The sequence below is a fragment of the Elephas maximus genome, chromosome 20 (genome assembly GCF_024166365.1).
Source record: "Elephas maximus indicus isolate mEleMax1 chromosome 20, mEleMax1 primary haplotype, whole genome shotgun sequence".
Classification (NCBI taxonomy): domain Eukaryota; kingdom Metazoa; phylum Chordata; class Mammalia; order Proboscidea; family Elephantidae; genus Elephas; species Elephas maximus.
The window spans coordinates 3,183,023-3,759,738 of record NC_064838.1 but is presented as its reverse complement, the minus strand read 5'-3'; the positions used below and the strand labels follow the sequence as shown (position 1 = coordinate 3,759,738).

The 576,716-nt window shown below is 39.1% G+C and overlaps 3 protein-coding genes and 2 pseudogenes across 13 annotated transcripts; 3 read left to right on the top strand and 2 right to left on the bottom strand.

Moving 5' to 3' along the window:
• Positions 1-84,754: 84,754 nt before the first annotated feature.
• RNF32 (ring finger protein 32) lies at positions 84,755-146,287 on the top strand. 3 transcript variants are annotated; one of them, XM_049862916.1, is made up of 9 exons: positions 84,755-84,827; positions 88,799-88,882; positions 89,488-89,752; positions 109,095-109,237; positions 119,928-119,960; positions 120,511-120,635; positions 120,887-120,995; positions 145,042-145,209; positions 145,975-146,287. In XM_049862916.1, the coding sequence occupies exons 2-9, from the start codon at positions 88,868-88,870 to the stop codon at positions 146,215-146,217; spliced, it is 1,101 nt and encodes a 366-aa protein (XP_049718873.1). In that variant the 5' UTR covers positions 84,755-84,827; positions 88,799-88,867; the 3' UTR covers positions 146,218-146,287. The 3 variants fall into 3 exon arrangements, with proteins under 3 accessions (XP_049718873.1, XP_049718871.1, XP_049718874.1); XM_049862917.1 differs by lacking the exon at positions 84,755-84,827 and adding an exon at positions 85,445-85,485; XM_049862914.1 differs by lacking the exon at positions 88,799-88,882 and having other exon boundaries at positions 84,785-84,827.
• Positions 146,288-160,219: 13,932 nt separating this feature from the next.
• On the bottom strand, positions 160,220-412,807 carry LMBR1 (limb development membrane protein 1). Of its 9 annotated transcripts, XM_049862905.1 has the most exons (18): positions 412,500-412,807; positions 360,319-360,391; positions 355,343-355,382; positions 341,054-341,173; positions 337,390-337,529; positions 301,470-301,573; positions 239,536-239,662; positions 239,017-239,085; positions 238,010-238,074; positions 235,066-235,138; positions 209,717-209,797; positions 197,527-197,603; positions 196,820-196,897; positions 193,585-193,658; positions 193,251-193,341; positions 191,717-191,783; positions 169,108-169,269; positions 160,220-167,014 (listed from the first exon to the last, which is right to left on the bottom strand). In XM_049862905.1, the coding sequence occupies exons 1-18, from the start codon at positions 412,563-412,565 to the stop codon at positions 166,929-166,931; spliced, it is 1,593 nt and encodes a 530-aa protein (XP_049718862.1). In that variant the 5' UTR covers positions 412,566-412,807; the 3' UTR covers positions 160,220-166,928. The 9 variants fall into 9 exon arrangements, with proteins under 9 accessions (XP_049718862.1, XP_049718863.1, XP_049718865.1 ...); XM_049862906.1 differs by lacking the exon at positions 341,054-341,173; XM_049862908.1 differs by lacking the exons at positions 341,054-341,173; positions 360,319-360,391; positions 412,500-412,807 and adding an exon at positions 338,182-338,235 and having other exon boundaries at positions 355,343-355,385.
• LOC126064181 (casein kinase I-like) lies at positions 245,856-276,311 on the bottom strand (annotated as a pseudogene).
• LOC126064182 (nascent polypeptide-associated complex subunit alpha-like) lies at positions 342,029-342,691 on the top strand (annotated as a pseudogene).
• Positions 412,808-525,015: 112,208 nt separating the features above from the next.
• Positions 525,016-551,862, top strand: NOM1 (nucleolar protein with MIF4G domain 1). Its single transcript, XM_049862593.1, has 11 exons — positions 525,016-526,079; positions 527,714-527,838; positions 529,636-529,831; positions 535,135-535,458; positions 540,759-540,869; positions 541,676-541,840; positions 542,604-542,725; positions 544,612-544,744; positions 545,517-545,648; positions 547,834-547,943; positions 548,266-551,862. The coding sequence occupies exons 1-11, from the start codon at positions 525,117-525,119 to the stop codon at positions 548,438-548,440; spliced, it is 2,556 nt and encodes an 851-aa protein (XP_049718550.1). The 5' UTR covers positions 525,016-525,116; the 3' UTR covers positions 548,441-551,862.
• The last annotated feature ends 24,854 nt before the right edge of the window (positions 551,863-576,716 follow it).

Sequence of the window (576,716 nt, the reverse complement as noted above, 5' to 3'; positions counted from 1 at the left end):
AGAAGTAAAACAGACTCAGCAGAAACAAAATCAACAACAACGAATATGAGGAAAGGACAATATATAAAGATAATTTACTCAGCACATAAAATTAAGTGGGAAAAAGAAACTGTCTACAACACACACAAAAAGACATCAAAATGATACCACTAAATTCATATCTATCCATAATTACCCTGAATGTAAATGGACTAAATGTACCAACAAACAGGCAGAGAGTGGCAGAGAGGATTAAGAAACAAGATCCATCTATATGCTGCCTACAAGAGACACGCCTTACACTTAGAGACACAAACAAACTAAAACTCCAAGGATGGAAAAAAAATATATCAAGCAAACAACAATCAAAAAAGAGCAGGAGTAGCAATATTAATTTCTGACAAAATATACTCTAAAGTTAAATCCATCGTAAAGGATAAGAAAGGACACCATGTAATGATTAAAGGGACAATATACCAGGAGGATATAACCATATTAAATATTTATGCACCCAATGACAGGGCTGCAAGACACATAAAACAAACGCTATCAGCACTGAAAAGTGAGATAGACAGCTCCACAATAATAGCAGGGGACGTCAACACACCACTTTCGGTGAAGGACAGGACATCCAGAAAGAAGCTCAGCACAGACACAGAAGATCTAAATGCCACAATCAACCAACTTGACCTCATAGACATATACAGAACACGCCACCCAACAGCAACCAACTATACTTTCTTTTCTAGTGTACATGGAACATTCTCTAGAATAGACCACATATTAGGTCATAAAGCAAGCCTTAGCAGAATCCAAAACATTGAAATATTACAAAGAATCATCTCTGATCGTAAGTCTATAAAAGTGGAAATCAATAAAAGAAATAGCAGGGAAAAGAAATCAAACACTTGGAAACTGAATAATACCCTGCTCAAAAAGACTGGATGATAGAAGACATTAAGGATGGAATAGAGAAATTCAGAGAATCCAATGAGGATGAAAACAACTCCTATCAGAACCTTTGGGACACAGCAAAAGTGGTGCTCAGAAGCCAATTTATATCAATAAATGCACACATCCAAAAAGAAAGGGCCAAAATGAAAGAATTATCCATACAACTAGAACAAATAGAAAGACAGCAACAAAAGAAACCCTCAGGCACCATAAGAAAACAAATCATAAAAAATAGAGCAGAAGTAAATGAAATAGAAAACTGAAAGAAATAACAAGACCAAAAGCTGGTTTTTTGAAAAAAATCAACAAAACTGATAAACCACTGGCCAAACTGACAAAAGAAAAACAGGAGAGGAAGCAAATAACCCGAATAAGAAATGAGATGGGTGATATTACAGCTGACCAAACTGAAATTACAAGAATCATGTCAGATTACTATGAAAAATTATACTTTATCAACTTTGAAAACCTAGAAGAAATGGATGAATTCCTAGAAACACGCTACCTACCTAAACTAACACAAACAGGTAGAACAACTAAATAGACCCATAACAAAAGAAGAGATTGAAAAGGTAATCAAAAAACTCCCAACAAAAAAAAGCCCTGTCCTGGATGGCTTCACTTCAGAGTTCTCCCAAATTTTCAGAGAAGAGTTAACACCACTATTACTAAAGGTACTTCAGAGCATAGAAAAGGATGGAATACTACCAAACTCATTCTATGAAGCCACCATATCCCTGATACCAAAACCAGATAATGGCACCACAAAAAAAAGAAAATTATAGACCTATATCGCTCATGAACTTAGATGTAAAAATCCTCAACAAAATTCTATTAGAATTCAACAACATATCAAAATAATAATTCACCATGACCAAGTGGGATTCATACCAGGTATCCAGGGATGGTTCAACATTAGAAAAACAATTAATGTAATTTACCACATAAATAAAGCAAAAGACAAGAATCACATGATTTCATCAATTGAAGCAGAAAAGGCATTTGACAAAGTGCAACACTCGTTCATGATAAAAACTCACAGCAAAATAGGAATAAAAGGAAAATTCCTCAACATAATTAAGGGCATTTATACAAAGCCAACAGCCAACATCATCCTAAATGTAGAGAGCTTGAAAGCATTCCCCTTGAGATCGGGAACCAGACAAAGTTGCCCTTTATCACCACTTTTATTCAACATTGTGCTGGAACTCCTAGCCAGAGCAATTAGGCTAGATAAAGAAATAAAGGGCTTTCAGATTGTGAAGGAAGAAGCAAACTTATCTCTATTTGCAGAAGATATGATCTGATACACAGAAAACCCTAAGGAATCCTCCAGAAAACTACTGAAACTAACAGAAGAGTTCAGCAGAGTATCGGGATGCAAGATAAACATACAAGTATCAGTTGGATTTCTCTACACCAACAAAAACAACATCCAAGAGGAAATCACCAAATCAATACCATTTACAGTAGCCCCCAAGAAGATAAAATACTTAGGAATAAATCTTACCAGAGATGTAAAAGACTTATACAAAGAAAACTACAGTATACTTCTGCAAGAAACCAAAAGAGACTGACATAAGTGGAAAAACATACCTTGCTCATGGATAGGAAGACTTAACATGATAAAAATGTCTATTCCACGAAAAGCAATCTATACATTTAATGGCAATTCCAATCCAAATTCCAATGGCATTCTTTAATGAGATGCAGAAACAAATCACCAACTTCATTTTGAAGGGAAAGAGGCCCCAGATAAGTAAAGCATTACTGAAAAAAGAAGAACAAAGTGGGAGGCCTGACTTTACCTGATTTTAGAACCTATTATACTGCCACAGTAGTCAAAACAGCCTAGTACTGGTACAACAACAGATACACAGACCAATGCAATGGAATTGAGAATCCAGACATAAGTCCATCCACATATGAGCAGTTGATATTTGACAAAGGCCCCGAAGTCAGTTAAGTGGGGAAAAGACAGTCTTTTTAACACATGGTGCTGGCATAACTGGATATACACCTGCAAAAAAATGAAACAAGACCCATACCTCACACCATGCACAAAAATGAACTCAAAATGGATCAAAGAGCTGAGTATAAAATCTAAAATGACAATGATCATGGAAGGAAAATAGGCACTATGCTTGGAGCCCTAATACATGGCATAAACAGTATACAAAACATTACTAATGATGCAGAAGAGAAACTAGACAACTAGGAACTCCTAAGAATCAAATATCTATGCTCATCCAAAGACTTCACCAAGAGAGTAAAAAAGATTACCTACAGGGTAGATAAACTTTTTAGCTATGACATTTCCAACCAGCATCTAATCTCTAAAATCTACACGATACTGCAAAAACTCAACTACAAAAAGACAAATAACCCAATTAAAAACTGGGCAAAGGATATGAACAGGCACTTCACTAAAGAAGACATTCAGGTAGCTAACAGATACATGAGGAAATGCTCACGGTCATTAGCCATTAGAGAAATGTAAATCAAAACTATAATGAGATTTCATCTCACTCCAACAAGGCTGACACTAATCCAAAAAACACAAAATAATAAATGTTGGAGAGGCTGTGGAGAGATTGGAACACTTCTACACTGCTGGTGGGAATGTAAAATGTTACAACCACTTTGGAAATTGATTTGGTGTTTCCTTAAAAAACTAGAAATAGAACTACCAAATGATCCAGCAATCTCACTCCTTGGAATATACCCTAGAGAAATAAGAGCCTTTACATGAACAAATGTATGCAAACCCATGTTCACTGCAGCACTGTTTACAATAGAAAAAAAGATGGAAGCAACCAAGGTGCCCATCAACACAGGAATGGATAAATAAATTATGGTATATTCATACAATGGAATACCACGCATCAATAAACAACAATCATGAATCCATGAAACATTTCATAACATGGAGGAATCTGGAAGGCATTATGTGGAGTGAAATTAGTCAGCTGCAAAACGACAAATATTGTACGAGACCACTATTACAAGAACTCAAGAAATAATTTAAACATAGAAGAAAATATTTTTCGATGGTTACAAGAGTGGGGAGGGAGGGAGGAAGGAAGGGAAAGAGGAAGGAAGGGAGAGGGTAGATAATTAGACAGTAGATAAGAATCATTTTAGGTGAAGGGAAAGACGACACACAATACAAGAGAGGTCAGCATAATCTGGACTAAACCAAAAGCAAAGAAGTTTCCTGAATAAACTGAACACTTCGAAGGCTAGCGTAGCAGGGGAGGAGATTTGGGGACCATGGTTTCAGGGGACATCTAAGTCAACTGGCATAATAAAATCTATTAAGAAAACATTCTGCATCCCACTTTGGAGAGCGGCATCTGGGGTCTTTAACACTAGCAAGCAACCATCTAAGATCCATCAATTGGTCTAAGCCCACCTGGAGCAAAGGAGAATGAAGAACACCAAAGACGCAAGGTAATTATGAGCCCATGTCACAGAAAGGGCCACATAAACCAGAGACTACATCAGCCTGAGACCAGAACTAGATGGTGTCCAGCTACAACTGATGACTGCCCTGACAGGGACCATAACACAGAACCCCTGAGGGAGCAGGAGAGCAGTGGGATGCAGACCCCAAATTCTCATAAAAAGACCAGACTTAATGGTCTGACTGAGACTAGAAGGACCCCGGAGGTCATGGTCCCCAGACCTTCTGTTAGCCCACAGGATCCATTCCCAAAGCCAACTCTTCAGACAGGGATTGTACTGGACTATGGGATAGAAAACGATATTGGTGAAGAGAGAGCTTCTTGGATCAAGTAGACACATGAGACTATGTGGGTAGCTCCTGTGTGGAGGGGAGATAAGAGAGCAGAGGGGGTCAGAATCTGGCTGAATGGACACAAAAATAGACAGTGGAGGGCAGAAGTGTGCTGTCTCGTTGGGGGAGAGCACCTAGGACTTTATAGCAAGGTGTATATAAATTTTTGTATCAGAGACTGACTTGATTTGTAAACGTAAACTTTCACTCAAAGCACAATAAAAATTAAAAAAAAAAAAGATATAAAGAAAATAAAAAATAAGCCATGCACTGGGAGAAAATATTTCAACACAATTTAACTGACATAGTACGTACATTCAGACCATATAGAGCACTTCGTATCAGTAAGAAAAAGATAAATGACAATAGGTAGGTAGAAAAAAGTCATGAACAAGGATTTTACTGAAGAAGAAATGTGAACCGAAAATTACTATATAAAAAGGTGCTCTACCTCAGAAATTGGGGAAATACAAATGAAGACTACAAGATAACATGTTACAACTACTAATCAGTAATGTTTAAGTCTGACAATACCAAATACTGGAGAGACCGTAGATTAGTGAAAGGCCTTGGTCGGTGCCAACGGTTTACACTTAACTACTAAACTAAAGGTTGGCGGTTTGAAACCACACAGCAGTGCCATGGAAGAAAGCCCCGGTCATCTGCTTTCCCTAAGTATTACAGCCATGCAAATTCTATGAAGCAGTTTTACTCTGTAACACGTGGGGTTGCCATGAATCATAATTACCTCAATGGCAAAGAATTTGGTATTTGTGTGGTTTTTGGATTTCTTGGTAGATAAATGAGAACTTTACATACTGTTCTTGGGAACATACATTGCCACGATCACTATGAAAAGCACCTTGTTGATAAGTTGAAAAATTTCATAAGTTATGTAGCAATTTCATTTGTATACCAGAAAACATATGTAGGAATACTCATAGCAACTCTAATTGTAATAGAAAAATATAATAATAAACTAGAAAAATACCTTAATGTCCACTGATTGGAGTATGGATAAACAAATTATGATATAAGCAACATAGAGTAGAATATTATATAGCAATGAAAAATTAATTACTTACAACTACATGCAACATGGAGAATTATGGATTGAATTGTGGCCCCAGAAAATACATTGAAATCCTAACCCCTGTGCCTGTAAATACGACTCTGTTTGGAAATAGAGGTTTTCTTTTGTTATGTTAATAATACCCTGTAAGAATAGAGTGGGTCCTAAACCTAAGCACTTCTGAATTATCAGGAGAGCCAAATAGACACACGGGGGAAGACAGATTCCAAGAAAAGCAAAGGAATACCAAGGAATTCCAGGGGCTACTAGTAATGAGGAACTTCCCCTAGAGCCACACTCTGAATTTAGACATCTAGCCTCCTGAACTGTTGGAAAATAAATTCTTGTTCTTTAAAGCCACCTACTTCTGGCATTTCTGTTATGGCAGCACTACCGTAGTTTTACACAAATAACATGCCCCTTCTGCATTTATTCGCCAGCCACTCCCTCCCCCTGTGAGGCACCCACACAAGTGCCACCATGCAAATTCTTTTACACATGTTGCTGTAAAAAATTAGCATAATGCACATACAAATATACCTCCTGGGGGAAGGGTGCTGCCAGCAAACAAACGCAGAAGGCAGGTGTTATCTGCATAAAACAACAGTAGGTAACTAAGACATGGATGAATCTTAAAAACATAACATTGAATGGGAAAAAAAAGTCGTAGTCATAGAAGGTGATATTCATTATGATACCATTTGTACAAAAACCCAAAAATAAAAAAAATTAAATATCTTATTGGGGATTAGGAACATATAGAATAAAACTATATTTAAAAAAAGCAAGGAAATAATAAACACCAAATTCATAACGGCAGTTACCTCTGTAGAGGAGCCGTTGGGATGGAATAGGAAAGGAGCAAGGGTAGATGTAAGGTTTTAGTAATCTTCTAGTCCCTACACCAGGGTGTTGGGTTCAAGAATATTTATCAAACACATATATGTATGAGTTTATCTGTAGATATGTAATTAAAAAGTTATATAAGTTAATATAATAAAACATTTACATGTATATAAACTTTTATATATACTACATATTACATTAAATAAGAATTGAAAACATACAGGGTATGTTCTCTAATCATAACAGAATCAAACTAGAAATCAACAACAGAAAAACAGGAAAATCTCTAAATATGAGTAAATTAAACAACACTCTTGGATCAAAGAGAAAGTCTTAAAAGAAATTCAAAATTACATAGATCTGAGAGTAATGAAAATGCTGTTGTTGTTGTTGTTAGGTGCTGTCAAGTCAGTTCCAATCCATAGTGACCCTATGTACAACTGAATGAAACACTGCCTGGTCCTGCGCTAACCTCACAATTGATGCTATGTTTGAACCTATTGCTGCAGCCTCTGTGTCAATCCATCTCGTTAAGAGTCTTCTCTTTTTCGCTGATCCTCTACTTTACCGAGCATGATGGCCTTCCCCAGGGACTGATTCCTCCTGATAACATGTCCAAAGTACGTAAGATGAAGTCTCACCATCCTCGCTTCCAAGGAGCATTTTGGCTGTATTTCTTCCAAGACAGGCTTACTCATTCTTCTGGCAGTCCATGGTATAGTCAATATTCTTTGCCAACATCATCATTCAAAGGCATCAATTTTTCTTCGGTCTTCATTATTCGCTGTTCAGCTTTCGCATGCATATGAGGCAATTGAAACTACAGCTAAATCAGTGCTTAGAGAAAAATTTATACCATTAAATGCTTACATTAGAAAAAAGAAAGTTCTCAAACCAATAATCTAAACTTTCACACTAAAAAACTAGAAAAAGAGTAAAATAAACTTAAGCAAGCAAAAGGAAAGAAATAAAAGAAAAAAATCAAACAAGGAAGGCAGGGCCAAGATGGCGGACTAGGTGGACGCTACCGCGGATCCCTCTTGCAACAAAGACTCGGAAAAACAAGGGAATCGATCACATACATAACAATCTACGAACTCTGAACAACAAGCACAGACTTAGAGACGGAAAACGAACAAATACGGGCAGACAGCGACCGTTTTCAGAACTAGGAGCCAGCGTACCAGGCAGGTGACCTTCGGAGCCCGATCTGGGGCACAGCCCAGGGGGGCAGACGGCACAGACGGGGGTCCCAGCCCTTCCCCCCCAAACCCATCGAAGGAGGAAGTCTAGCTTGTTGGCGCGGGCGGCATAGCGGCGCAGCCGGAGGGAGAAGCACCCGGGAGGCAGTGACTGATCTTGGAGAGGGGAGAGCAGCGTCCCAGCTGGGGAGCCGTCCCACCGGGAGTTTGGCAGGAAGCGGGCGGGGTCCGAGCGGGGGAGGGGGTCAGCTATATTTCCCTAAAGCGACCCCGGGGCGGGGCCCACACGTTCGTGCGGGAGGACGCCCGCCCAGTCTGCGCGTGTGGCGTGACGCACCAGAGGGAGAAGTCCCCAGGAGGAAGTGACCGGTCTCGAAGCGGGGAAAGCAGTGTCCCAGCCAGGGAGCCGTCCCGTTGGGATTTGGGCGCACGTGCGGGCGGGGCGTGAGCGCGGGGTCCAATTATATTCCCCTGAATTGACCCAGGGGGCAGGCCCACCTGGTCGTGTGGGTGATGCCCACCCAGTTCGCGCGAGCGGTGCCGCGCACCGGAGGGAGAAGTCCCCGGAAGGAAGTGACTGGTCTCCGAGTGGGGAAAGCAGCGTCCCAGCCGGGGAGCCGTCCTGCCCGGATTTTGGCGGATGGGGGTGGAGCATGAACGCGGTGATCAGCTCTATATTCTGTGGTGCTACACTCCTAGCTCTCTGATCCCTCCCCCACCCTCCCCAGGCGGCTCCATTAACATCTGAATACCCGGAGCCAGAGGGAGAATTCAGATAGGGATCTGACTGCATTTTTTTTAGCTGATTACCTGGAAAATCTAGTTTCCCAGTGATGGCTCGGAGACAGCAGTCCATATCAAACCACATAAAGAAACAGACCATGACAGCTTCTCCAACCCCCCAAACAAAAGAATCAAAATCTTTCCCAAATGAAGATACAATCCTGGAATTATCATATACAGAATATAAAAAACTAATTTACAGAATGCTTAAAGATATCACAAATGAAATAAGGAAAAATGCAGAAAAAGCCAAGGAACACACTGATAAAACTGTTGAAGAACTCAAAAAGATTATTCAAGAACATAGTGGAAAAATTAAGAAGTTGCAAGAATCCATAGAGAGACAGCATGTAGAAATCCAAAAGATTAACAATAAAATTACAGAATTAGACAACGCAATAGAAAGTCAGAGGAGCAGACTCGAGCAATTAGAATGTAGACTAGGACTTCTGGAGGACCAGGGAATCAACATCAACGTAGCTGAAAAAAAATCAGATAAAAGAATTAAAAAAAATGAACAAACCCTAAGAATCATGTGGGACTCTATCAAGAAGGATAACTTGCAAGTGATTGGAGTCCCAGAACAGGGAGGGGGGACAGAAAACACAGAGAAAATAGTTGAAGAACTCCTGACACAAAACTTCCCTGACATCATGAAAGATGAAAGGATATCTATCCAAGATGCTCATCGAACCCCATTTAAGATTGATCCAAAAAGAAAAACACCAAGACATATTATCATCAAACTTGCCAAAACCAAAGACAAACAAAATTGTAAAAGCAGCCAGGGAGAAAAGAAAGGTTTCCTTCAAGGGCAAATCAATAAGAATAAGTTCAGACTACTCAGCAGAAACCATGCAGGCAAGAAGGGAATGGGACGACGTATACAGAGCACTGAACGAGAAAAACTGCCAACCAAGGATCATATATCCAGCAAAACTCTCTCTGAAATATGAAGGAGAAATTAAGATATTTACAGATAAACACAAGTTTAGAGAATTTGCAAAAACTAAACCAAGACTGCAAGAAATGCTAAAGGAGATTGTTTGGCCTGATGACCAATAGTATCAGGTACCAGCACAATACAAGGTCACAAAACAGAACGTCCTCATATCAATGCAACTCAAATAGGGAAAGCACAAAAACAAATTAAGACTAATTCTAAAAAATAAATAAATAAACAAAATAATACACATAACAGAAAATCATGGAAATCAATAGATTAACGATCACAATAATCAAAAAGAGGGACTAAATATAGGAGGCATTGAACTGCCAGATGGAGAGTGATACAAGGCGATATAGAAGGTTACAAGTTAGGTTTTTACTTAGAAAAATAGGGGTAAGTAATAAGGTAACCACAAAAAGGAATATCAATTCCATAACTCAAGAAAAAAGCCAAGAAAAACGTAACGACTCAACAAACACAAAGTTAAACATTATGAAAATGAGGATCTCACAAGCTACTAAGAAAAACGTCTCAGCACAAAAAAGCATGTGGAAAAATGAAATGGCCAACAACACACATGAAAAGGCATCAAAATGACAGCACTAAAAACTTATTTATCTATAATTACGCTGAATGTAAATGGACTAAATGCACCAATAAAGACACAGAGAGTCATGGACTGGATAAAGAAACACGATCCATCTACATGCTGCCTACAAGAGACAGACCTTAGACTTAGAGACACAAACAAACTAAAACTCAAAGGATGGAAAGAAATATATCAAGCAAACAATAAGCAAAAAAGAAGAGGAGTAGCAATATTAATTTCTGACAAAATAGACTTTAGACTTAAATCCGCCACAAAGGATAAAGAAGGACACTATATAATGATAAAAGGAAGAATCGATCAGGAAGACATAACCATATTAAATATTTACGCACCCAATGACAGGGCTGCAAGATACATAAATCAAATTTTAACAGAATTGAAAAGTGAGATAGACACCTCCACATTTATAGTAGGAGACTTCAACACACCACTTTCGGAGAAGGACAGGACATCCAGTAAGAAGCTCAATAGAGACACAGAAGACCTACTTACAACAATCAACCAACTTGACCTCATTGACTTATACAGAACTCTCCACCCAACTGCTGCAAAGTATACTTTTTTTTCTAGCGCACATGGAACATTCTCTAGAATAGACCACATATTAGGTCATAAAACAAATCTTTGCAGAATCCAAAACATCGAAATATTACAAAGCATCTTCTCAGACCACAAGGCAATGAAGCTAGAAATCAATAACAGAAAAACTAGGGAAAAGAAATCAAATACTTGGAAAATGAACAATACCCTCCTGAAAAAAGACTGGGTTATAGAAGACATCAAGGAGGGAATAAGGAAATTCTTAGAAAGCAACGAGAATGAAAATAGTTCCTATCAAAACCTCTGGGACACAGCAAAAGCAGTGCTCAGAGGTCAATTTATATCGATAAATGCACACATACAAAAGGAAGAAGAGCCAAAATCAGAGAACTGTCCTGACAACTTGAACAAATAGAAAGTGAGCAACAAAAGAACCCATCAGGCACCAGAAAAAAACAAATAATAAAAATTAGAGCTGAACTAAATGAATTAGAGAACAGAAAAACAATTGAAAGAATTAACAAAGCCAAAAGCTGATTCTTTGAAAAAATTAACAAAATTGATAAACCATTGGCTAGACTGACTAAAGAAAAACAGGAAAGGAAACACATAACCCAAATAAGAAACGAGAAGGACCACATCACAACAGAACCAAATGAAATTAAAAGAATCATTTCAGATTACTATGTAAAATTGTACTCTAACAAATTTGAAAACCTAGAAGAAATGGATAAATTCTTGGAACAATACTACCTACCTAAACTAACACATTCAGAAGTAGAACAACTAAATAGACCCATAACAAAAAAAGAGATTGAAACGGTAATCAAAAAACTTCCAACAAAAAAAAGTCCTGGCCCAGACGGCTTCACTGCAGAGTTCTACCAAACCTTCAGAGAAGAGTTAACACCATTACTATTGAAGGTATTTCAAACCATAGAAAAAGATGGAATACTACCCAACTCATTATATGAAGCTACCATCTCCCTGATACTAAAACCAGGTAAAGACATTACAAAAAAAGAAAATTTTAGACCTATATCCCTCATGAACATAGATGCAAAAATCCTCAACAAAATTCTAGCCAATAGAATCCAACAACACATCAAAAAAATAATTCACCCTGATCAAGTGGGATTTATACCAGGTATGCAAGGCTGGTTTAATATCAGAAAAACCATTAATGTAATCCATCACATAAATAAAACAAAAGATAAAAAACACATGATCTTATCAATAGATGCAGAAAAGGCATTTGACAAAGTTCAACACCCATTTATGATAAAAACTCTTACCAAAATAGGAACTGAAGGAAAATTCCTCAACATAATAAAGGGCATCTATGCAAAGCCAACAGCCAATATCACTCTAAATGGAGAGAACCTGAAAGCATTTCCCTTGAGAACGGGAACCAGACAAGGATGCCCTTTATCACCGCTCTTATTCAGCATCGTACTTGAAGTCCTAGCCAGGGCAATTAGGCTAGACAAAGAAATAAAGGGTATCCAGATTGGCAAGGAGGAAGTAAAGCTATCACTATTTGCAGATGACATGATCGTATACACAGAAAACCCTAAGGAATCCTCCAGAAAACTACTGAAACTAATAGAAGAGTTTGGAAGAGTCTCAGGTTATAAAATAAACATACAAAAATCACTTGGATTCCTCTACATCAACAAAAAGAACACCGAAGAGGAAATAACCAAATCAATACCATTCACAGTAGCCCCCAAGAAGATAAAATACTTAGGAATAAATCTTACCAAGGATGTAAAAGACCTATACAAAGAAAACTATAAAACTCTGCTACAAGAAATTCAAAAGGACATACTTAAGTGGAAAAACATACCCTGCTCATGGATAGGAAGACTTAACATAGTAAAAATGTCTATTCTACCAAAAGCCATCTATACATATAACGCACTTCCAATCCAAATACCAATGTCATACTTTGAGAGGATAGAGGAACAAATCACTAATTTCATATGGAAGGGAAAGAACCCCCGGATAAGCAAAACATTACTGAAAAAGAAGAAGAAAGTGGGAGGCCTCACTCTACCTGATTTCAGAACCTATTATACAGCTACAGTAGTCAAAACAGCCTGGTACTGGTACAACAACAGGCACATAGACCAATGGAACAGAATTGAGAACCCAGATATAAATCCATCCACGTATGAGCAGCTGATATTTGACAAAGGACCAGTGTCAGTCAACTGGGGAAATGATAGTCTTTTTAACAAATGGTGCTGGCATACCTGGATATCCATTTGCAAAAGAATGAAACAGACCCATACCTCACACCATGCACAAAAACTAACTCCAAGTGGATCAAAGACCTAAACATAAAGACTAAAACGATAAAGATCATGGAAGAAAAAATAGGATCAACCCTAGGAGCCCTAATACAGGGCATAAACAGAATACAAAACATTACCAAAAATGATGAAGAGTACCAGATAACTGGGAGCTCCTAAAAATCAAACACCTATGCTCATCTAAAGACTTCACCAAAAGAGTAAAAAGACCACCTACAGACTGGGAAAGAATATTCAGCTATGACATCTCAGACCAGCGCCTGATCTCTAAAATCTACATGATTCTGTCAAAACTCAACCACAAAAAGACAAACAACCCAATCAAGAAGTGGGCAAAGGATATGAACACACATTTCACTAAAGAAGATATTCAGGCAGCCAACAGATACATGAGAAAATGCTCCCGATCATTAGCCATTAGAGAAATGCAAATTAAAACTACGATGAGCTTCCATCTCACACCAACTAGACTGGCATTAATCCAAAAAACACAAAATAATAAATGTTGGAGAGGCTGCAGAGAGATTGGAACTCTCATACACTGCTGGTGGGAATGTAAAATGGTACAACCACTTTGGAAATCTATCTGGCGTTAAACAGTTAGAAATAGAACTACCATACAATCCAGAAATCCCAATCCTTGGAATATACCCTAGAGATACAAGAGCCTTCACACAAACAGATATATGCACACCCATGTTTATTGCAGCTCTGTTTACAATAGCAAAAAGCTGGAAGCAACCAAGATGTCCATCAACGGATGAATGGGTAAATAAATTGTGGTATATTCACACAATGGAATACTACGCATCGATAAAGAACAGTGACGAATCTCTGAAACATTTCATAACATGGAGGAATCTGGAAGGCATTATGCTGAGCGAAATGAGTCAGTTGCAAAAGGACAAATATTGTATAAGACCACTATTATAAGATCTTGAGAAATAGAAAAAACGGAGAAGAACACATACTTTTGTGGTTACAAAGGGGGGAGGGAGGGAGGGAGGGAGAGGGCTTTTTATTGATCAATCTGTAGATAAGAACTGCTTTGGGTGAAGGGAAAGACAACACTCAATACATGGAAGGTCAGCCTAATTGGACTGGACTAAAAGCCAAGAGGTTTCCGGGATAAAATGAAAGCTTCAAAGGTCAGTGGAGCAGGGGCTGGGGTCTGGGGAACATGGTTTGAGGGGACTTCTAAGTCAATGGGCAAAATAATTCTATTATGAAAACATTCTGCATCCCACTTTGAATTGTGGTGCCTGGGGTCCTAAATGCCAACAAGCGGCCATCTAAGATACATCAATTGGTCTCAACCCACCTGGAGCAAAGGCAAAGGAAGAACACCAAGGCCACACGACAACTAAGAACCCAAGAGACAGAAAGGGCCACATGATCCAGAGACCTACATTATCCTGAGACCAGAAGAACTAGTTGGTGCCCGGCCACAGTCAATGTCTGCCCTGTCAGGGAGCACAACAGACAACTCCTGAGGGAGCAGGAAACCAATGGGATACAGACCCCAAATTCTCATGAAAAGACCATACCTAATGGTATGATTGCGACTAGAGGAATCCCAGAGACAATGCTCCCCAGAACTTCTGATGGCACAGGACAGGAACCATCCCCGAAGACAAATCATCCGGCATGAAAAGGACTGGTCAGTGAGGGGGAGAGAGATGCTGATGAAGAGTGAGCTAATTAAATCAGGTGGACACTGGAGAGTGTGTTGGCAACTCTTGACTGGAGGGAGGATGGGAAGATAGAGAGAGAGGGAAGATGGCAAAACTGGCACGAAACGAGAAACTGTAAGGGCTGACTCAATAGGGGGAGAGCAAGTGGGAGAAGGGAGTAAGATGTATGTAAACCTACATGTGACAGACTGATTGGAATTGTAAATGTTCACTTGAAGCTTAATAAAAATTAATTATAAAAAAAAAAATCAAACAAACAAATTGGTCTCTGTTTACCTAGAGCAAGAGAGGAAGAAAGAGAGTTTTTCTTTATAGAAAGAGGATATAGAATATGTGGCTAGTTAATTGCTTCCCTGAACAACTTCCTCCTTTGCCATGAGACTAGAAGAAGTAGATGTTCCCAGTTACCATTACTGAACATTTTGATCAAATATTCTACAGAGGAATCCTGATCAAAAGAGGGAAAATGCAGAGCAGATTTTCCAATTCTCATCGACTCCCGACTTCCTGAAGCCAAGAAGGTTGGATGAATCCCTAAAACTGTTGCCCTGAGACAATCTTTGAGCCTTAAACCAAGAACACCTCCTGAAGTCTTCTTAAAATCAAGTGATAGTTTAGCTTAAACTAGTAAAAAATAAAAAATGTCTGCCTTGAGCATTATGTTTTTTTAAGAGTTATCCATGTGGGATCAAGTTGACAGTAGCAACTTGAGGGATAGGATAGGAACCTTAGGGGGCGGTGAGTTTGTGTTGATGGGGAAAGGAACAGCTTAGAAAGTGAGGGTGAGAATGGTTGCACAACTCAAGGAATGTGATCCATGTCACTAAATGGTACACGAAGAAACTGTTAAATTGGTGTATGTTTTGCTGTGCACATTCTCAATAACAACAATACAAATAAAAATTTTTTAAACCAAATAGAAATAGAATAATAGAGAAAGCAGATTAAATGAAAAAGTGGGTTCTTTGATAAAACAGCCAGACTATTTTAAGCAATAGCCTGGCTATTTTTATCAAAGAACCCTCTTTTTCATTTAAACTGAGTTCTTTGATAAAAAAAATCATCGGACTATTTTTTATTGCTTAAAATAGTTGGCTGTTATGATCCATTTTGAATTTGACAATCATAGTATGCCAGGAATCACAACTTGAAGAAGAATGGCATTGCATTCATTGTCAAAAAGAACATTTCAAGATATATTTTGAAGTACAAGGCTATCAATGATACGATAATACCCATGTGCCTACAATAAAGACCAGTTAACATGACTATTATTCAAATTTACGCACCAACCAGTAAGGCCAAAGAAGAAGAAATGGAAGATTTTTACCAACTTGTACAGTCTGAAACTTAATCAAACATGCAATCAGGAAGGACTACTAATCACTGGTAATTGGAATGCAAAAGTTAGAAACGAAGAAGAATTGGAAGTTGGAAAATACAGCCTCGGTGATAGAAATGATGCTGGAGATCGCAAGATAGAATTTTGCAAGACCAATGACTTCTTCATTGCAAATGCCTCTTTTCAACAACATAAACAGCGACTATAGAAGTGGGCCTCCCCAAATGGAATTCACAGGAATCAAATTGACTACATCTGTGGAAAGAGACGATGGAACACTCAATATCATCAGTCAGAAGAAGGCCAGGGGTCAACTATGGAACAGACTATCAACTGTTTACATGCAAGTTAAAGTTGAAAAATTTGAAGCTGAAGAAAATTAGAACAAGTTGATGAAAGCCAAAGTATGACCTTGAGTATATCCCGCCTGAATTTAGAGACCAGCTCAAGAATATATTTGATGTGTTTAACACTAATGACCAAAAACCAGACAAGTTGTGGAATGACATCAAGGGCATCATACATGAAGAAAACAAGAGATCATTAAAAAGACAGGAAAAAAATAAAAGACCAAAATGGACGTCAGAAGAGACTCTGAAACTTACTCTTGAATGTCAAGTAGCTAAAGCAAATTGAAGAAATGGTGAAGTAAAAGAGGTGAACAGAAGATTTCAAAGGGTAGCTCAAGAACACAAAGTAAAATATTAGAAAGGCATATGCAAAGACCTGGAGTTGGAACACCAAAAGAGAAGAACATGCTCCACATCTCTCAAGCTGAAAAGACTGAAAAAGAAATTCAAGCCTCCAGTTGCAATACTGAAGGATTCTACAAGGAAATATTAAACAATGCAGGAAGCATCAAAAGAAAATGGAAGGAATACACAAATTCACTATACCAAAAAGAACTGGCCAATGTTCAACCATTTCAGGAGGTAGCGTATGATCAGGACCAATGGTACTGAAGGAAGAGGCCCAAGCCACACTGAAGACATTGGCAAAAAACAAGTCTCCATGAACTGACAGAATACTAACCGAGATGTTTTAACAAATAGATGCAGTCCTGGAAGTGCTCATTCATTTATGCCAAGAAATTTGGAAGACAGCTATCTGGCCAACCAACTGCAGGAGATTCATATTTATGCTTATTCCAAAGAAAGGGGATCCAACTGAATATGGAAATTATCAAACAATATCATTACTATTACAGGCAAGTAAAATTTTGCTGAAGATCATTCAAAGCGGTTGTAGCAGTACGTCTACAGGGAACTGCCAGAAATTCAAGCTGGATTCAGAAGAGGACATGGAAAAAGGGATATCATTGCTGATGTTAGATGGATCCTGGCTGAAAGCAAAGAATACCAGGGAGTTGTTTTGTCATTTTTGTTAGGTGCAGTCTAGTTGGTTCTGACACATAGTGACCTTATGCACAACAGAATGAAACGATGCACAGTCCTGCAGTCATTGTTATGCTTGAGCCCATCGTTGCAGCCATCGTGTCAATCCATCTCACTGAAGGTATTCCTCTTTTTCGCTGACCCTCTACTTTTCCGAGCATGATGTCCTTCTCCAGGGACTGATCCCTCCTGATAACATGTCCAAAGTATATGAGATATAGTCTCGCTGCCCTTTATTCTAAGGAACATACTAGTTGTACTTCTTCCAAGACAGATTAGTTCATTCTTTTGGCAGTCCATGGTATATTCAATATTCTTTGCCAACATCACAATTCAAAGGCATCAATTGTTCTTAGACCCTCCTTATTCATCATCCAGCTGTCCCGTGAATATGAGATTGAAAACACCATGGCTTAGGTCAGGTGCACCTTAGCCTTCAAGATGACATCTTTGCTCTTTAGCACTTTAAAGAGGTCTTTTGCAGCAGATTTGCCCAATGTAATGCATCTCTTGATTTCTCAACTGCTGTTTCCATGGGTGTTGATTGTGGATCCAAGTAAAAGGAAATCCTTGACGACTTCAATCTTTTCTCCATTTATCATGATGTTGCTTATTGGTCCAGTTGTGAGGATTTTCGTTTTCTTTACATTGAAGTGTAATCCATACTGAAGGCTGTGCTCTTCGACCTTCATCAGTAAGTGCTTCAAGTCCTCTTCATTTTCAGAAACGAAGGTTGTGTCATCTGCATAACGCAGGCTGTTAATAAGTCTTCCTCCAATCCTGATGCCACTTTCTTCTTCATATAGTCCAGCTTCTTGGATTATTGCTCAGCATACAAATTGAATAGGTATGGTGAAAGGATGCAACTCTGATCTACACCTTTCCTGACTTTAAATCATGCAGTAACCCTTTGTTCTGTTTGAATGACTGCCTCTTGGCCTATGTACAGTTTCCTCATAAGCACGATTAAGTGTTCTGGAATTCCATTCTTTGCAATGTTATCCACAATTTGTTAGATCCACACGGTCGAACGCCTTTGAATAGTCAATAAAACTCAGGTAAACATCTTTCTGGTATTCTCTGCGTTCTGCCAGGATCTATCTGACATTAGCAATGATATTCCCTGTTCCACATCCTCTTCTGAATCTGGCTTGAATTTCTGGCAGTTCCCTGTTAATATACTGCTGCAGCCGCTTTTGAATCATCTTCAGCATATGATATCAATGATATTGTTCAATAATTTCTGCATTTGACTGGATCATCTTTCTTGGGAATAGGGATAAATATGGATCTCTTCCAGTCAGTTGGCCAAGTAGAAGGACATCACGCTTGGAAAAACAGAGGGTCAGCAAAAAAGAAGAAGATCCTCAACAGGATGGACTGACACAGTGGCTACAACGATGGGCTCAAGCGTAACAATGACCATGACGTGTCACAGGACTGGGCAGTGTTTCATTCTGTTGTACAAGGTTCACTATGAGTCAGAACTGACTCACTCACACCTGTCTTAGCCATCTAATACTGCTGTAACAGAAATACCATAAGTGGATGGCTTTAAAAAACAAGTTTATTCTCTCTTAGTCTAGTAGGCTAAAAGTTCAAATTCAGGGCATTGGCTCCAGGGGAACGCTTTCTCTGTTGGCTCTGGAGGAGGGTCATTGTCATTGATCTTCCCCTGGACTAGGAGCTTCCTTGCACAGGAACCATGGGTTCAAAGGATGTGTTCTGCTTCCAGTGCTGTTTTCTTAGTGGTACCAGGTCTCTCTGCTTGCTTCTCTCTTTTATATCTCAAAAGAGATTACCTCAAGACACAATCAAATCTTGTAGATTAAATCCTGCCTCGTTAACACAACATAGCATAACGGCCTCATTAACATTATTTACAACACATAGGAAAATCATATCAGATGATAAAATGGTAGACAATCACACAATACTGAGAATCATGGCCTAGCCAAATTGATACACATATTTTTGGGGGATACAATTCAATCCATGACAGCAACCTAACAACAACATTTTAAGCAAGATAGAGAAAACACAAATTATCAACATCAGTTATAAAATAGGAGATATCACTACAGAAATTGAAAAGATAATATCACTGTGGAAATGAAAAGATAGTAACTCTATGAACGTGAATTTGATATCTTAGATGAAACAAAATAATTTCTTGAAAGTCACAACATACAGAAACTAGTCCAAGAAGAAACAGATAACATGAAGAGTCCCTATACCTATCAATTAAATTGAATTGAGAGTTAATAATCTTCCGGAATATTTCCAGATTCACATGACTTCACCAGAAATTCTCCCAAATATTTAAAGAAGAAATAATAGCCATTCTTTGCAGTCTCTTCCAAAAAATATTTTAAAATATGAAAACTACAAGAGAAAGAAACCCTACTTTACATTACCTTAATACCAAAGCCAGAGAAAGACATCACAAGAAAAACAAACCACACACCAATATCCCTCAAGAACGTGGAAGCAAAAATCCTCAACAAAATAATAACAAAATTTAATATTATAACAAAAAAATAATACACCATTATCAGTTGGGGTTATCTAAGGAATGCAAGGCTGGTTCAACACTCAAAAATCAATTAAAGCAATTCATCACATTACTAGACAAAAGAAGAAAAACCACGAGATCATAGGAATTGGTGTAGAAAAAGTACTTAACAAAATTCAACATCAATTCATGATAAAATATGTGGCAATCTGATAAGATGCATATACAAAATGCCTAGAACACTATATTTAACAATGAAAGACTGACTGCTTTCTCCTTAGGTAAGTGGACCATTCGCAACACTCCGAAACATCATCATATGGGAGATCCTAGCCAGTTCAATGAAGCAATAAAGAAAAATAAAAGCCATACAGATTAGAAAGGAAGAAAAAACAAATTCCCTAGTCTCATAAAACATTATTGTCTATGTAGAAATTCCCAAAAAATCTATAAAACAAGCTCCTAGAACTAATAACTGAGTTTAGCAAGTTCGTAGGATACGGTGTCAACCCACAAAAATCGTATTGCTGTATACCAGAAACAAACAATTAGAAAGTAAAATTTAAAAACAATACCATTTACAATAGCTGCAAAAAATATATAGTTAGGTATAAATTTAACAAAACATATGCTGAAAGAATATATATATAATAAAACCCTGTTGAAAAAAATCAAAGAAGAAAAAACTAAATGCAGAGATATACAATATTCATGGATTAGAAGACTCCCCAAATGACCTAAAGGTTTAATGCAATCCCAATCAAAATTCCAGCAAGACTTTTGTATATACATTCAAGCTGATTCTGAAATTGATATGGAAAGGCAAACAATCTAAAAGAGTGAAAACAATTTTGGAAAAGAAGAAAAAAATTGGAGCACTCACACTATCCAATTTTAAGAATTACTATAAAGTTACAGTAATCAAGGCAATGTAGTACTGACAAAAGGACAGAAAAATGTATAAGCATATATAACAGAGTTCAGAAACAGACTCACATAAACATGGCCATTTGATCTTTGACAAAAGTGTAAAGACAATTTAAGGAGAAAGAATAGTCTTTCAATAAGTGCTGCTGGAATAATTGGACATACATATGCAAAAAAAAAAAAAAGTTTATCTCAACCTAAACCTCACACCTTATATAAAAACTAGCTCAAAATGCATCACACATCTAAACTGAAAATATTGAACTATAAAATGTTTAGGAGAAATCATAAGAGAAATCTTTGTGACCTGAAGTTAAATAAAATTTACAGGAAGTTACTGCTGCAAAAACATGAAACAAAGGGAATGCCAACAAATGAGGAGATAAATTATTCTATGCCCATACCATGGAATATTTCACAGCTATTAATTGTGTTTAATATTCAAACTTGAAATTCCTACTAATAATTAACTCTACAAATATACACAGAACAGCATAGCTAAGTTTTGTTTCAAAGAATCATAATCTTGAAAGGTACAGACTAAGTATACATAAATGGTCTTCTTCCCAAACCTCTTTATCTTTTTTACTGATGTGAGTCAGTGTTTGTTAAAACCATAAAGGAGACTGAAGTAGAAGAGCAATTCTGGGAGACAGTTAATTTATCTCATGGTCTTATCAACCCAAACTCAACAAAAAGGATCTGAAACCAAACGTTCAGATTAAGATTATATGCCTTTGTTTTTCATCCAGTTCTTACTGTGCTTAAACAAGTGCTTTTTTTTTTTAAGCCTTGACTTTTTAAAGGTCACATTGTGCAACGTTTTTCTAAATCTTTGTCTAGGCTCAAAACAAGGTGAGTTTCCTTAATGCTGCCACAAATCAGGTGAAAGGCATGCAGAGGTGAAAGTTAAATAAAAAGCTATCTCAAATAGCATTTTCTAAAGGGCAAACATCAGCCTTGTAAGTATTAAAAGCACGTTCTAAAAGCCACTCTGATGACAGTTTAAGAAAGTCGCTTTTATGTGCACAGAGCCCAGTTCTGCAATGTCTTTTAAATATGACTGTTTACCTAAAAATACAAGCAAGGGCCAGAACCTGGCCTTGAAGAGGCAGCTTTTGATTGTACACAGTGAACTCAATCTTCAACTAATAAATTGTTCCACACCTTTGTCTCTCCTAAGAAAGGCAGAAGACTGCTTTCTCACAAGAATGTACAAGCCTCTTTAAAAGTAATACGACTTTTTTACCCTAAGTCTCTGTATTTGTTGATTTAAAGAGTTTCTGTGAGTGACAATGCACATCCCGGCTTTTTTTTTTAACTCTGTCATCTGTGCTACTGAGTATACTTTGACTTAGATCAAAGTTGAAAGTTTCTAAAAGATACACAAACCACAATGTGACAAATAGCATGCTTTGTTTGACACAGCAAACAATAAATTACTTTCATCAACCCAGGTAAAGAATCCCATGTTTTCAATGCTAATTCTGAGATCTGAAATGATAGAACTTTACTACATTCTCAAAGAACTAGGAGATATAAATAACAAGGAAAAGAAATAAATAAAACTCACATACTACAAGTACAGAAATTTGCATTGGTCAAGGAACTGCAGCTTCACTTTGCTGTTGTCTAAAACTCAACGTCAAGTTTAAATTAAATATAATAAATTCAAGTAAAACATACGAATCTGCTTCTAGTTTGTTACTTGAAAAACAATTTGCAGAATATTTGTGCCCAACCAGATAATATCAAAATAAGGCTTCAATATTATTCAATATTGATTTTCTATTTCTACCACAATTAACAATAAGGAATGGCAATAAAGATGGAACGGAACATTAACTTTGCCTGGGTTGTAGGTTCTTTATGTTGTCTGTAATCATTACTAACAGCAAAATTATTACCATTTACTGAGCATTTGCTATCTATTAGGCACCGGTTAGCACTTTACATATATTATCTAACTTAATCTCTAAAAAATCTTGCTGTTCTTCGGTGCTGTCGTGCAGGTTCCAACTCATAGCAACCCTATGTACAATAGAATGAAACACTGTCTGGTTCTGCACCATACTCTCAATCGTTGCTATGTTTGAGCCCACTGTTGCAGCCACTGGTGTCAATCCATCTCATTGAAGGTCTTCCTCTTTTTTCCTGACCTTCTACTTTACCAAGCATGATGTCCTTCTCTAGGGACTGGTCCCTCCTAATAACACGTCTAAAGCACATGAGAAAAAGTTTTGCCAACCTCACTTCTGAGGAGCATTCTGGCTGTACTTCTTCCAAGGCAGATTTGTTTGTCCTTCTGGCATTGCATGGTATATTCAATATTCTTCACCAACACCATAATTCAAAGCCATCAATTATTCTTTGACCTTCCTTATTCACTGTCCAGCTTTCACGTGCATATGAGGCAACTGAAAATGCCATAGCTTGGGTCAGGCGCACCTTAGTCATCTTTGCTTTTTAACACTTTAAAGAGGTCTTTTGAGGCAGATTTTCCCAAAGCAATGTATTGTCTGATTTCTTGACTACTGCTTCCAAGAGTGTTGACTGTGGATTCAAGTAAAATGAAATCCTTGACAACCTCAATATTTTAGCCGTTTATCATAATGTTGCTTATTGGTACAATTGTGAGGATTTTCGTTTTCTTTATGTTGACGCATAATCCATATTGAAGGCTATAGTCTTTGATCTTCATCAGTAAATGCTTCAAGACATCTTAGCTTTAGCAAGCAGTGCTGTGTAATCTGAACACTGTAGGTTGTTAATGAATCTTTCTCCAACCCTGATGCCACGTTCTTCTTTATATCATCTTCTAAGATTATTTGCTCAATATACAGATTGAATAAGTATGGTGAAAAGATACAACCCTGATGCACACTTTTTCTGATTTTAAACCACGTAGTGTCCCCTTGGAAACCCTCGTGGCATAGTGGTTAAGTGCTACAGCTGCTAACCAAAAGGTCGGCAGTTCAAGTCCACCAGGCGCTCCTTGGAAACTCTATGGGGCAGTTCTACACTGTCCTATAGGGTCGCTATGACTCAGAATCGACTCGATGGCAGTCAATGGTTTTTTTTTTTTTTTTTTTAGTGTCCCCTTGTTCTGTTCAAATGACTGCCTCTTGGTCTATCTATCTACAGGTTCCACATGAGCACAATTAAGTGTTCTGGAATTCCCATTCTTTGCAATGTAATTCATAATTTGTTATGATCCACACATGCAAATGCTTTTGCATAGTCAATAAAACACAGCTAAACAACTTTCTGGTATTCTCTGCTTTCAGCCAAGATCCACCTGACATCAGCAATGACATTCCATGTTTCCATCCTCTTCTGAATCTGGCTTGACTTTCTGGCAGTACCTTGTCCACGAGCTGTTGCAAACGTTTTTGAATTATCTTCAGCAAAATTTTACTTGTGTGTGATACTAATGATATTGTTAGATAATTTTCTCATTCTGTTGGATCACCTTTATTTGGCATGGGCACAAATATGCACCTCTTTCAGTCAGTTGGCGGGGTAACTACCTTCCAAATTTCTTGGTATAAATGAGCGTTTCAGTTGGTATTCTGTCAACTCCTGGAGGCTTGTTTGTTGACAATGCCTTCAGTGCAGCTTGGGCTTCTTCCTTTAATACCATCACTTCTTGATCATATGTTATCTCCTGAGATGGTAAACACCGACCAGTTCTTTTTGGTACAGTGATTTTGTGTATTCCTTCCAAGTCCTTTTGGTGCTGCCTGTTTCATTCAATATTTTGCCCACAGAATTCTTCAATGTTGCACCTCTAGACTTGAATTTTTTCTTCAGTTCTCTCAGCTTGAGAAATGCTGGGTGTGTACTTCTCTTTTGGTTTTCTAACTCCAGGTCTTTGCATAGTTTATTATTATACTTTTTTTTTCTTTCCTTGAGCTGCCCTTTGAAATCCTTTGTTCAGCTCTTCTACATCATCATTTCTTCTGCTCACTTTAGCTACTTTATGTTCAAGAGCAAGCTCTACAGTCTCTTCTGACATCCATTTCAGTCTTTTCTTTCTTTCCTGTCTTTTTAATGACCTTTTGTATGATGTCTTTGATGCTATCCCACAACCCATCTGGTTTCTGGTCATTAGTTTTCAATGTGTCAAATTTATTCTTGAAATGGTCTCTAAATTTGGGTGGGATACACTCAGGGTGGCATTTTGGCTCTCATGGACTTGTTTTAATTTTCTTCAGCTTCAACTTGAACTTGAACACTAGCAATTGATTATCGTTCTGCAATTGGACCCTGGCCTTGTTCTGGCTGATGATATGAGCTTCTCCATCATCTCTTTCCACAGATGTAGTCAACTTGACTCTTGTGGTTCCATCCGGTGAGGTCCACATGTATAGTCACCCTTTGTGATATTGACAAAAAGTATTTGTTATGAATAAGTCATTGGTCTTGCAATATTCTATCATGCGATCTCTGGCCTTGTTCCTATCACCAAGGCCATATTTTCCAAATACCGATCCTTCTTCCTGTTAGGCAGATATTATTATCCCCATTTTCCAGAGGATTAAACTGAGGCACGAAGAAGTTAAATAACTTGCCTAAGATCACACACATCTAATAAGTGATAGGACCTGGATTAGAACCTAAGTCTTTTTACTTCCAAAACCCAAGATTTTTTATTACACTATGCTGAGAACATTTTATTCTAATAAATATGTTAGTTATATAATGGTTTAAAAATTGATACATTGATATTTTATTTTTAAATCTTTCCTGGATTAAAGAAAAAAAATCCTCCTATTGTTTCCCTCACAGTGCAGTTTAATTTATGTAGGTATTCCATCATGGAAAATTCATTAATTTAACAAGAATTCATGGGGTACTTACTATGGACTAAGTACTGTGCTTCATGCTGAGTATACAGCAATTAAGAAAACAAAAAAATTTTTTTTTCTTGGATTCTATGAGAATAATGTGTTCAATACATAAAGAATGTATTTTGGGATTTGGATGTCCTGTCAGAAACTAAAAATCACTAAGCTCAAAATTGAAGTAAACATTCAATATTTCAAATTTCACTAATTCCTACATCCCCTACAATGGTCTTTTACAGGACCCAGGATAATTAGGAAACACAATTTGTGCAATTTGAACAATTGATAATCACAGAACAAAATAGGAGAATAGCAAACTGTTGAAACAAAGTTATTGGTCCTTCCTTGGTTTACCATGAAAATGAGTAATAAAGGTAATAAGAACGTGTAAGAAGCACTGTGCTTAATGATAGCATTTGTGGTGCTGCCAGAAGAATCATCTTGACTGTTCTGCAAAAGCTAAATGTATTAAACTGGATTTGATTAGTAGCAATTATGTTTTATACTTACACAGTTACAGCTAGAGCCACAGCCATTTTTTAAAGATTATTATTGAAATTCCTCCATAAAAAAATAACTTCCATATTAAGAATACTAAGAATTTTTTTCTTATGGGTGCCACCTCTCTCTACCTTAATTTCATATGGTCATTCCATATGCTCATTTTCTTCTCCTCCTAAACTATTATCTTCTCGAGGGCAAAGCTCTTAACTGATTTAACTTTGCTGTATCTCTTGTTCCTGGCATAGTTGTTGTTGTTGTTGTTGTTGTTAGGTGCCATCGGGTCGGTTCCAACTCATAGTGACCCTATGCACAACAGAACGAAACACTGCCCGGTCCTGCATCACCCTTACAATCATTGTTATGCTTGAGCTCACTGTTGTAGCCACTGTGTCAATCCACCTCATTGAGGGCCTTCCTCTTTTCCACTGACCCCCCAAGCATGATGTCCTTCTCCAGGGACTGATCCCTCCTGACAACATGTCCAAAGTATGTAAGACGCAGTCTCTCCATCCTTGACTCTAAGGAGCATTCTGGCTGCACTTCTTCCAAGACAGATTTGTTTGTTCTTTTGGCAGTCCATGGTACATTCAATATTCTTCGCCAACACCACAATTCAAAGACATCAACTCTTCTTCGGTCTTCCTTATTCATTGTCCAGCTTTCACATGCATATGATGTGATTGAAAATACCATGGCTTGGGTCAGGCGCACCTTAGTCTTCAGGATGACATCTTTGCTCTTCAACACTTTGAAGAGGTCCTTTGCAGCAGATTTGCCCAATGCAATGCATCTTTTGATTTCTTGACTGCTGCTTCCATGGCTGTTGATTGTGGATCCAAGGAAAATGAAATCCTTGACAACTTCAATCTTTTCTCCGTTTATCATGATGTTGCTGATTGGTCCAGTTGTGAGGATTTTTGTTTAACCGAATGTGGAAATTATAGAACAATATCATTAATATCACACGCAAGCAAAATTTTGCTGAAGATCATTCAAAAATGGCTCCAGCAGTATATCGACAGGGAACTGCCAGAAATTCAGGCCAGTTTCAGAAGAGGACGTGGAACCAGGGATATCATTGCTGATGTCAGATGGATCCTGGCTGAAAGCAGAGAATACTAGAAGGATGTTTACCTGTGTTTTCTTGACTATGTAAAGGCATTTGACTGTGTGGATCATAACAAACTATGGATAACACTGTGAAGAACGGGAATTCCAGAACACGTAATTGTGCTCAAGAGGAACCTTTACATAGATCAAGAGGCAGTTGTTCGGACAGAACAAGGGGATACTGATTGGTTTAAAGTCAGGAAAGGTGTGTATCAGGGTTGTATTCTTTCACCATACCTATTTAATCCGTATGCTGAACAAATAATACGAGAAGCTGGACTTTATGAAGGAAAACGGGGCATCAGGATTGGAGGAAGACTCATTAACAACCTGCATTATGCAGATGACACAACCTTGCTTGCTGAAAGTGAAGAGGACTTGAAGCACTTACTAATGAAGACCAAAGACCACAGTCTTCAGTAAGGATTGCACCTGGCATAGTACTTTCATAAAATAGGCATTTAATAAATAAAAAATAAAGCATAAATACAATAAAATGGCCACCAATCTCCCAAAGTAGCTATGCTAAGAACACACAAAAAGGATATATAATAAAAATATACATAAAAATACTCCCAATTCAAACCATTGACAGGGTTATAATACAACTGAATTTCAGAAACAGAGAAAACTAATTTTTTTATGTATTATTCCTTTATCCCAAAGTTCCTTTTGTATTTCTACTTGCATAAATCTACATCTTTTCTATTAAAAAAGTTTAAGCTTAGTAAAAGTTTGTAAAATGATATTTGTTCCAATGCAGTCTTTTCTTTTTCCATATTCAAATAAACATTTTACAAGTAATAAAACATTTCAGGGCAAACACAATACGATGCTGTCACAACTGAGGCCACTGAACCTTTCAGCATTCAACCTCATGCAATACTGTATACACAAAGTGTGATGATATCTTATAAAATTCACACACCTGCTGTGCTTAAATATACCCCAAACTCAATTTCTTTATGATTCACATTAAAGTAATAAAGAGACAGTGACAGTTACTATAATAGAATTAATATGAATGGAAAGTATAACCTATCAGAAAGACTGTTGCTATCTAAAGCCTAATAACTAAGAAATTGATTGCAATCAAAATGAAATAAGATGAATATTTCATCGTGGAAACTCCTACAGGACTTTAAGTAATATTGAAAATAAATATCATACAAATTAAAGAGCTACATATGACAATAAAATTTTTCACAGACACACAAAAACATTATTTAAAGTGTTTTCAAGAAATTTCAAGCACCCCTTGATTCATTTCACAACAAAGACTATGTTTTGAAAGTCAAACTTGAAGTGAATAAATATTGTAATATTTAATCTGGCACTATTCAGTCATATTAAACATACTCATATCCTATCACCCATCTATTTGACTTTTGGGTATATATCTGAGAAGCCTCTAGTAATCTCTCTAATTCTTCACTCCCTTCATTTTGTGGAAATAAATGAAAGCCAGGCAAATGAGAACAAGCAGCCTGTACAGGTTCTTAGAGTGAAGATCCTAGAAAAGTCCCCTCATCCTTCTGGAAGGAGAAGAGAAAAATAACCATTTTTAAATATACCCAAGGGAAAAAGTAGCCATTTGGGAATAAACCCAGAGCTTTGTATTCTCAGTGGAAGGGAACTGCGCTTAGGAGAAACCACTTTCCCAGAGGCTTGTCTGATCTAGAGGAAAGGAAGTTGTACGGCTTGAGCCTCCTCTGGCCTTCCTGTTTCACATAATGGGAGATTTAAAAAAAAAAAAAAGACTAGAAAACTCTTCTGAAGAACACAGCCCAAAGACTCCAGACCACTTGAAAAAAGTGGAGATTTAATCATAAGATTATAGAATGCTTCACCTCCTCAATATCTTTCCACCACATCAACAAGGCCCCAGCATTATAACATTGTATTATAAAAGAGAGAGCTGAACTAGGAGAATTCAAAGGCAGCAAGAGAGACGAAGAGGATACTAGAGGAAATTGAAACCTCTGGCACCTACAGCAACAACAACAACAAAAAAACCTGTTGCCATCGAGTCAATTTCAACTCATAGCGACCCTATAGGACAGAGTAGAACTGCCCCATAGAGTTTCCAAGGAGCACCTGGTGGATTCAAACTCCTGACCTTTTTGTTAGCAGCCATAGCACTTAACCACTATGCTGCCAGGGTTTCCCCTACAGCAACAGCAAGTATTACACACAGCACAACTTTTAGCCAGATTAACATAAAACTTCATATTAAAGACCTATTTCCCACAGTTCCAATTACCTAATACATCATGTGCAGCTTTCAATAAAAAATTATAAGGCAAGAGAAAACACAGTCTGAAGATGCAAAGCAAACATCAAAACCTGACTTACATACAATAATTTTTAATTTTTAAACTATCAGACTAGAATTTAAAATATTTATGATTAATATCTCAGGGGATCTGATGGAAAAGGTAGGCACTATACAAGAACAGGGAAACCCTGGGGGTGTAGTGGCTAAGTGCTACAGCTGCTCACTAAAGATTCGGCAGTTCAAATTTGCCAGGTGCTCCCTGGAAACTCTATGGGGCAGCTCTACTCTGTCCTATAGGGTCGCTATGAGTCGGAATTGACTTGACAGCATTGGGAGACACTGGGATACAAGAACAGATGAGTAATGTAAGTAGTGAGATAGTAACTCTAAGCAAGAACCAAAAGGAAATGCTACATCAAAAACATTGAAACAGAAATGAGGGATGCCACTGATGAGATCATCAGTAGACTGGACACAGCCAAGGAAACAATCAGTAAGCCTGAAGATATATCAATATAAACTCCCCAAATCAAAAAGAGAAGTGAAATATGAATTAAAAAACTGAAACAAACTATCCAAGAACTGGGAAAATTACAAACTGTATAACAAACACATAATGGAAGTATTAGCGGGAAAGAAAGAGAGAGAAAGAAGAAATGTTCAACGTAATAATGGCTGAAAACTTCCAAAATTAATGACAGAAGCCAAACTATAGATCCAGGGAGCTCAGAGAACATCAATACTGCCAAAAAACTACATCTATGCAAATCATCCCCCATGCATAGAGAGTCATGTAGAGGGTCACTGAAAAAGAGGAAGACCCTGGATGAGATGGATTGACACAGTAGCTACAACAATGGGCTCAAGTGTAACAACAATTCTGAGGATGGCGCAGGACCAGGCAGTGTTTTGTTCTGTTGTACACAGGGTCGTTATGAGTCAGAACCAACTTGACGGCACCTGACAACAACAACAACGTTCATATCATACTCAAATTGCAAAAACGAAAGACCAAGGAAAACCCTGAAAGAAGCCCAAGGCAAAAAAAAAAAAACTTACCTATAGAGGAACAAAGATAACAATTACATCATACTTCTCTTTAGAAACCATGCAAGTAGAGAATAGAGTGAAATCCTTAAAAGTGCTGAAAGAAAAAACTACCAACATAGAATTCTGTACCTGGTGAAATCATCCTTCAAAAGTGAAGGGAAAATAAAAAATTCTTCTAACAACCAAAAACTGAAGGAATTCATTGCCAGCAGATCAATACTGAAAAAAAGGTTAAAAGAAGTTCTTCAAAAAGAAGGAAAACTATATGGGTCAGAAACTCAGATCTTCATAAATAAAGGAAGACCATTAGAGAACAAACAAATGAAAGTAAATAAATCTTATTTTTCTTATTCTTAATTGCTCTGATAACAATTAGTTCAATGTAATAATAGCAATGGTGTACTGAGTGATTAAGCTTATTGATAAATGAAATGTATGACAGCAATGTTAAAAGGGACATGAGGGAGGAATTGGAAATGTTTTGTAATAAGGTACCTGCACTACCCATGAAATGTAATAGTGTTAAGTAAAAACAAACTTAGATTAGTTCTAAATGTATATGGCAAACTCTAGAGCAATCACTAAAAAAAAAAATTAGGAAGTATAACTGATATGTAGAGAGGAGAGAAAATGGAATCTTATAAAGTACACAATGAAAACAAGAGAAAGCAAACAAAGAGAGAAAGATTTAAAAAGAAACAAATAAGTGCAATGAGTAGAAAACAGTTACAAATATGGTACATGTTAGTACAATCTTATCAATAATAGCTTTAACTATGAATGGTCTAAATACACCTTTTTTAAATCCATTCTGATGTTGTTGGTGCCTATCAACATCCGAATGGATTTTAAAAAAACGAACAACCCAACTATATGTTGTCTACAAGAAACCCACATTAAATAGAAAGACACAGATAAAAGTAAAGGATGTCCAAATGGTCAACAATTACTTTAAAACAAAGATAAGAGGGTAAGGGGTCAGGGAAATTAGATTAATGGAAACTGAACAACCAGAATGGAAATAATGAGAATGCTCATGCATTATGAAGAATGTAACCAATGTCACTGAACAACTTGTGTAGAAACTGTTGAATGAGAAACTAAACTGCTTTTTAAACTTTAACCAAAAGCATAATAAAATATCCTTTAAAAAAAGAAAAACTAAAGGATGTTCCCCACGTGCCTGGCATTCACAGAGCTGACACCAGGGGTTCTATGTAGCTCCTGCCACTGCCTCCTTCTTCTCCAGTATCTGCCAGTTCAAGGGCTTTGGACTCCAATCCCCCACTCAACTGGCTTCATTTAGCACACTGAGAACAACCATACCATATCACACAAAGCAGTGAAGTAGGGAGGTTTAGCGGTCCATCTCATCACAAAAAAAACAATTGCACTGGAAAGAGCAATTTCAACCAACTATTTTGGAACTCTGAAACCTGATCAGATGATTAAATCAGCCAGGAGAGTGCCTGATGAAGGGAAAAGCTGATGATTATCCTAGACCACTAACTGACTTCAGAAATAACAGAATTTGAACACACACTTAGCAAAAATTAACTTGAAAAAGTCCCTAAACAAATAATTGACTGCAGCTTTCATTAAGTAACAACAACAGAAGAAAATGTAAGAAAAGGCTGTAGAACCTAGCTTTTAATGATATATAATCAGATATGACAACAGAAGCACAACCAGAAAAAGATAAAATAGATAAATCGGACTTCAAAAAAATTAAATACTTTTGTTCATCAAAGGACTATCAACAATATGAAGAGACAGCCTACAGACCGGGAGAAATTTTGGGGGAGCCATATATCTGATAATGGTTTAATATCTAAATATACATATATATATATATAACTTCTACCACTTAACAACAAAAAGACAAACAACCAATCAAAAAATGGGCAGAGGGACTTGAACAGATATTTCCCTAAAGAAGATATTCAAATGGCCAACAAACACATGAAAGGATATTCAACGTCATCAGCCATTCCAAAACCAAACCCACTGCCATCAGGTCAATCCTGACTCACAGCAACTAGAAGACAGAGTAGAACTGCCTCATAGGGTTTCCAAAGCTATAAATCTTTATGGAAGCAGACTGCCACATCTTTCTCCCGTGGAGCAGCTGGTGGATTCAAATAACCAATCTTTCAGTTAGCAGCCAAGCACTTTGCCACTGTACCACCAAGGCTCCTGCATTAGCCATTAGGGAAATGCAAATATAACCTACAATGAGATACTCCCTCACCCCTATTGGAATAGAAATTATCAAAAAAAAAAAAAATGGAAAACAACAGATATCAAGGTTGTGGAAAACTGGAACCCTCATCCGTTGCTTGTTGGAATGTAAAATGGTACAGCCACTGTGGAAAACATTTTGGAAGTTCTTCAAACAGTTGAACAAAGAATTACCATTAAGTACCAGTTATCCCAATCCTACGTATGTACTGAGAAGGGAAGGCAGGAACACAAACAGAATGGTCAAAACATGGATAAACAAAATGTGGTATATACACTCAATGGACTACTACTCAGCCATAAAGAGAAATGAAACTCTGATGCATGCCATAACATTACCCTTGAAAAATTATGCTGAGTAAAATAAGTCAGTCACAAAAGCAAAAATATAGTATGATTTCACTTATATGTGTATATATATATATATATATATATATATATATATATCAAAGAATATAAGTGGTTACCAGGGTTGGGAGGGAGGGGGGAAAGAGAATTTTTGCTTAGGGGGCTTTGATTTATGTTAATGGTGGAGGAATTATTTGGAAAAGGATAGGGAGAATGGTTGTACTACTTGAAGAATGTACTGTATTTTAATGCAAATAACATGCATCTTGTTTGCCAACCTCACCCTCCCCCCTGCAAGGTACTTTCACATAAGCAATGTTGTGTTAAGTTTTTTTTCACATGTGGCTATAGAATAAATTTAAAAAATAGCATAGGATGCTTATGAGAATACCTCACAGAGGGAAGATACAGTTGGCAAACAAACGTAGAAGGCATGCGTTATTTGCATAAAAGTTTGATAATCAAGGTTACTGAATTGTACATGTAGAAATCGTTGAGATGGCATATGTTTTGTTATGTATATTTTCACCACAATAAATTTTTTTACAAAGAGTTATACAAATAACAAAACACTTTAATTTGCAAAAAAGAAAAGAACCAGACAATCGTAGAAAAATTAATCAGTAAACTAGAAGATAAGAAAATCAAAATTACTGAGCCTGAAGAAAAAAAAAAAAATTTTTTTTTTTTCAGCCTGAAGAGGAACAGGAAAAAGGACAAATAAAAATGAGCAAAGCCTGATGAAATTCTGGGACACCATCAAGCAAACCAACATATGCAGTGTGACAGTCCCAGAAAGAGAAGAGAATGGAACAGGAAGAATATTTAAAGAAATAATAGCAGAACACTTTCCAAATTTGTTGAAAGACATGAATTTATAAATCCCAAGAAGCTCAACAAACTCCAAGAAGATAAAACCAAAGAGATCAACACCAAGACACATTATAACCATGATTTAGAAAATAATATTGGAATCATTATTCCCTGTCCTTGGGCATAGAGAATGTGACCCAGCTGAAGCTGGGCCCACTAAGACTCACAAGGACACATCAACTGGGCGCTGAGATAAAGACAATAGATGGGACAATCTTAGAAGTTATCTTTTAAAAAAAAATTGAAAATTTTTTTTAAAAGATGAAAAATATCTTCTCGGGAAATTTCACATAAAGCCAATCAAATGGAACACAAAAGACTTTCCACTCTTATCTCTCTGTATTAAGTGAATAGAAATTTGTTGGAACAATGAAGACCCTCCTGACTGTCGGTTACTGAAACCTATACCAATGATTGTTAAGAAAGGCAATTCAGGAGAGGTGGAGCCAGGATGGCAGAATAGACAGATGCCTCCAGCCAGGCCTCTTTACAACAAAGTAACAAGTATATTTGTGGCAAGCTGGGAGCCCTGAGCATCAAAGGTAAGCTTAGACAATGAACTGAGGGGCAGGGGGAGGAAGAGACCATTCAGAAGTGGAAAGGAGTTACCGGACCTGAATCGCAAGGACCTTCAGGCACCATTCCTGCAGTGGCAGTGGTGAAGACAGCGGCGGGCTGGTACTAGTGTTTGGCGGCAGTTTCCTCAGGGAGAAGCAGCCAGCCACACAGCCTACTCACACCTCCAGAACCTGAGGAGAACGGCACTCTCGGCAAAAGCTAAGTATTTGCATGTATTTTACCGCACCACCCCCCCGACCACCAAGCCGGCTTCAGCAGCTGAATCCCTGGGCCTGAGATAGACCCTGGTGAGCACCTAGAGCCATCCTCCCGGCCTTGGGGAAGGAAAAAATTTGCAATTGGGGAGAAAAGATAATTTGCTAGGTCCATTAACAGGAGGAGCTCAGGACAGAAGCAGCTCCTGTCCAGGCATAAACCGTCCATGGACCTTGAGCACCTTTCCCTTCCGCATGGACCTGTGTGGACCTATTTCAGGAGAATAAGCCCTTGTTGGCAAACTCCAACCATTTCAGCGGTGCAGTGGAGAGGTGGGTGTTTGACGTTTGACATTGCTTTGCCCATCAAACAAGGTCCTCACCTACCCACATCAGGGACCTAAGGACTGGTAGATCCACTCAGGTCACCCAGCCACCCGTGACAGGGGTCCAAAGATAACTGGTACCTCCCAGTCCTTACAACCAAAAACTTTGAGTGCCCATGGTCCCTCTGCAGAACCCAACCACCAGCACGCTCTAGGGAACAGAGATGCGTTTTCCTCAGAGACACTTGAGGGTCGGTCCTCAGCCCCCTGCCTTGTTCAGAGCATGACTCCCTGCTGCAATCAGATTCCGGTATATACACCATTCATCCCTGCCCCTCTAAGACTGTAGGGCAGAGCCTGTACCACACACTTGATATCAGCTACCTGGAAACCTGAGCTGAACTCATACAAGAAAACTGAATGGAGTCCTAAACTGATATACCTGATAACAGCTCTAGCCAGCTGGGGACAGGACACCAGAGCTCCAAAGGCAAAAATAATCAAGCTAGCTCACTGAAGCAACCCATAGGGGTACACCAAAACAAAACAAAGCAAGCAGCTACGACACAGTAAGCAAGCATAATCTAATACAGTAACTTATAGATGGCTCAGAGACAACAGCCAATATCAAGTCACGTAAAGAAACACACCATGATCACCTCAACAGGCTCTCAAAACAAAGAATCCAGGGATCTTCTAGATGAAAGTGCATTCCTGGAATTACCGAATGCAGAATACAAAAGTTTAATATACAGAACCCTTCAGGACATCAGGAAAGAAACGAGGCAATATGCAGAACAAGCCAAGGAACACACAGATAAAGCAACTGAAGAAATTAGAACGATTATTCCAGAACATAATGAAAAATTTAATAAGTTGCAAGAACAAACAGGGAGACAGCAATCAGAAATTCAGAAGATTAACAATAAAATTACAGAATTAGACAACTCAATAGAAAGTCAGCAGAGCAGAATTGTGCAAGTGGAAGGCAAAATTTGTAAGATTGAAGATAAAGCACTTGCCACCAATATACTTGAAGAAAAATCAGATAAAAGAATTAAAAAAAATGAAGAAACCCTAAGAATCATGTGGGACTCTATCAAGAGAAATAACCTACGAGTGACTGGAATACCATAACAGGGAGGGATAACAGAAAATACAGAGAGAACTGTTGAAGATTTGTTGGCAGAAAACTTCCCTCATATCGTGAAAGATGAGAAAATATCTGAGATGCTCATCGAACTCCACATAAGGTAGATCTTAAAAGAAAGTCACCAAGACATATTATAATCAAGCTTGCCAAAACCAAAGATAAAGAGAGAATTATAAGAGCAGCAAGGGATAAATGAAAAGACACCTACAAAAGACAGTCAAGAAGAATAAGTTTGGCCCACCCAGCAGAAACAATGCATGCAAGAAGGCAGTGGGATGACTTATATAAAGCACTGAAGGAAAAAAATCACCAGCCAAGAATCATGTATCCAGCAAAACTGTCTCAAGTATGATGGCAAAATTAGGACATTTCCAGATAAACAGAAGTTTAGGGAATTTGTAAAAACCAAACCAAAACTACAAGAAATACTAAAGGGAGTTCTCTGGTTAGAAAATCTATAATATCAGATATCAACCCAAGACTAGAACACTGGACAAAACAATCAGATGTCAACCCAGATAGGGAAATCACAAAAATAAATCAAGAAAAAAAAAATGCTGAAAACAGGGAAACAGCAATGTCATTATGTAAAAGACAACAATATTACAACAATAAAGACAGACTAAGAAATGTAGTCATAGATCTTTCATATACAGAGGAAGACAAGGAGATATAAAGAAATAAAAGTTAGGTTTAAACTTAGAAAAATAAAGGGTAAATATTAAGGGAACCACAAAGGAGACGAACAATCCTACTTATCGAAATAAAATACAAGAAAAAACAAATAAAGATTCAGCAGAAACAAAATCAACAACAATGAATAAAAGGAAAAGACAATATATAAATGTAAATTACTCAGCACAAAAAATTAAGTGGGAAAAAGAAACTGTCAACAACACACAAAAAATGACAACACTAAACACATAACACCGACCCATAATTACACTGAATGTAAATGGACTAAATGCACCAATAAAGAGACAGAGAGTGGCAGAATGGATTAAAAAAAAAAACCCCGTCCGTCTATATGCTGCCTATAAGACATACGCCTTAGATGTAGAGACACAAACAAAAACTCAAATGATGGAAAAAAATATATCACGCAAACAACAATGAAAAAAGAGCAGGAGTGGCAATATTAATATCTGACAAATAGACTGTAAAGTTAAATCCAACACAAAGGATAAGGAAGGGCACTATATAGTGAATAAAGGGACTATATATCAGGAGGATTCAACCATATTAAATATTTATACACCCAATGACAGGACTGCAAGATACATAACACAGACCCTAAGAGCATAGAAAAAAGAGATTGACAGCGCCACAATTACAGTAGGAGATTTCAACACACCACTTACGGTGAAGGACAGGACATCCAGAGAAGTTCAATAAAGACACGAAAGATCTAAATGCCGCAATCAACCAACTTGACCTCATAGACATATACAGAACACTCCACCCAACAGCAACCAAGTATACTTTCTTTTCTAGTGCACATGGAACATTCTCTAGAAGAGACCACACATTAGGTCATAAAGCAAGCCTCAGCAGAATCCAAAACATCAAAATACTACAAAGCATCTTCTCTGACCATAAGGCCATAAAAGTAGAAATCGGTAACAGAAAAACAGGGAAAAGAAATCAAACATTTGGAAACTGAACAATACCAAGCTCAAAAGCAACTGAGTTATAGAAGACATCAAGGATGGAATAAAGAAATTCATACAATACAATGAGAATGAAAACACTTCCTATCAGAACATTTGGGACACAGAGAAAGCAGTGCTCAGAGGTCAATTTATATCAATAAACGTACACATACAAAAAGAAGAAAGGGCCAAAATCAAAGAATTACCCCTAGAACTTGAACAAATAGAAAGAGAGCAACAAAAGAAACCCTCAGTCACCGGAAGAGAGCAAATAACAAAAATTAGAGCAGAACTAAATGAAATAGAGGACAGGAAAACAACTGAAAGAGTTCACAAGACCAAAAACTGGTTCTCCGAAAAAATTAACAAAACTCATAAACCATTGACCAAACTGACAAAACAAAAAGAGGAGAGGAAGCAAATAACCTGATTAAGAAATGAGATGGGTGATATTACAACAGATCCAACTGCAATTAAAAGAATCATATCAGATTGCTATGAAAAATTGTACTGACCGTAACAAATTTGAAACTTAGAAGAAATGTATGAATTTCAAGAAACACACTACCTACCAAACTAACACAAACGGAGGTGGAACAACTAAATAAACCCATAACAAAAGAAAAGATTGAAAAGGTAATTAAAAACTCCCAACAAAAAAAAAAGCCCTGGCCCAGATGGCTCCACTGCAGAGTTCTACCAAACTTTCAGAGAACAGTTAACACCACTACTACTAAGGGTATTTCAGAGCATACAAAAGGATAGAATACTCCTAAACTCATTCTATGAAGCCAGCCTATCCCTGATACCAAAACCAGGTAAAGACACCAAAAAAAAGAAACTTACAGCCCTATGGCCCTCATGAACTTAGATGCAAAAATCCTCAACAAAATTCTAGCCAATAGAATTCAACAATATATCAAAAAAATAACTCACCATGATCAAGTGGGATTCACACCAGGTACGCAGGGATGGTTCAACATTAGAAATACAATTAATGTAATCCATCATATAAATAAAACAAAAGACAAGAAACACATGATTTTATCAATTGATGCAGAAAAGGCATTTGACAAAGTTCAACACCCATGCATGATAAAAACTCTCAGCAAAATAGGAATAAAAGGAAAATTCCTCAACACAGTAAAGGGCATTTATACAAAGCCAACACCCAACATCATCCTAAATGTATAGAGCTTGAAAACATTACCCCTTGAGATCGGGAACTAGACAAGGATGCTCTTCCTCAACACTGGGCTGGAAGTCCTAGCCAGAGCAATTAGGCTAGATAAAGAAATAAAGGGCATCCAGATTGGTAAGGAAGAAGTAAATGTATCTCTATTTGCAGATGACATGATCTCATACACAGAAAACCTAAAGAATCCTCAAGAAAACTACTGAAACCAATAGAAGAGTTCAGCAGAGCATCAGGATAAGAGATAAATATACAAAAATCAGTTGGATTCCTTTACACCAAGAAAAAGAACATAGAAGAGAAAATCGCCAAAACAATACCATTTACGGTAGCCCCCAAGAAGATAAAATCACTTAGGAATAAATCTTACCAGTGATCTAAAAGACCTATACAAAGAAAACTACAAGACACTATTGCAAGAAACCAAAAGAGACCTACATAAGTGGAAAAAAATACCTTGCTCATGGATAGGCAGACTTAACATTGTAAAAATGTCTATTCTACCAAAGCCATCTATACATACAACACAATTCGGATCCAAATTCCAACGACGTTTTTAATGAGGTAGAGAAAAAATTACCAACTTCATATGGAAGGGCAAGAGACCCTGGATAAGTAAAGCATTACTGAAAAAGAAGAACAAAGTGGGAGGCCTCACTCTACCTGATTTTAGAACCTATTATACCCCACAGTAGTCAAAACAGCCTGTTACTGCTACAACAACAGATCATAGACCAATGGAACAGAATTGAGAATCCAGGCATAAATCCATCCACATATGAGCAGCTGATATTTGACAAAGGCCCAAAGTCAGTTAAATGGGGAAAAGACAGTCTCTCTAACAAATGGTGCTGGCATAACTGGACATCCATCTGCAAAAAAAATGAAACAAGACCCATACCTCACTCCATGCACAAAAACGAACTCAAAATGGATCAAAGACCTAAATATAAAATCTAAAACGATAAAGATCATAGGAGAAAAAATAGGGACAATGTTAGGAGCCATAATACGTGGCATAAACAGTATATAACACATTATTAACAATGCAGAAGAGAAACTAGATAAGTGGGAGCTCCTAAAAATCAAACACCTATGCTCATCCAAAGACTTCACCAAAAGAGTAAAAAGATTACCTACAGACTGGGAAAAAATTTTTAGCTCTGACATTTCTGATCAGCGCCTGATCTCTAAAATCTACACGATACTGCAAAAACTCAACTACAAAAAGACAACTCAATTAAAAAATGGGCAAAGGATATAACAGACATTTCACTAAAGAAGACATTCAGGCAGTGAACAGATACATGAGGAAATGCTCATGATCATCACCCATTAGAGAAATGCAGATCAAAACTACAATGAGATTCCATCTCACTCCAACAAGGCTGGCATTAATCCAAAAAACACAAAATAATAAATGTTGGAGAGGCTGTGGAGAGACTGGAACACTTACACACTGCTGGTGGGAACGTCAAATGGTACAACCACTTTGGAAATCAATTTGCTGCTTCCTTAAAAAAGCTAGAACTAGAACTACCAAATGATCCAGCAATCCCACTCCTTGGAATATATCCGAGAGAAATAAGAGCCTTACATGAACAGATATATGCACACACCCATGTTTGCTGCAGCACTGTTTACAATAGCAAAAAGCTGGAAGCAACCAAGGTGCCCATCAACGGATGAATGGATAAATAAATTACGGTATATTCACACAATAGAATACTGTTAATCAATAAAGAACAATGATGAATCCGTGAAACATTTCATAACACGGAGGAATCTGGAAGGCATTATAGTGAGTGAAATCAGTCAGTTGCAAAAGGACAAATACTTCATGAGACCACTATTATAAGAGCTCAAGAAATAGTTTAAACAGAGAAGAAAATATTCTTTGATGGTTACAAGAGCAGGGAGAGAAGGAGGGAGAGGGGTTTCCACTAATTAGTAGATAAGAAGTATTACAGGTGAAGGCAAAGACAACACACAATACAGGAGAGGTCAGCACAACTGGACTAAACCCAAAGCTAAATCGTTTCCTGAATAAAGTCAACGCTCCCAAGGCCAGCGTAGCAGGGGCAGGGGTTTGGGGACCATGGTTTCAGGGGACATCTAAGTTAATTGGCATAATAAAATCTATTAAGAAAACATTCTGCATCCCACTTGGGAGAGTGGCGTCTGCGAGTCTTAAATGCTAGTAAGTGGCCATCTAAGATGCATCAATTGGTCTCAACGCACTTGAACAAAGGAGAATGAAGAACACCAAAAACACAAGGTAATTATGAGCCCAAGAGACAGAAGGGGCCACACAAACCAGAGACTACATCAGCCTGAGACCAGAAGAACTAGATGGTTCAGCTACAACCGATGAGTGCCCTGACAGGGAACACAACAGAGAGTCCCTGAGGGAGCAGGAGAGCAGTGGGATGCAGACCGCAAATTCTTGTAAAAAGACCAGGCTTAAGGGTCCAAACGAGACTAGAAGGACCCCAGAGCTCATGGTCCCCAGAGCTTCTGTTACCCGAAGACAGGAACCATTCCAAAGCCAATTCTTCAGACAGGGATTTGACTGGACTATGGGATAGAAAATGATACTGGTAAAGAGGGAGCTTCTTGGGTCAGGTAGACACATGAGACTATGTGGGCAGCTTCTGTCTGGAGAAGAGATGAGCGGGTAGAGGGGGGTCAGAAGCTGGCCGAATGGACACGAAAATAGAGACTGGAGGGAAGGAGTGTGCTGTCTCATTAGACGATGAGCAATTAGGAGTATACAGCAAGGTGTATATAAGTTTTTATATAAGAGACTGACTTGGTTTGTAAACTTTCACTTAAAGCACAATAAAAATTTTTTTAAAAATTGCTAAAAGGAGCCCTACAGCTTGAAAAGAAAGAACACCAAGCAGGAGCTTGCAGTCATACAAACGAACAAACAAAAAAGATCTGCAGTAAAGGTAATCTTACAGGTAAATATAAAGGCCAGTTTGAGAGTACTTTTGCTGTGTAGCTCTAGTTATTGTGCTTTACATAACTTAAAATGACAAATGCGTTAAAAAGAATTATAAATGTATAAAAAAAAATTTTTTTTTATTGGGCTAATAATATATAAAGATGTACTTGGTGACAACAAAAACATAAATGGAGGGCGAATAGGAATAGTATCTTTGTATGATGTTGAAGTTAAATTGTTATCAATTGAAAGTAGGTTCTTATAATGTTAGGATGTTAAATATAATTCCCATGGTAACCAAAAAATGTTGTCTATATCCAAAAAATATAGACAACGAGAAATGAGAAGGGAATGAAAATGTTACTCTATAAAAAAGTCAAATAAACACAAAAGAAGGCAGTATTGAGGAAATTAACAAAAATGTATAAGACACACAGAAAAACAAATAATAAAATGGCAGAAGTAAGTCCTTCCCTACAGTAATTCCTTTAAATGCAAATGAACTAAACTCTCCAATTAAAAGGCCTAATGGATAAAACACACATACTCCATCTATATGCTGTCTACAAGAAACACACATTAGACTCAAAAACACAAAGACAGTAAAGTAAAAGGTTGAAAAAAACATTTCATGGAAATAGTAGTCAAAAGATAGCTGGGGTGGCAATATAAATATCAGACAAAATAGATTTTAAGTCAAAATTTATTACAAGAGACATAGGATGGTATTTTATTATGGTAAGAGTCAATTCATCAGGAGGATACAACAATAGTAAATGTATATGCATGTGATATCATATGCCCCAAATACATGAAACAGTGACAGAATTGAAGGGTAAATAGGTTCTTCTACAATAACATTTGGAGACTTCAATACACCACTTTCAATAATGGATGGAACATCAAGAAGGAAGATTAATAAAGAAATAGAGGATTTGGGCAATGCTATAAACCAACTAGACCTAACAGACATATATAGAACACTTCACTCAACATTAGAACAATATGCGTGCTTCTCCAGTGCACATGAATCAACTGTAGGATATGCCACATGCCAGATCCCAAAACAGGTCCCCCAAAATTTTAAAAGAATGAAATCAAACAAAGTTTCTTCTCAGACCACAGTGGAATAAAACTGGAAATTAATGATAGAGGGAAAACTGAAAAGAATACAGTTATGTGGGGATTAAACAACACATTATTAAACAACCAATGGGTCAAGGAAGAAATCAAGACCGAAATCAGAAAATACTTAGAGTCAAATGAAAATGAAAGCACAGTATACGAAAACTTATGGGATGTTCCAAAGGCAGTGCTCACAAGGACATTTGTAGCAGTAAACACCCACATTAAAAAAGAAGATCTCAATAACTTAACTTTCCACCTTGAGGAACTAGAAAAGAAGAGCAAACTAAGTCCAAAGCTACCAGAAGTAAGATCAGAGCAGAAACAATTGAAATCAAGAACAGAAAAGCAAGAGAAAATGAACCAAACCAGAGGTGGGTTTTCTGAAAAGATCAATAAAATTGGTAAACTTTTATCTAGACTGACACAGGAAATAAGAGAAGATGCAAGTAACTAAAATAAAATATTAAAGTGGGAATATTATAACCAACCCTGCAGAAATAAAAAGGACCATAAGAAAATACTATGAAAAATCACATGCCAACAAATTTGATAACCTATATGAAATGGGTACATTCCTAAAAACATATAAACTACCTACATTGACTCAAAAAGTAATGAAAAATCTCAACAGACCAATTACCAGTGAAGAGATTGAATATGTAATCAATAACTTCCCAACAACAAGAAGAAAGTCCTAGACCAGATAGCTTCATTCGGAAATTTACCAAACTTTTTTTTAATTGGCACTGATCCTTCTTATACTCTTCCAAAAATATAAGGGGGAGAGAACAGTTCCTAACTCAGCATTACCTGATATCAAAGCCAGACAAAGACACCATAAGAAAAGAAAATGACAGACCAATGTTTCTTATGAATATGGATGCAAAAATCCTCAAAGAAATATTAGCAAGCCAAATCCAACATCATACTAAAAGGATTATACACAATGACAAAGTGGAATTTATTCCAGGAATGCAAAGATGGTTCAGTATTACAAAATTAATAGAATAAAGGAAAAAAACTACACAATTACCTCGATTAATGCAGAAAAAACATTTGACAAATCCAACAACCTTTCATGATAAAAAAAATTCAACAAACTAGGGATAGAAGAAAATTTCTCAATATGACAAATAGCATTTATGAAAAACCCACAGCTAACATCACAGTCAATGATGAAAAACAGAGCTTTCCCCTTAAGATCAAGAACAAGACAAGCATGGCCGCTCTCACCACTGATATTCAATGTTGTACTGGAAGTTCTAGTCAGAGCAATTAGGCAAGAAAAAGATATAAAACATATTCAAATCAAGAAGGAAGAAATAAAACTATTCCTATTCACACACAATATAATACTACACAGAGAAAATCACCGAGTCCACAAGAAAGTTACTAGAGCTAATAAATGAATTCAGCAAAGTGGCAAAATACAATGTTAACACACAAAAATCAGTCTGGTTTCTATACCTAACAATGAGCTATCGGAAAAGGAAATTAAGAGAGTAATTGCAGCCCAAAGCCCATTACATGGGGAAAAGAGTCTTTTTAACAAATGGTGCTGGCAAAACTGAAAGTCCACCTGTAAAAAAAAGGAAACAGGACTCATACCTCACACCATACACAAAAACTAATTCAAAATGGATCAAATACCTAAATACAACACCAAAAACAATAGAGATCATAGAAGTAAAAACAGGATCAACCCTAGGGGTCCTAATATATGGTATAAATAGGATACAAACCATAACTAACAATGTACAAACACCAAAAGTTAAACTAGATAGCTGGGATGTTCTAAAATTAAACTTATGCTCATCGAAAGACTTCACCAAAAGAGTAAAAAGAGAACCTACAGACTGGGAAAATTTTTTTGGCTATGACATATCTCACAAGGGTCTAACCTCTAAAATATATAACACGCTCCAATGCCTCAACAACAGAAAGACAAATAATCCATTTAAAAAACGGGCAAAGGGCATGAACAAACACTTCACCAAAGAAGACATTCAAACAGCTAACAGACACATGAGGAAATGCCCACGATCGTTAGCCACAATAAGATACCATCTCACCCTGACATTACTGGCATGAATCAAAACAACAGAAAATAACAAATATTGGAGAGGATGCAGGGAGATTGGAACATTTATGCACTGCTGGTGGGAATATAAAATGGTACAATCACTTTGGCAAACAATATGGCACCTCCTTTAAAAGCTAAAAATAGAAACACCATATGATCCAGCAATCCCACTCCTAGGAATATATCCTAGAGAAATAAGAGCTGTCACACGAATAGACATATGCACACCCATGCTCACTGGAGCATTATTCACAATAGCAAAAACATGGAAACAACCTAAATACCCAACAACAGATGAACAGAAAACAAATTATGGCATATAAACTCAATGGAATACTATGAAATCGAATCCTACAAAATAATAAAGAACATGGATGGATCAACGAAACATCTCATAATATGGATCAATCTGGAGGGCATTATGCTGAGTGAAATAAGCTAATCATAAAAGGGCAAATACTGTATGAAGCCACTATTATAAAAACTAAAGGAAAGGTTTACACACAGAAAGAAACAATCTTTGATAGTTATGAGGGGAGGCGGAGGGGAACATTAACTAGATAGTAGATAAGTGGTAACTTTGGTGAAGGGAAAGACAGTACAAATTACAATGGAAGTCAAAGCAACCTGGCCAAGGCAAAGCCATAGGAGCTTCATAGGCACATCCAAACACCTTGAGGGACAGAGTTACTTGGGCTGAGGGCTGGGGACCATGCTCTTGGGGGACATCTACATCAATTGGTATAACATAGTTCATAAAGAAAATGTTCTACACCCGACTTTGGTGAGTAGCAACTGGGGGCTTAAAAACCTGCAAGCAGCCATCTAAGATACATCTACTGGTCCCATTCCATCCACAGCAAAGGAAAACAAAAGACATAAAGCAAACATTAGTCTAAAGGACTAAGGGACCACAAGTACTACAGCCTCTACCGGCCTGAGCCCAAAACAACTAGATGGTGCCTAGCTACCACCACTGACACTCTGACAGGGATGGTAAGACAGGGTCCTGGACAGAGCAGGAGAAAAATGTAGAACAAAATTCAAATTTATAATAAAAAAAAGGCCAGACTTACTGGTCTGACAGAGACTGTAGAAACCCCAAGAGTATGGTCCACGGACACCCTTTTAACTCAGAACTAAAGTAAGTTCACCATTCAGCCAAAGATTGACAGGTCTATAAAACAAACAATAACACACGTGAGGAATGTGCTTCAAGTGCAATCATGTATATCAGATTAAATGGGCACACCTTCCCAAAAGCAGATGAGAAGGCAGGGAGGGACTGGAAAACTGGACGAATGGAAACAAGAAACCTGGGGTGGAGAAGGGGAGAATGTTGACACATTTTGGAGTTGGCAACGAATGTCACAAAAAAATTTGTGTACTAATTGTTTAATGAGAAACTAATTTGCTCTGTAAACTTTCATCTAAAGCACAATAAAAAGAAAATAAGTCCATTATCAATAGCAGCTAAATGAATAAAATACCTATAAACAAATTTAACCATAAACTGAGACCTGTATACTGAAAACTATAAAACATTGCTGAAAGAGCTTAAAGAAAACCTAAATAAATGGAAAGATATTCTGGGTTTACGGATAGCACGACTGAAAATTGTTAAAATGTCAATATTATCCAAAGAAATCTACAGATTTAATGCAATCCCTATCAAAACTACAACAGTCTTCTTTGCAGAAATGGAAAAGCCAATCCTCAAATTTATATGGAATTTATAGAGACTCACATTTCCTGACTTCAAAACATACTATAAAGCTGAATTAATCAGTATAGTCTGGCACTAGTATAATGATAGAAAAAAAGACTAATAGAATAAAATTGAGAGTCCAGAAATATATCCATACTTCTAAGGCCAACTGATTTTTGACGAGGTCTTAAGCCCACCCAATGGGGAAAGAATAGCATGCTGCTGGGGCAACTGGATAACCACATGCAAAAGAATGAAGTTGGACCCATACTTTGAACCATATTAAAAAATTAACTAAAAATGGATCAAAGAACTAAATGTAAGAACTAAAACCATAAAACTCTTAGAACATAACTAAGGAATAATCCTTTGAGATCTACAATGCTTTGAGATCTACAATGGATTCTTAGATGTCACAACAAAAACACGAGCAAAAAAGACAAAACAGATCAATTTAACCTCGTTAAAATTCAATCTTTTTGTGCATCAAACAGCTTTATCAACAAAGTGTAGGGACAACCCACAGAATGGGAGAAAATATTTGGGAACTATACATCTGATAATGGCACGCGTCTGTCAGTTTGTCGTAACGTGATGGCTTGCCTGCTGCTGTGATACTGGAAGCTATGTCACTGGTGTTTCAAAACCCAGCAGAGTCACCCATGCTGGACAGGTTTCAGCAGAGCTTTCAGACTAAGACAGACTAGGAAGAAGGACATGGCAGTCTACTACTGAAAATATTGACCAGTGAAAACCTTATGAATAGCAGAGGAACACTGTCCGATACAGTGCCGGAAGATGAACCCTCAGGTTGGAAGGCACTCAGAACACGAAAGGGATGACCTTAACAGCATGGATGGAGTAAAGCTTTTTGGGACCTTCATTGGCTGATGTGGCACGATTCAAAATGAGAAGAAACAGCTGCAAACATTCATTAATACAAATTTAGAAAAACTGGAAGTCATCAAACTTAAAAGATCAATATCCTAGGCATTAGTGAGGCGGAATGAACCGGTATTGGCCATTCTGAATGAGACAATCATGGTCTACTATATCAGAAATGACAAATTGAAGAGGAGTGGTGTCACATCCGTCATCAAAAAGAACACTTCAAGATCAATCCTGAAGCACAACACTGTCCATCACAGGGTAATATCCATACGACTACAAGGAAGACCAGTTAATACAATTAATACAACTATTATTCAAATTTACACACCAACCACTAATGCAAAGATGAGGAATTGAAAGTTTTTTCTTGGTGATAAAAATGATGCTGGAGAGTGCTTCATAGAATTTTGTAAGACCAATGACTTATTCATTGCAATTACCTTTTTTCAACAACATAAATGGCAACCATGGCTCTCACCAGATGGAAAACATATGAATCAAATCAACTACATCTGTGGAAAGAGACAAAGGAGAAACTCAATGTCTTCAGTCAGAACAAGACCAGGGGCCGACTGTGGAACAGGCCAACAATTGTTCCTAACCAAGTTCAAGTTAAAGTTGAAGAAAATTAAAACAAGTCCACAAGAACCAAAATACAACCTTCAGTATATCCCACCTGAATTTAGAGGCCTTTTCAAGAACAGATTTTACTCATTGAACACTAATGACCATAGACCAGATGAGTTGTGGGATGACATCAACATCTTCCTTGAAGAAAGCAAAAGGTCATTAAAATGACAGGAAAAAAAGGAAAGGCCAAAGTGGAGTCAGAGGAGACTTGAAACATGCTCTTGAACGTAGAATAGCTAAAGCAAATGGGAGAAATGATGAAGTGAAAGAACTGAACAGGATATTTCAAAGGGTGACTCAAGAACACAAAGTAAAGTATTATGATGATTGTACAAAGACCTGGAGTTAGAAAACCAAAAGAGAAGAATACACTCAGCATTTCTCAAGCTGAAGGAACTGAAAAAAAACATTCCAATTTCAAGTTGCAATTCTGAAGGATTCTATGGGCAAAATATTGAACAATGCAGGAAGCCATCAAAAGAACATGGAGGGAATACACAGTGTCGCTGTATCAAAAAGAATTGGTCAACATGCAACCATTTCAGGAGGTAGCACACGATCAAGAATCAATGGTAGTGAAGGAAGAAGTCCATGTGGCATTGAAAGCATAGGTGAAAAACAAGCCTCCAGGAATTGACAAAATACCAACTGAGATGTTTCAACAAATGGATGCAGCGCTGGAGGTGCTCATTCATCTATGCCAAGAAATTTAGAAGACACTTACCTGACCAATAGACCGGAAGAGATTCATATTTGTGCCCACTCCAAAGAAAGGTGATCCAGCAGGATGCAGAAATTATTGAACAATACATAAGTAAAATTTTGCTGAAGATGATTAAAAAATGGTTGCACCAGTACATTGACAGGGAACTGCCAGAAAGTCAAGCTGGATTCAGAAGAGGACAAGGAACCAGGGATATCATTCCTGATGTCAAATGGGCCTTGGCTGAAAGCAGAGAGCACCAGAAAGACGTTTACCTGTGTTTTATTGACTATGGAATGGCATTCAACTGTGCGGAATACAACAAATTATACATAACATCGTGAAGAATGAGAATTCCAGAACACTTAATTGTGCTCATGAGGAACTTGTACACAGACCAAGTGGTAGTCATTCAAAAATAACAAGGTATATTGCATGATTTAAAATCAAGAAAAGTGTGCATCAGGATTGCATTCTTTCACCATACTTATTCAATCCGTATCGTGAGCAAACAATCCAAGAAGATGGACTATCCGAAGAACTTGGCATCAGGCTTGGAGGAAGACTTATTAACAGCCAGCAATATGCGGATGACACAATCGTGCTTGCTGAAAGTGAAGAGGGCATGAAGCACTTACTGATGAAGATCAAAGACTGCAGCCTTCAGTATGGATTGCACCTCAACATTAAGAAAACCAAAATCCTCACAACTGGACCAATAAGCAACACCATGATAAATGGAGAAAATAATGAAGCTGTTAAGGATTTCACTTTGCTTGGATCCACACTCAACACTCACGGAAGCAGCAGTTAAGAAACCAAATGACGCATTGTACTGGGGAAATCTGCTGCAAAAGACCTCTTTAAAGTGTTAAAAAGCCAAGACGTCACTTTGAGAACTAACGTGGGGCTGATCCAAGCCACGATATTTTCAATCATCTCACATGCATGAGAAATCTTAAGTATGAATAAGGAAGACCAATAAAGAATTGAAGCTTTTGAATTATGGTGTTGGCGAAGAATATTATATGTACCATAGACTGCCAGAAGAAGGAACTAGTCTGCTTTTAGGAAATACAGCCAAAGTGCTCCTTGGAAGCAAGGATGGTGAGACTTTGTCTCATCTACTTTGGACATGTTATCAAGAGGGACCAGTCCCTGGTGAAGGACATCATGCTTGGTAAGGTAAGGGGTCAGCAAAAAAGAGGAAGACCCTTGATGAGAGATGAATTGACACAGTGGCTACAACCATGGGATCAAACATAGCAATGATTGTGAGGATGGCACTGGACTGGGCAGTATTTCATACTGTGGTACACAGGGTCACTATGAGTCGAAACTGACCCAATGGCACCTAACAACAACATACCTGCTAAGAGTTTAATATTCACAATATATAAAGAACTCAAAAGCCAAAGAATTCTATTAAACCAAACCAAAAACTAAACCTGCTGCCATCAAGTCAATTCCAACTCATAGGACAGAGGAGAACTTCCCCATAGGGCTTCAAAGGCTGTAATGTTTACAGAACCAGATTGCCACATCTTTCTCCCATAGAACAGCTGTTGGGTTCAAACCACTGGCCTTTAGGTTAGCAGCTGAGTGTGTTAACCACTGCACCACCAGGGCTCCTTAATCCTATCAAAAAAGGATTTAAATAGACATTTAACCAAAGAAGATCTACAAATGGTCAAAAAGCACATGAAAAGATACTCAATGTCATTAGTCATTAGGGAAGTGCAAACAAAGCCACAATGAGATACCACCACTTCAAACCCATTAGGGTGGCTATATCAGAAAAATGAAAAATAATATGTGTTGGTGGGGATGTGGAAAAACTGGAACACTCATGCATTGCTGGTGGAAATGTAAATTGGTGTAGCTTCTTTAGAAAACAGTGTGGTAGTTCCTCAGACAGTTATACATAGATTTACCATATTACCCAACAATTCCACTCCTAGCTATATCCACAAAAGAACTGAAATCAGAGACTCAGATACTTGTACACCAATGTTCATAGCAGCATTATTCACAAGAGTCAAAAGGTGGAAACTAAACTGTCCATCAATAGAGTGAATAAACAAAATGTGGCATATCCCTACAATGGAATATTGTTGTTGTTGTTTGGTGCCATCAAGTCAGCTCCAACTTACAATAACCCTATGGATAACAGAATGAAACTTTTCCCAGTCCTGCACCATCCTCACAACAGTAGGTATGGTTGAGCCCACTGTTGCAGCCACTGTGTCAATCCATCTCATTAAGGGTCTTCCTTTTTTTCACTGACTTTCTCCTTTACCAAGCGTGATGTCCTTCTGCAGGGATTTTTCAGGCAGAAAGAGAAATAAAATTCTGATACATGTGAGTTTGGGCCAATATGGCGCTATAGAAAGAAGCACCATGCTGTCCCTCTGCAGCAACGACCCAAAAAACTAAGGAAAATAGATCCAAATGTCAATCCTGGGACCCTAAGTGCCAAATAAAGAAATTAAGACCTTAATCAAGCACCAAATGGGATAAGAAACTGACAGAGAACAAGGAGAGCTATGGAGTGGAAGTCCCATACCAGCTCATTTGGCCAGATTCACCATCTTGGGCTATGGCTGCCAAAGAACTCAGACAGCAAGTATGGGAAGGCAACTTCACCAAGCTCCCAACAGGAGACAGAGCACCAGGTAACTAGGGATACACGTTTTCCCACCCCACACCCTTCTTCCCTGTATGAGAGCTCTGCCACTTTCCAACAGGTCATGGTCGCTCAGCCAGAGGCACACTAGCTCACTGCCACTGGGGCCTGCCCCGCCTCCACCATCCAGCCCCTCCAGCCCCGTTTTTTTGTTTGATTTTTTGTTTTGGTTTGTGTTTTTGTTTGCGGGTTTTTTTGTTGTTGTTTCTCTAACCCTGTGTGGCATCCCCTCCCCTTCTTGACAGGCTGCAATTTTTTGCTTTGTTCTTTTCTTTTTTTGTGGTTTGGTTTTTTTTTGTTTGTTTGTTTGTTGCTTCTCTCTCTCCGTTCCTTCCTTCTCTTTCTCCAGCCCAGCTAGCCCCTGCGTGATCCCCGTCCCTTCTTGACAGGCTGTGAGCTTTTGGTCTGTTGCTTTCATTCTATTTTTTTTTTTCTTCTTTTTTTTCTGTTTCTTCTCTCTCTCTCCTTCCTTTCCTTTCTTCCACCCACCTAGATTTGTGTACCACCCCAACCCCTCTGGAGGGGCCGAGCTACACAGCTCAGTTGAAGAGTCACTGAACACAGCCTCCCCAGGTTCGCGCTGCCATCGCCAACCAACTTCCTCAGCACCATTTCATTTATTTATTTATTGTTTGTCTTGGTCTTTTTTTCTGTTTTTATTGTTGTTGTTATTATTGTTTCTCTTCCCTCTGTCCCTTCCTTCCTTTCTCTCTTCAATCCACCCAACCCTTTGTGCTGCCCCTAACTTCTTGGCAGGCTGTGCTGTACCACTCAGCTGGAGAGCCTCTGGCACACAGCCTCCCCAAGTCTGTGTTGCCCCCATGGACCAGATCCCTCAGCACCATATTTTATATTTTTATCTTTCCCCTTTTCCTTTTCATACTCCCTCCCACCTAGGCCTTTCACTGCCTCCGCCCCTTCCTCACAGGCCACATTGTGCCACCTAGTGAGACAGACATCAGCTCACCACCACACCAATTCCACGCCGCCCCAATGGCCGGCACATCAACCACCATATTTTTGGGGTTTTTTTTTTTTATGTTTTTTATTTGTTTGTTTGATTGTTGGTTTTTTCTGTCTCTTTCCCTCTTTCCCTTCCTTTATCTGACTCACCTAGCCCCGTGGGCCACCCACACTCTTTCTTGACATGGTGAGCCACACCACTCAGCTAGAGATTCACCAGCACACAGCCTCACTGTGTCTGCCCCACTCCCACCAGCCGAATCTTACCGCACCACCATTTTATTTACATTTTTTACTTCATTTTTTGCTGTTTTTCTTTTTTTGCCTTTGTTTCTCTCTCTTCTTTCTGTTCTTTCATCCACCCACTTAGCTCTGCACATCACATCCTCTCCTCTCCCCTCTCCCTCCTGCTTATCTGTACCATGTGCCAAGTGCCACACACCTGAATGGTACAGACCCCACCCTACACTGCTCCCCAGCCTTGCCCCATCACCCCCAGTTCATACCACAAACTACCCATCCCTGCCTCTCCATCCCCAGTGGACACACTCCGCTGCACTATAGCTGAATGACCACTCCTATTCACTTGGATGGGGTGGTGAGAAGTATTGTGCCCACAGGTGAGGAAGCAACAAAACACGTCTAGCCCACCTGCCCAAGTATGAACAAATAAAACAGAAAAGCAGGATGAGACAATCAAATCTACAATCTGTAAACAAAGAAAATAATTCCTAAATGTCCCAGACACAGCAGACAATATCAAAACATATATATATATATATAAAAGAGAGAATGGCTCCAGAAAGCAACCAAACTAAAACACCAGAGAACCTTCTGCTAGAAGAAAAGGTACTGCAACTACCCAATAGGGAATTCGGAATTCTAATATTCAGGGTTCTCCAACAGATGAAAGAAAACACAGACAAAGATAGGGAAAACACAGGGAAAAGACAGATAAGACAAGGAAGAAATCGGGAAAATAATACAGGAACAAAATGTCAAAATAAACAAACAGCTAAAAATCACACAAAAACAGCAATTAGAAACCCAAAAGTTAAACAACAGGATTTCAGAAATAGTGGAAAAGAAGGTTTTAGGAATAAATTTGAAACAATGAAAACAGAGTCAGCAAAACTAAAAAAAATCCTTGAATACCACTTTGTTTGAGGAAAAATCAGAGAAAAGAATAAAGAAAAATTAAGAATGACATGGGATACAATCAAAAGCAAAATTTTACATGGGTCAGAGTTCCAGAACAGGGGGAAAAAACAAAAAACACAGAGAGGATCATTGAAGATTTGCTGACAGAAAACTTCCCTAGTATCATGAAAGACAAAAAACCTACTATCCAAGAAGCTCAACAAATCCTATACAGGATAAACCTCAAAGGAAAAACACCAAGACATATCATAATCACATTTGATAAAACCAAAGACAAAGAAAAAATCCTGAGAGAAGCTTGAGAAAAAATGAAAAGTCACATTAAAAGGGGAAGCAATAAGGCTAAGCTCTGATTACCTGGCAGAAACCATGCAGAAAAAAAGGCAATGGGATAACACATAAAATCTTGAAAGAAAAAAACTGCCAACCAGGAATAATACGTCCTACAAAACTCTAACTCAAATATGATAGTAAAATTAGGACATTACAAGATAAACAGAAATTAGGGAATATGTAAAGGCCAAACCAAACTTATAAGAATTATTAAAGGGAGTCCTTCGATTAGAGAACCAACAACATCAGACAACAACCTGAATCTAACACATAAGACAGCATCAGCCAGATACCAACGTAAATGGTTAACTCTCAAGGATAAAACAAAACTAAAAAATTTACAGCAGAGAACCAGACATCAATCTGTAAATGACAACAGTAGAACAATAAAGGAATAAACAGTGTAGGTATAGAGCTTTCAAATGAGTTATCAAGTAATAAAAGACTACTTTAAACAGGAAGATAGGGGTAAATTTCAAGGTAACCACAAAGAAAGTTAACAAACCTACTCATCAAAATAAAAAAGAAAAACATAAAGTCTCAGTAAAAACAAAATCTACATAAACAAAAAAAGAAGAAAAAATACACAAAAAGAATTCAGCACAGAAGAGTAAGAGGAATGAAGAAAATGTCAGCACCACAAAAAATAGCACTACAAAATGACAGCAATAAACTCACACCTACCAACAATTACAATGAACATAAATGCCTTAAATGCACCCATAACAGGACAGAGAGTCACAGAATGGGTGGGGGGCGGGGGGGAGACCCATCGATATGCTGCCTACAAGAGACACATTTTAGAAACAAAGACATAAATTTATTAAAAATCAAAGGATGGAAAAAAATATATCAAGCAAACAGCTACCAAAAAAGAGCAAAAATGTTAATAATAATCTCAGATAAAATAGACTTTAAAACAAAATCTACAATAAAAGACAAAGAAAGTCATTATATAATGATTAAAAGGGCAATCCACTACGAAGAAATAACCATAATAATTATCTACCCAACAACAGGGCTCCAAAATATATAAAACAAACTCTAACAGTATTAAAAACAGAAATTGACAGTTCCACAATAATAGTAGAAGACTTCAACACACAACTCTCAGTAAAGGACAGAACATCTAGAAAGGAACTCAAAAAAGATACAGAAGATCTAAAGGCCACAATCAACCAACTTCACCTCATAGACATATATATAACACTCCACACAACAGCAGCAAAGAACACATTCTTTTCCAATGCACGTGGAACATTCTCCAGCATAGACCACATCTTACGCCACAAAGCAACCCTCAACAAAATCTAAAATATTGATATATTACAAAGTATCTTCTGTGATCACAACACCATCAAAGTAGAAATTAATAACAGGAAGAGCAAGGAAAAAAAAATAAAATACATGGAAACTAACACCCAGCTTGAAAACCACTGGGTAATAGAAGACATCAAAGATGGAATAAACAAAACTCCTAGAATCAAACAAGAGTGAAAACACATCATACCAAAACCTTTGGGACACAGCAAAGGCAGTGCTCAGAGGTCTATTTATAGCAATACAAGCACACATCAAAAAAGAAGAAAGGGACAAGATCAAAATGTTAGCTGTACAACTCGAACAAATAGAGAACAGCAAAAGAAGCCCACATCCAATGGAAGAAAGGAAATAATAAAGATCAGAGCAGAAATAAATGAAAGACAGAATAGAAAAACAATAGAAAGAATCAACAAAACCAAAATTGGTTCTTTGAAGGGATCAACAAAATTGATAAACCACTGGCCAAATTGACAAAAGAAAAATAGGAGAGGACACAAATAACCAAAATAAGAAATGAAATGGAGGACATTACAACAGACCCAACTGAAATAAAAAGGATCATAACAGAGTACTATGAAAAACTTTACTCCAACAAACACGAAAACTTAGAAGAAATAGACAATTTTCCAGAAACACACTACCTACCCAAATTAATACAAATCGAAGTTGAAAATCTAAAAGACTCATGACAAGAGAAGAAGTTAAAAAAAAAAAAAAAAAAACTCCCAACAAAAAAAGCCCTGGCCCAGAAGGCTTCACTGGGGAATTCTACCAAACATTCAAAGAAGAGATTACACCAGTACTATTCAAATTATTTCAGAACATAGAAATGGAAGGGGTACTTCTGAATTCATTCTATGAAACCAGCATAACCCTGATACCAAAACCAGGCACAGACACCACAAAAAAAGAAAATGAGAGACCCATATCTCTCATGAATATAGATGCAAAACTTCTCAACAAAATTCTAGCCAATAGAATTCAGTGTCATATCAAAAAAATAATACACCATGATCAAGTGAGATTCATATGAGGCATGCAAGGATGGTTCAACATTAGAAAATCAATCAACATAACTCACCACATAAATAAAAGAATCACACAATACCTCAATCAACGAAGAAAAGGTATTCAACCAAGTCCGACACCCATTCCTGATAAAAATTCTCAATAAAACAGAGATAGGAAATTCCTCAACATAATAAAGGACATCCATACAAAACCACCTCCATGCATCCGTTTGTCATACTGTGAGGGCTCCTGTGTTGCAGTGACGCTGGAAGCTATGCCAGCGGTATTCAAACACCAGCAGGGTCACCCATGGCAGACAGGTTTCAGCTGAGCTTCCAGACTAAGATAGACTAGGAAAAAGGACCCAGAAGTCTACTTCTGAAAAGAATTAGACATCAAAAACCTTATGAACAGCAGCGGAACATTGTCTGATACAGTGCCAGAAAACGAGCCCCTCAGGTTTGAAGGCACTCAAAATACAACTGGGGAAGAGCTGCCTCCTCAAAGTAGAGTTGACCTTAACGACGTGGATGGAGTCAAGCTTTCAGGACCTTCATTTGCTGATGTAGCACTACTCAAAATGAGAAGAAACAGCTACAAACATCTATTAATAATCAGAACCTGGAATGTATGAAGTATGAATCTAGGAAAATTGGAAATCATCAAAAAATAAAATGGAATGCATAAACATTGATATTCTAGGCATTAGTGAGCTGAAATGGACTGGTATGTGTCATTTTGAATTGGACAATCATATGGTCTACTACTCCAGGAATGACAACTTGAAGAGAAATGGCATTGCATTCATCATCAAAACGAACATCTCAAGATCTATCCTGAAGTACAGCCCTGTCAGTGATAGGATAATATCTATAGGGCTTCAAGGGAGACCAGCTAATGCAACCATTATTCGAATTTATGCCCCAACCACTAAGGCCAAAGATGAAATAACTGAAGATTTTTACCAGCTTCTGCAGTCTGAAATTGATCGAACATGCAATCAGGATGCACTGATAATTACTGGTGATTGGAATGCAAAAGTGGGAAACAAAGAGAGATCGCTAGTTGGAAAATATGGCCTTCATAATAGAAATGATGCTAGAGATCACATGATTGAATTTTGCAAGACCAATGACTTCTTCACGGCAAATACCTTTTTTCACCAACATAACCAGTGATTATACACATGGACCTTCCCAGATGGGATACACAGGAATCAAATTGACTACATCTGTGGAAAAAGACAATGGAGAAGCTCAATATCATCAGTCAGAACAAGAACAGGGGCCAACTGAGAATGAGACCATCAATTATTGAAACTGAAAAATATTAGAACAAGTCCATGAGAGCCAAATATTAGACACTGAGTACATCCCACCTGAATTTAGAGACTATCTCAAGCCTAGATTTGACATGCTGAACACCAACGACCAAAGACCAGACACGTTGTGGAATGACATCAAGGACATCATACATGAAGAAAGCAAAAGGTCATTAAAAATATAGAAGAGGAAAAAAAAGACCTAACAGATGTCAGAAGAGACTCTGAAACTTGCTCTTGAATTGTCCATTAGCTAAAGCTAAAGGAAAAAATGATGAAGTAAAAGAGCTGAACAGAAGATTTCAAAGAGCAGCTCAAGAAAAGTAAAGATTATGATGACAATGTGCAAAGAACTGGAGATAGAAAACCAAAAGGGAAGAAAATGTTCAGCATTTCTCACGCTGAAAGAACTGAAGAAAAAATTCAAGCCTCAAGTTGCAGTACTGAAGGATTCTACAGTGAAATTATTAAAAGACACAGGAAGCATTTAAAGAAGGTGGAAGGAATACACAGAGTCACTATACCAAAAAGAATCGGCCAATGTCCAACCATTTCAGGAGGTAACGTGTGATCAGGAACCAATGGTACTGAAGGAAGAGGTCCAAGCTGCATTGATGGCATAGGTGAAAAACAAGACTTCAGAAATTTATGGAATACCAATTGAGATGTTTCAACAAACAGATCCATCACTGGAAGTGTTCACTCATCAATGCCAAGAAACTTGGAAGACAGTTAACCTGGCCAACCAACTCGAAGAGATCTATAGTTATGCCTATTCCCAAGAAAGGTGATCCAACCCAATGTGGAAATGATTGAACAATATCATTAAAATCACATACAAGCAAAATTTTGCAAAGATCATTCAAAAGCGGGTACAGCCGTATATTGACAGGGAACTGCCAGGATTCAAGCCGGATTTAGAAGAGGATGTGAAGCCAGGTATATAATTGCTGATCTCAGATGGATCCTGGTTTAAAGAAGAGAATATCAGAAAGATGTTTGCCTGTGCTTTATTGACTATGCTAAGGCATTTGACTGTGTGGATCATAACAAATTATGGATAACATTGCAAAGAATGAGAATTCCGGAACACTTAATTGTGCTCATGAGGAATCTATACATGGATCAAGAGGCAGTCATTTGAACATAACAAGGGGACAGTGTGTGGTTTAAAGTCAGAAACGGTATGCGTCAGGGTTGTATCCTTTCACCATACTTATTCAATCTGTATGCCGAGCTAATCTGAGAAGTTGGACTATATGAAGAAAGGGGCATCAGGATTGGAGGAAGGCTCATTAACGATCTGCATTATGCAGATGACATAACCTTGCTTGCTGAAAGTGAGGAAGACTTGAAGCACTTACTGATGAAGATCGAAGACCACAGCCTTCAATATGGATTATCCCTCAACATAAAGAAAACAAAAACCTTCATAACTGGACCAATAAACAATATCATGATAAACAGAGAAATATTGAAGTTGTCAAGGATTTCATTTTACTTGGATCCACAATCAACACCCATGGAAGCAGCAGTCAAAAAATCAAAAGACACATTGCACTGGGCAAATCTGCTGCAAGAGATCTCTTTAAAGTGTTAAAAAGCGAAGATGTCACCTTGAGGCCTAAGGTGCACCTGACACAAGCAATGGTGTTTTCAATCACCTTAAACCCAGTGCTGTTGAGTCGACTCCAACTCATAGCGACCCTATAAGACAGTAGAACTGCCCCATAGAGTTTCCCAGGAGCGCCCGGTGGATTCGAACTGCTGACCCTTTGGTTAGCAGCCGTAGCACTTAACCACTACACCACCAGGGTTTCCGTTCAATAACCTTACATGTATGCAAAAGCAGGACAATGAATAAGGAAGACCAAGGAAGAACTGATGCCTTTGAATGGTGGTGCTGGTGAAGAATATTGAATATACCATGGACTACCAAAAGAATGAACAAATCTGTCTTGGAAGAAGTACAACCAGAATGCTTCCTGGAAGCAAGGATGGCAAGACTGCATCTCACATACTTTGGACATGTTGTCAGCAGGCATCAGTCCCTGAAGAAGAACATCATGCCTGGTAAAGTATAGGGTCAGCAAAAAAGAGGAAGACCCTCAATGAGATGGACAGGCACAGTGGCTGCAACCATGGACTCAAGCATACCTAGAATTTTAAGGATGATGCAGGACCAGGCAGTGGTATGTTCTTTTGTGTACAGGGTCTCTATGAGTCAGAGCCAACTTGACAGCACCTAACAACAACAACATACAAAATCAAAATCCAACATTATTCTTAATGGGCAGAGGCTGAGATAATTCCCCCTGAGAACAGAAACAAGACAAAGATTTCATTTATCACTACTCCTATCTAACATTGTGCTGGAAGTCCTAGCTAGAGCAATAAGGCAAGAAAAATAAATAAAGCGAATCTGAATGGTAAGGAAGAAGTAAAACTGTCCCTATTTGCAGATGATATGATACAATACGTAGAAAACCCAAAAGACTCTGTGAGAAAACTACTGGAACTTGTAGAAAGATTTGACGAAGGAGGATACAAGATAAACATACAAAAATCAGTTGGATTCCTATACACCAATAAAGAGAATAACGAAAAGGAAATCAGGAAAACAATACCATTTATAATAGCCTCTAAAAAAATAAAATACTTAAGAATAAATCTAATCAGGGATGTAAAAGACCTATAAAAAGAAAAGTACAAAACCCTCCTGCAAGAAACCAAAAGAGACCTACATAAACGGAAACATACACCATGCTCACGGATATGTAGACTCAACATTGTGAAAATGTCCGTTCTGACCAAAGCGATCTATAAATACCATGCAATCTCCATCCAAATACCAACTGCATTCTTTAAAGAGATGGAAAAACTAATCTTTAACTTTGTATGGAAAGGGAAGAGGCCCCGGGTAAGTAAAGCATTATTAAAGCAGAAGAATAAAGTAGGAGGACTCACAGTACCTGACCTCAGAACCTACTATACAGCTAAGAAGTCAGAACAGCCTGTTACTGGTACAATGACAGACACATTGACCAGTGGAAACAAATTGAGAAATGAGATGTAAATCCATCAACCTACAGTCACCTGATCTTCAACAAAGGCCCAAAGTCCATCAAATGGGGAAAAGACAGTCTTTTTAAAAAATGGTACTGCCAAAACTAGATGTCCACCTGCAAAAAAAAAAAAGAAACTGGGCCCATACATCACACCATACACAAAAACTAATTCAAAATGGATCAAAGACTTAAATACAAAACCAAGAACTATAAAGATCATAGAAGAAAAAGTAGGTCATGCTAGAGGCAGCATTAACAGGATACAAACCATAACTAACAATACACAAACGCCAGGAGATAAACTACATAACTGGGATCTTCTAAAAATTAAACACTTATGCTCATCAAAAGCCTTCACCAAAAGAGTAAAAAGAGAACATATAGACTGGGAAAAAAATTTTTGACTACAACAAATCCATCAAAGGCCCAATCTCTGAAATCTATGGGAAAATCCAATACCTCTACAACAAAAAGGCAAATAATCCAATTAAAAAATGGGCAAAGGATATGAACCAACACTTCACCAAAGAAGACATTCGAACAGCTAACAAATACATGAGGAAATGTTCACAATCACTGGCTATTAGAGAAATGCAAATCAAAACCACAATGAGATACCATCTCACCCCGACATTACCGGCATGAATCAAAAAAACAGAAAATAACAAATGTTGGAGAGGCTGCAGGGAGATTGGAACTCTTATGCACTGCTGGTGGGAATGCAAAATGGTACAACCATTTTGGAAAACGATATGACGCTTCCTTAGAAAGCTAGAAATAGAAATACCGTATGATCCAGCAATTCCACTCCTAGGAATATATCCTATAGAAATAAGAGTCATTGCATGAATAGATACGTGCATACACATGTTCGCTGCAGCACTGTTCACAATAGCAAAAAATGGAGACAACCTAGGTCCCCAACAACAGATGAATGGATAAACAAACTATGGTACATATACACCATGTAATACTATGGAATGATAAAGAACAATGATGAATCTGTGAAGCATCTCACAACATGGATAAATCTGGAGGGGATTATACTGAGTCAAATAAGTTGATCACAAAAGAACAAGTATTGTATGAGACCACTACTAGAAAAAATCACGAAATGTTTACACAAAAAAAGAAACAATCTTTGATGGTTAGAAGGGAGGGCAAGAGTAGGAGGGAAAAACACTAAATAAACAATAGATAAGTGGAAGCTTTGGTGAAGGATAAGACAGTACACAATACTAGGGAAGCCAGCACAACTCGTCCAAGACAAAGTCATGGAAGCTCCATAGACACATCTCAACCTCTGAGTAGCCAAATTGCTGGGCTGACAGCTGTGGGGACCATGGTCTCCAGGAACATCTAACTCAATTGGCATGACATAGTTTACAAAATAAATGTTCTGCATTCTACCTTGGTGAATAGCATCTGGGATCTTAAAAGCTTGTAAGCAGCCATCTAAGATACTCCACTGGTCTCACCCCAACTGAAGCAAGGGAGAAGGTAGAAAATCAAAGACACAAGGGAAAGATTAGTCTAAAGGACTAATGGATCACAACTACCACAGCCTCCACCAGACTGAGTCCAGTACAACTAGATGGTACCTGGCTACCACCACCAACTGCTCTGGCAGGGATCACAATACAGAGTCCCGGACAAAGCTGGAGAAAAATGTAGACAAAATTCTAACTCACAAAAAAAAAAAAAAAAAAGCTAGGTTTACTAGTCTGACAGACACTGCAGAAACCCTGAGAGTATGGCCCCCAGAGACCCTTATAGCTCAGTAATGAAGTCACCCTTCAGGCAAAGATTAGATAGGGCCATAAAACAAAACGAGACTAAATAAGCACACCAGCCCAGGGGCAAGGAGGAGAAGGCATGAGGCCGGACAGGAAAGCTGGTAATGGAGAACCTGAGGTTGAGAAGGGGAGAGTGTTGACATAGTGTGGAGTTGGCAACCAATGTCACAAAACAATATGTGTACTAACTGTTTAATGAAAAAGCTGTTTGCTCTGTAAACCTTCATCTAAAGTACAGTTTTATAAAAAGGATACGGTTGGACTAATCTAAACCTACTAAGATGGAATAAAGGGTTACTGACAAAAAAAAAAAAAGAGTGGTACAAGCTGACAGAGCAGTTCTGCTCCACGAAGTCACTCTGAGACCCAAGTTCCTTCCATCTTTTTGCTACACCACCCTCAAGAATATTGCCTTTACCTGCATGATCAAAGCTGGGTAGGTCCATGCCCATGCTTTGGTCCATAGGAAGTAGGAGGCAATATGTATTCTGAAAGAAATGGCAAAGAAGTTACACATTTTATTTGTGAGAATTTAATCAGATGATTACAAATGGATGCAAAAGAGCCTGGGAAATGTTGTCTATACCTGAGTGGCCATGTGCCCAGATAAACCTTGAAGTTGTGCTATTTCTGAAAGAAAGAAGGAAGAAGCGCATATTGAGGAACAGTTAAAAGGCCTTCCACACCTGAAGCTTTGCTTTGCTTTGCTTTGCTTTGCTTTGCTGAGGACCACTTAGCCACTACACCACCAGGGTTTCCAGTTTTTGTTAAGGGTGATGAAAAGATTTGAAAATGGAGAGGGGTGACATTTTCACAATATGGTGAACATAATTAATGTCACTGAAATGTACATATAAAAATTATAGAAAAGACAAGTGTTTCATTATACATACTTTGTAATGATAATTTTTTCAAAAAATAATGGGATAGAGAAGATGATTAGCTACATTAATTTCATACAAAGTAGACTTCACAACAAGGAAAATTATCAGTGATAAAGAGGGGCATTATATAATGTTAAAGGGCCAATTCTCCAATAAGATATAACAAACTTTAATGTATATGCAGCTAACAACAAGAGTATCAAATATTTGAGGCAAAAACTGATAGAACTTCAAGAATATACATGTGCATTATTATAGCTGGAGGCTTCAACACCTCTCTTTCAGTAATCGTCAGGTCCAGCGGGCAGAAAATCAGTAAGGATATAGTTAAACTGAATGGGCAACATCAGTCAACTAGATCTAGCTGATATTTTTAGAATAGTTCATCCAAAAGGAAACCCTGGTAGTGTAGTGGTTAAGAGCTACAGCAGTTCGAATCCACCAGGCATTCCTTGGAAACCCTATGGGGCAGTTCTACTCTGTCCTATAGGGTTGCTATGAGTTAGATTCGATTTGACAGCAACAGTTTTTGTTGTTTTTTTTTTCATCCAAAAAGAGCAAAATACACATTCTTTTCAAGCTCACATGGAACATTCACAAAGATAGATCACACTCTGGGCCATAAAACATACATTCACAGATTTAAAAGAATAGAAGTCATACAAAGTATACTCTCAATCACAATAGAATTAAACCACTAATCAATAAAAGAAAGATTGCTAGAAAATTCAAAAGTATTTTAGAGATTAAAAAGCACTTTTAAATAACATATGGGTCAAAGAAATAGTCTTACGGGCAAATAAAAAATATTTTGTATTAAATAAAAACACAATTAATCAAAATTTGTGGCATGAAGTGAAAGCCTTGCTTAGAGGAAAACATCTAGCACTTAAAATGCATATTTTAGAGGAGAAGGAAGATCTAAAATTAATAATATAAGCTCCCACCTTTGAAAACGAGTAAGAAGAAGAATATAAACCTAATGTATGCAGAACAAAAGAAATAACTAGAGATAAATGATATTGAAAACAGAAAAATAATAGAATCGACAAACTCATAAACTGGTTTGTTTTAAAGATCAGTAAAATTATAAGCTAGCCATGCTTAGACAATATGAAAAGAAGGAAGACACAAATTACTAATATCATAAATGAAAGAGGTGGCATGGGAATTAAAAGCATAATAAAGGAATATTATAAATAACCCTATGACCACAGACACAATAACTTAGAAGAAATGGACCAATTTCTTGATAGACACAATCAACCAAAACTCACACAGGAGAAATAGATAATCTGAACAGGTTGATATCTACTAGGGAACTCAAATCAGTTAATATCCTCCCCAAAAGTAAGCACCAGGCCCATATGGTTTTACTGAGGAATCCTACCAAACATTTAAAAAAGAAACGATACCAATTCACTACCAGCTATTGCAGAAAACAGAAGCAGAGGAAATACTTCCTAAATCATTCTATGAGGCCAGCATTACCCTAGTACCAAAATCAAAGAAAGACATTACAAGAAAGAAAAACTACAAACCAATATCTTTCATGAACATACATACAAAACCCCACCCAAAAAATACTAGCAAATAGATTCTGACAATGGAGAATTATACACCACAACCAAGTGGGATTTATTCCAGTTATGCAAGTCTGGTTCAACATTCAAATATCAATTAATATTATCTATCACATAAACAGGCTAAAATAGAAAAACCATGATCATACCAAAATATTCAGAAAAAGGTTATGACAAAATCCAACATCTATTCTTCATTTAAAACTCTCACAGACTAGGAATAGAGGGGAATTTCTTCAATTGGATATAGAATACCTACAAAAATCCTACTGCTAACATGATAATAGAGGGAAATTAGATACTTTTCCTTTAAGATTGGCAACAAGGCAAGGATGTCCCCTCTTAACACTCCTATTCAACATCATACTAAAGTCCTAGCTAAAGTTATAAGACAAGAAAAGAAAGTAAAAGACATCACAGGCAGCATGACTGCTGTGGTAAAGGTCTAAAATTAAGCCCAACACTATGTGTGACTGGATATCAGGGGAAAACCAGGAGACCCCTGAAGGACCACGATGGAAACTGCACTCCCATTGTGCTCCCAGAGATAAAGTCCCCTGGCCAAGTTCCCACATAATGGGATCCAGGTACAGTGTCTGCTTACCCCTGCCATCCTATGGAATTATTCAAACAAGCTAATCACATCCTCCCCCTTGGGAACCAGGGGGCATGTCATCCTCTTGTTATTACAAAACCTGCCTCCCACAGTCCGTGCTTTTTCACTCTGTCCCTGAGTGTAATTCTTATGTGGCCCCACATGGCATGGTGTCCACCTTCTCCAAGCTGTGAGTGCATGTGACTAATAAACTACTGTCAATCTCATCTGTTCAGCACTGGGTGTCATGTGTTTAAACATTCCCAAAACCCTAGGGCAGCAATCCCTCCCTCACCAATGGGGTGCAAAAGAGATGAATAAAGTAACAATTTATCTAGAATATTTCAAAGAATAAACAAACAGAACAAAACCCTCCTGGATCCAATACGCAATTACAGCAAGGCTTCAGGATATAAGGGTAATACACAAAAGTCAAATGTGTTCCTATATACCAGCAATAAACAACTGGAATTTGAAATTAAAAAATACAATATCATTTATAATAGCAAGCCCCTCCCCCCCAAAAAATAAAGTACTTAAAAATAAACCTAACAAAATTTGTACAACATCTATGTAAGGAAAACCACAAGACTCTGATGAAAGAAATTAAAGAGTATTAAATAAATGATCCATGTTGATGGATAGGAAAACTCAATACTGTTAAGATGTCAGTTTTTACCAACATGATCTATAGATTCAATGTAATCCCAATCAAAATCCTAGAAACTTATTGTATTTTTATCAACAAACTGATTCTAAAGTTTATATGAAAAGACAAAATACCCAGGGTAGCCAACAGAAAACTGAACGACAAAGTTTGAGGACTTATACTACCTAATTTCAAAACTATGATAAAGCCACAGTAATCAAAACAGTGTGATATTGGTTAAAGACCAGACAAATAGGTCAATGGAACAAAACAGAGTCTAGAAATAGACCCACACATATGTAGCCAGTTATCTTTGACAAAGGAGCAAAAGCAATTCAATAGAGAAAGGATAGTCTTTTCAACAAATGAGCCTGGAACAACTGGACATCCACGTGGAAAAATACGAATCTAGACACAGACTTTACACCTTTCACAAGAATTAACTCAAAATGGATCACATATTTAAACATAAAATGTCAAATTATAAAACTCCTAGAAGATAACACTGGAGAAAATCTAGGTGACCTTGGGTTTAGAGATGACTTTTTAAATACAACACAAAAAGCACAATGCATGAAAGAAAAAATTGTTAAGATGGACTTTGTTAAAATTAAAAACTTCTGCTCTGTGAAATACACTATTAAGAGAATGAAAAGACAAGCCAGAGACTGGGAAAATATTTGCAAAACACATATCTGATAAAGGATATAGATGTAGAAAGAACTCTTAAAACTCAACAATATGAAAATAAACAACCCAATTAAACAAGGGGCAAAAGATCTGAACAGACATCTTACCAAAACAGAGATGTCAAATAAGCATTTGAAAAGATGTTCAACATCATTTCAGCAATAAAAAGAAAGAAGCTATGAAGCCAACAGAAGGCCCAGAGGAACCTTAAATGCATATTTTGCTAGGTGAAAGAAGTCAGTTTGAAAAGGATACATGCTGTACAATTCCAACTATGTGACATTCTGGAAAAGGCAAAACTATAGATAAAGTAGTGCTTATGGGGGGGGCGAGGGAGGTAGGAGATGAATAGGTAAAGCATGGGGAGGGTTTTAGGGCTGTGCAACTATTCTATAAAATACTGTAATGCGGATACAGCACATTATGCGCGTGTGAAAACCCACAGACCTGTACAACACAAGGAATGAACCCAAACGTAAACCACGGACTTCAGTTAACAATGATATCAATATTGGTTCATCAATTGTAACAAATGTACCACATCCACGCAAGGCGTTAATAATAAGGGAATTTGTGTGCAGGGAGAGAGAAGAAATATGGGAATTCTTTACTCTGTGATGTAGGGTCACTATGAGTCACAACCTACTCAATAGCAATGGGTTTGGTTTTTTATTTAGTTACTCTGCTTACTTTATTGGTAAATAAAGTATACTAATTAGAAAAAAAAACTTCTTTGGATTCATAATAAGAAACAGCATCTTTACTGAATATATCAGAGCATTAACTGAGTCAATTTTGGGAGAAATTCAGCTTTTGCTGCAGTGGTTAGAAACTGGAATACATTTCCCAGGTTATTTTATAGTTTGTACCAGTAACCTGGTATTTGTAATGTTTTTCAACACCTGCCAAAATTTTTGATATGGGCAAAAACTCATAAATGTCTCAGAAGAGTTCATATTACCTAATCAAACTCCTTTGATACAATGAGTATGCCTAACTGATTTTGGAGAGATTTTTGAAGTGTTTGGTTTGTGGTGATCATAGTGTAGCGAGAATGAGTATTTTCATCATGTCAGTTGTTCAATCGTATCAGGACATTGTTCTTCACCAAAGTGATAAAATGCTTCTAAATACACTGGATTTAACAACAAAGAATGAATTTGTTCCATTTTCCTTTCAGAAAGCAATTTTAAAGGAGTTCTTTTACATACGCACAACTTTAAATTATAGATGAAGAACTGAGATAAGATGATTCTCCCTCCTCCCAGTGCACAAGGGAACAGGAGTGATGTAATCATCTTACCTCTTGTCACCCAGCACAGATATTTTTAAAATACGTATTTTGCCAGAGGAGTTAAAGCAACTCATCTTAAATCCTTTTTCATTTATTTACTAAAAATAAAACAATCTATACTGTAATCTCTAGGAAAGAAAATATTTCCAAAAGCCCCCACTGGTATACCTGAGTCTTTACAGTGACTGCTCCTTCTGAACACTAATAAAAAAAAATAGATACTGGCAAATTTCCAAATAATTGCTGGACCTCACATATTACAAAATACGGGAGAGAACTTTGAGTACCTTGAAAAAAGAAGGGCTTGGGTGGAAGCAAAATCAGGGATAGAAATTGGTAATAGAGGTTACTAGAAAGTTAGAGGTGACGCTAAATTAAAAAAAAAAAAAGTTCCTGTCAAGTCCACTCCAACTCATGGTGACCTCATGTGTGTCAGAGCAGAACTACACCATAGGCTGTAATCTTTACAGAAGCCAACTGCCAGGCCTTTCTGCTGTGGTGCCACTGGGTGGGTCTGAAGCACCAACCTTTAGATTAGTAGTTGAGTGCAAACCATTTTTACCACCCAGGTCCCATACTAAATATCAGGAAGAAAAAATTGAAGGAAAGGTGGCATCAGTGAAGAATAATACTGAAAGGTGAATGAAAGAAAAAGATTGACTCTATGCCACTTACTGTTGCTCCTTAGATTAATTTTCAGTGTCAAGACCTGTGTTAATAGAGGGCATGAGTAGCATACGCATTAAGTAGAATTAAGAATATTTTATAGATAAAGAAGAAGTATGAGTATTAAGAGATTAAAATATGTGAGGGTAACGATACTAAAATAAGACTAATCATTCTGATACTGTCTAGGCTGTCATTAGTGCAGTCTTTGGAGACTACACAGATGGACAAATTCAAACCTTAGGAGCAGGATGTATTAAGAATCTACACATTACCAATACTAGCGTCCAATAACCTGTCTTTGATGTAGGAGTAGAAAAATCTTCATCCACAGTCAGAAGATAAACTCCAACTGTTAATTTTAGCATTTGGAAATTTTCCCTAATGCTAAAGTAGAACTCTGCCTTCTGTGCAGACAAGATATAGTATAAGATTTTCCCTAAATATAAGTGCTTTCCACTTAAATAGCCAGCCCTTCCCGTCTCTGGCTGGCCTTCCTTTGACATGAGCAGCATCGTCACCCTTGTCACAACGTTTATACCACGTATCTCTTAGCACAGCAACATACACCACGGCTTACTTCTTCAGCATAATAGAGTACAGAAGTACATCTTATTCATTCTAAGCCCACCCACATTCTTTCCCTTGCAAGCTAAGCACAGCAACCAAACACATTTTATCATATACATGCGCCTATACTTTTCTCTTAAGTCCATCTCCACCATTCCTGTAACACTCCACTAATGTTTTTGAATTAATAAAATAAACTAATTCTATGAGTGCTTACACAAAGGGCATTGAACAGTACAGTGGAGAATGTATTCAATAATGTTTTTGCAGAAGATGCAAACATGCATTTCATACATGCAGTTTCTAAGATACATCTTTTAAAAAAGTTAAGGTCATAACATTAAAATATAAATCACTGATAACACAATTTTGGGAGCAAGACAGGTGGGTTATACATTAATTAATCTTATCCAACAATTTTGTTAAATTTTGATGATCTAACTTAACTCAAGGATAGACTACACTATCTTGACAAAGAGATGAGTAATGTGTTCTTCATATTATTTTCTTCAAATATCAACTATGTCAGCTATGTTCATGTCAAAAACTGCAAAGAAGTAATTACAAGGTTGCTGTGAGTCAGAATTGACTCAATGGCAGTGAGTTTGGTTTTCTTATTTGTTTGTTTTGTTTTAATTACAAGGTTAAATTTCCAGGCAAAAGCCTACGGAAAAATATAATTTGTTTTCAATAGAAAATATGCAGATAGTAAAACTGTCATGAAAATTTTAACACTTGGATGGAGGAAAAGAATTTAAAAAGGAAATTTTTCTTAGAACTTCGTGATGTTCGAGAAAAATACCACAAAAAGGATAAAAAGATTATCAGGTACTGTACTAAGGAGCTCACATACAATGTTACTTTTTAATCTCAGCAGAATCCGAAAGTGGTATACTATATTCATCAAATGAATTCTTGTTGTTACAAGTAACAGAAAACTAGACCCAAATTGGCTTAAGCATATATGGAATTTTTTTTTTATTCAGTTAAGTGAAAAGACCAACAGTAGATTCAGCTTCAAGGCTCAAACTACATCATCAGGACTTGGACTCTGTCCAAATCTAAGCTCCTCCATTTCCTGTACAAACCTCATTCTACAGTTCATGTGGTGGTCCCTTCAGCTGCAGGAACTCACCTTGTGAAGACAAGATATCTGTCACAGCTGCAGCTTCATTTTTCTCTTATTCACACAATCAATAGGAATAATTAAATTTCTTTTTTTTTCACAGCTTTCACAAAAATATAGAGAGTAAATCTGATTGGCCTAGGTAGGTCATATGGCCAACACTGACTGTGACCAGAGTGCTAGGATTTTCTGACTAACTTAAGCTGGCCATATGTTCCATCCTGGACTAAATAATCCCCAATCTGAAACCAGGACTATTACTGGAGAGGGGCTAATGGATGCTGAGGGCAGAAGTAACAACTATCCCCTTCACACATAAAGAACCCATAGTTTAAGAACATAAAGTAATATGCCAAAAATATGACACCTAGTAAGTATAGATTTGAACTCAAGTCTACCTATCTGAATCTGAATCTTTACCACCCTTCACTATGATAGTATACGAACGTTTATGGTCATAGAAGGAAAGTATCTCAGCACTACAAAGAGGCCCTTAATAGTCTTCTAGATCCAACACCAGCTAGAACATAAATCCTGCTAGAATGTTTGTGGGAAAAGTTTGAACTACTATGTAAAAGATTAACAACTTAAAATTAACTTCATTATGAGTTCATTTTGACTTAGCCAAGGTTTTTTAACCTGTTTTAGTCTATTTTTACTAAAAAGCCCAAAATAATTTAAAGGAACATTAAAAAATCCTGCATCCAACAACACAAAAACACCATGTCTGGAATTCAGTAAAAAATTAATAGGAACACTAAGCAGCAAAAAAATGCAACCCAACATGAGAGAAAAAAAAAATGAATGAATAGAAAGAGGCCTAGAAATTACAAAGATGATACAATTAATAGAAAAGTACAGAAAAACAGCTATGCTTATATATTCCATGTTTTCAAGAAGCTAAGGAGAAGCTTAAACACATTAGAAAAGATACGGCAGAAATACAAGAGATCCATTTTGAACTTCTATTCATGAAAAATTACAACTCCTGAAAAAAAAAACACTCTTGAAAGCATTAACAGAAGATTAAATATTTCAAAATAAAAGATTAGTAAACTTGAAAACATACCTAGAGAAATTATCCAAAACGAAACACAGACAGAAAAAAATAATTTAAAAATTAACAGAGCATCTGTGAGCTCTGTAACAACTTCAAGCACCCTGATATAAACGCAATTCGAGTCTCAGAAGGAGAAGGGGGTGAAGGTGGAAGAAGAATAGATACTTGGATAATACTGAATTTTTTACAAATTTGCTGAAAACTATAAAACCACAGATTCAAAAAGCTTAACAAACTCCAAAAATAAAACACATGAATAAAAGTATAAAAAAGAAAAAACTTTCTTAAGTATACCTACCAAAAAATCAAGTGCCATTGAGTCGATTCCGACTCACAATGACCTAGGCACATCAAAATCAAATCTCTTAAAGCAAGCAATAAAGAGAAAATCTTGAAAGTCGCAAGATAAATAACACATACTATTAAAAGAAGTCTTTCAGGGACAGAGGCCCCAGATAAGTAAAGCGTTACTAAAGAAGAAGTACAAAGTGGGAGGCCTCACACTACCCGATTTTAGAACATATTATACTGCCACAGTAGTCAAAACAGCCTCGTACTGCTACAACAACAGATACATAGACCAATGGGACAGAATTGAGAATCCAGACATAAATCTATGCACATATCAGCAGCTGATATTTGACAAAGGCCCAAAGTCAGTTAAATGGGAAAAAGACAGTCTCTTTTTAACAAATGGTGCTGGCATAACTGGATATCTATCTGCAAAAAAAAAAAAAAATGAAACAAGGCCCATACCTCACAGCATGCACAAAAACTAACTAAAAATGGATCAAAGACCTAAATATAACATCTAAAACAATAAAGATCATGGAAGAAAAAACAGGGACAATGCTAGGAGCCCTAATACATGGCATAAACAGTACACAAAACATTACTAACAATGCAGAAGAGAAATCATATAACTGGGAGCTCCTAAGAATCAAACACCTATGCTCATCCAAAAAAAAAGACCACCAAAAGAGTAAAAAGATTACCTACAGACTGGGAAAAAAAATTTTAGCTATGAAATTTCTGATCTACATGATACTGCAAAAACTCAACTACAAAATGACAACTCAATTAAAAAATGGGCAAAGGATATGAACAGACACTTCACTAAAGAAGACAGTCAGATAGTGAACAGATACATGAGGAAATGCTCACGATCATTACCCATTAGAGAAATGCAAATCAAAACTACAATGAGATTCCACCTCACCCCAACAACACCCCAACAAAGCTGGCATTAATCCAAAAACACGAAATAATAAATGTTGGAGAGGTTGTGGAGAGACTGGAACACTTATACTCTGCTGGTGGGAATGTAAAATGGTACAACCACTTTGGAAATCAATTTGGTGCTTCCTTAAAAACCTAGAAATAGAACTACCATACGATCCAGCAATCCCACTCCTTGGAATATATCCTAGAGAAATAAGAGCCTTTACATGAACAGATATACGCACACCCACGTTCACTGCAGCACTGTTTACCATACCAAAAAAAAAAGGAATCAACCAAGGTGCCCGTCAACGGATGAATGGATAAATAAATTACGGTATAATCACACAATGGAATACTACTCATCGATAAAGAAGAATCATGAATCACTGAAGCATTTCATAACATGGAGGAATCTGGAAGGTACTATGCTAAGTGAAATTAGTTGCAAAAGGACAAATATTGCATAAGACTACTACTATAAGAACTCGAGAAATAGTTTAAACACAGGAGAAAATATTCTTTGATGGTTATGAGAGTGGGGATGGAGGGAGGGAGAGGGGTTTCCACTACATAGTAGATAAGAAGTATTTTAGGTGAAGGGAAAGACAACACACAATACAGTAGAGGTCAGAATAACTGGACTAAACCAAAAGCAAAGAAGTTTCCTGAATAAACTGAATGCTTCGAAGCCCAGCGTAGCAGGGGCAGGGGTTTGGGGACCATGGTTTCAGGGGACATCTAAGTCAATCGGCATAATAAAATCTATTAAGAAAACATTCTGCATCCCACTTTGGAGAGTGGTGTCTGGGGTCTTAAACACTAGCAAGTGGCCATTTAAGATGCATCAATTAGTCTCAACCCACCTGGAGCAAAGGAGAATGAAGAACTCCAAAGACACCAGGTAATTATGAGCCCAAGAGACAGAAAGGGCACATAAACCAGACTACATCAGCCTGAGACTGGAAGAACTCGCTGGTGCCTGGCTGCAACCGATGACTGCCCTGACAGGGAACACGACAGAGAACCCCTGAAGGAGCAGGCAAGCAGTGGGATGCAGACCCCAAATTCTTGTAAAAAAAAAAAAAAAAAGACCAGACTTAATGGTCTGAAACTAGAAGGACCCCAGAGGTCATGGTCCCCAGACCTTCTGTTAGCCCAAGACAAGAACCATTCCCAAAGCCAACTCTTCAGACAGGGATTGGACTGGAATATGGGATAGAAAATGATACTGGTGAAGAGTGAGCTTCTTGGCTGAAGTAGACACATGAGACTATGTGGGCAGCTCCTGTCTGGAGAAGAGATGAGAGGGCAGAGGCGGGCAGCAGCTGGCCGAATGGACATGAAAACAGAGAGTGTAAAGATGGAGTGTGTTGTCTCATTAGGGGGAGAGCAACTAGGACTATATAGCAAGGTGTAAACTCTCACTTAAAGCACAATAAAAATGTTTTAAAAAATGAATCAAAGAGCTAAATATAAGACGTAAAATTTTCAGAAGAAAACACGGTAAATCTTCAGGGCCTTGTTTTTTGTTTTTTATTTTACTGCATTTTAGGTAAAGGTTTACAGCACAAATTATTTTTCATTCAAAAATTCATGCACGAATTGTTTTGATATTGGTTGCAATCCCCACAATCTGTCAGCATTCTCTCCCTTTCCCTTTACATCTGGGTTCTCCGTGTCCATTCACTCAATTTTCCTGTCCCTTCCTGCTTTCTCAGCTTTGCTTTTGGGCAGGTGTTGCCATTTTGTCTCGTATAGTTGATTGAACTGAGTAGTATGTCCCTTACGTGTGTAACTGTTTTATACTCCTGTCTAATCTTTGGTTGAAAGGTTGATTTCAGGGGTGGCTTCAGTTCTGAGTTAGCAGGGTGTCCAGGGGCCATACTCTTGGAGGTTTCTCCAGTCTCTGCCCCATCAGTAAGTCTAGTGTTTTTTTGTGAATTACAGTTTTGTTCTACATTCTTCTCCCTCTCTGTCCAGGCAGCTCTGTTATGATCCCTGTCAGAGCAGTCGGTGGTAGCCAGTAGTTGTTCTGGTGGAGGCTGTGGTTCATGTGGCCCATTAGTCCTTAGGACTAATATTTTCCTTTTGTCTTTGATTTTCTTCATTCTCCTTTACTCCAAACATGATGGAACCAATAGATATATCTTAGATGGCCACTCTCAAGCTTTTTAGACCCCAGACACTACTCACCAAAGTTGGATGTAGAACATTTACTTTATGAACTATTTTATGCCACCTGACCTAGATGTCACCTGAGGCCATGGTCCCCACCCCTCAGACCAGTGTCTCAGTCTCTCAAGGTATTTGGATGATTCTAGGAAGTGTTTACGACTTTGCCTTTTTCAAGTTGTGCTGACTTCGCCTATATTGTGTGTTGTCTTTCCCATCATCAAAGTTAACATTTGTCTACTATTTAGTTAGTGATTTCCCGTCCCCAACCCTCCCCATACTCGTAAGCATCAAAAATTCTTTTGTTTTGTTTTGTTTTTCTCTGTGTAAACCTTTTCTTGAGCTTTTATGATAGTAGTCTCATACAATAATTATCCTTTTATGATTGACCTATTTCACTCAGCATAATGCCCTTCCGATTCATCCATGTCATGAAATGTTTCTCATTGTTCTTTATCATTGCATAATATTCCATTGTGCGTATATACCATAATTTGCTTATGCGTTTAGCTGTTGATGGGCACTTAGGTTGTTTCCATCTTTTTGCTATCGTGAATAACGCTGCAATGAACCTGGGTGTGCATATGCCTATTCAAGCGACAGCTCACATATCTTTAGGATACATGCCTAGGAGTGGGATTGTTAAAATGTATGGTATTTCTAGCTTTTAAAGGAGGTGCCATATCTTTTCCATAGTGGCTGTACCATTTTATATTCTCACCAGCAGTGCATAAGAATTCCAATTTCCCCACAACCTCTCCAAACTTTATTTTCTGTTTTTTTGATTAGTGCCAATACTGTTGGAGTGAGATGGTACCCACTGTAGTTCTGGTTTGCACTTCTCTAATGACTGATGATTGGGAGCATTTGAACATGTATCTCTTAGCTGCCTGAATGTCTTCTTTGGTGAAGTGTCTGTTCATATTCTCTGCCCATTTTTTAGTAATTTTTAATTTATTCTGCTATACGTATCTCCTCTTAATGGAATCAGCTTTGCTCTTCCCCGAAGAATGCTGGGGATGAATTTGAGATGGACTCAGGCTAAGCTACAATGCCAGGAGTGGCATAACTGGGTCAGTGGCCAAGGCCAAGGAATGCCTTAGCAACAAGAAGGAAAACATCTGGGCCTGGACATAAAGTCCTTGGGAACATTGACTGCCCAAGGATGTGGGAGAAAAACAATGAGCCTTGGTCCCAGGTGGAATGGTATATAAGCTTTTGACCCTTGCTAGGTGGTTGTGGATCCACTCCAGCCGGCCGCCATTGGACAGCAGCTGCTTGCCCATGTCAGTAAGTTTCCCTGAATAAGCGCATGAATCTGGAAAGGTCTATGTGTCAGTTCTTCAGATTATCTGCCAGGTTGCACAGTGAGGGCCTTTCCTTGCTAGGGCTGTCCCCCGACAGATTGTCTTTTTGGTATTGAGGTATTTAAGTATTCTATACAATTTAGAGATTAGACCCTTGCCAGATACGTTGTAACTAAAATTTTTTTCCCACTCTGTAGTTCTCTTTTTACTCTTTTGGTGAAGTCTTTTGATGAGCATAAATGTTTCATTTTTAGAAGCTCTCAGTTATCTAGTTTATCTTCTGGTGTTTGTGCATTGTTAGTTATGGTTTCTATTATATTTATGCCATATATTAGGGCCCCTAGTATTGTCCTTATTTTTCCTTACATGATCTTTATCATTTTAGGTTTTATATTTAAGCCTTTGATCCATTTTGAGTTACTTTTTGTGTATGGTGTGAGATATGGGTCCTGTTTAATTTTTTTTTTTACAGATGGACTTCCAGTTTTGCCAGCACCATTTACTAAAAAGACTGTCTTTTCCCCCATTTAGTGTACTTTGGTCCTTTGTCAAAGATCAGCTGACCATATGTAGATGGATTTACATCTGGGGTCTCGATTCTGTTTCACTGGTCAGTGTGTCTGTTGTACCAGTACCAGGCTGTTTTAGGTTCTGAGATCAGGTAGTGTGAGGACTTCTGCTTTGTTACTTTTCTTTAATAAGGCTTTGCTTACATATCAGTCTTTTTAGTTCCCTGTCCTTTAGTTCCATTGCCCTTCCTTCTATCAGAAGGTCATCTGACTATTTTGTCCCGCTTTTTTTTTAGTAAGTTTTGATAGTCTGTTGTCTCTGAGACAATAAGGTGCTATTTTCTTTATTCATTGACTGTATGTTCATGTGTTTCATCCTGCTTGTTTGTTTGGTTTTGCTGTTTCAGGGCAGGTGCGTCTGGCATGCTTTGCTGCTTGCTTGTCTGTGGGCTCAAGAGCTCTCACCACCTTGTCCAGGTAGGCAGGGCAGAGCAAGCAGGGCGAGCCTGCTTTGCTGTACACTGGTTTGGCAAATTGGCTCAGGGCAGACAGGGCAGGTGCTGTCTGCTTCCTAATGTTGGTCCAGTAGCGTGGGAGCATTCCAGCCCCTCGTCAGATAGTCATGGGTGTCAGACAGAGAGTGGTATGGGTTCACTTTCTCCTGTTCATCAGCTGGTCGAGTGGTAGGAGGGGAGGGGCAGTATGTGCCTGGTGTGGTGGCGGGCCTAAGCACTGGGGACACTCTAGCCATGGCAGCATGGCAAGGCCCAGTGGAAAAGGCAGGTGGCATCTGGGGCTAGGTGCAGGGGGGAAGAAAAGAGAAAGGGGAAAAAAAAGGGGTAGTTAGCAGGTGGGGCAGGGCAGATGTGGGGTCTGGCAGGAAGGGTGGGAGATGGCATATGGGCCTAGGTGAGAGGTAGAAAGAAGAGAAAGAAGGAAACAGAGAAAATAAATAAAAATAAAATAAATGACCTAGTTGTCTCCTGAAACCATGGTCCCCAGACTCCTATCCCTGCTACTCTGGCCTTTGAAGCATTTGGTCGTACTCAGGAAATTTCTTTACTTTTGGTTTAGCCCAGCTGTGTTCTGGGGACATCTAGGTCAACTGGCATAAGAAAATGTTCTGCATCCCACTTTGGTGAAAGGCATCTAGGGTCTTAAATGCTAGCAAGTGGCCATCTAAGATGCATCAATTGGTCTCAACCTACCTGGAGAAGGAAGAACACCAAAGACATATGGTAAAGATAAGCCCAAGAGACAGTAAGGGCCATAAACCACAGACTCCTGTCTTAATAGTCCAGTACTACTATAACAGAAATACCACAAGTAGATGGCTTTAACAAAGAGAAATTTATTCTCTCACAGTCTAGTAGGTTACAAGTCCAAATTCAGCGTGTCAGCTCCAGGGGAAGGCTTTCTCAATCTTCCCCTGGTCAAGGAGCTTCTCAGGCACAGGGACCCCGAGTCCAAAGGAAGTGCTCTGCTCCTGGTCCTGCCTTCTTGGTGGTATGAGGTCCCCAACTCTCTGCTTGCTGCCCTTTTATCTCTTGAGAGATAAAAGGTGGTGCAGGCCACTCCCCAGGGAAACTCCCTTTACCTTGGATCAGGGAGGTGACCTGAGTAAGGCTGGTGGTACAATCCCACCCTAATTCTTTCAACATAAAATTACAATCACAAAATGAAGGACAACCACACAATACTGAGAATCATGGCCTAACCAAGTTGATACACATATTCAGGGGGGAACACAATTCAATCCATGACAACTCCATCAACCTGAGACTGGAAGAACTAGATGGTGCCCAGTTACTACCAATCACTGCCCTGACAGGGAACACAACAGAGAATCCCTGATGCAGCAGGAGAACAGTGGGATGCAGACCTCAAATTCTCATAATAAAGACCAGACTTAATGGTTTGACTGAGACTTAATGGTTTGAGGGACCCTAATGGTCATGGTCCCCAGACCATCCAAGACTGGCTCTACCTCAAGGGCCTTGTTTTTGACAATGAATTCTTAGATATGACACCAAAAGCGGGAATAACAACAAGAAAAAAAAATAGAACTTCCTCAAAACTTAAAACTTTTATACATCAATTAGAGAAGCCCTGGTGGTGCAGTGGTTAAAGTGCTCAGCTCCTAACCAAAAGGTTGATGGTTTGAATTCACCAGATGATCCATGGGAGAAAGATGTGGCAGTCTGTTTCTGTAAAGATTTACAATTTTGGAAACCCTATGGGGCAGTTCTACTCGTCCTATAGGGTCGCTAGGAGTAGGAATTGACTCAACAGCAGTGGGTGGAGGTATCAAAAGACTTTATCACAAAAATGAAAAGACAATCTATGGAATGGGAGAAAATATTTGGTAACCATTTATCTGATGAGAGAAATCAAAACCGAGTGTGAGATACCACTTCACACTCAGTGGATGACTAATCAGAAAAATGGAAAATAACAAGTGTTGGTGACGTTGTGGAGAAATCGGAACCCTTCTGCATCACTGGTGGGAATGTAAATTGGTGCCACTATAGAAAAAAGTGTAGCAGTTCCTCAAAAGTTATATATAGATTTACCATATGACCCAAAAGTTCCACTCTTAGGTTATATTCTCAAAAGAATTGAAAGCAGAGACTCAGATACTTGTTCACAAATGTTCATTGAAGCATTATTCACAATAGCCAGAAGGTGGAAACAACCCAAGTGTCCACCAACAGATGAATGTATAAACAAAATGAAGTATAAACATACAATGGAATATTATTCAGCAATAAAGAGAAATGAAGTTCTGATACATGCTATGGCATGGATGAACCTTGAAAACATTATGGTGAATGAAATAAGTCAGATACAAAAGGACAGGTATTATAAGATTCCCCTTATATAAAATATCTAGAATAGGAAAATACACAGAGATCTAAGTTTATTAGTGGTTACAAGAGGCTGGGAAGGAGAGAAAAAGGAGTTACTACTTACAAGGCACTGAGTTTCCACTGAGGGTGATGAAGGTTGTTTGGAAATGAACTATGGTGGTGGTTTTACAACACGGTGAATGTAACTAATGTCACTAAACTGTACACTTAAGAATGGTTAAAATGACAACTTTTTAGTTATATATATTTTACAATAATAAACAATTGATCAAAAAAATCATTCAACAAAATCTAACATCTTAAAACCTTCAGCAACGGAAAGGAAAGAATAGAAGGGAACTTACTGAACCTGATCAGGGGCATGTATGAAAAACCTACAACTCACCTGATTTGTCATGGTGAAAGACTGATGTTTGCCGCCAATACTGGGAATGAGGCAAGGATGTCTGCTCTCACAATTTTTATTCGCCACTGTGCTGGAGGAATAAGGCAAGACAAATTAAAGGCATAAAATTTCTTTAGAGAACACAACTGTCTCTCTATAAACTCCAAAGTAATCTACAGAAGAGCCACTAGAATAAGTGAGTTTATCAAAGCCTGAAGATACAATACACAAAAATTAACTGCATTTCTATGTAGTATCAAGTAACAATTGGAAGTTGATATTAAAAACAAGAGCAATGATAACAGCATCAAAATTTGACATACTAAAATAAATTTGGCAAAACATTTATAAGCCTCATATGCTAAAAACTTAAAAAAACTGTTGAGAGAAATTAAAGAAAGCCTAAGTAAACTAAGAGATGTACTATGTTCATGGTTTGAAAGAGTCAATAGTATTAAGGTGTCAGTTCTCCCAAAATAGATCTATAGATCCAATGCAACCCCAAACAAAATCCCAGCAAACTCTCCTTTTGGAAATGGACGAGCTGATTAAAAAATTAATATAATAATGCAAAGGAACTAAAATAGACAAATTTTGAAAAAGAAGAGCAAAGTTAGATAATTTACATTGATTTTAAGATCTATTGTAGAGATATAATAATCAAGACAGTATAGTACTGATGTAAAGTAGACATGTAGATCAACAGAACATTAAAAAAATGCCCAGAAATGGACCAATTTATTCTTGAAAAGGATGCCATAGAAATTTGATGAGGAAAGAATAATCTCTTCAACAAATGATACTAGAACAATTGGATAGCCATAAGCAAAAAACGAACCTTGATCGTTATCTCACACTTTATGCAAAAATTAGGACACAGAAAGCATAAGCTATAAAAGAAAGTATAGATAAACTGGACTTCATCAAAATCGGAAACTTTGCTCTTCAAAAGACACTGCTATATATTGTATGATCCCACTTATATGAATGTCTAAACAGGTAAATGCATAGACACAGAAGTTCATTAATGGTTCTAGAAAATGCAAATTCATCTATCTATACAGGAAGAAAACAGATCAGTAGTTGCCTGGGGATAGGATGGGATCAGAATCAGTGGAAAAATTACAAAGGAGCACAAAGAAACTTTTTATTATCCTGATTAAGTGAAGGCTTCACACATGGATACATGTACATATACTCATCAAATCATAGACTTTAAATATGTGCAGTTTTTTGCACATAAGGTGTCCCCGTGTAGCACAAAATGGTTAACACACTCAGCTGCTAATTAAAAGGCTGGAGGTCCATGCCCACGTCCACCTCATGAGTTGGAACTGACTCAACAGCACCTCAGGAAAGCTGTTAAAAAAATAAAATAAAATAAAGCTGTCTCTGGTTAGCTGTATAATTTAGTATATCATTTCATCACTTGACCTTTATATTTGTAATCTGAAGGAGTTTAGTATAAGATTGTAACAGTTTGGACTTAGAATCTTCAATTTTAGCTTTGGAATTTGATTATCCCATTAAATTTTAAAATTCTAGATCAATAGTTTTCAAAATTCATTGTGACTAAAAATTACTCACACTAAAATTGCATAATCTGGCCCTTCCCTCAGAGATGCTAATACAGGGGATATGGGGTAGAGCTCAGGTCAGATTTAACATCTGCAGTGACTATGATGTAGGAAGTCTGTAGTGCACACCCATATTAAAGGCTAGAGAAAAAGTTTTCTTACGTCAGTGTAGAGGTATACTTAAGGGAAACTGTTCTAATATCTAAAATGAAATTTTTTTTTCTTTCTTTTAACTTGTATGGCATAGCAAACACCATAAAGCTCTATCAAATGTTGAGATCCAAAAAGAATTCGGATTTAGGTCAGTCACTCACTGAAAAGCCATCTGCAAGTAACACAGTAAAGTGACTTAAAAAAAACAAAAGCCCCAAACTTGGGAACCAAAACCCTAGAGTCAGGTACTAGATCTAGAGTACTCTAGAAGTGAATGAGAAATTGAGGGATTTATTTAGCCACTCTGGACTTCAGTCATCTCAACTGCCCATAAACCAGTAGCCTTCGAGTAAAACTGTGCTCCACTGGGTTTTCAGTGGCTGATTTTCAAAAGTAGATGGCCAGGTCTTTCTTCCCAGGTGTCTTTGGATGGACTCAAACTTCTAACCCTTAGGTTAGCAGCCAAGTATAGTAACCAGTGTAGTTGTCGGGTGCCTTCAAGTCGATGCGGACTCATATTGACCCCATGGGACAGAGTAGAACTGCTCCACAGGGTTCCTTGGCTATAATCTTCATGGGAGCACATGTGCAGGTCTTTTCTCCAGCAAAGCCACTGGATGGGTTCAAACCTCAAACTTTCTGTTAGCAGCCAGGTGCTCACCTTTTGCACCACCAGGGCTCCTTGCATTACTATTAGGGGATGATAACTGTCTTACTAACGCATGGGAAAGTACTCTGTAGAAAGGATACTATTATTTTTGTAGTCTTTTTATAAATGATTCCACTAATGCACAAGAGACACTGTTTTATTGTGTGGTTTTCTCAATGTTATATGTAATATAATTTTCTAAGCACTATGAGAAACATTCATAATAATTATTGGCACATAAAATTTCTAAGACATTTTACTTTACATGCCAAATGCACTTATGACAATAAGTCTATTTTGGCAGTATTTACTGGCTACAGGAAATAAGGACCAATTCAAAGTGAACAGTAATGATATTCTGATAATTGGGTCACGGACATATGGATCTACATACTAATCTTAATTTTAGGCTTTTGTTTACCTATCTTAAAAGGTTTTGCTCAGTTTGATTTAAAACTTTAACTGGATTCTTAGATAAAGAACAACTGCTAAATTCAGGCTTGAGTAGGCCTGGATTCAAAGACGAATATATTCCTTTTTTTTTTTTTCTTAAACTCTTTGCGCAGAACAGATGATTCATCAACTCCATTTCTCTCATCTGCTTTACAAAAATCACCTTCGGTAAAATGAGACTTAAGTGTTTTACCAACTTACTGTAAGAGTATGACATTAAAAAAAAGGAAACTAGTAAATCAGTTCCACGGAGTTGACTCCAACTCTCGGCGGGCTTACGTGACTATAAGCCCCGCCTCTCAGTCGGAAGCCTTGGTGCCATGGTGGTTAAAGGTTTGTATGCTAACCAGTAGGTCAGCAGTTCGAATCCACCGGCTGATCCGTGGAAACCCTATGGGGCCGTTCTATTCTATCCTGTAGTGTCACTGTGAGTGTCCTACAGTGTCACTCGACGGCAGTGGGTTTTCGTTTTTGGTTTCCCCCTCGGGCCATCCGTGGCTTGTGCAGGTCTGTGGCCTCCAGGAAGGCGACGTTGTTACACCGATTGTCTTCAGTCTGGACCAATGGGTTCCGTCGGGGGCCCTCTTCCTTTTGTCCATCTAGTTGGCCGTGTGCAAGCATTCGTCCCATAACGCAGAGCTATCCACTCCCGGGGAGAAAGAGCGCAGCGGAGGGCGCTCAGCCACCCAGGCCCGGAGCCTCCGAGCCGGCCGCCGGCACACGGACGTGCGCGGACCTGCCCACGGCGGCCAGGCCTCTCAGGCGACGCACTCTGACTGGCTCGATGCTGAAATACCGTGCTCGGGACACACCTGCTTGCCTTCCTCAGTCCCTCACATCTCCTTCGGACAACTAGCAGGGCACACCACGCGCGCCACAGGAAGCCACAACGGCGCGGACCGATCCCGCGGGCGCCGCCACAGCCCACGGGCGCCGCCACAGCCCGCCGGTGCCGCCACAGCCCGCCGGTGCCGCCACAGCCCACGGGCGCCGCCTCAGCCCGCCGGTGCCGCCTCAGCCCACGGGCGCCGCCGCAGCCCACGGGCGCCGCCTCAGCCCACGGGCGCCGCCTCAGCCCACGGGCGCCGCCTCAGCCCGCCGGTGCGGCCGCAGCCCACGGGCGCCGCCGCAGCCCGCCGGTGTCGCCGCAGCCCACGGGCGCCGCCGCAACCCGCCGGGGCCGCCGCAGCCCGCCGGCGCCGCCACCGTCTGGCTCGCAGAAGCTCCGCACGCCGGGGCGGGGCGGGACGGCCGAAGAGCATGCGCACTGGGGGCGTGACCGCGGACTCGCCCAGTTGCTAGGCAACGGCCGCGGGCTTCCGGGCACAGCCGTCGCGGTGCGCGCAGGTGCTCGCGGGATGGCACCGAGGGACCCTCAGGTCCGTTTCCGGGCAAAACGGCAAGAGCCGAGGCGGGGGCTGTGGAGTTCAGGAACGGAAGAAAATTAAGGCAGTAAACGGGCCAGAGGGAAGGAACTGCCCTAGCCAAAGAGGACTGCGGGATGGGACAGGACCACCGTGGTATACGGGCTGGCAGAGGAAAGCTGGCATGATGAGCTTTTGTTTTTTCGATATTATTTGAGAAATGAGAGCCAGCTTATATTCGGTCTTATTAATGTGGAGGAGTTATTTCTAAGTTTATAAATTCATGTACTTTATCATGGAATCATATCGGCTTTTTCTCCAAGTCCAGAACGTGGTGTTTAATACAAATCAGTTTGGGGTGTTAATGATAACTGCTAATAAGAATATTATTTTGTGGTGCTTAATTATTAATATTTTAAAGTCTCGATGAGATTGACGTATCTTATATGTTTCCATTTATAGCAAGACATAATAGTTGTAAATAAATACTTAGTGAAGTGGTAACACTTTCTCAAAGTTACTCCTACTTAATTTGTGAGAGTTTCTTGTGTAGACATAAATGGTGCAGATTTATGCTGGCCTAAACATTTTAAAAGTGCTTATCTGAAATCCGTAATTTCTACAATCTAAATGCTGATGCTACCCATTGCAAAAAGTGGGTCCAAGTCCAAAGGTATGGTTAAGTTTTTAAAGAGAATTTTAACAATGTCAGGAATTTTTGTATGCTTCTCTCCATCATAAATGCAATGTCATAAAAAATGTATGAGCAACAAATTAAAAAGTTACGAAAGATAATAACAAGACAGTGTGTAGAACTGTATTTTAAAAGTGTTTCTGTATGTTTATATCTCTGTATGCATGTCTTTTTTAATTAGCCTGTTCAATTTATTAATTAGCTTGGAGCCCTGGTGGCACAGTTAAGAGCTTGGTAACCAAAAGTCAGCCGCTGGAATTCACCCGCCGCTCCTTGGAAACCCTGTGGGGGCAGTTCTACTCTGTCCTGTGGGGTCGCTGTGAGTTAGAATCCATTCGTGGGTATTTTGTTTTTTATAGTCACTTAGACAAGTTGATAACTAATTACTCTGGCCCCATAGTAATATTTTTTACTACCAAGCCCTTTTTACTAGGTTTCATACTAAATTTAAGAAGAATATGCTCCTGTTTTACCTCTTTATACTGGACGATGATTAAGTTTCTAACCTTGCCGTTGCCATCAGTGGTTGGCAATGTTTCAGTCTGTTGTACATAGGGTAGCTGTGAATTGGAACTGACGCAACGGCACCTAACAACAACAGTTGTATAATCTTGAAGGAGTGACCTAATCGCTGGATATGTTTTTTCAGTAATAACATGGAGTTGGACTAGATATTTGAAAAGGGTTTTCCAACTCTGTAGGGCTTAAAAGTGGCACAGTTTTCAAAAGCTCTTGATATTAATCATGGAGTGGCTTAAGGTGTAGAAACTTAAGATAGAATTCAGGACTGTTTGTAGCTACGATTTTTAGTATGATGTGAACTGTATCTTTGGCCAGGTTATAGGCATCTTTGCAAGCAGGGGATTTTGCTACAGCCTGTGGAGTAGTTATGAAAGAGATCCGTCCCTAAGTCTGTCTTCTAAGGTTTTGAAGGGAAGTCGGAACAGGGGCATACTGTTCTTTTTAGCCTTACATTAGTGCAAGAAAAGGCTCAAGGGCCTTTCAGTGCTTTAAAAGCTGTACATGCAGCAAGTGAAGGTGACTATGATGAAGAATTGCTGCCAGTAGGTGTTGGTCCCATCCTTTCAGAGTGAGGGCGAATTGACATAACATTGAAGGACAAGTATGAGTTGTTTAAATCCAATGCTTCTAATCCGGGAACTTAACTGTATTGATCTCTCAGCATTTGAAATACCTTCTGCCGATCTCCAAGCTAGACTGTCTTGATGAAATATTGGTTAGAAACATTTTTCATCCATCTTTTGATGCCAGAATTGAAAGGGAGCAAGGAATGGGTTACAGTAAAAACTATTGTCTAGCATTCTAAAGGATTTTAGCAGCTACTAACCTTTTTCCTCCTGTTGTTATTGTTGTGTGCCGATGAGCCGATTCCAACTCATAATGACCCTATAAGACAGAGTAGAACTGCCCCATAGGGTTTCCAAGGCTATGATCTTTATGGAAGCCAACTGCTACATCTTTCTCCTGGTGGGTTTGAACCACTGACCTTTAGGTTAGCAGCCGAGCATTTAGCTCTTGTGCCGTCAGTGCTCCTTGTCTCCTCCTAAGCCATGGCTATCTCATCAGTTTGCTTCCATCAACCTTACTTTTCCCTCTCTACACTTTTTTAGTAAGTTTGTTCTTCCTAGTGTACTCATTTAACACAAGTGTTAGTCCTTAGAAATATATTTTGGATTAATTCCTTTCCATACTTTCAATTAGGCTCTCAATACTAATTTCTAGATTGTTCCAATAGCTTACTGTTTCTCTCCACTGTAGTACATATGGACTCTTTTCATAAAATGCACCCTTATCTAAAAGCTAGAAGGGTCAATTCCAAATTCTTCCACCAGCTTTGAGGGAAACTGGGGCCAGAATAACCATTTACAGAGTATTTACTATGTGAAAGGATCCACTTTAGGTACTTTACAAAGACTGCCTCCTTTAATGCTCGTGATAACCCCACAGGGTGAACATTATTATGCCTGCTTTAAAGCTGAGGAAACTGAGACTCAGGTATGTTAAGTATGTTGCCCAGCAAACTGGTAGAGCAAGATTGGAACCCAAGTTCACCTGTCCCCCATACCGTGTTTCTGTGTCCAGGACAGGCTGAAGTTGCCAGTGTTCCTCTTCCATTCTGGTGTCTTCATTGCTCCCTTTCTCCCCTAAGCATAAATATATTGTGCTGATTTCCTAGCGTAGTGCCTTTGCTTTATCTGTACCCGTTGTATAACATGTCCGTTTCTCTCTCTCTGTCCTTCAGATTCCAGCTGAAATGTCAGCTCTTTAAGAGGGTTCTCATCTTTTTTGTCTGAAATTTTGTTGTATACTGTCATTTAGTGAGAAGTCCTGGAGGCACAATTGTTAAGTGCTCAGCTGCTAACTAAAAGGTCAGGGGTTAAAATCCATCTGCAGCTCTGCTGGGAAAAAAGACCTGGGCAATCTGCTCCCGTAAAGATTGTTGTTAGGTGCCATGAATCAGTTCCGACTCATAGTAGGACAGAGTAGAACTGCCCCATAGGGTTTCCAAGGAGCAGCTGGTGGATTTGAACTAGCCTACATTTTGATTAGCAGCCAAGCTCTTAACCACTGTGCCACCAGGGCTCCTAGGAAACCCTGTGGTGCGGTTCTGCTCTGTTCTATAGGCTCTCTCTGAGTCAGAATCAACTCAACAGCACAGAACAACACTTACCATTAAATTGGAAATGCTGGTGGCATAGTAGTTAAGTGCTACAGCTGCTAACCGTAAGGTTGGTGGTTCAAATCTACCAGGTGCTCCTTGAAAACTCTATAGGGCAGTTCTATTCTGTCCTATAGGGACACTGTGAATCAAATTGACTCGGTGGCAATGGGTTAACATTAAATTATCCTCATTTATATATATATATATATTTTTTTTTATATTAATGTGTTCTCTCCAACTAGACGGTAAACTGCTTGAGGGCAGGGATAAATCCGGTCTTGTCTGTTTTGAATTCCTCCCCTCTCCTCCAGAATCAAAATGCATAGTGTAGTGCTAGGCTGTAGTAAGCATTCCCATTACTTGATTATCACTTAGATTCTTAATACACTTAACTTAGTCTCAGGAGAAAGCTGTGGCAGTCTGCTTCCAGAAATATTGTAGCTTTGGAAATCCTACAGGGCAGTTCTACTCTGTTCTATAGGATCGCTATGAGTTGGAATCAAATCAACGGCAACAGGTTTGGATTTTTTTTATTATTATTCACTTATTATTATAAACCATATTTATATACACCCTAACTTTGATTTTCTGTTGACTATGTTTTTACAGTAGGAGAATTAAAGGAATGTGATGTGATGATGCGATGCTATAGTAAGCAGTAAGATTTCCTATTTCGCCATGTTAAAAAAGAAGGTACACATTCCTTTTAAAAACATACACTTCGTTTTAATCGTGAAATACATTTTAATTCAGCCATTTGAGAGCATAACAAATACTTTGCAAACTTGCTTCAGCTAGGAATTGTCAGCAGGAATGAGAGATGCCAAGTCTGGCGTGGGAGAAATGGGTAGCTAGATGAGAAACACAGTCTGCTGTAGTACTTACTGCAGACATCTCCTAGCTGCATGGGCGTTCTTCTTCTGCCTAGGAAATGTATTAAGTCTCCCCGCCAAAATAGCATATGCTTAAATGCAGGATTCTCTTCGCTAACAAAAACAGGATTTGCCTGGAGTCTAATTTGATTATAGTGAAATCTGTGTTTAGGCATGCATGTTTTATAGGTCACAATGAATTTATTCATATCATAATACTGCTAAATAAACGAAAAAACATTACTATGTTGTTAACGTAAAGGATGAGACTGGGGGTTGTTCTGACTTAAGCAACAGTGGGTCAAAGGATTCTTTATTATATTTGGTCTAGTGTGCTATCAAGGTTGAGAATTAATTTCTTAGTTTCCTTTTAAATGATGTTTCTATATGTAAGGCTTTTTTTTTTTTTTTTTTAACTACTTTTAGGGTCATTCATCCAAAAAAGATAATTTAGCGGTCACTGCAGTTGCATTACAAGATCACATTTTACATGATCTTCAACTTCAGGGTCTTTCAGTAGCGGATCACTCTGAGATAAAGGTACAGAAGAAAGAGAACAAATCCAAATCTCTGAAAAGAGAGGCAAAAGCAATAATAGATACTGGACTTAAAAAAGCTACACAGAGCCGTAAGGTGGAAGACCCAGAAAAGGAGTATGTTCTTGATCTAAAACCTGCACCTTTAACTTTAGGTAAGCTAATTTGGTCATTCATATTTGCTTTATTGGAGTTAATAAATCTAGTTGAGATTACTATAATTTTATGGTACAGAAATAATGTGTTTTGATTTATAACTATACAGAAGGGTATCTGTGCACTGAAGTTTAAAAATGATGGAGACAACTTGAGCAAGAAAGTAAATATAGTCGTGACAAGTAGAATAAGTGAAGATAACAGAACAAAGTAAGTATCCATTAGTCCGTACTGATAGAAATAAATAGATAAATAATGGAAAAGAAAATCTCATAGTAGAATATATTCTAATCGACGGTAACCAACAACAACAACAATAATATATAGGAGTTCCTGGGTGGTACAAAAGGCTAATGCGCTCAACTGCTAACTGAAAGGTGGAGGTTTGAGTCCACCCAGAGACTCCTCAGAAGTCCTGGTGATCACTCCTCCTGGTGATCTACTGTCAAAAAATCAGCCATTGAAGACCCTATGGAGCACGGTTCTTCTCTGACGCACATGGTGTCACCATGAGTCGGAATTGACTTGGCAGCAGCCAACAACAACAACAGCAATAATATATTAGACTAATAAATAGAGGAGAGATGGAAATAGAAAATCACCATCTGGCAAACACTACAGTAATAACAGTCATCAATGGATGTCGAAACTCATGGGAAAACTTACGAGGAGACACACGGTATTTACATAGTTTCGCAGTATTTCCCCACAATATTTATTCATTACAAAGGGAAAAGTAGTGATTTTACAATGGTAACACCTGGCAAACACCACCTTAATCAAGTGATCAGAGTTACATCACCAGAATGAAACACCACTGGCATCATGTGCCTCCTGGTAGGATGCACTGGGAAAGGCACAACATCAGTTCTGTGGTGTCGTTGCCAAAGTGCATAGCCTGGATTTAATCCTGAGGAAACATCAGGAAAAGCCAGCAGTTCCTGACCAGTACTCTTCAAAAGTATCAAGGTCAAGACAGGCAAAGACAGAGGAACTGTCTCAGATATAAAGATGACTGTGGAGAAAAAACAATGAAACACAACATGCAATCCTAGGTCAGATCTTAGTCCAGATGTTAGTGAGACAAATAATGAAATTTGAATGAAGTCTATGGGTTAATTAATAGTATATCAAGATTAATTTCTTGGTTTTGAACATTGCAGTATGGTTATGTAAAATGTTAACATCTGGGGAAGCTGTGCTAAGGATATGTGAGAATTCTTTATATCTTGCGATAATTTGAAGTCTCAAATTATTTTAAAATCCTTAAGTGGATCTATAAAAATTCAGAGTTAAAGTTTCTCTGGTAACTTTGTTGTTGTTGTTAGGTGCTATCTAGTCGGTTCCAACTCACAGTGACCCTGTATACGACAGAACAAAATGTTGTCTGGTCCTGCGCCATCCTCATATTCCTTGTTTATGCTTAAGCCCAGTGTTGCAGCCACTGTGTCAATCCATCTCATTGAGGGTCTTCCTCTTTTTCTCTGACCCACTACCAAGCATGATGTCCTTCTGCAGGGACTGGTCCCTCCTGGCAACATGTCCAAAGTATGTAAGACGCAGTCTCGCCATCCTTGCTTCCTATGAGCATTCTGGCTGTCCTTCTTCCAAGACAGAGTTGTTTGTTCTTCTGGTCGTCATGGTGTATTCAGTATTTTTTGCCAACACGATAATTCAGATGTGTCGATTCTTCTCCTGTCTTCCTTGTTCATCATTGGACTTTCACATGCACATGTGGCAATTGAAAATACCACAGCTTGGGTCAGGTGTGCCTCAGTCCTCAAAGTGACATCTTTGCTTTTTAACACTTTAAAGAGGTCCTTTAGCAGTGGATTTGCCCAATGCAATATGTTGTTTGATTTCTTGACTGCTGCTTCCACAACGTTGATTTTTTTTAAGTATATTGCCAGGCCTTTCTTCCAAGGCACTTCTGCTTGGACTTGAACCTCCAACCTTTTGGTTAGCAGCTGACCCATTAACCGTTTGTACCACCCAGGGACTCCTAATGGTTTTCTAGGAGTAAATACTATGAAAGTAACCAATTATATCTAAAGCCTACCCATTGGGAAGAGAGTGAGGAGCCTTCAATGACACAGAGTCCTACTCCTCTGCCATCCTTGGTCCTTGAAGGCCATGCCTTTGTTGGATTATTTTTCCCCTTCATTCCCTGTCCTCAATTCCATCCCCCCTCCAGCATAACACCACTGTAGTATATGTTATTTCCCTCTTTCTTCACTGTGTGTATCTGTAAAAAATACATGGTGCTACTTGTCAGACTTTCATTCATTTACATAAATTTGTGTTATGCTAGAAATCTTATACTGTTTAGAATCTTTTTTCACTAAAGTTATATTTTTCAACTCTATTCATGTGGTACATAAAACTGCCATGTAGTATGCTATCATATGCATAACATGCCGTATTCACTCAGTTCCAATTCATTGTTACTGCAAACCCTGTAATGAACTTTTTTTTTTTTTTAACTTATCTTCACTGGTGCAGGAATTTCTCTATAGAATACAGGATCCTGGATGTACACATATATCAGTCCTCTAAGTACTGCCAAATTGCTGTCATGAATGGCTGCCCCAGTTTATTTTCTGGACCATCAGTACATGAGGGAACTGTTTCCTTACCTTCTCCCCAACACTTAGTACTCTATTTTGAAAATTTGTGGGTATTTCTACGTGCATATTTATATGTGCTGCATGTTAATAGAGCACACAGGGGCACAGTTATGGAAGCTTTCTGGACATAATCAGATACCTCACGGGACTGAGATACTAGGACCATAGTCTCAGGGACACCTAGGTCAACTGGCATAACATAAGTCGTAATGTTTTATATCCTACTGTGGTGAGTAACATCTCGGGTCTTAAAAGCTTGCTAACAGCCATCGAAGATATAACTATTGGTCTCTTCCCATCTGGAGCAAAGGAGAATGAAGAAAACCAAAGACTCAAGGAAGCAATTAGTTCAACGGACTAATGGCCCCCATGAACCACAGCCTCCACTAGGACCAAGAACTAGATAGTGCCCGTTTACACTACCATAATAGAAGGTCCTGGTTAGAGTGGGAGAAAAATGTACAACAAAATCCGAATTCGTAAAAAAAGACCAGACTTACTAGTCTGATAGAGACTGGAGGAACCACTGAGACAATAGCCCTAAGACATCTTTCTAATGTGGAACTGAAGCCACTATCAGAGATCACCTTCGGCCAAATAAGAGACAGACCTATAATGTTAACAATAACACATGTGAGAAAGATGCTTCTTAGAATAATTAACTATACCAGACTCAAAGGGCAAAATTTGCCCAAAAGCAAAGATGAGAAGGTAGGAAGGGGCAGGGAAACTAGATGAATGGAAATGGGGAACCCAGGGTAGAAATGGGGAGAATGCTGACATTGTTGGGACTGCAACCAGTGTCACAGAACAAGTTACATGAATTATTAAATGGAAAACTAATTTATTATGTAAACTTTCACCTAAAGCAGAATAAAATGTTTTAACACATACACACATGGGATTATAAGGGAAAGAAATTACAATAAAATACAGTTGTTGAAATATTAAAAAATCCATGATATAATAATAAAAGTGCTTCTGTATTAGATATTGGAGCCCTGGTGGCATAGTGGTTAAGAGCTCAGCTGCTAACCAAAAGGTCAACAGTTCAAATCCACCAGCTGCTCCTTGAAAACGCTATGGGGCAGTTCTACTCTGTCCTATAGGGTTACTATAAGTCGGAACCGACTCAACAGCATCTAACAACAATATGTATTAAGAAAAAAAAATGGTAAAACTTGTAAGTGTAAATGGGAATCTCATTCTAATTTACATTTTGCAATTACTAATAAGGTTTAGCTATATGCTCTTAACTATTATGTATACGTAATTTTCCATTGGGTTTTCTGTCTTTTGTTGCTCATTTACAGGAGATCATTGCATATTCTACATATTAATCCCTCGTTAATCTAACCACTGAAATAATTTCTCCTGGTCTGAGACTGTTGTTTAACTGTTATGTTGAATAAAATCTTCATTCTGATTACTGTTAAATTGATAGGTTTTTTCCTTTGGGGATTTACAAAATCCTTCCCAATTCTGAGATTGCAGAGATTTTTATACATGATCTTTATTCAGCTTTTAAGTTTTGCATTTCACGTTTAGATCTTTAATCTCTTCACAGTGTGTTTTGCATATAGAATTGGGGAACTCATAAAGTTTTCACCGGCTAGTTTTGTTTTAGAAGTAGATCACCAGGGCCTTCTTCCTAGTCTGTCATAGTCTGGAAGCTCCACTGAAACCTATCCATCATGGAAGATGCTGCTGATATTTGAAATACAGGTGGCATAGCTTCCAGCATCACAGCAACACTCAAGTCACCATAGTATGACACAATTCCAACTGGGGAGGACCTGTCTCCTCAAAGTAGAGTCAACCTTAGTGACGTGGATCGATTCAAGCTTTTGGGACCTTCATTTGCTGATGTGGCATGGCTCAAAATGAGAAGAAACAGCTGCAGACATCCGTTAATAATCAGAATGTGGAATGTATGAAGGAAAATAGGAAATTATCAAAAATGAGGTGGAACACGTAAAGATCAATATCCTAGCCTTTAGCGAGCTGAAATGGACTGGTATGGGCCATTTTGAATCATATAATTATATGGTCTACTATGCCAGGAATGACAAATTGAAGAGGAATGGTGTCACATTCACTGTCAAAAAGAACATTTCAAGATCTTTCTTGAAGTACAGCTCTGTCAGAGATAGGATAATATCTGTGTGCCTACAAGGAAAACCAGTTAATATAACAGTTATTCAGATTTACACACCAACCACTAATGCCAAAGATGAAGAAATTGATGATTTTTTTGAACTGCTGTAGTCTGAAATTGATCAAACATGCACTCAAAATGCATTGATAATTACTGGTGATTGGAATGTGAAAGTTGGAAATGAAGAAGGATCAGTAGTTGGAAAATATGGCCTTGGTGATAGAAATGACACCAGAGATGGCATGATAGAATTTTGCAAGATCAACAACTAATTCATTACAAATATCTTTTTTCAACAACATAAACGGTGACTGTACATGTGGACCTCACTGGATGGAATACACAGGAATCAAATTGACTACGTCTGTGGAAAGAAACAATGGAGAAGCTCAATATTAGAACGAGGCCAAGGGTCGACTGTGGAATGGGCCATTAATAACTCATATGGAAGTTCAAGTTGAAGCTGAAGAAAATTAAAACAAGTCCACGAGAACCAAAGTACAACCTTGAGTATATCCCACCTGAATGTAGACACCATCTCAAGAATAGATTTGACACATTGAACACCAATAGCCGAAGATTAGACGAGTTGTGGGATGACATCAGTAACATCATACGTGTAGAAAGTGAAAAAAAGGTCATTAAAAAGACAGGAAAGAAAGACCAAAATGGATATCAGAAGAGACAATGAAACTTGCTTTTGAACGCAGAGTACTTAAAGTGTGTGGAAGAAATGATGAGGTAAAACCTGAATAGAAGATTTCAAAGGGCAGCTCAAGAAGACAGAGTAAAGTATTATAATGAAATATGCAAAGACCTGGAGATAGAAAACGAAAAAAAGAAGAACATGCTCAGCATTTCTAAGCTGAAAGAACTGAAGAGAAAATTCAAGCCCCGAGATGCAATTTTGAAGGATTCTGTGGTCAAAATATTGAACGATGTAGGAAGCATCAAAAGATAACTGAAGGAATACACAGAGTCACTGTACCAAAAAGATTTGGTCAGTGTTCACCATTTCAGGAGGTAGCACGTAATCAAGAACTGATGGTACTGGAGGAAGAAGTCCAAGCTGCACTGAAGGCATTGGCAAAAAACAAAGCTCCAGGAATTGACAAAATACCAATTGAGGTGTTTCAACAAACGGACGCAACACTGGAAGCGTTCATTCATCTCTGCCAAGAAATTTGGAAGACAGCTATCTGGCCAAATGACTGGAGGAGATCCATATTTGTGTCCATTCCAAAAAAAAGTGATCCAACAGACTGCAGAAACTATCGAACAATGTTATACTCAAGTAAAATTTTGCTGAAGATAATTCAAAAACAGTTTGCAGCAGTACATCAACAGGGAACTGCCAGAAATTCAAGCCGTATTCGGAAGAGGATGTGGAATGAGGCATATCAAGGCTGATGTCAGGTGTATCTTGGCTGAAAGCAGAGAATGCCAGGAAGATGTTTATCTGTGTTTTATTGACTATGCAAAGACATTGAACTGTGTGAATCATAACATATTATTGATAACATTGCAAAGAATGGGAATTCTAGAACACTTAATTGTGCTCATGCAGAGCTGTACATAGACCAAGAGGCAGTCATTCAAACAGAAGAAGGGGATACTGCGTGGTTTAAAATCAGGAAAGATGTGCATCAGGGTCGTGTCCTTTCACCACACTTAATCCGTATGCTGGGCAAATAATCTGAGAAACTGGATTATATAAAGAAAATGCGGCATCAGGATTGGAGGAAGGCTCATTAACAACCTTTGATATGCAGATGGCACAGCCTTGCTTGCTGAAAGCAAAGAGGACAGCCTTCAGTATGGATTGCACCTCAACATAAAACAAAAATCCTCACATCTGGACCAATAAGCAACATCACGATAAACAGAAAGGATTGAAGTTGTCAAGGATTTCATTTTACTTGGATTCACAGTCAACACCCATGGAAACAGCAGTCAGGAAATCAAACAATATGTTGCATTGGGCAAATCTGCTGCAAGAGACCTCTTTAAAGTGTTAAAAAGCAAAGATTTGAGGACTAAGGTGCACTTGAGCCATGGTTTTTCAGTCACCACATGTGCGTGTGGAGGCTGGACAGTGAGTACAGAAGACCATAGAAGAATTTTTGCCATTGAATTACGCTGTTGAAGAATATTGAATGTACCATGGACTGCCAGAAGAACAAACAAATCTGTCTTGGAAGGAGTATAGCCAGAAAGTTCCTTAGAAGAGAGGATAGTGAGACTTCATCTCATGTACTTTGGACATGTTACCAGAAGGGACCAGTTCCTGGCGAACAACATCATATTTGGTAGAGTGTCAGTGAAAAAAGAGGAGAACCCTCAAGGAGATGTATGACACAGTGGCTGCAGCAATGGGCTCAAAGATAGCAACAATTGTGAGGATGGTGCAGGACTGGGCAGTGTTTCATTCTGTTGGATGTAGGGTCGCTATGAGTCAGAACTGCCTTGACAGATGATAGACTCACTGATGTTGAATCTTCTTTGCATACTTCAAATAAACCCTGATTGAACATGATGGTCTTTTAAATCTACTGTTGAATTCTGATAACTAATATCAGAATTTTGGAGCCCTGGTGGTGTAGTTGTTAAGAGCTCAGCTGCTAATCAAAAGGTCAGCAGATTAAATCCACCAGCTGCTCCTTGGAAACCCTCTGGGGCAGTTCTACTCTGTTCTATAGGATTGCTGTGATTTGGAATCCACTCACCAGCAATGGGTTTGCTTGGGTTACATCTATAGCCATAAATTATACTGAACTATATTTTTATAATTGTTCTTGTACTGTCCCTATTTGATTTTATTGTCAAGGTCATATTAGCTTCATAAAATAAGTTGGGTAGCTTTCCTTCTTTTTTAATATCCTTGACCGATTTGTAAAATATAGAGACAATATATTCCTTGAATATTTCGGAAAACTCACCTGTAAAATCGTTTTGGCCAAGGGTTTTTTTTTTGGTGGGGGGTGGGGCAGTGGTTTATCAGTTAAGATGAAATTGATTGCAAGTATACACAGTAACCTAAACCTTAAGGATATTTATTGTCTACTTTTTTTTTTTCTTTTTTCACTTAGCCAGACATCCAGGGGTAGTTTGTCCCAGTTTTGGCTCAGTAGCTTAGCAATGTGTGCAAGGGCCAGGCTCTTTGCAGCCTGCCATCTTCAGTGTGCTGGTGATGACTGCACTAATGTACATAAGATGGCAGTACAGTCCAAGTGTCAGGTCCTCAATGAGAAGGTACAAACTAGAAAGGGAGGGGAGGAGAGTTTTTACAGGAGCCCCCTATTAATGAGGCAGGACTCAATCTACAAGATTAGGTTATATTTTGAGTCAATTTCTTTTGAGATATACAAGGGAGAAGCTAGCAGAGAGGAGAGGGACCTCATCAGCACCAAGTAAGAGGAACCAGGAGCAGAGCACGTCCTTTGGACCTAGGTTCTCTGCGTTGAGAAATTCCTAGATCAGGAATAGTTTGATGACAAGGACCTTCCTCCAAAGCCAACAGAGAGAGAAAGCCTTCCCCTGGACCTGGTGCCCTGAATTCAGACTTCTAGCCTCCTAAAATGTGAGAGAATAAATTTCCGTTTGTTAAAGCCATCAACTTGTGGTATTTCTGTTATAGTGGCACTAGATAACGAAGAATTCCCACCTACAGTGTGGAAGCAGTTTTTGAAACTGCGAATGGGTAGAGGCTGGAGGAGTTTTAAAATGCCTCCAGGTAAAAGCCTAGATTGCCTTGAAAAGACTGTTGGTTGAATTACAGACATCAAAGACAATTCTGGTGAGGACTCGGAAGGGAGGAGAGCTGTAACACCAGAGACAGCACAGCTGGTGAGAAGCAGCAGCAGAGAAACAGCAGAACCAGGAGACCAGTGCAATTTGGCACAGGAGCCAACCCACAGAGTGAGGGCTGAGTGCCTTTGTGCAGTTGGAGGGGTGTGCCTCCAGGCACTTATTGATAGAGCAAAAGGGCTTTGAAACACAAGGTACTGAGGGCCTGAGGGGCCAAGAGACCAAGGAACCAGGAAGCAGAAGCTGAAGAGACAAGGAACACAGGAAGCAGAGCTGCCTCAGTCTCAAAGGGTAGGGCCACAACCTCTGGGGTCTCAAAGGGTGGAAACATGGCCTGCTGGGTCTTAAAGGGTGGGCCCAGGTGGCCTTCTAGGTATGAAAGTCAGATCTTTACCAACTCAGTTCCAGAGTGTGGGGCTGCCATGCCCAACGGGCAGAAGAACAGGTGCTGCTGGGGCTGAGGGGGTAGAGTTGCCACTTAGACTGACGAGGATAATGGGACCACCCAAATCTGAGGGAGCAGAGTTGCTTTCCCAGTGGGCCTGGAAAGTATAACTAAAGCCCAGGGCTGAGGGGCCTCCACCCAGAATCCAGAGAGTGTGGGCAACACCCAAGAGTCTGGAGGCCAGAGCCATTGCCTAAATGATCTCAGAGAATAGAGGATTATTTTCAAGCCTTGAGAGCTAATATAATGTGTTCTGCTGACTTGCTTGGTGCCTGTTATCCCTTCTTTCCCTCCAATTTCTCCCATTTGTAGTGGAAATGTTTACCTTGTACCTGTTCCACCATTGTACTTTGGAAGCAGATAACATGTATTCCAGATTTCACAGATGAAGAGGAATTTTACCCCAGGATGGAATTTGAACTTGGAATTAGTTTAAGACTTTTGAGATATATGATGAGGTGAAAGTGTTTTTACATGTGGCAAGGACATGAATTTGGAGGCCGAAGGGTAAAATGTCATGGATTGAATTGTTTCCCCCAAAAGTATGTGTCAACTTGGCTAGGCCATGATTCCCATTATTTTGTGGTTGTCCACCATTTTGTGATCTGATGTGATTATCCTATGTGTTGTAAATCCTAACCTCCATGAGGTTAATGAGGCAGGACTCAATCTACAGGATTAGGTTGTATCTTGAGTCAGTCTTTTCTGAGATATGAAAGAGAACAAATGCAATACCCTTCCTCTTCAATTTGTCATTCCTGGCATAGTAGACCATATGATTTTCCGATTCAAAATGGCCAGTACCTGTCCGTTTCAGCTCACTAATGCCTAGGATATCGATGTTTATGCGTTCCATTTCATTTTTGACAATTTCCAATTTTCCTGCATTCATACTTTGTACATTCCATGTTCCGATTATTAATGGATGTTTGCAGCTGTTTCTTTTCATTTTGAGTGGTGCCATATGAGCAAATGAAATGTTTCAGTATAGACTCATGCATATTTATTTTATGCTTTGGGTTATAATCCAATACTGATGCTATTTATTTTCTTGCTCACTCTGTTGCCATCCTTTGTGTTTTGAGCACTTTGTATTTCAAGCACGTTGTATTTCTGGCACTACAAGATGCTCCAGGATCATCTCATAATTCTCTGTTCTGGCCCTAGAACAAGCCATTTCTCCAAGGAGAATGGGATTTAGAAACCAAGATCTGGGTGCTGGGTGAGCAACAAAATGTTCCTATTTTGAGACCTCTGTTTTTGTTTTTGTTTTCTCTCTCTCTGTCTCTCTGAAAGCTTTTAGATCTGTTTTTTGTCTCTACTGTTCTGAAATTTCACATTGATGGGACTAGGTTTGAGTCTTCATTCATCTATTATGCTGGGCACTTGGTGAGCCCTCTCAAACTAGAAACTCATATCCTTCACTACTGGAAATGTTCTGGGTTAATTTCTTTAAAATTTTTGCTCTTCATTTTCTGTTTTCTTTCTGAAATGTGTATTATTCAGATGTTTCATCTCCCAAACTGATCCTTTAATTTTTCTTATTTTTCATCTCCTGCTCTTATCTTTTCTTCCAACTTTCTGTGAAATTAGCTTACCTTTTTCTTCCAGCCTTTCGCCTGACTTTCCCATTCCTGTTTTCCAGTTTTTAAGAACTTTCTTTTTTCATGCTCTGAATGTTCCTTTGTCATAACTTCTTGTTCTGATTTCATGAATATGACATTTTATATCTCGAAAGATGTCATTGGAAGTTGATGGTTTTTTAAATACATTTACTGTCATTTTCAGGTCTTGGCAACTTAATGGAATTTGATACTCATGTTCCCACCAGCATTTGGCCCAGTATATTGCAGTTACTTTTTCAAAGTCATTGTTTCTGGTTATAGGCTATAGGCTCCATGCTTGACCCAGAGTACACATGTGGTGGGTACTCAAGTATGGTTGAATTAAGGGATTCAACCAGACAGTAATTATAAGTCATAAGAACTTTTTAGCAGGGGAGGAGCACAATCGTCATATGTTTTATAAAGGTCCCTGGTGGCAAACACAGGATTAATTGGAAAGAGGAAATACTGAAGGCTGAAAGAAAGATCAGTTGAGAAATGATGAGGACCTGTGGCCATTACATGTGAAAAATTATTGTTCTTTAATTTTCCATCTATAAAATTGAATATTAGAGGCGGGACCAAGATGGCTGACTAGGCAGAAGCTTCCGCTGATCCCTCTTGCACAAGACTCGAAAAAACAAGTGAATCGATTACGTACATGACAGTCTATGAACCCTGACCATCAAACACAGAACTAAGGAACTGACCTGAGTGACGGGGAGCAAGAAACTGTGCACTGAAGCAGGGACCAGTTCCAGAGCCCGGTGTGCCACACCCCAGCCCTGAGCCCTCAGGGGAGTGAGAAACCACATGCCAAAGCAGCGACCAGTTCCAAAGCCCGGCGTGGCGTGCCCCAGACCTGAGCCCTTGCGGTGTTTGGGGCCAGAGCAACGGGGCTTCCTGAGACAAGGCAAGCATGGGACACAGCCCTAACCCCCTGGCGCAATCACGACAGGGACCCAGCCAGCACACGCAGGCTACATACTGACGCACCTGACGGAAAAGAGAGACTGCGTGGAAGCAGCGACTGGTTCTGGAGCCTGTAGTGCAGCATCCCAGCCGAGACCTTGGTGCTGGACTTTGGACTAAGTGCAACGGGGCTAATAGTGGCTTCCCCAGACAAAGCAAGCACAGGATGCAGCCCTAAACCCCAGGGGCAATCACCACGGGGACCCAGCCAGTGTACACAGGCTACAAACCAACCTGAGTGAGAGGAGACCGAGAGACTGCACACAAGCAACAACCCAGCCCTGATCCTGTGGTGCTGGGCTTTGGAGAGGATGCCACGGAGCTGATGGTGGCTTCCTGAGAGAAGGCAAGCATGGAGCACAGCCCTAACCCCTGGGGCAATCTCAACAGGGACCCAGCCAGTGCCCATAGGCTACCCACCCCTCTGGAAGCTCAGATAAAACAGTCCTGACCAAACGACGTAAGTGATTTTGTCTATTTTATGGTGCTACTCTCCTATCTGTCAGATCCCTCCCCTCCATGCCCCAGTCGGCTTCATTAACATTCGAATTCCCTGCACCAGAGAGTGAAGTGCTCTGTGGGTTTTTTTTTCCCCCTAAACCATTCTCCTAGCCTGGGAAAAGCAGCAGTTAACAATCGGGAAAAATCCTTTCCTGACTTCTCTAAACTGGAATAACAGTACAGAACCAGCTCCATCCAGGCATAAGAGATCCACAGTCTTTAGCTTTCACCCCTACATGGAACCAGGTAGTGATTATAATGCAAACGTAATTCTGTTAGAGATCTGACGGTAATTGTTGTAACTGAGTAGTGGAAAGGCAAGTTTTGAAGGTCTGATACCACGCTACCTATTAAACATAGCCCTCACTGATCCACAGCGGGAACTGAGGGCTGAGGCTCCATCCATACCACCTGGCCACCTGCTAAAGGGGTCTGAGGATAGTGACGCCTACCAATCCTTAGAGGTTCAAGCATTGGGTGCCTAAGGTACAGCTGCAGAGCCCACCCACCAGAGCGCTCTAGAGAACATAGACGCTCCTTCCTCACTGGCACTTGGGGGAGGGTTGTCAGCACCCTGCCCTCCTTGGAGCGTGACCCCCTGCTGCTACTAGAAACGGTGCATACAACCATCACAACTACTCCTCTAAGATAGTAGGTGAGAGCCTACACCACACACTAGGTGACCCACTATCAGGACCCCTGAGCTGATTCTATTCAAGCATAGTGAATGGACTCATAGAGCTCATATACCTGGTAACAGCTCAAACTAGCTGGTAACAAAACATAAGTGATTCAAAGGCTCCAGCAATCAAGTTAGCACACTCTAGTAGCCCATCGGGCTGTATTGAAACAAAACAAAACAAGAAGATAACACTCAGTGAGCAAATATAAATTAAATCATTACAATAACATAGATGGCTCGGAGACAGCAGTCGATTATCAAATCACATAAAGAAGCAGACCATGATTGCTTCTACAAACCCCCAAATCAAGAGAATCAAAACTTTTCCCAGATGAAGATACATTCCTGGAATTGCCAGATATAGAATATAAAAAAACTATCATACAGGATGATTCAAGACACCAGGGATGACCTCCGAAATTAAATAAGACAATCTACAGAAAAAGCCAAGGAACACACAGATAATGCAGTTGAAGAAATTAAAAAGATTCAAGAACATAATGAAAAATGTAATCAGCTGCAAGAATCCATAGAGAGACAGCATTCAGAAATTCAAAAGATTAACAATAAAATTACAGAATTAGACAACTCAATAGGAAGCCAGAGGAGCAGAATTGAGGAATTTGGATGCAGAACTGGGGAGATGGAGGATAAGGTAATTGGCACCAATATATTTGAAGAAAAATCAAATAAAAGAATTTTTAAAAATGACTCTATCATGTGGGACTCTATCAAGAATGACTTGTGTGCAATTGGAATTCCAGAACAGGGAGGGATAAAAGAAAATACAGAGAAAAAAGTTGAAGATCTGTTGGCAGAAAACTTCCCTGGCATCGTGAAAAGTGAAAGGATATCTATCCAAGATGCTCATCAGACCCCATACAAGATAGATCCCAAAGGAAAATCACCAAGACATATTATCATCAAACTTGCCAAAACCACAGATAAAGAGAAAATTTTAAAAGCAGCCAGGGATAAACTAAAAGTCACCTACAAAGGAGAATCAATAAGAATAAGTTCGGACTCCTCAGCAGAAACCATGCGGGCAAGAAGGCAATGGGATGACATATATATAGACCACTGAAGGAGAAAAACTGCCAGCCAAGAATCATATATCCAGCAAAACTCTCAGATATGAAGGTGAAATTAAAACATTTACAGATAAACACAAGCTTAGAGAATTTGCAAAAACCGAACCAAAGCTACAAGAATTACTAAAGGAAATTCTTCGGTCAGAAAATCAATAATATCAGATATCAGCACAACACAAGGGCCCAGAACAGAACATCCTGATATCAACTCAGATAGGGAAATCACAAAAACAAAATAAGATTAATTTTTAAAAAGCTCAAAACAGGGAATCATTGATGTCATTATGGAAAAGATTACAATAATCAAAAAAGAGAGACTAAATACAGGAGGCATAGATCTTCCATATGGAGAGAAAACCAAGGTGATATAGGGTGATACAAGTTAGGTTTTTACTTAGAAAAATAGGGGTAAATATTAAGGTAACCACAAAGAGGTCTAACAATTCCATACTTCAAAATAAAAACCAAGATAAATATAACGACTCAGCAAAAATAAATTCAACTACAATGAAAATGAGGAACACACGATTTACAAAGAAAAACTTCTCAGCACAAAAAAGTAAATGGAAAAATCAAATTGTCAACAACACACAAAAAAGGCATCAAAATAACACCACTAAACTCCTCTATAATTATGCTCAATGTAAATGGACTAAATGCACCAAAAAAGAGAAAGAGAGTTGCAGAATGGATTATAAAACATAATCCAGCTCTTTGCTGCCTACAAGAGACACACCTTAGAATTAGAGACACAAACAAACTAAAACACAAAGGATGGGGGAAAAAATCAGCAAAAAACAATCAAAAAAGAGCAGGAGTGGCAATATTAATTTCTGACAAAATAGACTTTAAAGTAAAATCCACCATAAAGGATTAAGAAGGACACTACATAATGATTAAAGGGAAAATTTATCAGGAAGATATAACTGTATTAAATATTCATGTACCTAACGACAAGGCTGCAATATACATAAATGCTATCAGCATTGAAAAGTGAGATAGACACCTCCACAATTATAGAGAACATAAAAAACAATTGAAAAAGTTAACAACCAAAAGCTGCATCTTTGAAAAAATTAACAAAATTGATAAACCATTGGCCAGACTGACTAAAGAAGTACAGGAAAGGAAAGAAATAACCCGAATAAGAAATGAGATGGGCCATATCACAACAGACCCAACTGAAACTGAAAGAATCATATCAGATTACTAAGAAAAACTGTACTCCAACAAATTTGAAAACCTAGAGGAAATGGATGAATTCCTAGAAACACACTACCTACCTAAACTAACACAAACAGAAGCAGAACAACTAAAGAGACCCATAACAAAAAAAAAAAAAAGAGATTGAAAAGGTAATCAAAAAAACTCCCAACAGAAAAAAAGCCCTGGCCCTGACAGCTTCACTGCGGAGTTTTACCAAACTTTCAGAGAAGAGTTAACACCGCTACTACTAAAGGTATTTCAAAGCATAGAAAAAGATGGAATACTCCCTAACTCATTCTATGAAGTCAGCCTATCCCTGATACCAAAACCAGCTAAAGACACCACAAAAAAGAAAATTACAGACCTATATCCCTCATGAACTTGGATGCAAAAATCCTCAACAAAATTCTAGCCAATAGAATTCAACAATGTTATCAAAAAAATAATTCACCATGACCAAGTGGGATTTGTACCAGGTATGCAGGGATGGTTCAGCATTAGAAAAACAATATAATCCATTGTATAAATAAAACAAAAGACAAGAACCACATGATTTTATCAATTGATACAGAAAAGGCATTTGACAAAGTTCAACATCCATTCATGATAAAAACTCTCAGCAAAATCGGAATAGAAGGAAAATTCCTCAACATAATGAAGGGGCATTTATACAAATCCAACAGCCAACATCACCCTACATGGAGAGAGCCTGAAAGCCTTCCCCTTGAGAACGGGAACCAGACAAGGATGTCCTTTATCACCACTCTTATTCAACATTGTGCTGGAGGTCCTAGACAGAGCAATTAGGCTAGATAAAGTAATAAAGCACATCCAGATTGGTAAGGAAGAAGTGAAAGTATCTCTCTTTGCAGATGACATGATCTGATACGCAGAAAACCCTAAAAAATCCTCAAAAAAACTACTGAAACTAATAGAAGAGTTCAGCAGAGTATCAGGTTACAAGATAAACATACAAAAATCAGTTGGATTCCTCTAAACAAACAAAAAGAACATCGAAGAGGCAATCACCAAATCAATACCATTCACAGTAGCCCCTAAGAAGATAAAATACTTAGGAATAAATCTAACCAGAAGCCTAAAAGACCTGTAAAAAGAAAACTACAAGGCACTACTGCAAGAAACCAAAAGAGACCTACATAAGTAGAAAAACATACCTTCCTCATGGATAGGAAGACTTAACATTGTAAAAATGTCTATTCTACCAAAACTCATCTATATATACAATGCAATTCCAATCCAAATCCCAGTGACATTTTCTAATGAGATGGAGAAACAAATCACCAACTTCATATGGAAGGGAAAGAAGCCCCGGATAAGTAAAGCATTACTGAAAAAGAAGAACAAAGTGGGAGGCCTCACTCTACCTGCTTTTAGAACCTATTGTACTGCCACAGTAGTCAAAACAGCCTGATACCGGTACAGCAACAGATACATAGACCAGTGGAACAGAATTGAGAATCCAGACATAAAGCCATCCACTTATGAACAGCTGATATTTGACAAAGGCCCAGTGTCAGTTAACTGGGGAAAAGATAGTCTTTTTAACAAATGGTGCTGGCATAACTGGATATCCATCTGCAAAAAAATGAAATAAAACCCATACCTCAGACCGTGCACAAAAACTAACTCAAAATGGATCAAAGACGTAAACATAAAGTCTAAAACGATAAAGACCATGGAAGAAAAAATAGGGACGTTTAGGAGCCTTAATACATGGCATAAACAGAATAGAAAACATTCCTAAAAATGCCAAAGGGAAATCATGTAACTGGGAGCTCCTAAGAATCAAACACCCGTGCTCATCCAAAGACTTCACCAAAAGAGTAAAAAGATTACTTACAGACTGGGAAAAAGTTTTTATCTATGACATTTCCGATCAGCATCTGATCTCTAAAATCTACATGATCCTGCAAAAACTCAACTACAAAAAGACAAATAACCCAATAAAAAAATGGACAAAGGATATGAACAAACACTTCACTAAAGAAGACAGACATTCAGGTAGCTAACAGATACGTGAGGAAATGCTCACCATCATTAGCCATTAGAGAAATACAAATCAAAATTACAATGAGATTCCATCTCACTCCAACAAGGCTGGCATTAATCCAAAAAACACAAAATAGTAAATGTTGGAGAGGTTTTGGAGAGACTGGAACACTTACACACTGCTGGTGGGAATGTAAAATGGTACAACCACTTTGGAAATTGATTCAGCACTTTCTTTAAAAAGCTAGAAATAGAACTACCATATGCTCCTGCAGTCCCTCTCCTTGGAATATATCCTAGAGAAATAAGAGCCTTTACATGAACAGATATATGCACACCCATGTTCACTGCAGCACTGTTTACAATAGCGAAAAGATGGACTCAACCAAGGTGCCCATCAACAGATGAATGGATAAGTAAATTATGGTATGTTTACGCGATGGAATATTACACATCAATAGAGAACAATGATGAATCCCTGAAACATTTCATAACATGGAAGAATCTGGAACGCATGCTGAGTGAAATTAGCTGCAAAAGGACAAATATTGTATAAAACCACTTATAAGAACTGAAGAAACAGTTTAAGCAGGGAAGAAAATACTCTTTGATGGTTATGAGAGGGGGAGGGCAGTATGGAGGGAGAGGCGTATTCACTAATTAGATAGTAGATAGGTTTCATTTTAGGTGAAGGGTAAGACGATACACAATACTGGAGAGGTCAACGCAAATGGACTAAACCAAAAACAAAGAAGTTTCCTTAAAAAACTGAACACTTCAAAGGCCAGCATAGCAGGGGCAGGGGTTTGAGGACCATGGTTTCAGGGGACATCTAAGTCAATTGGCATAATAAAATCTATTAAGAAAACATTCTGCATCTCACTTTGGGGGGTGCCGTCTGGGGTCTTAAACACTAGCAAGCAGCCATCTAAGATGGATCAGTTGGTCTCAACCCACCTGGAAAAAGGAAGAATGAAGGACACCAAAGGCACATAATAATTATGAGCCTAAGAGACAAAAAGAACCACATAAACCAGGAGTACATCAGCCTGAGACCAGAAGAGCTAGACGGTACCTGGCCACAACCAATGAGAGCCCTGACAGGGCACTCAACAGAGAAACCCTGAGGGAGCAGGAAAGCAGTGGGATGCAGACCCCAAATTCTTGTAAAAAGACCAGACCTAATGGTCAGACTGGTACTGGAGGAACCCCGGAGACCATGGACCCCAGTCTTTCTGTTACCCCGGGGCAGGAACCATTCCCAAAGCCAACTCTTCAGAGAAGGATTGGACTGGAATAGGGAATGGCAAATGAGACTGGTGAAGAGCAAGCTTCTTGGATGAAGTCGACACATGAGACTATGTTGCATCTCCTGTCTGGAGAGGAGATGAGAGGGCAGAGGTGGCCAGAAGCTACCTGAATGTACACGAGGAGAGTGGAGGGAAGTACTGTGCTATCTCATCAGAGGGAGAGCAATTAGGAGTGTATTGCAAGGTGTATGTAAATTTTTGTATGAGAGACTGACCTGATTTGTAAACTTTCACTTAAAGCACAATAAAAATTATTTAAATAAATAAATAAACTAGAACTTGAAAACTTAAAATAAAATAGATATGCTTAGGGTTTAACGTATTAAGGAAAGAGCAATGTCAAAAACTGGAACTATAATAAGGTGATAAATACAAGAAGCAAATAAAGAGTGTACACTGAAATAAACTGCGTATCAATACCCCAAAGTATTACAAAAAAAAAAATTGAATATTAATCCTGCGTGTCTTATAGAACTATTGTGAAAATGAAATAAGATATGGGAAAATCCCTTGTAAATGAAAACATAAAACATTACTGTAAATGTAAGGCATTATCACTGACTTCTACTGTTCCACAGAAAAGCAGCGATCTATATATTTTGAAATAAAGTAATTATGTGATATAAATGTATTGCTTTAATATTTGTATGCAAAATAATGTCGTTAAAATTATACATGTATACCATATTCTAGTCTAGGAAACCCTGGTGGTGTAGTGGTTAAGAGTTAAACTGCTAATCAAAAGGTCAGCAGTTCGAATCCACCAGGCGCTCCTTGGAAACTCTATGGGGCAGTTCTACTCTGTCTTATAAGGTTGCTATGAGTCAGAATCGACTTGACGGCAACAGATTTGGTTCTGGGGCTTTTTTTTTTTTTGCCATACTCTAAAATAGATTTTAACTTATATTTTGTATTATTTCAACTTTAGCACAGAAGTTGGGTCTGTTTGAACCTCCTCCATTGCCACTATCAACAGACGAATGGGAAAAAGTGAAACAAAGATCCATCATGCAAGGGGATTCTCTGCATCCGTGCCCAATCTGTAAAGAAGAGTTTGAACTTCATCCTCAGGTGTTTATCATGAAGATCAGCTAAATGAGTTTAATGGAGCTGTTTTCTAGTGACTAGGCACTGATTTGGAGCTTAAGATCCCAGGCTTCTTTTTTCCAGTTTCATCCTCCTATGTGACCCTTAAATCCATCCATTTTCCTCTCCATTAATTAAAGTGTGTGTGAGAAAGAGCAAAAAACCCTCATGAAACAGTTTTATTTGCCAAATCATATTAATTTTCAAGTACAAAAGAAATTATTCCATTCCACTAGCCTTAAACAGTTGAAAAGTGAAGGAAGCAACTGATAAGAGAAGGCAGAGAACCACTTTTATCCCCGGGCAGGCAGGAAGAAAACAAAAGTAATTTTTACATTGTTTTGTGAGAGGCAGGGCCAAGATGGTGGAATAGCCAGATGCTTCCAGCGATCCCTCTTACAACAAAGACCTGAATAATCAAGTGAAATGATTTTATTTATGACAAGCTAGGAGCCCTGAACACCAAAGGCAAAGTTAGAAAACGGAATGAGTGTCAGGGGAAGGAAGAATCGGTTCTGAAGTGGAGAGGCGTTACCGGACCTGAATTGCTGGGATCCCTCAGGCACCATTCCCAGGAGTGACTGCGGCAGGCTGATAGCATTCGGCCTCAGTTTTCTCAGGTAGAAGCAGCCAGCCACATAGCCTACTCACACCTCCAGACCCAGAGAAGACGGCGCTCTCGGCAAAAGCTAAGTTCTTGTGTATATTTTACCATGCCCCCCGCCCTCTAAGCTGGCTTCTGTGGCTGTTGATTTCCCTGGGCCTGAGATAGGCCCATTTGAGTGCCCCGAGCCGTGCTTCCAGACTTGAAGAAGGAATAAATTCACAACAGCGGGAAAAGATAATTTGTCAGCTCCACTAACCTGGGGAGCTCAGGAGAGAAGCAGCTTCTGTCCAGGCATAAATGGTCTGTAGACTTTGAATACCTTTCCGCCTGCATGGACCTGTGTGGGCCTGTTCAGGAGAATAGACCCTTGCTGGCAGACTGCAACTGTTTAAGCTGGCAGTGGAGAGGTGGGCGTTTGATATTTCATACCACCTGGTGTATTAAACAGGGTCCTCACCCACATCAGGAGCATAAGGACTGCTGGCTCCACTCAGGTCACCCAGCCACCCAGTACAGCGGTCCAAGGATAACTGGTACCTCCCAGTCCTTACAACCAAAAGCACTGGGTGCTCATGGCCCATCCGCAGAACCCACCCACCAGTATGCTCTAGGGAACAAGGACAAGCTTCCCTCAGAGACACTCTGGGGACATTTCTCAGCCCCCTGCCTTGTTCAGAGCATGACCCCCTGCTGGAACCACATACTGGTACCTACACCAAACACCCCTGCCCCTCTAAGACAGTAGGACAAAGCCTGTACCACACACTTGATGACCTGCTACCTGGACACCTGAGCTGAATCCACACAAGAAAAATGAATGGACTCATAAGCTCATATACCTGATAACAGCTCTAGCCATCTGGTGACAGGACATCAGAGCTTCAAAGGTGAAAATGATCAAGCTAGCTCACTGAAGCAAAGCATTTGGGCATATCAAAATAAAACAAGAAACTAGGATACAGTAAGCAAACATAAAATAAACTAATACAATAACTTATCAATGACTTGGAGACAACAGTCAGTATCAAACCACAGAAACAAACAGACCATGATTGCTTCAACAAGCTCTCAAAACAGAGAATCGAAGGATCTTCTGGATGAAGGTGCCTTTCTGGAATTACCGAATGCAGAATACAAAAGTTTAATATACAGAACTCTTAAAGACATCAGGAAGCAGATTGGGCAATATGCAGAACAAGCCAATGAACACACAGATAAAACAGTCTAAGAAATAAAGGTTATTCAAAAACAATGAAAAATTTAATAAGCTGCAAGAATCCATAGAGAGACAGCAAACAGAAATTCAGATTAACAATAAAATTACAGAATTAGACAACCCAACAGAAAGAGGAGCAGAATCGAGCAAGTGGAAGGCAGAATTGGTGCACTTGAAGATAAAGCACTTGGCAGCAATATATTTGAATAAAAATCAGATAAAAGAATTTAAAAAAATGAAGAACCTTAAGAATCATGTGGGACTCTATCAAGAGCAGTAACCTTACAAGTGATTGAAGTACCAGAACAGGGAGGGATAACAGAAAATACAGAGAGAATTGTTGAAGACATGTTGGTGGAAAACTTCCCTAATATCATGAAGGATGAGAAGATACCAGTCCAAGATGCTCATCAAACTCCACATAAGGTAGATTTTAAAACAAAGTCACCAAGACATATTATAATCAAACTTGCCAAAACCAAAGATAAAGAGAGAATTTTAAGAGCAGCTAGGCATAAACGAAAAGTCACCTACAAAGGACAGTCAATAAGAATAAGCTTGGACTACTGGACAGAAACTGTAGAGGCAAGATGGCAATGGGATGACTTGTCTAAAGCACTGAAGGAAAAAAGTGCCAACGAAGAATCATATATCCAGCAAAACTGTCTCTCAAATTTGAAGGTGAAATTAGGACATTTCCAGATAAACAGAAGTTTAGGGAATTCATAAAAAACAAACCAAAACTAAAAGAAATACTAAAGGGAGTACTTTGGTTAGAAAATCAACAATACCAGGTATCAACCCAAGACTAGAACACTGGACAGAGCAATCAGATGTTAACCCAGACCGGGAAATCACAAAAATAAATGAAGGTTAAAAACCTGCTCAAAACAGGGAAACACTGATGTCATCATGTAAAAGAAGACAACATTAAAATAATAGAGAAGGACTAAGAAATGTAGTCAGAGATCTTTCATATGAAGAGGAAGACAAGGGGATATAAAGAAATAAAAGTTAGGTTGAAACTTTTAGGGGTAAATATTAAGGTAACCATAAGGGAGACTAACTATCCTACTCATCAAAACAAAATACAAGAAAAAAAAATAGAGAGTAGAAACAAAATCAACAACAACTACTTATGAGGAAAAGACAATATATAAAGATAAACTACTTAGCACTAAACTCATACCTATCCATAATTACAATGGATGTAAACGGACAAATTACACTGAGTGGCAAAATGGATACAAAAACATGATCCATCTATATGCTGCATACAAGAGGAATACCTTAGACTTAAAGACACAAACAAAAACACAAGAATGGAAAAAATATATCAAGCAAACAATCAAAAAAGAGCAGGAGTGGCAATATTAATATCTGACAAAATAGACTTTAAAGTGAAATCCATCATAAAGGATAAGGAAGGACACTACATAATGATTAAAGGGACAATTTACCAGGAGGACATAACCATATAAACGTTTACACACCCAACGACAGGGCTTCAAGATACATAAAACAAACTCTAACGTCATTGAAAAGGGAGATACACATCCACGATTATAATAGGAGACTTAAACACACCACTTTCGGTGAAGGACAGGACATCAAGGAAGAAACTCAAAGACACGGAAGATCTAAATGCCACAATCAACCAAGTCAATCTTATAGACATACAGAACACTCCACCCAATGGCTGCCAAGTATACTTTCTTTTCTAGTGCACATGGAACATTTTCTAGAATAGACCACATATTAGGTCATAAAGCAAGCCTTTGCAGAATCCAAAACATCGAAATATTACAAAGCATCTTTTCTGACCATAAGGCCATAAAAGTAGAAATCAATAACAGAAAAACCAGGGAAAAGAAATCAAACACTTGGAAACTGCACAATACCCTGCTCAAAAAAGACTGAGTTATAGAAGACATTAAGAATGGAATAAAGAAATTCATAGAATCCAATAAGAATGAAAACACTTCCTATCAGAACCTTTCGGACACAGCGGAAGCAGTGCTCAGAGGTCAATTTATACCAATAAATACACACATAGAAAAGAAGAGCCAAAATCAAAGAACTGTCTCTACAACTTGAACAAATAGAGTGAGAGCAACGAAAGAAACCGTTAGGCACCAGAAGAAAATAAAAATTAGAGCAGAATTAAATGAATTAGAGAACAGAAAAACAATTCAAAGAGTTAACGACCAAAGGCTGGTTCTTTGAAAAAAATAACAAAATTGATAAACTATTGGCCAGACTGACTAAAGAAATACAGGAAACAACCCAAATAAGAAATAAGATGGGCCATATCACAACAGACCCAACTGAAATGAAAAGAATCACATCAGATTACTATGAAAAATTGTACTCTAGCAAATTTGAAAACCTTGAAATGGATGAATTCCTAGAAACACTACCTACCTAAACTAATACAAACAGAGGTAGAACAACTAAAGAGACCCATGACAAAAGAAGAGATTGAAAAGGTAATCAAAAAACTCCCAACAACAACAACAAAAAAAAAACCCTGGCCCGGATGGCTTCACTGCAGAGTTCTATCAAACTTTCAGAGAAGAATTAACACCACTACTACTAAAGCTATTTCAGAACATAGAAAAGGACGGAGTACTCCCAAACTCATTCTATGAAGCCAGCCTATCCCTGATACCAAAACCAGCTAAAGACACCACAAAAAAGAAAATTACAGACCTATATCCCTCATGAACTTGGATGCAAAAATCCTCAACAAAATTCTAGCCAACAGAATTCAACAACATATCAAAAAAAAAAAAAATTCACCATGACCAAGTGGGATTCATACCAGGTATGCAAGGATGGCTCAACATTAGAAAAACAATGTAATCCATCATATAAATAAAAGACAAGAACCACATGATTTTATCAATTGATGCAGAAAAGGCATTTGACAAAGTTCAACACCGATTCATGATAAAAACTCTCAGCAAAATCGGAATAGAAGGAAAATTCCTCAACATAATGAAGGGCATTTATACAAAGCCAACAGCCAACATCACCCTACATGGAGAGAGCCTGAAAGCCTTCCCCTTGAGAATGGGAACCAAACAAGGATGTCCTTTATCACCACACTTATTCAGCATTGTGCTGGATGTCCTAGACGGAGCAATTAGGCTACATAAGTAATAAAGCACATCCAGATTGGTAAGGAAGAAGTGAAAGTATCTCTCTTTGCAGATGACATGATCTGATACGCAGAAAACCCTAAAAAATCCTCAAAAAAACTACTGAAACTAATAGAAGAGTTCAGCAGAGTATCAGGTTACAAGATAAACATACAAAAATCAGTTGGATTCCTCTACACAAACAAAAAGAACATCGAAGAGGCAATCACCAAATCAATACCATTCACAGTAGCCCCTAAGAAGATAAAATACTTAGGCATGAGTCTAACAAGAAGCCTAACAAGAAGCCTAAAAGACCTCTACAAAAAAAAACTACGAGGCACTACTGCAAGAAACCAAAAGACACCTACATAAGTGGAAAAACATACCTTCCTCATGGATAGGAAGACTTAACATTGTAAAAATGTCTATTCTACCAAAAGCCATATATATACAATGCAATTCCAATCCAAATTCCAGTGACATTTTCTAATGAGATGGAGAAACAAATCACCAACTTCATATGGAAGGGAAAGAAGCCCCGGATAAGTTAAAGCATTACTGAAAAAGAAGAACAAAGTGGGAGGCCTCACTCTACCTGCTTTTAGAACCTATTATACTGCCACAGTAGTCAAAACAGCCTGATACCGGTACAGCAACAGATAGATAGACCAGTGGAACAGAATTGAGAATCCAGACATAAAGCCATCCACTTATGAACAGCTGATATTTGACAAAGGCCCAGTGTCAGTTAACTGGGGAAAAGACAGTCTTTTTAACAAATGGTGCTGGCATAACTGGATATCCATCTGCAAAAAAATGAAATAAAACCCATACCTCAGACCGTGCACAAAAACTAACTCAAAATGGATCAAACACCTAAACATAAAGTCTAAAACGATAAAGACCATGGAAGAAAAAATAGGGACGTTTAGGAACCTTAATACATGGCATAAACAGAATAGAAAACATTCCTAAAAATGCCGAAGAGAAATCACATAACTGGGAGCTCCTAAGAATCAAACACCTGTGCTCATCCAAAGACTTCACCAAAAGAGTAAAAAGATTACTTACAAACTGGGAAAAAGTTTTTATCTATGACATTTCCGATCAGCATCTGATCTCTAAAATCTACCTGATCCTGCAAAAACTCAACTACAAAAAGACAAATAACCCAGTAAAAAAAAATGGACAAAGGATATGAACAAACACTTCACTAAAGAAGACAGACATTCAGGTAGCTAACAGATACGTGAGGAAATGCTCACCATCATTAGCCATTAGAGAAATACAAATCAAAATTACAATGAGATTCCATCTCACTCCAACAAGGCTGGCATTAATCCAAAAAACACAAAATAGTAAATGTTGGAGAGGTTTTGGAGAGACTGGAACACTTACACACTGCTGGTGGGAATGTAAAATGGTACAACCACTTTGGAAATTGATTCAGCACTTTCTTTAAAAAGCTAGAAATAGAACTACCATATGCTCCTGCAATCCCTCTCCTTGGAATATATCCTAGAGAAATAAGAGCCTTTACATGAACAGATATATGCACACCCATGTTCACTGCAGCACTGTTTACAATAGCAAAAAGATGGACTCAACCAAGGTGCCCATCAACAGATGAATGGATAAGTAAATTATGGCATATTTACACAATGGAATATTACACATCAATAGAGAACAATGATGAATCCCTGAAACATTTCATAACATGGAAGAATCTGGAAGGCATGCTGAGTGAAATTAGTCAGCTGTGAAAGGACAAATATTGTATAAGACCACTATTATAAGAATTGGGGAAATAGTTTAAACAGAGAAGTAAATATTCTTTGATGCTTACGAGGGGGGTAGGGAAAGGGAGGGAGAGGTGTTTTCACTAATTAGATAGTAGATAAGCAGTATTTTAGGTGAAGGGAAAGACAACACACAATACAGGCGGGGTCAGCACAACTGGGCTAAACCAAAAGCAGAGAAGTTTCCTGAATAAACTGCTCCAAAGGCCAGCGTAGCAGGGGCAGCAGTTTGGGGCCATGGTTTCAGGGGACATCTAAGTCAATTGACATAATAAAATCTATTAAGAAAACATTCTGCATCCCACTTTGGAGAGTGGTGGCTGGTGTCTTAAATGCTAGCAAGCAGCTGTCTAAGATGCATCAATTGGTGTCAACCCACCTGGAGCAAAGGAGAATGAAGAACACCAAAGACACAAGGTAATTATGAGCCCAAGACACAGAAAGGGCCACATGAACCAGAGACTGCATCAGCCTGAGACCAGAAGAACTAGATGGTGCCCAGCTACAACTGATGACTGTCCTGACAGGGAACACAACAGAGAACCCCTGAGGGAGCAGGAGAGCAGTGCGTTGCAGACCCCAGATTCTCATAAAAAGACCAGACTTAATGGTCTGACTGAGACTAGAAGGACCCCGGAGGTCATGGTCCCCAGACCTTCTGTTAGCCCAAGACAGGAACCATTCCCAAAGCCAACTGTTCCGACGGGGATTGGACTAGCCTATGGTTTTTTTATGGGATAGACAGTGGTGAAGAACAAGCTTTTTGGATCAAGTAGACACATGATTGGCATCTCCTGTCTGATGGGAAGATGAGTGGGTAGAGGGGGTCAGAAGCTGACCGAATGGATACAAAAACAGTGGAGGGAAGGAGTGTGCTGTGTCATTAGGAGGAGAGTGTAGGAGTATATAGCAAGGTGTTTATAAATTTTTGTATGATAGTCCAACTTGATTTGTAAACTTTCACTTAAAGCACAATAAAAATTAAAAAAAAAAAAAAAAGAATTGACTTAAGACAAACACACAAAAAAAGGTGTTTTGTGAATTAGGATCATAGAAGAAAAGAAAAAGCTAGATACCTCCAAAGAATTTGTAGAAGAATCCTTAAGAAAAATAAAATCTCTTAATTTTTATTTTTATTTGTGAAGTTTTCCCATAGTAAGATTGGTGGCATTGACCTGAATTTACAGATAATATATAATCCATGTCAGAGGTGTTTTTCTATATATATTTTGTCAATTTAACTGAATTGTAATCTCCTGGAAGTTAGAGACACTTATATTCTTGGTATTATTTTTAATAATTATTTTTAGTGGTTGCCCTAGAGCGATTTCCCCCAATATGTAAGTGTGCTTGCTACATAGCAGGCACTCTGATATTTGCTGAAAAAATACAGCAAATATAGTTAAAACTAGGCTTAGGCTTCGTAGCCTGGGAACCTCAGGCTTTACTCACTACCCTGGCACATGAACCCTCAACCTTAATTTGTTTTATTAAGTTTCATCGGTAGTAAGTAAGGTCACAATCATAAAACATTTGTTTTTTTAACTATTTCAAATTCACTATTTTAAATGTAGTTGCATTCTAGTTCTCCATCAGGACCTAGTCTGACATATGTGAAAGTTGGGTATTTTAGAAAGATTTTAACCTTTAAACAAAAGAATTGCCATCTAGGATAATACAGTGTTGTAGTATCAAATAAAATCGTAGTATAGCAGAGAATTAATAAAGCTACAAGGGATCTTCTGGGCCTTAGCAACTGTTTTATTAATTATACTATAAATATTTAGCCTGATTGTTTATATGAAGAATGAGAACTTAAAGTTGAATATCTTAAGGGGGAATCAAAATGCATCCTGCTTAATATTTCTTCCACTGAATTTTTTAAATACATCTCTCACTAAATTCTGTTACTTTTGGTTAGTTGTAGAGATACACTATTCTCAATAGAATATTGAAACTTATTGCCAACAAAGAGTAATGCAAAATAAATTGCATTTCTAGTTATCATTCCCTTTTTTAGATTTTTCCTTAATTATAATGAAAGTTGGTATTTTCCCGACATTTATGATTTTAGGATGGTTTCAATTAATCTCATATATTTTTTTTATACCTGAGGAGGTATTATAACCATCTTACAGTTGAGGAAATGAATAATTCAAGTGGTCAGAGTAGGACAGCTGAGAACATTATGGTAGAGTCCAGTTAGAATTTAATCCTAACTTCTAGGACATTTTTTTTTTCTAGGACATTTTTAGTGTACTTACCACGGATTTATAATTTATTTTTGCTATGTCAGACAATGTGTGCCAATAGCAAATCTTAATGGACATTTAAAAGTATATTATTTTAAATGTGTTGTTGTTAGGTGTCATATCGAGTCGGTTCTGACTCATAACAACCCTATGTACAACAGAAGGAAATACTGCCTGGTCCTGCGCCATCTTCACAATCATTACTATGTTTGCAGCCACTGTGTCAACCCATCTCACTGAGGGTCTTCCCCTTCTTCACTGGCCCTCTACTTTACCAAGCATGATGTCCCTCTCCAGGGACTGGTCCCTCCTGACAACATGTCCAAATGTAAGATGAAGTCTGGCCATCCTTGCTTCTAAGGAGCATTCTGGCAATATTCAAATATATAGAATATAATGTTATTCAGTATAGATTGTCAAATAATCTGTTTTTAATAAAATGCTTTGAAAGATTATAAAGAACGAGTGATTGAGTATACAAACGACTGGTATTAGATTAAATGGCAATAATAAAAAAGGATCCATATTGCGGAGTTTATCCAATTTAGACTTACTGTTGGCAATAAGTTTCAAAAAAGGATTTTGAACTTTCTGAGTTCTATTTTTATTCTACTGTTTCTTCTCATTTAAGAAAAAAGTGTGGATTGCATGAAAGCAGGTTTTAGAACTGGAAAGATTTACCAAAATCAGACTGCCTAAGTAGATCTGAGATTTAAGTCTTAAGCAGGGAGTGTTAAAGAATGCACTCATTAAAGTAAGATTCCTGAGAAAAATGCCTTTGCCCACCCCCACCCCTTCCTGAGTCCCACAAGTTTCCTTAACTTTCTTCTCTTGAGAGAAGGAAAAAAAGCCCCTGTAGCTGAAAGCTTTTTCCTTCAGCGGGCTGCTAGCCATTGACCCTTTGTTTTTCCCAGCTCAATAGCACACACTGGTTGTTCTGGCTTCACTCCTTCCTTGGTTCTTCCCTCACTCAGAACCAAATACCTTTTTCTTTAATTCAGTCTAAGCTTCTGTCTTTTGTCACAGCCGAGAACATCACTATTTGGTGGGGACTTTGGGTCACAGAAAGGTGAAGTTTTCTTGCGTGCACACTATCGCTGCATTTGAAAAACAAAAGTGATTCCTATGGCTTCTTAATTTATGCTATTTAAATTTAGCAGTGTCAGAATTACATCTTAATAAAACTGTGATTAAAAAAACAGTGTGATTTGGTTGAACAAAGCATTTTCTTGCTTCCTCCTCTTAGCGTCCCCACGTCCCCCTAGCCCTAAGTCTTTTCCCCCCCTCCACCCCCAATTTGCACTCACTCATGTTATCTTTTTTTTTTTCATGTTATCTACCCAGGAGATACATCGATTTCTTAACTGTTTCATTTTTAAATATAGACTCATTTTAGTAGCTTTGTATCAAACTCCACGTGTTTACTTGATGTTTTAGATTATTGTTAACTTAGTGTTTCTTGTTTAGATTATATAGTTGTGCTTAAGCACTAATATAAATATCAAGGTTATTAATCAACTCTTAATTTTTCAAAAGAAACAACACAGCTTACCTTTGAAGAACTCAGAATTTTTCTTGTAATTCATTCATCTACGTGCTTCTCTTTTAAATGAATTTAAAATTCAAGCGTTTTTTTCTTGTTTTCTTATGAACAGGTGCTGCTTTCATGTTCCCATGTATTTCACAGAGTAAGTAAATGCTGTTTTAACTCGTGTAGTACATCACCCCTGTAACCTACAGAAATCCAGCCCACTCTTATTTGTTTGAAAGTCTCCTAAAAAGTGCCATTTATTTTATCCAAAGCACCATTTATAGTTAGAAACATGACTATAGGCTACAGTACAATTCATCCTGTTTTTAAAATCGTGAATTTTATGTGACAAGAGAACCACAAATGTTTGTATAGCAGATTGTTGCTAACAGTGTACATCAAAGTGAATGACAGCTTAGTGCAGGCGATCTAACTGCGCGTGAGTCTTACACACAAGGGTGACTCACCTTTACACTAGTTGGTTTCAGAGGTTTTTGATGTATCTGCCTGTGTATTCTTGTAAAATATCGTTTTTGGAACAGGTTTCACGAGGAAGGTGTTAACATCTGGTGAAACTTTGCCACTTCATAATCTAAATTGGACTTAGTCTCATAATTATGAGAGAAAAGAACACTGTAATTACATTAGACATAAAAATGTTTATAAGTAATTACTCATAAAATTTTAAGTGAAATGTTTTTCTTCAGGCATGCCTTCAGGCTTTTGAAAAGTTCACAAATAAAAAAACCTGCCCTCTCTGTAGAAAAAACCAGTATCAAACCAGAGTGATTCATGATGGAGCCCGGTTATTCAAAGTCAAGTGCGCCACAAGGTAAGAGTTGCCTCTGCGAATCCACCACAATTCCAGTGCCTAATTAGGCAAAACTCCACGGTAACATAAAAGTACATTGTTAGAAACCAAGCTAATAATAACTCGTTTTAAAAAGATAGAGAGATTTTGTCCATCCTTGTGGCCCTGTGTTTCCCCACTGGCTTGCACAGCACCTGACTTACATTAGGTACAGAAATACCTTTAAAATAAAATCATCACAGCTTCCTTATTTTCAAATGTCTGTGTTTTAGAATCCAAGCCTATTGGAGAGGACATATTGTTAGAAAATGGTACCGAAACCTGAGGAAAACCGTACCACCCAAAGATGCCAAATTAAGGAAAAAATTCTTTGAAGAAAAGGTAGGGATAGATGATTGATTCTTCAGGTGTGAACCCACCCGGGTTTCTGCAGGAGAAAGGCCCGGCAATCTGCTCCCGCAAAGATTATGGCCAGGAAAGCCCCATGGAGTGGCTGAGAGTGGGAGTTGATCCGATGACACACAGCAACGACAGTCCATATACAGAGTTTTTAGTCATCAGCAATAATGCAAGGGATTCATTTGGGGTCAATAAGGTGAAGAGAGGCAGTAAAACCTGGAGATTCACTTCATTTTTTGGACTTTTTCAAAATGGTTGAGATGCTGCTGAAAGTAGTGTTGCAGTTAAGCTGACTTTCCAGCCTGGATGGTAATTCCATAAACCAGAAAAACCCAGACCCAGTGCTGCCAAGTCAGTTCCGACTCCTAGCGACCCTACGGGACAGAGCAGAACCGCCCACCCATAGCGACCCTACAGGACAGAGCAGAACCGCCCACTCCTAGCGACCCTACAGGACAGAGCAGAACTGCCCACCCATAGCGACCCTACAGGACAGAGCAGAACCGCCCACCCATAGCGACCCTACAGGACAGAGCAGAACCGCCCACTCATAGCCACCCTACAGGACAGAGCAGAACCGCCCACCCATAGCGACCCTACAGGACAGAGCAGAACCGCCCGCTCATAGCCACCCTACAGGACAGAGCAGAACCGCCCACTCATAGCCACCCTACAGGACAGAGCAGAACCGCCCACTCATAGCCACCCTAGGACAGAGCAGAACCGCCCGCCCATAGCCACCCTACAGGACAGAGCAGAACCGCCCGCCCATAGCGACCCTACAGGACAGAGCAGAACCGCCCACTCATAGCGACCCTACAGGACAGAGCAGAACCGCCCACTCGTAGCCACCCTACAGGACAGAGCAGAACCGCCCACCCGTAGCCACCCTACAGGACAGAGCAGAACGGCCCACTCATAGCCACCCTACAGGGCAGAGCAGAACCGCCCACCCATAGCGAACCTACAGACCCTACAGGACAGAGCAGAACTGCCCGCCCATAGCGACCCTACAGGACAGAGCAGAACCGCCCACCCATAGCGACCCTACAGGACAGAGCAGAACTGCCACTCATAGCCACCCTACAGGACAGAGCAGAACTGCCCACTCATAGCCACCCTACAGGACAGAGCAGAACCGCGCACCCATAGCGACCCTACAGGACAGAGCAGAACCGCCCACCCATAGCGACCCTACAGGACAGAGCAGAACCGTCCACTCATAGCGACCCTACAGGACAGAGCAGAACCGCCCGCCCATAGCGACCCTACAGACCCTACAGGACAGAGCAGAACCGCCCGCCCATAGCGACCCTACAGGACAGAGCAGAACCGCCCACCCATAGCGACCCTACAGGACAGAGCAGAACCGCCCACTCATAGCGACCCTACAGGACAGAGCAGAACCGCCCACCCATAGCGACCCTACAGGACAGAGCAGAACCGCCCCATCGAGTTTCCAAGGAGTGCCTGGCAGATTGGAACCGCCGACCCTTTGGTTTGCAGCCTTAGCACTTAACCATTAGGCGACCAGGGTTTCCTGAGCTGTAAATTTCATAGAGGTACAGATTTTCCTTTCTAGTTTAACCAGAAAGTGTATAAAATTGGAATAAAGGTAAATTCAAAAAGCTGTTATTTGGCCAGTGCCTGCTGTGTTTAAACTAATCTCTTCAGATGGAAACAAGCTTGAGGTTTTCACATTCTCTGAATTGTAGATAAATAAAGATATCAAATTTGTATCTTGTAGTAATGGTGAAAATGGAAGGGAAAATAAAGCTCTCACAGTGCTGCAGCCTTACTGAGCACCTCCTGGGCCCTCTTGGCAGCATCAGCATGCAGGAGTTTTAGGAACAGATAACTTCAGGTTCTACTGTTTCTTTTAACTGCTTTTTATTTTTTATGGGTTTTCGTTGTTGTTGTTGTCGTTTAACAGTTTCCCATTACTAGTTTAATGCTTTATTTAATCTCTAACCCCATACAAGGAGCCCTGGTGGCAAAGAGGTTAAGCGCTTAGCTGCTAACCAAAACGTTTACAGTTTACATCTACCAGCCACTCCACGGGAGGAAGGTGTGGCCGTCTGCTTCCATAAAGATTACAGCCTTGGAAACCTGGCGGGGCAGCTCTACTCTGTCCTGTGGTGTCACTAGGAGGCGGAATCAATTAGAGGGCAATGAGGTTTTTAACACCATAAAGGGAGGAGGCGTGGCAGAGTGGAAGGGATGTGGACTTTGAAGCGGCACACCTGGGTTCAAATCCCAGTTCTACCCTCCTTAGCTTTGTGGTTTCAGGCAAGTTACAGCTGCTCCAAGCCTCAGTTCCCTCATCTGTAGTATGAAAGTAATAATTTCTACCTTGCAATGTTAACCACTAAACCACCAGTGTTTCCTAGCACACAGTAGGCAACCAAAAATCTGTATTTATTATAAACACTAATACATTGTTGTGGTTAATCTTTACGTTAATTATTTTAGATTTAGTGGTGTTAAGTATTTTAATTTTTATAACAGCACTGTATAAGGGTAGAGTGTTCCCGCATACTGCACTGTATAAGAGTAGAGTGTTCCCGCATACTATTAGTATCACTAAATCTATTTGTTTTTTCAGCCTGAGCTCCCATTTGGAATAGTAACTGATAGGAATTTACTCTTCACTCTATTAAGCGGCCCCTTCCTCCTCCGGTCCCCCCGCCCAATTATTATTTCCTTTAGCTTTTCAGGAGCCCTGGTGGTGCAATGGTTAAGATCTCAGCTGCTAACCAAAAGGTTGGCAGTTCAAATCCACCAGCCACTGCTTAGAAACCCTATGGAGCAGTTCTACTCTGTCCTCTAGGGTCACTATGAGTCGGACTCGACTGGACAGCAATGAGTTTGGGTTTTTTCAGTAAGTTTGGTTCTGTGCTTTTGTGGAACAACTTTCTGTTCAGCATAGTCAGATGCCACAGGGTCTCATCTTTCCAGGCTGAGGCACTGTCTTCTTCCTGTGTCCTCACAGGGCAGTCTGTTCACCTTGAGGTCACTTTACTAAGCTTGGCCTGAGGGGCTTCTTTAAAGTATCCCAGAACTGTATAGGAATCCTAAAAGTAAATGAATTTAGGCGGGGCTACGAAACAGTATGATAATATTTTTCCCTAATTCCTTTGCTGAACACTTAAGTAATTTTCCCAAGCCACGTCATTGTCGGTACGTGCAAAAGAAAATCAGAATCCCGGCATACTGTGAAGTTTTTATACTTCACATTTAATCAAGAAAATATACTTGATTTGCCCTCAAGAGGGAGCCCTGGTAGTGCAGTGGTTAACAGCTCAACTGCTAACCAAAAGGTCAGCAGTTCTAATCCACCACTGGCTCCTTGGAAACCCTTTGGGACAGTTCTAGTCTGCCCTAGAGGGTCGATATGAGTCTGAACCAACTCAATGGCAACAGGTGTGGTTTTGGGTTTTTTGGACCTCAAGAGGAGGACAATATTAAATGCAACATAGGAGCAAATAACTTTGAAATACTGTGTATCTTGAAGACAAAGAAGTTGAACCAGTGGGTGGACAGTTTCAGTTTATATGGAAAGGGCATTCTGAGTTCTGCCTTGAGGTACCGGAAGTTCTTCGCCCCTATCCTGGCATTCAGGGAGGCACACTCTGGTTGATAACAGTCCCAGTGGGTGGTTCTGGCAGTATGGACAATTCCTGAAATAGCTCTTGCCACTGTTGGAAGAATTCCAGGGGAAGGAGAAGAGAGGGCGTTTAGTAGGCTGTGAATAGAAAGTCTACAACTCTACATTTATATAAGAAAAAATATTTTCCCAGTAATTCCCTGCCCTTATAGCATGAATCAGGGAGCAAAGGATATTCAGGGAGAGAGGAGAGCTCTAGTGAAAACCCCCTCCTGTTTCCAGGGAAACCATGCAGCAAGTTTCCCATCACTCAGTGCTGCCGAATTCTTTTTCAAACATCCCCATTTTATAGAAGAAACAGCAAATCATTGGAACTAACAATAATTTACTGGATATAAAAGAATGTGTGCCTTCTTCATTTTTTCTTAGACACTGAACCTTTCCTCTCTGACTCTTCAGAAAGCAATTTATTAAGCTCACTTTTAGATCTCAGCTCCTACCTAGTTTTAAAAAGTCATCTACCAGCAAAAGAGTTTCAACCTACCCTGGATTCTTCATGCCAACTCCCCAAAGCCAACATATACTTTTGGCTAATTTATTATTTCTAAGCAGTGTCTTTCATCTTTCATCAGAGATAGTTCATCTCTAGTGTTGCAGTTCATTGTGAATTAAATAAACAGCAGTCTCCCATCTTTTCATCTGTCTTCTAGATCCTTTCCATGCTCTGTCGTCTTCTGCAGTTTAACCGATCTCAGTGCACCAGCCGTCTTGTTCTCTGAGTTACTCTTACTGGTTTCTAACACTTAATAGTGTATTGGCTCCCAGTTCAGAAATAGTTTATTGGTTTCTCTTATAAAATTTTAATTACATATTTCATAGTCATTCACCTTGTGTGTATATATTTTTGTTTGCATGCATTATCTTATAATAAATTTTGAAAATATAAGGTGTACTTTGCTTTCACATAAAGCAAAGAGTCATGAGACATAACTGATTGTCCTGACTCTGCTATCTAATTTTCTGTGGTCTTGTTCATTTTCTACCTGTAAAACACCTCATGTTGATAGGGTTATTTTCAGCATCCAAAATATAACACAGAATAAGATTTTGTGTAGTATAGGAAACATGAAGCTCAGAGAACACTAATGGGCTTTTCAGATCAGTCCAATGCACGCCAGGAGGGGATCAAGGCCATGTTTGCTTAGATAGAGGGGCAGCATTTCTCTAGGTTTCAAAATAGTTTTCAGTTAAAGAACGTTGGTTATCTTTACTTTCTAAGATTTAACCCTTTGTCACTCTTCTTAGAGTTCTTTAACCTCTGCAAATAAATCACGCTGACTAAGTAAATGTATTTTCAGTTTCTTTAAGAAAGATAAGGAAGATTAAACCCAGCTGGCAGGTAAATAGCAAGTGTGTTCTCCCCACCGCCCCCCCCCCACGTCTTGGTAAAGTAGCCTGTGTTCACATCAGGCCATGGACCCCTAGGGATCCTGCTTCAGTCCCCTTGTTTTCTTTAGTGCTTGCTTTGTGAATTCACTCTCCTACCTTGCGTTATGACTTCCATGAGGAGGGTTATCACATCCATAGCTCCATCCCAGCCCTGTATCGGGTGTATAGCTCTGTTCTATTCCTGCATTTCCAACCACCCACAAGTCCTATTGTTTCTTCCTCCTCGGTGGCCTCCACTCTGTCCTTCCTCTATTTGTGTTCAAATCACCTCATCGCTGCACCTCTAACCCACCCAGGGTCCTTTGTTCTCAGTACACAGCTCACCCTGGGTGTGGTGCCCATTGTTACCTTCATCCCCAGCCTCTATTAAAATGTGTCCATGTTCAAAGCATAGTTTAAGCCTTCTTCCAATTTTACTGGTGTTCTCTAAACCTCTGTTGTATGTAAAAACAATACCATTCAAAAGATAAAAAAAAAAAACACAGGAGTATAAATTGAATTGGAGCTTATATTTTACAAATCTGGTTTTTCCTTTGGAGCTTTTGAAAATGAGCCCAGAAAATCTGAATAGCTAATTCATTTAAGCTTAATACCTATATTTAAGAAAAGCTTGTGAAGAGATTTTCTTTTTTATAGTGGGGGAGAAGGGTATTGAAATTACCTAAGAAAGCAAACTTTACAAGAACTTTACAGTAGTAGCTTTCAAACTTTTTCTCAACCCACAATTTAAAAAAAAAATTCATTTTATACAGTGACTCAGTACACATAGAAATTTAGCAGAAAGAAATTTTTCACAAAACAAAACTTAACCCTTAAAAAAAAACCAAACCCGTTGCTGTTGAGTCGATTCCAACTCACAGCAACCCTGTAGGACAGAGTAGAACGGCCCCATAAGAGTTTCCAAGGAGCAGCTAGCTGGTGGATTCAAACTGCCAACGTTTTGGCTAGTAGTCGTAGCTCTTAACCACTGCCACCAGGTTTCCATTTAACCCTTATTGCACACAAAACACTATGATACTTTCTGTTCTATTTAATTTAAAAAACGTTGGACCCACTACATTGATGTCGTACCTTGGGTGGGCTGTGACCTGCAGTTTGATGAACATTGCTTTTTACACATCTCTTTACACATAAATAACTGCTACATTAAATACGACTTATTATTTCTTACTCACTGAAAGCAAGTCCACAAAGAAATTCTGATAGGCAATCTTGCCTCATCCAAGTTTCATATACAGGAGTAGGGGTGGGGTGGTGGGTAATGTACATATTCTGTAATTCAGATTGTTCTTCTCCAAGAGTATTTTAATTTACTGAGGTTGCGTTCCATGAGAAATTATGAATACAACCTCAGCAAATGAAAATAATTTTGGAGAAGAACAATCTGAGTCATAGTGTCCCTATAGGACGGAGTAGTACTGCCCCATAGGGTTTCCAAGGCTGTAATCTTTATGGAAGCAGACTGCCACATCTTTCTCCTGTGGACCAGCTGCTGGGTTCGAACAACCAACCTTCTGGTTAGCAGCCAAGTGTTTAGCCACTGTGCCACCAGGGTTCCTAGGGTCACTATAAGTTGGAATGAACTCGGCGGCAACGGTTTTATTCATATTTTTTTTAACAAATAGGCATGGTATAATTGCCTCTGCTTTCAGCCTTTAATTAACTCTGGAACCCAGGATTCCCAGTTCTCTTTGCTAGTGTCCTAAATCTCTGCAATTTCTTCATACCTCACCCTTCCCCCAGTATCCCATTTAGCCATAAATGTTCCAAATCTGTGAACCCAAACCTCATTTTAAATAAATGAAGATTACACTTAATGCAGGGTTCTATATTAGCAGGAGGTGTGTATTCTTGTCATTGCTTTTTGTTGCCTATATGCGTAAAACTCAGAGGATGTCCTGTACGATACAGACCTGTCCTTAGTCACTGGTCCAATCACCGACTAGTGCAATTTGGTGATTTGTTCTCTGCTTTTCAACTCGATGAGATTCACCTGCTGAAACAGAGAAAACATTCATCTACGATTTTAAAAAAATGCCGGCGTGTTTTCATGGGATCTGAAAGCCGATTGAACTAGGCTACCAAATTTATATACCCAGGATTCAGTAGATGTGTTCAGACTGCATGGATGTATACAAAAATGACAGTTTGGAGAAAACTTATGTCAAGTTACTAAAAATTATTGAGTGAAAATTTGTTGAATAGTATTTTCACAGTTTCAAAAGATCACCCACAGATGTCTTATAATTTACAAAGACAATAAGAAATCTTTACAGTAGGAAAATCTGGCAGGTATCTTCTTAACCCAAAGGTGAGAATGACCAACAGCAGGATACACTGACGTCACGGGTCCCTGATAAGCACCAGATGCTCTCCTTGTCAGCACCTGTGGATTTTCATGCCAGAATGTCTCACCTGACCCTAATCATGGCAAAACAATCAGATTAGTCCAAAATGAGGAATAGCCTACAAAAGAGCTGTCTTGGACTCGTTAAAACATCAGTGTCATAAAAGGAAAAAATGGCTGGAGAACTGCTGCTCTAGAATAATGGAGTCTGAGAGATATAACATGTAAATGTAATGAAAGATCTTTGATTAGATCCTGGATCAAAACTAAAACAAAAAGAGGAAGTATAATTGGGATAATTTGCTAATTTGAATTTGGATTGTATACTAGACAACAGTAACGCTTCGGTGTTAAATTTCTATGGTGCGTTAATTGCATTTGACTGAAAGGTAAGATGCCTTGGTTTTTAGATGATACATGTTGAAGTATTTAGAGGTGAAGTGTTGTGACATTTGCAACTAACCCTTACATAGGTCACACATCACACATGCATACAGAAGAGAGATTGCAACGCAGCAGACCTTTACAACTGAAATACAAACTCCAGACAGTGACCCAGTGCTGTTGAGTCGATTCCGACTCATAGCGACCCTACAGGGCAGAGTAGAACTGCCCCATAGAGTGTCCAAGGAGCGCCTGGCAGATATAAACTCTAAGAGTGTAGAAATAGGACGCACTGTCTCTAAATCCCAGGGTGTTGGCCTTGCATGGAGAGGAGGAAGGAAAGGGAAGATAGCACACGAGAGAAGGGGAGAACAAAAAAGCCAAACCCACTGCCATCGAATCGATTCCGACTCAGTGACCCTATAGGACAGAGGAGAACCGACCCATAGGGTCTCCAAGGCTGTAACTTTACAGAAGCAGACTGCCCTGTCTTCCTCCCGCTGAGTGACAGTGGGTTCAAACCACCAACCTTTAGGTCTGCTGCTGAGCACTTAACCACTGTGTCACCAGAGCTCCTGGAGAAGGGGAGAGGAGGAGGGTGCAGATAACAGAGATGGAGTTCAGTCCTTAGACCAAAATACATTGCATATGGGGCAAAGACGTAGGCATAAAAACTAAAACATAATAATTTTGGAAGAAAGCATTGTATTTAGAAGAATTCGCTCATGATTTGAGGGTGGGAAGATCTTTCTAAGTAAGACTAAAAACAAAAAACACACAAGCCATCCAGATTGATAACTACATAAAATTTCAAAACATCTATACAAGAGAAAAAAGTCAAAAGACATTACAATTCAAAGGGCCAGGAACCAATTTCCTTAATACGTGATGAACAGTTTACAGAAGAAGAAAGACAGATGGAAGATTACAGTGCTCAAATCCACTCATCATGAAAGAAAAATGTAACAAAAATAACATGTTTCACACACTAAATTGGCAAGAAGTAAAAAGTTTGATGGGATCTGGCGCTGATGAGAATGAAGAGAAATGGGCTTTATAAACCACTGTAAAACCAAGAAAGGCACAATCACCCTACCTGACTATTCCTTCTCTAGAACTGTGTCTTCCTCTACAAATTTACCCCACAGATACACTGAAAAACGTTTGCTAAGACATACTCATTAGCGTGTTCACCACATCACTGCTTATGAGAAAGAAAAAGAAGTGAACAACCCAGGAGTCCGGCAGTAAGGAACACACCTGCAATGATTACGAAAGGCAGGGAAAGAGACCAAGGTAGACATGTGTGTGTGCCGATATAAAAACATTTCTCAGGTAAACAATAGAATGAAAACACAAGATGCAAAATATTTTTGTAGAATATTTTTTAAATATATAAATGAGAAAAAGATGGGTTTGGGAGTTTTTAAAGTAGCATAGTGAGAATCTTAACAGTAGTTCCCTTTGCAGACAGAAAGAAGACAGGAAGAGATTTACTTTTCATTTAAAAATTGTTTGTACTATGTGAATTTTCAAACCTCATATACAGAATTTAAATTTTTTTTATTTTAACAGCAGTTATATGTATAGATTTTATCTTTTTTATTTTTATGCTTTGTATCCTTTTATGTTAAATAAAAATATTTTTAATAAAATAAGTTCTTTAACAGACCATTCCGGCAAAAGTCAGAAAAAGGGGAAAAGGCAGTAACATGGGAAAAGGTAAAAGTGAAAAGGTAAGATGAAAAAGCTAGAATATAGCAGTGTTTTTAACAAATATGATTGAGATAAATTTCCCTATTAACAAACTCTTGGATTACATCGAAAAAAATTAGTTAATAGATACGTATTAAAGACACATTTGAAATGAAATGAAACAAAAGCGTTCTATGTAAAGGGATGCTCAAAGATAAATGAGGCAAATGCAAAAATAGAATAAAAGTCACAATAAAATGAATGAATTTGAAATTGTACTTGGAAGTCTAGAATCTAAATTACAGACTATTTGGGCATTGATGACAGTAAGAACCCTGCTATATTAATAGTATGTAACTAAAGCCACACTTAGAGGAAAATAGTGCAAAGTGCATTTATTAGTGAACAAGCAGGATTAAAAATAATGAACCGTTCAAGTAAGAAAGCTAGGAAAACAGCATATGAAGTAAAATAAAAAATTAGGAAGTATAAAGATAAAGTAATTCATTAGGAAAAAAATAAAACTGGCAAGTGAAACCAATAGCTGGTAGTTTTGGAAAGAAAAACTATAAGATAAATATCTCCCTAGGATTTAAAAACAAAAGCAAACAAACAAAACAGCTTTAAGATAAAATCTCATCAGGGTGAAAACAAATTACATAAAGCAGAATGAGACATACAGGAAGTGAGGTAGAGCTGTATCTATAGAAATTGTTTTAAAGTTCTAAGAAACTATTGTATACAACTTTATGACATTAAATCTGAAATTGAAATTACATTATTAAAAGTGATCAAATTGAAGATAAATATGCAGTAATCAATTGTTTCCTGTATAGCAGCAGTCAGCAGATATAAAATGTGATGGGAAATGATCCCTTTCATAATAGCTAATACTTAAAAATAAACTTAGCAAAGAATGCAAAACAGCAATGAGAAAAAAAAAACTTTTTCTGTTGAAGTAAAAGGCTTTAGTAAAATGATTGATATTTCATGTTGGGTGTGAGTAAAAAATTCGGTTTTCCCCATTTTACATAAATTTATTTAATTTCTATCTAACTCCCAAAGGAGGAGGATTGATCATGCACTTGTAATTTTATAGATTAATTCTAAAGTTTATCTGGGGGAGTATGGACAGCTAATAATTTTTTTGAAAAGAAAGATTAATGAGGTATAACGTCCTTGTTAGATATTTATATCTATATGTCTCTGTCGATCTATATAATTTTGGTAATTAAGATTTTTGCACATTAATAGACAAAAGATTGGTGAAACAGTAGAAAATCATACATCCAAGTAGACACAGATTCTTAGTCTATAGTAGAGGTGATACTTCAGATCAGGGGAAAAAAGGATTGGGAAAATCAATTTGGGGAATACGTCATTCATATAGGAAAAAAAAAAAAGAACCTTACTTCATACCATATATTCCCAAATGGATTAAATATTTAAATACCTTCAAAATGGATAAATAAAACTAATAAAATATACTATGCTTACTGGGTACTGGTCTTTGCCTGTACTTTGTTAGGCATGGGGAGATAATAGTGAGGCTGACAAATACCATGATGGTAATAGAATTGTGTATAGTTCAGAAAGCTGTTAAGTGGTGGACCTGGAATTCAAATTCAGTTGTGTGACCCCGTATTCTGAATGATTGCTTTAATGGCTTTTTATTACTTTCCAAAGGCTGGACTTTGGAAAAACCGTGCAAGAATACATTTGATGGTTATTTGTCCTTGTTGACAAGGCAAAATTACAACATTTATTTGAATTTTTAGTAAAAACGGAGTATTTGCTCATACATATATTAAAGTTTAGGGGTTGTAACTATTTCCTTGTGCTTTTTTAAAAGAGGCAATTATGTGAGTGGAATATTTTACAGTTCAAACGTGGAACAGCTTAATAACCAGTAAACGAGAGACATATGAGATGGCCACGCCCTTAGTAAGACAGAAAGTAATCCACATCCACAGAGGGGCTTTTTAGTTTAATAGTATATACTATTTTATAAAAGGAATTGTAGATCATTTTTCTAATGATAGAAACAGAATTTTATTATTTTCATTAAGAAACAAGCTTATGTGTTTCAGCTAAAAATATGCTTGAATTGATTGTTTTCCTTTCAATACCTATAAAAATATTTTGTTTAATGTGAGCCTGTAAGTACAAGTTTTTAACCATAGATTAAAATATTTAAAATAAAAATATAACTGTTGGGCTTGGTTCTCAACTCAGACGTCAGTTTTTCACTATATTCATCCTTTGTACTTCTGAAAGTTTTTCAGAACTGAAAATGTGTACTAAAATAAAGTCCAGCTTAGAGAGGAGCCAGAGTCCATAGTCCTCCTAGTAATACATCCATTAAAAAAGTAAATTCCAAAGCTAAAGCTATCAATGACTTTATCAGGGCTCCATTGGGTGAAAGACTGGCTTTGAAATAGACATTCCACAGATGCCAGGTTTTCTCCATGAGCTTGGCTTGCAGCTTTACTAAACTATTGAGACCTAGTATGAAAGTCACCTTCTGTCTTTCCACACGCCTGTTTACTCCATTCCCGCCCCCAACCTTAGATCTGTGAACTACTAGAGACTTAACGTTTAAGTTGTAAAAATTGGAAATTTTAAAAAAGCAAAATGTGCAGTAATTAGCAATATCAAATATGGTAAGTTCTTAATTATCTGTGGGGCAACAACAGTTTTTTAATCCAGGAGTCACGGGTGCAACCACTGGCCATGTTTCTAAACCCTGTTTTCATTCTGAGCACTGGTGAATGTGAAATTAATGGAAATTATTTTATTTTTAATCCAGGAAAATTGAAATGACAAATTACTAGGAGAAATAAATCATGTGATACATTCCTAAGTTAGAGATAAATGTTGGATCCACCACCTCCACTAGTCAGTAAAGTCAAGGAGTTGCTACAGATTCTCCTTTCTCTCCAAACATGAGTTTCAATTCTATATTCCAGTGGTTTCCAGACTTTGGGACTTAACAGAACTGTCAGAGAGAAATCTGGGGCTCTGATAAAGTCATTGCCAACTTTTTAAGTTTTTATTTTACGAAGTGAGAGTTAAAAAACAAAACAAAACACAGATACACATATATTCCATCAGAATCATTTCATAGAAGAAAGACCACTTTAACACCAGCCAAGTAGGAAGTAATAAAGGACATTCCTTACACAGAAAACACTTAGCTTTATAAAAATGTCAGACCATTAAACTTACTCTTTTTACTTTGCTGGAGATGGCTGTAAACTTCTTTGCCATACTTGGGAACCACTGTTTTAGACCAAAGATAACTTACCTTTAGGGAAAAAAGTCTAATCAATAGAAAAGGAAGGGAGGGAGGGATAATATTCACTTTGGTATTTTTAGACATAATAAATTAGGAAGTACTTGTTTCTTTTATATGTTTCAAGATCTAGCCAAGATGGATATGTTTTTAATACTCTAGATTAGATTAGCTCAGGTCATTCTATTTTTATAAATTTATCTCACTTGTAAAAGAAACCATGGCCTTGCCCTTTGACTCCTCTTTTACGGGGAGAGTCAGTCTTTTTCTCATTTTAGTTTCCATACATCTGTTGGGTGTTAACTACTTAATAAAACATGGGGGTCATTTTCCTACAAATAGGAATGCTTACATCACTGAGAATTTCTTTTCAGAAATGTTCTTTGCTTAAAAATATCATTAGCACATTCCTAACAAAACTGAACCACAGCAAACTTAAAAGTGATGTAAAAGACAATGTACTGAAGTCTTGTGGCAAGAACTAAAAAGGTCAGATGTTGAGTTTTATACTCTTAAGTAAGTGTCAGAGAATTAAAATTCATCCAAAATGCCTTTGTCAGAGACAGTGTGTGAGTTGTCTGGGGATGATACAGTAGTCCCGATACACTTACCCATTGAGGTTTTGACTAACACAGATCAAAGAGTCTCGGAAAGGTCACTAAAGCTGTTATGCTAATATCTGTCACCAGTGTGTACAGAAAGCCTAAAGCGTTGCCCGGAATGCAGTGGTTTGGTCCTTGAATACCTTTGATCCTTATCTAGAAATTCTGCTAGCATATGTCATATAATTGAGCTATGATCTTTTATTGCTGCAATTAAAACTTTTCAAATGCCTTAAATTATCTCCACCCAAGCTAAAAGTCCTGACCATTGTTTAAAAAGTTAGGTTAGTGATTTGTAAAATGATGTGGTTGACTCTAGGTTCTCCTTGCTCTCCACACCCTCCTTGCATGGGATTTCTCTTACAATTTTCATTTAAATCTCACCAAACAGCATAATGGTCTTAAAGTTTGTTCAGTCATTTGACTTCCTTTATCACACAGAGATGGCAAACATTCTGTTGCCAACTTGAAGTGGCTCCAAGCAGCAAGACTGGAAGGATATGAAGCCAGTAAAAGCTTATCAACTGATTCATTGATATGCTGTAAATTCCAGGCTTTTCATTTTGCTTTTGAGGGTTACCATAAGTCAACACATTAGTAAGCAATTTGCTGACATTAAGATGGATTACTTAAAAAGGCCTCCTGGGTAGACAAAGTTCACCTGGGTACTTTTGTTAGTTTTCTTTTCTTTTTAATGTTTAGCTAGTTTGTTACTTGTAAGTGACCAGAAATTTCTTTGCATTATCAATAACCCAAACTCTTATTTACTTGCATTATCAAGTAAATGAAATATATGAGGCTTAAAAGAAAAAATATATTAAGACATTTATTTTTCGAATTGAAAATTTTTATGTCTCTCATCTATTTCTGTAGCTGTTATTGTGTGCTGTCGAGTTCATTCCAACTCATAGTGACCTCACAGAACAGAGTGGAACTGCCCCACAGGGTTTCCAAGGCTGTAATCTCTACGGACGCAGATGGTAAGGTCGGTGGGTTTGAACCGCCAGCCTTTCAGTTAGCAGCTGAGCACTGAACCACTGCACCACCAGGGCTCCTTTATTTCTATAGGATTAATAATATTAGTTGTTACTTTAAAAACTAAAACTCAGTTGTCAATTATTTTTTTGCCAGATCAGACCCTTGTAATTACTAGGGTCATCTGGCCCATATAAACAGTGAGGAAATAAATAAAGGAGGAACCTTGAACGATAAGAATGTAATATTTAAGAAACATTGACTAATAGCTACACTTAGGACAATACTTTGAACTGACTACAACAGGTAATCAATAAATATATGTTGATTTGACTTTTAAAAATACTGTCTTTGTTAACTTTCAGATACTTGAAGCTACAAGAATAAGGACAAACTGGTTCACTTTTACAAATTTGCCACAAAAAGACATCCTAATGTCAGTGTTAAAGCTAAATGTTGATATTTTATTGAATCGTGACACTGGGAGTAACTTCAAAATCATTCCAGACAGGCTCTTACTCATCTTTTTTTACATCATCTAAAATGAAATCTACTGCCCTCCTTTGGCATATAAACATTTTAGCCATAGCTGTGTCCTCATTCCTAACCTATTGCAAACTTAAAAGATGCTTATGGAATGATACTACAGGGCGCTGTGCTAAGGGCCATACTACAGGGCGCTGTGCTAGAGGCCATACAGAGATGAATCAGGTGACTCAGTGAATTTAAGGCACTTATTTTTATTTGAGATAAGAAATACACACAGGAAAAAGATAACTCCAGCTAGTGGGTGATAAGTGTCAAGTGAAGGGGACAGAAGTATACTCTAAGAGTTAAGAGAAGAGAAGCAAGGAAAGAAATCACTTCCAGCTGAAGTAGACTGGGAATCATATGTAGAATTTTCAGTAATCATTCATATAAATGAAGTCAAGGAAACAAAAATACAAGAATTGTTCATCAACTGAATAAGCTAGTATGGCCAGATCATAAGATTCATACAAGAAAGTATGGAGGGAAAGGATTGGAGCGAGCCCATGAGGGCTTTGGCTTACAGATGGTAGAAAACTACTGAAAGATTTTGATCAGTCAAATCATGTGCTGAAAATAGTGTTCTAAGAGGACAACACCGAGAACATACAACAGATTGTCAGAAAGCGAGGCTGATGGTGGAACAACAGGCCGGGAGGCAGCCTGGGCTCCAGTGACCTGCAGTTCTAAGCCAGCCACTTCTAAGTCCATCCTTTGACTCTACGTGTTGCCTGCCTCCTTCTTCCCTTAATCCCCCACGCGACTCCTGAATCTTTCCAGAGTGCCTTCAGTTGCCTCCCTCTTTCTTCTCGTTCCCGTTACATAGCCTAAGCCCTCTGCTACAGCACTGCACACATTAAATTGTCAGTATTTGTTTCCATGCCTATTTTTTCCCGCAAAATTGTAAGTTCCTTTTTGGTAGACCATGAATTAGTCACCTTTGTATCCTCAGGTCCACTACAGTGCCTACTGTATAGTAGATCAGCAATCCCAAACTATTTTAAGGCCCAAACCCTTTAGGAATTGTCATAACCATTTTTATCACTCACCATGCATGGTAAATTAAAAGCAAAAATTATTTACTTTAGACTGAATGAAATTTATTTTAATAGTGTTTAACTACCATTATATAGAAAGGGAATTGTTATTTTTCTCATTGAAGAAATGCTGCTCAATAAGAAAGTATGATTTGTTAGCAAGTTTGGAAGCGATTTTTTTTTAGGCAGGCTGAATGGATATTAAAATATAAATTGAAATTTAACTGTGTGTAATAGCATTAAAGGAGCCCTGGTGGCACACTGGTTGAGAATTCAGCTGCTAACTAAAAGATCAGCAGCTCGAATCCACCAGCTGTTCCTTGGAAACCCTATGGGGCAGTTCTACTCTATTGGATAATGTCGCTGGGAATTGGAATCAACTCGACAGCAACCAGTTTGGTTTTTAATAGCATTAAAATGGATCAAAACTGCTTTCATAGACTGACACTTGGAATTTGTGCACTTTGCAAAACCTAATTCTAAATGATAACTAACAGAGGATTTAAGCTCCTATTCACCAGCTCTTCTGCACAATCCACAGTGTGGGTGTGGACAGTCCTCATGCATTCATTCATTCATTTATTCATTCATCAAGTGCCCAGTGATGGTCTCGGTGTGGGTGTGGATAGTCCTCATCCATTCATTCATTCATTTATTCATCCATCAAGTGCCCAGTGATGGTCTCAGTGTGGGTGTGGTTAGTCTTCATCCATCCATTCATTCATTTATCAAGTGCCCAGTGATGGTCTCAGTGTGGGTGCAGATAGTCCTCCTCATCCATTCATTCATTCATCAAGCGCCTCGTGATGCTCTCAGTGTGGATGTGGTTAGTCTTCATCCATCCATTCATTGATTCATCAAGTGCCCAGTGATGGCCTCAGTGTGGGTGTGGATAGTCCTCATCCATCCATTCATTCATTCATCAAAAGGGCAGTGATGGTCTCTATGCTGGTTCCTGCCCAAGGTACTGGAGGAACTAGAGCTATCAGCTGCAAGTGTACCCTGCCTTCAGGGGTGGGATAAATAAAATACGTTGTTAAAAATACAAATTTAAAGAATAAGTGTCATGAATAAAAATATAAACACAGGACAGAGAGTAAGTTGGGTAACAAGGTTTTAAGATAAGGTGAAAATTGCTGAGGAGATGAAATTTGAACAAAAACCTAAATGGAGGGAATGACCCAGCCCAAAACCCGAGGGAAAATGTTCCAGATAAAGAGAAGAGCAAGTCCTGATACCCTGAAACAGGAGTTTGCCGTGTTTCAGGAACAGAAGGCCAGTGTGGCTAAAGTGATTGTTCCAATATTATGGGAAACCCTTTGAGAGTTCCAATCAGGAGAAATAACGAGGCAATCGACTTATACTTTCTAAAGATGGCTTTGTTGAGTGGTAAGCAGATTATGGGGAGGGATCAGAATTAGAAATTAACCCATCGTGAGACTTTTGCATTAGCGAGAGATGGGGGCTTTGACTGAGGCAGTTGCTTTGGAAATTGGGAGAGTGTTCACATTTGGGAAATGTTTCAGAGGTAGACTAAAAGGGTTCGCTGGTGAATTGGACTGGGGGTTTGGGGAAAAGAGGTGAATTAAGGTTGACTCCTAGGATTTCGGCCTAAGTAACTGATACTATATACAGAAATAGAGAAGACTAGAGAGAGGCAGGTTTGGGGGGTAGTCAATCAGAGTTCTGTTTTAGATACGTTAAGTTTGAGATGCCTATTGGATGTGAAGGCCGAAGTGTCAGGCAGGCAATTGTATATACCTGATTAGAGCTAAGGATAGAGTGCAGAGTTCTATGAAGATTATTTAAAGGGTCTTGCTCTACAAAGAGTATTTAAAACCATGGAAGTATGTGAGATCCTAAAGGAAAAAGGTATGGTAGAGAAGAGGACTTAGGGCCAAGCCCTGACATGGTTCACTTGAGGAGGCTGAGAAGTGGCTAGTGAACTAAGAGGGAAATCAAGAAGACACTCGTGTCTTTGAAGCCAAATATATAAATCATTTCAAAAAAGAGGAAATTACCAGTTGTAATAAATGATGCTGAGAAGTTGAACCAAATAAATATTGAGAATTAACCATTAAATTTTGTATGAGGCCATCACTGGTCATCTCAACAACAGTGGTTTCTCCTGAGTGGTGGGAATGAAAGCCAAATTGGAGTGGGAGCAAGAGGATCTAAGGGCAGCTGTGGAGAATGTGAGGGCAGACAATCTTTCAAGGTGTTCTACCATAAAGAAATAAGGGGGTGCTTATAGCAGAAGCGGAAACCCTGGTAGCACAGTGGTCAACTCGACGGCAACAGTTTTTTTTACGGATAGCAAAAGTGAAGTCTAGGGATATTTTGCATGTTTTTAAAATGTGAGGTATTATAACAGGTTTGTATGCTGATGGAAAGATTCAAGAGAAAGGGAGATACTGATGCAGAAGAGTGTGAGATTATTTACAAGGGCAGAGTTCTCCGTTAGATAAGAGCAGATAGGACCTAGCACTTAGGTGGACGTTTTCAGACAAACAAGGCTTGAATAGGTTTGCCACTAAAATAACTTCATTAAAGGAAATTCTTCAGGATGCATTTCATGAAGAAATAAAATGATCCCAGATAGCAAGTCTGAGATGTGAGGAGGGAGTGCAAAAATGTGGTAAAAGTGTGGATAAATCTAAATAGACACTTAAAAAAAAATAGCAAAGAATAATGTGGTATGGGGTTAAAAGAGAGTTTAAATACATGGCAATAGTAACATAAGTCAGAAGAACACTGGCTTAAAGTGTCTAAGATCCTTGTATTTGAGAGGATAAAAATATTAACTTCAGACTTTAATAATTTAAGTATGCATTTCTAGGGTAATGGCAAAAAGAACAGAAACAGAGAAACTAGAGCACTGGAAACAGAACCACCAGAATGGAATTAAAGGGAATGTTGACACATTGCGGAAAATGTGAGTTATGTCGCTGAACCATTTATATAGAAATTGTCAAATGGGAACCTAATTTACTATGTAAACTTTCACCAAAACACAATAAAATATTATTTTTAAAAAGAAGAGAATAGAAACAGAATGTTAACCTTTGAAGTAGTAAAGAGAAAAAATGGAAGCAGAAATTTTCAATTGAAAAGATTAAAACAAACAAATGGCAGCACAAATGCAAAACAAGATGGAATTAGAATTCATGTGTCAACATTTACGTAAATCTGAGCAAATGCTCCAATAAAAAAAAATCCAGTTACATGTTATTTAGAAGAGATGCATGAAAACAAAGTTTAAAAAAACAAAGAGGAAAATGTTTACAGGAGAACTATAAAGAAGAGAGCTGGTGTACTGATACCATACAAAATAGATTCTAAAGACAAAGACACAGAGCACTGTGTCCAGCAATCGTTTCAAAGTGCAAACGGATCATTTATAAAAAATGACCACGTATTGGACCGTAATGCAAACTTCATTGTAGTTTAAGGAATTTAAAACGTGCAGACCATGGTCTCTAACCACACTGTACTTCGGCATAGATAAAAATGAAAAGATAACTAGAAATATCTCACATGTTTGAAAATTAACACAGTCCTAAATAACCTGTTGGTCAAAGAAGAAATTATAATAGAAATTAGAAAACATTTTAAACTGAATAAATAGAAAAAATACATATCAAAGCTAGTGGGGATATGAGTGAAGCAATGTTTATTTCCTCAATAATAGGTATCTTTTGTAGAAGCAAACATCCAAATAATTAGTTCTTACATATTATATTATTATGTTACATATTATATAACATATCTTAAGCATCATATTTGCTTTCATTACATCATACCAATTACCATCAAGCTTGCAGTATTAAGCATTAAGATCCACCCTCACCCCAAATTTATTTGTTGTATTTGCATAACTGACAAGTCCAATTTTTCAACAAGCATTTATTAAGTGCAGTGTGATCAGTGCAGGTCCCTGCGTGGCACAAGCAGTTTGTACTCAGCCAGTAACTGAGAGGCGGTTTGAATCTACCCAGCACTGTTGTGGAAAGAAGGCCTAGTGATCTACTTCTGTAAGATTAAAATCCAGTTGCCGTGGAGTCAGTTCTGACTCATGGTGACACCACGTATTGCAGAGTAGAACTGCTGTCTGCAGCTTTTCATGGCTGTGACCTTTCAGAAGCAGATTGCCAGGTCTTTCTTCAGAGGAGCCACCCAGGGACTCTTCTGTAATATCCCCTTACCCATATGTACCTCCTTTAGTAACTCAGCCACAAATGTTCTCTGATGTCATATTCAGCCTTGAATAGTCACCGTTAGCATACATGTCATTATGCTAATACATGTCTTTATGCTCGACACTCATGAGCAAGTTTCAGAGTCTCCTCTGACATCCATCTTGGTCTTTTCCTTCTTTCCTGTCTTTTCAGTGCCCTCTTGCTTTCTTCATGGATGATGTCCTTGATGTCATCCCACAACTCGTCCGGTCTTCGGTCACTAGTGTTCAATGCGTCAAATCTATTCTTGAGATGGTCTCTAAATTCAGGTGTGATATGCTCAAGGTCATATTTTGGCTCTCGTGGACTTGCTCTGATTTTCTTCAGTTTCAGCTTGAACTTGCATATGAGCAATTGATGGTCTGTTCCACAGTTGGCCCCTGGCCTTGTTCTGACTGCTGATATTGAGCTTTTCCATTGTCTCTTTCCACAGATGTAGTCAATTTGATTTCTGTATGTTCCATCTGGTGAGGTCCATGTGTGTAGTTGCTGTTTATGTTGGTGAAAGAGGGTATTTGCAATGAAGAAGTTGTTGGTCTTGCAAAATTCTATCATTCGATCTCTGGCATTGTTTCTATCACCAAGGCCATATTTTCCAACTACTGATCCTTCTTCTTTCTTTCCAACTTTTGCATTCCAATCGCCAGTAATTATCAATGCATCTTGATTGCATGTTCAATCAATTTCAGACTGCAGCAGCTGATAAAAATCTTCTATTTCTTCATCTTTGGCCCTAGTGGTTGGTGTGTAAATTTGAATAATAGTCGTATTAACTGCGTATGGATATTATTCTATCACTGACAGCGTTGTACTTTAGGATAGATCTTGAAATATTCTTTTTGATGATGAATGCAACACCATTCCTCCTCAAGTTGTCATTCCCAGCAGATTTCAAAGGACCTCTTGAGAAGACAAAGTATTACAATGACATGTGCAAAGAGCTGGAGATGGAAAACCAAAAGGGAAGAACACGCTCAGTGTTTCTCAAGCTGAAAGAACTGAAGAAAAAATTCAAGCCTCGAGTTGCAATAGTGAAGGATTCCATGGGGAAAATACTAAACGACACAGGAAGCATCAAAAGAAGATGAAAGGAATACACAGAGTCATTATAACAAAAAGAATTAGTTGATCTTCAACCATTTCAAGAGGTGGCATATGATCAGGAACCGATGGTACTGAAGGAAGAAGTCCAAGCTGCTCTGAAGGCATTGGCAAAAAACAAGGCTCCAGGAATTGATGGAATATCAATTGAGATGTTTCAACAAACAGATGCAGCCCTGGAGGTGCTCACTCGTCTATGCCAAGAAATATGGAAGACAGCCTCCTGGCCAACTGACTGGAAGAGATCCATATTTATGCCTATTCCCAAGAAAGTTGATCCAACTGAATGTGGAAATTATAGAACAATGTCATTAATATCGCATGCAAGTAAAATTTTGCTGAAGATCATTCAAAAACGGCTGCAACCGTATATTGACAGGGAACTGCCAGAAATTCAGGCCAGTTTCAGAAGAGGGCGTGGAACCAGGGATATCATTGCTGATGTCAGATGGATCCTGGCTGAAAGCAGAGAATACCAGAAGGATGTTTACTTGTGTTTTATTGATTATGCAAAGGCATTCGACTGTGTGAATCATAACAAACTATGGATAACACTGTGAAGAATGGGAATTCCAGAACACTTAATTGCGCTCATGAGGAACCTTTACATAGACCAAGAGGCAGTTGTTTGGACAGAACAAGGGGCTACTGATTGGTTTAAAGTCAGGAAAGGCGTGCGTCAGGGTTGTATTCTTTCACCATACCTATTTAATCTGTATGCTGAACAGATAATACGAGAAGCTGGACTATATGAAGAAGAACAGGGCATCAGGATTGGAGGAAGACTCAAAAACAACCTGAGTAATGCAGATGACACAACCTTGTTTGCTGAAAGTGAAGAGGACTTGAAGCACTTACTAATGAAGGTCAAAGACCACAGCCTTCAGTATGGATTACGCTTCAACATAAAACAAAAATCCTCACAACTGGACCAATGAGCAACATCGTGATAAACGGAGAAGAGATTGAAGTTGTCAAGGATTTCATTTTACTTGGATCCACAATCAACAGCCATGGAAGCAGCAGTCAGAAATCAAAAGACGCATTGCATTGGGCAAATCTGCTGCAAAGGACCTCTTCAAAGTGTTGAAGAGCAAAGATGTCACCCTGAAGACCAAGGTGTGTCTGACCCAAGCCATGGTATTTTCAATCGCATCATATGCATGTGAAAGCTGGACAATGAATAAGGAAGACCAAAGAAGAGTTGACACCTTTGAATTGTGGTGTTGGCGAAGAATATTGAATGTACCGTGGACTGCCAAAAGAATGAACAAATCTGTCTTGGAAGAAGTGCAGCCAGAATGCTCCTTAGAGTCAAGGATGGAGAGACTGCATCTTACATACTTTGGACATGTTGTCAGGAGGGATCAGTCTCTGGAGGAGGACATCATGCTTGGCAGAGCACAGGGCCAGCGGAAGAGAGGAAGACCCTCAACAAGGTGGACTGACACAGTGGCTGCAACAATGAGCTCAAGCATAACAACAATTATAAGGATGGTGCAGGACCGGGCAGTGTTTCGTTCTGCTGTGCATAGGGTCGCCATGAGTCGGAGCCAACTCAACGGCACCTAACAACAACAACAACAACAAGCATACATGTCTTATTTCCTTTATATAGAATGTAAATTCCTGGAGGGGAAGGAATGTCGTATTTAATATTGAAAAGGTTTAAAAAAATCTAAAACCATTGCCATCTAGTTAATTCCAGCTCATGGTGACCTCATGTTTTATAGAGTAGAATTGGACTTCATATGGTTTTCTTTGCTGTAATCTTTACGGAAGCAGATTTCCGGTTCTTTCTTCCATAGTGCTGCTGGAGGGTTCCACCCTACAACCTGTTGATTAGTAGCTGAGCACAAACTGTTTGTGCAACCCAGGGAGCCATTGAAAATACTGTGTAATATTTTTTAAAGGTTTTTTTCACATCTGTTATTCAATCTTTAAATCCTCTCAAGGGTTTTAATACAATGCATTGACCACATCAAAACCCAAACCCGTTTGTTGCCATCTAGTTGATTCTGACTCATGGTGGCCCCATGTTTGTCAAAGTAGAACTGTGCTTCATGAGGTTTTCAATGGCTATATCTTACACAGTGAAAAAGAAAAACAAAACAAGAAACCAAACCTGTTGCAAAGAGATATAAGCTGGCTCTAGTACTCAATGGCACCTTTGTTTTTTTTTGTTTTTTTTTTAGTTTCCAAAAGCCTGGCAATAGCTCTAGGAAAATTGTGGCATTGTGCAGTGAAAAAAAAAACAAAACAACTAAACTCACTGTCAAGTCGATTCCAACTCTTAGTGACCCCATAGAACAGAGTAGAACTGCCCCGTAGAGTTTCCAAGGAGCGCCTGGTGGATTTGAACTGCCGACCTTTTGGTTAGCAGCTGTAGCTCTTAACAGCTGGGCCACCAGGGTCTCCATGCAGCAAAAGCCCTCCATAAATATCAGAATTAAAGAGTCCAGAGCAGGGTGATAATGGGACGAATTTTTTAAAATTCTAATTCGTCTCTCAATTTTTCATTTCAAATGTATTCTTTTGGCTTACAACCAAGTGAACTTTTTTGATAATATGTCCATATATATCATCTGGATTTGTAGTTTAAGTAATTAGTCACATGGACCTTTTCCCAAAAGTTATCATACACAAAACAGAGATTTGAGGAAAGTTAATAAAATAGACTATTGAGAGTCAAGAAAATTCTTCCCTTAAGTCTATCCCAAAACTTTAGAAATCGATGTGTAAGTTTGCACATCCTCTCTGTCCTTTTCAGTTCACAGAAATCAGTCACCGAATATTATGTTCATATGATACAAACATAGATGAGCTCTTCTCAGAAATTGAGCACTGCTTAGCTGTAAACAGAGGCATCCTTCAGCAGCTGGAGGAAAAGTGTGGTCGTGAAATTACAGACGAAGACTGGGAGAAAATTCAAATTCAGGTAAGTTTAGAGTGGCAGCCCCGTCAGTAAGCGCACAGGTAGCCAAAAGCGTGCAACAGAGTGACACTGACAGGGAAGCTCAGCTAGATTGATTTTACCAGTTTCTGGAGCATTCATTTTAGGGTGAAGCCCGGTGGTGCGAAGTCCAGACTACTCAGCCTGGCTGCGGCCTGGCTCCAGCAACGGGGCTCCCTCGGGCTTCAGTCATGACAACAGTGATTATTTCCAAGGTCCCTGCAATTTAAAATTCTGGTTTAATGGTGCCATTCTATGAAGATGAAAACATTTAAGGGAAACAAACAAACAAAAAACCGCCACATATCTTACCTTCATGGGAAGTTTTCCTGGAAGTTCTAGCTTGTCCTCTTTCATCCATAGTAGCCCATGGGAACTTTGAAATAACTGTAAAACACCAAGACCTAGGGAAAAACTTACTTAAAAAATGAGGAAAATTTATAAAGAAGTTTAGCAGCTAATTAGAGTCAACTATTTGAGAAAAACTACTTATTGCTTAATCAAAAGGAAATTATTACTATTCAGCATTTTATAAAATATTTTTGTTTTAAAGTCATGCGTTAGAGATGGATTTCTATGACCCTTCTGTTTTTCATAACAGTAATATATATAATGTTATTTTAACACAGAGTGAACCTGTTTTTTAAGAAGATACATGTCTTGGTGTTTATTTCTCATTTACATTAAGTAACTTTCTATTATGATGAGACAAATAGCCCCCATAAACTCATTTCTACTCCTGTGTTACAGGCACTGCATCAGGAGATCAATGAATGCTCCATCTGCCTCACCCCACTCTCATTTAACAGCAATTTCCAAAGTGCATCCTCGGGGAACAGTCCGAACCAGCGTTCTCGGGAGACAGTTCTCTTGTCTTGCTCACATATGTTCCATCACACTTGTCTTCTCGCTTTAGAAGAGTTTTCCTTGGGAGAGATACACACTTGTCCTCTGTGCCGCTCTTGCTATCAAAAGAAAATTCTTGAATGCTGAATTCATATTCAGGAAAAATGATATAATTCTGGGGAAAAATTTACCTTAATTTTTTAAGAATTACAATGAGTTTGGTGTTAAGTACTATAGTATAAGTGGTTCGGCAAAGAAATAAGCTATTAGTAGTTGTGCATAAGATCTCACTACATTTTAAAAGCTGGCTACTCATTCAGTTTTAGTCTTTCGTCTTTAAGAAGCAAGTTCAAATTCATGAGTTTAGTAAGTTGAAATAAATGAAGAGTTGGCAGAAAATTGAGACTCAGAGGTTCTATAATTTACTGATTTGCTATGCTTCTAATCGATCAGTTGGGATTGCTTATAAGAACATTAAAATTACTGACCACTTGTCAGTTCCGATTGGTACCAAGTGGGTTTACCAGAATTTCTGTAGCACACTATCTCTGAGGCCAGACCCAAGTGCATTGTTACTTAAAATAATAGTAGCTAGTGTCAGATCGACAAACTAGCAAAGTAAAAGCACTCTTTAAATATGTTCTAATGTTTTCCATCAAGTATTTTAAAGCCCTCTGCCATCCCTAACATTTGTTTTGTAACAATTGCTGTTGTCTTTGAGCACTTTGAATATATAAACTGAAAATATAAAAATAAGAAATTCAGTGATATTTAATGTTTCAGCACCAGAAAATGGCAAATCAAACTTTAATGACTTAAAACAATTTATACCTTTTTAGCTCATACATAAAGAAAACCAAGAAAATCTTTCGATAAGTGTGTTTGACCCTGATTTTGAACAGGATCTTGCAACACAAAACAGTTGTATTGGTTAGGTCAATACTCACGTCTTTAACAGATGAAGCCCCAAATCTCAGTGGCTTACCAAAACAGAATGCTATTTCTAACTTATACTAAATCCTCTTAGCAGCAGGTTGAGGTGGGGGCAAGGGTTCTGCTCCAGTCTTTCAAGGCCTAGGATCTTTCCATCTTGGGGCTCAGCCGTCTCCTTTACCCTTGGAGGCTCCTAGTGCATTCTCTCATCTAGCTGGGAAGGAGCAGGCGGAGATTTTGGGGGCCATGCTTGGAAGCAGTACACATCACTCCAGCCACACCTAACTACAAGGCTGGCAAGGAAACAGTGTAGCTCCTCCCGCACCACCTGAGGAAAAAGGCAAAGAGGTTGCCAACCAGGTGCATAAATGTCTAGGGCATGAAATAATCCATTATATAATGTGGGAAGGACTATGAAAATTTATATTCCTATTTATTTTTTATGTCATCATTTTAAATACTTTTGTGTGTTCTGAGTTACCTTAGTTACAGCTGCACACGCACACACATGATTTATAAATAAATATGCATATATTGGCATGTCCTCAAACATTTTTTAGTGATGGGGTATACCATTACAAAATTTGGAAATAAGTTAGGGAGATCTTTTAAATAATGAGTAAAAACTTATTGTAAGGTAACAGAGGGAAGAAAGCGAGGTCAACAAAGCCGCACTTCAGAAGGCCTTACTTCTCCAATCAGAAGGCCGAAGAGCAGGTGTTTCTCTGGTTGTTCCCTGAAGGACGGAGCACTGGGACGGGATGAAGGAAGGCCTGAACAATCTAATGTCCACTACCCCAAACTTTTGATCTGGAGGGAGTGTCCCGGAGACCTCATGACTCATTCATAGAGGGGTGGGGAGTGGTAGAGGCTGAGAGTTCAATGACAGCAAGTGGCCAGCAAGGCCGCGCCAGTGGCTATGTGCTAATGCCATTGTCTCAGTGGCATAATTGTATTTGCAGCTGGCAGACTCTCTTAGTTCCTGCCTGTTTTCTCAACCCTTTTCTCCAGCTTTCCCACTGAATCTATGAGCTATCGAATATTCTTCCAGTTACCTCCTTTCATGCTTAAGTTGGCAGAATCCTTTTCTGTTCTTTGCAACCAAGTACTTTCCTGACATGGAAATTAGTGTTAGTTGTAAACAACAAACACTCAGGGAAATCGGTGGGGATGGAAAGCTAGAATTGGATAGTGGACTTAATCAGGGATGAAGGCAGTGAACATCCCAGGAGTATTCAGAGATGAGTCTCGGGCACCTTTTTGTGGTAGTTAATGGCAGACCAGGTAATATTCTTACTGAACTGTGGTCATCTGGAATGGCATGCCCATGGAAGGCTTTGGGAGACCAACTTTCCACTCTAAAAAAAACATAAAAGGCCTTCAACCCTATAGCTCTGGGCACTTTAAAGATAGTGACAAATTTCAGTTCAAGTCATATTCTGGCTGTGACAAAAGAACTTCATAACTTCATCCTTTGCAGCTGTGGGGGAAGTGGTAATAAAAAAAAAACTTTGACCCAAACTACATCATCAGTTGAATTCACAGCTTTGTCGGATCTCTTATATAAAACATTAGGGCAGTGATCACAAAGGAGCTAGGGCCCTGAGAGATGTGAGTTCGTGGGAGGATCCAGGGGACTTGGAGTGCCCCTGAGGCCACCCTGTCAGGTGTAGCAGTTCCTACTGTGACAAAGCTGTCCCTCCCTCCTTTGAAGATGTTGTAACCCACCTGCCTGAGCAAGCTACCTTGCCAGTTCTCTTAGTGCCCCTCCTTCACACACCCCTTTTCGTCTTTAAACACATGTAATTAAGTCCGGAGTCCCTGGGTGGTACAATCGGTTAAGTGCTGGGCTACTAGTGAATGGTTGGCAGTTTGAACTCACCCAGAGGCCTCAGAAGACAGGCCTCACAATCTGCTTCCAAAAGGTCACAACCTTGAAAACCCTATGGAGCGGTTCTACGTTGCACACATGGGGTCACCATGAGTTGGAATCGACTCGATGGCAACCAATAACAACTAAGAGCCTAGCACGCTCTCAGTTGTAGGCAGTTATTAGATCAATTTCAAGTCCAAGAATAGAATGCTGAGAGATGTGTGAGACTAGAGGCGTTTTTTAACAATGAAGGTTAGAGTCCACAATGAGCATACACTACCAGAGATCTTTATGCACCAAACAACATCACAGTAAATACTGCACATGAATTAAAAATGGATTAGTTATAAAAAGAAATCGACATAAAATACAGTGGAAGGAGAATTTAACTCATCCGTCAAAAAAAGAACAGATCAAGAAGACAAGAAATTAAGAAATAGATGATCTGAATAATGCAACTTCTTTTCAAGGATCCAGCAAATATTTATAAATATTGAATTTATTAGAACAGAAAACTTTACATGAGACAAATAACAACAGTATAAGGTCCCTGTGTTAGAAACGCTGGTCCTGTTTCTTCGCTCCCTTGTGGTGATCTTGTGCACCCACACTTTTGCCATGGCCTCAAAGTGGGCAGTGTACTTCCCCTGCCTGATCACTGGGGATGTTGGCAGACACGTATGAGCAGAGTCTTGGAATGTGCTCACATGATGGGCTTGCCCTCTGGCTTTCCCGCCTTTTCCCCAGAGAAGAACCTGCTCCAGGTAGCAGCATGACGAAGATGAGAACCACCTGGAGCAGACCTGGTTGTAACCAGCACCACGCCCAGCAGTTCAGCCTGGAATCGGCTGACCCCCAGTTGACCGACAGATGCCTAAGCCAGAAACAAATGCTGTTTGTTGTGAACTGGCTGCTGCTGGCTGCATTCGATAAGTACTTCAGAACAGAATTTAGAGGGGATTCTGAGAAACCAGAAAATTGTAAGCTTGGAAAATGAAACCATTTCTACCAAATCGAAGGTGTGGCCGTATGACACAGCTTCAGGAAATAGAGCGAATCCGGTGCACTTCCAGTCAGAGGGAGACTTGGAGTACACACCCAATGAAGGGTGTGGCTCTAACATCCTGCATTAGACCTCTGAGAGGATTAAGGTGATGTCTAGCAGGACCTTGCAGCTGGACAAAAGGCCTCCCAAAAGATTAATGGTGTGGTCCCGCAGAAACGCTATGGGCCAAAATACCCATAATTAAGTCTATAGAGACAAGCATATTTTAAAAAGAATTATGGGTCTGATTTTTGACACTGGAATCAAATACAGAGAAAGCCCAAAAGTTTGGAGATAGCGAATTTAGCAAAAGCACCACCAGCCTGCACTAGAAGCAACTGAGACTGCTTGAGATACAGCAAGCCCTCCGAGCCCTGAGTTTCTATCTGCGGATGCAGGCTGAGAAACCCTCTTCAGAAGTTACTGAGGAGGATTAAGGAAGGGGAAGGACCACCCAAAGGGTAGAGCAAGAGCCAGGAAGAACAGTGGGTTAGAGTGCTACTCCCGTGAGCAGAACAAGGGCTCATCATTCTCCACCCACTGGCGAGGGGAATACAGCGACAATTGCCCTCCGAGTTTCAGAGTCCGTGTGGACAGGTGGCTGCTGTGTGCCTCCCATCCTCCCCTTTAGAAGGAATAGGAGTGTTTGCAGTAATTAGCCTGTCCCTATCCTGCCATTTGGGATCCCTGGGTGGTACAAAAGGAGCCCTTGTGGCACAGTGGTTAAGCACTCAACTGTTAACCTAAAGCTCAGTGGTTCATACCCACCAGCTGCTCCACGGGAGAAAGATGGGGCAGTCTGCTTCCATAAAGATTTACAGCCTTGGAAACCCTGTGAGGCAATTCTACTCTGTCCGAAAGGTTCACCATGAATCGGAATCTACTTGACAGCAATGGGTTTTGAAGTTTGGAGTGATGCAAATGGTTACCAAACTTGGCTTCTGACTGAAAGGTTAGAGATTTGATTCCATCCAGAGGCACCTCAAATGAAAAGCCTGGCAATTTACTTCCCCAAACACCAGCCATTGAAAACTTTATGGACCACAGTTCTGCTCTGACAGACATGGGGTTGGCATAAGTCAGAATCGATTCCAAGGCACCTGGTTGTGGGGCTGGGGAGCAAATAACTTGCGTTCGAGTTCATAGAGGGGCCTCACCCAGACCTACTGTAGACCAGGTGGCCTGCACTTGAGCCTGCTGTCGTGACTGGATGGAACTCTGGGAGTCTTGGGATGAGACGAGTGCAGTTTGCCTGTGAGAGGTGTGTGAACAGCTGTGAGAGCAAGAGGGCTGTCTGTGGCAGACTGAATTACCCGACCATTTCCTCACTGTCCCATAGTGGTGGTATGGGTCCACACAGTGGCATCTATCGTTTCTTGTGACTTTTATAAGGATATTTAGCGCTCAATTGGCTCCTCAGATCTGCTGTTGCCTTTTTCACTTTATTACAGCTTTCGGTTCTTAGTTTATTGAATTCATTTAAATTTTTTTCAACATCACGTTTTCTCTTTGGTTGCATGCTTTGATTTTTGCATGCCATGTTTTTATTTTGCTGTAAAACGTTTGCCAGTTCTCTTGCTATATATATACATTTTAAAATTTTTCTCATGGTTAGTGGCTCTGTCCAGACATTCTCGGATGAAATTTCCTTGACTCACTGGTTTTTCCCTCTAAGCTAGTTTGAGGGTCAGGTACTGGTGTTCTGCCCACGCTTCTGTAGCCTCAGAGAATGACAGGAGGAATGGACGAATTTCCCTGATGCGGGGATCTTCAGAATGCCTGGCTCTGTGCTGCTGACACTGGGTGACATGGCTTTATCAGAACTGGGTGGAGGGGAAAGAGAGAGGAACTCTTCTTTGGCTAGGGATAATTTCTAAATTTCAGTGTGGGGCCCTGGAAACCATCACCTCAAAAAGGAGGACCAGTCCCTGGTTCGCTTTCCCATTTCACCCTTTTCTTTCCATGAGTAGGAAAAGGGAAAATATGGTATCATTCCATTTGCCTATCTGGGAGTACTAGTGGGATTTCTCAGGTTTTGTTACCTTACTTAGTCTCTAGAATGTTCTGTTTCTTTCCTCTTAGGCACCTAAGGCATAGAAAACTTTTGAGTTTATTAGATTATACTCTGCTTGGTGTTGGTACCCTTTTACTGTTTGTTCATGCATGCTTATTAGGTATCAGGAGAAATTATTTGACGCTATTTAAACCCATCATCTTAACCCATAAATCTCCTAGTTACTTAAAAATATAGTTTTACATTTCCAGGTGGTCGGGTATTTTTGTTACTATTTTTATTAGTAGTTTCCAGGCTTGTTGCATTTGCTCAGAGAATCTGATTGTCCTATTTCTGTAATAATGCTTGTAACAAAGCACATTTATTTCTTTTATGTTGGCTGGGGCCTGGCTGACCTAGGATAGGCTCAGCTGGACCTATATTTGACAAGGTTTTGAATTTGGTTTCTGGTACTGTAAACAGAGAGTCCTGGCCAATACAACAAGACAGCACAAATGAAAATGGAGCCAAAGGAGAGAAAAAACAAGAGTGGGACTAAGTGGTGCCAGGAATGAGGCTGACGGCTCATCACAGGCATGTATATACACCCTTGCTTTAAGAGAACAATAAATCTGGCTCTGAAGTTTCTAGCAGTGGATCCATAAGGGAAAATCTTGTTTGTTACACAACTCATCTTGCCTATGAGTTAAAAACAAGGGCCCATGGGGCATGACAGTGTGTCTAGTTTGACCCAGGAACTTTCTCGGGAATATCTGTGAGGGTGTGTTGATTATGTGTCCTCTGAGTAATTCTGATTAAAAATAGATTCTATTGCTTTTTTGATAAATACTGATTAGCAGTGAGTTACAAATGTCCTCCCTAGTAAGCACCAGGAGTGTCTGCTTCTTCCATACAAGGTTATTTGTAGTGTATACATTGATACGCCTTAATGGACACCAGAGTATGGAATACGATTAACTTCCTTCTGGGCAACCTGAAAACCTAAGAAGGAACGGTACCTGAGTAGAAGCCCACCCTGAGCCTTCTCTGAGGTGAATCACCAGCACCAAATCGTCATTTAAAACAAACAAATAAGATGTGGGTCTGATCTGTCAGCGGTGGCAAACTCAAATGCCTTCAGTGGCCAAGCGGGCAACAGGTTCATGGAGAAGGCAGTTCGTTACTTTCATGAGGAAACATGGAACTCAATGTTGCAAGATTTTCTAATTTTTCAAGAAAACATCCCTCGCTCAGTAAATGTTATGGAGTCTACTATGTACTGCTACAGCCACTGGGATTACAGCAGGAAACTAGAGAAACACTAGGTCTCACAGAACATACTGTGGAATCTTGTGATTAAGGTTGACTAAAATAACATTGAACTGGCAAAAAGATGTATCTGTGAGTTGAGCACAGTCTTCAAGCCACTTGTAAGGAATCTGCATTACACATGAACACGGGGTGGAGGCCCTATAGATCCACTCCCTATAATATGACCAAAATACTTTTGGCTTAAAAAGTTTTATGATAGAAACCAACTTTACCATAATGAAATCTTAGTAAAGCTCTCAAAGAATAATCTTTCAGTAATGCTATTTAATGTACAATTTAATAAGATAAACCAAAACTAACTACAATGCAATTTGTTGGATTATTATTAAAAGTTGGGAAACACCTACCAAAAAGCAGTTTAATTTTTGTATTCATCTGTAGCTATGACTAGGCAGCAGGATGAGCTGTCTGTACAGATCTACCTTGGATCAAGGTCAGAAAGCCATATTAACTGCACTAGAAGAATGCTTCTTTATGCTTTCTGCAGGAGGTGAGCACATGCATCTAGAAATGGAACCAGAACTTTTGAAAACTTTATCCCTGGCCCTCATGGTAGTGCCATGGGATAAAGTTCCCTACAAGCCCCAATACTCATGAGTAACACTAAATTCACACAGTGCCCCCGCGACCTATTTCTGCCCAAGGGGCCTAAGAAGAGCCAAACTTACACTGTCTTTGACAGATTTCTCCACTAGTTTTTTGAAAAATAACTAGGTTCTCAGGTCTATATGTGGAGTTTGCAGTTTGTTAAGGAATAGCTGGTACATAATATGAAAAAATGTCTAAGAAATGATTAAGTTCATAAAGGTTGTGTGGGGGCGCACAATATTTCTTTGGTGAGAATACCATCATGTGTATTGTGGATTCAACCTGGTTGGACCATGTTCATAGAGGTAAGTGAACAAGTTAGTGGCCTTCAAAGTCCACACCTGATCTTGACCACGTTTCTGCTGTGGCCTGTGTCAGTGAATGGGTGCCATCCTTAGGCCACCTTGCACATAAGTTAAACGTTTAGTTACATGTTTCTAAAACTAGTAGACAGAATTATTTACAGTGTACACTCTTTGCTACACAATATCTCTAGAATTGTTTTTTTAACTTTTTATTTTGAAATAATTTAGACTCATAAAAGTTACAAAAGCAACATAAAATTCCCATGTACCCTTATCTAACCCAGAAATTAACACTGATACAATACTATTAAATAATCTACAGACTTTATTCAAATTTTACCAAACGTCTCTGGGATTTTTTTAATAAGAATTATCTTTGACAACGTGTATGCTAATCTGTCTAAGAGAATGCATCTCCCAAATTATAAACCAAGTGTATATAGTAAAGTTCCCATATTAAGTGGAAAAAAAAAAAAAAAAAAGTACACCGAAAAATACGAGTCATTGAAAAGAGCTTCATGAAATCAATAGTAAGTTTAAGTATTCATAATTCAAAATACCACAACGCCATCTGTCAGTTTGTCGTACTGCAGTGACTTGCGTCTTGCTGTGATACTGGCAGCTTTGCCACCAGTACTTCAAATACCAGCAGGGTTACCCTTGGTGGACAGGCTTCAGTGGAGCTTCCAGACTATGACAGACTAGGAAGAAGTACCTGGCAACATACATCTGAAAAAATTGGCCAGTGAAAACCTTACAAATAACAGTGGAACACTGTCTGATTTACGGCTAGAAAATGGCCCCACAGGTTAGAAGACACTCAAAATATGACTGGGGAAGACCAAATATGACTATTACTCAACTTTACACACCAACCATTAAGGCCAAAGATAAAGTAATTGAAGATTTTTAACAACTTCTGCAGTCTGAAATCAATCAAACATGCAATCAAGATGCATTGATAATTACTGGAGATTGGAATGCGGAAGTTGGAAACAAAGAAGAAGGATTGGTAGTTGGAAAATACGGCCTTGGTCATAGAAAAAAGAACGCTGGAGATCTCATGACAGAATTTTGTGCAAGACATACAACTTCCTCATTGCAAATACCTTTTCCAACAATATAAAGTTTCTTTTATACATGTGGACCTTGACAGGTGGAACACACAGGAATCGAATACAGTACTTCTGTGGAAACAGATGATGGGGAAGCTCAATGTCATCTGCGAGAACAAGGCCGGGGGCCGACTGTGGAACAGACCATCAATTGCTCGTATGCAAGTTCAAGTTGAAGCTAAAGAAAATTAAAGCAAGTCCACGAGAGCCAAAATACGACCTTAAGTATATCCCACCTGAATTTAGACATCTCAAGAAGAGATCTGACACATTGAACACTAATGACTGAAGACCAGATGAGCTGTGGGAAGATATCAAGGACATCATACATGAAGAAAGCAAAAGGTCGTTAAAAAGACAGGAAAGAAAGAAAAGACCAAAATGAACGTCAGAAGAGACTCTGAAACTTGCTCTTCAATGTAGAGTAGCTAAAGTGAATGGAAGAAATGATGAAATAAAAGACCTGAACAGAAGATTTCAAAGGGCGGCTCAAGAAGACAAAGTAAGATATTATAATGAAATATGCGAAGACCTGGAGTTAGAAAAGCAAAAAGGTAGAATATGCTCAGCCTTTCTCAAGCTGAAAGAACTGAAGAGAAAATTCAAACCAAGTTGCAATAGTGAAGGATTCTACGGAGAAAATATCGAACAATGCAGGAAGCATCAAAAGAAGATGGAAGGAATACATGACGTCATTATACCATAAGAATTGGTCAATGTTCAACCATTTCAAGAGGTGGCATATGGTCAGGAACCCATGGTACTGAAGGAATAAGTCCACGCTGCTCTGAAGGCATTGGTGAAAAACAAGGCTCCAGGAATTGACGGAATACCAGCTGAGATGTTTCACTAAACGGATGCAGCACCGCTGGTGCTCACTTGTCTATGCCAAGAAATTTGGAGGACTGCTGCCTGGCCAACCAGCTGGAAGAGATCCATATTTGTGCCACTTCCAAAGAAAGGTGATCCAACAGAATGCAGAAATTATCGAACAATATCATTAATATCACACACAAGTAAAATTATGCCAAAAATCATTCAAAAGCGGTTGCAACAGTGTATGGACAGGGAACTGCCAGAAATTCAAGCCGTATTCAGAAGAGGACGGGGAGCAACAGATATCACTGCTGATGTCAGACGGATCATGACTGAAAGCAGAGAATACCTGAACGATGTCTACCTGTGGTTTATTGACTATGCAATGGCATTCGACTGTGTGGATCATAGCAATTTATGGATAAAATTGTGAAGAATGGTAATCCCAGAGCACTTAATTGTGCTCATGCAGAACCTGTACATAGACCAAGAGGCAGCTGTTCAGAGAGAAAAAGGTGATACTGCATCAGAATTGATGGACTCATTAACAACCTGTAATATGCAGGTGATAGAACCTTGCCTGCTGAAAGTCAAGAGGACTTGAAGCATTTAACTGATAAATTACACAGTATGGATTACACCTCAATTTAAGAAAACAAAAATCCTCACAACTGGACCAGTAAGCAACATCATGATAAATGGAGAAAAGATTGATATTGTCAAGGATTTCATTTTACTGGGATCCACAATCAACGCCCACGGAAGCAACAGTCAGGAAATAATGTATTACAATGGGGAAATCTGCTGCAGACGACCTCTTTAAACTGTTAAAAAGCAAAGGTGTCATTTTGAGGACTATGGTGCACCTGACCCAAGCCATGATATTTTCAATTGCCTCATATGCATGTGAAAGCTGAACAGTGACTAAGAAGACCGAAGAAGAATTGATGCCTTTCAACTACGGTGTTGGTAAAGAATATTGAAAGTACCGTGAACTTCCAGAAGAATGAACAAATCTGTCTTGGAAGAAGGACAGCAAGAATGCTCCTTAGAAACAAGGATGGCAAGACTTTATCTCATGTACTTTGGACATGTTATCAAGAGGGACCAGTCCCTAGAGAAGGACATCACGCTTGGTAGACAGCAAAAAAGAGGAAGATCCTCAACAAGATGGACTGACACAGTGGCTCCAACAATGGGCTCAAACATAACAATGTGAGGATGCCGCAGGACCGGTCAGCATTCCGTTGTGTTGTATATACGGTCACTACGAATCGGAAGCCACTTGACGGCACCTAACAACAATAGGCAGGTAGGTATAGCAGATCCGGAGTTATCAGGCACCTGAACTCTTTCTAACTGCTCCACCCTCTAGGCCCATGATTGTCTATAAGGTAAATTCACAGACCAAAATAGCTTTTGGTGGTGCAGTGTTCACATGGGTGCTGCAGATCAAAACGAGGGAATAATGGAAGGGCAAAATGTCGCTCCTTCTGGCTGACTCAGCTTCTTCTCAGTAGCCTTTCTTGAAGACCTACACAGCACTTAAGCTTCTATCTCACTGGTCAGAACAGTGACACGGCCACACCCATCCGCAGGAGAAGCTGGGTAATAGCTCTTTAGCTCCCTACACTGCCACCCCAAATAAAACGGGAGTTCTGTTACTTAGCATGAAGGACAGAATGGTTGTATGTGGCGAACAACAGCCCTGGTGGTGCAGTGGTTAAGAGCGTGGCTGCTAACTAAAAGGTTGGCAGTTCAAATCCACCAGCTGCTCCTTGGAAACCCTATGGGGCAGTTCTACTGTCCTATAGGGTTGCTATGAGTCTTAATTAACTAGACAGCAATGGGTTTGGGTTTTTAGAACTGTACAATCACTACCACATTCCTTTCATTAAGATAAATTCCAGATCAAGCAATGATTACAAAAAAAAAAAAAAGCCATGAAAGTGGTTAGGTTTGGGGTGATAAAAATATTCTGGTGATGATGTTCTAGTGGTGAACATACTAAACGCCGAGTGACACACTTTAAAAGTAACCTTTACGATATACGATTACATCTCAATTAAAAAAAAAGTTGGGTAATTTTTTTTGAAATCTTGGAGAGGGAAAGGACTTTCTAAGTATGACACCAAGATATTCAAGGGAAAAATGCAAATTTTGACTATATAAAAATTTAAATTTCTGTACACCAAAAGGCAAACATCATCAACAAAGTAAACAACAACAACAAATAACTGGGACAAATATTTACAGCATATTAGAAAGACAATTACTATCCAAAATATACAAAACGTTTTTACAAACCAATGAAGAAATTATAAAATATTTCCCTGTCAGATTGCCATGAATATAAAAGACTGGCAAACCCAGCGTCAGCTAGAGAAATTGACATTATTACATGCTTCTGAAGGTAGTTGGAAATAGTAATAATATTACATTTCTCTTTGATCCAGGACTTCCATTTCTAGGAAATACTACCAAGGTGGTAATAGCCCAAGTGTGCTAAGATATATATACAAAAAGCTATATGTTAGACATTGGAAATCATCTATACACCCATCACCAAGGAGTTGTTAAAGTATGATATATAATACACACAGAGCAATCAATATAATGATATATACCTACATCCACGGGAATGAAGTCCATGAGCAAAGGAGCTTACAAAAAAGTGTGCATAGCAAGCTCCTATTTATGCAAGATTACCTAAATGTTTAAAATATATATGTTAACATTTTCTCCAGATGTCGGAATCTCAGGTAGCTTTTACCTTCTCCCTTCATCTTTTTGTATTGAATGTTACAGTGGCCATGTATTATATTTATGTACAAAAATGATAAAGGTATTTCTTTTTTTAATTTAGAAGCCAGAGTGCTGACAGTCCCTTACGTGGCATAACCCTGGGGTGGCATTTGGTTTGTCACGGAGCACTCACCTGGGATTAAGAGGCACACGTTTGACCCAGTAGTGGTGTCTTTTGTAGACTTGAGCTTGGTTTATATTTCAAGGGCAAAGCCACAAATGGAAACAGTAATTAATTTAATGTTTGACACATCTAGACTTCAAAACGTAACCTAATAAAACATAATGCAGATGTAAAATGGAGACTCAAAGATGTTTTCCTGCTTGTTACAAGCTTTTAAGATCGTCAGTATCAATCCAAAAATCCTTATCATAAATCAAAAAACCTTGGTTTTAGGAAATTACAATGAATCAAAAAATTCCAACAAGAAATAACTGCTGACTCATTGTGAAAAGCCTTATGTGACGTGGACAAAGCCTGACGTGACGTGGACAAAGCCTGATGTGAACTGGACAAAGTCTTATGTGAAGTGGACAAAGCCTTATGTGGACAAGCCTTATGTGAAGTGGACAAAGCCCCACGTGAAATGGACAAAGCCCCATGTGAAGTGGACAAAGCCTGACGTGAAGTGGACAAAGCCTGATGTGAACTGGACAAAGTCTTATGTGAAGTGGACAAAGCCTTATGTGGACAAGCCTTATGTGAAGTGGACAAAGCCCCACGTGAAATGGACAAAGCCCCATGTGAAGTGGACAAAGCCTGACGTGAAGTGGACAAAGCCTGATGTGAACTGGACAAAGTCTTATGTGAAGTGGACAAAGCCTTATGTGAAGTGGACAAAGCCCCACGTGAAATGGACAAAGCCCCACGTGAAGTGGACAAAGCCCCACGTGAAATGGACAAAGCCCCACGTGAACTGGACAAGGCCCCACGCGAAGTGGACAGAGCCTCACGCGAAGTGGACAGAGCCTCACGCGAACTGGACAGAGCCTCACGCGAACTGGACAGAGCCTCACGCGAAGTGGACAGAGCCTCACGCGAAGTGGACAGAGCCTCACGCGAAGTGGACAGAGCCTCACGTGAAGTGGACAGAGCCTTATGCGGTATGGCTTTTAAGGAGACTGCTTCAGTTGTTTCTATAGAACCCCCATGGTTGAAGATTAAAAAGGCTTATTTTAGTCCTTTATAGGGTCTGCTACAACTAATTGAGACATGTTTTTAAATGCTAAGTAATTATCAGAGAACATCTGAATATGACAGCTCACAGTTACTGAGTGCCTAACATTTCAGTTATTGGCTAAGTGTATGACACAGGCCAATCCAATACTGCAAACTGGCTATGGTCACGATATAGTATTATATAACATTTCTATGTATAAAATTCAGCAATCTCCCATTACACACTATACATACACCTTATTTTTTTCTCCTTTTAGAAGTCTGGTATAGATAATTATGGGCACTGTTTAATAATCCTGTACCACAGCAGATGGTACTATCCCCATGCACACACAAGAAACCTGAATGAGGAAACAATGAGGACACAAGCTTAGGAAGTGTGAGCTACCTGATAGGCTCACGCACTAGTTAGGTAACAGGGCTAGGAATCAAACCCAGGTGTGCCCAATTCCAAAGCCTGTGTTCTTAACTATTAAGCACCAGTGGCTTGAGGTTCCTCTATCTAAATTCAAACAATGAGAACTTTCAACCCTTGGAAACCTATAGCTGTGGCAAGCTGAGCAGAATCAGTATCTTTAGGAACTGTCCCAAAACCTTTTTCTTTCAAAGCAACCTAGCAATGTTCTTAAAGCCCAGTATCTCACCAGTATTTGCTAATTGGCACATTGTCCCCATTGGACATGGCTTAAAAGAATAACAATTTTTAGATCGTTTAGTCCCTTTTATCAGTTCTTAGAGAACTAAAGATTTTCTTTTCTTACACAGGGTATGTTTGCACAGAGGGACTTCCACGTAAAAATAGGTCATTTCTTCTCATAGCCTGCAAGCCACAAGTAAAATATATCTGAGGAGAAATACTTGTAAAAAGGTTAGGGGCAAGCTCTTGGGAGCCAGCCAGCCTGTGTTTGAATTCTGAGGCCTGTGTCCTTGGGCATGTTACTGTGTGTGCCTCAGTTTCCTCATCTTCAAAATGGGAACAGTAACAGTACCTACTTCACAGGGTTGTTATCAGGATTAAGTATGTTCATATATTTATAGAAATAAACATACACACATATAAAATGCTTAAAACGTCAGACACAAGGAAAGCACTTTAAGTGCTTGCCGCTATTATTATTAAGCACTAAGTTTTATTTTTGCATACTACAAACATAACATTGGTCTCTTTTTAGAATCTATTCATGTTATCTGCAGTATTAGTTAAATGTTTAGCTATTTAAACGAGAAAGAAATATTTGCTTAAAAATATTGAGTTTATAATACGGCCTAGAAATATGGAAAAAAATGGGACCGCGGCACTGTTTTAATCACCTATCAGCTCACATGACCACTGGGAAGAGATATGGTATTGAAATACTTGGTTATATTTTGCAACACATGACTCATTATCTGGTGTTTGAAAATTCTAAACAAGCTGATAAGGAAAAAATAAACAAAAACAAGGACAAGGTAAGACTGGAGTTGTACTAACCTATATTCAAATCCAGTTCTTAAACCGACTAGTTGTGTGACTTTACACGTGTCTTAACCTTTCTGCGCTTCAGTTCCTCATCTGTAAGATGGAGACAGGCACTGACCTATTTCTTGGGGTTGTTGTGAGGGCTGAATATGTATGAAGAACAGAACCAAGACCCTTCATTCCCCACTCCCCTTTCCACCACCTGCACTTCAGCATCTTTGATGAGAGATTTCATTTAAGGACTTAAAAGAAAAAAGAAAAGAAAGAAAAAGTGAATCACTCTTTAGACTGAATTAAAGGGTGCAAGAGAGGAAGTAGTGGGAAATCCTGACTAGGGAGGAGAAGGCCAAGCACTGACATCAGTAAAGTCTGTCATCCAAGTAGGGCAGTAAATTCTCCAAGTCTACGGTCACGCTGATACAGAAAACTGAAGGCGGTTCCAAGACACTGTGAAGAAAGCTTGCAAAATCAACGTAAGGGCGAGAGTAGTGTCACATGTCCTTGATTCTAAGGTGTCATTGTTTGTAACATGATTCATTGACTAACATTTTTTCAAAGGGAAACAAAAATACATGAAAGCTTTCAAAAAATGTTTTTAGTAACTGACAACACCTTCTTTCTCAGATGGAAAACCCACGTCTGCATCCAGGCCTCCCTACACTGGAGATTTCCGCTCCTCCACAGTTACACGCAACCCCAGAGGGCATGCCTGTTGTTGGGTCCAGGTTGTCTTCTTTCCTATCGTGAGAATTAAGAGTGTATTACCAAAGATGTCTCAGAGATAACTGGGTTTTGTCTGACTTTCCTATTTGATTTTATTTGGATTTTTTTTAAAAAGTTTTTTTAATTGAATTACACAGAATTGGAAGTTAAATAACTTCTCTTGAAAGTCAGCCGTTCATCACTGGAATGATACGTCTTCAGGGCAGATGGATCAATCACCTAGTTTTAAAATTTTACAATCCATTTTTGAGAATTTGGAAATTTCTACTGATTTTTAGTTACATTGCTTGCATACTCAATAATTTGCACACATGATGCCTTTGTTTCAATGGTATGTGTACTAACAAATTTTTCCTGAATATGAAAAAAACAAAAAAGGTCTTTGTATTAGTTTTTCTTTTAAGAAGTCACGTTTTTCAAACTGAATTCTGCCATCTATTAGTAGGTCAGAAAATAATTCGGTGGTTTGTAGCTACCACTTTAAAAAATAACAATGAAACACAATAGAAAATATCAGTTGGCATCACACATAATAAAAATAGGTGTTGTTTTCTTACATTTCTGTTTTATATGTGTTACGGGTTAAACTGTGTCCTTAAATCCTAACCCCTATACCTGTGGCTGTAATCCCATTAGGGAATAAGGTTTTCTTTTGTTACGTGAAGGAGGCCATATCACTTCTGAGATACGCAAGAGCCCATTAAGCACAGAAGCCAGGAAGCACAGATGGGGAAAGACAGATGCCACAGCACACGGAGATCACAAAACGACCAAGAAATAGAAGCTGAAAAGAGACAATGACCTTCTCCCAGAGAGAAAGCCTTCCCCTAGAACCAGTGCCCTGAATTCAGGCTTCTAGCCTCCTACAACGTGAGAAAATAAATTTCTGTTCACTAAAGCCACCCACGTGTGGTATTCTGTCAGAGCAGCCCTAGGAAATGAAGACAATACGTACCCAAGTGTGTATGTGCATGTGTGTGCTGAGACAGTGGAAAACATCGTCCTTACTGTGAAAAAATGTGTGAGAGGCACTGTTGTAAAGGCTTTTGTATGTCAGTGAAGTTGACCAGATGCTAACGGCATTTACTCTTCCCAGAACTCTGGATTACGCTGCTCAGACCACAATGATTAGCTGTTGCTCAGTCCTTCTACTTCTATGGAAGAAATTAGAGAAATCAAACAAATCTAAATAATTCAAAGGATTAAATAAGACACATGCTTTCAATTATTGATGCTACATTTTAAGCTGATCTACCAATACTCCGTAACCAAAAAGAGAAAACATACACTTCTCCCTCTATTCAATACCCTACCAATATAATTATTGCCCTTTATAAAACTGAGATGGAAGTATCCTAAAAATATCCTTAAGTTTTATCCATTATGGTATTCAATATTAAAAAAAAAAAAACATTTTAGTGCTTGTAAACCAAAATATGAAATCACTTTTTATAAAACTTTAATTTCTAAAACATTTTAAAAGTCACACTGAATGTATTTCATAGAAACAAACAAGACCAAATGATAATTTCACAGTATAACTTGTAAACAAAAATAATTTACCAGTGCTTCCAAACATTAAAGTAACATCACACTAATATTTAAAAATTGAAAAATCAATTCTTCGTGTTATGCTCACATTTAAAAAAAGCCTTATAAGAATTCCACCTTTGTGCAGTAAATACCGTGCTAACAACAGAGAGAGCCTATAAGGCTGTCTGAGTGCTTTAAACCCATGTTGCTGGTTGTGATTAGACTAAGCCATCGCTGCGGCCGCAGAGAAGGCCGAGCGCACTCACAGCAGTGAGGCAGATGCTGGTGTTAGGAAGAGCAGCTGTACTCGCCCTTTTAATGCACCTAAGAGTTGAAACAATTCCGAAGGCTTCATCAGTGCCCACTTACACATTCTCCAGTGTAGCAGTGGAAGGAGCTAACATTTTACTCTGTGTGTGTGAGAACTTTCACATACAGTCTCATATTTAGAGCAAGCCTATTTTTATACAGAATATACATAAAACTAAGTAAATAGAATATCTAAGAAATAACTTGGAAAATTGTTGAAAAGTCAATTCGAATGTTATAATCTGTAAAATTTATAATTTTTAAATAATTAATTGAAATGTTGCAGAGTCAATTAATGATAAGAATCTGTGAAGTCTCCTCAAGAAATTTCTCAACTGAGTGCCTAATGCCCTTTGAAAACAGATACTAAAAGTGAGAAAAAATAACAGGACCCATTTGATTTAATGTAGTCACTTAAGCACACCCATTCAATGATAAATGCAACGGCAACTTCAACACTGATTTAACTATTAACATTGGAATCTGTCCTCCAGGGCCGTCCGCCTTCTCTTCATTAGTGTACACACTGCAGTAGAAGAAGACCCCAAGAGTGACCGTTATCAGTCCTCAGTGCCATCCACTTCCGTCACGCGTTTCATACAAACCAGCTTCCAGCATGTGTCCAGTGGAAGCCTCCGTATTTAAGGTCAATCTCTCACTTAAGAGGAAGATTTTTGTAGAGGAAGATCAGGAATATACTGGCTGTTTTTAGAACCTAAAGTAATCGTGATTAAGCAGCAGATCGAGTATTTAACAACCTGTATTTGTTTCCATAAAAGGCATCTGAGAACCACTGTTCAGAATGCCCCTTTCACATTACGCCTCATCCTGTTTAAACAGCAACAAGGACTGCACCCAGTCAGAGTTTCAGGTATTTATAACACATTTTACCAGGTTACTGATCCAAGCCTGGCTCAAGTCCTCAGATGGAAAGAGGCTTTCAAATAAACAAAAAGTTTAAGATGGACATTGAAAAGTTTAATATTTTACTCAAAAGTTTCCAGACAGGTTACAAAAACTCAGGGGCTCTTTCTTTGGCTGTGCCCTGAATGCGGAGTAAGTTAGAAGTGGTGTTAGCATCCTCCTGAGTTCATTTCTCTTCTCCCTTTGACTTGGTCTGCTCAAAGTATGGATTCCAAGTTTCAGTAAAAATTAAAGCTTAAATAGGTATAATTAACAATGAAATTAGAAAGCAGCCAACTTTTATAAATTTTCTAGGTACACAGATCTTAAGAGATCTGAGAAATTCACAGATAGATAGTAGACTGGTGGTGTTTACTGAATGTTGCTTAGAATCAAAATGTTTTTTTTTTTTATTTTAAAGCTAAGCTGTATTTCAAAAAGATGAGAAGCTTAAGAAGGAAATAAATGCAGAAGTGTAAGTAAGGCAGAGGTACCCTAGACAGAGCTTATGAATACACAGGTGACTTCTTCTTATTATTTCAGTTGGAAGTTGTGATGTCAAATACATAAGCCTACTTTTTCATAAGTTTCTCAAAAATGACCTTTAATTTCAACAATTTGAGAAAAATGTTCTTTAACTTTTGTCTGAACACAGACAATCTATTGGCATACACATAGTGCACGTGAACATACAAATTTATATAAACTGTGTAACTATGGATCATGTGCAGATGGGTCCATCCCAGATTTTTTGCATGCAGGATTCTCGGTATTCTATGGTAGTGGGTGGTAACACAGTATAATCTGCATTGATTTTATTCCATGGGCTTAAAGAACCCATCCCAACAATTGGTTACAATTTAGTAATTGAATGACTATCAGATCATGTTACACTACAAACTAGCCTTCCCTCAGGAATGCTGACACCTGTGAGCTTTTGGTGTTAAAGTGGTAACTTTTTATAAGTCTGACATTTAAACTGGCATATACAAAAGTAACCCAAACCCAAAGAATGTGATAAAAGAAGTGGTTTCTACCACTGAGCATTTATATTCTTCATAAAGGTCAAAAAGCACAGAGAAATTAAGAGATTTTTTAAGAAAAAAAAAATCAAGTGTACATATAGCCTATAAGGCAAAATCTAAGTTACAAGTGTGTTCAACACTGGCAACTATACGATGAGAGGTAAGACTGGATTATGCACACAGATGCTTCCATAGACGCATGATTACAGAGCACTTTCTCCCACACCTTATTACACTGTACAATATGAGATATTCTTGGAGCTTTCTACCAAGGCCGATTTTAAAAGAACTTAGTATTTTTCCCTTGGCTTAAAGTCTAATCAATATCATTCTGAAACATAAGTCAGAAGCTCGGCTTTTGTTTTAAGGAAATGAAAAATAAATACACAGTTGTTACAGCTGAAACGCACCCGCCGCAGCCATGACGACATCTTTACGCAATTATTATTGCGTCTGAAAACTGCATTTTTTGCAGAACCTTCACTTACTGTAAAGGATGACTTGCGTGTAGGTTTCTACATTTTGTTAAAATACATAATGAGATTTAAACGAATTCTTAGAAAGTCTCAAAGTATGCCTTTTCTAACATTTTCACTGCAGGCAGAAAGGACTTTTTCTACGGATGATCCTATTTACTGATGCAAGTAAACGTGTCCGTACAAGAATCTGCTGTTTTTCTCAGGCTCTACAAATCTCTAGGGAACCTGCATTTGACTGGAAACTACGGAGTCCATCAGAAAGTTAAATTTAACAAAAGATCAGCAATAGCCAAGTTCTTAGCAGATTATGAAAAAAGTGACACTGACAGGCCTGGGCCCTAAATATGAACCAAAACCAGTAGGAAAACACTTCCACGATCCACAGGAATGTCACGAGCTCGCAGTTCTCAGGTCTCTTGGTTGCAGAAAGTTGCTGTGTATCTCACAGTGTTTTCTGACGCCCATTTGCAGAAGGCTTTGTTGTTTCTGAATCTCTTGGAGTATTTGATAAGTGAAGTTTATGAAGCCCTGCAGAAAAATTAACAAAATGGTTAGAAATGATGTAGTGTTGAGTGGTTAGGTAACAGGTAGGGCAGAGGTGTTACAAAACAGAATGTAAAGCTGTAGAGTAGAAAATACAATGCGCCACATCCCCCTCTAGGAGGGAGGGCCTTCTTCCCTGTACTTTCAACTGCTTTCAGAGATGGCCTAAGCTAAAGTGCTGCCAGCAGGAGGTCACGCCCCTTCCCAGGTGGCTGTACCCAGGGACTGAGAGCATATGGGTGGAAAGGCCTGGCCCCTTATCCTCACTTCAGTTGGGCACTGAAGGGTCATCCCATATTCCCAACACCCAAACCAGTCAACTGAGGCCTCTGTTGAGATGGCATCACAGCACAGTTCCTCTGTGTAGCTTCTGCTTCTTTCCTGTCCCTTGCCTTCCTTAGGTGATGATCCCAAGAGCTTTCTCTAATAAACCTCCTCCTGCAATCAACTCCTGACTCCCAGTGAAATCACACTTAAGATCTCACATCATTCAAACACTGCAGGTACTTAACAAGAAACTTTTTCTTTGGGTAAGGAATTATATAAGGCATTGCCCCCTTAGAGTACCCCAAAGAATAACAGAAAATGTTTGGAAAAGAAACAAAACCAATCTATTAGATAGTTTTATACACCACTGAAGAAGTCCACTGCCGCTTGTGATCAGAGTTGACACAAACACACCAGGCCTTTTGCTTCAGGTTAGGTGATATTCTGCTTCCTTAATAAAGGCCTTCTTAGCAAAATGATATCCAGAACATGGAACTCAGACATTAGACTTACTGTGATTCACTTGCAACTATCTCATTGTAGTGAATGGTTAAGTGGAAATTTATCTGAGATTATGGCTAATTAATCTTGCAGAAGTTACAGTAGGCTTAAAAAATAATTTTTAGCTCTAGACATGTAACTAAGGGGACTATTTAATTCCCACTTCATCTTAAAAGTTTTTAATTCAGCCAGCATTATGAAACCTGGGCATTAAAATCCATAAATTATTTGATGCTTCAGCTGAAATGAAATGTAACTGTTTCCTATCAGGCCAATATTTCATCAGCCAACCCCTAACAGGGACAAATTCAAAGTGAGATACATACAGATTATTTGAGATATTTTTTTTCCTTCCAAAGGTCATCTTTTAAAAAAATCAAGGTTGGAAAGGCATGGTGTTGTGAGAAGCTTTATTGCTACTCATATAATTTAATTTATCTGAAAATAGGGCTTTAATGAATCAATCATTACCATTCATAGTGGCTAAAGCCACAATGGAATACTGAGTATAAACATTCAAATTGACGTCTGCTCAGGAAGAGGAGCTCGTGTCAGAATTTTCTCAACTAAATCACTGCCTTTCCCTTCTTTCATTATAAAATTACACACTCAAGACCCAAGATAGTTTATAGCAAGTGTCTTATGTTGTCCTGGTATTCTTAAAATAAAACCTGAAATATATTTTGCACTAATACGGACGTAAGCACAAAAAATACACTTATAGCTTACATGATACCCTTTAGCCAAACTTTACAGTTTTCAGCACTATCACAATGCCTATGACTCAGAGGACACATGATTGATGAAAGCCCTCCTCATCAATGCCAAGACTGCTAATATTTTTATCCTGAATTTTCACTCAGCTTACTAAAGAGAATGGGTCAGCCTGATGCCTGTAAAACCCAAGACCTCAAAAAGCTACAGCCAAAAATAATAAGTGATATCACTGCCAATACGCATGCCTTTGACACATGCGTTCCTCACCACCACCACATCATCGTTATCCTAACAACAGAAGAGCTGATACTGAGTTCTTACAACGTGTCAAGTACTATGCTAAGGCCCTCACAAGAATTATTTCAGTTAATATTCACAACAATCCTAAAAGGTAGAAGATATCACTGCTTTACAAATGGGGACGCTGAGTCCTAAGGAAGTTAAGTAATTTTGCACAAAATCATAACCAATAATCTGACCTCTAAGGTTTAATACATTTGGAAAAATGTGTACGTGGAATTTAAAATTAACTCAGATGTAGAAATCAGTAATTAGCAGAAAGAGAGAAAGACGTCCATAAACCTCGGGATTACCTAGGGCCTTGAAAAGTTCTTCTCGCACAGCAGAAGTGAATTTTCTGACCAGACACAATGTTGTCACAATAGCAAAAAGCAAATTGTAGGATAATACAATATAGAAATTTCCCAGCCAATTAAACCTTCCAAAGTCTCCAAGTAGATCAAATCTAGTGATTCCTGTTAAAAATAAGCAAAATAACCCTTATGAAAATCAGGTAAAATATAAGTTACAAAGTAAGTACAAATCAGATAAATCAAATTCCACGGACTTTCGTTATTTCCATTATGTGTTTGCTAATGAATGAATCCTAGTTTAAAATATATACTTGCTGTCTAGTGGAACAACCTCAAACCAGTTCTCACCTACTTTCATACATGTCCAATTCACTTATAAGTAACGAGCCATGAGGCTAGAATCAATGCCTCTGGTCCCCCGTTTAGAATTCATGCTTTCATTAAAAAGAAACCACTGTGCAACTTAGCCGGGAAGGATGGATGACTCAGCTGAAATTGGGTGACGATAGCTGGAAACATGAAGCAAGGGTTGTTGTTATGAATTGAATTATGTCCCCCCAAAAATGTGTGTTATCAATTTGGCTGGGCCATGATTCCTGGTATTTTGTGATTTTCCTATACATTGTAAATCCTGCCTCTATGATGTTAATAAGGGAGGATGGGTGGCAGCTGTGTTAGTGAGGCAGGACTTAATCTACAAGATTGGATTGTGTCTTGAGGCAATATCTGGAAATATAAAAGAGAGAAGCGAGCAGAGAAGACAGGGGAACCTCATACCGCCAAGAAAGCAGTGCCGGGAGCAGAGCGTGTCCTTTGGACCTGGGGTTCCTGCGCAAAGAAGCTCCTAGTCTGGAGGAAGACTGATGAGAAGGCTGACAGAGAGAGAAAGCCTTCCCCTGGAGCTGACACCATGAATTTGGACTTTCAGCCTACTTTATTGTAAAGAGATAAATTTCTCTGTTAAAGCCATCCACTTGGGGTATGTCTATTACAGCAGCACGAGATGACTAGGACAGCTGTTACGGAAAAAAACACTAGAGTAAGCCTTCAACCCTCCCACCCTCTGGCTCCCGCTGCTGCTCCGCTATGGGGAACGTTCTTTCTCCAGGTTTCCACACTGCTTGTCCCCACTTTTCATTCAGGTCTCTGCTCAAAGGTGACCAGAGAGGGCAGCCCCGACTCCCCTGCCTAAATCAGCTAAACCTATCCTAATGGATGGTTCTCGATCCTAATTATCTTCTTCTTAGCACATATTACTTGAAATAATTTTTCCCCTTTTTTTGCTTTATTTATTATCTACTTTCCCCAGTAGAATGTCCATCAATGAGGACAGGGACTTTGTCTTTTTCACTCCTATAATCCCAATGTGCAGAGCAATGCCTTACAGATGCTTAATATTTATTATATAAATAATGAATAAATAGGGTGATTCTTTTCAGGAAAATACTATACTATCAATCTGAACTGGATGCCACAGGCTTGTCGTAAAATGGCAAAGCCAGAAACACAGAAGAGTATGTAAAGTTACTTATGTTCGGCCACATATCAAAAGAAAAATACTTTTACTTTTATTTAAAAACCAATTTATTCATTCAATCCATGAGCATTTCTTCAGGAGCAGTACTTACTGGAAATACTGTGTAAAGGGCAGGATTTTTCTAACCATTAATTAATAAGTAAGTAAAACACACCATGCAACATTCGGGGAAGGTGCACTCTCTAACAGGGGGGGTTGTGTTTCCAGGACGTCTCAGGCTGACCTCACAGACAGAAACCCAGGACTCCTGTGAAGTGCTGCCACAGCTGCCCTGAGGCACTCGACAAAATACCAGATCACAGGGACCTGTTCTAAAGGCATTGTTGTTTCAAACATCATGTATATATTTTCTAAATCTGACGGTGACTGAATAAAACAGAGATGATCCTGCACACACATACAGCTCTTCAACACTGAACATCTTCTATAAAGGCTGGATGGAAAAAAACCCATAGAAACAATCATTTTTATAACGTCTATCTGAGAGATTTTTGTCACAGGGAATAATTAAATTGTACCAACATGCAGGTAAAATTAACTTAAAGCTTTAACACTTATATAAATGTATATATACTTCAAAATATTTCTAGAGAAAAGCATAAAATTTAAAATACTGCTAACTCTAAGAAAGATTAAATTATTAAATGGTGTTATTTAACTTTCCTAGTCAAATACCTAAATGCTAATTCAGAAGCTCAATTCTTTGAAAGATAAATAAAATATATACTAATTAAGAAGCTAAGTCAGTTAAGCATAAGGCCACATTATCTAGCTTGTCTATCAATTATAAAATACTCTTCAAAAGGCACATCAATTCCTCCCAAGAGGATTCAATTAAAAATGTTTTATGCATATTTCTTAAATAAAGACCTTTCTCTATGCACACCTATAAAAGAACTAATGTTTAGAACAAAACCTGGTTGCAAGAAAGAGCTGGTTACTCCACTGGCAATATGAGTCAATAGAATTTATGTTCTTCAGCTCACCTGAGTCAATTTTTACTTTTAGAAAGCATATTCATGTTCTTAAACCAGAAAGAAGAAGGAGTTTACAGAGCCTGACGTACTAAAGGGATCATTAAAGAAACTTAATCAATGAATTGTATACGTTGGTATATTATGCAAATGGTATATTATGCAAATGGAAGATATGTATGGCTTTAATGTAAGATTGCCAAAAAGAATACATATGTCTTGTCACAAAAAAACAAATTTATAAACGAAATCCTCTTTCATGAAACACTACGGTTAACATTTTTTCCCTGTGAACTCTCACAACAGTTGCTTAAATTATTGTCATGTCTAGGTTTTTAAAATCCCTTCTCTCAACTGGACTTTTGAAATAATTTTATCTAAGACATTGTCAAAATAAACATGACTGAAAAATATACAATAAAATCTACAAATAAAAGCTTTTAAAATCATTAAAGATTAATGTAAATAAGCTCACTGTCAATTGTTTTATTCACTCATAAACAAAGTCATTCTGAAATTAAAGAAAGGCTTCACTTTTGAAGTGGAATGGAAGATGACATTTTTAAAGCAAAGACTTTCACTTTTGACCAATCTTACCATGGACATATATTTTCATTAAATTATATTAGAAATATGTTTATTGAATTTTGGTTTCAGGCAGAATGGAATAAAGGGGACCAGATTTCCCCTCCCATCTGAATCAACTAAAAAACAGGACAAAATATATGGAACAATGGTTTTCTGGACACTGCACATCAGAGAATGAAGGTCAGTGATCCCTGAGAGACAGGAAACAAAGAAGATGAGCCCTTTGATTGTGAAAATTTATTGACAAGAGAGAGGTTCCAGGCCACTGTGCAGAGAGAAGGAAAAGAGAGAGTCTGGCAATCTCCCTGAGTTGAAGAGCTGGAGCTTGGTGGCAAGGTTTTAGAATTCACAGGCAGAGTACTTGAGAGGAGAGGGCTGCACACAGAGAAAACTCTGGAGATTTAGGGAGGGTCCCTGTTGAGTATTCAGCAGAGAACTGGCCAATGCATGCTTGTGAGAAAACTACCAAACCAGAAATGACACAGATGATAGAATTAGGAGTCAGGACATTAAAACAGTTATTATAACTATACTCCTTATATTCCAGAAGTGAGAGTGAAGATTGAGCTTGTTAAGTAGAGACACAGAAGATATTAACAGACCCAAACTGACCTTCTAAAGATGAAACTTAAAATATCAGACACGAAAAATATACTAGATGGAATTAATGTCAGATTAGACACTGCAGAATAAGAGATTAGTAAACCTGAAGACCTATCAATAGAAACTATTAAAAATAAAACAGAAAGCAAAAGAAAAATGTGAACAGAGTATCAGTGAACTGCAAATTAATTTCAAATGACTGGTATACTTGCAATTACAATCCCTGAATGAGAAGAGAGAGAGGAGAGGCAAGAAAAAATTATCTGAAGAACTGATGACTGAAAATTTTCCTATTTGATGAAAATTATACACCTACAGATCAAAGAAACTCAATGAAATCAAAGAACAAAAAATCTAAAGAAAATTATACCAAAAAAAAAAAAGCACATCATAAATTGCTTAAAATCAATGATGAGGAAAATAATCTCAGAAGCAGCCAAAAGAGGGGAGAGAAAAAAATAGATGAAATATTCATACAGAAGATCAGTGATAATAAATACAGCAGATTTTGTTTCAAAATCTATGCAAATGAGAATAGTGGAGAAACATCTTTAAAGTATTAAAGGAAAAAATACTAATCTAAAATTCCATACCCAGCAAAAAATACCTTTCAAAAACAAGACAAAATAAAGACATTTCATACAAAAGTTGAAAAAATTCATCACCAGCAGATATACAAGGAACGTTAAAGAAAGTCCTTCAGGAGCTGGACCCAACATGGCGCTATAGACAGAAGTACCGTGCCGTCCCTATGCAGCAAAGACCCAAAAAACTAAGTAAAACAGATACAAATGTCAATCCTGAAACCCTAAGCACCAAATGAAGGAATAAAGAACTCAATCAAGCACCAAACAGAGTAAGAAACTGACAGAACAGAGAATGAAGACAGCTAGGTCCTCTACCACTTAACATGGCACGGATTCGCCATCTTGGACGACAGCCACAAAGGAACACAGACAGAGAGTTTGGGAAGGCAACTTGACAGAGTTCCAAACAGGAGACAGAGCACCTGGTAACCAGGTATACATGCTCTCACACTCCCTACCCTTCTTCTATGTGGCCTCCACTGCCTTCCAACGGGCCAGTGTCGCTTAGCCGGAGAGACACGAGCTCACTGCCACAGGGGCCCGCTCAGCTCCCACCAGCCGAACCTGTCAGTGCCATTTGTTTGTTTGTTTTTTTAGATATAGCTGATTTTTTTTTTTTTTTTTGGCTTTTTATGTTGCTTCTCTCTCTCCCTTCCTTCTCTTCCTTTCACCTGCCCATCTAACCCCATGTGCCATCTCATCCCCTCGTTGATGGGCTGTGATTTTGTGGTTTGCTTGCTTTTTAAAATTTTTTTTCTTTTTCTGTTTCTTCTCTCTCTTTCCTTTTCTTCCTTTCCTTTCTCCTGCCAACCGAGCCGTGTTCACCAACCTCACCCATTCTTGGGGGGCTGTGCTGAACCGCTCAGCTGGAGAGTATTGTGCCCACAAATGAGCAAATGACAACAAACATGCCCAGCCCACCTACCCAGACATAACCGAATAAGACAAAAAATAGATGAAATAAGCAAATCTACAATCAATAAACAAAGAAAATAATTCCTAAATGTCCTGAAGACAGCAGACAATATCAAAACATTAAAGAACAGGACAGGATAGCTCTAGAAAATGTCTAAAATAAAACACCAGATGCCCTTTCAGTAGAAGAAAAAACACTGGAACTACATGATAGGAATGCAAATCTCTAATATTTAGGATTCTTCAACAATGAAGGAAAATGCAGACAAAAATAAGGAAAAAATAGACAAAATCATGGAAAAGACAGATAAAGCAATGGAAGAATTCAGGAAAATAATACAGGGAAAAAAAGCCAAAAAAGACAAACAACAAGAAATTAAACAAAAACAGCAATTAGAAATCCAAAAGATAAAAAACAAGATTTCAGAAATGGACAATGCCATATAAGGTTTTAGGAACAAATGTGAAACAATGGACGACAGGATCAGCAAAACTGAATACAAACCCTTGGATACCACTTTTTTGAGGAAAAATCAGAGAAAAGAATGAAAAATGAAGAAACTCTGAGAACGATGTGGGATACAATCAAAAGGAAAAATTTTCGTGTGATCGGAGTTCCAGAACAGAGAGAGGATCACTGGAGATTTGCTAACAGAAAATTTCCCTAATATCAGGAAAGATGAAAAGCTGATCATCCAAGAAGCTCAATGAACCCCATAGAGGATAGATCCTATCTTAGTCATCTAGTGCTGCTATAACAGAAATATCACAAGAGATATTCTCTTTGTGATATGTGATATCACAAAAAGAAATTTATTCTCTCACAGTCTAGTAGGTTACAAGTCCAAATTCAGGGCGTCAGCTCCAGGGAAAGGCTTTCTCTCTCTGTTGGCCCTGGAGGAAGATCCTTGTCCTCGATCTTCCCCTGGTCCAGGAGCTTTTCAGGCACAGGGACCTCGTGTCCAAAAGGCACATTCTGCTACTGGTGCTGCTTTCTTGGTGGTATGAGGTCCCCGGCCCTCTGCTTGCTTCCCTCTCCTTTTATCTCTTGAGAGATAAAAGGTGGTACAGGCCACACCCCAGGGAAACTCCCTTTACCTTGGATCAGGGAAGTGACCTGAGTGAGGGCGGTATTACAATCCCACCCTAATCCTCTCAACATAAAATTACAATCACAAAACGGAGGACAACCATATAACACTGAGAATCATGGCCTAACCAATTTGATATACAGATTTTTGGGGGGGGACATAATTTAATCCATGACAGACTCCAAAAGAAAATCACCAAGACACAACATAATCACACTCACTAAAACCAAAGACAAAAAAGAATCCTGAGAGCAGCTCGAGAAAGACAAAAAGTCACAGAGGGGAAACAGTAAGACTAAGCTCTGCTTACTCAGTAGAAATCACGCATACAAGAAGGCAATGGGATGACATACATAAAACCTTGAAAGAAAAAAAACTGCCAGCCAAGAATAATATATTCTGCAAACTCTCACTCAAATATGATGGCGAAATTAGGATGTTTCTAGATAAACTCAAATTAAAGGACTATGTAAAAACAAAACTGTCTTAAGCTGGGTTCTCTAGAGAAGCAAAACCAGTAGAGCATATAAATATACATACAGGGAGAGATTTACATCAAGTAAATGGCTCACACAGTTGTACAGGCTGGAATGTCCCCAGTCCGTAGATGAGCATAGAGGCTTCTCCTGATTCACGCAGCCATAGGGCTGGCAAACCAAAGGTCGGCAGGTCAGAGAGCAGCGCACTTGCTCACAGGCTGCGAAGACTGATGAAACCCAAGATGAGCAAGCAAGACAGCAGGTAAGCTGCTAGCTCCAGTCCTAAGAACCAGAGGTCAGACGAACAGGAGCCAGTTGCAGGATCCCGAACAAGAAAAACCCCTTGAACATTTCCAGGAAATTCACCTATGTACACACCCAATGAAAATCTCCTTCAACTGACTGGTTACTCATAGAAGATTCCATCACGGGGATGATCACATATTAAATCTCAACAGAGAAGTGATCACAACATTATAAAACTGCCAAAACATTGAGAATCTCAGCCCAGCCAAGCTGACACACAATCTTAACCATCATAGTCCACCCCTTGCCAGCGTGGCCCCTGTACACATCTCCTTAAACCATATATACTCTCTGAATAAAGACAATTATAAAATCGTACTTGGGCCTAACATGATATAACACACATATATCCAAAAATGCACTAGCCCTTTTACATTTTATATTTTATAAGTGAAGAAAACAAAAATATTTGATGCACACATACAAAGCAGAAATACTCATACCAATTATATTCCTCGTTTCTGCAATGGGTAACATGGCCATAACTGGTGTTTACAACTATCTTCTTCCACCACCCATTCCCAATTCCCTTTACCCTCAGTTGGTCATGGTTGTTTGCCTGGTGGGGTGACCCGAACCTTCATTCCTGAAGGGTCTGGGCCAATAGTAGTCACGTTGGAATGCGGCTGCTGTAGTTTACCATTGACTTTAATCACAGGGAATGGTAGTACTAAGAGATGCCCTAAGGGATCTCCTGCAGTCCAGGCACACTCTTCCTTACCTACAGTATGGAATGTCACTCTGATTTCCTGTTGGTAATCAGGATCAAGCACATCAGCCAGTATGGTAACTCCCTTCTTTGTCTGTTGATACAGAAGCAAAAGGAGCCCAAAATGGCCATGTGGCATCCTTTTTTTTTTTTTTAATTTTTATTGTGCTTTCAGTGAAAGTTTACAAATCAAGTCAGTCTCTCACACAAAAACTTATATACGCCTTGCTACATACTCCCAATTGCTCTCACCCTAATGATACAGCCCACTCCCTCCACTCTTTCTTTTCGTATCCATTTTACCAGCTTCTAACCCCCTCTACCCTCTCATCTCCCTTCCAGGCAGGAGATGCCAACACAGTCTCAAGAGACCGCCTAATCCAAGAAGCTCACTCCTCACCAGCATCCCTATCCATCCCATTGTCCTGTCCAATCCCTGTCTGAAGAGTTGGTTTTGGGAATGGTTCCTGTCCTGGGCCAACAGAAGGTCTGGGGACCATCACCACCGGGGTCCTTCTAGTCTCAGTCAGACCATTAAGTCCGGTCTCTTTATGAGAATTTGGGGTCTGCATCCCACTGCTCTCCTGCTCCCTCAGGGGTTCTCTGTTATATTCCCTGTCAGGGCAGTCATCGGTTGTAGCCAAGCACCATCTAGTTCTTCTGGTCTCAGGCTGATGTAGTCTCTGGTTCATGTGGCCCTTTCTGCCTCTTGGGTTTATAATCACCTTGTATCCTTGATGTTCTTCACTCTTTGATCCAGGTGGGTTGAGACCAATTGATGCATCTTAGATGACTGCTTGCTAGTGTTTAAGACCCCAGACACCACTCCCCACAGTGGGATGAAGAATGTTTTCTTATTAGATTTTATTATGCCAATTCACATAGATGTCCCCTGAAACCATGGTCCCCCCAAACTCCCGCCCCTGCTATGCTGGCCTTTGAAGCATTTAGTTTATTCAGGAAACTTCTTTCCTTTTGGTTTAGCCCAGTTGTGCTGACCTCACCTGTACTGTGTGTCTTTCCTGTCACCTAAAATAGTGATCTACTATCTAATTAGTGAACACTCTTCTCCCACCCTACCTCCTCACCCCCTCTTGTAACTATGAAAGGATATTTTCTTCTCTGTTTAAACTATTTCTCTGTTTCTTATAACTATTTCACTGTTCTTATAACAGTGGTCTGGGTACAATATTTGTCCTTTTGCAACTAATTTCATTCAGCAGGATGCCTTCCAGATTCCTCCGTGTTATGAAATGTTTCACAGATTCATCACTGTTCCTTATCGATGTATAGTATACCATTGTACGAATAACCCACTAAACACCCACTGCCATCGAGTCGATTCCAACTCATATTATATGAATATGTCATAATTTATTTATCCATTCATCCATTGATGGACACCTTGGTTGATTCCATCTTTTTGCTACTATAAACAGTGCTGCAATGAACATGGGTGTGCATGTATCTGTTCGTGTAAAGGCTCTTATCTCTCCAGAATATATTCCAAGGAGTGGGACTGCCGGATTGTATGGTAGTTCTATTTCTAGTTTTTTAAGGAAGTGCCAAATCGATTGCCAAAGTGGCTATACCATTTTACATTCCCACCAGCAGTGTATAAGTGTTCTAGTCTCTCCACAGCCTCTCCAACATTTATTATTTTGTGTTTTTTCGATTAATACCAGCCTTGTTGGAGTGAGATGAAATCTCATTGTAGTTTCGATTTGCATTTCTCTAATGGCTAATGATCGTGAGCATTTCCTCATGTATCTGGTAGCCACCTGAATGTCTTCATTAGTGAAGTGTCTCTTCATATCTTTTGACCATTTTTTAATTGGGTTGTCTTTTTGTCGTTGAGTTTTTGCAGTATCATGTAAATTTTAGAGGTCAGGTGCTGATCAGAAATGTCACAGCTAAAAACTTCTTCCCAGCCTGTAAGTAGTCTTTTTACTCTTTTGGTGACGTCTTTGGATGAGCATATAGGTGTTTGATTTTTGGAGCTCCCAGTTATCTACTTTTTCTTCTGCATTGTTACTAATGTTTTGTATACTGTTTATGCCATGTATTAGGGCTCCTAACGTTGTCCCTATTTTTTCTTCCATGATCCTTATCGTTTTAGATTTTATATTTAGGTCTTTGATCAATTTTGAGTTAGTTTTTGTGCATGGAGTGAGGTATGGATCTTGTTTCATTTTTTTGCAGATGGATATCCAGTTATGCCAGCAGCATTTGTTAAAAAGACTGTCTTTTCCCCATTTAGCTGTTTTGTCGCCTTTGTCAAATATCAACTACCCATAAGTGGATGGATTTAACTCTCGATTCTCGGTTCTGTTCCATTGGTCTATGTATCTGTTGTTGTACCAGTACCAGGCTGTTTTGACTACTGTGGCGGTATAATAGGTTCTAAAATCAGGTAGAGTAAGGCCTCCCACTTTGTCCTTCTTTTTCAGTAATGCTTTACTTCTCCGGGACCTCTTTCCCTTCCATATGAAATTGGTGATTTGTTTCTCCATCTCATTAAAAAATGTCGTTGGAATTTGGATCGGAATTACATTAAATCTATAGATCGCTTTTGGAAGAATATTTTTACAATGTTAAGTCTTCCTATCCATGAGCACAAGGTATGTTTTTCCACTTACGTAGGTATCTTTTGGTTTCTTGCAGTAGTGTCTTGAAGTTTTATTTCTGTAAGTCTTTTACATCTCTGGTAACATTTATTCCAAAGTATTTTATCTTCTTGGGGGCTACTGTAAACGGTATTGATTTGATGATTTCACCTTATTATTATTATTATTTTTTTTTTTGGCGTAGAGGAATACAACTGATTTTTGTATGTTTATCTTGTATCCCGATACTCTGCTGAACTCTTCTATTAGTTTCAGTAGTTTTCCTGAGGATTCCTTAGGGTTTTCTGCGTATAAGAACATGTCATCTGCAAATAGAGATATTTTTACTCCTTCCTTGCCAATCTGGATGCCCTTTATTTCTTTATCTAGCCTAATTGCTCTGGCTAGGACCTCCAGCACAATGTTGAATAAGAGTGGTGATAAAGGGCATCCATGTCTGGTTCCCGTTCTCAAGGGGAATGCTTCCAGAATCTCTCCATTTAGGATGATGTTGGCTGTTGCTTTGTATAAATGCCCTTTATAATGCTGAGGAATTTTCCTTTTATCCCTATTTTGCTGAGAGTTTTTAATCAGGAATGAGTGTTGAACTTTGTCAAATGCCTTTTCTGCATCAATTGATAAAATCATGTGGCTCTTGTCTTTTGTTTTATTTATATGATGGATTACATTGTTTTTCTAATGTTGAACCATCCCTGCATACCTGGTATGAATCCCACTTGGTCATGGTGAATTATTTTTTTGATACGTTGTTGAATTCCATTGGCTAGAATTCTGTTGAGGATTTTTGCATCCAAGTTTATGAGGGATATAGGTCTGTAATTTTCTTTTTGTGTGGCGTCATTACCTGGTTTTGGTATCAGGGATATGGTGGCTTCATAGAATGAGTTTGGGAGTATTCTTTTCTATGCTCTGAAATACCTTTAGTAGTAGTGGTGTTAAGCCTTCTCTAAAAGATTGGTAAAACTCTGCAATGAAGCAGTCCGGGCCAAGGCTTTTTTCTGTTGGGAGTTTTTTGATTACCTTTTCAATCTCTTCTTTTGTTATGGGTCCATTTAGTTGCTATACCTCTGTTTGTGTTAGTTTAGGTAGGTAGTGTGTTTGTAGGAATTCGTCCATTTCTTCTAGGTTTTCAAATTTGTTAGAGTACAATTTTTCATAGTAATCTCATATGATTCTTTTAATTTCAGTTGGGTGTGTTGTAATATCACCCATCTCATTTCTTATTCGGGTTATTTGCTTCCTCTCCTATTTTTCTTTTGTTGGATTGGTCAATGGTTTATGAATTCTGTTGATTTTTTCAAAGAACCAGCTTTTGGTTTTGTTAATTCTTTCAGCTATTTTCCTGTTTTCTATTTCATTCAGTTCTGCTCTAATTATTATTATTTGTTTTCTTCTGGTGCTTGAGGGTTTCTTTTGTTGCTCTCTTTCTCTTTGTTCAAGTTGTAGGGATGATTTTGGCCCTTCCTTCTTTTAGGATGTGGTCATTTATTGACATAAATTGGCCTCTGAGCACTGCTTTCTCTGTGTCCCAAAGGTTCTGATGAGCAGTGTCTTCATTCTCATTGGATTCTCTGAATTGCTTTATTCCATCCTCAATGTCTTCTATAATCCAGTCTTTTTTGAGCAGGGTATTGTGCAGTTTCCAAGTGTTTGATTTCTTTTCCTCTTATCGATTTCCACTTTTATGACCTCATGGTCAGGGAAGATGCTTTGTAATATTTCAATGTTTTGGATTCTGCTAAGGCTTGCTTTGTGACCTAATATGTGGTCTATTCTAGAGAATGTTCCATGTGCACTGGAAAAGGAAGTATACCTGGTTGCTATCGGGCGGAGTGTTCTGTGTATGTCTACGAGGTCAAGTTGGTTGATTGTGGCATTTAGATCTTCCGTGTCTTTACTCAGCTTCTTTCCAGATGTCCTGTCCTTCACCGAAAGTGGTGTGTTGATGTCCCCTGCTATTATTGTGGAGCTGTGTATCTCACTTTTCAATGCTAGTAGAGTTTTTTTTATGTATCTTGCAGCCCCATCACTGGGTGCATAAATACTTAATATATATCTTCTTGGTGTATTGTCCCTTTAATCATTATATAGTGTCCCTTCTTATCCTTTCTGATGGATTTAACTTTAAAGTCTATTTTGTCAGAAATTAATATTGCCACTCCTGCTCTTTTTTGATTGTTGTTTGCTTGATGTATTTTTTTCCATCCTTTGAGTTTTAGTTTGTGACTCTAAGTATAAGGTGTGTCTCTTGTAGGCAGCATACAGATGGATCTTGTTTTTTAATCCATTCTGCCACTCTCTGTCTCTTTATTGGTGCATTTAGTCTATTTACATTCAGGGTAATTATAGATAGGTATGACTTTAATGCTAACATTTTGATGTCTTTTTTTGTGTGTTATTCACAGTTTCTTTTTCCCACTTAATTTTATGTGCTTAGTCGATTATCTTTATATATTGTCCTTTCCTCATATTCGTTGTTGTTGATTTTGTTTCTGCTGAGTCTCTATTTTTTTTTCTTGTAGTTTATTTTGATATGTAGGATAGTTTTGTCTCCTTTGTGGCTGCGTTAGTATTTACTACTATTTTTCTAAATTTAAAACAAAATTTTATTTCTTTGTATCACCTTATCTTCCTCTGCATATGGAAGATCTATGACTACATTTCTTAGTCCGTCTTTATTGTTTTAATGTTGTTTTCTTTTACATAATAGCATCGCTGTTACCCTGTTTCGAACTTTTTTTTATCTTGATTTATTTTTGTGACTTCCCTGTCTGGGTGGATTTCTGATTGCTCTGCCCAGTGCTCTAGTCTTGGGTTGATACCTGATATTATTCATTTTGTAACCAAAGAGCTCCCTTTAGTATTTCTGGTAGTTTTGGTTTGGTTTTTACAAATTCCCTAAAGTTCTGTTTATCTGGAAATGTCCTAATTTCACCTTCATGTTTGAGAGAAAGTTTTGGTGGATAAATGATTCTTGGCTGGCAATTTTTTTCCTTCAGTTTTTTATATAAGTCATCCCATTGCCTTCTTGCTTGCATGGTTTCTGCCAAGTAGTCCAAGCTTATTTTTATTCAATCTCCTTTGTAGGTGAGTTTTCATTTATCCCTAGCTGCTCTTAAAATTCTCTATCTTTGATTTTGGCAAATTTGATTATAATGTCTTGGTGACTTTCGTTTAACATCTACCTTATGTGGAGTTCAATGAACATCTTGGACTGATTTCTTCTCATCTTTCATGATATCAGGGAAGTTTTCTGCCAACAAATCTTCAACAATTCTCTCTGCATTTTCAGTTATCCCTCCCTGTTCTGGTACTCCAGTTACTCGTAGGTCATTTTTCTTGATAGAATCCCACATGATTCTTAAGGTTTCTTTATCTTTTAAAATTGCTTTATCTGATATTTCTTCAAATATATTCGTGCCAAGTACTTTATCTTCAAGTTCAGAAATTCTGCCTTCCACTTGCTCAGATCTGCTCCTCTGACTTTCTACTGAGTTGTCTACTTCTGTAATTTTATTGTCAATCTTCTGAATTTCTTATTGCTGTCTGTGGATTTTTCCAGCTTATTAAATTTTTCATTACATTCCTGAATAATCTTTTTAATTTCTTCAATTGCTTTATCTGTGTGTTCCTTGGCTTGTTCTGCATATCGCCTCATTTCCTTCCTGATGTCTTAAAGGGTTCTGTATATTAATCTTTTGTATTCTGCCTCTGGTAATTCCAGGAATGCACTTTCATCTAGAAGATCCCTTGATTCTTTGTTTTGAGAGTCTGTTGAGGTGATCATGGTCTGTTTCTTTATGTGACTTGATATTGACTGTTGTCTCTGAGCCATCTATAAGTTATTGTATTAGGTTATTTTATGTTTGCTTACTGTGTCATAGCTTTTTGCTTTGTTTTGTTTTGATAAGCCCAAACAGCTTGCATGAGTGAGCTAGCTTGATTATTTTCGCCTTTGGAGCTGTGATGTCCTGTCCCCAGCTGGTTAGAGCTGTTATCAGGTATATCAGTCTAGGAGTCCATTCACTTTTCTTGTATGAATTCAGCTTAGGTGTCCAGGTAGCTGATCATCAAGTGTGTGGTACTGGCTCTGTCCTACCGTGTTAGAGACAATTTTAAAAAATGAAGAATATAATGTGGAACTCTATCAAGAGAAATAACCTATGAGTGATTGGAGTACCAAAACAGGGAGGGATGACATAAAATACAGAGAAAATCGTTGAAGATTCATTGGCAGAAAACTTCCCTGATATTATCAAAGATGAGAAGATACCAATCCAAGGTACTAATCAAACTCCACATAAGGTAGATCTTAAAAGAAAGTCACCAAAACATATTATTGAAAAAAAACTTACCAAAACCAAAGGTAAAGAGAGAATTATGAGAGCAGTGAGGGATAAACAAAAAGTCACCTACAAAGGAGAGCCAATAATAATAAGCTCGGACTACTCGGCAGAAACCATGCAGGCAAGAAGGCAATGAGACGACATATTCAAAAAATTGAAAGAAAAAAATTGCCTTGCAAGAATCATATATCCAGCAAAACTATCTCTTCAATATGAAGGTGAAATTAAGACATTTCCAGATAAACACAAGTTTAGGGAATTTGTAAAAACCAAACCAAAACTACAAGAAATACTAAAGGGAGTTCTTTGGTTAGAAAATCAATAATATCAGGTATCAACCCAAGAGTAGAACACTGGGCAGAGCAACCAGAAGTCAAAAGCAAAGGAAAGAAAAAAAAAAAAAAAAAAGCCTAAAACAGGGTAATAGTAATGTTATTATATAAAAGAAAAGGCAACATTAAAATAATAAAGAGGGACAAAGAAATGTAATCATACACCTACCTTCCATATGGAGAGGAAGATACAGCGATACAAAGAAATAAAAGTTAGTTTCAAATTTAGAAAAATAGGGGTAAATAATAAGGAAACCACAAAGGAGACAAACTATCCTACTCATTAAAATAAAATACAAGGGAAAAATACAGACTCAGCAGAAACAAAATCGACAACAACAAATATGAGGAAAGAACAATATATAAAGACAATCTACTCAGCACATAAAATCAAGTGGGAAAAAGAAACTGTTGACAACACATCAAAATGATAGCACTAAATTCACACCTATCCATAACTACCCTGAATGTCAATGGACTAAATGCACCAATAAAGAGACAGAGAATGGCAGAATGGATTAAAAAACAAGATCCAACTATATACTGCCTACAAGAGACACACCTTAGACTTAAAGACACAAATTAAAACTCAAAGGATGGAAAAACATATCAAGCAAACAACAATCAAAAAAGAGCAGGAGTGGCAATATTAATTTCTGACAAAATAGACTTTAAAGTTAAATCCATCAGAAAGGCTAAGGAAGGATACTATATAATGATTAAAGGGACAATACACCAAGAAGACATAACCATATTAAATATTTATGCATCCAATGACAGGGCTGCAAGATACATAAAAAAAAAACTCTACTAGCATTGAAAAGTGAGATACACAGCTCCACAATAATAGTAGGAGACTTCAACACACCACTTTCAGTGAAGGACAGGACATCCAGAAAGAAGCTGAATAAAGACACAGAAGATCTAAATGCCCCAATCAACCAACTTCACCTCGTAGACATACACAGAACACTCCACCCAACAGCAACCAAGTATACTTTCTTTTCTAGTGCACATGGCATATTCTCTAGAATAGACCACATATTAGGTCATAAAGCAAGCCTTAGCAGAATCCAAAACATTGAAATATTACAAAGCATCTTCCCTGACCATGAGGTCATAAAAGTGGAAATCAGTAACAGGAAAGCAGGGAAAAGAAATCAAACACTTGGAAACTGAACAATACCCTGCTCAAAAAAGACTGGATTATAGAAGACATTGAGGATGGAATAAAGAAATTCAGAGAATTTCAATTCTAGAAGGACCCCGGTGGTCATGGCCCCCAGACCTTCTGTTGGCCCAGGACAGGAACCATTCCCAAAGCCAACTCTTCAGACATGGATTGGACTGGACAATGGGTTGGAGATGGATACTGGTGAGGAGTGAGCTTCTTGGATCAGGTGGACACTTGAGACTATGTTGGTATCTCCTGCCTGGAGGGGAGCTGAAAGGGTGGAGGGGGTTAGAAGCTGGCGAAATGGACACGAAAAGAGAGAGTGGAGGGAGAGAGCAGGCTGTCTCATTAGGGGGAGAGTAATTGGGAGTGTATAGCAAGGTGTATATGGGTTTTTGTGTGAGAGACTGACTTGATTTGTAAACTTTCACTTAAAGCACAATAAGAATTATTAAACAAACGAAGAAGTGAGCAGAGAGACCAAGCAAGAAGAGCCAGGAGCTTGAGTCCTTTGGACAGGAGGTCCCTGTGCTGAGAAGCTCCTCCTCCTTCCCCCAGAGCAGACAGAGAGAGAAAGCTTTCCCCTGGAGCTGGCACCCTGAATTCAGACTTCTAGCCTCCAAGAGTGTGAGAGAATAAATTTCTCTTTGTTAAAGCCATCTACTTGTGGATTTGTTATAGCAGCACCAGATGAATAAGACAGAATTTGGTACCCGAAGGAGCGGGGTGCTGCTATAACAGATCTAAAATGTGGAAGCGGTGTTGAAAGTGAATCAGTAGATGCTGGAAGAGTTTTAAAGCATAATAATAAAAGCCTAGATTGTCTTGAAGAGACTGTTGCTAGAATTATGGGCATCAATGACAACTCTGGTGAGGATTCCGAAGGAAGTGAGGAGAACTGTTACGCTGGAGACGGCAGCAGAGAAACAGCAGCAGCAGAGCAATCGCAGCAGCACAACCAGGAGACTAGCACGAGACAGTGCTGGTGCCAACCCATGGAGCGAGAGAGCTGAGTGCCTTTGCACAGAAGGATTCCTGGCACAGTGGGGCGCCTCCAGGCACTTATTGGTGGAGCTAGGCTTGCTGACCCATGCACCAAGACCGCTGAATGTGTTCAGGCCGAAGTTTACTGGTGGAGTGAGGTGCCTCCAGGCACTTTACTGATGGTGCTGAAGAGCTTTGGAACACTTGCCCAAGCAGGGCACATAGGGCAGTGATGTCCAAGGGGCACAAGAAGCCACAGAACCAGGAAGCAGAAACTTTAGAGACAAGGAACACAGGAAGCAGAGTTGCCTTTACAGTGGGGGCCTGGAAGGCTGAGCTGAAGCTCAGGGCTGAGAGACCTCCACCCAGAATCTGGAGAGTGTGGGCAACACCCAGAATCTGGAGGGCAGAGCCATTGCCTAAATAGTCTCAGAGAACACAGGATTATTTTCAAGCCTTGAGAGCTAATGTAATGTAATCTAATGTAATGTGTTCTGCTGACTTGCTTGGTGCCTGTTATCACTTCTTTCCCTTCTATTTCTCCCATTTGTAATGGAAGTGTCTATCTTGTACCTGTTCCACCATTGTAGTTTGGAGGCAGATAACTTGTATTCTAAATTTCATAGATGAAGAATTTTTAGATTTTGGACTTACAGTTGAATTGAGACTTTTGCTATGATATGATGGTGTGAATATGTTTTACATGTGGCAAGGACATAAATTTTGGGGGAACTTCATACTACCAAGAAAGCAGCACCAGGAACAGCACATGTCCTTTGGACCCAGGGTCCCTGTGTGAGAAGCTCCTAGTCCAGGGGAAGACTGATGACAAGGACCCAAGGACCTTCCCCCAGAGCCGACAGAGAGAGAAAGCCTTCCCCTGGAACTGGTGCCCTAAATTTGGACTTCTAGACTACTAGACTGTGAGACAATACATTTCTCTTTGTTAAAGCCATCCACTTGTGGCATTTCTGTTACAGCAGCACTGATAACTAAGACACAAAGTGATACCCATGGTGAGAGTTTTTAAATGTCCTACAGAGCATACCATACATGTATATAAAAGCACAAAAAAAGACATCAAAAGATATAAACCAAACTGGTTCCTGGGAACTCTATGGAAGGGACTGACATTAAAAGTGGCAGTCATAGGAATTTTAGTCTTATTTCTAATATTCTTTATTCATGTATTCATTTATATAATTAAAAATTTAAAATAAAATTTTCTACAGATAAGAAGATAATCTGTTTATCTGTATCACAGTTAACTATGTATATGCATATTATTAAAAATACTTAGCTAGGTTAGGCTTTTTTATTTTTAATATAAATTAGAGCCTTATCACATACAGTTTAACTAGAAGATTTTTAATAAGATAGGAGCTTGGCTACATTACATTTTAAAGATTCTTCCAGCTAAATGATCATGACTGGAATTATTTTCATATGAATAATCTTATTTTAAAATATAAACTAAATTTAAGATATTTTCATGTGTATCAGCAGATAGCTAAATTGTTTAGACATGTCTGACCAATGTGACCTATCCTCAGATGGGATCACGCATGGGCCCAGAAGCCAGTGCGGCACAGGAAAAACATGACAGGCAGAGAGTGGGAATGTGATTTGCTAGAGTTATCATTATTTGGTCTCTTAACTGTTGTAGACATTTGACAGAGAACAGTTTACTTAAAGAATGTTTTACTCTCAAAAATCCTGTTTTTTGTTTTTATACAAACTTATTTTTCAAAATTAAGGGCATTAATAATCACTTAAATGCTAATTAGTAGCAGTCATTTATTAATTTTCTACAATATAACTGAATATAATGAAGTTATGGGCAATTTCGTGCTGAAAAATTTTCAATGTGGGGTTTGGATTTATTTTTTACATCAAAGTCACAATTAGGAACATATACTAAGATTTATAGTTTTATTCCACATTTGTTATTTTTAAGTATCTGTATTTCAGTTTCACACAGGGAAATGGAAAGAGAAAGTCGAGGGTAAAGATTAGTAGTGTACTTATGTGATCCCAAATAAAGACCTCTCTAAAAAAGACTGGTTTTTAAACAGAGTCCCTTCATCAAGGAAACAAAAGAGAATAATCCACTTTATCTCCTAAAAGTAATGGACTGTATGGGTACTGGATGAGAAATATGTGGAAAAACTTAAATTCAAACTGCATTTGCAAAAGTATTTATGTGCTAATACCATGAGCATGTTTTCCTTTTTTTTTTTCCCCAAAAAACTGCATTTGGGCCTTGTATTTTTTATAACCTACAAGTTGCATAAAGAGCTTCAGGATGAAAACATAATTATAAAAAATAATTTTAAAATAGAAATTAGTAAAAGTATTGCAAAGTCTGTTGGATGCATTTGAGAAAAAATTTCCCCTTTGGTAAAAGGAGATTTCAAATAAAAGATAATGCAAAAAATGTCCAAATCTAAGTTGTTTCTTGATTAATCACAATAAAGAGCATATCAGCCATTGTATAAAACCTATTCTTAGAAAATCCATTGCAACTGTGATAAGTGTAGTAAAGACATTTAAAATATTTTATGACAGAAAAGTATCGGCATCCACAGATGAGTTATTAGGTTTGATCTCGTTCTGTTTTCACCTTGTTTGCCAAGCATCTCCTCTAACCACCTTGAGGGTCTGTTAAACTAAGTAGTAAATTGTTTACTAAAAACATGTACATCAAATTCAAAAAACATTTGAAATCTTGGAAACTGAAGCCTACACAGGCAGGAAAATAGTATTTTGGAAATTCTATGGAGCGGCATAGCATTAGTTTCAAAGGGTCTTAAAGGGTTCTAATAAGAAAATTATGCACAGACTCTTGTATTTCCTATGGACTACAAAGCTACCACTGATAATCATTACATTCGACTAAAATAACACAGTCACAATTTTCCTCACAACTTAATTCTTTGTGGCAAGTGATATGTTTATAAAATTTACTAAGTGGGGATTTTTCAAACAGCATAAAAAGTTTCCACAATGAAATATAACAAGCTAAAAAAAAAAAAATTTTTTTTTATTTAACAGGAATTCTTCAGTAAATGTGTCCTACACACTGTACTTAAAGAGCTATAAAACCAGAGCTAAAGTCTATAATGCCTATCATTCACTAATAATAGCAGCTGACAAATGGTTAAAAAGAAAAAAAAAAAAACCTGCAAAACACTTCCATTTTTGAAACAAAAGTATCACCAATTTAAGTATTTGATACTGCATTCAATGTATTTTCAGGTTCACAATTAAATTTATAGTCTTCACTAAAAAGCTACTGAAGTAAGAGAAAAACTGCACACATGCAGGCAAATTATGATTTCTCTTTTTACTTCATTTCTCATTTTGCTCTGAGCAATGGGATGCTGCTAGCCAATTTCAGAAAGTAAATGGGGCCACACTCAAGGTCAGGATTTACTTGTGAGAGGCAATAATAGGTAGAGTGAAAAACTTCCCAGCTTGGGATGCAGTTGTTAAACGTACTCTCTAACTTACGAGCTTTTCAGCTAGTAAATTAAAACTCCGTCATACACTAGGATCATATTCATGACAACTGTCTATATTTTATCTTCTTAAGTCAAAGACTGAATTCTAAAGGGTTAATAGAGGAATTACAAAGTAATTCTAGTTCGCATTTCCCATAATACTAAAATAAAGCTTTTTATTCTAGTCGAGAAATTTGCTTTTTTAATACTATGAAAAGCCTCTATGAATCTGTTTAACGTATTTACTTCTTTTCATCTATTCAGGGCCATCGGGCATAACGTGTAACGCAGTGCGTGTTGACGTTCTGCAAGGCGCCACATGACTCACTGTACTCCACTGCGCTCTATTAATCCTGTTTGGACAGCTGTGTCCAGGCATTTGTTAGCTGCATTTTAATTGTTCCATCTTTTTTTTCCCTCTTTTTATTTATCTCTATGGCAAACTACTCAGGAATTTAATTTGTTGGTCTCAAAAAGTAAATTTTACCATTAATTTGTTTTCTTTGTATTAAAACTATACTCAGCATGTAAATTTCTTCCATAGAATCAGCACATACTAACAATAAACCTTAAACAGCAAAGCACAGAAAATTAGTTTCATGAATATTAAAATAGTTGCGTATTTGTGATATTACAAAAGTTATTTGCTGGACTGTCATAATATAAATGGTAACATTTAGCTTCAAATCTGGTTAAAAGTGCTATTTTTGGCATTTTAAGATTAGCACACTATAAACAGATGTGAAAACAATAGTAAGTCCTATAACGCAAACACAAAGGAAGTTAAGAACGTTGAGTAAACAAGTTTGTTATCAGCCTGTGGAACAGTGGTCCTTTTTCCATTTATACTTAGATTTCACTTTTTACTGAAATATGAAATTCCTTGTAAGAATTATGAAGATAACCACAAAGCTTATATTTCCTTGGCACTGCCTGTATCTCAGATGTCTATAAATCCTGTATAAATAAAGGAAGTAATACAAGAGCTAAAACAAAAGCAATTCAAAGTTACTATTGATTTTTGTTATGAGCAAGTTGTTGAAGTTTAGTGACTGATTTTTCAAATCATTTATGAACACTCAAGTTAAAACCTAAGTCTAGAGAATCTAACATAACTGCCTAAGGAAAATTCCTGTCTGAAATAATATTTAGGCAAGAACTGAGAACACAATTTGCAATATCGCTTTATAGAAGATAATAAGGCCAAAGATTTATTCAGCTATCTTCACGACAAAGTGAAAATGTGTTTTACTTGTAAATGATCACTAAAATTCTTTGAAAATTGAAAAATTAAGAAAAAAATACTAATGACAGGCAAGTAACACCTACATGAACAAATATGCACTTTGAGTCAATGTGTGCTTCCACAGGTCGCATTGCTTTCAAGTTTATTTCATGGACACAAAGCAGCTGAAGAATACTTTTTACAAATTATCAATTTTTTAAATCACATACTAAATTGTAACTTTCAAAAAATTTTTATAAGAAAAATTAATTTAACATTTCCTACAAAATAAACTTCTTTTAAAAAAAAAAAATCCCAGCTTCCTCACTAGAGGATGCAAAAGTTTAATAAGCCAGTGAAAAAATATGCTTCACGTTTGATGAAGGAATGCCTGCAGGCACGTTAAGAAAAAAAAAGGTCCTTACTTAATAAAATTACTTGTCTTAGTATGGCCCTATACATATCATAGCAGAATGAAGTAGAAATACAAGTATAAAATAACGTGGGAGGAAGCATTATATTCCAAATGTGGTATTTTGAAAAAGTTTAGAAACTAAAGGAAAGACACTTAGTAGAGGTATCTTATAAAGGTCTAAATTTTAAACGAAAAACTTCTCATTGAAATTTACCCAGTGTTCTTGACATCACAGGCAGTGCAGAGCTCAGGACCAAGATTGACACACAATTCCCAATGATCTGTTTGAGAAATTAGAAAGAGTACCTGGCAGTTAAAGGGTAGGATGATAAATAAAATCTGTTCATATTCTAAGAAAACACTGTCCATTCTAGTTACCTACTGTACTCCGCCAGCCTCTTAATGACACTGCTCCAAATAGAATTTAAAGAGGATAATAAGCTTTTTCTATAGACGTTTAAAGTTATATCAGTAAGTTCTAGAAGATGTTTGTAACACCTGATACAAATACAAAGTTATAGAACACTTATATTATTATACACTTGAGACACTGCATTTTACACTATTAATTGTAGCTGCCAATTTTAAAGAGCTTTGCCGTCAAGTAAAAAAGAACAAATGCATTTAATACTTCTGACTGTATTTTTTAAGTCAGACTACTGCTCAAGATTTTTTATATAATTTCTACTTCTAATATCCTTAGCTATTATGCTTAAAATGTCAAAGAGACATATTAAATGTCTAAGAGAAATGCAAAACCTAAATTCTAGTAAATCATTTTCAATGTAGCCTATGCTTATTCTTCCTGTTAAATAAACTCATTTCTATGGAGTCGATTTCGACCCTCTAGGACCGAGAAGAGCTGCCCCATAGGGCTCCCAAGGCTGTAAACCTTCACAGAAGCAGAAAGCGTATCTTTCTCCCATGAGCTCGAACTGCCAACCTTTCATTAGCATTCGAGCACTTAATCACTGCGCCATCAGGGCTCCTTATTCATATGAAATAGAGGAGCTGAAAATACTGATTAATATTTATGATCACTTAAACTGGATGCTAAGTATCTCCAGTTCTTTATAGAAGTTATAGCAAATTAAATAAGTTTTTATATGTGTGTGTGTGTATGTATATATATATTTCCCTTTCAAGAATAGGCTAAAATATAGAACATATATAAAAACAAGCCAGCATCTCTTATTAACCTTCATCGTCAGCCTGTGGGAATATTTTACACAGAGTCACTACATAAAATAACAGCCTTTGTTATTCTGAAGCCAACGACATATTGCAGAAAGTCAAATTAGCCCCAGACTACAAAATGATTCTGAATAGAACTCTTCGGTCTTACTTTAATTATTCAAATTTGAAATACTTTGTCTCTAATACTTGTAGCAACCAAGTTCTTCAGATTTCAAACAATCTCCCTGAGGTACAGTTAGCACAATCAAAGTTACTCATTAGCAATACGTTTTCTTTAGAGGAAAAGAAGTCCTTTCACTAGCTTTCTATAGCTAGTTAACAAGCTCGGCAGTTCCGTGCATTTTACGAGTGAATGGATGCCATCCAAATTAAACACAGCACATCCTTTCCCACTCATTCAGCATTCTGAAAATCTTCCAGTTTGTGTTTATGCAACTCACAAACAAATACCTATCACTGCAAATGAACCATTCAGGGCAATTACTAAATAAAACAGTCCATTTGTCTTGGAGGCAAAAGGGAGGCCAGAGTCACCTAAGACTTTGCCTTACCTTTGTCATGGTTGTGTCATCCTTCTTGGGAGTAAAGTTTCCAAAAAATCGGAGGCTATAGAAACCGACAACAGAGGACACCATAAGATAGCTGTGAAAAATCAAGGGAAAAACTCTCCAAAGGAATGCACGTTTTCCTGAAGTTCTCAGCAGTCTCCAAAAAGTCTTAAGACTCAAAGGAAAAACAAAACAAAACAAAAAGCCACTTCAAGTGCTTGAGGAAGACTGACCTGTTCTTTTTCTTCTAGGCAAGTGTCTTAGTAAATCACCACTGTCCCAGGAAACTAGACAAAATACTTGTTAAAAGACAGAATGTTTACTTAAGAAAGGATACAAAATCAAAATGATTTCAAGTGCAGCTCCCACAAAACCAAAAGTGGAAAGAGAGGCATTTCCTATTCCAGGCCCCTGCAAAAAAAAAAAAAAAAAAACAGTACTTTTCAGAATTCAATGACACCATTTTATTTGGTTTCCCTAAAACTGTTCTTACGTCAATATAGGACAGCTGGAAATTAGAAACGTTAAATACTCTGGAATAACACCTAGACTGTCAAAGGCCAACGCGAGGTGACCTTAGGCTGTGTTAGTCAATTAATATAAGTACCATGTTAAAAATTTAACAACCTCAAAAACTTTTGATTTCTCTCAAATGTAAGAAAGTTACTTACCAAAATAATACTATTATAATTACTACTCTTATGCAATAGAATCATTTTTCTTCAGAGAATAAAAAAAATAGAATAGCACAATAGGAATAAAAAAAAACCTGTTGCCGTTGAGTCAATTCCGACTCATAGCGACCCTACAGGAAGAGAAAACATAATATAGGAATAGAAAACATAAATACCTGAGCCCTGAGGCATCACACAAAAATTAAACAAGGTATGCCCCAAACATAAGCTAACCATAGAAAGAAAAAAAACCACCAATAGAAAGAAAGTGAATGTATATAACCTCTTTCTACATTTGAAAACTTCCTTTCCCCAAATCTTCCTTAGGAATTCAGTATATTTGAAAAAGAAATAATTCAGTCATAAAGAAAAATGAAGTTCTGATAACATGCTACGGCATAGAAGAACCTTAAAAACAGTAAGCTAAGTGAAGTACATCAGACATAAAAGGACGAACACCGTGTGATCCCTTTACATGAAATAACTACCCACTGCCCCATTGCCATCAAGGTGGTTCCGACTCATAGCGACCCTATAGACCAGAGGAGAACTGCCCCATAGGGTTTCCAAGGAGCGCCTGGTGGACCCAAACTGCAGACCCCTTGGTTAGCAGCTGAGCTCCCAACCACTACGCCACCAGGGTTTCCATGAAACAACTAGAAGAGGCAAATGTACAGGTACGAGCGTAGACTGCTGGTTGCCAAGGGCTGAGGGAGCAGGGGATGGGGAGTGACTGCCCAGTGGACACGGAGTTTCTATCTGGGGTGATGAAAAAATGCTGGAAATAGTGGTGGTGGTTGCACAACACAGTGGATATAATTTGGAAACTGTATATAATTTGGAAACCCTGGTGGCAGAGTGGTTAAGAGCTACAGCTACTAACCACAAGTTCGGCAGTTCATATCCACCAAGTGCTCTTTGGAAACTCTATGGGGCAGTTCTAATCTGTCCTTTGGGGTCGCTATGAGTCGGAATCAACCTGACAGAAATGGGTTTTTTAAATATATTTAATTTACCACAATAAAAAATTTTTAATATAAAAAGATTTTTAAAAAGTAAAGTTACAAATTTTTTTCTAAACATTATACCTATCTCAAAACTTATCTTTGGCTAGGCCTTACAAAAATAAAAAGAGAAAAAGTAATATTTATATAATTAGATCTGTCAGGCAAGACAATAGTCTCCTACTGAAGTCGGAACATTTTCAAAGCTAGCTAATTAAAGGAATTACCCAGATACGAACTACTGTTTTACTAGTCAGCTTTAGTTACCTCTCACAGAAACAATAAGAATAATTAAGAACGTATAGTCAGGCTAAATAAACCACTAAATAATATTATACATATTACATATACATTCTAATTTTGACATAAAGAAGAGCTATGTGATTTCATGGAAACCCTAGTAGCACAGTGGTTAAGAGTCTGACTGCTAACCAAAAGCCTGGCAGTTTGAATCCACCAGGCACTCCTTGGAAACCCTATGGGGCAGTTCTACTATGTCCTATAGCGTCGCTATAAGTCAGAATCGACTTGATGGCAACAGGTTTGGCTTTTTTTTTTTAATGTGATTTCATAAACAGGAAGAACATGTGATACAAGGTCCTGACCATGGTTGGTGGGGAATCTGAAATCAAGAATATAGTTAATTTTCATACACACACACGTGTACACACACACACGTACGCACGCACACATGTGCACACGCACGCACACACGTGCATACGCGTGCACACACATACACACATGCACGAGTGCGCACACGCACACACACACGTGTACACACACGTGTATACACACACACATCTTCAAAGAACATGTATCTTTTTCTCAGACTAAGAAGGAATTAAGATAGGTATCAGCTTTTCTATAAGAAAGATACCTCATCTGTGACAACAAAAGCATGAAACAGTTTTGAAAATATCTTTATGGGAATGGGAGAGCTATTGACTAAGAAAAATATAACAAATGCCAATTTAGATGTTCATTAAGAATCTAAAACTTTATCATGACACCAGAAAAAGTATGCCAAATATGAATATTTAGTGGTAACGATCTTCTATTTGAAGACTATATTCAAATAGGTGAAATGACAGAATATAATAAAATCATCATTTTTTAAACAAGATACAAAAAAAATAATTCAAGAAAAGGAGTATTTCTGATCTCCCTTCCATTAACTACACACTCTGATTCAGTTTCATAAAATGTGTGACTCTCTTAAAACATAAATCTCTATAAGGTATATATTTGGATCTTCTGCAAACCCAATGAACTCATCTAATATAGTCTTTATACATCACTATTTTAAGGAGCCCTGATAATACAAGGGTTAAGCCCTGGGCTGCTAAACAAAAGGTTAGTGGTTCACACTCACCTAGCAGCTCTGTGGAAGAAGGACCTGCCCATCTTCTCCCGTAAACACTACAGACTAGAAAACCTTACGGGCCAGTTCTACTCTGTCATGTGGGGTAGCTCTGCTATGAATCAAAAAATGACTTGCTGGCACCTAACAACAACTTCACTATTTTAGAGTAGACATTTTCTTAAAGAATCACAAATATGAATTTCAATAAAACCAGGGTAAATTCTGACATGAAATCTAACAGGAAACTATGATACTTGAAGAAAAGATGCAGTTGTATGTGGAAGAGGAGTGATTTTTGGTTTTTGTTATATTTTTTAGAATGTAAAAACAAAATAAAAATACAAAATAAAAAAATTAGCAACAAAAATCACAGTATACAGACACTGTTTATAAAGGCTCATTGCATAAAGAGATTCAGATCACCTGAAGCACACACACCCAGAACGGTGAGTGTCCGAGTATGAAAACATTCGGGGCACACACGGAGCACACTTTTGTAAAGGAAAAGCACGTTCAATCATTGTACTTTACCCTTGTTCCCTTTGGCATCGCTGTTTCATCAACCAACAGGCAAAGAACATTACAAGCCACCAAGAGGACCGAGACGGACTACAACACAAAAAGTGGGCCGTTAGTGCTCAATTTCAAGGGCTTTTTATCACCACACATGTATTAAAATCTAAATAACCAAATGTATGTTTCAGTATAGAGCAAACCTGAACTCTACATAACACTCAAGTCGGGAGACTATCTACAAAAACTCCAGAATAAATTCTTAAAAGATGCCGCACATGATTATCATGTCAAAAGCTAATAATATGGAGACCCATTTACTAAGTGATCGCACTTGACGGGAACAAAAAAAACCCCTCAGAAGCCTACAGATGTAGAAAGTGCTAAGACACCACCAGAAGTACTTTGCACTGTGCTTTCCAGAGAGGCTGAAGCAGGGAGGGCGTCAGCAACACCGGTCTTTTCTTATTTTTTCTATGAAGTAGAAGGCTGAATTTTTAGCTTTCATGAGGAAATAGATTATCTTGTGGATTTTTTAAAAATTGCCATTAATTTTCCGTTTTTACTCTATTGAATTTTTACAAATAAAGGCATAGATAGATTTTAATTCTGTGGCTAGAAAACAAGTTCACTAGAAACCATTTAGCTGATGGGGTTGCCATACTCAAATGCAAAAATAAATAAAACATAATTGGCTTTATGCAACTAGGCAAATAAATTCTTACTGTCTCAATAAGAAGGAGGACCATAACAGCAGGATACACCAAATTTCGTTCCCATGCTGAAGCCTTTTTTCGCCTCTCTATTAGAAGGGAAAATAAAAATATTTCAGTAATTTCTAAAAATTCTCTCCAGAGTCACATTTTAATTCCTTAATGCTACAATCAGTATTATATGTAATTTCTTTTTCAAAATAAATTTTTCTCCCCAAAACTAAAAAAATTGAATTTTTAAAACAGCTTGCTCCAATCCTGTGATAGCTATATTTCAGCTCTATGAAGACATTTCACTTCTTAAGGAAATATATTAATACATACCTTACTTTAAAAATTTACAGATATTTGTATTTTAAATAAATATACATGTTGGTATAGAAATATTTTAATAAAGGAACAAGAATAAAAATCTCTAATCCCATATTCTAATGATAAAACACTTCTGGTTTTCTAAAAGCTGGAAATAAACTTCTAGCTATATCACACCAATCCTCAACCCAAGGACAACTGGGAAAGGTGGAGCAATTTAATTAAAAAAAAAAAAAGATTACATGAATTTATCAAAGCACTATCAAGACAACTAAAACTTGAGGGCCAATATTCTATAAAACTTCCCTTTTGTACTACTTTCCCCTGTAAGACATGGACCTATGAGGCTGAGAAATCAAGCAGAAAGCAGTTAAATAAATGGCAAAGATATTAAAGCAAAGCTTTCAGCAAGCTTAACAGAGCCTAGGAGACAACACTGGAGTTTAGGGTTACCAAGGCAACTACAGCTTGAGATATTACGATCATAACACAAATACCTAGTGCCGTTGAGTCAACACCAACTCATATCGACCCTACAGAGTAAAGCAGAACTATCCCATAGGCTTTCCAAGGCTGCAATCCTTACGAAAGCAGACTGCCACATCTTTCTCCTGCAGAGCAGCTGGTGGGCTTGAGCCACTGAATTTTCAGTTAGCAGCCGAGCACTTAACCACTGCACCAACAGGGATCCTTATTATAATCAAAGAGAAAAGGAAAGGGTGAAGAGGTGAGCCAGACATTCAGTGTCACCTTCCCCTTCAAGGCACCAGAGGCTAAGGGGTTCAGAAAATATGAGCTGAGAGGCAGAGAAGCTAAGCAAAGCTTCTGCAAGGCTCATGTTCCTCGGGAAGCAAAATCTAGAGTTGCCCGTCAGTGAAGAAGATGCGATCAAAAGGAAAAACAAGACAACCAGACTTTCAGTTGGGACCAAAGAATCCTATAGCCAAGGATTAATGCCAAACCAGAAATAGACCAATCCTCACAAAGACCAAAACCCAGCCTCAAATGATCTCAAGCCTAGATAAATTAAATCTGATTTGTCCCTGCTACAATTGCCTGCCAGAGTAAAAGTAAATCCTGTCTAAAATAAGGAAATATCAGGCAGAGCCAAGATGGCGGAATAAATAGACAATTCCGGTGAGCCCTCTTTACAGCAAAGACCCAAAAAAACAAGTGAAACGAGTGTATTTGTGACAAACTGGGAGCCCTGAGCATCAAAGGCAAGCTTAGACAATGAACTGAGGGGCAGGAGGAGGAAGAGAACTTTCAGAAGTGGAGAGGAGTTACCAGACCTGAATTGTGAGGAGCCCACAAGCACCATCCCCAGAGTGGCAGACTGGTACTAGCGTTCCGCCGCAGTTTCCTCGGTGAGAATAAGCGAGGACACAGCCAACTCACACCTCTGGAACCTGAGGAGAACGGCGTAACTGGCAAAAGCTAAGGACTTGCGTATGTTTTACCGCACCCACCCACCCCCAAGCCAGCTTCAGCAGCTGAATCCCTGGGCCTGAGCCAGACCCTGGTGAGCACCTAGAGCCATCCTCCTGGCCTTGGGGAGGAAAAAATTTGCAACTGGGGGGAAAGGATAATTTGCTACCTCCATTAACCAGGGTAGATCAGGACAGAAGCGGCTCCTGTCCAGGCATAAACCATCCGTGGACCTTGAGCACATTTCCCTTCTGCATGGACCTGTGTGGGCCTATTTCAGGAGAATAGGCCCTTGTTGGCAAACTCCAACCATTTCAGCTCTGCGGTGGAGAGGTGGCTATACGATGTTTGACACTGCTTTGCCTATTAAACAAGATCCTCACCTACCCACATCAGGGACCTAAGGACTGGTACCTTCACTGAGGTCACCCAGCCACCTGCGACAGGGGTCCAAAGATAACTGGTACCTCCCAGTACTTACAACCAAAAACCTTGGGTGCCCATGATCCCTCTGTAGAACCTACCCATCAGCACGCTCTAGGGAACAGAGATGCGTTTTCCTCAGAGACGCTTGGGGGTCGGTTCTCAGCTCCCTGCCTTGCTCAGAGCGTGACCCCCTGCTGCACCCAGATACCAATATATACGCCAATCACCCCTGCCCCTCTAAGACTGTACGACAGAGCCTGTATCACACACTTGATGAAACCGGAGCTGAATTCATATGAGAAAACTGAAGGGACTCCTAGACTGATATACCTGAAAACAGATCTAGCCAGCTGGGGAAAGGACACCAGAGCTCCAAAGGCAAAAATAATCAACCTAGCTCACTCAAGCAACCCACAGGGTTATACCAAAACAAAACAAAGCAAGCAGCTACGACACAGTAAGCAAGCAGATACTAATACAATAATGTATAGATGGCTCTGAGAAAACAGTCAATATCAAGTCACATAAAGAAACAGGCCATGGTCACCTCAACAGGCTCTCGAAACAAAGGATCCAGGGATCTTCTAGATGAAAGTGCATTCCTGGAATTATCAGATGCAGAATACAAAAGTTTAATATACAGAACCCTTCAAGATATCAGGAAAGAAATGAGACACTACGCAGAACACGCCAAGGAACACACAGATAAAGCAACTGAAGAAATTAGAAAGATTATTCAGGAACATGATGAAAAGTTTAATAAGCTGGAAAAATCCATAGACAGCAATCAGAAATTCAGAAGATTAACAATAAAATTACAGAATTAGATAACTCAATAGAAACTCAGAGGAGCAGAATTGAGCAAGTAGAAGCTAGAATTTCTGAACTTGAAGATAAATCACTTGGCACTAATATATTTGAAGAAAAATAAGATAAAGGAATTTTAAAAAATGAAGAAAATTTAAGGTTCACGTGCAACTCTATCAAGAGAAATAACCTACGAGTGATTGGAATACCAGAAAAGGGAGGGATAACAGAAAATACAGAGAAAATTGTTGAAGATTTGATGGCAGAAAACTTCCCTGATATCGTGAAAGATCAGAAGATATCTATCCAAGATGCTCATCAAACTCCACATAAGGTAGATTTTAAAAGAAAGTCACCAAGACATATTATAATCAAATTTGCCAAAACCAAAGATAAAGAGACAATTATAAGAGCAGCGAGGGATAAACGAAAGGTGACCTACAAAGGAGAGCCAATAAGAATAAGCTCGGACTACTCGGCAGAAACCATGCAGGGAAGAAGGCAATGGGATGACACATTTAAAAAACTTAAGGAAAAAAACTGCCTGCCAATGATCATATATCCAGCAAAACTGTCTCTTAAATATGAAGGTGAAATTAAGACATTTCCAGATAAACACAAGTTTAGGGCACTCGTAACAACCAAACCAAAACTACAAGAAATACTAAAGGGAGTTCTTTGGTTAGAAAATCAATAATATCAGGTATCAATCCAAGACTACAACACTGGGCAGAGCAACCAGAAGTCAAAAACAAAGAAAAAAAAAAAAAAAGCCCAAAACAGGGTAATAGTAATGTTATTATTTTAAAGAAGGCAACATTAAAATAATAAAGAGGGACAAAGAAATGTAATCATACACCTACCTTCCATATGAAGAGGAAGATATGGCGACACAAAGAAATAAAAGTTAGTTTCAAATTTAGAAAAATAGGGGTAAATAATAAGGTAACCACAGAGGAGACAAACTATCCTACTCATTAAAATAAAATACAAGGGAAAAATACAGACTCAGCAGAAACAAAGGCAACAACAACAAATATGAGGAAAGGACAATAGATAAAGAAAATCTACTCAGCACATAAAATCAAGTGGGAAAAAGAAACTGTCAACAACACACAACAAAAAGACATCAAAATGACAGCACTAAATTCATACCTATCCATAATTGCCATAAATATAAACGGACTAAACGCACCAATAAAGAGACAGAGAGTGACAGAATGGATTAAAAAACAAGATCCGTCGATATGCTGCCTACAGGAGACATGCCTTAGACTTAAAGACACACACAAACTAAAACTCAAAGGATGGAAAAAAATATATCAAGCAAACAACAATCAAAAAAGAGCAGCAGTGGCAATATTAATTTCTGACAAAATAGACTAAAGTTAAATTCATCAGAAAGGCTAACGAAGGACACTATATAATGATTAAAGGGACAATACACCAAGAAGGTATAACCATATTAAATATTTATGCACCCAATGACAGGGCTGCAAGATACATAAAACAAACTCTACCAGCATTGAAAAGTGAGATAGACAGCTCCACAATTATAGTAGGAGACTTCAGCACATCACTTTCGGTGAAGAACAGGACATCCGGAAAGAAGCTGAATAAAGACATGGAAGATCTAAATGCCACAACCAACCAACTTGACCTCGTAGACATATACAGAACACTCCACCCAGTAGCAAACAAGTATACTTTCTTTTCTAGTGCACATGGAACATTCTCTAGAATAGACCACATATTAAGTCATAAAGCAAGCCTTCGCAGAATCCAAAACATTGAAATATTACAAAGCATCTTTCCTGACCATAAGGCCATAAAAGTGGAAATCAATAACAGGAAAAGCAGGGAAAAGAAAAATCAAACACTTGGAAACTGAACAATACCTTGCTCAAAAACGACTGGATTATAGAAGACATTAAGGATGGAATAAACAAATTCAGAGAATCCAATGAGAATGAAAACACTTCCCATCAGAACCTTTGGGACAAAGCAAAAGTGGTGCTCAGAGGCCAATTTATATCAATAAATGCACACATCCAAAAAGAAGAAAGGGCCCACATCAAAGAATTATCCCTACAACTTCAACAAAAAGAAAGAGAGCAACAAAACAAACCCAGAGGCACCAGAAGAAAACAAATAATAAAACTTAGAGCAGAACTAAATGAACTACAAAACAGAAAAACAATTGAAAGAGTTAAGAAGACCAAAAGCTGGTTTTTTGAAAAAATCAACAAAATTGATAAACCACTGGCCAAACTGACAAAAGAAGAATAGGAGAAGCAGCACACAAGCTGAATAAGAAATGAGAGGGGGCAATATCACAAGAGACCCAACTGAAATTAAAAGAATCACATCAGATTACTATACTCAAATTTGAAAACCTAGAAGAAATGGATGAATTCCTAGAAACACACTACCTACCTAAACTAACACAAACAGTTAGAACAACTAAATAGACCTGTAACAGAAGAAGACATTGAAAAGGTAATCAAAAAACTCCCAACAAAAAAAAGCCCTGGTCCGGACGGCTTCACTGCAGAGTTCTACCAAACATTGAGAGAAGAGTTAACACCACTACTACCAAAGGTATTTCAGAGCATAGAAAAGGACGGAATACTACCAAACTCATTCTATGAAGCCTGATACCAAAGCTAGGTGAAGACACCACAAGAAAACTATAGACCTATATCCCTCATGAATGTAGATGCAAAAATCCTCAACAAAATTATAGCCAATAGAATTCAACAACATATCAAAAAAATAATTCACCATGACCAAGTGGGATTCATACCAGGTATGCAGGGATGGATCAACATTAGAAAAACAATTAATGTAATCCACCACATAAACAAAACAAAACACAAGAATCACATGATTTTATCAATTGATGCAGAAAAGGCATTTGACAAAGTCCAACACTTAGTCATGATTAAAAACTCTCAGCAAAATAGGAATAGAAGGGAAATTCCTCAACATAATGAAGGGCATTTATATTGGGTTTTGGGATACAAAGCCAACAGCCAACATCACCCTAAATGGAGAGAGCCTGAAAGCATTCCCACTGGGATCGGGAACAAAACAAGGATGCCCTTTATCACCACTCTTACTCAACATTGTGCTGGAAGTCCTAGGCAGAGCAATCAGGCTAGATAAAGAAATAAAGGGCATCCAGAATGGCAAGGAAGAAGTCAAAGTATCTCTATTTGCAGATGACATGATCTTATACTCAGAAAACCCTAAGGTATCCTCCAGAAATCTACTGAAACTAATAAAACTACTTCAGCAGAGTATTGGGATACAAGGTAAACATACAAAAATCAGTTGGATTCCTCTACACCAACAAAAAGAACATCGAAGAGGAAATCACCAAATCAATGTCCTTTACAGTAGCCCCCAAGAAGATAAAATACTTAGGAATAAACCTTACCAGGATGTAAAAGACTTATATAAAGAAAATTACAATACACTTCTGCAAGAAACCAACAGAGACTTACGTAAGTGGAAGAACATACCTTGATCGTGGACAGGAAGACTTAACGTTATAAATATGTCTATTCTACCAAAAGCAATCTATACATTTAATGCAATTCTGATCCAAATCCCAACGACATTCTTTAATGAAATGGAGAAACAAATCACCAACTTCATATGGAAGGAAAAGAGGCCCCGGATAAATAAGGCATTACTGCAAAAGAGGTACAAAGTGGGACGCCTTACTTTACCTGATTTTAGAACCTATTATACCGCCACAGTAGTCAAAACAGCCTGGTACTGGTACAACAACAGATACAGGGAACAACGGAACAGAAATGAGAATCCAGACATAAATCCATCCACATATGAGCAGATGGTATTTGACAAAGCCCCCAAAACAGTTAAGTGGGGAAAAGACAGTGTTTTTAACGAATGGTGCTGGCATAAATGGATATCCATCTGCAAAAAAGGAAACAAGATCCATACTTCACTCCATGCACAAAAACGAACTCAAAAAGCATCAAAGACCCAAACATAAAATCTAAAATGATAAAGATCATGGAAGAAAAAATAGGGACAACATTAGGAGCCCTAACACATGGCATAAACAGTATACAAAACATTATAAAGAATGTAGAAGAAAAACTAGATAACTGGGAGCTCCTAAAAATCAAGCCCCTATGCTCATCCAAAGACTTCAGCAAAAGTGTAAAAAGACTACCTACAGACTGGGAAAAAGTTTTTAGCTATGACATTTCTGATCAGCGCCTGATCTCTGAAATCTATACGATACTGCAAAAACTCAACTGCAAAAAGACAAAGAACCCAATCAAAAAATGGGCAAAAGATATGAATAGACACTTCACTAAAGAAGACATTCATGTAGCTAACAGATATATGAGGAAATGTTCACAATCATTCGCCATTAGAGAAATGCAGATTAAAACTACAATGAGATTTCATCTCACTCCAACAAGCCTCGCATTAATCGAAAAAACACAAAATAATAAATGTTGGAGAGGCTGTGGAGAGACTGGAATATTTATACACTGCTGGTGGGAATGTAAAATGGTACAACCACTTTGGAAATCGATTTGGCACTTCCTTAAAAAGCTAGAAAAAGAACTACCATACGATCCAGCAATCCCACTGCTTGCGATATATCCTAGAGAAATAAGAGCCTTTATACAAACAGATATATATGCACACCCATATTTACTGCAGCACTGCTTACAATAGCAAAATGATGGAAGCAACCAAGGTGCCCATCAACAGAGGAACGGATAAATAAATTATGGTATATTCACACAATGGAATACTATGCATCGATAAAGAACAGTGAGGAATCTTTGAAACATTTCATAACGTGGAGGAACCTGGAAGGCATTATGCTGAGTGAAAGCAGTCAGTTGCAAAAGGACAAATATCATATAAGACCACTATTATAAGAACTTGAGAAACAGTTTAAACTGAGAAGAAAACATTCTTTTGTGGTTATGAGGCGGGGGGAGGGAGGGAAGGTGGGAGAGGGGCATTCACTAATTCGATAGTAGATAAGAACTACTTTAGATGAAGGGAAAGACAGCACACAATACAGGAGAGGTCAGCACAATTGGACTAAAGCAAAAGCAAAGAAGTTTCCTGAATAAACGGAATGCTTCGAAGGCCAGCGTAGCAGGGGTGGGGGTTTGGGGACCATGGTTTCAGGGGACATCTAAGTCAATTGGCATAATAAAATCTATTAAGAAAACATTCTGCATCCCACTTTGAAGGGTGGCGTCTGGGGTCTTAAACGCTACCAAGCAGCCATCTAAGATGCATCAATTGGTCTCAACCCACCTGGATCAAAGGAGAATGAAGAATACCAAGGACACAAGGCGATTACAAGCCCAAGAGACAGAAAGGGCCACATGAACCAAAGACTACATGAACCTGAGACCGGAAGAACTAGATGATACCTGGCTACAACCGATGACTGCCCTGACAGGGAACACAACAGAGAACCCCTGAGGGAACAGGAGAGCAGTGGGATGCAGACCCCAAATTCTCGTAAAAAGACCAGACTTAATGGTCTGACTGAGACTAGAAGGACCATGGTGGTCATGGCCCCCAGACCTTCTGTTGGCCCAGGACAGGAACCATTCCCAAAGCCAACTCTTCAGACAGGGATTGCACTGGACAATGGGTTGGAGAGGGATGCTGGTGAGGAGTGAGCTTCTTGGATCAGGTGGACACTTGAGACTATGTTTGCATCTCCTGCCTGGAGGGGAGATGAGAGGGTGGAGGGTGTGAGGAGCTGGCGAAATGGACACGAAAAAAGAGAGTGGAAGTAGACAGTAGGCTGTATCATTAGGGGGAGAGTAACTGGGAGTGTGTAGCAAGGTGAATATGGGTTTTTGAGTGAGAGACTGATTTGATTTGTGAACTTTCACTTAAAGCACAACAAAAATTATAAAAAAAAAAAGGAAATATCATCTAGAGCTTCTAAATTTTGTATAAAAAATGTCTGGTATTCAATCCCAAATTTCCAGGAGACAGGACAAAGAAGAAAAAAAAAAGAAACACACACACAGTTGATCCAGATATTGGACTTACCAGAAAGAGAACCTGAAATAACTGATTAATATATCCAACATAATAAGTGACAATACAATGAATTTCAAAAGGGAATGTGAATCTATAAAAAAGAATGAAAAGGAAATTGTAAAATTAAAGTTTCACTAATTACAGTTAAGAATTCAATAGATAGTTTTGACCACAATTACGATGTACCTAAAAAGACAGTGAAATGGCATAGAGATCACTAGAAAATATCACAGACCAAAGCATGGAAATAAAAAAAGGGAGGGAAAATACAGAAAAGAATGAGTGAAAAGGTCTAGCATATGTATAACTGGAGTCAGAAGGAAAAAAAGAGAATGAGACAGAGGCAATATTTGATGAGATAATGACCAAGAATTTTCCCCAAAGGACGGGAGACATCAAGCCGACAGACTTAAGAAGCACCACAGATCTCAAGAAGGATAAATACAAAGAAAATCAAACCTCTGCACATCAGAGCAAAACTGTTAAACAAAGACAAAAAGAAAATCTGAAAAGCCCTTCAAAAGGACAATAAAATGACTTTTAATCAGAAACGAGAAGACACTGAAATCACATCTTCAGTGTTGAAACAAAACAATCACCACAGAAAAATTTCAATCAGTAAAGGCAACTGTGAAGGCAAAATAAAAATGTTTTCAGATAAATGAACAAAAACTGAGAGAATTCATTGCCAGCAAATGGGCACTAAATGAAATACTACTACTGTTAGATGCCGTCGAGTGGATTCCAACTCATGGTGACTCCATGTGAGCAGAGCAGAACTGTTCTATAGAGTTTTCAAGACATGTTTGGGGTCACCATGAGTTGGAATCCACTCAACAGCATCTTTCAGAAACACGTAGCCAGGTCTTACTTCTGAGGTGCCTCTGGCTGGGTTTGAACTGCCAACTTTTTGGTTAGTAGTCCAGCACTTAAGGGTGTTTTTCAAGCAGAAGTCAAGTGATCAACGGAAATATTAAAATCACGAGGAAAAGAGAACATCAACAAGAACAAATTTGTTGGAAAATCTAAGCAAATAGTGACTATACAGAACGATGATGATGATGATGGTGGTAGTGATACTGACTTCCTCATCTTGTGGGGTAAATAATGTAGATTTAAAATAAATTATAACAGTAACATAAAAGAGGGTAAATAAAGTTCAGGTAGTAGAAAAAAATAACTTATTTATATTGGACTCTGATAAGTAAAGGTGCATTTGTAGTCGCTAGGGTAGAAAAAAATAACTTATTTATATTAGACTCTGATAAGTAAAGGTGCATTTGTAGTCTCTAGGGTACAAATAAGAGGCTCTGGTGGTGCAATAGGTAAGCACTTGGCTACTACCTAAAAAGGCAGAGGTTGGAATCCACCAGCCACTCTGCAGGAGAAAAGCCCTGGTGATCTGCTCCTGTAAAGATTACAGCCTTTCCTATGGGGCGGTTTTACTCTGTCCTACAGGGGTGCTATGAGTCAAAATTGACTCAGCCGCATGCAGCAGCAGCAGCAGGGTGCGTAAGTAATATGTACAAATAGTAGAGAGAAAAACAGCATAATAAAAAAATTAATTAATCCAGAAGAACGCATGAAAGAGAAACAGAACACAGAACAGGTTGGACAAACAGTAAGATAGCAGTTATAAATCTATCAAATATAACTATTTAAAATAGAACTAATCCTCCAATTAAAAGTCTAAGATTATTCTATTAGATTTAATATGATTTATTATGTTGCTTATCAGAAATACATCCTAAATAAAAGGACACAGAAGGTTATAGCTAAAGAAAGCTGGTGCAGCTATAGTAAAATTAAACATGAAGGCAAGAAACATCCCTGTAAATAAACAGGGACAGTTCATGATAAAGAGTTATCAATAGTGATGATGGTGCACTTATAAATCTGTATACATCTAATAACAGATTCAAAACATATAAGGCAAAAATTGACAGAAACAAAAGAAGAACTAGACAACTCCACAATAGTCATGAAATACTTTAACACACCTCTCTCAATAACTAACATAAGCAGATAAAAAAAAACTGGTAATCTAACACTACGATTAACAAATCCGACCTAACTGACACACGCCCATGAGCGCACATCTGACAAAGAAAGGAGGGAGGGAGGAAGGAAGGAGTGGGAAGGGAGGGAGAGACAGAGAGAGAGAGATCTACACCTCAAAATGACATGACAGAAAACATAAATTTCAAGCGTACATGGAACATCTACCAAAATTGGCGATATGCTATGTCATAAAGCAATTCCAAACAAATTTAAAAGAACTGAAAGCATTTCAATTGTTCTCTGATCACAGTGGAATTAAAATAAAAAAATCAGTAACAAAAATATGACCAGAAAATACCCATATGTTTTGAAGTTAACCAATATATTTCTAAATAATACATGGGTCAAAAAAAAAAAAAAAATCAATGATTTTAGAAATAATTTTAAACTAAATTATAACAAAAATATAACACATTAAAACTTGGGAGGTTCATCTCAATTTTCTTTGAGGGAAACTCATACCAATAAATGCATAGGTTAAAAAGAAAGACATCTGAAAAACAATGAAAAAAGTATCCATCTCTAGAAATGAAAAAAAGCAGACTAAATCCAAAAAAGTAGAAGAAAGCACATAAGAGAAAAAATAAGAATTATAAACATACAGCAAAGAAAAATCAAAACCAAAAACTGTTGAGTTTATTAATAATTTCAGGCAAGAAGGGGAATAGCGTGATAACGAAAGAAAAGCTGAGAAAATATAAAGATGCTAGAACTAATGTCATTAAAACATTAAACCAATGCTAGTAGCTGTTACATGAAAAATAAAATAAAAATAAACCTGTTTATTTAAATCACTGGTTTTCTGCTATCAGCAGACGAATACATTCATAAGTGATAAAAATACACCATCAAGTAATCTTATTTTCTTTGAAGAGCCATTTTGTATATATATAAAACGAAGCAAACAAACGAATAAACTGATGCTCATCTTCTCTTCAAACTAAAAGACCATCTTTATTAACAACTTTGGACAGACTAGAAGCTCCTAATATAAACTAAGAAGCCTATCTTTTTTCTCATATTTTAGGCTACAGTAAAGTCTTTAATAAGAAACCAAGACTAACACAAAATTCACGAAAAAACTGTACCATACCTAGTTTTGTTTTCAGGTTCTTAACGTTTTCAAGTTCTTGTTCTAGCTTCCTTATATTGTATTCCACGGACGAAGACAACCCTGTCCAAAGCAAAAGTATTTTAGAAGTACAACAAGAGAACCCCCAACACTACAGAACCCCCAACACATTAAATTAAAATATAAAATAACATACTGCAAATCCTGATAATTAGTTATAAAAACCAAATGCTGCTGTGATTCACAAAAAAGTATACCCATTTCTTGAGCAGTAGAAATTTCAATGCATTTGCTGATTAAGCCTACAGTTTTTGTAGAAAGTTCTTACCTTTGTAAGGTTCTTCTTTGATCTATTAATTTTTTATTAAAAAATAGCATGTGTTATTTTAGAAAATTAAAGAAAATCAAGAAATTGCCTCTTTATGCTGAGTGAAATTAGTCAGTTTCAAAAGGCCAAATATTGTATGACTACTACTACTATAAGAACTCGAGAAATAGCTCAAACAGAGAAGAAAATATTCTTTGATGGTTACGGGGGGTGGGGGTGGGAGAGGGATATCCACTAATTAGGTAGTAGATAAGAACTACTTTAGGTGACAGGAAAGACAACACACAATACAGGAGAAGTCAGCACAGCTGGACTAAACCAAAAGCAAAGAAGTTTCCTGAATAAACTGAATGCTTCGAAGGCCAGCGTAGCAGGGGTGGGGGTTTGGGGACCATGGTTTCAGGGGACATCTAAGTCAATTGGCATAATAAAGTCTATTAAGAAAACATTTTGCATTCCACTTTGGAGAGTGGTGTCTGGGGTCTTAAACACTAGTAAGCGGCCATCTAAGATGCATCAATTGGTCTCAACCCACCTGGATCAAAGGAGAATGAAGAATACCAAGGACACAAGGCGATTACAAGCCCAAGAGACAGAAAGGGCCACATGAACCAAAGACTACATGAACCTGAGACCGGAAGAACTAGATGATACCCGGCTACAACCGATGACTGCCCTGACAGGGAACACAACAGAGAACCCCTGAGGGAGCAGGACAGCAGTGGGATATAGACCCCAAATTCTCGTAAAAAGACCAGACTTAATGGTCTGACTGAGACTAGAAGGACCATGGTGGTCATGGCCCCCAGACCTTCTGTTGGCCCAGGACAGGAACCATTCCCAAAGCCAACTCTTCAGACAGGGATTGCACTGGACAATGGGATGGATAGGGATGCTGGGGAGGAGTGAGCTTCTTGGATCAGGTGGTCACTTGAGACTATGTTGGCATCTCCTGTCTGGAGGGGAGATGAGAAGGTAGAGGGGGTTAGAAGCTGGCGAAATGGACATGAAAAGAGAAAGTGGAGGGAGGAAGCGGGTTGTCTCATTAGGGGGAGAGCAACTGGGAGGATGTAGCAAGGTGTACATAAGTTTTTGTGTGAGAGACTGACTAAAAAATTTAAAAAAAAAATTGCCTCTTCTTCATTCCACTCCCACCTCTCTAAGGCGACAACTGTTAACAACTTGGTTGATACTTCTATACCCTTCGAAGAAACAAATACATAAAAATAAATAATACATATAGTACATAATACATAAAAATAAATAATACATGGAGTGTTTTATTATATACTTTGTAAGAATGGGATCATATCATTTGATATCCATATGCCATTTGATTCCTTAGTTACTAATACATCCAAGTTGACAGGTACCTCTAACTCCTTAAGACATGAATACTATTCCATAGTATAGATGAACTACAATAATTTAATTCAGTATTAACTCCATTTATGAATGGAGCTTTTCTCAATTTGTTTGCCACTAAAAATAACGTTGCAATAAACATTCCTGTATGCACATTCAGTACATTCTGGTTCTATCATTTCTGTAGGACAGATTCCCAAAACTGGGACTGCTACGTCACAGGGTATGTGCACTTACAATTTTAAGGGATTATTTCCAGGATACTTCCCTAAAATACTGTAATAATTTACATTTCTACCAATATCTTTTGGAATCTAGTTTGAGGACTTAGCTGATAATAACAGATTCTTAGATAGGATACTGAAAACACAAAAGACAAAATAGATAAATAGGACCTTATCAAAATTAAAAATCTTTTGTTCACCCAAGGGCCTTATCAACAAACTGACAACCTACAGACTGGGAGAAAATTTGGGGGACCATATATCCAATAAGGGTTATATATCCAGAATATATAAAGAACTCTTACACATTAACAACAAAAAGACAAGCAACCCAATCAAAATGGGCAAAGGACTTGAACAGACATTTCACCAAAGAAGAAATACAAATGGCCAACAAGCACATGAAAAGGATGTTCAAATGTCATTAGTCATTAAAGAAATGCAAATCAAAACCACAATGAGAAACTAACATTCATTGGTGGTTACCAGGGATGGAATGGGGAGTGAAGGGGATTCACTCTCTAGATAGTAGGCACTTGTTACTTTTGGTGATGGGAAAGGTAACACCAAATGTGGGTTAAGTGTATACAGCTTGACCAAGATAAATGATGTCACTAAGAAATATATGAACCCCTGGTGCCACAGTGGTCAAGAGCCAGAGCTGCTAACCGAAAGGCTGCAGTTCGAATCACCAGCCGCTTCTCAGAAACCCTATGGGACAGTTCTACTCCATCCTCTAGGGTCACTATGAGTCAGAATCGACTTGACAGCAATGAGGTTTTTTTTTGGTATGCCAAGAATAAGGGATGTTTTCAGAAAATGCTAAAATATATACAAATTTGCAACAACACCCAAAAATATGCATGTTGTTACAAATATAGGTATGTATGCATATACGTGTGCACAGGTACGTGTATGTGTGTATATACACGTGCATGTGTAGGTGTATCTTTGGCATCTGTACATACGTGTGTGTGCTGCACATATATTCACATATATAAAAAAACATTGGAGCCCTGGTGGCTGCAATGGTTGAGAGCTTGGCTGCTAACCAAAAGGTCTGCGGTTCAAATCCACCTGTGCTTTGCAAGGGTTTCCCTTCACCACTGCCCTTCAGGAAGGTCCCAGAGAGGGGCTGTGGTGCTACCACTGTCCACTTTCACGTGGTGCCTGCATCTGTGAACTAGGCATGAGTTTTCTCTTCTTCAGTCAACTGATCACAAGGAACTCCCCATAAGGCCACAGATACAATGCCAAAGGTATATTGCTGGCCTTACCAGCTGAAGGCAAACTGCTTCCGGTAGTCCTTTGAAACAGGTATGGAGAAAAATGGATTGTCCAGATCAATAGCTGCACACCAGGTACCAGGTACCAGAAGGTGGGTTAATTTCCTCAAGCAATGAAACCACATCTGGAACAGCAGCTGCAATTGGAGTCACGGCCTGGTTAAGTTTCCAATAATCCACGATCATTCTCCAAGATCCATCTGCTTTCTGTACAAGCCAAATAGGCGAGTTGAATGGGGATGTGGTGGGAATCACCACCCCTGTATCCTTCAAGTTCTTGATGGTGGCAGTAATCTCAGCAATTACTCCAGAAATACAATATTGCTTTTGGTTTACCATTTTACTAGATAGGGGCTGTTCTAATGGTATCCACTTGGCTATTCCTACCATAATAGTCCTTACTCCACATATCAGGGACCCAATGTAGGGGTTCCATCAGCTGCTGAGTATATCTATTCCAATTATGCATTCTGGAACTGGGAAATCACTATAGGATGGGTTCAGGGATCCACTGGACCTACTGTGAAATGTACATGAGCTAAGACTCCATTAATAACCTGACCTCCATATGCCCCCACTCTGACTCATGGGCCATGGTGACGTTTTGGGTTTCCTGGAATTAAGGGTCAGTTTCAGAGCCAGTATCTAGAAATCCCGGAAAAATCTGATTATTTCCTTTTCCCCAGTGAACAGTCACACTCGTAAAAGGCCACACAGACCCCTTTGGAGAAGGCTGGGAGACAGATTGACAGTGTAAGTTTCTGGCAGTATATTGGAGTCCTTCCTCAAGGGGACGAAGCCTTTCCTTCAATCAAGGGGTTGTGGGTCTATAAACTCGCTCAAGGCAGGAATTGATTGAGGGGCCATGACTCTGTATTCTGGCAATTTGAGTTAGACTGCTCTTTACTTGACCTAGAATTCTTCCACTTGTACAGATCAAGTAAATATTTAGTAAATTTCCCCACCACTAAGTAGCCAATGCACTAAGTCCATACAAGTCAGATTATTCTGATTACTGCTTTGACTCTGCTGTTCATTACAGCAACTACACGTACTTTGTGGATTGAGCACTACCACCTGGCCCCTACCACCAGACAATCCAAAAAGTCCCGTTGTAGTTAGGTGTCTTAATTCAGTTAGGGCAGTCCCATTGTCAAACCTGACTCACATAAAGTAGCAATCACAGCAGTTTTCAAGGACGCTGGGGCTCACTTAAAAAGTCTGTTCCTCATCGTTGTGGTAATAGGTGTGTCCTCTGGATGCTCCATGTGTGGGTCCGTGGGTCTAACCTGATAAATCCCAAGATTGACAGGCAGGATGGTAGGTAAGCTAGTAGCTCAAGTCCCAAGAACCAGAGGTTAGATGAACAGGAGCCCGGTGCAGGATCCAGGGCAAGCAAAAGCCCACAAGCCTTGCCAGACAGTCTGGTCCACCTACACTGGATGCAGGCCACACCTGCAAGGAAACTCCCTTTCAACTGTCTGGCTACTCACAGCAGATCCCATCATGGAGGTGATCACATTATATTAAATCTCATCATGGAAGTGATCACTTCATCACAGGACTACTACACTACATCAAAACTGCCAAGCCACTGAGAACCATGGCCCAGCCAAGGGGACACACAGCCTTAACCATCACCACATCCATCACACATGCAAAATACATTCACTCCATTATAAGGCCCCCAAAAATCTAAACCATTACAGCATCAAGTTAAGTTCAAAATCTCCTCTAGGTCTCATCAGTTCCAAAGTCCCAGGTTTCATCATCTAAATCATCTAAGAGGCTCTGAGGATAATCCATACCGGAGAAAATTTTCTCTCCACCTGTGGACTTTTGAAGCTAGAAAAAAAATTATCTGATCCCAAACAACAACAATGGGACAGGTATAGGATCATGATTATGGACATTCCCACTCAAAAAAGGGATAAATGGAAAGGAAAAAGGGAGTCACTGGTCCCAAGAAATTTTAAAATCTAACCAGGCAAACTCATTAAGTTTCAAGGCCTAGGAATAATCTTCTGTGGCAAAAGGCTCCAACCTTCGGGCTTTTGGCTCCACACTCAGAATCACCCTTCCTTTTTCATGAAGGGTACCACATGTTTGAAGCTGAGTAGTTTTGTAAGAATAATAGTGAATATACCACAGACTGCCAGAAGAATGAACAAATCTGTCTTGAAAGAAGTACAGCCAGACTGGTCCTTAGAAGCAAGGATGGCAAGACTTCATTTCACATACTTTGGACATGTTATCAGGAGGGATCAGCTCCTGGAGAAGGACATCATCCTTTGTAAAGGAGCGGGTCAGCGAAAAAGAGGAAGACCCTCAATGAGACAGACTGACACAGTGGCTGCAACAACGGGCTCAACCATAACAACGACAGTGAGGATGGCACATTACCAGGCAGTATTTTGTTCTGTTGTACGTAGGGTCGGTATGAGTCAAAATCGACTCAGTGGTACCTAACAACACAGTTTTATAAGTCCGTTTCCTATCCACAGAATTTGGGAGTCCTACAGCCTTCTTTCATTTCATCTTTTCTCTGGCTCTTTCAATACAAGCTGGCAGTGTTTTTGCTGGAATAATATTCTCAAAAACCTAGCATGTCTCTCTAGCAGAGAAGAGGCTCCTTTGCAGATTATCTAGATAATCCCATCTCTATTTCTGGCTTCTGCTTAGATGGCTGAGTCACACACCTAATCTCTTTAAAGAGTCATCTGTTATTGAATACTCTGACCTTTTGATCCTTCCAAGGCATTAGGAAAAAGGCTGCCCAACCGTATCCTTGACTTTCTCTCCAGAGTACACTTTCCTGACACTGATCTTCTCTCTTTAGCATCTTCTATAGTCTGGATAGGCTGAAAATGTCCCAAAATGATCAACGCCTGGTTCCTTTTTGCTTAACGGTTCTCTCAATCCATCTCTTTCCTCTTGCATTGTAATATTCTATACTAAGCAGCAAGAAGAAACTTGGCCACACCTTCAACACATTGCTTGGAAGTCTTTAATATAGGTTTACTTCCTTATGATCCCTCGTCAGCAGAGTCTTTAAAATCCATATTTCTACTGACAGTCTGTTCAAGGCAATCTAGGCTTTTTCATTATGCTCCTCAAGAATTTTCCACCCTCTACTCATTGCCCAATTCCAAAGCCATTTGCACATATTTGGGCATTTGTTACAGCAGCACCACACTTACAGGTACTGAAATCTATATAAAAAAAAAAAAAAAAAAACCCAGTGCCGTCGCATCGATTCTCTATGTTAGTTTCCTATTATTGCTGTAACAAATTATCACAAACAAGTGGCTCAAACCCCTCGAAAGTCAGAAGTCCTAAAATGAAGGTGTCAGCAAGTCTGTGTTTCTTCGTAGACTCTAGAAGGGAATGAGTTACCATACCTTTTCTAGCATCTAGAGGCCACCTGTATCCCTTTCTTGGGTCACTGCAACCTCTGCTTCTATTGTCACATCTCCTCCTCTTATTCATCTGTTTCTCTCTTTTACTTATAACAACCCTTGTGATTGCACTGGGCCTGCCAGAGAGCACCGGATAGCCCATCTTAAGATCTTTCATGTAATCACGCCTGCAAAGTCCCTTTGCCCTTTTAAGATAACACATTCACAAGTTTTGGAGATGATGACATGGACATCCTTGGGGGACCATTATTCTGTCTACCGCAAGGACAACTATTCTCATCTTTTGTTTCTCTATTCAATTAATTTTTTTTTTCTAGTTTTTCTGCTGTATTATAACTCTTTGAAAGTTTCTACTTCCGGAAAAAAAAAAAAAAAAGGTAGGTACAAATTCTTATTTGTCTCTCCCACTAATTTTAAAATCACTGGTAGCAATTGTTCCGGATGTTCATCACGGTCTTCTTCACTCAATCCTAAGTGAATGTTCACTTTATCGGCTGCTCTTGTTCCTCTCACACATAATCAAGTCAGACATTCTCTCAAACAGTGACAAACCAGCTAGTGTTGGAAGGCCTAGCAATTTCTGTCCTTGTGGACTAAGAATGAAGTGGACAGAAAAACTGCTTCAGGAAGAAGAACTTTACTGCTTCAGGGTCTTTCTAGGTACAAGTAGGACTCCTTTCTCAAAGGGAGAGATTTAAAGGAGGATTCAGCCCAGCAATGCAAGGTCAGCAGGATCAGGCAAACTCTTGCACCAAGGAGGCAAAAAACAAAAAAACCCAGTGTCATCGAGTCAATTCCAACTCATGGCAAAGGCAGTCCGATTAAGGGACTTCAAAACAAAAAACCAAAACTAATTGCTGTCAAGTCGATTCCAACTCGCACTTGGCTGATAACCAAAAGGTTGGCAGTTCAAACTCACCAACCACTCCGCAGGAGAAGGATGTGGCAGTCTGCTTCCGTTAAGAATATAGCCATAGAAGCCCTATAAGGCAGTTCTACTCTGTCCTAGAGGGTCACTATGAGTATGAAGGACTTCAGAGGCCTTTTATTCCAGTCTCCTTGGGGAATCACCAAACTCCAGTCTTGACCCAGATTTCTACAACAGTTAATCCCCCTCTCTGCATCTCCTCTCCTGGTTCTGTCCATCACTAAAGAGAGAGAAAACCAATACCCTCTTCTCTTGGAGAACCTGGGGTCTCAAATGCACTGAAATGCTATATAGTATTTTCAGATCTCCTAAGCGTAATTATTTCACTTGTCAATATATATTTGATACTTATGAGAGCAGAGGTAGTAGAGAGATATTCAGGTACTAAATCTACTAAAATTTGGCTACGAGTTTAGTTTTGAATTTCTGGCAGCTGAAACAAAAAGGGAAACTATCAAGTTACCTAATTGGTGGACATTTCCATAAAATGAGGAAATTTACAGTTAGATGGCACAGCATTATGAGATTTTCAAGTGTCTTTGAAATCGAACCTTTAAAACTACTTAACAGACTTAGTGGTAATGGTATTTTACTTTTTATCTCAATTCTTTAAAAACTATATGATGTGTATCTATAGTTCACGCTCATTTAACATGTATATCTGATTAATTTTTTTTATCTAATTAGAAAAACAATTCCAAGCTACATTTCTTTCCTCATACTTCTAAAGAAGCATTATTCCAGCAAACAGTTCAATGCTAGAAAAAACATGATCTGATGAGTATTCAGAATTCTGAGAAAGAACAGGTTTTGGAATAGATACTATTCTCGCTGCCAGTTCGAAATTAAGTGAAAAGACAAAATTTTTTTTAATGTCATACTTTGCGGATATGATTTCTATAAAGCACATTATAAATGTCTAGGCCACTCACTACATGATTTTTTCAAAAGAAAATAAAGTGATATTTCTGAAACGCTGTGTGTTTTTACTTTTACGTGACACAATGCTAGGCACACAGTAAACACGTTGCCATTGAGTCAATTCCAACTCACAGCAACCCTACAGGCACACAACAAGTAATTAAATATTGACTGGCTTGAGCCCTACTGCAGCAGAGGCTAAAAGCACTTGGCTGCCAACGAAAAGGGTGGTGGTTCAAACCCACCAGCCGCTCTGTGGGAGAAAGATGGAGCAGTCTGCTTCTGTAAAGATTTACAGCTTTGCAGCTCCAATGGGGCAGTTCCACCCTGTCCTGTAGGGTTACTATGAGTCGGAATCGACTTGACGTCGGTGGCTCAGGTTCTTCTGGTTTGACTCGTTTACAAAAATCAACAATACATCCCTATAACTGTTCTCAGATGAATCATACTTTTACTAGATGGCTAGATTCATCTGAAATAACACATAAAATTCAAAGACATTACCATCCTTTATTATGTAGTAACATCCCATTACCTAAGTACGATTTTGAGAATTTTTCATTATAAATGATCAGAAGGAAGAGATGGCTACCATAAAGAACCGTGATACACTGCAAACAAATGCTGGAATGTTGCGTGCATTTAAGTTGCACCAAAAAAAAAATCATTAAACTATCCTGAAGAACTGTATAATCATTATTTTAAAATGAATCTACAATGTTGAATGTCAGCATTGTCTAGTCAATAAGTCAAATTGGTAGACAAAACCTGTTTGGACTAGTCATGAAAAATAAAAAGGGTTTCTCCAAGAAAACCACAAAGCAGCTCATTTAAGGTCAATTTAACGGTATTATTCTGTTTTTCTTCCATCCCCGACAGAAGATTTCACTACCTCAAAGGAAACTGTAAGAGTATCTATTTGCATTCCCCTAGGTGATTGGCAGTTCAACACCAATTAGTTCAAAATTACACTGTAACTAGCATGCAATAAAAACAACACCTTTCATCTTTCTTACACAGGTAAGCACACCTTCAGAGCCAATAACTTTGATCAAATAAGTATTTTTGATCCTGCCCCACCCGTCTCTTTGGATTCAGGAAAACTAATAGCTGAAGGCAATTTTTCCCAGCTTTATTCTTAAGCTGAAAAACTAGTGTGGTATTGAAAATATTTTGCTTCCAAGATAACAGAATTTCCCAAAGTCTAGTAGCATTTCTTCAATAAACACACTGCTCTTATACCTTTTCTTAACATATAAGACAGTCTTAAGTGATATTCATACATGAAAGAAAATAAATTATTTAAACTATATAACGTGGTACTTTTAAAAACAAATACATCCATTCCTCACTTATGGACACGATTAGGTTTCAAAGTCCAGGTTGTTATGTGAAAATCGGGTATGTGAAAATGGACGATCTTTTTTTTCTTCCTGTTTTCAGACCATCAATTTGTCAGATTTTTTTTTTTTTTTAGAAAATATGATCACAGAACTAATATATCAGCTAAAATTTGCTGATGTGCTCATCACTGCAACAAGCCCAGTTATAGATTATTCCTCTACAGAGGAAGCTTGGAGGAGACAAAGCTGGATGAAGCCAGACTGCGTGTCTGGAGGGCTCACAACTACTAATCACTTCACCTTCCTCCTGTGCTGGACTGGAGCTTCCCAGGCAGACACCTTCCTCCTGTGCTGGACTGGAGTCTTCCAGGCAGAGCCACCTCCAGCGGTCCAGTCCAGTCCCACCCCTGCAAGCCCTGCATTCACAATCCCAGAGCCTGCTCTGCTCTCTGGACCTGGCGAGTCACCAAGGCTCAGGGCTTCTTGCGAGGGCCCTGGGAACCTGGCGGAGCACCCGGTCCCACTGAGGCAGAGGCTTCAGGTCCTGTTCGGTTCACTTTGGGATATCACTAAACTTGCATGCATTTCTTCCAAACACCCTCTCTGATGCCTCTTTCTTTCCTCCTTTCCCACCCCAGCAATTTTGAGCTGCAGGGCCTCAAGCCACATAGGAGCTGGGAACTCAGAACATGCCCCTGCTGGCTGGGTCCCGCCTGCGTGTCCACCCAGAGGCTGTGGCCACAAAGGAGGCTGGCCCCATGCATTAGCTGGATGAAGAGGCCCCGCCGACAGGTGGGAGCAGACTGCACAGGGCAGCGTGGCTCACCTTCCTGGGGGGACACCCAGAGACCCTCCCTCAAGGGAGAAGACGCTTCACAGCCAATGCTGCCATTCCCACCACCTCATTAACACACAAAATAGTAGGACAGTAGATTTTTTACTATTGTCATAAATGCAAAATGTCGGATAATGAACGTTGATAAGTGAGGAGCAGGTATATAATTCTAAAAAACCCAGTGCCTAGATATATAAAAACCGAAAACCAAACCCAGTACCGTTGAGTCAATTCCGACTCCTAGCGACCCTATAGGACAGAGTAGAACTGCCCCATAGAGTTTCCAAGGAGCGTCTGGCAGATTCAAACTGCTGACCCTTTGGTTAGCAGCCGCAGCACTTAACCACTACCCCACCAGGGCTTCTACTAGATATGTGAACAATTCAAATAACTTGAAGCAATAAAATTCTCCCTAAACAATTAGTATGTTAAACAATTCAATTTCCTAAACTTAGTCTCACAATGAATACTATTTGGAAAAAGACACTCTAGTATAACCTGATTATTTTTCATATAACTTTTTAACTTAGCATATAATAAAAAAAAATTGATTAAAAAGTCTGCTACCAGAGTAAGCTTAAAAAAAGTGATTATACCTACTACTTTAAGTTTGACCAAAGTGACCTTTATCGCTAAGAATGTGAAGTTACTCAAATATCCTTAATTACTGCTAATCACTTAGACAATTTTGTTTTTAAAACTTGAGATTCATTTGTAATAATTCATATAGAAGAAAAGTCTTCATTTCCCTAAGAAACCAATATTTACTATATATTATAGAACCACTGCTGACTAGGCAGGCTCCAAAAAGCATTTCAGAAATGAAATCTGGACACTCAAGTCTTCAATGCATCAGTTCTGGCACGGACAAACACTGGTTATCATCTACAGAAGAGACAACCCATAAATTCAGAAATTATATTTCTATTTCCATTTTGTAATGCTGTTATTTATTAAAATAATAAGTTTCTATTTACTTCAGACATATTCACAAAAATACAGCTAAGTATGAACCCAGGAGTATGAGAATTTTTATATTCAATACTATTGTGAAAAGCCAAATAAACTTTCATTATTAATGATTGCAAGTAATTTGGAAAATACTAAACAGTTAGTTTTAGGAATGCTGTATAAAGCCATATACAATGAAAATAATGGCTTGGCTTTTATTCTCTGCTTTGGATATAAGCTAGTGATAGATCTTAAGCTAGACACTAAGATCATTTTTGAACCTTTTTATTTACATGTTACTATTTTTTTTTTTTTTAATTCCATCACATATAGAGATCATAGCTGAAAAAGTACCTCATATACATTAAATGGAAACCCTGGTGGCGTAGCGGTTAAGTGCTACGGCTGCTAACCAAAGGGTCGGCAGTTCGAATCCACCAGGCACTCCTTGGAAACTCAGTGGGGCAGTTCTACTCCGTCCTGTAGGGTCGCTATGAGTCAGAATCGACTCGATGGCACTGGGTTGGGTTATACATTAAATTCATCTTGTATGAAAGGAATCTGGATCATTTGTACAAAGAAATTTCTCTCTCTTTGTAAATTTCCCAGAGTATAGGACAATTGTTACATTATTCTGTAGTTATTATTATAAAGTTTGTTATTAAAAATAATTCCTTATCTATTGATATACTATTCTATATTTCTTGCAGTAATCTCATTTCATCTTGCAACAAATAATTTGTTTGGATCACATTTTATTGTCGTGAAAGTGATTCAATGGCTCAAGATGCTAAATAAACTGTAATACGGTGTCTTTTGCTGTTTCAGTCCTTTGGACCCAAATGTTGGTATCTTATTAAGAAGAATCTAATTAGTATTATAAGTAGAATTGGTATTCTTTTATACTAGCTCAGGAAATCAAGATTTTATTAAATATTTTTTTCTACCACAGTATTGCCAAAGGGGTCATTCATTGTCAAAAATATTTGCTATGTATTCTCTTGATGAAATCTGGTTTATGATCAATTTCAGGCTGTCTGATGAAACTCAGACATTTTTCAAAGTGGCCCAGAATTTGAGATATTTTCACTTCATTAATCAATACAGTAATGAACATTCTTAGAATGACCACTGATAAAGCCCAATGAATGCTGACAGAAAGCCAAGATGTAAGCAATTTAGGGAACATAAGATAAAATCTGACATCTTTATCTCTAGGTAAGCATCCTAATATTTGTCATTAAGCATGTTGCATGAAAGACGTCGATAACTAACAACCAAGTTAGCAAGTCTTGCCTATTACAATGGGAAATACTGCTGACGGGATACTATTACTCTAACACAGCCACAAACACCGTCATAAAACTGGGCATCTTCATAAAATTCCCTGGCAAACTCAACTTAATTTTAAATAACAAGATTCAAGAAATGATGATGACATTAAATGTTTCTGAGAGCTAAGCATCATAAAAAGGTCACATGTGTTGTTTTTTTCAATCCCTTTATTTTTCACGATTTGTATTGCAATAGGACACTCAGAAAAAATAATTACATCTCCTTTGCGATTAACAATAAAGAATACAAGCTTCAATGGAAAAGGCTTTTTAAAAAAGGTTAGAATGAAGCAGGAAAGGAACAGCTACCAAAATTAAACACAAAATTATTTCGCAAAAAGTTAAACACAGATTACCATATGACCAAGCAATTCCACTTCTAGGTATATACCTAAAAAGACTTGAATGCAGGGACTCAAACAGATATTTGTACTCCAATATTCACTGTAGTACTACTCACAACAGCCAAAAGATGAAAACAACCCAGACACCCATCAACAGATGGATAAACAAAATGTGCTAGATACATACAGCAGGATTCTACTCAGCCAGAAAGAGAAATAAAGTCCTGGGCATGCTAAAACATGGACAGACCTTAGAAACATTATGCTGAGTGAAATAGGTCAATCAAAACAGGATAATGCTGTATGATCCCACATATATGAAATATCTAGAATAGGCAAGGCAAATGCATAGAGAACAAAGTTTACTAGTGGCTGCCAGGGTGGGAGAGAGGAAGGAATGGGGAGCTATTGCTTAAGAGCACTGAGTTTCTGTGAAGGGGGATGGGGCTGAAAACATCTGGAAACAGACAGTGGTGATGGCTGCACGACACGGGGAACGTAATTATGTCAGTGAACAATGATTGAAATGGCAAATGTTTTATTACATATCTTTTACCACGATAAAAAAGACAAACACAACTTTAAAAAATAAAGTATGTAGATGTTCACACGTGTTGTTGTCGTTGTTAGGTGCTACTCAGTTGGTTCTGACTCATAGCGATCCTATGGAAAACAGAATGAAACACTACTTGGTCCCGCACCATCCTCATAATCGTTGCTATGTTGGAGGCCATTGCTGCAGCCACTGTGTCAATCTATCTCATTGATGGTCTTCCTCTTTTTTAATGACCCTTTACTTTACCAAGCATGTTGTCCTTCTCCAGGGATTGGTCCCTCCTGATAGCATGTCCAAAGTACGAGAGACAAAGTCTCGCCATCATTGCTTCTAAGGAGGATTCTAACTGTACTTCTTCCAAAACAGATTTGTTTGCTTTTCTGCAGTCCATGGTATATTCAATATTCTTCACCAACACCATAATTCAAAGGCATCAATTCTTCTTCAGTCATCCTTATTCACTGTCCACTTTTTGCATGTATATGAGGTGACTGAAAATATCATGGTTTGGGTCACTCTCAACACTTTAAAAAGGTCTTTTGCCCAGAATTAATGGTCTGACTGAGACTGGAAGGACCCCAGTGGTCATGGCCCCCAGACCTTCTGTTGGCCCAGGACAGGAACCATTCCCGAAGCCAACTCTTCAGACAGGGATTGGACTGGACAATGGGTTGGAAAGGGATGCTGGTGAGGAGTGAGCTTCCTGGATCAGGTGCACACTTGAGACTATGTTGGCATCTCCTGCCTGGAGGGGAGATGAGAGGGTGGAGGGGGTTAGCAAAAAAAAAAAAAAGTTAGAAGCTGGTGAAAAAGACACGAAAAGAGAGAGTGGAGGGAGAGGGCAAGCTGTCTCATTAAAAAAAAAAAAAAAAAAAAAAATTAGGGGGAGAGTAATTGGGAGTGTGTAGAAAGGTGTATATGGGTTTTTGTGTGAGAGACCGACTTGATTTGTAAACTTTCATGTAAAGCACAATAAAAATTATTTTTTTAAAAAAAGGTCTTTTGCAGCAGATTTGCCCAATCCAATATGTCGTTTGGTTTCCTGACTGCTGCTTCCATGGCTGTTGATTGTGTCTTTTCTCCATTTATCATGATGTTGCTTATTGGTCCAGTTGTGAGGATTTTTGTCTTCTTTATGTTGAGGTGTAATCCATACTGAAGGCTGTGGTCTTTGATCTTCATTAGTAAGTGCTTCAAGTCCTCTTCACTTTCAGCAAGCAAGGCTATGTCATCTGCATATCGCAGGTTGCTAATGAGCCTTCCTCCAATCCTGATGCAGTGTTCTTCTTCACGTAGTCCAGTTTCTCAGATTATTTGCTCAGCGTACAGATTTAATAATGACACACATCTTTCCTGACTTTAAACCACAGAGTGCCCCTTGTTCTGTTTGAACAACTGCCTCTTGGTCTATGTGCAGGTTCCTCATGAGTACAATTAAATGTTCAGGAATTCCCCATTCTTCACAAAATTATCCACAATTTATTATGATCCACACAGTTGAATGCCTTTGCATAGTCAAAAAAACACATAGAAATATCTTTCTGGTATTCTCTGCTTTCAGCCAAGATCCATCTGATATCAGCAACGATATTCCTAGTTCCACGTCCTCTTTTGAATCGGCTTCAATTTCTGGAAGTTCTCTGTCAAGGTACCGCTACAAGCACTTTTGAAAGATCTTCAGCAAAAGTTTGCTTGTGTGTGATATTAATGATATTGTTCAATACTTTCTGAATTCTGATGGATCACCTTTCTTTGGAATTGGCACAAATACGGATCTCCTCCAGTTGGTTGGCCAGGGGCTGCCTTCCAAATTTCTTGACACAGACAAGTGAGCACCTCACGTGCTGCATCTGTTTGTTGAAACATCTCAATTTTGTACTCCATCAATTCCTGAAGCCTTGTTTTTCACCATTCCTTTCAGCGCAGCTTAGGCTTCTTCCTTCAGTACCATCAGTTCTTGATCATACACTACCACTGAAATGGTTGAACATCAATATATGCTTTTTGGTATAATGACTCTGTGTATTCCTTCCATCTTCTTTTGATGCTTCCTGTATCATTTAATATTTTCCCCATAAAATCCTTCAATATTACAACTGAAGGCTTGAATTTTTTTTTCATTTCTTTCAGCTGAAGAAATTCTGAGCATGTTCTTTCTTTTGGTTTTCTAATGTCAGGTATTTGTACATTTCATTACAATACTTTACTGTCTTCTCAAGCTGCCCTTTGAAATCTTCTGTTTAGCTCTTTTACCTCATCATTTCTTCGGTTGGCTTTAGCTACTCGATATTCAAGAGTAAGTTTCAGAGTCTCTACTGACATCCATCTTGGTCTTTTCTTTCTTTCCAGTCTTTTTAATGACCTCTTGCTTTCTTCATGTATGATGTCCTTGATGTCATTCCACTACTCGTCTGGTCTTTGATCAGTGTTCAATGCATCAAATCCATTCTTGAGATTGTCTCTAAATTCAGGTGGGATATATTCAAGGTAATATTTTGGCTCTTGTGGACTTGCTTAATTTTCATAAGCTTCAACTCAGACTTGCATATGAGCAATTGATGGTCTGTTCCAGTTGGCCCCTGGCCTTCTTCTGACTGATGATATTGAGCTTCTCCATTGTCTCTTTCCACAGATGTAATTGATTTGAGTTCTGTGTTTTCCATCTGATGAGGTCCACATGTATAGTCACTGTTTATGTTTTTGAAAAAAAATATTTGCAATGAATATATTACTGGTCTTGCAAAATTCTATCATGCGATCTCCAGCATCAGTTCTATCACCAAGGCCATATTTTTCAACTACCAATCTGTCTTCTTTGTCTCCAACTTTCATATTTCAATCTCCAGTAATTATCAATGCATCTTGATTACATGCTTGATCAATTTAAGACTGCGGAAGTTGGTAAAAATCTTCAATTTCCTTATCTTTGGCATTAGTGGTGGTGCACAAATTCGAATAATAGTAGTAGTAACTGGTCTTCCTTGTACCCTTACCCATGCCATCAACTCAATTCCGACTCATATCATATAGCTAACAGTGGTGTATTTCAGGATAGATCTTGAAATGTTTTTTTGATGATGAATGTGACGCCGTTCCTCTTCACTTTGTCATTCCCAGCATAGTAGACCATACGATTGTCTGATTCAAAATGGCCAATACCAGTCCATTTTAGCTCACCTATGCTTTTTTTTTTTTTTTTATGCCTAGGATATTCATCTTTATGTGGTCCACTTCATTTCTGATGACTTCCAATTTTCTTAGTCATACTTTGTAAATTCCATGTCGCTATTATTGATAGATGTTTGTAGCTGTTTCTTCTCATTTTGAGTTGTGCCACCTCAGCAAATGAAAGTCTTGAAAGCTTGACTCCACCCACATCATTAAGGTTGACTGTACTTTGAGGAGGCAGCTCCTCCCCAGTTGTATTCTGAGTGCCTTCTAAGCTGAGGGGCTCATCTTCCAGCACTATACCAGACAGTGTTCCCTCCTATTCATAAGGTTGGTTCTCACTGGCCAATTTTTTCAGAAGTAGACCACCAGGTCCTTCTTCCTAGTCTGTCGTAGGCTGGAAGCTCCGCTGAAACCTGTCCACCATGGATGACCCTCCTGGTATTTGAAATACCGGTGGCATAGTTTCTAACATCACAACAACACATGAGCCACTATAGGATGGCAAACCGACAGACGAGTGGGGTTTTCAAACGTAACATTTTTTTTTCCATTTATTTTTCTCAATTATTAAAAAAAAATAAAGACACTGTATTAAAAAAAAAAGATAAAATAACTTACTATCAAGGTGAAAACAGTGTCTAACAGAGTTGAATTATCACTTTCTAAGGCGCCGATATTTTAAAATGAATTACATTAAAAGAACTGTGAAGATTTTGAACTTAAACAACAAAAAATAGTTTCTATTCATTATGGTACTTCTAAAGTTACCCAGTATACCCACAGGCTATACACACACAAAAGCTAATTATTGCAATTAAAGCTGTTGCATTATTTAAACAAGTTAATGATATACGTAGCTTCTTAATCCTGGGAAGGAATTACAAAAGATTTTCTACCGCAATTAATGTAATGAGCTTTTCTGTTGGGCTACTCTTCAGGGGTCTTGAAGTAGAAGTGAATCTTGAGTGCTATTATTTCATGGCTGTAACAATATTGCGGGGGGGGGGGCGGGTGGAAATCACCTTATTTCTGCTTCATTACTAACATCCTAGTCCACACGGTCCTCCTGTTCCCTCAGTCTTGGCATATCCTCAGAGGTCTTTATTATGCGTAAACACTCTCTCCATGTGATTCTTTTACCTTGTCACCAAATTTTACTTCTCCTTCCTTCTTCACCTGAATAGTGAAATGACAACTCTCCCTCATGCATTCTTCATTTATTTATTTACTCAAGCAACAAATATTTACTGAGTTTGGTTTTGGTTTTTTTGCATCCACTATAAGTCTGGTAATATTTTGGGATTGAGAATACAGAAGAGACCTAACAAATACCCTTGCCACCGTGGAGTTTATTCTGGTGTAAGAAGACAAACAATATATGAAAAATAAAATAGTATGTCAGATAGTGGAAAGCAGAAAAGGGGAAAAGGAGAGCCAAGGTGAAGAGTGGCTTAGTAATTTTAAATCAGTAATCACAAAGCCAACTCCTACAGTATGGGAAAGCTCACAGAGAAGTATCCTTTAAGGAAAGACTGGAAAGACATGAAGCCTAAGGAAAAAGTACAAATGCTCTGAGGTGAGAAGGTACTAGCTAAGAGTGCTGGCAAGGAGTCCACTTTGCCAGACTGCAATGAAAAGTCATAAAAGATGAAGGTGGGGATGGGGGCCACTTTAAGGACTTTGGCTTTTATTCAGGTCGAAATAGGAAGCCATTGGAAGAGTTTGAGAAAATAAGTGATGAGATCTGACTTAGATTTTCAAAGGCTGTCTCCAACTTGCAAGGCTGAGAGTAGATGCATGGAGGCCAGTCAGGAAACTACTGCAAGAATCTAATCCAGAGGTGACTGTTCCTAAATACAGGGTGGAATCTGTGGAGAAGGTAAGAAGTGGTCAGATACACTTTGAAGCTAGAGCCAACAGGATTCGCTGATAGAATCCATATAGGAATTAAGAGAAAGAGACTACAAACAAGGACTTGCCAGACACAGGTAAGCTATAATAGAAGCAGAATTCAGGAGTAAGGTCTTGAGTTTGATTTTGGACATAATATGTTTAAGACACCTATCAGACACTGAAAGGAAAGTGTCAACTAGACAGTTGGATCTTTAAGTCTGGAGTTCAGAGGAGGGGTCAGCAGCACAGAGATGGTGTTTAAAGCCATGAGACCAACAGTGTGACTGTCAATAGAGAAGAGCTTAGGGACTTGAGGCATGAGGCGCTGCAGTGTGAAGAAATTATGAGCACAAAGAAAAATCAGAAAAGTAGATTAAGAAAAAGCAATCCATTAAATAAAAGGACCAGGAGAGTGGTGAACTGAAAATCAAGTAGAATAAAAAATATTTCACAGAGGAAGTAATGTAAGATGAGAGCTGTGAAGGCAATGGACAACTTGACAATAGCATTTGGGTCACGTAAGGGAGGTATGATGGCTAAGGTTGTGTGTCAACTTGGCTGGACCATGATTCTCAGTGGTCTGGCAGTTATAATATAGTTTGGTAGCTATGTAATGATGTAATCACCTCCATAATGAGATCTGATATAATGTAATCACCTCCATGCTGAGATTTGTTATGAGCAGCCAATTAGCTGAAAGAGAGTTTCCTTGGAGGTGTGGCCTCCATCCAATATAGGTGGACTTTCTGGCAAAGCTCACTGGCTTTTGCTCACTCTGGATCCTGCAGCTGGCTCCTGTTTGTCTGGCCTCCAGTTCTTGGGGCTTGAGCTGGCAACTTACTTGCTGACCTTGGAATCTGTTGGCCTCCGCAGCCTGTGAGCCAGAAGCCTGCTGTATATGACCTGCCGATCTTGGGTTTACCCAAGGTAGCCCCTGCAGCTACCTGAGTCAGGGGAAGCCTCCAGCCTGACCCATGGACTTGGGACTTTCCACCATCTACAACCACATATGCCATTTCCTTGATAGAAATATCTATATATATATTTATACACTGCACTGGTTCTGCTTCTTAGAGGACTCAGCCTAAGGCATGTGTGAGTTCAATACAAAACATGAAGCACAGAACTGAAATCAATGAGTATAAACAACTTTCGGAGGAGTTTTGCTATAAAGAAGAACAATGAAATGAGGTTAAAACCTAGAGAGATAGCTTTCCTTTTACCTACCTACCTACCCTGGAAAAGAATTACAGCATGTATCATATTGATGGAAATGATCCAGTTGGGGAAAAACTGAATGCGCAAGAGAGAGGGTAGAATTGCTAGAATTGTGTCCAATTGCTACAGTCGACTGTCCTTGGATAGGTGAGAAGAGATGGAATCCAGTGGAACAGTAAAGGGCTGAATCCACCAGGTGCTCTTTGGAAACTCTGTGGGGCAGTTCCACTCTGTCCTATAGGGTCGTTACGAGTCGGAGCTGACTCAACCGCAATGGTTTTTTTTTTGGATCTTAGCCAGGAGCACAAATAATTCATCCATAGAAACAGGAGAAAAAGGTAGCATATGTGGGAGAAGTTGCAGGTAGGTGAGTACCTATGAAGGAAAAGCTTGTGAAACTTTTCTTATGATTGCTTCTCTTTTCTCAAGAAAATACGAAACAATGTTACCAGTTGAGAGTTAGGATGGTGAAGAAAGTTTGAGGAAAGAGAAGATATAAAATATTTACCTAGGAGAATGGAAAGTAAATTTAAGATAGTGGTCATAAATTTAAAGTAAGACCACGCAGCATGGTCAGTCACCTGAGCAGGTGTGAGTCAGAGAACACAAAAAGTTGGATATAGCCATGGTTGGAGTTTCACCAAACATGAGTACAAAAAAGTCAAAGGGCGAAAATGGAATTAAGAGTATATGCAAGGGACTGATTATAATGATAGCCCGGGAATTTAACCTGTGTGTTAAGGAAGTAAGGGTATGAGAGAAATGAGAAAAAATAGTAATGAAAAGTTATTAGGATACATAAATGGCGTGTTAAATCTCCATATAGAAGAGCTGCAGAAGATGAAGTACTAGAGGAAGTGAGCTAAAAAAATAAGAGGTGGTGGCTGGAGGCTGGGATGTCTGATTTTGAGATTATGCAAAAATGTCAGTTACTGCTAATTACGGCAAGAACAGAGCCACCACATGACAGAGCAATGCATGCTGGGGAAAGCTAAGTTTCATGGAATCAAAAGGTGAAGGATGAGGATATATAGGTTTTACTGCCGGGTAAACGCTCAGTCCCAACCAGTTCAAGCAGAAAGTTTCAGGAGCTGAGAAAGTTGGGAAATGGGGTCTTGGATGAGGGTGTGCAGAAGCATATGAGGAAGAGGCTCCAAGTGGAGGTGAGGCTGTGTGCTGAAGGACAGGAAAGAGTGGGAGTCTTAGGGGTCTTCCTGTCTCTAGGAACACACAGAACTCCTTCCCTTCTGTTTTTTTTTCAAGTGTTTAAGTGCCGGATAAACTATTTTTGAATTCTTATCCTTTTTTTTTTTTTTTCTTTTCTTCAGTTAACTAGTCTATGGCTTTGAGCCTTAATCTTAATTTACCTGCATGGAGTCTGGTGCTTAGAAGATGAAAGAGTAGAGGGTAGACTGATAACAAGATGGTTTCTGTATGATATTGATTAACTCACGATAGTATACAGTTTAGCTTTATTTCACTAGCATATTTTATAAAGCAATAGTATTATTAACAAGATCAAAACCTTCCAAAGATTTTAAGAAACTGGCACCATCAAGAGTCAAACAGGAACAATGGAGAGGTCACAGTCGTACATTCCATCATAAACCTATACAGATATTTTAAAAATCTGGCATGAAAATCCAACTCCAGTAATATAATAATTATCACAATAAGTCATATTACCCTTCTTGAAAAAATGTTATTTTCATAATAAAGCAATTCTTCATATTGTTTAAGTATCATGTTTTTTCAGAGAATGGTAAAACTGAGCACAGAGCAAACCATACAGATGCCCCAAAGATGACTGTGATATGCATCACACATCCCAACACACATTAGGAAAAGCTTACTCTACATTTCATTAGCAAAATACCAGGTTTTTAATATTCTATCACCAAGAATTCTGGTGATAAGTCAGCACTGTTATTTATATTTTCCAATAAAATAATTTACTCTCACTCTGCAATTCCTTTTAATAGCCCAGAGTAAAAAAACTAAAACTCTACTTTTTTTGTTTATACATTGTTTTTTATAACTTAAATATTGCCATTCTTAATCTATATTTGTAAAATATAGATTGTCCCCCCATAAAGCCATTTATGATATCTCATAACACAAACTCTCTAGCCTATTATTGTTCACCTGAAGTAGTCCACAATGGCTAAGCAACAGCAAACAGCAAAATCATAACAATTATCCTAACATATTAAGGAGCTTCACTGAAAAGATTTTAAGGACAACGTACCAAACGGAAGTCATGAACAATGACTCCTAAAATGGTGTAAAATAAAATTATATTTAGCATTAGCTATCATATCATTCTTTTTTTTTTTTTTTTTTATCATATCATTCTTACCCCTCTCCAGATACAAACCGTCTCTTCCCTACCAACATTTCTGTACTAGTCGGGATGCTCTGCTTACTTTAGCTTGACTTATTTTGTAACAGATTTAGCCTTCTGGTAAGTATTTCCTTTCCAACTTCTTCAGATATAATGACCCACTTTTACATTTGAGGAGCCTAAAGGATTTACAAAGATTTTGGAAAAATTTTTTTTCCTACTCAGTAAGGGAAAGGTGAGGAAAGTCTACGTTTTTGTTTCTGTTGATTAGGTTTACTTCACATTCCTTAATTCATGGAGCACTATATTTTGCCCTTCCTGGATATTAAATCCTGATTTATAAAATAAACAGCATATACTTCAGGCTAAAACGCAATCCCGCACCACAGCAAACAGGTTGATATTTAATTCTTCCTAATTCAGGCATGTTTATTCCATAATAGCACAATTATCTAAATACAACAAATCTGTTATGTATTTACCAGTTTAACAAAGTGTTATAAAGCTGACAGTATTGGCTAAAGTTTATAATTCTGAAATTAAATAGACTTAAATATGAAAGCTGCTTTAACTAACTTACAAGATGAAAGATGGCATGGATTGAATTGTATGCCTCTAAAATGTATCAATTTTGCTAGGCCATGATGCCCAGTACTGTGTGATTGTCTACCATTTTGTCAATCTGATGTGATTTTCCTATGTGTTGTAAATCCCACCTCTATGATGTTAATGAGGAAGGATCAGATGCAGTTATGTTAATGAGTCAGGACTTAATCTACGAGATTAGGTTGTATCCTGAGTCAATCTTTTTTGAGATATAAAAGAAAGAAGCGAGCAGAGAGACAACCAGACCTCGTATCACCAAGAAAGCAGCGCCAGGAGCACAGCGCAGCCTTTGGACCGGGTCCCCACGCTGAGAAGCTCCTAGACCAGGGGAAGACTGATGACAAGGACCTTCCCTCAGAGCTGAGAGAAAGAGAAGGGCTTCTCCTGGAGCTGGCACCCTGAATTCAGACTTCTAGTCTCCTAAACTGTGAGAAAATAAACTTCTGTTTGTTAAAGCCATCCACTTGTTATATTTCCAGTATAGCAGCATTAGATAACTAAGACAAAAAATATACAGTTCCAATCTAAAAGTTTATCTGTGTCACAGTGCACATTGTTACTGAGAAGGATTCTCTAGAACAGATATAATCTGAAATTCTTTGACCTAAGAAAAGAGCTATAAATGTTATCAACACTTTTGTGTTGATGATTTAATTCACCAGTTGTAATTTAAGAAAGTAGATGGATTTCTTCCTATTTTTAAAATATTTCATACTTAAAGTAACCTTCATTGTATAGCTACTCTTGAATTATAATTTTGAAATACAGTTAGCTATTAATATTCGGACCTTGGTTGAGGGATTTTTTTCAACATTAAGTACTATGTAAGAGAAAAGAGTGCTGGGTGAGATTCACGAAATTAATTATTTTTTTTATTTACCTATGTAAAAAATGACTAGTAATTGAAAATTGAACTTTAAAATCTTTGACATGCTTACTTGGTTACAACACTCCCAAATAACAAAAGAGTTCCAAAGTCAGGGGAAGCCAGCACAACAGGACTAAGTCAAAAGCTAAGAAGTTTCCTGAATACAAAACACTTCGACAGACAGAGTAACAGGGGCGGAGGTCTGCGGACGATGGTTTCAGGGGACTTCTAGGTCAACTGGCATAACAAAGTTTATTAAGAAAATGTTCTGCATCTCACTTTGGTGAGTGGCGTCTGGGGTCTTAAAAGCTAGGAAGCGGCCACCTAAGATGCATCAATTGGTCCCAACCAACCTGGAGCAAAGGAGAATGAAGAACACCAAAGACACAAGGTAGTTATGGGCCCAACAAACAGAAAGGACCACATCAACCAGAGACTCCATTAGCCTAAGACCAGAAGAACTAGATGGTGCCCAGCTACAAACAATGACTGCCCTGACAGGCAACACAAAAGAGAGTCTCTGATGGAGCAGGAGAAAAGTAGGGGTGCAGAACTCAAATTCTAGTAAAAAGACCAGACTACTGGTCTTACTGAGACTGGAGGGATCCCTGAGGTCATGGCCCCTGGATACTCTGTCCCCCAAAACTAAAACCATTCCCAAAGCCAACTCTTCAGACAAAGATTAGAGTGAATTATAAGACACAAAATGATACTTCTGAAGAGTACGCTTCTTAGGTCATCAAGTAGACACATGAGACTAAATGGGCAGCTCCTGTTCGGAGGCAAGATGAGAAGGCAGAAAGGGACGGGAGCTGGTTAAATGGACACAGGAAATACAAGGTGGAAAAAAGGAGTGTGCTGTCACATTATAGGGAGAACAACTAGGGTCACATAATGATGTGTGTATCAATTTTTGTATGAGAAACTAACTTGAACTGTAAACTTTCACTTAAAGCACAACGAAAAAAAAAAAAAGAGTTCCAGAGTAAAACGTAATCAAATTTGGCACCTTAGTTACAAAGAAACTACTTTTTGCCATAAAGATTTCAAGAGGAGGGAAATGAAGTAGGGATATTAAAGACAGTAAGACAACATGTAAAGCTGTAAAACCTAAGTTTCTGGGGGTCATAATGCTTAAAATGTATTAAGACTCTGTAACAGAGGTACACCTACCCCCTTACTGGCCAATATCTCAGAACTGAACTGGCCTTGCTAGATTAGAGCTAACTTCAGTCAGGGTGAAAGACTGTAGCTTTACCAAAATGCCTCTAATCTTAGGCAAACCTTTCTTCCTCTGGGAAGTTCACATGTTACTGTTAAGTCTTGACCTCTTACAATAGCACAAGACACTGAAAGATTTATTATTTTTCCCCTCAATTACCTTTTTTGAATTAAATATTTTTAAATTCTGGTCTAAATATACATTATCCACATACCATTTAGTCGTCTCTGGAGTGCTTCTTCCTCTAGGGTAATAATATAAATTTGTTCATCCAAGTCTTCAAGAATCTAAATTTAAAAATAAAACTATTCAATAATACAACTAGCACCTATGAGAATGTTACAGGTTATTTGGTCTAATTATTTACATAACACGGTCATTCAAATCACTAAGAACTCAAAATAAAAATGCTCAAATTATTCTATTCACAAATTAAGAAAATTATTTTAATATGTAGTTAAACACACCAAAAGTTATCACAAAAAGACTATGTGCATTTAAATTGGACCCTTTTAAAGTGTGAAGGATAAACTAAAGAGCACTGCAGCTCTGTCAATGGCGACCGAATACACGAATTTCAAATAACCACAAGTTAGACATGGTGATACTTTTCTGTGCTACATGTTAGAGCTGGAAGGAGCAGATAATTCACTCCAGCACTTGTCTTCTTATTTATATTTACCTACATAATGTCCAAAACAAGAAATGCATACACTAAATCACTACCACGTAAATACTTTCCATTTACATCTCTTTATATAAAATATTCAAATATTAACATCAGTATTGTCAAAATTATCCTATAAACAAAATCCCTAGAGAAATGACATGCTTAAATATAAACCACTCACCATCAAGCCATACAAGTCTAGTTCAAAACAAAAGACACTCATCAATTATCAACGTATATTACCTTACACTGTCTTCAAAATTAATAAAACCTTAAATTTGTTTAATTCTAGCTTTGTTAACATAGCTGTCCTTCTGCAAGAAGATCCTTGCTCTAGGAAAAATTTAAAAGAATCCCAGAGCTGATATCAATGTTTTGTATCAAACCCAAATTACTTATTCCTTGCAAAAAAAAAGGGGGGGTTTAGGAGTTAGCAGACAAAAGGACAGAGACCCTATATATGAATATTCTTTTAGTTCCCTGATAAGGTATTTTCAGAAAACAGATTATCAAATTATGCAATCCATTAAAAAAAAAAATTTTTTTTTTTTTATCAGGCATCAGAAAACCCTGGTGGTGTAGTGGTTAAGTGCTACGGCTGCTAACCAAGGGGTTGGCAGTTCAAATCTGCCAGGTGCTCCTTGGAAACTCTATGGGGCAGTTCTACTCTGTCTTATAGGGTTGCTATGAGTCGGAATCGACTCAACAGCACTGGGTTTGGTTTTTTGGTTTTATCAGGCATCAAATTTATATAATTTATACAAAATTTATTAAAAGCAATTCAATAATTCCTAATTTTTTGACAAATATTTTGGTCTATTATGGTCTATCACTGAACTAGTCACTGGGTATGCATATGATCTCTACCTTTATGAAGCCTAAAATCTGGAGAGAAAAATATAAATAATGAAACAGGAAATGAAATGAATAATAAACATACAAATAATTACAAAGAATGATCATCCTTTGACGGTACAGTTACTGGGTAGAAAGAAAGGGGACGGGGAGACCCACTTCAATAGGCTAGCCAGTGAAGGACTCCCTGAGGAGTTAACTTTTCAACTGAAAAGAGCCAGTCATGTGTCAGAATGTGTGAAGGCTCTAAGGTGGGAAAGCACTTGCTACATTGCTGGGACTGACTGGAATGTAATGAATTAAGGGGACAGTAACTCAAGATGGGGGTGGAGAGATAGACACCATGTCTTTGTGGGACATAAGAAGTCCCCCTTCCCCCCAACAATGGTTCACATCACATTCTACTATTTGGATCAGAACTGACAATTTTTGCTTTTACTAAAGTCTGTTGTCTGTTGTTAGGTGCCATCGAGTTGATTCTGACTCATAGAGACTCCATGTGATAGAGCAGAACTGTCCCACAGGGTTTTCTGGGATGTAATATTTGCAAGAGCAGATGGCCCGGACTTTCTCCCATGGAGCCTCTGGGAGGATTTGAACTGCCAACCTTTCAGTTAGCAGCCAAGCCTTGCACCACCAGGGCTCCTTTCTTAAAGTCTAACACGTACAGAATGATTTTGTCTTGCTGTACCAATTGTCCAATAAATACTTTTCAGCATAGGTATGTTTTATGTGTGAAGAAATGACAATATGACTGGCATACAGATATTCTTCAATGTGTGGAGGGAGGCACATCTGCAAGGTTTAGCAAAGAAAATGATTTGCCTTTCAAAGCCTATGCTCTTAATCACTAAGGGCTAACAGGGACTTAAATATGGGTAAGACATGGTCCTTGGCCTCAAATACGTCATAGTAAAGTGAAGCAGAAGAGACAGATGAATCCAAAAATAATTATAAAATTAAAATTAATGTCATAACTGAGGCCTAAATAAAATGTTCCAAAAGTTGAGGAAGAAAAATTACTTCTGGTTGAAGAGAAAAACAACTTTGATAAGTTTTCTTGACGGTAGTAGCATTTGACCTGATTTTTAAAACAGCTTAATTAACAGAAAAAAAAAAAGTTAAGGACATTTCAATCAAAGGAGCTATTTGCAGATTATGAAATACATGATAAAATAGCTGGAAGCCAAAGAAACTTACAGCCAAATCATTAAAACTACTAATTAAAGATTATTTTAAAATGAATATTTGGTATTTCTGAGCTTACAAGGGAAGTATAATTTAATCAGTCAAGATCTGATATGCAGGAAAGTTTTCAGAAACGTAATAGAATTACTATTTGCTTTATAAGGTACAGATACCTAAAATATCGTAAATATATACAAATTTTGTCTTAAAATTTGCTAGAAGAATTTTTACCTGAATGCCTACAGTTAATATTTTTAAAGAAACAATAAATTTCATTTCTGAGTATGAAAGTGATTAAAATAAAAACAACGGCAACAACGATTTGGGTCATCGGCTCACAAAAATATTCTTGTTATGATTCTAAATACTAGCCCATAATTTAAAAGATACTCAAATGCAACCTCATGTATTTAATAAACCAAATGATTTATAATGAAGTACTTACTGTTGGCTTCACTAACAACTGACCCATTACTGTAAACATACGGGAAAGACCAACTGGTGTACACACTGCAGAAAAAAGATGACCCACAGAGAGAAAATTATATTTCAGAGTTAGGACAGATAAACTACTAGTCATTAGAATGAAACAAACTCAAAGATTATCCTTTTAAGAAAATTCTTATCTCAAATTTAGATTTTCTCAGTGCTTTGTGACGCTGCTCTTCAATTTCATCCATAAAGAAGCTAGGTAGGTACTGCTATATTTAGTAAAAAGTACCTGAAGACGAAAGAAGGCTTAGAATAGTCACGATTCTAGTAGCACAATAATAATAAACATTAGATTAAGAGAAAAAGAAGAACACCAAGTAAAGAACAGGTAAAACTTCAAGCAGTTATTTATTTGAGAATGAGACAAACCAAAAACCAAACCCGCTGCCGTCGAGTCGATTCCAACTCACAGCAACCCTACAGGTCAGAGCTGAATGCCCTGTAGGGTTTCCAAGGAGTAGCTGGTAGATTTGAACTACCGACCTTTTGGTTACAGCCTGAGCTCTTAACCACTTCTCTAAAAGTGACAACTATAATTTCAAGTCCTTTTATCTGCATTTACCTACTTACAATATCTCTGAGATATATGTTGACGCATCAAGTAAAACAAAACATACTGTGAACTAAAATCTATAAACTTGTCGCGCAGACTTCTACCATCACCGTGCAAAAGCGGAATCTAGCACTGTGAGGGGTGACGGTAGGTGTGTGTGAGTTACGTGGGTGTCTCTCTCCAGGCCCATGGAAGAGCCTTTCCTTAGAGAACACCAAAAGTATCTTAATATCCCAGGGTTTCACTGTATCAACATTTATCTTGAACAATAAAAAATGTTAAGGGCCAACTTCAAAAAAAAAATCTTCAAGCTGTTCAGTAATCTCATCAGGAAACCTGCCCATGATTTTCTGGAATACAGGACAACTCTACTTTCCTATCAATATTAAGTTGGAAAAAATACTTACAGAGAAGTAACAAACATCCCATCAATGATATACAGGAATATAAATAGGGTAGGTAAAACTCCCAGAGATCTACAAAAAAATTAAATATATTTTAATATATTCAAAACTCAAAATACCATGCGTTAAGGTGTAGACTGACTATACCTTAATGCACAGTCTCTATCGTAAGGTACAGTAAACATCACAACTGCCAACTTGAGTCTACCGAACCATACAATTTGAATTCACTGATTTATTGTTAAATCACACAAGAGAAAGATCTGAAAAAGCCTCCATGGAAATTTTAAGAACAGAAACCAATTAACAACAAACAAAAAAGGAAACGCTGCTTGCTTATACTGCAGATGAACATCCATTTTTTTCCATAAACATGCCTAAGGATCCCTTAGTTCTATAAATGAACATCAAGAGTTAGCTATACCAAGAATTATTAAAATATTTTACAAAAGTGAATGCGTAACTATATCCCAAGGCCCAGCCTCCGCTGGAGAAGCCAGCTGAAACAAGGAAGTCCCCTACCGTATAAAGACTCCATGCTTGCAGCATCGTTGTCAATGAGTGCGGAAGCTACCCAGACTATTCCAAGAATAAGCAGTGCGAGAAGAATGAGCATGACCAGAGTTTCTAAAATGCGAGCTCGGATTCCCTGAAAAATATAATTGAAAATTTCAGAATTTTATTTTATCTGAAGAATAATTAGGTTTCTGCCTATATGAAGCATAAAATAATTCTTTGTAAAGGAAGTTTATTTTTACTAACAAACATATAAAATGCTTACAGTTTATAAGGTTTAGACTGACTTTCAAAATTATGGAAAATGGTATTAAGTCTGGAATATAATTTTTTAATTATTTATAAGAATAATCTTTGCAGAGCCATTATAAATAGTTACTTTTCTAATGCTTTCCACCATGAAAGCAGATAAAGGCATTTTTATCTGTGATTCCAATCGAGGGAAGATGAGGTTAATTATGACATACACCCAAACAGTTTAGTGAACATTAAACTTGGTAAAAGCACAATGCGCCAATTTACTTGGGAACACAATTTTCTATTATAAGAATTCAAAATAGCTCTTCACAGCCTACAGAGCCCTCAAGTGTACAACTGAAGAACTGCTCTTTTGAATCCCAACACTATAAATTTAGAAATATTATTTACATGAATTTATAGCATTCCTTTCTTCACTTTAGATATCATGAAGTCAGAATATAATAAACAATCATTATGTACAATTTTGTTTTAAGTGTAAAACAAATTCTGACCTTATGACCAAATCAGGGATCAGATTTTATTCTTAAAAACCACTGGACAAAGCATGAAAAGAAACTTTCCTGTACTCCTGAGGAGTCACCAAATAACCATCAGTACTAAATTTAAATGATCTAACTAACATATCAGTAATCTATAATATCTAACATAACAAACAATAAAATTTAAGTGTATCATATCTCCCAAAAGATCAAGGTAATCTTTCTTTTCACATTAAAAATAGTTTAAAGGTATGAGTTATAAATGAAGACCCAAAACACATATTTCAATTCTGCTACTAAATATTACTGAAAACACAACTTTTTCTAATTTCTAAAATAAATAGGTTGTTACTTAAATCAAAGCACCTCAGTTCCTCAAATTCCATAGAGAGGAAAAGGAGTATCCTGAAATCGTGGCTACGTGCTCCCAGCCCTAGCTGGTAACCTCAGAGCCGCAGTGGCCTTTTCTTACTAGTTCCTTAACATGTATCAGTCTTACCAAAGGGCTGCTCTCCGGAGGTTTAAAATACTTCTTCAAATATGGAAGTTATTTCACCGTAAATGTTCACAGCAAGGGAGGCCAGTGAACCAGAACGAGTTAGGCTTGTACTTTATTCATAAGATCGAACAGTAGCTATTACTCAAGTGAGATGAAATAGGAAAAGTCACAAAATACACTACCAGAAAACAGACTTGTACTCTCCTGAAGAGCCTTCTGAGCTTCTACTTCACAACTTTCAAATTATTCAGGTAACAAACAGGATGTCCATCACCTTTTTAACAATGATTTCTTCACTCTTCCTTTCTTCTTTTCTCTCTCCCTCCCCTTCTTTCTCCCTCTCTCCTTTCCCTTCCTTTTCCCCTTCTTCCCTCCTTCCATCTCTCTAAGCATGTCTTTTTTTAATTACAAATAAAATATTACATAGGAAGTTTACACATAGAACAGGTAAAAAGAGTAGGTGCTCAGGCGTGTATGTGTTATACCCCCTCGGCTTTTTCCTTCCTTGTCTCTGACTGGCAAATCCTCCCTGCCTCCAACTAGCCCGTAAGGAATATACGAGCTAAACGGTACGGCTCCCAAAACACGTAACACACATATTTTACGTGTTATGATGTATGAGCTAACAGTAAGGTTCCTTGGAACAATTTGAAATTCACTGTCAAAAACATATAAGTACTGTAAGTTTTTAAGTAATATGTGCTATAACATAATGATGATATTAAATAATTATAATAATGTAATAAGTTTAAGCACTATAATAACAATATATGTTTGGGAATCAATCAACGTAAGACTTACACACTTCCTCTGTTTTTTGGTAAGATTTAACAAAATTTAAACAAATTAAATTTTTCTTCAAATATGCTTCCTCTGTGGGTTAAGTCAAGGAGCCCTGGCGGCACAACAGTTAAGCACTCAAACGCAAACAGAAATGTTGGTGGTTCGAACCCACCAGCCATTACACAGGAGAAAGAGGTGACAGTCTGCTTCTGTAAAGATTACAGCCTTGGAAACCCCACGGGGCAGTTCTACTCTTTCCTATCGTGTCACTGTGAGTCGGAATCGACTGGATGGCAGTGGGTTTTCTGTTTTGTTTTGTTTATGATGTCGCCCTCCAAAGCAAAGGTCAGGCAGATTTGCTTGTAGCGCATTACAAATTATTTGGTTATCATAAGCTCAGATTCCTTCCCTGTGACACAAGCTCAGTGGGGGCACAGCATATACCTGGGGCACCCTGCAGTGCCCCACAGGGCTTGAGGGGCAAGGGCAACGGACACGAACAGGAAGCTCACGCACTTGCTGTGCTGTGGGTGATAAGGCCCTGTCTCTGGCTCAGGAATCTCATGCCCACGGCCAGCATCTGTGAAACTGTGGCAGGCTAACTTGTTAGCTTCCAAATAGAATAAAATCTCAAACCTCACAGTTCTTTACAATTTTTGGTGACAACGATGGAATGCTAGAGACACAACTTTCTGAAAGATCCAAAGGCTCACACAGGTTCAGTTAAGGGGTGTGGGAAGATTCCCCAGGATCTAGTGGCCAATACTCTCACCTATGTGGTAGGCAAGTGGGGAGGGGAGAGATCCTCAACTGCCTGCCTGTCAATACATGCTTATAGGCTGAGCTGTAAAAGGGAGGGCTGAAACAAAGCCCCAGAATGATTGTTTGTAGCTCACTCCATCCTAAGAGGAAGCAGAAAGGGATGTTATCCTGACAATATAACAGCAAGTCCTGTAGCAACAGCTAAGAGGTAATGTGGCCATAGCTGCTGAGTCAAGCATTTCCCAAAGCTAAAAAAATGATGTCAGGAAGGAGAATACAGAGCTTTGTGGGAACAGAAGACATCAGAAGTTTGGCTGAGCCACAAGCAGTCACTAGGCTGCCAGCAACGGAAAGTGCCCTGCTTACTGGTGTGAATCTCTCTCTTTGTGCTTCCCGGTCCCTTCCTCCCCCTACTCCAACCACAGATGCTTTGGGGTGGAGGAGGGGATTGGAATAAAGCAGAGGTCTTCCAGCCCCTAAGGGGGGATGAAAGCCATACAAAACCATCTGAGTATGCTGGAGGACTTTGGGGAGTTGAGGGACTCAAACTTTTATGGCTCTGTTAGGTACAGGAGCCCAAGTATCCATCCTACCTAGTCCTTCACAAAAGACTGTAAGTGATTACATGTAAGTATTGTTGGTGAACAATGGGGAAGTTTTAGAAATTGAGACAAATATTAGTAATTACATATATAACCATAAGAAGGACCTCTGGTGGTGCAATGGTTGAGCACTCGGCTGCTAACCAAAAGGTTGACAGTTTGAACCCACCAGCAGTTCCTCGGGAGAAAAAGGTGGCAGTCTGCTTCTGTAAAGATTACAACCTTGATGTAAAGATTACAACCTTAAAAACCCTATAGGGCAGTTCTACTCTATCCCACAGGATTGCTATGTGTTGGAATTGACTTGATGGCAACGGGTTTGGTTTTTCGGACATGATAACAAACTAAAATGCAATGCAAAAAATACTTTTGAAAGAGAGGCCATTTAATGATAATAATTCTAAATTATCTTATAAAGAACTAGACATTTAGACAGGAGAAAAGAAAGAGTTAAGGAAAAAAATTTAAATGGGGTCACTTAAAATTATATTTCCTTTTTTACTCTAATACAGAAATTAAATAATGCTATTAGAAACGTAAGGTTATCACTAATAGAATCAAAAGTTATATTATCTTCTGAAATACCAGAAGATATAAAGGAAACAGCCAATATAGTAACAAAAGAAAACAAATATAGTAAAATATTAACAAATATTATAAAATGTACAGAAACAGAGAAGAAAATAAAGTGAAATATATCCACTATAACCAGTGTAAGGAGTGTAGGTTAGGAGGGTAGGTTGGTGGGAGAGGCAATTCCAGGGGCAACAGAAAGGCATTTTACGTCCTTGGTCCCTCACTCCAAGGTGGGTGCGTAAGTACGGGAGCTACTTTCTCCCCCGTGTACCATCTGGTGTCCCACACGTGACCTGGCTCATGGATCTGTTCCTTACGAACTTGCATACACTGCCCTGCAGATACTGCCATACTCTGCCCTGCAGTTCTGGGTGCCTCCAGCCACTCCTGCACCTCACAAGCCAAGTGGGACTTCAAAAACAAAAAAACCAAACCCACTGCCATCAAGTCAATTCCAACTCATAGCGACCCTACAGGGTAGAACAGAACTGCCCCATAGAGTTTCCATGGAGCGCCTGGTGGATTCAAACTGCAACCTCTTGGTTAGCACCCGCAGCACTTAGCCATTATGCCACCAGGATTTCCAGGTGGGACTTCAGTGGTTAAGTGCTACGGCTGCTAACCAAAGGGACTTCAGCGGGCCCAGAAATCCACGCTGCGGGTTTGGGGTAATTACGCAATACTCTGCACTCACTTTTGATTTGAGGGTCACCCTTTCTGGCCTCACCAAATGAACTCAGAGCTCTATACTGAATGACAAAGTTCTCAGTGCTGACACCACTTATTTCAGTTTGGGAACATCTTGGCTCAGCAGCCACTGCCACAAGCTTTATGACCTGGCTGTGTGACCTGCAGCCTCACTGTTACGCTAACACCCCTGCCTCCTCCCACAAGAAGGGAATAAGCAGCAACCAAAGCCCTATTCGGCCTCCTTAGCAGGCAGGGCAGTTGGGGATCCTTAACTCCCCTCCCTCCTCCACTACTTGGGTGACAGCACTCACTACCAGCTCTGAAGAGTCTTCAGATCACCAAGCCGGGCCTGCAGGGCCCTTGTCCTTCCTCTTCCAGAAAGCCATCTCTGTCAGCATCTCATCTTGGTGCCAAAACTCTCAGGTGTAGGGTTTGATTTTACTCTCCTTCTAAGCACATGAGTCAGAATCGACTCCATGGCAGTAGGTACAAGCAAATAAGCTAGTCTGTTGCTGCTGCATGGATTCTGGCAGAAGATGTAAGACTCCTGGGTCAGAAACAAAGAACCTCATCACTCATGGCACAGCACACAGCATGAGCAGCAGGATGTCAATTCCCCTTGCTCCCAAGCCCCTTGGGGTGATACCATGGGCCCAAATGGATATGACACATACAGTGGATTTGTGCAGCAGCTGAAGAACTGTGAGCTTGCAGAATCTACTGCTTTTATACCAAGCAAGCCTGCTCATCCCTCAAGGCTGCTCACTACCAATACCACCCTATCAAGTGGCCTAGGTAAAAAGCAGTCAAGATCTTATATTCTTGGCATAACCAGCAAGAACATGCAGGAATGCTCAGGACCCATGGCACGCTGTCTCTCCCAACACACCTCTCTATCAGTATGTGACTGATCTAGAAGGGGAAAATATTAACAAGAATATATAGGTTCTGGAGAATAATCATAAGGTTGATTTAATACATTAATTCCCTATAGGGAATATGCTTTTAACTACTCAAATAAAATTTACAAAAATCAATTAGACTTTAGGCTATAAAACAATACATCAAATTCTAAAATGCAAATATCTCTCTCTGAATATACAGCATAAACAATAAAGAATAAAATATCTGAAAACAATAAATTATCAAAAACTTTAAATTAAAATATGCAAATGTTATTACAGACTAGGAAATAACAAGAACATTTTATCAAACTTACAGCAAAATTTGTACTCTCATACTGAAATCAGTCTTATCATTAAATAAGAAAGGGTAAAAACAAACAAAGCACGCAACTCAAGAATTTGGAAAACAGACCTAAACAAGGCATAATGAAGCAGGCAATTAAAATAAATGCTACAACTACTGAAGAAGAAGAACAAAATGGGAGAAAAGAAAAATAAATCCAAGTGGTGGTTTTTTAAAAACAAAATTTACAAAATTGTCTGGATAGAACAATTGAAAAAATAAAAGAGCAAAAACATAATAGGAATAAGAAAGAGCATAATTAAGACACAGTACATATTTTTAAAATAACAGAAAATCAAGTACAACTCCAACTCTCTGTCAATAAATCTGAAAAAGAAAATGAAATCAGTGGAGTAAGATTCTAAGAAGACATGCTATTCTAAAGCTGACTCAAGAACAAGATAAGAAAACGAAAAAGACCACGAAAACTTTCTTTGAAGAAATTTAAAACATTGAGAAAGACCTAATTTCAATAAAAGTTCTTGGCACAGATGGTTTTACAAGTGATTACTTTAAACCTTAAAATAGCACGGACTTCCCATGCTATTATAGTTTTATTTCAAAAATATTAAGAGCTCCATAAACAATTTTATCAAATTTTAACAAACGTAGCATGTGTGTGCACACACACACATACACACAAACTAAACCAGCTGAACATCCAACCGTAAGAGACAGGTTAAATGAATTACGACACGTCCATATAATAAAGTATAACCACTGAGCGGGAAATACTTATAATCTCACAGTGTGCACACTATGACCCCATGACCCCATTTAAAAAAAGTACATTAATAAAAGATGGGTAACCAATATTAATAGTCTTATCTCTAGGTATTACTATTACGGAAAATTATTTTCCTTTTATAGCTATGCTTTTATGTGTATTCTCCAAATTTTCTAAAATGGGTGTGTATTATTTAAGTAATTTGAGAACTTTTTTTCTTTAAAAACTGACTTCTAAGAGATTGCATACAAAAGAATAGCTTTTGTTTTTTTAATATCCAAGTTCAGTTTATGAGATAAACAGTAAAATGAACTAGTTGAAAGTCTCTAGCAACAGATTAAAAAAAAAAAAAAAAATACCCGTTGCTGTCCAGTCAATTCTGATTCATAGCAACCCTATAAGGACAGAGTAGAACTGCCCCATAGAGTTTCCAAGGAGCACCTGGTGGATTTGAACTGCCAATCTTTTGGTTAGCAGCTGTAGCTCTTAACCACTATGCCACCAGGGGTTCCAGCAACAGATTCCCCGGGTTCAAATTCTGCTTCACTGCTTAATGGAAACCAAACCCGTTGCTGTCAATTCCAACTCATAGTGACCCTATAGGACAGAATAGAACTGCTCCATAGGGTTTCCAAAGAGCACTTGGTGGATGTGAACTGCTGACCTTTTGATCAGCAGCTGTAGCTCTTAACCAGTATGCCACCAGGGTTTCCTACTAGCTGTGTAACTTTGAGCAAATTGTTAATCTTCACTGCACCTCAATTTCCTCCTTTGTAAAATGTGGATACTACTAACACTTCTACCTCACAGGGTTGCTAAGAGAATCAAATGAGTTAATTAATGTATGTAGCATGCTAAGGACAATGTCTGGTGCTTAGTAAGCACAATATCAGGGTTGGCTATAAAAAAACCCCACTGCAATCGAGTCAATTCTGATTCAGAGCGAACCTACAGGACAGAATAGAACCGCCGCATAGGGGTTTCCAAGGCTGTAAATCTTTATGGAAGCAGACTGCCACATCTTTTCCCCCGGGGAGCAGCTGGTGGGTTCAGACCTCTGACCTCTCGGTTAGAGCTGAGCACTTAACCAACCACACCACCACACTCCTGAGGGTAGCTATCATGGCTCAAAGTGTTACCTTTGCTTTTGAAATCTCCAAGGTTTGGCAGGTTCACATGTCACTTGTGTGCCTGCATTAAATTTACACCACCCTCTAGTGCCAATTTATATAACCAGCTTTCCATCTTTGTCACCTACCCTTAGTATACCTGTAAGAAACAATCCCATCTTTCTTGATGTTACGTACTTATCACATTCCCCGACATCATAACATACAAGCTCATAACCTCAAGTCCAATGAACTTAATCTCCATTCTACTATGGCCCCCCCATATATGTACTATAGGCAGTCCCCAGATTACGAACAAGATCCATTCTTAACTGTGTCTTTAAGTCAAAATTGTAAGTCAGTCAGAACAGGCACATACAGTTCTTATCTAGCCTTACTCCAGCGCAAAAAAAGGCTGAAAGCCTTTTCAACGATTTAAAAGCTACACATGAAACAAGTGAAGGTGACTGGGATGAAGACTTTGTTGCAAGTAGGGGTTGGTTCAATCGTTTTAAAGTGAGGGCAAACTTACATGACAGTAAAGTGCAAGTACAAGTTTTCTGTAAATCCAACCTTTGAAACCTGGGGACTGCCTGCACCTCTACTCCATCATTTCTCAGGGCTACCTCTAAGATCTCAAACTTTGAAACTGTCCTCTTAGTCCACAACTTCCCATCATTGTCCCAGTCTTTCAGCTCTCTAACCTAGCTCTATATCCTCATCATCGTAATGACTATTATGATAGCTCCCTTGATCTCTTTCAAACCTCTCAATCAGCTACCTAAACACTGTAGTGAACCACTGTACTTCAGTGATAATGCAGTATCAATAATATTACAGTATCCCTTGCCCTTCTGACCTTCTACCAGATGTGCTTATTCCTAGAATACTGGGCACTGTTAAAGAAATTCATGAAACCATGAGAAATTATTTCTACTAGATTCCAAAAAATAATTTAAAAAACCAAACCCGTTGCCATCGAGATGATTCCAACTCACAGCGACCCTATAAGACAGAATAGAACTGTCCCATAGGGTATCAGAGGAGCAGCTGGTGGATTCGAACTGCTGACCTTTTGATTAGCAGCCATAGCTCTTAAGCACTGCACCCAGGGCTCCACTAAATTATACTTATTCCTGACTTTTTTTAAAAACAATTCCCACAATGATTTTTTAAAATGTTTTTCATTCTCTTCAATCAGGAATCTCATCCCCTTTCTTTCTTCTACAACTGGCTTGACTTTTAAAACGATGGCACTAGTTTTTTTTTTTTTTTTTTTTTTTTAAGACATAGCTGTGTGGCCTGTGAGTCTCCTCAGCTTTCCTCCTCTATACCTCAGTTTCTCTCTTTCCCTCCTCTACACTTGTTTCTCCATCTCCATTGTTTTTTCTTTCATTCTATAAAGGAAAATACCCAGGGTCCCCTTTCTTTCCTGGCTCAATTTTAGACGTTCATCTTTTCACGTGCTTTATCAGTGCTTCTCAAACTTCCTCGTGCATCAAAATGACCAAGCAACTTGCCAGTTCCTGAGCACCTATCCCATATTGGTAGCTCAACTGATTCTGATGGTGACCATTCACTAGATATATTGCTCAGTTGTTTCCCTAGGTTACTGCTATGCACTGAATTGTCTCACATAATATGTGCTGAAATTTTAATGCCTTTACCTGTGGATGTGATCTAATGTAATGTAATTATCTTACATCTAATGTAATGTGACACCTTCCATAACGTTATCTAATGTAATATAATCAGTCAGTTGAGATCAATCCAAGGTAGGGTGGGTCCTAAACCTAATCACTTCTGAGTCATATAAAGAGCAGCATACACACAGAGACACACACACGGACACAGGGGGGAAGACATCCACTATCTGACAATGGAGGCAAATGAACCTACCACCCTAGGAATTCCAAGGACTGCCCACTACTAGAAGTTGAAATAGACAAAGAAGGACCTCCCCTTAGAGCCACACCCTGACTTTGGTGAGTAAGAATATTCACCTCCAGAACACTGAAAAAATTAATTTCTGTTCTTTTTAAAGACACCCACTTACAGTATTCCTGCTACAATTCCAAGTAACTAAGACAGTGATCTTGCCTCCTCACATGGCTTAAAATATTACATAAATGCCAATGACTCTCACCACCGAGGCCAAGATCCATATATTCCAACTGCCATTTCCCCTTAGATGTCTCACAGGTATCTTAAACTTAATTCTAAAATTGAACTCATCATTTTATCCTCTAAACCTCCTTCAGTGTCACATATCTCAATACCATGTTGTTGCCTCTCTTTCCTACTGTGTACCCCATACACACATCCTGAGCCCTGATCCAAACACCAAGTCTTTCTGTTTCTTGCATATAATTACAACTCAAACTCATCCACACTTATTTCTAATTCCACTACATTCATTTTGCCTGGACTACTCCTTAGTCTTCTAACGAGTAGTCCTACATCCATTCCTGTTTCTCTTCAATCTATTCCTACATTGCAGCAAGAATATGATTTTTTCAAAACATAAATTTGATCACGTCACTCTTAGTAAAGGCTAAGACGCACTAATGCAAGGCTAGTTACACCCAATTTCCTCTTCTGTCTTCCTTTTTTATTGTCCATCTTCGCATGCATATAAGGCAATTTTCAATTTTCAGGACCATGGCTTGAGTTAGATACACCTTAGTCCTCAGAGTGACATCTTTGCTTTTGAAAACTTTAAAGGGGTTTTTTGCAGCAGATTTGCCCAGTGCAATACATTGTTTGATTTCCTGACTGCTACTTCCATAGATATTGATTGTTGATCCCAGAAGAATGAAATCACTGACAACTTCAATTTCTTCTTTATTTATCACAATGCTGTTCATGTCCAGTTGTAAGGATTTTCATTTTCTTCACATTCATGTGCAATCTATACTGATGGATGTACTCTTTAACCTTCATCAGTAAGTGCTTCAAGTAGTCCTCATTTTTGGCAAGCAAGGTCGTGTCATCTGCGTATCTCAGGTTGTTAGTGAGACTGATGTATTTGAATTTTCGTGTTGATGAAGAATACTGAGTATACCGGGGACTTCCAGAAAGCAAGTCAGTCTTAGAAAAAATACAAGAATGCTCCTTAGAAACGAGAATGGCAAGATTTCAGCTCGCTTATTTTGAACACTTCATCTGGAAAGACAAACCACTAGTAAAGGACATCATGGTTGGTAAAGTGGAGGGCTGGTAAAGGCAAGGAGGGAAGCCCTCGGTGAGATGGTCGACAATGTGGCTGAAAAAATAAACTCAAACATAGCAACAGTCATTGAAATGGCGCAGAGCGGGGCGACATTTTGTTCTGTTATACTTAAGGTAGCTATGAGTTGGAGCCGAATCAATGGCCAGTGACAACAACAGCAAACGTTAGTGCCGAAAAATAAAAATGTAGTTTCATTAGGACCAGTCTCCAACCAACTGAGGTGCTTACTACTCAAGTACATCCTTGAACTTGGGCCTGACCTTTTCTTCCGCCTTTAGGACAGTGCACAAAATAACCACACGTGAAAGACAGACAGACGACTCATGATCTGATAGCCTGGAACAGCACCTGCTGACAGAGCTTTCTGTGACGATGGAAATGTCCTGCTGTGCACCACCCGACGTGGTCATCACTAGCCACATGTGTGAACAGAGCAGTTGTAATGAACTTTCTGTGACGATGGAAATGTCCTGTTGTGCACCACCCGACGTGGTCATCACTAGCCACATGTGTGAACAGAGCAGTGGTAATGAACTTTCTGTGATGATGGAAATGTCCTGTTGTGCACCGCCCAACGTGGTCATCACTGGCCACATGTGTGAACAGAGCAGCTGTAATGTGGCTAATTGACTGAAAAGCTGAATTTTTAATTTCATTGAATTTTTATCAGTTTAAATATACATCAGTACACATGCCTAGTGGCTACCATATTGGACGGCACAGACTTCAAAGACAGTGTTAATAAACTGCTTTCAACCAAGTCTTACCGAAGTGCCCAAAGTTCTCAAGGACTTGGCAATCACTCTTCTAAACGTAACCTTCGTAGAAAATCCTTTGGAAAACTGTTTGGTTAAAGTAATCTCCTCATTTCACATGCTTTAACCCTGTGCTTTCACTAGCATTATTTCAAAAGAGGAAATTACTACCAAATCCAAAATCTACTCTACTTTTGTTTATATTTTTTTTCTTATTAAGAAACACAGATAGGATTTAATATACAGTCTAAGTTTAACTGTGTCTGAAAGGGACACTAGAGTTAAACATTCACATATTTATCCACGTATACCTACAAACTAAGTCCCAAATATAAATCTTTCTTGTGTTAAATGTATGTGTATATATATGTGTATATATATATATATATATATACATATATATATATATGCGTGTATGCATGTGAAAAGAAACAAGGTATATAACTACAAGAGGATCTTTTTTTCTATTATAGGTATAAAAATACCATCAGGAAGTGTCTGAAACGTACACTCAGCAATAAACTCAGAAATATTTAGCCAAAATAAACTTCTGTAGTCAAATCACATAAACTGTTCAAAAATTTATTTATTTCAAATTGGTCAACTAAAAGGTAGTAAATCAAACACAAAAAGAAATCTGTTCATGAATAAAAATGAAGAGAAAATTGGCTATAATACACTTACAGAAAAGGCTGCCTTGGTGCAAGCCATCGAAATCATTTAGTACGATCAGGCCAATCCCATGAAATATTGAAGAGAACTCCCATGATAATTAAGAAATAACTATCATTCTGACTTAATCCACTAGGAGGCTAGGACAACTCTGTTTTTGTAAAATTTATTTTCCTTGTAATTAAGACAAAATCAGCTCAACCTGAAATCAATTAAATGCCACATTCACAAGCTTTAAGACAAATCAATACAAAAAAGTGTGTTCATTAAATGCAATTTGGCCGATTTTTTACCTTCAAAAAATTTAGGGTAGATAAAAGAGAGGTAAAGCCTAAACACTGGACGGTTTGGGGCATGTAACATGTAAGATTCTTAAACTTTTAGATACGATTCTGCCTGCAAAGTAGTAACGAAAAGCATCAGAAGAGCTTTTATCACCACCATTAATCACTAGCAGGACAGCATATAAGCAAAAATAAGCCTACTGCTCATCTTTCCATTAAGAGTCAGAAGCAGGAGCTAGAAAGCCCCAAGGGGAAGCTTCCTATCAACTCCCGTCTTACATACACTGAGCTCAAAGATGTACCAGATGTCAGGAAAATTTATTTAATACCCTTCAAATACAGTCATAGGCAAAACACTGAAAAAGAGGAAGGTTTCCATTGTTGAACTTTACAAGTGAGAAGACTCCCCTGTACATAAGATCACAGAATTATAAGAACTTCTGCCTATTACCAATAGTTGCACTTCTTTCACAAAATCGTGAATGGTTAAGAGTATGTCATATACTACAAGGATTTTAAGAACTTCATCTTTTTATCCCATTTAAATATTTGCCAACCTCCCTAAAAGAACCATAAATCTAAATATTTTAAGGAAACTCCCTCCCTTTTATTCACTGTATTAGTTTAAAACACTATTGAAACAAAGCACTTCCTGCCAATAAAACAGCAATATTGTTTTTAAGAAAAGTAATCCACATAATTTACACTAGTATCATGCCAGAATTATTTCTGAAATTACAATTATCCCAATATTATAACACCTTAAATTAGATGAAACCAGTTAATAAAGACTTAACACACACAGAGATTTCTTTTTAGATTTAAGTAAGTATTACATGAATAGAGTCTAAAACACTAAGATAGCTTCTTGAAAATACAACTGCTTCTTGAAAATTTTATGCTGGTCAATTAATTACACATTTAATTGCTCTGTACTGAACATCAATGAAATGAAAATTACAATGTACTTACAAAAGCTATGTAACAATAAGCTGATGTGTTTCCATGGTGATGAGCATTTAAACAAGATTTTGCCTGGATATCTTGACCTCTTGTAAGGTATGTAAATACCACTTTATACATTATGTCTCCACCCATTAGGAAAGCCTGGGAAAAATTTCTACATTCACGGAACATTTAAAATAAATATCAACCCATTGTTTTCTTGCAACAAAAAGGGTCTCTTAGTAACATTTAGATAAGGTTTGCTCAGCATGGCATTAAGACTGTGCCAAACATACACGCAGTCATCCGGGGAAGATCGATAGAAGCACTAATAAAGACAGAAAATAAAAGCAGGTATTAATTATTTTAAGCCATGAAAAAACTACAAACAAGCAACTCCAAAGCCTGTCAAACATTTCCCCCTTTGCTCCCAAAGTAATCATCAAGAGTACGGACAAAAGGAGCTTTGGTCCCAAGTCAAAGACAACAGCTTTGCAAAAAGTTTTGTAAACACTGTATAGAGAAATGTTTTTAAATATTAATGTTATACTCTCTTACATACTTATGCAGTAACACAATTATTGAACGTGGTCCATTCCAGATGGAAAAATTAAAACTACGATACTCAAGCTATTAAAACTTGACAAAAAGAAAATATTTTAGGGTGAGTTAAAATAAAAACACTAATATTGCAAATTCATTGAACTATGGTGTTTCTTGTAGTAAAATTTATGGGCAGAAATTTCCCACAATACTAGAAAAATAAAAATCCTCTATATTGCAAGTAAATAAATTAATATAGCAAGTTTCCAGAATGTAAATGAAAGGAATAAACTGCAAAAAGAAAGAAGAGACTGCCGGGACTTGATACTAAAATTTTTAAACAAAATTCTAAATTTGGAAAAAAATATTTCTCAGTACGTTGCATCGAAATAAAGAAACGGTTAGTCAGTCGGGATCTTTTCCTCCCCTTCCGTTCTAATAATCCTCTAGTCATAAATTCATGGAAAAGAAGGGATGAAAACTGACATCTGCAGAGCTCCTACTAGTTGCTTTATATGTACTTGCTGAATTTTCACAATAAACTAGAGGGTAAGGTTTATTATAAATGAGGAAGCTCACACCCTAAAAAGTTAAGTAATTTGCCTATGGTGACACCGTTAAATACATGCCAGCATTCACTTTACATTCAGGTCTGTCGGCCTTCTGAGCCCAATGCTTTCCACCTGGAATTCTAGTAAAGGACCCAGTGCCAAGTATACACAGCCTTCTTGTCCTAGAACAGTCATTTTTAGGTCCATAAGAGCAAGCTCAGACTGAGGTCACATGTTCAGCCCATAATAAACTTTCAGCACATTATAAGAATATCCTACCCTTAGCCAATACTCTACCCTTCGTTTCATCTCATAAAACACCAGGCAAAAACTCCAACAAAGATACAACAAAAGAAAGGTCATTAGGGTTATTTATTACACTACTAGAGTGAAATGTAAAATAAATTAAGGTTTAGAATATAATATAAAGCAATGGCATATGACAATTTAGATATTCGTATCATATCACTGAGCCCTCATGGCTCAGTGGTTAAGAGCCACGGCGAGCTATCGCTGTGAACCAAAAAGATCGGTAGTTCGATCCACCAGTCGCTCTTTGGAAACCCTATGGGACACTTCTACTCTGCCCTATACGGTCGCTAGGAATTGGAACCGAATCAATGGCACCTACCACCAACAGCAACATCATATCACCTATATGGCAAAGAATACATTTACACAAAAGCAGTAGAAATTGCAAATACCACAGAAGACCTATCTTTTTTGGCAATGACCAAAATAGAAAAGATGCATATGAAAACTTTAGGGCCGTCTTCCCTCACCCCAGACCAATGCTTTCCATTCCCTCTGGCTCTCAATAACTAACAGCTACACTGGGTGTATGTGCATTTTCATTTATTTTAAAAGTACTTAAAATTTTCCCATTGAAAAATCAATAAATTGGCATTTTGCTTTTACATATCAGTCTCTGGTTGGTTGGTTACTGTGAGGCCACAGCCAATCAGCCCATTGTAAATCACGTTTTTTTCCTTCTGTTTTTAAACAATGCAAGTACACGGTTTCTCTATTACATTTGTGTAGATAAATCACCCAACTTAAAAGAACATTACCGTCACTTCTGTAGCATTCATGTGGCCCTCCCAAACACGTCAACCTTCCTCACCACCCCAAAGGTAACCACTAATTTGAACTACCATGTTTATCACTCATTTATTTTTACAGACATATATATATAAAGAATACATTGCTGGGCTGCTTCTTGTCTTTGAACTTCCTATACCATATATATTCTTCTGTAATTTGCTTTTTTCTCTCAAAATTAGGTATTTCAGATTCATCCACGTTGATGGATTAAACCCCATACAGTAACTTTTGCCTTTCAGTATTAAAAATTTATTTAGTATTATATGAATATATCAAAATACGATAGCTCACTCTGTTGCTGTTAGGTGCCGCGGAGCTGGTTCCGACCCTCAGCAACCCTGCACACGGCAGAGCAAAACACTGCTCCACATCCCAACTGCTGTTACACTAGAGCCCACTGTCGCAGCCACTGTGTCAGGCCATCTTGCTGAGGGTCTTTTTCTTTCTTTATTGACCCTGTACTATACCAAGCATGATGTCCTTCTCCAGGGACTGATTTCTCCCGAAAACATGTCCGAAGTATGTAAGAGGCAGTCTCACCATCCTTGCTTCTAAGGAGCATTCTGGTTGTGCTTCTTTCAAGACAGATTAGTGTGGTCTTTTGGCAGTCCACAGTATAGTCAATATTCTCTGCCGACACCACAAATGAAAGGCATCAATTCTTCTTCTGTCTTCCTTATTCATTGTCCAGCTTTTGCATGCATATGATGCGATTGAAAATACCATTGTTTGCATCAGGCACACCTTAGTCTTCAGGTGACATCTTTGCTTTTCAACATTTTAAAGAGATCTTTTGCAGCAGATTTGCCCAATGCGATGCGTCTTTTGATTTCCTGACTGCTGCTTCTGTGGGTGTTCATTGTGGATCCAAGTAAAATGAAATCCTTGACAACTTCAATCTTTTCTCCATTTATCATGATGCTGCTTACTGGTCCAGTTGTGAGGATTTTTGTTTTATGTTGAGATGCAATCCATACTGAAGGCTGTGGTCTTTGATCTTCATCAGTTAGCGCTTCAAGTCCTCTTCACTTTCAGCAAGCAAGGTTGTCATCTGCATAACGCAGGTTGTTAATAAGTCTTCCAGCAATCCTGATGCCCCGTCCTTCTTCACATAGTCCAGCTTTTTGGATTATCTGCTCAGCATACAGATTGAATAGGTATGGTGAAAGGATACGACCCTGACGCATACCTTTCCTGACTTTAAACCGTGCAGTATCCATTTGTTCTGTCCCAACAACTGCCTCTTGATCTATGTACAGGTTCCTTATGACCACAATTAAGTGTGCTGGAATTCCCATTCTTCGCAATGTTACCCCTAATTTGTCCCAACCCACCTGGAGCAAAGGAGAATGAAGAACACCAAAGACACAAGGAAAATATTAGCAAGAGACAAAAGATGTGAAGACTATACTTCTTAGTTTTACTAGATACATGAGACTAAATGGACAGCTCCTGTTGGTAGGTGAGATGAGATGGCAGAAAGGGACAGGAGTTGGTTGAATGGACACGGGAAATCCAGTAAACATCCTTCTGGTATTCTCTGCTTTCAGCCAAGATCCAGCTGACATCAGCAATGATATCCCTGGTTCCACATCCTCTTCTGAATCTGATCTGAATTTCTGGCAGTTCCCTGTCAACAAACTGCTGCAGCTGCTTTTGAACAATCTTCAGTAAAATTTTACTTGCATGTGATATTAATGATATTGTTTGATAATTTCCACAATGGGTTGGATCACCTTTCTTGGGAATAGACATAAATATGGATCTCTTCCAGTGAGTTGGCCAGGTAGCTGTCTTCCAAATTTCCTGGCATAGACAAATGAGCACTTCTAGTGCGGCATCCGTTTGCTGAAACATCTTAGTTGATATTCTGTCAATTCCTGGAGCCTTGTTTTTTGCCAATGCTTTCAGTGCAGCTTGGGTTTCTTCCTTCAGTACCATCGGTTTCTGATCATATCCTATACTTCATGAAAGGGTTGAACGTCGACCAAATTCTTTTTGGTATAATGACCGTGTGTATTCCTTCCATCTTCTTTTGATGATTCCTGCATCATTTAATATTTTCCCCATAGAGTCCCTCATTATTGCATCTCAAGGCTTTAATTTTTTCTTCAGTTCTTTCAGCTTGAGAAACGCCAAGTGTGTTCTTCACTTTTGGTTTTCTATCTCTCTCCAGCTCTTTGCACATATCATTATAATACTTTACTTTGTCTTCCCGAGTAGCCCTTTGAAATCTTCTGTTCTTTTACTTCATCATTCCTTCCTTTTGCTTTAGCTGTCTGACATTCGAGGGTAAGTTTCAGAGTCTCCTCTGACATCCATCTTGGTCTTTTCTTTCTTTCCTGTCTTTTCAGTGACCTCTTGCTTTCTTCATGGATGATGTCCTTGATGTCATTCCACAACTCGTCTGGACTTTGGTCATTAGTGCTCAACGCATCAAATCTATTCTTGAGATGGTCTCTAAATTCAAGTGGGATATACTCAAGGTTATACTTTGGCTCTTGTGGGCCTGTTCTAATTTTCCTCAGTTTCAACTTGAATTTGCATATGAGCAATTGATGGTCTGTTCCACAGTTGGCCCCTGGCCTTGTTCTGACTGATAATATTGAGCTTTTCCATCATGTCTTTCTGCAGATGTAGAACCTACTATACCACCATGGTAGTCCAAACAGCCTGGTACTGGTACAACAACAGATACATACACCAATGGAACTGAACTGGGAATATAGACATAAATCCATCCACATATGAGCAGCTGACATTTGATAAAGGCCCAAAGTCAATTAAATGGGGAAAAGACACTCTCTTTAACAAACAGTGCTGGCATAGTTGGATATCCAGACAAGATCCATACCTCACACCAGGCACAAAACCAACTCAAAATGGATCAAAAACCTAAATACAACATCTAAAACAATAAAGATCATGGAAGAAAAAATAGGTACAACGCCAGGAGCCCTATTAAATGGCATAAACAGAATACAAGACATTACTAACAATGCATAAACACCAGAAGAGAAACTAGATAACTGGGAGCTCCTAAAAATCAAACACTTATGCTCATCAAAAACTTCACCAAAAGAGTAAAAAAATAACCTACAGACTGGGAAAAAATTTTTGGCTATGACACAGGCAATCAAGGTCTAATCTCTAAAATCAATAAGACACTGTAAAACCTCAACAACAAAAAAAGGAATAACTCAATTAAAAAAATTGGCAAAGGATATGAAAAGGCACGTCACCAAAGAAGACATTCAAGTAGCTGACATTCACATGAGGAAATGCTCACCATCGTTAGCCATTAGAGAAATGCATATCAAAACTACAATGAGATACTATCTCACCCCAACAAGGCTAGCATTAACCCAAAAAACACAAAATAATAAGTCTTAGAGAGGTCATGAAGAGACAGGAACACTTACACACTGCTGGTGGGAATGTAAAATGATACAACCACTTTGGAAATCGATTCAGCGCTTCCTTAAAAAGCTAGAAATAGAAGTGCCATACAATCCAGAAATTCCACTCCTTGGAATTTATCCTAGAGATATAGGAGCCGTCACATGAATAGGTATGAACACCCGTGTTCACTGCAGTACTGTTCACAATAGCAAAAAGATGGAAACAACCTAGATGCCCATCAACAGATGAGTGGATAAATAAATTACGGTATATTCACACAATGGAATGCTACGCAATGATAAAGAACACCAAACGCCTCATAACATGGATAAATCTGGAAGGCATTACGCTAAGTGAAATTAGTGAGTCACAAAAAGACAAATATTGTATAAGATCACTATTATATGAACTCAAGAAAAGGTTTCAACAGAATAAAACACTCTTTGATAGTTACGAGGGTGGGGAGGGAGGAAGGGAGAGGCATGTTGACTAACTAGATAGTAGATAAGAATTACTTTAGGTGAAGGGAAGGACAACCCATAATACAAGGGAAGTCAGCACAACTCGACTAAAGCAAAAGCTAAGAAGTTTCCTGAATACAATCAAACACTTTGAGGGACAGTATAGCTGGGGCAGGGGTCTGGGGACCATGGTTTCAGGGGACATCTAGGACAACTGGCATAAGAAAGTTTATTAAAAAAACTAAAAGCTAGCAAGTGGCCATCTAAGATGCAGCAATTGGTCCCAACCTACCCGGAGAAAAGAAGAATGAAAAACACCAAAGACACAGGAAAATATTAGCCCAAGAAACAGACAGGACCACATAAATGAGAGATTCCATCAGCCTGAGACCAGAAGAACTAGATGGTGTCCGGCTACCACCAATGACCACCCTGACAAGGAACACAACAGAGAGTCCCTGGTGGGGCAGGAGAAACGTGGGGTGCAGAACTCAAATTTTATTAAGAAGACCAGACTTAATAGTCTGACTAAGACACGAGGAACCCCAGAAGACATGGCCCCCGAACTCTGTTAATTCAGAACTGAAGCCATTCCTGAAGCCAATTCTTCAGACAAAGATCACACTGGACTATAATAATAAAATGATACTCACGAAGAGTGTACTTCTTAGTTTTGGTAGATACATGAGACTAAATGGGCATCTCCTATCCGGAGGCAAGTTAAGAAGGCAGAAAGGGACAGGAGTTGGTTGAATGGACATGGGAAATCTGGGGTGGTAAGGAGGAGTACGCTTTCACATTACAGAGAGAGCAACTAGGCTCACGTAACAATCTGTGTATAAATTTTTGTATGAGAAACTAACTTGAGCTGTAAACTTTTACCTAAAGTACAATTAAAAAAAAAATAGGACACGATAAAGTTTGCCACATTGATCAACTCTTCCTTTCAAAAAAAAAAAAAAAGATTTCTCTATAGCACGTGTGTCATCTGATAGTATTTAACCCACAGCAGAAATTCTTTCAAAACTGGAGTCAGTCCTCTCAAAACTTACCACTGCTTCATTGGCTAAGTTTACATAATATTCTAAATCCTTTCTTGTCATTTCAACAATGTTCACAGCATTTTGACCAGGAGTAGATCCCATCTCAAGAAAACACTTTCTTTGCTCATCCATAAGAAGCAGCTCCTCATCCGTTAAAGTTTTGCCATGAGATTGCAGTAATTCAGTCACATCTTCAGGCTCTACTTCTAATTCTAGTTCTCTTGCTATTTTCACCACATCTGCAGTTACTTCCTCAGCTGAAGCTTTGAATCCCTCAAAGTCATCCTGTAGGGTTGAAATCAACTTCCAAACTCCGGTTAATATTGATATTTTGACGTCTTCCCATGAATCATGAATGTTCTTAATGAGATGTAGAATAGTGAATCCTTTCCAGAAGGTCTTCAATTTACCTTGCCAGATCCATTAATCACTATCTATGGCAGCTACAGCCTTACAAAATGTACTTCTTAAATAATAAGACCTGAAAGATGAAATTACTCCTTGATCCATGGGCTGCTGAATGGTGTTGTGTTAGCAGGCACGAAAACATTAATCTCCATGTATATCTCCATCAGAGCTCTTGGGTGACCAGCTGCATTGTCAATCAGCAGTAATATTTTGAAAGAAATCTTTTTTTGAGCAGTAGGTCTCAAGAGTGGGCTTAAAATATTCAGTAAACCATGTTGTAAACAGATGTGCTGTCATCAGGCTTTGTTCTATTTATAGAGCACAGGCAGAGTAGACTTAGCATTAATTCTTAAGGGCCCTAGGATTTTCAGAACGGTAAATGAGCACTGGCTTCAACTTAAAGTCAGCAGCTGCATTAGTCCCTAACAAATATCTCAGCCTGTCCTTTGAAGCTCTGAAGCCAGGCATTGGCCTCTCCTCTCTAGTCATGAAAGTCCTAGATGACATCTTCCAACATAAGGCTGTTTCACCTACACTGAAACTCTGCTGTTTAGTGTGGCCGCCTTCACCCGTCAGCTGGGTCTTCTGGATAACTGGCTGCAGCTTCTGTGTCAGCACTTCCATGTTACAGAGGCGGCTTCTTTCCTTAAGCTTCATGAACCAACCTCTGCTAGCTTCAAATTTTTCTTCTGCAGCTTCCTCACCTCTCTCAACCCTCACAGAATTGAAGAGAGAGAGGGCCTTGCTCTGGATTAGGCTTAGGCTTAAGGGAATGTTGTGGCTGGTTTGATCTTCTACCCAGACCACTAAAACTTTCTCCATACCAGCAATACAGCAGTTTCACCTTCTTATCATTCATGTGTTCACTGGAGTAGCACTTTTAATTTCCTTCAAGAATTTTTCCTTGAGTTCACAACCTGGCAAACTGTTTGGTGCCGGAGTCCTAACTTTGAGCCTGTCTCAGCTTTTGACACGCCTTCCTCACTAAGCTTAATCATTTCTAGCTTTTGATTTAAAATGAGAGAGATGCAACTCTTCCTTTCACTTGAAGCCACTGTAGAGTTATTAATTGGTCTAGTTTCAATATTATTGTTTCTCAGGGAATAGACAGGCCCAAGGACAGGGAGAGAGATGGGGAGATGGCCAGTTGGTAAGGCAGTCAGAACACACACAACCTTTGTCAATTAAATTTGCCATGTTATATGGGCACAGTTTGTGGTGCCCCAAAATAATTAGAATAGTAACATCAAAGATCACTGGTCACAGGAGGCAGAGTTAACATGGCACTATGGAGAAAAGCACCATGTCTTCCCTCTACAGCAAAGACCGGAAAAACTCAGTAAAACAGATACAAACGGCAATCCTGGAACCCTAAGCATCAAATAAAGGAATAAAGAACTCAACCAAGCACCGAATGATAATACACTGACAGAGAACAGACAACAAAGACAGCCATGGAGTGGAGGTCCCTTACCAGGTAACGCAGCATGGACCCCTCAGCCACCAAGAACAGCAGACAGGGAGCATGGGAAGACAATTTCATGGAGCTCCCAGCAGGAGACACAGCACCTGATGATCAGAGATACATGCCTTCCCACTCCCCACACTTCTTCCCTCTGTGCAGCCTTCACCACTTTCCAGTGGGCCGCAGTCACTTGACTGGAGAAAAGCCAGCTCCTTGCTGCTTGAATTCATCCTGCCCCCACTGGCTGGCTCCTTCAGTGCCATTTTTATTGTTGTTGTGAACTTGGCTCCTTTTTGTTTCTTCTCTCTCTCTCACTCTGCCCTTTCCTTTCTGCAGCTGAGCTGGCACCATGTGCCATCTCTGCTGTTTCTTGATGGGCTGTGCCATACCACTCGGCTAGGAAGCCACGTCCCTGGTCCACGCCACCATGGCGTTGGGCTCTCTTGGGGCTCCCCCCCCCCTCAGTTTCTTCTCTCTCTACCTTCCTTTCTTTCCTTTCTCCAGACCACCTGGGCATGTGTGCCCCCATTGCTTTTTGATGAGCTCTGCTACACCGCTCATCTGGGGAGCTGCCAGCACACAGTTTTCCCAGTCTTTGCCACCATGCCAGTGAGCTCCCTTGGGGCGTTTTTTTCCTTAGTTTCTTGTCTTTCTCTACCTTACTTACTTGCCTTTCCCCTGACCACCTGCCCCCATGTGCCATCTGTGCCACTTTGCATGACTTCCGCCACACCACTCAGCGGGGGAACCACTAGCACACGGCTTCCGCAGTTAGCACTGCCACACCAGTGGGCTCCCTCAGGGTATTTTTTTCCTGGTCTCTTCACTCTCACTACCTTCCCTCCTTTCCTTTCTCCCAACCACCTGGCCACGTGTGCCATCTCCACTGCTTTTTGGTGGGCTCTGCCACATAGCTTGGCTGGGGAGCCACTTGAACATGGCTTCCCCAGTCTGTGCCACCATGCTGGTAAGATCCTGTGGGGCATTTTTTCTCTACCTTCCTTCCTTTCCTTTCTCCCAACCACCTGGCCATGTGCACCGTCTCTGCCACTGTTAGTCCAAATCTCTGTCTCACTGGCAATCTCCTGCCCAGAGGTGTTCAGCTCCGCTTCAAGGGCTGACTTACCCACCGCTGCCATCTTCTCAGTGGGCCAACTCTGCCCACTGCCACCATCTGTCAGTCTTGTGGTTCCTACCACTTGCACCACTGTTGCCATTTCTCTGTTGCTCAGCTCTGCCATATTTGTCACTGTTTCCCCTGGTTTTCAGTGTTATTAGCTCACTGTTACTAGCTCAGTATAGACCTTTCACTCAGATCTAGGGGGTTCTCAGCACAGGAATCCCAGGCCGAAAGGATGCGCCCATGTCTAGGCTTTTGATGATCGAGAGGTTACCAAAAACCTCTGTGAGATTTATCACTTATATAGAAACACTCCTTGCCAATTTCATGGCATGGCATTCGTAAACCAACTAACCCCTTAAATGGATCATAAACTGACCAGTCCTACTCGGTGGATTTGTAAGCTCCTTATGCAGATAGTAAACCGAGTAATTCCTTGCAAGACTGAGGCCCAAACAATCATTTTTGGATTGAAAACCCATTACACCACACACATGTTCAATGAGGCACTGACACAGAAATATAATTTATTTGCATACGTTGGTCTTGTATTCTGAGACACTGCCGAACTTGATTAAAGTTCTAGGTGGTGTTTTTTAGGCATCTTGGGATTGTCCACCTAGACTATCATGTCATCTGCAAATAAGGACAGTTTTATTTCTTCCTTTCTACTCTATATGCTTTTTACTTCGTTTTCTCTCTTACATTCGATAGTAATTTTATGTATTTTGGTTACAAATCTTTTATCAGTTATATATGACGGTGCTGCAAATATACTTTCCCATTTGTGCTTTCTTTTTTCACTTTTTTATATGGTAACTTTTGTTAAACAGAAAATTTTATAATCTTAATAAAGTCACATTTGTCAATCTTTTCCTTCATGGGCTGAGTTTTTGTGTCTTGCTTGAAAAATCATTCCTCAGGTAATTTACACATTTTTTTTTTTTTTTACTGTATTTTACTCTAAAATTTTTAAGTTTTGTTTTTTCTGATTACATCTTTAATTTACCTGGAATTTTATTCGGGAAATGATTTAAGATAGAAACCCAAGATTTTGTTCAAATTTATAATTATTCAGTATCATTTATTAAACTATTCATCCTTTTCTCACTGATCTACAATGTTATCTCTATTATACATCAAAGTTCCACAAATTTAAAAAAGGGTCTCTATTCTGTTCCATTGATCAATTTTTTCATGTCTGTGCCAATTCTATGGTACTTAATTATAACTCTCTAAACCTTAATATTTGATAGAGTAAGGCCTTTCATTCTGTTCTTTGAAATTGTTTTGGTTATTTTTGGCTGTCTGCTCTTCCACAAAAATTTTACTATCTGCTTGTCACCTTCCTCAAGAAAATCTCTTAGCATTTTGAACAGAATTATATTGATTCTAAAAGTCAATTTGAGAACTAATATTTTTACCCATTAAAGAAATTTATGAACAAAGGATATGTATCTGTTTATTTAAGTCTTCTTTAATCTTTCAATAACGTATCATTTTCGTAAAGGTTTTACACATCATTTGTTAGATTTATTTTAACATATTTTACACTATCTTTTGCCTCATATACATGCAAAAGCTGGACAATGAATAAGGGAGACCAAAGACAAATTGATGTCTTTTAATTACAGTGTTGGTGAAGAATATTGAACTGCAAGAAGAACGAACAAATCTGTCTTGGAGCCAGAATGCTCATTAGAGGCAAGGATGGACAGACTTCATCTCATGTACTTTGGACATGTTATCAGGAGGGACCAGTTGGTAGAGATGAACATCATGCTTCGTAAAGCAGAGGGTCAGCAAAAAAGAGGAAGACCCTCAACAAGATGGATTGACACAGTGGCTGCAACAATGAGCTCAAATATAGCAATGATTGTGAAGATGGCACGGGACCACTTAGTATTTTGTTCTGTTTTATATAGGGTTGCTATGAGTTGGAACCGACTCAATGGCACCTAATAATGAATAGGATGTCTTGCTTTATAAAAGGTATTTTTAATTAAGTTTTCTGTTTTGCTGGTATTTATTGGTTTATATATTACGCTTACATTCAGCTTCCTTGCTACATTTTCTTATTTAACACTTTAGATTCTACAGGGTTTTCTCAATAAGCAGTATCATTTGTTAATAGTGATTATTTTGTTTGTTCCTTTCCATTTTTTTCATATATATTCTTTTTTATTTTCTTATACCTTTCCAAAAGAGAGGCTTTCAACAGTAGTTAGAATGGCTATCTCCCAACATTAAAAAAAAACACTACCAACTGCCCTCGCCCACCCCGCATAGTGGGTGAACACAGTAAAGAATGGTAACCTAGAGTTCAGCTGAGTAAGCCACTGTGGACCTTAAATGGTGAGGTCTTCCAATTTCAGAATGATGTGTCTTCAACGCGTATCATCATTTCAGTGGAAAAACATGATTTAAATTTGGTAAAATAAGATTCGCCTCCAGATAGGATTAATAACAGCATTCACTGAATTGCACAGTCTTCTTTTGTGAACTGTGAAGAAAATGAATGGTAGCTAAAAGATCAATGGGATGCCAGCTCCAGCTGCAGAAGGATTTACAATATGCCAGGACAGAAACACCTATATTTTGATTTACAAAGCTAACAGCAGTTTTAAATCTGAAACTTATTTACAGACCAACTACACCACAACCTTTTCATATGGCAAAAATAAAAAAGTTAAGTGTTGCAAAAATATTTCTGAAAAAGTACATAGTCTAAAAGCACTGAAAAATATCTCCCTAGAGGAAGTTCAGCTTGGAAAAGTTATTACCAAAGCTAAACGTTTTTATTTTACACAGATACTCAAAAATAGCTTTATAAGACTAATTTTTCACTAAAAGTATCAAAGGGTTTATTAGTCAAGAAACCAATATCTTAACTGACAAAGGTGAATAGGAAAGAAACAAAGAAGCCGCCTACCACCAACAGTTCATATTCATTAAGATTTCTGCAGTGTTACAATACTAATATATCCCTTAACTGCATAATGTGATAATCATGGCATTAATTATTGCAAAAGAATTTTTCAAAAAAATTAAAAACAAAACCAAAACAAATTAAACCTGACACAACCTGACCAAACAACATCAATTTATACTTTCAAGGTTATTGAGCAAAATACTCACATTTACATAATACACTCCCGAATGCATTTTCACACATGTTGCTTTTACTCTAACATGCTATAAACGAATAAATTACAGTATTTAAAGAATTATTCTCAATATTGTTTTCTTTCTCTTGAGTCAGTGAAAAAGAAAGAGCTCAGAAATAAGATTCAGAGACGAAGCCGATGCAGAGATAATCTACAGAAGTGGGTGGGGCCACAGAGGGTCAGCAATTATGTGAACCTTACACAGTGTGATGTTTTCCAAGGATAAGAGTCAATCTGGTTATAGCTATTGCATAAGGATTTTAAAGAAAAACTTTATTTTGTCGTTAAGCCTTTTAATGGTTTTATTCTTATTAAAATCAGTCCAGCTATTAACGCATAGGCCACAGGAGTTAAGATACCAAGTCCTGGCAGCTGCAGTACTAGGTATTATGGCAGAAACCACTGCCACTGCCATCGAGTCGATTCCAACTCATAGCGACTCTATAGGACAGAGTAGAACTGCACCATAGAGTTTCCAAGGAGTGCCTGGTGGATTTGAACTGCTGGCCTTTTGGTTAGCAGCCATAGCACTTAACCACTATGCCACCAGGGTTTCCATTATGGCAGAAAGTCATTAAAAATGGAAAAAAATGAAAAAATGCCTTTCCCCTTCAGATCAGAAAAAGAAAAACACAAAATTAAAAAAAAAAAATTGTAACATTAAATCTAAAATGAGTTGCAAAGGAATATACTCAACAAATCTACCAATCAGTTGTTCCCTGGAAACCCTTTGGGGCAGTTCTACTCCGTCCTATAGGGTTGTTACAAGTTGGAATCAACTCAGTGGTTAACTGATTTGGTTTGGCTTTGGTATACCTAAAAAATGGCTTAACGGAGTCTATTAAAAATGGGGCAATTTTGATTTCACAGTGAGTTAGAAAGGCATTTTGTTGTTGATTTAAAAAAAAAAAAATCTCATTGCCTTACAGAAACAGCTTTTAGTTTTTAATGAACTTCTAATCAAAAAAAGTTCCCATTTCAAAATAAAAACAAAATCCCAGATCATATACATGTTTACAGCAATTACATTCACCTAAACAACATACACACATGTTCAGTTGTAAGATGGTAACTACTATTCTGTGACGAATAAGTGTTTCTCTTTCATACAAAGAACATACACAATTAACACAGATTCCTAAAGAAAATCTAGTAGTCACTAAGCTTTTCTTAAGTCTTCATTTTAGATGCTGTTATTCTAGCAAATCTCCACCTATCTCTCAGTTTGTCGTTCTGTGGGGGCTTGCATGTTGCTGTGATGCTGGAAGCTATGCCACCGGTATTCAGATACCAGTAGGGTCACCCATGGAGGACAGGTTTCAGCTGAGCTTCCAGACTAAGACAGACTAGGAAGATAGACCCAGCAGTCTTCTTCTGAAAAGCATTAACCGGTGAAGACCTCATGAACAGCAGTGGAACACTGTCTGATATAGTGCTGGAAGATGAGCCCCCGAGGTTGGAAGGCACTCAAAAGATGACTGGGAAAGAGCTGCCTCCTCAAAGTAGAGTAGACCTGAATGACGTGAATGGAGTCAAGTTTTCACGACCTTCATTCGCTGATGTGGCACGGCTCAAAATGAGAAGAAACAGCTGCAAACATCCATTAATAATCAGAACCTGGAATTTACAAAGCATGAATCTAGGAAAATTGGAAATCATCAAAAATGAAATGGAACGCATAAACATCAATATCCTAGGCATTACTGAGCTGAAATGGACTGGTATTGGCCATTTTGAATCAGACAATCATATAGTCTACTATGCTGGGAATAACAACTTGAAGAGGATTGGTGTTGCATTCATCATGAAAAAGAACGTTTCAAGATCCGTCCTGAAGTACAACGCTGTCAGTGATAGGATAATATCCATACACCTACAAGGAAGACCAGTTAATACGACTATTATTCAAATTTATGCAACAACCACTAGGGCCAAAGATGAATAGAAGAATTTTATCAGCTGCTGCAGTCTGAAATTTATCAAACATGCAATCAAGATGCATTGATAATTACTGGCAATTGGAACACGAAAGTTGGAAACAAAGAAGAAGGATCAGTAGTTGGAAAATATGGCCTTGATGACAGAAACAATGCCAGAGATCGAATGATAGAGTTTTGCAAGACCAACGACTTCTTCACTGCAAATACCTTCTTTCACCAACATAAACAGTGACTACACACACGGACCTCGCCAGATGGAACACAAAGAAATCAAATTGACTACATCTGTGGAAAGAGATGATGGAAAAGCTCAATATCAGCAGTCAGAACAAGGCCAGGGGCCGACTGTGGAACAGACCATCAATTGCTCATACAGAAGTTCAAGCTGAAACTGAAGAAAATCAGAGCAAGTACACGAGAGCCAAATTATGACCTTGAGTATTTTTTTTTTTTACCACCTGAATTTAAAGACCATCTCAAGAATAGATTTGACGCATTGAACACTAGTGACCGAAGACCAGACGAGTTGTGGAATGACATCAAGGACATCATCCATGAAGAAAGCAAGAGGTCACTGAAAAGACAGTAAAGAAAGAAAAGACCAAGACGGATGTCAAAGGAAACTCTGAAACTTGCTCCTGAACATCAAGCAGCTAAAGCAAAAGGAAGAATTGATGAAGTAAAAGAATTGAACAGAAGATTTCAAAGGGCCTCTTGAGAAGACAAAGTAATGACATGTGCAAAGAGCTGGAGATGGAAAACCAAAAGGGAAGAACACGCTCGGCGTTTCTCAAGCTGAAAGAACTGAAGAAAAAATTCAAGCCTTGAGTTGCAATAGTGAAGGATTCCATGGGGAAAATACTGAATGACGCAAGAAGCATCAAAAGAAGATGGAAGGAATACACAGAGTCATTACACCAAAAAGAATTAGTCAACGTTAAACCATTTTAAGAGGTGGCATACGATCAGGAACCGATGGTACTGAAGGAAGAAGTCCAAGCTGCTCTGAAGGCATTGGCAAAAAACAAGGCTCCAGGAAGTGATGGAATATTAATTGAGATGTTTCAACAAACAGATGCAGCCCTGGAGGTGCTCACTCATCTATGCCAAGAAATATGGAAGACAGCTTCCTGGCCAACTGACTGGAAGAGATCCATATTTATGCCTATTCCCAAGAAAGGTGATCCAACCAAATGTGGAAATTATAGAACAGTATTTTTTTTTATCATTAATATCACACACAAGCAAAAGTTTGCTGAAGATCATTCAAAAACGGCTGCACCAGTATATTTACAGGCAACTGCCAGAAATTCAGGCCAGTTTTAGAAGAGGATATGAAACCAGAGATATGACTGCTGATGTCAGACGGATCCTGGCTGAAAATACCAGAAGGATATTTACCTGTGTTTTATTGACTGTGCAAGGCATTCGACTGTGTGGATCATAACAAACTATGGATAACACTGCAAAGAATGGGAATTCCAGAACACTTAATCGTGCTCATGAGGAACCTTTACATAGATCAAGAGGCACTTGTTCGGACAGAACGAGGGGATACTGATTGGTTTAAAGTCAGGAAAGGTGTGAGTCACGGTTGTATTCTTTCACCATACCTATTCAATCTGTATGCTGAGCAAATAATACGAGAAGCTGGACTATATGAAGAATGGGGCGTCAGGATTGGAGGAAGACTCATTAACAAACTGCATTATGCAGATGACACAACCTTGCTTTGCTGAAACTGAAGAGGACTTGAAGTACTTACTAATGAAGATCAAAGACCTCCGCCTTCAGTATGGATTACACCTCAACATAAAAAAACAAAAATCCTTGCAACTGGACCAATGAGCAACACCATGATAAATGGAGAAAAGACTGAAGTTGTCAAGGATTTCATTTAACTTGGATCCACAATCAACAACCATGGAAGCAGCAGTCCAGAAAGCAAAAGACACATTGCATTGGGTAAATCTGCTGCAAAAGACCTCTTTAAAGAAGAGCAAAGATGTCACCTTAAAGACTAAGGTGAGCCTGACCCAAGCCATGGTATTTTCAATCACATCATACGCATGTGAAAGCTGGACAATGAATAAGGAAGACCGAAGAAGAACTGACGCCTTTGAATTGTGGTGTTGGTGAAGAATATTGAATATACCACGGACTGCCAAAGGAACGAACAAATCTGTCTTAGAAGACATACAACCAGAATGCTCCTTAAAAGCAAGGATGGTGAGACTGCATCTTACATACTTTGGACATGCTGTCAGGAAGGATCAGTCCCTGGAGAAGGACATCATGCTTGGCTGAATACAGGGACAGCGGAAAAGAGGGAGACCCTCAATGAGGTGGATTGACACGGTGGCAGTGACAATGACCTCAAGCATAACAACGATTGTGAGGATGGCTCAGGACCGGGCAGTGTTTCGTTCTGTTGTGCATAGGGTTGCTATGAGTCGGAACCAACTCGACAGCACCTAATAACAACAACAATATTCTAGCACAGGTATGCAGGCAGTCTTCCACATGCTCAACACTGGAATCTCTAATTGGAAACGTTATCAGCTGGCTTACAAACAAGAAGCCAATCATTTTGAGAACATTTTAAGTGAAAAACTTGCAAACCACAGAGATGGAAAAACCCTAAGAATGCACAATGTGATGAGCACTTGCAACCATCACAACTGTGGCTGAAGACTATGTGGTTCTTTTGAAGTATCTCAAAGCAGTATAGTTCAAAATAAAAGGTTTTAACAAAAAACAAAAAACAGGCATATGCACAATTTCTCCAATTTGTGTGTCAACCATTCAGTTAACTTTTCCACTGGAAGAAATCCAGTAGAAAACTGGACACCATGTTTCACTATCTCAGTTAATATTAACCGTCACAGTGACTAAAACTAGAATACAGCATCACCAGTGCTGCCCAGAGCCAGCTTATACTGGAATTCAGTTCTTTACACCATGTAAATGTTTGTCCACAACCACTGGTTAGTGTACATATGAACCGAAATTTCTAGATTTGGGGAGAAACAAATGCTGCTCCAATCATCTACTCTGCTTCTTTTGTTCTTCAAGTCATGCTTAGAAATCTGTGGGGGGTTGGGCCACTGACCGTGCCTACTGGAACAGGCTGTCTGCTCTGCTGCTTTCTGCTTTAACGTTGTCCAATCAAATGTGTAGTCATATTACTGGTTCAGGGTTCTGGAAAGAATGCGAATAGCTGCCTCAGACCCATGTAATCTGGGGCCTCCTCAAACCGCAGCCCAAGACAATTGTTTAAATACATACCAAATCCTGCAGGAAACCCTAAACTCCAACAGGAGTGGACATCTTCTTTTCACTAAGCTTTTCATATCTCTGTTCCTTTGTTGCAGCTGCAGACTTCAGCCCTTGCCATGGCAGGCTGGTCCTATTAAAATACATCAAAACATATCCTACAGATTGCACGCCACCTTGGCGACGGCTAGCATATTGGGCAGTGCAGTGAGAGTTGGACCTTCTCTGTACGGTATGTGCTGCCTTGTTCTGCTGTCTCTGCACTTTCTTGCCAAACCAAAATCAGTAAGGAATAACTTATTACAGTGACGCCCAATACCTGTGAGGAAGTTATCTGGTTTAATGTGTATGAAATTCTTTGTATGCACACATTCAATTCTACTGATCATCTGGTTAGTTAACATAAGTACAGTTTTCACTGTGAACCTTCTGGAACAGAAACTGAAGATGTCTTGAGGCTGAGTCCGAGAAGACCCATATCTAACACTGCAGTCTTCTTCTCTGACCATACTACTGTATGTGGGGGATGCCAGACCCAATCTTCCCTACCAGTTTATATTTCCCTGCGACAATGAATTTGGCCTTGGAGCCGCTGCTCCTCGCCATCCTGAGAAAGGAAGCTGGAGGGTAGGGGCCTCTGGAGCTGATCCAGGGAGCAGGCTTCGGAAAAGGGCTGCAGGAAATGGAAAATGCAGGCCCTTTCTCAGCGTTACAGGACACACAGCCAGCCTAGTGTAACTCGACCGCCGTGGGTCAGGCATCTTTGTGCCAAGCCACACTGTGTGAGGGGGTTCTTGCGGTTACTAGGCTGGGCCACTTGCTTCTGGGAGGCCGCCGCTGCCTCGCTTTCTCTGCATGTGTCAGGGGCTGCAAAAGGGACATGGTGATTTGGTTGACGCTACCGCTGCCACCCCTGATGCGGCTCCAGTCTGAGGAAGCCGTCACTCCGCCAACGCCACCATCTTGTTCCTCTGGCTTCAGCCAATACAAAACGCCGCCTGTTCCTTCCCATTTTATTTCCTCTTCTTACTGTACTAGCAAGACCTCTAGCACAGTTTTGATTATTAAAAGTAAAAATATTTAAAAGTGCATTCTAATTCTAAAGTAAATATTTTTAATATTTTACCACTGAGTACAATGTCAATAGTAAGGTTAGGATAGATATCCATTATCAGGTTAACAAAGGTCCCTTTTGTTCCTACTTTGCTTATCAAGCATAAATGGATATGGATTTATTCAATGTGTTTTCAGTCTCTATTGAGATGTTCACTTAATTTTTCCTCCATTTACTCTATTAATATGAATTAAATTCATAGATTTTCTGTTAAACCAATCTTGCACACTCTAAATAGATTTTTTTGATGACGATCCTTTGTGTACAGGGCTGGATTTGTTACCAGGTGGAAACCCCAGGTTTTGCTCTGCTTGCCTCATCCAAAACCAAACCAAACCCAGTGCCATCGAGTCAATTCCAACTCATAGCCACCCTACAGGACAGAGTAGAACTGCCCCATAGAGTTTCCAAGAAGCACCTGGTGGATTCAAACTGCTGACCCTTGGGTTAGCAGCCGTAGCACTTAACCACTACACCACCAGTGTTTGCGTGACTCGTATCAGCCAATAAATGAGAGACTTAAGTGGGAGAGTGTAAAGATGCCTTTATTTCCTTGCACTTAGGAAGCAATTGAGCTGTTGCTGCCAAGACTGCTTGGAGAGGGTGAGGGATAAAAGTTATTCTAAAGGGTTTGCAAGTAGGGAGTTCAGACAAATAGAAGTTAGGACAGCAACATTCTTAATCATACTACACGGGATTTTCATGGGGCAGATCAAGCAAAGGAACTGCAATTTTAACACAAAAATGGTGAGGAAGACCAAGCAATGGGTCTGGAATTCTGTTGCAAATTGTGAGGCTGGCCAAACAATGGAACTGAAAATGGAAACTGGAATTTTCTGCAGCCTGGGGACCTGTGTATTAGATTCAGCTTACTATTTTCTAATTAACGGCTATTCAGGGGTAAAAACGGCCTATAATGTTCCCTTCTCGTACTATCCTTTCAGTATCAAGGAACCAGCTTCATGAAATAAAATTCTGAGTATTCCACTGTCAAATCTCTAAAGGAATCTGAAGTTATCTGTACTTTGAAGTCTAGTAGAAATGTCTGGACTTGACTTTTCTATGGTGAGAAAATTTTAAAATTTTGATTAAATGTCAATAACAGTGGTGAAATGGTCAAATTTCCTGTTTCTTCTTGAATCCATTTTGGTAAATTTTAACATTCTGGAATATTTGTCCTTGAATCAAAAATTTTAAACAATCTTTATAATATGTACAAGATCTGTAATGATTTCTTCTTTTGCATTCCTGATGCTGATTATATGTTTATCCTTTTTTTTCTTGTCAAATTTCTCCAGAGGCTTACTATTTCATTAGTTTTTTCAAAGAACTAACTTCTGGCTTTATGGATTATATATTTGTTTCCTATTTCATTATATTCCATTATTTAATATTTCCTTTCATTATTTTCTTTGGGTAATACTTACCTCATTAATTCTAAACCCAAAACCAAAATCTATTGCTGTCAGTTGATTCCGACTCAGAGCAACCCTATAAGACAGAGTAGAACTGCCCCACAGGGTGTCCAAGGAGTGGCTGGAGGACTCAAATTGCCAACCTTTCGGTTAGCAGCCATAGCTCTTAACCATTCCACCACTAAAAAAAAAAAAAATTTACTAGGGCTCCATTAATTCTAAAGTCCTCCTTTTCTGATTTAAAAAAAGTAAAATGATAAATTTCTCACAAGAGAATGCTTAGCTGATACTAGCAAGTTTTGATACATAGTTGTTTATCTTAGCTATCTCGTGCTGCTATAACAGAAATACCACAAGCAGATAGCTTTAACAAGGAAAAAACTTATTCTCTCACAGTCTAGAAGGCTAGAAGTCTGAATACAGTGTGCCAGCTCCAGGGGAAGGCTTTCTCTCTCTGTCAGCTCTGAGGGAAAGTCCTTGTCATCAATCTTCACCTGGTCTAGAAGCTTTTCAGCACCGGAACCCCAAGTCCAAAGGACATGCTGGTTCTTCATTCTTGGTGGTAGGAGATCCCCTCTCTCTGCTCAGTTTTTTTTTTTTTTAATATCTCAAGAGAGATAAGCTTCAATTACAACCTAATCTTGCCTCATTAACATAACTGCTTCTAATCCTTCCTCATTAACATCACAGAAGTAGGATTTACAACACATAGGGAAATCACATTAGATGACAAAATGGTGGACAATCATACAAGTCTGAGAATCATGGCCTAGCCAAGTTGACACAGATTTTGGGGGGACACAATTCAGTCCATAACGTTGTTCATTTCAAGTACGCTTTTTTTTTCTAACTTCAAGTATGACTCCTCCTTTGACCCTTCCACTGGCAGCCGCTGTGGAGTCCACTCTGATTCACAACAACCCTGTGTGTTGCAGAGTAGAACTGGATTCCATAGAGTCTTCATGGTTGTGACCTGTCCGAAGCAGATTACCAGGCTTTTCTTCCAAAGCACCTTTGGGTGAGTTGAACTGTCACTCTTTCACTCAGTAGATGAATGCTCAATTGTTTCCACCACCCAGATTCCTTTGACCCACTGGTTATTTATAAATAAATTTTTCTAGTTCCAAACATGCTGAGGCGTCAGTTATCTTTTTTGGTTGATTTCTAACGTAATTATGCTGCAGTCAGAGAACGGGGTCTATATCTAGTCTTTGCTTTTATTCTTTTTTTTAATAATTTTTATTGTGCTTTAAGTGAAGTTTACAAACCAAGTCAGTCTCTCACATATAAACTTATATATACCTTACTACATACTCCCATTTAAAAAAAAAATTTACTCTCCCCATAAGTCAGCCCGCTCCCTCCTTCCAGTCTCTCCTCTCGAGACCATTTTGCCAGCTTCTAACCCCTTCTACCCTCCCATCTCCCCTCCAGACAGGAGATGCCAACATAGTCTCAAGTGTCCACACGGTGCCAGTAGCTCACTCCTCATCAGCATTGCTCTCTAACCCACTGTCCAGTCCAATACATGTCTGAAAAGTTGGCTTCGGGAATGGTTCCTGTCCTGGGCCAACAGAAGGTTTGGGGACCCTGACCGCCAGGGTCCCTCTAGTCTCAGTCAGACCATTAAGTCTGGTCTTTTTATGAGAATTTAGGGTCTGCATCCCACTGCTCTCCCGCTCCCTCAGGGGTTCTCTTTTGTGTTACCTGTCAGGGCAGTCATCGGTTCTGGCCAGGCACCATCTAGTTCTTCCGGTCTCAGGATGATGTAGTCTCTAGTTCATGTAGCCCTTTCTGTCTCTTGGGCTAATAATTACCTTGTGAGCTTGGTATTCTTCATTCTCCTATGATCCAGGCGAGTTGAAACACACTGATGCATCTTAGATGGCTGCTTCCTAGCGTTTAAGACCCCAGGCGCCACACTTCAAAGTGGGATGCAGAATGTTTTCTTAATAGATTTTATTATGCCAATTGACTTAGATGTCCCCTGAAACCATGGTCCCCAAACCCCTGCCCCTGTTTCATTAACCTTTGAAGCATTCAGTTTATTCAGGAAACTTCTTTGCTTTTGGTTTAGTCCAGTTGTGCTGACCTCTCCTGTATTGAGTGTTGTCCTTCCTTTCACCTAAAGTAGCTCTTATCTACTATCTAATCAGTAAATAACCCCCTCCCACCCTCCCTACCTCCCCTCTCTCCTAACCACAAAAGAATGTGTTCTTACATAATATTTGTCTTTTTGCAACTAATTTCACTCAGCATAATGCCTACCAGGTTCCTCCACGTTATGAAATATTCCACAGATTCATCACTGTTCTTTATCGATGCATAGTATGCCATTGTGTGAATATACCATAATTTATTTATACATTCATTCGCTGATGGGCACCTTGCTTGCTTCCATCTTTTTGCTATTGCAAACAGTGCTGCAATAAACATGGGTGTGCATATCTCTGTTCTTGTAAAGGCTCTTATTTCTCTAGGATATATTCTGAGGAGTGGGACTGCTGGATTGTATGGTAGTTCTATTTCTAGCTTTTTAAGGAAGTGCCAAATCGATTTCCAAAGTGGTTGTACCATTTTACATTCCCACCAGCAGTAAGTGTTCCAATATCTCCACATCCTCTCCAACATTTATTATTTTGTGTTTTTTGGATTAATGCCAGCCTTGTTGGAGTGAGACGGAATCTCCCATTGTAGTTTTAATTTGCATTTCTCTAATGGCTAATGATCGAGAGCATTTCCTCATGTATCTGTTAGCTGCCTGAATGTCTTCTTTAGTGAAGTGCCTGTTCATATCCTTTGCCCAATTTTTAATTGGGCTGTTTGCCTTTCTGTACATGAGTTTTAGCAGAATCATATAGATTTTAGAGATCAGGCGCTGGTTGGAGATGTCATAGCTGAAAAATTTTTCCCAGTCTGTATGTGGTCTTTTTACTCTTTTGGTGAAGTCTTTAGATGAACAAAGATGTTTGATTTTTAGGTGCTCTCAGTTACCTGGTTTCTCTTCATCATTTTTAGTAATGTTTTGTATTCTGTTTATGCCTTGTATTAGGGCTCCTAACGTTATCCCTATTTTTTCTTCCATGATCTTTATCGTTTTAGACTTTATGTTTAGACCTTTGATCCATTTGGAGTTAGTTTTTGTGCATGGTGTGAGGTATGGGTCCTGTTTCATTTTTTTCCAGATGGATATCCAGTTATGCCAGCACCATTGGTTAAAAAGACTGTCTTTTCCCCAATTAACTGACACTGGGCCTTTGTCAAATATCAGCTGCTCATATGTGGTTGGCTTTATATCTGAATTCTCAATTCTGCTCCACTGCTCTATGTGTCTGTTGTTGTACCCGTACTAGGCTGTTTTGACTACTGTGGCTGTGTAATATGTTCTAGAATCAGGTAGAGTGAGGCCTCCCACTTTCTTCTTCTTTTTCAGTAATGCTTTACTTATCCAGGGCTTCTTTCCCTTCCATATGAAGTTGGTAATTTGTTTCTCCATCACATTAAAAAATGTAGTTGGAATTTAGATCAGAAGTGCATTGTATATATAGATGGCTTTTGGTAGAATAGACATTTTTATAATGCTAAGTCTTCCTATCTATGAGCAAGGTATCTTCTTCCACTTATGTAGCTCCCTTTTAGTTTCTTGCAGTAGTACCTTGTAGTTTTCTTTGTATAAGTCTTTTACACCTTTGGTAAGATTTATTCCTAAGTGTTTTATCTTCTTCGGGGCTACTGTGAATGGTATTGATTTGGTGATTTCCTCTTCAATGTTCTTTTTGTTGATGTAGAGGAATCCAACTAATTTTTGTATGTTTATATTGTAACCTGAAACTCTGCTGAACTCTTCTATTAGTTTCAGTAGTTTTCTTGAGGATTCCTTAGGGTTTTCTTGTGTATAAAATCATGTCATCTGCAAATAGAGATAATTTTACTTCTTCCTTGCCACTCTGGATGCCCTTTATTTCTCTATCTAGCCTAATTGCTCTGGCTAGGACCTCCAGCACAATGCTGAATTAGAGCGGTGATAAAGGCATCCTTGTCTGGTTCCCATTCTCAAAGGAAATGCTTTCAGGCTCTCTCCATTTAGGATGATGTTGGGTTTGGCTTTGTATAAAAAAAGATGTCCTTTATTATGTTGAGTAACTTTCCTTCTATTCCTATTTTGCTGAGAGTTTTTATCATGAATGGGTGTTGGACTTTGTCAAATGCCTTTTCTGCATCAATTGATAAGATCATGTGGTTTTTGCCTTCTGTTTTATTTGTATGATGGATTACATTGTTTTTCTAATATTAAACCAACCCTGCACGCTTGGTATAAATCCCACTTGGTCATGGTGGATTATTTTTTTGATATGTTGTTGAATTCCATTGGCTAGAATTTTGTTGAGGATTTTTGTTCATGAGGGATATAGGTCTGTAATTTTCTTTTTTTGTGGTGTCTTTACCTTGTTTTGGTATCACGGATATGCTGGCTTCATAAAATGAGTTAGGCAGTAATCCATCCTCTTCTATGCTTTGAAATACCTTTAGTAGTAGTAGTGTTAAGTCTTCTCTGAAAGTTTGGTAGAAAACTGTAGTGAAGCCGTCCGAGCCAGGGCTTTTTTTTTGTTGGGAGTTTTTTACCTTTTCAATCTTTTTTTGTTATGAGTCTATTTTGTTGTTCTACTTTTGTTTGCGTTAGTTTAGGTAGGTACTGTGTTTGTAGGAATTCATCCATTTCTTAGGTTTTCAAATTTTTTAGAGTACAATTTTTCGTAGTAATCTGATATGATTCTTTTAATTCCAGTTGGGTCTGTTGTGATATGGCCCATCTCATTTCTTATTCGGGTTATTTGTTTCCTTTCCTGTATGTCTTTAGTCAGTCTGGCCAATGGTTTATCAATTTTGTTAATTTTTTCAAAGAATCAGCTTTTGGCTTTAATTCTTTCAATCGTTTTTCTGTTCTCTAATTCATTTAGTTCAGCTCTAATTTTTATTATTTGTTTTCTTCTGGTGCCTCACGGATTCTTTTATTGCTCACTTTCTATTTGTTCAAGTTGAAGGGACAGTTCTCTGGTTTTGGCTCTTTCTTCTTTTTGTGTGTGTGCATTTATCTATATATTGACCTCTGAGCACTGCTTTTGCTGTGTCCCAGAGGTTTTGATAGGAAGTGTTTTCAGTCTCGTTGCATTCTATGAATTTCTTTATTCCCTCCTTAATGTCTTCTATAACCGAGTCTTTTTTTGAGCAGGGTATTGTTCAGTTTCCAAGTATTCGATTTCTTTTCCCTTATTTTTCTATTATTGATTTCTACTTTTATGGCCTTATGGTCAGAGAAGATGCTTTGTAATATTTTGATGTTTTGGATTCTGCAAAGGTTTGTTTTATGACCTAATACGCAATCTATTCTAGAGAATGTTCAATGTGCACTAGAAAAAAAAGTATACTTTGCAGCTGTTGGGTGGAGTGTTCTGTATAAGTCTATGAGGTCAAGTTGGTTGACTGTAGCAATTAGATCTTCTGTATCTCTATTGAGGTTCTTACTGGAAGTCCTATCCTTCTCTGAAAGTGGTGTGTTGAAGTCTCCTACTATAATTGTGAGAGTGTCTATCTCACTTTTCAATTCTGTTAAAGTTTGTTTTATGTATCTTGCAGTCCTGTCACTGGGTGCATAAATATTTAATATGGTTATATCTTCCTGGTAAGTTGTCCCTTTTATCATTATGTAGTGTCCTTCTTTATCCTTTGTGGTGGATTTAACTTTGAAGTCTATTTTGTCAGAAATTAATATTGCCACTCCTGCTCTTTTTTGATTGTTGTTTACTTGATGTATTTTTTTCCATCCTTTGAGTTTTAGTTTGTTTGTGTCTCTAAGTCCAAGGTGCGTCTCTTATAGGCAGCATATAGACGGATCGTGTTTTTTAATCCAGTCAGAGGTTCTCTGTCTCTTTATTGGTGCATTTAGTCCATTTACATTCAGCGTAATTATAGATGAGTTGAGTGCTGTCATTTTGATCCCTTTTTTGTGTATTGTTGACAATTTCATTTTTCCACTTAATTTTTTGTGCTGAGAAGTTTTTCTTTGTAAATTGTGTTCCTCATTTTCATTGTAGTTGAATTTATTTTTGCTGAGTCGTTATGTTTATCTTCATTTTTGTTTTGAAGTATGCAATTGTTAGACCTCTTTGTGGTTACTTTAATAGTTATCCCTATTTTTCTAAGTAAAAACCTAACTTGTATCGTCCCATATCACCTGGTTTTCCTCTCCATATGGAAGATCTATGCCTCCTGTATTTAGTTCCTCTTTTTTGCTTATTGTAATCTTTTACATAATGACATCAATGATTCCCTGTTTTGAGCATTTTTTTTCTTTTTTAAATTAATCTTATTTTGTTTTTGTGATTTTCCTATCTGAGTCAATATCAGGATGTTCTGTGACCTTGTGTTGTGTTGGTATCTGATATTGATTTTCTGACCAAAGAATTTCCTTTAGTAATTCTTGTAGCTTTGGTTTGGTTTTCACAAATTCTCTAAGCTTATGTTTATCTGTAAATGTCTTAAATTCACCTTCATATTTGAGAGAGAGTTTTGCTGGATATATGATTCTTGGCTGGCAATTCTTCTCCTTCAGAGCTCTATATGTTATCCCATTGCCTTCTTGCCTGCGTGGTTCCTGCTGAGTAGTCCAAACTTATGGATTCTCCTTTGTAGGTGACTTTTCGTTTATCCCTGGCTGCTTTTAAAATTTTCTCTTTATCTTTGGTTTTGGCAAGTTTGATGGTAATATGCCCTGGTGATTTTCTTTTGGGATCTATCTTGTATGGGGCTTGATAAGCATCTTGGATAGATATCCCTTCATCTTTCATGATGCCAGGAAAGTTTTCTTCCAACAGATCTTCAACTATTCTCTCTGTATTTTCTGTTATCCCTCCCTGTTCTGGAACTCCAATCGCATGCAAGTTATTCTTCTTGATAGAGTCCCCCATGATTTTTAGGGCTTCTTCATTTTTTTTTAATTCTTTTGTCTGATTTCTCTTCAACTATACTGGTGTCAATTGCTTTATCCTCTAACTCCCCCAGTCTGCATTCCAATTCCTCGATTCTGCTCCTCTGACTTCCTATTGAGTTGTCTATTTCTGTAATTTTATTGTTAATCTTTTGGATTTCTGAATGCTGTCTCTCTATGGATTCTTGAAGCTTATTAATTTTTCCACTATGTTCTTGAATAATCTTTTTGTTTTCTTCAACTGCTTTTTCAGTGTGTTCCTTGGCTTTTTCTGCAGACTGCTTTATTTCATTTCTGGGGTCATCCCTGATGTCTTGAAGCATTCTGTATATTTTTTAAATTCTGTATCTGGCAATTCCAGGATTGTATCTTCATTTAGGAAAGATTTTGATTCTTTAATTTGGGGATTTGTAGAAGCAATCATGGTCTGCTTCTTTATGTGATTTGATATTGACTGCTGTCTCTGAGCCATCTATAAGATATTGTAATGATTTATTCTATATTTGCTCACTGAGTCTTATCTTTGTTTTGTTTTGTTTCAATATACCCAGATGAGCTATCAGATTACGCTATCTTGATTGTTGTATGCTTCGAATCACATATGTCCTATTACCAGCTGGTTTCAGCTGTTAACAGATATATGAGCCTATGAGTCCATTCACTGTTCTTGACTAGAATCAGCTTAGGTGTGCTGATTATGGGTCACCTAGTGTGTGGTGTGTGTTTTAGTGTGTGGTGTAGGTTGTCACCTATTAACTTAGAGGAGTATTGGTGATGGTTGTATTCACCAGATTCTAGTAGCAGCTAGGGGTTACACTCTGAGGAGGGCAGGATGCTGACAGCCTTCCCCCACGTGCCAGTGAGGTAGGAGTGTCTCTATTCCCAGAGCACTTTGGTGAGTAGACTCTGCAGCTGTACCTTAGGCACCCAATGCTTGTACCTCTAAAGATTGGTAGGCATCACTATCCTCAGACCCCTTTAGCAGGTGGCTAGGTGGTGTGGGTGAAGCTTTAGCCCTCAGTTCCCTGCTGTGGATCAGTGAGGGTTCTGTTTAATAGGTAGAGAGGTGTCAGACCTCCAAAACTTGTCTTTCCACTGCTCAGCTAAAACACTTACAGTCAGATCTCTATCAGAATTGCCTTTGCATCATAATAGCCACCTGGTTCCCTGTAGGGATGAAAGCCAGACACTGTGGATCTCTTTTGCTTGGCTGGAGCTGGTTCATTATTATTATTTCAGTTAGGGAAGTAGGGGAAGGATTTTTCTCTCCTGGATTGTTAATTGCTGCTTCTCTCAGGCCAGGAGAATGAGTTAGAAAAAAAAAAAAAAAAACCCTGCAGAGCACTTCACTCCCTGGCCCAGGAAATTCCAATGTTAATGAAGCTGCCTGGGGCAGGGAGGGGAGGGATCAAATAGACAGGAGAGAGCAGCATGGCAATACAGACAATGTTACTTATCTTGTTCGGCGAAGAGTGTTTTATCTGAGATTCCAGAGGGGCGTGTAGCCTGTGTGCACTGGCTGGGTCGAGATTGCCTCCTAGGGTCAGGCCTGCGTTCCATGCTTGCGCTATCTCGGGAAGCCATGGTCTGCTTCTCCGCTCCTAGTCCAAAGCCCAGCGCCAAGGTTTTCTTGCTGGGATGTTGCGCTCCAGGCTCCAAAACCAGTTGCTGCTTCCCCGTGATTTCTCCTTGTCCTTTCAGCCACGTTGCTGTGCAGTCTGTGTGTACTGGCTGGGTTTCCAGCCGAGGTTACTCCAAGGGTTTAGGGCTGTGTCCTGTGATTGCACCGTTTCAGGAAGCCGTGATCTCCTCCTCAGCACTTAGTCCAAAGCCCAGGGCCAAGGTTTTCTCACTGGGATGCTGGCTCCAGGCTCAGAAAACAGTCGCTACTTCCCCGTGGCCTCTCATTCTCCTGTCAGCCACGTTAGTGTGCAGTCTGCTTGCACTGGCTGAGTCTCTGCTGAGGTTACTGCAGGGGTTTAGGGGATAGGGCTGCATCCCGTGCTTGCCCCATCTCAGTAAGCTGCGATCAGCCCAACCACTCTGGCACCAGGGAACCGCAAGGGCTCAAGGCTGTGGTGGGGTACACCAGTTCCAGAAGCAGTCACTGCTTCACCGCGTGACTTTTTGCTCCCATCACTCAGGTGAACTCCTTAGTTCTGTGTTTGATGGTCAGGGTTCATAGATTGTCATGTATGTGATTGATTCACTTGTTTTTCCGAGTCTTTGTTGCAAGTGGGACCCGCGGTAGCTTCTACCAAGTCAGCCATTTTGGCCCCACTTCCTAGCCTTTGTTTTTAATAAGACCTGCTTTTTATTCTCATCCATGATCTTTGTCAAAAAGTTCTCCAGTTGTTGGATGCAGGTTTCCATAGATGACCATTAGATCAAGCTTCATTGCTTTGTCCAATTCTTCGACATCATTACTGATGTTTGGTCTGTCTAAACTATCAGTTACAGAGAAAGTACTAAATATCTCCCAATGTGAAGGTGAATTTGTCAGTTTCTGTAGTGGTTTGAATTGTGTCACCCAAAAATTTCTGTCAACTTGGTTAGGTCATGATTCCCAGTATTATGTGTTGTCTACCATTTTGTCATCTCGTGTGATTTTCCTATGTGTTGTAAATCCTATCTCTATGACGTTAATGAGATGGGATTAGCGACATTATGTTAATGAGGCAGGACTCAATCTACAAGATTAGATGTGTTTTAAGTCAATCTCTTTTGAGATATAAAAGAAAGAAGCAAGTAGAGAGACATGGGGATCTCATACCACTAAGAAACAAGGGCCAGGAGAACAGTGTGTCCTTTGGACCCAGGGTCCCTGCATGGAGAAACTCCTAGACCAAGGGGAGATTGATGACAAGGACCTTCCACCAGAGCTGACAGAGAGAAGGCCTTCCCCTGGAGCTGATGCCCTGAATTTGGACTTCCTGCCAACTATGCTGTAAGAGAATAAACTTCAGTTTATCGAAGCCATCCACTTGTGGTATTTCTATTATAACAGCACTAGATAACTAAGACAGTTTCCCCTAGCAGTCCTCTCAGGTTTTATTTTGTAGCCACATGTTTAAATAGACCAGTTTTAGAATTTTTTTATCCTGCTGGTTCTTACATAATGATCCTCTTTACCTGTATTTATGCTTTCTGCCTTAAAATGTGTTTTGTACAAGGGCAACAGAGGTAGACCTGTGTGGATGGTGCACTCAGTTGAGTTTGCATCTTAGCTGAGGAACTCCGAGCTTAGAAAACCCCACTCTTTTGTAAGGGGCTACAAGCAAACCTGTTCAACCTTTGCCTTGGAGGGAGACATTATCTTTATTATACTGGATAGGAAACAAATCTGCCCTCTGTTCCAGAGGGAGATACTCTTTCAAGTCAGTTTATTACACAAACATCCCTGAAAAGATAGTACAGAACAAAAGGCTGTCAGTGCCTCCGCTCAGTACACATGCAGAAACATGAGAGACCCATGGAGAATTCTTTCCAACAGTATGGACTCTTTTACTGAGAATTACGAGAGGTGAAAGGGGCCCTTAGAGGCTATGGAACACAGAAATGATGTGATCTGATTTATACTTTAAAAGAATCACTCTAGCTGCCCTATTTATAATAGACTAGAGGAAAGCAAGGGCAGAAGCAGGGGGACCAAGTAAGAAACTACTGTAGTAATCCAGGAGAGATATGGTGGTGTTTGAGCAGGGAAGAAGTAGAGATGAGAAGAAAAGGTCAGATTCTGGACCATGAATGTTATTGAGAAATGTTTTATGGTAGGCAACTCTTCAGGTCTGTCATATTGCAGAAATCCGAATACACATTTTTTTAAAACCAATCTTACTAAAACTTAAGACTTCAAAGATGAAGTGAGATTTGGCAAACAAAACTGATGATACTACATTCTTGCAGCTTATTATTCTGCTTTGGTGTTGATCACATTTCTGTTTCCAAAATACTAGTTGTTCTTTTTCAAGGGCATACTAGACTCTAGAATCTCTCTTATAATTACTCTTAAATCTTCGTCTCTTTGTCTATTAACTCTTTGAGTAATACATTGAGTTTGGTGCCTCCCATACTGTTGGCTTTTCTTAAATGTTTTGGTCATCTTTGATTTCTTGTTCATTTTTGCTCATCTCGTCCTGCTTGTTGTATTATCTCCTGTCTTTGATGATAATAATTTTTTTTTTTTTTTTTTGATGATAATAGGAGGATCTAGTTCTGGGTGGGGTGTCTCAGTAGCTTGTGTCCTGGTGGAAGCATTTAAATACTTACTTGCTTTTGGTACCATCGGGACCCATATTTACTGAATTAGCCTATGGCAAATGTTATTGTTGTTTGCTGACTGCAGCTCCCACATTGCAAGTCCTTTCTGTTCCTTATATTCCTTAGCAGCAGAGCCACATGGTTTTAATTTTTGTTAAAACCAGTTCAAAGGAGAATTTGATGAAGAGATATACACAGATAGTCAAGACTGCTAAAATCAATTTGCTAACAGATGCAAAACTAGATAATATCTTATGGGTTAATAAAATGTTTGAGATTATTTTTTCCAAGGGCAGAAATTAATTATATCTCTACTAAACAAAATTCATTTGCATTACTATCAGTTTTCCATAAGTCAACTCTAACTCTATGGAGATTTAAAATAGCCTGGTTGATAGAAAGTCAAAGGTGCACATCCCTATAGAATCAGATAATTTCAGAGGGCCCACTACACAAGGTCCAGCACTCCACTGAAAGGTCACCCAGTAAACTCTTTTGCCCATTTCCAAGTCTTGGACATTTTTTCCTGGCACCAGAAAATATATACACATAAAATAATTATTAAAATAAGAAAGATATACAATGTATGCACACACTAATTACAATTACACAATAATTCAAGTAGAAATGTTGGCATGTAATTTGGAATAATAAAAAATAGGATTTGAAGTTAATTGGTTTTCTAAAAAATTGTTTAAATTAAAATACTAATGAAAAACCAACAGAAGCCAAAATGCACAGGAGAACCAGCCAAAAACATGAGCCTACTGACCATGCTTCATCTAAGCCAAATAAGACATAAGAAAATTAAACTTTAAGGGCTCTGAAACACAGATGCATTCAGGAAGGACTTGTAAGTTTGTAGAAATCATCTTGAAATCTCGAGAAGGAATTTCTAAACATTAGGTTGGAAAAGATTTTCCTTCAACAGAACATTAAGGTCATGAAAGAGCTAAAAAGCTAAAAGCCAAAGAGCAAAGGCCAAAAGAAAGACCTAGGCCTCAAGCTTCCAGAAGAAATATGAGGAGATTCAAGCATAGATCAAGAATTCTCCCAGATCTTGAAACAGTGCTAGGGAGATACCAAAAAAAATGAATAAATCATTACTACTACGCTCCAGATAAACAGCCAGTGGTTGAAGTCTCAGCTGCTAACCAAAAGGTCGACGGTTCAAACCTCCAGGCCCTCCTAGATAGAAAGATGTGGCAATCTGCTTCCCTAAAGATTACAGCCTTGGAAACCCTGTGGGGCAGCTCTACTCTGTCCTAGAGGATCACTATGAGTCAGAATCAACTTGAAGACAGTGGGTTTTAAAGCTGACATGTAGATAAAAAAGGGATCAGAGGCATTAGTTCAAGATAATGGGTTAAACACATAATTTTTATTACAAAATACAGAAAAGATATAAATAAGTAATCAGTCCACACTGCCTACAATAGTACCTAACATATAATAGTAAGTGGTCAATAAAGATTAACCCTATTTAATTATGTTAGAATATAAGAATGCTGTTTTTATTATCAGACTAAAAACGTTGAGAAATTCGTAAAAGATAAAAAGCAGATGGGATCGAGACTATGAAAAATGTACAGAGGAAATTTTAAACTAAAAAAAAAAGAGAGAGAATAAGAATTTTATATATATGAAAAAGCAACAGTTAATGGCAACATTACTGAATAAATTGTTTTAGAATAACTAAATAGCAATACACAGAAAAATTTATTTAGATCTACTCTTTTTAATCACCTCAAAAAATTACCTACAATAGATTAAAATATTAGATCTTTGTAAAATAGATAAGGTGGCTAAAATAGAACAAAGTATATTATTCACCCCAGCTTTGAAGGGATGAGAACACTGTAAGAACTAAACCAGTATCAAATTACTAAGAAAGTAAGAAACTAAGAAAGAGTTTAAGTATAAAAATTTATAAAAACTAGCATAAAATGAAAAAAATTTTGTTTGGTCTTGATTATACAATGTTTGTTGTCAAGCCGCAAGTTTTCTCAAGCAATTAATTTAAAGGACATTAAACAGCACACACCATTTTAAACGGGACCAAATAAAAAATTTTTGTATTAAATATCTTAAATTATATTAAATCAAATTTCTAAAACAAGCTTTAATTTGTATAAACTATTTTTAACTTACTTAAAACCATTATATATTAGGTTAATATGATAGGATTATATGTAATATTTTGAATAACCTTTATGCCTATTTCTTGACTTGGGGGTTTCCCAACAATGCATACAGTAAATATTTGGACTCCGAACTCTTGGGAGGTACAACGCTGTGGATGAACTCTGAGGGATAAGGCTAAGGTTGAAAGAATCTTCCTATACCAGTGATGAGAGGGTGCCATGGAGGTCTGAGTATTTTAATATAAGCGGTCCCTTTTACAGACAGCATAGCCCTCCAGCAGCCCCAGGCCTAGGTTCCAACTCCCAGCCTCTGTGGCCCTAAGGGCTGGCACTTTTAAAAGCATAAAGTCCTGTGTTACTTTGTAATGACCTCACTGCCCTGGCCACAGGACAGCCACATCATCACTTATTCACTTACTATTCGGGGATTTTGTTTCTGTTTGGTTTTGGTCCTTGGAGATTTTCTTGGTTTTTTAGAATTTATCTATCCATTTAATAAAAGGATGCTTGTTATATAGGTAAAATTTTTATTTGATCCTTTTTAACAATGACATGTGCTATTTACCAAAATCAAACCAAACCCAGTGCTGTGAAGTCGATACCGACTCATAGCGACCCTATAGGACAGAGTAGAACTGCCCTGTACAGTTTACAAGGAGCGTCTAGCGGATCTGAACCACTGACCCTTTGGTTAGCAGCCGTAGCACCTAACCACTACGCCAGCAGAGTTTCCATGTGCCGTTTAACTTGCTTTAACTATGTGAGATAACTCATGAGCTGAAAACAAACATTATATAATCAGGCCAACAAAACAGATATGTTACAATATATAGGCTAAAATTTCTATATGTGTTACAATTTACAATATTTTTGAAAGTCTTACATTTTAAACTTTCAAAAAACTTATTTATAATTTTCACATTTTATTTTCAAATGTTGAAAGAAGCAAGAAGATTTCAGGCAGTTTCTTTGCAAATATTTCTCAACAAATAACATTCCGCGCCCAAGTGGTCTATTTGCAGTAAATAGAAAAAGCCAAATTAGATATTATGACCATACTTTCTCTGTTTAGCACTAAGTTTGAAGTTCTAGGACCGTCTTACGTGCTGTAAAAAGTTCTGAACAGCTAAGTACAAGATACAGGTCTGGTGACGATCACTTTGCTGGATCTGCAGGATTATTACGTATATCATAACTATTACACTCCTCGTTACCTTGGACTTAAACATAGTGTCCCTGGTTTATGGTATTTAACTAATCACCCACTATAGGTATTAATTAAATTATATATGGCTAAGAATTTTTTAAAAATGTAAAACATATCCCGCTGAAAACCTCTACTGTGGCTTGGCGTGTTCAGCCAAGTAACAAATCGATGCCAGAGGCACAAGCATGCTCACCTGACCTCTGCTGACACCTGACATATTCACCAAACACACACTCACACGCTCTCAACATATTTTACTTTTGAGGAAACAAATACATCACCAATTATTTTTTTTAAATAGAAATGGTATGAGAAATTATAATAGACTTGAACTGCAGAAATACTTGTGTAAAACTCTAAAAAAATTGAGACTCATTTGGCTGGTAAATATTAACGTAGGGAGAAAACATTCTGGACTCTAGTATCAGCTCTGCCACTGCTATACACCCTGAAAGTCTCATAAGAAAACTGAGGCTTCAATACATTATCTACAAACTATGTGCAGTAAAACTTGCCTTGGTCAATTTTATTTACAAATATTTACAGAGATCAATGGAAATACTTCAAAAATAATAAAACAGTAAACAAACATAGTCTTTAATAATAATTAGGGTACAGGAGAAAAAGGATGATAGTAAAGTAAGAAAGGGTTGAATTTTGGCATGTAAGATACTAGATTAACAACTCTAAGAAAAGGTTGAATTTGTCATATAAAATATTAGGTTAACAATACTAACACTATCCTAAAAGTTACCTTTTTCACTAATTTACTTAACAATAAAAACTACCAGTTATCATCACAGCATGCTAAAACCAAAAAAAGAGTCAAACCAGTTGTGATCGAGTCGATTCCAATTTATGGTGACACCATGTGCTAAAAAGCTGATGGAGAGGTAAGGAAGCTAGGAAGGGTAAGACTGAAGACAGGAGATAATTAGCTGTGCTGTAAAACTGACCCTCAAGGGGGATGGCAAGAAGAGCACCGTCTTCCAAGAAGTGGAAAATGTAAGATCCACACAGGGGTCAAAGACCAGCCAAACTGGCTGGTGTGTAGGCTGAGTCGGAGTGACCAGTCTCACTGAATGGGCAAACATATTAGGAATTATGGGGAACAATCTTCCAAAAACACTAAATTCTCAAACAAAATGCCTCGTGGATCTAAGTCTCTAATGAACTAAAGACCTGGGATATGCGTTGAGGTGAAAAACAGTCCTATAAACAAAGCCAAGGATGGTGGGAATTCTGTATAGACTCATTTCATTTGTGAAGAGCCTCATAATAATGTAACCTTAAAGTTCTGAACCACAGCCTAAATGTACCAAAATAATTTAAAGTCTCAGCGTCTTCTTTTGTAAAGAGGTTCTAAAAACATCACACTCTGAAAGATAACCGTGCAGGAATCCAGGACCACTCCAGCTCTAGGGAAGCACTCTGATATCCTCCCCTTGTGAGACGATCAATGGGACCTAAGAGAGTATCTTTCATGCTTCGTTTTCCCTGTGTAAGAACTCTGTATGTAGTATACTAAGTATACATGCTCGGGAACATCAAGGTAAATAAGAGAAAAAGACATCATCAACAAACAAGCATAATATAATTGTAATCACTGCTGTGGGAGGAGGTAGAAGGTAACAATGAGAGAAGGCCCACTGGAAAGACAGTAAGGCGTCACCCAGCAAGGAGCCACTTAGGAATAAATACATTTCACCAGGCAGGGAAGTGAGGGGATGGCTTTTTCCACAGAGAGCACAATGTGTACAAGGACATGGAGATGTCAAAGAGCACAGTATACTCTGAGTAAACGTGAGGAGTTCAGTATAGACACAGCATCACGCAGGTAGGTGGGCTAGAGAAAAATGTCACTTAAAAAACAGATGAGAAAAAAGTCTGTTCATGTCCTTTGCTCATTTTTTGTTTGGGCTGTTTATCTTTTCATTGCTCAATTGTAGGAGTTCTTTATATATTCTGGACATTAAATCCTTATCAGACATACAGCTATAAAAATTTTTCTCCCAAACTGTAGGTAGTCTCTTCATCTTGTAGATAAAGTTTTGAATTTTGATCAAGTTCAATTTATCTATGTTGTTTTTTGTTACTCTTGCTTTTAGCGTCATATCTGAGAATTCAGTCAAAAACCATATCCTAAAGAATTACAAACCCAAAACCTAAAGAATTATACCCCTGTTTTCTCCTTGGAGTTTTATGATTTTAGTTCTTAAGTTTTAGAAACCCTGGTGGCATGTGGTTGGTTAAGTGCTACAGCTGCTAACCAAAGGGTCAGCAGTTTGAATCTGCCAGGCGCTCCTAGGAAACTCTATGGGGTGGTTCTACTCTGTCCTATAGGGTCGCAATGAGTCAGAATCGACTCGACGGCACTGGGTTTTTTTAGTTCTTAAATTTAGGTCCTCGATCTATTTCAAGTTAATTTTTGTATATGTGTAAGGCATAAAAATGGCCAAAAAAAATTAGAAGATGGACAATGCCATTTAGTCAAAAAAAAAAAAAAAATGCCATCAAGTCAATTCTGACTCATAGTGACCCTACAGTACAAAGTTGAATTGTCTCATGGGGTTTCCAAGGAGTGGCTGGTAGATTCAAACCGCCAACCTTTTGGTTAGCAGCCTAAGCTCTTAACCACTGTGCTACCAGGGCTCCATTTAGTCATTAGGAGAATGCAAATCAAAACCATAATGTTTTCACCCCTGCTAGGATGGAGTTCTGGTGGTGCAGTGGTTAAGAGCTCGGCTGCTAACCAAAAGGCTGGCAGTTCAAATCCACCAGCATCTCTTTGGAAACCCTGTGGGGCAGTTCTATTCTGCCTTTAAGGGTTGCTATGAGTCAGAATTGACTCAACGGCAATGGTTTTGGTTTTTTTTTTTTTTTTTTTTTAGGATGGCTTTGATCCGAAAAACAGAAAACAACAAGTTTTGGTGAGGATGTAATGAAATTGGAATCCTTATCCATTGCTGTGGAATTACATCTTGGCGTAACCCCTTAGAAAATATAATCTAGAAAATCTATTTCATACCCAAAAGAATTTTCAACAGGAACACAAACAGATACACATACACCAACACTCACTGTAGCACTATTCACAAAAGCCAATGGGTGGAAACAACCCAAGTGTCCGCCAACAGATAAATAGATAAACAAAATGTGGTCCATCCATACCATGGAATTTTACTCAGCCATAAAGAGAAATGGAGTCTTGATATATGCTACAACATGGATGAACCTTGAAAACATGCTTTGTGAAGTCAGTCAATTATAAAACGACAAATATTATATGGTCCCACTTGTGTGAAATATCTAGAACTGGCAAACATATACAGACTAAAGTTTACTAGTGGTTACCAAGAGAAGGAGGCAGGTGGAAACAGGAATCGTTGCCTAGAGGGCACTGAGTTTCTGTTAAGAGTGATAAAAAAAATTTGGAAACGTGGTGATGACTACACAACATGAGAAACTTAGTTAATGTCACTGAATTATACATGTAAAAATTGTTGAAATGGCAAATGTTTTGTTACATATATTTGTACCACAAAAAAAAAAGATTGGAGCCTAATTATCAGAGAGTCGTAAAAACGTAATGCTTGGATTTTAGAGGTTATTTTATTGGCAATGAGAAACCATCAAAAGATTTCATGGAGGTTGAGTTATAAAAACAGCTGTATTTTTAAGAAAACAGTAACTCTGTAAAGCAGTATGGAGATTACTTTGTAGGAGAATAAGCCTGGAAAGAGAAAAAACAGTCAGACCATGGTTTAAATAATGTAAGTAAGACATTAGGAAGCCTGAACTAAGGTAACGGCAAATGAGAAGAGAAACCTCATTCAGTATACTGCATTGAAGTATTTGTAAATTATCTAATGCAGTAAGTTCTTACCACAACTTTATTATATCTCTTCTAAAAAGATAAGTCAGAAATATAACTTAATTCAGGCATCTTTAAAAGGAAACAAAGGTCATTAAAAGATCAGATAAGTCTTTCTGATACCTCAAAAAAAAAAAGTTTAAAAAGCTGTTAAAACACTTGACGAATCTGTTGAAAAATCCACTGGTTATAAAGTTACAATACTCATTAATTAATGTGTAAAGAGAAATGTTAACTATCAAATAATCCCAACCAAAATATAAAAGAGTAAATATATTTAAATCTAGCACAACTTAAAAATGTCTTCTTTCTGTGTTCCAAGAAAAAGAACAGAACATTTCCCATAAAACTGATCATTTCAGTACATCTAATTCTGATTTATTCTTTTTTTTTTCAGTTTTTGCCTGCAGATTTTATTTTTTAATCACTAACAGAATCTACATTATATATTTTTTAACATTCAGCTGCTTAAAATTCAATCACTTTAGAACAGTGAGACCTTGTCTTTCCAGATGAAAATGTCTTTTCCATAACTGCAAGTGTGCAAACCAATAAATTTTTTAATACTATAACTGTCAACAACCTAATATTTTAAAGAAAAGTAGATGTATCTCAACCTAAAATATTACCTAATGTCAAAACTATCAAACAATCCTACTGTCTTTCATGTGTCTGACTAGACAACTTTTATTTCTGGTACACTAACGAGTCAAATAAATGCATTGTAAAGTAAAAGTCTTACTGATGTATTGGCAACCATTTCATAGGGATCAGAGCATTAACACTGCGACATGCTGAATAAATGACTTTACAGACAAATATGGGCTTACATGCCAAATAAATATAAGAGGTTAACAATCCAAACTCTAGCCTCTTTGATGAGCTCCTGTCCTGCAGACTTGTGGGTACTGTCATTACATAAGCAGCTTTCCAGTCAGCATTAAATCTGACATCTAATTTTACTTTCAAATAAAGTTCATTCCAACCAAGGGACAGTAGCTTTTAATACCCCCAAAAATTTTTGGAAGAGATTCTAATTGACAATAATTATTTATAAAATCGTTTCATGAATATTTGAGTTACAACCAATTTAATTCGAAGTATAATTACTTTAAAATCTGAACCTGGTGACTGTTTATTTCCTCCCTACCAAAACTTTTTCTCATTTTAACACAGAGCCCTAAATTATGAGACATTAGTCAGTAATTTTTTTTAGTCAGTAATTTAATTATCATATAAAGTTTGAAGTTTAGTTATCTATTAAACGTAAGGCCTATTCTTTAAAACTATACCATTAAAAGATAAAACAGACCCTATTTAAAAATAACACTAAAAGCTGACTATGTCAATACCAATGTAATTTTTTATACCATTTTGTTATTATATATAAAATGTAATCCTACATAAATTTTCCTAATGTGTCATTATCAAATTTCACATAATTGATCCATATAAAACACCTAAAATGGCTACTTTTAATGCATAGGATTGGGTACTTTACAAACAGATTAAATGAAATAATTAAGCCTTTAGCAATTCTAAGAGGTAAGTGGAAACCCTGGTGACGTAGTGGTTAATTGCTACAGCTGTTAACCAAAAGGTCGGCAGTTCGAATCCACCAGGCGCTCCTTTGAAACCCTATGGGGCAGTTCTACTCTGTCCTTTAGGGTCGCTATGAGTCAGAATCCACTTGACGGCAACGGGTTTTGTTTTTTTTTTTTAATGAGGTAAGTATTGTTAGCCCCATTTACAGACGTGGACAGTAAGAAATTTGCCCAATGTCAAAAAGTTAGCAAGTAGAAGATTCAGGATTTAAACCCAGGTCTTCTGAACGCCAAAGCTCGTGTTTTTGTCACTATACTATTATGCAAATAAGGAGAAAATCTAGCCTTAGATGGGGAATTCCTTCTTTTTTTTTTTTAATATACAGAGAGAACGATGAAAGTACTATACAATGGTCCATTTCAAATTATCACACCATCAAAAGTATACAGGAACTGAGTGATAATGTACTTTTAAAAAGCTGCTGCAGCTTAACAATAATAGATCACGTAATTCAAGTTATAATTTAGTTCCCCTCAAAGTGCAACTATATTAGAATAGTGACAAAATTAATGTGATTTCATGAGCTAAATAATTTTTAATTCAAAATCTTTATAAACTCAAAAATTATTTTAATGGAATAAATATACTTAACTGTTTCTCTGAGATTCTATATGCCAAGTTTCAATGTTTGAAATGGTCACTTGAAATTGTCACAAAAGAATAACAATTCTAAGGGAACGTACGTTAAGTATAACACTATCAGAATAGAATGTTTTGAAAATAATCATTCTCATCCATGCTATTTCTAACAAAAAAAAACTAGTGCTCCTTCTAGGTGGAGGGTGGGAGGATTCGATTAATAAATTACTAAATGATTTTTTTCTTGAAGGTGTTGGGAAAATCAAATTAACACATAACAATAGTTAGTGAGATATGACTCCATTTTCTGTAATAAACACCAAGATCAAACCATGACCCAAGTTAAATTTCCTTGAAAGGGTCCCAGCGGGCGCTCTCCTTGTCCTATGTGATTTCCTCTCACCCACAAAAACCATGCCAAATACGCGCATGTGCCACTAACACTAAGCAGCACTTCCTTAATCACTCATTTCCAACAATTTATGGATGATCAGTGGCAAAAGCGAGCAAAAATCATGAAAGAATGCAATGAAAGCTCACTGAGACAAAGAGGCTTGGACTTCCTACTCACTTCTGTGTCTCTTTAAAATGGAGGCCTGATACAAATTAGCCACTGGGGGGAAAAGTCATCTGGTCATAAAATACAGTACAAGGTCACTTTTATGTAAGTTTGCCAAAAGGGACATAAACCAGGACAATTTCAAACTGTGACACAGGATAGAAACATATTAAAAAAATCTTTGTTCCTCCTCGATCGTGCTGTCATGTTGCTCAGCTTTATGGACATGCCAAGCACCAGCACAGAAGTCTTCGCGTCCACCTGGTCAGTCTAACTAATTAAGAAAGGAAGTTACCTCAAATTTTGTACTTTTTGCTTTTATTATTAAGCACTTTGTTTGAAGTTATAGGAGTTAACCTCTTAATCCTACAGACCATGTGTTATGTTCTGAACATTTTGGGATGTCTGGATAGTTTGGATAATTGGTCAGGATGTTGCTGTCGCTTATGTGTTAAATTTTATGCCATGGCTTCAAATCAAAGATAGGTATAAAGGTGAGTACAATATAAACTGACTCCCAGAAAAATCTTTGGTCTATTAATTAATCTGTCATAAAGCTTATGTAATAATCAAATGGTAGATTTTTTTCTTCATTTTCATTAAGTTGCTGGATCTTTACCTCATAACATTTTAATCCAAAGTCAGATGCGAAAATATAATATGAACCTTTAGAGTTCATTATGAAATAGGAAAACATTTTCTGACACTAATCTAGATAACCTAGAGATCTTTTCTGAGGCAAAATGGGGAGAGAAAATTATGCAGCTTGGTCTGAGGAGTAGTATGAACAGCAACTATGTCAGGAGCTGCTAGCCTAATCCTAAAACCCAAGACTCTCTGGAACACAACTGACAGTGCCCAGTACCAGAAAATATGAAGAAAGTATTTCTATAAAAAAATGATGCAGTTACAGCCAACAGATGCAACCCTTTTATCAGGGTTGGAAAATTAAGATACAAGCATTGGATCAGGTTCAAACACACAAGAACATATGCAGAGCTCAGAAAAATACACAAAGCCAACAGTGAACTCACCAGAATTTGATAAAGATTTAACTTCTAAAAATAAGAGTCCCAAGATAAAAGTTACGTTATCAAAACCATACATATTCTCTTACACTTGAAAATTATAAAGAAAGGGAATCGAGAGGAGATGGTCCTAATAAAACAGAAACATGCACCACAGTAAGGAGAGAGAAGAAAGGCCATTTAAGGCCCTTAAAAGACATAGTCAACCCCCTAGGCCTAAATGTCCTGTTTGAATTAACATAGTGGTTTAATTAAAAACTAAGTAGAAAATTCTGTTTAATTTGATTTTCAATTCAAGCCCTGCATCCGCCCATGGCTAGTGGCCAATTTCCGCATCTCAGCACAATATGCAAGGAGCTGTTTTAAAATCGATTGCCCAGGGGAGTCAATGGGAGTATGGTGGGGCCATATGCCATTTAGGGAATACACCAGACTTAGACATAGTAAAACAGTACCAGGAGGGTGGTCAAAGGAAAAGAAGGAAATGTAACTTAACTATATTACAAGTTTGTCATTACCCAAATGATTGTGCTTAATCTACCAATTAGAAGTGTTTTCTGACTTCTCTTTAGTATCACCCCAGAAACTAGATAATGTCAAACTTAACCAATGAGCAAAGAGCTTTAAAAGAATATACTTGGATGTATATATCTGCAAGCAAACTATATTAAAACACTTTAATGACTGTGGTCAGTCATAACATTAACTTCACTGAAGCAGGCAAAGTTAATCATTCTAATATAACCTATAGTACTGTACAAAGAACCATACATTTCAAGAAACATTATCATTTAGAATCTGCATAGGTAAACACCAAATGATCTTGTATTATAGAAGGACACAACACGGGGACTCAAACATATATTTTACATAATTAGACTTAACTATATAATGCTAATAACCCTTTTAACTTTCACGTAATTGATTTCAAAACTGAAAAATACGAGTATTTTAAAATAACATGCCATGAATACCTTAATTTTAAAGCTTTCTAAAGGTTTCTACTAGGGTCTAACACGCACCTTATCTTCAAGTCTGACTAAAACCAAACTTTCTCACCTTTGTATTTTCATTCTCTCTTCTACAGACCCCTTCCCCTCAGCTTATCAATATTGTCAGATCCCCCACTTTAAAATTATTCTACTACTCAGCCTTCAAACTACAACCCCATCTTCCTCCTTTCTTTAGTAGCATTAAAGATCAAATTCTCTAATTTGGCTTCTACATCTTGCATTCATTACCTACTCAAAATTCCCAATTAAGATAGATGGTGCCCATCCTAGTCTCCTACTTTATTTCCCTCTTTTTAACAATCCTTCGCTCTGTTGGGGAATTAACTAGACTGGTCACATCAATTACGCTTTACATTTATTCAACACTTCAGTCACGTTTGAGATCACGAAATGCTGTGGTGCCACATAAGGGACTTTGAGCAGAAGACTAACATAGTCAAAGATGTACTTAGAGAATATTCTTTCAATAGTGTATAGAGAGGCTAGAAGTAAAAAATTTAGAGGGAACAACTTCTGTACAACTGTAGGTACTAAATATCTCTGATGACCTTCTCGGATCCCTTCTCAAGCTGAATTCTCTCTTTTGACCTTAAGTCTATAAGGGGTACCATGAGAAAAGTGACAAAAGTCACTGGGCTTTTGTATCAGTTTTTTGGTTTTTTTTTTTTAATTCTAGAGATGGCTGCTAACTCTGCTCCAACAGATTTAGCCAAATTCGAGGCAAGAAGTTTGTCCATACTGCACACTGATTTTTTTTTTTAATAATAATCTAATTAATAACTACGTTTTCATAAAAAGTAGAAACTAGGTAGATACTAAATATATTTAACACTGGAATAAAAGTTGTTCTATTGGGTAAGATTATACAATGAGGTACAGGTGGAGAACTTTGTGTATTTAAAGCAAACATCAACGTGACAATTTTAGTGACATTGCTGAAGCTGTTTACCAGAGCCAGGTGTGTGCCTGCCTCGGTACAGCGACATCTCTGCAAAGGTGCTCTCCATGGTAAGGTGCATGTACTCCTCTCCCCAGTGATGTGGTGGTTCGTTCACCTCGATATACTTACATTAAGTAGTTGTTGTTGTTGTTAACTGACCCTAACTTCTCACCATTCTCCATATATATCCAAGCATCAGCCATACCAAATCACTTGCCACTCCAGCAATTCAATCAGAACTCCACACCCTTGCTAAAGCCTACAATGCCACCATACTCATGTAGCAAACTCCCACTCATCCTTCAAGTCTTCTCTTGTTAATAAACCGTCTGGATTCCCTAGACAGATCAAGACAGGGCTTTCACTAGCTCCCATAACACCTTGTTATAGAAAAGCTCATCAAACTGCATCTTATTTGTTGGCATCTCTAACTTCTCCCACTGTACATCTGCTGAGAAACCCTGGTGGTGTAGTGGTTAAGAGCTCAGGCTGCTAACCAAAAGGTCTGGCAGTTTGAATCCACCAGGCGCTCCCTGGAAACCCTATGGGGCAGTTCTGCTCTGTCTTACACGGTCGCTATGAGTCGGAATCGACTAGACAGCAATGGGTTCGGTTTTTTGGCTTTTGGTGCACCCACTGAAGGCAGGAACCCCGGCTTTCATTTGGGACACTGCAACAGATCATATTTATATGGCCTTTCTCACCATGATCTTGTAATTCCCACCAAATGATGGGGTGGGACTATGCAAATAAGGTGCTTGTGGCCCACTAAAGGGACTAGACAACTTGCTAATAATGCAAATAAGGTACGTGGCACCATTGTGGGGGTAGGACCATGCAAATAAGGTATATGGAGCCCTAATGAGGAGATTGGTCAGTTTTGCCATCCCGGTAGGCTTAAAATGAGCCATGCTAGAGGAAGAAAGTGAGGACCTCATTACCACCAAGAAGAAGAGACAGAAGTGGAGCACATCCTTTGAACCCAGGGTTTTTGTGCTGAGAACCTCCTAGACCCAGGAGACAGGCAGTAAGAGCTGTAACACTGGACACAGCGTAAGATGGCGAGAAGCAGCAGAGAAATGGTGGCAGCAGAACCAAGTAACTGCTGCGAGATGGTGCAGTGGGGTTTCCAGCCCATGGATCAAGGCAGTTACAGTGGGTGTGCCAACCCACAGAGGAGAGAGCTGAGTGCCTTCAGGCGTGAGGCTCCCTGGCGTAGTGGAGTGCCTCCAAGCACTTGTCAGCAGACCTAGGTTTGCCAAGCCATGGAGCAAGAGAGCTAAGCACCTTCAGGCCGCAGTTTACTGGCAGAGCGGGGTGCTTTCAGACACTTATTGGCCGAGCTAAAGAGCTTTGTGAACACTTGCCCAAGCAGGGCAGAGGCCAGGCCAAGGGGCCAAGGGCGAGAGAGAGACCTACTTGTGGGCATGGCTGAGAAGAGGCTGTCCTCATTGAAGAACTGTATCCTGCATTGTAACCTACTCCCTCCCTAATAAGCCCCAAAACTCTTAGTACAGTTTGTGAGTCCTGTGCGGCCACTGCAACAAATTATGGAACTCAGTAGAGAAGTAGAGAGTGCCCGGGGAGGGACAGCTGATGTAGGACTGGTGAAAAGGTTAAAGGTATGTATGTCTGCCCTCCACCTCACAGCAATCGGCCCTGGGCTGTCAGTGCTGATAAGGATTCTTCCCCCTGCCTGGGGAGTCCGAGGAGGTCCGAGCCCCCGCCACGCCGTCTTCACATTTGGGTTTCCAGGAAGCTTCTAAAAATAGCATAGTAACTATTTCTAAAAAGCAGTGAAACCAGTGGCCGTTTAGTCAGTGCTGACTCAGTGTGACCCCACGTGTCACAGCAGGACTTTGTGCCCCACAGCATTTCCAGTGGCTGATTTTTTGGAAGTAGATCAATAGGCCTTTCTTCCAAGGTGCCTCTGGGTGGACTCAAACCTTCAACCTTTAGGTGAGCAGCTGAGCGTGTTAACTGTTTGCACCACTCAAGGGTTCCAGTTACATTTCTCAGTAAGTGCTTGATCGAACTTTGCTCAATAAATAAATATCCATCAAAAAAGCTATGGCTCCAAAATTCTACAGAGACTCTCATTGATCCTTTTGCTGCATCTCTCAAGGCATAGATTTGAAATGTGTTACACTGAAGGTTTAAAATCAGGAGAGTTATCAAAATGTTACTTTAAACAATGGTTTTCTGAAGACTCAATCTGAAGTTACATAAAATAAAAAACAATAATAATTCGCACATAATTTATAACTTCCCATGACAATTTGTTTAGCTGGCATTAGAGAATTATTCAATAATAAGACATATAGGCACACTTTCACTTCATATATCAAAATATAAATAGAACCAAAAATTTAAAAGGCATAATGTCTCTTTAACTAGACTCTAACGCTAGAATTCATTTGGTCAAGCTTAAAATTCACTCAAAAAGTATTAAGTACTCAAATCTTTGCATAACATTTCAAAAATGCAATGCAAAGATCTCTACAGGCTATAAACAGCAACTTTGTTGCTTACAGTTTAAAATATTACATTCAACGGTGAATGAGTTATTACCACTTGTAAAGTCCTGATTAATTTCTCCAAGACACTCTTGTCAAGCGTCCCGGTTTTTCGACTCCTAACCCTCCCACATTCACCTAAGATCAGTAATTAAGTATCTTGGGAGTTTGAACACAAAATTGGAACATGTTTGACTTTATAAGATGCTACTATCCTGAAAACATTGGATATGAAGTAATTTTTGCATCAAGATGTATTTTAAGATTTTCAGAATTTCATGTTATGCCTTAAACTAAATCAGATACCCTAAGAGAGGAATAACAGTTATTATGTCAGGTTCACCTGTTCCACAAAAGAATACTCCACTAAGTTTGCACATCCTATGAGAGAATTCAAAAGTCTAAAAGATGATGTCCCCCTGTGCATACGTAAAATAATATGCAAACTATGAATATCATTGTTATTAACAGTGGATTATGCATTATTAAACTTTTTATATTTCTCGCAAATGGTTGTTCAAGCCTACTTTTTCTAGTTCAATATGAATACTCACTTCTTCATTTAACAAATTTAATTCCAAAACACAATTTACTCACCTTCTTCAAACCAGCAAAACCTTCTGATTCCAGAAAGAAAAAGGCAAAGGGCATCAACACAAATAAACAAAGGTTGGAAAAGAGAGAAGCAAGATTCCACAAACCTATAAAGAGGGATAATTAAAAAAAGAAAAACAGGTTAGAAATATTGACAGGCCTTTTCAAAGAAAATCACTAAATTGTGATTTTAATCAAAGAGCTACACTTTTGTAATGATAAAAAATAAACATGGACATGAAGGGAGAGGCCTAACAAATGCCCTAAGCTTAAAAATCAGAAAATAATTATATATTTATGTAAAGCATCTTTAACTCTGTAACTTTTACCTATTTGGAAAAGACAACATAAAAGCTGTTTTTCCTCATGTCCTAAAATAAATTCACTGAAGAAATGACATACGCAGGGACCCAAAGACACGAACTCTTTAGACATACAGGCACCTGAATATTTAAATCAGAGCCACTAGCATTTATTGAGCACTTAATAAATGCCAGATACTCTCCTAAGCATCTTACATGCATAACCCCATTTAATTTAAGCCTCTTAAAAACTCTAAAAATAACAATTAGCATTTATTAAACCCTTATGTGCCAAGCACTATTCTAAGTGATTTACAGGTATTATGGTAGCTCATTTACTCTTCACAGCAATCTTCTGAGGCAAGTAACAGGACTGCCCCAATACAACAGAGGCGCAGGGAGGTTATGTAATTTGCCAAGGTCGCAGAGGCAGCAAGTGGCAGAGCTGACTGCAAGCCCTGGGGTTTTTTTTAAAAAATCACAACCTCACAGAAGTTTTGGTAAGCGTTCCAAGTGGGAAGGAAAAAGTAAAAGAAGCAGGCAAGCTCACATAACCTTTTCCCTTTTTTGCACATTCTTCACTCTTTAATAAAACCACAATAAATGACTACTAAAATAACAAAAATAAATTTAGAAAAAAGACAGCATTTTAATTATGTCATCGAGACAGTATTAGACTCAAATTCTCATACTTTTTATCAGTCAAAACACTAAAATTTAAAAGAATGTTCAAAATAATTGCTATAATCTTCATCAAATGGCTATAATCTTCAAGAATCAAAGATTAAAATCATGCTAACTATAAATTCAACAAGCAGCATGAAATTATAATTCCACGTTTATGAAAACCAGCAATTGATATTCTTTCAACACCTTTGTTCACTGGCACTGTTCAAAGCACCAGAGATAAAGCAAGAAGAAAACATACAAGGCTCTGCCCTCATAAAGATTACATTCTAGATATATACAGACTCAATGTGAACCAAGATAAACTACTCGCCAAACTACTTTGGTTACCAATTAACATATATGTTCAGTAATTGCCCTAAAACGTTTCTGCAATAACATGGGGTATAAATAGACAAAAAGAATTTAGCATATGTATAGATCACCTAGAGAGATTTACTTCCTTTGGTAGAGGTTAAATAATTTAAAAAATCAATTTTCAATTTCTTATTCAAAACTATATGTTTATGAATTTTGTAATATTTTTTATACTTAATTTACCAAGGAATTAAATGGTGTACAAAATTTTTTAGAAAACAATGTCTTATATCTTAGGAAAAAAAAAAATTTGAACTTTTTAAAATAAAAATTGTCATAAAATATTTTTACACCTGCCCGCTTTAAAAAAAAGGTGCTAGACATTTTAACACTTTACTTGAAAGGGTTATATTTATAACCAATTATTTTTTGTGCTAATAATCAGGAAAAATATATAGAATGGCTGAATTCACAAACTTTAGCTCCGTAATCCCTAGGTTCAAGCTCTGTTTCTGCCACTCCTAAGTGACAATCTTGCTAAGTGGTAGGTTCTTCATCTATAAAAATGAGTGTGGCTATACCTGTTGTTGAGTATTAAATGAGATAATGCAGGTACAACAATTAGCATAATGTCTGTCCCCAGACAAGCGCTGAATGTTTTTTGCTTTTATTATTAAGTTATATCACTAGAGGCTACTAATATACAGGGCTGTTGACCAAAACCAAATCAAATCCGTTGCCATCAAGTTGATCCTGACTCACATGGACCTTACAGGACAGAGTAGAGCTGCCCCATACAGTTTGGGTAATCTTTATGGAAGCAGACTGCCACATCTTTCTCCCACGGAGCAGCTGGTGGGTTTGAACCACTGACCTTCCAGTTAGCAGCCAAGCACTTAACCACTGCAGCATCAGGGCTCCTTACAGGGCTCTTAGATCCTGTGTATTACGTATGCATTAGCACTATACTTTCTGCGCTCTCATGTTCACTTTCTAGGCGTTCCTTTCATCTCCCTTTCTGCCAGGTGCATCGGCTCTTGTTTCTTGTTGCTAGCAGTCTGCTTCTGTCCAGCAACAATCTCTCCTCTCCTCCAATATCATTTTCAATATTGCAATTTCAAGTCGGCTATGGGTAAAGGTGCCATGACCCCCTTCATGGTGCAAACAATTAAGAACTCGGCTGCTACCCAAAAGTTGAAGGTTGGTGTCCACCCAGAGGTGCCTCAAAAGAAAGGCCTGCCAATCTACTTCAGAAAAAATCAGCGATTGAAAACGCTATGGAGCACAGCTCTACTCTGACACACACAGGGTCGTCACGAGTAGGGGGCAGCTCGACAGCAGCTACCAACAACACAGGTGCCACAGATACAACTTCATAAGAATCAGAAAAATTAAGTGGGTACAGATCAAAGTTGTGCCCTTCAGGTAAAGTTCATAAATTTCAATGCATGGTCTTTAACCACTGTTTTAACTGTTTGACAGGATTTTACCTTCTTTATGGTTTCCAAGTAAGTTACTTTTAGATATGAGGTATAATCCTAAATAATCGTAAATTATTATTTATAATTTATTATCTTATAATTTACAGGCTAGAGAACGCTGGTTGTTATATGTTGCTTTATTTAGGTATGGTGGAAAATAGAGAAATGCCATTTTTTAATCATTTATGTTAAAAAGATAAAGACTAGTATGTTAAGGATTAAACTCAATTTACACAAAATTACTAATCCAATTAAGTATCTCACAGTCCATTCAGAAAACTATAAAAATAAGTAACATACCAGGCATTGTTCTGGATACTTTAGACCACTTCTCTGAATCCCTGTTAACAAGACAGGGTCCCCACTTTACAGGTGGCCTTAAAACACATCCTTAGCCAGAGCTAGTAAATGGCTAAGCCACTTGCTGTAAGAAGCTGCAATGTCTTAGGCAACACAAATTCCATCATTTCTTAAACTTCTCATATTCTTTACAGATGCCTGCAATTTTTATCACTATAAATCTCTAGATCTAAATTCCATGAGGCATGTATCTTGTCTCACTTCCTCATTTTCTATTCGTCAGTACTGAATATACAGTGGACTACCAGAAGAACAAACAAATCTGTCTTGGAAGAATTACAGCCACAAGGTTCCTTAGAAGCAATGATGGCGAGACTTTGTCTCATGTACTTTGGACATGTTATCAGAAGGGACCAGTTCCTGGAGAAGAACACTATGCTTGGTAAAGCAGACGGTCAGCAGAAAAGAAGACGACCCTCAACGAGATGGACTGACACAGTGGCTGCAACAATGGGCTCAACACAGCAACAACTGTGAAGACGGTGCAGGACCGGACAGTGTTCTGTTCTGTTGCACACAGGGTCACTGTGAGTCAGGACCAACTTGCCAGCACGTAAAAACAACAATGCCTATTTCAGTGCTGGGGACTCAATAAATGTAAGTTGCATTAACGAACAATATTACATTCTGTATCAATAAATGTTAACAAGGAAACGTCCTGCAAAAAAAAGCTCATGGGCCAAAGTAAGGAAGCAGTTATAAAATGAAGAAAATCGCACCGTATAACAGAAAATATTTACTTTTAACAGCTTTATTAAGCTATATATTTGGCATAAACTACACGTCCTTAAACTATATAATTTGACAAATTTTGACAAAAGTGCACCATTACTGCAATCAAGATAATTAACATATATATCCACCACCCAAGTTTCCTCATACCCTTTTATAGTCACTGCCTCCTGCCTCTTCCACCCTCCCCTCATCCCTGGACAGACACTGATGCTGCATTTAGATAAAATTGTATTTTCTAGAATTTTATGGAAAACTATCATATAATATGTACTCTCTTTTTGTCTGGCTTCTGTCACCTACCACAATTATTTTGAGATTTTTTTCAACCCTGTGACAGAAATCAATAGGTCACTTCTTTGTGTGGACTAGATTGTATCACTGATTAGACTGCATCCACGCCCCATTACATGGACATGCGGACTGCTTCCAATCTGTGGTTTTTCAAATAAACATTCATGTCCAAGTAGATGAATGGGTATATGCTTTCATTTCCTTTTGGGCAAATACGTGAGAGTGGAATGGCTGGGTCATATGTATGTTTAACATTTTTTTTAATTGCCGAACTGTCTCCCAAAATCACTGTACCATTTTACATTCCCACCAGCAGTGTTCGAGTTCAACCACACGCTCACCGAAACACGGCATGGACAGCCATTTTAATTTTAGTCATTCTAACAAGCATACAGTAGTATCTCATTAATGTTTTCATTTGTATTTCTCTAATGGAAAATGGAAGCCCCGGTGATGCGGTGGTTAAGAGCTCAGGCTGCTAACCAAAAGGTCAGCAGTTCAAGTCCACCAGCCACTCCTTGGAAATCTTACGAAGCAGTTCTACTCTGTCCTATAGGGTCACCATGAGTCAGAATCGACCCAACAGCATACAACAATGGAAAATGACATTTAACATGTTTTCACATACTTACTCGTCACTCATTTATATATTCTTTGGTGAAGTGCCTCTTCATATCTGTTACTCATTGTTTCATTGGGTTGTTTTCTTTCTTATTATTGAGTTTGGCAAGTTCTTTATATATTCTGGGAACAAGTCCTTTATCAGGTATGTGATTTGCAGATATTTTTTCCCAGTCTGTGGATTGCCTTTTCATTCTTTTAAAAGTATCGTTCAAAGAATAAAGTTCTTAATTTTGATGAAGTACAACTTATCAATATTTTTTATGGGTCATGCCCAAGGTCACAAAGACTTTCTCCTATGTTATCTTCTATAAGTTATATAGTTTTAGGACCCAAAGGTAGGTCTGTAATTCTTTTGTATTAATTTATATATTAATTTTTATAAATTTTATATATGGAGTGAAGTTCATGTTTTGACTATGGCTATCCAATTGTGCCAGCACCATCTGTTGAAAATATGTACACTTCTTCCACTAAATTATCTTTGAAACTTTGTCAAAAGTCAATCGGCCATATATGTGTAGATCTATTTCTGAACTTCCTGCATTGATCTATTTGTTTTTTTTATGCCAATACCAGACAGTCTTCATCACTGTACCATTATAATAGTCTTTCTACCAGCTGTCTGTCAGTTCACTGTAGTGTCGTAGCTTGTGTGTGGCTATGATGCTGGAAGCTATGACATCCGTATTTCAAATACCAGCAGGGTCACCCATGGTGAACAAGTTTCAGCAGTGCTTTCAGACTGATACAGATAGAAGAAAGGCCTGGCAATCTAATTCCAAAAATTAGCCAATAAAAACCCCATGGAACACAACAGAATACTGTCCAATATACAGCTGGAAGATAAGCCCCCTATGTTGGAAGGCACTCAAAATACACAGTGGCCACAACAACGGACTTGAGCATACCTACATTCACGAAGATGGCACAGGACCACGTGACGTTTCATTTTGTTCTACACGGATTTACTGCGAGCTCGAGATGACTAAATGGCAACTAACAGTCTTTATGTAAGGTAGTTTAGTTAGTCCTCTGACCTTGTTCTCTTTCAAAGTTGCTTTGGCTGTTCTACCACCCAGTGCCTATTCTAAATCCTTTGAATTTCTGTATAAATTTTAGAATCGGCTTGTCAATTTCTATTAAAAAAGGCTGCTGGGATGGTGTTGAATCTATAGAACAACTGGGAGAGAACTGATATCTTAATATTTTCCTCTAATCCATGAACATGGTATATATACCTGCATTTATTGTGGTACTGTTTAATTTCTCTCAGTAATGTCTTACAGTTTTTATTATACAGGTCTCACAAATCCCCAACTATTTCATATATGATACGATATACAAGTAGTTTGGGTTTCTGAATTCCAATTTCCAATTATTCATAGCTAGATAGAAGTACAATTGAGTTGGTATATTAATTTATCCTGCAGCCTTGCGAAATTCACTTATTGGCTCTAGTAGCACTTTGGTAGATTCCATCAGAATTTCTACATAGATAATCATGACAACTGCAAATAAAACAGTTTTGCTTCTGCCTTTCCAAATTAAGTGTCCTTTATTTTTTAGAAATCTCCACAACGAAGTGGAATAAAAATGTTAAGGGCAGACATACTGACCTTAGGGGGAAGCAATCAGCCTTTCGTTATTAAGGATAATGTTACCTTCAGGTTTTTCATGGAAGTTCTCTATCAGGAGGAGGAAGTTCTTTTACACCTAGTTTGCTGAGCAGTTTTATCGGGCAGACGCTGACTTTGTCGTAAGCTCTTCCTGCACGTACTGCGATGACTGCGATGACCATACGGGTTTTCTTTTTCAGTGCGTGAATATGGAACACTACACTGACTCTTCAAAAGGTAAACTTCGCATTCCTGGGATAAACACCACCTGGTCATGATGCATTATCCTTTTCATATATTGTTATATTTGATTTAACAAAATTCTGTTTAGAATTTATGCATCTATGTTCCTGCGGGATGTGGTCTGTAGTCTTCTCGTAATGCCTTTGCCTGATATTGCTACCCGCAGTAACGCTGCACTCAATGAGTGAGAAAGTATTCTCTCATCGTTAACATTCTGGGTAAGTCTGTATAGAACTGGTATTATTTCTTCCTTAAAAATTTGTTAGAACAGCGACATCCTCTTGGCCTAGAGTTTTATTTATCAGAATGTTTGTAACATTCCCACAATATTTGAGAGGGTTTTGGTAGTTTGTGGCTTTCAAGGAATTTGTCCATTTCCCTAAGTCGTCAAATCTATTAGCATAAAGGTGTGCATAATATGCCCTGATTATCCTTTTAGTAGATGTAGAATCTGTAGCGCTGTCCCCTTTCTCATTCCTATTATTGTTAAATGGTTCTTTTTTTTTAACCTGATCAGCCTGGCTTGAGTTTCGTCAATTTAGTTCATTCTCCTGTTTTTGTATTTCATTGACTTCCACTCTCGTCTTCTTTAATTTTCTTTTTTCTTCTTACTTTGGGATTCTAGTTTCTTAAGATGGACGCTATGGAAACTGATTCGGGACTGCTCTTTTTTTCTAATACAGGCATTTTAGTGCCATAAATTGATTCCTAACTACTTCTTCAGCATCATCTAAAAAATTCTGAAATGTTGTTTTCATTTTCATACAGTTTGATGGACTTTCAGATTTCTCTTTTGATTTTGTCTTTGACCCATGAGTTATTTTGAAGCATGTTATTTAGTTAATTTGAGGATTTTTTAGATATGTTTCTATCACTGATTACTAATTGACTATCCTTTCATTTCTACTCGGTTTTGGTTCATGTATTTTAAAGCTCTGTTATTAAAAATTATTAGGTCCATAAATTTTAGTATTTTCATGTTCTTCAGATGGATAGACTCCTTTATCATTATGAAATGATCTCCTTTATTCCCAGTAATATTTTTGCCCTTGTCTACAAATAATATAGCCACTCCACCTTTCTTCTGATTAGAATTACCATGTTGTTGTTATTGTTTGATGCCATAAAGTTGATTCCAACTCATAGTGACCCTATGTACAACAGAACAAAACACTACCTGGTTCTGTGACATCCGCACAATCATTGCCATGTCTGAGCCCTTGTTGTAGCCACTGTGTCAGTCCATCTCCTTGAGGGTCTTCCTCTTTTTTGTTGGCCCTCTACATCCCAAGTATGATGTCCTTTTCCAGGCACTGGTCTCTCCTGATAACATGTCCAAAGTACGTGAGATGAAGTCTCACCATCCTCACTTCTAAGAGCAATCTGGCTGTACTTTCAAGACAGATTTGTTTGCTCTTCTGGCAGTCCACGGTATATTCAATATTCTTCGCCAACACCACAACTCAAAGGCATCAATTCTTCTTCAGTCTTCCTTATTCATTGTCCAACTTTTGCATGCATATGAGGCAACTGAAAATACCATAGCTTGGGTCAGGCATACCTTAGTCCTCAAAGGGACATCTTTGTTTTTTAACAATTTTAAGAGGTCTTTTGCAGATCTGCTCAATGCAATATGTTGTTTTTCCATGGGTGTTAATTGTGGATTCAAGTAAAATGAAATCCCTGACAACTTCAATCTTTTCTTTGTTTATCATGATGTTGCTTATTGGTCCAGTTGTGAGGGTTTTTGTTTCGCTTCGGGTCCTCTTCACTTTCAGCAAGCAAGGTTGTGTCACCGGCATTATCACAGGTTGTTAATGAGTGTTCTTCCAATCCTGATGCCATTCTTCTTCACATACCCCAGCTTCTCAGATTATTTCCTCAGCATACAGACTGAATAAGTATGGTGAAAGGATAAAACCCTGACACACACCTTTCGTGATTTTAAACTATGCAGTATCCCCTTGTTCTATTCAAACGACTGCCTCTTAATCTATGTACAGGTTTCTCATGAGCACAATTAACTGTTCTGGAATTCCCATTCTTTGCAACATTATCCATAATTTGTCATGATCCACACAGTCAAGTGCCTTTTCACAGTCAATAAAACACAGGTAAACATCTTTCTGGCATTCTTGGCTTTCAGCCAAGACCCATCTGACGCTAACAATGATGTCCCTTGTTCCATGTCCCATTCTGAATCCAGCTTGAACTTCTGGCAGTTCCCTGTTGCTGTACTGCTGCAACTGCTTTTGAATGATCTTGAGCAAAATTTTATTTATGTGTGATATTAATGATATTGTTCGATAATTTCTGCATTCTGTCGGATCACCTTTCTTTGGCTTGGACACAAATATGGATCTCTTCCAGCTGGTTGGCCAGGAAGCTGTCCTCTAAACTTCCTGACATATATGAGTGAACATCTTCAGTGCTGTATCCGTTTGCTTAAAAACATCTCAGTTGGTACTCTGTCAATTCCTGGAGCCCTGTTTTTTGCCATTCCTTTCAGTGAAGCTTGGGCTTCTTCCTTTAGTACCATCGGTTCTAGAATTAACGTATCTTTTTTCTTTTACTTTTAACCTATTTGTATCTTTAAAGTAGACTTCTTTCAGGCAGCATACACGGGTCTTTCTTTTTCACTTAACCTGATAATCTCTGCCTTCTAATTGGGGTGTTCAGATTATTTACGTTTAAGGCAATTACTGACATGGTTAGATTTAAGTCTGTCAACTCGCTCTTTGTTTTCTATCTATTCTATCTTCCCCTTCTTTTTCTGTGCTCCTGTAGATTAACTGAGCATTTTTAATAATTCCATTTGATTTCCTTTGTTTGCTAATTAACTATCCTTGTTACATATTTTGTTTTCAGGTTATATATACCTTTAACTTATCACAATCTACCTTTGATATAACACTTCACATACAGCATAAGAACCTTACAACACTATATTTCCATTTCTTTCCTCCTACCTTTGTGCTATTGTTTTCATATATTTTACTTGTGCATATGTGATAAACCCCACAACACCTTGTTACTATTTTTTTTACCTAAACAGCCAATTATCTTTTAAAAAGACATTTAAATAGGAAAAACTTTTATATTTACCCACAAAATTTCCACTTATAGTGTCCTTCATTCCGTTTTGTAGATCCAGATCTCTATCCCGTACCAATTTCTTTCTACGTGAGGGCTTCTCTTAGTATTTCTTGGGCTGTCTGCTGGTGATTAATTTTTAGCTTCATGTATCTGAAATTGTCTTTATTTTACCTTTGTATTTGAAAAAATATTTTCAGTAGATATAGAATGAGATTGCCAGGTTATTTTTTTTCCCCCCTTTCAGTGCTTTAAAGATGCTGCTCCACTGTCATTCACCAACTTGTATTGTTTCCTACAAGATACACTCTGTGGTCGTTAACATATTTCTCCTAGCACACTGTTCCTCTGTATTTAGTACGCCTTGTTTTTCTGGATACTTTTAAGAGTTTCTCTTTATCACTGGTTTTGACAATGTAGCATTGGTGTAGTTTTCCCCATATTTCTTGTGCGTAGGACTACTTGAGCTTCTTGCATCAGTAGTTTTACGGTTTTCATCAAATTTCAAGAATATTCTGCTATTAATTTTTCAAATATTTTTTCTTAACCCCCTTCCTTCAGAAACACCAACTGCCATCACCAGTGCTCTGGTCAGTTTTCTGGTTAGTTTTTTTCTGTGTTTCATTTTGGATAGATTCTATTGTTATATCTTCAAGTTCACTCATTCTTCTGTAATGTCTAACCTCCTGTTAATCCCATCCAATATATATTCACGTTATGTGTTATAGCTTTCTTCTTTAGAAGTTCAATTGGTTCTATTTTATATTTTCCATGTCTCAAGATGCAATACTATTATAAGATTGTTTTAATATCCATGTCTACAAATTCTAACATTTGTGTCAGTTGCGAGTCAGTTTTAATTGACTGAATTTTCTCTTCATTTTGGGTCATAGTGCCCTGCTTTGTATTCAGCTGCAGATTCAAAGTAGGCCGAGTAGAGCCCCAAGGATGTCCACATCTCAATCCCCAGAATCTGTGAATGTGTTATGCTATGTCTGTTATGTAAAAAAGGCTTTACGGATGCAAAGGCTATGGCCCTTAAGATAGGGTAATAAGGATAGGAACTTGGATTATCCAGGTGGGTACAATCTAACCACACGTGCCCTTAAAAGCAGAGAACTTTCTCCAGCTGGAGTTAGAGAAGTACAGTAGAAAGAAAAATTAGAGAAGAACCGTCTATGCTCAGTTTTACTGAAGTGGGTCACATGGAAAGCATGAGAAATGAGGGAGGCAACTTCTAGGAGCAAAGACTGGCAAAGGGCTAACAACTAGCAAGAAAACGAGGGCCTCAGGCCTACAACCATAGGGAACTAAATTCAGCAACAATGACCATTTGCTTGGAAGCAAATTCCTTCTTGAGCCTCCAGTAAGGAATGCAACCCTGCCAACATCTTGAGTTCAGCCTATGGGACCATAAGCAAAGGGTCTTTTTGCCAAAAGGAGCACATCAGTTTAATAAAATTAGTCTAAAATATTTATTAAGGGAAATGTTTAAACTGAGAATATGATATCCCATTAATTCTATCAATCAGTATAAAATAAAATTATTAGCTGAGCCTGTGATCAGTTTGTAAGTCGATAAAACAAAGCATTTCTACATTCGCTTTCTCAGTTGTTTATGTGTACGCACATGCACACCCAAGCCTTCTTTAAAGCACAAAAACATCTTTCCAATACAGAATGATTTAAAAAAAAAAAAAAAATTCAACAAAATATTTAATATACTGTAACAAAACCAAGGTGCTCCCATAAAAGTGAGGACCCAGTCGAACCCATCCAGACTGGACACCTAGAAATCAAGACAATAAATCCGTGTTCTTTTAGGTTGCTAAGTTCATGGTAATTTATTATAGTAACAATAGAAAGCTAGTTCAGGAGACCTCTGCAGATCTATGGGGCTCTTTCTCTGTGAAGCTCTCTCCTTTCAAGTACTCTGCCTGTGAACTCTAGCCACCCTAGCTTCTCTAGACTCCCAGCTCCTTCTCCTCAACTCAGAAAGATCACTTAGTTAGTTCTATCCGGGTTTCCACTCTCTCCACTACAGCCTGGAAACTGTCTAGGTAGCAACCTGGAGCAGTCATAGGACTCATTCATTTGTTTCCCATCTATAAGGGATTACTATCCTTCATTGAATAGGTTTTCTTGAAAATCTACTTGTTTCAGCTCCATTTTGGCCAGATTATATTTAGCATTTGCAGTGCTTTTCTATTAACACTTGAATCTTGGTTTCCTTAATCACTCTTACTCCATGTCTGAGCCCTAGTTCTCAATAAAAGAGTACAGGAAAAGCTATAGGAATAAAACATTAAGCAGAGAACATCTGTTCTTTACTATGTATCCTAATGGATTTTTTAATCTTAAAAAAAAAATCTTTTTTAGCCTACAGTTACCTACTCTATTTCAAGTTGAGTTCCTCGGATGCTTATTGATATCCCTGTCCCTTTTTTAATTCTTACAACACACAAACTCGACAACTGAATAAAGTCTCAATCTCAGTGTCTATGTGTTACTTTTCTCTTACCAGACGGAATATTCTCTATTGTGAAATGTCCGTTATCTTTATTCTCTTGGCCTAAATTTCTAAAATTTAACTGTTACATTGTACATTTCTACAATGTGTCTCTAGGATACTTCACAAACACCATCAAGCTTATTCTTCTATCTTCCTTTTCAAACATTCTTTCCATTATTTTCTTCAACAAATTTAAGAAACGCTGTCTAAATAAAAGATGTTGCCCTAAGAATGTTTTAAACATAATAATGAAATAATTGCACAGCCTCACTTGGGCTAAGCTCTTACTATGATATGCAATACCTGCTATTTTCAGTTCACAGAAATAAATACCATTATTTAGGACCAAACAGGTACTAGTTTTATATTTCTGCATACAAAGAATTATTTTAGATTGAAAGGACTTTTTCTTCCTGTTCCTAATGGACAAAACAAAAACCTTTAAATTTCACCAAAATACTTAACCAGAAAAGGTACAATGCTTGTAATAATCTGAAATTAAGATTTGTTCAAAATAATCAGGTGTTTACTCTTGTTTTAGTGCACCAAGAATAACACTGAAACAAAGAATTTTGGAGCACAGTGAGGTTAACATCCCCTTGTCCTACTCTTTCATAAAATGAACTTTTTAAAAAAAAAAGAGAGATTAAGTAAATCCTCCACAAATTCCCTAACTTACAAACGACAGACCTAGGATTAGAACCCGTATCTCTTGTTCTTACTACATTACCGTATGATCTCTCACACTGAACATTCTAGGTAAAAAAGATACAATACTTTGAATTTTGTTAACATTATTTGCCCCAAAAAAGCACAACAGTTTAATAAGGGATACTAAGGGAAATCTTTAAACTGAGAATATGATGTCTAATCAATTCTGTCCCAGTCTGTGATCAGTTTGTAAGCCGGTAAAACATTTCTGTATTTGTTTTCTTGTGTGCGTGTGTGTGCGTGTGTGCATGCATACATACACTCAAGCCTTCTTAAAACATCAAACATGTTTCAACTATAGAAAGGTTAAGAAAAAATCCAATATCAATAAAATTGAATGTACTATATGTACATAATGTACTATGACAAAACCAAGATATTCACATTATTCACGATTTCAAAGACCTTATCAGTCCTTATGACAAATGTCTGAGTGGCACTTTATTTTTGAAAAAGCGACCACGAATAGCAGTCTATGACTTATCAGCTATGTGACCTTGAAAAAGAGACTTCAACTTTCTGTAGCTCAGCTTCCTCATCTATACTAAAACCCAAAACTAAATCCATTGCCGTAGAGTTGACTGCAACTCATGGTGACCCCATGTGTGCAGAGTAGAACTGCATTCTATAGGATTTTCAAGGCTGTGTCCTTTCTTCCAAGGCATCCCTGGGTAGGTTTGAACCACAAACCTTTCACTTAGTGGTTGAATGTTTATTCTCATCTATAAAATAGGGTGTAACTTAACTCATAGGGCTTTGATGAAGATAAGTAACATAGTAACATGTTAAACAAATGTCAGTGCCTCTCCTATACCCTGTCTTCGCATAATACAAATGGTCAAAAAAAAATTAAAATACATGATGCACACCAGCAATCAAGCCAGATAAAGGAAACAAAATGATGTGTGTTAGTTAAGATTGTCTCTCTATCCTTTCCTTAAAGAGTTATTTTCATTAATTACACCAAAAAATTACACAACAAAAACCATGTATACATGTATGACATACATGTATGACATACATATATAAGCAACAATGATCAAAAAAAGCAGGTATAGAAAATAAATTACAAAGAAACACACCAAATTGTTAGCAATGTGAACGTAACAGAATTGTGGATGATTTTTTTCTTCCTATTTTTCTGCATATTCTAAGTTTCCTATAAGGAATATATAAAGACCCATATAAATCAAGAAGTGTATTTGGAACTCAAAATTCTACATATTCTTATATCACATAACTTCCCCCATAAGATGCATGAAAAGGATGGAGAACAACAAAGCTGAATTGAGATGGAGATGCTGAGTGAGGTTCACTCATTAGCCAAGTGGCTCCCTCTATTAACTAGCCTCACTGATTGCACAATTCAAATCCTAGCCTCAACAAAATTACAAATTACTACATGTCAAGGAGCCTCAAAGACCGCTCTCAAATAGCTGCAGCCATGAATATTAAACCACTGAATGCTAAGGGTCCACTGTACTCACAAGGAAAAAAAAAATTTTTTTTGCTTATATTTTTAATTTGAAACCATCAACTATCACTCATAGCCCAACAGGAGACTTTTTAAAATTGCTGTTGCTGACCTACAAATAGACATACTTCCAGAATTTATCTTTTTGGGGCACGTATGTCCCTTTCATACAGTGAAACCTACAAATTCAAACTCTTCTCTGAAAATCAAAAGTTAAAAAATGAAGCTTTGTCCCCAGCAAAAGCTTACTACTTACGTGTCAGTAAAACGTATCCACTCTGACTAACCGATGTACCTATTTTTTTAGAACTAAGATAGTAACTAAAGATCATAATACAGCAGGGACATCTTCAGAAAAACTGAAGAGAATGATTCAGGGTTATCAGGAAAGCTCTGAATACCAACTAATTCAGTCTGTTATGAAATTACGTGTCTTCTTCTATGTACTGTACTTTTACATATACACAATTTTTTTTAATTTGTATTTTCTCTCCACTGCCCCTTTTCCAGGGAACTCAATATTACTGCTGGTAGTTTTGACAACCTCAACTGTGGACAGAGATTATACTGTAATCTAGAGCCTCCTCTGTAGTAAAGGCTCAGTTAACACAAATAATTTGAGAGTTAAAAGTCTTATCATCCTGCCTAACAAGATAATCATAAGTAACCAGGTTTCTTACGAAGTCTAAATCATTATATGCAAAAAAAAAATTATTTTTTTATTAAGCTTAGTAATGGAAATAAGTAAATGTGAAGGTTTCAGACTTAGTTTAAACTAATTTACTTATGAAATACGCAACATACAAGAAAGTTAAAGTTACGATGAGAAGAACATCTAATATACACATTCCTAAGTAGTGATTATATTCTTGGCAACTTTGCAAAGCTTAATAAGTTTCCAGCATTTTACATACATTAGACATACACACATAAATATTCCTTAACAATATTCTATAATTTGGATAAATCATTTCTAATTAAAAATTACTGTTAGGGTAAATACAAATGACACAATATGTTTTATTAAATGTTATTTCATTTTAATTTGTAAAATAATAAAATGTCTCTGCTTCAGGAAGCTAAAATTGCATGCTCCAATAGTAGAACTATAAAAACTCAGATATGTTGCAGTACCAATAATGGCCCTTTTGAAAGATATACCCTGCCCATCCCCAAGAGATATCTGAAGTTAAAGTTTATCTAATTATCTCAGAGTATTAAGTTTAAAAACAAACAAAAACCTGAATTGCCAGATTGCCGCAGGTTGCATTAACTTCTAGCTCCATCTGCTGGAGTCACAAAATATTTCAAAATGCAATGCACAATAGTATAAAGCAAATAATTTACCATTTTCATCACACAGACAAGAAAATCCACATTTAAATTAGAAAATTCAGAAGTCAGCTATATTCAGTAATTTCCAAAATGACAAATCTAAGTTAAAAACCAGTATTTCAGTGGAACTGAAGATCTAATCCAATAGTCAAAAAGTAACTTACAGACTCTTTTAAAATTCTACCAAGAAAGTATAAACCTTAGAGAAAGACTAGACTACAGGTTTCTTTTCAAATGGTGAGTATTACGAAACCTTCAGAATTAGAATAGCTTCTGTTTACTTAATTAGAAGAAAAAGAAAAAATAAAGAACAATTTCAGCAATAAATTATGAAACTTTTACCTCAATATAACTTTTTCTTTTAATAAAAAGCAACACATGTCCATTTGTAGAAATACTATAAGATGCAAATAGCAAAAAGGAAGATTTATATAATATAATCTAACACCCACAGAAAAACTATTCCATCTTTTTTATTTGCTCTTCAAGATATTTTTCTGTGAAAACATAAACATATACTTTTATTCAAAAGTGTGCTTTTTAACATCCTTCTGTATCAGCAAATATTCATTTATGGCATCACCTATAATGGCCAAAGGAGCACGCCACTGTTAAGATCTACCAAAAATTTTCATTAAGCTAATTTCCTAGTATGAACACTTAAGATTTGTTATTTTTATTATTGTAAACAACACCTTAATAGATATCTAGTAAAATACCTTGAAACACATGATAGTAAATGGCTGAATTATTGAAATGAATTAACTAAACTGTTGGTAACATTTAATAAATAATGGTATATTAAAATGTATTAAGGACTGATTTTTGATTTAATATCTATACACACGTAAATCTAATTTTTAAGTTTGACTGTTTATAATCTGAAACTGTGATTTTTTAAAAACTTTTGTGAAGCTCGAAAAAGGGATAAAACAAAGATTTTGAGCTGTTCCTTCATAATGTCCAAAACAGATGGCACGTGACCTATTTCTGTTGAGAAATCAAAGTCAAGCACACAGTCCTTGTAGAGACTCAACCAAATTCCTCGTGGTTATCCTTTAACAGGCTGCGTCTCAAGCTGGGCAACCATGTTGTAAATGTGCCGCTATGACTGGCTATGGGCATGGACAGGTTAGCAAAAACTGGGTCCCATCAGGGGAAAATACCTCAAAAACTGAAGAATTATGCCCTCATTTTATTTTAGGCTACAGCTTAATTCCATTATTCTCCTATCTCCCAAAGGTTTATGCTATTCGTTTTTTTTAATTCACATAAAATTCACCACGTTAAGGTGAGAAACTCAGTGCCATTTAATGCATTCACAACGTTGTGCAACCACTACCTCTATTAAATCCTAAAACATCACCCCAAAAGGAAAGCCTGTAGCCATGAAGCCATTATATCATTTTTTAATTGATGGAAAATAAGAGTTTTATCCACCATCTGTCTATCAGTTTGTTGTACTGTAGTACCTTGCGTGTTGCAATGATACTGGAAGACGATGCCTCCAATATTTCAAGTACCAACAGGGTCACCCATGGTACCAAGTCCCCGAGAGCCAAAGTATGACCTTGAATACATCCTACCTAAATTTAGAGACTATCTCAAGAATAGATTTTGACACACTGAACACCAATGACCAAAGACCAGAAAAGTTGTGGAAAGATATGCACGAAGAAAGTGAATGGTCATTAAAAAGACAGGAAACAAGGAAGAGACCAAAATGAGTATCAGAAGAGACTCTGAAACTTGCTCGTAGGTGCACAGTAGCTAAAGCAAATGGAAGAAATGATGAAGTAAAAGAGCTATACAGAAGATTTCAAAGGGTGGCTGGAGAAGTTAAGGTATAGTATAATGATGAAATATGCAAATATGTGGGGTTAGAAAAAAAGGGGAAGAACAATACTGGCACTTCTCAAGCTGAAAGTAATGAAGAGAAAATTTAAGCCTCAAGTTGCAATACTGAAGGATTCTATGAGCAAAAAATTGAATGACACAGGAAGCATCAAAAGAAGACAGAAGAAATACAGAGTCACGTACCAAAAAGAACTGGACAATCACTGGTACTGAAGGAGAAGCTCAGACTGCACTGAAGGCAAAGAACAAGGCCCCAAGAATTGACGGAACATCAGCTGAGATGCTTCAAAAAATGGATGCAATACTAGACACAGGTACTCGTTTACGTCGAGACATTTGGAAGACAGCTATCTGCCCAATCGACTGGAAGAAATCTATACTCAAGCTCATTCCAAAGAAAGGTGACCCAATGGAATGCAGAAATGACCAAACAATACCATTAATATCACACGCCAGCAAACATTGTTGAAGATAATTCAAAAATAAGTGCAGCCGTCCATCAGCAGACAGTGCCAGAAGTTAAGGCCGGATTCCGAAGAGAACGTGGAGTGAGGGATATCCTTGCCGATCAAGGTAGATCTCAGTCAAAAGCAGAGAATACCAGAAAGGCGTTTACCTGTGTTTTACTGACTACATAAAGGCATTCCACTTTGTGGGTCATAAGAAATTATAGACATCACTACGAAAAATGGAAATTCCGTAACACTTAATTGCACTCATGTTGAACCAGGACATGAATCAAGAGGTTGTCATTCAAACAGAGCAAGGAGATATTATATGGTTTAAAATTGGAAAAGATGTACAGCAGGGTTGTATCCTTTCACCATACTTATTCAATCTGTATGCTGAGCAAATCAATCAATCTGAGGAGCTGAACTCAACATCAGGATTGGAGGAAGACTCATTAACAATCTGCAACATGTAGATGACACAAACCTTGCTCAAGATGACTTGAAGCACTTACTGATGAAGGTCAAGGACTACAAGCTTCAATATGGATTACATCTGAATGTGAGGAAAACACAAATCATCATAACTGGACCAATAAGCAACATCACTGATAAACGAAGAAGAAACTAAAGTTGTCAATGATTTCACGCTACTTGGATCAACTTTTAACATCCATAGAAGCAGCAGTCAAGAAACCAAATAATGTACTGCACTGGGTAAATCGGCTGCAAAAGACTTCTTTAAAGTGTTAAAAAGCAAAGATGTCACTTTGATGACTAAGGGACATATGACTCGAGCCATGGTATTTAAAATCACCTCATATGCATGTGAAAGCTGGATGATGAAAAAGGAAGAAAGAAGAATTGATGCATTTGAACTGAATTGTGGTATTAGTAAAGAATATTGAATATACATACTGCGGATGGCCAGAAGAACTAACACATCAGTCTTACAAGAAATACAACCAGAATGCTTCTTAGAAGCAAGGCTGGCAAGACTTCGGCTTACTTATGTTGACACACTGTCAGGAAAGTCCAATTGCTAGAAAAGGACATCATGCTTAGCAGAGAGTCAGCTAAAATAAAGGCAACTCTCAGTGAGGTAGACTGACACAACAGCCGAAACAGGGGACTCCAACATACCAGGGGTCGTCAAGTCAGCACAGGGCCGACCCAAGGTCATCAGGAGCCAGAGCTGACTGGACGGCAACCAACAACACCAACAAAGAAGTTTCATGTTTTCTACTAATTTCTAACAATATACAAGATACAGAAAGCATCACAGTGGATGTTTTATTTTTTCTATACTTTTTTTTTTTTTTTACCTTTTTTCCTATTTTAAATATAACATCAAAAAATTGGACAGATCGTTTTAGTTAGTCAACTCAAAATAGGTACATTCTCCCCCTTTGTTCCATCCTACAATAAACGGTAATTGTCAGCATGTCATCGCCCATACTGAGCAAACGACAGAGCTCACGGCATCAAGCTGGGACGGGATGAAGACAACCAACTAAAGCTGTCAGTGATCAGACGATTAGAACCAGTTCTGTCTCACTCTAATGCTCCAGCAACATTTTTGTGTATCACAATTTTCAAGCTGTTTTAATCATCTTCTCACCGCAGACAGATACACCTTGGAAGACAAAAGAGTTTAGAACTAAGGTTAAGATATTACTTTTTTATTTATAGTTTTTTAACTCCTCTGGCCCAGAAGAATTAAGGAGCACCCCAAGGTAATATGGTTAACATGCAACATCTCAAATCTGTATGTCCAAAATCCAAACATTGTTTTTAAGTCAAACTAAACACATTAACACATACATGGCATTAAGTACCAATGTAAATTTAGTCTCTAATCCATATCTGATTTACATGTTAAGGCACAATCGATCAAATACATCCACACTAATAATTTTACTGGATAGGCCATTATATTTCTTTCCAAAGTGAATTAAGTTCATTTCTACTAAAGTCCTCCTGTGATATCAGTAATAGCTATTAGTCACACAATCAATGAATATTTAGTGAACGTTTCTGGTGTAGAAAGCACTGGAACAGGTGCTGCATGAGATTTAAAGGAACTTAAGACATATTCAAAGTCCTCAACTTAGCATAAACATATGAAAGATTTAATAAGACAAATAATAACTCAAAAAATTCCATAAAGGTCACAAAACAATAAATGATTGATCAAAAATGAATATGGATTATAATAATAAGAATTCAGAGTAGGAAGAATGAATTTAGAGTGGCCCTTAAAGACTGATACCGGTAAATGACATTCCAAAGAAAGCTCACAGCATGTTTGATGATTATAGGACATCGCCTAGAGTCCAGAAAGTTCATATGAAAAAATCATTAAAGACTGAAAAATAGGTTGTGATTAGACTATGATGAGCCTTAAATACGTCAGGGTGATTATTCGGTGTTTACATCAATTCGGCCCCATTAATGGTTGTAATTTTTAAAAAGCCAAGAAGCAAGCATACCTAAGGCTGACAAATCTTCAACCCTGAGACCTTCTAGAGGGCTGATAAGCATTCCCTTGAATGTCAAAAAAAGCTATGAAGTCAGAAGAGAAGGATGAACGTGAAGCTTTATGAAATTTACTACGTGCAGTAAAGGATACAGACCTACCAAAAGATTAGGAACAAAGCCGTGGGATAATAAAATCCCCTGGAATAATCTCTAGGGCTGAAGTCCCAGGTCTCCTGAGGCAGAAATATTTATAAGCAATGATATCATTTAAAAGTTTTTTCCTGTGATATGGTTTAATGCAGTTTAAGCTATTGTTTACCATAAAATTTTTCCATTCATTCACCATATGTTTACTGGGCAACCATTACATATGAAGCACTGTTCCAGGTTCTGTTCTATAAACAAAATAAAACACACATGTTTATACACTTATGTTATTATGAGAAAAACAACCAATACAAACAAATACATTTACTTCCAAGGTTAAGTCCTCTAGCACCAATGATATGACAAGTCATGTGTTGGTAGCTCTTACTTCCAGTTGAGACACAGAATCAAAGGAACAGTCCTGATTTGAGCATTTTAAAGTCACTGAGGCAGCGGAGATTCAGTGGTAGACTTCTCACCTTCTCTGAGGGAAGCCTCGGCTGATTTCCAGCCAGTGTGCCTCATGCGCAGCCACCACCCGTCTGTTGGTGGAGGTCTGCGTGTTGCTACGACGCTAAACAAGGTTCAGTGAAGCTTCCAGACTAAGACGGACTAGGAAGAAAGGCCTGGTGATCTATTTCCAAAAATCAGTCAATAAAAATCCTATGGATCACAATGGACCGATCTGCAACTGATCATGGGCATGGTGCAGGACTGGGCAGCATTTATCCTGCTGCGACTTATCGTGAGTCAGGAACTGGCTCAGTGGCAGGTAACATCAACAAGTATAGCATGCAATTTCTATTTACTAAAACTGGAAACAAAGGTCAGCTCACCTATCATACTGGTTTGCCCAACCTGAAAACAACTGCACTGTTGGTTAAATCGTCTGGAGCCCAATCCTCAAAACTGTGCAGTACTACACCTCCTTGTAGAAATCTACGACCAAGAGAAAACCATGCCAAAACATATTCATGCAATTTAGATAACATATGCAAAAAACAGTTTGTAAACAAATTATATATTATCCAAGTAATAATCTAAATAAGTTCACCAAAAAAATTATGATCATTTCTCTCCAGGTTGTTTTACACTCTTCATAATAACAGGGTGGCTTTTCAGCAGACAACTTATTTTTATGTCAATTTAGTTTACTTATTAACCCAGTACCCAGTGCCGTTGATTTGCTTATTAGAGCTGTTCAATTACTAAGCAAAAACAACAGAGTAATTTCTTATTATTCACTTAAAAATTAGTCCTAACTTTGCTGAATTCATTTAGTCCTGAAAGCTTTGATAACTCCATTTGTTCACAGTTGCAAGCATGACAAAGAAACCACAAAGCCCAGATTGAAATACATGATTCAATTAAGATGGTAAAGTTCTTCATGTCAAAAAACAGCTTAAACACTATCAAAGGACAATTGGGATGGAAATGTTTCAATTCATGAGATGAAGAACTAACTGCTTAAAATACAAACACTGCAAAAATGGGAAAAGGAAATACATGAAGGCAATTTACTAAAAAATAAGTACAAATGGCCTATAAATGTGCTTTTTAAATGTCCACCTTCACTAGTAATTAAAGAAATGGAAATTAAAACAGGAGAAATTTTTCATCTATTGAATTGTTAAATATCTTTTTAAGGAACACCAGGAATTGGTGAAGATGCATTCTGGAAACAGAAACTCTCAAATACCGCTAAGAGTAAAACTGCTAGTGAAATTCATAGTTTTTCTGAAGAGTAATTTGGAAATATCTTTTCAAAAATCTTTCACATATACTTATCTGGGAAGGGAATTACAGAATTCTTCTACGGATATTTATTTATCAAGACGTACAATGTAGCTTTTTTTAATTTAAAAAATGTAGAGACAATGCATGATTACAATGGAATTCTAGACAGTAGTATAAATACCAGAAAAGTACTTAATGGAAAGGAAAACTCTTCACTATATATTGATGGGGGAAAGTACAAGTTAGCAATAAGTACCTTAGGATTCCACCTTGGTTGTAAATATATATATATTCACATGCACATACAATATTGAAAGGCTACAGGCCACAATATTCAGAGTAGCTATCATGGGGTGCTAAGAATGCAAAAATATTTTCTTCACTGTGATTTCTATTTTCCAAATTTTGTAAAACTAACATGTATTTCTTTAAACACACACTGGCAAACACATACATATATACACATTTATCTGTACTCCAAACCAAAACTGTTGCTGTCGACTCGATTCTGACTCAAAGCAACCCTACAGGACAGAATTGAACTGCCCCATAGGGTTTCCAAGGAGCAGCTGGTGGCTTCAAACTGCCAATCTTTTGGTTAGCAGCCAAAAGCTTAACCACTGTGCTACCAGGGTTCCATTATTGGTTCTAGGGCCTTATAATAATCAGCTAATTCAAAAGCAAATTTTTGTATAATTGTCATATCCCGTATAGCATGTGACAGAAGCATAAAATGCATGCCTCTGCTTATAAAAATCTTCACAAAACACGTGAACTTAAAATCTGGTTGGACCAAAGCATAATAAAACTATACTCTTTAAAACAATATGCCACCAGCATAGGCATAAACAGACAAATCAGGGGAAAGGAAGAGAAAGTAAAGTCCAGCATTTATTTCATGCTTACTCTATACCAGGCATTAAACTAAGTAATTTATACTATACACATTATTCCATTTACTACACACAATACCTATAGAAACTAGACCTCACTGCTCCCATTTTATACACAAAGAACTGAGGTTTAGAAAGTTTAAACAACTTGCTCAGGGTTGCTGCTAATAAAAGGCTAAGCTAAAATCCAAACCTAAACCTAGACAATTTAAAATGTAAGAAATTCTGTGTATCATAAAAGCAAATAAAATTAAAAAGTAAAATAACAATTAGAAAAACATACTTAGAAAAACTGGATAAAAGGCTGACGTGTTTCACACATAATTCAATATGAAAAATACAAGAAACCAACCAAAAATGGGCCACAGATACAAAACAGCCAAAAAGATAACATGCATTAGATATTTTTATGTATTTTGTAAATTAAAATGTTCTACCTCACCAAAAACAAAAAAAAAACTTGAGAAGGTGGAGCCAAGGTGGTGGAATAGACAGATGCTTCTGGTGAGCCCTCTTTACAACAAAGACCCGAAAAAACAAGTGAAACAAGTATATTTGTGACAAGCTCGGAGCCCTGAGAATCAAAGGCAAGCTTAGAAAACGAACGGATGGGCAGTGGCTTCAGAAGCGGAGAGGAGTTACTGGACCTGAATCGCAAGGAGCCATCACGCTCCATTCCCGGAGCGGCAGAGGCGGTGGCATAGGGCTGGTACTAGCGTTCGGCCATAGTGTCCTCAGGAAGCAGCAGCCAGCCACACAGCCTACTGACACCTCCGGAACCTGAGAAAGGCGCACTCGGCAAAAGCTAAGTACCTGCGTATGTATTACCGCTCCTGCACCCCCAAACCAGCTTCAGCGGCTGAATCCCTGGGCCTGAGATAGACTCTGGTGAGCAACCTAGAGCCATCCTCCCGGCCTTGGGGAAGGAAAAAATTTGCAATTAGGGGGAAAAGATAATTTGCTAGCTCCATTAATTGGGGAACTCAGGACAGAAGCGGCTCCTGTCCAGGCATAAACCGTCTCTGGACCTTGAGCACCTTTCCGTTCTGTATGGTCCTGTGTGGGCCTATTTTGGGAGAATAGGCCCTTGCTGGCAAACTCCAACCCTTTCAGCTGTGTGGTGGAGAGGTAGGTGTTTGACGATTGATATTACTTTCTCTATTAAACACGGTTCTCACCCACATCAGGGACCTAAGGACTGATAGCTCCACTCAGGTCACCCAACCACCCACGACACGGGTCCAAAGATAACTGGTGCCTCCCAGTCCTTACAACCAAAAACTTCGGGTGCCCATGGTCCCTCTGCAGAACCCACCCTCCAGCACGCTCCAGAGAACAGACACATGTTTTCCTCAGAGACACTTGGGGGTCAGTTCTCCGCCCCCTGCCTTGTTCAGAGCATGACCCCCTGCTGCAATCAGATACCGGTATGTACACCAATCACCCCTGCCCCTCTAACACTGTAGGACAGAGCCTGTACCACACACTTGATGATCAGCTACCTGGAAACCTGAGCTGAATTCATAAAAGGAAACTGAATGGATTCCTAGATCAATATACCTGATAACAGCTCTAGCCAGCTGGGGACAGGACCCCAGAGCTCCAAAGGCAAAAATAATCAACCTAGCTCACTCAAGCAACCCATAGGGGTATACCAAAACAAAACAAAGCAAGAAACTACGACACAGTAAGCAAGCAGAAACTAATACAATAACTTATAGATGGCTTGGAGACAACATTCAATATCAAGTCACATAAAGAAACAGGCCATGATCACCTCAGCAGGCTCTCAAAACAAAGAATCCAGGGATCTTCTAGATGAAAGTGCATTCCTGGAATTACCAGATGCAGAATATAAAAGTTTAATATACAGAATCTTTCATGACATCAGGAAGGAAATCAGGCAATACGTAGAATAAGCCCAGCAACACACAGATAAAGCAACTGAAGAAATTAGAAAGATTATTCAGGAGCATACTGAAAAGTTTAATAAGCTGGAAAAATCCATAGACAGACAGCAATCAGAAACTCAGAAGATTAAGAATCAAATTACAAAATTAGACAACTCAATAGAAACTCAGAGGAGCAGAACTGAGCAAGTAGAAGCTAGAATTTCTGAACTCGAAGATAAATCATTTGGCACTAATATCTTTGAAGAAAAATCAGATAAAAGAATTTAAAAAAATGAAGAAACCTTAAGAATCATGTGGGACTCTATCAAGAGAAATAACCTACGAGTGGCTGGTGTACCAGAACAGGGAGGGATAACGGAAAATACAGAGAAAATTGTTGAAGATTTGATGGCAGAAAACCTTCCTGACATCATGAAAAATGAGAAGATATCTATCCAAGATGCTCATCGAACTCCACATAAGGCAGATGTTAAAAGAAAGTCACCATGATATATTATAATCAAACGTGCCAAAGCCAAAGGGAGAATTATAAGAGCAGTGAGGGATAAACGAAAAGTCACCTACAAAGGAGAGCCAATAAGACTAAGCTCGGACCACTCGGCAGAAACCATACAGGTGAGAAGGCAATGGGATGACATATTTAAAACACTAAAGGAAAAAAATTCCTGCCAAGAATCATATATCCAGCAAAGCTGTCTCTTAAATACGATGGTGTATTTCCAGATATACACAAGCTTAGGGGATTTGTAAAAACCAAACCAAAACTACAAGAAATACTAAAGGGAGTCCTTTGGTCAGAAAATCAATAAGATCAGGTATCAACCCAAGACTAGAACACTGCGCAGAGCAACCAGAAGCCAACCCAGGCAGGGAAATCTAACAAGACAAAGCAAGATTATAAAAAAAAAAAAAAAGAAGAAGCAGCAGCCCAAAACAGGGTAACAGTAATGCTATTATATAAAAGAAGACAAAATTAAAAAAAAAAACACATACTAAGTAACGTAATCATACACCTTCCATATGGAGAGGAAGATACAGCAATACAATGAAATAAAAGTTAGTTTTAAATTCAGAAAAATAGGGGTAAATAATAAGGTAACCACAAAGGAGACATACTATCCTACTCATCAAAATAAAATACAAGAAAAAAATAGAGACTCAGCAGAAACAAAATCAACAACAAATATGAGGAAAGGACAATATATAAAGAAAATCTACTCAGCACATAAATCAAGTGGGAAAAAGAAACTGTCAACACACAAAAAAAGACATCAAAATGATAGCACTAAATTCACACCTATCCGTAATTACCCTGAATGTAAATGGACTAAATGCACCCATAAAGAGAGAGAGCGGCAGAAAGGATTAAAAAACAAGATCCATCTATATGTTGCCTACAAGAGACACACCTTAGACTTAGAGACACAAACAAACTAAAACTCAAAGGATCAAAAAAAATACATCAAGCAAAAAACAATCAAAAAAGAGAAGGAGTGGCAATATTAATTTCTGACGAAATAGACTTTAAAGTTAAATCCATCAGAAAGGATAAGGAAGGACACTATGTAATGATTAAAGGGACAATACGCCAAGAAGATAAAACCATATTAAATATTTATGCACCCAATGACAGGGCTGCAAGATACATAAAACAAACACTGTCAGCATTGAAAAGTAAGATAGCTCTACAATAATAGTAGGAGACTTCAACACATCGCTTTTGGTGAAGGACGGGGCATCCAGAAAGAAGCTTGATAAAGACATGGATGATCTAAATGCCACAATCAACCAACTTGACCTCGTAGACATACACAGAACACTCCACCCAACAGCAAACAAGTATACTTTCTTTTCTAGTGCACATGGAACATCCTCTACAATAGACCACATATTAGGTCATAAAGCAAGCCTTAGCAGAATGCAAAACACTGAAATATTACAAAACATCTTCTCTGACCGTACGGCCATAAAAGTGGAAATCAATAACGGGAAAAGAAATCAAACACGTGGAAACTGAACAATACCCTGCTCAAAAAAGACTGAACTATACAAGACATTAAGGGAATAAAGAAATTCAGAGAATCCAATGAGAATGAAAACACTTCCTATCAGAACCTTTGTGACACAGCAAAAGCGGTGCTCAGAGGCCAATTTATATCAATAAATCCACACATCCAAAAAGAAGGGCCAAAATCAAACAATTATTCCTACAACTTGAACAAATAGAAAGAGAGCAACAGAACAAACCCACAGGCACCAGAAGAAAACAAATCATGAAAATTAGAGCTGAACTAAACGAAACAGAAAACAGAAAAACAATTGAAAGAATTAACAAGACCAAAAGCTGGTTCTTTGAATACATCAACAAAATTGATAAACCACTTGCCAAACTGACAAAAGAAAAACAGGAGAGGAATCAAATAACCCAAATAAGAAATGAGGGGAAATATTACAACAGATCCAACTGAAATTAAAAGAATCCTATCAGATTACTATGAAAAACTATACTCAAATTTGAAAACCTAGAAGAAATGGATGAATTCCTAGAAACACACTACCTACCTAAACTAACACAAACAGGTAGAACAACTAAAGAGACCCATAACAAAAGAAGAGATTGAAAAGATAATCAAAAAACTCCCAACAAAAAAAAAGCCCGGGCCCGGATGGCTTCACTGCAGAGTTCTACCAAACTTTCAGAGAAGACATAACACCACTACTACTAAAGGTATTTCAGAGCATAGAAAAGGACGGAATAATACCAAACTCATTCTATGAAGCCACCATATCCCTGATACCAAAACCAGTTAAAGACACCACAAGAAAAGAAAATTATAGACCTATATCCCTCATGAATGTAGACGCAAAAATCCTCAACAAAATTCTAGCCAATAGAATTCAATAACATATCAAAAAAATAATTCACCACAGCCAAGTGGGATTCATACCAGATATGCAGGGATGGCTCAACATTAGAAAAACAATTAATGTAATCCACCACATAAATAAAACAAAAGACCAGAATCACATGATTTTATCAATTGATGCAGAAAAGGCATTTGACAAAGTTAAACACTCATTCATGATAAAAACTCTTAGCAAAATAGAAGGAAAATTTCTCAACATAATAAAAGGCATTTATACAAAGCCAACAGCCAACATCACCCTAAATGGAGAGAGCCTGAAAACATTCCCACTGAGATCGGGAACCGGACAAGGATGCCCTTTATCACCACTCTTATTCAACATTGTGCTGGAAGTCCTAGTCAGAGCAATTAGGCTAGATAAAGAAATAAAGGGCATCCAGATTGGCAAGGAAGAAGTCAAAGTATCTCTATGTCCAGATGACATGATCTTATACACAGAAAATCCTAAGGAATGCTCCAGAAAACTACCGAAACTAACAGAAGAGTTCAGCAGAGTATCGGGATATACAAAAATCAGTTGGATTCCTCTACAACAACAAAAAGAACATCAAAGAGGAAGTCACCAAATCAATGCCATTTACAGTAGCTTCCAAGAAGATAAAATGCTTAGGAATAAATCTGACCAGAGATGTAAAAGACTTTTACAAAGGAAACTACAGTACACTTCAGCAAGAAACCAAAAGAGACTTACATAAGTGGAAGAACATACCTTGCTAGTGGATAGGAAGACTTAACATTATAAAAATGTCTATTCTACCAAAAGCAATCCATACAATTCCGATACAAATCCCAAGGACATTCTTTAACGAGATGGAGAAACAAATCACCAACTTCATATGGAAGGGAAAGAGGCCCGGGATAAATAAGGCATTCTGGAAAGAGAAGAACAAAGTGGGAGGCCTTACTTTACCTGATTTTAGAACGTATTATACCACCACAGTAGTCAAAACAGCCTGGTACTGGTACAACAACAGATACATGGACCAATGGAACAGAACTGAGAATCCAGACATAAATTCATCCACATATGAGTGGTTGATATTTGACAAAGGCCCCAAAACAGTTAAATGGGGAAAAGACAGTCTTTTTAACAAATGGTGCTGGCATAACTGGATATCGATCTGCAAAAAAATGAAACAAGACCCATACCTCACTCCGTGCACAAAAAATAACTCAATATGGATCAAAGACCTAAATATAAACTCTAAAACAATAAAGATCATGGAAGAAAAAATAGGGACGTTAGGAGCCCTAGTACATGGCATAAACAGCATATAAAACATTATAAAGAATGTAGAAGAAAAATTAGATAACTGGGAGCTCCTAAATATCAAACACCTATGCTCATCCAAAGACTTCACAAAAACAGTAAAAAGATTACCTACAGACTGGGAAAAAGTTTTTAGCTATGACATTTCTGATCAGCGCCTGATCTCTCAAATCTACGTGATACTGCAAAAAGACAAATAACCCAATTAAAAAATGGGCAAAAGATATGAATAGATACTTCACTAAAGAAGACGTCCAGGTAGCTAACAGATACATGAGGAAATGTTCATGATCATTAGCCATTTAAGAAATGCAGATCAAAACTACAATGAGAATCCATCTCTCTCCAACAAGCCTGGCATTAATCCAAAAAACACAAAATAATAAATGTTGGAGAGGCTGTGGAGAGACTGGAACACTTATACACTGCTGGTGGGAATGTAAAATGGTACAACCACTTTGGAAATCAATTTGGCACTTCCTTAAAAAGTAGAAATAGAACTTCCATATGATCCAGCAATCCCATTCCTTGGAATATACCCTAGAGAAATAAGAGCCTTTACACGAACAGATATATGCACACCCATGTTTACTGCAGCACTGTTTACAATAGCAAAAACATGGAAGCAACCAGGGTGCCCATCAATGGGTGGGTGGATAAATAAATCATGGTATATTCACACAATGGAATACTATGCATCGATAAAAACCGGTGAGGAATCTGTGAAACATTTCATATAACATGGAGGAACCTGGAAGTCATTGAGCTGAGTGAAATTAGTCAGTTGCAAAAGGACAAATATTGTATAAGACCAGGATTATAAGAACTTGAGAAATACTTTAAAGTGAGAAGAAAATATTCTTTTGTGGTTACAAGAGGGGGGAGGGAGGGAGGGTGGGAGAGGAGCATTCACTAATTAGATAGTAGATAAGAACTACTTTAGGTGAAGAGAAAGACAGCATGCAATACAGGGGAGGTCAGCACAATTGGACTAAACCAAAAGCAAAGAAGTTTCCTGAATAAACTGAATGCTTCAAAGGCCAGTGTAGCAGGGGCAGGGGTCTGGGGACCATGGTTTCAGGGGACATCTAAGTCAATTGGCATAATAAATCTATTAAGAAAACATTCTGCATCCCACTTTGAAGAGTGGCGACTGGGGTGTTAAACGCTAGCAAGCAGCCATCTAAGATGCATCAATTGGTCTCAACCCACTTGGATCAAAGGAGAATGAACAACACCAAGGACACAAGGTGATTAGGAGCCCAAGAGACAGAAAGGGCTACATGAACCAGAAACTACATCATCCTGAGACCAGAAGAACTAGATGGTGCCCGGCTACAACCGATGACTGCCCTGACAGGGAACACAACAGAGAACCCCTGAGGGAGCAGGAGAGCAGTGGGATGCAGACCCCAAATTCTCATAAGACCAGACTTAATGGTCTGACTGAGACTAGAAGGACCTTGGTGGTCATGGCCCCCAGACCTTCTGTTGGCCCAGGACAGGAACCATTCCCAAAGCCAAATCTTCAGAAAGGGATTGGACTGGACAACGGGTTGGAGAAGGATGCTGCTGAGGAGTGAGCTTCTCGGATCAGGTGGACACTTGAGACTATGTTGGCATCTCCTGCGGGGCGGGGGGGGAGATGAGAGGGTGGAGGGGGTTAGAAGCTGGCGAAATGGACATGAAAAGAGAGAGTGGAGGGAGAGAGCAGGCTGTGTCATTAGGGGGAGAGTAATTGGGAGTGCGTAGCAAGGTGTATACGGGTTTTTGTGTGAGACACTGTCTTGATTTGTAAACTTTCACTTAAAGCACAATAAAAATTATTTTAAAAATTGAAATTACAGTAATGAAAAATCAGTTTTCATGCATGAAACAGGCTAATAACAAGTATAGCATGCAATTTCTATTTAGTAAACTGGAAACAAAGGTCAGTTCAAAGATGTCAAAGGTAACAGCATTTAATGCTGTTAAATTCATAGTTTAAAAAAGGTGGAGGGGGGACGCTTCCTCAAGCCCTGCTGGGAGTATATAACAAGTCTAAAAAACATTTTGGTAATAATATTCATTGGCCTAATAATTTCCATTCTAATAATTACCTAAGGAAATGGTCAGAAACCCAAATAAAAATTTGAAAATTCTCTAAATGCTCAACAGTTAAATAAAACATTCACAAAGGGGACAGAGCAGGTTTATTTCCAAGGAACAGCGTGGCAGCTGTCTAGTTCAAATCTGAAAAAAGTCCATGGCCTAAGTCACTGGAGGAATAAATGGTTTTACTTCTAAAAACAAGTTAACCCTTGAAAACCGCTGGATTAAGTATACTGCAATATACACGGCTCATGTTACAACTATTGAAACTGTTTTCAAAGACCATTTAATGGCATGGAAAATATTCACAATATTAAATGTAAAAAGAGATGTAAATTGCATATTCTATATCACATGTAAACATACACTGAAAAAGCATGGATTTTATTTATTTTTTTTTTTGTACATTTCGGTATTTTCCAAATTCTCTATAACAAACACACACTATTTCTACAATCAGGAAAAGGGAGTGGCTGTCTGTTGTTTTAATTTGTAGCTTTGCAGTCTCAGCAACAGCCTAGGAAATTATTACACTAATGTCAGCTACGAAGGGTATATTCTGTATTTTCTCAAACAACAGGAGTCATGAAATTTACTCATTTTACACACAAAACTGGTAACTCTGAAATTTTAATTTGTTCTTTTATGTTGGATTACAGCATCGAGAACACAATATAAGTTAGAAGATAATTTATATCAGTATAAATCAACAGTCTTTTACAGGAACTCTAGTAATCATATATAGCACAGAAAGTGATCTTTTCCAAATGCAAAACGTGAAAAATAAAATCTAAAGCATCACAGTAAATTGTAATAACACCAAACAAGCACGTTACTGTATCTCTTTACATTAACTCAAGAATTGCAAATTCACTGAGCTATACTTCAAATTTAACAGAAATCGGTTACCTCTGATATATTTTTTTCTAGATCAATGGCAAGTTAGCTTTTAACATTGTTAAAGGATATTTTACCATTAACTCAGAAGAAGATTCTTCAGTAACAAAACAGAAAAAGTATTATTGTAAAACATTTTACCTTAAAACAAGATGAAGAGCTTAAAGTACGTACCAAATTCTTGTCACTGGCTACATTTCTTCAAGATACTATTTCACAAGACAACTGTCTTCACTAATTATAAAATGTTTCTCAACTGGGATGGGGGTAAAAGATTTAGTTCCATATGAAAATTCATCTAAAAATGAGCTGTCTTGATTTGGTCACCTACCTTTGGTGTTCGAAAATAATTTATCTGACCACCACATAACTATCAAATTATGTATGTGTATGTGTGTGCATGTCATATATATATTCATATACACACACACACACACACATACATATGGTTGTTATTGGAGCCCTGGCAGTACAGTATTTAAAAGCTCGGCAGCTAAGCACAAGGTAGGCAGTTTGAATCCACCAGCCACTCCTTAGAAACCTTACCTACCCTGTCCTGTAGGGTCACTATGGTTGGGAATCGCCTTGACGGCAACGGGTTTGGTTTGGTTCTTTTGTGTATAGCTGTTCCTAGGTGCTGCTGGGTCAGTTCCAACTCATGACGATTCTGTGTACAACAAAACCATCCTACAATCACTGCTACGTTTGTGTCCATTGTTGCAGCCGCTGTGTCAATTCATCTTGTTGAGGTCTTCCTCTTTTTCGATGACTCTCTACTTTACCAAGCATGGTGTCCTTCTCCAAGGAGGTCCCTCCTGATAACATGTCCAAAATGAGTGAGACAGTCTTACCATCCTTGCTTCTACAGAGCACTGGCTGTACATCCTCCAGGACAGACTTGTTCGTTCTTCTGGCAGTCCAAGGTATATTCAATATTCTTTGGCAACGCCGTAATTGAAAGGTGCCAATTTTTCTTCGGTCTTCCTTATTCATTGTCCAGCTTTCAGGTGCATATGAGGCGACTGAAAATATCATGGCTTGGGTCAGGCACATCTTAGTCCTTAAAGTGACATCTTTGCTTTTTAAAACACTTTAAAGAGACCTTTTGCAGTAGATTTGCCCAAAGCAATATGTTGTCTGCTTTCTTGACTGCTGCTTCCATGGGTGTTGACTGTGGATCCAAGTAAAATGAAATCCTTGACAACTTCAATATTTTCTCCTTTTATCATGATGTTGTTTATTGGTCCAGTTGTGACGATTTTTGTTTTCTTTATGTTGAGGTGTAATCCATACTGAACTTCATCAGTAAGTGCTTCAAGTCCGCTTCGCTTTCAGCAGGCAGGGCTGAGTCATCCAGGTATCACAGCTGGTTAATGAGTTTTCCTCCAATCCTGATGCCACATTCTTCTTCATATAGCCCAGCTTCTCATACTATTTGTTCCACATATAGATAGAATAAGTACAGTGAAAGCATACAACTCTGACGCACACCATTCCTGACTTTAAACCACACAGAATCCCCTTATTCTGTTCAAACAACTGCCTCTTGGCCAATGTACAGGTTCCTCTGCGTAGTCAATAAAACACAGGTAAACATCCTTCTGGTATTCTGTGCTTTCAGCCAGAATCCATCTGACATCAGCAATCCTATTCCTCATTCCACATCCTCTTCTGAACCCAGCTTGAATTTCTGGCAGTTCCCTGGCAATGTACTGTTGTAACCATTTTTGAATTACCTTCAGCAAAATTTTACTTATGTGTAATATCAATGATACTGTTTGGTAATTTCTGCATTGTACTGGATGTTTCTTTGGAATGGGCACACATATGGATCTCTTTCACTCGATTGGCCAGGTAGCTGTCTTGGCACAGGTGAGCGAACGCTTCCAGCGCTGCGTCCACTGTTGAAACATCTCGGTTGGTATTCCATCAATTCCTGGAGCCTTATTTCTCACTTGCCTTCAGTGGGGCTTGGACTCCTTCCCTCAGTTCCATAGTTTCTCTATCATATGCTACCTCCTGAAACTGCTGTATGGACATAAATATATATTTTTTTTTCTCCAGTTGCCATCAAGTTAATTCTAACTCATGACAACCCCACGAGCATCAGAGTAGAACTGAGCTCCACACAGTTTTCAATGGCTGATTTTTCAGAGGTAGACCACCAGGCCTTTCTTCCAAGGCGTCTCTGGGTGGACTTGAACCTGTGACCTTTAACATCCAAGCATGTTAACTGTTTGCACCACCTAGGGACTATACACACACACACACACACGTATGTATGTATGTATGTATGCATACATGCATATACATTCATGTATGTACATATATATGTACATAATATATATATAGCGTCTACGTATACATATATGTGCATCTATGTGTGTGTGTCTGTGTGCATGTATGTATATGTTGTCATTGTTGTTAGGTGCTGTCTAGTTGGTTCCAACTCACAGAGATACTATGTACAACAGAACAAAACACTGCCCGGTCCTTGCCATCCTCGTGATCGTTGTTGTATGAATAATAAAATAACTATTAATACTAACAGCTAATAATGCCAGACACTAAAAATAGTAACTAATAACACAATAACTAGTAACACAAATAAAATGGAGTCGGGGGACAGGCAGGACATGCATGAAAGATGACAAAATCTCTTAAGAGCCGTAATTCAACTCTGATAATTAAGTATGCTCCCCCAAAAGATAATTTGCCAACATGTTCTATGAGAGAAAAATGTTAAGCGTACACATGCTAGATTAATTTGCAAAAAACAGTAAGACTCTTCAGAAAGAGTAAGTAAATAACCATCATCATAATATCTACCACCTATTAAGAGGCAGTTATTTTATATACATTATTCCTCTTCCTAAAATCAGGCCTGCAAGGTAGTTTTATAATCCCACTTCAAGAGAACAGCAAACTGAGGTCAAAGAAAAACAGTGATTTGCCCAAAGTCCGCTGTAAAGTGGCAGAGCCAAGATTTGAAGGCAGGTCTGTTTAGCTCCAAAGCAATACACCATGTTGCCTGTGATAAATCATTATTTTTTTAAACCACATTAATTTTAAAGTTTGTAGTTGACAGAAAAGGTTTTTTTCCTTCCAACATGTATTTTGAAAAGACTAAAAAGCTAATAGCAAATAAATAAAATAGAAACTATGGTTATAGTGTTTTAGGTCTTAAATAAATGGAACTTGAGTTCTACTGACATATCCAGATAAACTCAACTTCTATTGCTAAATATTTAAATGAAAATTAATCTACCAAAATCATGGCAAGTATAAAACTGCTTCTTGACTGCGTAGAAAAGTCTTTTACAAATAATGAAGAATAGGAATGTTAAGTTAAACATTCTGATTTCCTGATTTCATTAAGGACTCAAATGGCTTACTATAAGAAGTTGTAGATTATGATAAAAACTAAGAAATATTTTAAAATACAGTGCAGTTAAAAAGTAAAATATTAACTGTGATTATATTAAGCAATATATACTAACCATGAATCAGGGAGCCATTTAGCCATTGAATATAGTAGTTTTGAGGAAAAGAAAGCAGGATTTCATTGCTGATTATTGAGAAGGGTAAAAGCAAAACAGCACCAGCTGAAACTGCTAGAGTAAATGTGCTCAAAAACAACCTGAAAGAAAAAAAGAGTTATTGTCACAAATGATTTGAAAAAACAATTAATATGGATGTAACTCAAAAAGGATAGTTTAAATTTTTTTTATAAAAAGTATTATACAAGAATTTCACTAAATATATGTATTTGAGAGACAAATGATATAAATACGATCCTAGAAGCTAAGCTAGATGAACTCTGAAACTCCTTACTCTATGAAAAGATCATGAAGTTTAACCAGTAAGACCTACACGGGTAGTCTCCAACTTATGATGTATTCGAGTTATGAGGAACCACACGTCATACATCTTATCGTTAGTAACATGTACTACATGCAACGTTGCAGCATGTAATTTGCTGATGTCATTCTCAGATGGTCACTCACAGATGTTCAATGTCATGATTCACTGTTCAAAACCCTGCCTTAGAGCAGGCTACAGCCTGGTCTTCAACTGACAAAATGCCAACGTCGTCCAGCTCTTCTTCATCGTCAGGGTAAATTTTTACAATTTGTGTATTTTTTTATGTATGTATGAAAATATATCTGTAAGTTTTTATGTAATGTATCCAACCCCCAAAGACAAATATTGGATTTATAAAGACACTGATAATAAAAGGCAGTAATAGTGGAAGCTAAAAAAAAAAAAAAAAAATGAGGTATTCGACTTACATCAGAACAGACTTACAACAGGGTCATTGGAATGTAAGTCAGGGACCACCTGTACTAAAGACATAGCAATTCACACATTTTACAAAGAATAAATTATAGCTGCAGTCCTGTTTTAAATACAAGCATTTATTTCACAATTTCATTTCATTAACAACTTTGGCAATATATACTAACAGGAATATAATAATTGTTTCAGGTGAAAAAATACTTGTAAGAGTGGTATTAAAAACAAAATTTAAAATGATTATTTCAGGACAGAAAAACTTACAAAACTATTGGCCTAATACCTTTTAAAATGGGCAAGTTTAAATAAATTATACTATTAAACAATAGGAAACTCTTAATATGGTACTATTAAATAATATTTAAAACACGATTTGTCATTTTTTACAAATAATATAGCTCTAATATGGAAAGATGAAGTGGAATTTCAAAGGGCTTTCACTTTCCCAGTTACACATTTCTGTAACGCTTGAAATTTTTACATCTAATTTTTTTCAATTTTACAGAATTAAATGGCAAAGAAAAAGAAAACTTCGCTAGCATTAGTGATGAAACCTTAGTTTAACAATATCCATTCCATTTAAGTTCATATAAGAGGAATGTAAAAATAAACATAAGAAGATAAGAAAAAGCAGAGAACATCATACTAAATGCCCAAGATACACACCTAATAGAGTAACTTTGAGGCCAATGCCACCTTGTGGCAACCAACAGAAGTGTATTCCTATTAAAGGCCAAAAATAACCACGATAAGCCAATGACAAGTGTTTTCATGTAGATTATGTGATACCCACTGCCCTCGAGCCAATTCTGACTCATAGTGACCCTACAGGACAAAGAAGTACTGCCCCATAGGGTTTCCAAGGCTGTAATCTTTACAGAAGTGGACTGCCACATCTATCTCCTACAGAGCGGCTGGTGGGTTCAAACTGCCAATCTTCAGTTTAGCAGCCAAGCACTTTAACCATTGTGCCACCAGGGCTCCTCAAATTATGTGACGCATACTAAAAATACAATTCAAATCGGACAGAGGAAAAGTTTATAAATTGGTTTTACTAAATAGACAATCTGTTTATTGACCAGAGCACTAAAACAAGTCCAAGTCTCAGGGTCCACTGCCAGCTCTGGCAATAACCGAATGGGTGACCTCCTACAAGCTTCTTCAGTTTTTCCTCCTGTATCAAAAGTTATCCAAATCACTAACATTTCTTTCAATGTTAAAATTAAGATCAAATCGAAAATCTTACCATTTAAGGTCCTGCACAAGCTATTCCAATCAGACTTTTCCAGGCTCCTCTCTAGCCAGTATAAAAAATATATATACACATTCCAAAAATACATTTTGACTTATCTAAACTCCTCATTCTCCAACAGAAAATGAATTTTTATGGCCCACGCCCTCATGCATAGTTGCTGTCTCCCAAGCATTCTCCCTCTGTGCTCTGCATGGCACACTCAGACAGGAGTTTAAGGCAGAGCTCAAATGGCATTTGCCCTGTGACACGTTCTTCAACTTCTCCCTTCTTTCTCCTCTCAGTAAAATTAGTCCCTTTTACCTCTCGGCTCCCATAATACTTTGACCACATGCTCAGCTCAGAAGGCCAACTACCATTTCCAAGTAAAAAACTGGGGTCTGTGATCTGACAAAAAGGACTATGCTTTTGGGGGCAAACAAAGTATTTGAAATTACGAGTGACCCAGAAGATCTTGGCTATATGGCCACCATAACTACAATGCTTGCTCTTTCAACAAAAACTAAAAAAAACTATTAGAACTATTACACTTTAGGTATTGTGATTGGCCCCAGAGGTACAAAAAAAGATAATAACACCATCCCTGGCTGTCCTTGAGTAGCTCTGAGGAGAGTGATTCATGAAAGACTGATGTAGCAAGGCTGTACGCTGGCAAAGGTCCTCCCAGCGTGGCCCTGAGTTGGTCAGTGTAGCAGCAGCCACTTCTTAGGTAACCGTAGCGCCCACTCAGAATTTAAGGACAATTTCAGAAAATGTCACCTTCCGAAATGGAGCACATACACAGTATTCTTAAAATTACATCTTCAGAGTAAGGTATCTTTTATAATTGTAGTACTAATAAGACAAAAGTGTTTTCCAAATATCTGATATTTCTGCAACTGGCTATTTCCCTAACCCAGCAAAGAAGGCAGAGTCTGTTAGTGTTAATAAAGTAATCAGGAGATATACTTAGAAGTTAAATATAAATAATGTAAACAAAGCCATAATCTAATAAATCATATTATAAAATGGCTTTGCAAGGTGATGATGAAGTAAAAGAATAAGGCTACCTTAAATTGCTTTAACACTCTACAGAGCGTTCACATGCTTTCACTGAACAAACAAGAGCCAGGACACTTGTGTCACAAGCCTCTAATCCTCTATTCTCAACCACCATCACTGGGCTTGTCTCAAACTTTCTGTCATACCCCTGCTGCCCTCATCCTCGGCCAAGGACTGAGTCACCATCTTCATAGCGCAAAAGAAGGGTCACCTCCCTCTCTGCTACCACTAAGAAAGCCATCAAAATACATGTTTATTCTTCCATCTTCAAAGAGAAGGAAGGCTTTTTCCTTTACCCTTGGATCTCTACCACTACCGTCTCCAAGGTACTAGGCTCCACCAATTACCCCACTCTCTTTAAACTCTCTCTTATAGCTTCTAATTCTCAAAGTGTAACTTATGTATGATATCTTCACTTCTACATCTTCAATTTCTTTCTTAACCCACACAATAGGATTTCTGTTCCTCACCATAATAATGAAAAGATTCTCATTAAGGTTAAATCCATAATGTACTTTTTAGCTGCGATCTGAACTCGACTTTCTATGATATTTCAGAGTGATAACCACTCCTACCTTCTTGAAATTTTTCCCACCTTCAGCAACATTCTCTTCCTCCTGACCATTCTCAGACTCCATTCCTCTATAAAATGGTGGTGCCCCCAGTACTCCATCTGTCTTAGTTTCTTAGTGCTGCTGTAACAGAAACACCACAAGTAGATGGCTTTAACGAACAGAAATTTATTTTCTCACAGTTTAGAATGCCAGAAGACCATATACAGAGCACTGGCCTTAGGGGATGGCTCCCTCTGCCCACTCTAGGGGAAAATCCTTATCTCAGTTTCTCTAGCACTCTCCTTGAGTTCCTTGGAAATCTCCACAAGGCATCAATCATTCCCTAATTCTTCCCTGCGTCTCTGCTTAATCTGCTCTTTTTCTATCTCAAAGTGAGTAGGTTTAAAACACACCTTACACTGATATGGCCTCATTAACACAACAAAGAAAACCCTGTTCCCAAACGGTGTTACACCCACAGGTATGGGGTTAGGATCCCAACATATATTTTGGGAAGACACACCTCAATCCATAACACCATCTTAGCTAATCAATAACATCATCTCAGCTAATCAATAAACGTTTGCTGCATGAATCAGCATACGTGCAAATTCCACTCCCAATCCATCACTCCAAGACAGCGGTTCTCGGCTAGCGGTATAACCAGAATCACCCAAGGAGCTTTGTTAAAGCACACGTCATAGACTTCGGTTCAGTAAATCTTTTCAGTGGGACTCATTCATGAGATAAATATTTACTGAGTGCTTAACTATATGCCAGGACTGTTCCAGACACTTTAAAACAACCAAACACACTTGCCTTTTTAGAGTTTACAATGGAGTAGGGACAGGCAGGCGGTAAACAATAAAAATATAAATTACGGCAGTCAGGGTAGGCCTCGTTGAAAAGCTGAGATGGGGACTTCTGCGACAGGCATGGGTCACGCTCTCACTCGCTCTTTCTGCTGCCATTTTGGTTCTGCGTTCCCCATACAAAATGCCCAGTGAAGCCACAGAAACCGTCCCTGCTACAGAGCAGGAGTTGCCACAGCCCCAGGCAAAGACTGGGCCTGGAGCAAAACCTGACAGTGATGAATCAGCACCAGAGCTCGAGGGAGCAGGAGTCCACACAGGCAAGCACACAGCAAGCCCAGCGGGCGGCAGCAGCTGAAATCAACGAAGACCTAGTCAGTAAAGCAAACAGAGTCAAAGTCAAAAAAAGGCATAGGAGGCTATGTCCACACTGAGCCTTCGACAAGTCACAGGGGTTACTACAGTGACTATCAAGAAATCTAAGAACATCCTCTTTGTCATCACAAAGCCAGATGTCTACAAGAGCCCTGCTTCAGGTACCTACATAGTTTTGGGAGGAAGCCAAGACTGAAGGTTTATCTCAGCAAGCACGGCAAGCAGCTGTAGAGAAATTCAAAGTTCAAGGTGAACCCGTCTCAAACATTCAAGAGCACATACAAACTCCAACTGTACAAGAGGAGAGTGAAGAGGAAGAGGCTGATGAAACAGGTGTGGAAGTTATGGACATAGAACTGGTCACGTCACAGCAAATGTGTCGAGAGCAAAGGCAGTCTGCACCCTGAGGAACACTAATATTATAAATGCTATTAACAATATTATAAATGCTATTAACAATGTAACCATCTGAAAATGAGGACTTCTTTTGGTGTTTCGAAAAAGTAACTGCAATTTGGTTTGAATTTTGTACTGTTTCTATCATTAATAAAGTTATGACTTCTCATTGGAAAAAAAAAAAAAAAGTTGAGATGGGGTGATGGGATGAAGGGGGTGAGAGAATTATCCAAGTGGTTATCTGACAAAAGGCGTTCCAAGCAGAGGAAATACATCAAAAACCCTAAGGTGGAAGCATGCTGAACTTTCAAGGAAAAAACAAGATGCAGTTTGTTTTGCGGCTGTTACTGAATAAATGAAAAAGGGGGAACACCAAGACGTCTAAGCAGAGGCGTGACACAGGTGGACTCATGTTTTAAAGGATCACTCTGAGTGCCGTACAGAAAATGGACTTTAGGCAAGGACCGATGCAGCGAGGCTCGTTAGAAGCCACTGAAATAACAGAAATGATGGCTCAGACCACAACGCTGGCAGTGAAGATGGTACGATAGGTGCTTAGACTCTGAAGACAGAAAACCAAACCAAACCCATTGCTGTCGAGTCGAATTCTGACTCATAAGATGTGGGGTTTGAAAGAAACAGAGAAGTCAGGGATGACCCTGAGGTTTCTAACCTGAGAACTGGAAATTGTGGAGCTCACATCAACTAAAACGGAACAGGCTGAAGTTGGAGCAGGTTTCAGGGATAAGCAAGGGATTCAATTTTGGACTGAGTTTGACATGTACTAGGCAGGAACTCACAGGAGCAATGCTTCATACTTCTCCTTGCATCCTATCAGGCTGCTCACGGTTTCTGTCTGTGCCATTGCTGACGATGCCCCCTATTTATTGTGCTTTAGATAAAGGTTTACACCACAAGCTAGATTCACATCAAACAGTACACACACTGTTCTATGACATTGGTTAACAACCCCACGACATGTCAACACTCTCCCTTCTCAACCCTGGGTTCCCGATTGCCAGCTTTACTGTTCCCTCCTGCATTCCAGTCCCTGCCCCAGAGCTGGTGCGCCCCTTTAGTCTTGTTTTGTTCTATGGGCCTGTTCAGTCTTTGGCTGAAGGGTATACCTCTGGAGTGACCTCATTACTGAGCTGAAAGGGCGTCCGGGGGCCATAGTCTCAGGGTTTCTCCACTCTGTCAGGCCAGCAAGTCTGCTCTTTCTTTTAGAGTTAGAATTTTGTTCTACCTTTTTTTCCAGCTCCGTCTGGGACCCTGTATTGTGATTCCACCACAGAACAGTCAGTGGTGGCGCCATCTAGTGGTGGCCAGGCACCATCTAGTTGTTCTGGACTCAGTCTGGTGGAGGCCAGGGTAGATGTGCTCCATTAGTCCTTTGGACTAATCAATCTTTCCCTTTCATCTTTAGTTTCCTTCATTCTTACTTGCTCCAGAAGGGGTGAGACCAGTGGAGTACCCTAGATAGCCACTCACAGGATTTTAAGACCCCAGATGCTACTCACCAAAGTAGAATGTAGAACATTTTCTTTATAAACTGTTATGCCAGTTGAGCTAGATGTTCCCGAGACCATGGTCTCCACAGCCCTCAGGCCAGCAACTCGGTCCCTCAGGGAGTTGGGATGTGTCTATGGAGATACCACGACCTTGCCTTGCACAGGCTGTGCTGGCTTCCCCAGTAATCTTACACTTCACCTAAGTTTCCACTTATCTACTGTCCATTAAGTGTTTTTCCATCCCCACTCTTCCCCTCCCTCATAACTATCTAAGATTATTTCTTTTTGTGTATAAACCTTTTCACGAGTTTTTATAGCAGTGGTTTCATACAATATTTGTCCTTTTGTGATTGCCTTATTTCACTCAGCATAATGCCCTCCAGATTCATCCATGTTGTGAGATGCTCCACATATTCATTGTTGTTCTTCATCATTGGGTAATCCTCCGCTGTGTATATGTACCATTGTTTATCCATTCATCTGTTGATGCACATCTAGGTTGTTTCTTTTTGCTACTGTGAACAATGCTGCAATGAACACAGGTGTGCGTATGTCTATTCATGTGATGACTCATTTCTCTAGGATATAAAGACTAGGAGTGGGACTGCCGGGTCATACGGTATTTCTATTTCTAGCTTTCTAAGGAAGCACCATATCATTTTCCAACATGGTTGTATCATTTTGCATTCCTACCAGCAGTGCATAAGAGTTCCAATCTCCCCGCAGCCTCTCCAACTTTGTTATTTCCTGTTTTATTGATTTGTGTGCCAGTAATGCCAGTGTGAGATGGTGTATCATAGTGGTTTTGATTTGCATTTCTCTAACAGCTAGAGATCATAAGCTTTCCTCATATGTCCGTTGGGGCATGAGTGTCTTCTTTAGTGAAGTGTCTGTTCATTTCCTTTGCCCATTTTTTAATTGGGTTATTTGTCTTTTTGTCGTAGAGTTGTTGGGTGTTCTCGTAGATTTTAGAGATTAGACCTTTGTCTAATTTGTAATAGACAAAATTTTTTGCTGGTCTGTAGGTTCTCTTTTTACTCTTTTGATGAGGATAACTGTTTAATTTTTAGACGATTCCAGTTATCTATCTTATCCTCTCGAGCTTTTTTGTTGTTGGTTGTGGTTTGTACCCTGTAAAAGCTGTGTATTAGGGCCTCCAGCATTGATCTTACTTTTTCTTCTATGAACTTCATGGTTTTTGGCTTTATGTTTAGGTCTTTGATCCATTTTGAGTTAGTTTTTGTATATGCTGTGAGGTATGGGTCCTGTTTCATTTTTTTGCAGATGGACATCCAGTTTTGCCAGCACCATTTGTTAAAAAGACTGTCTTTTCCCCATTTGATGGACTTCGGGCTCCTGTCAAAGACCAAGTGAGCATAAAATCCACTGCCTTCAAGTCAATTCTGACTCATAGCAACCCTATAGAACAGAGTAGAACTGCCCTGTAGAGTTTCCAAGGAGCACCTGGCGGGTTCGAACTGCCAATCTTTTGGTTAGCAGCCACAGCGCTTAACCACTATACCACAAGTGACCAATGATGGATGAATTTACATCTGGGTTCTCAATTCTGTTCCATTGGTCAGTGTGTCTCTTACTGTACTAGTACCAGGCTGTTCTGACTACCATAGCTGTATAGTAAGTTCTGAGGTCAGGTACTGCGAGTCCTCCTACTTTTCTTCTTCGACAGTGCTTTACTTATCCGGGGCTTCTTTCCTTTCCATATAAAGTTAATCATAAGTTTTTCCATCTCTTTAAAGAATACTGTTGGTGTTTAGATCGCTATTGCATTGTACTTGTAAATTGCTTTGGGTAGAACTGTCATTTTCACAATGTTGAGTCTATCCATAATCATGGTATGTTTTTCCATTTATGTAGATCTCTTTTGGCTTCTTGCAGTAGTGTTTTGTAGTTTTCTTTATACAGGTCTTTTACATCCCTAGTTAGAATTATCCCCAACTATTTTATTTTTGTGGGAGGCTATTATAAATGGTATTGTTTTCCTGATTTCCTTTTCATCTTTCTCTTTATTGGTGTATAGGAATCCAACTGATTTTTGTATGTTTATACTGTATGCTGCTAGTCTACTGGATCTTTCTATTATTTCCAATAGTTTTCTCGTGGAGTTTTTGGGTTTTCTATGTATAGTTTCATACCATCCACAAATATGGAGAGTTTACCTTCTTCATTACTAATTTGGATGCCCTTTATTTCTATTTCTTGCCTTACTGCTCTAGCTAGGACTTCCAACACCATGTTAAATAGGAATGGTGATAAAGGACATCCTTGTCTTGTTCCTGTTCTCAAGGGAAATGTTCTCAGCCTCTCTCCGTTAAGAATGAGGTTGGCTGTTGGTTTTGCATAGACGCCCTTTATTATGTTGAGAAATTTTCCTTCTATACCTACTTTATTGAGAGTTTTTATCCGGAATGGAAATTGGACTTTGTTGAATGCCTTTTCTGCATCGTGAGAGCAGAAAAGCATGTGATTCCTTACTTATGTGGTGGATTACGATGATTGATTTTCTAATGTTGAACAATCCTTGAATGTTGTTGTTGTTGTTAGGTGTCGTCGAGTCGATTCCAATTCATAGCGACCCCTATGTACAACAGAACAAAACACTGCCCGGTATGAATCCTACTTGGTCATGGTGCGCTATTTTTTTGATATGATGCTGAATTCTATTGGCTAGAATTTTGTTGAGAATTTTTGCAGCTATATGCACGAGAGATATTGGTCTGTAATTTTCTTTTTTTGTGGTGTCTTTGCCTGCTTTTGGTATCAGGGTTATGCTGGCTTCAGAGAGTGAATTCGAAGTATCACTTCCTTTTCTATGTTCTGAAACAGGTTGAGTAGTACCAGTATAAGCTCTTTTCTGAATGTTTGCTAGAATTCTCCAGTGAAGCCATCTGGGTCAGAGTTTTTTTTTTTTTGTTGGGAGTTTTTTAATTACCTTTTTGATCTCTTCTCTTGTTATGGATCTGTTCAGATTTTCAACATCATTTTGTGTTAGTTTGGGTAGGTAGTGTGTTTCTAGAAATTTGTCCATTTCCTCTAAGTTTTCAAATTTGTTGGAGTATACTTTTTCATAATACTCTGTTACGATCCTTTTTACTTCAGTTGGGTCCATTGTAATGTCCCTCATTTCATTTCTTATTTGTTTTATTTGCATCCTCTCCTGTTTCTTTTGTCAGTCTGGACAGTGGTTTGTCGATTTTGTTAATCCTTTCAAAGAACCAACTTTTGGTTTTGTTGATTCTTTCTATTGTTTTTCTAGTCTCTATTTCATTTATTTCTGCTCTGACCTTTATTATTTCCTTTCTTTTGGTGGCTGTAGGCTTCTTTTGCTGCTCTCTATTTCTTCAAGTTGTGTAACTAATGTTTTGATTTTGTCCCTTTCTTCTTTTTTGATGTGTACATCTATTGCTATAAATTGATGTCTGAGGGCTGCCTTTGCTGTGTCCCAAATGTTTTTGTATGATGTGTTTTCATTCTCGGAATTTTTTTATTCCATTTCTGATTTCTTCTATTGCTCAGTGGTCTTGAAGCAGGGTGTTATTCAGTTTCCATGTAATTTTTTTTTCCTTACTTTTCCTGTTAATTTCTACTCTGGTGGTGGTGTGGTCAGAAAAGATACTTTGTATAACTGTTTTGGATTTTGTCAAGGGGTGCTCTGTGGCCTAAAATGTGGTCTATTCTGGAGAACATTCCATGTGCGTTGGAAAAGAATGTGTACTCTGGTGCTGTTGGATGGGGTGTTTTATATATGTCTATGAAGTCAAGTTGCCTGATACGCTCTTTAGCTTTTCTGTATCTTTGTTGAGTTTCTTTCTAGATGTTCTGTCCTTTACTGGGAGTGGTATGTTCAAGTCTCCAACTATTATTGTGAAACTGTCAATTTCTCTTTTCAGTGTTGTTAGAGTTGGTTTTATGTATTTTGGAGCCCTGTCATTGGGTGCTTAGATGTTTACTATGGTTAAGTCTTCATGATGGATCCTCCCTTTAATCATTATACAGGGCCCTACTTTGTCTTTTACAGTGAATTTTGTTTGAATGTTTATTTTATTTGAGATTATTATCGCCACTCCTGCTCTTTTTTGGTAGTTATTTGCTTGATATATTTTTTCGGATTCTTTGATTTTTAACAAATTTACATCTTTGTTTCTAAGGTGTGTCTCTTGCAGACAGCATATTGATGGATCCTGTTTTTTTAATCCATTCTATCACTCTCTGTCTCTTTATGGGTGCATTTAGGCCATTTACCTTCAGTGTAATTATTGATCTGTATGAGTTTATTGTTCTCATTTTGTAGTGCTTTTTTGTGGTACTAACATCTTTGTTTCTCTTACTATCCTGTGCTGAGTTCCTTTTGTTTGTGGATTTCTTTTTCATTTCTTTTGTTTTTGTGGATTTTGTTTTTATTGAGACTTTATGTTTTTCTTCTTTATTTTGATGAGTAAGTTTGTTAGCTTTCTTTGTGGTTACCTTGAAGTTTAGCCTTATCTTCCTGGGTTTGAACCAATGTATTATTACTTGATATCACCTTGCCTTCCTCTTCATCAAAAAGTTCTATACTTACACCATTTATTCCCTCTTTTATTATTATAATGCTGTTGTCATTTACAGATTAACCTCTCTGGTTCCCTGTTGCAATTCTTTTGGTTGTGGATAGTCCTTGAGAGTTTATTTCCTACATGGGTATCTGGCTGGTACAATCTTGCATCCTAGATTCAGGCTGTGGTCTGATGTTTGTTCTCAGACCAAAGGACTCCCTTTAATAATCCTTGTAAGTTTAGTTTGGTTTTACATATTCCCTTAATTTCTGTTTATCTGGAAATGTCCTAATTTCACCATCATATTTGAATGAAAGTTTTGCCCGATATATTATTCTTGGGGAAACCTTGGTGGCGAAGTGCTACAGCTGCTAACCAAAAGGTCGGCAGTTTGAATCCTCCAGGAGCTCCTTGGAAACTCTATGGGGCAGTTCTACTCTGTCCTGTAGTCGCTGAGTCGGAATCGACTCGATGGCAATGGGTTATGGGTTATTATTATTGGTTCGCAATTTTTTTCCTTCAAGGTTTTACATATGTCATCCCATTGCCTTCTTGCCTGCATAGTTTTGAATAATCAGAGCTTAGTCTTATTGTTTTTCCTCTTTATGTGACCTTTTGTTTGTCTCAAGCTGCTCTCAGGATTTTTTCTTTGTCTTTGATTTTAGCAAGTGTGATTATGATAAGCCTTGGTGATTTTCTTTGGGGGTCTATCCTATATGGGGGTCAATGAACTTCTTGAATGGTCAGCTTTTCATCATTCATGACGTTAGGGAAATTTTCTGTAATTAGCAATTCTTCAGGGATCCTCTCTGTGTTTTCTGCTTTCTCTCCCCGTTAAGGAACTCCGATCACTTGCAAATTTTTGCTTTTGATTGTACCCCACATAATTCTCAGGGTTTCCTCATTTTCTTCGTTCTTTTTTCTGACTTTTCCTCAAACAGGGTTGCGTTTATCTTCAAATTCACTGATCCTGTCTTCCATCATTTCAAATGTGATTCTCAGCCCTCCTATGACACTATCCATTTCTCAAACCTTGTTGTTTATCGTTTAGATTTCTAATTGTTGTTTTATTATGATATCTAGCTGTGAATTTATTTTGGCGTTTTGTTCCTGTATTATTTTTCTGAATTCTTCTTTTTGGGTTTGTATTTTCCATGAATTTGTCTGCCTTTTCCATAAATTTGTCTGTTTTTTTCCTCATTTTTGTCTGCTTTTTGCTTCAACTCTTAGATAGCTCTGAATATTAGAGATCTGAATTCCCTTTCAGGTAGTTCTAATGCCTTTGCTTCTACTGGAAAGTCATTTGGTGTTTTACTTTGGATGACTACTAGAACCATCCTGTCCTGTTTTTTTTATATGTTTTGATATTGTCTGCTCTCTTCAGGACATTCAGTAGTTATTTTCTTCATTCCTTGATTGTAGATTGTTTTATCCTTTTTGTTTCATTTGGTTATGTCTGAGCAGGTGGGCTATGAGTTCTTTGCTGTTTGCTCACCTATAGTCATGGTACTTTTCACCTCCTTGTCCAATGGGCAGGGCGAGTCACTCAGCTATGGTGCAGCAGGGCAGGTCCAGCTGAAGGGGTGGGTGTTTTGTGGCATGTACTAGGGCCAACAGGGTGGGCCAGGAATCAGTGCCGGGCAGGTTCTGGTACGCCATGCCTGTGCTGCTCGGGGGTATGATCTTCAGGCCACGGTACAGGTAGGCAGGAAGAAGGGAGGAGGTTGTGATGTGTGGAGCTAATATGGGTACAGGACAGAGGAGAGAGAAACAAGAGCCAAAAACAAAGGAAAAAAATAGTGCTGAGGGAGCTTGTCGTTGATGTGACGAGATGAGAAACCAAGAAATGGAGAAAAACAAAAAGGGAAAAGTAACTGGATAAAAATTTGGAAAAGAAAAAAAAAGCCCCCAGGGGTCCCACTGGTGCAGCCATAAAGATCGGGGAAGTGGCTCCCAGGATGCACAGTATAGCCTGACTAGAGGGGGTATAGATGTCACAAAGCACCAGGTATTCAGGAAATAGGAAAAGAAGGTAAGTATAGACATATGAAAACTGAGAAATGAAGAAAAACAGAAAGGGAAAAAGAGAGAAAAAAGAAAAAAAAGAAATCCCCCCAGGGATCCCACTTATCCAGCTGCACAGATTGGGAGAGTGGCTCCTTAACCACACAGTACAGCCCGGCTAGAAGGGGCTCCCAAATGTGAAAAGAGAAAGAAAACGAACAGAACAAAGCAAAACAAGAAAAAAAAAAGCCCCAGGGATCCCACCAGCATGGTGTTGTGGGCCGCAGGAGTGGTCCCATAGTAGAGCAGGGCTTCACAGTCTTTAAAGAAAAAGCAAAGATGGCACATGGAGCCAGTTATTCGAGAGAAAGGAGGGGGAGGTGGTGGGAGGCACAGATGAAACCAAAAGAAACAGAAAGCAACACCAGCTCAGGGACCTGGCCAGTGTGGGTGGGACGAATCCAAGCGGCCTGGGTTGGAAGCAGTTGCCTCCCATCCAAGAGACTGAGGGTGGTGGGAAGCAGAGGAGGTCAAGGGAGAAGGAAGAAGGGTGAAGGTTAGGAAAGCATATATCGTTCATTACCAGGTGCTCTGTCTTCTGCTGGGAACTTCGTGAAGCTGCTTTTCCATACTCCCTGTCTGCCAATCTGCGATGTGGGTGGGGCAAATCCAAGTGACATGGACACTGCACTTCCCAGCCAGCCAAGCCACCACAGCCAGCCAGAAAACTCAGAGGTAGAGCAGCGGAGAGAGGATGTGGGGTGGGAAAGCGTGTATCACTAGTTACCAGGTGCTCTGCCGCCTGCTGGGAGCTCCGTGAAACTGCTTTCCCGTGCTCCCTGTCCGCTGATCCCTGATAGGAGTCCAAGATGGCAAATCCATGCTGCATTAGCTGATAAGGGAACTCCGCCGGTATCTCTCCTCGCTCTATGTCCTCTGTCAGTTTCTCATTCCATTTGGTGTTTGGTTGAGTTCTTTATCTCTTCATTTGACACTTCAGGTTCCAGAAGTGACGTATGTCTCTGTTTTACTCCGTTTTGCGGGTCTTTGCTGTGGAGGGACGGCGTGGTGCTTCTGTCTATGGTGCCATGTTGGCCAGAAATCCCTGACGCTCCCTTTGATTGCTTGTCAAGTGATGTCTGCCAGGGCTCTCCACTCTAAAGTAACTCATTTCCCTTTAATTAGCGAGTGCTTTGTGCAAAGGTTAAGTTTGAAAATAGGAAAATATCTTGTTCTTTGTCAAACTTTCAATTTATTCCCTTACCAGTTTATATCAGTACAGGATCAAGATCATTCTATTTTACTCAGTTGACTAGAATCCATTACAGTCATTACTTTGAAGCTCACATCGCCCCTGATTTGGCTTCAGTGTCCTTCTGATATGTCCCCATCATTCTCTGACCAATTCCTGCATTCTGGCACAACAAGTTGTACAAGATGAGCCTGGAACTTTCCCTACCCAGGCCTGGAATCAGCCAGTTCTCTAAAGAGCTCTGGTTCCTTTTAGTGGAAAACTGTATTTTGAGTCAAAGTATATTATACGGTTTCTTTCTTTTTTAGTGACAGCATACTTAACTCCAATTTCTTGACACATTTTTCAAGGTGTGTGCATGCACGGGTAATGTGAGGAGGAACGTTAAGTAGGGATAAAACTAAGGAAAGGTTTTTCAAAAGTTGTGTGCTTAAAAGAACATACAAATAATACCAAAACATCTCCTTAGTCTACAGTAGTGGCTTCAGTAATAAGGTTGTCTTCTAAAATGCAAGCTCTCCCTAAAAGTAGTTTTACCTACTTTTCACCTATTGGATTTTTGTATCAATTATTTTATACCAAATCAAGTCAAATAAATAGCTGAGAGTAGCTCTCAGAAAATATAATTTTTGCTTGGAAAGAGGAGGCGGCATAGATACAAACAGAAGATAGCACGAAGCATTAGGAGCAGAAGAGAAAGCAAAGGTGGATTCTAAAAGGGATGTAAGGAAGGCCAAGGAATAACTTCTCAAATGGACTTAGGTACTGAGATGAGTTAGTTGCAAAGATCCTCTCTGAAGTGGACAGAATGGTGCTGGTGATCACCTAAACTTAGGAATATGTCTAAACTCCTTCAGAAGATCGGGGACTTCCATATTTTTCCTCCTAGTTAAGCATAGTTTTTCTCATTCAGTTTCTTCCTATTCCATGCCCCCAACCCATGTAACTCTCTCCACTGGGAGGAGGTAAGGCAAAAGGGTTACAAGAGAAGAAAGGTAACATTTAATTAATACCTATTGTGTACCATTCACTTGCCCTAAATACATTTATATAGAGATAGAGATAGATAGAGATAGAGAGATAGAGATATACATAAAGTTTATATATATGAAAAGGAGATTCATTTTCTCCACATGTAAGATAGGGACACTACCTACTTCACAGTACTGTTGGTTACCACAAAGTAGGTGCTATCTCTATTTTATGTACGGAGAAAATGAATCTTTGTTTCTGAATCTCTTCTTGATTCAAGTAAATCCTTAGTTCAGAGTTTGAATCCAGATCTGCCTAATTCTTCAGCTCTCACTCATTCCATCACAAAAGGAAAAAAAAAAAAAATGAAATGAAAGACAAAGAAATAAATAGTCTCAGGTGTGGAAGATGAGAGGGGACAGAATTGGCCAGATTCCTTCTCTGAGGTGGCCCTTCCCTCCCCCTTTCTAACTCTGTTACAACTGTACACCAATCTACCTTCAGGAAGAGGATCTCCGTCCGCACCACCATGATATGGTAACCACCTATCCAGAAAGCCCAACCCCTCCCACATGATGTGCTAGACACTCTGCTAAAGCAGGTAAAGGAAGTGGAGCCCGCTCCTGAACGATTACCACACTGAAACATTACATGGCCAAATTTTCAAAAAATATAATGTTTAGTGTAAAAGCCACGATGATTTGCTCTTTTTGTTTATAGATTATTAACTTACAAATGCATTTAAGAAGACTGACCACTAAATGCGGTATACAGACTACATGGAGAGGAGAGAGGCACATGACTGACACGTACTACATACCTAGACGATTTTACTCAGAGAGAATTGATATCTACCCTTAGTTCACTCTGTGATTCTTTTTGAGGTAAGTAAAATGAATTATTGTTTTTATAGGAGCAGTAATTTAGACAAAGAAAAATGATGATTCATTTAAGACTTTTCACAAATACCATGGTGCTAGGAATAAAACCAAACCCCTAATCTTGCAAATTTAAACATCAAGTTTTGAGCCTAAGTTTTAAACCCATAGAATAAGAGTTTCCAGTATGAAGTTATAGTTGTCTTTGTTTCATATCCAACCTCCCTAGGGTATTTAGAATAACATCAATTATAAACCCTGATAAAGCTGGGTCCATTTATATTCATTTTTCAGTTATGAATCAAATTAAATCTATTTGATTCATTTACTAGTTAAAAGGTTGTGTTTTTTTTTTTATTGGTGAAATTCATATAATTATTCTACAGTGAACAATTCTGTGGCACGTACACTCAAAACGTTGTGCAAACACCACCTCTATCTAGTTCCAAAACATTTTCATCACCCCAAAATAAAATGCTGGGCCCATTAATGAGTTACCCCCAGTCCCTCTTCCCCCAAGTCCCTAGTAACCATCAATCTGCTTTCTGTCTCTATGGATTTAACTATTTTGGAGATTTCACATAAATGGAATCATATATGACCTCTGTATCTGGCTTATTTCACTCAGCATAATGTTTTCAAGGTTTATTCATGTTATAGCATGTATCCGGACTTCATTCTTTTTAATGGCTGAATAATATTCATTGTATGTGAAAGTATTTTTATGTGTTCGTGTGTGTGTGTGTGTGTGTGTGTGTGTGTGTGTGTGTAAGCATATAACCTCTTTCTCTCTTCTTCCCTCCTCCCCTTTTGTTACTTCTTCTTCCTCGTTCCCTCTCAAGTCCTCAAATGGTTCAGGAAAAAAAGCTCTTCATATTATACTTCTAAATTTCCTATAAATTTGTCATTGTTTCAAAAATGTTTTAAGTATCAATAAAAAAAATTTTTTAATCCAGGAATACAGATACTCTCCTTTGTAGGTATACCTTTGTAATTTCAAATTTTAATCAAGAAAAATCTGACAAAAAGGAATTCACTGTTTATATCCAGATGATGCTTCCAAAAAAAAAAAAAACACTCAAGCATGTTCCTATCATACATCCTAAGTATACATAAGCAGAAAGAGCTATAAGGAACTTAAAAGGACAACCTGGGTCCATCTCCCTATTCACAGTAGGTAAATGTTCAGTTAACTGGAACAGGTATCTGTTCCCTATTCTAAGCCACCACCATCTTACTCAGTAAACTTTCCAAATAGGCAAGAGTGTCTTTCCATGGTGCAGCAAGTTTCCCAAACTTAAGCCCATTTCCTTGTTAAATACTCTGAAGATAAAATCTGTCAGCTCCTTAAGCAAGCAAATTTTAACAAGAGATAATCAATTCACAATTATTCATACATATTTGTTTATATATGATTTCCAAGAATAGGATTAATATTGATAAAACTGTTGTAATACTTTAGGTGAGTTTTTTCCCGTATTTCTGCCCAAAAGCTAGATTAAATTTTGAGAATTTGACTTTGGAATTAGAAACAGAATAACTGAACTTTAAAATACATACGAAATCCTGTTGACTATGGCATCTTCATCTTCTTGTTCATCTGTAAAAACATGTATTACAAAATGTTTCATTAACTTATTAAATAATATGGAGACAAATATGAACTTAAAGGAGCAATTATTTTATAGAAACAATTTACAAAAAGCACTGGGTTTATTTCAGCACAAATTCAAATATAAATCTATGTAAATGAAGTAGTATACGGTATGGTTAGAAAAGGGAACATTTTGATTAATCGAAACACCCTGATTAACAAAGCTACCACGCGTAGACTACAATGTTCCAAATATTTAATCCTCAAGAAAATAAAATTTTAGTATCACTTAGGATTACCATTAAGTTTATTGTTATACGGTGTAAGTGAAATTCCTAATTAATGAAATTTTATTTCAGATTCATAAAATAGCCAAAAAAAATTTTACCATAAAATAAAAATTCAGAATCAAAAGGGCTGCACCTCTGCAAGTGCTCACCCGTCTATGCCAAGAAACTCCGAAGACAGCTACCCGGCAAACCAGCTGGAGGAGATCCATATTTATACCTATTCCCAAAAAAGGTGATCCTACCGAATGCTCAAGTTATCGAACAATATCACTGATATCACATTACAACTCATCTTATTTTCTGTAATTAGAAGTTATCACTAGTAATGGTAATAACCAGGATTCTCTTGAACTACCCTAATTTTTACACCTTGTATACCATTCTTCAATAATTCATAATTATTAAGTTATAGTTTCTAAGTTTTATGTCTCCTTTTTAAGTGGCAGGTGGTGATCACTTGCCCTCCCCTTCTCTCTCTCTTTATGCCTGTTTAGCCATCTTTCCTCCTGCCATATAAATTTACCAGCCAAAAGAGAGTATGACCCAATTACAAGAAAACTGCGAAACACTCCTGCCCTTCCTGCTCTTCATATACCTAACTGTGGTTGTTCTCAAAGGCTCTGTCCCCAAGGCTCTGAAATTCTCCCTTTACCCTAATTTTCTGAGAGCTCAACTGCTAAGTGTCACTTGGCATATTTAGGTCCATTCTCTTAGTAAAGTTTCCACTCTTAATTACAGGCTGCCTGAAATATTTTTAAAACCAAGGGACCACAAAAAAAAGTAATCATAGTTAATTTTTGTCATACAGTTGTTGCTCATATCCAATGAACTGCCAAACCTTGATGAATATTTTAATATTTCCATATCCATCTCAATTCTATCCTCAATACTCTATCAGCCAGGTCCAGGGTCCTCATCCCTAACCCCTAGACTACTCAAAAAATCACCTAATAAATCGCCAGTTTTCCTGCTCATCATCCATTAATTTTCCCTAAAACAATACACTTATACATCTCTCTTTCTCTCCCTCCCCCCAACACAAACACACACATATACACACACACATCCTCTCTGTCTCTCTCTGTCCCTCTTTCTCGCTCTCCGTGTCTGCGTGTCTGTGTGTGTGTCTGTCTCTCTCACACACACACACATATACTCACACCAGCTTAGAAACCTAAAGTGGTACATAATTACATAATACAACAAATTCAAACTGAAGAAAAATTCAAGCCTCGAATTGCAATAGTGAAGGATTCTATAGGGTAAATATCAAACAATGCAGGAAGCATCAAAAGAAGATGGAAGGAATACACAGAGTCATTATACCAAAAAGAACTGGCCAACAGTCAACCATTTCAAGAGGTAGCATAGGATCGGAAACCGATGGTACTGAAGGAAGAAGTCCAAGCTGCGCTGAAGGCACCGGTGAAAAACAAGGCTCCACGAACTGACGGGATATCAGTTGAGATGTTTCAGCAAAACGGATGTAGCTCTGGAAGTGCTCACTCATCTATGCCAAGAAACCTTGAAGACAGCTACCTGGCAAACCAGCTGGAGGAGATCCATATTTATACCTATTCCCAAAAAAGGTGATCCTACTGAATGCGGAAGTTACCGAACAACATCATTAATATCACATGCAAGTAAAATTTTGCTGAAGATCATTCAAAAGCAGCTGCAGCAGTGTATCAACAGGGAACTGCCGGAAATTCAGGCTGGATTCAGAAAAGGACGTGGAACCAGGGATATGATTGCTGATGTCAGATGGATCCTGGCTGAAAGCAGAGAATACCAGAAAGATGTTTACCTGTGTTTCATTCACTATGCAAAGGCATTCAACTGTGTGGATCATAACAAATTATGGACAAAACTGTGAAGAATGGGAATTTCAGAACACTTAATTGTGCTTATGAGGAACCTGTACATAGATCAAGGGGCAATTGTTCGGACAGAACGCGGAGATACTGCATGGTTAAAGTCAGGAAAAGTGCGTGTCCAGGTTGTATCCTTCCACCATATCTATTCAATCTGTATGCTTAGCAAATAATATAAGAAGTTGGACTATATGAAGAAGAACGGGGCATCAGGATTGGAGGAAGACTCATTAACAACCTGCGTTATGCAGACGACACAACCTTGCTTGCTGAAAGTGAAGAGGACTTGAAGCATTTACTAATGAAGATTAAAGACCGTAGCCTTCAGTATGGATCACACCTCAACATAAAGAAAACAAAAATCCTCACGAGTGGACCAATGAGCAACATCATTATAAACGTAGAAAAGATTGAAGTTGTCAAGATTTCATTTTACTTGGATCCACAATCAACAGCCATAGAAGCAGCAGTCAAGAAATCAAAAGACCCATTGCATTGGCCAAATCTGCTGCAAAAGACCTCTTTAAAGTATTGAAAAGCAAAGACGTCACCTTAAAGACTAAGGTGCACCTGACCCAAGCCATGGTATTTTCAATCGCACTATATCCATGTGAAAGCTGGACAATGAATAAGAAAGACCGAAGAAAAGCTGACGCCTTTGAATTATGGTGTTGGCGGAGAACTGAATATATCATGGACTGCCAAAAGAACAAACAAATCTGTCTTGGAAGAAGTACGGCCAGAATGCTCCTTAGAAGCAAGGATGGTGAGACTGCATCTTACATACCTTGGACTTGTTGTCAGGAAGGATCAGTCCCTGGAAAAGGACACCATGCTTGGTAAGTAAAGGGTCAGTGAAAACGAGGAAGACCCTCAATGAGATGGACTGACACAGTGGCTCCAACAATGGGCTCAAGCATAACAAGGATTGTAAGCATGGTGCAGGACTGGGCAGTGTTTCTTTCTGTGGCACATAGGGTCGCTGTGAGTCAGAACTGACTCAACGGCACCTAACAATAACTACAAATTTCAAATACCTCAGTCTAGTGTGCTGCCCATCATCCAACCTTATTTCATACTTCTTCCCAACACAAAATCTATGGTTTCCTTATGGCATTCCTTCCAACAAGCTCATCCCTACCTACATTCCTTGGTCAAACCACACCGTGCTTGAAACGCTCTGCTTATCCCACCCCTCCCCCATCTATTTAATCTCCCGCCCCTCCCCCATCTATTTAATCTCCCACCCCTTCCCCATCTATTTAATCTTGCCATTCTCTCTAGGTTCAATTTAAGTCTCACCTATTCAGTAAATTCTTTCCAATAACATTGATTTTCTCCCTTTCTGAAAGCCTACAGGATCTACCAGCTTTAATCTGAAATTTAGCACTAGATTATATATTATTCTGGATTAATAGTTAGATAAAGACATTTCCTTTAAGAACTTTATAGACTCCTCGGGGGTGGGGGGAGGATCACATTAAAATGAGAAAAGTTCTACCAAATGCAATAGATTTATTTGTTAATCAAAATTGATGCCATTGTTATATTCCTACAAACACCTAGGGAAATCATTTGGAATTGGGATAAAATTAAACTTACCTTTTTTATTTCATAAAAAATTAGCATAATTGCTCACTGCTTGTAATGAGGGAAGAAATGACCAAGGATTTGGGCTCATAATCTATGAAACCTGATGTCAAAACATCTTTTAAAATAGCTAAGATACTGTCTTAGGTCTGTAGGTCTTCAAAATTTTAAGAGATTATATAATCCAAGGAGATTTTCACAGAGGTCACACATTTACCACAAAAGCCATAAATTAATGCACCAGAGCAAGCATTAGTTTCTTAGTTCTCTCAAAAATGTTTAATATGTTTAATATGATAGCATAATATCAAAGAATCCTTAATACGCGGAATCCCTAAGTATTCATATGGCATCTACTCCTAACCCAGCATCACGGGTGGAAAATTACATGTATCAGTAGCTGAGATTTAACAGAAGGTAGCCAGGCAATTGCTTATAAAACCCTGATCAAGACATCTGTGAATTAATTAGCACAAAGGTCATTTTTAAAAAAAAAGGATAAACACCTAGCAGTCCCTCCTGCTAGATAAGGATAGATATAAAATAAGGACATTGCAAGATAATATATAGTTGAATACTAAATGGTACTGTGCAGACTAAATTCTACATAGCTTTAGAGAAAGAAAACATAATCCAGCAGTCAGAGAAGGGACCTTGGGAAAGGGGAGGGAGATAGTTAAGTACGATGTTCAAAGTCAGAGCCAGTCACAAGGAACCTAATATCCTCATAAATTCTGGAATTTTCCAGATACTAAATAACCCAGAACTATTTAAAGAGCCCTGGTGGCACAGCGGTTAAGCGCTCGACTGTTAACCAAAAGGTCAGCGGTTTAAAACCACCAGGAGCTCCGCAGGAGAAAGATGTAGCAGTCTGCTTCACTAAAGATTTATAGCCTTGGAAACCCTATGGGATAGCTATCAGTCAGAATCAACTAGACAGCTGTAGGTTTTTTGGGTTTTATTCTTGGCTGGACATAAGAACTGTGATAAAACAAGGGCTCCGGTCTAAGAGGATTACTCTAAGAGTAGTCAAATTCCCTAGAGGTTATTTTTAGTGCTCTCAGTACCAGGCAATTGCTTATTTCCATCATCAGCATATTTAGCATACTACCACATTAAAGCGTATCAGGACACCCAAAGACCATTTGGCATTATAATAAATGTTTTAATTAAAATGTTTCTACTTGCCTGACTTTCTCTTGTATCTTGTGATGATGAAGTAGGAAACAATGTAGAGAACGGCAAAAAGAAGAAAACATATCTGAAACAAAACAGGTTTAATAAATCATTTATAATTTACATACCAATTTTTTTAAAGTAATAGAGGAATTGAAAAAAATAAAGCAATAGAAGTATACATCTTTGGCATTTACAGGAAAAAAAGAATTTAAACTATTAAGTTAAAATTTTAGACTTTTATTACTATGACGTTTTGATAAAGTCTTAATTTATGTGAACTAGTCCCTGGATGATGAATTAGTCAATTAGCCCACTTTAATACTACTCCAGAAAAAAAATCCCCAGGGGAGATTTTTCGAAACTTGACTAATGTTTTTTTAAAGCATCTAAAAGTGTAAAGAACAGACCATCATACACAATTCTGAAAAATAACGTTAATGGAAGGTCAAAATAGAGTTTAAAGCTTCAACAGCATTTAAAGAGTTGTGCCGGCACCAAAAATTGACAGACCAATGAAAGCAGATTCTGTTATACAAAAATTTAACAGGGCATAATTACATTCCACTTAATTCTCTCAGATAGATACCTGAGGGAGGATAGATTGGCAAAAAAAAAAAAAAAGTATGAGTCAGGGAGCAGGAGATCTCAATACAGTCAAAGACTAAGTGTATCAGAAATAAAAGTTTATTAGACCGGAGGGCTGTGACGACTCTAAAATAAACCGATTCCAGTGATGATAAAGTCTAGGGAACATCCTTATGTGTGGATTTCTGAAGAAGAGGTGATGGTCATATGACTGCAAGAATGGACTATGGACCTAGGTAGTAGTCATGCCACATACAATGAAGTCATTTAGGAAGTGACAAACTTCGAGTGGAGAGGAAGACTGTGAGCCATGTGTCAAGTTTTCCCAGTAAGCATGGAAGAGTGATAAGAGACAAAAATGACAGTGACCAAAAGGAGCAAAGAGTCTAAAGCATCAAAGGCTGCCTGCTGCTGGAAGCCTAAGGCTCTGTTAGGAACACTGGGGAGACAAGAGAATGTTACCGTCACCTCCCAACATCCTTTGGAGTGTGGGAGATTGATCAAAAACAAAAATAAGATCTTGGTAAAGAAATGTAAATGGAGGAAGTCTTCTAAGAAGCAATGAGGATAAGGAGTCAATTGTTTATAATGGAACAGAAGTCTGAGTAGGGCTAGAAAAGCAATGGAGAGAAGAATAACTGAGTAGAAACAAAGTGAATTATGAGGCTAATGACCAAGGGAATTAATATTTACGGCAGAGGCTGAGGCTGACTGGAATCCATTCATCCAGCAATCATTTATTGTGGGCTTACTATATACTAGGTACTATACTAAAACTGGGAGCCCTGGTTGGCGCAGTGGGTTAAGAGCTTGGCTGCAAACCAAAGGGTCAGCAGTTTGAATACACCAGCTGCTCCTTGGAAAACCTATGGGGCCATTCTACTCTGTCCTATAGGGTCGCTATGAGTCAGAATCAACTCAGTGGCAACCGGTTTGGTTTTTTCAGGTTTATACTAGAACTGGAGTTCCTGGATGGCACAAATGGTAAAGTACCAAGCTACTAATGAAAAGGTTGGTGGTTCAAATCCACCCAGAGGAGCCTTGAAAGAAAGACCTGGCAATCAACTTCCACAAAAGACCATAGCCATTGAAAACCCTATGGAGCGCAATTCCACTCTGAAACACATGGGGTTGCTATGAGCCAGAATCAACTTGATGGCAACTGTTTTTTTTTTTGTTTGTTTGTTCTAAGAACTGAGGATATAGCAATGTACTACAAAGTTCCTGCTCTCTTGGAGCTTACATTCTAGTGGAAGAAGCAGACGATAAATAAATAATATACAGCATGTCAGAGGATAATTAGTGCAGAGTTAGAGGAATAGGGAGTGCCACTGGAGATGAGTGAAGGCCTTGCTAATAATGTAACATTTAAGAAAGAGCTGAGGGAGAAAAGAGAGCAAGACATGCAAATACATGGTAGAAGAGTACTCCAGGCAGAGAGAACAGTAAGTGCCAAGGGTCTGAGGCAGGAATGACTCTAGTGGTTTAAACGAGGAGGGGAAAAAGAAGAGACGAGGTTAGAGAGTAATGGGTTCCCAGATAACACATGACTTTATAATAAACCAAAAAAAGAACCCAAACCCATTGCCGTCAAGTCGATTCCGACTCATAGTGACCCTATAGGACAGAGTAGAACTGCCCCATAGGGTTTCCAAAGAGCAGCCGGGAGATTCGAACTGCCGACCTTTTGGTTAGCAGCCAAGCTCTTAACCACTACGCCACCAGGGTTTCCAACTTCATGATAAGTGTTGGTTATTACACATGGTGAAGTGTTGGTTTTTACCCTGAGTGAGATGGGAATCCATTGAAGAATTTTGAGCACAGGAGTGATGGGATCTGACTTATTTCAAAAGATTCACTCTAGTTGCTATATGGAAAATAAATGAGAAAGGGGCAAGGGCAGAAGCAAGGAGACCAGTTAAGAGGTTACTGCAGTAATCCAGAAGGGAGATAACTGAGATCTGTGCCGTGGAGGTATAAAGAAGTGATCAAGGTCCAGATGTTTTGAAAGCAGGGCTGGCAGAATTTACAAGGATAAATACAAGGTTCTTAGCCTGAGCGAGCAGAAAGATGGAGTTGCCATTTACTGAGTTGTAAAAGATTAGGAGACTAGTTTGGGGGCAGAAATAAGAAGTACAGTTTCAGACCGTAAATTTAAAATATTTATTATTCACTCAGGTAGACAGGTTGGATAGGCAGTTGGATATAAAAAAAAAAAAAAAATCTGCACAGTTTAGCAGAAAGGGCCAGGCTAGAAATGTTTAAAAAAAAAAAAAATGGAATCAGCAGCAGATAGATGGTACTTAAAAGCCATGAGACTATATGAGGTTACCATCCTAGGGAGTGAATGCAGCCAGAGAAGAGAAGTCTAAGAACAGAGCCCTGGGGCTCTCAAATATTTGGAAGTCACTTTGGTAAGAAGGCATCAGCAAAAGCTGACTGAGAAGCAGCAGCTAGCAAGGTAGGAGGCAGGCATGTCTTCAAAGCAAAGTGAAGAAAGTTTATCCAGGAAAGGGGAATGATCAAGAGAGTCAAATGCTGCTGACAGGTCAAGTACGACAAGGACAGAAAATTGACAACTGGATTTAGCAACATGGAGGTCAATGGTGACCTTGACAAGTGTTTTTTTTTTTCCCCCCCTGAAATAGTGGACGCAAAACTCTGATTAAAGTGGATAGAGAGAAGAACTGGAACAAAAATCTGAATAGACAATTCTTTCTAAGAGTGTTACTATCGAGGGGAGCAAAGGAAATATGAAAGGGAATGTTTAGTCAGGAGGGTGTTTTTTAAGATGAGAAAGGTTTTAGTTGGTTGTATGAATAATCCAGTAGAGAGAAAAATTCTTGAGACAAGGGAGAACTGCTGAAGCAATGTGCTCAAATTAAGGGGCTAGCCTCAAATAAAGTTTATCTACAGTAAAAAGGGGGAGAAGGAAAGCTGTGGGTGGAGAAAGACCAGGAGAAGACAGAGTATTTGGGCTCAGTTGCAGGTAGGTAAGGAAACACATGGTGGAAGTATAAACACATTGTCTTTTGGTGGCTTCTATTTTCTCAGTGAAATAGAAGCAAGTTCATCAACTAAGCGTTATATATGGAAAGTTGGAAGAGAGAAGAAATGTAAACCATACAGGAGAGTGGAAGAATAAATGGAGTAGAGAAAAACAATAGAAATAAGAGGCAAGGTGAGATTAAATGGATTTAAAATTCCAGGAAAGCCCAAACTGAACATGTAAGCAATGCTGGAGGCCTGATGGTGCTAATTCTTAGATGCTGAGGCAGATACAGGTAGAGTCCCCAGAAAATATCAGAGGTTGATGATTCTAACAGATACCCTATTCTCTCTCCTCCCCTTTACAGCCAAGCTCTTCAAAATAATAGCCTATACTCTCAGATGTCTACTTTTCCAACACTCATTCTTTCGGTCTCCAGTCACTAATTTGACCGCCATGTCCATCACCAAACGACAGCGCTCTGGTCAAAAATGATCTGAGAAATTAATACTCTTCATGATTCCACGTGACCTCTAAGGAGCCCTGGTGGCTCAGTGGTTAAGATCATGGCTGCGAACCAAAAGGTCAGCAGTTCGAATCCACCAACTGCTCCTTGGAAACCCTATGGAGCAGTTCTACTCTGTCTATAGGATAGCTATGATTGGGAATAGACTCAGTGGCAATTTTTTTTTTTTTTTGGTAGACAGCAATTAATAGAGTCAGCTTCCCTTGGCTCCCATGTAAGCAGTCTTTCTTCTTCACTGATTGCTCTCCCAGTCTCCTTCACTAGCTTCTCTTTTCCTGCTGGCCTTTAAACATTGTTATCCTCTGGGATTTCCTGGCTGACACCCCACTCCCACCCCCGTCCAATCCTCATTCCACAAACTCTTACAGGTAACCACATCTGCCCTGCTCCCATGGTTTTCACTGTCAATTACGTATCCATGATTCTTATGCTGGCACTCAGGGTCTCTTTCCACCCTTTTTTGTCCCTTCCTGTACTAGAGGAGTCAGAATCCCAAAATCACATTTCCTACACCCTCTTGCAGCTAGGGTTCTGAATGTAAACGTGATTACACCAATGAGATGCATTCACTCACAGGAGGTTTTAAAGAGAAGTTCAGCAGAACACCTTTTACTCTTGAATTAAAGACGAAATGAAGCCTAAGAGCAATTAAAAACAGATCATTTTGTACCAAAATTTTAGAATCAAAGCTAAAACTTTACTTAAAGAAAAATGTAGTCTTAGAATGGCATTCTTACTATTAAAGCTAATAGATTTAAAAAAAAAAACTTGTATTTAAAGGTAATGTCCTATAAAGATAAAGAATAAAATTAATCAACACAAAGTAGGATACAAGTAATAAACATAAAAGCTCAAATTAATGAAAGAGAAAATAATTAATTAGGAAGCAAAGATAAATCCAAAAGCTGGTTCATAAAAGAACAATAAAATATTTTGGATAACCCTCTCATGCACCTGAAGGACATAAAGCATGATCTAGCAAATGGGACGATATTCCACATTTCTGGAAGGAAACACAAAATTTCATGAAAATGTCAACTCTCCCCAAATTAATAAATACTCTTAATGCAACTGCAGAGTTTCATCTGGAATTGAATAAAGATTATCTTAAGTTCATGTGAAAGAATAAATGTCTGAATTTTTGCCTCAGTACAGAGCAGTGCCTGAGACTAGCCTGGGAAAGTATAATAAATGAGATGTGCCTTAGCAGAAAGCAACTATATAATGATTATTATAAATGCATATTAAAAGTATACATTGTTACAGGAATTGACAAAAACATCAAAGGAATAGAACAGAGTCAGAAATATGTCCTAGATATACAACAACCACAGCATTTTCAGTGGCAAAGATAATTTAATAAATTGTGTTGGCCTAACCTCTCATCCTTCTGTAATTATGAAACTGAACCCCTACATCATACCATATATGAAAATAAGTCCCAAATTGATTCAAGACTTAAATGTAAAAGAAGAAACAAAATGCTAGAAGACATGAAGGAGGAAAATACATAGCCTAGAGATCAAAAGGAGTCATTGGGTACCACGAAGGGTTAAGCGCTCAACTACTAACTGAGGTTTGGCAGTTGGAACCCACCCAGACGAGCCCCGGCAGTCTGCTTCCAAAAGTTCATGGCCTTGAAAGCTCTATGGAGAGAAGTTCTACTCTGCAACAATGGGGTCCTCATGAGTCAGAGGAGAGCTCCGGCAGTCTGCTTCCAGAAGTTCATGGCCTTGAAAGCTCTATGGAGAGAAGTTCTACTCTGCAACAATGGGATCCTCATGAGTCAGAGGAGAGCCCCGGCAGTCTGCTTCCAGAAGTTCATGGCCTTGAAAGCTCTATGGAGAGAAGTTCTACTCTGCAACAATGGGGTCCTCATGAGTCAGAGGAGAGCCCCGGCAGTCTGCTTCCAGAAGTTCATGGCCTTGAAAGCTCTATGGAGAGAAGTTCTACTCTGCAACAATGGGGTCCTCATGAGTCAGAGGAGAGCCCCGGCAGTCTGCTTCCAGAAGTTCATGGCCTTGAAAGCTCTATGGAGAGAAGTTCTACTCTGCAACACCTGGGGTCTTCATGAGTCAGAGGAGAGCCCCGGCAGTCTGCTTCCAGAAGTTCATGGCCTTGAAAGCTCTATGGAGAGAAGTTCTACTCTGCAACAATGGGGTCCTCATGAGTCAGAGGAGAGCCCCGGCAGTCTGCTTCCAGAAGTTCATGGCCTTGAAAGCTCTATGGAGAGAAGTTCTACTCTGCAACAATGGGGTCCTCATGAGTCAGAGGAGAGCCCCGGCAGTCTGCTTCCAGAAGTTCATGGCCTTGAAAGCTCTATGGAGAGAAGTTCTACTCTGCAACACCTGGGGTCCTCGTGAGTCAGAGAAGAGCCCCGGCAGTCTGCTTCCAGAAGTTCATGGCCTTGAAAGCTCTATGGAGAGAAGTTCTACTCTGCAACAATGGGGTCCTCATGAGTCAGAGGAGAGCCCCGGCAGTCTGCTTCCAGAAGTTCATGGCCTTGAAAGCTCTATGGAGAGAAGTTCTACTCTGCAACAATGGGGTCCTCATGAGTCAGAGGAGAGCCCCGGCAGTCTGCTTCCAGAAGTTCATGGCCTTGAAAGCTCTATGGAGAGAAGTTCTACTCTGCAACACCTGGTGTCCTCATGAGTCGGAATCAACAGCAACTGGTACTGGCAGGGATCCAAAAGGCCTTTTTAACCAAACCAGGAAACTTAGATGCAATAAAGGAATAGATGTCAATAAAACCAGCTGCCATCAAGTCGATTCTGACTCATGGGTATCCCACGTGTGTCAGGGTAGAAATGTGCTCCATAGGGCTTCCAATGGCTGATTTTTGAAAGTAGATCGCCAGGTCTTTCTTCCGAGGCACCTGGACAGACATAAACCTCCAACCTTTTGGTTAGCAGCTGAGTTCATTGATTATTTACACCACCCAGGGACTCCAAAGAAAAAGACATATTTAATTTATTCAATTACAAAAGAAATTTAAAACATCTGAGTACAAAAGATACTGTAAACAAAATCAAAAGTAATAGATAAAAAAACATTTAAAAAGGTTAATATTTTTAATAAACAAAAATATCTACCAACTGATATAAAAAAGGCAAAAATACAAAGAAAAATGGGGGGGGAAGAGTAATTTACAGAAGGGTAAATCCTAAATTAACACAATTAGGGAAATTAAAATTAAAATAATAACGAAATATTACTTCCCACTCATCAGCTTGGCAAAAATATTAAAGGATGGTAACACCTAACGCTGGAGGGTATGTGAGGAAAAGGTACTCATATATTGGCAGTGAAAACGAATTGTTATGGTAATTTTGAAAATCCAATGGGGATATCTATTAACATTAAACATGCACATACTTTTTGACCTAGAAATTTCATTACTGGGATTTAGGCTATAGAAATAAAAGTGCCTCTAGGTAACGAAATTATACAGAGAGTGCAGATTCTTCTTAAAAGTCAAAACAATGAAAACAAGGTGACTGCTCATCAGTAGAAGGACTGAGTAAAATGGGACACATCCATCCTGCGGTAATGTCCACTTTCTCCTACTTGGGCTAAACAACATTTCTCAACAACCACTTTTAATTAGGTGTGGTCATGTGGCTAAGTGTGTGTCAATAAAATGTGTATAAAAATGACATGTGCCACTTCACCTAAGCCTAAAATCATGGTTGTGCCTCTTTCACTCTTTCCTCCCTCTTTATACTAGGATGACCCAGTTTTGACTAAGCAGAAAACTGCAAAGTCCTTGGGATAGATAAACAGAGGAACCCGGGTCCCTGAATGAACCATCATTAAAAATTTTTGTTACAGCAGCTGAGCCTTATGTAGCAATCCGTGGTATATTCAATATTCTTTGCCAATACCACAGTTTAGATGCATCAATTCATCTTCTGTCTTCCTTTTTCATTGTCCAGCTTTTCACATGCATATGAAGCGACTGAAAAGGCCATGTCTTGGGTCAGGCATACCTTAGTTATCAAAGTGACATCTTTGCTTTTTAAAACTTTAAAGAGGAATTTAAGCATACATTTCTTAGAACTATGATTTTCAACCAGGGATGACTGTGTCCCACGAGACATTTGGCAATGTCTGGAGACATTTTTGGTCGTCACACTGGAACATGGGGGGAGGTTCTGCTACTGGTATCTAATGGGAAAAGATCAAAGATGCTGTTAAACATCCTACCACACACAGGCCAGCCCCCCAAAACAAAAAGTTATTCAGCCCAAAATGTCAATAGTGCCGCAGTTGAGAAGTTTGTCTTCAGACTGACAATGAAGCCCAGAAGCACAGAAGTAATTAAACGTACTATGTAATCTGAATATCCTCTTAGGAGTAATTATTTTCTATTGTGAGTTACCATAGTATGGAACGTTAAAACTAATTTAATTGGTATTTCATAATAACCAAATTTCTCTCTTTAAAAAAAAAAAAAAAGTGGCCCCAAGAGTATGGCTCCCAGACATCCTTTTAGCTGAGTAATAAAGTCACTCCTGAGGTTCACCCTTCAGCCAACGACTGGACAGACCCATAAAACAAACAAGACTAAAGGAGCACACCAGCCCAGGGGCAAGGACTAGAACGCAGGAGGGAACAGGAAAGCTGGTCATAGGGAACCCAAAGTCAAGAAGGGAGAATGCTGACATGTCGTGGGGTTGGCAACCAATGTCACAAAACAGTATGTGTACTAAATGTTTAGTGAGAAGCTATTTCGTTCTGTAAACCTTCATCTAAAGTACAATAATAAAAAAGAAAAAAAAATTAGAGGAAATACTTCCAGTGAGTCACATGAAAAACAACATTACTTCTCCTCCTGCTGGAGATTATGCAGAAGCACCAAGGAGAATGGGAAATACACACGTAAAATATATTTTAAACAAAATTAGGATATAGATAAGATCCCCAAACTTTAAAATAAGCATATTGCTGTTATTGGGTGCCATCGAGTTGATTTCAACTTCTAGCAACCCCATGTGAGAGAGCAGAACTGTTCCATAGGATTTCCTAGGCTGTATCTTTACAGGAGCAGACTGCCAGGTCTTTTCTCCTGTGGAGATGCTGGGTGGGTTCAAACCACCAACCTTCTGATTAGCATAAAGGTTACCAAAAGTAAGCAGAGCGCAGTGGGAGGAAGCAGGTAACAGACACTGAAAGAGAACACTCAGAGGAGGCACCAACAAAAAGAGAAAGATAAGAAGAAAATAAATAAATGTGGGGGCACATTTAGAGATCTTACGAAGGATAGATCATTCCAAACTAAACGTTAAAAGGAAAAAAAAAAAACTACCCCTTATGATCTCACATGTTGTGTTTTGAAAAAAAAAAAAGATTAAACTAACTTCTATCATGTTAACCAAAAACTGAATTTAAAATTAATAGTAAAACAGAATTACTTGCAAAGTCCTGAATAGCTCCTCTGGATTAAATCTGTGCAGAGACTGGATATCTGGTGAAGCACCCCTACTGGTGCTTCCTGAGTCACCTCCCAAATGAATTATTTGGACCCAAATCTGAGCCTTCTTTTAGGAGAACCAGAACAACGATAGGGCAACCTGCCCTCCAGAAAGGTTACAGCAATTTAATAAACACTACTTTTTGGGGGTACAGCATCAAAGAGCCAAATCTTTTTTAATTGTTGTCATTAGGTGGATGGAAAATGTCTTTAACTGTTTTAACTGCATCTGATCAACAGTGAAAGTGAACATTTTTTCATATACCTTATTAAAATTGTAGCTAAATTTAGAGTACTTACCATGTTTCACAGTTTTTGGTTTGTTTCTGTTTTTTAAGTAGAGTATTTGAACCTTACAACAGTTGTATCATGTAAGTGTTAGAGAGACAAACTCCCGTGAACCTTGAGTGGCCCTACACATTCTTGCTGGTTAGGCCAAGAGTGCAAGGTCTTTACCTGGCCACTTCTCAAGTCTATATTTGCAGTGAGCAACCCCAAAGGATGAGGTAACGTTTCCCCCTAGAGAAGGGGGTTTCCTTTCACTTGCTAAGAAAGTGGTGAATCCTCCAAACTCAGTGTTCCTCTCCTGTAACACATCTACTGCATGTACAGACATCCATCTCTTAGGGATTTGGGGAGCACATGCTTAATAAAGCCCTGTCTCTGATCCAGGAGTCTCACAAATCCTGCTAGCATCCAAGAAACTGTAATAGGCTAGCTTGTTCATTTTTAAGCAGTGCAAAATTCTAGACCCTTCACAGTTCTTGACAGTATGTATTATCCTTATCTTCACTTTTCAGGTGAGAAATCTGAGGCACAAAGATATTAAGAACTTACCCATGTCACATTTCTAGTAAGTGATAAACAGGATTCAAGCCTCAACAATCTGACTCCAAAGCCTATGATCTTAACCATTTCCAACTCTATTTCTAATTCTTCTGTAAATTTACCAGTTCATACCCTTTGCCCATTTTAATATATATTTTTTTAATTTCTCATTGATGATAAGGACTATATTTAATAAGGATAGTAACCCTTTGGGGCATATGTTAAAATTGTGTGCCTTCAAATATTGTTCAACGTAGTGCTGAAAGATGAGTCCCCTAGTTTGGAAGGTACTCAAAATACAGAGTGGCTGCAACAATGAACTGAAGCATACCAACGATTGTGAAGATGGTACAGTACTGGGCAACGTTTCATCTGTTCTACATAAGGTGACTAGGAGATGGGGTGGACTCAATGGACATTTTATCATTTTACGTTGTCTTCTCATATACATAAGGCCGACTCAACACACATTTTATCATTTTACATTGTCTTCTCGTTGCCCTTTGAAATCTTCTATTCAGCTCTTTTACTTCCTCATTGCTTCCATTTGCTTTAGCTACTGTGCATTTAAGAGCAAGTTTCATAGTCTCTTCTGACATCCAGGAAACCCTGGTGGCATAGTGGTTAAGAGCTATGACTGCTAACCAAATGGTCAGCAGTTCGAATCCACCAGGCGCTCCTTGGAAACTCTACAGGGCAGTTCTACTCTGTCCTATAGGGTCGCTATGAGTCGGAATCAACTCGACAGCAATGAGTTTGGTTTTTTTTTTGTTTCTGACATCCATCCTTCTTCCCTGTCTTTTTAATAACCTTTTACTTTCTTCATGTAGCATATACTTTTTTCTAGGTTTTCTAATACATTCCATTCCTACTTTCAATTACATTTCCTCTTTAGTTTTAATATTTGAATTCTTAACCCTCCCATTCTACTTTTTCAACAATTCTGGGTTAGTCTTAACCTATTTATTTTGCCAGATAAACTTCAGACTCATTTAATGTAAATCCCAAAAATGGGAAAAAATCCTTTAAGATGATGTTCATGAAAATTAAATGTATAAAAGACATAGAAAAAAATTACATCTTCAAATTATTGAGTTTTCCCATCTAAGAATAAGATTTATTTCTCCAATTATTCAAGTCAGTAAAGTTTTATAATGTTGTTCATGGAAATACTACACATTCCCTGCTTAGCAATTTATACTTTAATAGCTAGATTTCTATTTATTCTTCAGACTCAAATAATTACTGTTATTTTGTAATAACAGTACTCCAAGAGATACTCTTAGAGGTAGTTCCTCAAACTCTCAAATATGAAGAGCAATCCTACTTACATCTCTGAGTTTTGACCCAGGAGGTTCAGGATATACTACTACACCAGAAGGAAAGAAGATAATGTCTGCCCTGAAGAATTTACAAGTAGCTACAGCTAAAATGAATACTCCTTAAATATAAAGAACCAGAGTATCTTTGAAGCCCGAAGCATTGAAGGACAGTCAAGTTATAAGAAATATGAATTAAAAACTAAGAGTTACTGAGTACCTAAACTGAACCAGCACTATGCTAGGCAAAATGCATATGATAATCTGTCTAATTCTCACTCCTAAAACCTGACCTGTTTCTTACTGTCCCTATTTCACACAAAAGTTCACGGGTACCAAGGTCTCATAAACTAGGAAGGTACAAAGCAAGTATTCAAATCTAGATCTCTCTCTTTTAAAAAAAAATCTGTTTTAGTTAATTGCAGAAGAAATCATGGGATGTTTCTCCCTCTCCACTAACCTTCTCAAATGATTCAAATTCCAATGCAATGTACTTTCTCTACCATTCTGACCAACAAACTTGCTCCAATAAAAAGTCTTAATAAAATCTACTCAGAGTTTCTATCGACTCACTTAATCTAAAGGACATACTACAAAGAGAAAGAAAATTATCCATGATAGAAGTTCTGAAGTAGATGAAAGACACAGTGGAAAGCAAATAAAGTAAATCTAAACATATCTGTAAATCTAAATAACACTGACTATATTAAACACGGAAACCCTGGTGGCGTAGTAGTTAAGTGCTACGGCTGCTAACCAAGAGGTCGGAAGTTCAAATCCGCCAGGGGCTCCTTGGAAACTCTATGGGGCAGTTCTACTCTGTCCTATAGGGTCACTATGATGTGGAATCGACTCAGCAGCAGTGGGTTTGGTTTTGGTTTTTATATTAAACATTAATTTTTTTTTAGGGTTTCAAAATACAAATAAACAACAATGGCATCTAAGTTGCAGGTGCTGAACAGAATTAAATTATTTTAAGGCTCTTGTATTGCCTGGAAACCCTGGTGGCATAGTGGTTAAGTGCTACGGCTGCTAACCGAAAGGTCGGAGGTTCAAATCCACCAGGCGCTCCTTGGAAACTCTATGGGGCAGTTCTACTCTGTCCTATAGGGTTGCTATGAGTCGGAATTGATTCGATGGCAATGGGTTTGGTCCTGGGTTTTTTTGTATTGTCTAGCAGGACAGTAAATGTAAAAACTAACTTTAGACTCTGAAAGTTTGCATAATGTAATTTCTAAGAAATCATCAAGATAGCAGCTAGCCCATACAAAGCCTTTCTATAAATTAGAAAAAGACATTCTTTTTAAAAAAATATTTATTTTTGATCTGTCAGATAATCATTGGAGTTTATTAATTTTTTAAGAGCAAGATATATTACTATCATCTACTGGATAACTACTGTAATAAATGTATATAACCAATGATATCTACAGTGAGAATAATGAGTCCCTAGGGTTGTACATTATGTACAACCTGCATAACCATTCACAGGGTACCTAGTAAACACTAAAAGATTAGAAACAAAGTATATATCTTATAAACTTATAAAAACAAAGCAATTCAGAAGAAGGAACAAACAAAAAGCACAAAGTAAATGGGAAATTTAAACCCAAATGTATCAGCAATTACATTAAATATAAATGGACCAAACACTCCAGTAAAGAGAGGTTTATCAAACTAGGTTTTTTTTTTAATTCTTACAATATTCTTTTTACAAGAGAAACAACCCAAAACATAAGGATAGACAAAAATTGCAAGTTAAAGGATTGAAAATGAAATAACATGTCAATACCAAATGAAACAAAGATGATGTAGCTATATTAACATCAAATAGCCTCTAAGAAAAAACGTATTGCTAGAGTTAACGAAGGTTATGTCATACTGGTAAAAAGTTCAATTACCAAGTGGATGTTACAATTCTAAATCTCGAAGTACATATAACAAAATATAGACAAAATAGCCCAAAACATGGACAAACCTAAGAGTGAAAGATCTTAATATACCTTTCTCAGTAACTACCAGAATGAGCAGATCAAAAAAATCAGTTGAACTAATGAATGTTTGAGAAACACAATTTAAAAACTTACCTAATTGATCTATAGAGAATACTACACTTAATAACTGTGGAATAAACTTAATGTTTTTCCAAGTACGTGGGGAACTTTTTTTCTTAAACCTACTCTGGTCCATAAAGCAAGGATAAATTCAAATGGCTTGAAGTCATAGAAAGTACCTTCTCTGATCAAAATGCATTTATACTAGAACTCAATCACCAAACATAAATAAAAGAATTAACAAAACAGAACAACAAAAAAGGGGGAAGGAAGTCCCCAGTCAAGGTCAAAGAAGAAATCATAATGAAAACCGGATAATATTTTTTACAGGGCTAAAATAAAAAGACTGCATATCAAAACCTGAAGTTTTTAGCTCAAGTACTACTTTAAAAAGGAAATGCTTAGCCTTAACAGAATACAGTTAGAAAAAGGCTGAAAATTAATGAGCTAAAAAAATACAACTTCAGAAGTTAGAAAAAGAACAGCAAAATAAACCAAAAGAATGTACAAGAAAGGAAATAATAAAGAGCAGAAATTAATGAATTAGAAAGCAAGCATAAAATAGAATTGGGAAGCCATGATTGATTCTCCAAAAAGATTAAAAACAATCACTAAATTTCTGGTAAGACTAATCAAGAAAAAAGGAGAAGAAACAAACAGCCAATATCAAGAACAGAAAAAAAAAAAAATCACAACATACCTTGCTGACACATGCACACACACACACACACACAAAAATAAGATTAACTTCAATGACCTCATGTAAATAAATCTAAATAATTATACGAAATTTTTAAATTCCTAGAAAATATGTAGCTTAATTGGAACTAACTATAAGAGAAATTTAAAAGTCTGAATACCAAGAATAATTCTTTTTTAAAAGCCACACAAGATCTCTCAAAGCAAAGTTAAAAAGATTTTATTGAGAGACATTAAGTAAGACCTAAATAAATTGAGAGATATACCAATTTTTGAACTGCCAACCTTTTGGTTAGCACAACGAAATAGACCAATACGACAAAATATGGAAATCATAACTAAAACAACATCTTTATGCTCATTTGGTGATGACTGAGGTGACACTGCACAGCAATTGAAAAATGACAGTCTTTTTAATAAATGGTGCTGGAATAATTTGGTTATCTATATTAAAAAAAAACTGAATATTTATATTACTCCATACACAAAAAGCAATTCCCAGGTGAATCAAAGACTTAAAGGCAAAAGGTAAAATCATAAAAAATATAGGAAGATATCTTCAAACCATTTTAATTAAAAAGACTAACATAGCTAACCATATTAAAAGAACTTTTGTTCATGCAAAGACACTACTAAGGAAATAAAAGAGCAAGCCATAGAGTGGGAGAACATATTTGCAATATAGATGACAGAGAACACCCATGAAAATACTATGAAGAACTCCTACGAATTAATTTTTTAAAAAGTATGCCAGCCACTTCCAGTTTCTGATCCAACATGTAAAAAGCTTGGAAGTCATCAGTCCCATCTTCACAACCAGAAAAAAGGCTGAAAAAAATGAAAGTCAACAACTCTTTTTAGCTCTAACAGAGAATTGAGGTAACAGAGCAAACTGCTGCCTGAAAAACTGGAGAGACAGGCGGGTACTGAGAATCACAACTTACCAGAGCACAAGCCCACAACTACAATCAGTAAGGGTAAGGGCACTTAAACTTTAATTGACCAATGCTGGAATATTCAGTAAGGACTAGCAGGAGAGTTAAAAATTCCAGAGAAGTCCAATCTTAGGAGGCACCCACACTTCCTGAGTTTTACCTCTAGGATCCCCACTAGGCTTTCACTGTGAAGATCAGAGAAAAATCTCCTCCTGCTTTCAACAGGGGGAGAGGAAAAGTAACCATTTTGAAGTAGACATAGAGCCCTCTGTCTTCCTTTAAAAGTCCTGCCTTCAAGGGAAACTATTTTACCAGAGCCTAAACCACTTGGGTTTTACCAAAGCCTAACCATTTCACCTAAGTGGGGAGAAAAAGCCAAAAAGCACTTGTGAAGATCACAGCCCAGGAACACCACCTTACTAAAAGACTGAGAACCAATGACAGAGCTACAGACCATTCCCCTCCCGCCACAACTTACCACACATCCATAGGGCTTCTGTATACTAATAGGGGTACAGCTAAAAGAACTGCAAGACTCGGACACTATTTAAGGAGTCTCTACAGAAAAGCAAAGACAACAGGAGAGACAAAAACAAGCACACTAAAGAATATTATTGTCTCTAACACTTATAGCTACAGCAAGTAACAAACATTGCAACCCCTAGCCACATAAACACAAAATCTCACATTAAACAGCTACCTAATTCAGTTCTTTTCACCCATTACGTCATGGGTGGCTTTCAGTAAAAAATTACAAGGCAAGAACTATAGTTTGAAGACCAGGACAATCATCAGATATGGCAGAGATTTTGGAATCAACAGACTTAGAATTTAAAATAACTACAATTAATATACTAAGGGCTCTAATAGAAAAAGTGGACAACATCCAAAAGCAAATGAGTAATGTAAGCAGAGAGATGGAAACCCTTAAGAATCAAAATGAAATTACAGAAACAAAAAAGAGTGCAAATGAAATGATGAATGTCTGTAATGGACCCATCAGTACACTGGCTACAGCTAAGAAGAATCAGTAAGCCTGAAGATGTATCAATAGAAACTTTTCAACCTGAGAAGAGAAAAAAGAATGAAAGAAACAACAAAATATTCAAGAACTTTGGGACAATTTGAAAAGGTACCAAAAAAAAAGGTTGAAATTGAGTCGATTCCTACTCACGGCAATTCCATGTGTAACATACACATAATGGGGATACTAAGGAGAGAGAGGGAGAGAAAAGAACAAAAGGAACAGCTGAGGTAATAATGGCTGAAAATTTTTGGAAATTAATAACAGACGTCAAACCACAGATCCTGTAAGCCCAAGCATGATAAATACTAAAAACCCCAAACTGGGGCATATCATATTCAAACTGAAAAAAAAAAAAACAAACAGAAACCCAGAAAACCTTGAAAGAAGCCAAGAGGGAAGAGGATACTTACCTACAGAGGAACAAGGATAAGAATGACACTGAACTTCTCTTCACAAATCATGCAAGCCAGAAGAGTGAAGTGAAATGCTTTAAAAGCTGAAAGAAAAAACACCAACCTAGAATTCCATCTCCAGCCAAAATGTCCTTCAAAAGAGCACAAAAAATAAAATTTTCTCATACACACAAAAATTGAGGGAATTTGTCACCAGTAGACCTGTATTTCAAGAAATATTAAAAGCATCTCTTCAACAGCAATAAGACTAGAAAAAGAAATAAAGGGCATCTAAATTGGTAAGGAAGAAGTATGTATATTTGCAGATGATATGATCTTATACACAGAAAAGACTAAAGAATCCACAGGAAAACTACTGGAAATAATAGCAGATTTCAGCAAAGTATCAGGATACAACATAAACATACAAAACTCAGCTGGATTCCTCTACACAAACAAAGAGAACTTCAAAGAGTAAATCACCAAATCAATACCATTTACAATAGACCCCAAGAAGATAAAGTACTTAAGAATAAATCTAGCCAGACATGTAAAAGACCTATACAAAGAAAACTACAAGACACTACTGCAAGAAACAAAAAGAGACCTACTAAAGTAGAAAAACAGACCTTGCTCATGGAAAGGAAGACTCAACATTGTGAAAATGTCTATTCTACCCAAAGCAATCTATAGATAAATTGCAATCCCAATCCAAACTCCAATGGCATTTCTTAATGAGATGGAGAAATAAATCACCAACTTCATATGGAATGGGAAGAGACCCTGGGTAACTAAAGCATTACAGAAAAAGAAGATAAAAGTGGAAGGCCTCACGCTACCTGATTTTAGAATCTACTATACCACCACAGTAGTCAAAACAGCCTGGTACTGGTACAAAAACAGATATATAAACCAGTGGAACAGAATTGAGAATCCAGACATAAATTCATCCACCTATGAGCAGATGATAGTTGACAAAAGGCCCAAAATCCGTTAAATGGAGAAAAGACAGTCTCTTTAAAAAATGGCACTGCCATAACTGAATATGTATCTGCAAAAAAGATAAACAAGACCCACACCTCACATCACACACAAAAACTCACTTAAAATGGATCAAAGGCCTAAATACAAAATTTTAAATGATTAAGATCCTGGAAGAAAGCAGTATACAAAACATTACTAACAATGAAAAATCACAGCAAATAAACCAGGTAACTGGGAGCTCTTAAAAATCAAACACTTATTCTCATCCAAAGAGTTCACCAAAAGAGTAAAAAGACAACTCACCAGCTGGAAAAAATTTGTGGCTACAACAAATCTGATCAGGGTCTAAGTGCTAAAATCTACAAATGGGCAAATCTAAAAAATGGGCAAAGCTCACACTACCCAATTTTAGAATATATTCTACCACCACAGTAGTCAAAACAGCCTGGTACTGGTACAACAACAGATACATAGACCAATGGGACAAAATTGAGAATCCAGACATAAATCCATCCACATATGAGAGGCTGATATTTGACAAAGGCCCGAAGTCTGTTAAATGGGGAAAAGACAGTCTCTTTAACAAATAGTGCTGGTATAACTGAATAACCACATGCAAAAAAATGAAACAAGAACCATAACTCACACCATGCACAAAAACTATCTCAAAATGGATCAAAGACCTAAATATAAAAGCTAATACAATAAAAATCATGGAAGAAAAAACACAGACAACACTAGGAGCCCTAATACGTGGCATAAACAGTATACAAAACAACTAACAACGCACAAACACCAGAAGAGAAACTAGATAACTGGGAGCTCCTAAAAATTAAATACCTATGCTCATCCAAAGACTTCACCAAAAGAGTAAAAAGATTACCTACAGACTGGGAAAAAGTTTTTAGCTATGACACTTCAATCAGCATCAGATCTCTAAAATCTAAGTGAAACTACGAAAACTCAACAACAAAAAGACAACCCAATTTAAAAAATGGGCAAAGGATATGAATAGGCACTTCACTGAAGAAGAAATTCAGGCAGCTAACAGATACATGAGGAAATATTCACAATCATTAACCATTAGAGAAATGCAGATCAAAGCTACAATGAGATACCATCTCACTCCAAGAAGGCTGGCATTAATCCAAAGAACACAAAATAATAAATGTTGGAGAGGTTGTGGAGAGACTGGAACACTTACAAACCGTTGATGGGAATGTAAAACAGTACAACCACTTTGGAAATCAATTTGGCGTTTCCTTAAAAAGCTAGAAAGAGAACTACCATACGATCCAGAAATCCCGCTCCTTGGAATATACCCTAGAGAAATAAGAGCCCTCACCTGAATACATACATGCACACCCATGTTCACTGCAGCACTGCTTACAATAGCAAAAAGATGGAAACAACCAAGGTGCCCATCAATGCATGAATGGATAAACAAATTATGGTGTATTCACACAATGGAATGCAACGATAAAGAACAAAGATGAATCTATGAAACATTTCATAACATGGAGGAATCTGGAAGGCATTATGCTGAGTGAAATTAGTCAGCTGTAGAAGGACAAACGCTGTTATTAGATCACTATTATAAGAACTCAAGAAAAGGTTTAAACACAGAACAAAACATTCTTTGATGGTTATGAGGCTGGGGAGGGAGGGAGAGGGGTATTCACAATCAGATAGTAGACAAGAATTATTTTACTTGAAGGGAAGGACAACACACAATACAGGGGAAGTGAACATAATTGGACTAAACCAAAAGCTGTTTCCTGAATATAACCAAACACTTCGAGGGACAGAGTAGCAGTGGCAGGGGTCTGGGGACCATGGTTTCAGGGGACATCCAGGTCAACTGGCATAAAAAATTGTATTAAGAAAACGCTCTGCATCCCACTTTGGTGAGTGACATCGGTGGTCTTAAAAGCTAGCAACAGCCATCTAAGATACATCAATTGGTCTCAATCTACCTGGAGCAAAGGAGAATGAAGAACACCAAAGACACAAGGAAAATATGAGCCCAAGAGAAAGAAAGGGCCACATAAACCAGAGGCTCCATCAGCCTGAGACCGGAAGAACTAGGTGGTACCCAGCTACCACCAATGACTGCCCTGACAGGGAACACAACAGAGAATCCACGACGATGCAGGAGAAAAGTGGGATGCAGACCTCAAATTCTAGTAAAAAGACCAGGCTTAAAGGTCTAAGATTGGAGGGATCCCAGAGGTCATGGCCCCTGACTCTCTGTTAGTCTAAAACTAAAACCATACCCGAAGCCAACTCTTCAGACAAAGATTAGACTGGACCCACTGCCGTCAACTCGATTCCGACTCATAGTGACCCTATAAGACAGAGTAGAACTGCCCAATTGAGCTTCCAAGGCAGACTATAAGACATAAAATGATACCAGTGAGGAGTCTGCTTCTTAGCTCAAGTAGACACTTGAGACTACGTGGGCAGCTCCTGCCTGGAGGCAAGATGAGAAGGCAGAGGGGGACTGAAGTGGGTTGAAGGGACACAGGAAATACAGAGTGGAGAGAAGAAGTGTGCTGTCACATTGTAGGGAGAGCAACCAGGGTCATATAACAACGTGTGTATAAGTTTTTGTAAGAGAAACTGACTTGAATTGTAAAAAAGACAGACTTCAAAGCATGGAAAATTATCAGGGACAAAGAAGAGTATTTTATATAATAAAGGTGTCAATTCTCCAATAAGACATAACAACCCTTATTGTGTATGTGCCTAACAACAGAGCGTAAAAATATGTGAGGCAAAGGCTGATAGAACTGCAAGGTAAAACAGACAAATCCACTATTATGTCGGAGACTTCAACGACCCTCTATCAGTAATTGACAGATCCAGCAGGCAGAAAATCAGTAGAAATATAGTTGAACGGAATACCATCAATGAATTGGATCTAAGTGACATTTATTCATTCTACTTCATTCAACAACAGCAGAATACTAACTTTATACAATAGCAGAACACACATTCTTCTCAAGTTCACATGGAACATTTATCAAAATATACCACATTCCAGGCTATAAAACATACCTTAAATTTAAAAGAAGAGAAATCATATAAAGTATGCCCTCAGACTACAATAAAATTAAACTATAAATCAATAAAAGAAAGACAGCTGGAAAATCCCAGGACACTTAGGGAATAAACAGCATCCTTCTAAATTACTAAAAGAGAAATCTCAAGAGAAGTTTTAAAATATTAGTAACTAAATTAAAATAAAACAAATTATCAAAATTTGTGGGCTGCAGCAAAAGCAATGCTTGGTGGGAAAATTGTGTAATTGAATGCTTCTATTAGAAAAGAAAACCAAAACCAAACCCGTTGCCATCAAGTTGATTCCAACTCATAGCAACCCTATAGGACAGAGTAGAACTACCCCATACAGCTTTCAAGGAGCGCCTGGTGGATTCGAAGTGCCAACCTCTTGGTTAGCAGCTGTAGCACTTAGCCACTACACTACCAGGTTTTCTACTAGAAAAGAAGAGGGATCTAAAATCAATTATCTAAGCTTCCGAATTAGGAAACCAAAGAAAGAGCAAGTTAAATCCAAATTAAGCAGAAGAAAAAAATAAAAATCAGAGCAGAAATCAATGAAACAGGACAACAATAGAAAAGATCAATGAAACCAAAATCTGGTTCTTTGAAAAAATTAATAAAATTGATAAACCTCTAGCCAGGCTAACCAAGAAATAAAGGAAGAAGAAATACCAGAAATGAAAGACAATCATTACCAATTCCTGAACACTAAAAGGATAATAAAGAAATATTATGAAAAACCTATGCCTACAAATTTAACAATTTAGGTAAAATTGGGCTTATTCCTTGAAAGACACAATCCACCAAAACTCACACAAAGAGAAAAACATAAACTGAATAGGCCTGTATCATTAAAGAAATTGAATCAATCATTAGTAGCCTTCCAAAACAAAAAGTACCAGACCCAGATGATTTCACTGGTGAATATTACCAAACACTTAAGGAAGAGATGGTATTAATTCTCTATAATCTGTTCCAGAAAACAGAGGCAAAGGGTACATTCTTCAACTCATTCTATGAGGCCAGCATTACCCTAACACAAATCAAGACTAAGACATTACAAAAAAGGAAAACTACAGGCCCTTATGTCATGAGCACAGATGAAAACACTCTTGAGAAAAATAATGATTCAAATACAACAATATATAAAAAGAATTATACATCACAACCAAAAAAAAAAAACCTCATTGCCATCAAGTCAATTCCCAAATGAGAACCAAGTGGGATTAACTTCAGGTATGCAAGGCAGGTTCAACATTGGAAAACCAATTTATGTACTTCATATCAACAGGTTAAAGAAAAAAAGTCATGTGATCATTTCAATAAGTGCAGAAATAGCCTTTGATATAATTCAACACCCATTCAGTATAAAAACTCAGCAAACTTAAAGGGTAATTTCCTCGACTTGAAAAAGAACATCTGTGAAAAACCTAAAATTACCATCATACTTAATGGTGAGAAACTAGATGCTTTTCACCTAAGATCAGAAACTAGGCAACGATGTAGCCTTTCACTACTCCTATTCAACATGACAGGAGCCCTGGTGGCGAGTGGTTAAGAGCTCAGCTGCTAACAGAAAGATCAGCAACTTCAATCCACCACCCACTACCTGGAAACCCTATAGGGCACTTCTACTCTGTCCTGTAAGGTAGCTACAAGTCAGAATCGACTCGATGTCAATGGGTTTTTGGTTAATGCAACATTGTACTGTACATTCTAGTTAATGCAATCAACAAACTAAAGGAAATAAAAGGTATACAGACTGAGAAAGAAGAAATAAAACTCTGTTCACGGATGACACGAATGCCTATGTAAAAAAAAAAAAAAAAACTCAGCCAGAAAACTGCTGGGCTAGTAAGCAATTATACCAACGTTGCATAATTCAAGGCTGATATACAAAAGCCAATTGCTTTCCTACTTACCAGCAGTGAACAACTGGAAACTGAAACTAAAAAACATACCATCATTTGCAGATGGTATGATTTTATATACAGAAAACCCCAAAGAATCCACAAGAAAACTACTGGAACTAATGGAAGATTTCAGCAAAGCATCACAATACAAGAAAAACATACAAAAATCAGTTGGATTCCTCTACACCAACAAAGAGAACCTCAAAGAGTAAATCACCAAATCAACACCATTTACGAAAGCGCCCAAGATAAAATATTTAAGAATAAATCTAACCAGACGTAAAAGGCCTATACAAAGAAAACTATAAGACACTACTGCAAGAAACCAAAAGAGACCCGCATAAGTAGAAAAACATACCTTGCTCGTGGACAGAAAGACTCAACATTGTGAAAATGTCTATTCTACCTAAAGCGATCTATAGATACAATGAAATCCCAATCCAAATTCCAATGACATTTTTTAATGACATAAAGAAACAAATCACCAACTTCATATGGAAAGGGAAGACACCCTGGATAACTAAAGCATTACTGAAGAAGAACAAAGCAGGAGGCCTCACACTACCTGATTTTATAACCTATTAAACCACCATGGTAGTTAAAACAGCCTGGTACTGGTACAACAGATACATAGACCAATGGAACAGAATTGAGAATCCAGACATAAATTCACCCAACTATGAGCAGCTGATATTTGATGAAGGCCCAAAGTCCATTAAATGGAAAAAGGCAGACTCTTTAACAAATAATGCCGGCACAACTGGATATCCCTCTGCAAAAAAAATAAATAAATAAGACGCATACTTCATACCATGCACGAAAACTCACTCAAAGACCTAAATATAAAGTCTAAAATGATAAAGATCATGGAAGAAAAAATAGGGACAATGCTAGGATGCCTAATACATGGCATACATAGAATATAAACCATAACTAACACTGCACAAACACCAGAAGAGAAACTAGATTACTGGGAGCTCCTAAAAATCAAACACATATTTTCATCAAAGAGACTTCACCAAAAGAGTAAAAAGACAACCTACAGACTGGAGAAAATTTGTGGCTACAACACATCGGATCAGGGTCTAATCTCTAAAATCTACAAGATACTGCAAAATGTCGACAACAAAAAGACAACCCAATTAAAAAATGCCAAAGGATATGAACAGGCACTTCACTAAAGAAGACATTCAGACGCTAATGGAAACATGAGTAAATGCTCACAATCATTAGCCATTAGAGAAATACAAATGAAAACTACAGTGAGATACCATCTCAACCCAATAAGGCTAGCATTAATCCAAAAAACACAATAAATGTTGGAGAGGTTGTAGAGAGACTGGAACACTTATACACTGCTGGTAGGAGTGTAAAATGGTAGAACCACTTTGGAAATCAATACAGCACTTCCTTAAACAGTTACAAATAGAAGCACCATACAATCCAGCAATCCTGCTCCATGAAATATATCCTAGAGAAATAATGGCCCTCATCCAAATAGATAAATGCACACCCACGTTCACTGCAGCACTGCTCACAATAGCAAAAAGATGGAAACAACCTAGGTGTCCACTGGTGGATGAATGGATAACCAAATTATGGTACATTCACACAAGGAATACTACACGATGATAAAGAACAACAATGAATCTGTGAAACATAACATGGAGGAATCTGGAAGGCATTACACTGAATGAAATTAGTCAGCTGCAAAAGGACAAATGCTGTATTAGATCACTATTATAAGAACTCAAGAAAAGGCTTAAACACAGAACTAAACATTCTTTGATGGTTATGAGGCTAGAGAGGGAGGGAGAGGGGTATTCACTAATTAGACAGTAGACAAGAATTATTTTACATGAAAGGAAGGACAACACACAATACAGGGGAAGTCAGCACAACTGGACTAAACCAGAAGCTAAGAAGTTTCCTGAATACAACCAAACACTTTGAGGGACAGACTAGCAGGGGCGGGGGTCTGGGCACCATGGTTTCAGGGGACATCTAGGTCAACTGGCACAACAAAGTGTATTAAGAAAATGTTCTGCATCCCAATTTGGTCACTGGCATCTGGGGTCTTAAAGGCTAGTGAGCAGCAGGCAGGGCCAAGAGGGAAGAGTAGACGGATGTTTCATGTGATCCCTCTTAAAACAAAGACCCAAAAAAACAAGTGAAACGGTTATATTTAAGACAACTTAGGAGCCCTGAACATCAAAGGAAAACTTAGAAAACAGACTGAGCAGCAGGTGGAGGGAGAGACGGTTAAGCAAAGAGGAGTTGAAGGACCTGACTTGCCAGGAACCCTCAGGCATTCCCAGGAGCACCTGCAGTGGGCTGGTGGTAGCATGTGGCCCCAGTTTCCTCGGGGTGAAACAGCCAGCTGCACAGCCTACTCACAACTTCAGAACCAGAGAAGAACTGCACTCTAGGGAAAAGCTAAGTACTTGTGTACATTTTACTGCGCTCCCCCCGCCCCCCCTCCCCCGCAAGCCGGCTTCACTGGCTGTTGATTTCCCTGGGCCTCAGATAGGTCCTGCTGAGCGTCCAGAGTCATTCTCCAGACTTTAAAGAAAGAATAAATTCACAATTGGGGGAAAAGATAATCTGCCAGGTCCACTAACCGGGGGAGCTCAGGACAGAAGCAGCTCCTGCCCAGGCATAAACGGTCTGTGGACTTTCAATACCTTTCCCCGCTACATGGACCTGTGTGGGCCTATTTCAGGAAAATAGGCTCCTGTTGGCAGACTGCAACTCCTTCAGCTGTGCGGTGGAGAAGTGGGTGTTTGATGTTTGACACCGCTTTGCCTATTAAGCCGGGTCCTCACCTACACACATCAGGTGCCTAAGGACTGGTGCCTCCACTCAGGTCACCCAACCACCCACGACAGGGGTCCAAGGATACCCGGTACCTCCCAGTCCTCACAACCAAAAGCACTGGGTGTCCATGGTCTCTCTGCAGAACCCACCAACCTATGCACTTCAGGGACCAGGGACGTGCTTTTCTCACAGACACTCAGGGGACGGCTGTCAGCACCCTGCACTGTTCAGAGCATACCCCCTTGCTACAATCAGATACCATTACCTACACTAATCACCTCTGCCCCTCTAAGACTATAGGACAGAGCCTGTACCACACACTTGATGACAACTACCTGGCCACCTGAGCTGAATCCATACAACAAAAGTAAATGGAGTCAAAAGCTCATATACCTGATAACAGCTCTAGTCATGTGGTGACAGGACATTAGAGCTTTGAAGGCAAAAATAATCAAGCTAGCTGACTCAAGCAGCCTATTTGGGCATATCAAAACAAACCAAAGCAAGAAGCTAGGATACAGGAAGCAAACATAAAATAAATTAATACAATAACTTACACATGGCTCAGAGACAACAGTCAAAATCAAATGACATAAAGAAGCAGAAAATGATCACTTCAACAAAACAAAGAATCAAGGAATCTTCTGGATGAAGGTGCATTCCTGGAATTACCAGATGCAGAATACAGAAGATTAATATACAGAACTCTTCAAAACATCAGGAACGATAACAGGAAGGAAATCGGGCAATACGCAGAACAAGCCAAGGAACACACAGATAAAGGAGTTGAAGAAATTAAAAAGATTATCCAAGAATATAATGAAAAATTTAATAATCTGCAAGAATCCATAGAGAGACAGAAATCAGAAGTTTAGGAGATTACCAATAAAATTAAAGAATTAGACAACTCAATGTAAAGTCAGAAGAGCAGATCGGGAAAAGCGGAAGGCAGAATTGGTGAGATTGAAAATAAAGCACTTGTCACCAATGTATTCAAAAAAAATCAGATAAAAGAATTCAAAACAATGAAGAAACCCTAAAAATCCTGTGAGACTCTATCAAGAGAAATAACCTACAAGTGATTGGAGTACCAGAACAGGGAGGGATAACAGAAAATACAGATAGAACTGTTGATACAGAGAGATTTATTGGCAGAAAACTTCCCTGATATCATGAAAGATGAGAAGATAGCTATCCAAGATACTCATTGAACTCCACGTAAGGTAGATCTCAAAAGCAAGTCACCAAGACATATTATAATCAAACCTGACAAAACCAAAGACAGAGAGAATTTTAACAATGGCTAGAGATAAATGCAAAGTCACCTACAAAAGAGAGTCAATAAAAACAAACTCAGACTACTTGGCAGAAACCATGCAGGCAAGAAGGCAATGTGATGGCTAATGTAAAGCACTGAGGGAAAAAAACTGCCAGCCAAGAATCATATATCCAACAAAACTCTCTCTAAAACATGAAGGCAAAATTAGGACATTTCCACATAAACAGAAGTTTAGGGAATTCTTAAAAACCAAACCAAAACTACAAGAAATACTAAAGGGAGCTCTCTAGTCAGAAAATCAATAATATCACATATCAACCGAAGACTAAAGCGCTGGACAGAGCAATCAGGTGTCAACCCCCACAGGGAAATCACAAAAATAAATCAAGATAAAAACACTGCTCAAAATAGGAAAACTGCAGTATTATTATATAAAAGAACACAACAGCAAAACAATAAAAAGGAACAAAGAAATGTAGTCATAGATCTTTCATATGGATAGGAAGACAAGGCAATATAAAGAAATAAAAGTTAGGTTTAAACTTAGAAAAACAGGGGTAAATACTAAGGTAACTACAAAGGAGACTAACAATTCTACTCATTGAAATAAAATATAAGAAAAAAATAGAGACTCATCAGAAACAAAACCAACAACAACGAAGAGGAAAAGACAATATATAAACTACTCCGCAAAAAAAATTAAGTGGGAAAAAGAAACTGTCAACAACACACAAAAAAAGACACCAAAATAACAGGACTAAACTCATACCTAGCCATAATTACACTGAATGTACATGGACTATATGCACCAATAAAGAGACACAGAGTGGCAGAATGGACAGAAAAGCACCATCCGTCTATACGCTGCCTACAAGAGACACACCTTAGACTAAGAGACACAAACAAACTAAAACTCAAAGAATGGAAAAAAATATACCAAGCAAACAACAATCAAAAGAACAGGAGTAGCAATATTAATTTCTTACAAAACAGACTTTAAAGTGAAATCCACCACAAAAGATAAGGACGCACACTATATACTGCATAAAGGGACAATATACCAGGAGGATATAACCATATTAAATATTTATGCACCCAGTGACACAGCTGCAAGACACATAAAACAAACTCTAACAGCACTGAAAAGAGAGATAAACAGCTCCGCAATTATAGTAGGAGGCCTCAACACACCATTTTCAGTGAAGGACAAGACATCCAGAAAGAAGCTCAATAAAGACACAGAAGATCTAAATACAACAATCAACCAACCTGACCTCATAGATATATAAAGAACGCTCTACCCAACAGCAGCGAACTATACTTTCTTTCCTAGTGCACATGGAACATTCTCTAGAATAGACCACATATTAGGTCATAAAGCAAGCCTTAGCAGAATGAAAATATCAGAATATTACAAAGCATCTTCTCTGACCATAAGGCCACAAAAGTAGAAATCAATAACAGAAAAAGCAGGGAAAAGAAATCAAACACTCGGAAACTGAACAATACCCTGCTCTAAAATGACTGGGCTATAGGATACATTAAGGATAAAATAAAGAAATTCATAGAATCCAATGAGAATGAGAACACTTTCAGTCAGAACCTGTGGGACACAGCAAAAGCAGTACTCAGGGATCAATTTATATCAATAAAGGCACACATACAAAAAGAAGAAAGGGCCAAAATCAAAGAATTATCCCTACAACTTGAACAAATAGAAAGAGGGCAACAAAAGAAACCCTCAAGCACCAGAAGAAAGCAAATAATAAAAATTAGACCAGAATTAAATGATAACAGAAAACAGAAAAGCAATTGAAAGAGCTAACAAGACCAAAAGCTGGTTCTTTGAAAAAATTAACAAAATTGATAAACCATTGGCCAAACTGACAAAAGAAAACCAGAAGAGGAAGCAAATAACCCAAATAAGAATGAGATGGGTGATATTACAACAGACCCAACTGAAATTAAAAGAACCATATCAGATTACTATGAAAAATTGTATTCTAACAAATTTGAAGAGCTGGAAGAAATTGATGAATTCCTAGGAACATACTACCTACCTAAACTAACACAAACAGAGGTAGAAAAACTAAATACACCCATAACAAAAGAAGAGATTGAAAAGGTACTCAAAAACTTCCAAAAAAAAAACACTGCCCAGGATAGCTTCACTGCACAGTTCTACCAAACTTTCAGAGAAGACGTAACACCACTACTACTAAAGGTATTTCAGAACATAGAAAAAGGCGGAATACTCCCAAATTTATTCCATGAAGAAAGCATATCCCTGATACCAAAACCAGGTAAAGATTCCACGAAAAAAGAAAATTATAGACCTATATCCCTCACGAACTTCGATGCAAAAATCCTCAACAAAATTCTAGCCAATAGAATTCAACAACATATCAAAAAAATAATTCACCGTGACCAAGTGGGATTCCTACCAGATATGCAGGGAAGGTTCAACATTAGAAAAACAATTAAGGTAATCCATCATATAAATAAAACAAAAGACAAGAACCACATGATCTTATCAATTGATGCAGAAAAGGCATTTGACAAAGTTCAATACCCGTTCATGATAAAAACTCAGCAAAATAAGAACAGAAGGAAAATTCCTCAACATAATAAAGGGCATTTATACAAAGCAAAAAAAAATTTTTTTTTTTTATACAAAGCAAACAGCCAAATTCATCCTAAATGGAAAGAGTCTGAAAGCATTCTCCTTGAAAGCAGAAACCAGATAAGGATTCCCTTTATCATCACTCTTATTCAACACTGTGCTCAAGGCCTTAGCCATGACAACAACGCTAGATAAAAAAAATAAAGGGCAATCCAGATCAGTAAGGAAGACGTAAAAGTATCTCTATTTCCGGATGACGTGATCTTATACACAGAAAATCGTAAAGAATCCTCAAGAAAACTACTGAAACTAATGGAAGAGTTCAGCAGTGTTTCAGGATACAGGATAAACATACAAAAATCAGTTGGATTCCTCTACAGCAACAATAAGAACATCAAAGAGGAAATCACCAAATCAATACCATTTACGGTAACCCCCAAGAAGACAAAATACTTAGGTATCAATCTTACCAGAGGCGTAAAAACCTATACAAAGAAAACTAAAGGACACTACTGCAAGAAACCAAACAAGACCTACATAACTGATAAAACATACCTTACTCACGGATAGGAAGACTTAACATTGTAAAAATGTCTATTCTACCAAAAGCGATCTATAGATACAATGCAATTCCGACTCAAATTCAAATGCCATTTTCTAATGAGATGGAGAAATAAATCATGAACTTCATATGGAAGGGAAGGAGGCCCCGAATAAGCAAAGCATTACAGAAAAAGAAAAACAAAGTGGGAGGGCTCACTCCACCTGATTTTAGAACCTATTGTACCGCCACAGTAGTCAAAACAGCCTGGTACTGGTACAACAACAGATACATAGACCAATGGAACAGAAATTAGAATCCAGATGTAAATCCATCCACACATGAGCAGCTAATCTTTGACAAAGGCCCAAAGTCGGTTAAATAGGGAAAAGACAGTCTCTTTAACAAATGGTGCTGGCATAACTGGATATCTATCTGTAAAAAAATGAAACAAGAAACATAACTCACACGATGCACAAAAAATAACTGAAAATGGATCAAAGACTAAATATAAAATCTAAAATGACAAAGATCATGTAAGAAAAAATAAGGACAACACCAGGATCCCTAACACATGGCATAAACAGTATACAAAACGTTACTAAAATGCAGAAGAGAAACTAGACAACTGGGAACTCCTAAAAATCAAACATCTATGTTCATGCAAAGACTTCACCAAAGGAGTAAAAAGTTTTCAGCTATGACACTTCTGATCAGCGTCTGATCTCCAAAATCTAGATGATCCTGCAAAAACTCAACTACAAAACTACAAATAACCCAATTAAAAAATGGGCAGAGAATATGAACTGGCACTTCACTAAAGAAGACACACAGGTAGCTAACAGATACATGACGAAATGCTCATAATCATCAGCCATTCAAAAACCAAAAACCAAACCCAGTGCCGTCAAGTCAATTCCAACTCATAGTGACCCTATCGGACAGAGTAGAACTGCCCCATAGAGTTTCCAAGGAGCACCTGGCAGATTTAAACTGCCAACCCTTTGGTTAGAGCCATTAGAGAAATGCAAATCAAAATTACAATGAGATCCCAAGAAGGCTGGCATTAATCCAAAAAACACAACATAATCAATGTTGGAGAGGTTGTAGAGAAACTGGAACACTTGAACACTGCTGGTGGGAATGTAAAATGGTACAACCACTTTGGAAATCAATTTGTGCTTCCTTAAAAAGCTAGAAATAGAACTACCGTATGATCCAGCAATCCCACTCCTTGGAATATATCCAGCAATCCCACTCCTTGGAATATATCCTAGAGAAATAAGAGCCTTTACACAAACAGATACATGCACACCCATGTTCATCGCAGCACTGTTTACAATAGCAATAAGATGGAAGCAACCAAGGTGCCCATCAACAGAAGAATGGATAAATAAATACAGAATATTCACACAATGGAATACTACACATAAAGAACAATGATGAATCTGTGAAACATTTCATAATATGGAGGAATTCAGAAGGCATTATACTGAGTGAAATCAGTCCACTGCAAAAGGACAAATATTGTATGACACCACTATGACGAGAACTCAAGAAATAGTTTAAACAGAGAAAATATTCTTTGACGGTTATGAGAGCAGGGAAGGAGGGAAGGAGGGAGGGGGTTTTCACTAACTAGATATAGATAAGAACTATTTGGATGAAGGGAAAGACAACACACAATACAGGAGAGGTCAGCACAACTGGACTAAACCAAAAGCAAAGAAGTTTCCTTAATAAACCGAATACTTCAAAGGCCAGTGTAGCAGGGGCGGGGGTTTGAGGACCATGGTTTCAGGGGACATCTAAGTCAACTGATATAATAAAATCTATTAAGGAAACATTCTGCATCCCACTTTAGAGAGTAGCATCTGGCATCTTAAACACTAGCAAGTGGCCATCTAAGGTGCATCAACTGGTCTCAACCCACCTGGAGCAAAGGAGAATGAAGAACACCAAAGACACAAGGTAATTATGAGCCCAAGAGACAGAAAGGACCACACCAGTGACTACATTAGCCTGAGACCAAAAGAACGAGATGGTGCCCAGCTACAACCAATGACTGCACGGGCAGGGAACACGACACAGTACCTCTGAGGGAGCAGAAGAGCAGTGGGATGCAGACCTCAAATTCTCATAAAAAGACCAGACTTAATGGTCTGACTGAGACTAGAAGGACCCCGGAGGTCATGGTCCCCAGACCTTACTTTAGCCTAAGACAGGAACCATTCCCAAAGCCAACTCTTCAGACAAGGATTGGACTGGACTATATAAGATAGAAAATGATACTCCTGAAGAGTAAGCTTCTTGGATCAAGTAGACACATGAGACTATGTGGGCATCTCCTGTCTGGAGGAGATGAAGAGGGCAGAGGGGGTCAGAAGCTGGCTGAATGGACACAAAAATCGAGAGTGGAGGGAAGGAGTGTGCTGTCTCATTAAGGGGAGAGCAACTAGGAGTACATGGCAAGTTATATATAAATTTTAGTATGAGAGACTGACTTCATTTGTAAACTTTCACTTAAAGCACAATAAAAATTAAAAAAGAAGAAAAAAAAAAAAGCTAGCAAGCAGCAATCTAAGATGCATCAATTGGTCTCAACCTGCCTGGAGCAAAGGAGAATGAAGAACACCAAAGACACAAGGAAAATATGAGCCCAAGAGACAGAAAGGGCCATATAAACCAGAGACTCCATCAGCCCGAGACCAGATGAACTAGATGGTGCCCGGCTACAAACAATGTCTGCCCTGACAGGAAACACAAGAGAGAGTCCCTGACGGAGCAGGAGAAAAGTGGGGTGCAGAACTCAAACTTAGTGAAAAGATCAGTCTGACTGAGACTGGAGGAACCCCGGAAGACATGGCAGCCAGACTCTCTGTGACCCCAAAACTAAAACCACTCCCAAAGCCAGCTCTTCAGACAAAAATTAAACTGGACCGTAAGACATAAAATGATACTGGTGAGAAGTGTGCTTGTTAGCTCAAGTAGATGCATGAGACTAAATGGGCAGCTCCTGTCCGGGGGCAAGATGGTAAGGCAGAAAAGGGCAGGAGCTGGTTGAAAGGACACGGGAAATCTGGGGTGAAATCGAGGAGTGTGCTGTCACATTATACGGAGAGCAACTAGACTCACACAGCAATGTATGTATAAATTTTTGTATGAGAAACTAACTTCAACTGTAAACTTAAGGCACAATAAAAAAAAGGAAAAAAAGCACACCACCATTTACATTAGCACAAAAAAAATTACTTAAGTATAAATCTAGCAAATATGTATAAAATCTATATGAGGAAAACTACAAAAATCTCATGAAAGAAATCAAAGATTAACTTTTTTTGGAAGATTTTCTTCCATTTGATAAGTGGAGAGACATTCCATGTTCATGAATAGGAAGATTCAAAAACGTTAAGATTTCAGTTCTTCCCGGTTTGATTTATAGATTCAATGCAATCCCAATCAAAATTCCAGTAAGTTACTTTATGGGTATTGACAGTGTGATTCTATGGTTTATATAGGGAAGCAAAAGGCCCAGAATAGCCAAGAAGATGTTGAAGAACAACAAAGTCAGTGGAGTAACTCTACATGATGTCAAGATTTTCTATAAAGGTACAATAATCAAGACAGTGTAGTACTGGAGAAAGGATAGACAAATAGATCAATGCAACAGAACAGAGAGCCCAGAAATAGACCCATACAAATAGTCAACTTATCCCTGACAAAGAAGTAAAGATATTTAAATGGAGAAAAGATAGTCTTCGCAACAAATGATGCTGAAAAACTGGGACAGCCACATGCAAAAAAAATGAAACCAGACACTGAGTTTAAACCTTTCACAAAAATTAACTCAAAATGGATCACAGACCCAAATGTAAGATGCGAAACTACAAAATTTCCAGAAGATAACGAAGGAAAAAATCTAGGTGGTCTTGGGTCTGGCAACAAGTTTCAGATACAAAACCATAAGCACAATTCATGAAAGAAAAAAATGATAACCTGGACTTCCCTAAAATTAAAAACTTCTGCTCTGCAAAAGACACTGTTAGGAGAACGAAAAGACTAGCCACTGACTAGGAGAAAATGCTTTCCATACATACATCTGATAAAGAACTTGTACCCAAAATATACAGAGAAATCTTAAAACGCCACAACGAGAATACAAACAACTCAATTAAAAAGTGAGCAGGAGATCTGTTATAGATTCAATACTGCTCCCCAGAAATATGTGTCAACTTGGCTAGTCCATGATTCCCTGTATTGTGTGACTGTCCACCATTTTGTCTGATGTGATTTTTCTGTGTTGTAAATCCTACATCTATAATGTTTTTTTTTATAATGTTAATGAAGTGGGATTATCAGCAGTTAATAAGGCAGAGCTCAATCTACAAGATTAGGTTGTGTCTTAAATCAACCTTTTTTTTTCTTTTTTTAAATTAATTTCTATTGTGCTTTAAGGGAAAGTTTACAAATCAGGTCAGTTTCTCATAAAAATTTACATTCACCTTGCCATATACTCCTAATTGCTCTCCCTCTGATGAGAGAGCACACAGTACTTCCCTCTACTCTCTCTCCTCGTGTCCATTCGGGTAAAGCTTCTGCCCCCCTCTGCCCTCTCATCTCCCCTCCAGACAGGAGATGCCAACTTAACTCTCATGTGACCACTTCATCCAAGAAGCTCATTCTTCACCAGTATCATTTTACATCCCCAATTCCAGTCCAATCCCTGTCTGAAAAGTTGGCTTTGGGAATGGTTCCTGCCCTGGGCTAACAAAAGGTCTGGGGACCATGACCTCTGGGGTCCTTCTAGTCTCAGACCATTAAGTCTGGTCTTTTTATGAGAATTTGGGGTCTGCATCCCACTGCTGTCCTGCTCCCTCAGGTTTCTCTGTTGAGTTCCCTGTCAGGGCTGTCATCGGTTATGGCCAGCACCATCTAGCTCTTCTGGTCTCAGGCTGCTGTAGTCTCTGGTTTATGTGGTCCTTTCTGTCTCTTTGGCTCATAATTATTTTGCGTCTTTGGTGTTCTTCATTCTTCCTTGTTCAAGGTGGGTTGAGGCTAATTGATGCATCTTAGATGGCCACTTGCTAGCGTTTAAGACTCCCGATGCCACTCTCCAAAGTAGGATGCAGAATGTTTTCTTAAAAGATTTATATATGTTCCCTGAAACCATGGTCCTCAAACCCCTGCCCCTGCTACGCTGGCCTTTGAGGTATTCAGTTTATTAAGGAAACTTCTTTGTTTTTGGTTTAGTCCATTTGTGTTCTCCCCTCCTGTATTGTGTACTGTCTTTCCCTTCACCTAAAATGGAACTTATCTACTACCTAATTAGTGAATACCCCTCTTCCTCTCTCCCTCCCTCCCCCCTCTCATAACCATCAAAGGGTATTTTCTTTTCTCCTTAAACTGCTTCTCCAGTTCTTATAATAGTGGTCTTATACAATATTTGTCCTTTTGCAATTGACTGATTTCACTCAGCATAATGTCTTCCAGATTTCTCCATGTTATGAAATGTTTCATAGATTCAACATTGTTCTTTATCAATGCGTAGTATTCCATTGTGTGAATATACCATAGTTTATTTATCCATTCATCCGTTGACGGGCACCTTGGTTGCTTCCATCTTTTTGCTACTGTAAACAGTGCTGCAATGAACACGGGGGTGCATATGTCTGTTTGTGCAAAGGCTCTTATTTCTCTAGGATATATTCCAAGGAGTGGGATTGCTGGATCATACGGTAGTTCTATTTCTAGCTTTTTTAAGGAAGCACAAATCGATTTCCAGAGTGGTTGTGCCATTTTACATTCCCACCAGCAGTGTGTAAGTGTTCCAGTCTCTTCACAACCTCTCCAACATTGATTATTTTGTGTTTTTTGGGTTAATGCCAGCCTTGTTGGAGTAAGGTGGAATCTCACTGTAGTTTTGATTAGCGTTTCTCTACTGGCTAATGATAGAGAGCATTTCCTCATGTATCTGTTAGCTGCCTGACTGTCTTCTTTAGTGCATTGTCTGTTCATACCCCTTGCTCATTTTTTAATTGAGTTATTTGTCTTTTTGTCGTTGAGTTTTAGCAGACTCATGCAGATTTTAGAGATCAGGTGCTGGTCAGAAATGTCATAGCTAAGAACTTTTTCCCAGTCTGTAGGTAGTCTTTTTACTCTCTTGGTGAAGTCTTTGGATGAGCATAGGTGTTAGATTTTTAGGAGCACCCAGTTATTTGGTTTCTTTTCAGCATTGTTAGTAATGTTCTGTATTCTGTTTATGCCATGTATTAGGGCTCCTAACATTGTCCCTATTCTTTTTTCCACATCTTTATCGTTTTAGACTTTATGTTTAGGTCTTTGATCCATTTTCAGTTAGTTTTTGTGCATGGTGTGAGGTACGGGGTCTTGTTTCATTTTTTCGCAGATGGATATCCAGATATGCCAGCACCATTTGTAAAAAAAAGACTATGTTTTCCCCAACTAACTGACACTGGGCCTTTGTCAAATATCAGCTGCTCAGAGGTAGATAGATTTATATCTGGATTCTCAATTCTGTTCCACTGGTCTATGTGTTTGTTGTTGTACCACTACCAGGCTGTTTTGACTACTGTGGCAGTATAATAGGTTCTAAAATCAGGTAGAGTAAGGCCTGCCACCTTGTTCTTCTTTTTCAGTAATGCTTTTTTTTTACTTACCCTGGGCCTCTTTCCCTTCCGTATGAAGTTGGTGATTTGTCTCTGCATCTCATTAAAAAATGTCCTTGGAATCTGGATTGGCATTGCATTGTATATATACATGGCTTTTGGTAGAATAGACATTTTTACAGTGTTAAGTCTTACCATCCATGAGCAAGGTATGTTTTTCCACGTATGTAGGTCTCTTTTGGTTTCTTGCAGTAATGCCTTATACTTTTCTTTGTATAGGTCTTTTACGTCCCTGGTAAAATTTGTTCCTAAGTATTTCATCTTCTTGGGTACTACTGTAAATGGTCTTGATTTGGTGATTTCCTCTTTGATGTTCTTTTTGTTGCTGTAGAGTAATCCAACTGGTTTCTGTATATTTATCTTATATCCTGATACTCTGCTGAACTCTTCTATTAGTTTCAGTAGTTTTTCTGAGGATTCTTTAGGGTTTTTTGTATATAAGATCATGTCATCTGCAGACAGAGATACCTTTACTTCTTCCTTACCAATCTGGATGCGCTTTATTTCTTTATCTAGCCTAATTGCTCTGGCTAGGACCTCCAGCACAATGTTGAATAAGAGTGGTGATAAGGGGCATCCTTGTCTGGTTCCCGATCTCAAGGGGAATGCTTTCAGAATCTCTCCATTTACGATGATGCTGGCTGTTGGCTTTGTATAAATGCCCTTTACTATGTTGAGGAATTTTCCTTCTGTTCCTATTTTCCTGAGAGTTTTTATCATGAAAAGGTTTTGGACTTTGTCAAATGCCTTTTCTGGATCAATTGATAAAATCATGTGCTTCTTGTCTTTTGTTCTATTTATTTGGTGGATTACATTAATTGTTTTTCTAATTTTGAACCATCCCTGGATACCTGGTATAAATCCCACTTGGTCATGGTGAATTATTTTTTGGATATGTTTTTGTTGAATTCTATTGGCTAGAATTTTGTTGAGGATTTTTGCATCTATTTTCATGAGGGATATAGGTCTGTAATTTTCTTTTTTTGTGGTATCTTTGCCTGGTTTTGGTATCAGGGATATGCTGGCTTCAGAGAATGAGTTAAGGAGCATTCCATCCTTTCCTATGCTTTGTAATACCTTTAGTAGTAGTTGTGTTACCTCTTCTTTGAAAATTTGGTAGAACTGCAGTGAAGCTGCCAGGGCCAGGGCTTTTTTTGTTGGCAGTTTTTTTATTACCTTTTCAATTTCTTCCTTTGTTATGGGTCTATTTAGTTGTTCTACCTCTGTTTGTGTTAGCTTAAGTATGTAGTGTGTTTCTAGGAATTCATCCATTTCTTCTAGGTTTTCAAATTTGTTAGAGTACAATTTTTTATAGTAATCTGATATGATTCTTCTAATTTCAGTTGGGTCTGTTGTGACATGGCCCAACTCATTTCTTATTTGGGTAATTTGTTTTCTTTCCTGTATTTCTTTAGTCAGTCTGGCCAATGGTTTATCAATTTTGTTAATTTTTTCAAAGACCCAGCTTTTGGTCTTGTTAACTCTTTCAACTATTTTTCTGTTCTCTAATTCATTTAATTCTGCTCTAATTTTTATTATTTGTTTTCGTCTGGTGCCTGACAGTTTCTTTTGTTGCTCTCTATTTGTTCAAGTTGTAGGGACAGTTCTTTGATTTGGGCCCTTTCTTCTTTTTGTATGTGTGCATTTACTGATATAAACTGATCTCTGAGCACTGCTTTTGCTATGTCCCAAAGGTTCTGATAGGAAGTGTTTTCATTCTCATTGTATTCTATGAATTTGTTTATTCCCTCTTAATGTCTTCTATAACCCAGTCTTTTTTGAGCAGGGTATTGTGCAGTTTCCAAGCGTTTGATTTCTTTTCCCTGCTTTTTCTGTTATTGATTTCTTATGGTCTGAGAAGATGCTTTGTAATATTTCAATGTTTTGGATTCTGCTAAGGCTTGCTTTATGACCTGATATGTGGTCTATTCTAGAGAATGTTCCATGTGCACTAGAAAAGTATACTTGGCAGCCGCTGGGTAGGGTGTTCTGTATATGTCTACGAGGTCAAATTGGTTGACTGTGGCATTTAGATCTTCTGTGTCTTTACTGAGCTTCTTTCTGGATGTCCTGTCCTTCTCTGAAAGTGGTGTGTTGAAGTCTCCTACTATAATTGTGGAGGTGTCTATCTCAGTGCTGTTAGAGTTTGTTTTATGTATCTTGCAGCCCTGTAATTAGGTGCATGAATATTTAATATCGTTATATCTTCCTGGTAAACTGTCCTTTTAATCATTATATAGTGTCCTTCTTTATCCTTTGTGGTGGATTTCACTTTAAAGTCTATTTTGCCAGAAATTAATATTGCCACTCCTGCTCTTTTTTGATTGTTGTTTGCTTGATGTGTTTTTTCCATCCTTTGAGTTTTAGTTTGTGTCTCTAAGTCTAAGGTGTGTCTCTTGTAGGCACCATATAGCTGGATTATGTTTTTTTATCCAATTTGCAACTCTCTGTCTCTTTATTGGTTCATTTAGTCCATTGATATTCAGCGCAATTATAGATGAGTTTGGTGTTGTCATTTTGATGCCTCTTTTTGTGTGTTGTTGAAAATTTTCATTTTTCCACTTCTTTGTACTGAGAATTTTTTCTTTGTAAATTGTGTGTTCCTCATCTTCATCGTAGTTGAATTTATTTTTGCTGAGTCCATATGTTTATCTTGGTTTTTATTTTGAAGTATGGAATTGTTAGTCCTTTTTGGGGTTATCTTAATATTTACCACTACTTTTCTAAAAACCTAACTTGTATCATCCTGTATCACCCTTATTTCCTCTCCATATGGAAGATCTATGCCTCCTGTATTTAGTCCTTTTTTTGATTATTGTCATCTTCTACATAATGACGTCAACGATTCCCTGTTTTGAGCGTTTTGTTTTTTTAATCTTATTTTGTTTTTGTGATTTCCCTATCTGAGTTGATATCAGGATGTTCTGTTCTGGGCCCTTGTGTTGTGCTGATATCTGATATTATTGATTTTCTGACCAAAGAATTTCCTTTAGTAATTCTTGTAGCTTTGGTTTGGTTTTTGCAAATTCTCTAAGCTTGTGTTTATCTGTAAATGTTTTAATTTCATCTTCACATCTGAGAGAGAGTTTTGCTAGATATATGATTCTTGGCTGGCAGTTTTTCTCCTTCAGTGCTCTATACACATGTCATCCCATTGCCTTCTTGCCTGCATGGTTTCTGCCGAGGAGTCCGAACTTATTGATTCTCCTTCGTAGTTGACTTTTCGTTTACCCCTGGCTGCTTTTAAAATTTTCTCTTAATCTTTGGTTTTGGCAAGTTTGATGACAATATGTCTTGGTGATTTTCCTTCGGGATCTATCTTGTACGGGGTTTGATGAGCATCTTGGATAGATATCCTTTCATCTTTCACGATGCCAGGGAAGTTTTCTGCCAACAGATCTTCAACTATTCTCTCTGTATTTTCTTTTATCCCTCCCTGTTCTGGAATTCCAATCACACGGAAGTCATTCTTCTTGATAGAATCCCACATGACTCTTAGGGTTTCTTCATTTTTTCTAATTCTTTTATATCTGATTTTTCTTCAAATATATTGGCGCCAATTACCTTATCCTCCATCTCCCCAGTTCTGCATCCAAATTCCTTAATTCTGCTCCTCTGACTTCCTACTGAGTTGTCTAATTCTGTAATTTTATTGTTAATCTTTTGAATTTCTGAATGCTGTCTCTCTATGGATTCCTGCAGCTTATTAAATTTTTCACTGTTCTTGAATAATCTTTTTGATTTCTTCAACTCCTTTATTTGTGTGTTCCTTAGCTTTTTCCGTACATTGCCTTATTTCATTTCTGAAGTCATCCCTGATGTCTTGAAGTGTTCTGTACCTTAGTCTTTTATATTCTACATCTGGCAATTCCCGGAATATATCTTCATCTACAAAAAGTCTTGATTCTCTGATTTGGCAATCATGGTCTGCTTCTCTATGTGATTTGATATCAACTGTGGTCTCAGATCCATCTATAAGTTATTGTAATTATTTATTTTATATTTGCTCACTGAGTCTTATCTTCTTGTTTTGTTTTGTTTTGTTTCAATATACTCCGATGGGCTACTAGAGTGTGCTAACTTGATTGCTGGAGCCTCTGAATCACTTTTGTACTGTTACCAGCTTGTTTGAGCTGTTACCAGGTATATGAGCCCATGAGTCCATTCACTATTCTTGAATAGAGTCAGCTCATGTGTCCTGGTAGTGAGTCACCTAGTGTGTGGTGTAGGCTCTCACCTACTATCTTAGAGGAGTAGTGGTGATGGTTGTATGCACTGGTTTCTAGTATCAGCAAGGGGTCACACTCCGAGGAGGGCAGGGTGCTGACAGGCTTCCTCCAAGTGCCAGTGGGGAAGGAGCAACTCTGTTCTCTGGAGCACTCTGGTGGGTGGGCTCTGCAGCTGTACCTTAGGTACCCAGTGTTTGTACCTCTAAAGACTGGTAGGCACCACTATCCTCAGACCCCTTTAGCAGATGGCTAGGTGGTGTGGATGGAGCCTCAGCTCTCAGTTCCCTGCTGTGGGTCAGTGAGGGCTCTGTTTAATAGGTAGAGCAGTATCAGACCTCCAAAACCTGCCTCTCCACTGCTCAGCTGAAACAATTACAATCAGATTTCTTACAGAATTGCCTTTGCATTATAATAGCCACCTGGTTCCATGTAGCGGTGAAAGCCAAAGACTGTGGGTCTCTTATGCCTGGATGGAGCTGCTTCTGTACTGTCATTCCAGTTCAGTAAAGTCAGAGAAGTATTTTTCCCCTGATGGTTAATTCCTGCTTTTCCTGGGCCAGGAGAATGGGTTAGAGAAAAAAAAGAAAACACAGAGCACTTCTCTCTCTGGCCCAGGGAATTTGAATGTTAATGAAGCTGGCTGGGGCAGGGAGGTGAGGGATCAGATAGGAGAGAATAGTGAGGTAAAATAGACAAAATCACCTATCTTGTGTGGTGAGGGCTGTTTTATCTGAGATTCCAGAGGGGTGTATAGCCTGTATGGGCTGGCTGGGTCCCTGCCAGGATTCCCCCAGGGGGTCAGGGCTGTGTCCTGTGCTTGCCTTGTCTCAGGAAGCCACCATCAGCCCCATCACATTCACTCCAAAGCCCAACACCAAGGGATCAGTGCTGAGGCACTGCTTCTGTGTGGTCTCTCGCTCCCCTGTCACTCAGGTTGATTTGTAGCCTGTGTGCGCTGGCTGGGTGCCCGTGGTGATTGTCCCTGGGGGTTAGGGCTGAGTCCCATGCTTGCCTTGTCTGGGGAAGCCACTATCAGCCCTGCCACACCTGCTCCAAATCCCAGCACCAAGGGATCAGGGCTGGAGCACTGCGTGCCAGGCTCAGGAACTAGTCACTGCTTCCACATGGTCTTTTGTTCCCCGCCAGCCAGGTCAGTATGTAGCCTGCATGCCAAGATTGCCCCGGTGGTTAGGGCTGCATCCTGTGCTTGCCTTGTCTCAGGAAGCCACGATCAGCCCTACCACTATGGCACCAAAGCACTGCACCAAGGCCTCAGGGCTGGGGCGCAGCAGGCCAGGCTCCGCAACTGGTTGCTGCTTCAGCACGCGGTCTCTGGATCCCGTCACTCAGGTCGACTCCTTCATTCTGTGTTTGATGGTCAGGGTTCATAGACTGTCGTGTATATAATCGATTCACTTGTTTTTTCAATCTTTGTTACAAGAGGGTTCAGTGGAAGCGTCTGCCTAGTCAGCCATCTTGGTCTCACCTCCAAATCAATCTCTTTTAAGATATAAAAGAGACAAGTACGCAGAGAGACAGGAAGGACCTCATACCACCAAGAAGCAAGAGCCAGGAAAATAGCGCATCCTCTGCACCCGGGGTCCCTGCACTGAGAAGCTCCTAAGCCAGGGGAAGACTGATGACAAAGACCTTCCCCCAGAGCTGAGAGAGAAAGCCTTCCCCTGGAGCTGGCACCCTGAATTCAGACTTCTAGCCTCCTAGACTGTGAGAGAATAAATTTCTCCTTGTTAAAGCCATCCACTTTTGGTATTTCTGCTATAAAGCACTAGATAACTAAAACAATATCTGAATAGACACCTCACCAAAAAAGATATATAGATGGCAAATAAGCATAAGAAAAGATACTTGACATTATATGTCAACAGAAAAACGCAAATTAAAACAACGAGATACCACTACTATTATGGATTGAATTGTGTCCCCCAAAATTATGTGTTGTAAATCCTAACCCCCACTCCTGTGCTTATAATTCCATTTGAATGGGTTTTCTTTGTTATGTTAGTGAGACAGTATTAGTGTAGGGTATGTCTTAAGTCAATCTCTTTCGAGATATAGAAGAGATTAAACAAGCAAGCGAGCAATCAGAGATGGGGGAAGATAGATGCCATTCCACACAAAGATCACCAAGGAGCCAAGGAATAGAAGCTGAACACAGAAGGACATTTCCCTAAAGTCGACAGAGACAGGATGCCTTCCCTAGAGCCAGCACCCTGAATTCTGACTTCTAGCCTCCTAAACTGTAAGAAAATAAATTTCTGTTCATTAAAGCCACCCAGTTGTGGTATTTCAGTTACAACAGTACTAGATAACTGAGACAACTACATACCTATTAGAATGGCTAAAATCCAAAACATTGACAATACCAAATGCTGATAGGGGATGTGGAGCAACAGGAACTTTCATTCATTGCTAGTAGGAATGCAAAATGGTACAGCTACTTTAGAAGACAGTTTGGCAGTTTCTTACAAAGCTAAACATAGTCTTACCATATGATCCAGCAACTGTGCTGCTAGGTATTTACACAAATGAGTTGAAAACTTACATTCATACAAAAACCTGCACAAAAGTATTTAAAGTAGTGCTATTCATAATTCCAAAAATCAGACCCGCTGCCATTGAGTCGACAGAAGCAACCAAAATATCCTTCAACATGAATGGATAAACTGTGGTGCATCTGTACAACGGAGTGTTACTCAATGATAAAGAGAAATGAGCTATCAAGCCATGAAAAGACATGAATTAACCTTAAATGCAAACTTCTGAAAGATGGGTGTTTGCAGGGGATCAAGGCGAGGAGAGGAGGGATAAATAAGTAAAACACAGGTGAATTTTAAAGCAGTGAAACTATTTTGCATAATACTGTCACGGTAGACACATGATATCACACATTTGTAAAACACACAAAATTGTACAGCAGAAGGATTTAACCCTAATGAAAACTATGGACTTCTGTTAATAATGCATCAATATTGGTTCATCAATTATAAGAAATACAGCACACCAATGCAAGATGCTGATAATAAAGGAAACTGGGGACGGGGGAGGAAAGGCATATTTGGGAGCTCTCTGTACTTTCTGCCCAATTTTTCCTGTAAACTTACAACTGCTCTAAAAAAATTAAGTTTGTTAATTAGAAAAAAAAAAAGACAGTAGAAAAATGAACAGAAGACAAACAAGCAACTTCAAAAAAGAAGATAATGTGTGCAGCCTCATTAGTCATCAGGGAAATGCAAAATAAAACCACAGTGCCAAGTTCATGACTGGAAGACTCAATATCATAAAGATGTCAATGCCACCAAAGCTGATATATAGATTCAATACAATTCCACCAAGAATCAAAGCAGGTTTTGTTCCTCTTTCTACTGGTCCCTCCTGCTCCATTTTACTTCCAAAATAATTCAATCCTAAAACCACTAGGTGAAGCAGAGCCAGGTAAAAAGTTGCCTATGTTCGACATTAATGGATATGCTCGGTTTTCTAAAAGGGTTATACAAATTTACACTCATACCAGCACTGTATGAGAGCTTGGTTATTCCTCGCCCTTGCCAACACCTGGTATTTTCAGTCCTTTTACATTTTAGCCACTCTCAGACTCAACTTTTCTCTCTCTAAAGTAAGTACAATAAGTATACTGCCACTGCAACAGGCTATATGAAGGACTAACAAGGCAGTAGCTTTTAATCACTACTTTGAAGAAAAACTACTAAGTACAGCATGTTGTTAATGGCTACAGAAAAGAAAATCAAAATGATTTACAATTCTCTTCTAACTAATGCTTACCCACAGAAATAAAACAAGTTATAATATTCTACATTAATTTTATTTCTCACAACGCTATAGCTTTAGTAACAACAGACTATGATAACGACATTTCAGTGTCAAAAAATAAGTCCTTTTTACTATCTTAATGGTATTCCACTCCACAAACTATTAAGATATTACAAACAATAAATCCATAGATACTTTTCTACAAGTCATTCACACTGAAAGGCAAATAAATTATAAACGAATTACATCAAATGCTCTTGGTAACTACAGTTCTGAAATTCCTTCAAAAACATTTATACTTGAACAAGCTCAATTCAATATGTCAAAGTCAACAGAAATAATAGATTCCAATGTATTAAGTAAAAATATGTCAAGCACTGTGCCAAACTCTTTCCTGATATTATCTCATTAAATTCTCAAATCTTGAAGTAGGTATTATAATTCTCATTATTATAGCAAAAAAAAAATTACAGTTCCAAGAGATTCAGCAACTTGCCCAATATCACAGAACTAGTAAATAACAAAGATATAACTGGAACCTATACTGCCCAATATCAAACCCAATATCATCAGTCACAACAAGGCCAGGAGCAGACTCCAGAATAGACCATCAATTGCTCCTATGCAAGTTCAAGTTGAAGTTGAAGAAAATTAGAACAAGTCCTTGAGTATATCCCACCTGAATTTAGAGACCCTCTCAAGAACAGATTTGATGCATTGAACTAACGACCAAAGACCAGACGAGCTATGGAATGACATCAAGGACATCATCCATGAAGAAAGCAAGAGGTCACTGAAAAGACACGAAAAAAAGAAAAGACCAAGATGGATGTCAGAAGACACTCTGAAAGTTGCTCTTGAACATGGTGCAGCTAAAGGAAAATGAAGAAATGATGACATAAAAGAGCTGGACATATTTCAAAGGGCAGCTTGAGAAGACAAAGTATTATGATGAAATGTGCGAAGACCTAGAGACAGAAAACCAAAAGAGAAGAACATACTCAGCATTTCTCAAGCTGAAAGAACTGAAGAAAAAATTCAAGCTTCATGTTGCAATATTGAAGGATTCTATGGATAAGTGGGTAAGTGGTTAAGTGCTACGGCTGCTAACCAAAGGGTCGGCAGTTCAAATCCGCCAGGCACTCCTTGGAAACTCTATGGAGCAGTTCTACTCTGTCCTATAGGGTCGCTATGAGTTGGAATCGACTTGACAGCACTGGGTTTGGTTTTTTTGGTTTTATGGGTAAAATAGTAAACAATGCAGGATGCATCAAAAGTAGAACGAACATACAGAATCACTGCACCAAAAAGAACTGGTCAAGATTCAACCATTTCAGGAGGCAGCATATGATCAAGAGCCAACCGTACTGAAGAAAAAGGTCAAAGTTGCACTGAAGCCACTAAGCAGAAGAAAAAAAAAAACCTGTTGCCGTCGAGTCGAATTGACAGAATACCAATTGAGATGTTTCAACAAACGGATATTGTGCTGGAAGCACTCACTCATCTATGCCAAGAAATTTGGAGGGCAGCTCTGACAAACTTACTGTAGGACATCCATATTTATACCCATTTCAAAGAAAGGTGATCCAACAGAATGCAGGAATTATTGAATATCATTAAAATCACACACAAGTAAAATTCTGCTGAAGATCACGCAAAGGCAGTTGCACCAATACATCAACAGGGAACTGCCAGAAATTTAAGCCAGATTCAGAAGGCCGTGGAACAAGGGACATTACTGCTTAAGTCAGGCGGATCTTGGCTGAAAGCAGAGAATACCAGAAAGGCGTTTGCCTGTGTTTTATTGACTACGCAAGGGCATTCGACTGTGTGTGTACTACAACAAATTAGGGAAAACATTACAAAGAATAGAAATTCCTGAACACTTAAGTCTGCTCATCCAGAACCTATACATTAAAAAAAAAAAAAAAAAAGAGGCAGTGGAACAGAACAAGGGGATAATGCATGGTTTAAAATCAGGAAAGGTGTGCATCAGGGTTATATCCTTTCACCATACTTATTCAATCGGTATGCTGAGCAAATAATTTGAGAAACTGGACTCTCTGAAGAAGAACATAGCATCAGGATAAGAGGAAGACTCATTAACAACATTCAATATGCAGATGACATAACCTCGCTTGCTTGCGAAGGATACTGAATATACTATGGACTGCCGGAAGAACAAACAAAATCTGTCCTGGAAGAAGGACAGCCAGAATGCTCATGAGAAGCAAGTATGGCGAGACTTCATCTCACACATCTTGTTACCAGGAGGGACCAGTCCCTAGAGAAAGACTTCATCCTCGGTAAGGTAGAGAGAGGGTCAGTGAAAAAGAGGAAGACCCTCAGCAAGAGGGACTGACGCAGTTGCTCCAACAATGGGCTCAAGCATAAAAATGACTGAGAGTGTGGCACGGGACTGGGCAGTATCTCGTTCTGTTGTACACAGCTGGTCACTACGAGTCAAACCGACTCAATGGCACCTAACAACAACAACAACAACATACTGCCCAATTCCAAAGCCTATGTAATTTGCCTCCTTGTTCAAGACAAGTGTTTTCAGTACTGCTGTACAGTAGTGAGACACACAGCTTCTCCCTACTCTCTGTAGAGTATAATGGTTAAAAATCGGAGTTTTTAAAAAGTATGTAGGATAGGAATAACATATAGAATGTGAGTAACAACAGCTACAAAACCACCAGCTGTTGTTAAGTCAATTCCAACTCATGATGGCCCCTGGATGCTGGGGCAGGGTTGTGCTCCATGGGGTTTTCTATATTTGATTTTTAGGGAGTAAATCGCCAGGCCTTTCTTCTGAGGTGCCTTTGAGTGAACTCAAACCTCCAACTTTCAGTCAGCAGCTGAACACACTAACCAATCGCACCACCCAGGGACTCCAAAATACATCTGATATTCAAATATACAATATTAACTCATGAGTCGATTCCATAAAACCACCTTCTCATGAATTATCATGCTGGTGGAACAACCCTGTTTGCAGTCCTATACACCCAGGTTTTTGTCAAATTCCTCATTTTGCTTATGGCAGGTCTACATAGTGATTTGAGAACTAAAATAATGTGAAATAAATAAATTCTGAAGGCTAAAAACTATAAAGGACATGTAGGATATCCCTGAATTCCAAACCACAAAGAAGATACACGTATGAAACACTGCCATTAACTAAATATCAGAATAACTTTTAAAATTCCTATCTAGAAGCTCTGTGGCCTTAGTTATACACTCAAGACACTGTGAGTTTTATCATGAGTCCTGCCACAAAGAAAAACCAATTATATTTCCTCTCCAACTTCAAGTTCCTCTCACACAAATTCAAGCTTATGCAAATTTAGTTCTACAAAGCTTTTAAAAACTAAGAAATTTTTAGTATGCCCAAATTTCCAGTTACTCCTGGTACAGATAGGTCAGCAAATGAAAAGACAGACAAAGAGGGATAACAGAGAGGAGTGGTTTGTGTAATGAAGCCTTGGGGAAAGTAAGTCTGAGCTGTATAACACACATCACCATCATTCATGAAGATAATAAAGGTATATAAAAGATAGCCAGGGCTCCATCTAGATGGCTGTACACACATATATTCACACATATAACAAAAGATTTTATGACCATGATGAGAAAAAGATAAGCAGTAGTAACACTACCTCTATTTGCAAACATTATAATCCTATATACAGGAAATCGCAAAGACTCTACAGATAGCTACTAGAGCCAATAAACAAACTCAGCAAAGTTCCAGGGCACGAGATCAACATGCAAAAAATCAGTTGTTTCTATATACTAGAAATGAACAAACTAAAAGGAAATTAAGAAAATTCCATTATCAATAGCATCTAAAAGAATAAAAAATCTAGAAAGAAATTTAACCAAGGAGGTGAAAGTCTTGTACACTGGAAGCTAAAAACGTTGCTTAAAAAAATTAAAGGAGACCTAAATAAATGGAAACACACCCTGTGTTCATGAACTGGAAGACTTAATATTGTTAAGATGTCAGTATTACCCAAAGCAATCTATAGATTCAATGCGCCCCCATCAAAATTCCAACAGCCTTTTTCGCAGAAATTTTTGGAAAAGCTGATCTTCACATCTGTATGCAATTACAAGGGGTCCTGAGTAGCCAAAACAATTTTGAAAAGGAATAAAGCAGGAGGACTCACATTTCTTGATTTCAGAATGTACTATAAAGCTACAGTAATCAAAACATTGTGGAACTGCCTTAAAGACCAAACCAAACCAAACTCAGTGCCGTCGAGTCGATTCCGACTCATAGCAACCCTACAGGACAGAGTAGAACTGTCCCACAGAGTTTCCAAGAAGTGCCTGGCGGATTCAAACTGCTGACCCTTTGGTTAGCAGCCGTAGCACTTAACCACTATGCCACCAGGGTTTCCAGGGCTTAAAGACAGACATACAGAATATGTCAATGGAATAGAACTGAGAGTCCAGAAATAAACCCATATATCCATGGGCAACTGATTTTCGACAAGAGTGCCAAGTCTATTCAATAGGGAAAGAACTGTCAACAAATGGTGCTGGGACAACTGGATCACAAAATGCAAGAGAATGAAGGAAGCTATGACATAGATGAACCTTGAAAATATTATTCTAAGTTAAATTAGCCACACATAAAAGGTCAAACATATGATTCCACGCACATGAAATATCTAGACTAGGCAAATGCACACAGGCAGAAAATAGATTAGTGATTACAAGGGGGTGAGGAGGTGGGAATGGTTAGTTAATACCAAAATGTTTTGGAAATTGTGGTGAAGTTGGCACAGCATGATAAATATAATTAATGTCACTGAAATATACACTTAAAAATTACTAAAATGGAAAAGTTATATATTTTACCATAAAGAAATTTCCAAAAAAATTTAAAAGATCATTAAGAGAGTGAAAAGGCATCCACAGAGTGGGAAAAAAATATTTGCAATACGTATACCTGACAAAGGAATCATATTAAGAATACATAAAGAACTCCTGCGAATTCTTATAAAAAGAGACAAGCCAATTAAAAACGGGAAAAAGACTTAAAGATATTTCACAAAAGAAGATATCCCAAGGGCCAATAAGCATGTGAAAAAGTGCTCAAAGTCACTAGTCATCGAGGAAATGCAAATTGTGCCCTTTGTGCAATACAGGCTACACACTTACTAAAATGAAAAAATTTCAAAAAGAACAGAATATCAAGTGCTTGCAAGGATAGGTAGCAACTGCCCTCTCACACAGTGCTGGTGGGAATGTAAACTGTATACCCTCTTCGGGTGGCACAAATAGTTAAGCACTTGACTAGTAATTGAGAGGTTGCCTGATTGAACTCACCCAGGAGCACCGCAGAAGACAGGCCTGGAAATCAACTCCTGAGAGGTCAAAGCCTTTAAAACCTGCATACACAGGGTCGTCATGAGCCAGAATTGACTCAAAGGCAACTAACAATAACAAATAATGAAAAAATGCATACCCTACGACCTAGTGATTTCATTCCTTGGTATATATCCAACCAAAATGCATAAACATGTTCCCCAAAGACATGTACAAGAACATTCAGTTAAAAATTGGAAACTACTGAAGTGTCCACAAACAGTAAAATGCAAAGATAAATTGCAGTATAGTTACTCAATGGAGTACTACAGCACTGAGAATGGATTACAACTACAGACAACGTGGAGGACTCTTATAAACACTGAGTGAAAAAAAAACAGATATAGAAGAGTTCATACTGTAAGATTCTATTTACAAAAAGTCTAAAACTAAGCAAAACTAATCTATGGTGTTAGAAGCCAGGATAGTGGTCCATCTTGGTAGAATGGAGAGAAACTGGCAGGGGGCAAGAGGTGGGCCTCCGGGATGCTTGTAGTCTGGGTTCTGCAGTATACAGGTTCAGTTAGTTAGAAAACTATTCCAGCTGTACTCTTATTACACTTTTCTTTGTGTATTTTAGCTTTGATTCAAAATTTTTTAATTAAAATAAAAGTAAATATACTGTATCAAATTCCCTTATCTCAGAATTTATTTTGTCTCCTCCTTATTCCAAAGTATGACTTGCCAAAAGCAATTCTCAATTTTCAAGACCAATAACTACACAAATTAGGTAATTCTAAACCGGAATTTTTTCACCTCAAACCCAGACTGTCAATGAATCTGAGAGAAGTTAGCTGGAAGAGGGAAGGAGTAAATACAAATATATAAAATTGATGTATTGTACACAGTTATGAAAACAGAAACAAACCCAATTATAACGCATTATAGAGCATCATGAAAACATTAAAACATGAAACTAGACTTTCCAAGGTCAAGTTCACTTCCTGAACCCTGCACGCAAAACAAACGGAACATGGGACCAAAAAAGGGATGACTTCTACAAGCTGTTTGCAGAGTAAAATGTACTTTTGCCCAGATCCTAAATTTCATAAATAACCAGTCTTCTCACCCCAAAACAGAAAGATTTCACTTAAGAGAAGTGCAGGTTGGAAGGAGATGGATAGGGGACGGAAACGCGTGTGGTTCTGGGAGAGGAGAAGGGTGCTAACTTTGACAACTATTAACTAACTGGGTTTCAAAAGCATACTTCTAAAGCAGCGGAACAGAAACACTGGCACGCAAGGCGCTGAGGCTGGAGCTTGGCACTTAATTAAAAAAAAGCCACTGCCGTCGCCCATTCCGACTCCTGGCGACCCTATAAACCACTGCCGTCGAGTCGGTTCCGACTCCTAGCCACCCTACAGGACGGAGTAGAACTGCCCCCCAGTTTCCAAGCAGCGCCTGGCGGATTCAAACTGCTGACCCTCTGGCTAGCGGCCGTAGCACTTCACCACTACGCCGCCAGGGTCTGCAGGACGAGCGAAGCTGTCCCACAGGGCTCCCAAGGCCGTAAAATCTTCTCGGAAGCAGACGGCCACATCGCCTGCCGCGGCGCGGCGGGCGGGTTCGAACCGCCGACCCTTCGGTTGGCAGCGCTGTAGCCGCTGCGCCACTAGGCTCGTCAAGGCTGCCACGGTGTGTGCGGCGCAATACGAGCTACCCGACACGGCCGTACGCTCAGACGTCGTATTCCGCCAGGCACGGAGCGCGGGCACAGCCGCCACGACCACCACGGCCCGGGAAGCGAGCGCTCGGGCCGCGCGGGCGGGCAGCCGGGGGACCCTCCGGCGCGCTCCGCGGCAGGTCGGCGGCGCGGGGACGGGGGCGGCCGGCAGGGCCTGCGGGGATCGGCCGGGGCGCAGGTGGCGGGCGGGAGATGGCGACCGGGCCCGCGCGGCGGCTCGGAGGGAGCGGCGGCTCGGGGGGAGCGGGCTGGGCAGGCGCGAGGCCGCGGGGCCAGGCCGCGAGGTCGGCGGGGCGCGGGGGCCGCGAGGCGCGGTGCGAGCCGGCCCGAGGCCAGCCGGGCGGGGCCGCGCGGCCGGGCGGCCACTCACCGTCGACTCCCGCACTTGGCTGTGGAAATGCTGCTCCCGCAGGGACACCTCGTCCTCCCCTTCCATTCTCCTTCATGCCCGCCGCCCCGCCGCTCGTGCCCGCCCGCACGGGCGCACCATCGCCCGCCGCGAGGCCCAGCGGCTCTGACGGCTTCACCGGACCCGTCGGGGCTTGGCCGCGCCCACCACGAGCGGCACGGAGAGCGGGAGCCGGGGCCGCCGGCAAGGGCACAACCGCAACAACAACTCCTCAGCCGCAGCCGCCACAGCCGCTCACGCTGAAGGAGGGGCGGGCACAGCGCGCGGGCCGGGAGCGGGCCAGGGGCGGGGCCGGGGTGGGGCCAGGGGGCGGGGACGGGGACGGGGCGGGGACGGGGGCGGTCCAGGGGCGGGGCCAGGGGGCGACACAGCCAGCGGGCCAGGGGGCGGGGCCAGGAGCGGGGCCAGGGGGCGGGGACGGGGCGGGGCCGCCCCGCCTCGAGACGGCAGAAGGGAGGCGGGGTTTAGGAGACGTCAGAGGCCACGCGCCGAGGCGTCATAGAAGCGCGCCCTGTTTTGGGCAGGACCAGAGGCCGCGAAACCGAGAGAGGCGCCGGATAGGGGCGGTGGGACGAGGCCGGCAAGGCCGGGGCGTGGTTCCGGAGCCCCGCCCCACAGAGGGCAGAGGCCGGGAGCAGGGCTGCAGCGAGCGAGGTCCGGGTGTCTCCACCTGCGGTGTTGTGAGGGCGGGATTGGGGTTGTTTCGGGTTGGGGCTTATTGAGTTTTTTAATCGAGTTTTTGCTCAAAGTTTATATAGCAAGTTGGGTTCCCGTTTGGTAATTGTTGCACAAACGGTTCAGTGACAGTTACATTCATCACAATGTCAGCGTTCTCTTTGTGTTCTGTTTCCTCCATTTCCAGTACTCTACTTTCCCTGCCGCCTTACCTTCTCATCTTTGCTTTGGAGTAGTTGTTGACCTTTTGTGTGTCTTACATGTGGTTCAGTTTTACAGAAGCGTCCAGTCTCCCTTCTCAGCTGGAAATGATGGAGCGAAGTCACTGTTGTCGCCAGAGCCCGTGTTTCTGGCTCACAGAAGGCGGGTGTCCACCATCGCAGTCTCTGGTGCTCCTGTTCCTGCCCTTCCCCGCGCCCCCCGGGACTTGATTGTTTATATCTCCGGTGAGTGCTCGTCCAAGCAGCTCCGGCACTCAGCCTACAGAGCTTTTTTGGCAGAGGATAGAACTAAGTCTCTCACGGGAACTTTTCCTTTGCCAAAGTAGGTAAAAGGTCAGAAAGCTGTTGTTAGAAGTTAAACTTTGATCAGGAACTCCGGAAACCTGGGCTCTGTGGGTCGGATAAACGGATCTGGCTGTGCGGGAGGTCTTCAGTTTCCCAACGTGTAAAACACTGATAATCATGAATGTTAGGCATCTTTCCAAATCTGCAGGGTAGAACTGTTCTCAGAGTGTGTTTTATGAGGCTCTGTAGACCTTCAACAGCACGTTCATTTTCGGGCACCACCATACAAACACTAATTCACCCCACCTTAAGCATCCTTTTTTTTTTTTTTTTTGCTATAAAATTTGAATTTCAGGGAGTATTTATAATTTTACTTTTGGGTTTCTTTGATTACAAGGAAGTCATTTACATTGCTATTGGCTGATTGTTTTGGTATCTAATTGAAAATTCTTATGAAGTGAAAATCTACAAATTAATTTCAGGTGTCATTTAAATTTTTTATTAATCTAAATTTAACAGTTAATGCAGTTGATATGAAGTTCTAAACATTTAATTAAGGAGATATTAATTTATATTTTGCAGCTTCATTTTGCAATTTTAAGTTCAAATTTTTTTCAGGACTCAAACATTTTTTTGTTCCCCAAAAAGCTCTTAGACTTCCAAACTCTGTGTCTGTGATGCATTACACCTAAAAATGTTAGGTGGGAAAACTTGAGACTTGTCCTAAGGCATGTACCCCTGCTGCTGTAGGCTGATAATAGACCAAGGAAAACTTCCAACTGGTTAAACTCAGTGGTCACCTTTATTTTTAAGACTGCCTCAGAGACCTATACCATACCATACCCATTGTGGCTAAGTCAATTCCAACTCATAGCAACCCTATAGAACAAGGTAGAACTGCCCCAGAGGGTTTGCAAGGAGTGCCTGGTGGATTTGAACAGCCATCCTTTTGGTTAGCAGCCATAGCGCTTAACCAATACGCCACTAGGATTTTCCAGAGACCTATAGGACCAGAAAAAGAGGAAGTAGCATCTGAGTCTGTTTTCTGGATGCTCCGGTTCTGAAAACTGGGTAAATACCCTGCCTAAACTGACCTGAATACTTTCTGAACTAATCTCTCGGGGTCAGAGAGTAAGTGGATCAGAACTGAAGATACGTGGCTTTTAGATGTATATTCCAGGAAGTGGGTGTTTTTGTCATGTCTAAGCTGTCTAACGCAATACTCTAGCCATCTAGATTTTTTTTTTTTATATAGGGATGTCTGTAGAAGTTCACCCACCTTTTATCTTAGTTGTTTTCCTCTTTGGTATTTGTAACACTTAACCCAGTATAGTAGATTTCAAAAATGGCCACGGACAGAAAGAGCCACATGAACCAGAGACTACATCATCCTGAGACCAGAAGAACTAGATGGTGCCCGGCTACAACCGATGACTGCCCTGACAGGGAATACAACAGAGAATCCCTGAGGGAGCAGGAGAGCAGTGGGATGCAGACCCCAAATTCTCATAAGACCAGACTTAATGGTCTGACTGAGACTAGAAGGACCCCAGTGGTCATGGCCCCCAGGCCTTCTGTTGGCCCAGGACAGGAACCATTCCCAAATCCAACTCTTCAGACATGGATTGGACTGGACAATGGGTTGGAGAGGGATGCTGGTGAGGAGTGAGCTTCTTGGATCAGGTGGACACTTGAGACTATGTTGGCATCTCCTACCTGGAGGGGAGATGAGAGGGTGGAGGGGGTTAGAAGCTGGCGAAATGGACATGAAAAGAGAGAGTGGAGGGAGAGAGCGGGCTGTCTCATTAGGGGGAGAGTAATTGGGAGTGTGTATCAAGGTGTATCAAGGTGTATATGGGTTTTTGTGTGAAAGACTGACTTGATTTGCAAACTTTCACTTAAAGCACAATAAAAATTATTAAAAAAAAAAAAAAAAATGGCCACAGAGTCACCCATCTCTATGTGTTTCACCTTACAATGTGACTTTGCCTCTCATCCCATCAAGAAGTGGAGTCTGTTTTTCCATCCCTTGAATCTGGACTTGGCAATGTGACTTGCTCTGGCCAATGGAACATTAGAAAATAGGAAACTACTGAAAAGTGCTTGTGCATTGGGACTAGGCCTTCCTTACCATTCCTAGGAAATCCTGCAAGTGCCAGCATGTAAATAAGCCACAGCCAAGCTGGAGATAGGTGGCCCAGTCACCTCTGTCACCCCAGCTAACAACTTCGTTTTCTTTATCCCTCCACAATATTAATCTCCTGAAAACAGTTTTTCTCCTCTGCTCAGAACACTAATGACTCCGTATTAGCTGTAGAATAAGGTCAAACTCCTTGGGTTGGAATTCAAGAACCTTGACCTTTTTGGCCCTAGCCTACCTTTCCAACCCTTCTCCCCACTTCTTTCCCAGAAGACCCCTTTCCTCCAGCCTGGCTTCCCCTCTCTCGCCAATCCCTAACTACCTTCCCAGTTCCAAAGCCCAGTGCTTTCCACCTGCCCGAGTCAGTTCCACCATCTTTGAGTGTTCACACCACAGCCTTCCTTCTCCGGAAAGTCTTTCCTGACAAGCAGAATTTCTCCATTCATTCATCCATTCAAAGTATATGGACACACGATGGAAAGAAGACTGATGCAGTCCCTGCTCCCACAGAACTTACAGTCCAGGAGTAAAACAGAACACTTAAAAAAAAGTTATTTTCTCAACCAAGCATTTGAGATTTTTTATGCATCTCCTTGTATTGTAAGTCACCATTTCTGTATGTACATCTAGTCTCCACAGTTAGATTATAAGCTCTTTAACACCAGGGGTCCCATGTCTTATAAATTTCTTTGCACCTCTGCAATATCTACTAGAATGCCTTGCACATAGTAGACACCTAACAGATATTTATTGGTCAATAGGTTGGTTACCCTGAGAATTTCCCAAAACTCTTCAAACTTCAAGTCTTCAAATTTCTCTGGTGATGTGGATGATTGTACAGACATTACCAATGTTTCCAACATTATGACTCACATCCATAAAAATCTATTTGTTACAATATACTCCAGTTTCACTACTATGTCATGTCTTTGAATTTGCCAAAATTAGAGCTGATTACCCTCACTGCACTTGGCCTTACTTTGATTCTCTCATCCCAATGAGACCAAAGTTTTGAGTCATAAAGAGATAGAGACTAGTATTTTTTTTTTTTTGCCCTATAAAAAACCCAGCCCAAGCAATATTCAGATTTCACTTGTATCACTTCCAGCCTTCTGTCAAAGGTGGAATTTTTCCCCCTTTTCCAAGTAGTCACAGCAAGCAAAGTGTATTCACAACCCAAGTTCCAAACCAAGAAAGGGAGAATGGCTCAGAGACAGAGTGTTCTGAATCTTTGTGTCCTAGTTTTCTAGTGCTGCTGTAACAAAAATGCCTCAAGTGGGTGGCTTTAAAGAGCAGAGGTTTATTTTCTCACAGTTTAGGAGACTAGAAGTCTGAATTCTGGACTCTGGCTCTAGGGGAAAGCTCTGTCTGCCACCTCTGGAGGAAGATTTTTGTCCCTTCTAGCGTCCCTCAGTTCTTCCCCTGTTTGTGCTGGCTTGTCTCTGTGTCTGTACTGTTCCTTATAGTTCAGAAGTGATTAGATTTAAGATATGCCCTACGCTGATAAGGCCTCATTAACATAACATATAAATCCCTGTTTCCATATATGATTACATCCAGGTATAGGGGTTACATTGCCAACACATTTTTTTGGTGGATGGCTGAAGGAGACGGGACACAATTCAATCTGTAACACCTTGCATTTCCTTCAAGGGAAGAAATTCTGGGTCTGTGGTGATATCTGAACACCAAGGACACAAGGTAATTAGGAGCCCAAGAGGCAGGAAGGGGCACATAAACCAGGGACTACAGCAGCCTGAGACTAGAAAAACTAGATGGTGCCTGGCTACAACCAATGACTGCCCTGACAGAATACAACAGAGAAGCCCTGAGGGAGCAGGAGAGCAGTGGGATGCAGACCCCAAATTCTCATAAAAGGACCAGACTTAATGGTCTGACTGAAACTAGAAGGACCCCGGTGGTCATGGCCCCCAGACCTTCTGTTGGCCCAGGACAGGAACCATTCATTCCCAAAGCCAACTCTTCAGACAGGGAGTGGACTGGGCAATGGGATGGAGAGGGATGCTGGTGAGGAGTGAGCTTCTTGGATTAGGTAGATAGACACTTGAGTCTATGTTGGCATCTCCTGTCTGGAGGGGAGATGAGAGGGTAGAGGGGGTTAGAAGCTGGCGGAATGGACACGAAAAGAGAGAGTGGAGGGAGGGATCGGGTTGTCTCATTAGGGGGAGAGCAATTGAGAGTATGTAGCAAGGTGTATATAAGTTTTTGTGTGAGAGACTGACTTGATTTGCAAACTTTCCCTTAAAGCACAATAAAAATTAAAAAAAAAAAAAAGAAATGAGGAGATGTGGAAAAGGAATTAGCTGGTTGGAAATTACAGGAATCATGGAGAATTTAAACGCACACATCAAAATGATATTACCCTCCTCAACTCCCACTTTAACCTTTGGTGTCAATTTCTGCTTTTGACGTGATTTTACTTTAGGACTGTCATGGATTGATTGGCCTCTGAGGTTTCAAAGGGTGGAGCCATGGCCTCTGGTGTTTCTAAGGGTGGAATTACCACTCAGGTGAACTAGGAGAATGGCGCCCCTAAAGCTGAGGGAGCAGAGTTGCCATCCCTGTGGGCGTGGAAGGTGGAGCTGAAGCCCAGGGCTGAGGGCCCTCCACTCTGAATCTGGAGAGTGTGGCCAGTATCTGTAGTTTGGAGGTCAGGGCTATTGTGTAAATGGTGTCAGAGAACAAAGGATTATTTTCAAGTCTTGAGTGCTAACGTAATGTGTTCTGCTAACTTGCTTGGTGCCTGTCATGCCTTCTTTCCCTCCAGTTTCTCCCATTTGTAATGGAAATGTCTAATTTGTATATTGTACCACTCACTGTACCTTTGGAAGCCCATAACTTGTATCCTAGATTTTACAGATGAAGAGGAATTTTTGAATTTTAGACTTGAAGTCGATTTAAGACTTTTGCTATGATATGATGGGGTGACTGTGTCTTAAACGTAGCAAGGATGTGAATTTTGGGGAGCCAAAGGGTGGAATGACATGGCTTGAATTGTGTCCCCCAAAAAAATATATGTCAACTTGGTTAGGCCACGATCCCCAGTGTTCTGTGGTTGTGCTCCATTTTCTGATTTTCTTATGTGTTACAAATCATATTCTCTGCCTGTGGTCGAAGAGGATTAGGGTAGGATGTAACACCCTTGCTCAGGTCACATCCCTGATCCAATGTAAAAGGAGTTTCCCTGGGGTATGACCTACACCACCTTTGATCTTACAAGAGATAAAAAGAAAGGGAAGCAAGCAGAGAGTTGGGGGCCTCATACCACCAAGAAGGCAGCACTAGGAGCAGACTGTGTCCTTTGGACCTGGGGTTCCTACATGGAGAAGCTCCTAGTCCAGGGGAAGATTGACAAGAAGGACCTTCCTCCAGAGCCGACAGAGAGAGAAAGCCTTCCCCTGGAGCTGACACCCTGAATTTGGACTTCTAGGCTACTAGACTGTGAAAAAATTAATTTCCCTTTGTTAAAGCCATCTGCTTGTGGTATTTCTGTTATAGCAGCACTAGATGAATAAGACAAGGACTAACTGTAAATTTCACCTATTGCTGACTAACTCTTATTGAAGTATAAATAAGCAGATGATAAAGACTCTGTTAGTAGAAGGAGGAAAGAGACATGAAAAATTTGTGTATAATCAGAATTCAGATTTATGAGCATAGTGAGCTATTGCTGGCTTAGTTTAATGCTCACAAAAAGTCATGGAACTCCCTACCTTTTCACACAATAACTATCCAGTGACCCCAGGAAAGCAGGGCCACACTAAATTTCAAGGTAAGAGACCTGTATAGACGTTTAAAGTTCTTCTTTCCCCCCTTGGCAGTTAGACATAAAAATACCTTGTCCGTGGGTGTTTCAGATACAACTTCTGAGAAGGCTGACTCCATAACTTAGATGTACACTGAGTGACAGGAAGCAAAACAATGGTAGGAGATACAACTGGAGCCAACATGGCACAGGATCAAGTGGAAAACAGGACATGCTGAAGTCCGGAGGGGAGGAGTCAGTAAGAGAAGAGGATGTTTTCTGGGGCTTATTGGAGACATAGGAGCCCTGGCGCACAGTGGTTAAAGCGCTTTGCTGCTAACCACAGAAAGGCTGGAGGTTCAAACCTGTGAGCCACTCTGTGGGAGAAAGATGCAGCATTCTGCTTCTGTAAAGATTACCGCCTTAGAAACCCTATGGGGCAGCTCTACTCTGTCCTATAGGGTTGCTATGAGTCAGAATTGACTTGACAACCGTGGGTTATTTTAGCTTGTGGACGTGGATTTTTTATGAACACTAACTGATGAATTACTCCGTCCCTGATTCTGCGTCTAAAAGCACAAGAAGATAAAGTGATCCTCTTTTGCTTCTGTCTGTGTAGATCTTGGTTTGGCCTTGGTAGTGAGAAGCCAATCCCAAAGTGCAAACATTATCTGATTAAAAACTGCCTTATCAGCATCTAGAAAAGGGAGTTAAGAGCTTTACAAAATGGATGCTGAATTTATACTTTTCAAGCTAGTTTTTTAACTATACTTTCTAAGGGGGAAAATATGGAAACAATGAAGGTATTTTTTAAAGTATATTTAAAAAACAGTGAATAATGCATATTTTAAAAAATCTGGATCCATTCTCTAGATGTAATCATGGGTAAGAGCTTCTAGCCATTCCTCCAGGGTTTTCTACACATACAAGCATTCCACCACGTGTCTGTCAGTTTGTCGTACTGTGGTGGCTTGCGTGTTGCTGTGACGCTGAAAGCTATGCCACCAGTATTTCACATACAGCAGGGTCACCCACTCTGGTCAAGTTTCAGCTGAGCTTCCAGACTAAGACAGAGTAGGAAGAAGATGACTTCTGAAAAAAATTAGCCAATCAAAACCTTATGAATAGCAGCAGAATGATGGACTGACACAATGGTTGCAATAATGGACTCAAACATAGCAACAATTGTGAGGATGCTACAGGGCCTGGCAGTGTTTCCTTCTGTTGTCATTATGAGTCAGAAATAACTCGACGGCACCTAACAACAACAACATTATGAACTACACAATTGGCATCTATTTTGCAACTTGATATTTTTGCTTACCAATGTATCTTGGCTGCCTTACCATATCAGAATGTACGTATCTATTTCATTCTTTTTAATACTTTCTCGTTAGTCCTTTGACTATAACTTATTACATTTATTTAACCAATTTAATGTTGATAGTCATTAAGATTGTTTATAGTTTTATTCTTGTTAAAACAATGCTGTAACATATGTCCTTGTACATATTTCTTTGCACACTGTACCAAGTGTTAGAGGGGATTGGGCACCCTGGGAGTTTTTTCTTGTTTTCTGTGGACTAGACAGAAGCCACCACATGTCTATCAGTTTGTTGTACTGTGGTGGCTTGTGTGTTGCTGTGATACTGGAAGCTTTGACACCAGTATTTCAAATACTACTAGGGCCACCCTTTGTGGACAGGTTTCAGTGGAAGAAGGACCTGGCAGCCTTCTTCTGAAAAAATTGGCCAGTGAAAACTTTATGAATAGTGACAAAACATCGTCTGACATAATGCCGGAAGATGAGCCCCTCAATTTGGAAGACACTCAAAATATGATGGGGGAAGAGCTGCCTCCTCAAAGTAGAATAGACCTTAATGATATGGATGGAGTCAAGCTTTCAGGACCTGCATCTGCTGATGTGGCATGACTCAAAATGAGAAGAAATAGCTGCAAATATCCATTAATAATAGGAATGTGTAATGTATGAAGTATAAATCTAGGAAAATTGGAAATCATCAAAAATGAAATGGAACACATAAATATCAATATCCTAGGCATCAGTGAGCTGAAATAGACTGGTATTGGCCATTTTAAATAAGGCACTCTTATGGTCTACTATGCCAGGAATGACAAGTTGAAGAGGAATGGTGTCGCATTCATCATCAAAAAGAACATTTCAAGATTTATCCTAAAGTACAATGCTGTCAGTGATAGGATAATATCCATACACCTACAAGGAAGACCAGTTGATATGACCATTATTCAAATTTACACCCTAACCACTAAGGCCAAAGATGAAGAAACTGAAGATTTTTAACAATTCTTCAGTCTGAAATTGATCAAACATGCAGTCAAGATGCATTGCTAATTACTGGAGATTGGAATGCAAAAGTTGGAAATAAAAAGGATCAGTAACTGGAAAATATGGCCTTGGTGATAGAAACAACACTAGAGATTGCATGATAGAATTTTGCAAGACCAACGACTTCTTCCTTGCAAGTATCTTTGTACAACATAATCAGCAACTATACATGTGGACTTTGCCAGATGGAATACACAGGAATCAAATGGACTACATCTGTGGAAAGAGACATTGGAGAAGCTCAGTATCATCAGTCAGAACAAGGCCAGAGGCCGACTATGGAACACGCCATCAATTGCTCCTATGCAAGTTCAAGTTGAAGAAAATTAGAACAAGTCCACAAGAGTCAAAGTACAACCTTGAGTATGTCCCACCTGAATTTAGAGACCATCTCAAGGATAGGTTTGATGTGTTGAATACCAATGACTGAAGACCAGACAAGTTGTGGAATGACATCAAGGACATCATACATGAAGAAAGCAAGAGGTCACTACAAAGACAGGAAAGAGAGAAAAGACCAAAATGGAGAGGCAGAGCCAGCACGGCACTATAGACAGAAGCACCATGCTGTCACTCTGCAGCAAAGCCCCGAAAAACTAAGTAAAACAGATACAAACATCAACCCTGGAACCCTAAGCACCAAATAGAGGAATAAAGAACTCCCTCACGCACCAGATGGAATAAGAAACTGACAGAGAACAGAGAATGAGGAGAGCTATGGCGTGGAGGTCCCCTACTAGCTAACGTGGCTGGATTCGCCATCTTGGACTACAGCCAGCAAAGAATGAGGAAAGGGAGTACGAGAAAGCAATTTCACAGAGCTCCCAACAGGAGACAGAGCACATGGTAACCAGGAATACACACTTTCCCACCCCCCACCTTTCTTCCCTATACAAGGCCTCCGGCACTTTTCAATGGGCCATACTTGCTCCACTGAAAGATACTAGCTTACTGTCACCCAAATTCGCCATCTTGGACCTCAGCCACCAAGGACTTTGGACAGGGAGTACAGGAAGGTAACTCCACAGAGCTCCCAGAAGGAGACAGAGCACCCAGTAACCAGGGATACATGGTTTCCCAACCCCACCCTTCTTCCCTCTACATGACTCTGCTGCTTTCCAATGGGCTATGTCACTGGGGTCCAGCCCACCCCTACCAGCCAGCCCCTTCAGCACCATTTTTTTGTTTATTTATTTTTTGATATTTGGGTTTTATTTATTTATTTATTTTTGGCTTTTTTTGTTGCTTCTCTCTCTTTCCCATCCTTCCTTTCCTTTCTCCCACCCAACTATCCCTGTGTGCCATCCACTCCCCTTTTTGATGTGCTGTGATTTTTTGGTTTCTTTGCTTTGTCCTTTTGTTGTTGTTGTTCTTTTTTTGTTTCTTCTTTCTGTCTTATTTCCTTCATTTCCTTTCTCCTGCCCACCCAGCCCTGTGCACCACCCCTACATTTCTGAAGGGGCTATGGTGAACAGCTCAGTTGGAGAGGCACTGTGCACGGTCTCCCCTGTATCCACTACCGTCACCAAACTCCCTCAGCACCATTTTATTTATTTATTTGTTGTTGTTGTCATTGTTTCTTCTCACCCTCTCCCTTTCTTTCCTTTCTTGCTCCCACCTAGGCCCTATGCTGCCTCTACCCCTTTCTGACAGGCTATGCCATGTAACCTGCGGAGAGAGACATCAGCTCACCACTGCCCCAATTACACCCCATCCCCGATGGCCAGCTCTCCACCACCATATTTTGTTTTTTGTGTTGTTTTTATTTGTTTATTTTTATTTGTCTCATTGACTATTGGTTTCTTCTCTCTCTTTCCCCTCATTCCTTTCCTTTCTCCCACCCACTTAGCCCTGTGCACCACCCATTCCCCTTCTCAGCAGGCCAAACCACACCATTTCTCCAGAGAGCCACCAGCACGCAAACTTGCTAGGTCTGCCCCTATCCCACCTGTTGAATCCTATTGCATCACCATATTATTTACTTTTTTCTTTATTCATTTTACCTAATTTTGGGGTTTTTTTTTTTTTTTTTTGCTTTTCTTGCTCTCTCTTCTTTCTCTTCTTTCACACACCCACTTAGCTCTGCACATTACATCCTTTCCTTTCCCTCCTGCCTATCTGCACCGTGCACCAAATGCCATACCCCTAAGCAGTACCGACATGGTTTGCCAGGCCCTGCCCTGCACTGCCCCTCAGCCCCACCCTGTTGCTCAAAATTTGTGCTGCAAACCCCTCCACCACTGACTGACCCACTCTGATACACCATAGCTGAGTGACCAGCCCTGCCCACTTGGACAAGGTGTTGAGAAGTATTGTGCCTAAGGCAAGCAAGGAACAAAACACACCCAGCCTACCTGCCCAGGCATTACCAAATAAAACAAAAAAGCAAGATGAAGCAATCAAATCTACAATCAGTAAATGAAGAAAATAATTGCCAAATGTCCCAGAAACAGCAGACAATATCAAAACATATTTAAAAAAAAAAGGAGAGGATGGACCCAGAAACAACCAAAATAAAACACCAGATGACCTTCTGATAGAAGAAAAGGCACTTGAACAACCTGACAGGGAATTCAGAGCCCTAATGTTCAGGGTTCTGTATCAGATAAAGGGAAATGCAAACAAAAATAAGGAAAAAATAGACAAATTCATGGGAAATACAGCCAAATCATGGAAAAGACAGACAAAACAATGGAATAATTCAGGAAAGTAATACAGAAACAAAATGTCAAAATAAATAAACAGCTAGAAATCATACAAAAATAGCAATTAGAAATCCAAAAGATAAACAACGAGATTTCAGAAATGGACAGTGTAGCAGAAGGTTTTACAAGCAAATTTGAAACAATGAAAGGCAGGATGGCAATTGAAGACAAATCCTTGCATAGCACTTTGTTTGAGGAAAAATCAGACAAAAGAATGGAGGAAACTGAAGACACCTTGAGAACAGTGTGGGATACAATCAAAAGCTAAAGTTTGCATGTGATCAGAATTCCAGAACATGGAGAGAAACTGGAAAACACAAGAGGATCATTGAAGATTTGCTGACAGAAAACTTACCTAATATCATGAAAGACGAAAAGCTGACCATACAAGAAGCTCTATGAACCCCATATAGGATAGACCCCAAAAGGAAAACACCAAGACGTATGATAATCACACTCACTAAAACCAAAGACAAAGAATCCTGAGAGCAACTCAAGAAAAAGGAAAAGTCATACAAAGGGGAAACAATAAGACCAAGTTCTGATTACCCGGCAGAAACCATGCAGGCAGGAAGGCAATGGGATGACGTATATAAAAACTTGAAAGAAAACAACTGCCAACCAGGAATAATCCCCCCAAAAAAAACACATCCTGCAAAACTCTTACTCAAATATGATGATGAAATTAGGGCATTTACAGATAAACAGAAATTAAGGAAAATGTAAAAACCAAACCAAACTTACAAAAATTATACAAGGAAGCCCTTTGGTTAGAGACCAACAGCATCAGACAAGGACCTGAAACTAGCACATAAGACAGCATCAGCCAGATACCAACCTAGATTATGAACTCTCAAGGATAAAACAAAACTAAAAAGTTTACAGCAGGGAGCCAGAAAGTTCAATCTGTAAATGACAACAATCTCAGAACAGTAAATGAGGGAATAAATGGCATAAGTACAGGATTTTCAAAGGGAGAGGAAGTCAAGGCATTATAAAATAATAAAAGGCTAGTTTAAACTTAGGAAGGTGGGGTAAATTTCAAGGTAACTACAAAGAAAGTTAACAAATTTACTCATCAAAATAGAGAAGAAAAACAAAGTCTCAGTAAACACAAAATCTACATAAACAAAAGAAACAAAAAAATGGACGAACAAGGAATTTAGCACAGCAAAATAAAAGGAACAAAGAAAAATCAGCATCACAAAAAAAGCACTACAAAATGATAGCAATAAGCTCACACCTATCAATAATCACACTGAACGTAAATGGCTTAAATGCACGCCCAAAGAGACAGAATGACAGAATGGACAATAAAATAAGACAGTATACAGTCTACAGAAGACACACCTTAGAAATAAAGACATAAATGTATTAAAAAATCAAAGGATGGAAAAAATATACCAAGCAAAGAACAACCAAAAAAGAGCAGGAGGAGTAATACTAATCTCAGATAAAAATACACTTTAAAACAAAATCCAACATAAAAGACAAAGAAGGGCAATATGTAATGATCAAAGGGACAATCCACCATGAGGACATAACCAAAATAATACCTACACACCCAATGACAAGGCTCCAAAATACATTTTAAAAAGTTCTAACAGCACTGAAAAGAGAAATTGACAATTCCACAATAATAGTAGGAGACTCCTCAGTAAAGGACAGAACATCTAGAAAGAAACTCAACAAAGATACAAAAGATCTAACGGACAGAATCAACCAACTTGGCCACATACACATATAGAACACTCCGCCCAGCAGCACCCAAGTACACAATCTTTTCCAACGCACATTGAATACTCTTCCAGAATAGACCACTTCTTAGGCCACAAAGCAACCCTCAACAAAAATATAACATTGAGATAATGTGAAGCATCTGTTCTGATCACAACACCATAAATGTAGAAATTAATAACAGAAAGTGCAAGGAAAAAAACTCAAATAAATGGAAACTGAATAACAACTTGCTTAAAAACCACTGGGTAATAGGAGAAATCGGAGATGGAATAAAACAATTCCTACATTCAAATGAGAATGAAAACACATCATACCAAAACCTCAGAGGTAGAGCAAAGCCAGTGCTCAGAGGTCAATTTATAGCCATAGATGCACACATCAAAAAAGAAGAAAAGGATAGAGTCAAAACATTAGCTACACAACTTGAACAAATAGAGAACAGCAAAAGAAGCCCACAGCCACCAGAAGAAAGGAAACAATAAAGATTAGAGCAGAAATAAATGAAATAGAGAATAGAAACAACAAAACCAAAAGTTGGTTCTTTGAAAGGATCAACTACATCAACATACCATTGGCCAAATTGACAAGAGAAAACGCAAATAATCCAAATAAGAAACCAAAAGGGGAACGTGACAACAGGCCCAACGGAAATAAAAAGGATCACAACAGCTCTGTGAGAAACTATACTCGGATAAACTTGAAAACCTAGAGGAAACGGGCAAATTTCTAGGAACAGGCTACCTACCTAAACTAAAACAAACTGAGGTAAAAAATCTGAACAGACCTATAACAGAAGAGGTTAAACAGGTAATTAAAAAAATAACTCCCCAAAAAAGCCCTGGCCCGGATGGCTTCAATGGAGAATACTACCAAACATTCAGAGGAGAGCTTACACCAGTACTACTCAAACTATTTCAGAACATAGAAAAGGAAGCAATACTTCCAAAATCATTCTATGAAGCCAGCATAACCCTGGTACCAAAACCAGGCAAAAACACCAGAAAAAAAGAAAATTACAGACCAGTATCTCTCATGAACATAGATGCAAAAATTCTCAACAAAATTCTAGCCAGTAGAATTCAGTATCATATCAAAGGAAGAATACACCCCAACCAAGTGGGATTCATATCAGGTATGCAAGGAAAATCAGTCAACGTAATCCACCACATAAATAAAACAAAAGAATCACATGATCATATCAATTGACCCAGAAAAGGCATTCAATAAAGTTCAACATCCATTGCTGATAAAAACTCTCAATAAAATAAGTACAGAAGGGAAATTCCTCAACATAATAAAGGGCATCTGCCAGGTGCTCCTTGGAAACTCTACAGGGCAGTTCTACTCTGTCCTATAGGGTCGCTATGAGTCGGAATCGACTCGACGGCAGTGGGTTATACAAAACCAACAGCCAACATCATTTTTTTTTAATTGAACTTTAGATGAAGGGAAACCCTGGTGGTGTAGTGGTTAAGAGCTATGGCTGCTAACCAAAGGTTGACAGTTCAAATCCACCAGGTGCTCCTTGGAAACTCTGTCCTGTAGGATCGCTATGAGTCAGAATCGACTTGACAGCAATGGGTTTGGTTTTTGGTTTTTTAGTGGAAGGTTTACAGAAAAAACTAGCTTCTCATTAAACAGTTAGTACACATATTGTTTTATAACATTGATTAACAACCCCACAACATGTCAACCCTCTGCCTTCTCAACCTTGGGTTCCTTGTTACCAACTTTCCTATCCCCTTCTGCCTTCAGTCCTTGCCCATGAGCTGCTGTGCCCCTTTAGTCTTGTTTTTGTTTTATGGGTCTGTCTAATCTTTGCTTGAAGGGTGAACCTAAGGAGTGACTTCATTACTGAGCTAAAAGGGTGTCTGGGGGCCATACTCTTGGGGGTTTCCCGGTCTCTGTCAGGCCAGTAAGTCTGGTCTTTTTTTGTGAGTTGGAATTTGTTCTACATTTTTCTCCAGCTGTCCTGGACCCCCTATTTTGATCCCTGTCAGAGCAGTCAGTGGTGGTAGCCAGGCACCATCTATTTGTACTGGACTCAGACTGGTGGAGACTGTGGTAGTTGTGATCCATTAGTTCTTTGGACTAATCTTTCCCATGTGTCTTTAGTTTTCTTCATCCTCTTTTGCTCCCAAAGGGGTGAGACCAGTAGAATATCTTAGATGGCCACTCACAGGATTTTAAGACCCGAGACGCTACTTACCAAAGTAGAATGTAGAACATTTTCTTTATAAACTCTATTATGCCAGTTGAGCTAGGTGTTCCCAGAGACCATGGTCCCCAGAGCCCCCAGCCCGGCAATTCCATCCCTCAGGGAGTTTGCATGTGTCTATGGAGCTTCCAGAAACCCTGGTGGCATAGTGGTTAAGTGCTATGGCTGCTAACCAAAGGGTCAGCAGTTCAAACCCACCAGGCGCTCCTTGGAAACTCTGTGGGGCAGTTCTACTCTGTCTTATAGGGTCGCTATAAGTCAGAATCGACTCGATGGCAACGGGTTATGGAGCTTCCATGACCTTACCTTGTTCAAGTAATGCCAGCTTCCCCAGTATTGTGTACTGTCTTACCTTCACCAAAATTACCACTTATCTATTGCCTGTTTAGTATTTTACCATCCCCACCTCTCCCCTCCTCGTAACCATCAAAAATTGTTTCTTTTTGTGTGTAAACATTTTCATGAATTTTTATAGTAGTGGTCTCATACAATATTTGTCCTTTTATGATTGACTTATTTCACTCAGCATAATGCCCTCCAGATTCATCCACGTTGTGAGATGCTTCAAAGTTTCATCGTTTTTCTTAATCGTTGTGTAATACTCCATTGTGTGCATGTACCGTAGTTTGTTCATCCATTCATCTGTTGATGGGCCTCTAGGTTGCTTCTTTTTGCTATTGTGAACAATGCTGCGATGAACATGGGTGTGCATGTGTCTATTTGTGCGACGACTCTTATTTCTCTAGGATGTATTCCTAGGAGTAGGATTGCTGGATCACATGGTATTTCTATTTCTAGCTTTCTAAGGAAGCGTCATGTCATTTTCCAAAATGATTGTATCGTTTTGCATTCCCACCAGCAGTGCGTAAGAGCTCAGTCTCCCCACAGCCTCTCCAACATTTGTTATTTTCTGTTTTTTTTTTTATTCCTGACAGTAATGCCGGGGTCAGACATTATCTCGTTGTGGATTTGATTTGCATTTCTCTAATAGCTATGGTGGTGTAGTGGTTAAGAGTTTGGCTGCTACCCAAAGGTCAGCAGTTCAAATCCACCAGGCGCTCCTTTGAAACTGTATGGGGCAGTTTTACTCGGTCCTATAGGGTTGCTATGAGTCGGAATCCACTCATGGCAATGGGTAACGGCTAGTGATCGCGAGCATTTCCTCATGTGTCAGCCACTTGAATGTCTTCTTTGGGAAGTGTCCAGTTCTTTTTCCCATTTTTAATTGGATTATTTTTGTTGTAGAGGTGTTGGATTTTCCAATGGGTTTTAGAGACTAAACCTTTGTCTGATCTGTAATAGCCAAAATTTTTTTCCCAGTCTGTAGGTCTCTTTTTACTCCTAGTGAAGCCTTTTGTTGAGCATAAGTGTTTCAGTTTTAGAAGGTTCCAGTTATCTAGCTTGTCTTCTGGGGTTTATGTGTTGTTAGTCTGTTAATTCCATGTATTAGGACATCTAGTATTGATTCTATTTTTTCTTCTAGGATCTTTATAGTTTTTGGCTTTATATTTAGGTCTTTGATCCATTTTGAATTAGTTTTTATGTGTGGTGTGAGGTATGGGTCCTGATTTATTTTTTTGCAGATTGACATCCAGTTTTGCCAGCACCATTTGTTAAAAAGGCTGTCTTTTCCCCCATTTGATGGACTTCGGGCCCTTGTCAAAGATCAGGTGATGCTAGGTGGATGGGTTTACATCTGGGCTCTCAGTTCTTTTCCATTGGTCAGTGTATCCGTCGTTGTACGAGTGCCAAGCTATTTTGACTACTGTAGATATATAGTGGGTTCTGGGGTCAGGTAGTGCAAGTCCCCTTACTTTATTCTTCTTCTTCAATAGTGCTTTACTTATCCGGGGCTTCCTCCCTTTCCACATAAAGTTAATGATTAGTTTTTCAATAGTGCTTTACTTATCCGGGGCTTCCTCCCTTTCCACATAAAGTTAATGATTAGTTTTTCCATCTCTTTAAAGAATGTTGTTGGTATTTGGATCAGGATTGCATTGTATTTGTAAATCGCTTTGAGTAGAATTGTCATTTTCACAATGTTGAGCCTACTTATCCATGAGCAGGGTATGTTTTTCCATTTATGTAGAACTCTTTTGGTTTCTTTCGGTAGTACTTTGTAGTTTTCTTTGTATAGGTCTTTTACATCCTGGTTAGATTTATTCCTAAGTATTTTACTTTTTTAGGGGCTATTATAAATGGTATTGTTTTCCTGATTTCCTTTTCGTCGTTCTCTTTATTGGTGTATAGGAATCCAACTGATTGTTATATGTTTATCTTGTATCCTGCTACTCTGCTGAATCTTTCTATTAGTTCCAGTAGTTTTCTCATGGAGTCTTTTAGGTTTTCTTAGTATCATATCATCCACAAATAGTGACAGTCTTACTTCTTAACAACTTGGATGCCCTTTATTTCTTTTTCTCTCCTTACTGCTCTCCCTAGGTCTTCCAGCACAATGTTAAATAGGAGTGGTGATAAAGGGCATCCTTGTCTTGTTCGTGTTCTGAAGGGCAATGTTTTCAGCCTCTCTCCATTAGGAATGATGTTGCTGTTGGTTTTGTATTGATGTCCTTTATTATGTTGAGGAATTTCCCTTATATATCTATTTTATTGAGAGTTTTTATGAGGAATGGGTGTTGGACTTTGTCGAATGCTGTTTCTTTGTCGATTGAGATGATCGTGTGATTCTTTTATTTTGTGGTGGATTATGGTGATTGATTATCTAATGCTGAATAAATCTCGCATACCTGGTATGAATCTTACTTGGTCGTGGTGTGTTATTTTTTTTAATATGTTGTTGAATTCTATTGGCTGAAATTTTGTTGAGAATTTTTGCATCTATATTCATGACAGACATTGGTCTGTAATTTTCTTTTTTTGTGGTGTCTTTGCCTGATCTTGGTATCAGGGTTATTCTGGCTTCATAGAATGAACTCAGAAGTATCACTTCCTTTTCTGTGTTCTGAAATAGTTCGAGTAGTACTGGTATAAACTCTTCTCTGAATGTTTGGTAGAATTCTCCAGTGAGGCCATCTGGGCCAGGGCTTTTTTTTGTTGGAAGTTTTTTTATTACCTTTTCAATCTCTTCTCTTGTTATGGGTCTGTTCAGATTTTCAAAATCATTTTGTGTTAGTTTGGGTAGGTAGTGTGTTTCTAGAAACTTGTCCATTTCCTCTAGATTTTCAACTTTTCTGGAGTATAGTTTCTCATACTACTCTGTTATGATCCTTTTTATTCCAGTTGGGTCTGTGTAATGTCCCCCATTTCATTTCTTATTTGCGTTATTTGTGTCCTTTCCCGTTTTTCTTTTGTCAGTTTGGCCAGTGGGTTGTCGATTTTGTTGATCCTTTCAAAGAATCAACTTTTGGTTTTGTTGATTGTTTCTTTTGTTTTCCTGTTTTGGAAACCCTGGTGGTTTAGTGGTTAAGTGCTACAGCTGCTAACCGAAAGATTGGTGGTTTGAATCCACCAGGTGCTCCTTAGAAACTCTATGGGGCTGTTCTACTCTGTCCTGTAGGGTCACTATGAATAGGAATTGACTCAACAGCAATGGGTTTTCGGTATTTCATTTATTTCTGCTCTGGTCTTTATTACTTCCTTTATTCTGGTGACTGTGGGCTTCTTTTGCTGTTCCCTTTCTATTTGTTCAGTTGTGTAGCTGATGTTTTGATTTTGTCCCTTTCTTCTTTGATGTGCACATCTATTGCTAACTGACCTCTGAGCTTTGCCTTTGCTTTGTCCCAAAGGTTTTGGTATGATGTGTTTTCATTCTCATTTGATTCTAGTAATTTTGTTATTCCATCTCTGATTTCCTCTATTACCCAGTGGTTTTGAAGCAGGGTGTTATTCAGTTTCCGTGTAATTGATTTTTTTTTTTCCTCTCTCTTCCTGTTATTAATTTCTACTTTGATGGCATTGTGATCAGAGAAGTTACTTTGTATTACCTCAGTGTTTCAAATTTTGTTGAGGGTTGCTTTGTGGCCTAAGATGTGGTCTATTCTGGAGAACGTTCCATGAGTGTTGGAAAAAAATGTGCACTTTGCAACTGTTTGGTAGAGTGTTCTATATACTTCTATGGGGTCAAGTTGGCTGATTGTGCCCTTTAGATCTTCTGTATCTTTGCTGAGTTTCTCTCTAGATGTTCTGTCCTTTACTGAGAGTGCTGTGTTGGAGTCTCCTATTATTATTGTGGAACTGTCAATTTCTCTTTTCAGTGCTGTTAAAGTTGGTTTTATATATTTTGGAGCCCTGTCGTTGGGTGCATAGATACTTATTATGGTTATGTCTTCATGGTGGATTGTCCCTTCAATTATTATATAGTGCCTTTCTTTGTCTTCGTTTCTAAGGTGTATCTCTTGTAGACAGCATATTGATGGATCCTGTTTTTTATCCATTCTGTCACTCTCTGTCACTTTATGGGTGCTTTTAGGCCATTTACATTCAGTGTAATTATTGATAGGTGTGAGTTTATTGCTGTCATTTTGTGATGCTTTTTGGGGGGAGTGCTGATGTTTTCTTTCTTCCTCTTACTCTCCTGTGTTGAATTCCTTTTGTTTGCGGATTTTTTTTTCCTTTCTTTTGTTTTTGTGGATTTTGTGCTTACCGAGACTTTATGTTTTCTTCTTTATTTTGATGAGTAGGTTTGTTAACTTTCTTTGTGGTTGCCTTGAAATTTACCCTTATCTTCCTAGGTTTTAACCAATCTATTATTACTTGGTATCACCTTGCCTGCCTCTCCATTAGAGAATTATATACCTAAACCATTTGTTCCCTCTTTTATTGTTCTGAAGTTGTCATTTGCAGACTAACCTCTCTGGTTCCCTGTTGTAATTCTTTTGGTTTTGGATAGTCTTTGAGAGTTCATTTCCTAGGTTGGTATCTAGATGGTGTGATGTTGCATCGTAGATTCACGCTGTGGTTTGATGTTGTTTGTTCTCAAACCAAAGGGCTCCCTTTAATAATTCTTCTAAGTATGGTTTGGTTTTTACATCTTCCCTGAATTTCTGTTTATCTGGAGATGTCCTGATTTCACCATCATATTTGAATAAGAATTTTGCAGGATATATTATTCTTGGTTGGAAATTTTTTTCTTTCGAGGCTTTATGTATGTCTTGCCTGCATAGTTTCTGCCATGCTTAGTCTTACTGTTTCCCCTCTGTATGTTACTTTTCATTTTTCTTGAGCTGCTGTCAGGATTCTTTCTTTGTGTTTGGTTTTAGTGAGCGTGATTATGACATGCCTTGGTGATTTCTTTTGGGGTCTATCATATATGGGGTTCGTTGAGCTTCTTGAATGCTCAGCTTTTCATCTTTCATGACCTTAGGGAAGTTTTTTGTCAGCAATTCTTCAATGATCTTCTCTGTGTTTTCTGTTTTCTCCCCCACTTCTGGAAGTCCAATCACTTGCAAATTTTTACTTTTGATTGTATCCCACATAATTCTCAGGGTTTCTTCATTTTTCTTCATTCTTTTTTCTGATTTTTCCTCAAAGTGGTATCTAAGTATTTCTCTTCAATTTCACTGATCCTGGCTTCCATTGTTTCAAACGTGCTCCTCAGGCCTTCTATGACACTGTCTATTTCTGAAATATTGTTGTTAATCTTTTGATTTTCTAATTGATTTCATATGATTTCAGGTTGTGATTTTTTTTTTCCTGTATTACTTTTCTGAGTTCTTTCATTTTTCGGTCTGTATTTTCCATAAATTTGTCTGCCTTTTCCATGAATTTGTCTATTTTATCCCCCTTTTTTCCCCGATTTTTGCTTCAACTCTTAGATAGCTCTGAATGCTAGAGATTTGGATTCTTTATCAGGTAGTTCTAATGCCTTTTCTTCTACGGGAAAGTCATCTGGTGTTTTATTTTGTATGCCTACTAGAACCATCCTGTCCTTTTTTTATGTGTTTTGATATTGTCTTCTGTCTTCGGGACATTCAGTAGTTATTTTATTTGTTTATTGATTATAGATTTGTTTGTTCCATCCTGTTTTTTGTTGTTGTTGTTTTATCTTGTTATGTCTAAGCAGGCAGGCTGTGCATTCTTTGTTGTTTGATCATCTGTGGGCATGATACTTTTCACCTGCTTGTCTAATGGGCAGGGCCAGTCACTCAGCTATGGTGCAGCAATGTGGATCTAGCTGAAGGGGAGGGCCAAGGATGGGTTGTTTGCAGCTCTTACTAGGGCTAACACAGTGGGCCAGGGTTCAGTGCAGGGCAGATTCCAGTAGGCTGTGCCTGTGCTGCTCAGGGGTTTGATGTTGGGATTTCATTTATTTCTGGCAGGAGGGAAAGGGGAAATTGTGATGTGTGGAGCTAAGATGGGTATGGTAAAGAAGAGAGAGAGGAGAGAGAAACAGGATCAAAAAAACCAAAACATAATAAAAAGTGCTGAGGGATCTTGCCACTGGAATGTATAGATGAGCATCTGAGAAATGAAGAAAAACAAAAAGGAAAAAAAAACTAAAAAACAAAAAAAGGAAATGGCCCCAGGGATCCCACTGGTGAGCAGGGAAGTAGTTTCCAGGCCTCAGGGCACAGCCTTCTAGAAGGGCCAGAGATGGCACACAGCTCCAGGTATTCGGGAGATAGGAAAAGAATGAAAGTAGAGAGGCAAAACTGAGAAATGAAGAAAAACCAAAAGAAAGAAAAGGAAAAGATAAAAGAAAAAACAAAAAAGAAAAGGAGAGGCCCCCAGGGATCCCACTGGCGCGGCTGCACAGTACAGTGCAGTACAGCCTGGCTAGAAGGAGCAGAAATGGCTCACAGTGCCAGTTATTCAGGAGACAGGAACAGAAGGTAAGTAGAGAGAGACAAGAAACTGAGAAATGAAGAAAAACTAAAAGAAAAAAAAAGAAAGGCCCCCAGTGATCCCACTGGTGCAGCTGTACAGACCAGGGAAGTGGCTCCCAAGCCATGCAGTACAGCCTGACTAGAAGAGGCAGAGATGGCACACTGCACCATGTATTAAGGAGACAGGAAAAAAAGTAAGGAGGGAAAGACGAGAAACTGAGAAATGAAGAAAGGCAAAAAAGAAAAAAAAATGTTCCAGGAATTCCACCAGTGTGGCTTCTTAGACCAGGGAAGTGACTCCCAAGCCACACAGTGCAGCCCAGGTAGAAGGGGCTTCCAAGCAGCAAAAAGAAAAAGAAACAAACAAACAAAACAAAAAGATCCTGGGGATCCCATCAACGTGGCAGCATGGACCAGGGAAGCAGTTCCCCAGCCAAATGGCACTTCACAGCCTGTCAAGAAGAAGCAAAGATGGCACATGGAGCTAGATGTTCAAGAGAAAGGAGAGGGAGGAGGTGAGAGGCAGGGAAGAAGCCAAAAAAAGCAACACAAAGAAATTGCACTGAAGGAGCCTGCCAGGGTGGGCAGGGCAAATCCAAACAGCACAGAGGTGGTGCCTCCAGGTACACTAGGCCTGCTGGGAAGCAGTGGAGGCTGACCAAGGGGAAGAAGAGTGGGGGGTGGGAAAGTGTGTTGCTGGTTACCAGGTGCTCTGTCTCCTGCTGGGGGCTCCATGAAACTGCTTTCCCATACTCCCTATCTGCTGATCTCTGACAGGAGTTCATAATGGCAAATCCAAGCTAAATTAGCTGATGGGTAGCTCTGCTTTTATCTCACCTAGCTCCATGTTCTCAGTCAGTTTCTTATTCCATTTGGTGCTTGGTTTTGTTCTTTATCCCTGCATTTGACACTTAGGGTTCCAGGACTGATGTTTGTCTCTGTTTTACTTAGTTTTTTTTCATCTTTGCTGTGGAGGGATGGCATTGTGCTTCCGTCTGTAGCACCATGTTGGCTCTGCCTCACCAGCATCATTCTTTATGGAGAGAGGCTGAAAAATTCCCACCAAGAACAGGAACAAGATATGGATGACCTTTATCACCACTCCTATTTAAAATTTTGCTGGAAGTCCTAGCTAGAGCAATAAGACAAGAAAAAGAAAGGGCATCTGAATTGGTAAAGAGGAAGTAAAACTATCCCTATTTGTGGAGAATATGATACTATACATAGAAAACCCAAAGGACTCTACTAGAAAACTACTGGAGCTAATAGATTCAGCAGAGTAGCAGGATACAAGATACAACATAAACATACAAAAATCAGTTAGATTCCTACACATCAATGAAGAGAAGTAAGAAAAAGAAATCAGGAAAGCAACACCATTTATAAGAGCCCTAAAAAACAAAATACGTATGGATAAATCTATCCAGGGATGTAAAAGACCTACACAAAGAAAACTATAAAACACTACTTCAAGACACCAAACAAGACTTACATAAATGGAAAAACATACCATGCTCATGGATAGGAAGACTCAACGTTGTGAAAATGTCAATTCTACCCAAAGCAATCTACATATATAATGCAATCCTGATCCAAATACCCAGAGCATTCTTTAACCAGGTGAAAAAAACTAATCACTAACTTCATATGGAAAGGAAAGAATTCCTGGATAAGTAAAGCACTATTAAAGAAAAAGAATAAAGTAGGAGGCCTCACACTACCTAATCTCAGAACCTACTATACAGCTAGGATAGTCAAAACACCCTTTTACTGATACAATGACAGACACATAGAACAATAGAACAGAATTGAGAACCCAGACGTAAATTCATCCACCTATGGTCATCTGATCTTTGAGAAAGTCCCGATGTCCACCTGCAAAAAAATGAAACAAGACCCATATCTCACACCATACACAAAAACTAATTCAAAATGGATCAAAGATATGAATATAAAACCAAAAACTGTAAAGGTCATAGAAGAAATAACAGGGTCAACGCTAGAGGATCTGTTACACGGCATTAATAGAATATAAACCACAACTAACAATGCACAAACTGCAGAAGATAAGCTCAATAACGGGGATCTCATCAAAAGACTTCACCAAACAAGTAAAAAGAGAACCTACAGACTGAGAAAAAAAATTGGGCTACGACAAATCCAACAAAGGTCTAATCTCTAAAATCTGCAGGAAAATCCAATACCTCTACAATGAATAGACAAATAATCCAATTAAAACATGGGCAAAGATATGAACAGACACTTCACCAAAGAAGACATTCAGGAAGCTAACAGACACATGAAGATGCTCTAGATCACTGGACATTAGAGAAATGCAAATCAAAACTACAATGAGATACTATCTCACCCCAATATTACCGACACGAATCAAAAAAAACAGAAAATAACAAATGTTGGAGAGGCTGCAGGGATCTTGGAAATTTTATGCACTGCTGGTGGGGAATGTAAAATGGTACAACCATTTTGGAAAATGGTATGGTGCTTCCTTAAAAACTAGAAATAGAAATACCATATGATCCAGCAATCCCACTTCTAGGAATATATCCTAGAGAAGTAAGAGCCATTGCACGATAAACATATGCACACCCTTGTTCACTGGAGCATTATTCACAAAAGCAAAAAGATGCAAACAACCTAAGGGCCCATCAACAGATGAATGGATAAACAAACCATGGTACATACACACAATGGAATACTACTTACCAATAAAGAACAATGATGAATCTGTGAAACATCTCACAACATGGATGAATCTGGAGGGCATTATGCTGAGTATAATAAGTCAATTATGAAAGGACAAATGCTGTATGAGACCACTGTTATAAAAACTCATGAAAAGGTTTACACACAGAAAAAATAATCTTCGATAGTTATTAGGGAAGGGAAGGGTGGGAGGGGAAAAACATTAGACAATAGATAAGTGGTAACTTTGGTGAAAGGTAAGACAGTACACGATTCTGGGGAAGTCAGCACAACTTGACCAAGGCAAGGTCATGGAAGTTTCATAGACATATCCTAACTCCCTGAGGGACTGAATTACTGGCCTGAGGGCTGGGGACCATGGTCTAGGGGAACATCTAGCTCAAGTGGCATAACATAGTTTATAGAGAAAATGTTCTACAATCTACTTTGGTGAGTTGTGTCTAGGGTCTTAAAAACTTGTGAGTGGCCATCTAAAAAGATACCCCACTTGTTTCACTCCGCCTGGAGCAAAGGAGAATGAAGAACGCCAAAGACACAAGGAAAAGATTAGTCCAAAGGACCACAGCCTCCACCAGACTGAGTCCAGCACAACTAGATGGTGCCCAGCTACCATCACTGACTGCTGTGACAGGGATCACAATAGAGGGTCCTGGAAAGAGCCGGAGAAAAACACAGAATAAAATTCTAACTCAGAGAAAAAAAGCAGATTTACTAGTCTGACAGAAACTGGAGAAACCCCTAGGGTATGGCCCCTGGACACCCTTTTAACTCAGTATTGAAGTCACTCCTGAGGTTGACCCTTCAGCCAAAGAATTATCAGTCCCATAATACAAAACAAGACTAAATGGGCATACCAGCTCAGGGACAGGGAAGAGAAACCAGGAGGGGACAGGAAAGCTGGTAACTGGGAACTCAAGGTCAAAAGGGGAAGAATATTGACCTGTTGATAACCAATGTCACAAAACAATATGTGTATTGTTTAATTAGAAACGAATTTGCTCCATAAATCTTTATCTAAAGTAGAATAAAAAAAAATTTTTTAGAAGACCAAAATGATGTCAGAAGAGGCTCTGATAGTTGCTCTGAACATGAAGTAACTAAAGAAAAAGAAAGAAATCATGTAAAAGTGCTGACCAGAAGATTTCAAAGATCGGCTCAAGACGACAAAGTAAAATATTATAATGAAAGGTGCAGACCTGGAGTTAGAAAAGCAAAACAGAAAAACACAATCGGTATTTCTCAAGTTGAAAGAACTAAAGAAAAAACTCAAGCCTTCAGTTTCAATACTGAAGGATTCTACAGGGAAAATATTAGACGACACAGAAAGCATCAAAAGAAGATGGGTGGAATACACGGAATCACTATACCAAAAAGAGTTGGTCAATGTTCAACCATTTCAGGAGGTAGCATATGATCAAGAACTGATGGTACTGAAGGGAGAAGTCCAAGCTGCACTGAAGGCATTGACAAAAAACAAGGCTCCAGGAATTGACAGAATACAATTTGAAATGTTTTAACAAACAGAGGCAGCGCTGGAAGTACTCACTTATCTATGCCAAGAAATTGGAAGACAGCTACCTGGCCAACCGACTGGAAGAGATCCGTATTCATACCCATTCCAAAGAAAGCTGATCCAACAGAATGTGGAAATTATCGGACAATATCACTAATATCACACACAAGTAAAATTTTGCTTAAGATCATTCAAAAGTGGCTGCAGCAGTGTATCAACAGGGAACTGCCAGAAATTCAAGCCAGATTCAGAAGAGAGGATGTGGAACGAGGGATATCGGATGGATGATATCAGACGGATCTTGGCTGAAAGCAGGGCACACCAGAAAGATGTTCGCCTGTGTTTTATTGACCATGCAAAGATATTTGACTGTGTGGATCACAATAACAAATTACGAATAACATTGGGAAGAATGGGAATTCCAGAACACTTAATTGTGCTCATGCAGAACCTGTACTTAGACCAAGAGGCAGTTGTTTGAACAGAACAGGGAGATACTGCATGGTTTAAAGTCAAGAAAGGTGTGTGTCAGGGTTGCATCCTTTCATACCTACTCAATCTGTATGCTGAGCAAATAATCCAAGAAGCTGAACTACAGGAGGAAGAACTCAGCATCAGGATTTGAGGAAGACTCATTAACAGCCTGTGTTTTGCAAATGACACAAACTTGCCTTTTGAAAGTGAAGAGGGCTTGAAGCACTTCCTGATGAAGTTCAAAGACTACAGCCTTCAGTATGCATTACACTTTGACATAAAGAAAACAAAAATCCTCACAACTGGACCAAAAAGCAACATGATGATAAATGGAGAAAAGATTGAAGTTATCAAGGATTTCATTTTACTTGGATCCACAATCAATGTCCATGAAAGTAGCAGTCAAGAAATCATATGACTTATTGCCTTGGGCAAATCTGCTGCAAAAGACCTCTTCAAAGTGTTAAAAAGCAAAGATGTCACTTTAAGGACTAAGGTGCACCTGATCCAAGCCATGGTGTTTTCAGTTGCCTCATATGCATGTGAAATTTGAACAACGAATAAGGAAGACTGAAGAAGAATTGATGTGTTTGAATTATGATGTTGGGGAGGAACACTGAATATACCATGGATTGCCAGAAGAATGAACAAACCTGTCTTGGAAGAAGTACAGCCAGAATGCTCATCAGAAGCAAGGATGGCAAGACTTCGTCTCATGTACTTTGGACATGTTATGAGGAGGAATCAGTTACTGGAGAAGGACATCATGCTTTGTAGAGGGTCTATGAAAAAGAGGAAGACCATCAACGAAATGGACTAATACAGTGGTTGCAACGATGGGCTCAAGCAGAATAACGACTATGATGGTGGCACAGGACCAGGCAGTGTTTCATTTTGTTGTACGTTGAGTGGCTATGAGTCATCGGCACCTAACAACAGATGGAAGCAGCCCAGATGCGTTTGGAAAACGCCATTGTGCCCAGGCTCCACCACAGCATCCTCGGGGTTTCTCCTGTAAAGGCAGCAGTGGTTCAGTGGTAGAATCCTCACCTTCTATGCAAGCAGTTTGGGTTCGATTCCCGGTCACTGCACCTCATCTGTAGCCACTGCCCGTCTGTCAGTGAAGGCTTGCGTGTCGCTATGGTGCTGAACAGGTTTCAGTGGAGCTTCCAGACTAAGACAGCCTAGAAAGAACGGCCTGGCGATCTACTGCCAATAATCAGCCAATGAAAATCCTATGGATCGCAGTGGTCCATTTCGTTCTGTTGTGCGTGTGGTCAGGCTCGCTCAACAACAGCTAACAATAACAAAGTTTTCCTGACGGGACCTAGTAGGGACAGAACCAGAAGCTTGTTGAAAGGGGGTGAATCATTTTTTGAGGCTTCATTTGCCATCATGACTGTTATGGGGAGAGACAGTGACTTTAGGAACCATGGGGAATTCACCCATGAGATCTCAGGCCTCATCCAGGCCTCCCCAGCGTTGCAGGCTGAGAACCAAGCCCTGGAAGAGACCCAGTGAGGACAGAGCTAGCACCCTCTCGGGATGGATGGAGTCAGCGCGGATCTTCCCTTGCCCCAGGCACAATAGGCTCAAGCCCCCAAGCCTTTAGAAAATCCTGAGATTTAGACCCTTGCTGGGCTGCCCAGGGTTCCAGTCCTGACTGCTGAGCCCAGAATGACCAGGTAGAGGTGGAACAGGCTGGGAGGGGGTTAGTCAGTGGGAAGTCTTCCTTCATCCCCTGGCTCAGTAGTTCCTGGTTATTTTCAAATTTTTATTTTTCCAGATGAACTTCAATATTATTTTGTCAGGTTATCCATCCACCCCAAATCCTCTTGGTATTTGACTGGAATGGATTTAGGAAGAATCGACATTTTTTTACAACATTTGCATCTACTAACCAAAAGGTCGGCAATCCGGACCCACCTGTCACTCCTTGGAAGCCCTATGGGGCAATTCTATTTTATCATATAGGGCCACTATGAATAGGAACGGATTCAGCAGCAACAGGTTTGGTTCTGGTATCTAAAACAAAGAGTATCTTTTTATTTATCTAAGTGAATTGGCAACTTTTTCATAGCTCTTGGCTCCAGCATACCAAACCAGTGAAATAAAACGTTTGAAGAGTTTCTCCAGGACTAGGATTCCTCCCTCTTTACAAAATAGCCTTCTCTACCAGAGGGGCAGGGCCCGGCAGCCTTTGTTCTTACATAAAACCCAGCTTCACTGTCACAGCATGTTGGCTGCCATCAAGCCAGTCCCTGACTCAGTCCCCACTCGTGGTGACCCCGTGCACAAGAACCGAGACGCTGCCTGCTCCTGTGCCATCCCCAGGACGGCTTGGGGATCAGACCGTTGTAATCCGCAGGGTTTCATTGGCTGATTTTCAGAAGTAGTTCACCTGGTCTTTCTTCCTAGTCTGTCTGAGTCTGGAAGCTCCGCTGAAACCTGTTCAGCATCGTAGCAACATGCAAGCCTCCACTGGCAGGTGGGTGGTGGCTGCGCGTGAGGTGTACCGCCCAGGAATGGAACCCAGATCTCCTACATGGAAGGCGAAAATTCTACCACTGAGCCACCACTGTCCCCGTCACAGCAAGAAGCCTCTGAAACAGAACAAGTGCCCAGCTGTTGGCTAGAAACTAGCAGGTATGAAGCAGGTACCTTGCCAAGTGTTACATACTTAAGGAACTGGGAAGGCTCCTCGACGGCAATATCTCAGCCACCTGTATGCACTCTCGAGCCAAGGTGTTCGTAAACATCCTGCTGCTGATGTTCCTCTTTTACAGCATTTTTAAAACAACTTTCAAGTGGGTGTCATAAAATCACTCTATACAGGAAGTCGGCTAAAGGCAAGGTGTAAAATGCTGTTGGGATGTCCTCGCGTGCCTTTACACTGTGCTCATTTGTAAATTTATTCGGAAATCACTAGGATGTAAAATCCACATCAGGGAACTGAGTTGAAGAGCTGCTTACCAATTATACTTGAGAACACGGAAAGGTTTTGTAATAAACTGCGATTTGGGAGGATATAGAAACAATTATTCAGTCTGTGCAGGGCTTGTTAATTTCATAAGAGTTTGCCTCTGGGAAGGTTTCTGTAGCTGTTTAAAAAATCAAGACACATTGTACCACGTTTTGTTTGAATGGATAAACAAAACGTGGTACAATACACACAATGGAATGTTATTTGCCATAAAGAGTAACAAGGTTCTAGTACATGCCACAACATGGATGAAGTTTGAAAACGCTGTGCTGAGTGAAATAAGCCAGACACAAAAGCACAAGTATCATCTGATGCCATTTATGTAAAATATCTAGAATAGACAAACCATAGAGACGTACTACAGATTAGTGGTTCACAGGCATGAGGGGAGGGAGGAAACGGAGAGGTCCTGCTTACAGGGCACAGGGATTTCTGTTTGAGATGTTGAAAAGGTCTGGGAAACAAATAATGGTAATAGTTTGCACATTTGAGTGTGATTAATGCTACTGACTCATGCAACTGAAAATGGTTAAAGTGGAAAATCTTATGTTGTGTTCATTTCACCACAATTTTAAAATGTGCAAAAAAAATCAACACAGAACAGCCTGAGAACCTTGCATTGCTTTTTGAAAAGTGTGATATATTGTGCAATGAAAAACCCTTATTGTCGCTGTTTACCTTTTTGTACGTATGTCAAGCATGGTATGAATTCTCTCAGAGCAGGGCCCATGCCCTGTTCCTTCTCCCCAGGATCTCTCCAGCACCTAACAGTTCTCAGGAGATGCTTGTAGTAGCTGATGACTCGGCAGGAGCAGACGGTGACACTCCTAGATAAAGCGCGTGCGTTCACTTTCTCAAGAAAGCTCCAAATGAAGCACACTGCCTTCCTGACTGTACACTTAAAATGAAACTGAAGAACCAGACACCCAAGAGCTCGGAAAGCACTGTTCTGTGAGATGTGCTTTGTCAACATTTGTCGGATGTGAGTGGTGGGTGCCTGGGCTTGCATTGTCAAAAATATTAACAGAAGGTTGGGATCTCTCTCTGAAGTACAAAGGCTGATGTGTTGGCTCAGGTTTCATGCTACCACTCCCTTTATAAGAAGTACTTTCTGTCTGCCCTACTAAGTCTACTGATAAAGGGAGAGGGGCAGCCCTCTTTTGTGCTCCGGAGCTCTAGCTCACTGCGTCATGAGCCCTGAGCAAAGCTAGGGGGCACCCATGCTACATGGAGCTCTGATTATACAGCACGCCAGCCAGACACTACAGCCTTCACAGAACTGCAGACACACGACGCGCTCATCCTTGCTCTTTGGAGCCTGGGAGCAATCTCCCTTTCTTGAAACGTTCCGGGCTTTGAGTAGAGGAACCCATCAGGAATTAGAGTACTGGAAGATTTTTGTATCGAGGCTGATGCTATTTATTCTGGTTCTTCTCTTTACACTTAATTTTTCTTCAACCCTGGACTCGTTTAGACTTGGAACCGAGCTTTGCCTTTTCGTGTCATCAGCCAACAGTGTTACAGATGAGGAAACTGAGGCTCGGAGAGGGCTGAGCTTATCACGCATCTACCTCACGGCCTTATCAGAACTGAAAGCCAGGCGGCCTGGCTCCTTATTCCTCTTTGTTATGCTCCACAGATTCTCCCAACGTAACAAAGTGTGATATATTATGATCACTCATTGAGGAATGGGCTTTAAAGTGAGAGTTTATCCTAATTTATTATCACCTAGCAAGCTGGACCTAGAAAATTTATCACTAATAATGTCTTCCTTTTATATGACATTTTATAGCTCACAAAGCACATGTTATCCGTTATATAAATTCACAATAACCCAACAAGATGAGCAAGGATTACCCTCCCTGTTTAACAGATGAGGAAACAAATATAATGAAGTTTCAATAGCATGCTCATATGAGGGTTGCGCAGCTAATAAATGAGTCAGTTCTATAATTCTAAACTTCAGATCTCTGGTTCCAAGTTCAGAGCTTTCTCTACTACTTTGCATAACCATTCCAGTAGATAGATGGACGGACGGACAGACGGACAGACGGATAGATGGATAGACAGATATAGACATAGAGAAATAAGTGTGATTTTGAACTGGCTGAACTAAATATTCATGGAAAATAATTACCTGATCACAACCAGAAAAACACTTGCAGTTTTCTCTATTTCTCTCTTCCTTGGTACAGTAATGGAGTCTCTGGGTGGTGCAAATGGTTAACACAGTCTCTTGCTAACTGAAAGGCTGGCGGTTCAAGTCCAACCGGAGGCACCTTGAAAGAAAACCCTGAGATCCACTTCTGAAAAAGCAGCCATTGAAAACCCTACAGAGCACAGTTCTACTCTGACACACATAGGATCACCAGGAGTCAGAGTCAACTCAATTTCAACTGGTTACTGGTTGTATAGTAACATCTCCACTCAGCCAGGGGCTACTTATTTAACCGCTCAGTTATTCAGAACATAGCCAAGAACCCAAAGGATAACCTATAGAAAAAGTACTTCAGAAAAATATTTTAAAGCTTTTAAAATTAAGTACATATATCTAAATGAATAATTTATTTTATAAGGATCAGCACAAAGCTGGTTCCTATGAGGTGAAGGTTAAAGATGTCCCAAAAGTCCAAAGTCTCCAAGCTGCTGTCTCACTCCATCATCTCTAAGATAACTACTCCTCCTCCCCTCAGTATTCCACCTTCCATCTCTGGGTTCACTAATTCGCTGCAACGTCTCACAGAGCTCACAAGCTATACTTAACAGTTAAGTGGTTTGTTAGGGAAGTAACAGGGAACAATTCAGAATCAGGATCCGAAATGACTCAGGACACAGTTCTTTGATCAGGACAGCTTATTCCCACCCTCCGTTGCCAAACCCTTCTGGGGTCTTCTGCCGCAGGGCACTACAGGGTGCCTTCTTGGGCAAGTGTTACACCTTTTAGTTCCATGGGTCAGCAAGCCCCCACTGCTGCCGTCTTGCACCCATCTCTTGATTCCTGCTGTCTTGTGCCACTGTCTCTGGTCATCTTCTGTATTACAGTTCCTCTCTCTGGAGGCTCCCAGAGCAGGAATCCCGGGTCCAAAGGACACGATCCACTCTTGGCTCCTTTTTCTTGGTGGTAGTGAGGTGCTCCCTCTGCTCTGGAATTGGCTCTCTTTTAAGACTAGCAAAATTTTAAGCCTAGCCTTATTTGTATGGTCCCACCCCCACAAGTGTGCCATGCACATTATTTATGTTATTAGCAAGCTATCTAATCCTCTTGGTGGGCCACAAGCACCTCATTTGCATAGTCCCACCCAGTCTTTTGGTGGGATTTACAAGACCATGGCAAGAAAGACCAGATAAAAGTGGGCCATTACACCACAATATCTATATCTATAATATAGCTAGAAGCCCTGGTGGTGCAGTGGTTAAGCGCTTGGTTGCTCCAAGAGATTAGCAGTTTGGCTGTTCAAACTCGTAAGTTGCTCAGCAGAAAAACGATGTAGCAGTCTGCTTCTGTAAAGATTACAGCCTTGGAAACCCTATGGGGCCGTTCTAGTCTGTCCTACAGGGTCGCTACGAGTCGGAATCAACTGGACAGCAAAGGGTTTGGGTTTTTTGATTTTCTCTTGTTCATCAAAATCAGCTTTTCATATACTTAGGGAAAATTGGAGTTTCCTGGGACATTCTGGGATATTAATTTATAAACAGTTGTTTTGTCGTTGTGTACATACGAAGATAAAAGTTAAAAATTAAAGGAAAAAAGTAAAAATGTTTGTTACATTTTTTCCTATTATAAAATTAAATTATAATTTAAGAGCTCCAATACATTTCTAACTGTGGTAGATTTTAAGGTAATTATGTGTCTCTTCAGTAATATATTTGCTATCAACTTATTGCATAAAAGGATTTCTGGGGAATTTTGAAGATTATTTTTAGATTTATAGCCCTTTCAAGTGAAAAAGGTGTTTTTTTCAGAAGTAGTTCCTATTTCCAATGTCTGGTGAATCTTCCATTTGCCATCAATAATGCCACCCACAGAAATCCTCCTTCATATAAATCCAGCCTGACATTGCTGTAATGCACTGTGCACATGAGTGCTCTCAGGGCAAGGAATAATCTCTGTGAATTATATCAGGCCAGCATGTGGGGAAACATTTGCCCTATAATTTATGAATTCAGGATGCTCCCAGAACATGTTTTGGTATTCTAAATAGGTTTAGGTGTTTTTATATTAGTTGGCTGTCTTGATAAATGTTTATTGTGGGCCCTGTGAAAACTGCTGATTTGAACAAATATTTTTGTAATCATTTTTTTTTGGTCTACCTTTAATGTTTATTACTCTTATTTTCAAAATTGTATGGCCCTATTACCCAGTCAGAGGTTTGTTTTGTTTTCAACATAAAGACTTTCTGTAAATGGTGTCAACTGGAACTACAGAGTCTGCCTTTCCCTATAGCTGTGCTCAGAGCCTCTATGCAGTGTTCATCTGCTGCCATCTGGGTTCAGTCTGTTTAGGAAGAACCTGGGAAGGGTCTAGGTAGGGATCAGAGATCCACTAAATAGAACATAGTGTAGTGTAGTATTGCATAGTATAGTACAGTACAGTATTAAAACAATCAACTGCTAACCAAAAGGTCAGCAGTTCAAAACCACCAGCAGCTCTGTGGGAGAAAGATGTGGCAGTCTGCTTCCATAAAGATTACAGCCTTGGAAACCCTATGGGGTCACTATGAGTCAGAATCAATTCAACAGCAGTGGGTTTATAGTATAGTATAGTATAGTATAGTATAGTATAGTATAGTTATAGTATAGTATAGTAATAGTATAGTATAGTATAGTATAGTATAGTATAGTATAGTATAGTATAGTATAGTATAGTATAGTATAGTATAGTATAGTATAGTATAGTATAGTATAGTATAGTATAGTATAGTATAGTATAGTATAGTATAGTATAGTATAGTATAGTATAGTATAGTATAGTATAGTATAGTATAGTATAGTATAGTAAGTTGTGTTGTTATTTATATCATATTATATTACCTGAGGCTATAGAGCTATAATCATCAAGACAATGCAGGCAAATAATAATTTTGTCTGAGTTATGTTGCAGATAATTGAGGATGAAGTAACTGGGCCTAAGTGATACATACTGTATGCACTGTCTAAGTCCACTGGATAATGGCTCTTCTCTTCACTTTCTGTCCCATGACTTTATCTTAAAAATGTGAGTTTTGGTTTATTCATTCAGTTGTTCTTAAAGTTAAGGGATGAGCCCTTAAAACTTACCCAGCCTTCTGCCTTCAGGAGAGTAAATGTTTAAGGTTTAGGTTCTAAGCCTTCAGATAATTGTGTGTGTGTGTGTGTGTATGCGTGTCTTTTGGAAGATCTCAGGGAACAGAGACTCTACAACCTATCTTAGTAACCAGCTCTACTCTTTTAGCTCCCTGAGTCATCAGTATTTATTAACACAAACGCTGCATGTTGGCACGTTCTTTCACTTCCTCTCGAGTAGTATATTCAGTTCTTCTTGCAACAATGTCTGTGTAGCTTAGCCTCTGCTATGTGTCTGGGGTTTGAATTTAATCTGTTATTTGAATAATAATTATAAGAGCAAACATGCAAATAAACATGTAGCAGTAAATTAGGAATTACTTTTGAAAGTCACCATTTTTTTCCTGAAAGATTTGTTTCAGAAGCATTAGAAATCCTAAGGGGACCAAATCAGATTAATTGTCAAAATTAACAGGCATACACTTTATTCTGAAATCGTGAATGTTCTTTTCTAATCAAATTCAAATATGGTTATTTCCTCTTAGGCATGTTACAACAATAAGTAACATCTGTTACTTTGGGGAGTGGGGATACTCATATCCTTGATCCCTGTAAATAATTAAATTAGTTGGCTTATAAAGCATAATGTCTAACATTGTTCCAGTCTTCGACTTCTGTCTCATTAGCAAAAATAAATGGGTTTGCCTTATGCACACAGTATTGTTCAAGGTGATGCCAAAGAAGGATCAGGGCTTTTGTTAGCTGGCAATGCTTTACTCGACTTGGTTTCCCTCTTCCCACAAGGAGAGTGAGAAAAAGCCATTAGATTCACAGATCTCTCACAGTTATACTCTTGGCTGACTTGGTGATTAGCCAAGGGGTAGGATCAGGAATCAGTTCTCTAGAGTCCGACAGGGACACAGCAAAGAGCTACCTTCTGTTCCTGGAAGGTGGGTAATGAAGAGCTAGTTAGGTAATTGGTGACAGTCGTGGGAAGTGGGCTATAATCCCAAGCCATGGCCAAGTTACATTCTGTTTACGTGCCTCCAAACACAGGCAGTGCCTAAGCCCTGCACATGTGCACATGCCCCTTACGCTTTCCTTGTTTGTATTTACAGAGTCAAAAAGGACATTCTCCTGTGTGTTAATGGTTGTCACCTTCCCTCCCATACATGAGAAGAATCTGCCAATCTTGCCTGAACCATCCTAATAAATTGTTCTTTCTTCACGAACTAAACAGGGTGACTAGCATCTTATTTGGGATGAATAAGACTTGTACAATCACTCTTTTTAGTTTTCATTCATTCATGTATTCATTCATTCAGGTTACCAGTGTGGCTGACCTAGGAAAGCTCCCTCTGCCCCTTTAAGTGGTACCAGCAGAAATCAGCAGGAGCCCCAGCAGCAGTAGATAAGCTAAGCCTACCAAAATAGCATCACAAAGGCTCTGAAAATTAAATTGTCATTAGAACCACAGCCCACAAATGTAGGACGGGACCTGCCCACTAAGCCTAAACAGGACGACTGCACAATAAAAATAAAGATTTAAACAGGACTCAAAGTTTCCCAATAGCCAAAATGCCTAAAATACAATTAAAAAAATCACTTTGCATACCAAAACTCAGGAAGATCACAACTCTAACAGGAAAAAACAATCAACTAATCCCTACACTGAGGTGAGCCAGATGCTGGAATTAGCATAAAAAGATTTTAATAAAAACCTTTTGATAAAAAATGATTCCATGATCAGTTACTGATTCTCTTGAAACAAATTTAAAAAATAGAAAATCTCAGCAAAGAAATAGGAGTTATTAAAAAAAAAAAAAAAAAGGGACCAAATGACAATTATAGGCCTGAAAAATACAATAACCAAAATAGGAAACTTGCTGGATGGACCCAAGTGGTGTTGAGATGATGGAGGATAGAATCAGTGAACTTGAGGTTAAATTAATAGAATTTTCCCCATCTACAACAGAGAGAAAATAGATGGTGGGGGTGGGGGGAATGAACAGAGCCTCAGTGCCCTATGGGATAATAACAAAAGATTCAGCATGTGTACTATCCAAGACCCGGAAGGAGAAAGGAGAGGAGAAAGAGGGGGCTGAAAGAATATTCAAAGAAATAATGGCTGAAAACTTCCCAAATTTTGTAAACAACATAAACCCCTAGATGCGAGAAGCTGAGCAAACTCCAAACACGATAAACCCAAGGAAATCCACACCAAGACTCATCATAATTAAGCTTCTGAGAACTAAAGACAAAGCCTTAAAAGCAGTCAGAGAGAAAAGATCTTGCCTCTAAGGGAACACCAATTCAAATGACAGAAAATTCCTCATCTGAAACCATTGGGGCCAGAAGGAGGTGGCCTCACATTTTTCAAGTGCTAAAAGAAAGAAAACTATCAATCATGAATTCTATGTTTGGTGAAACTATTCTTCAGGAATGTAGGGAAAATAAAGACATCCTCAGAACAACTGAGAGAATTTCTTGATAACAGACCTATCCTTAAAGAATGACTAAAGGAAGTTCTTCAAACACCAAGGAAATGATATGAGACGGACTTATGGAGCATATCAAGAAGGAGAAAGGGCAGAAATACAATAGATTGCCCTCTTCCTTGTGAGTTTTCTTAATTACATTTGATGATTGGACAAAAATTATAATACCATTTGATACTGAGAACAAGGATATCTTCAAAGTGGGCAAAGTGAAAGGACCTAAATGGAAGTAGGGTTTCCATACTTTATTTGAAGTGGTAAAACGTTGATATTAGCAGATCGGTGATAGTAATGAGGTGATAGTTAAGCTAAGGTCTGTATAATAGAAAGAAGCCAGCACATACGGAACATGAGCAAGGGCCGTCCAGGCAGAACAGCGGCGCAGAGGCCCTGAGATGGGAACAACGTGCCGTGTTTGCAGAAAGGAAAGAAAGACCACTGTTTCAAGCATAGTGAGCAAGAGAAAGTTAAAGCGATGTGGTCAGAGAGAAAGGTAGAAGCAGGTCATGCAGGAGTGTAAAAGCTGAGATAAAAAATTTGAATTTTATTCTTAATATGGTTAGGAGCCATTGGAGGGCTTTAAGGAAAAGGGTGATATAATCTGATCTGTTTCTTTGTAAAAATCAGTCTGGTTGCTCTATAGTGTAGAAAAGCAATTACAGAAGAGCAATGGTGGACACAGGGAGACTAATGAGGAGAGTATTACAATATTCCAGGTGAGAGATGGAGCTGGCCTGGACTGGGATGGTGGTAGGAGAGGGGTAGAACTAGACATGCTGGTGTATGTTGTGGAGAAAAGATCTGTAAGACTTGCTGACTCGATCATAGGACAGAGGTGAAAGGAAAAGAGAAATTAAGTCTTCTCTCTAAATTTTAAGCTTGAGCTAGCTTGAGATGAGGAAAACTGAAGGAAGAACAGGCTTGGCAGGAAAACAATCAAGGTTTGGGGAATTTATTTATTCACCACTATTTTGTTCTCATGTGGACGCAAATGAAAATAACGAATCAAAGTATGTTTTACAAATATTTTGCAGCTAATATTAGGTTTGTTTTGAAAATGTTTTAAATGTCAATGATTTACATATCTTTCATGAGTATGGTTATGATTACTTTTAATTCTTACCATTCCTCCGTACTTCAACACACAGAGCCTGAACATTTGAAAAACCCTAGTAACATTCCTATCTTCCAAGAAGCCTATGACACTACGTGCATTTGTCATATAAACAGGAAATACTGTTTTTCTGTCACTAGGATTTACCATCTTTCTTGTTCAAACTTGACATTAAGAGTGGTTCTGTCAATTTGTGTATTGAATGCTGACATAAATGACAGGAGTAGTAAGTAATACTTTGCATTTTTTATCTATTGCTGCATAACAAAATAACCCAAAATGTAGTCACTTAAAACAACAAACATGTATTATTTCACAGTTTCTATAAATCACGAATCCAGGTGCAGTTTGTCTGAGTGCCTCTGACTCAAAGTCTCTCATGAGGTTTCAGACAAGCTGTCACCCAGGGCTGCAGTGTCATCTGAAGGCTCAGCTGGGGGAGGGTCCCAGTTGGTTTTTGGCAGAATTCAGTTCTTCATGGGCTATTCGTCTGGAGGCTTCAATTCTTCACTGGATGTTGATCACAAGGCTACCTCAGCTCCTTGCTGTGTGAGCCTCTCCATAGGGTAGTTCACTATGTGGCAACTGCCTTTATCAGAATGGGCAAGTGAGAGAATTAGAGGGGTGAGCAAGATGGAAGCCACAGTCTCTTTGAAACTAAATCTCTGCCATATTCTGTTCACTAAAGGTAAGTCACTAAATCCAGCCCACACGCAGAGGGAAGGAATTATATACAGCAGTATGGCTACCAGACCACCACCCATCTGTCAATTTGTCATACTGTGATAGCTTGCATATTGCTGTGATGCAGCAGGAAGCTATGCCTCTGGTATTTCAAATACCAGCAGGTTCACCCATGGTGGACAGGCTTGAGCTTCCAGACTAAGACAGACTAGGAAGAAAGGCCCGGCAACTTCCAAAAATTAGCCAGTGGAAACCTTATGGATCACAACAAAACATTTCCCAACTTGCTTGCTTCGGACACATCATCAGGAGAGATCAACTGCTGGAGGAGAACATTATATTTGTTGAAGTAGAGGGCCAACAAGGGCAAGGAAGACCCTGGGTGAGATGGATTGGCACAATAGCCACAATGATGGACTCGAACATGCTGGCAATTGTAAGGATGATGCAGGACTGGGGAAAGTTTCGTTCTGTTGTACACGTGGTCAGTATGAGTCAGAGTTGACTCAAAGGCAGCTATCATTAACATCATGAATACCAGGCGACAGGGAACACTTCGGGCCATTTTAGAGGCTGTCCACCACATCTTTCAACCCACATATATATAGAAATATTATCTTTTGATATGCAGATGGGGCCACTCTGCAGTTCAACATGGCTTAGAATACTACCTCTTTATCTTGGAGCCCTCCATTGTGTTTGCTGAGGGAAAGCGGGCCCATTTCTGATAGATGAATGCAGGCTTATCTGTGCTCCTTCCTGAAATGTCCTTTAAAAGTAAGAAAGACTCCTTTTAAAAAGACAGGTTTCATACATCTATATGACACTTCTGCCTACCTGGGAGTTACTCATCCCACTCTAGGTTCCACTCGGTCCACTCAACAGATTTGCTTGAATAATCTACTACCATTCATCCTTCTTACATGTCTGGCCCAGAGTGCTACGTTGGAGTAGACATCACGTCAGTGTGGTTCTGTTGGCTGCATTCCAGAACCCTATTTTCGGTGACTTTGGGGATGTTAATGCAGCATTCCTCATAGGTAGCACTAAGGTAATTGCTGAAAGTGCATAAAGTGCCTTTTATGACATTTCAAAGTTTAGCTTTATGGCAGGCTGGATAAGAAAGAATATTATTATGAAAAACTTCAATGCAGTTTGAAGTAGTCCCGTGTTGGGTCTCCAAACTGCTGCTTGCGTCTTTGAATTAGCTTCTGTTTCAGTTATCTATCGCTGAGCAACAAACTACCTCGTAACTTAGTGGCTCAAAACAACAATGTGTTATTATCTCTTCCAGTTCTGTGGGTTGACTGGGCTCAGCAGGACAGTTTTCACTTGGGGTCTCTCATGCAGTTGCGGTCACTGAGTTGCAGGGACTAAGGTCTTCTGAAGGCTCTTCACTCACATTTCTGGCGTCTGAGCTTGGAAGGCTGGAACAGCTAGGCATCTCTTTCTACCTGGAGCTTTTCCATGTGGCTAGTTTGTACTTGCTCACACCATGGTGGTATCAGGGTAATTTGATTTCTAATGCTGTGACTGATTTCTCCCAGAACGAGTATCTAAGAAAAAAGAAGTAGAAGCTGCTGGTCTCGTAAGGTCTCCTGAAGGCCCAGAAATTGGCATGGTGTCACTCTTGGTTGATGTAGTCACAGAGGCCACCCAGATTCCAGAGGGGACATAGATGCCAACTTTTGATGAGATCAATGTCAAAAAATTGGTGGCCCTCTTTAATCTGCTTTTGCTTCCTATTCACATGCCTGTTCAGTCCATCATTACAAGGTGTCTTCTTAGATGCTCTAATTCGTCAACATCCAACTGAGACCATTTGGATTTCCAAAAGACTCTGATTTCCAAAAGATACCTTTGATGATGTGTAGTGTTTCCCCAATGCAACGAGTGGTAGCTAGGAGGGCTACCATAAAGTGTATGCAACATCAGATTAAGAGAAGCTAAAGGAATATTTTAAGAATAAAGGAAATAGAGACAGAAACACCACCTCTGGTGGTATTTGCCTTATTCATTTAGTTGGTTTCTGCCAAATTCTCAACTGACCGTATTAATCACTATTATGGATTGAATTGTGTCCCCGAAAAAGATAGGTTAAAATCCTAACCTCCAGTGCCTGTGAATGTAACTTTGTTTGGAAATAAGGACCTTGCAGATGTTATCAGTTAACATAAGGTCATACCAGAGAAGGGTGAGTCCTAATCTAATATGACTGGGATCCTTATAAAAGAGGAGAAAAGACACAGAGATGGACACAGAGGGAAGACAGTCATGTGAAGACAGAGGCAGAGATGGAAATGATGCATCTACAAGCAATCGAACGCCAAGGTCTGCCAGGAACCACTAAAAGCTAGGAAGAGGTAAGGCAGGATCTTCCTCCAGAACCTTCAGAGAGCACCTATGCTCTTTCTCTGTGTATCTGAGAGTACTGTATCTTCAGAACAGAAACTTTGTCTTACTCATCTCTGTACCTTCCCCAACATCCAGCTCTGCACCACCACATAGTTGTCCCTCGCTAAATGCTCATTGAGATAAACTGATTCAGAGCTACAACAGGGCAAGGTAATACCAAATTTTAGAAAGGCACATTGAATTTGTCTTCTAGCCTTCAGAACTGTGAGACAATCGATTTCTGTTCTTATAAGCCACTTGCTTCATGGTACTTTGTTACAGCACCCTAGGAAACTAAAACAACTCCTCTATCTGGAACACTTCAGTGGCTTCCCACTGTTCCTAAAATGGAAACAAAAACATAGCTGGGCCACCAACCTTTCACACCTGGCCCTGCAAGCCTGTCTACCATCTCCTCCATGCTCCCAGCTCTCCAACCTCAGTGCCCAACCACCTTTCAGCCAGTTGGACTTGCCACAAACCCTCTGCTGCTCACGCATCAGCCTCCTTATTATTACTAATGGCCTGGTATATGGGTGCATCCTTGTCTTTCGAATTAGGTATTTCTTGTGGAAACAGGTGGTCGATCTCAGAGTCCCTCACCTGTCCATCCTCCTAACACATCTATTGGACTCATCTGTGAGGGTGTCTCTTTCTCTGTGTTTCTCTTGTTTTGTGTTTTTCTGTTTCTCTTTTCTTCAGAATAGGAACTTTGTCTTATCCATCTCTGCATCTTCCCCAACATCCAGCTCTGCACCACCACGTAGATGGCCCTTACTAAATGCTTATTGAAACAAACTGATTCTAAGCTACAACATGGCAAGCTAATACCAGATTTTAGAAAGGCAAATTGAAATTTGCATTATGGGTAGTATATCGTTAAGACCCAATGTTTGAGTGAACAGTGCTTAAAATGTGTGAGCACTTAAATTTGTGTACTTAGTAAATCCTCTTGCCTTTTTTTTTTCCTCTCTCTCAAATTTAACATTAACCAAGCACGCTAATGCATCTATTTCATCTTTGGTGATTACAAATACGGTGCTTTGCATAATGAAGACTCCTGTGTTTGTAGCTGTGACATTAAAAACTGATAGCTAGTAAGGCATAGAATATACACATCCAGAAGGTTTTATTCTGCATTGAAAGTGGTTTATGATTTTCTGTTTTACTTGGAAGATTGCTTCCATTATTTGATCTTTATTCCAATAACAATAGCATACGCTGTTATCTGAAAAGAGAATGAATTCTGCTAAGGTGGCAACCAGAAAGCAGTGATATTATAACAAATGGGGGACTAGAAAAAAATACAAGTGATAGTAACAGAAAACAGGGATTGAAGAAGCAGTCCTGAATATGGGACTTCCAGACTGGAAAAGATCTATATTTATGCCTATTCCAAAGAAAGGTGACCCAACCGAGGTCAAAAATTATCAAAAAATATCATAAACATCACACACAAGTAAAATTTTGCTGAAGATCATTCAAAAGCAGCTGCAGCAGGACATTGACAGGGAACTGCCAGAAATTCAAGCCAGCTTTAGAAGAGGACATGGAACCAGGGATATCATTGCTGATGTCAGATGGATCCTGGCTGGAAGCAGAGAATACCAGAAAGACGTTTACCTGTGTTTTATTGACTATGCAAAGGCATTTGTGTGTGTGGATCATGAACAAATTATGGATAACATTGCGAAGAATGGGAATTCCAGGCCACTTAATTGTGCTCATGAGGAACCTGTACATAGATCAAAAGGCAGTCGTTCAAACAAAACAAGGGGATATGTGTGGTTTAAAGTCAAGAAAAGTGTGCTTCAGGGCTGTATCCTTTCACCATACCTATTCAATTTGTATGCAGAGCAAATAATCCAAGAAGCTGGACTATATGAAGAGGAATTTTTATCAGGATTGGAGGAAGACCCATTAACAACTGTAATATACAGATGACACAACTGTGCTAGCTGAAAGTGAAGAGGACTTGAAGTGCTTACTGATGAAGATCAAAGACTGAAGCCTTCAGTATGGATAACACCTCAATATAAAGAAAACAAAAATCCTCGCAACTGGACCAATAAGCAACATCTTAATCAATGGAGAAAAGACTGAAATTGTCAAGGATTTCATTTTACTTGGATCCACAATCAACACCCATGGAAGCAACAGTCAAGAAATCAAAGGACACATTGCACTGGGCAAATCTGCTGCAAATGACCTGTTTAAAGATGTCGCCTTGAAGACTAAGGTGTGCCTGACCCAAGCCATGGTGTTTTCAGTCGCCTCATATGCATGCAAAAGCTGGACAATGAACAAGGAAGACCGAAGAATTGACACTTTGAATTATGGTTTTGGAGAAGAATATTGAATATACCACAAACTGCCAAAAGTACAAACAAATCTGTCTTGGAAGAAATACAGCCAGAACACTCCTTAGAAGCAAGGATGGCGAGACTTCATCTCCCTTATTTTGGACATGTTATCAGGAGGGACCAGACCCTGAAGAAGGACATCATGCTTCGTAAAGCGGAGGGTCAGCAAAAAAGAGGAAGACCCTCAACGAGACAGACTGACACAGTGGCTACGACAGGACCCAGCAGTATTTCATTCTATTGTACATAAGCTTGCTACGAGTTGGAACCAACTCAATGGCACCTAACAGCCACAGACTGGGTGAAACACTGAGAGTGGAAGTGGGGGTGGGGAGGGACAGGTATAGTCCATACCATCAAGGAGCTTAAGGCCTTGTGACTGCTGTACTCTCCCCTTAATGAGACTTCCTTGCTCACCCCTTCAGATTATAGATTAGCCATTTCAGGGGTATTCTTACTCTAAGAGGAACAGAAGAACCCAGTGGAGGCTGGATTTGTCTCAACTTCTTAATTTATGGTGCTCTGTGTACAACTTTTGATTGTCCACCTTTTGCCTGAATCCTGCTTCTATGTGTTCCCAGACTGGACAGCTTAATTGGCCCCTGCAGCGTGGACTATTTTTTTTTTTAGTACCCACAAGGGATCTCTGTCCGCACAGTGGTTAAGCACTTGGCTGCTAATGGAAAGGTTGGTGGTTCAAACACACACAGAGGCTTTGCAGGAGAAAATCCTGATGATCTGCTCTTGTAAAGGTCATGGCCTAGAAAACCTTACGGGGCAATGCTACTCCATTGTATGGGGTCGCTATCAGTTGAAATTGACTCGACAACACCTAACAATAACGACAATACCCGTATGAGTTCAGTGGTTGAATTTTCACCTTCCATGCAGGAGGCTCTGGAGCCCTGGTAGCACAGTGGTTAAGAGCTTGGCTGCTAACCAAAAGGTCAGCAGTTCAAATCCACAAGCCACTCCTTGGAAGCCCTATGGGGTAGTTCTGCTCTGTGCTATACGGTCACTATGAGTCAGAGCCGACTTGACAGCACCCAACGACAACAACATGCTGGAGGCGCAGGTTGGTTCCTGGCCAGTATACTCTTCACACGCAGCCACCGCCCATCTGTCAGCGGGGGTTTGTGTGTTGCTGTGACACTAAACAGGTTTCAGCAGAGCTTCTTGACTAAGATGAACTAGGAAGAAAGTCCTGGCAATCTACTTTCAAAAGATCAGCCAGTGAAAACCCTGTGGATCGCAGCCCTGTTCATGGGGTTGCTGCGAGTTGAGGCCAACTCAAGGACAGCCAACAGCAGTATCCACATAAACCCTGACTGCTCCCTGATCCCGCACCTGGTCTGTCTTGGCCATTTGCTTCCCGGTCCTGCCTCTTCAGTGTTGCCTTGTATGTCACGATCGTGGCACTCTGCTTAGCCGGTAAGAGTCACCTCCACAGTCCCGGCATAATATCGTGAAGCAAAGAAAACCTGATAAATGAGAAGGCTGCCTTTGATTCACTCTCTAAAATTACAGTCCTGGGTGTTGGATTGGCTGGACTGCAGTCATGTGCCTGCATTTCCGCTGCCAGAGGTAGGAAGAAGGACCCCCTGACCCTTTCAGGTCCTCAGTGGAAGGTGAGGCCTTGCCTTTCACCTATTTTGGGAACAAGCAGCCATGATAGAAAATATATACTACAGATGCCCCCTAAAGAGCTGACCTGTGTACTTCACAAACCCCCTCAGGCCTTTGTCTTTTCTCAGTAAAGTGCTGTTCTTCCTGAGGCTACAGGAAACCTCTAAATAGAGCAGGATCCTTTCTGCCCCTTGGAAACAGTGGATTTAGTGGTGACCAAAGCAGAAAAAAGCAACAAGATCACACTCCCTCCTGACCCTACCTTGCATTTTTTTTCTTACTCTTTCTAAAATAAGAGATAGGCTCTGAGATTCTGTAAGATTTTAGCCAATTTTAAGCCTTTAAAAATCTGTCTGCTATTGCCCTGAGATACTCTTTAAACTATCCCCTGAAGTCACCTTTTAGCTAAATAGCAGGTTAGCTCATAGAGAACATCACCCTTGACTGCCACACTCCTTTAAAAAAATGTATAAAATAAATAAACGTACTGGCATTGAGTTGGTTCTGACTCACAGATGGCCAACGATGACCCTAAAGCAGAGTTAAGAAGGTTGGGGCAGTGAGATGAGGTTACTGGGAACAGAACAACCAGAACGGAAATAATGAAAATGTTGAAACAATGTAAAGAATGTAACCAATGTCACTGAACAACATGTGTGGAAGTTGTTGAATGGGAACCTGTTTTGCTGTGTACACTTTTACCAAAAATATAATGAAATATTTTTTTTTAAATCTATATATACCAATGTTCATTGCAGCGCTATTCACAATAGCCAAAAGGTGGAAATCTAACGTGCAATGCAGATTTTAGACAGACGGGCATACATACAGGGAGGATATTGCTTAAAAGGTAACTGAGTTTCTGAAAAGGGTGAAAAAAAAATTGGAAACAGGTAGTGGTAATAGTTGTACAGCATGGTGAGCATAATTTACTGAGCTGTGCACATGAAAATAGTTTTAATGGCAAACGTCTTGTTATGTATATTTTATTAGTAACATTTTTCTTAAATTTACATATAACATAATTATTTACAGGATAAAATGGTATTATGTCATAGATTTGCTGCAAAATAATCCGCTGGCAAACAGAGAATGGATGGGAGTAGAGATGAAACAAGATTGGCTATGAGTTGATAACTACTAAAGCTGAGTAGTGGGTACAAGGGGCTTCGTTCATAATCTCACACCTTTGTATATTGTAAAATTTTCTATAATAGAAGGTTAAGAAATAGTCTTCTATGCTTTTCAGTTACTGCCTGTTTTCTCTGTAATTTCACTATAATTCTGGGACCTGAGATTGTAAAATTCTTTTTTTTAATATTTCATTGAGTTTCTGGTGAAAGTTTACAAAGCAAATTAGGTTCCCAGTTTAACAATTTCTACATATATTGTTCAGTGACATTGGTTACATTTTCCACATTGTGTTCACATTCTCCACCTTTCCATTCTGGCTGTTCTGATTCTGTTAATCCAGCTTAGTATGGGGTCAACAGAAAAGAGGAAGACCCTCAGCGAGGTGGATTGACACAGTGGCTACAACAGTCAGCTGAAGCATAACAACGATTGTAAGGATGGCGCAGGACCGGGCAGTGTTTCGTTCTGTTGTGCATAGGGTCGCTATGAGTCGGAACTGACTCGACGGCACCTAACAACAACAACATGTCTTGTGCACGCGTTATTCTTTATAGTTGCATGGTATTCCATTGCGTGTATATACCACATTTTGTTTATCCATTCATCTGCTGATGAACACTTAGGTTGTTTCCATCTTTTTGCTATTGTGAATAATGCTGCAGTGAACATAGGTATGCATATGTCTATTCATGTCACTGCTGTTAGATCTGTAGGGTAGATACGTAGGAGTGGGATTTTTTTCCAGTTTTTGAAGGAAGAGCCATACTGTTGAGAAGCTCTGTTGGTGCAGTAGTTAAGCACTCAACTGCTAACTGAAAGGTCAGCAGTTAGAACTCACCAGTCACTTTTTGAGAGAGAAAACGTGGCAGTCTGCTCATGTTAAGATTTATAGCCTTGAAAACCGCATGGGGCAGTTCTACTCTATCCTGTGGGTTTCTATCAGTCAGACTTGACTCAATGGCAATGAGTTTGGGTTTTCATATGGTTTTCTGTAGTGGTTGTGCCATTTTACAATCCCACCGGCAGTGGATAAGAGTTCCAATCTCCCCACATCCTCGCCAGCGTTTGTTGTTTTCTGTGTTTTTGATCAGCCACATTTTTGCGGGGGCGAGATGATATCTCATTGTGCTTTTGATTTGCATCTCTCTGATGGATAGTGATTGTGAGCATCTTTTCATGTGTTTGTTGGCTGCTTAAATGTCCTCTTTGGTGAAGTGTTTGTTCATATCCCTTGCCCATTTTTTAATTGGATTGTTTGTCTTTTTGTTGCTGAGTTGTTGAAGCTTTCTATGTATTTTAGAGATTAAGCCCTCATCAGATATATCATTTCGAAAGACTTTTTCCCAGTCTATAGGTTCTCTTGTTACTCTTTTGATCAGCATAATATTTGATTTTTAGGAAGTCCCAGTTGTCTTCTGTTGCTCGTGCATTTGAAATTATGTTTGGTATTCTGTTACCAAAAAAACTGGGTCCCATAATTTTGTCCCTATATTTTTTTTTATCTTCCAGGAACTTTATAGTTTTAGCTTTAACTTTTAGGTCTTTGAACCATTTTGAATTAGGTTTTGTGTATGGCGTTAGTTATCAATCCTGTTTCATTTTTCTACAAATGAATAAACAGTTTGCCAGCACTATTTGTTAAAGAGACTGTTCCGTCCCCATTGAAGGGACTTTGAACCCTTGTCAAAAATCAGCTGCTGGTAGATGGGTAGATTTACTTCTGGATCCTCAACTCTATTCCAATGGTCTATATGTCCGTGATTGAACCAGTACCAGGCTGTTTTGATCACCGAGACTTGAGTAAACCTCTGAGGATTATGGACCATTGACAAGACCATACTTACTATGAGACACATTAAACTCTCTTAGCATCCTGTCATTAAACATAGTCAAGCCAACTAGCTCCCTTCACTCTGAGTCCATGCTCTCATGCTCACAGGAAGCCCTTTGATAACATTTAAGCTTCCCATTTAGATCTTCCTACAGGAAAACAAATGAGCTCTGACTCCTAACTGAAAGGTCAGGGATTAGAATTCACCAGCTCTCCAGAGGGAAAAAAAAACCGGTAATTTGCTCCCATAAAGATTACAGCCTAGGAAACCCTTTGGGTCAGTTCTACTCTGTCCTACAGGGTCACTATGATTTGGAATCAACTTGACAGCACACAACAACAACAGGAAAACAACGGGCTGGTCTTGGGAACCCCAATACCTTGGCTCAGTGACCATTTCACTGTAAATTAAATAAACCAACATTCTGTTTTTATCATTAGTTTTATGAACTTGGCTACTATGTGTCTGTCCCTGAGCTGATCTGCCCTAGATCTTCTGCTAAAATCAAGCTTCTAAACCTGTAAAGCCGGAGCAAGAGTATGAACTGTGAAAAATTTATCAAGTTGATGAATCTAACCCTGGAGGTGTCTTAGATCACCCCATTGACCTTTCCCCGGTCAGAGACATGCCCTTGACTGAGGATCCTAGCATTCTGCAAGGAGCCCATTACTAAATAAGATAAAAGAGGAATAGCGGGGAGTTAAAAGAAGATCCTCTGGCTTGTGTTTCATTTGCCTCTCCCTTGGGTAATCCTGGAGTCCCCAGGTGATGCAAATGTTAACATGTTTGGCTGTTAACCGAAAGGTTGAAGGTTCAAGTCCACCCCAGAGGCTCCTCAGAAGAAAGGCCTGGTAAGTTCCGCAAAGTCAGCCACTGAAAACCCTATGGAGCACAGTTCTATTGTAGCACACGTGGGGTTGTCACGAGTCAGAGTCAACTCCATGGCACCTTGTTACTGGTTTGACAGTCCTGGAGACATTAACAACTTTCCCTGGGTTTTTAGTAAGCCTCTGGCCCGCTGCTGCCACGCCCCTGGGTCGTCCTGGATAAAATCTGTTAGGTAACATTAGAGTTCTGAGACCCAACTGTCCGCTATAGTCCACTCCCTTTTTTTTTTTTTCCTTTTTTAGCTTACAGCTCATTTTCTTATTATATATGGCCGTCTTTGTATGTATCTGCACCTAGAGGTAATGCTACAAATAAAACACGAAAATGGGAGAGTTTCAGATAAAAAAGAATTGAACCCAGAATACTTCGAGTCACTTACACTCCTCTGGAAAAAATAGAAGAAACAATTGTGAAAGAATTAATATTAACATTGAACATAAACCACATTTTAAAATGTCAAGTTTGCACATGACTGCGTAATGTATGTAAACTGAGAAAATATTACAATTCTATTTTTTTATCATAATTTACTACTTGACCAAAATAAGCTAATAACATAAATAAATACTGCTGGTTATGTCCAATTGACTAATATGACCTGCATAGAAATAAAATATTGGGTGAGCTTGAGATGCCAAGATTAAACTAGATTAGTGACAGAATCTTAGTGTACTGTTTCAGCATAATTAAAGTGATGATTTAATGTGTTTTTAGCTCAGAATCATTTTAAGAGGTTTTTTGTGGGGTTTTTTTTTTTTTTTTTTTTTGTAATAGCATAGAAATGAATACACAGTCATCCAAGCTGCAGAGGAATTAAAGGTTGTAATATTTTTGAGCTCTCTTGGCAGGGTAATCCATTCTCATCAATCTCAGCCTCTGCAGGAGAACATAGGATGTTTTTCTTCCAATCATTCACAGCCATTATTTAATATAGGGTAATAGACACAGTCTTCATTAATATATTAACCTATGGCTCAAACAGGCCTTGCAGTAACCAAGTGACAACAGCTCATGACAGGTTTATATCCTAAGGCTTGAGGATATTAACCATCTTGAACACTGACCTCTGGAATAAGCCTAATGTTAATAACCAATTTAAGAAGGCTAGCCAGCAAACAGAGAAAGATGAATCTGAGAACTGGAGTTCATGGGAACAACTTAAATGCTATTCAAGAGGGACTGGGTAAAAAAGATGGATGGATGTATAGATAGATGTATAGATATATAGATAGATGTATAGATGTATAGGTAGGTAGGTAGGTAGATAGATTAGATAGGTAGATAGATGATAGAGAGAGAGAGAGAGAGAGAGAGAGATCGATAGGACCATGTAATGGGATATTTGCAACTTCAAAGAGTGAGGTAGTGCTATATGTTGAAAAATGGAAAGTGCTAAAATACATTGTTACATGAAAAAAAAACAAAGAAACTACATGCAATGATCAGCATTCTAGCATTAAGAAGTCCACAAGAAATGGCTGATCACCCTAAAGCAAAGCTCCCTGAGACTCACTGGATATACGGAGCAGTCTTTTAATGTCCCCAGTTTTGGTCACTTTAAGGAAACCATAGACTCCTGTAGGAGTTTAAACATCTTGTAGATGGTAAAGCATGCGTCTGTGGACTCTATCTCTTTATTTCCAAACAGCTCAGATATTCCCAAGGCAGTTTACATATTAAATCCAGAATAAATATTTTTTTAGCTATGAAACTAATTTCGAGAAGTAGTCTAGTACGTTCCCTTGCATCAAAGCAGATGCTGCCATCTTATATGTAAAGCATTTATCTGAAAGGAAACACAGGGTAACAATGAGCCCATGGTTTAGGAATCACACTCTACCCCGCTTACACAGGGAGACTCTAATTTTTTTTTTAAGTAGTATAACCTGGAAGGAGCCCTGATGGTGCAGTGGTTTAGAGCTCAGCTGCTAACAAAAAACATCGACAGTTTGAATCCATCAGCTGCCCCTCGGAAACCCTACAGGGCAGTTCTGCTCTGTCCTACAGGGTGGCTATGAGTCAGAATCGACTTGATGGCAACAGGTTTGATTTTTGGGTGTATTACCTGGAAAAGAGCATTCCACAACCCTCCCTCAGGGATGTTCTATAAACATTTCTCTTAGGAACAACCTCTTTAAGTCCAACCTAAATCTTTATCATTTATCAGTTCTTGTTAGCATTTACGTAATAAACATGGATAATAGTTGACAACTGATTTCAGTTAACATTGAAGCTGAAATGTCTCTGTCTTAGTTTCCTAGTGCTGCTGTAATAGAAATACCACAAGTGGGAGGCTTTAAAGAACAGAAATTTATTTATCACAGTTCTGGAGGCTAGAAGTCCAAATGAGGGTCTAGGCCATGTAGATTCCTTCCTTGTTAGAAACCCAGGGTGTTCCTTGTTTCTGTGGCTTGTAGACAGTCCTCACATTACATCTGCCTTCCCTGTGTGTGTACCTCTGTGTCTAATCTGCTCTTTTTGTAACTCAGAAATGAGTAGGTTTAGTACTCACCCTAGTCAGGTATGATCTAGTTCACGTAACAAAGAGTCCAAACAGGACTACATTCACAGGTACAGGGGTTAGGATTCCAATACATAGTTTGGGGGGACACAATTTAATCCGTAAAAGTTCTACCCAGTGAGAACCTAAAATAGTTCTTATTTTAGTGGATGACAGGGAACTTACATAAGAACATACCCCCACCCATTCATCCTTTCATCAGGACCTCTCAGTGCCTGTCCTAGGGAGATAGTGTAGTGTGAAGAACATGGACTCCAGAGTCAAGCAAAACCAGGTGTGGATACCTCCTCCACCACTGTCAAGTCCACTTTGGGAACTTGGGTAAACTATTTAACATTCTAACTATTAAGTGATGACAATAGTAGTTACTGCATACAGCTATTGAGAGGAGTAAGTGAGAATACCATTGAGAATGCTTTCTACTACCTGGCACATGAAGAATGCTCAATAAACAGTAGCTATCATATTTATCATTATTATGAGGTCACTGGGTGGTGCAAATGGTTTGTGTCAACTACTAACCCAAAGGTTGGCAGTTCAAACCCACCTGTCATGGATCGAATTGTGTCCCCCCAAAAATGTGTTTATCAACTTGGTTAGGCCATGATTCCCAGTATTGTGTGGCTGTCCTCCATTTTGTGACTGTAATTTTATATTGAAAGGATTAGGGTGGGATTTTAACACCACCCTTACTCAGGTCACCTCCCTCATCCAAGGCAAAGGGAGTTTCCCTGGGGTGTGGCTTGCACCACCTTCTATCTCTCAAGAGATAAAAGGAAAGGGAAGCAAGCAGAGAGTTGGGGACTTCATACCACCAAGACAGCAGCATCAGGAGCAGAGCACTTCCTTTGGACACCGGGTCCCTGCACCTGAGAAGCTCCTCAACCAGGGGAAGATTGAAGACAAGGACCTTCCTCCAGAGCTGACAGAGAGAGAAAGCCTTCCCCTGGAGCTGACACCCTGAATTTGGACTTGTAACCTACCAGACTAAGAAAAAATAAATTTCTCTTTGTTAAAGCCATCCACTTGTGGTATTTCTGTTATGGCAGCGCTAGATGACTAAGACACCACCCAATAGCACTGTGGAAGAAAGCCCTGGAAATCTGCTTCTGTAAATATTACAGCCAAGAAAACCCACAGAGTAACATTCTCTGTAACACATGAGGTTGCCATGAACCAACTTGACAGCATGAGCTTTTATCATTAATATTTCAAAAAGAAAGAAACTCTGCACAACTTAGAGGCCAGAGAATAGTTTCTGGCTCCTCCCTCCCAATCCGTTTTGCTAACAACAACAATAATAATAACACAAGGGGCACTATTTCACCATCAGCCTGCAGGGGCACAGGGAGAGAGAAAGATAGCTGTGTAGAGACGGCCACCTGACTGAAGAATTGTGACCTTCAGTTCAGAAATGCTCAGCCAGCAATAACTACCCCACAGGGTCTGTTATGGATTGAATCATGTCTGTCCCCGAAAATGTGTCACCTTGGCTAGGCCATGATTCCCAGTACTGTGTGATTGTTCACCATTTTGTCATCTGATGTAATTTCCTATGTGTTGTAAATCCTACCTCTATGATGTTAATGAGGCAAGATTACAGGCAGTTATGTTAACGAGGCAGGACTCACTCTACAGGATTAGGTTGTATTTTGAGTCAATCTCTTTTGAGCTATAAAAGAGAGAAGCAAACAGAGAGACGGGGGACCTCCTACCACCAAGAATGAAGAACCAGGAGGGAAGTGTGTCCTTTGGACCCAGGGTCCCCGTACTAAAAAGCTTCTAGACCGGGGGAAGATTGATGACAAGGACTTTCCCCTAGAGCCAACAGAGGGAGAAAGGAGCTGGTGCCCTGAATTTGGACTTCTAGCTCCTAGAGGAAACTCTGGTGGTGTAGTGGTTAAGTGCTATGGCTGCTCACCAAAAAGTTGGCAGTTTGAATCCACCAGGCGTTCCTTGGAAACTTTATAGGGCAGTTCTACTCTGTCGTGTAGGGTTGCTATGAGTTGAAATCAGCTCGATGGCAAGGGGCTTGGTTTTTTTGGTTTAGTCTCCTAGACTGTGAGAGAATAAATCTCTGTTAAAGCCACCCGCTTGTGGTATTTCTGTTAGAGCAGTACTAGATAGCTAAGACAGTGGCAGGAACATGATTTTTTTCACTTGTATTTTCTTTGCTCTATCATAAATTTATAATGCTTCTGAAATTATAAAAATTTAAAAAATATAAATAAACTAAAACATTATTGTAAATACTTAGAATTACCTTAGATACTGCAGAAAGCAGAAGAGAACTTTGAAAAGACTGTAAATAGTACCCTGTCTAGAAGGCAATGGTATGAAAAAGAATAAAATTAGAAAACAAGAAAATTTAACAGGGATGCTGAAATTTAAAAACTCAATAGAAAAGCTGGAAGATAAAGTTGAGAAAAAAGAAAAAGAGGATAAAAATATAGGAGAAACAATAAGACTTAGAACATCAATCTAAAAAAATTGAACATCTAACCAGTCAGAGTCCCAGAAAGAGGGCAAAAGAAACTGAGAAGTGAATATTGTTAAAGCAATAATACAAGAAATTATCAAAATCAAAGTATACAAGTCTTTAGATTAAAAGTTCCCAACACAGTAAATGAATAGAAGACTTATATCTAGGCACATCATTTCAGAAAACTGAAAGGGACGAGAATTAGATTGACATTCAGTTTTTCATAAATGGCACTGAATGCTGCAAGATAATGAAGCAAAGCCTTTGAAGTTCTGAGGGAAAAAAAATATGCTTAACCTAAAATTCTATGCCCCCAAAAACATCAAGTGTAAGGAAGAATATAATCATTTTCAGATATGTACATATCCTCCCCCCCTTTTTAGAAGTTATACCAGGATGTGAATCAGAAAACAGGGGAAAAAGCAAAATGAAAGATGGACACTTGCCTCCTTCCACCGCCAGGAAGCAGTCCTGGAGAATAATGAAGGGAAGTCCAGGGATGATAGCTGTGCAGCAATCGGTCATTAATAGGAAAAGAAAGTCATAGAAGTCAGGAATCTTGCTTCTCCTCCCATCAAGACACAAAGTGGTGACTCCTACAATCATCGAAAGGGGGTACATACGGCAGGTGGCCAAAGACAAGGCCAAACATCCACCAAATTGTTCAAGGAAGAAATATATTCATGATATACCACTTGCCAGTGCAGTGAACAATATTTTTAATTAAAATTTTTATTTCGAGATAATTAAGCGTCACCTGCAGTCATAAGAAATAACACAGAGAGATCCCATTTACCCTCTACCCAGTTTCCTCCAGTGTTAACATCTTGCAACTGGGATATTGACATTATTTAGTCAAGACACAGAATGTTCCCATCACCACAAGGATCCTTCCTGTTGCCCTTCTATAGCCACATCATTTCCCTCCCACTTCCTCTCCCCCATCTCCTTAACTCTTGGCAACCACTAATCTGTTTTCCATTCCTATAATTTTGTCACTTTAAGAAAGTTATATAAATAGAATCATACAGTAGGTAACCTTTTGGGATTTTCTTTTTTTTCACTTAATGTAATTCTCTGGAGTTTCATCCAGATTATTGTGTGTGTCAATAGTTCGTTACTTTTTATTGCTTGGTAGTATTCCATGATGTCTTAGTATGGCTTCTCCAGAGAACCAAAACCAGTGAAGCACATATATATATACATACAGAGAGATTTACTTCCAGAAAATGGCTCATGAAATTGTGGGGGCTGACAAGTCCCAAACCCATGTATCAGACAGCAGTATTCTGCTGTCTCACATGGTTGCAGGGACTGTTGAACCCAAAATCTGTAGGTCAAACAGCAGGCTTAAGACTTCTTCAGGCTTACATCCCAAGAACCATAGGTCAGGCAACAAGAAGAGTGCAAAGTTGAGAGAGAGAGTAAGCCTTGCAAGAACATACATTTATACACTGAAGGCAGGCCACATGCCCAAGGAAACTCCCCTATTGGCTGATTGGCTGATCACATCAGATCACATTATGGAAGTGATTATATCATATTACATTATGGAAAGAGAAATCACTCCAATGACTGCCAAACCATTGAGAATTATTGCCTAGCCAAGTTGACACATAACATTAACCATCACACATGGTATGGATGTACTACAGCTTATCTAATCATTCACCCACTGAAGGCCATCTGTGGTGTCTCCAGTTTGTGACTATTATGAATAAAGTTGCTGTAAGATTTGTGTACAGGTTTTTGTGTAAACATGATTGTCTTACTTATCTAGTGCTGCTGTAATGGAAACACACAAGTGGATAGCTTCAGCAAAGAGAAATTTATTCTCTTACAGTCTAGTAGACTGCAAGTCCAAATTCAGGGCATCAACTCCAGGGGAAGCCTTTCTCTGTTAGTTCTGGAGGAAGGTCCTTGTCATCAATTCTTCACTGGACTAGGAGCTTCTCCACACAGGAAACCCAAGTCCAAAGGACATGCGCTGCTCCCAGTACTGCTTTCTTAGTGGTATGAGGTCCCCATGTCTCCCTGCTTGCTCCTCTCTTTCCTTCTATCTCTTGTAAGATAAAACGTGGTACAAGCCACACTCCAGGAAAACTCCCCTTACGCTGGATCAGGGATGTGACCTTAGTAAGGGTGTTACAATCACACCCTAATCATCCTTAACATAAGCTTACAGCCACAAAATGGAGAACAACCACACAATACTGGGAATCATCCCCTAACCGAGTTGACACATATTTTGGGGGGACACAATTCAATCTATGATGAGCCTTCATTTTTCTGGGATAAATATCCAGGAAAGCAATTGTTGGGTCATATGGCAGTTGCATGTTTAGTTTTTTAAGAAACTGCCAAACTATTTCCAAGAATGGATATACCATTTTATATTCCCACCAGCAATGTATGTATGATCCAGTTACTCCACACCCTATAACAGAAATACTACAAGTGGATGGCTTCAACAAACATAAATTTAGTTTCTCACAGTTTAGGAAACTAAACCTTATCTCAAAAGAGATTGACTCAAAACACACCCTACACTAATCCTGCCGCATTAACATAACAAAGACATCCCATTCCCAAATGGGATTATAATCACAGGGATTTAAAAAAAAAAAAAAAAAAAAAAAAACCATTGTCATTGAGTCAATTCTGACTTACAGCAACTCTATAGGACAGGGTGGAATTGCCCCACAGGATTTCAAAGGCAATAAATCTTTACAGAGGCAAACTCTCACATCTTTGTCCCCAAGAGAGGATGGCAGGATCGAACTGCCAAATTTTTTGGTTAGTAGCTAGCTGAGTGCTTTAACCACTGTTCCACTAGAGCTCCTCCTTATAGCATAGAGGTTAAAGATTACAATACATATTTTGGAGGACACAATTCAATCCATAACATTCCACACGTTGGCTCCCCAAAATTCACGTGCTTGCCGCATACAAAATACATTGACCCCGTGACATCATCCCAAGTCTTTAGTCAACGTCAGGTCCAAAATCTCGTCTTCTAAATCATCTAAATCAAATATGGGTGAGACTTTAAGCATATTCCAAGGTGGGGCAAAACTCCTCTTCATCTGTGAAGCTGTGAAATCTAGATTACAAGTCATCTGTTTCCAAAGTACAATGGTGGAATAAGCACAAAGTACACATTTCCATTACGAATGGGACAAACCAGGGGGAAAGAAGGAATAACAGGCACAAAGCAAGTCCAAAACCCAGCAGAACAAATTACATTAGCTCTCAAGTCTTCAAAATAATCATCTGTTCTCTAAGACCATATGGGCAATAGCCCTGCCCCCCAGATTCTGGGTGTTGGCTACACCCTCTGGATTCTGGGTGGAGGCCCCTCCGCCTTGGGCTTCAGCTCCGCATTCTGAGCCCTCTGGGATGGCAACTCTGCTCCTTCCACTTTAGGCGGACCCATTCTCCTAGTCCATCTAAGTGGCGACCCCACCCCCTTGGCTCTTTGAGCATGGCAGCCCTGCCCACTTAGCATTAGGCAGCAGCCCCATCCCTTTGGCACACCATAATGGCAGCCCCACACTCCAGAACCAAGTTGGCGAAGATCTGAGTCTTTGAAACCTAGGAGGCTGTGGATCCACACTTTGAAACTGAAAAGGCCCTGCTTTCTGTGCTCCTTTCAACAGTTCTGCTGATCTCCGAGCTGCTCCAGGACGGTCCTTTTCTTTTATTGTAGGACAACAGATGTAGCTCCTTTGGCCTGTTTACCACCTGTAGAATTCCAAGAGGCAGACAGCGTTTTTCCCTTTCATTCTTTCTCTGTTCCCTTCAGTCTAAGCTGATGGGTTTTCTGTTGTGGTAGTTGGTTAGATCCATCAGTCACAGGCTTAACCTCTTTAACAAAAGGTTCTGTAGCCATGCCCATAGTGGAAATTCTAGGACATAGATCCTTACTCTGTACAACAGAATTTTCCCAATCTTTAAGTTTTGTTTTCATTTTAAAGTTCATTTTTAAGTCCATATCTTTCCTCTCTCATTTTACTGTAAACAGCAAGGAGAAACCATGTGGCCTCTTAAAGATCTTGTTTAGCAATGTCCTCAGCCAGATATCCAAGTTCGCCACTTACAAATTCTACCTTCCATCAAACATTTGAACATAATTCAGACAAGTTTTTGCCACTGCATAAAAAGTATCCCCCTTCCACCATTGTCCAAGCACAGGTTCATCATTTTCTTTAAAATGTCCACCAGAAACACATCTGATGTTAACATTTCGAGCCGCAGTCAACATACGTGTCCTCTAAGATGATAGAGACTTTCTCTACAACTCTCCTCACTTCCTGCTGGGCCCTCACCAGAATTGCCTTTGACATCCGTATTTGTACCAACAGCATTTTCAAGGCAATCTAGGCTTTTACTGTGAGGCACCTTAAAATTCTTCCAACCTCTATCCATTACCCAACTTCAAAACTGCTTCCACATTTTAGATATCTATTAGAGCAGCACCCCACTTTTCTGGTACAAAATTCTGTCTTGGTTATCTAGTGCTGCTGTAACAGAAATACCACAAGTGGATGGCTTTAACAAACAGAAATTTATTTTCTCACAGTTTAGGAGCCTAGGAGTCTGAATTCAGGGTGCCAGCTCTAGGGGAAGGCTTTCTGTCTTTTTCAGCTATGGGAGAAGGTCCTTGTCACTTCAGCTTCTTTCCTGGTTCCTTGGAGATATCCATGTGGCTTGGCATCAATCTTCCATCAATCTGCTTCTCTCACTTGTTTAATCTCTTTTATATCTCAAAAGAGTTTGACTCAAAACACACCCTACAATAATCCTGCCATGTTAACATAAGAAATCCCATTCCCAAATGGGATTATAACCACTGGCATACAAAAAAACTAAATCCATTGTCATCGAGTCGATTCTGACTCATAGCAACCCTATAGCACAGACGTTAGGAATTACAATACATATTTTGGGGGAACACAATTCAATCCATGCCACCAGCATTTGGTGTTATCACTTTATTTCTTCTCTCTCTCTCTCTCTCTCTTTTTTCTTGTCATTCTAATAGATGTATAGTGATATCTTGTCCCCATGCATCTGACAGTTTATTGTATTAGGGAGGCTTGCGTGTTGCTGTGATGCTGGAAGCTGTGCCAACGGTATTCAAATACCAGCATGTGGTCATCCATAGTGGACAGGTTTCAGCTGAGCTTCCAGACTAAGACTAGGAAGAAGGACATGCCAGTCTACTGTTGAAAAAAAATTAGCCAGTGAAAACCTGATGAATAGCAGCGGAACATTGTATTATATAGTGCTGGAAGATGAGCCCCTCCAGTTGGAAGCCACTCAAACAATGACTGGGGAAGAGCTGGTTCCTCAAAGTAGAGTTGACCTTAATGACATGGATGGAGTCAAGCTTTCAGAACCTTCATTTGCTGATGTGGCATGGCTCAAAATGAGAAGAAACAGCTGCAAACATCCATTAATAATTGGAATGAGGAATGTACGAAGTATGAATTTAGGAAAATTGGAAATCATCAAAAATGAAATGGAATGCATAAACATCAATATCCTAGGCATTAGTAAGCTGAAATTGTCTGGTATTGGCCATTTTGAATCATTCAATCATGCAGTCTACTATGCCAAAGTGAAGAAAAATGGCATTGTGTTCATTATCAAAAAGAGTATTTCAAGATCTATGCTGAAGTACAACACTGTCAGTGATAATATCCATATACCAATAAGGCAGACCAGTTAATACCAGTGCCCCAACCACTAAAGGCAAAGATGTAGAAATTTAAGATTTTTACCAACTTCTGCAGTCTGAAATTCATCAAACATGCAATCAAGATGCATTGATAATTACTGGTGATCAGGATGCAAAAGTTGGAAACAAAGAAGAGGGATCAGTAGTTGGAAAATATGGCCATGGTGATAGAAATGATGCCAGAGATTGCATGATAGAATTTTGCAACACCAATAACTTCTTCATAGCAAATACCTTTGTCCAACAATATAAACGGTGACTATACACATGAACCTCGCTGGATGAAATACACAGGAATCAAATCAACTACATCTGTGGAAAGAGATGATGGAAATGCTCGATAACATCAGTCCAAAAAAAGCCAGGGGCTGACTGTGGAACACAACATCAATTGCTCGTATGCAATTCAAGATGAAGTTGAAGAAAATTAGAACAAATCCATGAGAGCCAAAGGACAACTTCAAGTACATCCCACCTGAATTTAGAGAACATCTCAAGAACAGATTTGATGCATTGAACACTAATGACTGAAGACTAGAAGGGTTGCGGAATGACATCAAGGACATCACACATGAAGAAAGCAAGAGGCCATTAAAAGAAAGAAAAGACCAAAATCGATGCCAGAAGGGACTCTGAAATTTGCTGTTGAATGTCAAGTAGCTAAAGTGAATAAAAGAAATGATGAAGTCAAAGAGCTGAACACAACATTACAAAGGGCAGCCTGAGAAGACAAAGCAAAGTATCATAATGACATTTTAACCTGGAGTTAGAAAACTAAAAGGGAAGGACATGATCGGCATTTCTCAAGCTGAAAGAACTGAAGAAAAAATTCAAGCCTCAAATGGCAATATGCAATATGGGCAAAATACTGAACAACACAGGACACATCAAAAAAAGATGAAAGGAATACACGGAGTTACTTTATCCAAAAGAATTGGTCAATGTTCAACCATTTCAGGAGGTAGCATATGATCAAGAACTGATGGTACTGAAGGAAGAAGTCCAAACTGCACTGAAGGCATTGGCGTAAAACAAGGCTGCAGATATTGACAGAATACCAAATGAGATGTTTCAACAAATGGGTGCAATGCTGGAAGTGTTCACTTGTTTATGCCAAGAAATTTGGAAGACAGCTACCTGGCCAACCAACTGGAAGAGATTCATATTTGTACCATTCCTAAGGAAGGTGATCCAGCAGAATGCAGACTTTATCAAACAATATTATCAATACCACACACAAGTAAAATTTTGCTGAAGATCATTCAAAAGCATTTGCAGCGGTACATCAACAGGGAACTGCCAGAAATTCAAGCTGGATTCAGAAGAGGACGTAGAATGAGGCATATCATTACTGATGTCAGATGGATCTTGGCTGAAAGCAGAGAATATCAGAAAGATGTTTACCTGTGTTTTATTGACTACACAGAGGCATTCAACTGTGTGGATCATAACAAATTATAGATAACATTAAAAAATGGGAATTCCAGAACACGTAATTGTGCTCATGAGGAACCTGTACATAGACCAAGAGACAGTTGTTTGAACAGAACAAGGGGATACTGCGTGGTGTAAAGTCAGGAAAGGTCTGTGTCAGGATTTTATCCTTTCACCATTCTTATTCAATCTGTATGCTGAGCAAATAATCTGCAAAGATGGACTACACAAAAAAGATGCAGCATCAGGACTGAAGGAAGACTCATTAAAACCTGTAATACGCAGATCACACAATCTTGTTTGCTGAAAGTGAAGAGGACTTAAAGCACTTATTGACTGGACTGTGAATAAGGAAGACCAAAGAAGAGTTGTTGTATTTGATTTGTGGTGCTGCTGAAGAATATTGAATATAGCATTGATTTCCAGAAGAATGCAACAAATCTGTCTTGGAGAAAGTACGGCCAGAATGCTCCTTACGAGCGAGAATGACAAGACTTCATCTCACATACTTTGGACAGGTTGTTAGGAGAGACCAGTTCCTGAAGAAGGACATCATGTTTGGTACATTAGAGTAAAAAAGAGGAAGACCCTCAACTTTAACAAATTGACACAGTGGCTGCAACAATGGGCTCAAACATAGCAATGATTGTGAGGACAGCACAGTAGCATGCAGTGTTTCATTCTGTTCCACATAGGGTTGCTATGAGTCAAAACCAACAAGACCAGCACCTAACAACAACAACCACAATGGCTAATGACATTGAACTTGTTCTTATTTGCCATTGTTCTATAGAAACAATGAAATGTCTGTTCATGTCTTTTGTCCATGCTCTAAATGGATTGTTTGTTTTTACGGCGGAGCTTAAGAATCCTTTATAGAGGTGGAGCCAACATGGGGCTATAGACAGAAGCACTGTGACGTCCCTCTGCAGCAAAGACCAAAAAAACTAAGTAAATTAGAAACAAACATCAATCCTGGAACCCTAAGCACCAAATGAAGGAATAAAGAACTCGATCAAGCGCCAAATAGAATAAGAAACTGACAAAGAACAGAGAACGAGGAGAGCTAAGGCGTGGAGGCCCCATACAAGCTAATGTGGCCAGATTTGCCATCTTGGGCATTAGCCACCAAAGAACTCAGACAAGGGGTACAGGAAGGAAACTTCACAGAGCTCCCAACAGGAAACAGAGGACTCAGTAACCAGGGTTACATACTTCCCCACCCCATACCCTTCTTTCCTGTACAAGGCCTCCACCACTTGCCAAAGGGCCATCGTTGCTTGGCTGGAGACATGCCAGCTCACTGCCACCCGGATTCACCACCTTGGACCTCAGCCACGAAGGACTGTGGACAGGGAGTATGGGAAGGCAACTCCACAGAGCTCCCAGCAGGAGACAAAGCACCCAGTAACCTCAGACACACACCTTCCCACCCCCCATCCTTCTTCCCTCTATGCATCCTCCACTGCCTGCCAATGGGCCACAGTTGCTTCGCCAGAGAGACACTAGCACACTGCCATCAGGGTCTGCCCCACCTCCACCAGCCAGCCCCTTCAGTGCCTTTTTTTGTTTGTTGACCTTGAGTATTTTTGCTTTTTTGTTTCTTGTCTATTTACTTTTTTCTTTTTATTTTTTTACTTCATTTTTTTGCCTTTGTCTCCTTTCTTTTCTTTCACCCATCTGCGTAGCTCTGCACATCACATGCTCTCCTTTCTCTCCTGCTTATCTGCACCATGCACTGAGTGCCACACCCCTGGGCAGTACCAACGCAAACCCCTAGACCCTGCCCTGCACCGCCCACCAGTCCTGCCCCATCACCCCCAATTCATGCCACAAACTACCCATTCCTGTCCCTCCATCCCCGCTGGACATGCTCTGCCGCACCACAGCTGAGTGACTGGCCCTGGCCACCTGAACAAAGCGGTGAGAAGTATCGTGCCCACAGGCAAGCAAACAACAAAACACACCCAGTCCGCCTGCACAGACATAACCAAATAAAACCAAAAAGCAGGATGAAACAATCAATAAATGAAGATAATAATTCCTGAATGTCCAGGACAAAGCAGACAATATCAAAACATTTAAAAAGTCAGGACAGATAGCTACAGAAAGCAAACAAAATAAAATGCCAGATGACCTGGTAGAAGAAAAGGCACTGGAACTACCTGATATAGAATTCAGAACTCTAATATTCAGGACTCTCCAGCAGATGAAGGAAAATGCATTCAAAAAAAAGGAAAAAATAGAAAAATCTTGGAAAAGACAGACAAAAGAATGGAAGAAATCAGGAAAATAACACAGGAACAAAAAGTCAAGATAAATTCACAACTAGAAATCGTACAAAAACAGCAATTAAAAATCCCTAAGATAAACAAAAAGATTTCAGAAACAGACAGTGCCATAGATGGTTCTAGGAGCAAAGTAGAAACAGTGGAAGACAGGATCAGCAAAATTGAAGACAAATCCTTGGATACCACTTTGTTTGAGGAAAAATCAGAGAAAAGAATGAAGAAAAATGAAGAAACCCTGAGAACAATGTGAGATACAATCAAAATAAAAAATTTGCATGTGACCAGAGTTCTAGAATCAGCGTAGAAAATGGAAAACGGAGAGGATGATTGAAGATTGGCTGGTAGAAAACTTCCCTAATATCATGAAAGACCAAAAGGTAACTATCCAAGAAGTTCAACAAACCCCATATAGGTTCAACCCCAAAAGAAAAACACCAAGACATATAATCATACTTTCTAAAACCAAAGACAAAGAAAGAATCCTGAGAGCAGCCCAAGAAAAAAGAAAAGTCACATACAAAGGGGAAAGGAATAAGACTAAGTTCTGATTGCTTGGTGGAAACCATGCAGGAATGCAATGAGATGACATTTATAAAATCTTTAAAGAAAAAAACTGCCAACCAAGAATAATACATCCTGCAAAACTCTTGCTCAAATATGTTGGCAAAATTAAGACATTTCAAGATAAACAGAAATTAAGGAAATATGTAAAAACCAAACCAAACTTACAAGAATTATTAATGGGAGTCCTTTGGTTAGAGAACCAACAACATCAGACAACAACCTGAATCTAGCACATAAGACTGCATGAGCCAGATATCAACCTAGATAATGAAATCTCAAAGACAAAACAAAACTAAAAAAATTGCAACAGGGAACCAGAGACATCAGTCTGTAAACAACAACTTCAGAACAATAAAAGAGGGAATAAATTGTGTAAGTATAGCATTTCAAATGAAGAGGAAGTCAACGTGTTACCAAGTGATAAAAGACTGTTTTAAAATTAGGAAGATAGAGGTAAATTTCAGGGTAATCACAAAGAAAGTTAACAAACCTACTCATTCAAATAAAGAAGAGAAACATAAAGTCTCAGTAAACACAAAATCTACAAAAACAAAAGAAATGGAAAAAAACCCCAAAAACAAAAGGAATTCAGCCTAGAAAAGTAAAAGGAAAAAAGAAAATGTCAGCACCACAAAAAAAAAAATCACTACAAAATGACAGTAATAAACTCATACCTACCAATAATCACACTGAACGTAAATGCCTTAAATTCACCCATAAGGAGACAGAGAGTGACAGATGGATAAAAATAGGATCCATCAATATACTGTCTACAAGAGACACACCTTAGAAACAAAGATGTAAATTTATTAAAAATCAAAGGATCAAAAAATACATCAAGCAAACAGCTACCAAAAAAAGAGCAGAACGGCAATACTAACCTGAGATAACATGAACTTTAATACAAAATCCACCATAAAAGATAAAGAAAGATATTATATAATGACTACAGGGACAATCCACCATGAAGACATAACTATAATAAATATCTACACACTCAATGACAGGGCTTCAAAATACATAAAACGTTTTAGTTCTAACAGCACTAAAAAGAAAAATTGACAGTTCCACAGTAATAGTAGGAGACTTCAACACACCATTCTTGGTAAAGGATAGAAAATCTAGAAAGAAACTCAACAAAGATACAGATCTAAAAGCCACAATCAACCAACTTGACCTCATAGATGTTTGTAGAACATGCCACCCAGTAGCAGCAAAGTACCCATTCTTTCCCAACACACATAGAACATTTTCCAAAATATACCACATCTTAGGCCACACAGCAACCCTCAATAAAATCCAAAACATTGAGATAATACAAAGTTATCTTCTCTGATCATAGTGCCATCAAAGTAGAAATTAACAACAGGAAGAGCAAGGAAAAAGAAAACCAAATTACATGGAAACTGAATAACACCCTGCTTAAAAACCTCTGGGTAACAGAAGAAATCAAAGATGGAATCAAAAAATTCCTAGAATCAAACAAGAATGAAAATACATCATACCAAGACCTTTGGGGCACAGCAAAGACAGTGCTCAGAGGTCAATTTATAGCAATAGATGAACACATCAAAAAAGAAGAAACGAACAATATCAAAACATTAGCTACACAACCTGAACAAATAGAGAACAGCTAAAGAAGCCCACAGCCACCAGAGAAAGGAAACACTAAACAACAGTGCAGAAATAAATGAAATAGAAAATAGAACAACAATAGAAAGAATCAGCAAAACCAAAAAGTTGGTTCTTTGAAAGGATCAACAAAATCGACAAACCATTGGCAAAATTGACAAAAGAGAAACAGGAGAAGGTGCAAATAACCCAAATAAGAAATGAAATGGAAGACATTACAACAGACCTAACTGAAATAAAAACGGTCATAACAGAGTACTACGAAAAACTATACTCCAACAAATTTGAAAGCCTAGAGAAAATGGACAAATTTCTAGAAACACACTACTCACCCAAACTAACACAAATTGAAGTTGAAAACCTGAACAAACCCATAAAAAAAGAACAGATTGAGAAGGTACTTAAAAAAAAAAAGTCTCCCAACAAATAAAAGCCCTGACCCAGATGGCTTGACTGGAGAATTCTACCAAACATTCAGAGAAGAGCTTATGCCAGTGCTACTCAAACTATTTCAGAACATAGAAATGGAAGGGATACTTCTGAATTCATTCTATGAAACCAGCATAATGCTGTTACCAAAACCAGGCAAAGACACCACAAAAAAAAAATTACAGACCAATATCTCTCATGAATATAGATGCAAAAATTCTCGACAAAATTCTAACCAATAGAATTCGACATTAAAAAAAAAAAAAACCCACAACCAAGTAATATTCATACCAGGTGTGCAAGGATGGTTCAACATTAGAAAATCAATCAAGGTAATCCACCACATTAATAAAATAAAATAATCACATGATCATCTCAGTGGATGAAGAAAAGGTATTCAAGAAAGTCCAACACTCATTCCTGATAAAAACTCTTAATAAAACAGGTATAGAAGGGAAGTTCCTCAAAATAAAAAGGGGCATCTATACAAAACCTACAGCCAACATCATTCTTAACAGAGAAAGGCTGAAAACATTCCCTTTGACAACAGAAACAAGACAAGCATGCCCTTTATCACCACTCCTATTTAACATTGTGCTAGAAGTCCTAGCTAGAGCAACAAGGGAAGAAAAAGAAAAAAAGGGCATTCAAATTGGTAAGGAAGAAATAAAACTGTCCCTATTTGCGGATGACAAGCTACTATACATAGAAAACCCAAAAGACTCACCGAGAAAACTACTGGAACTAATAGAAAGACTGAGCAGAGTGGCAGGATACGAGATAACCATACACAAATCAGTTGGATTCCTATACAGCAATAAAGAGAACTTATGAAAAGGAAATCAGGAAAACAATACCATTGATAATAGCCTCTAAAAAAATAAAATACTTAGGAATAAATCTAACCAGGGAGGTAAAAGACAAAGAAAGCTACAAAACATTACTGCAAGAAACCAAAAGAGAGCTACATAAATGGAAAAACATACCATGCACATGATAGGTAGACTTAACATGGTGAAAATGACAATTCCACCCAAAGCGAACTACAAATACTATGCAATCCGAATCCAAATACCAACAACATTCTTTAAAGAGATGGAAAAATTAATCATTAACTTTATATGGAAAGGGAAGAGGCCCCACGTAAGTAAAGCATATCGAAGTATTTAAGAGTTACAGTGAGTTACAGTGACCCAAAGGTCAGCAGTTTAAATCCATCAGTTGCTCCTTGGAAACCCCATGAGGCAGCTCTACCCTAACCTATAGGGTTGCTGTGAGTGAGAATCAACTCGACAGCACCGGGTTTGGTTGTTTTGATTTACTGAAGAAGAATAAAGAAGGAGGACTCACACTACCTGACCTCAGAATCTGCTACACAGCTAGGGTAGTGAAAAACAGCCTGGTACTGGTACAATGATAGACACATTGACCAACGGAACAAAATCGAGAACCCAGATGTAAATCCGTCTACCCACAGCCACCTAATATTCTGCAAGAAACCAAAAGAGACTCCAAAAAGTCCATCAAATATAGAAAAGACAGTCTTTTTAACAAATGGTGCTGGCAAAACTGGATGTCTATCAGCAAAAAAAAGAAACAGGACCCATACCTCACACCATACACAAAAACTAATTCAAAATGGATCAAAGACCTAAATATAAAACCAAAAAAATAAAAAGACCACAGAAGAAAAAATAGGATCAACGCTAGAGGCCCTAACACACAGCATAAACAGATTATAAACCATAACTAACAATATACAAACACTAGAAGATAAGCTAGATAGTTGAGATTTCTAAAAATTAAATACTTATGCTCATCAAAAAACTTCACCAAAAGAGTAAAAAGAAGTAAAATTTGGCTGTGACAAATCTAACAAAGGTCTAATTTCTAAAATCTGCTGGAACTCCAACACCACTACAACAGAAAGACAAATAATTCAATTAAAAAATGGGCAAAGGATATGAACAGACACTTCACCAAAGAACATTCAAGTGGCTAAGAGATGCATGAGAAAACGGTCGTGATTGCTAGCCATTAGAGAAATGCAAACCAAAACCACAATGAGATATCATCTCACCCTGACATTACTGGCACGAATCAAAAAAACACAAAATAACAAATGTTGGAGAGGCTACAAGGAGATTGGAACTCTTATGCACTGCTGGTGGTAATACAAAATGGTACAACCATTTTGGAAAATAATACGGTGCCTCCTTAAAAATCTAGACATAAAAATGCCATATGATCCAGCAATCCCACTCCTAGGAATACATCCTAGAAAAATGAGAGCCTTCACACAAATAGACATATGCACACCCATGTTCATCGTAGCATTGTTCACAATAGCAAAAAGATGGAAACAACCTAGGTGCCCATCAACAGATGAATGGATAAACAAACTGGTACATACACACAATGGAATACTATACGGCAATAAAGAACAATGATGAATCTGTGAAGCATCTTGAAACATAGATGAGTCTGGAGGGCATTATGCTGACTGAAATAAGTCAATCACAAAAGGACAAATATCATATGAGACCACTACTATAAAAACTCATGAAGATGTTTACAAGCAAAAAGAAACAATCTTTGATGGCTACGATGGAGGAGAGAGGTGAGATGGAAAGACAATAGATAACTGGGAAAGTCAGCACAAGTTGACAAAGGCAAAGTCATGGAAGCTCCATAGACACGTCTAAACTCCCTGAGGGACCAAATTACTGGGCTGAGGGCTGTGGGGACCATGGTCACAGGGAACATCTAGCTCAACTGGTATAACATACTTTGGTGAGTAACATCTCGGGTCTTAAAAGCTTGTGAGCAGCTTTAAAGATACTCCACTGATCTTATCCTGTCTGGAGCAAGTGAGAATGAAGAAAATCTAGGACACAAGGAAAAGATTAGTCTAAAGGACTAATGAACCACAACTACCACAGTCTCCACCAGACTGAGTCTGGTGGACACAACTAGATGGTGCCCAGCTACTATCACCAACTGCTCTGACAGGGATCACAACAGAGGGCCCCAGGCAGAGCTGGAGAAAAATGTAGAACAAATTCTGATTCACAAAAAAAAAAATACCAGACTTACTGGCCTGACACAAACTGGAGAAACCCTGAGAGTATGGCCCCTGGACACCCTTTTAACTCAGTGCTGAAGTCACGCCTGAGGCTCACCCTTCAGCCAAAGATTAGACAGGCCCGTAAATCAAAATGAGACTAAACAGGCACACCAGCCCAGAGGCACGGACAAGAAGGCAGGAGGGGACAGGAAAGCCGGTAATGGGGAACCGAAGGTTGAGAAGGGGATTGTGTTGACACGTCGTGGGGTTGGCAACCAAAGTCACGAAACAATATGTGTATTAATTGTTTAATAAGAGATTAGTTTGCTCTTAAACCTTCATCTAAAGTACAATAATAAAAAAAAAGAATCCTTTATATGCATTCTAATACTAGTGCTTTGTTGGATATGTGGCTTGCAAATATTTTCTCCCGCTCTGTAGCTTGTCTTTTAATCCTCTTGACAAGGTCTTTTGCAGAGCAAAAGTTTTAAATTTTGATGAAGTTCCATTTTTTTTTTCTTTTTTGCTTTTGATGTCAAGTCAAAGACCCTTTTGCCTAACCCTACATCCTGAAAATTTTCTGTGTTTTTCAAAAAAGTTTTATATTTCAGTATGTGATCCATTTTAAGTTAGCTTTTGTATAAGGTATGATAAAAAAAAAAAAAATTTATTTTTTTTTTTTATGAGACCTAGATCAAAGATCTGTTTGTTTGTTTTTGCCTTTGGATATCCAATGGCTCTAGGACCAGCTGTTGAAAAGCCTATCCGGCCTACACTGAATTGCTTTTATACCTTTGTGAAAAATAATTTAGGTGTGTTTGTGTGGGCCTGATTCTGGGTTCTGAATTCTGTTCCATTGGTCTATGTGTCTATTCCTCTTCCAATACCACAGAGTCTTGATTACTGTAGCTGTGTAACAAGTCTTGAAACCAGATAGACTGATTGCTCTAACTTTATTTTTCTGTTTCAAAATGTAGAGTCCTTGTGATTTTATACATAGGCAATCATGTCATCTGCAAATGGAAAGGTTTTCTTTTCCTTTCCTATCTGTATGCCTTTTATTTATTTCCTTTTCTTGCCTTACTGCATTGTCTAGAGCTACCAGCACCATGTTAAATAAGAGTGGTGTGAATATGCATCCTTCCCTGTTCCCAAACTTAGGAAGAAAGCATTCACTCTTTCAACATTAAGTATAATATGAGCTGCAGGTTTTTGTAGATGCTCTTTGTCAAGTTGTGGAAGTTCCCCCTTTATTCCTACTTTTTTGGGAGTTTCTATCACAAACGGGTGTTGAATTTTATCAAATGCTGTTTCCGCATCAATTGATATGATTGTGTGATTTTTCTTTTTCAGTCTGTTGACATGATGGTTTACCTTTATTGATTTTCAAATATTGAACCAGCCTTGCATCCCTGAAATAAACTTCACTTGGTCATGATATATATTTTTACTTATTTTGTTAAGGATTTTGCATCCATGTTCATGAGGGTTGTAAGTCTGTAGCCTTTTTTTTTTTTTTTGGATTCTGAATAGTTTTTGGTATCAACATCAAATATCTTCATAAAAGAAATTGGGAAGTGTTCCCTTTTCTGTATTCTGGAAGCTATTGTGTAGAATTTGTGTTAATTCTTTAAATGTTTGGCAGAATTCTCCAGTAAAACCATCTGGACCTGAGATCTTTTTAGGTTGTTTTCAAGTTGTTAATTCCATTTCCTTAATACTTATAGGGCTCTTCAAGTTGTCTATTTCACATTGATCAAGTTGTAGTAGTCTGTGTTTTTAGAATTAGTCAATTTCATCTGTTATCAAACTTATGTGTGTAGAGTTGTTTATTCCCTTATATCCTTTTGACGTCTGCAGGGTCTGCAGTAATATCCCTGTTTTATTCCTGATGTTGGTAATTTGTGTCCTCTTTCTCTTTTTTTCCTTTGTCAGTCTTGTTAGAGGTTTGTCAATTTTATTGATCTTTTCAAAGAACCAGTTCTTTGCTTCATTGATTTTCTGGGTTTTTTTTTTTTTCTTTGTGTGTGTGTGTTCAATTTTATTAATTTCTGCTTTTTTACTTACTATTTTGAGTTTTTATTTTCTTCCTTCTACTTGCTTTAGGTATATTTTGCCCTTCTATTTCCAGGTTCTTGAAGTGAAGGTTTAAGCTATTGATTTAAGACTTTTTCTTTTTGCTAATGTATGCATTTATTATTGTAAATTTCCCTGTCAGCACTGCTTACCTATGTTCCAGAAATTGTGGTATGTTGTACTTTCATTTTCATTCAGTACAATGTATTTCTTTATTTCCCTTGAAACATCCTCTTCAACTCATGGATAATTTAGTAGTGTGTTGTTGAGTTTCCAAGTGTCTGGAAATTTTTTCATTATCTATTATTGATTTCAAGCTTGATTTCATACTCTGTATGATTTTAATTCTTTTAAACTTGTTGACATTTGTTCTATGGCCAGGATATTGTCTATCTTGGAATATATTCCATGGGCACTTGAAAAAAATGTTGTTGGGTTAAGTGTTTTATAAATGGCAATAGATCCTGTTGGTTGATGGTATTGTTGAGTTCTTCTGTTTCCTGGTTGATTTTTCATCTAGCTGTTCTATCAATTGTTGAGGAGAAGTTGTGTATTTGTCCATTTTTTCCCACATATTTTATAGCACTGTTGTTTGATGCATACACTTTAGGATTGCTATGTCTTCTTAATGAATTGGTATTTTTATCACTGTATAATGTCCCTCTGTTTGCTCTTAAGTCTACTTTATCTGATATTTGCATAGCCACTCCTGTTTTCCTTTGATTAATGTTGCATAATGTATCTTTTTCCATCCTTTTACCTTCAGCCTGCCTAGATAATTGGAGTGCCTTTCTTGTAGACGGCAGAGAATTGGACCAGGTTTTTAAAACCATTCTGCCAATCTCTGTCTTTTAATTACTGTATTTATACCATTTACATTTAATGTAATTATTGACCTGTTAGGGCTAAAGTCTGTTATTTTATTTTTATTTGTGTTTTCTGTTGGTTCTCTCCGTTTTTTGTTTCTGTGGGCTTTTCTTCCCTGCCTTCTTGTGGATTACTTAAGCATTTTTTAAAATTCTATTTTGATTTATCTATAGTGTTTTTGAGTGTATGTGTTTGTTCAGCTTTTTTAGTGGTTACTCCATTGCATTATATTTACATAACTTATCATGGTCTATGGAAGCCCTGGTGGCATAGTGGTTAAGTGCTACAGCTGCTAACCAAGAGGTTGGCAGTTCACTATGAGTCGGAATCGACTCGATGGCAGTGGGTTTGGTTTTTTTTTTTTTTTTGGTTATCATGGCCTACTGTTGGAGACAATTTACCAGTTTTAGTGAAGTTTAGATAGTCTTTACTTAAATATTATAGATATCTATAGATAGTTGTTAGTTACCGTCAAGTCTTTTACAACTCATGGCAATCTCATGTGTGCAGAGTACAGCTGCTCCATAGAGTTTTCAAGGCTGTGACCTTTCAGAAGCCGATTACAAAGCCAGTCTTCTAAGGTGCCTCTGGGTAGGTTCGAACTGCCAACCTTTCTGTTAGTAGTCCCATGTTTAGCCATTTGCATCACCCATTTATATTTTCTCTGCATCTATTCCTCTACGTACATTTACGTAAATATTTCTTATGTGCATTTAGAACCACATCAGACAGTGTTGTAATTTTTGCTTCAACCATCAAACACAATTTAGAAAACTTATGAAGGAAATTCTATTGTATTTACCCATATTTTTGCTTAACCCGTTCTTTCTTCCATCCTGGTTTTCTGAGATTTCTTCTTTTAACATTTACTTTCTGTTTAAAGATCTTCCTGTAAACATTATTTTGGGTAGGTTATCTGGCAACAAATTCTTTAAAATAATGTTGGATGAAATTCTCTTAGTTTTCCTTTATCTGAGAATGTCTTGATTTCTTCTTAATTCCTGAAGGATATATTCATTGGATATATTTTTAATTTTTATATTTTTACAGGATTCTGGTTTGAAGGTTTTTTTTTTGTTTGTTTGCTCTTTTTTTTTTTTTTTAGCACCTGAAAAATGTTGTGCCACTTCCTTCTGGCCCCCAAGGTTTCTGATGAAAAATTTATTGTCAATATTGCTTTTCCCCTAGGTATTGTTTTTCTCTGGCTGTTTTAAAAATGTTTTCATTGTTTTTGGTTTTCAGACATTTAATTATGATGTGTTTGACATGGATTTCTTTGGGTTAATCCTGTTTGGGGTTCGCTCAGCATCTTGAATCTGGAGGTTTATGCCTTTCACCAAATTTAGGGAGTCTTCAGTCATTATTTCTTGGAGCTCCTTTTCAGCCTCACTGTTTTTCTCCTCTGTTCTGGCACTCTGATGATACAAATGTTGGATCATTTGTTATTGTCTCACAGGTCCCTGAGGCTTTGTTCATCTTATTTTTCAATCTATTTCCTCTCTGTTGTTCAGTTGGGGTGATTTCTATTGTTCTGTCTTTCAGTTCACAGATTCTTTCCCATGTCCCATTTGTTCTGCTGGTGAGCTCATCCACCGAGACTTTTATTTTGGTTATTGTATTTTTCAGATCCAAAAATTTCAATTCGATTCTTCTTTATATCTTCCACTTCTTTTCTGAGATTTATGTCTCTTTCTTGAGAATTTCTATGTTTTTCGTTTGTTTCAAGCATGTTTGTAATTACTCACTGAAACATTTTTTATCATATCTGCTTTAAAAATCTTTGTCACATAGTTCTAACATCTCCGCCCTATTGGTGTTGGCATCAAATAATTGTGGGGTTTTCCCCCCCCCATTCAGTTTCATTGTCTCCTCATTCTTGGTATGATGAGTCATTTTTTACTGAAACTTTAGGAATAGTGAAAGTCCTAACTCAGGAGTGGGGAAGGGGAAGGGCTCCTTGTTACTGCTGGCTGGGGGTGGAAGTCTAGGCTTTCTATGTGGTCTCCAATGAAACTGAGAAATGCTGGGGGAAGGAGTCATTACCAGCCAGCAAGAATTAAAGCCCTACCTCCCTACTTGGCACCTGACTACAGACTCACCAGGTGAATGTCTAGGCTTCCCACTCAGGCTTTGCTGAGGTGTTTGGCTAGAGTACAACAGTTATTGTCTAAGAATTTTCTGTCTTTCTAAGCTGCACTTTTCCTGTTTTTTTGTTTGTTTGTTTGTTTGGCTAGAGAGAGCTGACTTTTGCTGAGGCTTTTTTTTTTTGTTTGATCCACTGGCCTTTTTGGATTTCTGGCTTCTTTAGTACCCAGTCTGGGATATATGAGGCAAAAATAAAACTCGGATAACTCACCTCCATGTCATTCCCTGAGTCCTGAGGTCCTTAGCCAGTTTGCCTTTTTCTGTCCCCCTTTCAGATTCTTCTTATGTTTGTTTTATTTACAACACCCAGGGGTTTTAGTTGTACTTAGTGAGAATACAGTAAAGTACATCTATTCCTTCTTCCTGGAAGCAGAAAATATGTACAATATTTACAGTCACAATAACGTGAGCACAATTATTGATTTTTAATGTTAGAGTTGACTTATAGATAAGCTTAAGTACACTTTATTATGATATCAGAAATAATGTAAAAATTATTATCCTTGAAAATACAAAAGTAAAAGTACTGAGAATGGAAGAAGCAAGAAGGAAGTAGAGGTCGATGTGCAAATATTCTCATCTAACAAAGTGGGGGAGTAAAAAACATTATCTCTAACCGATGGAAAAAGAAAGTAGAAAGCATGCTATTTAAAGTTGCAAAGGCTCCCAATAGGAGGCCTAAAAATAGTAATGCAACTATACAGGGAGGAGTAGGAGAGAAGATATAAGAGAGCTCAATTGTCATCTCTCACAACAGAAAGTCAATAGAGGGTATCTTGCTTGTCACTGTAAGTACCAGTGTACAATTTCATTTTTAAAAATCATGTGCTTGTACTCATTTGATAAAAATTAAAACCACATACATCATACTTAAGAATTATATTCTTACAAATTAATAAATAGCCCTAAATTTTAACTTTTGATTATAGCTGCTATTTTCCAAATTTTTATTATTTTAACTATAGACATGCCTCAGAGATATTGCAGGTTCAGTTCCAGACCACCATGATACAGCAAATATCTCAACAAAGCAAGTCACAAGAATTTTTTGTTTTCCTAGTGCATACAAAATTTATGTTTACAGTATACATAGTCTATTGAGTGTGCAATAGCATTATGTCTAAAAAAATGCACATGGCTTAATTAAAAATTAATTAAAAAATGCTAACCATCTTTTTTTTTTTTTTTTAACCATCATCTGAGCCTTCAGTGAATCATAATCTTTTTGCTGGTGGAGGGTCTTGCCTCAATGTTGATGGCTGCTTGCTTATCCGGGTGGTGGTTGCTGAAGGTTGGGGTGGCTGCGGCAATTTCTTGAAATAAGACAACAATGAAGTTTGCCGCATTGATTGACTCTTTCTTTCGTGAGAAAATTTCTCTGTAGCATACAGTGCAGTTTGATAGCATTTTACCCACAGTAGGACTTCTTTCAAAATTGGAATAAATCCTTTCAAACCCTGCTGCTGCTTTATCTACTAAGTTCACGTAATATTCTAAATCCTTTGTTGTCATTTCAACAATGTTCACAGCTTCTTCACCAGGAGTGGATTCCATCTCAAGAAACCACTTTCTTTGCTCATCCATAAGAAGCAGCTCTTCATCCATTAAAGTTTTATCGTGAGCTTGCAGCAATTCAGTCACATCTACAGGTCCACTTCTAATTCTAGTTTTCTTGCTGTTTCTACCACATTTGCAGTTACTTCCTCCACTGAAGTCTTGAATCCATGAGGGTGGAACAACTTCTTCCGAACCCCACTTAATGTTGATATTTTGACCTCCTCGCATGAATCATGAATGTTCTTAATGGTATCCAGAATAGGGAATCTTTTGCAGAAGATTTTCAATTTACTTTGCCCAAATCCATCACAGGAATCACTATCTGTAGCCTTATGAAATGTATTTCTTAAATAATAGGACTCGAAAGTCAAAATTACTCTTTAATCCATGGGCTGCAGAATGGATGTTGTGTTAGCAGGCTTGAAAACAACATTAATCTTCTATGTCTCCATCAGAGCTCTTGGGTGATCAGGTGCATTGTCAATGAGCACTAATATTTTGAAAGAAATCTTTTTTCTGAGCAGTAGGTCTCAACAGTGGGCTTAAAATATTCAACAAACCATGTTGTAAACAAATGTGTTGTCATACAGGCTTTGTTGTTCTGTGTATAGAGCACAGGCAGAGTAGATTTAGCATCATTCTTAAGGGCCCTAGAATTTTCAGAATGGTAAATGAGCATTGGCTTCAACTTAAAGTCAGCAGCTGCACTAGTCTCTAACATGGGTGTCAGCCTCTCCTTTGAAGCTTTGAAGCCAGGCATTCACTTCTCCTCTCTAGCTGTGAAGTCCTAGATGACATCTTTTTCCAACATCAAGCTGTTTTCGTCTGCATTGAAACTCTGTTTTTTAGTGTAGCCACCTTCACCAATTATCTTAGCTAGATCTTCTGGAAAACTTGCTGCAGCTTCTACATCAGCACTTTTATGTTATGGAGATGGCTTCCTTCCTTAAACCTCATAAACCAACCTCTGCTAGCTTCAAACTTTCCTTCTGCAACTTCCTCACCTCTCTCCATTCATAGAATTGAAGAGAGTTAGGGCCTTGCTCTGAATTAGGCTTTGGTTTAAGGGAGTGTTGTGGCTGGTTTGATCTTCTATCCAGACCACTAAAACTTTCTCCGTATCAGCAATAAGGCAGTTTAGCTTTCTTATCATTTGTGTGTTCACTGGAGTGGCACTTTTAATTTCCTTCAAAAACTTTTCCTTTGCATTCACAGCTTGGCAAACTGTTTGGTGCAAGACGCCTAACTTTCAGCCTGTCTCAGTTTTTGACATGCCTTCCTCACTAAGCTTAATCATTTCTAGCTTTCGATTTAAAGTGAGAGACATGCAGCTCTTCCTTTCACCTGAACACTTAGAGGCCACTGTAGGGTTACCAATTGGCCTAATTTCAATTTTGCCAATTGAATAGGGAGTAGGGAGGCCTGAGAAGAGGGAAAGAGACAGAGGAACTGCCAGTCGGTGGAGCAGTCAGAACACACACAACATTTATCGATTAAGTTTGCTGACTTATATGGGCATGGTTTGTGGCTCCTCAAAACAATTACAATAGTAACGTTAAAGATCACTGATTGCGGATTACCATCACAGATGTGATAATAATGAAAAAGTGTGAAATATTGGGAGAGTTACCAAACGTGACACAGAGACATAAAGTGAGCATATGCTGTTGGAACAATGACCCTGATAGACTTGCTTGACTCAGGGTTGCCACAAACCTTCAATTTGTAAAAAACACAATATCTGCAAAGAGAACAAAGCCAAGCACAATAAAATGAGCTATGCCTGTGTTCTACCTGTACAATTTTTAGGTTTTCGTTTTTAAAGTATCATACAGTAAAATTTTACTTTTTTGGTATGCAGTTCTATGAATTTTTTCTTACTTTTTTGAAAATATGATTTAAGATGACTGGAAAAATACAGTTATTTAATCAATGCTGGCTGGCGGTGTAGTGGTTAAGGTTAACGTTGGCAGTTCTAATCCATCAGGCGCTCCTTGGAACCTCTATGGGGCAGTTCTACTCTGTCCTAGAGGGTTGCTATGAGTCAGAATCAACTCGATGGCAACAGGTTTTTTTATTTTTTGTTTTTGGCTTTTTAAAATTAAGAGTATTTATTTTAGAGCAGTTTCAGGTGTACAGAAAATTTGAGCAGAAAGCACAGAGAGTTCCCATGCGCTTCCTTCTTCCTGCCACACAGTTTCCCCTGTTGTTAATATCTTGCATTGGTATGATAGATTTGTCACAATTAACCAATATTTATACATTATTAGCTAAAGTCCATAGTTTACATTAGGGTTCACTGTTTGTGTTGTACTTTCTATGGGTTTTGACGAATGCATAATGTCATGTATCCACTACTACAATATCATACAAAATAATTTCACTGCCCTAAAAATCTCCTGGTTGAAATGGAGGCTGGAGTTCAGTTCTATGAATTTTAACACATAGGTATATGTTTGTGGAACTACCATCACTATCAGGATACGGAACAGTCACATCACCCCAAAGAACTCTCTTGTGTGATCTTTTTGTAGTCACATCCTCTTTCCATCACTAACTTTGGAAACCATTCCATCATTACAGTCTTGTCTTTTTGAGAATGTCATATAAGTATTTTAATAGGAGTGTAGTGATATCTCATCATGGCTTTAATAGTTTTTTTTTTTTTAATGGGTAATGAAGGAGCCCTGGTGGCACAGTGGATTAAATGCTTGGCTGGTAACCAAAATGTCAGCAGTTCAAACCCACCAGCCACTCCTCAGGAGAAAGATGTGGCAGTCTGCTTCCATAAAGATTATACAGCCTTGGAAACTCTATAGGGCAGTTCTACTCTGTCCCATAGGGTCACTATGAGTCGGAATTGACTTCACCGCAATGATTCGGTTCTGGAATGGCTAATGATGAACTTCTTGTCATGGGCTTATCTGGTATCATGTGTCGTCTTTGGTGAGGTGTGTGTTCAAGTCTTTGGCTACTTTTTAAATGGGCTGTGTTTTACTTTGAGTTTTGAGAGTTTTTTATTTAATCTGGATACAAGTTTTCTTGTAAAATATGTGATTTGCAAATATTTTCTCCCAGTCTATGTCTTGTCTTTTAATTCTCTTAACAGTGATTTTGCAAATCAAAAGTTCAAAAATTTTGATGAGGTCTAGTTTATCAATTTTTTCCTTTGTAGATTATGCTTTTTGGTAACATGTCTAAGACCTCTGTTATTGATTGAATTGTGTCCCCCTAAAATATGTGTCAACTTGGTTAGGCTATGTATGGTTGTCCTCCATTTTGTGATTTTCCTGTGTGTTGTGGATCATAACCTCCGCCTGTGATTAAACAAGATTAGAGTGGGAAGCAACATCCTTGTTAAGGTCTCATCCCTGATCCAATGTAAAGGGAGTTTCCCTAGGGTGTGGCCTGTACCATCTTTTATCTTAAAAAAAAGATAAAAGGAAATGGAAACAAGCAGAGAGTTGGGGACTTCATACCACCAAGAAAGCACTGCTGGGAGCAGAGCTCGTCCTTTGGACTTGAGGTTCCTGCACTGAGAAGCTCCCGGACCAAGGGAAGGCTGATGCATCACAAGGTCCTTCCTCCAGAGTCAACAGAGAAAGAAAGCTTTCCCCTGGAGCTGATCCCCTAAATTTGGACTTGTAGCCTACTTGACTATGAGAGAATAAATTTCTCTTTGCTAAAGCCATCCACTTATGGTATTTCTGTTATAGCAGCACTAGATAACTAAGACAAACTCTTTGCCTAAAACCAGGTCAAAAATCCTCTACTAGGATTTCTTCTAAAATTATTATATTTTTACATTTATATTTAGAACAGTGATGCATTTTTGAGTTAATATAAGATGCAAAGTTTAGTAATAGGTTCATTTTTGCGTATGAATAGCCATTTCACAAAACTGAGCTCTGACTTCCTGAATGGCCACAGTCAAAAAGGGGGGAAGTGAGTTCCACTGTTTATTATCTAAATGTTATGGATTGAATTGTGTCCTCAAAAATATGTGCTGAAATCCTAACCCCTGTACCTGTAAAAATTACGGTGTTGAGAAATAGATGTTTCTTTTGTTATATTAATGAGCCACACCAGAATGCCATGGATCCTAAACCTGATCAATTCTGAGTTACAACAAGAGCAGAACAGACACAGAGACACACAGGGGGAAGACAGATGCCAAAGAACACCAAGGAACACCTGGGACTAGGGACACGGAAGGGCTTCCCCCTAGATCCACGCCCTTGTGGTATTTTTTGTTACAGCAGCACTAGGTAACAAAAACACTAATGAAAGGATACAAAAGGAAAATAATGCAGTCTATGTGTTTTTATGTGTTTTTATATAGCATGTATTGAGGACTATTCATGCCACTCAATCTGTATGCTGAGCAAATAATCCAAGAAGCTAGACTATATGAAGAAGAATGGGGCATCAGGATTGGAGGAAGACTCATTAACAACCTGTGATATGCAGATGACACAACCTTGCTTGCTGAAAGTGAAGAGGACTTGAAGCACTTACTAATGAAGATCAAAGACCACAGCCTGCAGTATGGATTGCACCTTAACATAAAGAAAATAAAAATCCTCACAACTAGACCAATAAGCAACATCATGATAAACGGAGAAAAGATTGAAGTTGTCAAGGATTTCACTTTACTTGGATCCACAATCAACAGTCGTGGAAGCAGCAGTCAAGAAATCAAAAGACGCGTTGCATTGGGTAAATCTGCTGCAAAGGATCCCTTTACAGTGTTGAAGAGTGAAGATGTCACCCTGAAGACTAAGGTGCGCCTGACCCAAGGAATGGTATTTTCAATTGCATCATATGCATGTGAAAGCTGGACAATGAATAAGGAAGACCGAAGAAGATTTGATGCCTTTGAAATGTGGTGTTGGCGAATAATATCGAATAATACCATGGACTTCCAGAAGAATGAATAAATCTGTCTTGGAAGAAGTACAACCAGAATGCTCCTTAGAAGAAAGGATGGCGAGACTGCGTCTTACATACTTTGGGCATGTTGTCAGGAGGGATCAGTCTCTGGAGACGGACATCGTGCCTGGCAAAGTACAGGGTCAGCAGAAAAGAGGAAGACCCTCAACAAGGTGGATTGACACAGTGGCTGCAACAATGGGGTCAGGCATGACAACGATTGTAAGGATGGCGCAGGACCCGACAGTTTTACGTTCTGTTGTGCATAGGGTCAGTATGAGTCAGAACCGACTTGACGGCACCTAACAACAACAGTAACATTCATGCCACAGGCTGGATTTTCCAGAAAGAGGAACTAGGATGGAGCTTGGTATGCACGGTTTTTATTAAGGATCAACATAGTGGAAAAAAGTAGCAGAAGCGAGTTTGGGCCAAGGGGGATGTAAGCTGTGGTGCAGGCAACAGAGCCTACTGGGAACTCGGGGCCATTTAGGACACACCCAAATAGTCCTCCATTGGGTGGAAATGGATGGGTATTTCTTCATCTACCCAGTCACTGGGCAGGCCACTGAGCAAAGGATGTTCCCCTGGTCAAGGTGGCTCTCCACAGCTGAGGCTGACCCTGAAGGAGCTCAAAGTGGGGGCAAGAAGTCCTTCCTTGAAGGAGCATCTTTTCAACTCATGTTTCAGTCCCCAAAGTGCTCTCCATAGCAAGCTGACAAAAAACACAAAGATGGGCTATAGGTGACTTTTATCACCCCACTATGAAATCTGAGGGCATACTGCTAATTTATGGTTCCGAAAATTTTTCTTATGGAGGCTAGGAGAGTACACAGTATGATAGTCTAAGCAAGCAACTTCCTGAAAACATGACTTAATAAAACTTAAAGGATCTTGAAGTAGTTTTTTAAGCTATCCATCTCTAATATCATTGTCTAGGCTAAGCTTTTGACAGTATTTACACCATAGACAGTTCAAAATTAAAATTGTTAAGGTCACTGAAATACACTCATGCTATTTTTTGAAAAAAGATTCATATGCTCCCGGTGTCAATGTGCCAGGTACATAAGTAGATAGCAAAGCTGAGGTCGTGCTCTTAAGGTTAAAAACCCTCATTAATATTTCTACTCTCATGGAGTACAGCTATATCTTTCCATGGAACAAGATTACAGAGGTGTCAGAGCAAGCTATTTTTCAAAAGAGCAGTTTGAGGTTCATTTAAATACCCACCAAATGCTCAGGAATAGCCCTAGCACTTGGTTCCATTAGTTAGAATAAGAGCTAACATTTACTGAGCAATTACTAATAATTGAGCCCTGTATTAAACCCTTTATACTTCTTATCTCATTTAAGACTATGGTCAGGAAAATTTTAAGGACATCCTCTTCCATTATAGAAGAACTGAACAAGGCTCCTGGAAACGTATATCAGTGGAACCACTAAATAATTAAATGAGTTAATCCATTAAATAGGATTATGATTGCCCTGAGTGGTGCAGACAGTTACGCACTGGACTACTAGCATGAAGGTTGTCAGTTCAAGCCCACCCAGAGCACCTGGAAGACGGGTCTGGCTATCTGCTTCTGAAATGGTCATAATGGCAACCAGTCAACATCAACAACAAAGTTGACAAGTTGAGTTCGTTTGGCAGGAACGACTATTTTGATGTTGGCATAACTGATATTTTGTTGCTTCTCTTGACAATAGTTGACCAATAGGATTTGTTGTTTCTCAAGGTCTTCTGAGAACACAGCAGTACTTCTACATTATCGACATAATATAACATAATCTCCTGCTTATGTAAATTCAGACATTATGTGACCAGATCAGGTAAGAACTCTTCCAAAATCTTTAGATGTCTGGGCTATGTAAAACAGGGCCATCGTAACACATTAAATATGGAATTGGATGTCAGAAGGCCATTCCTACTCACTCTGATTTCCTCAGTAGCATTTTGATAAAGGCAAAAGGTCCATTAAAAACTCTAGAGACCCTAATACGTGGCATTAACAGGATACGAACCATAACTCACGACACACAAATACCAGAAGATAAGCTAGGTAACTGGGATTTCTAAAAATTAAACACTTATGCTCATCAAAAGACTTCACCAAAAGAGTAAAAAGAGAACCTACAGACTAGGAAAAATTTTTACGCTATGATAAATCCAACAAAGTTCTAACCCCTAAAATCTACAAGAAAATCCAACACCTCTACAACAAAAAGACAAATAACCTAATTAAAAAATGTACGAACTATATGAACAGACTCTTCACCAAAGAAGACATTTAAGTGGCTAAGAGATGTACGAGGAAACGTCCACCATCACTAGCCATTACAGAAATGCAAACCAAAACTACAATGAGTTATCATCTCACCCCAAAATTATCAGCAAAGAACAAATGTTGGAGAGGCTGCAGAGAGATTGGAACTTTTATGCACTGCTGGTGGAATGCAAAATGGTGCAACCTTTTTGGAAAATGATATGGTGCTTCCTTAAAAGCTAGCAACAGAAATCCCCTATGATTCAGCATCCCACTCCTAGGAATATACCCTAGAAAAATAAGAGCTGTCACACAAATAGACATACACACACCCATGTTTTATCACAGCATTGATCACAGTAGCAAAAAAATGGAAAGAAACTAGGTGCCCATTAACAGATAAATGGATAAACTATGTTTCATCCACACAATGGAATACTACACAACCATAAAGAACAATGGTGAATCTGCTAAGCATCTCACAACATGGATGACTCTGAAGGGCATTATGCTGAGTGAAATAAGTCAATCGCAAAAAGGCAAATATTATATGAAATCACTACTATAAAAACTCATGAAAAGGTTTATACACAAAAACAAACTGTGGTACATACACTCAATGGAGTATTACGCAACAATAAAGAACAACAATGAATCTGTGAAGTATCTCATAACATGGATGTATCTGGAGGGCATTATGCTGAGTGAAACAAGTCCATGAAAAAAGGATAAATATTGTATGAGACCACTGCTATAAAAACTCATGAAAAGGTTTACACACAAAAAGAAACAATCTTTGGTGGTTTTGAGGGAGGGTAGGCGTGGGGATGGAAAAACACTTAATAGGTAATAGATTAGTGGTAATTTTTTCTTTTTTTTGGTGAAGGGTAAGACAGTGCACAATACTGGGGAAGCCAGCACAAGTTATACAAGGCAAGGGCATGGAAGCTCCATAGACACATCCAAACTCTCTGAGGGACCAAACTGCTGGGCTGAGGGCTGTGGGGACCATGGTCTCAGGGAACATCTAGCTCAACTGGCATAACATAGTTTATAAAGAAAATGTTCTACATTCTACTTTGGTGAGTAGCGTCTGGGCTCTTAAAAGCCTGTGAGTGGCCATCTAGGATACTCCACTGGTCTCACCCCTTTCGGAGCAAGGAATAATGAAGAAAATTAAAGATACAAGGGAAAGATTAGTCCAAAGGACTGATGGACCACATCTGCCATGGCCTCCACCAGACTGAGTCCAGTACAACTAGGTGGTGCCCAGCTACCACCACAGACTGCCCTGACAGGGATCACAACAGAGGGCCCTGGAGTGAACGGGAGAAAAATGTAGAACAAAATTCTAACTCAAAAGAAAGACCAGAATTGCTGGCCTGAGAGAGAAGGGAGAAATCCGGGGAGTATGGTCCCTGGGCACCCTTTCAGGTCAGTAATGCAGTCACTCCTGAGGTTCACTCTTCAGCCAAAGATTGGACAGGCCCATAAAACAAAGAGACTAAAGGCGCACACCAGCCCAGGGGCAAAGATTAGAAGGCAGGAGAGAATAAGAAAGCTGGTAATAGGGAACCCAAGGTTGAAAGAGAAAGTGTTGACACGTCGTGGGGTTGTTAACCAATGTCATAAAACAATATGCGTACTAACTGTTTAATGAGAAACTAGTTTGTTATGTAAACCTTCATCTAAAGTACTATAAAAAATAAAATAAAAGAGGTTTATACACAAATAGAAACAATCTTGGATGGTTACAAGGGAGGGGATGGATGGGAGATAAAAACACTAAATGGACAATGTCATCATTGTTAGATGCAGTCCAGTCGGTTCCAACTCAAAGCAACCACATATACAACAGAACAAAAAACTATCGGGTCCTGAGCCATCCTCACAATTGTTATGTTTGAGCCCATTGTTGCAGCCACTGCATCAACCCATCTCATTGAAGGTCTTCCTCTTTTTCGCTGACCCTCTACTTTACCAAGCATGATGTCCTTCTCCAGTGACTGATCCCTCCTGATAACGTGTACAAAGTACGTGAGACGTAGTCTCGCCATCCTTGCTTCTAAAGAGCACTCTAGTTGTACTTCTTCCAAGACAGATTTGTTGATTCTTCTGTCAGTCCATGGTATATTCAATATTCTTCATCAACACCACAATTCAAAGGTATCGATTCTTCCATATTCATCGCCCAGCTTTTGCATGCATATGAGGTGATCAAAAACAGCATGGCTTGGTTCAGGCACACCTTAGTCTTCAAGGTGACATCTTTGCTTTTTAACACTTTAAAAAGGTCATTTGCAGCAGGTTCACCCAATGTGATGTGTCATTTGATTTCTTACTGCTGGTTCCATGGGTATTGAGTATGGATCCAAGTAAAATGAGATACTTGACAACTTCAATCTTTTCTGTTTATCATGACATTGCTTATTGGTCCAGTTGAGAGGATTTTTGTTTTCTTTACGTTGAGGTGAATCCATACTGAAGACTGTGGTGTTTGATCTTCATCAGTAAGTGTTTCAAGTCCTCTTCACTTTCAGCAAGCAAGGTTGTGTCATCTGCATATCACAGGTTGTTAATGAGTCTTCCTCCAATCCTGATGCCCCGTTCTTCTTCATATAGTCCAGCTTCTTGGATTATTTGCTCAGCATACAGATTGAATATGTATGGTGAAAGGATACAACCCTGATGCACACCTTTCCTGACTTTATATCATGCAGTACACCCTTGTTCTGTTCAAACAACTGCCTCTTGATCTATGTACAGGTTCCTCATGAGCACAACTAAGTGTTTCAGAATTCCCATTCTTCGCAATGTTATCCATAATTTGTTATGATCCACAGAGTCTTTGCATAATCAATAAAACGTCTTTCTGGTATTCTCTGCTTTTAGCCAGCATCCATCAGATATCAGCGATGATATAGCTCTGGTTCCACATCCTCTTCTGAATCCAGCTTGAATTTCTGGCAGTTCCCTGTCGATATGCTGTTGCAACCGCTTTTGAATGACCTTCAGCAAAATTTACTTGCCTGTGATATTAATGATATTGTTTGATAATTTCCACATTCTGTTAGATCACCTTTCTTTGGAGTAGGCATATATATGAATTTCTCCCAGTCAGTTGGCCAGGTAACTGTCTTCCAAATTTCTTACCATAGACGAGTGAGCACTTCCAGCACTGCATCCTTAAACATCTCTATTGGTATTCTGTCAATTCCTTGAGCCTTGTTTTTTGCCAATGCCTTCAGTGAGTGCAGCTTGAACTTCTTCCTTCAGAACCATCAGCTCCTGATCATATGCTACCTCCTGAAATAGTTAAATGTTGACCAATTCTTTTTGTTATAGTGACTCCGTGTATTCCTCCCATCTTCTTTAGATGCTTTCTGCATCCTTTAATATTTTTCCTGTAGAACCCTTCAATACTGTAATTTGAAGCTTGAATTTTTTTCTTTAGTTCTTTCACCTTGAGAAATGCCTAGCGTGTTCTTTCCTTTTGGTTTCTAACTCCAAGTCTTTGCACATGTCATTATAATACTTTGATTTGTCTTCTCAAGCCACCCTCTGAAATCTTTGACTTCATCATTTCTTCCTTTCCCTTTAGCTACTAGACATTCAAGAGCAAGTTTCTGAGTCTCTTCAGACATTCATTTTGGTCTTTCCTGTCTTCCTGTCTTTTTAATGACCTCTTGCTTTCTTCATGTATGAAGTCCATGATGTCATCCCACAACTCGTCCGGTCTTTGATCATTAACGTTCGGTGCATCAAATCTTTTCTTGACATTGTCTCTAAATTCAGGTGAGATATACTCAAGATCATACTTTGGCTCTTATGGGCTTGTTCTAATTTTCTTCAACTTCAACTTGCTTCTGAGCATTTGATTGTCTCTTTCGCAGTCGGCCCCTGGCCTTGTTTTGACTGATAATATTGAGCATTTCCATTGTCTCTTTCCACAGATGCAGTCGATTTAATTCCTGTGTATTCCATCCAGTGAGGTCCATGTGTATAGTCAGTTTTTTTGTTGTTGAAAAAAGGTATTTGTGATGAAGAAGTTGTTGGTGTTGCAAAATTCTATCATGCAATCTCCAGCATCATTTCTATCACCAAGGCCATATTTTCCAACTACAGATCCTTCTTCTTTGTTTCCATCTTTTGCACTCCAATCACAAGTAATTATCAATGCCTCTTGATAGCGTGTTTGATCAATTTCAGACTGGAAAAGTTGGTAAAAGTCTTCAATTTCTTCATCTTTGGTCTTTGTGGTTGTGGTGTGAATTTGAATAACAGTCGTATTAACTGGTCTTCCTTTTAGGTGTATGGATATTATTCTACCACTGACAGTGTTGTACTTCATGATAGATCTTGAAACATTCTTTTTGACGATGAATGCAACACCATTCTTCCTCAATTTGTCATTCTGGGCATAGTAGACTATATCTGATTTTCCAATTCAGAATGGCCGATACCAGTCCACTTTAGCTCACTAATGCCTAGGATATCAATGTCTATGCATTCTATTTCATTTTTTACAATTTCCAATTTTCCGAGATTCATACTTCATACATTCCACCTTCCGATTATTAAGGGATGTTAGCAGCTATTTCTTCTCATTTTTAATCATACCACATCAGCAAATTAAAGTCCCAAAAGCTCAACTCCATCCACATCATTAAGGTTGACTCTACTCTGTGGAGGCAGCTCTTCCCCAGTCGTATTTTGAGTGCCTTCCAACCTGAGGGGCTCATCTCCCGGCACTATATCAGACGATGTTTTACTGCTATTTATAAGGTTTTCACTGGCAAATTCTTTTCAGAAGTAGCCTGCTGAGTCCTTCTGCCTAGTCTGTCTTAGTCTGGAAGCTCAGCTGAAACCTTCAGCCGTGGGTGCCCCTGCTGGTATTTAAATACCGGTGGCATAGCTCCCAGCATCACAGCAACATGCAAGCCTCCACAGTACGACAAACTGACAGATGCATGGAGGAAATAGATAAGTGGTAACTTTGGTAAAGGGTAAGACAGTACTCAATACTGGGGAAGTCAGCACAACTTGCCAAGGCAAGGTCATGGAAACTCCATAGACACATCCAAACTCCCTGAGGGACCAAATTACTGGGCTGAGGGCTGTGGCGGCTGTGGTCATGAGAACACCTACCTCAAGTGGCATAACATAGTTTATAAAAAATATTTTCTACATTCTACTTTGGTGAGTAGCATCTGGGGTCTTACAAGTTTGTTAACAGCAATCTAAGTTACTCCACTGGTCTCAGGCCATCCGGAGCAAGGGAGAATGAAGAAAACCAAAGACACAAGGAAAAGATTAGTCCAAAGGACTATTGGACTAAAAGCACCATAGCCTCCACCAAATGGAGTCCAACACAACTAGATGGTGCTCAGCTACCACCACCAACTGCTCTGACAGGGGTCATAATTGAGGGTCCCAGACAAAGTTGAAAAAAAATGTAGACCAGAATTCTAACTCACACACACACACACACACACACACACACAAAAAGGCCAGATTTACCGTCTGACAGAGACAGGAGAAACCCCAAGAGTATGGCCCCCAGACACCCTTTTCTAACTCAGTACTGAGGTCACTCCTGAGGTTCACCCTTCAGCCAAAGATTAGACAGGCCCATAAAACAAATGAGACTAAATGGGCACACCACACCAGGGGCAAGGAGGAGGGAGCAGGAAAGCTGGTAATGGGAGACTCAAGGTCGAGAAGGGGAGAGTGTTGACATGTTGCAGGGTTGGCAACCAAAGTCACAAAGCAATATGTATATTAATCATTTAATGAGAAAGTAGTTTGCTCTATAAACCTTCATCTAATGTAAAATTTAAAAAATTTTTTTTAAAAAAAGGTGCATCAAAAGCTTCGGATCTATATGGAGATCGTAAAATTCGGCCCATAGGCAGTCTATGGTGTTCATGTGTCAGAAATAAGTCAATAAGTGGTGTGAAAAGTTTTGCAATAACCTAAATCAATTGCTCCATAAAGTAGAAGTGAGTGATCTCTAGTTGAACACCAAAGTATTCTTGTAATGCTAGTGAAAATGTAAAATTTCTTCCAATAAAATAAGTTTATTTTCTATTTTCTTGGAAAAATTCATACATCAATGAAGTGTTAGACTTGCCTCATTTTCCAGGATAAAATCCTGATAATAACTATCGGTCGATACCAATCCCACTTATGTGCCCTTCCTCACCCCAGTAGATCTCTGAGATTTTATTTTGAGTTGCTAAGTTTAAAATATTATATCCTAAGTCTAGGGGTGGTACAGAGTTTGTAATCAGAGAAATGTTTTATCATGGTAACAATCCACCTATTGTCAAATGACCAAAAAGAAGACAAAATAAGCCAAAGTGTCTTGGTAAATGTTTAATCTGAATATTGACAAAAATTGCACTATCAAATGACAGAGTAATGTGCAAGTTTCTGCAGTCCTCAGAAAGGCAGCAGACAACTGGATCAAAACCATTTATAAGCGATTGCCAGGGGCAGGAGGGAGAGAAGGAAAAAAGGGAGTCACTTTTAGAGAACACTGAGCTTCTGTTACAGGCGATGGCAAAATATGGAAATGGATCACACTGATGGTCACACAGCACGATGAACAGAGTAAATGTCACTGACTGAACCGTACACGTGAAGAATGTTGAAAATGAAAATGTTTTATTACATATATATTTACCACAATTTAAAAAAAAATAGTAATACTAGCAAGCATTCCCAAAGCGAGGGGGCGTTTCAAATCAGTGTTGAATCTCTCCAACAGGAAGAATCATTTTCCTGGCAGCAGAAAGATTAATTATACATTTCATAAAAGAAATACTAAGTTCAGGAAGATGAAACCTTGATTTACAATGTCTTCCAGATTTATCGTTGTGTATTTTTAAACCATGCTATTTAAAACATGGCTAATTTAAAATCTACTGTTCTGGCACTGCTCTATCACTGTTAAAGATTTACTCTGTGCTAATAAGGAAACTATTGTCTACATGTGTCCGCTCACCCCGTGCCACAGATTCGACCTCTAATAAAATCATATGTCAGATGATAGATATTGGTTTTCTTCTGGGTAGTTATTATTTCTTTGTCTTTTAATGTTTTTTCAAATGCAGTTTAAATGAGATAAGAGAGATATTTAATGGTAATAGCTTTGCTAGATGAATACAAAAGATAAGTATTTTTTTAAAGAGGCTTTTTCTTAGAGCATAACTAACACTTAACTTTTGTGTAGCTCTTTAGTTCTTTTGTTGTTGTTGTTGAGAATATACACAGCAAAATATATACCAATTCAACAGTTTCTACATGTACCATTTAGTGCCATTGGTTACATTCAAGTTGTGCAACCATTCTCATCCTTGTTTTCTGAGTTAACACTTTACTTCTTATGAAACACTTGTACATGGCTCATTTGAGCCCTACAATCACCTACAAGGTAGACAATACAATCAACACCCCCATTTCATAGATGAGGCAACTGACTTACCTCAAATTACACAATAGAGTGAGGCATGAACTCAGATCTGGGCTTTTTCCACTCTGGAGTCAATGTTCTTCGTTGAGGAAGCATTTATCAAACCCCACTGTCTTAGTCATCAAGTGCTGCTATAACAGAAATCCCAAAAGTGGATGGTTTTAACAATGAGAAATTTATTCTTTCACAGTGTAGCAGGCTACAAGGCCAAATTCAGGGCATCAGTTTCACAGGAAGGCTTTCTCTCTCTGTTGGCTCTGGAGAAAGGCCCTTGTCATCAATCTTCCCCTGGTCTAGGAGGTTCTCCATGCAGAGACCCCAGGTCCAAAGGACACATCCTGCTCCTGGCACTGCATTCTTGGTGGTATGAGGACCCCATGTCTCTCCTCATTTGTCTCTTTCATATCTCAAAAGAGATTGGCTTAAGACACTAATCTTTTAGATCTCATCAATATAACTGCCACTAATCCATCTCATCACATCATAGTGATAGTATTTACAACACAAGGAGAAATCATATCAGATGATGAAATGGTAGACAATCATACAATACTGGGTATCATGACCCAGCCAAGTTAACAGACATTTTGGGGGAGCACAATTCAATTCATGACACTCACTATTTGCCAGACTTTCCTGGAAGACTTTCAACTCCATATACTTTCACTGCTGTCTCAACAGAATTTGAGGAACATTAAACGAATTGATAATTTTTAGAAAGTTTAGAGTAGTGCCCAGTTCTTGGTAAGCATCCAGTAAATGTTAGCCCTCATTATTAGTATCGAAAAAAATTCAAATTCTATCCAAGTATATGATGTGCTAAATATCATTACTACAACACTTTCTTTTGCAGCAAATTATTTTTTATAAGGATCTGTTAAAATTCTCCAAAGAGTTTCAAATATTGCTGTGAAAAAAAAAAAGTTGTTGACAAGCCTCCTCCAACTCATGGTGATCCCTTGTGTGTCAGAGTAGAATCGTGCTTCACAGGGCTTTTAATGGCTGGTTTTTCAGAAGTACATTGCCAGAACTTGAACCACCAAACTTTTGTTTAGCAGCCAAGCATGCTGTTTGCACCACTCTGTGAATAATTAAAATAATCAAGATAAACACATAATTTCCCATATAAACCTTAGGATTCAAATTACCAGACCACAGATACCCAACTCTGCTGTTGCAAAAATCTAAAATATCTCCAGTTTGATCTACCAACAATCAAATGTCTACTAAAGGACTGTATGCCAAGCCCTGAGAATACAAAGCATACGTTTGTATACTGTCCTTCAGAAGCACTCCTTCTAGTGAGAGAGATAAACAGTAACTGAAGTGCTGTCACTGAGGCACTACAAACAGTGATGAACACACAGAGAGAAAAGAGCTCAGAGCATTCTGAGTGAGAGGGGAAGTTGGAGAATAAGGAAGAAGGGATTCAAAGAATATTTCAAAAAAAGAGATCATATCCAATTGGGTCTCAGCAGGTGAGAAAGGGTTCACCATGTGCAAATGGGATAGAAATCCATTCTGGGCAGTGGGAACAGGGCTTTATGTGTGTGGTGTGTTTGGGAAAGGGTGAAAAATTAAGCACGGGTGTAGCGTTGGGTGATTTGGTGAAAATAAATAGAAAACAAATTAACTCTATTTGAATAAATTGTACATTTAATACTGGAATTACAGAAATACTTTAGTGTTCAACTAGAGACTTCTCAGTTCTACTTTATAGAGCAACTGAAGAGCTATTGACAAGAATGAGTCACAAGAAACATGTAATAATATCATCTACCCACCGTTCCTTCTTCCTCCTTTCAGTAATTCATTCCTCAACTTTTGGAGCACAGCTCCTCTACCCACACCACGAAGAGCCAAAGAATTCTAATGGGAGTTGTGATCACAAAACCAACCTACTCTCCTGGCGCCAAGGAAGGATTCAGGGAAATATTAAGAATGGAACATAAGCTCCTCCTCCCTTCAGTTTTTCAAAAAGGCACATGTGTGTAATAAAGAGCTTTATGCTGGGGAAGGACTGGTAAATCAAACCTGGGTTTAGAAAGGTAGAGGACTCTGGCATCAATGGTCGTTTCCGAATAATTGTTTGACTATTATTACTAGGGTTTATTTTAAACTTCTGTGTCAGATTGGATTCTCTTAGAAGCAAATCTTGAGACAAAAATTTTAGTGCTACTAATCTCTTTGAGAGTTGATTCTAGGAAGCTCTATAGTGAAGTGAGGAAGCAAGACAGAGAAGGTAAGGACACCAGTAAAACGTGCTTTAACAATCAGGTCAGGGGGAACTGTGGTGAACAGTGTAGAACAGCTCTTACTTAGAGTTATCTCAGTGAAAGAGTAAAGAAGCTGGGATATTCTCCAATGCCCAGCCATGATTGGCCAAGGGCTCCTCTCCAAGGGTCTTAACTCCCTGCCACCTTGAGCTGGCCTTGCTGCTTCCAGTAGGAATGGTCCGCAAAGTCCCTGGGTGGAACAAACAGTTTGCACTCAACTACTAACCTAAAGGTTGGGTGCTTGAATCCACCCAGTGGCTCCATGGAAGAAATGGCCTGGTATGATGTGCTTCTGTGAAAACTACAGTCAAGAAAACCCTATGGAGCAGTCTACTCTGACACACACAGGGTTGCCACGAGTCAGAATTGACTCGACAGTACAAGACAACAACAACGGTGTTGCTCAAAGAACAGGAGTAGTCCACATAGGTCACAGAAGCAAAGGTTGAATTACAGCTAAGCTGAGTCTCGGCAGAACGCTTTGTGATCCTCCCAGAACATGAGAAGGTAGAGACTCATAACGAGCTGCTACGCGGCCTCTCACTAACCTGCCTATCTCCTCTGGAAGCAGACAGGGCAAGTCACTCACAGTGTTTTCCACAACTGTCTTTTTCAAACTTTTCAATATTGTCGGAAATTTTTTTACTTTGAACTTTTGATTATCATATTACCAGGATTCCTGAATGGAGAGACCACGTTTGGACTTGGATTGTAATCTGAATAGTATTGTAAAGGGTTAGTGACATCAACAAGTAACAATATTAAGTAGTTTTTTATGCAATTTGAAAGAACTGCATTCATATCCTATTAGTTTGCTCTAGGCCTAAGTAAGATAGACACGTAGAAAGACAAGAGTTTTACAACTCTTGTCTCGGCTAGACTGACAGTAAATGCAATGTGTGAGGATAGATTGTCTCATGCAAGACTATTAATGGGAAACAAACTGCACATAAGATTTTCTGCGTGAATACAAACTCTCTAACAATAAGGCCTTGAATAAAAACAACAAAACTCAATGAGAAATCTTACATAATTAAGAAAATGAGCATAGCTTTGACAAAAAGTAAAGTGTACCTATGGCAAAAATGTTGTTGCCATTGCTGCTGCTATTGTTAGTGCTGTAAAGTTGGCCCCCAACTCATGGGGACCCCATGCATAATGGAACAAAACGCTGCCTGGTCCTGTGTGCAAGTAGATCGCCAGGCTTTGCTTCCCAGTCCTTCTTAATCTAGAAACTCTACTGAAACCTGCTTAGCATCGTAGCAATACACAAGAGCCTCCAGGGGTGGTGGCTGTGCATGAGGTATGTTGGTCTGGAACTGAACCCGGGCCTCCCACATGGAAGGTGAGAATTCTCCCACTGAACCACTGTTGCCATCATGGGTTAAAAATGTAATGGCCCTTATTTAAAGAGCACTGAAGTACTAGGAAAACACACTATAACTGGGGCAAACATCTCAAGACAATGGAAAAATAGATTGAAAAATGGGGGGAAGTACATACAAAGACCAGGAAGACCTAATGAAAATGAATGATGCATCTAAAATACAGCCAAAAATTAGATTTAACTTCCTGATACTCAAGTGCATAAGAACTGATCGATCTGGGGCATCTGCCAGGGAACAAAGGCTTTGTAAAGACTTTGGCAACTGAGTTTGAGATTGATAACCATAACGAAAGCCACGACATTAATAATAAAGAGACCAATGATGCAGACAAATATATTTACAGATCATTGCCTCAACTCGAGGCCTGCGAAGTCCCAGATGTATCACTGCTTTCAAATTTATTTATAGATAAATGTCTTAATGTGATAAACAGTTGGCTTGTAAACTAAAAGTTCTCAAAATCACAACATGTAACTATGTTTTTTTTCCCCCTTTTCTTTACTGTGAAAGCAATGTCACCACAGGTCTGTGATCCAGAGACAAGTTCTTACTCATCTGATGAATGGTGTCAGATGATAAGCTTACCCTACATCTAATTTCTAATAAACAACAGTCTCCAGACCCTTGTTGACAAGCTCAGCTAAGAACGCCAAAGTTTTGCTATAAGTCTCTCCCACGGAACTGTCTTTCTCCAAGTCTAATCCGACCACATTGCTACCGCTTAGTGCTGTCTAAGCTCTGTGAACCTTTTCCCTCTGGTTCAGCCAGTCCATGGATAGCAATATACCAAAAGGAAAGGCTAAAGATATCGTGGCCTCCGTAAGTTCACTTCTGCCCCAGTATTATCTGCCTTAGGCTTTCTGAAGAATTTACTCATTCATTCAATTTGTTTATTCAACAAATATTTGAGTCCTCTATCTACTTTCAAAAACCAGTCAGTGAAAACCCAATGGGTCACCATGGCCTGATCTGCAACCTACCCATGGGGATGGCACAGGACCAGGCAGCGTTTTGTTCTGTTGCATTTGGGGTTACCATGAGTTGGGAGCGCCATGTTGGTGACAGCCAACAACAACTATGTGCCAGGAATTGAATTAGGCTCTGGGAATAGAAATATGTGCTACAATAAGGTGAATAATTTGAAGAAGACAGAATCTGAGCTCTTCCCTCAATAGACTCAAAATTCAGTGTAAGAAACAGACATGAACACAAAGAATGCCAATATGTATGGTAAGTGTAAAGCCAAGAGCACCGAGAAGGGAGGGAGTGACTTCCTTGCTGAAGGTAAGCAGAGATTGGTCAAGCAGAAAAGCAGGCAGAGCATTCCAACCAGTGAGAATACAAGAAGTCAGGGAGGCATAAGAGGCCACGTGTGTTCAGCCAACATAGGCTTCTCTATTGAGGAGCAGAGGGGAGGAGGAGACCTGAAATGGGCTTAAAGTCTTGCATTCCAGATCATTTTGGACATGGTTCTTTAGCTAACCAAACCTGCTGCAGACTAGTTGACTACAACCCATAGCGACCCTATAGGACAGAGTGGAACTGCCCCATAGGGTTTTCAAGGAGCCACTGGTGGATTCCAACTGCCGACCTTTTGGTTAGCAGCCAAATGTTTAACCACTGTGCCACCAGGGCCCTAAACACACACACAAGGATGTTTATTATAACATTTTTTTGTAGTGCAAAAAAAAAAAATACGTTCTTAAAAGGAAACAACTAAATATTCTCCATTAGCAGATTGGATAATAAAGTATGCCCGTAAAGCCAGCAAAAAGAGTGAAGGATCTAGAATCAGTGCTTCTCAGACCTTAATGTGTTTGCACTGGAATCATCTGGGGTTGTTGTTAAAACGCATATTCTGATCCCAAGGTTGGGTGGGGCCCGAGGCACTGCGTTTCTAACACTGTCCCAGGTGATGCTGCTGCTCTGTGGGCCATGATTTCAGTAGCAAGGACCTAGATGACTATAAGAAAAGATAGCCAAACTATATCATTAACAGCAAAAGAAAAATTGCAAAACAAAATATCCTATTTTGGTAAAAATAACCACAATACATGCTAATATATGCATTAAATATTCAGAAGGAAATATAATTCTGGAAGGAAGGCTTATGGAGTCTCCCTCTCTGCATTATAGATATCTAAAATATTTCAGCTTTTTGTGAGAGCATGTATTATTTTTGTAATCAGAAAAAAAATTTTTTTTAAATGATCAATAAATTGATGCATTGAAACACAAAAAAGTTTGTGAACCTGAGCTAAAGGTTACACTTTAAATTGTATGTTATTCTCAATAGTTTATTTATGCAGTTATTTTTAAAGAGTTGTCCCAGACAGAGCCTCAGCCAGCAATATTTTTCCAGGCTGGAGGACAACTTGTCCGACACAACAGCTTTCTGATCCGCTTGCCTTGGTCCTGCGTGCAGCAGAGTAATCCTTTCAGAATGCAGACCTATTTATGTCACTCACCCACACCCTTGTCCACTGTTGTCATGGATTGAATTGTGTCTCCCAAAAAGATACACTGAAGTCTTAACCCCTGCTACCTGTAAACCACGTGTTTGAAGGTGTTATCAGTTAATGTGAGGTCATGCTGGAATACGGTGGGTCCTAATCTTATTTGAGTGGTGTCCTTATAAAAGAGGAGACGAGATACAGAGACAGAGGGAGGACAGACACATGACACGAGAGGAGGAGATTGGATAGATGTACCTAGAAGCCAAAGAAGGCCAAGGATGGCTGGCTGTCACCAAAAGGTGGGAAAGAGGCATGGAACTGCCCATCGCATCGAGTCGATTCCAACTCGTAGGACAGAGTAGAGCTACCCCATAGAGTTTCCAAGGAGTAGCTGGTAGATTCAAGCTGCTGACCTTTTGGTTAGCCGCCGAGTTCTTAACCACTGAGCCACCAGGGCTCCATGGCAGCCCTAGGAGACTAGAACAATTTTTCTACCTGTGGCTTCCAATTGCTCCCAGAATAAAAACAAAGTGTAGCCTGGGCCACAGACCTTTCCCACCTGGCCAAATGTACCTGTCTTGGCTACCCTCCCAGCTCTCCACGCTCTTTCAACCCCTCAGACTTGCCATGTAGCCTCCATTGCACATGCGACAGCCTGCTTAGTGGAGGGTTAGGATGAATTCTTAATTCATACTAATATAATAATATAATTCATATAAAAACAAAAAAAGTCATATAAAAAAATAATATAATTCATATAAAAACAAAAAAAGTCATATAGGAATTATTAATTCATATTAATAAAAAGCACTGCTTTACGTTTGCATCCTTATCTTCCTACTAAATGGTAAATTCTTCTATTTCTTGTGCTTGCCCCACCCCCAGCCCCTTTAACTAGGACCGTGGAAATACTTCCCTGCAAGCAACTGTTCGAGTGACAGAAGAGCAGAGCTATGGGACTTGGTGAGTTTGGGAGATTCAGAGGCCGGCCAGGTGAGAAGCAGTCAGAATAACTGCCTAAGGCCTCCCGGACATTAGGATTTGGGGATTGGAAAGTCCCCCCAAGATTTGCACGTATCAATCCCCCACAAAGTCCTAGAAATCAAAGCTTCAGAGCAAAGAAGCCTCCATGCCCGAGGAAGCGGGAACCAGCACATGCAGCCTGGGTGCTGCCGGCAGAGCTTTTCAGAGAATTGAGCAGGAAAAGACGGGTCATTAAAGTCAGCTGATTTGGGGAGGTGGCCGGACATCTGTCGCTCCTTTTTTAAAGTCTCTCTCTCTCTCTTTACAGTTAACATTTGAGCAGTGACTATGTGTCAGGCCCAGTTCCAAGCGCTTTACATGAATGAATGAATTTAATTCATTTGGTTTCTGCCAAAAGGGGAGTAAACAAGGGTTACTGACTACCTCTCCCAGTTAATACCAGAGAAATTTTGGAATAAGAGAGAAATGTGGACTCCAGGGATTAACAGAAGAAGTGAAACCCCTGGAGAGATTGAGGTCTAGCCTGAACTAGGGTGTGGTTTTTTTGGTGGGGTGGGGGGAGCCCACAGCCTGACCCGGAGGCAGGTGGGTGAGAATACCACTGAGTTGATACAGACTCGTAGCAACCTCGTGTGTGTCAGAGTAGACCTGTGCTCCACAGGGTTTTCAACGGCTGACTTTTCAGAAGCAGATCACCAGGCCTTTCTTCTGAGACACCATGGAGGGGGGGAGTTGAACCTCCAACCTTTCAGTAAGCAGCCAAATGAGTTAACCAGTTGTACCACCCAGGGACTCCAGGTGAGAAGAGTAAAAGAAAGGCTTTTTAATTTCTGCTCTCACCTCTCCCTCACACGGCCTTGGACACCCATTAACAGCCTCTCAGTGTCAAAATCAGCCACTGCCCCCCTACCAGGGCAGTGCAGGCAGGTGCGATGGGGAGGAATGCAGCCCTGGGAGCGCCAAGGAAGGCAGCAAGGACCAGCGCTCTCAGACACTCTCTCCTGCTCCTCGACCCAGACCCTGGGACAATAGGTGGGCTCCAGCAAGGGAAGATCCCGCCTGTGCCGATGCTTTTCTCCAGGAATTTAACAGCGAAACCCTGATGGACCAGCTGTCTGGTACATGGTAATAGATCAGGCTGTGTGGTGCCTGAAGCCATCTGTACTGGGGTTTCTCTTGCTCCTCTCCTAAACCTCATATACTGGCCTATAACGTGGCCTGGCCTTCAGCTCTTTGTGATATTCACTACCAGAAAGTGTAGCGAATACCACAGGGAACCATGCCCTCACAGAGCCCACATAAGGAGATCTTTGAGGAGAACAACTGCTCAAAAGAAAGAAAGAGTAGACAACATACACATTGGCTAGAGAGAGGTGAAGAGAGAGACCAAGCATTTAACCCAGGCATGGTAAAACTGTTTAGGGAAATTAAAGGAGGATATGAGCTATATAGAAGTCAAAGCATGCCGTAGAGGTTAAAGCACTCGGCTGCTGGCCAAAAGGTCGGCAGTTTGAACCCACCAGCCTCTCTACAGGAGAAAGAGGTGGCAGTCTACTTCTATAAAGATTTACAGCCTTGAAAACCTTATGCGGAAGTTCTACTCTGTCCTGTAGGGTCACTATGAGTCATAATCAACTCAACAGCAGTGGCTTGGTTTGTTTGTTTGTTTGTTTTTGGCATAAGCTATATGAAACAAGGAAACCCTGATGGCATAGTGGTTAAGAGCTACATCTGCTAACCAAAAGATTGGCAGTTCAAATCCACCAGGCAGTCCTTGGAAATTCTATGGGGCAGTTCTACTCTGTCCTATAGGGTCACTATAGGGTCACTATGAGTCAGAATTGACTCGATGGCAATGGGTTTATATGAAACAAAAATAAATGATTTTTTAAATCTCATTAATTTTTTTTATTTTTATTGTACTTTAAGGGAAAGTTTACAAATCAAGTCAGTCTCTCATACGAAAATTTATATACGCCTTGCTATATACTCCTAGTTGCTCTCCCCTCAATGAGACAGCACACTCCTTCTCTCTAATCTCTATTTTCATGTCCATTCAGCCAGCTTCTGATCCCCTCTGCCCTCTCATCTCCCCTCCAGACAGGAGCTGCCCACATAGTCTCACAAGTCTACTTGATCCAAGAAACTCACTCTTCACCAATATCATTTTCTATCCTATAGTCCAGTCCAATCCCTGTCTGAAGAGTTGGCTTTGGGAATGGTTCCAGTCTTGAACTAACAGAAGGTCTGGGGACCACGACCTCCAGGGTCCTTGCAGTCTCAGTCAGACCCTTAAGTCTGGTCTTTTTACAAGAATTTGAAATCTCATTAATTTTTATAGCAACCTATGAGATAGGCACTGTCATCATTCCCATTCTGCAGATGGAGAAACTGACTCAGTGAGGTAGAGCAGGGTCACTCAGCCTGTGGTGACTTCAGCCCCAGAGCCCTCACTGTTTACCACTCCTAGCTTTGAGCTTTTATGTTACTGTTACTTTTGTCCATACTGAAATGCTTTTCTTTTCTTTTCTTTTCACCATTAGCACATGAGTATTGTTTGCTTCTACTTCTCAGCTTCCCATCCTAAATCCCTTGAGGGGACTGGCCCTGTGCAACCAACAGGATTCCCCACATAACCCAGCCACCTGCAGCCCGGGAAGGTGCTCAGTGAAGGCTGCAGGGTTACTGGTAACCAAGTCCTCGTGCTTTATTCTGCCAGAAAGCCACAGGGTCTTCCTTGGGCTCACTCACAAATTTGTGTAAGAGAGCAGGCTAGGACCCAGGAGGGTAGCTACATGGAGACGTGACAGCTGACAACAAAGGAAGAGAGGGACAGATCTGTAAAAGAGAGGCAGAGAAAGACCAAGCAGCTTACAAGGCTTCAGTGGTTCCCAAAGGCACCTGCCTGGCATTAATTCAGTTTTAAAAAAATCATAAAGATGACTCATTGCCTTAGTCATTTAATGCTGTTATAACAGAAATACCACAAGTGGACAGCTTTAACAAAGAGAAATTTATTCTGTCTCAGTCTAGGAGCCTAGAAGTCGGAATTCAGAGTGCCAGCTCCAGGGGAAGGCTTTCTCTCTCTGTCGGCTCTGGAGGAAGGTCCTTGTCGTGAATCTTCCCCAGTCAAGGAGCTTCTGAGCACAGGGACCCTGGGCCCAAAAGACATGCTCTTCTTCTGGCTCTTATTTCTTCATGGTAGGAGGTCCTCCTGTCTCTCTGCTCACTTCTCTCTTTTATGTCTTGAAAGAGATTGATTTAAGATACAATCTGATCTTGTAGATTGAGTCCTGCTTCATTAACATAACTGCCACTAATCCCCCCTCATTGACATCACACAGGTAGAATTTACAACACTTAGGAAAATCACATCAGATGATGAAATTGTGGACAGCCACACAATACTGGAAATCACGGACTAGCCAAGTTGACACACATTTTTGGAGGGACACAATTCAATCCATAACACTCAGAGTTTAAGAAAAGTGACTAAACTCTATACAATGCACATTGCTCTTTTTAAACAAAAAGAAACCCAGAAGTAAGGCATACTACCTTTTAGAAAGATTGCCATCAAAAACGGTGTGTGTATATGTATGTATATACATATATTTTTCTTGCCGTCATGTCCTCTTTCTTGTCATCATTTGTAAGAGACTGTGGAGACATGGAGGCTCTGTCTTTCTCACCTTTAAATTCCCTGCACTGACCCAAATGGTGACTGAGATGAATATTTTACATATAAAACTATATATATATATATACACACACACACACACACAGAGAACAGGTGTAAATACTGGGTGCTTGTGAGGGTAAGCCTCCCTTACTTTTAACATCCACTTGTGTGCATATTTGGTGGTCTACACCACAATAGAAGAGTCCCTGGGTGCCACAAACAGTTAAGTACTCAACCGCTAACCAAAAGGTTGGCGGTTCAAACCCACCAGAGTCACCTGTGAAAAAAGGCCTGGAGATCTAGTTCTAAAAGTTTACAGCCTTGAAAACCCTACAGATAGCCCAAGAGACTAAAGGACCACATGAACCAGGAAGTCCACCAGGCTGAGACCAGAAGAGCTAGATGGTGCCTGGCTGCCACCAACAACTGCCCTGATAGGGAACACAACAGACAGCCCTGGACAGAGCAGGAAAAAAGGATGGAATAGAACTCAAATTCATGTAAAAAGACTTAATGGTCTGACAGAGACTGGAGGAAACCCTGAAACAATGGCCCCCGTATGCACTGTTAACCCAGAACTGAAACCCTCCTGAAGCCCAGTCTTCAGACAAAGATTAGACAGGACTATAAAATAAAAAATAATACACATGAGGAATGTGCTTCTTAGTTCAGTCAGATACACGAGATCAAATGGATGGCTCCTGTCCAGAGGCAGGATGAGAAGGCAGGAAGGGACAGGAGGGGTTGAATGGACACAGGAAGCCCAGGTGGAAAGGGGGAGTGTGCTCTCCCATTGTGGGGACTGCAAATAATGTCACATAAAAATATGTGTATAAATTTTTGAATGAGAAATTAACTTCACCTGTAAACTTTCACCTAAAGCACAAATAAAAATAGAAACAAATTCTATTTTCATGGCAGAAATAAAGAACCTCATATGTGACCACTGTTCCCCTTTGTCATTCCTCTGGAACCTCCCTGGCCACCTACTGTCCTTTAGACATGCCAGCTTTCCTCCCACTCCTCAACAGGGCATATGCACTGCTTTCCCTCTCAAAAAAAAAAAAGAAGAGAAACAAACAAACAAAACCCCATGGAGCAGTTCTACGCTGACACACATGGGGTCCTCATGAGTCAGAATCGACTTTACAGCAACTGGCTTTTTTAAATCCTGACACAAGAGACATGAAGTTTTCCACAGCAGCGTGTACCTAGTGTTTTCAATGGGGTGGATGTGTTGAGGTGCAAGTGAAGGCATAATGATCCCACTGACAAAAACAAGAATGGTAAGATATTTAAGAATAAATTCAACAAGACTGCACACATGCCATCTATATGAAGAAAACACAAAAGAAGATTTGAATGGAGTAGAAGACATGCTGTTCTTGGAGAGGTAGATTTAACATTACAAATATTTCCACATTAACCCCTGATTTAATCTACAAATTAAACACAAACTTAATTAAAAACACCAACAGGATTTTTCACGGACACAAGTTAATTCTAAAGTTCACTTTAAAAAAAACAAGTCGGGGCAGAGCCAATATGGCGTCCTAGACAGACGCATCATGGTGTCCCTTCGCAGCAAAGACCAAAAAGACTAAAACAGACACAAGCGTCAATCCTGGAGCCCTAAGCATCAAAGGAAGGGATAAAGAATTAGATCAAACACCAAATGGAAGAAAAAACTGACAAAAACAGAGGTAGAGGAGAGATGCAGAGAGGAGGTTCCGTGCCAAATAACACAGTACAGCGTCCTCATTGGAATACAGCCAGCAAGGACCCAGCACAGGGGGTACAGGAAGACAACTTCACTGGCGCTCCCAACGGGAGACAGAGCACCCAGTACCCAGAGAAACATGCTTTCACACCTCTCACCCTTCTGGTGAGTAGAAGCAAGAACCCCCCTGCCCCCATCCCACAGCCCCCACTGCTGGCGTCCACCACAAGCCCAACCCCTGGGGCGTGCCCTACCTCACCCCCTCCCCCACATGACATTTCGTTTTCCCTCTTCCTTTCCTTTCTCTCTCCAACCTAGCCCCATATGCCACCTTCCCCCCTTCCGACCCCCTGCTGCCACAGCAGTACAACCAGAGAGCCACCAGCCCACCGCTGCCCCTGGATCTGCCCCATCCCCACCTGCCAGCTCCTGGTGCACTACCACTTTTTTTCTCTCTTTTTTCCCTCCCACATAGCCCCATAGGCCTCCTCTCCCTCCTTCTCACCAGCACCCGCTGTGCCGCTGCGACTAGAGTGCCACCCAGCCCACCGCCACCCTGGGTCTGTCTGCCTCCACCCACCAGCTCCCACACGCCACCATAATTTTTTTTAATTCTTTTCTTTCTCCCTCCCATCTAGCCCTGTATGCTGTGTCCCCTCCCTTCCCACTGGCCCCTGGTTCTGCCCTGCCCCCCCTCGCTAACCCCCACCACAGTGCCATTTTTTCTTTTTTTTCCTCTTTCTTTCTCCCTCCCATCTAGTCCCATACATGACGACCCCCCCATTCCTGCCAGCCCCTGCTGTGCTGCCTCAGAAAGCCACCAGCCTGTGGACACCCCAGGTCTGCCACAGCCCCAGCAGCTGGCTCCTGCTATGCCACCATATTTTTTCTTGTTTGTTCCCCTCCCACCTGACCCTGTAACTCCTAGACTGTGAGAGAATAAATTTCTCTTTGTTAAAGCCATCCACTTGTGGTAGTTTTGTTACAGCACCACTAGATAACTAAGACAGTCATCTAGTGCTCCTGTAACATAAATATCACAAGCAGATGGCTTCAGCGAGCAGAAATGTATTCTCTCACAGTCTAGGAAGTGAGAAGTCTGTATTCTGGGTGCCATATCCAGAGGAGCGCTTTCTCTCTCTGTTGCTCTGGGGGAAGGTCTCCTCAGTGCTTTCTTCCGTCTTCTATATCTCAAAGAGATTGACTCAAGATACAGCCTCATCTTGTAGATTGAGACTTATCTCATTAACATAACTGTCTCTAATCCTGCCGCATTAACATCTGAGGTTAGGATTTATATAGCACATAGGAAAATCACATCAGATCACAAAACGGTGGACAAGCACACAATACTGGGAATCATAGCCTAGCCAAGTTGATACACATTTTTGGTAGACAAAATTCAATCCATAAAGAGAAGTTAGAAAAAAACAAAAAGTCACTTACATAGGGGAAACAATAAGACTAAACTGATTACTTAGCAGAAACTATGCAGGTAAGAAGGAAATGGGATGACATATGTATAAAACCTTGAAAGAAAAAACTACCAACCAAGAATAACACGTCCTGAAAAACTCTCTCAAATACGATGGCAAAAATAGGATATTTCCAGATAAAAAAAATTAAAGGAATTCATAAAAACAAAATCAAGCTTATAAGAAATATTAAATGAAGTCCTTCAGTTAGAGAACCAACAACATCAGACAACAACCTAAGCCTAGGACACAGGACAGCATCTGCCTCATGCCAACCTAGGTAAAGAACTCTCAATAATAAAACAAAGCTAGAAGACTTAAAACAGGGAAACAGATATCAATCTGTAATGAGGACAACATCAAAACAACTTTTATTGGAATAAGTGGTGAAGGTATAAAACTTTCAAATGGACAGGAAGTCAAGGCAATACCAAATGATAAAAAACTGTTCAAACTTAGGAAGATATGGGTAAATTATAAGGTAACTACAAGGAAAGTTAACAAACGTACTCAACAAAATAAAAAAGAAGAGAAACATACAGACTCAGTAAACACAAAATCTATAATAACAAAAGAAATGAAATTAAAATCTGCAAACAAATGGAACTCAGCAAAGTAAAAGGAACAAAGAAAATGTCAGCACCACAAAAAAAAAGGCAAAACAATATGATAGCAATAAACTTATACTTATCGATAATCACACTGAATGTAAATTACTTCTTAAATGTACCCGTAAAGAGACAGAGAGTGGTAGAAGAGATTAAAAAAAAAAAAAAGGACCCTTCAATACGCTGTCTGTAAGAAACATACCTTAGACACAAAGAAATAAATATATTAAAAATCGAAGTGTGAAAAAATGTACATCGAGCAAACAGTAACCAAAAAACAGCAGAAGTGTCAATATTAATCTCAGATAAAACAGACTTTAAGGCAAAACCCACCGTAAAAGACAAGGAAGGACATTATATAATGACTAAAGGGACAAGCCACCCAGAAGACATAACCTTAATATCTATACACCAAAAATCTCTGATGGTTACTAGAAAGGCGAGGGGTGGGAAGGGGAAATCACTAACTAGAGAGTAGACAAGTGTTTACTTTGGTGAAGGGAAAGAGAACACAATATAGGTGAAAGTCAGCACAACTTGACCAAGGCAAAGTCACAGATGCTTCCTAGACACATCTAAACACCTTGAGAGAACGAGTTACTGGGGCTGAGGGCTGGGAACCATGGTCCTGGGGGACATCTAGGTCAATTGGCATAACATAGAACATGAAGAAAATGCTCTACATCCTACTTTGGTGAGTATCGTCTGCAGTCTTAACAGCTTGCTAGCAGCCATCTAAGATACATCTATTGGTCCCATCCTGTGCAGAGCAAAGGAGAATGAAGAAAACCAAAGACACAAGGAAAATACTAGTCCGGAAGACTAATGGACCACAAGAACCACAACCTCCACCACCCTGAGGCCAGAAGAACTGGATGGTGCCCGGCTATCACCAGCAACCGCTCTGACAGGGATTACAATAGAGGATCCCAGACAGAGCGAGAGAAAAATGTAGGACAAAATTCAAATTCACAAAAAAGGGACCAGACTTACTGGTCTGACAGGAACTGGAGGAACCCCGAGCCTATGGCCCTCAGACACCCTGCTAACTCAGAACTGAAGCCACTCTCAAAGTCTGTCTTTCAGCCAAAGATTAAACAGGCCTATAAAACAAACAATAACACATGTAAGGAAACTGCTGCTTAGTTCAATCAAGTATATAAGACCAACGGGCAGTACGTGCCCAAAAGCAAAGATAAGAAGGCAGAAGGGGCAGAAAAACTGGAAAATGGACACGGGAAACCCAGGGTAGAAAGAGGCGAGTGCTGACACACTGCGGAAATTGCAACCAATGGCACAAACAATTTGTGTATAAATTTTTGAATAAGAAAATAATTTGTGCTGTAAACTTTCACCTAGGACACAATAAAGTTTAAAAAAAAAAAAAGACTTCAGGTGATATTTTTGGCTTAAGGTTTAAAGATTGTCTCAGGGCAATAGTTAAAGTGGTTCAGCCAGCCTCCATGGCTCCAGAAAGTCTGCAGTCCATGAAAATTTGAAATCCTGTTCTCCATTTTCCTTTTGATCGGCATTCTTTTATACAGCCTTTGATTAAAATGTCCAGTAACGGTAGCCAGACACCATCCAGTTCTTCTGGTCTCATAGCGTGTTATCATATCTTTAAAGGGATAATTTTCTAAACATTAAAATCATAAAAGAATTTAAAAAACAATTAAAGCACTTTAAAAATATCTAGCCCACCTCCAAAAAAAGGAAAGCAAAATATTTGGGAAACATTTCTGCACATGCAAGAATTAAGGGATATTACACATAGTACATTAACAGAAACACTCATTACTTCATTGCCGTATAAACTGGTACCTTTTAGAAAGGAATTTGTCAATATAACCTAGAAATCTCATTATTTGGTACCCTAAAAAGAATGTAGAAGAGGACACAGCTATATACACTTTTATAAGAAGACACAGTTATACACACATTTATAAGAAGACACAGTTATACACACGTTTATAAGAAGACACAGTTATACCCACGTTTATAAGAAGACACAGTTATACCCACGTTTATAAGAAGACACAGTTATACCCACGTTTATAAGACAGAGTTATACGCACGTTTATAAGAAGACACAGTTATACGCACGTTTATAAGAAGACACAGTTATACCCACGTTTATAAGAAGACACAGTTATACCCACGTTTATAAGAAGACACAGTTATACCCACGTTTATAAGACAGAGTTATACGCACGTTTATAAGAAGACACAGTTATACGCACGTTTATAAGAAGACACAGTTATACCCACGTTTATAAGAAGACACAGTTATACCCACGTTTATAAGAAGACACAGTTATACCCACGTTTATAAGAAGACACAGTTATACCCACGTTTATAAGACAGAGTTATACGCACGTTTATAAGAAGACACAGTTATACACACGTTTATAACACTGTTCACATTGCATTGTAATGATCGTTTTACGCATCTCACTCTCCCACCATAAAATGAGAGACGGTGTTTTTTTCACCTCTGGATTCCTGACGCCTAGTCCAGAGTCTGGAATCCCTGGGTGGCACAAACAGTAAGTGCTCAACTACTAGCTGAAAGGTTAGCGGTTTGAATCCATCCAGAGGCAGCTCAGAAGACAGGCCTGGCGACGTGTTTCCAAAAGGTCAGAGCCTTGAAAACTCTATGGAGCAGTTCTACTCTGACACACTTGGGGTTACCATGAGTCAGAATCAACTGAACATCATCAACAAAGTCCAAAAAGAAACATCAACAAAGTCCAAAAAGAAAAACCAAACCCATTGCCGTGGGGTCAATTCCAATTCATAGTGACCCTGCAGGACAGGGCAGAACTGGCCCCCCAAAGAGTTTCCAAGGAGCGTCTAGTGGATTTGAACCGCCAAACTTTTGGTTAGCAGCAGTAGCACTTAACCACTATGCCAGCAGGGTTTCCATATTGTAGGTGGTAAATAAGCATTACAGAATCACTAAGAAAAAACAAAAAGAATATAAAGAAAAATTCTGAAAATAAGGATGACAAAATTGACTTGATATTAAAACATGTTATAAAGCCATAGCATATAAAGCAGCGTAGTACCGAAGCAGGTATGTACAGGGAGATGAGGAAAAAGACTAGAAATTCCAGAAATAGCTTCAAATACATTAAAAAAAAAAAAAGACGGTGTTATTATCAAGATGGCATTTCAGATTAGGGAGAAAGAGAATTTTTCTGTGGATTATATTTGCATGGGATAAAAACCGAAAACCAAACCTAGTGCCATCGAGTCAATTCCGACTCATAGTGACCCTGTAGGACAGAGTAGAACTGCCCCATAGAGTTTCCAGGGAGCGCCTGGTGGATTCGAACTGCTGACCTTTGCACTGGATAGCCACTGGGGAAAAAAATCAACTCATCTTACCTCACTCCATACATCGAAACAAACGATAGGTAGGTCAAAGATTAAATATTTTAAAAACAAAAACCAAAGAAGTACAAGAAGAAAACAGGGGAGACATTAAAAAAATAAATCTCTGAGTGGGGAAGGGCTTTCAAAGTATAACACAAAACCTAGCAGTCATAAAAGTGATAATTTTGGCTATGTATGTGAAAACTCAAAAAAAAAAAATTTCTCCATGGCAAAAAAATAAAAATACACAAAACCAAAAATCAACTAGAAAAAAATACTATATTTGCAACATACGTCATGAACAACAGCTAATTTTTTAATATATAAAGACCTCCTATAAGAAAAAGACTTATAAACCATAAAAAAATGAGCAAAGGTTACGAACCAAAATTTTGCAGAAAGGAAGTAGAAATGGATCAAAGCATATTAAATGCTAAACTCCACTTTTATTGAGAAACATGCAAATTAAAATTCAATGATGTATTTTTTTCTTCTATCAAATTGATAAAAATAACTTTCATTCACTGATACAATCTCCATGGATAGCCCTTTAGCAATATCTCTCAAATTTACAAAATGCATACCCTTGGATTCAGGAATTATATTTCTAGGAAAGTATACTCTTCAGCTACTACTCTCCCAAGTGTAAAGTGCTGTATGTTCAAAGAGATTCATCGTAGCATCGTTTTTAACACATGTTGGAAATAATAACTATCATCAGGGTGCTACTTAACTAAACTTTGGTAGCGTACCTTCATACCAAAAAATTTAGAAAACACTTACCTGGCCAACTGACTAGAAGAGATCCCTATATGTGCCCATTACAAAGAAGGGGGATTTAACAGAATGTTACCCAACTGGCGTCTGTGCCCTGGAGCAGTCGAACCAATGAAACATACTTCAAGTCAGAAAGAGAAAGTTTATTAGGAGGTGATACCAAAGGAGTGGCCCCGACAGCAATGCAGGCTGTCCTTTACGGAGACCCCCAAAAGCAATTTTTATATCAGAGCTTATATGTCATTTTGGCAAGGATTACCTGATGTTTTTAAGCACGTAGCCCACAGATGGTCATATACATCACAAAACAACTACAAGAAACTCTTTATTAAACTAAAGATATGCAACTCAGGCATCTGGATCCTAATCTGTATGTTTGTAGCAGGCTGAAAAAAATTACATAAGAATCTCTTGGCTACTGGAACTGGCCTGCCAAGTCCACTCTGAAGTAAGGAGCGAGAAAGAAAGTTACAGACCAAAAGCACCAGGCAGGCTTCCTAGCTGCCGTCTTGCAGGCTGAAGGCCATTTCACAAAAGAACAAAGAAGAAGGGAGAGACCAAGGTCACGGGAGCTGAGAGGGCTCCACATTCCTTAGGAAAGAGACCAGTGCAGCTGGTGCCAAAAAAAAAAAAAAAAAAAAGCTCACAGATTACTTAGAGTATCATTATGGTGTTAACTATGTCAAGCGCTCAATCACCCATTTTGAAAAGGAGAAAACATGTTGCAAGGTATTAGGGTCACAAGAATGTGGAAATTATTGAGCAATATCATTAACATCACACGCAAGTAAAATTTTGCAAAGATCAAGAGTGGTTGCAGCCATACAGTGGCAGGGATTTATCATTCCCGGCATAGTAGACCATATGATTGTCTGATCCAAAATGGCCAATACCAGTCCATTTCAGCTCACCAATGCCTATGATATCCATCTTTATGTTTTCCATTTCATTTTTGTTGATTTCCAATTTTCCTAGATTCATACTTCATACATTTGACTTTCCAATTATTAATGGATTTTGCACCTGTTTATTCTCATTTTGAGTTGTGCCACATCAGCAAATGAAGGTCTACAAAGCTGAACTCCACTCACATCATTGAAGTTGACTCTACTCTGAGGAGGCAGCTCTTCCCCGGTCATATTTTGAGTGTCTTCCAAACTGAGGGGCTCACCTTCTGGCACTTTATCAGTGTTCTGCTGCTATTCATAGGGTTTTCACTGGCCGATTTTTTCAGAAGTAGACTGCCAGGTCTTTCTTCCTAGGCTGTCTTAGTCTGGAAGCTCTGCTGAAATCTGTCCACCAACGGTGGCCCTGCTGGTATTTGAAACACAGGTGGCAAAGCTGCCAGTATCATAGCAACAGTCAAGCCCCCACAGTAGGACTAACAGACACATGGTAGAAGTCATTAGAATGTACCATGGAGTGATCTCTAAGGCCTGAGGTTGGGTGAAAAAAGCAAGTTACAGAATAGTAAGCTTGCTAGGATATTTCTCATGTAAAATACACACACAAAACAACATTAATTTTTCCGATGGGTATACACGGAGGCACGTAAACTCAAAAAGGGCTGAAAAGATTCACCCCATACCCATAGGTATGGTTACTTTTGGAGTATGTTGTTAAGAGGTCCCATTGCCGTGATCTGATTTTTTTAAAACGTTTTAAATGAGAGTGTATTTTTGTCCGTCTTATGAAATTAACATTTTTTTTTTAACTGGCACAACTTGCTCCCCTGTCCCACGCGGCGGCAATCACACAGAGGCTGGGGGCCCTGCCGCCCTCCCGCCAGCAGGTGGCGCAGTGTCCAGCACACCCCCGCACCTCGCTCGACAGCGCCCTTCCCCACTCGGCGCCTCGCCCCGGCCGGAAGCGGATGGCAACACGGGCCCCGGAAGATGGCGGCGTGCACGTGTGAGTGGTAGGGCCGGGCCCGGGTGGGTGCCGGGCGCGCTAGACCCCCATGAAGCGCAAGAGCGGGCGCGGGCCGCTCGGCGGCCGTGGCGGAGGTGGGCAGGGGCCCCTGAAGCGGCTAACGCTGGCGGTGGAGGAGTTCGTGCGGGCCACCTGTGAGGGGCCGCCGCCGGGGTCCCGAGCCGAGGGTCGCGGCGGGCCGTCAGGCTCCCGCCCGGGGCGGAGGAACAGCCGCAGGGCGCTGAAGAGGGAGAAGCGACACCTGAGGAAAGCGCGCCGGTTCCGGTGGACTGCGGGCCCTGCCCAGAGTCCGGGCCCAGGAAGCCGCGGCGGGGCCCGAGAATCGACTGGCCCCCAGCCGGAAAAGCAGGAGGAGAGCGTCCCCCCGACCGCGAGCCGGGCCCCCCCGACCGCAAGCCGGGCCCGGCCTCCTCCCAAGAAGCTGCGACCGCCCCAGGTGAAGGTCGGCGCCCCCAAGGCCCGAGCCGGTCCGAGGGGGCCCCCGGGGGAGGCCACCCCGTCCTCGCCCGCCACCGCCGCGGCTCGGAAACGGGCGCTGCTGGCGGCCAACGAGGAAGAGGACCGAGAGATCCGGAAGCTGGAGCGCCGCCTGGGCTTGAACAAGCGTAAGAAGAAGGGCGACGGCAGCTCTGGCTCTGTGCCGCTGAGCTTCGCTCGCGATGGGCTGGGCTATATCCTGGGAGCCCTGGAACCTGGGAACGGCAGTGGCTTCTACGAGAGCAGCAGTGAGGAGGAGGAGGAGGCTGGGCAGCCGCTGCCCGAAAGGGATCCCGAGAGCGACACTGAGGAAGGAAACGAAGAGGAGGACGCTGTTGAGGAAGGAGAGGAAGAGGGCGAAGAGGGAGCGCAGAGTGAGGAGGAGCGTGTAGAAGAGGAAGCGGCAGCAGACAGGGGCGCGCAGGAGAAGGGGGGGGGAAGGAAAAAAAGGGTTCATTTTGCAGAAGAGGAAGAAAGTGAAGGTTCTTCAGAGGACGGTGAAGCAACAGATGAGGTACAGTGTTGGCGTGGGACCGGGCGGCTCCTGAGGACCTCGTCTGTCAGGGTAGACCGGGGCTTCAGAGAGTTTTCAGTAGCTGATTTTTTGGCAGTAGATCACCAGGCCTTTCTTCTGAGGTAGCTCTGGGTGGACTGGAACTGCCAACCTTTCAGTTAGCAGGAACTCCTAATTGAGCTGAGTGTTGGCTAAATCGGGTTTGTTTTTCTCTTCTACTTTTACGTTTTTAAATTTCACAGTATAAAGGGGGGAGAACATCTCTAGAGACCCGGTTATCCCACGGGCTTAATTGGCAGTTCCATGTGATGTTCCAAGGTGACGTCTGCTTCATTCTCTAGTCACTGTCTCAGTTCTTCAAGCCAGACTTTTGACTCCGTCTTCCTGTGTCCACACACCACATTCCTACCTCCAGTGCTTTGTTTAGCCTTTTTTCTGCATCCCTAGGACAGCTGCAGCACCCCGTGACTTGCCTCTGCCTCCCCTCTAGCTCTTTTCCTGTCCAGCTCCTACCAGAGTGACATTTCTTGCAACAGCTAACCTGTAACATTCTCTTGGATAAAGTTTCTCCTAGTTAAGATGCAGTTCAGAATCCACGACGTAGCAATGAAGGCCTTTGTGGTCTGGCACCTTTCTTGTTTAAACATTAAGCGTTCCCTGGTGTCCACCTTGAAGACAGCCATGTGGAATGGCTTGCAATTCCTCCACATCCCGTAGTTCCACGTTCTGCCCCTAAATATATCATTCCTTCTGACTGCAAGCCTTTCCTTCTTTTCTCACTGGCTGTATTTTCTGTTTATCTGTTAATGTCAAACATCTCTGGGAATCCTTTCCCGTCTTAAGTATGTGAACTGCCTTTCATCGCCATCCCTGGTGTCTTAATCTCTAGCACACTGTGGGCCCTTCCTATGTTCTTTTATAATGTGATTTTTTTACTGTTCTAAGTTTTCTTTAATGCCTTGTTGAGATACAACTGACGTACAATCTGAAGTAATGGGTGTCCTGAGAGTAGCAGCTGTTTCATTTTCTACTTACATAAATGTGTTTTCTCCAAACAAGTTTAAGATCCTAACAGCAAGAATCATGCCTTCTGAATGTTTGTCTCCTCAAGGCCTGTCTTTTACATGCCAGGCAGTGCTGGTCAGTGAGAATGATTTGTAACCACCCAGTTGATACCATCTAGGAAAATAGCGGGCAGTGGATTGATTCTGATTTTATCATATAAATTTAGATACCGGTTTTGAACAAGTATGAAACTATCTTAGGATACTTTCCCTCCAAAACTGGTGATAAATTCAGTTTAAGTCCTTAGGATGCTGCCAGGCCTGCAGCAAATTAAGCCTGGGCAAAAGGCATTGTGGACTATAAGACAGATACCAGAGTTGTACAAACAGGTGTACAGAGGGGAAAACAAGATGATAAATGTATTGGCAGTAACATGAACAATGAGAAGGCTTATGCAGGACTGAAATAAACACTCAGTAAATATCTGATGTTTAATAAATAGCAACGGTCAGTAATAAATTCTTCCGCTTCTCGGAATTTAGAATTTAAATGTGCATTTAACAAGGAAAAAAAAATGGGATTTATGTAATGTAGATTATTTTGTCGTGTATTTCTGTCCTTTTAACCAGAGCCTTTGTGAAAGTGGTCAGAAATATATTCCACCTCCTGTGAGGCGAGCTGAGGAAAAAGTGGACGCTCAGAAAAAGGAGGAACTGGAGCGGTTAAAGAAACAAGTAAAAGGCCTAGTTAACAGGTAACTTGCAGAATTGTTATATAGCATTGCTCAAAGAGGTCGATTGTTTTCTCAAAATACAGAAACTGTCCGAGAAATTAAAATAAATAATGGAGGCTGGAATTGTACTAGTTGATTGGATCTTTTCTATTCTTATGCTGCCAGACCCAATGCCTGGTTAAGAAAATGGCACACAACTTTTTGGCACTTTGAATCTCTTCAGAGTTTGAAAGCAATTTAGGTGCTTACGTTGTCATTCTGAGGAGAAGCATGTCAGTCACAAAAGAATGGGGTCAAGCGGTTGACAGGCTCCTTTACTGCAGATCTGTGTTTGTCAGCCCTACCAGGCACTTGGTCTTTCACCACTTCCCCCACCCCCTGCTCATACCTCATACCTGGGTTTTTTTGTTTGTTTGTTTTTGTTACTCAATTTAAGAATAAAACAAAGTTGATTAGAAGTCTTGTAAACCCAAAACAAAACCCGTTGTCGTCAAGTGGATTCCGACTCACAGTGGCCCTATAGGAGAGCATAGAGCTGCCCCATAGGGTTTCCACGGAGCGGCTAGTGGATTTGAACTGCCAACCTTTTTTTTGGCTAGCAGCTGAGCTCTTAACCACTGCACCACCGGGGCTCCAGAAACCATGTAGGTGGGGCTTTTATTAGTTATCCCTCCTCTGTTGCTCTCTGTGTTTGAAAAAGTAGTTAAAGTCTCTCACCTGCTGATGTCCCTTCTCCAGTTCTTTCTCACTGCTCTCACCTCAGAAGCCACCCTCCTGCCCCAATTCACAGTCACTCAGGTAACCACTGTCCTGACTTCTAACAACATATCTTAGTTTTGCCAGATTTTTAACATGTATTGCTGTATTATTTTATTATTTTCTTTTTGTGTAACTTTTTGTTTTGAAATAATTATAGATTCACAAAAAGTTGCAAAAAGCATACTGGGAGGTTCTGTGTACTCTTCACCCAATTTCCCTTGAAGGTAACATGTTGCATAATTACCATTTTTAAAAAATTTTTTTAATTGAAATTAAAAAAAAAACCAAACAGGAAATTGACATAGGTACAATCCACAGAGTTGACTGAGATTTCATCAGTTTTAGGTGTGTTCATTTTGCACTCGTTCGTGTGTGTGTTTCTGTGCGGTTTTTGCATGTGTAGAGTCACGTAACCACCGTCACACTCAAGATGCAGAACGCTTTCAGCACTACAGGGCTCCCTCATGCTGTCCCTTTGTAGCCGTACCTCCCCCTTCCCCATAGGGCACGCTGTTTGTTTTCTTTTTAAAATAAAACCAGAACATCTTGGAAGTTGACCTAATATGCCATTTCAGTGTTCATTTGGGTGAACAATCCTCCATGTGCGTATGTACTCTTTCCCGCCCCACCCATTAAGATGGAGCAACCTTTTCTCAGTGTTAGAAACTAAGGATTTTTATGCTGTCTAAAAAAATGGAAGAGTGGCACTTTTTCCAACCAACAAATACTATCTAAGGATGGTTCCCTGCCTCTACGTGGGGACATTAGATCAGGATGCACAGTGGAATATTCTCATTGTGGCCTTAAAGAGAGTCCTGTGTAGGATTCATCGCGGCCTCATCCCCAGCAGTTACACTCTTTCAAGGTTCCAGAGTGTTGTGTGGTCATGGTCTGTGTATGCTAGGTTATTAAGGCAAGATAAGAATTGTTTATGGCTCAAAACCACATAAAAAAGGGTGTACTGATAGCGTTGATAAGTCTTTGCTTTTTTTTTTTTAATTTCATTGAAAATAATTAATTGTAAACATTTTTGCTGTTTGTAATTACAATCCTATACAGGCTGAGTGAACCAAACATGGCCTCTATAAGTGGACAGCTGGAGGAACTGTATATGGCTAACAGTAGGAAAGATATGAATGACACTCTAACAGGTGTCCTCATGAGTGCGTGTGTTACTGACGTGGCCATGCCCACCCGGCTGATGATGGAGCATGTTCTTTTAGTTAGCATTCTTCATCACACAGTAGGAATCGAGGTATGCTTTGTATTTTTCTCACTGATTTCCCACCCACCATTCTCTCCAGTTTCTTGATATTGTGTAACTTTTCTATATTATGTAATTCTAAACCCCCAAAAAAGCCAAACCCACTGCCGTCGAGTTGATTCCAACTCATAGCAACCCTGTAGAACAGAGTAGAACTGCCCCATAGAGTTTCCATGGAGCGCCTGGTAGATTCTAACTGCTGACCTCCTGGCTAGCAGCCATTGCACTTAACCGCTACGCTACCAGGGTTTCCATAATTCTAAACAGCATTCAATAAATATTTGATTTTGGCCGACTTTGTTTTTTTCTCCTGTACATTTTAATGTGTTTTTATGTATTAGTTTATTTTTTCTGGACTGACACCTTGGACTGGCCTTCATGTTCTTTATATTCCCTACTTTAAAATTGACTTATTTCAGATGTTCAAATAATAGTCATTTCCATGGATTTGCTACTGAGGTATTTGTATTGGGTTATTCATTATTTTTAATCAGTTGGAAGGCCACCAGAATGTTAGGTGAAATTGGGTATTAAAGAGATATAAGAAAGAAACTTGAAGTTGCCTGGTTCCTTCCAGGTAGGTCACATACCCTTTCTGTGCCAGTTTCCTCATCTGTAAAGTGGGGCGGCAGTAGCTACCTTGTGGGGCTTTGTCAGGATTAAATTAGACAACACGTATGAAGCATCTGGCTGGTACCAAAAAACCAAACCCACTGCTGTGGAGTCAGTTCCGTCTCATAATGACCCTCTAGGATGGAGCAGAACTGCCTCCGTAGGGTTTCCAAGGCTGTTAATCTGTACAGAAGCAGACTGCCACGTCCTTCTCCTGTGGAGGGGCTGGCGGGTTCAAAATACCCACCTTTTGGTTAGCAGCCAAACACTTTAACCACTGCACCACCAGGGCTCCTTAGCTGGTACCTAATACGTACTTAATACGTGTGTGTCACCTATTCTTGTATCCTTCGTCCTTGCTCAGTGACCCTCAGATAGCTTAAAGTCAGGGAACACTTCATGGTGAAGACGCTGGTCCCACAGATACCCACCTTTTACGGCCCCATTCTCTTACGATGGTATAACACACTCAGTATTCCAGTTCCCCAAATGTAGCTCATTTCAATTATGTTAAAAGAAATCTGACTGAAGGAGTTTATACTAAGGTAGGTTAATAAGGCTTAATTTTTCCAATTATTCTTTGTCTTCTCATATTTAATATTTTTGATATTCCTAAGAATAGTCCAAAGTAGGGAGAAAAAAAAACCATTGCAGTCGAGTCAATTCAGACTCATAGCAACCCTGTAGGACAGAATAGAACTGCCCCATAGGGTTTCCAAGGAGTGCCTGGTAGATTTGAACTGCCAACATTTTGGTTAGCAGCCATAGCTCAACCACTGCGTGACCAGGCCTCCTCCAAGGCAGCAGAGCATCCCTAAAAGTCTGACTTGCTGATGGAAGTTCATGCACTTGTGTTTGTTACATCTGACCCTCACAATTTCCCAGTGAGATAAGTAGGACAAATACCTGTTTAACCTCACTTTGCAAATGCAGCAGACAAAGCCACTGAGCAGTTATGTGGTAACCCCGAGATCACAAGGCTTGTTAAAGGCAAACTAGAATTTGTTTCCCTAGCTCCAAAGCCAGCGTGCTTCTGCCACAGTGCTGTTCAAGTTAATATCACTCGTACGTTACTTGCTTTTAATCATAGTCTTAAAAATTATTTGGAATCTCGTTGAGTGAGACTGTCAAAGTCTTGCTTTAAAATGGGCAAACTTGGCACAGCGAATCACCCTGCATGTTATTAGAAACATGAAAGCAGTGCAGTGTGGTGGTGAAGAGCTCTGCCTGAGGATAGAACAGGGCTCTGCTGCTTACTAGCTGTGTGAACCTGGGTAATCTCTCTGTGCCTCAGTTTCTTCATCTGTAGAGTTGTTAAGTTTAAGGAGTTATTACACATACTAAGCTTAGAAAAGTACCTGGTCCATTTAAAAAAAAAGCAAAAACAAAAACCAGACCCCTCGCCATCGAGTCAATTCTGACTCGTAACAACCCTACAGGACAGAGTAGAACTGCCCCATAGGATTCCAGGGAGCGGCTGGTGGATTTGAACTGCTGACCTTTTGGTTTGCAGCTGAGCTCTTAACTACTGCGTCACCAGGGCGCCACCTGTCCCCTAAAAACCAAAAAAAAAAACCCAGTGCCATGGAGTCGATTCCGACTCAGCAACCCTGTAGGATAGAGTAGAACTGCCCCATAGAGTTTCCAAGGAGCGCCTGGCGGATTTTAACCGCCGACCCTTTGGTTAGCAGCCGTAGCACTTAACCACTGTGCCACCAGGGTTTCCAAACCTGTCCCTTAGCCAGTGCTTATTAAAGGTTAATAATCATTAACTTATTTAAATTATGAAAGGAAATGTTCATGTTGAAGTTCTGCTATTCCACTTTTTCCTAGCTGGCTTTTATTGCTGGTTTTATTGCCAGTCCTAGATAGCCTACTTAACTACATTTTTCCTTATCCAGCAGTAGTTAACATAATGGACATCTTTTGAAAAATGGAGACCTTAGCACCTACCAGGTGTTAGAAGTGGAGAAAGAAGAGAGAGTAGCATTGGCCCTGAGTCTCCTGGGCAGGAGGTGTCTCTTCTCAACCACATAAGTCATCTCTATTGTGAAAAATCCACACCAACTATTTTGGGAATCACTCTTTTTGAAAAAAAAAAAAATTTTTTTTTAATATCTAAGAACTGTACTCATTTTACTTATGAATGCTATAAGTCCCTTTTCTTTTCCATTACGAAGTGTAATGAAATCACTGAACGTCATTCTTAGTGCCCTTTGACTGCCGTAATTCAGTGCCATTATATGACTTTCTCAGTATGCTCCTCCGATCCCCCTCAGTCACACTGCTGTACTTTGAACAGATTTAACCATCAAAATGATTTCAGTATAGACAGCATTTCAGTTAATTACAGTAAAAGCCATAGACCCTGGCCACTCACAACATACCAGGAATTTACTTGATTTGAAAACATGAGATTATTGGTCCTGCTTCTCATTTGTACCTTCACTAATAGCATGAAGAGCAACCGAAATTACTTGTTCCAAGGGGAAGTCATTATAGTACTTTAGCTAATGACATCCACTAAAACGTCTGCCAAACTGTGATGAGCCCTCGGGATACTGGTGCCATTAAACTACTTTCATTCTATAATGAGAAAAACATCCTCACAGGAATTCAGAGAAGAAAAAACTGTTCTAAAGACCGTTGTGTCAGCTGCTGAATTGCTTCTAAAAGTCATTTAAGAATCAAAAATCAGGTATATGCAGATTTTGGCTTTAAAAAATCCCCGTATCAGAATTAATATAGATGCTTAAATAACTTTATTGTTAAATATGTAGCAACATGAATTTTCATATTTTTAAACGTTCTAAATTATATTTTGAAGACACTAAATGGAATTAAAATTTGTAAGTTTTTACAAATTTTGATGTAACTAAATCTTGTGATTGAAAACATACCTGAGTATATTTTGTGCCTGAATTTTTTTTATGTCTATATAATTCTAATTTCTCTTTTTAAATGATATTTTAACATAATGTTGTATTAATTCAAACCTAAAAAAAAACATTTTAGGAGAGTATATTATTCAGTTTTATCTTTAGTAAAGGGACTTGAATTGGGAATTTATAAGTCTTTAAAAACTAAAAATGTAGGCAGTTTATCAGAGATAGCCTACGTGAAGTCTCTTCTCTCCGGCCAGTGTAGTGCCTTTCTCTGGCTTCTAGCGTTTGTGTTTTGTTTTGCTTTGTGTGTTTTATATTGTTAATATTTTTTTAGTTTATTATATATATAACAAAAAAGTTGCCATTGTAACTGATTTTAAATACACAATTCAGTGATGTTAATTACTTCTGGCATTTGGTCTGTACAGTCTAGCAATGAATGTAACACTGTAACTTTTCTCATTGGCCTCATCTTCCCCACGATTTTAATTATCACTTAAACATCTATGACCAATCCCACCCGGAGTCCCACAGTCCAAGCTTAGTAAGTCTTACATAGATTTTGTGCCCCCCGCCTCAACTAATCTGCTCTTCCTCGGGTATCTCCTGCTCCAGTTACAAGCACTGTCATCTACCCCATTACCCAGACAAAAACGTGGGAATCAGGGCATTGAACCTTTCACATCCATGTTCACCTCAGCCTCCGACTGTCACAGTCACTCTTGTGATCATTCTTTTCTGTCCTGATCCTGCACAGCTACTGTATCTCAGATGACCATTTCTCAGCTAGGCTGTTGACATACTTCCTATCACCATTGTGTCCGTGCTGCCGTTCTGTTCTTCCAGTCTCTCAACTTGAGCTGAGATTTGAAAGAAAATGGCGATGTGATAGTGATAACAACAAAATGATAGCCACCATTTCTGCCTTCCAGTTTCATTATCCCAGTTCTACAGAAAGTGAAGAACTGAGAGAGGTTCAGTAATTTGCTTATACCACACAGATTGGGGCAAGTGGGTAAACCAGAATTCAAATCCAGTCTTTCTCATTCCAAAGAACACTATGGGATTTGGAATAGAAGTTCATCAGAATGATAAAAAGAAACTTGAGTCACTTCCAGTAGCTTTAAGCAAACAAGGTGTAGTTCCTGGGTCACATGCTATTCCCTAAAATGTAACTTCTTGTTTATTTGTTGAGTCCTGGAGAGCAGCGTATTCGTCCTTCACTGCTGTAGGGGCCAGCATATCATCACGTACGTATCTGCGTTATTTCCTGCACAACAAGAATTTTAGCCTTTGAAAGTAGGGACCATGTCACCTATTGCATTTGTGTCCTTTACAGTCATTATTAAATATATTGGTAGGTTTGTTATTGCTTGATAATGTGTTTTGGTTGGGGTTTTTACTTTCTGTATCAGTTCTATTGCTTCTTTGTAAAAAATTAGCTAAGAATAAAAACCTGAAAATAGTCCTTTGAGAAATGAGTTTTGTTGGTTAGTAGAACATTTTTAGAAATACAACCATGTTTTTAAAAAAACTTTCAGCAATTTTATTTTTCTAAGGAACAGAATGGCTACTGACCAAAAAGTAATACCTTGTTGATTAAAAAAAAAAAAAAGAGGTACGCCTGCAGTTAGAGATCTGAACACTGTGGCAAATCACTTTATGTTGTCATTTACTAGTCAGTGTTCTCTCATCACGTATAAGGCGTTAAGTACGTACTAGGGGGAAGAAGGAGCTCTCCAAATAACTTAAACTTAATTATCTGTTTTTATTTATTTATTTTAATCCTTTTTTCAGGTCGGTGCTCACTTTTTGGAGGCTGTGGTGAGGAAGTTTGATGATGTATATAAAAACGGAAGTGAAGGGAAGGAATGCGATAACCTTTTTTCCATTCTTGCCCATTTATACAACTTCCACGTGGTACAGCCTCTCCTCATCTTTGATATTTTGAAAAAACTCATTGTAACTTTCACAGAAAAAGACATTGAGTTGATTCTATTAATGCTGAAAACTGTGGGCTTTTCACTGAGAAAAGAGGATGCCTTATCGCTGAAGGAACTGATCGCTGAAGCTCAGAAGAAAGCCAGCGGAGCAGGTGGCAGGTTTCAGGACCAGACCAGGGTACGGCTGCGTCACTTGGCCTGCTTCATAAGTGCCTAAATGCTCACGCGCTGACCAGAACTTAAACATAAGTATTTGGGGGTAAATATTGTATTTAATTTTCTCATGTTTTCTGTTATCTTCTGCTTCATCTAGTTTTATGGCTTTATCACTAGTATGTGGAAGACCCTGGTTCCTTTACTAAGAACTCAAGTAAATAATTTGTGAATTTAAGAATTGATTTATTTAACATTCATCAGTTCAAAAAATGCTTACAGAGGAAGTGCATGGGGCCCAGGTGTCACAAGGTCTGGGTCAGACTTCTGGCCCTGCCACATGGCAGCAGCATAATCTGACTCTGCCAAGCCAAGTTTCCTCATCTGTAAAACACAGGCTGATAATAGTTCCTGTCTCATTTGTTCTTATGACGATTGAGAGGCATGGAACAGCGCATGAGAAGTCCTTCAAGTAAGAAAGAATTGTATGAAGAGTCTGGAGGATAACGAGGCCAGAGAATAGGCAGAAGTTCTCTTCTCCTTATAAGTGGCGCTCTAAACCATTGCAAAGACTTGGGATTTTATCCCAGGGGCATGTGAAGCAGGCAAATTGTGTGTTCACATTTTCATTTTAATGGTTCCTTGGACTGCAGTATAGAGATTGTACGTAGTCAGGGTTGGGAGATGCTGTCCCAGGAGCCCGGGGAAGAGACCGTGGCTCATGTTAGCACAGTAGCCGTGGATGTGGTTTTAGAGTTAGAATTGACCTGACTTGGTGTAGATTGAATATGGGGTGAGGGACGAAGGAAAGGAGGAGTCAGGGATCACCCCCCAGGTTTCTAGCGTGAGCAGGCAGGTGAATGGTGGTACCATCTATATAGGTAGCAAATGCCGGAGAAGCAATTTTGAAACAGAAGACAGCCCAGTTTTTAAAACATTGAAATTAAAGTACTTGGGTTAGATACTGAGATGAGAAGAAAGGTGTGGGCTAAGAGATTTAAAAGTTGGTATCATATAAATGGTCCTTGAAGCTTTGGAAGTCAGTACATTGTCTACTGCACAGCAAGAAGTGAAGAGACCCTTAAGATTAAAGAGTTTCAGCATCTTACTCCTGAAAGGAGGAAGAACTGGCAAGTGAGCATGAAAGGCAGTCAGGTGAGTCACAGGAGTCAGGAATTGAGGGTGTTTCGAGAAGAATTTGTTCTCTGTGTTGAATGTTAAGAGGTCAAGCAGGATAAAGACTAAAGTTTTAATTTTGGATTAAGTTATAATAGAGTTAATTATTGATGGTTATATTTAAGTGGAATAATAAGAGTAAAGTTTTTGAGACTTTCAGTTTTTGAGGTGGCATGCCTCAAAATGAGAAGAAACAGCTGCAGACATCCATTAGAATGTGGAATGTACAAAGTATGAATCTAGGAGAATGGGAAGTCATCAAAAATGAAATGGACCACATAAAGATTGATATCCTAGGCATTAGTAAGCTGAAATGAACTGGTATTGGCCATTTTGAATTGGGCAGTCACGTGGTCTGCTATGAAAAATTAAAGAGGAATAGTGTAGCATTTGCCATCAAAAAGAACATTTCAAGATCTATCCTGAAGTATAATGCTGTCAGTGTTAGGATAATATCCATACGCCTACAAGGAAGGCCAGTTAATACAACTATTACTCAAATTTACACACCAACCACTTATGCCAAACTTTTACAGTCTGAAATTGATCAAAACTGCAATCAAGATGCATTGATAATTACTGGTGATTGGAATGTGAAGGTCGGAAATGAAGAAGTATGATTAGGAGTTGGAAAACACGGCCTTGGTGACAGAAACGATGCCAGAGATCTCATTATAGAATTTTGCAAGACCAATGACTTCTTCATTGCGGATACCTTTTTTCAACAACATAAAAAGTGACGATACACATGGAAATTGCCAAATGGAATACACAGGAGTCAAATCAACTACATCTACTGAAAGAGACAATGGAGAAGCTCAATATCATTGATCAGAACGAGGCCAGGGGCCTACTGCGGCCCATGCAAGTTCAAGTTGAAGCTGAAGAAACTTAGATCAAGTCTACAAGAGCCAAAATACAACTTTGAGTATACCCCACCTGAATTTACAGACCATCTCAAGAATAGATTTGATGCATTGAACACTAATGACCGAAGACCAGACAAGTTGTGGAATGACATCAACGACGACATACATGAAGAAAGCGAAAGGTCATTAAAAAGAAAGGAAAGAAGGAAAAGACTAAAACGGGTGTCAGAAGAGACTGAAACTTGTTCTTGAATGTCGAGTAGCTTAAGTGAACAGAAGAAATGATGAAGTAAAAGAGCTGATCAGAAGATTTCAAAGGCCAGCTTGAGAAGACAAACTGAAGTCTTATAATGAAGTATGCAAAGATCTGGAGCTAGAAAACCAAAAGGAAAGAACACACTTGATGTTTCTCAAGCTGAACTGAAGAAAAATTCAAGCCTTGAGTTGCAATATTGAAGGTTTCTATGGGGAAAATATTGACGCACTATATCAGAAAGAACTGATCAACATTTAACCATTTCAGGAGGTAGTATATGATCAAGAACCAATGGTACTGAAGGAAGATCCAAGCTGCATGGAAGGCATTGGCGAAAAACAAGGCTCCAGGAATTGATTTTTTTTTTTTTTAGGAATTGATGGAATGCCAATTTAGATATTTCAACAAACAGATGCGGTACTGGAGGTCTTCACTTGTCTATGCCAAGAAATTTGGAAGACAGTTGTCTATGCCAAGAAATTTGGAAGCCAACCCACTGGAAGAGATCCATATTTATGCCTATTCCAAAGAAAGGTGGTCCAATGAAATGCGGAAATTATTGAACAGTATCATTAATATCACCTGCAAGTGAAAGTTTACTGAAGATAATTCGAAAACAATTGCAGCAGTATATCAGCAGGGAACTGCTAGAAATTCAAGCTGGATTCAGAAGAGGACATGGAAAGTAGAATATCATTGCTGATGTCAGATGTTTCTTGGCTGAAAGCAGAGAATATCAGAAAGATGTTTATCTGTGTCTTATTGACTATACAAAGGCATTCAACTGTGTGGATCATAACAAATTACGGATAACATTGCAAAGAGTGGGAATTCAGAATATGTAATTGTGCTCATGGGGAACCTGTACATAGACAAAGAATCAGTGGTTCAAACAGAACAAGGGGATACTGCATGGTTTAAAGTCAGGAAACGTGCGCATCAGGGTTGTATCCTTTCACTGTACTTAGTCTGTATCCTGAGCAAATAATCCAAGAAGCTGGACTATATAAAGGAGAACATGGCATCAGAATTTGAGGAAGACTCATGAACAACCTGCATTATGCAGGTGACACACCTTGCTTGCTGAAATTGAAGAGAAGTTGAAGTGCTTACTGATGAAGATCAGAGACTACAGCCTTCAGTATGGTTTGCATCTCAACATAAAGACCTTTACAACTGGACCAATAAGCGACGTCATGATAAATGGAGACAAAATTGGAGTTGTCAAGGATTTCATTTTATTTGGTTCCACAATCAATGCCTGTGGAAACAGCAGTCAAGAAATTAGAGGACATATTGCATTTGGCAAATCTGCAAAAGACCTCTTAAAGTGTTGAAAAGCAAGGACGTCACTTTGAGGACTGAGTTGTGCCTGACCCAAGCCATGGTGTTTTCAGTCACCTCATATGCTTGTGAAAGCTGGATAATGAATAAGGAAGACTGAATAAGAGTTGATGCCTTTGAATTACGGTGTTGATAAAGAATATCGAATATACCATGGACTGCCAGAAGAATGAACAAATCTGTCTTGGAAGAAGTACATCCAGACTGCTCCTTAGAAGCAAGGATGGCAAGACTGTGTCTCACACACTTTGGACGTGTTATTAGGAGGGCCCAGTCCCTGGAGAAGGACATCATGCTTGGTAGAGGGTAGGCGAAAAAGAGGAAGACCCTCAACAAGGTGGACGGACGCAGTGGTCGCAGCAGTGGGCTCAAGCAGAACGACTGTGAGGCTGGTCAGGACCAGGCAGTGTTTCATTCTGTTGTACATAGGGTTGCTGTGAGTTAGAACCAACTCAACGGCACCTAACAACCTAACGACATTGAAGTATTACAGGTTTCTGAAGAAAAGGAGAGAGTGTTGGAGGAATGGAGAAGAGGGATGGTAGAGTGGAAGGACTGGTTTTAAGATGAGAGCAGTAAGTTATACTTCAGTGATGACTTAAAAAATAAAAAAGTCTACAGAGACAGGAAGTGGTGGTTCAAACCCACCCAGCAGCTCTGCAGGAGAGAGACCTGGCGCTCTGCTCCTGTGAAGACTGCAGCCTAGAAACCCTGTGGGGCAGCTCTGCTCTGTCACACGGGGTTGCTCGGAGTCGGAACTGACTCAGCGGCACCTAACAACAACAGGGCTGGAGGAGTTGGGGGGAAGTGGGGAGCCTGGAATTTCTTTTTTGGGCAATGCAAGATCTAAAATTGGTTGTGGTAATGAGTACACTAAAAGCCACTGAATCGTACACTTTAAATGGATGAATTGTATCGTGTGTGAATTGTATTTCAATAACAAGTTAACAGTTAAGGGCTCTCAGTGAAAGATGTGTGGGAATTCCTTGTACTGCTCTTGTAACTTTTCCATAAGTCAGACATTATTTCAAAATAAAAAGGCCAGTAGTGGGGAGGAGGTTGAGAATGTAGGGAGAGGAGAGGATGGAATCCAGAAAACAGATGGCATAAGTGATGCGTGCAGGTACAACTGAGTTTTCCGATTTGGTGACTAGACGATGAGCGGAGGGAGAGAAGCTATAAAAAGGCTAGCGGTATGTGGAAACTGGGAAAGAGAAAGTAAAAATATCTGTGTAGTATCAAGGTCCCAGTTAAGGTCAGTGATGACAAATTTATGGTTCGATATATTTTATAGGCCTGAATAAGATGTTAAAACTAATACAGGCTGTCTTACCTAAAAGGAGCCGCAGTGGCACAGTGGTGAAGCATTTGGCTGCTAGCAGAAAGGTCGGCAGATCAAACCCACCTGCTGCTCCGTGGGAGAAAAGACCTACCAGCATGCTTCTGTAAACGTTGTTGTTAGGTGCCAGGGAGTGTGTTCCAACTCGTAACGGCCCCACACAAACAGAACAAAGCACCGCCGGGTCCTGCGCCGTCTGTGGCCTAAAGACCATCTCTAATTTTTGTATTAATGAGCAATGATGATCACATGCGTAAAGTGTGATATATTTCTCACCAACTTGAATAATTAGTTGTTTAGAATATTTGAAATAATTTTCTAATTTTTTTGTTTTTTATAAGATTCGGTTCATGCTAGAGACCATGTTGGCACTGAAGAATAACGACATGCGTAAAATTCCAGGCTATGATCCAGAGCCTGTAGAGAAACTGAGGAAGTTACAAAGAGCTTTGGTAAATAACTTCTAATTCTCATTTGTTCTGAGCATCCATGTCAACATGAACCCGTAATCCAAATCAAAAAGATCAGGATCTAAGAATCAGGCATCTTGTGATGTTCGTTAATAAGGGTTCTAAAGATATCAAATGGAAACTTTTAATGTTTCTGCTCTGGAGGCCTTTTGAGTAGTCTCCGGTGCTCTTCCTGTGGGACCTACTGTCTGTGTTGGGAGGAATTCCTGTTGTCACGCATCCCACACGTGTACTCCGTGGTCCTGAGCTCTGGTTGCACGGTAGAATCATCTGGTAGCTTTTCGTAAATGCCGCAGCCAGGGGCCGGCTTTAGACCCATCATTAGAATGGCCCCTCAGGTGTTTCTAATGTACACCCAGGGTTGAGACCCGCTGATCTCACCCGCAGGGTTAAGTGTGTCATCCCCAGTCTTAAACTGCCCTTAACTTGGGCAAAACCAAGCTGTTTACCTGCCTGCCAGACAGAACTCACACTATTTTGCCCCTGAGTCTGAAGCAGCTCAGTTAACTCTCTCTAGTATAACAACTTTCCAAAGAAAGTGCTGTTTTAGGGTGATAGAACCGTGTGCGTTATCATACAACCTCAAACACGAAATAATGTATGTTCTCCTTTGCATTTGGCATTATTCCAAACAGATTGAACTATCACAGTTGTCTGTGATTTTTTGTCAGACGTATTCATGCACCAAAAATGCTATTCCTAAAACCAAACAAGCTTAAGCATAATGGTAGTACAAGATAGGAGCAGATTAGAAACATTGCCACTAGAGCTTTGTTTCTTTTCATCAGGTGCGCAGTCTTGGCTCAGGGACAGAAACTCGGCTTCGAGTCTCCTGGGAGAGTGTCCTGAATGCAGAGCAGGTTGGTCGCTGGTGGATTATAGGGTCATCGTGGAGCGGAGCCCCAATGATTGACAGCAGTGATAAGATCCAGCAGAAGCGGTTTGCAGGGACGGTACGGTGCTTCCTTATGTTACTTTTCTGTGTCTCTCTTACTGTCTAGTGTATTGCTTTCCCTAGCATACCTGCCCTGTTACCTGTGAAATGATTTCCTGAAATGTACAGACATACAGGTATTTGAAGACCTGATAGAAATTGCTGTTATTCTGTAATATAATGTCTGTTGTTTATTTTTTTTTAAGATTAATTGGATGATGGGAACATGTGATAATCATTTTGCAGATACCAGTTTTTGAAGCTTAAAACCAGAAGATGAGGTTCTGTTCCATTTGCCTTGGATTTCAGATTGTTATAGTTCTTTGCCCTTCTTTGTAGCTTATTGTTAAGAATTAAAGTCCATACTTTATTCAGATTCCCTTACTTTTTACCTCATGTCCTGTTTCTGTCCAGGATCCCATCCAGAGTATCCCATTACGGTGAGTCGTCTTGTGTTTCAGGCTCCTCTGATTATACCCACTTAGTTGTATTTTATTGCATCGTTGCTTATAACTGACTGAGATCATACCGCTAGTAAGAAGTTTCCTAGATCACGTGTCTTTCTTACCCAGTGACTTTCTTTGTCTTTTGCGGTTTTTCCTCTATTTGTGAGAGGTTGACCAAAAATACTTAGTATTGATTTACAATTATATTAAGTCAAGCTGCACAAAAATACATTTTTTAGAAACTACACCGAACCAAAGCACGGCATCGTATTTCTCAAGAAACAAATCTCACTGAAACATACGTGTAATCCACGCTTTAATTGTTCCTTTTTTCAGGTTAGTTCAAAGATACTAGACCTTGCCCGCAAGCAGAGAATGAACACCGATGTCCGGAGAAACATATTCTGTGCAATAATGACCAGTGAAGACTTTCTGGATGCATTTGAAAAGCTTCTAAAGTAAGCGTTTGTGTGAATATTTTAGCCTGTTAATTAGATGTAAAAGAAGTAAGTCCATTTGATTTTTTAGTTTTATTTGATTAAATGAAATGTCAGGTGCAACTTCGGAGGGCTTTTCCCCTGACCTGCCTGTCTCACCCTGTTTGAACCTTGGTGGATTAATAATCTTTTCCTTCTAATTTGCCTCTAGTGAGTCCTGATTAGCATATTAGATAATATATAGGGTTTGAGAATTTTGATCAAAAGTGTTAGATAAACCAGCTGATAATTCCTAGTTGCTGTTGGTTGTCATGAATTGCTTGGAAATAAGTACATCTTAATGTTGTACTTCTAATTACTTCTTAATTAAAAACTTTGTGGTACAGTTTCTGTAATTAGTTGTAGTAAAATTTAAAAAATGGCTGTGGAGCCTGTAGAAATACTACTTCTAAGCAATTAAATCTATTATTCATTTTTATTTATTTTCTTCAAACTTAGAATGAAATACAGAAGACAAAAACACGGTTAATTTTAGGATTCTGGTAATTGGGTTTTACTTTCTAGATAAGTACCTTACCCCGTTGAAGTCAAAAACCCTAACCTTTCTTTGCCTCTCTCTGGCCTCACTGTTTTGTTTAGCATATCTCTGTTTCCTAATGATACTTTGTTTCTGGAAGGTGTTTGATTTAAAGAGGCTTCATGTTCTCTGGAAACCCTGGTGGTGTGGTGGTTAAGAGCTACGCCTGCTAACCAAAAGGCTGGCAGTTCGAATCCACCAAGTGCTCCTTGGAAACCCCATGAGGCAGTTCTGCTCTGTCCTGTAGGGTCGCTATGAGTTGGAATTCACTCAGGTTTTTTGTACCTCCCCCCCGGCCCGTGTTCTCTAGGTCAGAGGGTCTTAGCTCATCCTTTGTACATAAAGAATTCCTTTTCTTATTTTTCTCCCAGTTGAATTCATGTTTTGAAAGTTTTTGTTTACCAAACTGTGTTTATTAAGCAGTAATTTTTTTCCATTTTTATTCATCAAAACTATGTAGCTGCTAATGTGAACTTCTGATCAACATGAATTAATATAAATGCAACCAAAAATAAGTTACTCGTTTTAGTTGCCTAGATAGCCTTAGCTCAAATAATGTATAATTTCGGTCAGTTTTTTTGTTTGTGAAGTTTTTTGTTTTGTTTCTTTTGCAATTTTGGCAATAGCTAATATTTCTTTCCTCCTAAGATTTCAAAATTTCTGCCTTTGTATAGAAACAGCAGTTGCAACAGCATTCCGCTTTGTTACTTCAAAAGTCAGTTGTTCATAATCACAGAAAACTGAGAACCACCCAGATGTCCCTCAGCTGGGCAAAGGGTAAACTGTGTATATCCATACGGTGGGATACTCAGCTGCTGGTACCTGCAGCGAAATGGACGACTCATTATGCCAAGTGAAAGAAGCTAGACTCAAATGGCTGTATACTTGATGGTTCTGTTTATATGATGTTCTTGCTAAGGCAAAACTAGAGGGACAGAAAACATTTGTCAGAAGCACAGAACTGTGCACTAAAAAAGGATGAATTGTACTATGTGTAAGTTGTACTTTAATTTTTTTCATGGAGAATAGTTTTTTTTTTTACAGCAAGAAGCTGACTTTAAGGGCACTGTCCTCTCTCAGCCTGACACTAATTATAGACTTGTAGCTGGAGCAGAACTCAAATCGTCTTGTCCAGCCCCTCCCACATTTTGCCACATTTTAGAAAAATTGAGGCTCAGAGAAGTTAGGAACAGGGCTATGCCTGTAGCTCATGTCTCTCAGTGCCCCCACCTCTCGTTTAACCGAACTGTGCCCAACAGGAATGTGTCTCCTGGAAATTAAGCTGGGAAGCTGAATGGCTTGTTTAGTTATTGCTACTTCTGTTTCCTAGACTTGGCCTTAAGGACCAGCAGGAGAGAGAAGTAGTTCACGTTCTCGTGGATTGCTGCCTTCAAGAGAAGACATACAATCCTTTTTATGCATTTTTGGCTAGCAAGTTTTGTGAATATGAAAGGCGATTTCAGGTAAGTTGTTTAGTGAGAAGGCTACCAGTTGTGTGTGCTCTAGCTGTTTTTTCTAAACATTCTGTCTGGTTCACCCCACCTAAAATCAGTTCCCCACGTCAGGCGTCCACCCAGTCCACAAAGCTGCGTCCAGTGGGCAGAATCACATGGGCTATCGATTGTGTAGCGACTGTCCTGCGTGAGGATAGTAGGTGGGTGCAAAGAGCGGAGAGTGGCGGGGCCCACTGTGCATCCAGAAGGTCTGCTTGCTTACAGATGAAGTCCGTTTCACAGCCAGCTTACCTAGAGCTCCCCTCCTGATTGTACACTGCACCGTTTGTTTCTGTTGTAACTATCCACACATGCTTTTAAAGCATTTATTTTTAGTATCTGCTGATTTGAGGGGAAAAACTGCAACACAAACTGTTGTGAGGACATTACAAACGATGTATAGGAAGGAGCCATGGTGATGCAGTGGCTAAGTGTGGGGCTGCTAACCAAAAAGTCAGCAGTTGTAATCCACCAGCTGCGCCTTGGAAACCTCACGGGGCAGTACTGCTCTGTCCTCTGGGGTCGCCATGAGTCGGAATTGACTCATTGGCAGTGGGTTTTTTGGCATCTGTAGGAAAGTGTAGTTTTTCCTGAAAGTCTTGATTGTTAAAATATGAAAATAAGTGAATTACTCAGCACATATTGTATAAGAAGTCTAAATACCATTAGATTATATTCTTAGTAATATACTCTAATTATGTTGCATTTTAACTTACTTTCATCTTTTCATCTCTTCTGTTAGATGACTTTCCAATTCAGCATATGGGACAAATTTCGGGATTTAGAAAATTTGCCAGCTACTAATTTCTCTAACTTATTTCATCTTGTGGCCCACTTATTGAGGACAAAGTCGCTTCCACTTTCCATTTTAAAGGTTTGTGTAATGTATGGAATTACTAAAAACAATGGAAATGGTAGTATAAATGCCTGGATTTGTTCTTTTCTCAAAAAATTGCATTTCCTTCGATTCTGATTTACCTGAAAAGTGTTTTTCATTATCATAGCCATCTTAGAAAATAGCCAAATTAACATACAGTGTAAGTTTACCTAGTAAATTAGGACACATTTACAGGTTTGTTTGTTTGTTTCGCCCGTTGATTAATCTAGGTAAACGTTTCTGTTTCAGGATTTGAGATGAAATGTGCCAGTCCTGGTTATAAAGTCATGTATTTGTCACTATAAAATTAGGAGAAAGGTGGAGTAAAATAGGAATTGGTCCCCTTGTAGAGGTGTCGTACCAAGTCTTCATTTTTCTCATTTTCCTATAAGATACTTTAAATTAATAGGCGGTCCCCCTTCCCCCATCCCATCATATTGTAGAACTTCTGTGTCACCTCAGAACCATTGAAATACAGATACGCTGATGTTTATGTTGAGTGGATATTGAAACTTAGTCATAGAAGACTGAATTTTAGATGGGCTGATAAGGCTTAGATGATTAGGACCACTGGGATTTGAGGGTCATAAAAAAACTTCTGCTTTTAGAGAACCTGAGGATCAAAGATAACTGAAAAAAAGAGTTGATTTGGTGGAATTGACCCTCTGCCCCTCCTGTACCTTCTTCCTGATCTGCAGGTCAGACTAACTACAACTTCACATAGATAGAATACCAAAACAACCAAACCCACTGCCGACGAGTCGACTCCGACTCAGCGACCCTGTAGGACAGAGTAGAACTGCCCCATAGAGTTCCAAAGGTGCACCTGGTGCGTTTGAACTGCTGACCTCTTGGTTAGCAGCCGTAATACTTAACCGCTGTGCCACCAGGGTTTCCCATATAGAGGTTTTTTGTTTTTTTGATGTCCCTTTATGCCATTTGTCAGAGCATTTATTCAAAATCACTTTAAGTTTCTTTTGGTGTATGATGTTGGATTTTGGCCACTGTACTTGAAAATGAGGATGTTGAACGTTATACTATAACCTGAAAAGTAAACTAGTTTAAAACAGTATGAGGAAAGCATCGTAGAAACATGGAAAATACTCTCTTGCTGGACCAAACCTTGCCTTCATTCACTCAAATATTGAGTTCAGTATGGAATAATACATGATGTTTCCCTCAGCAACAGAAACTCCTGCTTGGTATTTCATACCTAGAACTTTTAATACAAAATTAAAGACGCAGTCGAAGCTCCCTTTTAGGTAATATAACTTTGAAGATGTAGTTGGAGCTTGCTTGTGAGCACCCTGGCCCTTGCCTTTCTCTCTTGCCAGAGGGAACCACTGTTGAATTTGGTTTTGTTTTTATACTTGTATTATGTATCTACAAAAGTACTTGATACTGTTTTGCATGTTTTTAAGTTTTATGTGGATTATATTACACTGCCACATACTATTAGTATCCTTATGCAATTTTTTTATTCAACTTAATTTGTAATTTATCCATATTGATATATGTAATTTTATTCTTTGCTTTTATAATTGCTGTGCAGTATTCCTTTACATACAGTTTATATAGCCATTCATTTATCATATTGATAAATTTTTTAATTGTACTTTTTTTGTAGTTTTCTAGGGGAGATATATATAGTTTTAATGAGGGAATAGTCTGTAGGAGATGAAGATAATATGTTTCAATTCTAGAAATGAAACTCCTGATTCATAAGTTTACCTCTATAAACTTAACACTGCCACTTGCTCTCCAAAGTGGATATACCAATCTGTACTCCTACCAGTAGTCTCAGGGAACCCTGGTGGTACAGGGGTTAAGCACTCAGCTGCTAACTGAAAGGCAGGCAGTTCACACCCACCAGCTGGTATGGGAGAAAGATGTGACTGCAGCCTTGGAAACCCTGTGGGGCAGTTGTATCCTGTCCTCTAGGGTGGCCATGAGTCAGAGTTAACTTCAGCGGTGATGGGTTTTGGTTACCAGTGGTGTGTAAGAGTTCCCACAGCTCCACATCCTTACCAACAACTGTGCATTTTTTAAAAACTAGAAATAGCCTTTCAAATCTGGAGAGGGGGGATTAATTTTTTACTCAAATTAACTACATTTAGAAATGATTAGAAAAATTGACAAAATTAATGTAACTGTATTTTTCCCTCCATCCTTACTGTATTAGGTAGTTGAATTCAGTGAGTTGGACAAACCCAGAGTCCACTTTTTACGGCAGGTGTTATATATGCTGTTAATGGAAACAGAAGTTGAAGACCTCTGTTTAATTTTTGCAAGGTATGTTCCTAACTGATAAGATACGTGGAAAAGAGATGAAGAGAAATTAGTTTATGTTGATTTACAGAAGCAAGGCTGTTGTACACTTTATGTATAGATTAATAAACCTTCATTTTCAATTTTCAGTTTAATTTTAAGTTAATATGCATTAGAATTGAGGAACATAAAACTAATAATTTGTAACAAATAGAATGTCTTCAGTTCATCATTGAGAATTCTGTTTTTAAAAGAAAGTAGATTATATCTGACCATTCAAGATACCTAGAATTTAGAAATGAGAAGCTGGTTTGTCACTGACACATGTTTATACCATTCATTTCAGAGTATCTGACAACCCAAAGTTGGGAATGTTACGGGAAGGTTTGAAACTTTTTATTAGCCACTTCTTAATGAAGAATGTACAGATCCACAGAAGTGCTGAGGAAGCCAACCTACTGAGAGAAAGAGCTGACCTTGCAACCAGATCTTTACAGGGAAAGTCCTCCCTAAGAATGTAACCCGGGGACAGGAGTGGAAGGTGATCGTCATTTGACTGTAAAACGGCCTTTTTGCACTCCAGAGGCCTGTTACTCTGCTTTCTGTGTATAAAAGTTTAGTGGAGCTGTATCATGGTCTATTGTGTTTTAAGATACGATAATTTTTTTATCCAAAGTTATATTGTGTTTGTGTTTTAAACTATTTTCAAACAACTGCATAGAAAGGGTCTCTGGGTGGTGCAAATGGTTAAGTGGTCAGCTGCGAACTGAAAATTTGGAGGTTGGAGTCTGTCCAGAGGTGCCTTGGAAGAAAGACCTCGCTATCTACACCTGGAAAAAAATTAGCCATTGTTAAGCCTGTGGAGGACATTATACCCTGACACACATGGGGTCCTCATGAGTCAGAATTGATTTGACCGCACCTGGGGGGGGGGGGGAGGTGTCTCTGTGTGTGTGTGAGTGTGAGTGACAGGAGAAGCGAAGGGGGGCGAGGACAGACAGGCTGGACAGAATGTTCTCTAGTATATGTGTCTAATTTTTTTAACCCTTTAAAGAATTTTTTTCTTTTTTTTTTTTTTGTGTGTGGTGCTATGCTTTTTCACTAATGGCTTGAATGCTGGATCATTGTTGGTAGTTCTTTAGTATTTGAAAAAATGTTGTGCCAATTGAAAGTGGGCCATATTGGACCCATGAAGTACATCACAACACGGTATCGGTCCCATTGCCCAGGAAGTGTATCACAAACTGCTTTCATGGAGGCAAGCACTTTATAAAAGATGTCATCCAGGGAGGTGACTAATGCAGGCTGGCCATGTCAGACCCATGTTCCATGAAGCACAAAATAACTCATTTTATCTGAATATTTCTGAATGCCAGTAACTGACCTTCCCAGTACCACAAAGGAAATAGTAACCATATGTGCATGTACTCCTCCAGGAAGCGTCCCCTCTTATGAATGGCTCTGAACACGCAAATGTAGTGCAGGCCGACTTCCTTGTTCTTTAGGCAGCTCCAACAGTATCCACTGCGGTGCCAGATCGTACTGATGTGGCTCAGATGCCTGCCAGTACACCTCCAGGGGCAGAAGTGGGAATGGTAGGCTGAGGTCAGACACGGTCTGAAAGTGTTAAATGAGTAGCATGGTGAAATTGCCTGCCTTCCCGCTCCATCTCGCCTGGGGGCCACATTCACGTATTTTTTATTACAGTATGTTGTTAAATAATTGTATTTTATTATTATTATTAATCTCTTACTGTGCCTAATTTATAAATTAAACTTTATCATAGGTATGTATATATAGGTCAGAACATACTATGTGTAGGGTTTGGTACTATTCACGGTTTCAGGCATCCACAGGGGGAGGTCTTGGAACATACCCCCCACAGATAAGGAGGGACTACTGTCTCTATGAAAGACAAACGTAAAATGGGCCACTAGAGGGTGCAGTTATCATAAAGAAATTGATTTTATCCTTCTCCATTGATTAAAAGTTCAAAAACCATGCAATTAAATGTGATGGTTCATATTTAATTTTAAGTATTTGGAATGCAGTTAAATTTTTGAAAAGTCAGTAATTGGCTTAAGCCTTGCAGATACCATCTTATGTACAATACAGTGCAATAGATATTTTTCACTGTTACTCAACTGAAATTTTTACACAGTAAAGAATATTCTTAACTATTTTTATAAACCTGTTCTCATCAAGTCTAGATTGTAAATGTACCGTCTTGAACAACTTTGAAGTCACCAGATAGATACTGGACATTTAATGGGCACTACTTGCTGTGCTAGGGTCTCAGAGGTGTAAATACAATAAAACAATTACTGCCTACAAGAGATTAACATTTATCTAGTGAGGCAGAACAAACATACACCCCACTTACTAAGTACTGTGATTTGGTAAAGAAGTACAAAATTTCTTTGTATACCTAGTATCTACCACACATTCAAAATCAATAAGTATTTTTTTCCAGCACTTAGAATTTGCTGGTCACTTCCAAACGTTGCAAACCTAATTTAAATGTCACCTTCAGTTGTCGAAAAAAGTCACTAAGATTTAAGTATAGAGTGGTAGTTTAGAAATCATATGCCAGAAACTGTATTCCCAAGAGTGTTGTCCTCTTGGAAATGGTCATCTAGGAAAGCCGTGTACTTACTTTGGTTATGTTGTTCCTGTTCAAAACACCCCTTTTGTAACATACTTTCAAATATTATCTTAATATGATTCTGTGTAGCAGTTTGTTTTTAGAAACCAAATGTATCTTCGTGCATGTTCCTAAACTAATAGTTTTTTTTAATTTTCAAGGAACATGAAAAATCATTTGTGTTAAGATTTTATATATATATGTGTGTGTGTGTAGGTATTCCTCAACTGCAAAAACAACACAGAGACTCTCTGGGCTTTCATATACTTATTCACTACATTCAGAAAAAACCTCATTTGACCGAAGACCAAATTAAAGCCCTGTGTTTTCTTGCGGGTGCTGAATTTAGACAACAGAGCAAAACGGCTGCAGGCATTCGGGGAGAAGTAAACTAGGTGAAAGCCTTTGCTTTACTAAGCAGCTGTTGTTTTAAAGCTTCGTTGCCATGTGGTGATCAAGGTGTAACCTAGATCAGTTCTCCTCAAAGTGCCAGTGAGATAAGGAGTTTGAGCCAAAATGCAAATAAAGATACTGCTTCCTTCCTTGAGAAAGTCTTGCTATGATAAAAAAAAAAATTGTGAGTTTAGCTAAACAGTATGTTTAATAGCATAGTTGATTTACATTCTGATGCAAATTCCTTACGTCCTAACAGACCAAACAGTTCAGAGTGGCAGCCGGTCTGTGGAGCACATTTGAGTATCACTGACATAACTGAAATAGAAATTACTTACAGATGCAACAGTAAGATGAGGGAAAAAATTACTGCACTAATACTGTCTCACTGCATTTTGTAGCGTGTACAGTAAACCTTGCTTGAGGTGTAGATCGATTCAACCTGGTTTTTATTCTAAAGGTAAATTTCTATAAACTAAGTTCCATTTTTATATTGTCTTTTATTATTAAAACAAAAATATCTTTCTCTTTGCCATGTAACACATTTGTGATTTAATTCAGTGCCTAAGTGGCATTTATTTCATAGCAGTTCATAAATCCATGTACTTTTTAAGTATGAAACCACTTTTTAACAACAAAATATCATGGGTTTTCACATGATGGTAATTACACTTTTAGTGTCTTGACCACAGGCTACTGTGAACACAGAAATGTTTTTAAAAACTTAGGTTTTTAAAATTATTACAATAATACCTACATTTGAAAAATAGTTTTGCAAGGTGCTTGGTGTATATATGAATTTGTGGACTGGCAGTACAGAGTGAGAACTGCTAATGTATAGAATTACTAAAAAGCATTGCTAGTAATTTTTCAGTGTATTAAAATATGTAAATAAATATATCTTGTTCAGAGTGCCAGTGAATGTTTATTTTGAACAAAGAGCTTTGCTGCTGTAAGTCTGCACCTTTCCATATTTGGGAAGTCTCCTTAGCCATATGTATGTATCCATCTATCTATAATCTGTCCAGAGAGAGAGAAAGCAAATGGGGCGAAATGCTAACAGTTGGTGAATCAGTGACACAGGTGAAGTGTATTCTTTTATCTTTTCTATAAATTTAAAGTTATTTCAAAATAGAGTTTTTAAAAGCTAATTCAGAGCTTAGCCTAAGCAAGTGGAAGAATTAAGTAAAACAGCTGAACAAGATTTGAAAGGGCAGCTCGTGCAAAGACCTGGAGTTAGAAAACCAAAACGGAATAACACACTTGGCATTTCTCAATCTGAAGAAAAAAATTCAGGCCTTGGGTTACAATACTCAAGGATTCTATGGGCAAAATATTGAATGATGCAGGAAACATCAAAAGAAGGTGGAAAGAATACACAGAGTCACTATACCAAAAAGAATTTGTCGACCTTCAACCATTTCAGGAGGTAGCGTCTGATCAAGAATTGATGGTACTGAAGAAAGAGGTCCAGCCGGCACTGAAGGCATTGGTAAAAAACAAGCCTCCTCAAATTGACAGAATACCAGTTGAGATGTTTCAAGAAACGGATGCAGCCCTGGAAGTGCCCACTTGTCTATGCCAACAAATTTGAAAGACAGCCACCTGGCCAACCAACTGGGAGAGATCCATATTTATGCTTGTTCCAAAGAAAGATGATCCAACCAAATGTGGAAATTATCAAACAGTATCATTAATATCACAAGTAAAATTTTGCTGAAGATCATTCAAAAGAGACTGCAGCAGTATATTGACAGGGAACTGCCAGATTCAGAAGAGAACATGGAACAAGGGATATCATTGCTGATGTCAGATGGATCCTGGCTGAAAGCAGAGAATACCAGAAAAATGTTTACCTGTGTTTTATTGACTGTGCAAAGGCATTCGATTGTGGATCTTATCAAATTATGGGTAACTACGTTGCAAAGAATGGGAATTCCACAACACTTAATCGTGCTCGTGAGGAACCTGTACATAGATCAAGAGGCAGTCGTTTGAACAGAACAAGGGGATACTGCGTGGTTTAAAGTCAGGAAAGGTGTGAGTACTTACGAAGGTCAAAGACCACAGCCTTCAGTATGGATTACACCTCAACATAAAGGAAACAATCTTCACAACTGGACCAATAAGCAACATCATGATAAATGGAAAAAAGGGTGAAGTTGTCAGAGATTTCATTTTACTTGGATCCAAAATCAACACCCATGGAAGCCGCAGTGAAAAAATCAAAAGACGCATTACCTCGGGCAAACGTGCAGAAGACCTCTTTAAAGTGTTAAAAGGCAAAAATGTCACACCTTGAGGACTGGGGTGCACCTGACCCAAGCCAGGGTGTTTTCAGTTGCCTCATATGCATGCGAAAGCTAGACAGTGAATAAGGAAGACTGAAGAAGAATTGATGCCTTCGAATTATGGTGTCGACAAAGAATATTGAATATACCATGGAATGCCAAAAGAATGAACAAATCTATCTTGCAAGAAGTACAAGCTAGAATGCTCCTTACAAGCAAGGATGGCAAGACATTGGGCATGTTATCAGGAGGGACAGGTCAGTCCCTGAAGAAGGACTTCATGCTTGGTAAAGTAGAGGATCACTGAAAAAGAGACCCTCAATGAGATGGATTGACATGGTGGCTGCAACAATGGGCTCAAACATGGCAATGATGGTGAGGATGGCACAAGACTGGGCAGAGTGTTCTGTTGAACATAAGGTCACTGTGAGTTGGAACTCACTCGATGGCACCTAACAAGAACAAAACCAATAAATGTAGAAAGAATGATACTTGTACTGTAAACTCCCATCAAGTCAATTCCGACTTACAGCAACCCAAAGTGTGCAGGGTAGAACTGCCCTCCATAAGGTTTTCAAGGCCGTGACCTTTCAGAAGCAGATTGCCAGGCCTTAGTTCTGAGTCGTGTCTGGGTAGGATTCAACTACCAACTCTTTAGTTAGTAGCCCAATGTTTAACCATTTATACCACCCAGGGACTCCTGAATGGTGGTTAGAAAATCACTGTTTCCCAGCCATGGTAGTTAGAATTGATTCAGGCCAGAATCATCAGTGGATGCTAAAACTAGGTCAAAGCTTGAAGAGGACAGGATAGTTTAAGAGTCGAATCTCAGAGTATATCCCTGTGGTAGCCAGCTTCTATGATGGCCCAAGTGAGCCTCTCCTCCAGGCATTCATGTCCTTGTGAATCAGGCCTGTGACAACAGAATACTGCAGGAGTGACAGCATATGATGTCCCAGGCTAGGTCATAAAAGGCATTGCAGCTTCCATGTTGGTCTCTGTTACGGAGGGAGCCAGCAGCCACGTGAGAGGACCACCCTTGAATTGAATCCCCCAGCCCCAATCAAGCCTTTACATAATCATGGCCCTGGCTGACATGACTGCAACCTCATGAGAACCCTGAACCCGCAGAAACTGTGGAGATGATTACTGTTTTAAACAACTAAATTGTAGTGATTTAATATGCAGCAATAAATCAACTAATATGCTCTCTACAAATTATTGGTTACAAAGGGAAAAAATACAGTGGAGAACCCTAGCAGACAGTACCTAAACCAAGTGATCAGTGTTACCAGTTAACAATGAACAAACACCTCCTGATGTGATGTAAACCACCCTCCCAAAAAACTGTAGCAATTGAATTGATCCTGACTCATGGCGACCCCATGTGTTTTGGCATAGAACTCTGCTCTATTGGTTTTCATGGCTGTGGCCTTTTGGAGCAGATTGCCAGGCCTTTCTTCTGAGTCGCCTCTAGGTAGGCTCAAACCCTGCTTTTGGTTAGTAGCACAGCGGTAAACCATTTACGCCAGAGGGAGTCCTAAACCAGTTGCTGTTGGGTTGATTCCAACTCATGACCCCATGTATGTCAGAGTAAAATTGTGCTCAATAGGGATTTCAGTGACTGATTTTTTGGAAGTAGATCTCCAGGCCTTTCTTCTGAGGCACCGTGGATGGATTCGAACTCCCAACCTTTCAGTTAGCAGCCAAGCACTAAACTGCACCACTCAGGGACCCTGATGTGCTATGCTGAGGGCATAACAGAATGTATAACCTGCATCAATAGCAGAAAAACCGAAATTAAGGGACATTCTACTAGTATTCTATCAACATTAATTTCCTAGTTTTGATAACTATACTGTTGTTACAGTGGCAATGTTCTTAGGAAATACACAAAAATGTTTAGAAGTAAAGGTGTATGATGAATTTTGCAACTTCTTGAATGCATCAGAAAAAAAAGTCTGGCTCCATCTGTCTTTCTGCCTATTTATCAAGACAAAATAAATGAATCTGATCCTGCCCCTTAAACAATCTGCCCAGGACCAGAAGGGTGCTGGCACCTGCTGTTCCAGCTCACACAAGAAGTCTAAAATCTTATACAACCCCTTAAAGTGATCCATATCAAAACGTCAGGTAGTATGGTTAGCACTGTGTACCTTGAGAACTCAGGTACTTCTGATGCCCACTGCCACGCAGGCCCCACTAGGGCAGGCGTTTGATGTTGAGGCTGTTGGTATAGAACCTTCACTCCTTGGTTCTTCTGGCTCTTAGACTCCTACCCGATAACCAAGTAACAGCCACAGTATGGAGTCAATGCTGTCACTTGACTAGGCTGAAGTAAGCCGGAATGGTTAGTCTCTTACCTTTAAAGTTAATGTAAACATATCACTGCTGTACAGTCAGCTCTAATTTTTTTAAAAGGTAGCAGAGGTGATTTGAATTAGTATATTTTTGTGAAACAACATCAGGATATTTTAGACCTTTGGAGAATGACAGTTCTGAGTTGTTGCTGGGTGCCGTCGAGTTGATTCCAGCTCATAGCAACCCTGTGTACAACAAGACAAAACACTGCCCAGTCCTGCGCCAGCCTCACGATCGTTGTCACGCTCGAGCCTGGTGTTGCAGCCATTATGGCAGTCCATCTCCTTGAGCGTCTTCCTCTTTTTCGCCAGTCCTCTACCAAGCAGGAAGCCCTTCTCCAGGGACTGACCTGTCCCTCCTGAGAACATGTGCAAAGTATGTCTTGCCATCCTTGCTTCTAAGGAGCATTCTAGCTGTACTTCTTCCAAGACAGATTTTTCATTCTTTTGGCAGTCCATTGCATATTCAATATTCTTCGCCAACACCATAATTCAAAGGCATCAATTCTTCTTCGGTCTTCCTTATTCATTGTCCAGCTTTCACATGCATATGAAGTGATTGAAAACACCATGGCTTGGGTCAGGCACAACTTAATCCTCAAAGTGTGACATCTTTGCCTTTTAACACTTTAAAGAGGTCTTTTGTGGCAGATTTGTCCAGATGGCATGCGTCTTTTGATTCTTCGCTGCTGCTTCCATGGGTATTGATTTTGGATCAATGTAAAATGAAATCTTTGACTACTTCAATCTTTTCTCCATTTATCATGATGTTGCGTATTTGTCCAGTTGTGAGGATTTTTGTTTCCTTTGTGTTGCAGCACAATCCATACTGAAGGCTGTGGTCTTTGACCTTCATCAGTAAGTGCTTCAAGTCCTCTTCACTTTCAGCAAGCAAGGTTATGTCATCTGCATAATGCAAATTGTTAATGACTCTTCCTCCATTCCTGATGACCCGTTCTTCTTCATGTAGCCCAGGTTCTCGTATTATTTGCTCAGCGTACAGATTGAATAAGTATGGTGAAAGGAAAGAACCCTGACGCACACCTTTCCTGACTTTAAACCATGCAGTATCCCCTTGTTCTGTTCAAATGACTGCCTCTTAATCTATGTGTGAGTTCCTCATGGCCACAACTCAGTGCTCTGGAATTCCTGTTCTTTGCAATGTTATCCATAATTTGTTATCATCCACACAGTCAGATGCCTTTGCATAGTCAATAAAACACAGGTAAACATCTTTCTGGTATTCTCTGCTTTCCGCCAGGATCCATCTGACATCAGCAGTGATATCCCTGGTTCCATGTCCTCTTCTGAATCTGGCTTGAATTTCTGGCAGTTCCCTGTGGATGTAATGCTGCAGTCTCTTTTGAATGATCTTCAGCAAAATTTTACTTGTGTGTGATGTTAATGATATTGTTCAATAATTTCCATATTTGATTGGATCATCTTTCTTTGAAATAGGCACAAATATGGATCTCTTCCAGTCCATTGGCCAGGTAGCTGTCTTCCAAATTTCTTGGCATAGATGGCTGCATTCGTTGAAACATCTCAATTGGTATTCTGTCAATTTCTGGAGCCTTGTTTTTCACCAGTGCCGTCAGTGCAAGTTAGACCTCTTCCTTCAGTACCATTGGTTCTTGATCATATGCTACCTTCTGAAATGGTTGAAGGTAGACCAGTTCTTTTTGGTATAGTGACTCTGTATTCTTTCTACCTTCTTTTGATGCTTCCTGCATCATTCAATATTTTGCCCATAGAATCCTTGAATATTGCAACTCAAGGCTTGAGTTTTTTCTTCAGTTCTTTCAGTTTGAGAAATGCCAAGCGTGTTCTTCCCTTTTGGTTTTCTAACTCCAGATCTTTGCACATTTCATTATAACACTTCACTTTGTCTTTTCAAGTTGCCCTTTGAAATCTTCTGTTCACCTCTTTTCATTTCTTTCATTCGTTTTAGCTACTCAGCGTTCAAGTGTCAGAGTCTCTTCTTAACATCCATTTTGGTCTTTTCCTTCTTTCCTGTCTTTTTAATGAGCTTTTCTTTTCTTCAGGTATGATGTCCTTGATATCATCCCACAACTCATCTGGTCTTCGGTCATTAGTTTTCAGTGCATCAAATCTATTATTGAGATGGTCTCCGAATTCAAATTTAGGGCAAATATACTCAATGTCACATTTTGGTTCTCGTGGACTTGTTTTCTTTTTCTTCCACTTCAACTTGGACTTGCATATGGGCAATTGATGGTCTGTTCCACAGTCGGCCCCTGGCCTTTTTCTGACCGATAATATTGAGCTTCTCCATTGTCTCTTTCCAACAGATGTAGTCGATTTGATTCCTGTGTATTCCATGCAGTGAGATCCATGTATATAATCGTTGTTTACATTGTTGAAAAAAGGTTATTTGCAATGAATAAATCATTGGTCTTGCAAAATTCTGTCATGTGACCTCTGGCATCATTTCTATCACCAAGGCCATATTTTCCAACTACTGATCTTTCTTCTTTGTTTCCATCTTTCACACTCCAATCACCAGTAATTATCAATGAATCTTGATTGCATATTTAATCAATTTCAGATTGTAGAAGTTGGTACAAACTTTCAATTTCTTCATCTTTGGCATTACTGGTTGATGCATAAATTTGAATAATAGTTGTATTAACTCCACTTCCTGTTAAGCATATGGATATTATCCTTTCACTGACAGGGCTGTTCATCAGGACAGATCTTGAAATGTCCTTTTTGATGATGAATGCAATGCCATTCCTCTTCAATTTGTCATTCCTGGCATTGTAGACCATATGATTGTCCAATTCAAAATGGCCAATACCAGTCCATTTCAGCCCTCTAATGCCTAATATATCAATCTTTATGCATTCCATTTAATTTTTTATAACCTTCAATTTTCCCAGTTTCATACTTTGTACATTCCACATTCCGATTATTAATGGATGTTTTTAGCTGTTTATTCTCATTTTGAGTCATGTCACATCAACAAATGAAGGCCCCGAAAATATGACTCCTTCCATGACATTAAGGTCGACTTTTTCTACTTTGAGGAGGCAGCTCTTCCCCAGTGGTATTTTGAGTGCCTTCCAACTTCATCTTCCGGCACTATATAAGACAAGGTTCTGCTGCTATTCATAAGGTTTTCACTGGCCGGTTTTTTCAGAAGTAGATCGCCAGGCCCTTCTTCCCAGTCTGTCTTAGTCTGGAAGCTCCATTGAAACCTGTCCACCATGGGTGATCCTGCTGGTATTTGATATACCAATAGCGTAGGTTCCAGCATCACAGCTCCGAGCAGGCCACCATAGTACGACAAGCTGACAGATGAGTGATGGATTTATTGGTTAGCATGCTACAGTAAAAAGAAACTTTTCCTCCTCACACATTTATCGACTTATCATCAATATGGACTCGTGGATTCCTGTTTAATAGGTTGTAATCTATCGCTGTGTTTATTTTTATGCTCAAATTGTGCCAGATGTGGCCAGTGGGGGCCCCTTTAAGTTGGCTCCTCTAGACTTTTCACATGTCCCCAACATTTTTCAGTATTTCATACCTCTGGCACCAGACAGTTCAGACTCACCTTGTACTTCCTCTGCCCTAGCTCTTGAAATAGCCATTTCTCTAAAGAGCCTTGGTTCCTTTCAGTAGGGAATAGTATTTTGAAACCAAGAAATGAACTTTAGATGCACTGTTATTGGGGTGCCATTCCTTCTAGACCTCTTCTGTGGACAGAAGAAGGGAAAAATGGTGTGTATGTATGTATCATATAACTCATTCATGTGCATACATACACACGTACATCTACATATTAAAATACCAGGAGTTCATACTGATAACTCCGATTTCAATCCAGCATGTAAGACTGTCGATAGCCTTCCACTTTCAGTTTTTATCTCCTTTCTCTAACAATGAGAAATGTGTCTCTAAGCATGATAAATGCATTTACTTATTTGCTCAGTCCAATAATACACAGAAAATAGTTTTAGAATTGCTAACCATACAACTGTGAAAGACAAGCATAACCAGTTGAAGATTTCTTTGCAATTCTTTTTGTATTGGCAATAAGAATAAGAGTCAAAGTAATGTGTTCAAAGTTATTTGTGTTAGCTATTACGTTCCCCTTCCATGTAGTTACATTGTTCATTTGAAATAGAAATAGCTTCATTTGTTTCTGTTTGTATTCCATTTTTAGTTCCCTTCTATCCTTTTGATTTATGAATTGTAAATCATTTTTAGCAAATCATGTTTATGAAGTTTTCCTGTGCTGCTGGCGGGAATTTTGCTCCATCTGGCAAGATCCAGAACAGCAAACAGCTGAGATTCCAAATACTCCTGTTTTAACAGTAAACCAGATGAGAGCCTTTATTGTGCCACATCTTTGGGAAAATGTGGCTTATTACCAATGGAGATGGCTGCATGACTTTTTTGGTTTTAATTACACTTGAAGTAACAACTGGTGGCATTACGTTTCAGTTGCTGCTGATCAAGGCAACCTAATAGCGACTGTCTCTCAGAACTGGCCTTTCACTTAGCACTGCCCCATCTGTCTGATACTTCTGCCTGTTTCCAAGGGGTTTTGTTGAAATCATATCAAAATGTTTTGGAAACTTTAGTCATATAGAGTAGAAATTATTATGAATATAATGGTTTTCCCCAGCATCCCCTTGGTTTTTATTATAAGGGATCACCTTAAAAATCAGCCTGGCTTATTTGTGGTCAAGGATCTTAATATTTCTTAATGTTCCTCACCTCTTTCCAACTCCTCTGCACTGAACCAACCATGCAAGGTGCCTGTCAGATACACTGCCCACGTGGAGAATCTCAGTGTCCCCTACACTCACATCCCCTCTCAGGTGTTCCTTATGCACTGGGGAGCATGACTTGTGTCCTATGGCCGTGCTACCCTGGCCTCACCTGACTGGACCAGGGATGGAAGACTGGCCCAAAGCATCTAGTTACAGGCTGGCTGACAGGTAGCCTGGACTAGGAGCTCCATGCCACAGTGGCATCCAGAAGTGTTGGTGTCTAACAGAGTTAATTAGATGTTCTCTCTGGATATGGGATAGAAGAAAGGGACACATGGTCGAGTGACAGAAGCAGAGGGACATTGAATGAAGGCAGTATGCAGAAGCCATGGGAAAGGACAGTGCACACAGGATTAGTCAGGAGCAGCTGGATAAGTAGAGGTAGACACAGAGCTAAAGCAGCACAGTGACAGAGTCCCTGGAATAGGGGGCAGTGGACACCTACTTCTGAGGAACCACAGCTCAAGCTCCTTCCCACCCCCTCAAGTGTGCCTTCATGTCCTGCAGAAGCAGGAGCACTAAAGCCCACGTTCCTCAGACTCCATTGCAGCTCACCACCTCTTGCCATCAAGTTGAGGCCATGTGGCCCCTTGCGTGTCAGGGTTGAACTGCGCTCCACAGGGTTTTCAGTGGCTGGTTTTTCAGAAGTAGATCATCAGGCTTTTCTTCTGAAGTAGGTTAGGGTGGACTTGGACCTCTAAACTTTAGGTTAGCAGCTGAGCACCTTACCGATTGGTACTACCCGAGACTCCAGAGCATCTGGAGTTAGGGCTCTGGACATAGTCACTAAGTTCTGCTACTTAGATATGTGAATTTGGGAAGTGAGATTGAAGTGCAGACCACCTCTGACCCCTTTTGGCTGCTGTGCTGTTGGCATCACAGTCATGGAGATGTAGGAATTTTCTACAGCAGGCCCAGTGTGTCCATTCTCCAGTTTACTTGACAGGGTATGCTGGCTGCAGTTTCCTGAGTCCGCCCTCCTAATCCCTAGACCTCACTTTGGCAATGCATTCTTCAACTAGGTAGTTTCAGTGGGGGCCCAGAGGTAGAAGTGTCCTGCCAGATCATTCTGCAGTGATCTGTGAGTCATTCCTAGAAGCTTTTCCTCCAGCCCTTATGATGCTTTCTAAGCATCTGTTATGGATTGAATTGTGTCCCCAAAAAATCTCTGTCAACTTGGCTAGGCCATGATTCCCAGTATTCTGTGATTCCCACCATTTTGTCATCTGATATGATTTTCCTTCAAACCCACTGCCGTCGAGTCAATTCTGACTCATAGTGACTCTATAGGACAGAGTAGAACTGCTCCATAGGGTTTCCAAGGAGCACCTGGTGGATTTGAACTGCCAACCTCTTGATTAGCAGCCATGCCCTACCTCTATGATGTTAATGAGATGGGATTAGAGGCAATTATGTTAATGAGGCAGGGCTCAATCTACAAGATTAGGTTGTATTTTGAGTCGATCTTTGTGAGATATAAAAGACAGGGCGAGCAGAGAGACGGGGTACCTCATACTACCAAGAATGAAGAACCAGGAGGGGGGTGTGTCCTTTGGACCTCGCGTCCCTGTGCTGAGAAGCTCCTAGACCAGGGGAAGATTGAAGACAAGGACCTTTCCCCAGAGCTGACAGAGAAAGGAAGTCTTTCCCTGGAGCTGGCTCCCTGAATTCAGACTTCTAGCCTCCTAGACTGTGAGATAATAAAATTCCGCTCATTAAAGCAGTCTACTTATGGTATTTCTGTTATAGCAGCACTAGATAATAAGACAGAATTTGGTACCGAGAGATGGGCTGCTGCTCTAACCAATACCTAAAATACAGAAGCTGTTTTGAAACTGTGAATGGGTAGAGGCTGGAAGAGTTTTAAAGTGCCTGATAGTAAAAGCCTAGACTGGTTGAAGAGATTGTTGATGGAATTATGGACATCAAATACAATTCTGGAGAGGACTCATGAGGACTTGAGGAGAGCTGTTACACTGGAGACAGCACAGATGGCAATAAGCAGCAGCAGAAAAATGGCAGCAGTAAAACCAGGAGACCAGCAAGAGACAGCACAGGCGCTGACCCATGGATCGAGAGAGCTGAGTGCCTTTGTGCAGGAGGATTCCTGGTGAAATGGGGTGCCTCCAAGCACTTATCGGTGGAACTAGGCTTGCCAACCCACAGAGCAAGAGAGCTGAGTGCCCTCTGGCTGAAGTTTACTGTCGGAGTGAGCTGTATCCAAACACTTATCAGTGGAGCTAATGAGCTTTGGAACACTTGCCCCCAAGCAGGGCAGAGGAGGGCAGAGAGGCCCAAGGGGCAGAGATGCCAAGGAACCAGGAAGCAGACACTGAAGAGACAAGTAACACAGGAAGCAGAGCTGCCTCAGTCCCAAGGGGTATGGCCACGACATCTGGGGTCTCAAAAGGTAGATCCACGGCCTCTGGAGTTTCATGGGGCCAGATCCACTGCCCAAAGCTGAGGCCCAAGGGTAGAAGAATGGAGCCTGCCAGGGCAGAGTGGGCAGAGTCACCATTCAGATGGACTAGAAGAATGGAGTCGCCCAAAGCTGAGGGAGCAGAGTTACCACTCCAGTGGCCCTGGAAGACAAAACTGAAGGCCAGGGCAGAGGAGCCTCCACCCAGATTCCCGGCAGTGTGGCCAACACCCAGAGACCGGAGGGCCAGACCATTACCTAAATGGTCTCGGAGAACATAGGATTATTTTCAAGCCTTGAGACCTAATGTAATGTATTCTGCTTCCTGGCTTGGTGCCTGTTATCCCTTCGATTTGTAATGGAAATATCTACCTTATGTAACCAACAGGGTTAAACTAGTTTCCCTCCTGGAATGTGACGGAGAGGGTTAAACTGTTCCCCCTCCTCTCGTCACACCCAAGGTCGGTGAGTTTCTGATAGGCATTCTGTGTAGCAGCCCAAGGCCACCTTACTGCTCCTCTGCTCAAGGCCACTTCACTAACCGGCTGCCCCTCCATTTGGATATAAGCAATAAGCCATGAAGTCGTCCTTAGATAAATTTCATGCATTGTACCCCCCAAAAAACACATGCCCCCTAGTCACCATATTGAACACCCTACTACATCCCCATACATGTTTTATTTGTTCGTGGAATTGCCTGCCTATTCCCGGAAACTTCATGAATTATGCATAAATTTCCTATCCCAAACCCTGTAACTGCCCTAGAATCCCCAACTTTAGGGAACTTGATTTGAGACTTAGTCTCTGAGCTCCTTGCTTGACCAGCTTTCAAAAAAGTCTATTTCCTCTTTCTCAAAGAACTGGTGCCTCTCAACTGACTGGAGGAGTCGGACTGGGCAAGATCCACGCTCATCAGTTTACACTTGTGCCTGTTCCATCCTTGTAATTTGGAAGCAGATAACTCGTATTCTAGATTTCACAGACGAAGAGCATTTTTTGAATTTTAGACTTGGAGTTGATTTAAGACTTTTGCTATAATATGATAGAGTGAATGTGTTTTACATGAGCCAAGGCCATGAATTTTGGGGGGGCCACAGGGTGGAACCTCCAAGTGATGCTGGAAGCTATGCCACCGATATCCAAATACCGGCGGGATTACCCGTGGTGAACAGGTTTCTGCTGAGCTTCCAGACCAAGACACTAGGAGGAAGGATCTGGCAGTCTACTTCTGAAAAGAAATAACCAGTGCAAACCTTATGAATAGCAGCAGAACATTATAGTGCCCAAAGATGAGCCCCTCAGATTGGAAGGCATTCGAAATATGACTGGGGAAGAGCTGCCTCCTCAAAGTAGAGTCGACCTTAATGCTGTGGATGGAGTCAAACTTTCAGGACCTTCATTTGCTGATGTAGCATGGCTCAAAATGAGAAGAAACAGCTGCAAGTATCCATTAATAATCAGAATGTGGAATGTACAAAATATGAATCTAGGAAAACTGGAAATTGTCAAAAATGAGATGGAAGGCATAAACACCAATATCCTAGGCATTAGTGAGCTGAAATGGACTGGTATTGGCCATTTTGAATCAGAAGATCAAATGATCTACTATGCCGGTGTAACCTGACACTCCAAGGTCTGCTCCGTGAGGCTGTGAAAACAACACAGTGGATGAAAGCAAAGAAGAAGCTTTATTTAGTTGGCCAAGTAAAGGAGAACACTGGGACTCAGTTCACCAAGGTGTATCTCAGAACAATAGCCCAAGGGGTTTATATGTTGTTGTTAGGTGCCACTGAGTTGGTTCCAACTCATAGCAACCCTATGCACAACAGAGGGAAACACTGCCAGGTCCTGCACCATCTTTACAATCCTTGTTATGCTTGGGCCCATTGTTGCAGCCAGTGTCAATCCACCTCGTTGAGAGCCTTCCTCTTTTCTGTTGACTGGTACTTTGCCAAGCATGATGTCCTTCTCCAGGGACTGATCCCTCCTGACATGTCCAAAGTATGTAAGACACAGTTTTGCAACCCTTGTTTGTAAGGAGCATTCTGGTTCTACTTCTTCCAAGACAGATTCGTTCATTCTTTTGGCAGTCCATGGTATATTCAATATTCTTCGCCAACACCACCATTCAAAGGTATCAGTTCTTCTTCGGTCTTCCTTATTAATTGTCCAGCTTCCACATGCATATGATGCGATTGAAAATACCATGGCTTGGGTCAGGAGCACCTTAGTCTTTAAGGTAACATCTTTGCTTTTCAACACTTTAAACAGGTCCTTTGCAGAAGATTTGCCCAATGCAATGCTTTCTTTTGATTCCTTGACTGCTGCTTCCATGGCTGTTGATTGTGCATCCAAGTAAAATGAAATCTTTGACAACTTCAATCTTTTCTCCGTTTATAATGATGTTGCTCATTGGTCCAGTTGTGAGGATTTTTGTTTTCTTTATGTTGAGGTGCAGTCCATACTGAAGGCTGTGGTCTTTGATCTTCATTACTAAGTGCTTCAAGTCCTCCTCACTTTTAGCAAGCAAGGTCGTGTCATCTGCATAACGCAGGTTGTTAATGAGTTTTCCTCCAGTCCTGATACCCCATTCTTCTTCTTACTAGAAGGATGTTTACCTGTGTTTTATTGGCTATGCAAAGGCGTTCGACTGTGTGGATCATAACAAATTATGGATAACATTGCAAAGAATGGGAATTCCAGAACACATAATTGTGCTCATGAGGAACCTGTACATAGATCAAGAGGCAGTTGTTTGGGCAGAACAAGTGGATACTGAGTGGTTTAAAGTCAGGAAAGATATGCATCAGGGTTGTGTCCTTTCACCATACCTATTCAATCTGTATGCTGAGCAAACAATTCACGAAGCTGGACTGTGGGTTTATATAAAAGTAAATCAGGTCTGGGGTCCCCAGGAGCACCCCAGGGTGGGGCCAGCTTGCTGATTGGTTGGACATGAGAGGGCATCCAGTCTTCTATGTCTGTTCAGTTTGAAAGGGGGGCTACAAAGATGGCATTTTTTCCATGTCTGGGGTGTAGACGGAGGTGTGTTTTTCAGCCTCTGATGTCCATAAGTTTTCTGAGGGGCAAGGTCATCAGTATTGTGCAGTTCAGGAGGCCCTGAGCTGGTCCAAGACCAGTTTTAGCTGGACTGAAGACCCCAGTCTCTTGTTTTCTTTAACTGAGTCAGGACGGGAAGTATACCTAAATAACGGGATACTTAAAGCAGAGGTTAGTTCCTGTTTTGCTTAATAAGGGGATAGCTTCCATGCTGGGAGTTAACTCTCAATGTTACTGAAAATGGCAGCCTCAGCCATTGGCATGGCCCCTTGTTTATTCAACGTGGCTGGGGTACTGCAGGTCTCACTGGGAATCACAAATTGAAGAGGAATGACATTGCATTCCTCATCAAAAAGAACATTTCAAGATCTGTCCTGAAGTACAACGCTGTCAGCGGTAGGATAATATTCATATACCTACAAGGAAGACCAGTTGATACAACTATAATTCAAATGTATGCACCAAACACTAAGGCCAAAGATGAAGAAAATGAACACTTCTATCAACTTCTGCAGTCTGAAATTGATCAAACATGTAATCAGGATGCATTGATAATTATTGGTGATTGGATTGCTGCAGTTGGAAACAAGGCAGGATTGGTAGTTGGAAAATAAGGCCTTGGTTATAGAAATGATGCCAGAGATCACACAATAGAATTTCACAAGACCAACCACTTCTCCATTGCAAATACCTTTTTTCAATAATGGTGACTATACATGTGGACCTCACCAGATGGAATACACAGGGATCAAATCAATTACATCTGTGGAAAGAGATGATGGAAAAGCTCAATATCGTCAGAACAAGGCCAGTGGCTGACTGCAGAACAGACCATCAATTGCTCATGTGTAAGTTCAAGTTGACGCTGAAGAAAATTAGAACAGGTCCCTGAGAGCCAAAGTACAACCTCGAGTATATCCCACCTGAATTTAGAGACCATCTCAAGATTAGATTAGACATGTTGAGCACTAATGACTGAAGACCAGAGGAGTTGTGGAATGACATCATGGACATCATACATGAAGAAAGCAAGAGGTCACTACAAACACAGGAAAGAAAGAAAAGATCAAAATGGTTGTCAGAAGAGACTCTGAAACTTGCTCTTAAATGTCAGGTCGCTAAAGCAACTGGAAGAAATGAAGTAAAAGAGCTGAACACAAGATTTCAAAGGGCAGCTTGAGAAGATGAAGTAAAGTATTGTAATGACATATGCAAAGACCTGGAGTCAGAAAACCAAAAGGGAAGAACACACTCAACATTTCTCAAGCTGAAAGAACTAAAGAAAAACTTCTAGCCTTGAGCTGCAATATCCAAGGATTCTACAGGGAAAATATTAAATGAGGCAGGAAGCATCAAAAGAAGATGGAAAGAATGCACAGAGTCACTATACCAAAAAGAATTGGTCAATGTTCAACCATTTCAAGAGGCAGCATATGATCAGGAACCGATGATACTGAAGGAAGAGGTCTAAGCTGCCCTGACAGCATTTTGGTAAAAAACAAGGCTCCAGAAATCGACAGAATACCAATTGAGATGTTTCAACAAATGGATGCAGCCATCAATGCCGAGAAATTTGGAAGACAGCTACCTGGCCAATGGACTGAAAGAGATCCATATTTGTGCCTATTTCAAAGAAAGATGATCCAATCAAATGTGGAAATTACTGAACAATATCATTGATATCAAACACAAGTAAAATTTTTCCGAAGATTATTCAAAAGAGGCTGCAGCAGTATATCGACAGGGAACTACCAGGAGCTGGATTCAGAAGAGGACGTGGAACCAGAGATATCATTGTTAATGTCATATCGATCGTGGCTGAAAGCAGAGAATACCAGAAAGATGTTTCCTGTGTTTTATGGACTATGCAAAGGCATTTGACTATGTGGGTGATAACAAATTATGGATAATATTGCAAAAAATAGGAATTCCAGAGCACTGAGCTGTGGCCATGAGGACCTTACACACAGATTAAGAGGCAGTCATTCGAACAGAACAAGGGGATACCGTGTGGTTTAAAGTCAGGAAAGGTGTGCGTCGCGGTTGTACCCTTTCACCATATTTATTCAATCTGTATGCTGAGCAAATAATCCAATAAGCTGGACTATATGAAGAACAGGCCATCAGGATTGGAAGAAGATTCATTAACAACTTTCGTCATGCAGATGACGCAACCTTGCTTCCTGAAAGTGAAGAGGACTTGGAGCACTTACTGATGAAGGTCAAAGCCCATAGCCTTCAGTATGGGTTACACCTCAACATAAAGAAAACAAAAATCCGCACAACTGGACCAATGAGCAACATCATGATAAATGGAGAAGAGATTGAAGTTGTCAAAGATTTCATTTTACTTGGATCCACCATCGACACCCATGGAAGCCGCAGTTAAGAAACCTAAAGACAATTTCCACTGGGCAAATCTGCTGCAAAAGTGTTAAAAAAGCAAAGACGTCACCTTAAAGACTAAGGTGTGCCTGACCCAAGCCATGGTGTTTTCAATCGCCTCATATAGATGCGAAAGTTAGACAATGATTAAGGAAGACCGAAGAATAACTGATACCTTTGAATTGTGGTGTTGGTGAAGAATATTGAATATACCGCGGACTTCCAAAAGAACGAAAAAACCTGTCTTGGAAGAAGTACAGCCAGAATGCTCTTAGAAGCAAGGATGGAGAGACATGCATAATTTGGACATGTTATCAGGAGGGATGGATACCTGGAGAAGGACATTATGCTTGGGAAAGTAGAGGGCTAGTGAAATAGAGGAAGACCCTCGATGAGATGGACTGACACAGTGGCTGTAACAATGGGCTCAAGCATAAACAAAGATTGTGAGCATAACAAAGATTGCGGTGTTTTATTCCATTGTACATAGGGTTGCTATGAATCAGAATGGACTCGACAGCACCTAACAACGACACGGGTGGAATATTATGGATTGAATTATGTCCCCCAAAAATGTGTGTCAACTTGGCTAGGCCATAATTCCCAGTATTGTGTGATTATCCACCATTTTGTCATCTGATGTGATTTTCCTACGTGTTGTAAATCCTACCTCTATGATTTGAGTGAGGCCGACTTAGAAACAGTTATGTTAATGAGGCAGGACTCAATTTACAAGATTAGGTTGTATTTTGAGTCAATCTCTTTTGAGATATAAAAGAGAGAATGGAGCAGAGAGACGAGGTACCTCATGCCACCAAGAATGAAGAACCAGAAGGGGAGCGTGTCCTTTGGACCCACGGTCCCTGCACTGAGCAGCTCCCTAGACCAGGGAAAGATGGATGACAAGGACATTCCCTCCAGAGCAAACAGAGAGAGGAAGCCTTCCGATGGAGCTGGCTCCCTGAATTCAGACTTCCAACCTCCTAGACTGTGAGAGAAGAAATTTCTGTTTTAAAAATCATCCACTTGTAGTATTCCTGTTATAACAGTACTAGATAACTAAGACTGCATCTAATTTCCATAATTTTTTGCTTAAAATAGCAAGATTGATTTATATACACTAAAAAAAAAAAGGGGATGGCAAATAGTCAGGTCATCAGTGTTATATATATTCTAATTCTCCCTGAGGTTACTGGAATTATGTTCTTTGCTTCATTCTTCTTCTTGTTACCCCCAATATCCAGTAACCAAACCATACACCTCTTTATTGTCAAGTCCTGTCAGAACAGATAACATCATAATGAAAAATCTCATAACAAAAGGGCTGCTGTTAGTGCACCTCAGACACTAGTTGGCATGGCAGTTTAGAAGTAGCAGAAGGCTATAGAAATTCTTTTGGACAATTGTGTTGGGATTAAACTGACATTTATCTCTTGAACCTCAATCCTTCCTAAAATTCACTTTTAACTTTAAATACTGTGTATGCGAATGTGCTTGTTTGTGACAGTATGGTGTCTTTAACTTACATGAGATTAAAGCCTCTTTTAGAGAAGGTGCAAATAAAAGAATGTATTTACTCAATTCAAAATTTACTGAGAACTACTTTGTGCCACCCACTGGGTTAAGCCCTGGGATAAGCAGTGTAAGACGCTACGCCTGAAGAGTTTGATAGAACAGGCACTATAGTATGAGAGTCCAGTCTGATGGGAACGGTCAGTATTACCAGTGGACGGCGCTTGAGAGCAACATAGAAAGGTGTTCCAAAGAAAGTGACATTTGGGCTGGCTTTTCCCAGAAGTAAGAAGTAAGAGCAGACACAAAGCCAACCTCCATGCACAGGGTGCCTGGGAATCAGTGGCCTTGCTGTGGCTGGGCTCTAGGATAAAGGACGATAATGGCAGGAGATGAACTGGAAACCTTATTGTGAAGGCCTTCTTACTCCGCACTAAGGAGTTAGGCATTTATCTTGTCAACAATAGGAAACCATCAAATGATTATTGGCAAGAGGGTTAAATAATCCAAGTTGTGTTTTCAAAAATATTGCTAGACAAAGTATGGAGGATGAGTTGACAAGTGGAAACACCAAAGACAAGGATATCAACCAGATGCTCTCTTAATCATCTCGTCCAAAGTGAAGCACCCCAAGCTGAGATAAAAACCCATTGCCGTTGAGTTGATTCTGACTCATAACAACTCTATAGGACGGAGCAGAACTGCCCATATGGTTTCCAAGGGGCGCCCAGTCGATTTGAGCTGCCAACCTTCTGGTTAGCAGCCTTAAAGCCTCTTTTAGGAGGATGCAAATAACCACTACGCCACCAGGGTTTCCCAAGCTGAGATAGTAGCTGTGAAAATAAAGACTTAAGGAGGCATTTCTGAGGGATAATTACCAGAATTTGGTTGCATTAAATATAGATGTCAAGGGAGAGAGAGGGAAATTTGGAATTCCTCCAAAAATTGCCTTTTGTCAAAATAGTTTACGTGTTGGAGGGGGGTCCCTGGGTGGTGCAAATGGTTAACATGCTAAGCAAAAGGAGATTCAAATCCACCCAGAGACACCTAGGAAGAAAGGCCCAGTGGTCTACGTCTGAAAAGTCAGCTACTGAAAACCCTGTGGAGCACAGTTCCACCCCGACACACAGGAGATCACCGCGAGTCAGAGGCGGCTTAAAGACAACTGTTTTAGATGTTGAAGGAAGATGATTTCATTCTTAGGCTGGTTGAGGTTTCTGCTGCCTGTGAAGCAGGGGATGTTGATCCAGCCTCTAGGTGAAACCCTAAGAATCCACGGGATTTAGAATCTATCAAGGAGAGTGAGGCTGTGAGGGGAAAAAAGTGCCAAGAACAGAACACTGGGCAACACTAACGATGGAGAAAGAAGAGCCAGCAAAAGGAACTGGAAATAGGTGATGGAAGTTGGCTTTGGGAATCACCTAAAATTAATTCAGAAAGCACATGTAGAGACTAGAATTTAACTAAACCACCACAGCTGTTTGAGAGCCTCCCTTTTCCTCCCTGAGTGGGAAGGATTCAGAATGAACGCTTTGGAAGACTTAAACGCAGGTGTGCACATAGTGCTGTTAAAGATCTGTGAGATTCAGACTTCCTCATGAACATAATACCGGCCAGCGAGTTGGTAGCTTTCCTTTTTCTCACCCCTTCATTCTGCATCATCTGCCACATGGACAGGAACCAGGGGAGTGGCTTGGCCACTCAAGAGGCAGGGTTCACAGGAAGGTGGCATTGATCTTGAGCAAAGCTGGATAAACCATGAAAAATGATGTTTGCATGATAAGATGATGAAAGGAAAAATTGGGGCCCATTTACCACATTCTAAGGACACGGAGATGATTTCAGGATTACTGAGGGCTGTGGATGTTTTGGAAAACAATGTCTCGTGTGTGTCCCAGAGGAATGGCAGGCCCAGGCTGCCAACTCTGAGCCTTCTGACCTTGAGCACGTCCAGCAGGTAAGAGCGCCCACCCACCTTCCAGGGTTATCAGGCTCAGCTTTCCCACTCTCTCAAGGATGTAATAAAGCTTTGGAAGAACACTGACTTTGTTCTTGCTCTAGGGAGCTAGCTATCAATCCTCCTTCCTTGTCCGATGCCAGATCTCCTGCGCTCCCCAGCTTGCTGCAGGCAGCCAAAGTTGAGGGTAAACAAGTGGCCTCCTCTGGAGATGCCGGCAGGGGCCTCCTGCAGCCACAGCCACGGCTACTCAGAATGAATTGTAGGAGCTCCCTGAGGACCAGAGCACGTGCTCACAGGGCAGACAAAGACAGAATGTGCCTGCTGCATTCTTGGCTCAGGCAGAAGTAGAAATGGTTAAGACCATTTTTAAATTTATTCTCCGTAATTAGCCCAAGAGAATAATGGACCACATCTACCACGGTCTCCACCAGACTGAGCCCAGCACAACTAAATGGTGCCCGGCTACCATCATCAACTGCTCTGACAGGGATGACAATAAAGGGTCCCAGGCAGACCTGGAGAAAAATGTAAAACAAAATTGTAACTTACAAAAAAAGACCAAACTTACTGGCCTGACAGAGACTGGAGAAATCTGAGAGTATGGCCCCCGGACACCCTTTTAACTCAGTAGTGAAGTCATTCCTAAGGTTCGCCCTTCAGCCAAATATTAGACAGGGCCATAAAACAAAATGAGACTAAAGGGGCATACCAGCCCAGTGGTAAGGATGAGAAGGCAGGAGGGTCAGGAAAGCTGGTCATAGGGAACCCAAGGTCAAAAAGGGGAGAGTGTTGACATGTCATGGGGTTGGCAACCAATGTCACAAAACAACATGTTTACTAATTGTTTAATGAGAAGCTAGTTTGTTGTGTAAACCTTCATCTAAAGTACAATAAAAATAAATAAATAGGAAAAGAAAAAAAAAGAAGACACCAAACAGCATGGAAAAGCTGACCTGCCTCTGAGACCCTGACCAAGGCTAGAAACACTGGCCAGGGACGGACTCCTGAGCCAAGAGGCCAGGGCGTTCTCAGCAGGTAAATTGTATCAGGACCTCTCATCCTGCGCAGAGGCTTCCGCTGGATCTTGATCGCACTGTCTAGTGTATGAAAATGTTCTTATTTTGTCACTTTTTCGTACAGCTATTCCAAAAAAAAAAAAATTTTTTTATTCCAGATACAAGATTTAAATAAGAGTCAGAGATAATTGTAAAATGATATTAAAAAAAAAAAAAGAATGCTTGATGTGTGCTGTGCCCTTGTTACCGCGTCACCTCAGGCCACTCAAAGCTGCTGCATTTGATGACTTTGGTAAGGTCACGGTAAGTGTACATTTTTACCTTTGTAATTATCAGGGAGAATTAATTTGTAAAAATTTAGGGAAATTTTACAAAGGAAAAAAAATGTGGGAGAACATTTTGAGACCATGTGAACATTCTGCTCTCCAGATATATTTTGTCTAATGGTCTCAGTATCCATTGATCATCCTTGCCAGAATCAGTTATGACGTGGGGATGGCAAAACTGATTTTCTAACTCTATCATTCTTTTGGGAGAAAGATGTAGCAGTCTGCTTTAGTTAAGATTTACAAGTCTTGGAAACCCTGTGGGGGCAGTTCTATTCTATAGGGTTACTATGAGTTGGAATCGACTGGACGGCAGTGGGTTTACCATTCCTTAAGCATTCTTTCAAGGTGAATTTTCCTATGCCCCTCTCCTTTTTTCCCAGGGAAGATCAAACTCCACTCACTTTTTGAGGTACTGACTTGTCACCCAGCAGACTGGATTGTGTAAACCTAGTAGCTAATTGTGCTCTGAGCCATAGATCTTCCGATGTCATCCTTCACCTGGGTAAGTGCAAGGATGCACTGTCAGCTCACCAGGAGAGCGAGCAGGTGGGCTGTGCAGTGAGCAAGGTCCCTCAGCCTTCCTATTTCTCTCAGCTTTTTGTGGCATTGTGTCCTATCTGTCTAGGGTGAGGTCCTGCCAGGTGGAGTGCAGCCCCAGGTGGGACTTACCAAGCCCTCTTACCCAAATGCATCACCTAGAAACTCCAGCAAAATTACCCTTTAAGGCCTAATTGCATTACAATTTTTTTCTACACCATCAGCACAACTTTGTTGCATTGCCCATGGGTTATTAAAAAAAGAAAAGTTAGGCATCACATATGTGCAGTTCCATTTAAGTAATGATGACCATCCTGTAGGCACACCCAGTTGGCTGGTTGTAGGAATGGGAGGAACTAAGTAGATCAGACCAGGCCAAGGCTGACCAGCCCAAGGTCAGTCTCCTCCACTGACCATTGGCCCATAGCAGTCGCCCCATCTCTCCTTCACTATTGCCCAAGAGGTCAATCGAACACTTGCTTTTTCTCTAATTGTTCATGAGTATCTAGCACGAGAACAGTCATCTGTAGGACTCAGGGTGGGTTCATTGAAAACTAGTTAAATTGGACAATGCTCATTTCTTCCTTCACTGATCTTCAACCCTATTAGTTGAGAAGAACAAGTAGAGTACTTGTCCTGGTTTGCCTGGGACTGAGGTGAGGGTTTTGGGGAAAAGGGACAGTCAGTGCTCAAGCAGGGAAAGTTTCAGGAAAACTGGGATGAGTTGGTCACTCTCAGTACAGGAGACAGTGCAAGGCGTTAAACAAGACCTCTAGTGATAGCTCCATGGACAAGAGGAGCAATAGGGACAGAAGGAGACCCAGGGTAAGCTGGGCTAGCTACTGCCCCCTAACTGTACCAACGGAACACTGACTGGTGTCTTCGCCCCAGGCCTGGGGGAGATTTCTAACAGCAAGTCACAGGGTCTGCCTCTGTCCTCATCTGTTTCCTGTCCCTCAATATCTTTGTCAATAAGTTGGTCAAAGAAACAAAAGGCATGCTTATCAGTTTTGCTGACAGTCTAACACCGGCAGGAATAAGGGCACTTCTAACTCCCAGCATCCACGGTTTTACAACTTAAGGAAGCTTTCTTTCCCTGCCCTTCAAATGACCTAACACAGTGCTAGTCACAGGAAGGCTCTTACCTGGACAAATGACGTACTTGTTGTTTGGAAGCCAAACCTGCTTACTTCTCACTGCGGTGCAAATAGGAGGGTCTCATCACAAGGGTCTGTATTAGGGTCTGTTGTGTCATTCCTAAAAGCTGATGTATAATCCAAGGCATTTTTGCTGTCTCTAGAAAAGTTGTCCTAAATGAAAGTAAAGCAGGGCTTACGAAAAGTACAAGGCAAAACCCAAGGCCCTGGAGGTGGACCCTCTGGTACCAGGTCCCATCTCATCTCCAGTATCTCAGGTCAAGTGCTTATGGTGGCGCCTGGCGCCTGTGCCCCATAGAGCTCAGGGCTATATTATTACTGTTTTCCTTATTACTTAATTTTTCCCAGCCTTGGCCAAGTCCCTGATTTCCTGAAAAGATTCGACCACGAGCATATCTGCCAAAAGCCATCATTATCAGACAAGATGTAAAAACACTGCCTCCAAAACCCGACCTTCCTAAAAAGTGCTCACCCACCGATAACTGCCTACAGCAGCGCAGGTTCAGGTGCGCAGGGCGTAAAACACACTCATTTCACTAATCAAAAATACAGTGTGATTATTTGAGATTTATTTTACCGTTGCCCTCCAACTTTTGTTTAGGGAAGGAAAAACATTTCAATCTGGTCCCAAGTGAGCCAGTAAAATCCCTACAGTGATCATTAACACTCTTGCACTTTTTGACTTAAATGGACGATGAGAGTTTTAAGACCTCTCTCTGTTTTCTAAATCAAATTTAGTAGGGCAGAAAGGGTCTGGTTTTCAACTTTAGCAGCAGGGTAAGGAACTCTGATAAATCAAATGGCGAGTGCCTCTGGCAGTGTTTTAGCCTCACACCCATGGCACAGCCTCAGCTGAATCTCGTGTTTCCAACAGGCAGGTGGAGGGAGAAGGGAATGCCAGTTCTTCCCTGGTCCTGGCTGTCCTGCCTCATTCTGGGAGAATGGGGCTGCCTTACACACCACTAAACTTCAGTGTAGAATTGTAAAAGAGAGAGTCCCAAAATACAAGAAGGTTTGGGGAGCTGGTTTTCTTTTCCTGCCAGTGCGTGAATGAATTAAACGAGTTGCCATCAAGTCGATTCCAACTCATGGAGACGCCAAGTGTGTCAGAGTAGAACTATGTGCTATAGGGCTTTCAATGGCTGACTTTCAGAAGATTGCCAGGCCTTTCTTCCTAGTCTTTCCTAGGCTAGCAGCTCCGCTGAAACCTGTTCAACATCATAGCAACACACAAGCCTCCACTGACGTACAGGTGGTAGCTGCGTGTGAGGTGCATTGGCCCAGAACTGAACCTGGTTTTCCCTCATGGGAGCCAAGAGTCCTACCACTGAATCACAAATGATTTAGTGCTCCTTTAATCCTGTGAAGAGACACCGCTCAAGGTATAGGGTAGAGGTCTGTTTTTTCAGTAGATTTTGAAAGAGTTCAATCATCCTCGGAACTCCCAAGTTCTTTATTAGTGTGATATCAGGAAATTGTGGATGGAGGAATCAGTATTTTACCACATGTCCCTTTCGTGATTTCATCTCATTCGAGCTCCTTTTTCCTCCCTCCAATAGGGCTTGGTTTACTCAGGGGCCTGGAAGAATATGAATTACAGCTGCTCTACATAAGACAGCTCCTTTACCCCCAGAGCCTGTTGCGACCTGCATTTGCACTTAGAGACAAGAGAATTCCAGTAGCCTCCCAGCGTTCAGCATTTGAGACCAGGTCGATATCTTTCATGGCTTGCTTCCTGGGTGAGCTCTTATGAAATATGCAGAAGAATATAAACAACCACTCACCGCGAGGAAATGTGCATTTGACAGCAAATCTTGCATGAAAGACAGAGTCAATGAGCAAGTGATCTCTCCACTTTCCAACCAGAGATTAGACAGGGGCTAAAGGAGGGATATGGCGGAGTGAGGCCCCTGATCTATCTCCTGACGA

Excerpts from the sequence above, each read along its gene's own strand:
- RNF32 (XM_049862914.1), top strand. The coding sequence starts at position 84,807 with ATGGCACCGAGGGACCCTCAG. Across the intron at positions 89,753-109,094 it reads ACCTGCACCTTTAACTTTAG|CACAGAAGTTGGGTCTGTTT; the intron begins GTAAGCTAATTT and ends TTTCAACTTTAG. Across the intron at positions 119,961-120,510 it reads GTTCCCATGTATTTCACAGA|GCATGCCTTCAGGCTTTTGA; the intron begins GTAAGTAAATGC and ends GTTTTTCTTCAG.
- LMBR1 (XM_049862905.1), bottom strand. The coding sequence starts at position 412,565 with ATGGAAGGGGAGGACGAGGTGTCCCTGCGGGAGCAGCATTTCCACAGC. Across the intron at positions 360,392-412,499 it reads GCCAAGTGCGGGAGTCGACG|ATATGTTTTCTTCTTTTTGC; the intron begins GTGAGTGGCCGC and ends GTTTTGTTTCAG. Across the intron at positions 235,139-238,009 it reads AGTTGTTAGTGAAGCCAACA|ATTCTTGAAGACTTGGATGA; the intron begins GTAAGTACTTCA and ends TTTTAAATTTAG.
- NOM1 (XM_049862593.1), top strand. The coding sequence starts at position 525,117 with ATGAAGCGCAAGAGCGGGCGCGGGCCGCTCGGCGGCCGTGGCGGAGGT. Across the intron at positions 535,459-540,758 it reads GGTTTCAGGACCAGACCAGG|ATTCGGTTCATGCTAGAGAC; the intron begins GTACGGCTGCGT and ends GTTTTTTATAAG. Across the intron at positions 547,944-548,265 it reads CTCTGTTTAATTTTTGCAAG|AGTATCTGACAACCCAAAGT; the intron begins GTATGTTCCTAA and ends CATTCATTTCAG.